Genomic DNA, 572784 nt, shown 5'->3' on the forward strand with positions numbered 1-572784 from the left:
GATAGGGGGATGGTTCAACATATAAAAAAATATACTGTCAATATAATCAACCACATAAACAAACTGAAAGAAAAAGCCCATATGATCATCTCATTAGATGCTGAAAAAGCCTTTGACAAAATCCAACACCTCTTCAAGATGAAAGTCTTGGAGAGACCAGGGATATAAGGAACATACCTAAGCATAATAAATGCAATATATAGAAAGCCAATAGCTAATATCATATAAATAGAGAGAAATGATGCCTAATGATATTCTGCTATACTCATAGATTGGTTCTTAGCCCAATTGCCCTCAGAGAGGCTTCACCCAGCAACTGCTGGAAAAGATGCAGAGACCCACAGCCAAACATCAGGCTGAGCTTCAGGAATCCTGAGCAACAGAGGAGAGGATTATGGGAGCTAGAGGAGGCAAGGTCACCACAAGAAAACCCACAGAATCAACTAACCTGGGCTCATAAGGGCTCACAGAGACTGAACCACCAACCGGAGAGCTTGCATGGGACTGACTTAGGCTCTCTGCTCATATGTTACAGTGGTGTAGCTTGGTCTTCTTGTGGGACTCCTAAGAGTGGGAGCAAGGGCCATCTCTGACTCTGCTAACTTCTTTTGAGACCCTTTCCACCTACTGGATTGCCTCATCCAACCTTAATAGGAGAGGAGGTGCCTAGTCTTACTTCAACTTAATATGCCATGTTTTGTTGATATACATGGAAGGCCAACCCTTCCTGTAGAGAAAGGAGGAGGAGTGGATGTGGTAGGGAGGAGGTTGGGGGAGAGACTGGGAGGAGAGGAGGAAAGGAGGGGAAACTGTGATCAGGCTGGAAAAAAAGTTAACTAATTAATGAATTAATTAAAATATTTGTTTTTCTTTCTTCTTACTCCAGTCCCAGGATAATTAATTTATACCTGATGAACCAGCCTGCCTCCATCTTAAGTTTAAAAGCCATCTTATGGGGAAGACAAACTAGGTTCATTCCTGTTTATGATTAAAACTCTGTTTCTCAAGGATTGGGCTATGCCCCACCTGTAGCATTAACTATAAATGATTCTATACTTCCTGTTTCAGGAAATGGCAACCATGTCTCTGTTTCGAAAGTTGTTATAACCATCTTGTAACTCTACCTTTGTTTCAAAAGGTTATTATGACCTCCTGTTGTTATAATTACCTTGTTATGACCGCCTTATGACCTTGACATCATGTCTTTGTTTCAGAAGGTCCTTATGACTAACTTGTTGTGCTTATGTCCTGCTCCTGTTACCCACCCAATTTCCCATTTGGAAACTTCCCACCCCTGAACTATAAAAACCTTGTCTTCTTCATGGACAATGCTGAGCTCTCAAATCCCACCTTAGAGGGATGCAACCTGTGTATACAAATAAAAAGACTTGTTTAAATAATTGTTTCCTTTAATTAATTTGGCCATGATGACTTGGGTCGCTGGTCTTTCCCCTCCCATCTTTGGGACTGATACATCCAGCAAAGCACATTTCTTCAAGAAACTTTCCCTGTTCTAAGAATTCTCTCCTGACTACAAAGTTTATGGGATTTTAAACAACTTGAAAACTCTCATTATTTCTATGAATTGCCCCCATCAGATCCTTCTCCAGAGATAACAGGGATTCAACCAGTACTTTGGGAGGAATTAATAGAATAATAAGGTAGAGAGGATAATTTTTAAGAAAACATGAATTATTTTCTATTTAAAACATTCTCCCTGGCAGTTTCTGACAGCAATGCCTTTAATAAACACTCTTAGAAGAGAAAGAGTAAAAATAGGTCCTGTGTGAATTCTGGTCTACTTTTCCATTCCTCCTCCACCATAGCAAAAAGAGTCCATTTTGTAGCAGAAGTAAGTGCGGCTGAGAAAAAATAAGCTTGATGAGCAAGTGTCCAGAGAGCACCGTTTCTCTTCTGTCACTGAGTTTCCAAACCACATCTCCTGGAGCACATTTCTCTGGACTGTGCTTTAGAGCCATGAATATCCACATTTCTGCAACCTGTGGTGCCATCCCCAGGGAGCTGGTCTCTCCCCACTACTCACTTCTAGGCCTCTCTCTTCCTTAGCTCTCTCTTTGGACACTTTTCATCTACCCTGGAGCAGGGCAGGGCAGGTTGCTTGAAAGTTGCTCCTAGTCTCTTGGTTGAATTCAGTCCCTCTTTCATTTTCTAAATGCTTCCTGTAAGCTAGGCATTTGTGTGGTCATTGGGGAGACAAAGATGACTACAATCTATAGCACAGTCAGTTCTTAAGAAATGGCAAAAAATAATAATAATAATAATCTTGACTTAAGCCCGAGATCTCAGGGCTGTTGCTTGTGGGGACAGATGTCTAAGCTAAAGTCCAAGTAAAAGTTCGATGACGAAAATAAAATAACAAAGGAGAACATCCCAAATAGGAAATGACCTTAGCAAAGGTACAAATGAGTGACAGGAAAGGATGAAAGACTTCCACAGCCACCCAGACTCCTTAGAAGCTCTAGATAGAGGCAGACAGTGCAAGGAGGAGGCAATAGAGGTGAGTGGGACCAGTCATAGATGCCTGTGTTCATCCTTCTAGAGGAACTGGTACCAAGAAAGAGAATCAAAGCTGAAGCTCTTGTCCTCACTTTGTAAACAGGAAAGGAAGGGCTGGATGACTTTCTCTTCTTCTCTGCCAGACATAAGAATCTATTTTTAGCTCTTTCCTTTCAGCATACTGTGACAGGGTGAGACAGTACAGAGGTTCCTCCATCTTGTATTCTTGCTGAGGTCATTTTAGGTTTAACTAGAATATGGTCTCCTTGATGGAGAAGCCTGTGGAAAACTTCCCAACTCTATTCTAGGAACCCAAGGTCAAAATTCCCCAGCTAACTTATAGTAGCTTTTTGTGCACACCTCTTCCCACCCCCAAAGCTAACTGCTTATCTTAGCTTCTGTTAAACCGCTTGCTTGTGTGAAGCTCCCCCTGCAGCTACAGAGTAAGACACCAGGATGTGGTTTTCATTTTTAAAAGCCCCTTAGTCTAAATGCTCAGGGCTATACTTCGGACCTGAATACCTGCATATAGTCCCAGCCAACTGGAAAAAAGACTTTCAGTTGGCTATAAACTGTGTCTGCATGGTCATCTTTGGTGGGCTCCCCATAGCAATACCAGAGCACCTTGTTATGATTGAATTATTTTCCTCCTAATTCATATGATCAAGCTCTACTCAGAGAAAAGCTTTATTTGGAGAGACAGTCTTTAGACATAATTAAGTTAGAGCAAGGACACTAGAGTGGGTCAATATGCATTGTGTCCTTCTGAAGGGAAGGCCATGTGCAGATATGAGAGAAGCTGGACATCTGAAGGCCAATAGTAGCCAAGGAAGGTAGCCAAATCCTTCCCTCAAAGTTCTTAGAAGGAAGCAACCCTAGGACAGCTTCATCTCAGCACCCTAGCCTCCAGAGCTCAGACATTACATTAGGGCACTCCATTTGTGGTACTTCGTGTCTTCAGGAAACTCCTGTCATCAATGTAAGGATTTCCTTCAGATGCTCTTCGTCCTTACTCTTCTGCCACCCTCCAAAAGGAAAAGGATTCCACATATGTATATTACAGAGCTTAGAGTTTCATTTCATTTGCCTTCTTTTAACATCCGTGGGTAATTTCATCTCCCGAGGTTAGATGCAATGTAGGAAAAAAACCTCTACAATTTTCAATCCCATAATAATCAAGTTCTATAATCACACACAAAAGAGAGAAGTACAAAAGAAAGCCGATGCTGAGCCCTCTTATAAAGCAAGCACAAAGGCAGAAGATGGGATTGGCCACGTGCTATCATTAGCTGAAGCAGCCGAGGCTCCTTTGTAATCTCAGCAGCTATTCCACAATCTTTTCACTCACAGTGATGAACTGAACTTTTGATAAAAGAAAATATTTGATCTCCTTTTAGCCAAAAGTCTTCCCTTCATAAACCCATTTAATATTCCAGAAGGATTTTCTTCCCTTTGAAGAAACATAAGTTTGACATTCTAAAGGCATTCGGATTTTAAAGCCTACAAAAAGATTTTTTTGGAGAGTCCCTGGCAAAGTACTGACTCACCCCTGTGGCTCAAAGGTTCAATTATGACAGACATTTTGTTCAGAATAGCATTTCTACCTCTTAACCTTCATCTAAATAATGTCCATTTCTTTTTCACTGTGATGGAGTTCAAGCCCTTGAAATACGCTGTAAAAGTTGTGAAAGGCACTGGAGGAGTAGCTCAGTGGGGAAAAATACTCGCTATGAAAGTCTTACAACCTGAGTTCGATTCCAGGAACCCATAGTAGAAGGGAGAACCAACTTCCAAATGTAATTCTCCAACCTCCACCTGTGCATCCTAAGACATGGGAACGGAGCGCGCACACACACACACACACACACACACACACACACACACACACACACACGGAATAAAAGAAAGTCTAAAAGTTATAGAACAGATGCAATTATACTTCTTTTATTCTTTTTCTGGATGTTAAATATTGCCCTCCCCCCAAAGAAATAGAACTACTAGTTTTCCAAGTGGAAAGCAGAGGTGAATGACTTTAATTTCCTCAGAGACTGAATGGGTACCTGGCACATATATCTCTTTTATCATGATGCTCTTTTGAAACAAGAAATAGACGCCCGCGTTTAAAAAACTGATGCCATAAAAACACAAGGAGAGGCAATGATCTCCGTGTTGACGATGGGAGCTCTCTTTACAAACTATTTACAGTGCCCGGAGAGGTGGATCTAGGACCCCTCAGACGGCAGCTTCTCTTTCTTGCAGGTGAAAAAGACCATGGAAAAGTGATTTCAAGTGCCTTCAAAATTGACTCCATCTGGCAAGTAACCCAAAGAGTTATGTTGACTCAATCGCTGGAATTTTTCCCTTCTGACCAAGAGTGAAATCCACATGAATAAAGCGTGAAGTTGACAAAGATGTCATTTTATACTGTGGTTGAGAACAAAGGATGGAAGGACCTTGAGTCTCGTGGGAGCTAGGGTTCTTTGTGAGCAATAACTGGCTGCATAACTAAGCAGAAAGGGAATGGACAAAAAGACTATGGGGGGACAAAACAGGGAAGGGCCAGGAAGGAAGGACAGAGTCCCTCCAGCCACCCAATCAACAAGAAGGGAGGGGCTATTTATGTGGTCATCACCACTGTATGAGCCAGCTCCAACTGCTTGTCCCTCTAGATTAAGTCCAAGGTGACTCTGATGAGCCTTTCTCTGCTCTCCACTTTGAAGAGTGAAGCCCCTCACTCAAACCTGCTCCCAGTGGCAGAGGTAATACTCCCTAGAGAAACTGGGCAACTTTAAGAGAAGAAAGTCCTGGTATGGATGGTCAGTTTCATAAAGTAAAGCAGAAGAGTGAACAGCTAGCCATCCTCCACAAGCAAGGGCACAGAACAGGCAAATGTACACCACATGTATTTTTAAGAAGAAAATGTGTTCAGACTTTGCATCTCACTTAATTCTGACTTTATGTGAACTTTTAAAAGCCCAACCAGTGACAAATGGACAAAGACAAATTGATACAAATATATCATAGAATATGAGTCAGAAAAAGAATGAAACTCAGTGCTGTGACAATATGGATGGGACTGGAAATCACCATTATATGAAATATGTCAGATCCGGAATGACAGGTACCACATGAACTTGCTTGTATGTGAAAGCCAGAAAGATGGTCTTATAGAAGGAGAAAGGGTGGTCATGAGAAGCTGAGGAGTTGGGCAAGGGGTGGGAGGAGAAAAAGATGATAGAAGATTGGTCAATAAAAACTGAGTTACAGGGGCTGGAGAGATGGCTTAGAGGTTAAGAGCAGTGGCTGCTCTTCCAGAGGGCCTGAGTTCAATTCCCAGCACCCACATGGGGGCTCACAACCATCTGTAATAAGATCTGGTGCCCTTTTCTGGCCTGCAGGCATGCAGGCAGGCAGAACACTGTGTACATAATATATAAATAAATATTTAAAACTAAAAAAACTGAGTTACAATTAGATAGAGATGAGAAGTTCTGTTGTGCTATTGCCCAGCATAATTACACAAAGTGATAATTTTCTGTATATTTCACTACGCTAGAACAAGTTTGAATGTTGTGTTCATCAATTCTGATGGAATATTATAATGAAATATGTGGGAGGTTAACTGGAAGGAGGAGAGAAGGCTGGAGATGCAGCCAAGCATAGTGCATTGCCCAGCGTGTGCAAGGCCTTGGATTCAATCCCAACGCCGCATGCACGTGCATGTGTACAGGAACTCTCTCTCTTTCTCTCTCTTTCTGTGTGTGTGTGTGTGCACTCTGTGTGTGTGTGTGGACACACACACACACACACACACACACACACACACAGAGTGCACACACACACACGGAAGAACAGATTAGTTATGATCATAGTTTTAGGGGTTTCAGTCCATAGCTATCTGGCTCCCTTGTTTCTGGGCATGGGAGGCAGTGCACAGCTGAGTGGGCTGTCAGTTCCTAGGGCTAAGGAGCAGAAAAGAAGAGAAAGAGACAGGGGATAAAATGTACTTTCCAAGGACACACCCTTCTCCTAGCTGAAATTTTCACCATCTCCCCATGGCCATTAACAAATGACTCCATCAGTGGATGAATTCCTGGATGAAGATGGAACTGTCGTCAACCAATCGTCTCTGGACACTGCTGCTTTGAGGACAAACATTCACCTCGTGAGCATTCAGAGGTGTGGTGATATTGTGTTCCCCAAAATATCATGCACCCTAATAAACTTATCTGGGGTCAGAGGACAGGACAGCCACTAGATATAGAAGCCAGAAAATGGTGGCACACACGCCTTTAATCCTAGCATTCCAGAGGCAGAGATCTCTCTGGATCTCTGTGAGTTCAAAGCCACATTGGAAACAACTAGGCATGGCAACATGAGCCTTTAATCCCAGGAAGTGATGGCAGAAAGCAGAAAGGTATTTAAGGCGTGAGGATGAGGAACTAGATCTTGGTTAAGCTTTTAGGCTTTTGAGCACAGTTCAGCTGAGATATATTCTGGATGAGGACTCAGAGGCTTCCAGTCTGAGGAAACAGGATCAGCTGAGAAATTGGCAAGGTGAGGTGGCTGTGGCTTGTTCTGCTTCTCTGATCTTCCAGGGTTGACCCTAGTACCTGGCTCCAGGTTTGTTTTTATTAATAAGACCTGTTAAGATTCCTGTTACACAGGGGTTATTTCAGATCCAGCCAGTAACTAACATGTTCTCTTTAAATATGAGAAATATTTTAATTTAATTTAATTTAAATACTGGAGAAAAGAGATCTTTTCAAACTGATCTGAACATGGTACAAAAGATCCATATTTGCAAACATAACATAGTTCTTCACAAATGAAAACAATGCTTTGTCTTTATTATATCAATTTGAAAATGTGATTTAAAATATTGCTTGTTAAACCTGCAGTTAGAGTTTTTAACTTTTGATATGCTCAAAACACAGCTATCTGCTGAACTTTACAATTACAAATAATCATGGACATATTAAAAATTATCTAGATACACTTTAGAAGGCTTATTATCTAAAAGCCAAGGGAGCAGATAGATATACACACTCTCCGAATGACGCTTCAGGGGCTAACAAGATGGCTCATCCAGTAAAGGCTCTTCTCACTAATGCGAGCTCTGGATCCCACATGATAGAAGGATAGAACTGACTCCTTTGGGTTGTCTTCTGGGCTCTGCATGTGTGTCATGGCACAGGCACTCACATGGTCATAAAAATAAGTAAATCATAGAGTCTGGAGAAATGGCTCAGTGATTAAGAGCATTTGCTGCTCTTTGAAAGAACCCAGCATCCACCTAGCAGCTCTCAGAAGTCTATAACTCAAGTTTCAAGGTATCCAATACCTCTTCTGACCTTCACAGACACCAGGCTCACACATGGTACACATGCACATGGGCACAGAAAACATTCATATACACAAAATAAATAACTAAATTTTTTTAAGTGTGTTCTCAATTCTCCTAGGAAAAACTACTTCACAGAACACTTCCTAGTATTCTGATTCATATATATCTATACACAAATACATATATATGTGTGTAATGATAACAAAAGAAAAAGAGGCCATCAAGTTGAGAGGAGGGGTAAGGAAAGGGTTCTAGGGCAGGTAGCTGGGAGGGTCAGGAGGGAGGAGAGAAAGTGATTTATTCTATTTCAATTAAAAAATAAACCCTGGGGAAAAGAGTTTATAGTTAACTACTGAAACATTTGATATTTATGAGTACTCAACTGCAGAATATACAAATTTTAATTTTTAAAAATATACTAAATAAACAACTCAACTCAATAGATAGTTGACACTACCTCTCTTCCAAATTCTGGGTTTTCAAAACTGAATGGGGCATAAATGCCACCTCCAACAACTTCAGAGTCTAGTAGACCGGTGACAAGTAAGTGTGATGTCATGTAGGGGAACAATGACAGAATTGTGTGCAAGATGCACAGACAGAAGAGAAGGCTTGGGAGGAGTCGCCTCCTTTATCTTGACTTTGAAGAGTTAGAAGTGACTCAGAGGACAAAAATTTGCTAACCAGGAAAATAAATAACAAGTCTTGAAATATTAACAAATATGCAAAAACATGAGGAAACCACTAAACTTATTGCCAGACCATAACTTAAATATGGCTGTGGAACTAGTAGCTGGAGTCAGAGTAATGTCACAAAAGCTTTGCAGGACCTAAGTGAAGCATGGTGGCACAGTCCTCATTCCAGGAAGCTGAGATGGGAGAATGACTATGTAGTCTAAAATCAGACTGTACTGCATAGCAAGACACCATTTTTATATTTTTTTAAAAAGCATACACTAACAAAAGAAAAACATAACAGAAAAAATTAAATTCAGTCTTGTGAATCAGCATCATTTCTCCACCTGTTTGTCCTAAGAACCAAGAGCTCCCAGTCCAAAGGCTTGAGAAATGCTGTATAATAAAAACATGTACAGTGGACTTTAGCAATATGGAACCAGCATCCATTTCACAGCATTCTTAGCAATGGGCCACCAGCATCCATTTCATTATATCCTCAAGTTTCAGGACCCAGGACTCAGCTCCGTGGTATAACACTTGCTTAGCAAGCACAAGGTCCTGAGGTCAGTCCTCAATTCTGAAAATAAAAGTTGAACTTCCATTGCAGTGTGAAGAGATGATTTCATCTCCAGGAGAGCCCTAAGAACCCACAACATTCTGTGACATGCACATGCTCTGAGTGGGTAAGAAACTTTAACCTCTGACCTTGGTCAACTAAGGCATGGCACTGCCCTAGTAATAGTAATCCAAAGCTGGACCTAAATAATGACACCAGATTGAAGAAAATGCAATTGTCCCATGACTGGGAACATTACTTTCCCTACTTCTCTCCCTGGAGCTTGAAATAAGTGCAACTTTAACAACAGGTCAAAGGTAGCGATCCTGGGACCACAAGAAGAGCCAACCTTCGTCAAGGTAGATGGTAAACACAAGGGTGGACAATCATAGTCCTTAATGTCATCGTTGAATTCCAGGATCGCCCAATGCTGAAGAATAAGACCTGACCACGGTGTCAGGGGGTTCAGCAGCTCTCAGGGAAGTGAGCACACAGGCAGAAATTTCCATGAGCAGTAAGAAGCACCATAGTGGAGATGGATGTAGACATGAAACAAAGAAGAGGATGTGCTGGGTAAAGGCCAGAGAGAGGCATAGCTTCTGCTCCTCAGTCTTCAGGACAGCAAGGGGTCCATGGCTACTCTCCAAGTGCATTTTATTTTACTACATTGACATTTACTAAGTGTTTCAAACTATAGTCTTACAAAGTCACATAATCATAAAAAGCAAACCATTTTTTTAAATGACAGGGCTGACAAACATTTCACAAATTCCATATGAATGAAACGCAAATTACTGTGGCTTCTGTTGTACTGTTGTTCTTTACCTGGGAACTGAACCAAGGCCTCACACCTGCTGGGCATCACCTTGTCCCTGGCCTACTCTCCTACTCCTACCATTTATCTCGCTTCAGAGAGGCTTTGATGGGCAGTATGAATGGCTGTGACTGGTCCCTTTGAAAACATAGCCAAAATGGTAAGTTCTCATAAAGACAATGAGCCTTGTAATTACAGCTCGGAAAACTGTATCTTTAATGTCCTGGGATCTTCCCATCAGTTAAACCTTCAGGTGTGGTGTAAATGCCATTTATACCATTTGGTTTGGGTTTCATTTTACTTAAAAGAGATATATAAATGTATAATTGATGAGATCATTTATTGCTTGGAAACAGTATGGCCAGCCAGCTTACTTTTCTACCTAATAATTTGTTATGTGCGTTCTTACAAGTGATATCCTGACAGGTTTCTCACTGCATAATAAAGCGATGTGCTAAATAGTCCTCATGGCTTCTCAAGGCCAGGGACTTAGAAAGAGATAGCTCGGAAAAAGGAAACCCCACTAAAGCCGCTGAATTTCCATTTGTAAAAAAAAAATGTTAAATATTCCAACTCAATTGAACTTTTTAAAAATCTGAGTTGATGGAGATAGAAACATTCTCCCCGATTTCATCTTGGCAAAGTGGAGACAAATGTGAAACTGTTGTGTGCATTCATTTCTTAAAACGAAGCCTCTTTTCTGCAGAGCAGAGGATGTAGGCATGAAGTTCTTCATCTATTAGCAATATTTTGACTATCTTTACTCCAGAATCTCCGTCCTGACAGTCGTGCAGCTGTGCAGTTTTACAGCTTCCTGAGCTAAACTCCAGAGGCTGCGAGTCCACGCCAGCTGTCTTTCAATTTCACATCGGCTCTCTTGGTGTTTTGTCAGTTGAAAGCTTCTGCAAAGTTTCCAGGGCCTGAATTCATTAGATAAGGGAAATGGGTCATCTAAATCGTAGCGAGCCTCAACCGCAGTAGACACTAGCTATTGCAAATTCCCTTCAAGACTGCACTAGAAAATAGACCCCATGGGTTTGGAGCAGCGTTGGTATTCGATGATACCCTCATAGCAGCAGCTGCTGAAGCTGTGTGTGCCTCAATAAAAATTCCGTTTTAAATTCTCTTTTCTTCACATTTTCTGTCTAAAACTGGATGCCACCAGCTTCAACTATCCAGCAAGGTAACTTCAAGTTCCACTGAGAAGCAGATGAGAGGCTACAGGCTCATCAAGGCACCTTGGAAAAATGGCTATTAGAAGGAGAGAAATCCATCTTATTTTTAAATAGTTCTCTGGCATGCCAAAGCAGATAAGAGACAGATTGGCAGGATCATTAGGGAAGCTAGGAAGTTTAGAGCAACAAAAAGAGGCAGCGATCCTCTGAGAGACACTGCCTCATGTCACAAGCTGTTGTGCGTCATCTGTATTTTGGAACCCTGTGCCTCTCAGATCTGCAGAGACCCAGCCCTGCACACAGCTCGTTGTTAGACAGAATTGTTCAGTGTATGTCTGCACTCTAAACTGGGAGGAGAAAACACAAATGACATAAGGACTAAGAAGGACATAATTGAGGGTTGCGTCTTAGAAAGATGAAAATCTGAATCAGCTTCGCCTGCTGGAAGTTAATTCCCAGGATAGTGAGGGGGAATATTAAATAGAAATTGCCTTCAACTGAACTTCAGATTATGTGAATAAACTTATATTTGTTTATTGCCAACTGCCTTTCCACTAAGCTCTTACATTACTGACACAAAGCATGTCCATCAGAGTCAACATGAGCCACTCCACAGCCAACTAGGTCATTCACTGTAAGACCTGGGACATGCTGTTTGTACTTCCTGAGTTGTGTGTGCCTTACTGGGAAGCTGTGGATATTATTCAATTCACCATGCTACTACCAGAGTTGAGTAAGGGAAAATGTACATCAAGTGCCAGGAATACAGTACGTGAATCATGACTCCGAACTATTAATTTCCAGTGGGTGCCATGGTGTAAAGTCTGTACATATATTGTGCACTTTGAATTGATAGCTCAGCACTACGACTAAACTTAATCTTGGAAAATGTTTGGGAATGTGTCCACTGAAGTTCAATTTCTATACAGCACTTTGATGTTTGGGGCAGAAAGCATCTGACTAGGCAAATAGAACTTTACTAGAGAATTACAGGTTATATGACCTGTTGTCCCATGTGCTTTTTGCAATGATAGAAATAATATTCTATTCCTCATACACGTGACTATTGAGCACATGAAATGTAGCTACTGCAACTAACTGAGTTCCTAGCTTTATTTTCTTTAAAAATCATTCAAATTTTCATGGCCATATGTGGCTAATGCCACCAAATTTGATAGCATTGATACCTCTATACTGGTTGACACTTTTATTAGATGATCAAGGGAACATAAGAGAAAAATAGTACAAAGTGAATAAAAGTTCAATATAAGGTCTGGAGAGATGGCTCAGTGATTAAAAGCACATGCTACAAGTGAAAGACCTGTATGATAAAAATTTCAAGTCTTTGAAGAAAGAAATTGAAGAAAATATCAGAAGATGGAAAGATCTTCCATGCTCATGGATCAGGAGGGTTAACACAGTAAAAATGGTCATTCTACCAAAAGCAAGCTATGTATTCAGTGCAATCCCCATCAAAATTCCAATGCAATTCTTCACAGACCTTGAAAGAACAATTCTCAGCTTCATATGGAAAAATAAAAAAAATCTAGGATAGCTAAAATACTCCTGAACAATAAAAGAACTGCTAGAGATCAAACTAATCCCAATTTCAAGTTGTACCAAAGTAAAGAGCTATGGCATTAAAAACAGCATAGTGTTGGCATAAAAACAGACACATTGATCAATGAAATAAAACTGAGGAACCAGACATAAATCCACATACCTATGGGCACATGATTTTTTTAATAAAGAATCCAGAAATACACACTAGAAAAGAGTATTGTCAACAAATGGTGCTGGTCTAACTGGATGTCAGCATGTAGAAGGATGCAAATAGATCCATTATCTATCACCCTGTACAAAATTCAAGTCCAAGTGGATCAAAGACCTCAACATAGAACCAGATACTCTGAACCTGATAGAGGAAAAAGTGGGGAATAGCCTTGAACTCAGGGGCACAGGAGACATTCCTGAACAGAACACCGATCAACCAGGCACTAAAGATCAACAATTAATAAATGGGACCGGATTAAACTGAAAGGCTTCTATAAGGCAAAGGACATCATCAATTGGACAAAGCAGCAGTCTACAGAATAGAACAAGATTTTCGCCAACTCCACATCTGATATCAAGTACTAATATCCAAAATACATAAAGAACTCATGTAGATGTAACCAACTGTCTTATTAAATAAGAAACACAGAACCAATGCAAAGAAGAAAGTCAAGAGGTCAGAGCTAAGAGCTAAAACCTTACCCTTCCTCCTGCAGTGGTCCTACCTCTCCGAAAGAGAGCTACTTCCTGTGTTAAAGTCTTTATAAAGACTTTTGGTTCTGCCTTCTCATTGGTTGTAAACCCAACCACATGACCGCCTCGTCACTGCCTGTCTGTATAGACCTCCAGGTCTTCTATAGATTAAAGGCATGTGTATTCAATGCTGGCTGTATCCCTGAACACACAGAGATCTACCTAGCTCTGCCTACCAAGTGCTGGGATTAAAGGCGTGCGCCACCACTGCCTGGCTTTCCTATGGCTTGCTAATAGCTCTGACCCCCAGGCAACTTTATTTATTAACATACAAATAACATTTTAGTACAAAATAAAATATCACCATAAACTCAAGAAAATAGATATCAAAAAACAAACAATACAATTAAAAAGTGGGGTACAGATCTAAACAAAGAATTCTCAATAAAGGGAACTCAAATGGCTAAGAAACACTTAAAGAAATGTTCAACATCCTTAGCCATCAGGGAAATGCAAATCAAAAGTACTTTGAGATTCCATCTTACACCTGTCAGAATGGTTAAGACCAAAAACACATGACAGCTGTCGTAGTTAGGGTTTCTATTGCTGTGAAGAGACACCATGACAATGGCAACTCTTACAAGGAAAACATTTAAATTAGGTCGCTCACTTACAGTTCAAAGATCTAGTCCATTATGGTCAAGGCAGGAAGCCAGGCAGCATGCAGACAAACAATGGTTACAAATTGCTCCTGAAAAAATACAAAGAGGAGATTCTATTAATTACCTAGGATATAAAATAGGTCTACAAAAAATTTAACCCTAAAAGGGACAAGTCAGGAGAGATCAATTGTGAACTCTTTTAATTACTTTAAAAATTTGCTGGGAGACATTCCCATCTATGACTCACTATTGGGGTAACAACTCAAGAACTGAGTAAATTGTTTTGAATCTTAGAAGGTGACAAGGGCTTAAGTAGTCCAAGAGTATTATCAGCAAAAGCTGAGAGAATACTGAAATAGTAGACAAATTGGCATCCTGTTTAATTAAGACTAGAATATTAAAATTTTCCAGGGAACAAATTCAGAATAAATCAACAAGAATAATAGATTACATTTTCAAACTTGAAAGTTTACCCCTAATGCTAAAACTAAAGGGAAATGGAGAACCAAATTAAACCAGGATAACCCTATACAAATAACTATTATAAGGAATCCATAGCCAAGTAGTGGGTCACACTTTTAATCCCACCACTTGGGAGGCATGGGCCTTTAAGCCCACCACTTGGGAGGTAAAGGCAGGCACATAAGAATTACAGTGATTTAAATTTAAAAGTCACTTAGTGAATGTCCTACGTGATCTAAAAATAAACACACTTTAACCTTGAATTCATATATAAAGAGAAAGAGGGATATAGGTATATTTATGCACATATACTAAGGTATATGTAGTTTCATAATTTCAAAAGAAATTTTTTAATTGAAAGATAATACTTTTTCTGTCACCAAAAAAAAAAAGACATTTTGCCCTAGGAAAGATATAACCTGCCAAAAAAGGGAACCCCTCAGAGTTAGGGTTGAGGCAGGGTTTTACTTTTATCTTTCCAGGAGAATAAAAGCATCAACTAAGGGATCTGGAGAGCACTGGACAAATGAAACATCTGAAGGAAAAGGACAGATCATCGAGAGGAAATGTCCCAAGAAAAAAAACTAAGTTGGCCAAGTGGTATCGCCCACCTCCAGCTGACCAGTCTGAAATTCCGGCTCGGAGCCAGAGACTAGCACCAGAGCCCATGCCGCCATCTTGCCCAAGCAGCTGCTCCTTCCCACTGGGAAACCATCCAATTTTGACTGCTGTGTTCTGTTGTAGAATATTTATTTTTAACTGGACAAAAACATGTTAACCTTTGTTTATGCTATGGAATATTATTTTAGCAATGTAAAGGTGTAATGCCTTTGTTTATGCTGCATTTGTTTAACAATTAAAGATGAGTGTTTCATTATGTAAAGATGTGTTGCATTTGTTTCACCTTGCCTGGCTGAGGAACCTGACTGGTCTAATAAAAAGCTGAATGGCCAGGAGCTAGGCGGGAAAAGGATAGGAGAGGCTGGCAAGCAGAGAAAATAAATAGGAAGAGAAATCTAGGCTCAAAAAGAACAGGAGAAAAGAAGAAGAGAGAAAGAAAGGGAGACACCTGGGGCCAGCCAGCCAAGTAGCCACCAGACAGACAGACACAGGAGAAGCAGGAAAAGTAGAACATACAGAAAGAAAAGTTAAAACGCCCTGAAGCAAAACATAGATAAAGAGAAACTGGTCAATTTAAGTTAAAAGAGCTAGCCAGAAATGAGCCTAAGCTAGGCTGAGCATTCATAACTAAAAATAAGTCTCCATGTCGTGATTAGGGAGCTGGTTGGTGACCCAAAAGAAAAAGCCTGGCACAGTGTTCTACCTAGCCAGTAATGCCACTAAGCTGACAGACACCACCCAAAGATCGGACTACAAGCTGTGTTCATCTGAGACTACCACAAACATTTTACAGAACTTTAAACTCAAAAATACATAGTCCTAAGACTGTCAAATACAACCAAGGCAGACACTGTGGAAAGCTTGGCAGAAATAGCTTCATTATTGTAAATCACTCTACTGTATTAGAATCAAAACCTTTCCTTTTTATTTAGACAAAAAGGGGGAAATGTTGCAGGATATTTGATCACACCGTGAACCCCAAGATTGCATTATTTACTGGAAAAACCTTTTGCTAGTTGTGGTGTGGCTCAGCCCTAGCACAAGCTATAATCCAAGAGCTTTCTGCTAGAATATTGTAAACAGGACTAAACAAATTCAACCATAGGTTAAGAGGTGGAGCAAGCAACCAGTTGACAGAAAAACAAACAAACAAAAAAAAAAACAGAAAGTAAGAGGGAGTCAGGGGGATGGATAAAGAGACACGGGAAGTAGAAGGAGGGGACATTCGGTTTAAGGAGTTTTGTTTGAGCCAGCATAGGAGAAAGCTGTATTTGGGGACATCAGCAGAGGAGGAAGGTCAGAAGGTCAGTCTCTGCCTCTCTGAGCTAAGTTTTCACCCAGCATCTAGCTCTCGAGTCTTTATTGGTAAAATCAAACAACTGATATTTAGTCAAAAGCAACACAGGGTGTATGGGTCTACTTGAATAGCTCTCCCAGAGTCCTCAGAATTGACTGACAGCTGCTTGATAAAACAAAATACACTAGGACACTTTTGGAAGTGCTGACTGTGTGAGCTTCTGATCTAACCCAAAGCCAGTAGGCGCCAACTCCAAACAAATCAGTGCTGGACCCTCAGCAGAAAGCCTGCAGGGAGGCTGTTTTTGCCTGAAAATCCTTGCTTCTTCTGCTTAGATGTAATCCTTGTAGAACAATAAATCTTAATTTCTCTTTGTATGTGTCTTAGTCAGGGTTTTTATTGCTGTGAAAAGACACCATGACCACAGCAACTCTTATAAAGAAAACATTTAATTGAGGGGACTCACTTACAGTTTCAGAGGTTCAGTCCATTGTCATCATGGTGAGGGGCAAGGAGGCATGCAGACAGACATGGTACTAGAGAGGTAGCTGAGAGTCCTACTATCTTACAGGCAACAGGAAGTCAACTAAGACACTAGGTGGTATTCTGAGCATAGGAAACCTCAAAGCCCACTCCCACAATGATGCCCACTCCCACAATGACACACTTCCTCCAGCAAGGCCATACTCACTCCAACAAAGCCACACCTTCTAATAGTGCCACTCCCTGTGAGATTATGGGGGCCAATTACAGTCAAACTACCACACCATGAATTGAAAATCTTCAGAAGTTTTAGAGGCTAGTACATTTTTATGAACTATTATCCACTCACACATATGTACATGCAAGTATACACACACACACACACACACACACACACACACACACACACACACACACCAGAGTGTACATGGTATTTTAAATTTCAAAGTACTTGTACTCTATGTCTAAAAATTTCCATGACAAGCTGGGTAAGACCTACAAATACTCTTTCCAATGTATGTGGTTATCGCAGTACATGGACATGAACCCCTCTAAGTGAGTACCAGAGAAACTATTGCTTAGAAGTGTTATCAGTCAGAAGGATCCTCATCATGGGAACATGGCCTCCCCTTCATTCTGGGGCTCTGGGTCTGAGAACTGGTTCAGATGTGTGAACTGGGCATCCTATTACGATGGGAGTTTTTTGTTTTGTTTTGTTTTTTATATTGGCCATTCCTAGTCACCAATATCTTCTGTTTGATTGCATGCACTGTGAAACACCATTTTGACTATTCATCTGTTTTGCCCTGGGGAGATCATGCTTGGTGATCAGACACACCTGGCCCATGATCAATACAGTGATTGCGTTCATCTTGCTTCTAAAAGTTAGGTGATGACCCATCCTCTATTTCAGGTTTCTTAGTGATCTCAGTTTTCAAATATCACTTCATATACGTGTGTGTGTGTGTGTGTGTGTGTGTGTGTGTGTGTGTGTGTGTGTGAGAGAGAGAGAGAGAGAGAGAGAGAGAGAGAGAGAGAGAGAGAGAGAGAAAGAGAGAGAGAGAGTTTTGGCGTTTTAGCTTATTGTATGTTACTTGGTTTGGTAGTCTAATTGGACCTTTAGTTTAATATCTTGTATTAACCTTTAAAAATAAACCATTTTATATGTTTTATTACATTTATTTATTTGTGTGTTAGAGGGGTCATACCGCCACCCACACGTGGAGGCCAGAGGACAATTTGCAGGAGTCAGATCTGTTCTTCTACCAGATGGTTCCCCAGGATAGAACTGACATTATCAGGCTTGGCGAAAGCATCTTTTCCCACTGTGCCATCTCATCAGCCCTCAGCCATTATTTTCTCAAATGCTTCATGCACTCCCCTTCTCAGAGATTCCCATTACATATATTTGGTAATTTCATATTGTCCCCCAGTCTCAGATCCTCTGTCTTATTCTCTCTCTGCTACTGTGTTGGTTTTTGTTTCTTTTTATCATTTACTTTGGATTTTTCTCCTTATTCCCATCTGATCCCTCATGCTGTTCACCATTTCTAATTAGTCCCAAAACACAGTAATCATAATGGGGGCAGATGTCCTGCTCATTAGTCACAGTACCTACATCATATCTGAGTCTGATTATGTTCATTGGTTTGGCTCTTGATATTATATTTCCTCCTGATTTGTATCCTTGGCAATTTTAGTTGAAAATGAAGGTAAGTTATTCTTATACCAGGAAATAGAGAGATCATTTCTTCTAAAAGAACTTCTTATTAGGGACTGAGGCAATCTGAGCAAAATTTGAGCTGAGTTTTAGCTTGTTGTTTGAGCTTTTGGTACTTTGTGCTCTTTGGGCATAGGTTCCCTCTATTCTTGCACTGTGTTTAGAACGGAAGCTATTTGTGGGTGGGACTGATTTATCCTTCCCTCCATACAGCTGAAGAACTTCCTGTCGTGCTATATTTCAGACAGGATCTCTCCACACTCTTACCCTCTCCCAGTAGTAAAAAAATACTTATACTAGTTACTCAATGTTAGGGGTATGGAGGTGAGAGAAGACAGATACAAATGTTGTTTTGCAGCATCTACATTGTCTATAAACCACCACACTGTTACATTATCTAAAGCAAGACCTTAAACACCAGGAGAAAGGACCAAGAAAATTTGAAATTATCAAGCACTTTGACCTGATGTCCCTACTGGTAATCCTGGTCCTCAACAAACAGGACTCTGGATTTTGTAAAACCATCTGTTAGGGTTGAGAAGACAGCCTTCTTTGGAGCTCTAGGAGGTAGGAGACCAGGGAAGTAAGTGAAGCCTGAGAGGCCTTACACAAAGCTTTACAAAACTAGAATATGAGAAGATGAAGGAGAAGGAGGAAGCAAGGAGAAAGGCTAGAAACCTCCCCAAACCTCACACCATCCCAGGGTGAAGCTTCCTAGATAGAGATACACCAGAGAGTCCATAGATGGCCTGTGCCTCATTATAATTCCAAGCTAACCGCCCCCCTCCCCCGACATGGAGATTTAAGATGCTGATAAGGCATGTGGTAGGTGATGTTATATGTAGAGCATGTGCCAGAAAGAATGCACTACGCATCTACACTACACAAAGGACCCTAAAAGCCTATGGATGTGGTCTGAAACCTCCTGGTCTTTGGACCATAGAGATGTTTAAGCTATTAAACCCTCTTTACTCCTACCCACCTCCTTACTTGGATTATGTGTCTCCGATCAATTCCTTGTCAAGGCCATAGGAACCTGGAACTCCTCCAGGGTGCCCTGTAAACACCAATATCACCTGTATTTCCATAAAAAAAAAATGTTTTGAGTCTGATACAAAACTGGTTTGCCCTTTGGCAGAAAGTTGGGGTTCTTGCTTCCAATGAGAGCCTCTAACTTTCAGCCTCCACCTCCCAATGGTCATGAAGCATCCTCAACCTTCCCCAGTCTTCCTCTATGTTCGGATCCATCTAGTAACAGCCACTCCACTTAAAGCACCACTTTGCCTCCATCTGTTAAATGCCTGCCGTATCCCACCTTTCACTTGCTTCCTCTCATCAGCAAGGGATCACTGCTTACCACGGAGGAACGTTTTAACAGCTCCAGTGCAGCCTACACCAGACCGGTAAACCAACACTTAGGCCCAGCTCTTAACCTGCGACCTAGGGTCCCTTTATTTCTGTTATTAAGTACAACAGCATGAACAAGAATTCCAGGAAAGAATCCGACTACAAAGGCTGCTTGACCGATTAAAACTTCAGTGATGTGGAGACACTGGACTGTTGTAAGCAAAAGCATCTGAGGGCCTCTTTAGTCCTTAAATGACCATTTACTGACTACTTCTGTAAGCGATCTAACATCTTTGTGACCATTATGTAAATGTGATGGGGGAATGTCTTTCTGTAGGCTGTGAAAATGTGTTGCTCTTATTGGTTGATAAATAAAGCCGTTTGGCCTATGGCAAGGTAATTTAGAGGCAGGCGGGAAATCCAAACAGAGACAGGAAGAGAAAGGAGAGGCAAAGGAGACTCCAGCCGCCACCAAAGGAACAACATGCCAGCAGACTGGTAAGCCACAGCCACGTGGCAATTTATAGATTAATAGAAATGGGTTAATTTAAGATGTTAGAGCTAGCTAGCAAGAAGCTTGAGCCATAGGCCATGGCCATGCAGTTTGTAAATGATATAAGTCTCTGTGTGTTTACTTGGGTCTGAGCAGTTGCAGGACCAGGCGGGACACAGGAATTTTATAAATGGCTGTGGGACCTTGGTGCCAGGTGAGACCAGGAAAACTTTCAGCTACGTAAATGCTTTGGAATGTACAAACAGTCCTGGAGTTTGCACCAACCAAAAGACTAAGAATGTGGTCTGGCTAAGATAGTCTCTGAGGCCTATAACCTGCTTACCTCATCTACCCGCCAATGCATTTGAAAAGTATGTTAATTTCTGGCTTGCATTGTTCTATTAGCTTCATAGAATGCTACCTCGTTGGAACACGGAATTTGAAGGAACCTGAATCTGTGGTCCTGGGCTGTGGTCCGTCACAGTTGGTTCCAGAATAAACCATCTCTTTTGTTCCTTTGAGGTGAGAGCTATTTTCTTTTGTCAACAATAGATTTCCCCAGCTTCCATCTCTGAAAACAGTTTCTATGGCACCGATGTCTGCTACAGAAGGGTCACGGGTAGTATTTCCTGAGAACAAGTGTGGGTCCTCCCACAGGAAAGAAGACTGGCCAGAGGAAGAATTTAAACAGAGCTAGACGAGCAACAGTGTTAAAATAAACCTCCATGATGAAGTGTTACCTGAAACACAAGGGTTTGCTGAGCCTCCATAGATGTTAGCCAGAGAAAGACAGGACCACAACCTAAGACAGGCTTCTCCAACTACCATGCATAGGGCTAGATCCCTAGAAAATACCATCCAGCCCCGCAGGGAAATTCCTTTTTTGCACTGACCTTACATGGAGGAGAGAGGTGACAGTCCATAGGAAGTAAACTTGGCTTCTGATTTGGTTGAGGTTGACAGGAAGGACATAAAGAAGGAAGGACAGCCCTAGTGGTCACCACAGCAGGATTTGAGTTAACATTTTAACATACACTGAATAGGGCTGAACAATCCTGGGTTCTTTTTTAAAATTTTATTATTATTTTATATGATATGTATTTTGCTTCATGTATGTCTGTGCACCATGTCCGTGTCTGGTGCATGTGGAAGCCAAAAGCAGGCATCAGATCCTCCAGAACTGGAGTTACAGATGGTTAAGAGCTGCCATGTGCATGCTGGGAACTGAACCCAGGTCCTCTGGAAGAGCAGCCAGTGCTCTTAACCACTGAGAAATCTCTTCATTTAAGATTCTATCTTGCCGGGCGGTGGTGGCGCACGCCTTTAATCCCAGCACTCGGGAGGCAGAGCCAGGCGGATCTCTGTGAGTTCGAGGCCAGCCTGGACTACCAAGTGAGTTCCAGGAAAGGCGCAAAGCTACACAGAGAAACCCTGTCTCGAAAAACCAAAAAAAAAAAAAAAAGATTCTATCTTGCCCCTTTATTCCCCAGCCCTGTATAATTAAATTTATGATATCTCAGAATTTTCATTTTACGAAGGGATCCCGGACAGTGTCTGAGACTGAGCAGGTCCTCTGGGGTCACCTCAGTTAAGGCGGGGTCCCTGAGCATTGGAATCTGCATAGCCAGCAATGAGAATGAAACCAGGCTGAAATGCTCTCGGCCGCTAGGGGCAGTGCCTGGACAGAGGCTCAGCTGTGAACTGTCTGTAATCCTCCCTGCAGCCACAGGAGCGAGTCCCTAAAGAAAGACAAAAAAGAAAAAAGAAGTTCTTTGACTCTGAAAAGAGCTGTGTGCAGCACAGTGCAGCTTCTAGTACAAAGGTGCCCCTTGTCAGGAGAGCCTGTTAGATCACAGATCCTCCAGCTTTCTCTCCTTTCCCTTTCTCTCCTCAAATTCAGGCCACACACCCCTGCAGTCTCTCCATCTCAGAAACGTTACAAGCAACCTGCTTTGACCTTGCACTTGCCCTCCCGTTGGCCCTAAGCTCCAGACAGCTTGAATTGCAGCTTTAGGACAAGCCACTCCAGCCAGGAAAGCAAGTAGGCTAACCGGAGAGCTTCGCCTCTCTCTCTTCTCCTCCAGTCTCATCCCCAGCCCGGTAGCAAAACACCTACTATGGTCCATGCTTCCTTTCTAAACCCCATCTCCTACAGATCAGATGGACCTTCTCCTCCAACCTTCCTTCTGCCCACTCATCCCATTATCCCAGCCTCCAATGCCAACAGGTATTCCCTGGGCACATGCTGACCTCACAGGTCAGGGGGAAAAAAAAAAAAAAACAGGCTAACTGCAAATCTTCACTTCTCCCCCTGCTCTTCCAAATCCCATCTCCGTTGCACCCCCAGCTCTGTAGCAGACTACCTGCCACAGCCTTGCCTCCCTCCCATCCACCACCTCTAGTGGAACACACAGATCTTCCCTCCAATCTTCTTTCGCCCCTCTCATCACTTTAGACCAGTCCCCAACTCCAGCAGGCCTGCCCTGGGAACCCAAAGATGACTCCAGCCAGGGAAGCAGGCAGCTTACCTGCTTCACAACTCCCTCCTCTAACTCCAAATCCAATCCCCCAGTCTCACCTCCTTCTCTGTAGCACCCCACCTGCTTCAGCCTCCCCCTCCTCTGTGCCCCCATCTCCAACTGATCACTATTACCTTCTCCTCCAGCCTTCTTCCCACTCATCCTGTGATGAACCAGCATGCCTCCATCTTAGGCTTGAACGTCATCTTACAGGAAAGACAAACTAGGCTCATTCCTGTTTATGGTTAAGTCCTCTGTTTCTCAAGGATTGGGCTATGCCCCACCCGTAACCTTAGCTACAAAGGGGTCTATACTGCCTGTTCAAGGAGATGGCAACCATGTCATTGGTTCAAAAAGTTATTATAACCATCTTGAAATCCTACCTTTGTTTCAAGAGGGTGTTATGACGACCTGTTGTTATGATGACTTGTTGTTATGATGACCTGTTGTTATGACTGTCTTGTTACCTTGCAGCCATGTCTTTGTTTCAGGAGGTTGTTATGACTAAGTTGTGATGCTTACATTCTGCTCCTATAACTCCACCTATTTTGCCAGCCAAATCCCCGATTTGGAAATCCCCTACCCCTGAGCTATAAAATCCTTGTCTTCCAATGTTGATCTCCTGAACCCCACCTTTAGGGCAAGATAGTTCATGTACAAATTTTTTTTAAAAGCTTGCTTTAATTAATTTGGACATAATGATGAGGGCAATGATGATTTCTCCTTGCATCTTTGGGATTGACATCTCTTATCCTAGCCCCCCAATTCTAGCAGGCATTCCCAGGGAATCCATGAGACAAAGTAAGTAGGCCAGCAAAGCAGACAGGTAAGCTTCCGTCCTTCACTCTGCCTCCTCTCCTTCATATGCAATCCCACAGTCTCATCCCCAGCTCTGCAGCAGACTATTTGTTCTGACCTCTCCTTGCTCACTGCCCCCAAGCCCAGGGAACTAGTTAGATCCTGACACTTTCTTCTCTCTGGTGATCCTCCTCACTCCTCCCCAGTCCATCCCTATTCCTAAGAGTCTTTCCCCAAAACCTAGAAACACACATTTTACCAGGAACCCCCAGTGGTAACACCTATCAGGACCCCAGAAGAATTTCCTATCAGGCAACACACAGCCACCACACTCTCCTAAGGAACAGAGAGGGGCAACAAAAAACAAGAAACAAAACACCCACCCAACAAAAGCAAGACCAGATATCAGCACCTAGAATTACAGTCTTCCCAAACCTGATACCTATACACTGTTGTGAAATAATCTTTTTGTACACAATGAAGATATGTCACTCTGATTGGCTTAATAAAGAGCCAAACATCCAATAGCTAGACAGGACTGCCAGGCAGAGAGGACGCTGGGAAAAAGAAGGCAGAAGACACCAGGGACACAGAGCTAGCAGTGAGGGCTTTACAAAGTAAAGGTAACCAAGCCACATAAAAGAACATAAATTAATAGAAATGGGTTAATTTAACTTATAAGAGATAGTTAGAGACGGGCCTAAGCTTTTAGCCAAGCTTTCATAATTAATAATAAGTTTCCATGTCTTGATTCGGAAGCTGGCAGTGAAAAAGATAAAGACTCCCTACAATACGCCATCATAAAAACACAATAACAGTCAGGGCAATAGGTCTCCACTAGAGCCCAGCCATCCTATCACAGTAAGCCCTGAGTTTTGCAACATAGCTGAAGCACTAGATGAGTATATTAAAATAGCCTTTATGAACATGATAAGGGTCCCTAAAGAGGAAATAAATAAATCCCTTAAGTAAATCTACAAAAAACACAAACAAATAATGGAAGGAAATGAATATAGCAGTTCAAAACATGAAACTGGAAATAGACTCAATAAAGAAACACCCAAACTGAGGAAAATCTGCAAATGAAAAATTTAGGAACTCTAATAGAAACCTCAGAGGCAACCCTCACCAACAGAACACAGAGATGGAAGAGAGAATCTCAGGTGTTGATGTCACACAATAGAAAAAATGGATACATCTGGCAAAGAAAATGTTAAACCTAAAAATATCCTGGCAAAAAAAAAATCCAGGAAATCTGGGACACTTTGAAAAGACCAAATCTAAGAACAGAAATACAGGAAGGAGAAGAAAACCTGGTCAAAGGCACAGAAAATATTTTCAAGGAAATCACAGAAGACAATGGCCCTAACCTAAAGGAGGAGATGTCTGTCAGGACACATAAGCTTCCAGAACACCAAATACACTGGGCCAGAAAAGAAATTCCTCACAGCACAAAATAATCAGAACACTGTACAGAATGTGAACAAAATAATACACAGAACAAAGAAGATTGAAAGCTACAAGGGAAAAAGATCAAGTGACATACAAAGGCAGACCTATTAGAACAACACCTGACTTCTCAATGGAGACTCTAAAAGTCAGAAGGGCCTGGACAAATGAGACACAGACTCTAAGAGAGCACAGGAGCCAGCGCAGACTGCCATACTCAGAAAAACTTTCAATCACAACAGATGGAGAGAATAATACATTCCACGATAAAACTAAATTTAAGTAATATCTATCTACAAATCCAGCCTTACAGAAGGCATTAGCTGGAAAGCTCCAATCCAAAGAGGTTAACTACACCCAAGAAAATACACACACACACACACACACACACACACACACACACACACACACACCACCACCACCACCAACAACAACAACAACAACAACAACAACAACAGCAACAAAATAACAAGAACCAACAAACACTGGTCATTGAGATCTCCCAATATCAATGGTCTCAATTCAAGAATAAAAAGACACAAACTAACCGAATGGATGTGAAAACAGGATTCATCCTTCTGCTGCATCCAAGAAACACACTTTAACCTCCGGGTAAAAGGTTGGAAAAAGATATTCCAAGCAAATGTACCTAAGAAGCAATCTGGCATAGTCATTTTAATATCTGACAAAATAGATTTCAAACAAAAACTAACCAGAAGAGATAGGAAAAGACACTATACACTCATCAAAGGAAAAATCCACAGAGGACATTGTAATTCTTAACATCTATGTCCCAAACACACGGGCATCCAAGTTTGTAAAAGAGACACTACTACAGATTAAATCGCATACTGACCCTATGCTAGATATAAGAAAATTGAAATAACTCCCTGCATCTGATCAGACCACCACAGATTAAAGCAACAAAAACAACTGAACAACTCACTACTGAATGAAACACCGGTCAGGGCCTCAACTGAATGTACCAGGCTCTGCTGACTCCCCATGGAAGGCCTTGCCTTGGAGGAGGTGGGAATGGGGGGGGGGGGGTTGGGGATGGGAAGAGGGAGGAGAGGGGGATCTGTGGTTGGTATGTAAAATGAATAGAAAATTTCTTAATAATAAAAAAAGAAAGAAAAATGGATGAGGATAGAAATTAAGAAAGAAACTAAAGTTTTTCTAGAATTGTATGAAAATGAATACACAACATACCCAAACTTATGGGACACAATGAAGGTTGTTCTAAGAGGTAAGTTAATAGCACTAAATGCCTACATATACAAATTGGATCAATATCTTACTAGTAATTTAACAGCATACCTGAAAGCTCTAGAACAAAAAGAAGAAGGAAGCACACTCAAAAGGAATAAATGGCAAGAAATAGTCAAACTAAGGGCTGAAATCAATAAAATGCGTGGGGGGGGGGGGGGCAATTCAAAGAATCAGTTGAACAAAGAGTTGATTCTTTGAGAAACCCACTAAGATAGATGGAGTTTGAATCCACCGGGAAAAGACCACAGACTCAATTCAATTATAATTAAATGCATTTATTAATTATTGCCAGCAGGACAATAGTCTTAAAGCCAAACTGAAGGTGTGCCGTACAGAAGGGGCTAAGAGAGGGGTTTTTAAAGGTGAAGACCACAGTCACCTCATTTCTGTGGAGTGTGCAGCTGAGTGAGACCCTGCATCACTCCCCTCAGCTGGTGAGGAGCTGTCTCTCTCCTCCCTGCACACAGCGATAAGGGGGGTTACAAAAGCCAGAGCAAGTGGTTAATTATCTCACAGCAGTTTTACAATTCTAAGGAAGGGGCATGGAGTCAGAGATGCCAGGATCTTATCTGTTAGGAATTTAGAATGGGTGTTTAGCACAAAATGGAGCTTTCCTGACCCTTCCAATGGCATCTTCAGGGGTTCCTAGCCACATTGTGTCATGTTAGGGCTCTTTCTTTCTTTTCTTTCTCTCTTTTTTTTAAATTTTATATTCTTTTTTATTTTTATCTGTATTTTATTTATATTTTGTCCTTCTCTCCTTTTTATCCTACAGGTCCCTTGTAAATATATTATGGCTTCCCGTTTAGTGTTTTTATGGGATTCCTGAGTGTATGAACAAGCGTCTCCGTTTCTTGTTCCTTCTCTTTGGGCTCTTTTCCTCCTGTTTGTTTTTCAAATATGTTGGAAAATATTAATTTTTATTTTACCTTACTGTATTTTATTTTATTATTATCCCTCCAAAATTCTAACTTTACTTTTATTTAGTGCCCTCCTGCCTATGACTTCCGGCATGGAGGCTGGGTCGTGTGGTGTGGAACATTTCCCCCTAGCACCAAGAAAAAAAAAAAAAAACAATATAAACTTCCTTCATCCTTTGGAATGAAAGGATTTCTCTCTTGAGGCCCACTGTCAAGCTACCCATGACAGCTGTCTCTCTCATTCAAAGCCCTATCATGGCTGCCCATGGCCTTGACACTATGGCTTTCCTAATATATCTCTTCTGCTAGCTAGTTCTCGGTTTTCTTCCCATAGAACATCATTATTATGTAACTAACAAGCCCTTTCCAATGTTTCAGTAAAGTTGTAAGGCTCTTACACCTATATAATTTCTAAGTTTGATTATAAGGATTTATACACTTTCTTTTCCATTTTTAAAAATATATTCTAAGCTTAAGTACAGGGATGCTCTGGAAATTACATGTTAACTACCCCAATCTCATGTCTGTTGTGAAACTAAAAACTAATTAAAGGTCTTTTACGTAGTCATAGTTTTGAAAGGACTCACACATTCAACCCTGTGAGGTCAAAACAATGCTCTCACTAGAAAGTCAAAAGCAGCATGGAAAAAAGACAAGGTTATGGAAGACGCCCACAAGAAAATGGTGAATTGTTCTTAAACTGGAGTTTTTACATCTTGAGGACGGATCGATTTGTTGGTGCACATACGTAAATTAGACGTTGAGATGGGATGAACCTAGTGTGTAATTTGAATGCACGTAGGGGAATCTGATTGGCTGATGATTCAAGGGAAAGAACACTGGCTCACGAAAGTCACCTGACCCAAAAACTTTCCAAGGGGTTTGGGGGATGAACTGGGAAGTGAGAAGAACAAAGACTGCAGTTTAGCTGACATCTTGAAGACTGGAGGATTTTAGCTCCCGATCCCATCAGCTAGGTAGGGTTTATTGTGAATCCTCTATGTTCTTGGAGCTGACTACCAGTCTCACCAGGACATACAGACAGCAGTCCCTACCCTGGCCTGTAGGCCTAACTGCCTAGGGAATGCTCCTAATTCATGTCAGTACCAACCACAGAGAAATCACGCACTTAGAAAAGATGGTTACAGGCAAGCACTGTACCACTGAAGTACAACCCCAGCTCTACTCCAAAAGGAACCTACAGGGGCCTGTTTCCTTACATCTCAATAAACTTGGCATGCTTGCCCCACTACTGTTCTCAGTAGTCATTCTCTGTGGTGGTGACACCACGAACTTGCCTCTGACACAAAGACCTGGTAACAGTATTGAATAGGCTCAAACAGAAATAAGCCATGAAGTCTAGCATTACCAGACTTTAGTACCTTGGATGCCGTGAAATGTCAAAAGGTAAAGTTAGTAGAAACAGAGCTTATGTGTGCTATAACTCAGTATTTCAACTCCTAAATAAAGTTGGTGATAATCGGAACCAAGATGATAATGAATCATACGGACGTTAAGATGGTTGCACCCTTTACAGGGGAAGAAATGACGGAAGCACATTCCCTTCCACGGACGCCCCCTTCCGGAGTTGCGCCTGTCTGCAAGGGAAACTGGGAAGTGTAGTCTTTTTTCAAAATTAACTAATTTATTTATTTATGTATATTCTTATGTATGAGTGCTTTGTCTGCACGTGTCCTTGTAAGGCCAGAAGAGGGCACCAGATCTCACTATAGATGGTTGTAAACCACCATGTGGTGGCTGGAAATTGAACTTGGGACCTCTGGAAAAGCAGCCAGTGCTCTTAATCTCTGAGCCATCTCTCCAACCCCAGAAAATAGAAGTCTTTTTAGCAGGAAACTATCAACCTACTGTGTTCCAGAGACGGTAGTAAAGGCCTTTGTGCACCATGTCACTGATTTCTAAAAACCCTACACTCATTATTTTCACTAAGGCTTGGAGAGTTTAAGTATTTTGTCCAAGTTTAATAACTGTTTAAATAACTGACAAAAGATTCTGATCCAGGCCTGTGATCTGTCTTCAAAATCATGCCTCTAAATTTGTGCTGCTGGGCTTCTTTAAAGCAAAGGAAACTACATTATTCTGAACTCAAAATTCCCTCTGATGCAATTAAGTTTATGAAGCCTAAAATGTTCCATCCTGGAGATGAGTTAGTACCCTTGTGGTGCATACGCCTTGACTTCCTCGGGCCCATGCCCACACCCAGGGGAAACAGCCAAGGACTAAGGAGATAGCTCCATGATGCGGGAAAAATCTTACTACATAGCCCCAAACTTAAACACTGAATAGTACTAAGAAAGAGACGAGGTGACTAAGGGCACCCAAAAATTCTAGAATCAGCTCGGTAAGCAGCAGAGCAAGGAAAGAAAGGGACCACACAGGGAGAAAGCCACACGGAGCCCAGGTGTTAGCTTTACCTCCATCTGAGTAGCTCAGGAAGACATGACACAGACAAGTCTCCTTCGAAAGCAGAAGTGTCTTTCTTATGCCAAAGTAAGTAAAGGTTTGAAACATGGGGCTCTGCACTTCAACGGGGCTACCAAGATTTTATCCAAGCACTCTCCAAGGAAAAATAATCAAAAGAAGATAAGACACATGTTGTAATACTTCCAACCCATAAAGGGCTGAAATTTTCAAGGAGCATGATTGTTGTTCTAAGTGGATTTAACCCTGGAATGAGACTTTTGTCTCCCTCTCCATCACGAGGACTCAGCCATACAAACCAAGACTTGTAATTAGATTGCACAGTGCACAGGATGCCTTCAGTATCAGATCAGTTCGCTGGACCCTGGTCTAGCCAGACTCTGACAAAATAAGTAAATAAGCAGACATGATAGATTTCCTGCACAGATCAGAGTTTCCTGCCCTTATGAATAACTCCTTTGGGAAATTAAGGGAAGGAGTCACTTTATGTGGGAACTGTATTTCTGTCTTTTCTCAGTTCAGAAAACCTTGAGATTTAATATGAGGATTTCTCCTGACATTAGGCTACTTCAGTCCATCCTCATGGGCATCATTTTAATTTATGAAATTCAGTCAGATGCCACTGTTTCCTTATACTAAAAGAGGAGCTGGAAAAGAAGGGTGATTTGTGTGCATGTAGACACAGACGTTTTACCGCCTTCTGGCTGGACGAATGGAATCTTATTTTTCCTTCTCTGGTGAAGAAAAAGAGGGGAATTTGCCCCTCCATCCTCTGAAGATTTGCTGGAATAAAGTGATAATGACAGTTTAAATCGGAGGAAAGGCATAACAATGTTTGGGGGTTTTATTTGTTTGTTTTGGTTTGGTAGAATCTCATTCTGCTGGTCTTAAAATGTAATGGAGTTCCAGAGCACCAGAAAAGACCATAGAATCAATTTAAATTATAATTAAATGAATTTATTAATTACCACTAGCCCTCCAGCCAATATGAAGATGTGCTATGCCGAAGGGATGAGGGAGGGTTTTTCAAATGTGGAGACCAAAGTTACCTCATTTCTGTGGAATGTGCCACTGAGTGGGAAACTGTCTCGCTCCCCTCAGCTAGTGAGGAACTGTCTCTCTCCCCCTAGAAACAACAATAAAGGCACCGCCATCTCATTCCCAGTTACATAGCAATAAGCAGGTTTACAAAAGCCTTGCCGGAGCAAGCAGTTAATTATCTCATTTTTACAATTGTGGAGGGGCAAGGAATCAGAGTTGCTGGGAGCTTATCTTTTGTGAGTTCACCGAACTAGTCACCCAAATGCTGATATTACGGGCATGCATGCATGCGCCACCACGCTGGACTTTCCACAGATGTATAACACATGGAGTAATAACACAACAAGAAAGGCCGAGGGGTGTGGATACCTCTTGGCTCAGTGTAAATTCAGAAAGGTATACACCCCTTTCTGTGTAGAGAGGGGATAGCAGGAAACGTGGAAATACGGAATGATCTTAGGAGACCTTAATGGACTTGGAGAGCATTTCATGGCCTGGACAGAGTCCACTGGGCACAAAGAATAGACAATAGATTATATAAATAATTGGTTCATTATGGAACCAAAAATAAAGGATGGTGGTGTGTCACAAAAGTTTGTCTATTCGTACTTTCTTCCTGCCATGCGTTGAGTCTTCTACAGTAAATTAAATTCAACTGAGATTAAATGTAAAGGGGAAGGGGACAAATGGCACCGTGGTTCAAGGCTAATGCCACTGCAGAGCTGTTACAGTGGATGCCATGTTACACTTAAGCAATAATTACACGTGACCACACACAATGGGCAGATCAGAATAGCTGAAGAATACTATGTATGCCCCATTACTGTAACTTCCCACCATTATTCAAAAATAATCCTTCCCTCCATTTAAATCTGCCCATAAAACACGCTCTCCAAATTTCCATGGCGCAGCTCTCCTGAGAAGTTTGCACCCACCTCTTACTTCGTTCTGTCCTAATGTTCTTTTCTTTGCTTGTTTTCTTTCCTCGCCCACTCTTAAGTTTAAGTGCGCAGTATTACTTTCTTAGTAAACTTCACACTTTGCTTAACAAACCAATAAACCCTGACTTTGCTTCACTGGCCCATCCTGAAACTCAAAAAACATTTTTAATTAGTGTGAAGTGTGTATGGTTGTCGGAGGAGACCGAGACAGACAGACAGACGACAGACAGATGGGCAGGCAGTCATCTATGCCACCACCTGCATGTGGAGGTCAGAGGAAAACTAGGTTGAGGCAGGTTCCCCCTGCCACATTCACAATGGTTCTGGAGACTGAACTCACCCACCAGGGTCACACAGCAAGGACCATTAGCCACCCAGCCCCTTCTCATGAAATCCTCTCCTGTGGTGTAAGTCAGTTTCCCAGCACCACTTGAGTGGAGGACTTGAAAAGAACTCCCCGGAGCACAGCTGGCAATTTTGATTTGCTTCTACCCCTGCTAATGACAGGACTACTTAAGGCAACTGTCCTTTTCTAGTGTGTCCTGTCAAGCAGGGAAGAAAACTTTCCAGGAAGCCTCTGGCCACGGCTGAGAAACAAAGGAAAGTCAGAGGGACCTTGACTTCTGTTGTCATCCGAAGCTTCGGTCTCCAGAGCCAGTGTGAAGGGCAGAGGAAAGAACTGACTCAACGTGAAATCGGGTCACAGGACAAGTCTCAAATAAACAAGTCGTGTTCTCCTTCCAAATAATCACATGAATAAATACACCAAGAAGTACCTACTTAACTTGGATTTTTATACAGTAGAGATGAAATTAGGTTGTGAAAGGCCCCTTTACTGGTTCCAAGAAAAGTCCCCCTAGGAAACGCAGTAGTCAGAGGTATTTTCCATAGCTGGGTAGGTACTATCATTTGTTTATCCTAATCCACAAAAGAACCATCGAGCACAGTCATCTTTAAGATTCAATAAAAAGCCTATCATAGGCCACTGCAATTTTTTTTCTTCCACAGTATATTGATGTAAAAAGGCCTTGTACAATGCAGGAAACTTGGCAAGTTTTTATTAAATGTTACATCAATAGCTACATCGTGTATCATTTTGTAACATTTTGTCTGGACATAAATGGTAATAAGACATTCTATTTGTAATTTTTAAGACCTTCAAGAATAATTACCACTGAACCGTTTCCCAAATGGTGCACACAGAAATACTACTCAGTGTCTTCACTGTTCTGTGTGCAGCACTGTGTGAGCCGCAGAACACACCTGACTGCAGCTGATCATTAAGCAATGGAGAATGCATGCGAATTCCCGGCACAGAAATCCCAATAGCGGGATGTTCAATGCTGAGCAGGTGTCACGTCACACAATATTCATCTAACAGTACCAGCTGAGAGCAATAAAGGTAATTCAAAACAGAGTAACTGGGATTGTTTGTGGATGGCTTGACTGTGTCTCTCAAAGAGTCGTGTTTTGAGAGACTGATTCCTGGTACAGCAGTAAGAGGCAGCGGAGCCTTTAAAAGGCAAGACCTAGTGGAACCTAATAGAACATCTTTAGGTCATTGAGAAGATACATCTTTAAATGGATAAATGCCCTGTTGGGACTCTGTCCCTTTCTGGCTTCCTGTCTGGCTATGGGAGTCTCCCTCTTCCACACATACCATAACCAGGATGCTATTGGCCATGAAGACTATGAAGCCTTCACCAGAACCAAGATCATGCCAGCACCATGTTGTCGAACCTCCAAAACCAGAGGTAAATATGCCTCTTTGTTTGTAAGTTACCTGGCGTCAAAGATCCATTATAATAACAGAGCACTGAGTAATGGTTGCTAAAATTCCTTCCCTGAGGGAGACATAAAGCTACGTCTACCCCTCTTCCCAAGGTCCCAAGGACAAACCTAGGCACAGTTCCACCGAAGTTCACTCTGGGGAAACAAGGAATGTATTGGATTTCTTTACAGAGTCTAGATGAGGGGTTACTTAACAGAGTATGGACACTCCTCCCACAACCAGCCGTACTTAGAACAACCTTACCTAGCACCAGTGAGGGCTTCCACAGTAGCCCCATCCCACTCCATGTAAGAATGATAAGCAGCGCTGGTTACTGGTGCTGGTTACCGCGTGAAAGGTCACAGCCATGACAAAACCCAGTATCAGCATCAGAGCTTTATTAGGAGAAGGGGAGGGGGGACAGAAGAGCCAGGTCTGAGGAGACTCACGTGCAGAGAGCAGACAGAGACAGAGACAGTGGGGACAAGAGAGAACAACAGAGAGAGGAGATGGGGTCTATGTCCAGCTCTTTGAGGCACAGGTGGGCTTACGGAGCTATGCCACGCATGTGCAGATTGCCTGGCATATGTAATCACCAGCGCACACTGATGACATAAGACACAAGACCCCTTTATAATTGTGAATAAAGACTTTGGCTAGCATATTAATGTCACGAGTGACTGTCCTTGGAGACCATCAACCACCATCTTGGGGAGTTCATCTATGGCCCCTTGCAAAAGATTATCCAAGTGAGGCAAGTTGGTAACCAACTCCCTCAATGGAGGCCTGCAGTGGGGCGCGAGATTCTCCTGCTTGAGTATCCATCTGCTCCCTTATTAGCTGGCGATGCTGCTTGTGGCCTGGGAGAAAGGCTAGAGTATACAGAGATGGGGAAGACCAGATGGTGGGGGGTGGGGTGGGGTACGGAGTGTCGGGATTCTGCCGAGCTCCAGCTGTGTGACCACAGGAGCTAGGTAAGGAAGGGGTCTTGCGTCTCTGGTCTCATTTCCTTGAGCTCCCACCCCATGTCCCTCCGCTACAGACACTTTGGCTGCCTGGCGCTGCATGCGCCTGGTCAAGCTCGTTCCCGCTTTAAGCCTCAGCATTTGAGGATCTCTCCACTTGGAACACAAGTTCTACCAGAGAAGAAGCCTTTGCTTCCTCACTGAATTTCGGTCTCTAATGTCACCACCATCTTAAAGGTCCCTGCTGACCTCCACACAGCACTACAGTTGTTCTCAATGGGTTGTCCTGCTTCATTGTCTTTAATGCTCCAAAGATCACTCCGTATTTGTTTATTATCTCCTTTCGTACAGTGCAAACTCCATTAGATCAGGGCATTCATTTCATTAACCACAGTCCATCCTGACAGTGCGTGGCATTGAGTGGGCAAGCCATAGGCATTTGTTAAGTAAATGATGACAGGTGTGTTCTCAGGGAAAATTGTCCACAAATCACAGCCTACCAAAATTTAAAATCAACTTCTACCACCTTGCTATACCAGTCAATGTCAGAGAAAAGTAAGCTAGCAAAATGGGAATAATCAAACATACCGGAACTAAAGCATACCTTTGAATAAAACAGTCTGGAAAAAAATTAACAACCAGACACTTTAAAAAAAATCAATGTAGGGAAACTTTTGTCTTATCACCTTGTGCTCTGACTCTAAATCTCTTAACAGTACCACTGTCCCTACCCTGGATTGGGCAGTCCCCTATTATGTCCAAAGCTGGTGCCTCAAATATGCTTGCCTCAGGGCCAAGCTTATCCAAAGGCGCAGCATCTCCACCCTCCACACTGGTCATCCTTTCAGAATGAGAGACACATGACACATTATACACACCTGGGGGCTTGGTGGCTTATCATGGGGTGAGACAGGATGTTACAGCTGAAACAGCAGAGAAATTAATTAATTAAAGCCCTGAATTTATACTCGAGGAATTCAAAGTGCAGACAATGAAGTCTGCTGATGGGCCTTCATGCTTTTGTGTTTTATTTTGGTTTGGTTTGTTTTTTTGTTTTTTTTTTTTTTGGTTTTTGTTTGTTTGTTTGTTTGTTTTTTCGAGACAGAGTTTCTCTGTGAGGCTTTGCGCCTTTCCTTCCAGGAAAGCCTTCATGCTTTTATTAAGCATCTTTCTTAAATAGGTTTTGTTTAGAAAAGATTATTTGCCAAGTCCTCTATTTTGTTCATTTCCAATCATAAACTTGTTTTATATGCCCTTGTTGTCTTTTTAACGAATGACTTGCTACAAGATTTGGCTCTGAAAGCCAGGCAGGCCTCATATCCATCATACTCCTGCCTCAGCCTCCCAAGTGCTAGGATTATAGCAGCATAATGAACGACTCCTTCAGACCTGGTGGATCTTCAGCTGCCAACACTTGCAGATCCAGAACCCCTATTTCCTGTCCAGACACACAGCTCTGCCCCTGGCCTTTCACCTGGGTAACTGGAGCACAGACTAGCCCTTTCCACAGGAATTGGTCCATGGATGGGCGCATGACCTGATGAGCACAAGTCACAGGACTCTGAAGTCCTAGCTCCAGGATGAGGAGACTTAGTCCTCAGCAGACTGCAATCCACTTGCACATTTGAACAACACTAAGAGATAGGAAGAAACGGGGACCCAGGGACAGTGTTCAACCTTTCCGGTCCATCTGTGTACACATCTTGACTTTTCATATTCCGGTCAAGACATGGTTTTCTATCACAGACCACCAAGAGAACACTAGCATATAATAACTGCAACCAGGGCCACAGGAAATTACAGAAGCAAGACACGTAGGAGGATACAATACACACCTGCCTCCATTAAAGAGGACCACCACTCTAAAACTGGAAGAAAGACAAGCACATGTTTAGCTTGTGTCTTGGCTCCAGCCAAAAATATAGAAGCAAGGGAGCCTGCCTGAGTTTTAATCATCCACACTCTTTCCTATCTCAATCTCTAACAGAAATGAGTGCCAACAAATTGCCTTAGGAAAGGAAAGAACTTTGCAAATCAAATTTTTATTTTTACTGGCTGATTAAAAAGTATTTAGTATATAACAGTACTGTGATTTAAAAAAAAAAAACCTGAAGCTGCAGAAACTCAAGATCAAAATTGGAGATTTGTTTTTATTTTAAAGGAAAAAAAAAAACAGAAGACCGTAACAAACAACTGCACCCACAACTATCCCAGTTGCTGTGACTCCCCAATGCAGCTACAAAAGAGCCTGTTACACATACCATCTTTTAGCTTCAAGGGGTAATAGTGCTAGCCACAAGAGCTCCGTTTTCATTTCTCTGTGTGAGGCCAATAACTAATAGAGCTGCCTATCGTGATAACCAGCCAAACAAAGGGGAAAGTTGCACTGAGGTAAGAGCTTTCCAATATCAGCTCTCCATAGAAGGCAAGATCTTATTTTAAAAATGCCTTTTTAGCCACACATTCCATCCAGATGGGCTTTGGGAGGACAAACGTGCCCCCATCCACTCCAGGGGCAGCCATCGGTAAGTCATTTGGCTGAGTAATCTGTTTCCCCCAACAATTTCAGCATTTATTCTGTAGTTTAACTGGCAGTAGAGTCCAAGGTTCTGCCATTATGTGTGGCTGTGTCTCCATAGAAACACAGGTGAACTCAAGCATGAACACCAACATTTAAATTAACGGAAGAGTTCAGGAAGAAAGGTGTCCTCCTCGAATGATGAGCGAGTGGCTATGGATGTGTTCTCAGCACAAATTAGACGACTTTCAGAGAAATCAGTCAGTTGCTTCATCTGTTTAAAAGGGGAGGGACACAGTGAAGAGACCCATTCTCCTCACATTGATCTTCATGCAACTCCTTACGGAAGCCAAAGTCTTTGTACATTTTGGGGGGTGTGCTCTACCATATAGAGAGAAAAGCATGGGGATTCAGGTAGGTGAAATGATTTTGCAAGAGGAATCTAAAGCAGAAGCACGGTTTGTCACTAAAACCAAAACCTACATAACAGAGAAAGGTACATTGGATCACATCAGAATTCCAATTCCCTTTCTGGCCGAAAGCCTGGGAAGAGTGGGTGAAGACAAGCGGCAGACTGGGGAGCAAATATTCTCAAACCCTCTTTCTGACCAAGGACTTGTACTGAAGATACTACAACACAACAGCCCCAATTCCCCAGCGGGAATTTGGGGCTTAGATCTGCAGACTTACACCACCAAGAAATAGTATACATTTTAATTAAAAATACATCTAAAAAGTTTTTTTTACAAGAAAGTTTATCAAGACTCAGCCAGAACAGCAAGAGCCTTTGGCATATGAACTCTAACCTACTCTGCCCTTCCTTCTCCAGTCTCAGGATGACAGAAATTCCACTCCGAGCAGGTGCAGCCGAGAACGCAGAGGTCTCTCCCTGCATCTTACGTTGAGGAATCTGCTGTCTCTTCAGGAGAGGCAGGCCAGCAGCACTCCACCACCTCCCATACTAAGATTAATTTTGAAGAAGCCAAATGCCAGATAAGGGTTCCATTCTAACCAGCCCCGACCTGTAGAACACAAGCGGTGCCCCAGACTAAGCAGCAGCACTGGACACGATGCTGAGACCTGGTGTCCATCACTCAGGCAGAGCCAATGGGATTGCCACTGGTACAGGCACTCGGGAAAAGACTAGCGTGATTGGTTTCTCAGGAAACTAAGCGTGTGCTCACCATACAATCCACTGTGTGACCCTTACTGCAGAGGAGTAAAAATGTCGTTCCTGGAGCGGCTCTGGTGACGCCAGAATAGCCAGAAGGATCCTCATTATCCCATGTGTCACATGAACTGGTCCGTGCGATAAACTTTAAGGGTTGAGCTACACACGCAAGCACTTATAAAGCTGGTGAAATGTGTGAAAGGTTGAATATGAATATACTGAATATGAACATATGACACAGAATATGAATCTGTGTCCACTTCCTGCATATGTTATTGTATTATAGCAAAGCAGGTGTTTCTGTGGGGGAACTGGGTGAAGGGTATATGGTACTGTTTATGTCACAAGTTTTCACAACTACATGTGACTAGATAATTACAACACAATTTTAAAATTACTTAATGAAAGTGAATTAACAGAGCTAAATGATTATTGCTGACCATTTAAACCAAACAATTTCCTTGTTTCTAACACTGAACCCAGAGCTTCGTTGAGCAAGTGCTCTGCTCCAATGCCTCATTCCAAGGCCCAGATGGTCTCTTTATTTCACACTATTTTGTCCCTTTAAGAAGTCAAAGACACTGGACATCATTTTAGATGACTCCCTTCCCTGGTTGTGGCCCATAATGTCCAATAGGCTGAGTGGTTAGTATTTGTTAACCGTGAGTTGAGCCACACACGTAGTTCAGGGCTGCAGGAAGAGGCAAACGTGCTAGTAGCTTTCCATCATGCAAATAAATAAATAAAACAAACCAACACAAAACAAGGCAATCCAGTCTAGGGTTAGGTGGCCTCCGTTCTTTGGGCCTCTAGTAAGAACAGCTCCTCAGAGCAGGAGTATAAGGCAGAGCAAGGTTCAACAATGGGCCTGGAAGCCAGGAGGAAGAGGAAGAAGCAGGGTCCCACAATCCTCTTCAGAACACATCCTAAGTGACCTAAGGACCCCCCATCCGGCCTTAAACGTTTCACAACCTAGTAGCACCACACTAGAGACCAAGCCTTTTAGACATGGAAGTGGGTAGAGAAGCAGCTGACAAATGGCAGCAAGATGAAACCAAATCTTAGCCTGCCTCGGCGTAAGAACAAGGTGAAGGGCAATGCTAAGAACAGCGCTAAGGACAAGCCACTTACCTGTTCTCAAAGTCAGGGCTGCAAAGTAGCATAATTTCACGTGGAAAAAAATTTTATAAAGCCTAAATGGGACACAAATGCACAAGTAGATGGTCTTAGCATCAGGGACACGCAGACTAAGGCTGCCTCTGCCTCCCATCGCAGCCTAGCCAGAATGGCCATCATCAAGAAAACAAAGGAGAGCAAACTCTGTTGGGGAAAAGGAACCTTTATACACTGCTGGTTGGGATGGAAACCAGTACAGCCACTCTGGAAATCAGTGTGGAGGTGGCTCAAAAACCTAAAACTAGAATTACCGTATGGCCTGGTTGTATCACTCCTGGGTACACACCCAGCAGAATCTAAGTCAGCCTCCACCAGAGATAGGCATCCATGTATATTGCTGCACAATAGCCAGGGAACAGAACTAGCCTAGATGTCCGTCAGCAGATAAATAGATAAGGCAAGTGTGGCACAAATACACAATGAAACTGAGAAGCCATGAAGAAAAGTGAATCATGACATTTGCAGGAAAATGGATTTAACTGCAGGTGATTATGTCAATCAAAATAAGCCAGACTCAGAAAGAGAGAAAGCACGTGTTTTCTCTCATATGCAAGCTATAGATTTAAATGAGAGAGAAGGAGGCACAGAGAGAGGGGGAGGAAGGTGGGGAGGGATGGAGGGAGGGAAGAGTGGGGAGAGAGAGAGAGAGAGAGAGAGAGAGAGAGAGAGAGAGAGAGAGAGAGAGAAAGGGGGGCTGAGGAGGAAGATGCCAGAAAGGACGAGAAGGAAAAGAGTTATGTGATGCCTGTGACTTTGAAGCAGATACAAGGACTGTTTGGGGGCAAGGGGATAAATAAGAAGAAGAGGGTGGAGAGAAACAGTGGATGACGGGGATGAATGAAAACAAAGTATGGAAACATAAACATGTGAAAAATCCACCGTGTTGACTAGAATCCTCCTTGTTTGTTTCCTTGTTTTTCAGGACAGAAATTCGCTGTGTAGCCCTGGCTGTCCTGGATCTCGCTCTGTAGCCCAGGCTGGCCTCGAACACAGAGATCTGCCTGCCTCTGCCTCCTGAGTGCTGGGATTAAAGGGATGTGCCACTACACCTGGCTGACTTGATCTTCTTAGTGTCTTTGGTAAAGAATTAAATAAGTATTGGTGTAGCTGGGGTTATCTCCTGGTCCTGCCTGGACCACAGTCAGGACAAATCTCTCTCACCTGCCAATCCCACAGCTGCTCATACCCAAATAAACACACAGATGCTTATATTATTTATAAACTGTATAGCCATGTGGCTCAGGCTTCTTGCTATCTAGTTCTTATACTTAAATAAACCCATTTCTATAAATCTATACCTTGCCACGTGGCTTGTGGCTTACCGGTACTTTACATCCTGCTCCTCATGGCCACGGCTGACAGCGTCTCCTTACTCAGCCTTCCTGTTCCCAGAATTCTCCTCTCTCTTTGTCCTGCCTATACTTCCTGCCTGGCTACTGGCCAACCAGCACTTTATGTATTAACCAATCAGAGCAACACATTCACAGCATAGAGAACATCCCACAGCCTATTAGTTTTAAATTGGAATCAACTGTTGAGATTACCTAGCCAAACCTCGAATGCTATAGGCAGGAAATCTGAAAAGTGGGGAGTGGCAGGAAGTATCAGTGAGAAGCCGTCGGGTAAGGAAGGGGCGGAACAGTGAAAGGCCAGTCCCGTTTTAGAAGGACTTTAGGCATTTAGAGGAAATTACCTCAGACTCTACTTCTCTTCTCGTAACTCAAAGGCTGTCCCCACACCAAAGAGAGCTGCACAGCTAAATTCCAACAATATGCACCTATATCAGCCATTTTACCCTGTTTTCACCCACAATTCAAAAAGCAGTACAGCTTGCCTTCCTGCTCTCTCTACAAACAGGGAGAGGTACAGATACTTCATTTCCTTTGGTGATAAGAGCTCAAGCTCCTCAGCCAGATTTTAACCCGTTAATGTCCAGTGTCGTCGCTCAACGCGGTCACGACCTTTGCTTTATAAATGAACTCTAGATCTTCTTCCTTTACGGAAGCTGACCAAAAGTTAAAATTACCGGGCTTTTCCTTGGAGTGTCCGGACATTCTCATTCTATTTTTGTGAAAAGCTTTTTCTGAATCAAAGTTTAAGATTTCATTTTGCAGCAACATTTTATTTCTTCAGTTCTACCCGTCTTACTATTTTTATATTGCTAAGACCTCTGCTTTCCGGTTTCCCCGAGCTAAGCACAAGAAGTGTGTTTAGGAAAATGCCCATTTCTGAGCCCCTAGACCGGGACTGTAGTCATCTTTGTGTATGCATGTTCTGACAGCCTTGGATTACTTTATGCATCTTATTCTTTAACAACTCTACTTTGTAAGCCAGACTTGTTGAAGCAATAACTTCGAGCTCTCTAAGGGTTTCCTCTGCCATAATATCAGCTTCTCTGAATTTTATTGTGTAAACACAATTCCACAGGGCTTTGTAATGATTTAAAAAAAAAAAAAAAAAAAACTTCTTCATGAACAGCACTTTAAACTTTGCAAAACATATTAACCTGTATAATTTTACTCTGTGTGAATGTTTTTTGCCTTTCTTCTTCTTCTTCTTCTTCTTCTTCTTCTTCTTCTTCTTCTTCTTCTTCTTCTTCTTCTTCTTCTTCTTTAAGAATGGAGATGGAAACAAAGAGAAGACGCTACCCACGCTCCGGCAACGGGGTTCACCCCACAATGCAGGTGCCATTAACGTTGGCTAGCCACTTCTCTAGCTGCTAATCAGGACTCTCCACCACTCTCCACCCCCCCCCACCCCACCCCCGTGCTTTCTGGGAGATTGTACCCGTCCTTGCAAGCCTGGCTGCAACTAGACAATCACCAAGGTGAAATGTGACGTCTCGGGAGACTGATGTGTGCTTGGCTCCTGGAGGAATTCAAACATCAACTAAATGGCCAATTAAAGTGGATTCAGTCAAACGGTGATTAGACAAGAGGACATAAAAGGTCATTTCTAACACCAAAATACTGTGATTGCAACAGCTTTCTTGTCACAATCTAACTGCAGTTTTGTTATAAATTGCTTCCTCATCCTTATTATTACTAAAGAGAACAAATGCTAAAGTTATTGTATAAAAGAAGCTTAGGATGTATAATGTATTAAAAAAAAACCTTAGGATACATAAATGTTTTTGCCTCATTTTTTTAGACAGAGCTGCATTTACTCCTTAAAAAAAAAAATTATTTGGTCGACTTCCTACGTCTGCTTCTTCTATTCTCCTTCAGTATAGTACCGTGCAAGAATTCCGCCCATGAGGGAAGTGTGTTTATCTCCACTGCCTAATTTGGTAGCCACATGTAGCCAGGAACCTATCACGTGCATAAAATATGACTAGAGTAACCCAGTAATTTGACTCGATTTTATTTTAATTAACTTAAGGCAAACAACCACAGGAGGCAGTGGCTACCAGATTTTACAGAAGAGCGCTTTACATGATTAAGATGATATTCTTAAAAACAGCCATACTTCCGCTCCCAGGTGGAAATTTCCTCCTGGGTCCCATTTGTAAATGCAGAACGGCAGAATGCACCACCCCCGAATATACCACCTTCACAGAAGGATTATTTTGAGCGAAAGGCACTGGAAAAATAACAGATGCAGGAGAAACATTCCATTTTTCCTGCTTTCTTGTAGAAGCAGATGAAATTCTCATGTGGTACACATATACTCCATCCCCCAGCAAGAAAAAAGAGTAATGTTCTCATCATCACTGATGAGAATGAGGCACGTAGGCCAAGAGAGCTCGGGACACGCACACCTTACTGGTAGGCTGCCTTCTTCCGGTCTCCCTGCAAACATTTTGCTTCTTTGAACGGTCGCTTCCTTCTGCTTCCACTATATAAGCACTAGATCCTGCCTTTTCCTTGGGTTTTCAAGAGTTTCACATTGCCTACAATATATAAGCCCTGGTGCTTCCCCTCTGCAAATCACTTGCACGTCAATCTAAAATTCTCAGTTCCAGCCAGAATTTTCTCTCCCTTATATCCCCACGAGTGTTTCTCAAAATCCTTCTACCTGCTGAAGTTAGAGAGAGCATATTCCTAAAGCCGACAGTCTAACCTGATACTAGGCTAGGGAAGTTAGATATTAATTTGGAGTTTCCTTTCATCTTTAAAATGTGTCTAAATGCCTCCATCCTCCACAGGATATGGCCAGATTTCTATACATACATAGAGGTTCAAAAGGGCTTGCCATCATATAGAGGACGAAAGTGTTCTAGCTCTTTTGTTGACTAACCAGCAAGAGGTTACTTCATTGATGCTATCACTAATTAAATTAACGAATAACAGTTTGAGAAAAAGCAGTTGCCTCAACGACTGCTGTGGAGGCACTTAGGAGAGCTGACACCCGGTCCGTTGCTTTCCTAAGATGAGTGTCACTAAATTCACCGAGCTTCCTATTAAGCGTGGAGTACAAATAGCAACTGTTTATCCGTGGGTTTTATGAGCAGTACCCAGAAAATAATCGCTAGAACATTGCCGAAAAGCAGCGGTGGGAGGGAAACCATTTTAGGTACACGTGGGTGGATCTTCACACCGTAGCACTTTGCTGAGATGGCAAATCCTTGATGTCATATGGCCAATGGTACAATGCCGTTTACCTTCCAAGAGACAACTTGTTAAACCATTTTCCAGTGTATAAAGACAGCTGAGGATGGCATTTTTTTTACTTTATTATAGGTATTGACATCTTACCATATTAAAAAATACACGCTAAACTCACTTTGAGAGTTGCTGTCTTCCAATAAAATAAATACTTGTGACATTTTTTTTTAATGTATACTTGCCTAAAGCCATATCCTTCTCAAGGTCATCCTACCACCAAGTAGAGGCTGAGTCATTGCAAACCAGTGTGAAGCAAAACAGCTGAGCCAATGAAGACTGCGGTCTCCTTCCCTTTCCTCGAATTTGAAGTGTTTGTTGTTGTCAGGGACTTAAACCACTGCTTGAGCCCACTCAAGTGGTGTGGGGGAAGGCGTGTCAAAGATGAGGGGTGGCTAATGGCATACATGAGCCCCAAGGTTCAGTCCTCAACATCAAGAAAACAACCAAAGCAGCCCCATACAAGCTAACTCTTTCATTCAACTGCATAGTCAATTCAAAGAGTACCTTCCTGGGAAGCTTTCTTCCCTCCCTCCACTTACTTTTTTTTTTTTTTTGCATGACGTCTACATTCCCATTAAGGTTTAGCAAAGAGCAGGGCCTCTAGTCTATCTAACCTTGGGACCATCAAACAAGACATTTGTTTGGGAACTAATGTTTCTATATCACTTCTAACTAGCACTAAGATTCTTCTGGCGGCACCCCCACCCCGTTTAAAATGTAAGCAATATCATTTTATATCATTTTAATATCACCGTGAGAGTGGCTTTGAGTACACTTATGCTTGAGAAGGAGGTCGAAAGCAAGCATACAGCGTATATACCAGGGTGTATTGGATCTTCTCCATCACAGAAGCTATATTCTAGATGAGCATGTCCCTTTCTTTCTTCCTAGCTCTTTAATTCATTTAGGCTTCTCCGTGCACTTCGCTGGATGGTTGCCATGGTGTTCTCATCTTTTTTGCTGCCGGGGCCAATGCAGTGGGTCAGGTAAATCACGCCTGCTCATTACCATGAATATTGACACTGGCTTTGAACAGCCATTGCTTTATCTGGTCACTCCTGTACCCAATTGTCCTGGTACTTTCAAATTGTAAGACTGTTAATATGTTAATGGACTGACGGTAGGAAAAAAAAAATCCCTAAGTTCTATACAGTTTCTAATGCAAAGAACACGCGGCAAGAAGGTGAGCTCAAGGTAGAAAGTAACTGTGTGCTTATAAACTTTTTTATAAAAGTGTGCTTCCTTTTGACAGGAGATGGGGAAGAAAATTGACCATTGTGTGTGAAACAACTGTGTTTGTTTACGTTTCACAAGAATTGAAGAGGAATGGCAATTATTCATAAACACATCTTTCTAAGAATGATAGCTGAGCTCGTGGAGCAAGCCCGGGTCCCCTCTAGCCTGTCGTCGTCTCCAGACATGTCCACCTGAACATTAACACCTGTGGTAGACATTGAGCACCCCAGGGACCTTTTCACTGGCAGTCTTCAAGGTTGGCCTTCTTCAGAGGCAAGAACAAAAACACTACCTTCCCTACAGCCAAGGAGATCTACATCCTAGGACTGGCAGGTGGATATGAGGCCACTACAACCCCATGCAGAGCAACCCTGGTTCACCGTGGAGGCCTTAGAGGTCCCCACAGACCTGCATTGCTGCTCAACTTCTTCCTTGGTTCAATCCTGCACCGTTCCTTTCCTTCCACAGTAAACTTCCTGGGCACAAAGCTTGGGGCTTTCAGGAGAAGTTAAAACTCAAGTTGCAGTTGCAAATCCCCCCTTTCTGAAACAGTAGAGAGAGGTTTCTCACAGCGCTTTTACCCATTTGATAACAACGGAAGTCTGGTTTTCTAGCCACTTAGAGTGAATGATACATTGTAACAACTGGACTTGCCATTCTCAGTGCCCTGCCTTACTCTGATATAAGGATCAAGATTTTATTAATTATTTTTCTCTTTGCAGTGACCAAATACCTAAGACAAATAACTTCAGGGGGGAGAATTCTATTTTGGCTTATGTTTTGAGGACCTACAGTCTATCACAGTGGAGAAGGCTTGGGAGCAGGAGAAAACAGGAAGCAGGGTCTGCCAGGCTCCAAAACCTCAAGGCGTGGCTCAAGTGGCCAACTTCTCCCCCACAAGGGTGCGTCTCCTAAAGGTGGGACAATCTTCCCAAACAGTGTCCCCGGCTGAGAGTCAAGAGTTTGAGCACAGGAAAGCTACACCCATGAAGTCTCATCAACATGGCTTTCTAAACAAGATCTGAACATGGACAACACCTATCAATATGTTAACATGGATAGGCAGAAATCTTATGAGTTCTCATCCCTGGATAAGGAACTACAGACAAGGAAGGCATGTTGAGAGCAGAAAAAATGGTATTCCCCAGGGAAGAGCCCCTAACTGGTTCTCCAATGCCAAGTGGGCAGCCTCGAAGTCATGTACATACAAACAACATTATACAGACTGAGCAAGTTGTATCCATATATTCAGGAATATTTTTAAAAAACAAAAGATATTAATTTGAGAGAGCAAGGAAAAGTATATAGGAAGGGTTGGAGGAAGAAAAGGGAAGGGGAAATGATGCAATTATATTTTAATTAAAAAAAATAAATAAATAAAAAGAGAGTTCAAACAAGAGGAACCTGTGCTGGACTCTCACACGCAATACAGATCAATTAACTCTAGCTATAGGCCCCAGAAATCAGCACTTTTTAAAAAGTTCTCCAGGAGAGTCAGAAGTGCAGCCAAGGCTGAATACACTCTAGACTTTGAAGAAGGTCTGCATAATTAAATAAGACAGAAGAAAAGAGTTCTGCTGTGTCTGCCTGGCCTTATGTCCACTAAGATGTGCTCCCGCCTCCTACCCTGTGGGCCGTGCCGTCCACAGTCCACATGAAGCCAGAGCCTCTGCCCCGCCACAACAGGTAAACAGTCCATGCAGCTGCTCAGGCAAAGGGCCGGGGGCTCTCGCTGGTCCCCCTCGAAGCTCCGCCTCCTGGCCTGCACCACTGGTTCTCTTGTCCGACTACAATATTTCCTGAGTACATAGCCATGCAAAAAACACCCCGTTTTTATCCACACGGCCATCACATCTCAGCATCACTGTTACTTTGATTACTTTCAATGTGCCAGCTCCTGTATCATTTTTCTACCCTGTGTCTTCAAGCAAGCATGCTTAAAGGATCCGGGACGCATCTTCTTACACTGTCTTACCTGCCATTCCCCCCAAACCCTCTTTAATGGGTGTTTTATCCCAAACTTCCAATCAAAGCTACTTGTAGCGAGATCTCAGTAGTACTCCAACTGACTCTATGGTTAGTTCTCAGTCCTCAGTTCTGAAGACCAGAAGGAGGCTTTGACAAGTCTACCATGTCTACCTCCAGACCCTACCTCAAGTGTCTGGAATATTGGAGAGCAAAGACTCCACGCATACCCGGAGGTTCCTTCTTTACCATCTTCTTTGCCGATCCTTGTCACCTCCCCAGACTCTATGCCTTGCTTCACTGATGGACCCATCTCCTCTCTTTGCCATCTATTGCTGTTCTTGGGGACTTATCCAGCTTTTATGTCTTTGAATACTATGTTTGATTGAGACTCTCAGGTATAAACTTCTGACGCAGACTCTTCAGTATCCTCGGCTTATTCATCCCAGCTATCTACTTCCATTGACATGTGAATATATAGTTACTTAACATTTTTCACACTGACAACACAGCATAGTTTCTCCTCTGACTTTCCCAGTCTTCCCCCACTCAGGGAAGAGCGCTGCAACTCAGTGCTCTCATCAAACATCTTTAAAGTCAGTCTGAACTGTTCCCTTCAAGTCTGTGCCAGAAAATCTGTCAGTGATGCTTGAAAATATATTTTTTAAGAAATATACAGAATAAGGTCACTTCCCACTTCTGCTCTGTACTCTCTAAGTACACTATGGCCTCTCAAAATAAATCTCAGTGTCATTGGTGGTTGATCAGCCTACTCTTCTTGCCCCAGGCTGGCTGGCTGGCTGGCTGGCTCCAGCTCTCCCTCAAGAAGAGCCGGTTTCTGGAATACACAGGCCATTGCACTTTGTAGTGTCAATCACTGGGCTATCGGCAGAGTCTTAGTTAGCCTTTTATCCCCATTCACGGTGCAGTGACTAAGCACATTTTTAAGTTTTCAAATAAACGGTAAGTGGATAAATAATGGAATGGATGAATGTTACAATATAGACCACAGTGAATAAAGAGATTTATCGATCTGCGTGGCAGAAAATTCAAGGGGTTATTATTAGCTCCATTCACTGGGCATGCCAGCTGTGAAGAACGGCACACTTGCTTTGACATATTCATTTTTCTCCTGGATTCGGTTGGTAGAACTGAATTGTCTTTCTCCTTTCCAGGGCCTGATTAATTTCAACAAAAGGGCAAGTGTGGTGACCCACAGCGCACACTGACCAAGTCAGTTGACTCCAATAATTCAATACGTACAAAGAAAGTCTGTTGAAGCGAGAAAGGTGCTAATGAAGCCAGCGAAAATCAACCCTAAAAGTTTGGGAGGCCTCGAATCCTCATCTATTCTAAAAGGATCTCCAAACTGTTTTTAAAGAGATTAGGTAGCTCTTGACATATTCCTGGATAATTCATGTTGGCAGGATGTAATCTTTTTAAAGTTTTATTCACATTTATTGTTTATTTTCAATGCAAGTCTACTTGACAATAGTTCACAGGGGCTTACACCTGGCCCAAATTAAAATTTACGTTTATCTATTTCCCCAACGACAGTGGCTGCATGCTTTGCATTCACATTCGTTCTCAACAGGCTTACTCAAAATTGTTTTGAATTTGAGTGTTATAATTAGGACTTAACATTTAAATCACATTCAGGAATCTGTGCATATGGTTAAACAGACTTTCAGAATAAATTATGACCTTACCAAATAGTAATCTGTTTGCATCTTCTCACAAAAGCACTCTTAGATTCCGTAGCCACAGTTCACCCGCTCATCCAACCCATGACTCCCGTTCACCTTCGCCATCCTATTCCCGGACTTCCAACCTTAGCAGTATATTATGGACCAGGACCAATGATGGGGGAACTTCTCAGTAAAATGTCCAATGTGTTTATTTATGTTATTATTATTAACCATACATAACTTTATGGGCATAGCATATCACAGTTTACAAAACTCTAATAATCCTGTTTAGGTAAACCAGGCTATCAGTTTTATCCCACAATGCATTAGGATAGCTGAGGTTCGGGGCACAGGCAGGGAGCGGGGCGGAGGTAAGAGTCTCCACAGTTACCCCATTCAGAAGTCTTTCCCAAAATACCAGCCACAATTCTGCACCAGGTGCCAGAACTCCCTTGCTTCTCTGAATTGTTTCTGTTTTGTTTTTTCAGGATTTTGTTTTGTTGTTTGGCTTTATTTTTTTTGCAGGGCTCAAGATCATATCCAAGATCTTCTACATATTAGACAAAGAGCTCTGGTACGAGCTACATGCCTGCTCCACTCAGTTTGGCTATAGGTGTTTGTTTGTGTGTTTGTTGGCTCTCGTTACATAGCCCTGAGCTCAATGTGTAGACCAGGCTGGCCTGGAACTCAAAGAGTTCTGCCTGCCTCTGCCTTCAAAGTGCTGATATAGAAGGCATGCACCACCATGCCTAGTAATTGTTCTTAATCTCTGCATTATTATCAAAAGCTAGCTCCTCTGCTGGATGTTGGGGGTACATGTCTATAACCCCAGCACTCTGGGAGAAAGGAAGAAGGGTCTCAAACTCAAGGCCAACCTGAGTCACATAGAAGCCCCTGTTTCAGCAAACAAAGGCACCAAGAAATAAGCTCACCCTTGAACCTCAGTCACAATCAAGTGTGAGTGACTGTCCTTCCCAGGTGTGTCAGTGTTTCGGTGTCAAAGAAAAGAATTCAGAACATTAGCAATCAAATTCCAGCCTTTAGCTATCAAGCGAAAGCTAAATGGGTTGGTGTGGGAGGGAGCACAGAAGGAGAAGGCTCTTCCCAGTGCTCCTAAAATAACATCTGGAAGGCTCTTGCAAATGTATCTAAATGTTATACTTAGTGCCAGCCTCCCACAGACGTTAAGCATCAAGTTAAGGCTGCTTCAGATAAATCTAATTTCATTCCAAAAACCAAGTCAACACATTATCAGGCAAGGTGGGGAGTTTAGGAAGAGTTGGAACAAGGAAGTCGTAAGGAGAGAATGGGGTTCCCAGAGTGGAAAATTCCACAGATCATTACAATTCACATTGTTTGTTAATCACCTGTGCAATGTTCTGTCAAGAGAAAGAGAAACTGAAAATATGCCTCTTTCTCTCAAAGGATGGCAGGAACACAATCTGTATGCTTTATTCCTGTCCATCAAAATAATGCCCCTGCTGAACTCCAGTGGCCGCTGAAGCCCCTGACAGAGCTCTGTAATCATCTTTGAACCCGGCGTCTGTCCATGGGAAACACCGCATAAATTCCTGACTATCTCTTTCTTTTCCCTCTAGTGCTTTTCCCAGTTTTTGAACTTCTGTTAGCTCTTGACCTATTTTGCACTATCAACTTCTCAAATGTCTCTTAATAACTTTATAGAAAATTATCCATTTGATGTTTCCCCTTGTTGAAACCTCAAGATACTAAAAAAGATTAAAGTAACGAACTGAACCTGATAAAATTAAACAAACCTTTCTTTGAAGCAATGCTGACTGTTTTCTTTACTGTTTAAATTTACAAAGTAACATTATCTCTTTAAATGCATAAGGAGCGCTTGGCAAGCTCTCTAGTTCATTGTGTAAACTGAGGAGGGACTGTATTGAACAAAAGTGCAGATCTTTGGACGCCTGGGGGATGGGGGTGTAAACACGCTTGGTACACAAGCCTAACGACATGAGCGATACCCAAGCATCTGCCATCCTAGTCCGCACTACAGGGAGATGAGAGGCCCAAACCTGCGGCTCCCCAGAAACTCACTGGCCAGGTAGCCTGGCTTATACAGACCCTGTCTCAAATAAGGTGTGTAGACAAGGAGCAACAACCAGTCGTAAAATCTCCATAGGTGTGTGCCACACACACTCACACACAAATGAGTGCACATTCTCATATATTTATTTAAAATCTCCAATGAAACCCACATTTATTGCTTCATTATTTACAGCAATCAGGAAATATAATCAACCTAGATGTCCATCAACAGATGTATAAAGAAAGTAGGGTGCAGACACACAATATTTTGTGAAACCATAAAGAAAAATGAGACTGTGACATTTACAGGAGAATAGATGGAACTGGAAATCATATGATCAAGAAAATAAAAAACAGTCAAACTCAGAAAGACAGATACAATGTTTTCTTTAATAGGCAGAGCCTAGATTTAAAATTGTGTGTGTGGTGTGTGTGTGTGTGTGTGTGTGTGTGTGTGTGTGTGTAGGTTATGAGACTAGAAAGGCAATCAAGACATCTTCAAAGGAAAGAGGAGAGAGAGAGTACTGGGACACACGTGGTCAAAAAGCAGAAGGGCAAACTTACTGGAGGAAGGAGGGGCCGAGCTGGAGGGAAGGCAGGGGGCGCAGGAAAGGCCCTGGGCGACAAAGTATGAGAACAGAGGATAGCAACAATGTATACAAAATGGCATAATGAAACTCCATTTTGCATTCTAACCTAAAAATTAATTTCAGAAAAATTAAATCTGAGGCTGGGCATGGTGGTGCATACATTTAATCCCAGCACTCAGAGAGCAGAGGCAGGGGGATCTGTGAGTTTGAGGCCAGCCTAGTCTACAAAGTGAGTTTCAGTACAGCCAGGACTACAAAAGAGACCCTGTCTTAAGACAATGAGTATGTAAAATCTGGGCTGGCAAGATGCTCAGCAGGGTAAAGGCGCTTGCCGCTAAGCCTGAGGGTCTGAGTTCAATCACCAGGATCCACACGGTGAAAGGGAAGAACCAGCTTCCAAAACTGTATCTGGTACACAGTCTTATGCCAGCAGCATAGGTCATTCACACAGATACAGTGGCACACAAGTGGTCTGCCCCACATGCACAAATTAAAGAGTAACAAAAAAGGAAAATCTCCAGAGAAAATATTCACATATCAGCTATTCTCTTCATAAGTGAAAAACTAGTTACAGTGTTTATGGTTTGTCTGCATCTGTATCTGCTGTGGGATGTTCTCTATACTGTGAATGTGTTGCTCTGATTGGCTAATAAATAAAGTGCTGATTGGCCAGTAGCCAGGCAGGAAGTATAGGCAAGAAAAAGAGAGAGGAGAATTCTGGGAACAGGAAGGCTAAGTGAGGAGACGATGCCAGCTGCAGCCTTGAGAAGTAGATGTTAAGATACCGGTAAGCCACGAGCCACATGGAAAGTTATAGATTAAAAGAAATGGGTTACTTTAAGATATAAAAACTAGATAACAAGAAGCCTGAGCCATTAGGCCAAACAGTTTAAATAATATAAATGTCTATATGTTTATTTGAGTCTGAATGGCTGCCGGCCCGGGCAGGACTGGAGATAACTCCAGCTACATGTATCTAAATAAAGATTTTATTTCTCTTTAGATAGTGTGACTGGACCAGACAGTGCAGAGGTTCTTCCATCTTGTATCCTTGCTAAGGCCATTTCAGATTTAACTAGAATATGGTCTTCTTGATGGAAAAAATCCCATGGAAAGTACCCAACTCTATTCTAGGAACCTGAGGTCTAGATGCTCCAGCTAACTTATATTAATTAGCTTCTTGTGCAGAACCCCCTCCAGCTAACTACTTACCTTAACTTCTCTTAAACTGCTTGCTTGTGTGAAGCTCCCCTTGCAGCTGCAGAGCAAAATGTGGGTTTTGCCTTTAAAAGTGCCTTGGTCTAAATGCCCAGGGCTCCACTGAGGATCCCAATACCTGAGTGTAGTCACAGTCATCTGGAATAAAGATTTTCAATGGCTATAAACTGTGTCAGACTGTAATCTCAGGTAAGTTCCCACAACAATATATTGCCCATAAATTATGGCTATTTATTTCTCTAAGAGGAAATACTACATATGGTGAATAGGGCTCAGATATAGCCCAGAGATGGAAAGCTTGCCTAGAAATCATGAGGTCCTAGGGTCTGCCTCCAATACTGAGAAAACTAGAGGTCGATAGAGGAATGGAGAATAATCTCTCCTTTTAAATTAAATACACAGGAGCTATAAAAGTATTTAAGATGACTGATCAAGTAGACACCCAACAATCAGGGACAAAAAAGTTTCAAGAGAATGAACCAATCAGAATTCACAGGACGAGCTGCCTGTTTGGACTCATTCCTGTCTTCAAACCCCTCTGAGTGACCGACCCATGTTACAGACTTGGATAAAATTAAGAGCACACTAAGCTGAGATATCCTTTGACAAAATTTCATCAGCACAGAGGCAGAAGAAGGAAGTGAGAGGGATAGACGGGGTGGGGTGAGGAAGAAGAGAAAACAAAGTAGTTTGTTTGTGTATTTGTTTGTTTGTTTGTTTTTTAGGCAGGGTCTCATGTAGCCCAGACCGGCCTCAAACAATGACCTTGTACTCCCGGTCTCTGCCTCTACCTCCTATGTACTGTGATTGTAAGTGGATGTTGATCACAACTGTTTTGTGTGGTCAAAAGGATGAAGCATAAGGCTGTGTACATGCTGGGCAAGTACTATTGCAACTAAGCTACATACCCAGGCCCTAAGTAGCATTGTTCTTCTCTTTCTTTGAAATAAACCAAAGCCTCTATTGTGTCCTTAAGCCTGATGTGACTCTCCAGCCTAGGGATGCTGGCTGAAGGACCACAGCAAAAACCAAGTGAGGATGACAACTGGTTACTTAGCTAACACTTGGTAGAATCTGATTTAAGGTCAGGAATTTGGCATGTCTCGGAGGTATACCTCTTGGCTTAAGACCCAGGAATACTAGCTCATCACAAATACATTTGACAATTCTCATTCACTGACCAGTTGTAATGGTGCATGATTTTCATCCTGCATATTTGGAGTATGCTATTCTTAAAAAGAAAAAAAAAAAGCTACTGGCTATTGGTACTGAGACTTATACCTGACTGCCACTCATGTTAATACTGACATCCTACTTAAATTATCCAGGAAGGTTGTGGAATATTATTTTAAGGTGTGTTACTTTTGTTTATGTTGCATTTGTTTAACTCTGTGAAGCTGTGTTACTTTGCCTGTCTAAAACACCTGATGGTCTAATAAAGATCTGAATGGTCAATAGCAAGTCAGGAGAAAGGATAGGCAGGGCTGGCAGGCAGAGAGAATCTAGAGAGGGAGAAATCCAGGAGGAGAAGAAAAGAAGTAGCTGGAGAAGGAGGAGGATGCAAGGGGCTGGCCACCCAGCCACTCAAACAGCAATGGAGTAAGAAAGAAAGACACGCAGAAATAGACAAAGGTAAAAGCCCAGAAGCAAAAGGCAAATGGGATAATTTAAACTTAAGAAAAGCTGGCTAGAAACAAGCCAAGCTAAGGCCAGGCATTTATAAGTAAGAATAACCCTCTGTGTGTGATCTATTTGGGAGCTGGGTGGCGGGCCCCAAAGAGAAAAATAGCAAATAGTAAAAAAGAAACAACAACGCAGGAATGTCTCTCAATACCTTTAAGCAATCACATGCTAGACATTCCCAAATAATAGAAACATTAGTGACTATGAAATCCTAGGAATGACGGCAAAATAGAAATGCTCTTGCAATTAGTTCAAAGTATTGGGACCCCTCATTTTACTCATGATTTTATTGTTAGGATAACAAAGGCTGAACTGTGTCTCTGCCCTCTTCACCACACTCAAGCCCACCATCAGGCTCCCTTCAAGCTTGTCTAGTCCACGGGAAGCAAAGTAGCCAAGAGCCACATCCCCTCGGAGAGCAGCAGAGGCCACAGACTAAAGAAACAACCTAGAAATGACCAAAGTCACTTTTATTTTTTTCAGCTTGAGCAAATAAGTAAATAAATAAATAGATAAAATAAAAGAGAGAGAAGAAAAGGAAAGGGCCATTTCTAAAAACATAAATTTCACATTTTTATACATGGTAAAGCCAAGAACTTTGCCTAAATGAAATTTAAATGTGGCTGTATCTGGAAAAGGCGGTTGTTTCTCAACCAAAATTTCTTTTCTAGGTCAGTAATGCTTTCTTTACCAAAAATAAATAAAGAAAGAAAGAAAGAAAGAAAGAAAGAAAGAAAGAAAGTATATATATATATATATATATATATATATATATATATATATATATATATTATTAGTAAGTGTGTGATATGCTAACAATGTGTTTGCAGGTACATGGAGTCTCCTTCTACTCTCTACCATTTTCCCTTGGGCAGAGCCTCTCACTGAACATGGAGCTAGGTTGGTAGCCACCAAGGCCAGGGATCTCGCACTGTCTCCACCCGCTACAGTGCTGAGGTTATAGGCATCCCTGTCCAAGAGTGCTGAAAAGCAAACTAACCTGTAAGAGAGCTCTTACCCACTGAGCCATCTCTCCAGCCTCAGCAGCCATGATTTCTGTCTTCTCCTACTTAAGTGACTATTGACAACCACGGACTGCATCTTAGGTGGCTGGTACAAGAGGAGAGTAGCAAAGCCTGTCTCCTTGACCATGAAGCCTGGGCAACACTATCAGGAATTTCTGAGTCACTGTCGAGCAGAACCGAGTTTTAACCTCCATCTTATCTGTTAAAGGCAAGATACAGGTGTGGGGAGATAGCTCAGTAAATGAAGGCATTTACTTGGAACAAAGACTGGCAGCCTGAGTTTCAATCCCTGAGTCCCACAGGGTGGAAGAGGGAGCTAACTCCGGGAAGTTCTCCTCTGACCTCCAAACACATACAGAGCACACATACAACATACATACATACATGCATACATACATACATACAAATGTAATTTTAAAGACTTTTAAGAAAAGACTTACTTTATTTGTATGTATATATTTGTGTGTGCACACGCGCGCTTGTGTGTACATATGTGCATTGGCTCCCCTGGAACTGGCATTATGGGCAATTGTGAGCTGCTTCAGGTAGGTGCTGGGAATTGAACTCTGTTCCTCTGCAAGAACAGCAAGGGCTCTTAACTACTGAGCCATCTTTCCAGCTCATACTTCTAGAAACTTTTTAAGGCAAGGTGTTTGGTTTAGAGTTGTGTGTAGTAGTTTTCTTTATTATCAAATAAAAACAAGGTAGTGTGTGAATCTAAAAAAAAAGAGGAAATTGGAGACTGATTTACTTGATGACTTTTTCTCATTAAACAGCTTTTAAAACAAGACCTGATTAAAACAAGACTCGATGTCTAACTTGTTTCTTTGTTCAAAAAAGGTATCTTTTAGAGAATAATTCTGTTCCCACATCTGTAAATCGAAAGCTCTACTTTCTAAGCCACATCTATTCCAAATGCGCATACCTGGGAAGGGGAACACTGCCTCCTGACTTTCACTGCCATCCCTGCTGTCTTCAGATTGACACCTGTATACCACGCAGATACTCCTGTGTGCCTGTGCTCACAAATGATGAGCACAATGCAGAACCAAAGGATCAAGAAACCAAGGCAGGGGCCTGGAGAGGTGGCTCAGAGGTTAAGAGCACTGGCTGTCCTTCCAGAGGTCCTGAGTTCAATTCCCAGTCAACCACATGGTGGCTCACAACCATCTGTAATGAGATCTGGTGCCCTCTTCTGGTATGCAGACATACATGCAGGGAAAACACCATATATAGAAGAAAGAAAGAAAGAAACCAAGGCGGTGTCTAACACACAAATCTATCTCCTTTTCTTTATATTTTAAAAGAAAATTGCTAGCTTATTTTAATAAGGCTTATTATTCTTTTCCTAATTCAGTCTTGTCTTGGTAAAAAGAAACACGGGACAGATTTATAAGAATTCACAGTTGACAGGAATGCTGAAGAACAGGAACCCAAGAAGCCCAGGTGTGACCAAGGTGCTCCATCTCAGATCTGCTCAGGCCCACTACTCTCTTGTCAGTACAGTGATCTATCCAGTTTTCATATTTACAGAACAAATCATCTGGTCAGTTTAACTCCAATCATACACTTCCTTCCTTTCATTTTTCAAAATGTATAGATGCTATCCCTCAAAACAAATGAATAAATCTTGTAAAGCCAAAAGCTGGAACGATGCTAGGCAATGGGAAATGGAATGTCCAACCCAGTTTAAATCTTTGGGTTTGCAAGTTCTCATATATTCTTCTCTCACACATTTAAAACATCTTCATTCAACATTTCATGACTGTTCCAATATTGAAAAAGACTTCATGTTCCCTCAAGGAAAGAAAATCCACAGTTGGTCAGTTTCTGGTGAAGTATCCAAAAGTAGCAAGGGACTTGCTCCTGATCTAAAAACAGATACTGAGTCAAAGGAATGTACCAGGACCCAAAGTACACTAAGCACAGCTATCAGATGGTCCCCAAGTGAATCTGGACATCTTTATATGACTTGAAATGCTACTGGCAACTCATTACCATTTTCATTTCTTAAAGTCTGAGGTTTCAGATGTAGCTCCATGGGTACAGTGTTTGCCTAGCCTGCGTAATCTCTAGCATCCCTTAAACTGGGCATGGGGACATCCACCTGTAACCATAGCACTCAGGAAATAAAGGCAGGAGGGTCAGTAGCTCAGTGTCACCTTTAGCTACATACTGAATTCAAGGCCACCCTTGAATATATAAGACTCTGTCTCAATAAAAATTTGAGAGTGTTCAAGAGATGGCTCAGTGTTTAAGAGATCCTTTACAATCATGAGAACCACACATTTCCCAGCACCCACATAACAACAAGCTGGGCATCCACACACAATCCTGTAACTCCAACCTCAAGGAGGGCAGAGGCAGGAGGATTGCTGGGACTTGTGGATTTCCATCTGTCTTGTCAGGTTTACTGTAATTTTCTAGAAAGAATGCCCCACGCCCACTCATCATGGATACCATGCCTGGCATTGGAAACCAAGCCAACTACCCAAGTCTCCTGGCATCATGGATCTTGGAGGAGAACCTACAACCACCACTTTACTAAGCCAGCATGATCTCTAACTATACTCTAAATATTTGTCCTTATCGCCACAGTAAGTGTAGCTCTATCCTTCTTCAAGGAAACTTCTTGCTGCAGCAGATGGAGAGCGTTACAGAAAACTACAACCAATCAAAATGCAGAGTTGTGGAGGCCAGTTCCAACTGGTACATCTACACCACAACTCCTGCACCTAAGACTCAGGGATCACTGGAGAAGAAGGTGTGGAAAGAAAGGTGAAGGCATGGAAAGATTATCTGAGGAACAGTCTTTCCTTAGGAAGAAGCTCCAGAGAGAGGAGCAAAGAGTGTGCTATGAGGTTGTACCACCAAGAAATGTGAGGAGCCACACCCATGGCTGTCTAAATATGATCTGAACATAGACAACAACAGACATGCTTCTGTGGATGGGGGAGGGGAGCCCAGGAAACCTCAACCCTACCTGTGCGGGGCCTGCTCCCACCTTTTCCCCCAGGGTACTCTCGAGGAGTGAGGGATAAGAGATTTAGATAGAACTATAGAGGGGAGAGAGAGAGACAGAAACAAAGGATAGCCTCGGGAGGGCCTGAATCCTAATCCACTGGCCCCTACTGTCTCTTCTAAAGGGCTTTTTATAGGAATGCCAAGGGGAGGAGCAGAAGACCTCCCCTTAGCACAGCCAAGTGCAGACCCTTCCAGACACCTGGAAACCACTCACATGATCAGTTCATCCCCTTATGCGGCGGCCCTGCTGAGTAAGTAAGCTCAGATCTCACTGGGAAACCTCTGTGGGGTCCCACACCTACCCAAAGAACTACAGGCTACAAGGAATGCTGAAAGCAGAAGAAACAGTCTTTCCTAGAGAAGAGCTCACCTTTTTTTATAATTGATTTATTTTTATTTTATATGCATTGATGTTTTGCCTGTGTGTATGTCTGTGTGAGGGTCCCCTGGAAGTGGAGTTCCAGACGGTTGTGAGCTGCCATGTGGGTGTTGGGAATTGAACCTGGGTCCTCTGGAAAAGCAGTCAGTGCTCTTAACCACTAAACCATCTCTCCAGCCCCCGAGCTCACCAATTATTATCCAATATCAAATGGTCAGACCTGAAAATAAGCATGCAAGTAACATATAACCGAGTCAGTTGTATATATGTATTTAGGAATACATATATTTCATATTTCAACAATTAAAGAAAAAAGAGGCCATAGATTTGAAAGAGGGTGTGGATGGCACATGGGAGGGTTTAGAGAAAGGAAAGGGAAGGGGGAAATAATGTAAGTATATTATATTCTCAAAAAATTTTTAAAGAATTAAAGACCAATTTAAAAAAAAATGCCCCACAGAAATACCAGCCAGCAGGGGGAGCCTACGCAGAATTTCATAATGGTGCCAGCATTGGTAACATGATAGACAGCCTTGTTGAATAGCCCGCAGAGGTCCCGCCCATGCGCTCTAACATTCTGCATAACAGTGTGCATTCAGCACAGCATGGACTAAGAGAATAAAGTGGAAGACTGGGAGCCGAGTTAGCTTTGCTTCCGCCTGCCCTCTGTCCCTACTAGTTGAGTAAGTTAATTAACACTGAATCTCAGCCTCCCAGTCCCTTAAAAAAGGCAGCTGGGTGAGATAGTATTTCAAAACCTCCACAACCATAACCATCTCCAGTGTTCAAAGACCAACTAGCTCAGCCTCTAATGAGGGAATTGTGGCATTCCTTGCAAAAGACATCTGAATCCAACCTCAAAAATTGTCTAAAGCTCATTTCGTTCTTTACAAAAAATGTTTAAAATATTCTTATCCTTTTTTCTTCTCTCTCTCTCTCTCTCTCTCTCTCTCTCTCTCTCTCTCTCTCTCTCTCTCTCTCTCTCTCTCTCCTTACTTTTTCTTTTTAAAAATGAGACCATACTCCTGAGGGAGAAGAAAGTTCTCAGTCCTCAGGGCTGGCAGGTCCATACAAAGACTTCCTAACTGCTAACCTTGGCAGGGTACTTTGTCCCTCCCTTTTCCTATTGTGAACCCTCTGAAGTCTTGTTTGCAGAATAATGAAGAAAACACGGCCGTCTGCAAAGGCTGCTCGTCACCTCTGAATGTACTCCATCAGCATGCCGCCACTTCATCTTCTTTAGGCTCATCGACTGCTTGCAGAAGGACACCAACGCCCACATCTGTCTCCTTGAGACAGGCGAAGAAACAAATCCTTTTTCCTGTCTCCAAAAGGGCTGACAAGCTTTTAGTGGTGTTTATCTTCACTGAAGGATGATAACCTTCGAAGTGAAAGTTGAAAGAGACTGATACAATTAAGCGCCGTAGTCTGCATTCCGAGGTTTTCTTTTAGAGTGTAAAAGACCAAAGTTTGTTTTTTTTCACTTGTTAACACTGATTTTTTTCTAAACTTAGTTATATTTATATACTTAAAAAAACAAGTATATTGTGTTATTATTTTTGCAAAACAGAAATACTTTGGTAAACGTAAAATTCTTTTGAATGATTGTGCCTTGAGTATCTTACATCCTATCCATCACTCCCCCCCATATTATCCACATTAGTTCTTTCTTGGTTGGTATTTTGTGACCTAGTATCATGTCATATTCACACAGTCTTGAGATTCCCCTGATAGCTGTCAAGTCTAAGGACTATGATTATTTACACTGGATTGACTCAAGGGCAAAAAAAAAAGTGTAAAACTGGTGTTCCACCATTAACTTATACATTAGGGTTCTCTTGTAACCTAGGTTGTGACCACCACCAAACCCAGGAACAGCTGGTAAAGTAACTTGTAAAGGCTCCAACTAAGCCCAGCAGTTCGCTCCCTGGAGAAGGGCTGAGGCCTTGCAAACACCCCAAGAAAGGAGTCTGTGAAGGCACCCCTGGGACTCCCTGTCTCTGCGAAGGTTACATTTCCTTGCAAGTGCTTAGCCATTCCTGGGCCAGGACTGAATCCTCAGATTACAGGGGTAAGATCCAAATGGTGCGTTGAAGGCGCCTTGACACTGGACTGGTCGCTCTCTCCAGTTAGCTGAGTGCCAACCGAGGCTGAGTCAGCATCGCCCACAGCTGAGCTCTGTGCTTGTTCTGCATTCCCAAGCGGGGACAAAATAACCTTTCGGTAATCTGGCCCGCAGGCTGTGTTTAGCTACCCCGGCTTTGGCCTTGAAAGCGTGACAGAAGAATATCTCAAAGTTATACTATCTGGTGTTGGCTCGGAAGTTGAGATTGCATTCTTGGTGTGTTACCCTAGTAAAACTCAAGTCCTCCTTGTCTTTTCATACCCTCTACACAGAGCGTGAAGGTCACTCTTTGCTCTGAATTGTTTTTTTTACCCTTCCATCTATCAACCTCCAGAAAATAATCATTAAAGCTTAGGGCTGTGCTAGGAAGCAATGTTTATTTTACTTGTTAAATTTACTTTAAATAATGTGAATTACAACTGCCTTTAAAACAGCATAATATAAAACATAATAAAGTCAGTGAAACTCCATGGCTAGGTTTTAAGAAGCTTAGAATTGTAACATGGGGCTAGGCATAGAGGAACAATTTTGAATTCGTTTTTAAAAATTATTTTATTATTAGCGTGTGTGTTTGTGTGTGTGTGTGTGTGTGTGTGTGTGTGTGTGTGTGTGTGTGTGTGTGTCTGTGTACTAGCATGAGCACACCAGAGCTCATGTGTAGAGGTCAGAGGACAACCTGGGATGTCAGTCCTCTCCTTCTACATGGCTTCTAGAGCTACCTAGGTTATCAGGCTTGCACAATATTCTAGTTAGGTTTCTGCTGCAGTGATAAAACCATGAAGGAAAACAATTTGGGGGAGGGGGAGAGGGTTTATTTCAGCTGACAGGTTATAATCATTGAGAGGAGACTGGGCAGGAGCTCAAGGCAGGAATCTGGAGGCAGGAACTAGAGCTAAGATCATGGAGGGATGCTACTTACAGCCTTGCTGTCCCTGGCTTACTAAGCTTTCTGTTTTATACAACTCAGAACCATCCACCTAAGAGCAGCACACCTCACTTCAGGCTAGGCCACCCTATATCAACTGTGTGGTGGTTTGAAAAAAATGACCCCCAAAGGGACTGGCATTATGAGGAGGTGTGGCCTTGTAGGAGGAAGTGTGTCACTGTGGGGGCGGGCTTTGAGGTCTTTTTTTTCCTCAAGCTTCCCTCAGTGTGACAGTCAGTCGACTTCCTGTGGCCTGCAAGGTGGAGCATTCTCAGCTCCAGCACCACATCTGCCTGCACGCTGCCATGCTCCCCTTGATGATCATAAGGGACTGAACGAGCCACCCTCAATTAAATAAGAGTTGTGGTCATGGGTCTCTTCACAGCAGTAGTAAACCTTAACCAAGACAAATTGTTACTCAAGAACATGCCCTAGAGCCATTCCCATGGGCCAATCTGATGGAAACAATTCTTCAGTTGAGGGCCCCTCTTCCCAAGTAACTCTAGCTTGTGTTAAGTGACAAAAACTAACCAATACATGTGACAAACACTTTTACTTGACAAGCTGTCTCGCTGGCCCGTGAGTTAAATTTTGATGAAATGAAATGACTGTTGGTCATTTCAAAGAGGATGCTTCTTTGAAGAACCCATAGGTTCACAGACTACAGACTGTGTAACAGAAATGGATAACTTGAAAAAAAGAAAAAGATAATAAATTATATCTCTACAGGGCAACATAGTGATAAATTAAATAACTGTGTAAGTTATCTAATACGTTCTTGCTTCAGTGAAAATTTACTCTCCCCTCCCCCAAGGCTGGAACCATGGAGCCGATACCAGAGAAGAAAAAGGAGGTCCCTGCTGGGCCAGAAACCCTGAAGAAAAGGTGAAAGGATTTTGAAGAGTAGAAGGGGAAGCACTATGGAAGAAGCTTGCCCTGGAGACACTTCAGAAGGCAAGGAGGAAGCTTACCCGTGAAAAAGCAAAGCACTGTCACAAGGACTATAGGCAGGTGGATAGGACTGATACTCAAATGACTAGGATGGCAAGAAAAGCTAGAAATGTCCATGTATACGCAGAACTGAAATCGGCATTTGTCATCAGAACGTGAGGTATCAATGGTGTAAGCCCAAAGGTCTGCACCATATTGCAGCTTCTCCATCTGCATCAGATCTTCAAGGGCACCTTTGTTAAGCTCAACAAGGCTTCAGTTAACATGCTGAAGATTGTGGAACCACAAATTGCTTGGGAGTACCCCAACCTGAAGTGGGTAAATGGACTAATGTACAAGCCTAGGTACGGTAAAGTCAGCAAAAAGCAAACTGCCTTGACAGACAACACGCAGCCTCTTGGCAAATATGGCAATGTCTGCATGGAGGATCTAATTCCAACTGTACAGTTGGAAAACACCTCAAGGAAGTGAATAACTTCCTGCAGCCTAAATTACCTTCTCCATGACTTCTCCATGAGGTGGAATGAAAAAAAAAAAAAACAATTCATTTTGTGAATGGTGGAGATGCTGGCAATGAGGAAGACCAGACAAATAGGCGTGTGTGTGTGTGTGTGTGTGTGTGTGTGTGTGTGTGTGTGTGTGTGAACTAAGGTGTCCCTGTGGTGTTTTTGTAATCTGATCAGTTAATAAATAGTAACAGCTTGGCAAATTGAAAAGAAAATAAAAACAACTCTCCTTTTTCAAAATCATTAAGACTAGCCCATGACTACTGCAGCGAGGATTAAAGAGGCAGTATACATCACTTGTCTAAGCCCACGGTGCACAGACCAGATAAGGCCTTGTTGGGTGCATCACGGAGACTATGAAGAAGACTTTCTGTCTGGAAGATGAATGCCTGCTCTACTGTGACAAAGCCCTGAATGCTATGGAAAACTCTCATGGATATCAACCTTCCATCTCACTGACAGGGCCAAGCTCAGCACAGTCTCCAGTTTAACCATCCAACATACCATCCAACCTAGAACACCTGCAGAGCAAAGCATTGCCCATATTCCTCCGCTGAATCAAGCCGACACCTTTACCAACCTCGGTGGTCCATTGTGAAGATGACAGTAGACTAAATTTGCGAGCACGGGATGGGGACTAGGTTCCTCTCCCTCCTAACTAAGGCTCTAGGTTATGAATGTTCACTGACTCACGTCATCTGGGACGCTGCGAGGCTATTGCTGGTTCATTATCCTCCGTTCCGCACTGGCTTCCGTGTAGCTTGAGTTTTCCTGCCTGGCCCACAGTCAGGACAAATCTCTCTCACCTGCCAGTCCCACAGCCGCTCAAACCCGACCAAGTAAACACAGAGACTTATATTGCTTACAAACTATGGCCGTGGCAGGCTTCTTGCTAACTGTTCTTACAGCTTAAATTAATCCATTTCTATTAATCTATACCTTGCCACGTGGCTTGTGGCTTACCGGTACTTTACATCTTCCTTGTCCTGATGGCGGCTGGCAGTGTCTCTCTGACTCAGCCTTCCACTTCCCAGCTTTATTCTCCTCCTTGTCCCACCTACACTTCCTGCCTAGCCAATGGCCAATCAGTGTTTTATTTATTGACTAATTAGCAACACACTTGACAAACAGACCATCCCACAGCACTTCCGTCTCTCTTGTTTGGGCTGGATGAGCGAGTGTCTCCCCAGCACTGGGTCACATCTTCATGGTAATTACCTTGTGGAATCCCTACATCAAATGAACGACAAATCTGAAACATTGTGAGGTGGATTAATGCTTATCGATGCAAAGCGTGAAGCAGAGCAGAAATCTGACTACCTGGGCCTAGCCGTTATTTAAACCGCCTCTCAGAAGCAAGCGGTGAGCAGGGAGTGTTTTCGGAGAAAATGTAGGCATGACCTGGTGGCCAGCCTACCCGGCACACTGCACTTCTAAATAAGAAGCATGGCACACCATGCCCCAGAAGTCCTACCACTGAATTCTGAAGTAACTGGTAGCTGGCCTGCAGGTGGGTCTGCTCTCTCTGTGTCTAATTTAACGTGCTTCTTCTGCATAGAGACCCTGGTGGTGTGAGTGCCCAGTCCGAGGTAACGTGCTAACCAATCACAGTCGACAGGCTTCTACTTAGAAGTGGTTACTGCTCACATGCAATGAAACAGAAGCTGTTCTCTGAAACCATCTCCGGAATGGTTTATCTCCTTGCCCTTTACCGACCCACAGGCATTGCTGTCTATAGCTCAGGAGGAGGAGGAAAAAAAGGAGAAAAAAAGGAGGAGGAGGAGGAAGAGGACAATGATAAGGATGGGGAGGAGGGGTGGAGAGGGAGGAACAACAGCATGTGGGCCTTGAGTGCCTCGAACTCATTAAACATGTATTTATCAAGCACACAGCTTCTTTCCTCTAAGAAGTTATAATTCCAAATCATAGCTTTGAGATGTACAAGGTCAAATTGCCACTGGCACAACCCCAGAAGATTTTAATAAACCCTGGTCCATCAGCCAGTGGGGTGATTTCCTCTGATACAACACAGACCAGAAAGGCCCTAACTGTGGCTGGAATCTCCAGCGTCAGACGAAGGGAGCGATAGTCTTCACAAGCGTACAGGCCGTGCCGTACACCATCCTCTTCCCTGTAAGCCCTTTCCTTCGGTTCCTACTCCAGCAGTATTTAAAGAAAGAAACATCTATTTACTTCCCTTTGGTCAGAAGGAAAAATTCATTTTGTTTGGTCTGAAGGAACTTTGGAACTATCCCTGGCAAAATGATACATTTTAAAATAAAATAAAGGACAGCAGATCAGGATTGCGTGTCCTCCTGATATGCATAGCTCTGTGGTATTTAATTGCTTCCACAGGCGGAGCCTAGGATTGGAAAACTCTATAGCAGTTGTGTGATGTCGCTTTACATAAAGGGATCAGACGGAAAGCCATCTCCTCGCTCTGCCCTGCGCTCTTTCCTCTGTAAGTTTACCCTTCTTTAGGCTAGCTTTAATTCCCTGCCAGAAAGAGAAGGATCCTGCCCTCTTTTCTTCCTCTCCGCCAAATTCTTATTGATCAGTGGGTAATGACTTAGGAAGAGCTTGATGAGAACGCCGTCTGGGCCTTCAATGTCAAGATCAAGGAAGGCTTCTGAAGAGACGCCTTTCATCTTTTCCTAAGTCACTGCCTTAGGTAATCAGCTCGTGTCCAGAGGCAATGAGTCCCCCAGATGAGGTGCCGTGACTCAGGGAACTCTGGCCCGAGTTTTGTCAGCTCATTAAGGATACGGCCTGCCACAAGTGACTTTTGAACACACAAAGTAGGAAGAATCAAATGGTTTCTGTAGCGACAGGGTCAACTGGATCAGAGCCTCAGCCTGGAAATAAATCAGAGTCTGAAGAGGTAAACAACAAAAGAGACTGAAGACACATTGGTTACAGACGTGGGGCTTTCATCTGTCAGCCACAAGCCGCCAACCCTCCTTTACAAACTCAGGCGGTGTTTGTGAGGTGGTGTCTTTCACAACGTGGCTTCTCGCCCATCTCTCTCGGTCTGTGAGCTCTTGAAGAGTTAGAACCTGATCGTGCATATTTTTATTCCATAGTTTGCAGCACATTCTCTTTCATATAGCAGGTGTTTGATGTGTGAAGAAATAAAAGAGGAAAGGAACAAAAACTCCATGTCCTGTCTCCCAGAAACATTTATAACGAGGCCTTTTGCTGTTCAGATTTCATAAAACCACAATAGAAAACACACCACGATCGTGGGGGAGAGCAACATTGGCAGATGGTGTAGGGGGTGATAGGGATAAGAATGACTTTTGTTTAGGGACTACAGTGTCCCGGTTTTCATGTATCACCTCATCTAATCCTCACGATGATCTCATGTGCGGACTGTTCATATTATTCCTTTTTTAATGTGTCAAATAAAGAAATCAGGGACCTGAAAGCTGAACTTATTCAAAAGCCAGCTGGCTAATCACTAACCCACCTGGAATTAAAAGCACCAATTCCAAGGCATGCTTTTCTTCATTTGATCAGTCTGTTTACCATGGGCAAATATACCTTTCTACAGACAGTTTCACTGTATTTGGTCAACCAGTGTTTCTATCAATCTGGTACCACCAGCATAAAGGACTCTTCTCCATGGTCACATTTTTTATTTTAATCTGGAAATGTCTTTTACCACAAAGATATAATAGTTGGAAACAAATACATTCTATTGGCTGAAATTACAAGGGAAGCAGTATGTGTGTGTGTGTTTACACAAGTTTTGTTTTTGTTTGTTTGTTTGTTTGTTTTGTTTTGAGATGGACTCTCTGTAGCCCACACTGGTCTGGAACCCACTGTATAAATCAGGATAGCCTCAAATTTATGGCAATCCTCCTGCCCCAGCTTCCCAAGTCCTAACACTACAGGCATAAGCCACCAAGCTGTCTTAGTTAGGGTTTCTATTGCTGTGAAGGGACACCATGACCACAGCAACTCTTATAAAGGAAAACTTTTCATTGGTGGCTTACAGTTCAGAGGTTCAGTCCATTATCATCATGGTGGGATATGACAGCATGAAGGCAGACATGGTGCTGGAGAAGGAGCTGAGAGTTTTGCATCTTGCAGGCAACAGGAAGTGGTCTATCTCACTGGGCATGACTTGAGCATACATGAGACCTCAAAGCCTGCCTCCACAGTGGCACATTTCCTCCAAAAGGGCCACACCTACTCCAACAAAGCCACACCTCCAAATCGTGCCACTCCCTTTAGGGGCCATTTTCTTCGAAACCACCACACACGCCCAGCTCTTATTAAATATATCAAGCAATAGTTTTCAAGACATTGAGCATTAGTCAGTAAGACAACGTGACCCCCAAAGAGTTGGCAAACGAACACCAGGAGCTCCTGGAGGCTTCAGCTTCCTGTCTGAGAGAAAGTGTCCAGATAACCACTCGGAGAATGACTTGAGTTGAACACACAGAACCGATTGTCCAAGGAGACCCACAGCAGCTGTAAATTGTCGCAGAAATCCAGAGAGGAGAGGACTCGGCAGACAGAGAACACAGCAGATCTGTAGGGAGTGCTAATTATTTAGCAGAGTCCTGATCAATAGAGGCCTTTGAGGGAATACATGTATCCATGAGGACACTAATGAATAAATAAAATCATGTTCATTGTAAGTTACTGGTGGTGGCTTTTGTGCCAAAAGCACTCCAGTGAACACGGTGGATATTCCCAAAACCTCCGAACGTTCTGTAAGAAGCTTGGGTGACGGAGTTCAAGCACAGGGCTTCTGTGCTGAGGGAAGTGGCATTATGGCAAGAAGAAGAGTCTCTGTGGTAGTCAAACTACGCTGATTTTCTATAAAAGGGGTAAAACTGCAGATAAGATTGTTCAAGGCTTGAGTGTGGTGCAGGGGAGCCCAGGTTCGGTTCCCAGAACTCACACGGTGGCTGCTAACAATCTGTGTAAGTCCAGTTCCAGGGAATCCAGCACCTTCTCCTGGCCTCTTACAGCACCAGGCATGCCCATGTTACACATACATACATGAAATCAAAACACTCAGCACATGAAAGAAAAATTTTTAAAGTTTTTTAAACTATATATATAAATTGAGATTACATAACTAATTTTTTGAGGCTCTAGAGCATTCAGCATTTCCCTCTGCAGAATTATTTTTAAAAAAGAACCATGGCTGGAATTTAATAATAATGAGTCATCAGTGAATTAGGGAGCATGACTTTCTCTTTTTCACTGAATTTACAGACTGCCCATGCTGAGAAGGAAACCCAGAAGCCCTGAAGAAGAAAAATGCACCTCAGCTTTTCTACGCCAGCATACGAGGACTAGTGGACCGCTGGTGTCGTTATCAATACAGACCGAGATCCGATCAGCTGATCTGCTTGAGTTCCTGGAGCGGAGAAGGACTGAATGGCTTCGGACTCAACTACAGTGACTCATGCCCTAGATGGCCCCAGGTGGAGACAAAAGGCAGGTTAAAAAAAAAAATCTCCAGCAGTTTTTAAAACTACTTGGGGAAAATAAAACTATTGGGAAAATAAAATAATACTTGCTACCACCTTTTGTACAGTTCAGATCAAATCCAGAAGCCTATATACAGAAAATTAAACAAAACACCATAATCAGTTCTGTGTATTTTCCATTACACTCATTTATTTTGCTTCCTCTATGACACGATTTTCATTCCGTTCTTCCATTAATATATGTCTCGACGTTGATCTCCTCTGCCTCTTTCGTTTCTCCTTCTGAGAAATGTTGTCTCTATGCATCCCCAGGCTATTCTTGAGCTCACAACAACCTTCTTGCCTCAACCTCCGGGCGGTGGTGGCACGCGCCTTTAGTCCCAGCACTCGAGAGGCAGAGCCAGGCGGATCTCTGTGAGTTCGAGGCCAGCCTGGGCTACCAAGTGAGTTCCAGGAAAGGCGCAAAGCTACACAGAGAAAACCCTGTCTCAAAAAACCAAAATAAATAAATAAATAAGTAAAACCAAATTGTCTTCATCACTGGCTTCGAGCGATCTCATTATGACATCTTGCTATGGCTTGCATTACGTTTCTTATAAATCTGAGGGTTTTTTTCTCTTATCATTTTATCAGTTTTGATAAATTTACTTATTATCTCCTTTAGAATTTTTTTTCTCAAATCCTTATTCCAGGCCCAGCTCCTGAAACAGTGGGTTGTGAGTCCCTATGGGACAATGTGACTGAGTCTGGGCTTACGAAAACTTAGCAGCAGTAAAAGACCGCTGAACACAGAATGACCTGAACTTAATTCAAAATGAAGAGAGAGAGAGAGAGAGAGAGAGAGAGAGAGAGAGAGAGAGAGAGAGAGAGTTCCTCAAACTCCTCTTAAATTCCTGACCACAAAAAAACAATGTTGCTATGAGTACTGGCAGCAGGTTTATAATATTTTATCTATCAGCATACTAGCTATGACCCAGGTCTTGTTCTAGTGCTTACCACGTTCATAGGTCTCAAACAACTTTCACTTATGATGGGTCTTCTCAAAGCAACGCACTATGGATGGAGCAGAGTCCAACACAGCCATGCCTTTGTTTCCCCCGTTTCTATCCTTCGTGCTCTTGCTAGTCTTCATTTGATCTTACAAACGTTATAAACCCCACGATGCATCGTTATTATTCTGGGTTGAACAGTCAACTGTCTTTCAAATGATAGAACTAATAAGAAAAAACTGTTTTCTGTATTTGATCTTATGTGCTTTTCAGGGGGTTCAAAAGAAAGAAAAGGAAGGAAGAAAACGAAAATGAATCACAGAACAGGTAGAACATCTCTAAGGGGTTTGTTATGGGGAGTCAGTTTATGCAACTATGGAGGCCGGGAAGTCCCATAATTTGCCATCTGCAAACTAGAGACCCAGGACAGCCAGTGTTTAACTTCAACACGAACCCAAAGGCTGGAACACCAAAGGCATCAATCACGGTCTGTGTGCTGAGAAGATGAGATGAAATGCACTATCTCTGTCAGGCAAGCAGGAAGCCAATGAGAAGAGTTCTCTCTTTCTCTCCCTTTTCTCTGCTCAACCCTCAACAGACAGCAAGTTGCCCACCCGCACTGGGGAGAGCCATCTAATGGCTGAGTCAGTGGATTTCAATGTTCATCTCATTTGGAAACACCCTCACTGGCATAGCCAGAAGTGATATTTAATCTGGGTACCTCACTGATAGTCAGGTTGCTAGTTACATGCCTGCTATCATAGTGGGTGCTCTTCACAAGTCTGTGCAGTTTCCAGCTGCGGTCATCTGCCTGCTGCCTGAAGGGCTTCTCTCATCTCTTTCAGTCTAGCTTCACTATTGATGAACCTTTCAGGACCGTGTATCTAAAAAAGTGCTTATTTCAACTTTGTGAAAGACATTTCCACTAAGGATAGAATTCTAGGTTTAAGATTTTAAACACATTTTCCCAGTTTTCTGGGTCACGTTCCTATTGAGGAAAAACTGGGTATGTTTTTCAAAATGAAGCATGCAACAGACTTGAGGTGCGTCTGGCTGCACTTGCCCGTGTTGCACCGTGGGACTTCACTGCAGCCTTGACTTGAACACACAACACACACACTTTGCACTGCATACGCCTTACACTACACAAGCCCAAAGAACAGAGCCTGAAACAGCTCAGCTTGCATCCAAGACTTCTGTATGCTGTGAACTGCAAGGACTTATGGGACACAGTTTTCTGCTCTTAAAGAAACAAAATCATTTTCGGCATGCCTGTGCTTATACCTGTTCATGTGTTTTTGTGCTCAGTAGACGTGAGTGTGTACGTATGTGTGAGGGTGTACGTTTGTAGGACAAAGGTCTACATCGGTGTCTTCCTTAGTCACTTTCTACCTTATTTTTTTGAGTCAAGATCTCTCACAGAACATTGAACTTGCTGGTTCAGCTAGACCAGCTGTCCAGTGAGCCCGGATGCCTTAATTGTGTTTCTTTTTCTGTGATGAAACACCATGACAAAGGCAACTGATAGAAGAACGTTTATCATAGTTCCAGAGGGATAAGAGTCCATGACAGCAGAGTGAAGGTAGCAAGCCACGGGCAGCTGCAGCAGCTGCCGAGACCTCACCTCTCAACCCCAAGCAGGAAGCAGAGAGAACTACCTCCATATGGTTCAAGTCCTCTGCAACCTCAAAGCCTATATCCCCAGTGAGACACTTCCTCCAGTGAGGCCTCACCTCCTAATCCTCCACAAACAAGGCTACCAACTGGGGACCAAGTATTCAAATGCCCAAGACCAACGGAGGACATCTCCTTCAAACTACCATACCAGAGAGACATAAACGAGGCAAGTTGATACCGATGAAAAATAGAACAGAGGTTACCAGGGGGTGGGAAGAAAAGGCACATGCCCTTCCCTCCCAGTCTTTCACGTAGGCACTGGGGATCTCACCTCAGGGCCTCCTGTTCGCACTGCGAAGCTCTCAGATGACCAAGCCATCCCCCAGCTCCAACAAAGACTTTCCTGCCATCATTCCTCAGCATGTAAGTAGCAAACTGGTCTGCCATTAGATAGAATTCAGTTCGAATATTTGATTTTTTAAATTGCAATTTGAGTCGCTGACTGACTTGTTACATAAAAAATATGTTAAAAGGGGACCAGTGAGATGGCTCAGCCACTAAGGACATAGCAGCCTAGCCAAAAATCTGAGTTTGATGCCCAGGACCCACACAGTAGAAAGAGGAAATGACCTCCAGAAAGTCCTCTGATTTCACACATGTATCACGGCACCCTACATGTGTGCATGTGCACGAACCCACACACATTCACACGAAATGAGAGTTGTTTTTCAAAAAGGTCATTAGATGAACTCAGCCTGATACGGCAGGACAGAATTTCTAACAGTTTCTATAGTACCACCGGCATTTTGTGTGACCTACCAGTGTAAAGCTTTATTGATGAGTAGGATTTCTATCCCGCCATATCAAACATATAGTTAAGACTGAATCCCTTATGTGAATATAAAGAATCCCCATCTCACTAGTATGGAAATGTTTTTTCATATCTAATAAATGACAAATTTACGTGTATAGTAAAAATCTTCTTAACACAGATTTCTTTGTGATTTGGTCCCACAGATGTTTGAGGTGCAGACCTCCTCTGTGCACCTACAAACCTGGTGTTGCGTAACAGCTCCCCAGGTGAAAGGGGTTGTGAGCAGAGAATGTCTAAGAATCCTTGATTTCAGGGCCTCCAACTGCATGTCTTCTGGGTTCCCCGAAGCGATCTCCTTATTCACATATCCTATTTTATTTTATTTATAAAAACTTTTTTCTCCTGTTCATTTTGAACAGTTTCAAGAGTTATGCCCCCAAGTTCACAAAGGAGTTTTTCTTTGGTGATGCCTGATCTGCCTATAACTTCATCCACTATATCTTGTATTTCAGGTAGTGTCAATTCCGTCTCTCAAAGCCTGATTTGGGGTGTGTGTGTGTGTGTGTGTGTGTGTGTGTGTGTGTGTGTGTGTGTGTGTGTTAGTTCTGAGTTAGTGTTATTTGATCAAATTGGTTCTCTGTTAGTAATAAATTATTTTTCAGCTCTTTTGACTGCCTGCTTCCTTCCCTTTTTTTCTTCCCCAACCTCTGTCTTGTTAGACACAGGTTCTCACTCTGTAACCCAGGCTGGCCTAAATCTCATTATCTAGTCCAAGATGGCAATCCACCTGCTTCAGCCTCCAAGACACCCGCACTTAAACAATAATAAAAAAAAATAAGAAAACTTTAAAAGTAAAGATGTGAAAATTAAAGGTGTTCTAAGAGTTAGACAGAGAGAGACAAGAACAAATTGATTTGGAAAGCAAACTGAATATTACTTTAAGATCTGATATTTGGAATCATTTTGGGCCAAAATAAGAAACCAATCATGCAAGAATAGTTAATCTGGAAATTGTTTCTGTCTGTGTGTGATAGTTTATCTCCTTTAATTTTTTTAATCCAAATTAACACTCTCCAAAATTAGCTTTCCTCCAGACGTGCGTAACTTCCAGGAGTGTATTCTAGCCATTTCCATTTCTTGTGCAGATTCAGTGAGAGTTTTGAATAAGGATGAATTTCAGGGCAAGCATGCTTTCAACTGGCCAGGATTAATTTCTGTTTAGAAAAATTATTGAAGAACATAAACCCTCCATGTGATTATTTCTTCCTTGTATATATGTTAGCTATGGAATAAACAGTGCCGTGCAAGTTTGCTGCGGGATCTGGAGGGTTTTTGTTTGCCATTGTGCTCACACAATTAATCTGACTGGGCCTATGATCTAAAGGAAACCATTGCTGCAGACTTGGTCTTTAGAAGTCACGGTTGATGCTAGGCAGGATGGCACATGCCCGTGGACCCAGCACTGGGGTGCAAGTCTGAAGCCAGCCTGGCCTGCATAGTGAGACTCAAAAAAAAAAAAAAAAGCAAAACAGCAACAAAAAGAAAACCAAAGCAAAGCAAGAATAGCAGCAAAGAAAGTCATGATTTAAAAATGATTCTATGATGCATGCCCTGCCATTCTTAAGCTTGTCTTTTAGACAGAAAGCTTCATAACGTAGTGGGAAGAAAATTGTTATAAATCCTCATTATAAGGTACAAGTGAATTTGAAAAAATGTTCTCATCTTTCCTCCACTAGAATTAGAACATTTCAGGATGTTTGGTTTATAGCTTTCACCCATCTCTATAAATGGCAGACATTTATGCTGGTGGGGGCACAGACATGAATGCAGGTAGGCACTTTACATGCTTGTAGTCAAGAAAGCTTTTGTGGAGGTTGTCTTAGTTAGGGTCTCTATTGCTGTGAAGAGACGCCATGACCAGGGCAACTCCTATAAATGAAAAACATTTCATTGGGGTGGCTTACATTTTCAGAGGTTCAGTTCATTGTCATCATGATGGGACATGGAGGCATGCAGGTGGACATGATACTGAACAAGGAGCTGAGAGTCCTACATCTTGACCTGCAGGCAACAGGAAGTGGTCTGAGACACTGGGCGTATCTTGAGCATAGGAGACCTCAAAACCCATCCCTACAGTGACACACTTCCTCCAACAAAGCCACACCTCCTAATAGTGCCACTCCCAGTGAGCTCATGGGGCCAGTTACATTCAAACAACCACAGAGGTGAAAAGTTTTTGACTGGACAGTCTCCTCCATAATTTGGATAGAGATGATTTTCCCCAATAAACATAGAAAAGTGAAAACTTGTCCTATACCCCTAATTCCTCCTTTCTGGGACTTCATCCTTTGTCAGAGGCGCTTTGTGTAGCCAAAAGCTACTCATAGCACATTCTTGCCTAGAGAGGGCCTAGGAGGAGAGTAAGCCTTAATAAGAAAAATCCAATTAAATTTTCTCCTGCACTCTACCACATGAAGGTCTGAATAACTTTGAGCATGTGTATGCTTCTTGACCTGAAACTCATCCATCTCCCTGAGGACTTCTGTTCTTGCAGATCATTAGAATAAAATAATCACTCAAGAGATCTTACTGGGCTTAACTACAACTGTGTCAACACCACAATGATTTTGAAGTTATAATAACTAAATAGGTAAGTAGATAAATTATTTATAATTAACTATCATTTCTAGAAAAATTTACTTATGGGTTCTGGTTATTTTGTATCCAGTATCCATGAATTAAAATATGGGGGAAGAGATGATTTGATATAAAAAAAAATCAGTAATGAAGGTGTTTAGATTGAATTTCTAGCCTGTCACATACTGTGACCTTGAACAAATTACTTAACCTCCTGGTGGCTTAATTTCCACATCTAAAGAAGGGTAAATTACCACCTACATTATTTACAGAGAGGTTGAGGATTTACTTAACATAGTAATTAGTAGGACTCTATTATTTTAGTAAAATTCTAACTCCTCTGGAAGTCTACATAGATTTAATTTACGGGAAATCTTAATGCTGAAATTACTACTGATTTTTTTTAAAAGAACTATCCAACTATAAAATTGGCAAATGTTTCCCCTTGGGCGAAATAAATGAGTTTGCTCTGCTATGAACTCATCAGATGACAAGAATAGAGAGTTCAAGTCCACATGAAGAGTCACACAGTAATCAAACACTTTGACACACAACCCATCTCAACTGTAACGTTCTTCACGTCTGTAACCACAGCTCAGCCCATTGCCTTAGAGCACACAGATGGGCCACCAAGGAATCAGAGCCTCCACTTGGGGGAGGGGGATTGTGCTTTTTAACCACTTTACTCAAAAGGAAAAAGAGGAAGAGGAAGAATGCAAAATCCTAATTTTACTAACTGCCTCAGTTAATAAGATCACTGTTGTCTCAATTATTAGGATGCAAACCTCAAGAGCATAAAGGCTTTTGTCTCTTTTCTTCACTACCTGTGCTGGGTAGTATTGTGTCAACTTGACATAAGCTAAGGTCTTCTGAGAGGAGGGAATCTCAATTAAGAAAATGTCTCTTAACTAGTGATTGATGTGGGAGGCCCAGCCCACGATGAGTGGTGCCATCCCTGGGTGGGTGGTCCTGGGTTCTATAAGAATGCAGGCTGAGCAAGCCATGAGGAGCAAGCCAGCAAGCAGTACCCTCCATGGCCTCTGCGTCAGTTCCTGCCTCTAGGTCCCTGCCCTGTTTGAATTCTTGCCTTGACTTCCCTCAGTGGTGGACTGCTGTCACCTGGAAGTGTAAGTTTAAATAAACCCTTTCCTCCCCAAGTTGCCTTGGTCATGGTGTTTCATCACAGCAATTGAGATCTGAACTACCTTTGCTCTATGTCCTAGAATATGCATGAACATGCTAAAAATAAACATTTGTTTAATTGTGAAATTATTCTCAATCATGGGTATGGGACCCTCTTTCTTTGAGTCTTAAAGAAACCACTGAATTTCCCAGAAAACAATTAGGTAAAAAAGCCTCATTCGAGGCTTATCAGATTATATAATGTAAACACATTGAAATGTGTGTTGAGAATATTCAGGAACAGTGTAATGACAGCTCAGAAGCATCCCTACTCATCATCACATCCATTAATAGGTATCACTTGCTATCTATTGCCCACAGCCAAGGTTGGCCTAAGTTATTTTTAAAATATCCTTCTGGTCTCAAGAAGTCTTGCTTTAGACAACAGTATATATTCTTCTTCCTGCTCACCTACCCTACCCACCAGGAAATTTAGAACGTAGGTTCAGTTTGCAAGTAAATTCTTCCTCCTATATAAAGTTTAAAGCAAATCTTTTTTTTTTAAAGATTTATTTATTTATTATGTACACAGTGTTCTGTCGACAGGCCAGAAGAGGGCACCAGATCTCATTACAGATGGTTGTGAGCCACCATGTGGTTGCTGGGAATTGAACTCAGGACCTCTGGAAGAGCAGTCAGTGCTCTTAACCTCTGAATCATCTCTCCAGCCCTGAAGCAAATCTTGAAGCAATCTGTCAGAATGGATCCATGAGTAAGAGCAACCTGAACGCACTGTGTTAGAATAAAAAAAAAATTATCTAGATGTTAACAAATTGACCCAGGTGTCGTGGACATGTGTGGTAGGCTGAAGCAGGGAGATGATCTTTAAAGGCCAGGTTGGGCTGCGCTGCACAGTGCTCACATGTCTTAGAATGGAAGGAGGGGGAGAAGGAAGAGGAGAAGGAGGAGGGGTGGAGTGGAGGGATGGGTGGTGGAGAGGAGGAGGAGGAGAAGAAGAGGAGAAAGGGGAGGAAGGAGGAAGGGAAGAGGGACGGGAAAGAAGAAAAGGAGGAGGCAGAAAATACCACCAAGCTGGAAGTAGAGTCTCCATCTCGCACTGACTGAGCACCCACAAGGGGAGGTGTTTACATTTGCTCACTGAAGAGACCAGGACTCCTTCACCCAAACTGAAAAACAAACAAGCAAATAGACCCTTTAGGGGCCTGTCTAGCTCTAGTCTCAAATTCTTCCACTCAGTCATTGCACTTTATCTGTCCTTTCTCTTTTTTGTGTATGTGGACAGGGCCCAATAAATTATTTTTGCATGCTGAATTCATTTTTTAGCTAGTAAATGATTTCAGAAATCATTTATATGCTATTATTAAAAATACAGAAGAGATTAAAACCAACTCTAAAATGCTTTAAAATTATTACATTCTAAAGTTTAACCTCAGGGTTTGGGTTGTTAAATCCAAAATATGTATGTATTTCTAAAAGATTTCAGAAATCCTAAATAAGAAAAAAAATCAATAGTGTGTCCTGTCTTCATCCTGGGAAGGCGGGCGCACAGGAGATTCTGCACACAGAAGCCTGGGGTCCCTAAGCATTGTTCCCACCACCACAAAACAGTGGCAAAGAGCAGAGGGTAAGCTATGGTTTTAGAGGATTCGAAGGATGCGATGGTTGGAATTATGATCCCCCACCCCACCCCCTCAAAAAACCAGTATGTTTCTGAGCTGTCATCTCCAAGGCTCTCATAGTGGTGAAAAGAACTGACTCTTGCAAGTTGTTCTCTGGTCTCCACATCTGTCCCACAGTAATGAATATGTTCGAACATTGTCTTTGAGTTTCTATTGCAGTGGCAAAACACCATACCAGAAAGCAGCTTGCAGAGGTAAGGGTTTGTTTCATGGTAACTTCCAGGTAACCATCCATCACTGAGGGAAGACAGGGCAGGAACTAACACAGAGGCCATGGAGGGGCGCTGCTTACTGGCTTGCTGTGGCTTGCTCAGGCTACTTCCTTATAGAACCTAGGACCACCTGCCCAGCGGTTACACTGCCCACAGTTATCTGAGCCCTCATACACCAATCACTAAGAAAATATCCCTGCAGGCTTGCCTACAGACCAGTCTGGTGGGAACGGTTTCTCAGTTGAGATTTCCTCCTCCCAAATGACAATAGCCTATGTCAAATTGTTACACACACACACACACACACACCACATTGTAATTTTTAAAACCATTTTAAAGGTGTGTTCCAGGAGCTGGAGAGATGGCTCGGCAGTTCAGAGTACTTGCTGCTTTTTGAGAGGACCTGGGTTTAATTCCAAGTACCCACATGGTAGCTCACAACCGACTGTAACTCCAGTTCTAGAGGATCAATCAGAGGCCCTCTTCTGTCCTCTGGGGACACCAGGCACTCATGTGGTGCACAGTCACATATACAGGCAAAACATGTATACACATAAAATAAAAATTTTAGGAAAAAAAAATGTCCTAACCCTACAAGACAAGAGTGAGGGCTTACTTGGAAATAGAAAATCTTTAACATGACCAAACTGGGATAGACTATATCAGATCAGTGTAAATTCATGAAAGGAAAGACACAGAGACAAGGCCATGTCATGGAGACAGAGATTCGGAATAGCTAGCAGGCAAGGAAGTCAAAGACATAAGTCAACATTTGCGGCTAGGAATGAGGGTCAGGTCAGTGTCTCCCTCAGGGCCCCTAAAGGAACCAGGCCTTCAAATACTTGATCTCCAACTTAAGCCTCCCCAGGACTGTGAAACTGTGAATCATCATTATTCAAGTCTCCCAGTTTGTGGTGCTTTGCTGTGGCAGAACTGGGGGATCAAAGCAGCTTCCGTTTGCCTGTGTCTCTTCCACAACTAAGTCTAGAAATGCTTGATTTGGCTGCGTGGACAGGAAGAGAACGTGACCCCGGTGACGAACCCTCATGAGATCAAGACCATTTCCTCAGTGTCAGCTCCTGGTCTCAAGCCTTACTCATGCATGGCCCCCGTGGGTTCCTTTGAGAGCAGAGTGTGGTTGGCCCATCCTCCCCCATGCTTCCCCAGCATACAGCACAGACTTGTTTTTAAGGGTTTTTCTACTGTCGTTGCAAAGAAATGGGGATTTAGAAATGATTAAAAAGTAATAAAAAAAATTACACATGGTTTTCCTAAGGTGTCATTGAAGTTTTACCTGTTCATGTCACAGGGGACTTGCTCAACAAGGATGCCTGTGTTTGTGTACAGAATCACTTCGTGCACGTTTCTAAACTCAGAGCCTGTCTTGGGCCACTGAACATAAATGGATATGAAAATTTAGTCTCTGCTCTCCAGAGATTATGCTGTATAAAGAGGGAAATGTTTACCCTAAAAAGGACAATGGTTATGAAGAGCAACTATTGATAGTTATTAAGACTGGCATAAATTAGCTGTCATGAACAACCTCTACAGCAAAATGACTGAATTAAGGATTGGAAACTATAGGTGCCTGTCTATTGAGAAGAGGGGGGCGCTCTGAGATGAGTAAGAGTCAGGATATGTCTATATTCACACACAGACATATGCATGTGTAGCTGGAGTTTTCTCCAGTCCTGCCCAGCCCCACGGACTCCACAACCACTTATAACATAATCACTCAGAAGCTCATATTAATTAAACTGCTCGGCCATTAGCTCAGGCCTACCACTGACTCGCTCTTACACTTAAACTCAGCCCACTTCTGTTCATCTATATGTTGCCACGTGTTCCGTGCCTTTACCTGCTGCCTTTACATGTTGCTCCCTGGACAGCAGGCTGGCGTCTCTTCCTCAGCCTTCCTCTTCCCAGAATTCTCTTCTCTGCTTGTCCCACCTATACCTCCTGCCTGGCTACTGGTCAATCAGCATTTTTATTTATCAATCAATCATAGCAACACATATTTACAGCATACAGGACATCCCACAGCAGACATGTTGCAAATACATGGAATGGCAAGGTATTTGCTATGGCAGAGTAACATGAAATGAAATTTAAAACAAATACAAAAACTATTCCATGGAAATATAAAGACAAAAGAAAATGTGCAAAAAATTTAGTTCATAAACTCTTATGGATTCTTCTTAGGTAACCTTCCCATGTGGCTCCATGTATCATAGTGGCTTAAGCATTATCAGTTAAGAGACCCCCCAATATTAGAGAAACCAATCCTTTGCACAAGAGATCAAGAATAGCATTGGTTATAATCCTGAGTTTTACATGGTAACAGCAGGAAAAACAAAAAGAGAATAAAAGTGAAATAGAAATGGTGAGAGAGGAGGCCAGTGGGTTGATTCAGCAGGTAAAGGGGCCTGCTCTTCAAGCCCAATGACCTGGATTCGATCCCCATAGCTCACATCTGGAAGGAGAAAGCAAACTCCCAAAAGCTGTACTTTAACCTCCTCGTGTGCAGTGTGGCACATGTGTGCCTACACACAAAAGGAAACACATTTATGCAAAAGTGCATCGTGTAAAAGTGCATTTATGTGCTTTTCAAACAGGAAAGAGGCGGGCTAAATGCACCTGGGTCAGCAAGTCCATTTGGGTAGTTAGAGCTGAGAGAACTGAAGGATAGCTTCCAGGGTTCTGGTGTTGGCGACAAAAACAGAAGCCTCACAAGAGTGGAGGCAAGGAGGAGAGTGAGTTCCGTGTGGGAATACTAAGAGCACAACTCCCTGGAAGGAAATCCTGGCCAAGTCATCTACTGATACCACAGAACTGGAACTCAGATGACAGACAAGATGGAAGTGAGAGATATGTGAACGACAGCTGAAGCTAAAGAAATAGATAAACTCAGTCAGATGCAGGCATGAAGCAAAGGAAGAAGGAACGTGTGCTGGGAGTGCTTAGAAGCGTAGGCTCTGTGGCCAAGCAGAACCTTAGTCCCATCACTAACTAGCTCTGTTACTTGGGGTACCTTTGCTGTTTCCATTCCCTCAAGAATGAAATACCCCCGGGGCAGTAGTGGCGCCCGCCTTTAATCCCAGCACTCGGGAGGCAGAGCCAGGCGGATCTCTGTGAGTTCAAATCCAGCCTGGGCTACAGGGTGAGTTCCAGGAAAGGCACCAAAACTACACAGAGAAACCCTGTCTTGGAAAACAAAACAAAAAAAATGAAATACCGTGCAAAGTCAAGCTATTTCTGTAAAGTGCTTGAAAGAATGCCTGACCCTTAGCCAATGATCAATATTAAAGGAGGGAGGGAGAGAGGGGAGGGAAGGGGAGAAGGAGAGGGAGTGTGTGGGGGGATGGAGAACATCAAGGAAAGAACTCCAAGGAAAAACAACATGTGTGTAATGACCAAAATGAAGGAAATGAAAAGATGGACTGGGGAGACACTCAGAGTGAGACATCAGAAGCAGCAAGGAGCGCAGGAATCTCAGCGTAGCACCTTCAGGCGAAGGCTGGATCTTCAGAGAGGTCTGAAGAAAGGAAGACAGGTAAGCAGTCTGCTGGCCTGGGACTCAGGTTGGTGGGATGCTCCCAGGCAGTGCGGTGAAGCAGGCAAAGCAGAGGCCCGCTGGAAGGCCACCACACACCCTCCTCGCCAGCCTTCTGCTCTCGACACAGACCTTTCCTTGGAATGAGGGAACAACATGACTGAACATTTCTTCTACTTTGGTCAAGTTCTTGGTGTCTGTGCAAATTTCTCTGGGGCTGAAAATTTAAGAAGATACTACAAATAAACCAAAAAGGTATATTTTATTATATCTCATTCTTTCAGAAGTTAATATCTATACATGTATATTAATAGTATCCATCTAGTACTCTTCCCCTCCAATTTTTCCCAGGTACCCCCCCAAACCATCCCCTCCCAACTTCACATTCTCTTCTTTTTTACATAACCCACTGGGTCTAATTAGTGCTAAGTACATGCACAAGGGTACAGGGCCACCCACCAGAGCATGGGAAATCTACTAGATGCCACATTCTCAAAGAAAAATGTTTCTCCATTCCCCAGACACCATCAACAACGATAGCTCCTTGGTCGATGTGGTGGTTTGAAAGAAAATGACCCCAAAGGGACCGAGTGGCATAATTATTAGGACATGTGATCTTGTTGGATTAGGTGTGGCCTTGTTGGAGGAAGTGTGTCACTGTGGGGGCAGACTTTGAGATCTTCTATGCTCAAGCTACGCCCAATGTTGGAGTTCACTTCCTGTTGCCTGTGGATCAAGATGTAGAACTCTCAGCTCCTTCTCCAGCATCATGTCTACCTGCACATCTCCATGTCCCACCATAATAATGGACTAAACCTCTGAAACTGTAAGCCACCCCAACTAAATATTTTCCTTTATAAGTGTTGCCATGGTCATGATGTCACTTCATAGTAATAGAAACCCTAAGATTGTGGGGGATAGGGCCTCTGGGCAGCCCCCTCCCACTCATACTGGAATTTTGATTGGCTTGATCTTGTGCAAATCCTGTGCAGATGGCCAAAGCTTCTGAGAGTTCACAGCACAAGGCCCTGTCGTGTCCAGAAAACAACATTCCACAGTGCTCCTCACCACGCTCTGGTTTTTACATTCTCTCCACCCCTTTTTCTTCGATGTTTCCTAAGCAGGAATGTGGGGGATGCTAGTGTCCATTTTAGGCAGAGCACCAACAGGCAGCTATTCTTAACTCCTTGGCCAGTTATGAGCCTCTGTATTAACTGATGCCCACAGCACAAAGAAGCTTCTCTGATCAAGATGGAAAGCAGCACAAGTCTATGGGTTATAAACATGAGGCAGTTTGACAACAGGACCATTTATTGAAACAATGGTAGGCTCCCTCTAGGACCTACGAACCTCATCTCCCAATATATTGTTTTAATGATGTTTTTGTCATTCATTTCTTAGCATATATTAAATACATATAATGGGATTCATTATGGCACTTGCATGCATGTATAGGATGTATTTTGCTCATACTGACTCACAGTTATGCTTTACATTCAGTTTTTTAACCACGTTATTAATTTGAACTCCATCTTTAACCATCCTCTGCTCCTTCCCAGGTCCAAAGATAGGAAGGACAATCGAAAATAAAAATGTAAGACAATCAGCTAAGGGCCAGGAGTGATTGGCCCTGGTTGCAGTCTCAGCCCCGGGAGACGGAGACAGGAAGACCTTTACATTCAAGGTCAGTCTTAGTTCTACAGCAAAATGAAGGAGAGGGAGAGAGAATTAACAGAGGAATCTGTCTAAAGAAATTATGAATTTATTGAAGAGGAGCATCCTTGTATGTATTTAAAGTGTACATTCTTGGGCCCTGCTTTTACAGTGGTGGGAGAATTTAGCACATTCTCTATGTTTTGGTGCAAGCAATCCGAGTATCACAGAGTTGATTATGACAAAAGCAGGCACAGACACACACACACAGGCACAGACACACACACACAGGCACAGACACACACACACACACACACACACACACACACACACACACACACACACAAATTAGAAATGAAGCCATTTCTGACCATTGCGGCAATTTCTGGCCACATGGTCTTACAATCTAAAGCAGCAGAGTGTTCTACACATCCTTATGACTGTGCAGTTTTAGCCAGCTCAGGTGGGTCAACATGGAGACAAGCAATATTTTATTTCTTCCGTTAAATCGCCTCCATCCCGAAACTATCTTGAGAGGTTTTAAACACCACACACAAAAGGATTGGGTTTAGCTCTTATCAAAGGTGTGTTTTCACCTTAAACACACTTCAAGTGAAAAATCATTTGTGCTTTATCTTTTTTCTCCCAGTGTTTGGGATGTTGTACAGGAATCCAAATGAAGATGGAGATAATGTTAAAAGCCAGCTTACTGTGCTGGCATATGACTTCCTTTCTATGATTCATAATTGCATTCTTGCACAGCATGTGTTCATGATGACTGTGAGTCCTTTCAGCAGCTACTTTTAAATTCCTTTAAAATGAGAAGCCTGAAATAGTTTCTGTAGGATGTATTTACTGGAACACACTGAAGTGCAGGATTTCTCTGTAATTGGAAGGTTTCACAATCTATTCTTTCCTGCAGACCCAAGGCCTCTTGCATACTAGGTAAGAGCTTTCCCAGGGAGCTATGATCGCAAGTAAAGTCTTCAGTATTTAAGTCTTTCTTCTCACAAGTTATATTGTATGTTGATTTTTTAATTAAAAAGTCTATCAAAGAAAATAATAAATGTTCACTTTTCAAAAGTTAGCACAGCAATGTTTTAAATGCTCACGGTCAAGCATGGAAATAGGTAAATAGTTCATGAGAGAAATACTTAGTCTGTAATAAATTTGAGACAGAAGTGAAGATTTGTGGTCACTATTTACATAGTCACAGGTCTGTTTCAGGCAAATTTGAGGTAGATCAATATTTTTAAATGAGACCACATTTGAGAGCTGAAGGTGTAGCCGGCACACATGTGAGACCTTCAATCCCCAGCTCTGAAATTAATTAACCAGTTAAAAAAGGCAGTGTGTGAGATTTCAAAAAATAATTTTTTTCTCCCGTACTGTCAACCAGACCAAAGCAGTCACAGATGCTAGGCAGTTGCTGTACTGCTGAATTACATCCACAGCCCAATAAACACTGTTTCGTGCCCATCCCCTGGTCATGCATTAGAATATAAGAGATTTGATCTCACAGATGGTGCAGCTTCTTAGGGTGAGATGAGGTTTCAAGAGTCCTGTGTGTCCAGAATATGATAGCTGCACTAAATTGGAGTGGACAGAAAGAAGGACTCCCTTCTTTAAAAATTATATATATATGATATCATATATGTAATATACATACACATTGTGACTATTTCTCTAAACCTTCGTGTGGTGGAACAGGCCTGAGATCCCCACAACTTGGAAGGCTGAGACCAGAAGATTCAGAGTTCAAAGCCAAGCTGGACTTCTCTCTTTCAAAAAACAAAAACAAACAAACAAAAAAAAACCCTTCTACTTACTGTAAACTTGTGGGGTTTTTTTTAAGTATTAAATAAAAAGATTTTTTTTTCTATTGAAACACTCTGTCTCCCTACAAATTAACCACAGTAGTAACTATTCAGTGAATATAACATACAAAAACATTTTATGTATTACACCCCAGATTACACACACGTTCTTTGTCTCACGCACGTGCACAAGCACAGTCATGCTGCACACACTGCTTTTTATCTTGTTGAAAGATATATCTTTAAGATCTTTTCAATCTGCAGATAGAAATCCTCCTCATTCTTTCTTAATTACAAAATATGCCGCTGAATGTCCAAGATAGGAAGCCGTTCTCGAACGGGCACGCATTTGGGTGGTTCCGACAACGCCTGCTAACCCTGCTGCAGTGCGCATGCACGCATGAAGTAGCTATCCAGTGGCTGGGTCAAAGTGTGCACAGATTTGCCACCTGGACAAATTACCCTCTTGATGGACTTGCCGTATTTCATTCCCACATGCTGGAGCTGAAAGCTGCAATTCAAGGTTTCTTCTATTAACACTTCCTTCTACCTGTGGGCAGGAAAGGTGCTCCTCCCAAATACTAGCAAGAACCTGTTGCCTGGAGAATTCCTCCCCAGGGAGACATAAGCATTTACCTCCTCCCCACAAGGTCCCAAGGACAAAGACAAACCCAAGTACAATTCCACCCTGGGGAACCAATGAGTTCCTTGTGATTAAATACAGAGCATGGGTGAGCAGGAGGAGCCTGGGTGACCCCAGAGCAGCCAAACTGGACAGTCTTCACCCCGTGTGGGAAATGGCTTCACCATAGACGCTTAGATGGGTTCCCTTTCAGTTAACCTTCCAGGGCACTGTAGCACCTCTGGAAATACCCCTTAACCCCTGGCCACATGCAATTAGAACAAATTACAAAGCCTGAAATACTGGCTTAAATCTAAGATAAGATTCAGTCAACTTTCCCACGCACTCCTTCTTAGAGGGATGTCAAAAGTCCACAAGCCTGCTCTTTTTTTTTGTTTTTTTTTCATTGTTTTTTGAAATTAGGATATAATTACATCATATCCCCCTTTCCCTTCCTTCTGCTTCCAGCCTTTCCTATATCTCCCTCTTAGCTCTCTCGCAAATCCATGGCCTCTTTTTATTTAATTGTAATTGTTACACACACACATATATGCATATATATGCATAAATACACAAGCACAACTTTCTCAATTCACTTAATGCTACCTGTATGTATATGATTTCAGGGCTGACCACTTGGTGTTGGATAACCAACTAGGAGGCTCAGCCCTGGAGAACACTCTTTCTCCTGTTCTCAACAGTCATTAGTTGCCTGTAGTCCTTTGGCTAGGAGTGTAGCCCAGTGGGGTGTCCCCCTTCCATGTCAGCAAGACTGCCGCCGGGGTGTTGTCTCTGTTCAGGTCTTGCTTAGGTATCCATATTGTTTTTGTTGCTTTGTTTTATTTTGAGATCCACCTGCATCTGCCTCCTGAGTGCTGGGGCTAAAGGCATGTTCCACCACACCTGGCAGCAGCCAGATTATTAAAGTATCATGGGAGAAGCTCCCCTGTCATTTCTAAGAGACAATCTCATGGCAGATTTCCTGTTCCTCTGGTTCTTACAATCTCTCTGCCTCTCTTTCTCAATGCTTCCTGAGACCCAGTTGCAGGAATTTAGTTGTCAATGTAGCCACTAGGGCTGAGCACCCAAGGATAAGTTGTTCTCCACGTTTTGACCAGTTGCAGTTGTCTATCAGTGGTCTCTGTCTGTTGTAAAGAGAGGCTTCTTTGATGAGGTGGGAGCTGTACCGCGGTATAAGGGTTAGTATTTAGAACAGTTAGGAATTGTGCTCGTTTAGGAAAGTAGTGCTGTGAGGTGGTTGTCCTCTAAGATCCACGACCTCATTAGCCCTGGGAAGTTGCAAGTTTCCGCTACAAGCCATGACCTCTCTCCCCCATTGAGAGGGGGAGATCCACTCAGACAGCTGTTAGTTCCCACCGAAATGTGAGTGCCACTATTGCACCCTGAAGGACATCTTGCCACACTGGCCATCGGTGTGGATCAACAGTGTCACGTCTGGGTAGGACTGTTGGTAGCTTCCCTCCCCTGGCTGCTTGCACAGAACCTTCTGGTACTATGGAACTAGTCTTCAGGGAGGAGGCCTACAGGTCAGATCTCCATCTGACATGAGATCCTCCCAGTCCCATGTTTGAAGTGCATGGTGTGTTTCTTCAGCTGTTCTTGGCGGCTGCTTTCAACCAGACCCTGCTGACCTAATGACAATGGCAGCTACTTACTCAGAGAACCACGGTCCACAACATTCATCAACCTTCTGTAGAATCCTCCTCCACTTAGCAGTGTACCAGGACGGTCACTGGGTCCTGGTGACAGGTCTTGGAGGCACTTGTCTTATTTCAAGAGTTAGTTGATTATATGCATATATATTTAGCATATTTTCCTGATAAGAGCAAAATTTTACATTTTTCCTGTATTTTATTTCTGTCCCTGGAACGTCTGTGGTCCCTGCATCTGGATACGAACATTAATTAATACTTGCTTTTCTTATGTAGGACTTTTGCTCTAAGATATCAAAACACATTATGAACATTATCTCATTAATCACGAAACATCCCTCTAAGGAAGGCATTTTCAACCACATTTCAAAGGAATGCAGAGTCAGGGACAGAGTGCTAAGTCTCTTCCTTCAGGGTTTGCATGAAGTAATGGGTTTTTGTTTGCTAGGTTTCGGATGTGAGTTCAGTAAAGTTCATGACAGCGGCTCTCTGGGTTGTCTTCATTAAGAGAAGTCCTGTTACTTTTAGAAAACTCTAACAAGCAAAATGGGGCAGAGGTCTCCAGATGAGACAAGGGAGGTTGCAATCTCTTAGTCTCAAAGGATTTACCTTCTTCCATTAAACAATTACAAAAAGAATAGAAGTTAGGCCATAGACAAGGAGAAAACCACACTGCAGATTAAAGTTTATTAATCTTAAGATTCGGGGGATTTTCATGGGGGTGGTTTAAATGAGACAAGAAACCTGTGAAACTTTATGAGGCACCCTCAAGGCTTAATCACGCTGGTACTGAGGGCAGAAAACTAAAAGTTATGCTTTTAGTTTTAATAGAATTAATAGATAGTAGTGTGAACGTGCAGGCAAATCTGAGGGATTGCCCAGTTTCCATTGCCAGGTGGTGTCTGATGAGCAGTGGCAGAAGTGTCTGATGTCACCACGTGGCCCAGCCCACGTGGCACAGCCCACGTGGCTCCAGCACCCTGGACTTCAGCCCTGGGTGCCTGGAATTCTGGCCTAACATAAGGAAGGTTATCTCCAGAAAGGCCCAGGTAGGCAAAGAGAGACACCAGAACAGCTCTGGGCATTTTCCTCAGGTTTATTGTGAGGCCAGCTACAGATACACAGTGGATGCCACCCACATCTCATTCCTATTCTTCTCTCATGAAAGGTAAGACTGTGTGGACACACGAAGGGTGAGGATGTATCTCACACAGAGACACGACCCCAGGATCTTCTTCCTGCAGTTCGAAGGCCTTAACAAAGGCTACCCTTGCCTCCCCTTGTAATTTAAAGCAGAGTACTGTGGCTTCAGAGGGGGCAGGCAGTATGGGAAATAGAGAAAAAAAAAATCCATAAATAAAACCTCTCCCTTGCTTCGTCACTTCAGCGAAGAGTGACTTATGAACCAGAGATCGAACGACAACACACAGACTTTTGCAGAAAGAATACTGGGGTGAATTTTTTTTTTCATCCAAATACTAGAGTAGAAGAAATTCAAAAAAAATTGGTAAGTTCTTTTCTCCGATAAGCCTCTCCACCAACACAGCAATCCAAATCAGACCAAATCAGACTGAACTAGAAAAAGGCCCCAGTTTAATGGGTAAAGCATTCCCGGGTGATTCTCCAGCCCCCCAGAGAGGAGATGAAAATGAGAGACCAGAAAACTACGTCTGTTTTCAGAGATGCAGCTTAAATACCCTGTGGGAGTGGTCTTGAGCGTCTCTGGGGGAGGAGCTGTGTTTGGTGGGCTTTGAAGAGGTGGTTTGGGGAAAGAAACGGGGAGAGGAGTTGAGGTGGATCTTCCACCAGAACATTCCAGACTCTTTGTGTATAGAGATGCCAGGAGTTGAGGTGGAGCTCCCACCCAAGTAAAAATAATGTGGAAAATGCTGTGAGCTTTAGCTAGGAGAACTTACTTGTTTTTTCTGTAGCAACAAAATTAGATATACCTGTTTTCCATACATGCTGCACATGTCACGTCCATGCTAATTCCGGTGTATCAAAAGGTTTCTCCTTGTTCTTACTGTCTCAAGCTGTGCAAAATTATGAACCCCAAAATTTAGTAGGTGTAATAAAAAAACTGCACTGTGCTTAACACAAAAGCTTCTTACGGCGACACACAGTCAGTATCTCTGGAACTGGAGAGACATGGTCAAGGTAACGCAGCTGGGTTAAGCACACATGCACACACTAAGATGTCTTCAGACAAGGCTGGACCTTGGGTTCTGCTTCCTGTGGGCTTGTCTTTAGAAAATGAGGCAAACTGCCAGAACTTCTGCTCATAAATTTTCTTTATCCTCCTTTGTTCCCGTGATAGGGTGTCTCCTGGTGATTTCATAAGATGCCTGCTGAGCTTCTGAGAACATACAAATACGCAGAGCCTGCTCCACCACCCCACCCTCCGCTCATCCACACTCATGGGATATTTTAAATAATTCGTTGTCGGACTCTAAACCACTGCTTCTTCCACCCTGGGGGTGACTTGGTGTTAATCACAACAAACTTATCCTGTTAAATCTCTTTAGGTCCCTTACAAGTTTACTGGACCCCAGAGATATTTGTACCAATCTGAATTTGAAGGTTTGCTTCCAAAATTTAATTTAATTCATTTGATCACTTTAAAAGCCATGGATACCGCTAAAAGTACAGGGGACTTTCTTAATTATCCTTTTCATTTCAGTGGTTCTCGAGACTATCAATTACAGGAGCCTTTGAATTCTCTACAAATGGGAGCCTTGTCACCTAATCATACAATGAAATCATTTTAGATCCAGAAGAGATCACCACGTCATCTGTGATGGGTCTCTTGTGCTATGAAGTAAAAGTTTTCCACGTGATAGTTTTCTGAATACGTCATCCTCTTTGGATAAAATAATGGAAGCATACGGTCCAAACTTGAAAAGGCACACAACACCCAACAGTGAGCAACACATCTTTGCTTCCTGCCATCTCGCTAGCATCCCTGCAGGAAACCACAGCTACTGGCTCTTAGGATTTTCCCAAAGATCTTCAAGGCATACCTTGACATCCTTTCAGTCAGAGCTTAAACTTGGCCATGCCCAAGAGGTCATTCATTAATCACATTTTCTAATTATCGTAACGTAATCGTGAGTCTTTTAAAAACAGGGTCTCAAGATGTCCAGCTCACTGTATATTGGAAAATGACCTTGAACTCCTGATCCTCCTGCCTCTGCCTTTCCAGAATGGTGCGACTGTGAATGCTTGTTAGCACTCCTGATCATGTAGTGCTAGGGGTGGAACTCAGGTCTCTTACTGGTTGAACAAGCACACTCTGTTGCTAGAGTTTTCCTGGACCTGCCTGGCCCACGGTCAGGACAAATCTCTCTTACCTGCCAGCTGCTCAGACCCAACCAAGTAAACACACAGAGACTTATATTATTTATAAACTGTTATGCCCATGGCAGGCTTCTTGGTAACTGTTTTTATATCTTAAATTAACCCATTTCTATTAGTCTATAACTTGCCATGTGGCTCGTGGCTTACCGGCATCTTAACATCTGCTTCTCATTGTGGCGGCTGGCAGCATCTCTCTGCCTCAGCCTCCCACTTCCAAGAATTCTCCTCTCTCCTTGTCCCACCTATACTTCCTGCCTGGCTACTGGCCAATCAGCACTTTATTTATCAATCAGTCATCCACAGCAACAATCCCTAGTGAGTTACATCCTTAGCCCCACAGTGGATCATCTGACTTCGGCCTTCAATCTGTCATTTACTTGGGCAAGTTCATTAACATAGTCCTAAGTTTCTCCATTTAGTTGACGGAGCTAATGGGGCCTACCAGGTAGGATTGTCAGGATTACATGAGGTAATATACCAAAGATCCAAGCCTATGCTGTGTAAAGTACAATACTTTTGTAAGGATTTTCATTTCAAATTCAAAAGTCTTCTCAAGGTAGGAATTGCAGTGGTTTGAATGAAAAACTGTTCCCATAAACTCACACCTTTGAACACCTGGTCCCCAGATGATGGAGCTATTTGGGAAGGCTTAAGGGGTGGAGCCTCTCTGAAGGAAGCGTGTCACTGGGGGTGGGCTTTGAGAGTGTACAGCCTTACCCACTTCCAGGTCATTCTCTCCACTTCATGTTTACAGTTGAAGATCTCTCAGCTTCCAGAGCCAGTTGCCGGCTGCCATGCCTCCCTAGTCATTATGGAATCTCTCTCTGCAACCATAAGTCCAAATGAACTCTTTTCTTCCTGGGTCATGGTATTTTATCAAAGCACAGAAAAGTAAATAATATATAAATGGAGGTGTCTGAAAATCAATATAATAAATAAGTATGTTGTAGATGTAACCAACAGTCTTATTAAATAAGAAACACAGAGCCGATTCAGAGAAGAAAGCCAAGAGGTCAGAGCTAAGAGCCTCACCCTTCCTGATTTAGGAATCCTCTTCAGCCAAGAGAGCTCTCCGAAAGGGACTTACTTCCTGTGTGTATGTCTTTATATACTCTAGCTGTTCTGCCTTCTCATTGGTTGTAAACCCAAACATGTGACTGCCTCGTCACTGCCTGTATGTACTGCCCTCCAGGTCCTTAAAGGCATGTGCCACTGCCGCCACGCACTTGCTATGGCTCTAATAGCTCTGACCCCCAGGCAACTTTATTTATTAACATACAATTAAAATCACATTTCAGTACAAGTAAAATACCACCACAGTATGTGCTATGTTTACTCCCTCTATTTACTCCCTCAAAACTTTAAGTCAGTTGATTTCTTCTTTATTCAGTTTTATAACACATCATTAATACTTATCTTTTATCTTCATAAAGGTTATTACACACAACTGCAAAGACAGATGCCTCCCTAAAATGTGGTACTTTCAAAGATTGCATACAGATATTTGTGGTGGTTTGAATGATGAGTGCCCCCATAGTCTTGGGCATTAAAATAGTTGATCCCTAGTTGGTGGCACTGTTTGGGTAGGTTTAGGAGGTGTGGCCTTGCTAGAGGAAGTACATCTCTTGAGGTGGGCTTTGAGAGTTTGAAGACTAGCAACGTTTCTAGTGTTCTCTCTCTCTCTCAGCTTCCTGCCAGCAGCTCAAGATATGAGCTGTCAACTTGCTATCATATTTCCCTGCCTTATGGACTCATATCCCTCTGGAACTGTAAAACCAAATAAACTGACTCTTCTATAAGTCGTCTTGGTTCCGGTGTTCTACCACAGCAATAGAAAAGCAATACCACACTGTCAAGAAAGTAAGAGAAGAGGGGAAGCTTTGCTGACATGAACGATGCATGTCAGGAAACACAATGGAGGTGCTGCTAAGAACAGACTTAGGGCTGAACAGTTCCTAGTGATATTTTTGGTGCTCTGGAGAAAAGCAGGAAATCATTAACTCATTCAAATGAAAGGTTTTAGATATAAGTGGAAGAAAGTTTAACCAAATAGCTTAAAAGATTAATGTCCAGGCCCACATGTCTCAGGAGGTTGGTTTTAAGAAAAACTAAGACTCTGGAGTATCACTGCCTCTTTCTTTCCACTGCTACATGATTCTGTTTCCTCTTGGAAGGTTTCCCCTTACAGCAGTTAGAAGCACACCAGCACCAGGCCTTCCTAAGTCATATTACAAAGAAGTGAAGACCTTGAACTAGGTCCTATGGATGAGAGAAGAATTCTGTCTCTCAGAAACTTGAGCTATTGTCTCTTTAACTTCACTGCTGGTTCCCATGTTTAACCCCGAGTTAGTGCCATTAGCAGGGAAATGCAATGTTGCTCTTTAAATCAAGATAGTCAAAGCTGTTCACTGTAGCAGGCAGTTCAGGCTGATCTCACTGGAAGACAGAACAGTTCATGAAGAGCAGGAACATATGGACGGTAAGGAGGGAGTTCTCAAACATCAAAAGAGCCCTTGCTTCTACTTCATTCTGCCTGTGGCTTCCACACCATGCTCTTGGGCTGGCTTGGTGTGCAAGACTTCATCCTAGGTTCCCTTGGGATCTGATACACATGTGGCCAAGACTTTGACATGGACAACTCTCATGCCTCTAGCCTTAAAACTGCAATGCCTCCTGTTTCCAGCACCAATTATTTCTATGGCTAGTAAAACGTTCCCAACACCATTCTGTAACTGGCTCGACCTGACCTAGGGACTGGCTCCTAGAGCTGGTCTTTAAGGACGATAACCAGGCATAGAACATAGAACAAGCCTGGACACTAAGTGCATCTTCTCAGGAGAGAAACAGCTTCTTTTAGGTGATGTGGGCAGAAAGGCAATCAGCTTCAGCGCCGTCCCAGTGGTAAAAATGATAGGAAGAAAAAGGCAGCAAATTTAAAGATTTAGGAAAAAAAAAATGTCACCGTGATGAAAAATTAGACGCTGTGGCTAGTCAGATGGATGCTTTAATTACTAATGCTAACTTTTAATCTCTGGCCTTCATTTTATGGATCACCAACACACTTGTTTTGAGAGAAACAGCATAGAAGAAAATAAAGGTTTTATCACAAACCTAAATACCCAAAACTTTATTAATCAAGCTTCTTATATCCCAGGTGGTATATATAGTGAGATATATATATATATATATCTCACTTCCTCAAAATCTTTTCCAACACTGAAAGGAAGTGTGAGTGGAAAGGACTGTGAATTTCAGGCCATACTTAGCCACACACCAGCCCTGGACTTCGTGAGACACTTGTGTCAAAAAGCCAAAACAACAACAAAAAGCAAAAACGGAAAGGATGACTAACAAAATACCATGGGAGAATTTCACGTCACACCATCTGTTTTCTCCTCCTGATTTCCAACAGAATGCAGAGAGCCCCCCTGTCCTCCAGCCCCTCTGCCGAGGTCTTCACTGGAGGGAGAGAGGTCTTGGGTTCTCCACAGCTGCTTTTCCACTAGGAAAAGAAGGGTTGTGTAGTTTTTGCAGAAGCTCAACCACACCTCTGCAAAAAGCTGAAGAGGCAGATCTTTGCCGTCCCTCTCTTATGAGAGGTGTTCAGGATCTCGGACCTGAGTAGGTAGCCATCTGACTGGGTCCATGTAAATGTGAAGTAGGTAAAGAAAGGGTTCACTGGTCTCTATGAACCTTGGAGTGAGGGTACCAAAACTTTTTACTCAGTCAAGAAATTATGCTGACTGTTTTCTGATAGTTTCAATACTTAATACTTGAGACTACAAGGCATTTTTTGAGATAAAGGTTTTTTTTATTTTTTTGTTTTTTGTTTTTTGTTTTTGTTTTTGTTTTTGGTTTCTCAAGACAGGGTTTCTCTGTGTAGCTCTGGTTGTCCTGGATCTCGCTCTGTAGACCAGGCTGGCCTCGAACTCACAGAGATCCGCCTGGCTCTACCACCCCGAGTGCTGGGATTAAAGAAGTGCGCCACCGCCACCCATCTGAGATAAAGTACTTTTAAAACGAAGTTAAAACTGCTGTGGGATGTTCTGTATGGCAAATGTGTTGCTGATTAGTCAATAAATAAAACACTGATTGGCCATTGGCTAGGCAGGAAGTATAGGTGGGACAAGGAGGAGAATAAAGCTGGGAAGTGGAAGGCTGAGTCAGAGAGACACTGCCAGCCGCCACCATGACAAGCCACGTGTGAAGATGCCGGTAAGCCACGAGCCATGTGGCAAGGTATAGATTTATGGAAATGGATTAATTTAAGCTGTAAGAACAGTTAGTAAGAAGCCTGCCACGGCCATACAGTTTGTAACCAATATAAGTCTCTGTGTTTGCTTGGGTCTGAGCGGCTGTGGGACTGGCGGGTGAGAGAGATTTGTCCTGACTGTGGGCCAGGCAGGAAAACTCTAAGCTACATAAAACAACAACAAAGAAATACGGAGGGCTGGGAGTGTGGCTCTGTGGCAGAGCACTGACCTGGCGTGCAAAGGGCTCTGGGTTCCACCCCCAGCACTGCCACAAAACAAAAGAAGTTCCAGAGATGGCTGAAGTCAGAGACAATCGAGGCTTAAGAGAAGGAGCGCGTTAAAGACTTTGGGGAGGAATCTACAGTTAATGCGTCGGCTCTGTCCGGCCTTCCCATTTCTCCACAGCTTTGCTTTGTGGAAATGATGGTGGTGTCGCTTCCACAGGAGGGGCTCCTGTCACTGCGTGCAGGCGACCGTCAGGAGAAAACAGCCGCATGAATTCCTCCAAAGCTGGAGACTGTGACGAGAGCTTCTTTGCACTTCATACAAAGGTGTTTTCCCAAGACAACTGAAATATTCCCATGGAGTTTAAACAGGTAGACGTGAGAACACAAAAGTGTCTCATTTTCCTAAGTGTCTCTAGAGCAAGGAGAATGAGAAATTGTGAACACTTAACAAAAAAAAAAAAAAACCAAACTCTCTTGGGCTGTAGAAATCTTACAGTTGACAGATTATTGGTCTTTCTCTAAAAATAAGAAATAAAGAAAACCACCTTGCCATCTGTTTATAAAACAAATGAGAAATGCTGGAGGAGATCTTTCCCTGGGGAAGATTCCTGCAGCCAACCAAAGAGAAGACTGTGGCACTTTAGAAGAGGCTTTGGGACAAGGAACCAGCTCTTTGCAGTCATTAGTTGAGCAAAACAAAGAGGATTTCCTCTACTCCCTATTTTAGTTTACTCTTTGAACTCCCAACCGTTTATTTATTGTTATTGTTATTATTTTCAATTTGGCACAGATCCTTTAGAAAATTATCTTGGTTCCCTTTTTTTGAAGTCTTTTTCTTTAAAGAAAAAAAAAAGAGAAAGAGAAAAGACAAAGTTTTGTTGACTCTGCTTTCCAATGTGTCCCACCTCTCCACCATCATTTGTTGGGGAATGCAGCCTGGAGAGCATCAATAGTCTGACCCCAGCTGCACACTGGATGTGAGGCCACTGAAGCCGGGACAGTGGAGATCTGAGGTATGTGTAACACAATATCTCAACATTAACATGGCTAGGTGCAAGCCAGGGATGGAGTTTCACATGCTGAACATACACAGCTCATCTCTATCAAGATAACTTAATATGATTCAGTTCTATCAGTACCTCTCATGCCTATCAACACAACTCATCTCTTTCAATTGTACTAATCTTTATCTACACTATTCATCTCTATCAGTATGATTCATCATTATCAGTACAGCTCATCTCTATCAACGTAAGTCATGTCTGTCGCTACTAATTTTCTCTATCAATAGTGTTCATCTGCATCCATATAACACATCCCTATGGATAAAACTCATATCTAATTATGTAGCTGACCACTACCAGTATAAACCCTCTCTGTCAATCAACTTATCTCTATCAATCTTAATTCTCTCAGAAAGATGTTCTGTCTTATGCATAAGACTCTGGGGAACGCTTCCCATTCTCACCCAGTCATTCTATGTGAATAGTCATACGTTGGTCACTCATCACTAGAGGGCATTGTTCCTTGAGAGCAGTAGCTAAGTTGGCAGAGTTCCAGCTTGAACCCTCGTTCAGCATTTTTTTCCTTTGATGGAATCATGAGACTCTAGATCTGACCCTAGAGCGTGGAATGTAGCTCAGTGGTGGACTGTGGGCACTCAGGTCAATCTCTGGCAGCACAAAATATTGATAAATAAATGAGTCTGGATATTTCTTCCTTATGGATTTTAGAGGTTTGGCTCCATGAAATTTGTTTCTTCTTTGAGATTTGTTTTTCTCCTCAATGTATTTTCCTAGACCATAAATTCCATATATATTAGTCTTAAAGCAATTAATTGATTCTTCATTTAAGTTTTATTTTCCAAGTCCTGTATATAAACATTTACTTAGAGACCTTGCAGATTGTATGTGTGTGTCCATGCATGTATATGAGCAAGTGTGATGTGTGTGTGTTCGCACGTGTGCCAGGGATGGAGTTGGGAATTGGGTGGTGTTGGGAGTTGCAAACACATTGTCTTTATGTTTCTGCCTCTAAAAATTGAAATAAAGCTCAATACATTTAGGATGTCTGTCTGATAAGCAGGTATATAAATATATATATACATATATACATATGAAGGTATATAAACATATGCATATAAACATGGATAAGTCAAATGCACATAATAATATAAAAAAGATCAGCTAATGCTTTCATAAACATGAAATTCATTAAGGAGTATAACAGCTATAAATAAAACTGATGTAAATGTGTGTTAGTGAAAAGCCTTATTTTCTTGCAGACTAATTTTGATCATTTAATCTGTTGTATTCCAATAGACTTTATAACACTGAATAAAACATTCTAACATCTAAATTATCAATAAGACACAGTCTTTTAAAATTATAATTGAAGCCGGGCGGTGGTGGCGCACGCCTTTAATCCCAGCACTCGGGAGGCAGAGCCAGGCGGATCTCTGTGAGTTCGAGGCCAGTCTGGTCTCCAAAGCGAGTTCCAGGAAAGGCGCAAAGCTACACAGAGAAACCCTGTCTCGAAAAACCAAAAAAAAAAAAAAAAAATTATAATTGAAAGTTAAGACCTGAAAGTCTGTGGACAATAACTGATTAAGATGTACTATTTGGAAGGAGGCTAACAAGATTAATGACAGGTATATAGACAACTGATAGATACAAATGGATGGCTGCATTGTGAATAACTTCTAACAGTATTCCCTACTGAATAATTAGCTAAAAACTTTAATATTAGGTCTGGGCATGTCTTTCAATGATAGAGTGGCTGTTTGTTATTTGTACAGACTGGTTTTCAACCCAAACTACTACATTAAATTAAATTAAAAATTTTAAACAATGATATTGATCTTCTATTTTCATGTAATATCTAAAAAGATGCTTCTGTTTCAGCTCGCCTCTTAATGTTTGTTGTGTTCATTCAGCCACTCCACAAGGATTAATTGACTTACTTAGAATTCAGTGCTAGAAATGCAAAGACAAATAGTATATTAAATTTGCCCCTGAAAACTGTTAATTTATTATTTTTTTCAACATTCATGAAGTGTATTTCAGAACCTCAGAGAGGATGATAAGGAAGGGCAGAGGAAGGAGAGAGGGATGCAGGGCTTAGGGTACCACCTCTGGCAGAGGTTCAGGCTGCAATGGTAGACCTCCATCATTGTACCCTCAAATAATATTATATTAAAGAAGTGATTTGTAAGCTGTAAAATACTTTTTACATGAATTTTTTTAAGCTTATTAATTTTCCTGTAAAAATACTGCTGGAGGATGTCTTTCTATATGTTGTGAATATATTGTTGTTCCCATTGGTTAATAAATAAGTTGCTTTGGCCTATGGCAAGGCAGCTTAGAGGCAGGTGGGAAATCCAAGGAGAGAGACAAGAAAGAGAAAGATAGATTCTAGGGAGACACCATCCCGTTGTCCAGGGAGCAGCATGTAATGGCACAAAGGGAAAGCCACGGAACACGTGGAGACATATAGATTAACAGAAATGGGCTGAGTTTAGTTATAAGAGCTAGCTAGCAAGAAGCTTGGTCCATAGGCCATGGCCATACAGTTTGTAATTAATATAAGCCTCTGTGTGATTATTTTATAAGCGGCTATAGGACTGCAGGTGAGAGAGATTTGTCCTGACCACGGGCTAGGTGGGACACAGGAAAACTTACAACTACAGAATACCATAGTCTTTTCAACTAGAACTTTCATTCTATAATCAAGTGCTTCCTTCCTTTGAATCTATTTCAAAATTCCAACAGCATAAATAAAACCCACATTTCCAACCACCTTGTCAAACAGGAAGTGGGCAGGCGCACCATGATCTTGGAAGGAGAAGGTGGCAGGCACAATAGAAGCCCTGTGATCACATCAGCATCTCAAGTGTAGACTGTGATGGTCCCCTCCCCCTCTTCTGCTCCGTTAATGCTTACTGAGTGTTTGTTTGTTTGTTTCTGTAATTTTAAAAACTAATAATTTCAAAAAATGTTATTAAATTGAGTCACTCTTTCTACAAAATGCTCATTTTTTTCCTTAAGGGCAGTCATACCCAAAGCTGCGCGGAGCAGTAAGGAGACATTTCTTCTTCCACACATTGCATCAGAAATCACTATAAGGAACAATCAGCAGGATGTATTGCGTTTAAAGGATCACAAAGAGGATCCACAAAAAGTTCCCTGGAACAAGTCCTTGATTGGAACTAGGTGTATGAGGAGCTGAGGCTTACATTGCTTCCGGGTCTATTGTGTGGAGACTTTGACTTCGGCTGTATTACCGCATTAAGCTGTAGTTGTAGTATGATGGAAGCTTACAGTAAAAACAACTACCAATTGTTGATCTAGTCCATCCCTATGTTGGTACAGTCATGCCTGCAACAGTCATATTCCACTAAGAGATGAGAAAGGTGTCTTCGATTCATTCTACTTGTAAAAAAAAAAATGCCTGTGCTTATTTTTGAATGATGAGTCATTCTAGAATATTTTTTGCTGTCAAATATGAGCTATGAAAACCTTGGAAGGATAGAAACAAAAGTCAAAACAATATTTAGTATATTATTTCTTTCTTGAATCTACCTTCATTTTTCCATTTGAAGACTTGGTTTTTTTCTTCATTTAAAATGCCATCCCAAGGCAACAGATATTATAAATATGACTTGTGAATACTTGTCCACAAGGAGCCTAGAAAATGGAATTATGGATCAACAAGTTCAAGCCCCGTAAGACTGGAACTTTTCACCATCAGTGTTTGGGGAGGAGATGTCTGCCGTGAGAGCAGATCGTCCACACTCAGCCATGGACCTTCCCAGAAACAGGTAGAGATTTAAAAGAAACTACCTTGGAGAAATGGACTGAGTCTTCTCTCTAAATACAAAGTGCCATTTCATCAGTCTTGGCCACTTTTTAGCCACATATGACAAATGATCACAGATGGTTATAACAGTCTAAAAGCAGCTGAGTGTTATTCCCTTCTAAAATGGCTAAGTGTATTTCCTTTAAGTTGTATTTTAAAACAAAAACAAGCTTTACCACTTTGAAGAAAAAACACAGGAAGCCATAAGGTCCCACCCAAAGTTCCTGAAGGCAAAATGTCCTCCTGGGGAAGAAGGTTCAAGGTGTTTTTAAGAATGGAGCTTTCATGTTCCTGCACATTAACAATGGCACTTCCTGTTTTGACCTCTAGCTATACCCAGGCTATCAAGAAAGTAGATCATGGACTTGTCGTTTTTTTGCACAGTAAACCCATTACAGTGTCCCTCACGGTGTGTATAGAGTTCAAATGGGGATCACCATCACAGGGTTCTCCCAAGGCCTTGTAAATTAACCTACAGCAACCCCACAAAGGGTTCAATAATTTATAGCACCCTTGCCATGAGCTGGGCATTGATGCCAATAGAACATGCAGTGTTCCTTATCTAAAGTGGATTGAGGCTGCTGCTGCTCTCCGTGGCCTGTGTTTTATTAAAGCTTTAACAACCTCAATGGGTTAAGACTCAGTAATTCCTCCCCTTCTGTGTTAATTATCCCCTTTTGTTGTTGCTGTTATTGTTCTATTCATTTATATTTTTAGACAAGGTTTTCTTAGTTGCTGTTGGCCTTGAATTCTGCCTCAGCGTCCCTAGTCTGTATATGCCACTCTGCACTGCAAAACTACCTCCTGTGGGGAAAGGAAAAGGAATTACAGAGAGAAAGATGAAAGTTAGGCTAGAGGAAAGGGAAGATGGAAGGAGAAAATGTAGAAAAAGAATGAAAAAAATTCATCCAAATAAAAAGAAACTAGTTAGTAGAGTTCAATAGAAAAAAAAATTAACTTTCTTATCAGATGTTATAAACTTTCCTTCTTAAATATAGTGTACATATTATTAGAAACATGTTCAACTTGAGTTAAGTCTGCACAGATATATGAATGTTTTATATGGCTGCGTCATTTAAACTCCTTCAGTAATTGGGATGAACACAATAAAAGAAAAAATCCTTCAGGTGTTGCCTTGAGTATTGTCACTAATGGCTTACATGTGATTTGCTTTAAAATTTTAAAAAACCATCTGCTTTAGACAGATTCCAAATTGTTACCCAGACCAAATGATACTGAACGATAAAGCATCACTGCAGCAAAAGATAAGGCAAGCATCTTGAAGCGCGGGATCTGTGGAGCCATGCAGCTAATAGCAACTTGTAAAGACGGGAATCTGTGCAACCAGATGAGCAGATGTCAAAGATATCAGTGGGAGAGATCTGAGAGAGCCAAAGATAATTGGGAAAGAGAATGCGTTCTGGGATGGAAATAAGCTTTAGATGCCAAAGGCTTTCTGACACAATGATTAAGGTTTTTGATTAGGAGTACTAAAAAATGTGTGGATCTGAAAGAACCAGTAACTGTCCAAATCAATGTTTGTCCTCCTTCATGGCAGTAAACAGCCCACCCACTTGATCAAACTGTTTTATTGTAAAACTTATCATTGATATGTGATTGTTTGGTTTGGTTTTGTTGGAAAATAGAGAACCTTATATAGCGCAGGCTATGCTCAAACTCTGTACATAGCAAAGACCAAGAACTATCTTAAACTTATGATCCCCCTACTTTTACCCTCTAAGTACGGGGGTGACAGACCTCTACACCTGGTTTACATGGTGTCAAGAATTTACCCAGGGCTTCGTACATGCTAGGCAAACATTCTACCCGCTGAGCTACACCTACCAACCCAGAAGTATAAATTTGAAGTTCCCTTTTAACCCAAGGATAATCTCATGTCCTATAAAATTTGATGAAATTATAAAGTAAGGTTTGGAAGTTGAAGAATAAATTATCTTTGCTAGGAAAACACACACACACACACACACACACACACACACACACACACACACACACACAATAGTAGAAGAATGAACAGGTCCTGACAATCACAAAATGGAGAAACAGACTGCATGTTAAGATTTGATGGGAGAGAATGTTAAGATGTTAATTAAGATCACAAACGCTTCCCCAAAACATCATTATTGTAGTACTTCAAACTCACATTGTTTTGACCTCTCCCCTACCTAGAGGTCAAGCAGATTTTCTTCCTTTTTTCTTTGGATTTAACACCTTGAATAACTATTGCCAGGGCAAATCTTCCATCTAACCCACCCTAGACTTAAGACATTGCCACCAAGGCCATGCTCAGGATTTTTAATGTCTCTATGGCACAGCTTTGTGTTTCCCTACTTTACAATATTTGAAGTTTGATACTGTTCAAGTCATTACTGAGCAATGTTCAGTGGGTGAGTGCTTCTAGGTACTATTTTGTTGAAGACACAACATGCATTACTACAGAGTGAAAAACTGATTCCTGAGGTCAGCCTGGTCTACATAGAAAGTTCCAGAAAAAAAGAGAAAGGAAAAGGGAAAGAAAAAGAAACTGATTATCCCAGGAAAAATTTTCCTGACCTTGAACATTAGATTCATGTGCCTTGACCCTTTCTCTTTCAAATCCCTTTCAAAGTTCTTGGCTGATTAACAAATGTAGAAACTGCTCAGTCTAGAAAAGAAGATAAAGTATGTGTCACATAAAAATGTTTCTTGTGTGCAAAAGGAATCACTCATCTGAAGTCTTAATTTTAGGTAGGTCTAGTACTTTCAGCGTAATTTAATTTACTCTTACTGTGTATGTTATGACATAGGGGTGCGGCATGCCTGTAAAAGCAGGGAGAGAGCTTGTTGAGTTGGTTCTTTCCTTGTATCATGTGAGCTCCAGTGAGCAAACTCAGGTTGTCAGCCATGGCGTCACGAGTCTTCACTCTCTGGTAGTCACTTATCCAAGTCTGGATTTCAAGAAACAGTTTCACAGAGGAAGAAACAAACCAGAGGTGGCTGATTCTTTGCCATCTCTCTAATAGATGCTGAGTGTTGACCCGTGGTTTTCTTAGTCCATACCATCAAAAGTGTACGGAATGAAATAAGACAGAGACTGTCCACATGATTTCCTTTCACGCTTTCTATCAGTGTCCAGATTCTAGGATGATGCAGAGTGTTGACACAATTGTCAGGCAGGCATTACACAAAGCAGCAGCGTACAAAAGAACTACATGTGTGAGTTAACTTTCTTTGTATAGGAGAGTAAAGGTTGCCAGGGACCGAACCCAGATCTTCTCGTATACCAAGCTAGTGCTCTACCACAGAGCTACAACCCTCAGCTGTTAACTCCGTGGGAAATCCTTTCAAAACAGATCAGAAGGAAACAGCAACCGAATGTTTTCTTTCCTACTGTGACATAAAATTTTCTAAGATAGTGGTCCATATGCATGCTAGTTTCCCACATGACAGTAATTCTATAGTAAATACTCTGAAAGTAGTTAGCACCTTAGCAATATATTCATACAGATCAGAAAAATGTATAAAATTATTAGATAAATAATATATGCGAAATAGTGATGAAAAGGGTATATTGTTGGTATCACATTATCTCTTGCAATTGATCATTCATCCCCAAAGGGTTGGTTTACATTATAGGTTATACTCAAAACAGTCAAGACAAACTGACCACTAAAAATTATCCTTGGTTAGCTGGGCACACACCTTCAGTTCCAGCACTCGGGAGGCAGAGGCAGGTGGATCTCTGAGTTTGAGGCCAGTGTGGTCTATAGAGTGAGTTCCAGGACAGCCACGGCTACACAGAGAAACTCTGTCTCAAAAAAAACAAAACCTGAGTTCGTGTCCTAGGACCTACACAGCAGAAGCAGAAAAGGAAGTCTTACAAGGAGTCCTCTGACCTTCACTTCTGAGTTCTATCCCCAGCACTCACATAGAAAGAAAGTAAAACACAAGCCAAGCATCGTGGCAACACTTGTAATTCCAATGTTGGGGAGGCAGAGACAGGAGGACCCCTGGGCCCTCCTGCCTCTCAGGCCTAATTGGCCTATGAGAGACCTGTCTGGAGGAAAAATATTCAAAAGATATGGAGATGGATGAGTCGTGAGGAAAGACAGCAGAGGCTGACCCAGCCTGGTCTTCACACACACTCACACAAAGATGTGCATCTGTACACACATGAATATAACACACACATACACACACACACACACACACACACCACACACAAAGAAAAGTATACACATTAAGACATGTTAAAAGCGTGTATAGTATTTGTAATACTGGCATTACTAGATGGGTCAAAAAAGATGAAGAAAAAAAAGCTACAGTCCTGCATTAGTGTTTAACATTTCCTGAGGACTTATTATTGAATGAAGAAAATGTGTAAGTTTAAATTCTGCTTTCTACATCTTCCTTGGCATGGCTCTATGCTCTTTATTATTATTTTTTTTTAATATTGCACCTTGAGATTAGCTGTAACAAAGGTCCTATTTTAGAGATAAAAGAAAATTGCTTACAAGCCCAGGCAGATGGGTAGGCATTTTGGGTCAGTGTAAACTATGAAGTACACAGAGGGGTCCAGCTATTGGAAAACTGAAGTGGGAATTAATTGTTGACTACAGCCCTCTTCCAACTTCAGACACTCCTGGCTGTCCAGTGTAGGAGGGGAGTATCAAGCTCAGATGTCCAAACTCTCCCTTCATAAAGTATGTGATTGAGAAGGAACTTCAGGAGAAAGATCCAGGAGAGGGGGGCAGGAGTACCCGTATGGAATCCTCAGGAATGTTTGTCATCCACTGAAAAATTAGTACTAGGGGCTCATCCGGAGTCATAGGTGTTGGTTAGCACTAGTTTTCCTCACTAGTCTTGATGTCCTGTGCTAGGCAGGGGTGTGTGTGTGTGTGTGTGTGTGTGTGTGTGTGTGTGTGTGTGTGTTTTTTGGAGGTAGGGATGTCATAGTGACCAAACCCAGGGCCTTGAACATGTTAGGCAAACAATAACCTGAGCTGCATGTCTCTCCCCAGTAACGTGAGTCTCAGTTTCGTTTCACATCTGTTGAAATTGGTGAAGTGGTTTCCGCATTTTTTTCCTTTGATGCCAATCTATTAGTTATTTTGCCATTTTAAATTTTGTATATAAATGTGTTTTAAATTATGTGTCTGTGTGTTGAAAGATAGCCTGAGCTATTGGGAGACCTTGCCTCAAAGAAGGGGGGATATCTCAGGGTGGTGGTGGGTGGTGGCAGCAGCGGAGGCCCATGCCTTTAATCCCAGCACTCAGGAGGCAAAGGCAGGCAGGCAGATCTCTATGAGTTCAAGGCCAGCCACCTGGTTACACAGTAAGACCCTGTCTCAAAACCAGCTGGGAGTGGAGGGGAGAGATTGTCTGGCTAGGGAGATAACACTGTCAGTAAACACTTGCTTTCCAAGCATGAGGGACTGAGTTTGATCTCTAGATCATAAAAAAAAAAAAAAAAACCCGTGCTGGGGAAACAAAGACAAATGGATCCCTGGTGGTGGCCAGCCAGCCCAACCGACTTGGCAAGTTCTAGGCCAGTGAAAGACCCTGTCCATGCAAAGAATGTTGATAGCAGTGGTAGCAGTTTGAATGAAAAATTTTCCCCATAGGCTCAGGTTATTTAAACACTTGGTCCCTGGTTGGTGGGTACTGTTTTCAGAGGTGATGGAGCCTTTAGGAAGTAAAAGGCTGGATGGAGAAAGTATGTCACTTTGTGTGGGCTTGGAGAGGCTACAGCCTCATCCACTTCCAGGTCCCCCTCTGCACTTTCAGTTGATGGTTGAAGATGTGATCTTTCCGCTTCCTCAGCTTCCTACCTGTCGACTGCTCCCATGCCTTACTCATCATGAATTCCCCTTCTGGAACCATAAGCCAACATAAACCCTTTTTTTCCATAAATTGCTTTTGGTCATGGTGTGTTAGCATAGCAACAAAAAGTACCCAATACAGAAGTCAGGGCTAGAAAGTGCACTGCTGCTGTGAAGAAGTTAACCATGCTGGTGAGTTGGTTTTTGTTTGTTCGTTTGTTTGTTTGGTTAGTTGGTTGGTTGGTTGGCTGGGTTTGTTGGGGTTTTTTAAAACTTGGTTTTTGTTTTGTTTTGTTTTTTAATGTGGAAAACGAGAATTTAGGACTAGAAAAAGAAAACAGTTGAATGCTACAAGCAGAGCTTAGTAAGACATTCTAGCAGGGGCTTGGAAACAATACTTCTAGAAGTCATGCAGAAGGCAGAGGCCTAGCTTACCTGATTTCAGAGGGAATAAGGTCTCTATTAGTAACTAGGACAGAGGCCATTTGCGTGACACTTTGGCAAGGAATTTGGCTGCCTCCAGCCTGTGCCTCAAGAACTTTCCTGAGGCAAAGCTAAAAAGTAATGGATCAATTTCTTTCTCAAAGGAAATTTGATGACGGCATAACATTGAATCTGTGGCATTGTTATTAGTACTTATTCTTATATAAATCTATAAAGAAAAGAGCAAGTAGGGCCCACAGAAATACAGAAACATAAAAGGTGGAGAGAAAAAGAACACTAGAAACATAGCCATCGCCTGAGTGGAGAGGGAAGCTGTAAGCTGTTAAGGAGACACTTCCTGCTCTGCGCTGGAACAATAGGAAAGGGACCACAGGGTGAGACCCAGCCCAGGTTATGAAAAGAGAAAGCCCAAGGGGTTGCTTGTTCTTAGAAAACAATTGTTTCTCCAAACAGAAGCTGCTGCTAATGTGGTCCAAGGTCAGGGTCCCTCCTGAGCTGGCAGCCAAACTTGGCAATGGCATCAACTGGCTTTGAAGACAAGGAAAATGTAGGGAGGTAAATGTTGTTTTAACTAAGTCTCTATCTTTTTATTTTACCAATAAAGACCCATGCTGGGGTGAAAACCTGCTAGCTCAGAGAGGCAGAGAAAGTAGCCAGATGACCTCCATCTCAGATAGAGGGTTCTCTCCTATGTCATCTGATACAAAACTCCTCCAACCGAATGTCCCTCCCATATACTTCCTCTTTCTCTCTCTCTCTCTCTCTCTCTCTCTCTCTCTCTCTCTCTCTCTCTCTCTCTCTCTCTCTCCCTCCCTCCCTCCCTCCCTCCTTCCCTCCCTCCCTCCCCCCCTCTCTTTTTCTCTCTCTGACCTCCCAACTTTCCCTCACTCTCTGTGGTTACTTCCAGCCAACTGGTTGCTTGCTCCACGTCTTGACCTATGGTTGATTTTATTTAAATAACGAAATCTCAGGGTTCACAGTGTTGTAGCCATTTCACAAAACCCCCAGAGACCACCAAGGAGCCGGTTTCTGATGCAAGCACATAAGGGTTCTTTTATTCAGGTTCAACCTGGGCCACCACACGGCAGCTGGAAGGAAATGTGGTGGTGGCCATGAGCCCAGGTGTAAGAGAGATTTTATAAGGAAAAACCACAAGCCTGGAATTACATGCTTGGAACTGGGTAGAAGGGATATGGGCAAGGTGATTTTTTTAAACTATTGGTCTAGACTTTGGGTACGAAACCACATTTGAAACCATTGGGTCAGACTTTTGGTGAGGAACCACAACCCACTGAACAGGATTATCTGGACTGCTCAGCTAGATTATCTAGATATCTTCAAGGGCCATAAACTGCAGACAGGATGTCTGCAGAAGGATACTGCTCTGTATCCGTTCGAGTTGTCATGGCACGTTCCTGAGGTCCTTCTTGGAACTGAGTACAGCAGGTGGTCTGAGATGGTGGCCCTTTCCCTAAGATGGAGCCTTTAAAGTCAAGTCTAGACCTTCACACACAGTGTGATCAAATATCCCACAACAAGAATAGGGCATTAGATCCCTTGGAACTGGAGGTACAAACAGTTGTAGCAACCATGTGGATGTTGAGAATCAAACCCAGATCCTATGGAAGAGAAGGCAGTGTTCTTAACTGCTGGGCCATCTCATGATCCCAGGAGAGATGAACTTTATTGACTCGTCAAATTTTGTCCACATTTGTTGACAAAAAGCCTAGATATTTGACATTTCTAGGTATGCTAACTGAAGACTTGGAATATGGGAAGGAAGTGAACAATATTGCTTGCTTTTGTCTAGAAATCTGGCTAATGTACAAATAAAAACCACAGGGAACCAGTAGTGTTCATAGATAAGATAATTTGCCCTAATTTCAATCCTGTTGCTGTGATAAAAATACCTCCACAAAAGTAACTTCAAGGGAGAAAGGGCTTATTTGGTTTAAACATCTACGTTTGTTCCATTATAGCAGAAGTCAAGGAAATAGAAATGTGTCCCAGATAGTCACACCACATCTCCAGTCAAGAGTACAGAAAAATGAACACAGGCATGCTTACTAATCAGATCATTTTCTTCACTCTTATACAGTCCATAACCCAACCCCAAGGAATGGTACAACCCATAATGAGGTGGGTCTTTGTGGTGATGTATTGTGTACCCTAATAAACTCACCTGAGGATCAGAGGACAGAGCCAGCAACTAGATTAGACACAAAGGTCAGGCAGTGGTGGCACACACTCTTAATCCATCTGGATCTCTGTGAGTTCAAGGCCACACTGGAAACAGAGCCAGGCCGTGGTGGCACACACCTTTCATTCCAGTACTGGGAAGCACACACACCTTTAATCCCAGGAAGTGATGTCTGGGCAGAGAAGGGTATACAAGGCATGAGGAAACAAGAAATCACTCTCTTTAGGCTGAGAATCTCATAGAGGTAAGAACTAGTAGCTGACTGCTCTGCTTCTCTGATCTTTCAGTTTTCAGCCTGATATCTGGCTCTGGGTTTTTTATTAAAAGACTAAGATTTGAACAACAGGTCTTCCCACATAAATCAGTATTATCAAGACAATCCCCCACAGACACATCTACAGTTCAACCTGAGTTAGACCATCCTTCATTGAGACTCTTCACAGGCAATTTTAGCTGTGTCAACTTGATAATTAAAAGTAAACATTCTAGAATGTCATAAGAGAAAGTCAAAGCCTGTAGTCATGTCAAAGGAGGCTCTAAATTAGAAACTCGGGTGTGAAAGGTTATGCCCACAAAAGCAGCTCAGAGAAAAGCAGAGCTTGGAGACCTTCTAATACAGAGCTTTTTTCTCCGTGTTCTTCTTAGATTTCAGGTATTGAATGGGTTGTCACAAGAAAGGATCTTTGATTTAAGGGAATGGAAAGATTAAGCCCAAAGGATCCAACTTTCATCATCTGCAATGCTACAGCTCTCTGGTGAACCCTGAAGGACAGACTTTGTCTTTGCTAGGTCTCTGCCTAGCTCACTTGCCTAAAGTACCAAGGGCAGTGGGAAAGCATTGTACATAGTTAGATCCTAGATTCTTCTCTGGGTACAACAGCATCCTTTCTAAATGAGTCACTGGCTTTTTTTTTATGTCATGATGGTAGCGTGCCCGATATTGTGAAACTCAGTTTTAAGTTTATCATACTTATCTATCATATAAAAGAAAAATGAGGGAGCATAAAAAATTCAAAAGCCAAAGCAAAACTACCTACTACAATAAAATGTCCTTTGATTGTAATCATTTCAATTTCAGAAAGGAAAGGGGAGGAGGGAGGGAGGGACAGAGAGAGAGAGAGAGAGAGAGAGAGAGAGAGAGAGAGAGAGAGAGAGAGAGCTTTCTCCAACTTAACCTCATGAAATAAAAGAAGCAATCTGAAGGAGAAGAAATAGCACTGATCTTAGGATCCAAAGGATGGGATGGGGCTGTGTAGCACCAGGATGGAAACAGGGTAGAAACCCTTGCTACTTTTTTTCCAGGAAGCTAAAGGTTGCCATGGCAACTTACCAGGCTATGAAACTACTGTGAGTTTTAGGATACAATTTTTGATTACATTCTTAAAAGAGGATATCAAGTGCTCGGACTGAAAGAGTACAAGAAGAATCCTTTGGAAGGAGATCAAAGCTGGTTGAAGAGATTGATTTGAAGTTTTGGAACGGTGCCGTAGGAGGAACACAAAAGAGCTAGAGCAGCTAGTGAATCTTGCTCAGCCTGAAAGAAGGGACTCATGCTAGTCAGCAAGGCTAACCAATCAGAACTCTGAAATAATTTACGTGTGCACATTTCCGTAGGAATCTCAGGTTCAAGATACATTACTTTCTGCTGGTTTGCCTTGTCTCTTGGTTTTCCTTACAAAAGACTCCATTTCCGTGGAATAAGGCCTTCTATATTCTTCCCATTCCAGTTACTCTGTCTGTACATGAATCCCTTCTCGATTTTCTTTAGAGAAAAGCAGAAATGAAAAGGTTCTTATGGCAGAGATTTTTAATTAGAACGAGCATATATTCCTAGTAGAACCTTGATAACCATAATGTGACCATCTTTCATTTCTGTTTGTTTGCTTTGTGAAGTCCTGGAGTTAAACCTAGGGCCTTGAGCATGCGGGGCACATGTTTTACCATTGAACTACATTTCCAACCCAGTTTTTATTTTTCATTGATTTATTTTTTAATTTTTATTTTTAATAATGTGTATGGGTGGGTGGGTGGGTGTGGGTTTGTGAATGTACATTCAGTGCCCTTGGGGACTAGAAGAAGGCATCAGATCCCTTGGAACTGGAGTCACAGGCAGTGGTGAGCTACCCTACTTTGGTGCTGGAATGGAACTTGGGTCTTTTGCTAACTGCTGAGCCATTTCTCCATCCCTTATTTTTATTTTGAGATATAGTCTTACTAAAAGACTCAGGTTGGCTTACATTCACTATGCATCATAGGCTGGACTTGAACATGGGATCAGCCTGTCTCAGACTCCAAGGCAGCTGAGATTCAAGGCTGTGCCACTAGACCACTCTTATCTAATTTGTTGTATGTGGTAGTAGCTGACTTTGTCACTTGGACTTTTCAAAGCAGTGAACCATGCTTTTGTAGAGATAGATCTGACTAAGCAAACAGGCCTTCTTCTTAGCTGTTTATTTTTATCAGGACATTTGCAGGCTAATTAGGAACTGGAAATCAAATTCAAAGCAACATTAAGACAAAACAGAACCTGAAGGCATCACACAGCTTCTTTGCCAGTCATGCTCATCAAGACTCCCTGAGGAGTCTCCCTATTTAGTACCTTATATACAACTTTGAAAAGCCAAGACCAAAACATCTTTGACCAAGTTCAACCTTGACAAATAATAAAATCTCTGAAGTAAACAGAAGTAGAAAAAAAAAAGTCCATCAACACAATCAAGCCCTATAGCTAATATTATTTCTTCTAAATTCTGAAACAAGACAAGGATGACTATTCTCTGCTCTTACTCAGTGTAGTGCTAGAAATCACATCTAGAGCAGTAAAACAAGAAAGAGAAATGAAAGGGATACGAACAGGGAAGGAAGGAATCAAATTCTCCCTATTTTTATATGTGATGATCCTGTAGTTAGATCCTAAAGACTTTACAGAAACTCTTAAAACTGGTAGATACACTGTAGATGTAACCAACCGTCTTATTAAATAAGAAACACAGAGCAGATTCAGAGAAGAAAGCCAAGAGGTCAGAACGAAGAGCCTTACCCTTCCTGCTTCAGCCAAGAGAGCTCTCCGAAAGGGACCTACTTCCTGTGTGTTTGTCTTCTATAGTCTTTCTGTTCTGCCTTCTCATTGGTTGTAAACCCAAACACATGACTGCTTCCTCACTGCCTGTCTGTAGAGACTTCCAGGTCTTCTATGGTTGGGATTGAGATTAAAGGCGTGTGTCTCCAATGCTGGCTGTATCCTTGAACACACAGAGACCTACCTAGCTCTGTCTACCAAGTGCTGGGATTAAAGGCGTGCGCCACCACAGCCACGCTCTTGCTATGGCTCTAATAGCTCTGATCCCCGGGCAACTTTATTTATTAACATACAATTAAAATCACATTTCAGTGCAAATAAAATACCACCATAGTACACTCAGCAAAATCAGTATTCAAAAAAAATTCAAAAAGCAAAAACAAACTAAACAAAAATGAGTATTTTTTTTAAATAGTAATAATGAATTTGCCTAGAAAAACAGGGGAAATATTTCATTCAGAATAGTTTCAAAAGAATAAAATAAAATACTTAGGAATGAACATAACCAAGATCCCTACAACGAAAACTTTGAGATACTGAAGAAATAAATTAAAAAGACCCTAGGAGATGAAAGATCTCTCTCATCACGGACTAAAGAATTAATATTGTTTAAAAAATGCTATGTAACCAAAAGCAATCTAAGACTCTGCTCAATTCCAAATGAATTCAACTGATAATCTCCACAGAACTAGAAAAAAAAAAAAGTCCTAAAATTCATATGGAAGGCCAAAGAACCCTAAATAGCTAAAACAGTCTTTAGCACAAAGGACAATTTGAAGATATTATAATACTTGATCTCAAATTATATTACAAAGCCAAGATAACAAAACAGCATATCCATGGCAAAACAAACAAAAACAAAAATAAACCAGACTCATAGACTGGTAGGCTAGAATAGATGACCCAGAAATACATCCATACACTTAGAGTCATCTATTTTTCAAACAGAGGTTTCAAAAGCATACTTTGGAGGAAAGACTGTCTCTTCAAAAAAGGGTGCTGGGGAAAAGTAAACCTCTGCATGTAGAAGCAAGAAGCTGGCTCCTGATCTCTTGTCCTGCACAAAGAAATCAATTCAAAGTAGACCAAAGACATTAGCTTTGGCATTACTGAGAAAAATATACCTAGAATTCTTCAAGACACAGGCATAAGGGAGGGCTTTCTGAGAAGGATGCCAATAGGACTCCACAAGGAGTAATCCCAAAAACTGACAAGGCAAAGCTTCGGAAATTGAAAGGCTTCCCGGTGACCAACCACCAGAGAGAAGAGACAGACTACAGCACCAGGAAAAACTTCCACCGAATACAAATCCGACAAGCGATTAGTATCCAGCACACACAGGGAATCACACAAGTCGGGACTGGGGATGTAGCTCATTTGGCCGAGTGCTTGCCTAGCGCAAGCAAGGCCTTGGTTTTGATCCACAGAACCGCCTAAGACAGAAAGACAGACACTGTGGCACATACCTGTAATCCCAGCACTTCGGAGGTGGAAGCCAGAAAACCAGAATTTTAAGGTGGCTCTCAAGGCTACAGGAGAGCCTGCCTCCAAAAATTGAAAAATGAAAGAAAAAAAAAAAACCCTACAATTAAATTAAACACCAAAACAAAACACAACCAAAGACAAAATAAAACAAATCAACCCAATGAATAAATGAACCAATGAACAGAATAAAAAGATACAAATGGCCAATAAAACACTTGAAAAATGTGTCCAGCATTACTGACAAGGGAAATCCAAATTAAAGACTGTCAAACGGTCCTCTTCAAGAAAAGAAATGAGAGGGAACTTGGAGAATAGGGTGAGCTGTATCCATTGCTGTTGGAAGTGTAAATTTTCACAGGAAGTTGAGGGTGTAGCCCAGTTGGTAGTGTTTTTCTAGCATGTACTAGGCTCTGGGTTCAATCCACAATATTACATAGAACTGATTATTGTAATCCCTGTTCTTGGGAGTAGAAGAAGAGGGGTCAGAAGTTCAAGGTCATCCTCCAGTACAAATGAAGTTAGAGGTTAATTTAAGCTTCATGAAACTTTATCTCCAAACAAAACAAAACAAAACGAAAACCAGGGGCACAGGCAGGTGGAGAGAGAACTCAGCAGTTAAGAGCATTGCTGCTTCTGTAAAGAACCCATGTTCAGTACCTGGCACCCACATGGTGACTCAAAACCATCTGTAACTCCAGTTCTACATAGTCAGATACCTCTTCTGGCCTTCGCAGGCACTCAGTACACACATGGTGTACATGCAGCCATACATTCATACACATAAAGTAAAATGAATCTTTAAAAAGGGGGGGCAACCCCCAGGAACTAGAACTTCCACATAGCAAAGTTCTATCACTCTTGGGTATATACTGAAGGGACTCTGAGTTGTAGACAGATATTTTTTTTTTGGGGGGGGGGCGCTGCCAGCTCACAAAAAAATGACATGGAGACTTATTATTAATTATGGACGTTTGGCCTATACCTTGGGCTAGTTTCATTAGCTCTTATAACTTAAATTAACATCTCTGTGTTGCTACATGACTCTTGACTTTTACTTCTCCTCCTACATGTCTTGTTCCCTCTGTATCTGGCTGATGACTCCACCTTTCTTCTTCCCAGAGTCCTCTCTGTCCCCAGAAACCCTGCATAACCTCTTCCTGCCTAGCTAATGGCCATTCAGCTTTTTATTAAACCAACCACAGTGGCACATCTTCACATAGTGTAAAGGAATAGTTTACAACACTGATTCAAAACACAGCAAGGTTTGCACATCTGTATTTGATGCTATGGCTATTTAGAACCAGCCCAGCTATCTATCAATAGATTAATGGATAAAAAAAATGTGGTACATGTGCACAATGTAAGTTATAGAAGTGCGTGTAGCTTTAAAGAAAATTGGATCATAGTATTCAGCGGGAAATGAGTGGAACTGGACATCATGTTAAGTGAAATAAGCAGGCACAGAAAGGTGAATACTGTTGTAGAATATTGTTTTAAGTTGTGTACATTGTTTATGCTGTGGAACATTTGCTTTAGTGATGCAAAGATGTTTTATGTTGCATTTGTTTAACTCTGTGAAGCTGTGTTACTGCATCTGTCTAAAACATTCAATGGTCTAATAAAGAGCTGAATGGCCAATAGGGAGGCAGGAGAAAGAATAGGCAGGGCTGGCAGGCGGGAGAATAAATAGAAGGAGAAATCTGGGAGAAGGAAGAAAGAGCCATATGTGGGGCGTTTACCCACCACCCCCACAGTTCCCCAGAGTTTTCTTGAGTGCGAGCAGCAGGAAATATTAGATAGAAGGATTTATTGCAGAGAATCTTTCGGAGATAAACAGATAGAAAATAAGGGATAGCCTCGAGAGGGCCTGGAACCTTTTCCAATGGGCCCCGACTGTCTCTGCCCCAGGGTTTTTATAGAGACGTCAAGGGGTGGAGCAAAAGACCTCCTCCCCCAGCACAGCCAAGTGCAGACCATCTCAGACACCTGCACTCAGGCCCGTGGTCCTAATCATCCTCTATGCGGACCTGCTGGGTAAAGCCACGAGGAACCCGAGAACGGGCTCCCACAGCCATAGAACAAGGAGGGAAGGATACAAAGGGCCAGCCACCCAGCCACCCAGCCACCCAGCCACCCAGTCAGCTACACAGTAAGAGTGAAAGTAAGATTACAGAAGTAAGAAAAGGAAAAATCCCAGAGGCAAAAGGTAGATGGGATAATTTAAAGTTAAGAAAGACTAGAAAGAAACAAGCCAAGCTAAGGCTGGGCATTTCTATTTAAGAATAACCCTCTTTGTGTGATTTATTTGGGAGCTGGTTGGTGGGCCCCCCAAAAGAGCAAAACAACCAACTACAGAACATTACGTGTTTCCTTTCATGTGTGGGACCCAGATTTTGGAATATGTGGTTGTAGTTATGAGCGTGGGATCGCATGAAACAAAAAATGACATCACAGAAAGGGAAGAAGAAACTTGGAAGGAAAGAGAAACTGGGCAATGGAACAAATGTGATACGGAGGGAGACGCAGAAGTGTCCCGACGCCAGCCTGTAACCTCAGTGCTTGGAAGGTGGGTACCGGAAGACTCAGAATTCCAGGTCATCCTCAACTGGGCAGGCAGGAGACTGAGGCCAGGCTGGGATGATATGAGACACTAAAAAAAGAAAGACTCGGAGGAGTGGACTGACTGCCGGAGGGAGAGAGAGGAGGCAGCCAGAGGGGCGCGGTGGCAGGGTGTAGATGGTGGCAAAGTGCAAGGACACATAGGTGTAAGAATGTTGTCATTTTGTACGCTAACCTGAAACTATAAGGGAAAAAAAAAAAGAAAAAGAAAAATCAAGATTCAGCAACCTACAGATTCCTGATAGGAATTCAAACAAGTCACTATGGAATGATTCATATTTAGTTTAGACCTCTCTATAGCAATTACTGACTACAATGTAGATTAGTGCGAACACCCTCACCCTATTCCGGATCTTATTCCTTATCTATTTTTCTACAGTTTACAAGCTGAGAGTGTCTTTCAAATTTTTAGCAGTTTAAAAAAAAAAGAAGAATATTTTTTGACATGTGGGAATGGTACGAAACATGAATTTCACCCATACGTACAGTTTGACGGGAACACAGCCACTCTTGTTTACATATGGACTGTCTGAGACGGTTTCTGAACAGTTGCCCACAGACCACCTGTCTGGCAAAACCCAAATATTTACCATTTGGACCTTTGCAGAAAAAGCTAGCTTGCCTCTGACACAAAGCCTGGTCTCCACTCTTGCCAGAGAAGAACCTGAATTATCTAACAATGCCACATTAATCAAATTATATTAATACTGCACTAAAAAGAGTTGTTTCAATAACAGCTCATTGTCCTGAACCTAAAAACAAAGTGTAGACTCCTAGGATCAACCATGAAGAAAACACACACACACACACAAAAAGAACAAGAGACTCTGGGCTTCTAAGTGATGTCTCTGGCAGAAAACAAGAAGTTTTCAGTGTAATTTCCTGTCCAGTTTCCTTTTCACATAGGAAACTAAAATGCCGTGTTTTCAACCAAGTGGAAACTATAAAGACACTACCACTTAGTGATTCTTTTCCAGAAGAATTAATTGTCAGTGTATGAAAGTTCCGTTTCTAACCTTGTTTGTCAAACTGCAGTTGAATGTGCTGGAAAAGCACAGGGGAAGGCGGCCTGCAGACATGTCGCCCAAGACTTCATTCATCTTTGATTACCTCCAGGAACATCACAGCTTTTTTCTGGGTGAAAGATAAGCACCTTCCTTTAGCCCAGGAAAGGAGTTCTTTTGAATTAAAAGTCTATTTGTGATTCTCATTTAACCTAGTTTCTACCTCAATTGTTAAAGTCAGGAGACTGTAGTATGTTTTCTGAGTGCTTGGAGGTGGTTCGTTTTAATGAACAACTGAATTTCCAGTTGGGCACAACCTTCTTAGGCTAGGGTGCACCTCATTTTTCCTGCTAATATAAACAGTGGTTGACATTCATCTGCTGTAAATACCCGTTGGGGCCGTCCAGGATTTTACATAACTCTAAGATCCCTTGGCTGTGGCTCACTTCACATTCAGGCGGGTAGAATACAAATCTATGTAAGGAAAGTCTGAGTCCACTCCGGTCTATATTTTAAGTAAACCTCAGAACATATGCCAATATCAGCACCCTGAGCAACAGTGAGTTGTCACACCCAGGTTGTTTTCTTTCTCTTCTTGTTTTTCAAGACAGGGTTTCTCTGTGTGTGTAGCCCTAGCTGTCCTGAAATTTGCCCTGTAGACCAGGCTAGCCTCGAACTCACAGAAATCCATCTGCCTCTGCCTCCCAAGGGCTGGGATTAAAGGTGTGTGCCACCACCGCCAGGCTCAGGTTGCGTTTTCTTCTGATTTGGTCCCTCTGGAGAGAGGCTATGAGCTGTAGCTGGGCTCAGTAGGGGCTCAGGGCAATGGACATCTGTAGGTAATTCAGAGTGCTTTTCATGAAATAAGATCTTTATCTTGCTGGATAATGAGTGCCTTGGAGTCTTATCTGGCCAGATGTCCCAGTTACAGGAAGCTTGTTTATACTTGCATACACCAGGTGGCTGTCATCTGACCTTTGGCCCGTTTGTTTCTGCCAGCACAACTAGTGTCCTCGGAGAGAGCCCTCCTTCAGGTCTGTTGGTCAGGCGCACAGAAAAGGCAACTCAGCTATAATAAATGTATCATAGAGTGCAGAGAGAAAAGACAGCTTGCTCTGCAGGGCCCGGGCCAAGGCCTTTTGGGTCATGCACACTGTTACTGGGTAGGAAACAAGACAGAGCAAGCTATCAGTGGGATCCAGGGCACTATGGCAAGTTCAGTGCAGTCACCACGTGATTAGGAGTGGCCAGTGTGGCACACGGGACCCATTCATATAGGGTCTGTGGGAGAGTCACCTAGACTACCTAACTGTCCCACAGGGAGGTACTCACAGGAGGCCATTGTGTACAGTAGATAACTGGGTCCAACTACCCTAGAAAGAGGGAGGAGGCAGAGAACGGGAAACCGGGCCAAGAGTGACTGAACCCATCTTCTGTGAAGAAGGGAAAAGTTAAGTCTGCGTTCTAAATAGATGCAAAGATACGATCAAATTATAAGAGCTGAGGTCAGGGGATACAACTCAGTGCCTGCCTAGCTTGCAAGAGGCCGTGGTGTGGAAGCGCACACCGTACTCTTAGCAGGTGGGAGACAGAATGGTGGCCTTCGGACATGTTCTCGTCGGGCACCCTGAGCTGGCAGCCTTGACATCAGTATAACAGTGCCTCTGTGAGAGGAAGCTCCAGAATGCAGAGTTCACAGACAGTGACAGCCCCACATGGGACATACAGAGTGTCCTCAGAGTCATGGCCTGTCCGCACAGTGGGCTGCAATGTCCCACTGGACTTGGGCACAGGTGAAGGGTGCACTCTCGGCCTTGTTTTACTCCTCACAGGCCCTCAAGGCTTCTCAGGAACCTCACTCACTCCCCACAATCTGCCCAGGGAAAGACTCTACTCTGCCGGGATCAATCATTTCCTTGAACGCTCTGCAGCAGCTTTGTCGAGAATTTGATTATTTTCATTGGGGTTGAAGCACGTTCACCGAAGGCCGTACCTTCCCAGAAGCTTTGTCTTAAGCATTTAACGTAGCAGTCACTTCCAGAATGAGCACCTGTCAAAATCATTTGGTATAAAATATTCTAGCACACCGTGCCCTCTTTTAAACAGTTTCAATGAACGGAAGAGACCGTGGTGGTCCAGAATGTAAATAAAAAGGATGCTTGATGTGCTGGCTCGCTTTATATCAACTTAGCACAAACTGGAGTCATCTGGGGGAGAAACCTCAACTGAGAAAATGCCTCCATAACAGTGGTTCTCAACCTTCCTAATGCTGCGGCCTTTTAATACAGTTCCTCATATTGCGGTGACCCCCAACCATAAAATTATTCCATCGCTACTTCATAACTGTAATTTTGCTACTGCTAGAATCATGAACATCTGATCCGAGATCCCTGTGAAAGGGTCGCTCGCCCTCCAAGAGGGTCATGACCCATAGGTTGAGAACCACTGCTCCATACGCTCAGCCTGAAGGCAAGCCTGTAGAGAATTTTCTTAATTAGTGGTTGATGTAGGAGGGCCCAGCTCATTGTGGGTGCTGGTGGTCCTGGGTGCTGTTAGAAAACAGGCTGAGCAAGCCCTGAAGAGCAAGCCAGTAAGCAGCACCCCTCCATGGCCTCAGCATCAACTCCTGCCTTCAGGTTCCCAGCTTATTTGAGTTCCTGCCTTGACTCCCCCCCCCTCCCCCCCCCCCCCCGTGTCCCTAAGCCAAATAAACCTTTTCCTCTCCAAGTTGCTTTTGGTCATGGTGTTTCATCACAGCCATAGTGAACCTCTTCCTTTTCAGAGGGAAACTATGATTTCCTAAGTCAATACACTGGACTTTTAGATTTCTGGGGTCTTAGTTTACACTGCTTCATGAGTAAGCAACGTACTGCAAGGGAAGTCAGGCTCACTGCGGCAGATCTACAGGGAATTTTCATTTCCCTTAGAGCCAAGCTCTATGCCACAAAGAGGAAGGCGGCTCTCAGCCTGCAGTGGAATGAAGGCTCCTCGGCTGGTAGCCCGTTCTGCAGAAGCTGAGGAATCTGCTCTCCAAGTAAGGCTTGTTGCAAGAACTGAGATTTAATTAATGTCAGATCTCTAGATAAAGAATGTGTGGAATATAAATCCAAATTTCTGGAAGGACGTACACTGCTTGGATGCCACAAATCAGCACTCCAGCTTTGCACAAAGCCCAGTCCTTCTGGCTGGAGGTTTTTCTCTATTTCCGAGTCCTGATTTGGAGATTAAACAGGTCTTACTCTCACTGTTTACAAGTCTTCCTTTCTGGCTTTTGAGTAATATACTTCCTATCAATTGATATTTAGTTTTACATCTTTAAAAATTATTTTTACTTTCTTTTTCTGTTTTGAGACAAGCCTCCCCTGGGTTGCCCAGGCTGGTCTCCTACTCTGAGTTAAAGTGATTCTCCTGCCTCAGCCCTCCTAATGCTGGGAGTACAGGTATTACCAGCTAATTGGCAGTACATGGATTTCTCATTGCTATGGTTTGAACGTGAAACTTCCCACACAGACTCGTGTGTCGGAACACTTGATCTCTACGTGCTGGTGCTATTCTCATGAGATGCAGGAGATTTGGGAGCTAGGGCCTGGCTGAGGGAAGTGGGTCTCTGGAGGGCAGGCTTTGAAGTTTGGAGCTCCCTTTCCCCCCCTCTGCTTCCAATTCTGCTGAGTTAAGAGGTGAGGCACCCCAGCCACATACCACTGCAGGCCTGGAGTTCCCGCCTCCCTACTTTCCCTGACATGAGGGGCTGCGTCTCCCCAGATCTGTGACAAAGTCAATCCTTCCTCCCTTTAGTAGCTCCCTCCAATATCTGGTGACAGTGATGAGAACAGTAACTGATACAGAAGACTGGAAGTGATAAGCGGGCATGTTTCTTCACTGAATTGGACCACAGGGCCATGAGCCTTTGGAACCAGTTTGAGGGGAGAATGTGGAAGACCTAGAATTTTGCGAGCAAAGCCTATTATGGGCCGTTTCCTCATGCATCTCTAGGTATGTGGCTCAAACCTCCAACACAAAGGACAGATTTTCCAGACGAAAGCAGCCAGCTTGACGTGACTTTCGTTAGCTGAGAGGCCTCTTAAAGAAATGAACACCCAGAGAAGCAGGGAGACCCGTTGTGTACTTTTTTTTTTTTTTGGTTTTTCGAGACAGGGTTTCTCTGTGTAGCTTTGCGCCTCTCCTGGAACTCACTTGGTAGCCCAGGCTGGCCTCGAACTCACAGAGATCCGCCTGGCTCTGCCTCCCGAGTGCTGGGATTAAAGGTGTGCGCCACCACCGCCCGGCCGTTGTGTACTTTTATGCTTGGGTTTTAGAGAGGGTGAAAGGTCATAGAAAGTAAGACGAAAGGTTATGATTAGATGGAAATGCCTTGAGGGGAACTTAGCAAAGGCAGCCGCTTGGAATGAGGGCCCCGGGGACCTCCCATGCCCCGGGGACCTCCCGTGCCCCATTTCATGAGAGAAGAGCATGGAGAGGTCAGAGGCTTCCCTACCACTTCGCCCCTTCTCTCAAATGGAAAGGCTCGGGGTTTGGAGGTAAGTCTATCATTACCCCAAACCGTACTGTTTCCTTCCGTTATGACCAGGGACATGTTTTCTTTCTTTTCAAATCCTTCTATATCTTTTCTTCCCATTATTGTTTGTTTACTGGAGACAGGGCCTCACTATGCTGTTTACACTGATTTCAAACTTGTAATCTTGCTGCCTGAGCCTTCCTAGTACCTGGGATTCCTGGAGTGGACCGAGATGCTAGGCTATGCTGCATATTCTTGAATGTTCTATATGTTCTATTGATCCTGGATACAGTGCTCTGTTTGTGTTAATTAGGAGGTTTTTATCCTTGCCTGGAATTATTCTCCCTCTCTGTCTCCTCCCTCCTTCTCACCCCATCTCCCCCGGATCCCCCACCCCCCAGCACCTGGTGCTGATCTGGAACAAACTCAGGTTCTGGCACTAGGTCACATTCCCCAGCCTCAGAATTCTAAATATTGGGCTTGCTGAAGAATAACCACAAATCTAGCCAGTATAGATCTGTCTCACTTGGCCTTCTAGACAATCACAAAGAAGTGTCTAGGTGGAAGGCCACCCTTTTCGACACCTGTCACTAGTGTGCACGGTGTTCTCAGGTACTTCGAGTCTGGTGATCAATGGCTGCCTTTCAATACGTGCTGCAAGAGAAGACCTGGAGAAAAGGACTTCCGGTGTATGTTACAGGGCTGGGGCTGGGGCTTGGTGATGTAGCAATTGCCCAGCTTACACAAGCTCCTGGGTTCATGCCCAGCACTGAAGTGTGTGTGTGTGCGTGTGTGTGTGTGTGTGTGTGTGTGTGTGTGTGTGTGTGTGTGTGCGCGCGCGTGAGCAAGAAATCAAGAGTGAGCATGCATGTAAAAATCCATCCCCAGCACCAAAACACAAGTATGACAAATTAGATTTCAGTGGATAGCTAAGGATGGGGCATAGAGGAGACTAGGAGGAAGGAATGTTGTGACAATTGACTCCCCCACCCCCACCCCCCGCAAAGATATTCTTCAATTTTTTTTATTATTTTATTCTGTCTTTACAAGGGTTTTGGTTCTTTGCATAACTCTTTTTAAAAGAGATATCAGTCGTGTTTGCGGCCCGTAATAAAAACCGCAGCGCCTGCTACAGAGACCATCAGTCTTTTCAGAGTGCTCTCTATGTTTTCCCCAAAAGTTATATTTCATGTTTACGTCTTTTTAAAATTCAGGCAAATCAATATTAATTTTATTTTGAGACTTTTACAACAGTCCTTGAAAGTGCTATAAATACTCTGGCCTGCAGGAAAGCCAGGGTTTCTGGATTGGGCTTGTGACCAGTGTGAGGTTGTGAAACCTATTAAGTAGAGTTATCATGGGTGCACTCTCCTTTGTGTGGGAGAGCTATTCTGGTCTTAGTCAATACAGCTGAACTAATCCACATCAAATTTGTGCACAGTCGGCGTTCAGTTCAGCTCTCTGTCATTTTGATTCTCTAAAAAGACTAATACCTTTTCTTTCTTTCTTTTTTTTTCCTTTTTTAATTCCCTCCAAGAAACCCCTGATAGAAATCAAGTCTGGCCGGCTCTTCTAGTTTTTACATGAAGTATGAGCACACTATCTTTGCAATCACAGAGACTTGCTTGCTGGTCTGTTCTCAATTAGGCAAGGCATGTCTTAGCCTGAGAATTTATCTACATAATTCTAGGTTTTAATATGCAAGAAAGCTCGCCAAGAGAATATTACTTGTGATTTTTTTGTTGTTGTTGTTAAACGGATTGAAACTAACTTAATGCCATCTCTATAAAAACCTCTTCCCTACCCCCTGAAATCTTTTAATTACATGCCGCTCCAGGTATGCAAACATTAACCTGACATTCTCTTGTTTTAGCTCATATTTCCTTCTTTCCCTCTTCTATTCCTCCCACATGTTACTACAGCCCAAAAGGAGTTCTTGGTACTTGGCATTTACCAACAGTAAGAACGGTTCTGCTCTAGTGTGAACAAGAACGATTTCAATTCCACAAAACTACTCATGTTGAGCACCCCAAAAGGACGTACAGTTTGGGCACAGCCCTGCCATACTGAGGCTCCTAGCAGCGGTCTTGCTGGTGAAGATGAAGGTGTGGGTGACTCAGGCTACCCTTACCCTGGTAGGCGAGGGCTCCACTGCTGAACTCAGTGAGAGAGCCTGCACATCTTGCCTCCCCGGACGCCAGGAGAAACACAGATCTCTTGATAACAGGGTGCTGTACAGAGGTGCAGGTCTGTGGTGATGAGTAATGGGTTCTGTCTGCCTCCTGTTTCAGGAATCCAATTAGGTGGTTCTGAGGAGGCCTCCCTGAGTTCCTCACAGCAGCCTACCCTGGAAAACCTTTGCCTGGTTCCAGAGTGGGCCCAGGTCCATTGGTTAGTCCTTGGGAGACATAGAAAGGGGCATCTCTTCCTGCTAGGCAGGTGACCTCAGCTCCTACTTGGCTTTTTGCTTGTTTGGAGTCCTGTGTCAGAACTCACAGCAACAGCCAGAGTTCCAAGGTTCCTCTTGATGAGGAAGTAGTCTCTCTGGGGTACATATTTTGTGTTTCTGAGATCAAGTTTCACGCTGTAGCCCAGGCTAGCCTGGAGCCCGCTACGTAACCTTGAGCTTGTGAAAATCAGCAGTCATCCTCCCTCAACCTCCACAGCTGTGAGTCACTAGGCCTGGCTCTGGAGCTTACCGTCTGTTCAACTACCTCTGTATGTGTTCACCAGTGTATTCCAACGCACAGCCAGTCACTGGGCACAGAAGCCGCAGCACTGACTCAACCTTTGTTGAGTGAAGGAGTGTCTTTAAGTAACCTCTGACCATGAGGAAAGAGGATAAATTTGAAACAGAAGAAGACAGGATGGATGCCAGCTGTCCTTGCTCTGCAGATAGTCGCACTAACTTCCTGTGCTGCCTGTCCGTTTCTCACGCTTTCTCCTTCCAGACGGGAGGGCCCGAGCAGACGAAGTTTCATTGTGAGCCACTGACATTCCTCGGAGGAGGCTGTCACCCAGTGTGCCATCCAACCGGCCCGAGCAGCCGTGAAACAGGCGTCCTTGTCCTCTTTTATGTCTAAAGAAACCAGGCCTTGGAGGATATGGATGTATGTGAACTACATAACCAACAATGAATGTCAATATCAGGACTTATCCCAGGACCCTTATGCGCCCCCTACCCCCCAAAAAATTCACTATAAAACAAATTGCTTCACTCTAAGCACCGTGATATGGGTAAGAGAGCAGCATGCAAATGTGCCTTCTTGTTAGCCTCTTTTTTTTAATTTTATAATTAATTTAATTTTACATATCAGCCATGGATTGCCCTGTCCTCCCTCCTCCGGCCCCTCTCTCCGCCCTCCCCCCAATCCACCCCCCATTCCCACCTCCTCCAAGGCAAGGACTCCTCTGGGGATTCAGCACAGCCTGGTAGATTCAGTTGAGGCAGGTCCAGTCCCCTCCTCCTTTCACCCAGGCTGAGCAAAGTGTCCCAGCATAGGCCTCAGGCTCCAAAAGGCCAGCTCATGCACTAATGATAGGTCCCGGTCCCACTGCCTGGGGGCCTCCCAAACAGTTCAAGCTAATCAACTGTCTCACTTATCCAGAGGGTCTGCTCCAGTTCCATGGGGGCTCCTCAGTTACTGGTTCACAGTTCATGTGTTTCCATTAGTTTGGCTATTTGTCCCTTTGCTTTTTCCAATCATGGTCTCAATAGCTCTTGCTCATATAATCTCTCCTCTCCTCCTCCTCCTCCTCCTCCTCCTCCTCCTCCTCCTCCTCCTCCTCCTCCTCCTTCTCTCTCTCTCTCTCTCTCTCTCTCTCTCTCTCTCTCTCTCTCTCTCGCCGATTGGACTTCTGGAGCTCCACCTGGAGCCTGGCCATGGAGCATCTGCTTCTCTGAATCTGCTTCCATCTTGTTAGCCTCTTAATGCAATCTACATTTCGTCTTTACGGGCCATAGAGGCTTCCATCTCTGCCTGTGCTCTAAACTAGTGCATCTCCCTCCCGTTCCCTCACTCCCATCACCTTATTCTGCCCTCCTATAGGCAGAGAACTACCTGTCCATACTGAACGTGGTCCTGGGCCACACATAGGCTGTGTCTCACCCTCAACAAGGCGCGCCAGGGTCCCTTCGTACAGTTCACTGGGGAGCAGAGCTCTGGGGACTTCTTGTTTGGACTTTGGAATTTAGCTGGAGAAAAGATGGTTGAAGTGGGATTATTTTCACTCCTCGATTTTAGCAGCTCCTAACGAGGTCAGTCTCCTTGGCCTTTTTGCTTTGTCACTGCTGGACAAGGAGCCGAGCGCGCGAGCGAGCGAGCGAGCGAGTGAGCGGTTTGAGGAGAAAAAGCAGGCGACTTCCCCACAAACCGGAGCAGTGCAAATGCTGACTACATTTTTGCCACCTCAAAAAAAAAAAAAACATGAAAAAAACAAAATATCAGATCCAATTATGTTCTACCACGTTCTCATTCACTAGGTAGAGTATTATGGTCATTGCATAAGACATATATAATTTTAACATATGCAAATTGTGCAATAAGCGAAAGGGTTTTTGCTTGGTTGTTTTCAGATTTGGTTTGGTTTTGTGATGCTGGGGATGGAACTCGGGCCCCAAGACTGGGGTTTGAGGATGCCAGGAGATGCTTATCAAACTGCAGCCTCAGTTCCTAATTTAGTCTTTCCTCCTTTAAATGTAAGGTGCTAAGGCTTTAGATAGAACAAATCAGGGTAAACAGATGGACTGACTCTGGAATCTTCATAACTAGATCCACATATAACAGGGTCTTTTGATCTTTAATGTAAAACCAATATATTGCCTCTTTTCTTAACCAAACTTTCTATACACCAACCTCCCATCAGGCAGACATGTGTTTTCCCTGCTCATGATGTTTGACAGCTCACCCTGCATTGGTCAGTACACAAAGAATGAGATACAGAGAACACAGTACAATTACAAGCACATCTATTTTGTTCTCCCTTCCTTGCCCCAGTCCAATTGTAGAGGTGAAAAATATGGAGGCAGCCTAGCCTGACTTCCACTCTTGAATGTGAGGTAGCCTGGAGACATGCAGTCCAAGATCCACTGATGAAGTTTTGATCTATTGATGCAGTCCAGGATCCACTGATGCAGTCCAGGGTCTACTGATGTAGTCCAGGATCCACTGATACAGTCCAGGATCCACTGACGCAGTCCAGGGATCCACTGATACAGTCCAGGGATCCACTGATACAGTCCAGAATCCACTGATACAGTTCAGTATCCACTGATACAGTCCAGGATTCACTGATACAGTCCAGGATCCACTGATACAGTCGAGGATCCACTAATGCAGTCCAGGATCCACTGGCCTTTTGTACTGAGGAGTTACGTAGACATGAATGAAGAGAAACTTCAGTTGGAACTGTGTTGGACTTAACGTACTTTAATTACTCTCAATAATTCCTTGTGCTAGAAAGAAGGAATTTAAAAATCACACGAATAGTCTCCCATTTGTGTGGGCTCCCCAGTCAGTGCTAAGCTCTGCTCACGTTGAGTGTTTTTCCCTTTTTCCTTTGGTTGGCTTTTTTTGTTTTTCTGAGGCAGGGTCTTATGTAGCTCAGGCTGGCCTTGAATTCCTGATCTTCCTGCCTCCACCCCCCAAGTGTTGGATTACAGGTGTGCACAGCCACGTTCGGCTGCATTTTGAGGTTTCAATACTCAGTCCACACCATCTGTTCTAACAGCATGCTGTGAGGTTGAAGAACTGAAGTAAGGCTTTCTTTTTCTGTTTACCAGACAAAGGGACCCTGAGCAAGATGAAGGAATTTCTTTTAATTTAGGAAACATTTATTGAATGTCTTTAAAAGGACAATGCTAGGTTCTTTAAGCAGAAGAAAATGAAGCAGAATCCTAATGAGGAAATGGGACACAGAAAAAAAATGACTACAAATTAAGTGTTTGATGATTATTTAAATGAAGGAAGACTTTATACTGGTGGAGCAGAGATATTTTTAGTAGCAATTAGTAAGCTGTGGCATTTAAATTTTTCTATAATATTTTAAATTCACAAATAATAATTGTTATGATTTACTACCGGGGGAGGGGCCCGAGGGTGGAGCCCGAGGGTGGAGCCCAAGGGTGGAGCCCAGGGTATCACACACGTGCAGATGCATGCCGTGTGGGGCATGGTGGCAGCCGCAGCAGCCAGTGATACACAACCCAGATGATGCATCTAATGCTTCCACGTGGAGCGTTTATTAAAATAGAGAGATAAAGAGACAGAGAGACAGAAAGAGGAAGAAAGAGAAAGAGGGGGGGAGGGAAAGAGAGGGGGTGCACACCTCCTGAGAGGAAAAGGTGGGAGAGAGAAAGAGGTGGAGTTCTTCCTTAAGAGGCTTCTACGTCAGAACACAGGGCGGTCCCAAGGGGCGGGATCAGAATATGAACAATAATTATATCATATATGAGGTATAACATGATGTTTTGACAAATGGGCATATTATGAAATGATTAAATCAAGCTAATTAACTCATTGTTTCAATATTTGGATTTTGTGCCGGAAATATGTTAACTATATCTGTTGGCACCTCTGAAGTATGCAACATATTTATTATTTATTATAGTTATAGTTATTATTAGTTATCGTTATAGTCACTCCAGGAGGTCACTAAAGTGTATTTCTCCAAACTATTGACAGTTTGCATGAAGTATTAGTTATTATTTTAGTTATAATTATCATATTATATTATTATTTATATGGTTATAGTCACTCCAGGAGGTCACTGTTTGTCATTGTTGCTGGTTTTTGAGACAGCCTTTCTAGGTTGTCCTGCTGTCCTGGAACTCTCCCTATAGACCAGGCTGGCCTTGACCTCACAGAGATCCACCTGCCTCTGCCTCCCTAGAGCTGCGACTAAAGGCCCATGCCATCATTCCCAGTTACAATTTGTACGATTTAATGAACATCTTTACTTTTCCCAATAACCCCTTCCCCAGTTTCTGGTAACTGTCATTCTACCTTGACTGTGGGTCTCAGATTCCATGTGTGAGTGGGATCCTGTAGCGTCTGCTCTTCTATGCTCGGCTTACTCTACTTAGCATGCTCTCCAGGTTCACCCACGTTGTCACAGATGACAGGATTCCCATCTTTAAGGTGGATAGTATTCCACTGTTGTGACATTTTCCTTACTCATCTCAGGTGAATGCTTAGCTTGACTCCACCCAGGCTTTGGCTTTTATGATGTACCAAGTCATTTTTCTGTGGCTGTGATGAAATACCACGACAAGAACCAACTTAGGGAGCGCTTGTTTCGGCTTATGATGATTCCAGTGGAAGAGTCCAAAATGGTGGGGGTGGCATGGCAACAGGTTAGCTGGAGCAGGAAGATGAGCAATGGCGCCTTCAAGCACAAACACAAGCGGAAAGAACCAACAGGAAGTAGGGTGAGACTATAAACTCTCAAAGTCCACACCCAGTGAGGTGCCTCCTCTACTAAGGCCCGTCAGGTCCCAAAGAAACCCAGGACAACTGGCTAACTGCGGTGCCAGCATACTAAGAGTGCATGCTTGGCCTCTAGGCTCACTCAGTGGCTCCTCTCAGCACTTCTCACCCCACCCCCTACCCTAAACTTTTCCAGCCCAAGAGCTCTGCTTCCCTTCCCCAGCGGCTCAGTCAGCCACACTGCACTCTCTTGACTCTCTCCCCTTCTTGGTTTGCTCTTGGTCCCTTTGCCCTCCAGGCTCTCTTCTCTTTCTCTTCTCTCCCACTCTCACTCTCCCAGCTCTCTCTCCTCTCCCAGTTCAATCTGGACTCTTCCAGATGCATCTGTGTTCTCCCTCATATCCACAATAAAGTCCTTCTCCTCAGCCCTACCTTATAGCTATCACATCCCCATTTTCATTCAGGGTCCACCTCCCAAAGGTTCCGTGACAATCCCCTAGCAGGGCCACCAACTGGGAAACAAGTCTTCAAATACCTGAGCTTATGCAAGGCATTTCTCATTCAAACCACCACATTCCGGTACCCGGCCACCCGGGGAGCTCGTGGATACATTACAATGTAAAATACATTTAGTTCAACTTCGAAAGCCCCAGTACCCTTTAACAGTTTCAATACAGATCAAAAGTCTAAAGTCTGGACTTCTTCTGAGATTCAAGGCAGTCACTTAACTGTAAACTTCTATAAAGTCAAAAAGCAAGTCACAAACTTCCAATGTGTAATGGCAGTGAATATACATTCCCAGTCCAAAATGCAGGAATGAGGACACAGTGAAGTAATGCTAAACCCAAGGCAAGACCTGAATCCAGCAGGGTAAATACCCAGTCCCATAACTCCTTGTCTAGTGTCTGGAACTTCAGTTGCAAGAGTTTAGATGGCTCTACCCCTCCAGCTTTGCCGTCTGCTGCCCACGCCTCTCTGTTGACTGCTTCCACTCCATGGAGGAAAATTCATGACTTCCTCACTCTTTAATTTTTCCAAAGCCGGTGACAGGTTGATGGTACTGCCAACGTTAGCTGCCAGCTCAGGATAGACCCTGGCCCTTGGACCACACTAACAGCAGCTTTTGTTTGGAGAAACAATTGTTTTCTAAGAACAAGCACCCCCTTGGGCTCTCTCCTTTCACAGCCTGGGCTGGGTCTCACCCTGAGGGCACCTTTCTCACTGTTCCAGTGTGAGCAGGGACTATTCCTTAACCTGGAACTGACCGGAAGCTATAAACTCTCAAAGCCCACCCCAGGGAAGTGCTTCCTCCAGCAGGGCTCTACCTCCTAAGGGTTCCATGACAGCCCTCAAATAGAGCCACCAACTGGGGACCAAGTATGTGAATACCCGGGCCTGTGGGAGCATAACTCACTCAAAACACTACGGTGAATATTCCTGTACTGAGCACCAAAGATCCGAAGATCAGACATTTCTTTGGCCAACTGATTTCTGTTCGTTTGAATAGATATCCAGAAGTGGACTTTCTGAATCATGTTTTAGTTTTGTTTTTCTCAGTGAAGGAGAGTTTTCATTTCCCCATCTTGCCAACGCTTGTTACTGCTCATCTTTTTGATAATATTCCTTCTAACTGGTTTGAGTTTTCAGTGTCTATGGTTTTAATTTACAGTTCCCTGAAGATTAGGGCTAAACAACACTTTCACATGCACCTGTTGCTAGTTGAACATCTTATTTTGAGGAATGTTCCTTTAAATCTTTTTACCTTTGCTTTGGGTTATATCTTATATCTGAGTCATTGCAGTTAGAAGGTGGTATTTATTATCGTTTACCAAAGATTCTCCATGGACTATGGCCTTGAAAGAGGTGTTTACAATCTGTTCCACCAGTGTCTGTTGGGGGGTTAATTCTCTTCCATCTCTTCTATCATTCTTTCCTTTCAAAAAGAAGAAGAAACTAATGTCTGGTCAAATCCTTTGTTTTCAAATGTAAACTGTATTTTTACCCAACTGCACCTATCATGCAACAGATTATGTTCAAAGTGAAAACATAACTCTCTCTGTTGGAAAGTATATAAAACCTGCAAGATTTTAAAAGGATAATTCACATTTAAAAGGGGAAAGTTGGAGAAGGGCCATGTAAAAAAGAGGGACAGCCAGAACGTAGGCATTTCTAGTTTACAACAATCGGGGCACTGTAAAAGGATGAGCCCAGAAATCCTTGTTTTATTTATTTAATCACACTCTCTCCCTGAAACTTTTGGATGCAAGTGCAGAAATAAAGGTATTTATGAAGTCAGACTTGTAATTGCCAGAAAGTAATAATGAATGCCAACTTGGTCCCTGCTACCTGTGTAAGTCCTAAGGGGAAGATGAGCTCATGGATGCATGTATATAGAGATCATTACCAGACTGAATTAAAATGCATTAAATATGGAAGTCGGATATAAAGCCCTGAAAATTATCCACCATAAAAAGAATAGTAAGAACAACTTGAAGGTTTAAAAAGAAGAGACCCTAAGATGCTAAGATGCTTGCTGGCTGGGTAAGGTTCCTAAGCATCCCTCAAGAAAAACACCTTACATAAAGCCCTGGCAACTGGCTGGTCTAAATTGGTGCAAATTTAGGTTGAGGGAGTTGCCTTATTCTTCTATTTGTGTCTGTCCAGTCCCTAGATCCAAGAGACATCTGTAACTGATGCCTGAGCTGGAGTGAGCTGGAACAGAGGCAAAGAGCCTAAAGCATCTGTTGAAACCGTCTTTTAAAGGGTAAGTTTTTGCTTGTTTTTCATTTGCTGCATGGATTATCGCTTAGCAAACCATATGGCATGGGTTAAGCAGTTGGTTAATTTACTCTTTTACTTTTGGGTAGCAGTGTCTTTAGTCCTAGGAATCTGCACAAATGACAGAATGCTCCTCCCCTCACACACCCCAGAACTTTCATACTCTAGAGTAGCAGCAAGCAAACCTGGAGTGTATTAATGTACTGGCATCACCACAGGATGAGGACAAAGAGGAAAAATCTTAATGACTTTAACGTAGAAGTAGTTACCAATCACATGCAAAGACATTCGCACAAAATCAGTTCATACAAAGACACATATGTTGAAAATGAAAATTAGTGTTGGGAGAAGCTGAGACAATGGGAACAGGAAGGACATCTGTGTGCAAAATGTATGATTTATAAACCAGAATGTGGGCAAGGGATCGCATACAGGAGTCAGTAGAATACTGTTCTTTAAAATGATTCAAAATGATTGAAAAGGGTTGCCTTCAGAAATAAGCCAGCGTATGCAATCCTTCAGGGATGAAATCGTTACTCTGAAAGACGCCCAAGGTAAAGGAGATGCACAAGAGTGAACTTCCAGCGTGAATGGTGGTGACGAACGGGGGCACTTACAGTGGAGAGGCAGGCATTGTCAAGCTGAACTCCTCTGTTGTCAGACCCACCATAACAAAAGGAAGGAAGACAAAATATTAGGAGCTATACTAATGTGGCTTGTCTTCTCCTAACCTCACCCCTGAACCTAACTGGGAATTTTGTAGTTAGTGGCGACTAGCTGATTTACCCCCAAATGGGTTCAGAGCACAAACAATTCATTCCAGATAATTCTGATGCAGACATACAAACTTGAAAATCTGGACACTTCTCTCTGAAAACCAAAGCCTCTGTTACTGCAAGAAGATGTCTATTCTGGGATAGAACTTTAAATTCTGAATGATCCCCATCAGGCGAACGCAGAATCTCAATTACTATAAAGGGTAGAGGAGACTAGTGATGTGCATTGTCTTGGAATTCAGAATCACTTGAACTGCAAAGACTCATCAGCAAGAAAGGCCCGGGTCTGGTCTTTTTAGCAGCGAAGAGCCATGATTTAATTTAAAAAAAAAGAAAGTGGAATCCAAGTGGTTTTCTTTAAGTATCAGGTATGAGGATTTTAAATCTTGTTCAGGGTTTCTCTTTGGCATGAAAAACTAAATGAAGTGAGAGTCAGCTCAGTGAGAAAGGGTTCCAGGATTTTTGTTTGTTTGTTTCAGGATTTGATGATACCATAAATAGGTCAGCAGAGTGTACTTTTACTAACAGTCAATGCTAACTGTAGGCTTCATTCTGTGTAAGCAGATCTTGTGTTTCTGTTTTCAGTGATTCCATATTTGGAGTCAGTTGTCAGACTGAAAATTCCATATTTTGAGTCATCTTTCCCTTTGTTGTTTATAGAATAACAGGCTATTAGCTAAGGTGCCATAAGACTAATGCATTCAGCATCTAACTTTAAAAATGTCACTCATCGCCAGGCGGTGGTGGCACATGCCTTTGATCACAGTGCTAGGGATTTTGAGGCCAGCCTGGTCTACAAAGTGAGTTCCAGGACAGCCAGGACTATACAGAGAAACCCTGTCTCAAAAAAAAAAAAAAAAAAAATCACTCATCATTTGGCATTTTAACAGCATACTTTACTGACTTCACTTTTTAACTGTATTATTTTGTTGTTGTTTTTTCTAGACAGGGTTTCTCTGTGTAGCCCTGACTGTCCTGGAACTCACTCTACAGACCAGGCTGGCGTCGAACTCAGAGATCTGCCTGCCTCTGCCTCTCAAGTGCTGGAATTAAAGGTGTGCACCACCACTGCCCTGCTAAGTGAGTAAATTTTCTTTCTTTCTACAGATGTTTGAATTGAAAACAACAATGACAATGACTTTGGTGCTTACATAAACTTTCAGGAATTGTTACATGTGCACATATTTTTACAATCAACATTAATCTCATGCTTACCTCTTTGGAAATATTGCTCCCAGCACACACGCATAAAAAGAAAAGTCAGCAGCCTTGGCCCTCGAGGAGATTTGCCTTCCCTTCATCAGATAAAAGAGCAGTTTGGCTCTGGGCAGTGTGCATAAGTGCTTTGCTGCTGCTGTTGTTTTGAGTTTTGGTCTCTGACGTTTATTATTTTTGCTTCTTGTTTTTGAGACTGGGACAAAGCTATGCAGCCTTGGCCAGCCTAGAACTCCCTATGTAGACCAGGCTATCCCCCAACTCCCAGAGATCTGTCTCTGCCTCTGAGGGACTGAAATCACAGGAGAGCAGCACCATGCCCTGTGTGTTTTCCCAATGCAGAGGTGAGGAAACTGGTTTGGCAGGCAGATGAACCTGAGTTTGGTCCCTGTCTGCCTGCTGTTGGAACCTGGGCCTGCATCTTGACGTCAGATCCCGGAGCCTGAACCAGGCCACACCCCTCTCTAGCTCTCTCTGCAACAGTTAAGAAGCACTCTGCGCCCAGCCTTGACAGCTCTCAATTTATGGTACCTGGCCCCTCTGTGCTCCTTGCCGCACATTCTCCGCTGGACTAAACCACGTGATGCCAAACCTCCCGCCTCATCTGAACGGTTTTAAAAAGTCTGCCCTTTCCTTTGTCCAGGACTTGGTCCCAGACTCCTCAGAGGAGAGATTGCTCTCTGAATGTGCTCCTTGGCCCTCCCCATGCTTTAGAGGAAGCCCCTCCTTCCCTTCAAGGACCCATCATGTTTAGATCGCCACATATTGTACTATTCCTGTCCACTGCTCTCCATCCCTCCTGAAGGTCTGAGCAAGACCTAGGGGCCCTTTACGTTCCAGTGAACCTCCCTGAAGGGCCTTGTGCCAGCCTCCTCTCAGAGATGGCCACTGCTGCCAACCTCCCATTACACACACTTAGTACTTCCCTGGAAACCTGGAGTTTCCAATGGAAAATGGAGATGCTAAGTTTTAGCGTCCGTGGTTTGTTAACAGTCAGTTGTATATAATATAGATTGATCCTAACTTGCTGCATCTCCTCTGCACAGATGTTATTTAAATGAAAACCTCAGGATAGGATGGTCCACAGTTGTCTGCATTGATTTTGATGTAGTTTCCAAGTCACTTTCATAAACAGTCAGGATGGACTTGGTTAGAATTCCAGGAGGTGAATACGGAAGAGATCTACTTATCAAAAATTCAGGCATGAGTAAGAATGGCAGGGCAGGAAGCTCCAGGCTCAGGAAGTCCTTCCAGACCCTTCATACCAGCGCCAGCATCTGCTGTTTGAAATGACCTCCCAATGGTGAGGAATTCCAGAAAAACATATCCCAAAAGCCCAGGAAGAAAGAGAGTCTGGGAGGGAGGGTGGAAATGAGAGACTGAAAACAACAATAATTCAGATGGGAATTCTCCGGGGTGTGGTGGGACAGGCCCAGAACCCCAGCATGGGAGGCTGAGGCAGGCAGATCTCCCTGGCGGAATCATTACTTTTTCATAGAAACTGTGGTAATGGATGGGAGGATTTACAAGCAACCGTTTCATCTGGCTCCACGTTAGTTAGTTGTATTACTTTGGCATCAGACTGCAAAAGAAGATACAAATTAACTGTTGCCCCAAATTATTAAGACAGAATGGAAAGGAGTTGGAGGGAGACAGTGCATAGACATGCTGTATAAAATCTGTACACTCACAATTCCCGTTTTATAAAGAGACCGTCTTTAGGTTTAGTGGCTCAATGGTAGCACTTACAGGACAACAGACTACGAGAGTCCTCGCTGCGTTCCCAATGCAATCTGAAGAGTTGCAGCCTGTCTTTCTCCGAAGACGGCAAACCACACCGCCTAGGGCATGTCCAGACGCAAGGGCCAGGCAGCAAGCTGACTTTGGGGACTTTCCCTAAGGGGCTTTTGTTTTGTTTGGATTTTATTTGGTTGTTTGACTTGGTCGTTGATTTTTAAGACCTTTATGAGGAAGCTGAGACTCAGAAGTCCAGGGAGGCAGCAGAACACATCGAGACGCCCTCACGGTGGCTGAGCACCATTTTCTGACTCTTTGGTGTTGATTCATTCTTTTACTTCCTCTAAAATTCTTGGGCATTTTTGGCGATTTTTCTTCCTTCCTCAAATACATAAATTCCTTAGACATGGAATTATGCTTCTTTGAGCTCTAGAAACTGCCACATTAATAAATTAAGTATCTGGGCATTGATTATCCATTTTCAATTTGAAAATGCAAATCATCTGGAAAACAGAGTAATTAAAATAATTAGTAATGATAATTAGCAAATTATTTGCTCAGCAGTTAATTTTTATTGTAGACACTTAAATGTCTTCTATCATAAAAATTAAGAATGGTCTTTTTTATTGTGTATTTATGTGGGGAATGTTGGTTTATTCTTCACTATATTCTTGCTTGCTTAGTTGTGGAGGAAGAGCATGTTCCTCATAACACCATTCATTGCTAGGTGTTGAAATCAGAGTAAAATTATTTTCAATTAAGTTTATGTTGTGTGAAGCTTGAGAGACTTCATAGTCAATTAATAAGGAAGTCACAGAACCTCAGAGATCAGTCATCTAAGCCAGATGTGGTAACTCACAACTCTGGTAGGCTGAGGCAGGAGGATTGTAAATTTGAGACCAGCATTGTGTGTGTGTGTGTGTGTGTGTGTGTGTGTGTGTGTGTGTGTGTGTGTGTGTGTGTTAGTGAAATCCTGTCTCAATAAATAACAGAAATTGGCAAAGATTTTTCTCCATCCTGTATCTTCACTATACTGATTGTTTCCTATTTGCTGAGCAGAAGGAAGCTTCCAAAATAAATAGAAGTCCTTTGGTATCACAGAATAAACTGCAAACCCTATGGAAATCATTGGGAGAGCATGCTTTCACAAATACTGGAAGCCTAATCCGAACATCAGTTTTGCTTTTTTTTTTTTTTAAACCCATAATGGTTAATACTTTTTAAAAGGGGGTGGGGGATGGGTTGGGAAGGAGGCTCAGTGCATAAAATGCAGGACGAGGACACAAGTTCAAATCCCCAGCATCCATATAAAAAGCCTGCATACTGTAACACGCCTGTAAACCTGGTGCTGGAAGGAAGAGACCAGCAGATCCTGGAAGGAGCCAGGAATGGTGAACTTCAATTTCAAGGGGAGACCCTGTTTCAAACAGTGAGGTACAGAGAAAGGGAGAACACGAGATGCTGAATCCCGATCATAGGCAATGGTGATTGCTCCAAACATTAAGAGCTGAGGGTTAAAGCTGCTTTACCTCATTTCCTGTGCTCTAGAAACAGCCTGTTTTAAAGCAGAATGGAAACTGGACGGCTAAAAGTCGAGAGAGAAAGATAAATATTTGTGTTGAAGGGAAGTGGCCATAGAACGGCAAATACACAATATGGACACAAAAGGCGGGAGGCTGGGCGTGTTCCTCAGAGGGGCTTGCTTTACTCTGCTTCATTTTCTTGATACATCAAAAGCTCCATGTGGGGAAAGTCTCGGTTTCGTCCAAACTAAAACTTCCAAGCCAGCGTTCACGCGTTCCTCAAAATGTGCTCTCCTTATGTTGCCCGGAAACAGCCCCCTGTCTGGTTGAGGCTCGTGTGCTCAAATAGACAGAAGTGATAAAGATATAAACTGAGATTCTGTTTCAAAACAAAGAAAAGGAAACCCCTACCTGGAGCAGGTTTTGAATTCCTAAGGTAGTATTTAACTTGCTCAGGATTTTCATTCAACATTTACAATTGGCTCAGTGTTCTGCCCGAGGAAAAACCTGTTGATACAGCTCCTTTTAAGACTGTGGGTTTCCAAACAACTCCAGATAGCACACATTCCTTTGGTGGGAGGCAGAGCTCCGCAGAGAGCCTTCCCCATTCATTCCAAGAAGGGGAAAGAGACTGAACTTACCTCCGACAGGTGAAGTTAAGCAGGTCCCCTACGTGGATTGCTTTGTTTTATGAATCGAGGTTCTGATGGTAAGGTCCGTAAACCATGTTCTCTCCCCGATACCCGGTACCCTCTGTTCCTCCTCCCCAACCCCACGCCTCCTGAGCTCACAGCTGGGAAAATGTTTCTCGTTCAGGGATGTCTTTCTCTCTCCTCACAGCAAACCCCTTTTTCTTTTTAGCTCCAAGAAGATTGCTGCTTTCTTTATTTGTCAGTGTCTGTGAGCCTTGCCTATAATGTATTCATTGTTTCTCTTTCCTCTTGTTCCTTATGTTTGAGCACATCTAAAAAACAAATGTAAGCTGTGTGTCAAAACAAAGTAAATGCATACTTTATAAAACCATGAAGGACAGACAAATAAGGCTGATCCCTGTGGTTATATATTCTTAGTGTTTGAAATTCTGGAAGAACTTACAAATTTCTTTTTAAAAACTACCAACCAACTTTGTGCAGAAATCCCTTTTCTGGGGTTATTTTATTTGTGCTCTTCTAGATTATGTACAAAAATACTCAACATGCTTCAGAAATGGGTATGTGCATTTTAGTGAAACGAAATTGAACGGATTCAAGCTTTTGAATGTTGTTTTCTGTCTAATTGGTCAGTTATGTTATCTACAGTACTGACTGAATATATTTCAGCAGAGATAGGTACAAACATTACCTAATATAAGAATTGGACTTAATAAAGACTAACAGGACTGGGATATATGAGGGATACTACCTCCTGAATAGTTCCACAGCACCATACACACACACACACACACACACACACACACGTGCGCGCACAGGTTTTAAAAGGATTCTAGGTAGAAGTAAAAGTACTTGTTGGTGTTTCTTATTCTTTGTGAGCTGAGTCCTAGAGTTGTTTAAATTTTGTGGCTGTTGCTAAACTCTTGGACAACGTCGAGAGAGACCAGTGTAGATACCATGTGCTCTGTCTCTCCCTTCACGGTGTCCTGAATTTCAGTGGTCCGTAATACTTCTAGACAAAGCTACTTATCTGTTCATAGTCTCTTGCACTGGAAGGGACTGCTCTGAGTCACCCACATTTTTATCTCCTGAGATCATGCGTTCTATGAGTAACAACATTGATTTCCAGGAGGTTGGCTGGCTAGAGGTACAGATAAAGTCTCTGACCACAGAAGAGGACTCGGGATAGCATCTGATTCATAGGAGGGGCTTGCTAAGTATTTGGTGCATGAATATCTTCAGCCGTTTCCTTTACACCAAATATGTCCCCAACTAGATCATGAGGGAGAAAGTTTTCTTTTTCGTTTGCACTGCAGTGACTTTGTATTGATAAATTTAAACAGATGAGCTTTACTCTAGCATTTGGAGGGAGCTTTTCAGCCTTATTTGCGGTGTACCTTTGAGTTTTGGCTTAAGGAGATCGTGGGGTTGAATTGCCGTACCCACCCCTACATTGCCGTACCCACCCCTACCCACTGAACGGAGAGTAGTGCCACTTGCTGAGTTCTGTCTTGGAGTATTTGTTACTAAAGCTGCTTTAGCTGCTCAAAGAGACTCTTAAGTGGATACGAGAACAATCCGCATTCCCCCTGCCTGAGGACAATCTAAACTCAACACACTCTTGCTCATTCATCAATCCTTCTCCAGCAGAGTAGGAAGACCTGGTCATGTTTTGACGGTTTGCAGTCGGTTTTAGCTCCATACTGTTATGGGAACAATTAGAGCATTGGCAGTCACAGGGTTGTGTTCCCTATGGAAACGCCAGACAGATTCACTGGGTATTGAACATTCTGTCCTGGGCAGGATAAAAATCTCTCAGATCAGACACAGTCTGATTTAAAAACCTCTAGACCTCTTTTTATCAATGCCACCCCCACCCCGATTCAGTCCATTTGTTTTCACATATCCCTTGTCTGGCCCCTATAGGCTTATGATATTCTGAATTAACTCTCCTTCATCCTGCTTGAGAGAGTCACACCAGTCTTCAAGACCAATTTTGAAATATTACTGCTTTTTTTCCCAGATATATATAAAAAAACTCTCTTAGGGCTGAGGATGTAGTTCAGTTGGTAGAGTGCTAGACTAGTATGCAAGAGCCCTGGGTTCAACACCCAGCACTGAGTTTAAGCGGGCATGATGGTACACGCTTGAAATCCCAGGCCTCAGAAGGAGGAAGCTGGAGGATCAGAAGTATAAGGTCATCCTCAGCCACATGGCAAGTGGAGACCAGCCTCCTACTTGAGATCTTATCTCAAAGGAAAAAAAATTCTTCCAGCAGCCACCTTGCTGTGACTCCTATCCAACTTAATTTACAATCCCTTAGGCAATGGCCACATTGTAATTATGTGTATTTATCTCACCCTCCCTGGTTGAGGTGGAGATTGTCTCATCTCTTTTATCCTCTCCTGTGGCTTCAACTCATCGCCCCCCACCATGCCTGGAGTATGCATTTGTTTATTCAACAGAGATTCCGTGAAAACATGCACATAGATTCCCTGGACCAAGCAGGTCAGGCCCCAGAGAGATCTGAAAAACCAGATGCCTTCCCTGGCAGCTTTTAGCAGCTTCCTTGTCTAAGGAGGAGAGGAAGGCAACCATGCAAGAGGATCTGCCAAAGCAGTGCTAGGATTTTGCTGAGACAGGGAGGAAGCTGAACTTTTCTAGCTCAGAAGACACTTTTTAAGGGAACAGTGGAGGCTGCAGAGGCAGCTGGGTGGTGCTGAGGAAGGAGAACAAGGATCTATACAAACCCCCTTGTTAGGAAGTGACGTGGTTTTTTGTGGCAAAGGGCGGTGTGACTGAGCTTATTCAAGAGAATTCAGGATGACAGATGTTTCAGAGTACCTAGGAAAGGAGAAGAAACATTAATGACAGAAACCCAACATGCCCCCAAGCCAATCAGCATATGGTGAATTATGTTATTTCCTTATACAATGACTGAAACCGGAAGTTTCAAACTCTAGGGGGCTACACACTCCGTTTATATGGTCTTGGCATTTGGAATTCTCAATAGAACTAGGTGTCTCATTACAATTCAAAAAATATGAATGACCCTAAACATTGAGCATTATATTCAGTGTGTTATAATCCCTGGGAACATAAAAATAAATTGATTTTAAGTTTTTCAGTAATGATACATTTGCGTGACATTTTAAAGAATTTAAGGGTTTGGGGAGTAACTCGGTGATAGAGTTTAAAAATGGTTTACTGCATCAGCCATTAGTACTGAAAAAAAAGGGAAAGATTAGAAATTAGAAATTAATTTTTCACTGAAAAATCTCCTTTGTATATCAATCTTCCATCTATCTAGGTCTCCAGACAGGTGACAACTTTTAGCAGTTTTATATACTTTAAGTATGTTGAAACTAATGTGTGCTAAGTACTCTGTTCTTTTTTATTTCACTTAACTCATTCGTGTGCATGTGCATACGCGTGTGTGTTTGGGCAACACTGGGGACTGAACCCAGGGCCTTGTGTAGTCTAAACAAATGCTCTCCTCAGGTGTCTGCAGTCTTTCCCTTTTCATTTTATCTTCAAGTGAGATCTTACCAACCTGCCCAGGCTGACGTGGAACTCACTTTGTAAACTTGGGGTGTCTTGAACTTGGCATCCTTTTGCCAACACCTTCTGAGTGGTTGGGACTGCAGCTCTGTACCACTAATTCTAAGTACCGTCTTCTTACCCCTCAACCATGTTCCCTTGCCTAACTAGTCATTCTGTATGTCTTCACATGTAACTAGGAAGTGTTCTGTTTTTTTAATGGGAGGAAATGTGTTTCTAAAGCTTCTTCAATGTTGTTTTATTATGCATTATATATCTATCGAAAATATTAGATATTATATATCAGTTAAGGTGACTCCAATGTTCTACTTTTACCGTGAATACTCTTGCACTTCGGACATTTTCTGCATTTGAAAATGTATTAGTAAAATAACTTTCCAGGAGGGGAATTGCTGAGTCCTAAGGATATGCACTGTAATTTTGAGTGATATTGCTAAATTGCCTTCTATAAGCATTGTAAAATTTTATAAATCACCAGACACATATGACCCCCCCCCCCCACACACAACTTCTGTGGTATACTTTGAATGTTCCTTAGATTTAACAGGTTAAAAGGGTGTCTTATTATACCTTAATTGGATCTCTTTTATTGTGAGTGAGGTTGACAGTTTTTGTTATGCTTAAAGAACAATTATGTTTTTAAAGAGAACTATCCAGCTGGTCAAAATAGAGTCAGATTTTAAAGCATTAAATAAGGAAATAGAACCAATGAAGAACACTGAGGCACAGTTCACTTTGAGTAGTGGGTGATTGATTATAAAAGCTCCTCATAGTTTAGAGTTGTCACAGTTTCTTAATGTAAGTTGCAAATAATTCTCCCTTTCTTTTCTACATTTGCGTATAATGTGTGGAAGGTTTTTGTTCATTTGTTTACTTGCCCATTCACCTTTGCTATACAGAAGATGTCTTAATTAATATCAGTTACAGGACTAAGGACTTGCCTAGTATATGCAGGACCTTGTGTTCATTCCTGGATGCTGTTATAAAGTTATAAAGAAAAGAAGAGAAAATTTCTGAACAAAAACAATACTCCATGATATTTAAGCTTATCTTTTCTACTATAATTTCAAGATTTTTCAATCATTGCTACACAGTCCTTCTCCACTGTATAATTATTAATGAGTTATAGTCTATGACACTTGAAATTCTACCGTTTTGCTTTGAAGCCTTTGATCTTTCATACATATTTGATACATGCATAGAGCTTAGGTCTGCTTTGTGGGGTGGAGGATGTCCGTCACCTATCAAAATAGCAATGTTTGAACTTTTTTAAAGTTAACAGACCATGAAGAAGGAAAAGCAAAGACTTGAAAATACAAGACAAGTTCTTGGAAAATACAGTCATGAACTACCAAGGCACATGCAGAGTCAAGGAGATGTAGATATTAAATCAGTGTGGCAAGATGGCAGCAAAACCAATGTCACATAGATGCTGTCCTCACCTCCTTTTCCCAGTAGACACAGACAGTCTCTCATGGCACCTTGTAGCACATTGTTTCAGGCAGTCATGTCCACTAACCAACAGTGTCACGTTGACAATGCTTGGTGAAAGATCTGGTTGGGAAAAAACAGTAGGACACACGGTTGAAAGGAGGTGATGTCAGGGTCTTAATAACACGTGGAGCAATGGATACAATGACATTTTTATCTTAAAGGTAGAAACTGGCATGATAAGAGATGTATGTAGAGAAAGGGGAGGGTGGTGGTGGACTGACGAAAAGAGATAAAAGCTACTGTGGTGCTCCAGATCAGAGGGAAACTGAACAGGATATGTCTGAATTAAACCCTGTTAGCACTTGGAAATGAGTTAGTTATAAATGCTAAGAGAGATGATAAAATTAAACAAAGATTGACACCTCTACCTTGGGTGTGTACTGGTGTGGGAACAGAGAGCATAAGAATGTAAACACATTTGAGGATGGAGACATGGTGATAATAGATAGAGTTTGGTTTTGGATTTCAGATGTCAATATAGTATTTGGACACATTTGGACAGCTGTCATTTGTCTAGCATTGGCTCAATACTACGAAGATCTGGAAATAAAGAGACATTCAGTTAATTAAATTTGTGAATTCCCAGGAAAGAAGTTCATTGCCTCATGAATGATTAGAAGGGATGAAACTGCAAATGGGGGGAGGGGAGACAGAGAAGGAGGGAAGGAGGGAGAGGGGGGTTGCATAACAACATAAACTAGAATAGGAAGCCTCAGGGGCTGTAACCATAACGATTTGGCATAGACTCTACCTGCCAGCACCAGCGTATTATATTGAGGATTGGGTGTCAGAGCTTCAAACATTAAAATCCTGGAGAGTATTCAAAGTGTAGCAAAGATAATTAAAGGATTAGGAAAGAATAGCTGAGATATGAATGTGTGCTTGAGTTAACTTAAAGAAGAGAACAAATGCTATCTTTACTCAAAATGGATAGATGAATGCCCTGGATTTATGTCTCTAGAGTTCAGGGCAAGAGAAGAAGGGATTCAGTTGTAAACTAAGATGCATTGGATGTAGGGTGAAGCCTCCTGGGATGGAGGTTAAACATCAGAGCTGGATTTGGTGGCTTAAGTTGTCTATAGGTTGTGAAAACTTGTATCTGTGGTGTGGAGAGCTACATAGAAAACGCTGTGGTTAGCAGCACTCTGTATTGGCAGACTGAGGGTTCCGATCCTTCCAGAAATTTCCCATCACAAATCTTGGCTCAGTAGGTGCCATAAGACACAAACTATCTATTCTAGAAGGTCACATGAGGGTCACTTCAAGAACCAGTCCTTTATTTGTGTATGTGCATGCGTGTGTGTGTGGGGGGTGCTGGGGGGTCTTAAGGACTGAGAATGCCTGGCCTTTCTCATGCTATGTGTGGGCTTTCCCACTGATCTACTCCACACAGTAATGAATGCACCAGGCCCATATTAGGTGGTGTTGCCTTTCAGGTACATATATGTATGCGTACTCACCTTCTCTGAAGCCTGTCTCTTGCCACACTCCCCACTTCGCGGGCACCTTGTCTAATAGTTCTTGTTTCCCTAGCTTCGATATCTCAGAGATTAGTGCAGCATACTAGAGAATCCTGGCTCTGAAACTAAGGAAGTCCAAGAGTGTTGGTCATACATTTTAAAAATAACACATGGATTATTTGTAGCTTTAATTTGTACCAGTTTTATTGGGAATTAAATTACTCACAGCCTGCCATTTCCTGCTGAATCTCTGCTACCATGGTAAGAGAGCATAATAATCAACATGGGTGCTGAACAGGGATTTGTGGCAGAGACAGTGATCTATTTTATTTGCTCAGACAGACAATATTAGAATATGCATCACTTAAGTAGTTTATTTGTGTGCATGCAACTACACCATGTATCCATAAGTATTCAATAATATAAAACAACTTGGAAAAGAGACCACGACAAGAGTATATTTTTAAGGGCATATTTAGAATTAAAAATTATTGCCATATATAGTATGAGGTTGTTTTTGTTTTGTTTTGTTTTGTTTTTGAGGGTGATATTTGATGGAGTTTCTTTGGTACTGAATTCAGCATAGGACTAAGCTTGAGTAGTTTATAGCTTTGTAGATGTTTATGCCCATTGGAAATCTACCTGTAGGGTAGGAAGTCATTTTCTTCTTGTTATTGTCTCAAAATACTTTGCAGGGGCTGGAGGAGTAGCTCAGTGGGATAACACTTGTCAGGCATGCTTGAGGACTTGGGTATGGTCTTCAGCAATAGCCCACTCCTCCAAGTTCTGTGAAGCATCCTGATATGAGTTGTTTACATTCTCCAGATCAGGCTGGCAGTAGCAGAAGGTAAAAGTAAGGAGGAAAAAGATACAGAGCCAGCATGCTTGTCAAAGACCATTTTAATTGGTAAACGTTTTCATCAACTTGTCGATGCACAAGACTACCAGAATAAATGGTTAACTATGAAGTGACTGAATATTGGAACAAAGCTTACTTAGCTTGGAAAGATAAAGAGTAAAAGGTGGATTTTTGGAACTATACATGAATAGGCTGACACTAAAGACTTTGAAAAGAGGTTAGGAAGGGGAGGGGGAATCCAGAGCATTCTGAAATGATGATGATGATGATGATGATGATGATGATGATGATGATGATGATGATGTTTTTTGAGACAGGGTCTGGTTATGTAGCCCAGGCTGGCCTTTAACTCATGGTAGATCTCCTGTCCTAGCCTGCAAGAATACGGGATTAAAGGTGTATGCTATCATGCCTGGAAAAGCACTTTGTTTATTTTTCCCAGTGCTCAGTATTGAGCCCAGGTCTTGTGCATGCTTGGCAAGTACTCTATCACTGAGCTGAAATCCTAGCCTCTGTTTTCGTTTTCATGAGCAATTACCTATTCTGATAACAAATCCCATGGTTCACTTAGAACACGTAACAACTGTGACTAGAGCCGTCCAAACATTTTCCCATGACATCTTCATAAATACCCTGTAAAGTAAGGAGCATTTTGTAGATAAGAACATCATGGTTGAAACAGTGAAAGAGTTTCCCATGCTGTGTAAATGGAAGCGATGAATTCAAAGCCAAATCAACCTGGTCCTCAGCCAGGGCACTCTACTCTGCATTGTTACATTCCTCCATCCCACTGCCCCTTACATCATGATAACTATAATTTCTAACAAAATAAGCAATTTAGAATTTACCCCTTTAACGTCATGCATTCTCACATTCTCAGAATGTTTTGAGTTAGATGAATATCTTTGGTATGAGGTCAAGGGTTAATAGGTGACATTCCCCAATTTGTAACTAGTCAACTTCAAATTAGGCACAGGAAAAGAGAATTTCTTAAAGGCAAGGCATTTAGTGAGAATTCAAGAATTTGTAAAAATAAACTGTGGTAAATGTGACGACCTGACTTGTAAATAAACATCAAGACAGTTTGGATACCACTGAATCCTGGGCTTGAGGTATGGGTGAAAAGGCCAGCAGCTAGAGGCTGTGCCCACGTGACACCAAGAGGTCACAACCTGGGCCAAGTTAGCTACGTCCCAAATCATTTCATTACTGGAAGAAGTCTGAGAAAGGCAAGTGTGACAGTCTGTACATAGGTGAGTCATGTCCTTTAAAGCAGAAATGAAGACAAAGTTAATGAGGAAGTCTCATTGTGCTCAGGGATGCTCTGGTTATCATATATTCCTCATATCATATATTCCTCATATCATATATTCCTCATATCATATATTCCTCATATCATATATTCCTCACAATGTTAATGATTTTGAGTAGGTTATTTGTCAACAGGATTTCCCGCCCCGAATTGCTATTATTTAAAATGGATATTATCTAAATATTAAAGCTTGTATTTTAAAGTTCATTCAGAATCGCCTTGTGACGTAGTGTTTATAAAAATAAAGAATCTTTTTTACTTATGACTCCTTCCCTAGTCAGTGTTACATAACTTAAATGCAGGTTGGGATGGGATATTCTTGCCTGAAAGTGTCCCGTATGTATGTCCCCTAAGTGAAATAGATCACTGTGAACCAAATACTATGGAACAAGAAGCTGGTATCCTCCACTTAAAGTTTTATGGAGAGTTCTTTTCACTTTGGCGCTCCAGCTAAAGTTTGAGGCCCTGCATTAACTACGTAGTTTAGCTCTCAAGCAAAAACTTGTCCAGAAAAATAAAACACTTTTCATTTTATAAAACTAGGGGTTGTCAATTTGTTTTCAGTGCCAGGCATCAGACCCAGCACCGCACGTGTCTGGTATACGCTCTACCACTAAGGTGCCACCTCCCCACCAGCCCCTTCAGTTTTAAAGGGAGCAAAGTATCTGTAATGTTTCACACATATTTATTCATGTTATTCTTTTGTTTCTCAACAAGTTTCTTCTTTTAAATACTTGCAGATGAAAGAGCCCCAAAACATTGTGAATTTGTACTTATCATGCAAAAGTATTCCATTAGAGTAAAGATGTTCTGGTCATTCAGAAAGAAAAAAAGAGAGAGAGAGAAAGAAAGAAAGAAAGAAAGAAAGAAAGAAAGGAAGGAAGGAAGGAAGGAAGGAAGGAAGGAAGGAAGGAAGGAAGGAAAGAAGGAAGGAAGGAAAGCCAAACAAAAATCAAAACCAAGTCAACTGAGGAGCTATAGATACTCTGCCCTGACACACACACACACACACACACACACACACACACACACACACACACACACACACAACAAATATAAGCATTTGGAAAAACTGGACCAAAGTTTCCAATGTTAAAATGAAGGCATTCTTATTTTCAAAAAGTCCATGATCAGGAAAAAAATAAAGGAGCAGAATCATTCACCAATCAGAATCCCCATGATGCACTATAAAGCATCTGTGGATATAGAGTGGTCTGTTCTTCACATGTATAAAAGATGTAGTATGTGCTAGCTCTCTATTCGGGAGGGGGGGAAGTGGATACTTCTCTCGTGAGTGGACGCTTTCTCTCAAACTGCAAAAAGTTAATTTGGACAGGAACTAACATTTGAGAAGAGCGGGTTTTGTGCAGTAAAGCATGGAATATGTAAAGCCCTGCTGACAGTTTATTCTAGTTAGCCAGCTGTGGAAGGAGAGCATCTTCACCACTCTGCATCCCCATCCCAAATCCATTCAGTAAGGACCAATTCTGTATGAGTCTTTGGGCTGGGAAACAAGCCAGGAAATACATGTTTAAGAGAAGGCCTTTGCCCAGTTTGACTTTTCAGTCAACACCAGCAGAGCAGAGAGCAAAGTGGAAGGAAGTTCAGTGGTGATGAACTTAAACTTTATAAGGAAAAACCTGGAGTGAGCTGGAGGCACAGTCCAGCACTAACAAGCTTGTCTAGCATGCATGAGGCCCTGAGTTTGATTTACCGTGCGTGCACACACAGTCTCTCTCTCTCTCTCTCTCTCTCTCTCTCTCTCTCTCTCTCTCTCTCTCTCTCTCTCTCTCTCTCTCTGTGTGTGTGTGTGTGTGGGGGGGGGGTGCGTGTGTGCACATTCTTGTGCACACGCCGTGGTCAGAGGACAAGTTGCAGGACTTGGCTCTCTCCTTCTACCATGTAAGTTTAGGGGAATTGAACCCAGATCATCAGGTTTGGTGGCAAGCCCCTTCACCCACTGAACCATCTTGCCAGTCTAAACACTCCCCCTCACCCTGACCTCATTTTCAAAAAAAGATCTATGGAAAAGCTATCAGTTTAAGTAAGCATGTGATTTGCAATGTCTATCTTGATACTGACTTGACTTGAACAACATATGGGGAATTATAGTCTTCTCAGAACTTTAAATCCTTTCTAAGTTAGTCACTTCTTAGCCTTCCTAAACTCGAAATTAAACATTTCTAATTTTTTCTTCTGTTCTGGTGGATTTTTTTTTCTTCTTTCCATTGTGGACACATCACTCTTATAATCAGAAACTGCAAGATAAAAAGCTCTCACTGAGATTCAGATAGTGGGACTGCTTTGCAATGAATCCAATCATGTCTCGATAGTGTGGTTAGATGAAGGGTACTTTCCACTTTACCTTTTCTCTCTTGATGCTATCATTCTCTGATAAACAGACAAGAGAAGAACAGGGTTGTGGTGATGCACACCTTTAATCCTAGAACCCAGGGGGCAGAAGTAGGTGGATCTCTGTGAATTTGGCACCAGCCTGGTCTACATGGAGAGTTCCAGGTCAGCCAGGGCTACATAGAGACTTTTATCAAAAAAGAAAAGAAAAAAAAAAAGATAATAAACACATTTTTAAACTAAACATAATAGAAGTTATTTTTTCTTGGTTGCAAGAGAGGTATTACTAATCTAGATAATTACCTTATTTAAAAAGCCCTTAAAACTTTTAAATTATGTGGAAATTAAATTTGAAAAGCTTCTTTTCAAAAACCAAATCATATCCCTTGATTTTAGGGGAGGTTTTTAGTCACTCTTCCTACAGAGCAGAGATGTAGCTGGATCCCACTGGAGAAACTCCTGTACGGGGGTACTGATAAGGGTTCAGGGGACACCAGGTAAGATGCTGCTGTTGGGTAATAATTTCCCTGAGCAAATTTCCCCCCAAAGACATGATTTTTCCATAGAAAGTTGCTCATCTGTACCCCAGGCCCACAAACCGGCTGGCAAGTTTTATTGGCAGGAAAATTGATAAATAGTTGTAGCCTGGAGATGCAGTTTCTCTTTCTGCACATAACTGTCTTCCCACGTCCCTTGGCTGTTTTTATCTCGAAGCATTAATCTATGTTTCCTGGGGGAAAATGTATTCATGATGATGCATCAGTAAATTCTCCACTGCTCAAACATTTGCCTTAAAATTGTGTGTTTTAAAATATCACCTTTCTATATCAAATGAGGGCTTCGCTCTTTCCTGAGGGGTCATCCAGCTCAGGAGGGGCTTGGGTTTGTTTGCCTGCTTCTTTTGCACCAGTGATCTGTGTAGATTCCAAATTGCTAGGATGACTTTGGTGAGTTCGGTCTTGGGCCAGCTCTTAAAACATTTTGAAATAGGTTGAGAAAATTGCATTGGAAAAAAAAAAAAATGCCCTCGGCCCGTTTCCAGTGACACGTAACCGGCTAGCCATGAGGCAGAAGAGTTATGGTTTCGATAATGGTCCATTCTTCCATCTTAAAGTGGAGTAAGCATGCAGGTATTCATTTAAAGTCAGTGTATGCGTACACCATTCTGTGCAGCAGAGCCAGCGCTGGCGATGGAATTTGGGCAGCACCAGCTTCTCATCATTGGCAGCACACCATAAGGGCAATTATGTTGCTCAAATCTACATGCCCACAAGAGTAGCTGAAAAACGAGGAAGAGATTCTTCTAAGCCCTACCCATTCCAATATGCTGTGTATGTTGCATTAATCCACAGCTAGACAGTGACTTGTAGGGTAGAAAACGAAACGAAGAAGGAGTTGGAAACAAGACAGGTAAACCCAAGGGAAGAAAGATGTACGTAGTCTGTCAAGGTCAGATGCTGTCCTGACAATCTTGAAGTACCAGAGGAGCAGCAGAAACTCCCTGAAAAGGAACAGGAACTGTGAGGACGACGGGAGTGGATGGCTCCCAACGTCACACAGGGCAGACCTCATACTTCTGGCAGCTTTGGTTGTGTGAACAGCATGTTTAGGCCTCAGTGCAAGGGCTATGCAAGGAGAGGTTGAAACACACTTTGTTAATGGACTTCTGGTATATAAAGCATTTGGAGAAATGGGCAATTTGAATAAGACCAAAAAAAAAAAAATGCCAGCAAAATTAGTGTCATTTCTAACTCATTTGCCAAAACTATAATTAAAGCATGTAAGAGGATGTTTAAAAGCTATAATTAAAGCATACATTGAAACAGTAAACATTTATGGACTATTCATCATACATAAGAGAACCAGGAGGTGCAGATGTTGCCTCCATCCTAGGAGCTTATGAGAGAACCCTGGAGAAATTGTCTCTACTTTAAACGTGTAAAATTCTTCATACACATTCTTCATCACAGGTCCTCCATGGAAGGAGATGTTGAAGCAAAACCCTTGGAGCCTTTGCTACTTGCTCTTTTGTATTTGTTTGAGTTCTGGGGATCGAACCCAAGGGCTGGCACATGCTAAGTGTGTGCTCTACCGTGGAGCCACACCCTGTCTCTCATCCTTCGCTACTTCATTTGTTTTCCCTCTAGGAGAGGTCAAAATAAAAGCCTGACTAGCCTCTGAAGCCATTGCAGAGATTTATCATTGTTCAATTTCCCTTACAGCCTTAATCGGTTCCTCTTGTGCTGACCAACGGCCACACCCCGCTTCGACTCATTGCTAGGTGTTTGTGGGATATGTATTGTGCGGCTGAGGCTGTGCTAAGCATAAGTAGTGCAGATTGAAACAAAAAAGACTTTACCTCATAAAACCACTTTCTAGTGGACACGCAAAGGCAAAATAGTCAAAACTAGTCAGCCACAACTTCTGACAAGCTCTTTGAAGGATGAGGAGAGATGGTGCAGGCACCACTGCTTCGGATAAAGGCATCAGGGAAGCTCTTTCAAGAAAAGTAATAATAATAATAATAATAATAATAATAATAATAATAATAAGCAGAGATGTCAGATCATGTAAGTTAGCCTAATGAAAATAGAGCCAATTCCTAAGTTTTCTAGTCAGCAGTCCTGAGCTCTCTCTTCATTCTCTCCAATTTTATCCAGTCTAACGACTGCAAGTATCTTCCAGATGCATCTGAAAGACTTGATTTTTATTTTTATTTTCCTGGCTCAATAGCATCTTTGGGATTTGAGCTGTGTATTCTGTTACTGTTATGGTGTGAGGAGAAATATCCCTCATAGGCTCACGTGTTTGGATGCTAGATCTTCAAGTGTTCAACTGTTTCGAGGGTTTGGGGAACATCCTTTGGGGATGGAAGGTGTGACGGGCAGAGGTGGGTTCCGGGGTGCAGGTTTTCAAGCTATTCGCCCAGCTTTGATTCTGGTCCTGGCTCTCTCTATTCAGCCCCTCATACTTCTGCTCAAGTCAGAGCTGTTCCAGCTGTCACACCTACCCTGTCATTCTCTGACACTCTGGGCCAAAAAGCAAGCCTCCCTTCTCTTCAAAGCAGCTCAAGTGTTCTGTCACTGAGAAGTGACACTGGCAGTTCTAGTCCTTGACCCCCTCACCGAGCGGTCACTCACACATTGCAGATTAAGTACTTACTTAACTTACTCTCACTTCCATTTCTTTTTCTCCACTTTTCTCTCTTTTGGTAAAAATTCTTCCACCCATATAATCCATATCCACCCTCACAATGCCTAGAACCAGGTCTTTCTTGTCAACTCAGTATCTGAGATAAATTGCATCTGTCTTCTCTGGCTGCCATGTCCCCAGCGTCATATTCATGTTGAATTTAACAGCAACACCAGCAACTGCAAACTCAGTACCTAGATCTGTATCTAACCACAGGCTGATCACAGCGCCTAATGCTGGCCAGGGTGTGTCATGGGTTAAGGGCTCTCCGCTCATACAACGACTCACATCAATTCCTTTTTGTGGGCTAATGAAACTATCAATAGTTAAGCATTAATTTTTTTCCTGTGCTACCTAACTGAAATGGATAATTTGGAGAAGAAATTTTTCTACGCTATTGATGGAAGAATGGAAGTAGCCATCTCAACAACGGCTATATTATAAATGTCAGAGTGAGTGTCCAATTAGAAAACCTTCGACATAACGTAGCTCCAAGCTGTATACTTGTAAGCATGCTTTTTTTTCTCTTACACCATCTTCAAAACAAAATGCTATTTTAAAGTTTAGAAGTGTGGTGTGTGTGTGTGTGTGTGTGTGTGTGTGTGTGTGTGTGTGTGTGTGTGTGTTGTGGGGTTCAGGTCACAAAACTTAGGCATTCCAGACAAGTGCTCTAACACTGAGCTACACCTCTGTCCATCAAATTACAGTGGAACTCCACCCTAATTCACTCTATTATAATTTACTTAAATTTACTGATAATGCTGGGGATGTTAACTCAGTGGTAGAGTGCTTCCTGACATATGTGACCATGGATTCAGTCCCCAGGACCTTAAAAGACAAACAAAACACACTTGCTGATAGCCTGTCTTGTCTTATGTTGGTGTCATCAAATGTTTCACAAAGCACGTTATAGAATGGAAATAAATTTTCCCTTGCTAATCTTTGATTTGAAATTGTTTATAAAAACTTTTCTAGAAAACAGTTCCACTTTGTGATTTAAAAAATATGTACCCGAGTCAGATGATGGTGGCACACACTTTTAATCCTAGCACTCAGGAGGCAGGGGTAGGCCAGCCTGGTCTACAGAGCAAATTCCAGGATAGCCAGGGTCCCTCTCCTGAAAAATCAAAATAAATTAATTAATTAATAAATTACCAGACTATAAAATGTGGTTATAACTTCTATATTTCTTTACAACAGAGACAGGAGGGGGTATTGACTTCACTGTACGGGCAGTCTTACACCATTACAATGTAGTGAGGAATGCAGAAATTTAGGGATATATTGATCATTATTAATAAACTATAAAGAACAAAACAACTAGAATGTCCTCACGACACAGGGAGAGCTTCATTAAGTGCTTAGTTCCTGCTGTGTATATGACCACTTACTGTTTCTACAGAGAGTGGTTTCTGACTCGGCTCCTTCCTGCTGTGACTGCGTCTCTTACTTTAGGTACAGAATTTCCATTGCTGGGGCTCAGGATGTCAGAGCCTGTATTTTCTATGTCGGTTTTGATATTTCAAGAGGAATTCAATCAGGCTTTTCATGTGTAGTAAAATTATTTCCAAACTTTTTTCAGGAATTCTTTGGAGTAAAAAGTCAAACACAAACCATGGTCCCAATCCACGCTTCTCCTTTCTGTCCAGTCCTAAAACTGTATCTGCTAATATCAGAATACCAGTTAAGAATCCTGGGTTTATCTTTTCTTCCTGAGTCTGGACCCTTGACTACTTGAGAATTTGGCCTCTTCTGATGATGATATGGAGGCGGTACTTTTTATTTTGCAACCTCTAATTAGCTTTGATGTGGTCACGTTTACTCGTTCCTCAACTCATATGAGCTGAAGTATGTAAGTAATGTGACTCTCGTTTATGTGTGAGTTTAAAACATAACATCTTTGGTTTTAAGATTATTATGCACTAGAGGAGTCAACGTGTATATGTTTACGGATTTTTTTTTTTCTCTCAAAACTGCTCTATAAAGTAGACTAGGTTCTTTTTGTAGAAGCAGGAACTCAGATCTTGAAAGGCAGAGGCGCCGCAGGTCATTTCTGCTTTTCCATTGACGTATAAAAGGGAAGTGGGCAGGGTAACTGAAAAAGAATGGTTTGGGGTTCTTAAGTCCAGCTTTTTCCCTCTCTTCGATTTCTCTGATTTAAACATTCCATTTTCTGAATCTCGTAGAAACTAAAGTGATAGTTAAAGATTAAAAGAATTAGACAAGAAAATTCCGGACCTGTATTCACCTATCAAAACAACAGGCTGATTTTATAAATACCTCTTTGCTACAACTTGACAAGGCCCAGATTTCCTCTCTTTGCTTCTCTTAATCACCTTCATTTTGGGTGGTAGAACACTAATTGTCCTAACGCATACACAAAAAATACATCTATACTGTATCTCCTTTTTTATGTTTATTTATGTATTCATTTATTTATTTTGTTTTGGGGTCATGGGGATGGAAGCAGAGTTTCCTGAATGCTAGGCAAGGGATCCACCACTGAGCTGTGTTTCCAAACCTCTTTTTACTTTTTATTTTGAGGTAGCGTCCCACTGGGTTGTGCAGACTAGCTTTACCCTCACCCTATAGTCTAAGCAGTTCTCAAACAGTCAACTTTGCTACCTCAGTTTCTAAATAGTTCAGATGACAGGCTGGACCCCTGGGCCCAGCTTTGTTTGGCATCTTGGTACTTGTGTGTCTTTGCCTCTGCAAACCCGGTTACTTTGTTCTCCTGGTTAGTAATGTGTTTTAATCCTTGAGTGCCTGATGTTATGTTCCTATCTCTTTGAGAGTTCTCAGTATTCCTGTATTAAAATTTAACTTTTCCTTTTTTTGTTAGACTTGCCTCCATATAAACCACAATTCTAGTTACTCAACTTGGCGTGCCTCCTTTCAGCCTCTGTTCCTTGTTAAACGGCTTGTAATGATTTTATTTGATTTTGCTCATTTCACAGAGCTTGAAATGTATCTGGCACTGGGGACCAGACTCTTGGGTTGATCCTGGTAGGTTGATGGGAAATATGAGAACCTATCTGGGTAGAGATGGTTGGACTCTAAGGAACAGAATACCTGTCTAAACATCACTTAATCAGTGAAGAATTACCTCCCATAGCTAGAATTCTCAAGGGAAGGTAGTCCTAGGGTTGAACAATTAATTTGATTGTTCAATACTGACATCGTATTACCCTGATGTCTTTTCTTCTATTTTCCCAAATTAGGGGTGTTGTTTGCCTCTTGGGTGAGTAATTTCCAGTGTTCTCATGTAGTCCATAAATCCACAGTCAGAAAAGGGCAATTTCTGTTAGATGTGTCTTGTTCAAAGGAAGTACCTTTCCCAGAGGTCCCTTCGCTCATTGGACAGGCGCATCTCACATGTCTCTTCCAGAGTTCATTAGTGAATGAAATGGAACAATGCATCTCATAAGCTGAAGTCATCAGTGGTCCCTGAACCTGAGGTCCTAAATCCTTTCTTGTCTTTCCACTTCACTGAAAATGCAGAAGTGACCATGGTATGTATGGTAAACTCTGCCCACAGTTTAACATCAATTAAAGGAGAGTCACCAAATGGTGCTAACGGTCACACCCTTCACTGTCAAGAGCTGATGTAAAGTCCCATGGTTTGGTTTTTTTCCAGTGCCTGCTGTCTCACCTCAGCATCCCTGATGCAGTCCTTTGAATCATGAGGTGAAATGTTCACTTTTTATAACACTTGTTTTCCCTCTGAAAGACTAACAAGCAGAATGTGGCTGCTCAGACTTGAGTCTTTTGCAGACATTTCTTGTACATGAATAAACTAAGCCTGTCAGCTCAAGGAAAACAACTGGCTGGGTTTGCTGCAAATGATAAAATCCCCGCTTTCAGAGGAAAATTAGAGTGTTGGAGAACTCACTTCCACCCCTGGGAGCTTGGCAGCTTCCCAGGACTGAGAGACTTCTCTGACGAGCTGAGGAGATTGGTGGTGGTATTAACCAGACTGATATTTTAGATGCTGTGATGAAATATGTCAACATTAGAAAGATCCACATGACCCAGTGAGCCAATATTTTTTCCAATGACTGATGCAGGTTACAGAATCATACTTGAGTAAAAGAACAAAACTCTGAAAGTATCAGAGTGAAAAGCTCACTGATTTCTTTCCCGATTTTATGTTGTAATCAACCTGCAAGAAACCACTGGTTCTTGAATGTTACTCTAATATTAAAGGAAGATATCGAAAAACAATGTGGAAAGCCTATTACAATTCTCCTTCCTCTTTAAAGTAAATGCTCCTATGAGACTAGAAAGAGACCATAGCAACAGCTTGAGACCAAATCAACAGATTGAACCCAACACTAGATATGAGAGGCCATGCCTTCAATTAATAAGATGAATGGATTTCCTTATTATGAAAACTAAAATTATTTTCTATAAAGTATTATCTAGAATAATACATATTTATGATGTGTCTTTCTTTTTTCATTTTTATTTTCTTCCTTCCTTTTTCAGACATGATTTCTCTTTGTTGCTAAAGGCTGGCCTGATTTGGAACTCACCATGTAGTCCTACACAGGGCTCAAATTTATGACAATCGTTTGCCTTAGCATTTCAAATTTGGGATTACAAGAATGAGCCTCCACATAGCTAGCTTATACTTATTTCTAATGAATGAAATTATCATGTCATAGTAAATATTGATAAAAATAATCCATGTACCCAAATGCACTTTGTAGTCTTTAAGAGTCTTAGAGAATGGAAAGGGCCCTGACATGTATATGTCTGCAAACCACTTGATTTAGACTAATTAAGGAGAAACCATTTCGAGCTTGGCTTTTGCCTCCCATGTGATAACACGATTTCCATTGTCTCAATAAAGTCAGGGTTCTGTGAACAAGGAGGAAGGAGAATGTGAATGGCTTCATGACATAACAGCCACCTGTCAGGACTAAAGCAAAGGAGAATGTTCCCATTCCCGTGGCAGTCATCACGTTGTGATTGCTTTTGTGCAATGTCGACAAAGGAGTCCCGGGTCTCAGGAACGAAGACCTTACATTGCAATGCTCCTTGGCTACCAGATTCTCGGGGATACTTACTTGATAAGCAGCACATCAATAATGGACAGAGGCAGTAGGCAGGGTCCTGCCATGCCCATTGGAATTAGCCTATGCCTGTAATCTGGCTCCGAGAGGCAACAGTGAGTTTTGCATCACACCAAGTGAGTTTTGTTTCTTTCCTAAAGAATATAAACCAGTGACATCTCCCACTGCTATCCCATACCCTGATCTTAGGTCCCAGCTGTACCTCGGCTTACCTCCTCACTTCACAAATTGGCCATGGAGTTTTTGAACAATGGATTGGTTAGTATTCAAGAAAATTAATTGAGTGAAGCAAAGGGAACAGATATAATTACCCTAAAAGAATATTGGTATGTGATCAGAGAATGAGGACGGTAAAGAAAATAGTCATGAGCATATGTAAGGACCTGTCAGAATGACTGGCAAAGCTACAATGGTCATCCATTAATCATAACTGGGGACACCATAGGATTAGTGCTTTAAAAGGGGATTTCTCCTTTGGACATACTGAGTTGAATATCCTGGAAGGTCTGTGGGTAGAAATGTCTACTTGGTATTTGGAAAGAAAGCCTGACCTTTTGCAAGAGAGACTAGGCTCAGAATATAGATCTTGGAATATTCAATATAAAGGACACAGTTGAAGTTGTGGGAGTTGTTGAGGTTCTTTTCCCCTGACTCATACTGAGAAGTGATAAGGCAATCGAAGTTAAGAAACAGAGATTGGAAGAGTGCAGTCTCAGAGCTAAAAGTATTTTTGAAGATGTTAAAGAAGTGTTTCTAAAAGGAGGGCATTATCTGAGCATTCAGGATGAAATGTAAAAACTCAATAAAAGTTGACAAGAGGTCAATAAAGATTAAAGATTTTAAAAAATAAACTATTTTAGGGCATTTTGGAGTTATAGAATATTACAAATATAATATAGAAAGATCTTATATGCCACACTTTCCCCTATTATCAACTTCTTACACTCATGTTTGCTACTATTATGAATTAATGTTAATTATTTTCTAGCCCATCTATCTATCTACCTATCTATCTCTCTCTCTCTCTCTCTCTCTCTCTCTCTCTCTCTATCTATCTATCTATCTATCTATGTATCTATTATCTATCTATTATCTATCAACTATCTACGTAGAGACCTAGAGATAGAGATCCTGCTGTGTTGGCCTGGCCTTTAATTCCTTGGCTTAAGCAATCCTTCTGCCTCAGCCTCCTGAGTATTTGGTACTCTAGGCACACACCACTGTACCTGGCTCATGCAGATACACTTTTTTTTCCCTTGAGACAGGGTCTCACTTTGTATTGCTGGCTGGTCCAGAACTTGCTACACAGACCAGGCTGGACTTGAACTTGTAGAGTCCATTTGCCTATCAGGAAGATAATTTCTGTGTGACCATGAGCCTCTGTGTGTTTTTGTGTGTGAATGTGTGTGTGTGTGTGTGTGTGTGGTGTGTGTGTGTGTGTGTGTGTGTGTGTGTGTGTGTGTGTGTGTATGTGTTTGTGCTAATGCTAAGTTGCTGGGGATCAAACCCATGGCATCACAGCTGTTCCACACATGTGTTCTTCCACACAGTACACCCTCAAGTCCATTTTCATCACATCATATCCGAGGCACATCGACAACCTGATTTATCACTGCTGCTGACTCTGGCAGCCAAGCTGAGAGCATCTGGCAGATTCCTCTGCTAGAGAAATAGCTGCTCTTTCTCCTCTCTGCCTTATTCTCTGAAAGGAAGTTATCAAGCACAGCCCACGTCTGATGACAGGGAAGTTAGGTCTAGCCTCTTCATCGAAAGTCCACATCCATCATTTTAAATTCTACATGGACTATTTGTCTCTCCTCTACATTTGCCGGTGTACTCGATCATTTGTTTTGTATCAATATAGACTCATGGGTATTTATTTGAAACTTGAGTTATAACATAACACAAAATTTTATTTTCCTGCTTCAGTCCTTTCAGATTCCTCCCTGGGAGCTCTTTCAGTCAACCGCCATGTCTCTCATCCGCTCTCATTCAATTAGTGAAGCTCCTCCCTCAGGATTGAGAATGCAGACGGTGTCAAGGAGTGTCCCAAAGGGTAACACTAGGACTCTTAAACAACATGGAGATTTATAATATCATCCTCAACAAGCTGTAATCTTATAAAAATGTAAAGGAAGGGAAGCTGTAGTTAGGCCCGAGACGACTGAAAACATTTCTTTGTTTGAAATCTCAGAGTGGTCAAATTGAATGAATGCTGAGGATGTCACTGAAAATTTCTATCTGATGTAGTTGAAGGAAGTAAATTGTTACTGTCTGTTCTTACTGCTTTTATATTTGGCACACAGTATTTTTTTTTTCAAAAAGCAAGTAGTGTGGCAAACGTTAATTATGATATGAGTGTGCCAGAATTTTTGATGTGCTGAAAACTTCTCTGTGAATGCCAACCTTGCAGGATTATAAAGAAAATGATTTGATTTGAAGCCTCATTTAAATTCCTGCAAAGACTTGATCTTGGGAAATGCTATAAAAATGTTTTCCAACGAATAGGTAATTTTTCTCGCAGTGAATGTCCTTTAGCATTAAAGCGAGTTTGAAATATTTAGGAGACAAAACCTGTGTTCACTTTGTTGTCTTATCATTTCCTTGGTCACAGTCATTGGTACAGTTTGAAGCTTTTCCTGGGCACAAAAAAAGTTAGAGTGAGTTGGATATGTTGTTGAATAGGATGTAGACAAGGATGAGGTGAGATATTTATACAATAATCCATCCTGTACATATGCCGTCAGCCATACTTCCTGGTTTTGGGTCCAGAGAAGCCATTTGCAATAGTCATTCTAAAAGTCGAGCTTAGGAGGTAGCGCCTTTGTGCTAAGCCGTGTACAGGATGTTGAGGTGCTAGCCCCTGCTACCCAGGAGGTGGTGAGCGTAGGACACATCCCGGTTCACAGAAGGTGGAGACAAATGAACCACGTGCGCGGGCTATGTGCGGTGGTGGGGCATGTAATTGCTAACGTGTAGGAGGGTTTCTAAACCAGAATGGGTCTGGTTAGGGAGAGGAGTGAGGAAGCTGGAGCTATGCTTCAGCAGAGCCCCGGAGGACAAGCGGGAGATGGAGGGAGGGAGGTGTTGCAAGCACTGGGAAGCATAGGATTTTAGGACGCAGAGCAAGTCCTTCGGCGTGGCCCGGCCAGAGTTCGAGAAACGCATCGTTCACACTGCAAACCACAGGTAGCGCTGAGACAGTGTGAAGAAGCTGGTCAAATGTTGACACGTTTACTTAGCCCGTGGATTTGAAATGTCACCTCAGCATATCATGGATAGGAAAACGTCGTGTATCCGTTTGTTTGGACGACCCACATTTCAAGTACTTGGTGGCCAGACGTAGTAGCCTCGTGGCTACCCTGCCGGACACTCCAGTTGTACAATGGAGTAGTGAGAGATGAATCTGCAGAGCCACTTCAGGAACAGTCTTGGTCAAGTGTTGGTCAGCTCGTTTGCTCACCTCAAGGGGTGTGGGAGTTCCTGGAAGTTTTGTGTAGCAGAGTAGTGGACCAAGTTACTGACTTGTACTGTGCAGGACAGATTGGAGGCGGGCTTTATCAGGAGCCAGCTAGTTCTAGATAATACATAACTTTTGGGGGTATAATGAGATGCAAGGGTCAAGTCGTGAGGGCCAACCAGTGCAACCTAGGTGGCCTGTACCTAGGATTCCAGCTACTTTCAAGGCTGAGGAGGCAGGAGGATGGCTGGAGCCCAGAAGATCCAGGCCAGAGTCGGGGGGAAGAAAAAGAATTGTTAGAAGAGAACCTAAAGGTATTGATAGAGTGTAGACCAGAGAAGACCGGAATGATTACATCACTTCCGTTTCTTTCCTCTACCCTTCCAGGAAGTATAATAGAACCATTCCGAGAACTGAGCGAGCAATGGTGTGTATCGAGCAATGGTGTGTATTGAGCAATGAGGTGTGTACGTTTGAGTCGCTCATGAGACAGCCCGCTGTCATGTTCACGTCTAAAACAGAGATGGATGTCACCAGCATATAATTAGTAACTGAAACCGTGGGACTTGCTGTAGTCTGGATGTGGTTTGTACTTGAAACCAAAAGTGTCAGAAGCTGGCTACTCAGTGTGGGGATGTGGAGGGGGGCTTTAGGCTTTTAAGAGGTGGGGCCTCGTGGAAGGTCATTTGGTCTTTAGAATGCCTCTCAGAAGTGATTGAGGTACTTCCCACAGGATGGCGATTAATGCCTGTGAGAATGTTATTATAGAGGAGAAGCTTGGCCCCAGGCCCTTCCTCATTGGAGCTGCCCACTCCACAGTGTCCTCTCTAATGCATGCAATTGCTTTCACTATGCCTTCTGCCGTGGTGTGGCTCACACACGAGGCTCTCAGCAGGCAGCCACCTGATCTGGAACTTCCAGCCTCTAAAACTGAGCTAAACAAACCTCTTTTCTTCCCAAGGCACCCAACCAACCTCTGTTACAGTCTCATAGTTATAGACAGTACGCTCAACAGTGGTATGTAAAATTATTCAGGATGAGTGTATTGTTGTGATTCTCCAGTTTGGTTTGGTTTGGAGAGACCGAACTCGGCCCTTAAGCATGCTAGGCAAGCATCCTGCTACTGAGTTACCTGTCCAGCTCCTCCAATCTGGTATTTTAAAAACAGATTCTGAGACACTGATTTAAAATGCAGAATTTGGTTCTCACTCCTCAGTGGCCCAGGGAAGGTGGGGCTCTGCACATTGAATAACAGTGCTCAGAGATGTGGATGCAAGTGGTCCTTAAAACACTCCTTTGCAAACACCAGTATACGATAGCAAATAAAAGGACTCAGAAGAGAGGGCCTACGTGTCAAGGGCTGAAAATAAGAGCCCTTGAATAAATTAGGAAATGAACTACTAGAGAGGTTAAGGGAAGCCAGAAGAATGCTGTCTGCTCTCAACATAGCAGCGTATGGCAGATTGTTCTTAAGGGGACGTGAGCTCCACGATGGAGGAGAGGGGCTGCTATAGTCTACGGGGGGGGGGGGCAATCAAAAGGGAACCCCCCGCTTTGGCTACCAGTTTCAGGTGTCTGTTCTAGGCATGTCTTCTCCCCCTGTCAAACTCATCAACTTCCTGAGCATCTGAGGGAAGAAGCAGGGGACTCTGAGAAATAAAGTTGAGTATCATTTTAAAAGTGGCAAAATGGTTTAGTGACTAAGGTCGGCCGGTGACAGTCTGGGGGATGTGGTAGGAGAGAAGCCCCACTTCGCTAGGTGACTTGAGAAAGGGCGTCAAGTAGGTACAGAAGACAGTCTTTGGAAGTAACCATGGCTATGAGAAGGAGGGAAGAGAAGGCAGAGGGCATGGAGGAGTGCTCATGGGAAGTGCTGAGGGGTGCAGGCCCTTCTGATTTCATTGCCCTGTGCTGAGAGAGAGTCAATACTGTGAAACCAAGGAGTCTGCCCGTGTTTCCTGTGACATAGTTATTAAATAATGGTAATTATTTTAATTAATTAATAAATAATAATAATAATGACAATCCACTTATACATCCTAACCAGTCAAATGATGTTCCACCAGATTGTCTCTTCTTTTAGCAATTCTTGGGATGGATATTGGGATGGATAAAACATTTTTCAAGATAGCCACCTGTTTACCTATGGTGTGCGTGAAGTGCCAAGCGACAGTAGGGTGGAATTGGATGATAAATGAGACAAGACTAGAGTTTTGAAACTAAATTTCTCAGTCACCTTCTCATCTTCCTTTACTAGACAATCATCTATAATTGGCAGAACCCACCCATCCCACCCCAAATTGGCCAAATTATTTAGCCATGTCTAGCTCACAAATCAGCTGTGTAGTTCTTATAAATGAGGGGTGGTCAGCACTTTGTTGTTGTCGTAATATTGTGTTAGCTTTTATTTTCTCTCTACTCCTTGTTGCTACCCCATTACCTCGTTGACACAGAAAGTCAGATTATCAGCCACTACACTTGTTTCTTAACGCTGTTAAGTATTATCTTAGATACTATACAAGTGCAGTAAATAAATTAAGAGATGTACTTTTCTCAGTACAAAAATTCAAGTAAAATGAGATATAAGTAGACCATGAGAGCCCTACTTATAAACACAGATGAAAGTTTAATTAGGTTAAATGTAAATTAGTTACTTTAAATTTTACTGCAAGGAGGGTGGATCTGTTTTGAATCTGAGCCAATTAATTTTAAAATAGCATCGCATCATTTTTAAGGTGTGTCTGTAGCTCCACCCATGACCAATCTAACTGCTGCATTTCAAGAAAGCTCACTTGGTAAAGCGCTTGCCTTGCAAGCGAGGAAACCTGAGTTTGAGCCCCAGAACCCACATGGAGAAGCTGAATGTGCTGATGTGTGCTTACAATCCCAGTACTGGGGTGGAGGAGACAGGTGGGTCACAAGGGCTCACACTGGCCAGCCAGCCGACCTGATAAGCTCCAGGCCAAAGAGACTCCGTCTCAAAATAAAGGCAGATGTGACATCCGTAGTTGTCTCCCTCCTTCTTTCCGATCCCCACATGCACATACACACACACACACACACACACACACACACACACACACACACACACACACACACACGGGCGAAGAGCACACTGAGCTGAAGAATAGTAGTGTTATTCTGGCCCCTGTAAATGCCAAATGGTGGTTGATTCAGAAGCTCTCCAGTGACAAAGCTATTATTTCCTATGTGAAGTTCGTATTTCAAATCTAGATAGAAAATGACAAAATATTTTTCCTTCCTTCCTTCCTTCCTTCCTTCCTTCCTTCCTTCCTTCCTCCTTTCCTTCCTTCCTTCCTTTCTTCCTTCCTTCCTTCCTTCCTTCCTTCCTTCCTTCCTCCTTTCCTTCCTTCCTTCCTTCCTTCCTTCCTTCCTTCCTTCCTTCCTTCCTTCCTTTCCTTTCCTTTTCTCTGTGTAACCCTGACTGTCCTGAAACTCACTCTGTAGACCAGGCTGGCCTTGAGTTCACAGAGATCAAACTGCCTCTCCATCCTGAGGATCAAGATTAAAGGTGTATGCCGCTACTCCCGGGAACAAAATTCAAAAAACAAAAAACAAAACAACTAATAAAATGTATATAGGAGTTAAGAAATAGCTCATAACCTATATCATAATCCTATAGGGTTAAGGAATGTCAATGGTAGAAAGTATGCTTAACATGCCTTAGGCCCTGGGGTCCATGCCTAGTACTAAAATAAAAACAAACCCCCCACGGAACCCTAGAGGTAGTGTTATACAGCTGATATTTCAGCACTTGCACACTGAGGCTGGAGGATCAATATGGAGAACCTACTGAGTTACAGCATGAGCTCCAGGCCAACCGAAGATATATAGTGAGATCTTATCTCAAAAAACAACCAAACAATAATCTAACTAACCCACAAAAACTCTAAATAGTCATTTATGTGGTATAATAAATTCCAATTCCTCGAATACTATATGTACTAGGCAGTATATTTATTTATTTTATATTTATTGTGACACTTTAGTCTATTTTCTTTTACCCTATTTTTACCATCCCAAACAGACACTCTGTACCCACTAAATATTAACTAGTCATTCATTCCTTCAGTACTTCTCTCCCATGCTGCCCCAGCCCCTCTCTTCTATTTCCTATCTTTATGAATTGCCCATTCTAAGCATCTCACAGAAGTAATATCATGCAATAGCATGCTTTTGACTGCTATATTTCACTTAGCATGGTGTTTTTAGGATTCGTTCATCTTATAGTAGGTATTTCTATTTGAATCGTGTATGCCAATGTTAGTGTATTTGTTATACTGACACCCCATAGAAATTAAATGACCCGAACCCCGTGAGGTATGGCCCTTCTCAGAGATAATAAAGATGAAGGATGACCAAATTAAGGCCACAGGTACAGAGTAAAGATTATCTTCAAATTGGACTCTACCTCTTCAACTTCTAACTTCAGTTTTCTAATACTGCTAAAACATGTTACCATAGATTTGGTGTCTTAAAACTTAAAAAAAAAATCATTCTCTCACTGTACCTGTAGGTCAGAGGCTTGGCTTGGGCATCCTTGTACAAAAACCCAGGTACCAACAAGGCCACCTTTCTTTCTGGAGGCTCTAAGTGGGAGGATCCAACTTCTTCATCATGCTAGCTTCCCGAGACTGCCCACATCCCATCTGTGTAGAGGATCCAGAGTCACCGGCCATTTTCCTTCTGACATCTTTTTAAAACAGCTTGGGGAGGAGGGTGCATAGGTGCAAATGTGGGGGTCAGAGGACAATGCGCAGGAGTCGGTTCTCTCTTTCCAACATGTGGGCTCTGGGGTCGAGTGTGGGTGGCCGGCCAGGCTTGGCAGCAAGCAGCTTTGCCCACGGAGCCGTCTCACCTCCCCCCTACTTTTATCTGCTGCAGACTCTCCCCTTCTCCCTCTTGATCTTTCTCTTTTACAGACTTGTGTCTAGGCCCTTAAGTCCATAATCAGCTTCCATTCCTTCTGGGTTTAACGTGTCCACAGGCCCATGGGTCACAACCAGGGCATCTTTGGGAAGGGGGAAGACCACTTCTGCCTCCCACACCAATCTCCCTTCATTCCCTTCTTGCCTGAGCTCACACCACCTGTCTGCTTTAAATTCTGAGGCTCTTCATGCGCTCCAGCACCCAGACGCCTTGACGTGGTCATAAAGGCCCTGCTTCCAGGCCTGCCTCATCTCTCCTAATGCCCCATGTCAAAAAAAATTAAAATAAAACAGAGAGAGAGAGAGAGACAGAGCGAGAGGGAGAGGGGGAGAGAGAGAGAGAGAGAGAGAGAGAGAGAGAGAGAGAGAGAGAGAGAGAGAGAGTTGTTTCAGTTCCCTAATCTGAAAACCATGCTTTCATTCACACAACACATCTGTGTGGATCATCTCCCATGACCCCACGTTTTTGTTTTTTTTGTTTTTTTTGTTTTTTTTTTTTGGTTTTTCGAGACAGAGTTTCTCTGTGTAGCTTTGCGCCTTTCCTGGCACTCGCTTTGGAGACCAGGCTGGCCTCGAACTCACAGAGATCCGCCTGGCTCTGCCTCCCGAGTGCTGGGATTAAAGGCGTGCGCCACCACCGCCCGGCCCGACCCCACGTTTTTTACCTGGCTCTCTTCCACTCATCCTTAAGTCACATGTCAGATGTTACTAATTTCAGGAAGCCTGAGTGTAACCCATTTTTACCTTTGCAGCCATAGCAACTACACCTCTGTCTGGCCCAGGATTTGCCGCCCTATGCTATAATTACGTCTTTAATTACCTCCTCCACCAGACCATACGCTGTTTAAGGCCAGAATCTCGTTTTGTCCACCCTGGTACGCCAGTTACTTACTGCAGTGACCGGCATGTAATAGAAGTTCAAAGTCGTGCTTGCTCCATACTGGTCTGTTTTCCAAGGCAGACTAATGACTTTCACTTTAAATCTGCTTGGGTATATTTTAGTGAACCCTACTGAGGCCTGATGGATCTGCACATTAGTTGCTCATATTTACATTTGTAGGAGTGAAGTCCTTAACACACACCTGATCCGCTTAATTTTTAATATAACTTTACTGATATAAATACATAACTTGAACGCCAAGATCAAATGGCCATGATAGGGAGGGAGGCTCTGAAATGAATGTAAAACTGGACTGGCTAACTAACATTCTGGTTTAAAAGACTGAATTGCATGTCACCCTCGGAGTGGATTTAAGCTAGTGAAGTTGAAGATAAAGCAAAAAAAGAGACGAACCAAAGTTCACAATACAAGCATCTCAACATGTTCTTGTGTTTGTTCTTTGTTTCTTTTAACGTTGCATTTAAAGTTTCCATTTGCCGGGCGGTGGTGGCGCACGCCTTTAATCCCAGCACTCGGGAGGCAGAGCCAGGCGGATCTCTGTGAGTTCGAGGCCAGCCTGGTCTCCAAAGCGAGTTCCAGGAAAGGCGCAAAGCTACACAGAGAAACCCTGTCTCGAAAAACCAAAAAAAAAAAAAAAAAAAAAAAAAAAAAGTTTCCATTGGCCCACAGCGTTTATAGACGCTGGTTTATGGATCCTTTTCCCTTCATGTTTTAATTGCTACCATTTCAGAGAAACTGGCCAGATATCGTCACAACAGTCAGGCCCGGCACAGCCATGCATGTGTGTGGGGCATGCAGGGTAGGGGGTGAGGGTGGGGGTGGGGGTGGGGGGGGTGCATGTATGCAGATGCGCATGCGCACACACGGACCAGAGGACAGCCTCCAGTGGTGTTCCTCAGGTGCCTTCTGTCCTGGTTTTTGAAACAGTCTCTCACTCTCCCACAAGTAGGCTGAGATGGCTAGTCAGGAAGCCCCATGGATGCATGTGTCTCGGTTTCCCCAGCACTAGGATTTCAGGTATGCACCACCACACGTGGACTTTTTCCCTGGGTTCTGAGGATCCCACTCAGGTCTTCATGTTTGTGTGGCAAGCACCTGCAGGTCTAAGCTGCCTCCCAACCTCTGGCACAGTCTTGATAATAAGAAGCAGGAGTGTGGATACCATCTCAGGAGTCAGACGGCTAGGACTGGGTCCTGGCTCTGCCATCAAGGTATTTTAATCAAATGGACAGACATCATAATATCCACTTTATGGTGTTATATCAGGAATTAATTATGTTTAAAACACTGAAATGTTGCTTAACACTTTTTTTTTGGTTTTCCGGGACAGGGTTTCTCTGTGTCGATTTGGTGCCTGCCTGGATCTCACTCTGTAGCCCAGGCTGGCCTCGAACTCACAGAGACCCACCTGGCTCTACTTCCTGAGTGCTGGGATTAAAGGCGTGTGCCGCCACTGCCCGGCTGCTTGACATTTTTTAAACCATGTAAATTCATGTGTTTAGGTTTGGAAGGCAAACTACGAAATATAACTGCTTAGAGAAACAATGTCCTTATCCTAATAATTAGAATGAAATTCGAGTATGAAATCATCTGGTGCTATAGGTGAGCTCATCCTCAAGAAAGCAAGCAAGCCGGGCACCGTGAGTCCTAGACTAGTGGGCATTGCCAGACATGTTCCCTACAAGCATGAGAAATTACCTGAAGCTTCTTCCAACCCGTGCGCTGAAAAGAGGTGGTGATTTATGCCATTCTCTGACGAGCAGAAAAGCAGCTTATTTTATTATAAATAAAGCATTCTTCCTTACTTAGAACGCAATACAAGAGACATTCAGAAATCCTTGTAATCATCACTTGAAAGACTAGTTTTATTTACTTCGTGGGTATGAATGGTTTGCGTGAATGCATGTAGGAGCATTCTGTGTGTGCCTGGTCCCCAGCATGCATGTATGTGCACCACGTGTGTGCCTGACTCCAGGGGAGGTCAGAAGAGGGTATTGGCTTCCCTGGAACTAGAGTTACAGATGTTTGTGAGCTGCTACACGGGTGCTGAGAACTGAACCAGGGTCTTCTATGAGGGCAAAAATGCCCTTAACTTCTAAGCCATCTGTCTCTTCAGCCAGTGACTGCTACTGTTGTTTCAACAATTCCTTTATTGCTTCCCCTAAAATGTAGTTTTGCTGCATTCTTGCTGTCAAAAGTTTTAACACACGAAACTACACCATGTCTGCTAAGTGTGTCTTGGCTTAAACGACAGACTTGCTTGCTTTTGTAGATGTTAGTTGTGAAACTGGCCTCATTATCTTGGAAGCTTTGGGCAAGATCTGAAACTTGTTCTCATGTGATGACATTTTAAAAATGAATCCTAAATATGTGTTTATTCGTTTCAACTAATTTAAGGGGACTCACGGTTAATTGTTCCCAGGTTGGTGATTCTCCTTAAATTGAAGGGTAATCATCGTAAAGACGTCTAAGATTTGCAATACTGATATGATCATTTTTGCTGCTTTTTTTTTTTCTTCTGATTCCTTTGGACTAGGAGCTGAGTTTTTGAAGGCCAAGTCAGCTGTGTAACTGGGATTTTAAAGGATCGAAAGCTGCCTGTTGGCCCTTGCTTGGGTCCTATGTTCTCTCTCTGTAGGGGGTGCCAAGCCTGCCTTTCTACATCTTCATGTTCTTGAGTGGGGAATGTTGGCTGACAGCAAAGTGGGAAGTGGGCTCTTTGTTTATCTTTGTCCTGCAGCCCTCCACCTTAGGAATCTAGATAATCATGTATGCTCCTTTTGTGGAACCTCTTTTTCATAAAAGGCCTGAAAAAATATACTCCATGAGCAGCATAAATAAATAACATAAAGACAGTAACTTCTGTCATGGTCAAAGTCCATGGGGTCTCAAGGCCCAGCACTGAAGGGCTAAATATGGAATTCCAGGGATGTGTGAGTATGCGTAGTAGGTTTGGGACAAGACATCCTTCTGATGTCCCGTGGATAACTGCTTTTGCTTTGGTTCATTCTTCTGAGTGAGCCTCCCTCTTCCTCAGGAGCTCGGTCTTATTTTTATTTCTGAAGAGCATGCCGGAGTGAATCCAGTAGCTCCACAGCTTTTCTGCTATGGGTGCTCCTGCAGTAGCAACCCTCAGAGCAAAGCCATTCTCTTAGCACCTCCATAACTAGAGACAAGTGGGTAGCCATTTTAATGTTATAGTCAGCTTGGCAAATCATAACCGAGTCAGTTTTTCTGTTCTGGGTGGGAAGTGCTTACATATTTGTGTTATTTCATACCTCCAATCTATTTCAGTCTCTGCAGATTTATGAAATTCAGCTTATTACATAATTTCACTTGACAAGTACATCAGTCACGTTTGTCCCTCGCTGAGGCTATGTTGGCCGATCTTCCTGTACTGTCTCAAAGAGTCGGGCTCTTCAGACACGCAGTCTTGCTCTTGAGAAACAGGAAGAACTGCAGAGCTGGGATTTCACTCCCAAGTATGAAATACAGAGCCTCTAGAAATGATGGATAAACGCTAATTTTGAAGCCTAGGTTCAAACCTTTGCTTACCTATTCCTGACATCCTCTTTCCCCAGTTTTAAAAATCTCTATTCTGGAAGTAAATACCTCACTTTTCACTTCATCTTCCCATTCTCTTAAATAATCACTTCTCTAGGCAAAACTTCCTTGTCTGATCCAGACATATTTGACCATGTGAAAAATCAGTGTTTAGACTGAAGTGAATTTAAGGAGATTAAAAAGAAAAATCATTGGTTTTTACTAATCTTGATTCAGGAAAAGAACAATCGAGTTTGAAGGATTGATTTCTTAGGACCGGTCCCACTCTTTGTAGATTTCATCATCATCTTCACTTTGTCGTGGATGGTGAGCACTTTCTCTGAAATCAGAAGGAAAGCCGGGTCTCTGACATGGACTTACGTCAGTGACAGTTCAAGGTAGGGTGTTATTGTACCTGACTCTTTTCTAGTCCTTGGAAGAACTAAAAGGGCCAAGGAATTTAATATACTGTCTCATGGAGGTAGGATGGTTACCTTTAAAATTCAGGTACAGATATGTGAAATGATACTGTGATTGAGGCAGCAGGAGCAAGAACATTAGCCCTTTAAGTTCCCACATTGTGGAGTTCTGGGAGATCTTAAAGGACTGAGAGAGATGTGGGGAGCACAGAGGAATACCACCCACAGCTGGAGCCACTGACTGTTCTGCAGGGCCATACTTCACTCTTTCACCAAGTATTTAGCAAACCAGGCAAGCATTTATTTAGTAAATACATAGCCCCCAATCCCCGAAGGTGCTGGAAAATGTGATACAGGTGCTCGATCTTATTTGAAACTTATTATATATTTTAAAGACAGCGACAGTGTTCAATCTAATTAGAAACCTTAAAATATAAGGGCCACTTGGATGTTTTTATGCTTTGTATCAAAAGGATCTACTTACAATGACCTGATAGACTCTAAACAACTTAGTCAATACTTTTTATGTAATTCCCGGATTTACTCATGGGTCTAGGACTATGGTCATCCACTGTCTTCTTCCACTAGCAGCAAGGTCTGGCTTGACTTCTCAGAACTTCTTCCTTTGATAGCAGGAGTCAGGTCATGGGTTGGCTTCCCAGATGAGAAAGAGAGGGCTCTGAGAAGCAGTGTGTTTTCAGTCAGACATTTCTTAAACACCTGGAAGATGTTCCATGTAGAGGCAGAGAATAAAAGGCACACCGGATTCTTTCATGGGGTTCGAGTATGCCAAACAGGCCACTTAGCCATACTGAATAGGTTTGGTTCTCTATGCCCCTCCTTCTCTGTGTTCTCTCAGGCAAGTTACTTACTTATGTCTCCATTTCCTGGATAATCATTCTTCACTATGTTATGAGTATTAAATTAACACACATGCAAAGCACGTCGGAGGTACCTTACACATAAAGCTGGCAATTACTGCTGCTCAGAGTTATGTGCACTCCGTTGGACACCCATAGAGCACCCCCAGAATTCACTTTCACTAGTAAGTACGCTCCGTTTGAATACAGAAACACAGGCATCCGGGCAGAATTCAAATAAGCCTAGACATGAATTAAGAGCCAGGAAGCGGAGTAATGTATAACGAAGCAAAGGACTTGCCGAGCCTCCTTTTAAGAAAATTGTGGGTTGTTTGTTAGTCGCTTAAGTGGGGAGGAGGCCACTGTGAATGGCGGTGTGAGCCAAGGGATGCAAGCTCCAGCAGGCTGTAGGCATGAGTCTACCGGAATTGCTGGGCAGATCAAGGTTCTGCCTTTGGGTGTAAAACTGTCCACTGGTTAAAGCGGTGGGGAGTCCTTGGAAGGGTACCCAGAGCTACCAGAATTACGTGGCATACTTTTTAGACTCCGCTTCTCCTTTCTGTTTGGGAAGACCCCACTGTAAGTGCGCTTTAAATGGGGGTGCGGTGGGGGGAGTTATGCAAAACACTTTGCACATAGCACTGAAGTTCAGATTTGCCCCGAGAATGGAACGGTTTGCTGGGACAGCGGGGGAGGAGTTAATTTAATTAAGAGATGTCTAACCCGCGTACAGATCAACACCCTGATGGATCACTCCGAGACCTCGGGGCCGAGGGCGTCCGCTCTCCGGGTTTGCACGTTCCCATCAGCCAGCCCAAGGCCTGAGCAACCGACGCGCGAAGGCCCGGCGAGGCGACCAGGGGGGCACCACGCATGCGTCAGAAGCCGCCCCAACTCCCCCCCACCCCACCCCACCCCACCCCACCGCGTCCTTTCTGGGAACGAAACTAGCGCGGGGGGCCTCCTGAGCTCCGCAATTGGCGTAGATCGCGTTTCTTCCAGCTCCGCCCGTCGGTGTAGCTCCCGCGGGTGCCGCGGCTCCCCTTACGCCAGGCGCGTCCGCCGCGGAGTGAATGGCTGGGCGCTGCGGGTGCGCCGCCGGCGTAGCGCCGAGGCGGCCCGGGTGCGGCTGCGCAGGGCGCCGAGGCGGCCCGGGTGCGCCGCTGGCGTAGCGCTGAGACGGCCGGGGTGCGGCTGCGCAGGGCGCCGGAGCGGGCCGGGTGCGCCGCTGGCGTAGCGCTGAGACGGCCGGGGTGCGGCTGCGCAGGGCGCCGGAGCGGGCCGGGTGCGCCGCTGGCGTAGCGCTGAGACGGCCGGGGTGCGGCTGCGCAGGGCGCCGGAGCGGGCCGGGTGCGCCGGCGGCGTAGAGCCGCGGCCCGCGCGCTGGGCTCCGCGACGCAGGTAGCGCAGGCGGCTTTGGAGAATACACGCCTGGGTGCAGCCGGGGTTTGGTACCGAGCGGAGAGGAGATGCACACGGCACTCGAGTGTGAGGTAACTATAAAACCCCGATTTGTTTACATTCCCTCCCCCAGAACCGGCCCCGTGCGCGGCGGAGCCTGCGAGTCCCGGGACGGCTGGGGAGGCCGGGAAAGCCGGGCTGGGGCCGGCACCGGGGGGTGGGGGGCCCTGCGGGCCGGGGCGCCGAGGGGGGTCCGCAGCTGCTGCTGCTGCAGGCGGCGGCGGCGGCGGCGGCGAGCCGGAGCCGGAGAGCGGCTCGCGGGGCCCGGCCAGCGCGTGGGGCCGCGGGCGGCGGGCGGCGGGCGGCGGGGACCCGTGCCCCCTCGGCCCTGCTGCGGGAGCCCGGGGCGAGCGGCGCCGGTGGAGGGGGCTGCGCGGGTTTCCCGCGGCCGCCGTGCAGGGTCGTGGGGGGGAGGGAGGGACGACACATCCCGGGACGGACCCGAGGCGGGTCCCAGGGGCTCGGCCGCCGGGTGGTAACGGCCGGCCGGGAGGCCGGCGCCGAGCTCCGGGCCAACCGTAAAGGCTCGGCGGGGCGCGCGGGAGCGGGGGGCCGCAGCCCGCGGGCCCCCCGAGCCGGGGACGTGGGGCGAGCGGGGCGCGGCCGCGGGCTTTGTTCCCCGGGCACGCACCGGGCTGCGGCGGGGCGGGCGTGGGCGCGGTTGGGAGCGGAGGGACGTGGCCCGGCCCGGCCCGGCCCGACCGGCGGGCTGGCTGGCTGGCTGTCCGGCCCGCCCGCCCGCCGCGGGGTCCGCATCCGCTGCACGCCTCGCTCCTCCCTTTGGGGGGGCTCTTCGGAACTCCCCAGCCAGCCGGGCCAGGCCGCGGCGGGTGGCGTGACGTGGAAAGGGCTGCTTCCTGGGGCTTCCGAGAAGACGCGTTCACGTGGGGGCCCCGTCCACATGGGCCGAGTTTAAGGAGCGGGGCACGTGGGAGACATCCCTCCCTCCCTCTCTCCCTCTCTGTCGCCGCAGGACGCCCCGCCACCGATTTGGTTTTTTTGGAAGGGCCCCCCTTCACCCAAGTGTGCTCCCAGCGTGACACAAAGCACGAGTCAAAGGACAGCGCAGCCGGCTGCCGTCTAGAAACTTTTATTCAGGTCTCCCTTGTTAAGTGCGGCCGAACTAGCGCGCGTGTGGCGGGTTTTCCTCTCACGTTTTCTTTTGAGATGGATCGGATGGTAATTAAGAGGGAAGTAGTACAAGGGCTTGAGGCTTCGAGCTGTCTAACAGAGCAGTTGGGGGAGCCCTGGCAAGGCAGGACTGCTGTGTGCACTGTAGTATTTAGGATTCCTCTCATCGACACGTACGCGTACCTTGTGAGTCATGCCTGCCGGACACTGGGAATCCATCCCAGACACCCCACTTCCTGTGTGCATGGAGTGATACACCAGGCAGAAGGACGCATCGGTGATAAATGCCGTGAAGAAAATAAAATGTGCTGACGGGCGTCTTTTAACATCTTTGTGTTTTCCAGACCAAAGGGTTTAGATTGTGACTGTAGATAGGTAAGCATACCATGAGTTGTTCGATTCCATTGAAACAGTTATCTGGGAGCTACATGTTTATGATGGAGTAATCCATACTTTAATAAAACATCAAATACCAGTCGTTTCTGGCCTGCCTAATGACCAACTTCAAACTCTGATCTTTAAAGGACTTGTTTCAGGCGTTTTGTATCACTGTAATTTTGGCCTGTATTCAGAAAGTTACTTTCTCAGTAGAAAGTAACTAAATTTCAGTGGTTTAATCTCCCCCCAAATTGACAAAACTGAATTCTGTCAACTAACCACGGTTAAGAACTCCTGTGCAAGAATAATTTGGATGCTACTTTAGAAGAGGCGGGGAAGGTGTTTTCTCGTGTGACACCTGAAGACACAGACTGTAAACACAGCTAATTTGAGAGACTGAGGAAGGAAGCTGTCAAGTTCCAGTCCTGGAATTTGTCTCAAAAAGTTAAAAAAAAAAAGTCTTGTTTATAGTTCAGTGGTAGGAAACTTGCCTAGGGTTTCCAGGAACCTAGGCTCAGTCCTCAGTACTGCAAAGGGATGCACGTGTTACAGTCATAAGCTGTGCAGGTGAATACCCCTTACCAGAAATGTAGGACTAGAAATGTTTCCATTTTCTTGTTGGACATATTAAATAACGGAGTTTCTTGGCTAGGACCCAAGTCTAAACATGAATTGCGTTTTTGTTTTTTATAGGCTGAGTGCACATATACTGAAGGAAATTTTACAATATTTTCCCTGCAGTTGCAGTGTGACTTGAGGCCTATGCCGACGTGAGGTGTGGATACTAAAACAAGTGCTGCATGTTAGTTCCTAGAACAGTGTGGATTTGGTAGCATTTCAGTATAAAACCTGAAATTTTATATTTCAGTGTAAAATCTGTGTTAGGTCTTCCTGTTACCGTCCTAAGAGCTTGTAAACTGTCACCCATGTCCCACTTTCTTATTCAGACTTTTGGTTTCTGTCAATAGTTTTACCTGTGTGGCCCTTGCGTCCCTGGAACCTCGGGATCCTCCCTCCTCGGTCTTGGGAGTCACTGCAGCTCTCGCCAGATTTTGAATCCCTGGTTTGAACTACTTTGAGGAGGCCTAATGTTTAGCTCTAGGAACTCTAAGTGGTGTATGGAGAAGATAAGGTATATACAGCAAGGGATATACCCTTGCCCCTTCTGAACTCTGGGTATTGAGCAGTATTTGGATAAATTTAGGGATTTGGAGTGAGGTTAAATATTTAAAACCTGGATATACTATTAACTAATTTCATTACCTTTGCCAGTTGCTTTAGACAGTGAACTTAAAGTATTATAAAACCTACTTCAGGAGTTTAATATGGCCATTAATGATGATGAACCGAAGGGCTATTCCTCTAAGCTTTTCTACATCCAAACTTTTCTTTAATTATTGAATTTACTTTCTCTTTTTGTTTTGCCTGCTAATTGATTAACCCCAGGATGATGCTTAATGATTTCTACTACTTAGGTCTTTGAGAGGGCACATCTTTTAAGTCCGTAGCTCATATGTAGTGACTGATAACAGTAGATTTGTTTTCTGCTCCCCCCCCCCCCATCTTTCTATTCTGTAGTTACATGTGTATGGGTATCTGTCTGTCTGTCTATTTATTTTCACAAAGCCAGATTCCTGAAGGGAAGCACATACCCCACAGCTTTTTGTCACAAACTATCAGTGTGTCACAACACATTCAGTGACTGGGCATAGATAGCTTTTCTGTCAGGTTTAAACTTAGCATTAACAAAATCATTTGGATAAAAATACTGGTCCTCACCAGTGTAGTGCCTACTCCAGGAATGGAAATACTGCTGAGTTTTGATCAAAGGCACATTGTCACTAATACATTTAAAAGCAGTATTCACAAATTGGACAAAGTAGACAACTGAAAATGGAAGAGAAATACTGGCAATCAAAATAACTTTTTATCACAGTGGTTTAATTTTAAACCATCTTCCATTAGAGTCTCTTTCACATTAAAGATACACAAAAGGCTGGGGGTGTAGCCTAGATGACTTAGCTGCCATAGTGGGCTCCTAGCTTCTATCTCTAGCCCTACAGCAAAATGAACAGATACAGTCTCATACTGTCTCTGAGTCAGTTGCCTGGTACAATCCTCAACAGTTTGCTGCCCCCTAGTGTTTGATTTACCTTCAAGTTTCTTGGCATCTGTCCTCAAGACTGAAATGAGACTCTGCCTTCCCGTAGATGTACCTATGGTTTTCCTTTAGCTGATTACTGCTGCCAATAAAAATGTCTTATCTATTTTTTTTAACGGATTGTGTCCCCATAAATTTAGTCCCTAGTTTTCCAAATATGTAAAAAAAAAATTTGGATAGATGCAGAATTAAGTTACATTTCAAAAGAATGTGTAGGCTTTTTTTTTTTAATTGCAAAAGCAGTTTGTTAAAATCAGAGAGGTGTTTGAAGTTAGCTTTGTATATGAGTAATGACAGTTTTATTTATTTACTCTCAGCCTTTTGTCTTGAAAAGGGTATTAAACTTTGACTTAATTTTTCCTGTGTAACTTTATGTTGTACTGATAATAAAGTTTGAAAATGTCATATTCGCATGGTGACCTTGTTTTAAAAATTAAGTAACTTTTGAATAAAAGAAAGTCTCTAGCTTCTTATCATTACCACTCGATTTCTCAGTCTTTCATGGTTTCAGATTATGCCAATAGCCAGTTTTCCAAAATACTCGTTTTTACTCTAAGATCTGTAAGTGGACCACAGTCATGTTTAGATTTTTTTCTGAAATAAGAAAATATTTTACTTCTCAATAAAAACTTACTGGAACAATTAACATTGTGTTCAATAAGTATAAAGCAAGAGGCAACTGAAAAGAGGGTTTAAATGAGAACAAGGCTACCGAAATTCCTTGCAGCTCCCTCTGTAAGTCACTCATAGTATTTAGAAATGTCAGGATACAACCGTTTAGTGCTGTATCACATAACAGTATAGAATATTATTTTCCTAATATTTTTAATAGAACATACACGCAGGATTACAGGCTCCTCAGATATAGGGCCTGGATACTTAATGAACTTTTTATGTTAAAAGATGTCCTAATGGGGATGCTAGTGGAGTTACAGGTTTATGCAAGTGTAAGGCCAACAGCTTATTTGAGTAGGGCTTTGGGGGGGGGGGGGGGGGGCGGTATCTAAAAGTTAATAGTAGAAGATTTTATAATTTCCACGTTTGTAATTTATAGTCCCTTTAAAAGATGCTGCTTTGCTACTAAAAGAATGAGAAATGTCAGCTAATACTAGTCCTTGAATTAACATTCCCAACAGGCATAATTTTGTCCTTAGTCTACATTCAAATTTTAGAGATAGTTCATTTTGAAAAGGCTTTAGAGATGAGACAAGCATGAGAGTGTGGTAGGGAGCACCCTTAGAGCATTGACCAGAAGTGTTGTAAGAACTCCTAAGAGCTGTAAGAGAGGCCAGTCTTTGTCGTTCATCTGAGACTTTCGGTGATCAGTTGAGGACTTAGATTGATGTAAGAATCCGAAAACCTCAGTTGCAGTAAAGTAGCAAAGATCTATTTCCTACTATGCTATTGATGTCTCATAAGACATTTCAGATGGGACTTTTTGCAAATCTAAAATTTTTGTGAATTCATTGCCATATTTTGTGAACTTTTGAATTTTAAAATAATTTCTCCTGAATTAGTTTCTAGTTCAGTTTCTGGGGTGTTTGTTTTTATGTGGACTAAACGGGGGCAGTAATGGGACAACTCTGTGAACTGGTTTTGAATGTGGCTTGCTCGTTCATGTCTGTGTCGGCCATGGCTGCGCCTGTGCTCACGTTAGCATTGAGTAAGCTGTGGTGGAAACAGCAGCCCACAAGCTCTAGCTCTAGTCTGGCAGGTCCAGTCTGCCAACCCTGGGATCCATTCTCAGTACTCTGTCATTATTCTACTTGTTGCTCTAAGTGTTTCCGGTAGAACACTTGACTAGTAAAGTGTTCATTCAGATGACAACTCAGAGGTAATGGAGCGCTCTGGAGTTCTTCACGTCGATTCTGGAGAGCTTGTTGGTCTCCCCCCTTAGCGTTTTCTCCTGAAGAAACAGCACCTCTGTCATGCCTGCTGGGGGAAGGTGAACTCTGGGGCCCGGGGCCGGGCCGGGCTCCCGCCTGTTAGCCCCGCAGTGTTTCTACAGCTCCCAGGGCTCCTGGTTTGCCTCTCTAACTGAGAAGCTGGCTGTGCTGTCCTCCTAACTCCTTCAGAGCAGAAAGCATACTATCTTTCTTTTTATGCCTTCTTCCTCTGCCCAGTCCCTTCTATTTCCTGTTGTGGTTTTTCTCCCTTCATTAAGCAACTCCTGGTTGTATACTTTTAGGGTGGTGAACACATATTTGGATCTGTTAGTTCTAACTACTCCCTGTTGAAGATTCTCTGTATATGTGAAGACATACACTGTGTGCTGTGTGTGACAGAAACATAACCTCTTCATGAAGGAGGCTGTGAAACAGCAGATGCTGTTAGTGATTTCTTCCATGTTATAAATGAGATCTGTAAAACAGTATAATAGAAGTGCATTTCACAGGATTGTAAAGCCTCATTTAATTTTAACAAAATCATTGTTATGTAACAATCATATTGTATGTGATATGTGAATGTTTGTGTATGTATATATATATGCTGTTAAATATATACACATATATAGTATATAATTGTATATTTTATAGCTAGTGCATACAATATATCATATTGCATATTATACATATGTAATAGATAATATTTTACACTATATGTGACACACACATACATGTATAATATATACATGTAATATTTCCCCATAGACATTTTTTAGAGTATAATATCACTTGATAACTTTTTAATGTCTGGAATATTTTTGTTTTGAATATTTCGTTTTTAAGTTAGGATATTTATTCTCTCGTGAGTAATTGAATGTATATTAGCAGTGTAATACAAACAGCTCAGAGAACTTCTATACAGTTAGAGTGGCCATTTGGAACAGAAGCTATGGAACTTCACATTGGATTTTATACTTTCACTCTCTAATATAGTTTTATGCACTTACCCACCACCAAATCAGAAAATCCATATCAGTTAGAACTAGAAAAACAATTAGCTTTATACCCTCTTTCATAACTCGTGTTCATTTTCTGCATTCAGTTCTTTGAAGGGATTGTGATTTTTCTCTTCACTTACTTTTTGTGGTAGGATTTAATCCAGGGCCTTGGACATACCAGGCAAGTGCTCTAACACTGAGCTGCATCCCTGACCCCTAGTTCTTGCTGGAGACAGGGTCTCATTGTATAGTCTAGGCTGACTTGGAATTTTCTGGATGTTCTAGGCTGGCCTTAAACTCAAAAGCCTCCTGTTTCAGAATCCTGAGTGCTGGGATTTATAGATCTGTACCACCAACGACCAGTGCTGAAAGTCTTTTCTGAAAAGGAAATAGATGAAAGAGATCTTAGCATTTTAGGGGTCCTGCTGCTTTTAGCTATACTTATAGGTTATGTATTAAATATGGTGAGAGGGAAAAGCTATTTACATTGAAGAATCATTCAAGAAGTTCCAGAATCTTCATAGGCATGATTGCTTCTATATGGAGAGATCAATAATAACCAGTGAATAATGACTTTGAAAATGCACTCTAACAAACTTAGAGTGTGAAATAGTTACAGAAAAACTAACCCGTGTTGACAGAACCATCGACAAATCAGGAATAATTAAAAAACCATAAAGCAGGCTCTTTGACTAATTCCAAAGGTAACAGTACTGTTCGTGAGAGTGATGTAATTATACTGTTGGTGGTGGCATATCAAAGCTGAATCTTGAATTTCTCTGTTAAATAATTTGAGTGCAAGACTACACAGTGTTAAAATTTTGCAATCATTTCTCATCTTGGAGTTAATTATAGGCAAGTATCCAGAAATAATGGCATAAATTAGAATTAAGATGTATATTCTAGTAAAAATTACATAAAGGCTTGTGAAGTTCTCGACTGGTGTGATTTTTTTTCTACACACGCTAGATTTTTATTGACTCGTCAACTAAATGTTTTCAAATTTCATTGACTTTGACAATTTTCTTAAAAATCAAAGTTAAATATAGTTTTTAGAAAAATCAAGTGGTTTTATGAAATTTTTTAAGGGTAGAGGAGGTCTATTTCCTTTTCTCATATTCTTCTACGAGAGGTCAGGCGCCCTTCAGTGCCTGGAGTTGGTTCTCCTGTTCTTCCCCAGCCCGTCTCCAGGTAACGTGTTCACTGCTGGACTTCAGTTAGGCGTTTTGCCTCCCGTAATTCAGGGTGGCTTGGTGTTCTTCCCACCCTGCGTGCCTTCCCGCTTCCTGTTCCTTAAGTCAGTTGTCATTTTGATTTGGAACTTTATTTTAGTGTTATGTTTTTAGATTTAAGTGTTATGCACAATTGATCCATTGTAGAAAACAGTTTTTCTTTTCTGCAGTATTTTTTTTCCAACCTTAATAATTTTCTTAGACATCATCCTTTTTACTTCTTTTCTCTTGTATATTAAAATCTGCCTCAGCTCTGTGTTTTGGAATGCAATTGTAAAAGGAACATGAATTTCTTGCATCGTTGTGTGGGAATTTATGTAGTTTTCTTACATATTAGAAGTGATTGAGCCTGCTGATGTCTGTCATTGGGTTGGCAGTTGACAGATTAGTTTAGTATTTAGATTACATTCTTGTAAGAGATTGCTAAATGCTTGAATTGTGTCATCTCACTTTGTCCAACAATTAGAGGACCCTGGTGGCTCAGAAGAACTGTAACAGTGGTGAAAGTGAATGGGCCAGCAAACTTTCCTGCTGGAGAAGTCGCTTCTGTGGTCAGCAGCGTCAGCATCTGACTGTGTTAGAAAGCATTGCCCTGGGCCCTGGGGCCATTGCCTCACCTCCTGACCGCAGGAGCATCCTTCTGACTGGCAGTTCTTATGAATGGAAGGATGGTGTAACATCAGGGAAGTGTAACAGCGACACCACGGTGAAAAGAAAAACCACGGAGGGAGAGGAAAGATGGCTGCCAGGGTAAAACTTGGGCAGTGGCAGTTGTAAGAATGAAGGCGTCTATCTCTTCCTCATGATGAGCGTTTTTGTAAGGATAGCTGTCTGCACATGGAAGGGAGTGGAAGCTTTTACTGAAGAGTACCTAAAATCATACATGCCAGTAGCTTTAAAGGCATTTCAGTAATTAATGACAGAAAGGCATCTCAGCCAGTGAGATTTTACTCATCTCAGTATTCTTTTTATCACAAGTAGGAAAGACTAGCAAAAATTGTTATCTTTCCACAGTATGCTTCAGGGTCCCTGTAACAGAGGTCAACGTGCAGAACTAAAAATAATCATACAAATATTTAATGAGAAAGTAAATGTTTGTAAATAAGTGTTCAGAATACAAGAAACATTGGCTTGGTGTGTTGTTTATTGGAGTATTAGTTGGGTGTGTTGCTTAATGAGGTACTTTAAATCAAGACCTGGATGTTTATAGTCTAATTTTTAAGTTATAGAGAGGCAAACTGTATTATACTCACGTTCAGTGGACACATCTACTTTACCATATGAGTGAATCTCAGTGGAAAGATTAGGAGAGTGCCTCAACTGTGCTTATTTATTTATTGATTCATTTAGTTATTGAAAGGTTAGCTAGCTGGTCACAGGGGGTTACAAAAACAAACTCTTGTGCTGCAGGAGGATTCTGCTTTCTGCTGAGAACTCATGACTGCAGCACTGTATTCTTAGAATAATTCTGCAGTGGCAGGATGCTGCTGTGTTGGGATGAGGCCTTCCTAGCCCTGCTGAAGTTGAGTGAACCTGATACCCTTGGCTGTGCTAATTGGTCCTGTTTGTGCCCTTGTAATGCTTTGGTGGCATTTGTTAACGCCATTACAGAGGGTCTTTTCTCCCTAGTTCTGTACTTTGTATAATTAAGTCAAACAATAGTATCACATCTAGTAATGGTAGTGTCTTACATTGGTAAAACTAATTGCTTTCCAGAGCAGTTTTGTTTGTGTTATGTGAGGTTCCTTATTATATAAGTGTAAATGCTATCTACTTTGTTTTGCTGAGGACAGATAGTGGTAGTGCTGGGGTGAATAAAAGAATTTTTTTTGAGTGCTGGTCTGCAATGCTTTATACAAGGTGATACATCTGATGAATACATCAGAAATGAGGATGAACTCCAAGTAATACTACTGTTAATAACTTGCACTTAAGTAATATTTAAATAATACAAGATAGGAAAATAAAAATGTAAGCCTTTTACCACTTAAAAGTGTTGTATTTTTATTTTATTTTGTTCTTAATTAACTAAAACAAGCAGAGATCAGTAGCCCCCGCTTTATAAGACTTAAAAGATGATATTTACCAAAGGACTCATAACTAATAAGGCAGTCTAATCTTTAACAAATCTTGAAAAAATAAAGTATAAATGTATTGTTATGTGCATGTACATGCGTGTGTGTACACACGCATGCGCTTGTGTGTGTAGGCACCTAGGCTTAGTACATGTGCAGAAGTCTAGGACAACTTCGCAGAGTTGGTTCTCTTCTCCCCTCCTCCCGTCTTAGTGTGGGTTCAGAGACTCCAGCTGCGGCCATCCACTGCTGTAGAAGCACTTCCTTCTGTCTTGCAGCTCTTCCAACAGACTTGACACCTTGCCTGATATTTCTTCACACATCAGACTCACTACCACGTCTCACCTTTTCTGTGAATTTTGTTGTTGATTGACAGAAGGAAACTATCTGTGTTTTCATGAAGAAGTACTGTGATAAAAAAAGTCCTTTTTCAAATTTACACACTGTAAATACATTTTTTAAAGGGATTTCACATGTTTACTAAAAGGGTGTCATACTTACGTAATCCCAGTTGAGCAGTTGAGTGGTTTCTCTCTGAATTTCTACCTCCTTGCCTTTCAAAATAACAATTGAGAACATCGAAAGGGCTAGCGTAAAGAACTTACAATACTTTTCTGTTCGTATTTCTTACATGTGTGTCTATGAGAGACAGCTGAGATGAGGCATTAACTGTATTCTTCAAAAACACAGTCCAGAATGTTCTGGTCCCCCCTTTTTTTTTGGTTTTTCGAGACAGGGTTTCTCTGTGTAGCTTTGCGCCTGTCCTGGAACTCACTTGGTAGCCCAGGCTGGCCTCGAACTCACAGAGATCCGCCTGGCTCTGCCTCCCGAGTGCTGGGATTAAAGGCGTGCGCCACCACCGCCTGGCCCTGGTCCCCCTTTTGTCCCTCCTTTTTAATTTTGAAAATGAAAGTTAGATGGCATAGGGTTTATACCGAGTTGGTTGCCCTCTGTAGAAACCCAGTGTTGGAGAGAGATAGGGTTGTTCGTTGTTTACTGGTATTCTACGTCAGTCACTTAGTAACTAATTGAATGACTTTGTTTTTTGTTTATGTTGTTTATATTGACTAACTGTTGTTAGGAGACGATTTCATTTCCCTCTAAAGGAGTCTTCATGGTGTATTAGATGAACCACTCTGCTAGGGTCCCATCAGTGTCTAGTTATGGTATGAAATAGGACTCTGTGGTAGAAAAAGCCCTGGCTGTCGAGGCAGGTGAGTGCCCCACAGTCTGGAAGTCTCACCTAACTGTGTGGTGTATCGTCAGTGTTAGATAGTCTCCAGGGTGTTGTTGTCTTTTTCTACATTTACATTTATTTGTATAGAAAAAGGTCAAATATCTATCAGAAGGTTTGTAATAAGAGCAATTAGTATATAAGGTGCTGTGCACTATTATCTTACTTGAAAAACTAAAATGTCTGTAATTTGACATTATATATTAAAAAATTCAATCTAATTAAAGAATTTTGTAAGCCTTTATGGAAGAACGTCCCGTCAAAGCTCTCAAATTTTCTTTTTATGTAAATTGACAAAAATCATCTTTATTGTGTACAACACTGTTTTGATTCATGTATGCATTGTAAACTGCCTAAGTCAGGCCAGTTAACCGACATTTACTGAGGTAAGTGTTCTTTACAGTAAGAGCAGCTGAGAAGCGGAAGCACGGAAGCACGTAATGTATCTGTGCGGGGGGGGTCTGCCTAATCTCCCAGAGCCTGCCCTGGCAGTGTGGTGCTGTGCTGCGGCCCTGCTCCATTTCATGGCAGGACCTGGGTAGCTTTTCTCTTAGGGACAACCATGTGTTCTGTGCATGTAAAACGTGGTTAAAACCCGGTGACATTCAAGTGCTTTCTGTAGTTTTAACATTTAATCGGCATCAGTCTCTTGGTCTTGAACATGGCCTGTAAGACCACTGGGGAAAGTTGACTGGAAGGTGATGTGGAATCGGAGCTGTTTTTACCACTGCTGAATTTTAAACTATTTCAGGATAAAAAAAAAAAAATTATTTAAACATTCATCTGTGCAAACGGTTTCCATTTTTTTCTTTTTTCTGACTCAAAGTTGAAGTCTATATTCTTTGAACAGGCGTTAAAAATTAAATGTTAGTTGAATGAGAACACACTTGCAGGTAAGCATTCATGACTGGGTATACAATTCACATGTTTCAGGAAGTGAAAGTACTCATGTGGCCAGCACTCAGGTAGAGATAACTTACTAACGCTCCGGAGTTAGCTCATGATGCAGCCGAAGTTGGCCACAGCTGCACTGCATGGTCCAGATGTTAAAGCTAAGTACAGTCATTTCATCCAAAGCAAACTGTTGGGTTTAGAAAGACTGATTTCGGAATGATGAAATTGCCCTGTTGTAAGTTCACCTCTCAGTTAGGAATGGTGTGGTGACAGGACACTTAAACTTCGGCGGGGGTGCCGCATGACACATCAGCAGGGAGACATGAGCACGGCTTTCTGATGACATCTGACAGTTTATGTCTTCCCCAGTTCATCCTGCCGTTTCTTGTGCGGTGGGATTGCATACTGGTGTCTGCAGAGCATAGGTAAAGTCTTGCCCAGATAAAAGCTATCCTCGATTATAAAATTAATACTCTCAACACATAAAACCTGAAGAATTCTAAAACAGACATAGTGGAATATTTTGTTTAAGGCACAGCCATGTCCTCCGAAGGCCAGTATTTAGGATGGAGTAATATATGAGTTTGTCTGACATTTCCTAAGTTCCTTTTCCCACCCCACAGATAATCCTGTGGGAGTTAAAGGATTCTCAACCTCCCTGGAATGCTTAGGAAGTTCCATAAATTATAGGTGCACCAGGATTCCCAGCCTCCATGTTAACTGAGGCCCGTGGCTGCTTGCAGGTTGGATATAAGGAAAGTTGATGAGGGCAGCGTCTACTTCCCTGCTGCCGAGGGTGAACTCCTGAACCTGTGTTTTCCTTTTTTCTCTTCCCACTGTCTGAGCTCAGATCCATCCATGGCAGGTTAATATGTTTCTGAATAACCAGAGCAAGAGGAAGGAACTCTCTGATTCCTGAGCCTTTTGAGAAGGGGTCTCTTCAGAGCTTCTTAGCCAGCTCAAATGAATGCTTCTAACACATCTGCTAAAGTAGTACTGAAATTGCCAACGTTATCATTTAATTTAAAAAGCTCCCAAGTTGAAGATTACTCCTGTGTCACTTACATTCTTCAATACCCATTATTCTCCCCTGAATGTAGTAATTAAAAGCCTGGAGATTAGAATCTTTGCAACATATTGAGTCCTTTACACAAATGAGTAGTGATACATGTCAACATAAACCTCATGTCTACTATTTCTAGGTTTTCTGTTTCATAGCATAATTTATTAGATCTTTTCTGATCTGCATTACTGGTTCCTGGTTATTGAGCAGTGAGCTAATGGGCATTGAAGAAACCTTGTGACATTTGTGTATCAGATGAATGGGTAACTGAGACATGAGCTTATTCTAGCATCTCTGAGGAAACCTGAGGTCCCTGCACAAGTGTTGAGGCAGAGACAGAGATGAGTGTTAGAAGCATTCATTTGAGCTGGCTAAGAAGCTCTGAAGAGACCCCTTCTCAAAAGGCTCAGGAATCAGATGAGTCTTACTTTGCTTCCTGATTGGCTGGAGTCCTCCATGGCCTTTCATTTTCATTAGTGTACAGGTAAAATGGATACGCTCTCTCTAGGCCAAACAGTTGGTGTCTGCATTGTGTTTTTGAACATTTCAGTGCTTATAAAATAGAGACAAATGCCCTCACAGTTACTAATAAAAGTAGTTAGTGTCTGCACTGGGCTTTACAGGGTACTGACTGTTTCCTCAGACTTCTCCGATTTGACCATTAAAATGTCTAGCTGGGGGGAAAAAGCCTATGTGAAAAAAATAGGATTTTTTAAATTTCAATTCATTTTTTATTTTTTTAGTTTGGACAGCCAGGCCAGGGAGCTTGTGGCTTTGATTAGCATGCCCCCTACCACATACACCTCTGCTGCTCTTCCTGTTGTATTTGAGAAGCCAGCATCTTCTGCCAGGACATGGCCCCTCCTTTTCATGGGAGATTTCACTTGGATTCTAAAACATGTGACATTCCCTTTAAGCCGTGGTGGGTTGCTGTCTTACAGATGGAGGTAGTCGGACACCCAGAGCTGTCAGCCTCCTGTCAGTCCTTGTGCGACTGTCCTACACCGTCTGTGTGACACAGTCCTCGGTCTCGTGGTTTAATCAGCAGCGATTTATTATTGTCCTGCATCCCGAAGGCTAAACAAGTCTGAAACCAGGTGACCACAGACACAGACTCTGAAAACGTTAAGGGGAAGCCTTAACTACTGCATTTCCTTTTCCTGCCTTCGCGGGGTTTCCAGCTTCTTGGTGGTCTGTAGCTTCTAGCCACATCACTATTTTAATATTTTTCAATGGTGACTCTACTAATGAGACTAGATAAGAAATTGAAATGTTTGGATTAAAAATCAAAACTCTGTAACTTTGCAATTAAATAAAATTTGTAGATTGTAAAATTTCTTAGCCCATGTCACATGTAATTCAACTTAATATATTCAGATAATTGTAACCTTCAGTTGACTATAGTATCTAGCTGGGGTACTTGACAATTTATTGGTATAAATTATTAGACCTCAAACTTTCACTAGTTTATATCAGACTCAGTAGGAAAGCTAGATTAAAACATTGTTTGACCATAACCCAAGACTCTGACGTAGCAGGTCTGAGTAGGGTGTAATAACTCTGCAACTAGGGTACCCTAACTCTAAGACGATCTTGATGCTACTGATGCCGCTCCCACAATCACCCGGCTCCTTAACCACCGCGCAGGTGTGTGGTGTCAGGAAAACAGGGAACACTTGCATCCCGTTACCCTGTTAACATATGTTAACTGTCTGTCAGATTGCTTCAGCTCCTTTTCTCTCATCCTTTTTTCTGAAAGAAAGAAAGTATGATGAAGTGGTTGAATACGAGTCCTCACCGCTAATTCTCCTCTTCCCTTCCACAGAAGAGAACTGCTCCAAAGCGTAATCTTCCCTACCGGGTCTGGCTACATGTGTTAGTCCTAAAAAGGAAAGGTTTTTTGTTTTGTGTTGTGTTTTGTTGGGTTTTAAATCACCTGTAAACGACATAGTATATATCTTTCTGCTCCCATCTGCTCATGGTAATCATCTTCTCCAGTCCATGAGTTGCTTTTTAAATAATAATAGTTTTATTAACTCTGAGAATTTCATACAATGCATTTTGATCATATTCATCCCCTTCCCAAGTTCCTCTCAGATCCATTCCTACCACCATATTTATGACTTGCTTCTTTGTTTTTTTGTTTTTCTTTTTCTTTTTCAGAGATACCTTTTGAACGGAAATCCTTAATTGTAATTGAAGTAAATGACACTGGTTTCCCTTTTTCAGTGTTTTCTGCCTCCTGTCTTGAAGTTCTTAGTTTCTCAAGTAACTTTTGGAGATCTGCACTTTGTAGTTACAGTGGTCAGTAGTCACATGTAACTGTTGGGCACTTGAAATAATGGCTAGTCTGAGTTAAGTTGTGCTATACATCATATAGATGTAAAATACGTGCATCAGTTCCAATACATAATATTAAACAGGATGTAAAGTACCCAGTTAACAAATTTCAGATGTGAATTAGCTAGAATGTAATAGGAAATTAGTTTCACGTGTTTATTCTAGAAAAGTTCAAAATAACAGAACTGCTCACACTATATTTTTAGACTCTAGAAGTGTGCTGTTGGGTAGAACTTACCATCGTGATGATTGTGTTCTGTGTCTGCCCTGTCCAAGACCATGGCCCTCAGCTGCATGTGGAGGGATAACATTTTAAATGTGGCTCTGATAACTGAGAAGCTGATTTTTAAATTCCAATTTAATTCACTAAATTTGAGTACCCACATTCGGCTGTTGGCTACTGTATTGACTAACGTCAAGAATTTGTTGTTGTTGTTGTTGTTCCTTTGGCATACACCTTTTTCTTCATTTTTACATTTTTAATCTCTGTGTTTCTTTTTCTGTGTGTGTGTGTGTGTGTGTGTGTACACAAATGCCACGACATGCCTCTGGAGGACAGAGGATAAACTTTCAAGAATGTGGGTTCCGGGTATCTATCTAGGGTTGTTGGCCTTGGCAGCAAGCACATTTATCCACCGAGCCATCTAGTTGACCCTCCTTTGGTCTAGTTTTGCACCAAATACCACACTGTCTCTAGGAACTAAGAGCATACATATTCCTGTTTGTTTTCTCCCTCAATCTTGTGATGGCCATTCTTGACCCGTCTGTTTTCACATGAATATGAAATACAGCTCATTGCTTTTCACAAAATAACTTCCAGGTTTTTGATTGAGATTGTATTGGATAAATACTTTGTCTATTCATAAACATGGTATAGGCATCTATTTACTTAAGTCTTCAATTTTGTTAATAACGTGTGACCCTTTTCTGTGTAAAGGCCTTAGACATCACTTGTTAAATGTATTTCTAGCTATTTGTTTGCTGTTAGTAAAGGTATTAGTTACTAGTTAGATGCTCTAGTTTTTGTGCTATATAGAAATACGTTTGGCCAGGCGGTGGTGGCGAATGCCTATAGTCCCAGCACTCGCAGGAGGCAGAGGCAGCCGGATCTCTGAATTCCAGGCCAGCCTGGTCTACAGAGCGAGTTTCAGGACAGCCAAGGCTGCACAGAGAAACCCTGTCTCAAGAAACAGAAACAAAAACAAACAAACAAACAAAAAATACATTAGATTTTAAGTTATTCTTATATCAAGCAATTGTAGAAAATTACTTACTCTCTGATTTTTATTGTATCCAATTCTAAGCATTTGTAAGTAATGAGAATTTTTTCCTAATTTTTAAAAATTTTAATGAATTTTAAAAGATTTATTATGTGTGCCTGTCTCTGTGGGGATATTTATGTTTGTGTTCAGTTTCTCATGGAGGCCAGAAGAAGCCATTAGATTTCTCTGGAGCTGAAGTTTTATCTGGTTGTGAGCTGCCTGGTACCATAGCTGGGAACTGACCTGGGTCCTAGGCAAAAGCAGTATATGTCGGTGTATGTACAGATAGATGTACTCTAGCTGTTAAGCCGTCTTTCTAGCCGCCCATTTCAGTTATCACGTCTTTCTATATCGCTGCCCTAACCAGGACCTCAGTTTACAAGAACCAGCAAACTTTACTTTACTTTTATTTTTAAAGGACCAGATTGAAAGTAAGTCAACAATAAAAATGTATATAGAGTCTTTGGTGTTTTCAAAGTAGTCAAAACTGTCCTCTGTCTTGAAAAGTTTGTATGAATTAAGAAGGGCTGTTCACTAACACAATTCAATAAAAGGGGCTGTTTTTCATAGAGGATATTGAAGCAAAGAGTGACCATAGTTATGAAGGAAGTGGGATGAAATAGAACTGTCTAATGGTTGGCAAATGTACAGGAATGTTGTTGTCTTGATTGCACCTGGGTGTGAACTAACCCTGTCTTTTGACGTCCCTTTAGGAGAAATAGAAATGAAGGTGCATATACACACGAAATTCTGCCTCATTTGTTTGCTGACATTCATTTTCCATCACTGCAACCACTGCCATGAAGACCATGACCATGGCCCTGAGGAGCTCCACAGACACCATCGTGGGATGACAGAGTCGGAGTCAAGCAAATTTTCAGTGCAGGATGCTGAAAATGAAAAAAAGTACTATATTGAGAAACTTTTTGACCGTTACGGTGAAAATGGAAGGTTATCATTTTTTGGTCTGGAGAAACTTTTAACAAACTTGGGCCTTGGAGAGATCAAAGTCGTTGAGATTAATCATGAGGACCTTGGCCATGATCATGTTTCTCACTTAGACATTCTGGCAGTTCAAGAGGGAAAGCATTTTCATTCACACAACCACCAGCATTTCCACAATCACTTAAATCCAGAAAACCATACCACTACCAGTATAACATCAAAAAGAAACCACAAATGTGATCCAGAAAAAGAGGCAGCTGAAGTACCCATCAAATCTGATGATAAACACCTGCATGACCACAATCATCGTTTACATCATCGCCATCGTCTACATCATCACCTAGATCATAACACGACTCGGCGTGTCCATAATGATTCTATCACTCACAGTGAGCATGGGGAGCCTGGTCACGGGCCTTTGACAGAGACCAATAAAACACAAGAACAATCTGAAGTTAAGTCGTTGAAGGTCAGGAGGAAGGAAAAAGGGAAGAGAAAGAAAGAAAACTCTGAGGTTAACACACCAGGCTTCCTCCCCAACCATGATCACAGTGAACAATATGAGCATAATCGGGTTCACAAACTTGACCGTGTACATAGCCCAGGTCATCCCCATGTACATCTTCCAGAGCACGATGGTCATGATCTTGGTCATGGACACCAAGATCTTGATCCTAATAATGAAGGTGAACTTCGACACACTAGAAAGCGAGAGGCACCGCATGTTAAAAAAAGTGCAATTTATTCCACTCCCAGCCACAAAGACCATAATGAAGACGACCGCCAACATGAAGTAGGTATAAAATACACAGTGGTGTCTGGTGGTTAGTTGGTAGTTGTGGACAGTTTAGGTTAGGATAAGGAGTTACATATGTATACTTGTGGAGCATCAGATAACAGTACTAAGCATTAAGGAATCAAAATCAGCGTTGGAAATTTTTAATCACAGTTTTATTTATTCTCAAATTTGGATACCTCAAGTCTAAATATTTAAGTGTTGTTTGAAAATATATTCTTTAGTTCATTTTACTAAGTTGTTTCATGAATTCTGACTCTCTAGTAACAGTTGTCACTGTTAGTACTATGACTGCTTTTTAAATATTTGAAAATTAAAACATGTTTGTTCTTGTTCAACCTGAGTTTTCCGGAAATAGGTAGAACAGTTTGTCTTGCATCATTATTAATTTATTGAAATATACTAATGATTGCCAGTGTTTAGCTTCTGAGTTTCTGTGCATGCATTGGGCTACTTCTCTCTTTTTCTTTATGATAGGGCCTATAGTGATACCAGTCTTTACTGAGGCACTTCACAGACCCCTGTGAATCTAAAAATACATAATGGAAAATCCCAGTACTACTGGAATGGTCTCGTTTTTCTCCTAAATCTTCAGGCTTTGGGAGGCTTTTTGCTTTTGATTGTTTCCTCCTTGTTTTTTTTTTTTTTTTTTTTTTTTAAATTTTCCATGACTGTTAGTCTTTCTTTTTTTTTTTTAAATTTATTTATTTATTATATATACAGTACACTTATCCCTGCAGGCCAGAAGAGGGCACCAGATCTCATTACAGATGGTTGTGAGCCACCATGTGGTTGCTGGGAATTGAACTCAGGACCTTTGGAAGAGCAAGCAGTGCTCTTAACCTCTGAGCCATCTCTCCAGCCCTCCTTGTTTTTTTTTAAAGTGTACTTCTTTTTTTGTTATATGTATACCAATACTACTTTTTATTCTGATTTCTATCAATCCCATTAAAATTTAGAAAAGTTTGTTGACTTTATATGTTTATATAAATAGTAAGCAGCACCATCAGATGAGGGGAGTTGGCCTGTTTTGTTGCTGTCACTACTTTTGAGATTAATGTGCATCTGAGTAGTTTGATGGTAGTTCTTTCCTGGCTACATCAGCAGACACTTGTTTCTAGCAGTTATAAACAGCAGTTTTTACAATAAAATATATTAAAATTTTAGCGAGATTTTAAAGTGTACATTTATTATTATGGATAAGGCCTCAGTGCCTACCCTAGGTGATAACATGTTGTATTCTCATATTTACTGTGTGTATCAGACCCAAGAGGTCTCCATGCTGTTGTGCTCACAGATCTGATGCCCTGACACCCTGGTATTTTGAAAATGTTTTGGGCATTGAGTAGGCTAGTACCTCACAGTTACTAAGACCTGAGAGCAGGTTTTGATTTTGTGTGTCGTGGTTATTTTGAGCTATTAAAAGATGAAGTACTTAGGCAGTAGGTCAGTAAAGAAGTATGCAACCAGACTGGGTGGACAGAAGAGGAAAAGGGAGGGTCCAGTTCCTTACCTTAATATAAGACATTAATTTTTACTTTATGATGGATCCAGACTTGTGTAATTGCATTCTGCTTTGTTTTTAACATGTCAGTGGATAAATCTTTTTTTTTTCTTTGTACTGAGATTAAACCTAAGACCTTGCAGTGAGGGACATCCCCAGTCACTGCCCTTTTTCATCTTTCTTTCCCTCTAGTGCACATCAGCACATTAGACTAGACTGGTGGTTGTCTGTCTGGTGTGTGCGTGCGTGCGTGCGTGTGTGCGCGCACACCTGTGCACGTGTGCATTTTAATGGATTGCTGTTACGATTTTGCTGTTGTGATGATCAAACCCATTGAGCTAAAGTGTGCCCCAGCATTCAGTATAACATTCTCCTAGAATGCCTTTGGCAGGAAAAAATGCCTGTGTTGATGGAGTTTTGAGTCACTGATACTGCAGTGTGGTAAGGAAGAGCCCTTCTGATCCTATACGACTCTTTGGGGACATGGCTGAGTAATTATCTTTCAAGTGTTGGACTAGAAAAATGACTAGGATCTCTAGAAAGTCTTGAGTAACCTAGTAGAATATATCCCTATTTTAAATCTTTACATAAATTCCTATGGAAAGGATGATTCTTAGGGATCTGTATCACAATTATTTTCAAGTGATATTTAGAATGTCTTAATTGTACAATAGTTTATTTTCTGCATAATAGTCTTAAAACCTGCTTATATTCAATTTGTTTATCCGTTTCCTTGCAGTGTTTGAACGTCACTCAGTTGTTAAAACACTATGGTCTTGGTGCCAACTCTCCCATCTCACCTGATCTGTTTACGTACCTTTGCCCTGCGTTGCTGTATCAGATCGACAGCAGACTTTGTATTGAGCATTTTGACAAACTTTTAGTTGAAGATTTAAATAAGGATAAAACTCTGGTTCCTGAAGATAAGGCAAATATAGGGGCATCAGGTAAGAGACTTTTCTTTCTTCCTTGAGATAGTACTTACACTGTCACTTAAATTATAGGTTAGTTAAAAAGAAACACCAAATTGTTGGTTTCATTTTAGTGTCAGATTTAATGCTCTAATCAGATTTAGATACGCATCTAAAATATTGGGGGAGTGAAGAGGCTGATTATGTTTTTATTTTTATTCTTCTGGCCTGGCCATATAGAGGAGTATTCTTTTTGACAAGCACCTATACATCATGGGACCTCTAAAGTTATTTTATGTTACAATTATTTAATCTTTTGCAGGAGTAGGGCTTCGTGAACGCAAAGGTGATTGGATTTTAAAGAAGTAAAATGGGATGCTAGAAGCTAAACAATGGCAATGTCTCTGACATGCCACATAGTTGGGATATCAACTTCCTCCTGCTTACTTCCTCCAGGTTCCGAAGGGGTGAAACCAATACTGTGTGCAGACCACTCCTAGGCTGGTTGGTTGGTTGTTTTCCCATCATATCCGGGTGGCCGGATATCTCCCCTGTGATGGTCAGACTTCCCTCCTAGCATTGAAAACTCTGCTATCGGACAGTTTGTAACTCTCAAGGATCTGGAATCCACCATCATTCTTTTGATAGAATCTAGAACTTATTTCCCTCTAACAATCTTCTTTCCCCCTTTTCTCTTGTATAATCAGGAGTCTAATTGTAGACATTTTCTAACTCCAGGCACTCTATTATAACCTTTGCTTACATTCGTCTTGTTTGTTTGATTGTTAAATAGCTTCATTACCTTCTTGCCTATGTTCTTACCCCTTGCAAGGCATTTCTGGCACTTAATCTCAATTTATTTTCTAAAATGTAAGTGAGATCCTCTGGCATAGAAGTTGTTTGTTTTCAACATTACATTAATAATTTAGTTTATTTACTTTGTAAACATTTATTGCAGACAATCTTCTAAACTCAATTCATTTACTCCTCCCAACAGTCTTAGAAGGCAACATGTCAGGTAGTTGTGCTAGGGTTCAACCTGCATAATTAAGACATTTTGGTATTTATATGCCAAATGTTTTATATGCTTTTTATTTCCTGCTAAATTTCAGCAATAATTCTGAGAGAGAAATTTTGTGATTGATTCTTTAGTTTTAATTTTTCATGTGTGGTTTTGTTTTCTTTTTAGGTAGAATCCAAGGCAGAGAGAAGTTAAGTAACTTGCCCACGATTTGCAGACTTAATTAGTGACAGCCCACAAATGGTGAGGGTTGTCTGATAGAAATTGTGGGCAGCTCATCCCTGTACCTTTGCCTTCTGGATTTAGCTGAAGCCTGCATTCCCTCCATGATGTTTGCCATACCCTTACACTAGTTAATACTTTGTATTACATCCCCGGTACATTTCCTTTTTTCTCGTGCACACTGTCCCGTGCCTGATGGTGTCAAGGGTAGAGTCCCCTGCTTTGCTGATCCGTAGGCTGGCTGTACCTCCCACTTACTCCCTACTCTTGCATCCCAGTCTCTCACATTTCTCTTTTCTCAACTTAATAAGCTTAGCACACAACTGATGATGTCACTTTTCTTCCTTTCTTCTCTGCCTTCTGTGTCTCTTCAGAGTTTCAGCTCAGACATTAGACATTTTGTGCTAATTTACCATTCAGCAGCAGCTTACCCAAGTTCCCTGTTGACACATCTACATGTGTCCCTAATAGCAGAGATTTGGGAGGATCTTGTTTTTTTTTCCAAGACAGGGTTTCTCTGTGTAGCCCTGGCTGTCCTGGAACTCACTTTGTAGACCAGGGTGGCCTCGAACTCACAGAGACCCACCTGCCTCTGCCTCGTGTGCTGGCATTAAGGGTGTGCAATTTAGGTAAATGTTTTTGTTTGGCCTCAGTTACTTAAAGGTAGTGACTAGAAGTCTCCTCTCTATACATAGTAAATAGAGCTTTGGATAAGAAACAAGCATTCATGTTGATTTAACGAATAAATGGTTTAATATTAGTCTGGAAGTTCTCTGTTGTATTCCAGGAAGATATTTATTGAAAATTAACATTGAAGTTAATTAATTTGTCCTCTTTCTTGACTTCATGCATATTGTTCTTTGTAGATGAGAGACCATCTCTCTTACTGCCACAAAAAGGGAATTCGAGATTAAGCTTAATTAGAAATAAAATATACTTTTTCTTATAGGGAGAAATGGAACCTAACAAGGTTGTTTCATTTGAAGTTAAAACCAGTAGTGTTTTCATTTTGAAGGATTCTAAAAAAAAATTCCAGTTCTTTGTTTTCATGCCAGTGGTGAATCAGGACTTTTACTTAGTGTTGTCTATAATGTAATATTGCCATAATCCATTATTGAAAGAAAGCTGTTGACAGGTATGCAACTAGTAATTCTAGAAGTTCGCAGCTTATTTAATTCAAAAGCCTTAGAGGAAATTGTGCTTGTTTTGAAAACAAATATGTTAAAACTAGTGAATATTGATTAGTTGTTTGCAGGTGGTTTTTAGCATTGTCAGAAATGCAGCTTGAATTAATTATGTTCTGATAGATGTTAATAATTGTTAGAGAGAATGCCCTGCTAGTAATTATTTTTAATGACTGCTACACCATTAAGAAAGGTTAACTTGTTTTATATATATATCTCCCATAGTGACTCAACTACTACCTCATTAACTTTGTTCAAAGACTGCTGTAAACCAAATACCCTGAATAGTCTGCATGGTAGAAATCATTTGTTTCACAAGATTGGCTCATTTAGTCATAGAGTTGACCCTCGCTTAATTACCAAGGGGGGTCGTGAAGAGGCTGCTAAGCATTTTCTGCCAATTAAAATGCTGAAGCAGTGTAGAAAACTGCCATCTTGCACATGCTTTGCACCAAGTTAATTAGAAAGTTTCCACAGATGAGCGCTTCTTTTTAAAAGAATGCATTTTCTCTCCTGGTAATGAGAAAAGGAGTTGGTGAATAACTAAGCTTGAAGACCTTTAACGTTTCAAGCAACCTAATTTGCGGAAGAAGTGAAGCTTGCTTCAGACACTTAGCTCTTTTTATTACATATGGTATCTTGGGTACAAATAAAGAAAACATTAGCTAGTTGTATTTAATAGTTTGCATATTGCTTGCTAGGTATCAGTTTTCTAAAGGATACCTTTCCAGCTGTGTTTTACATCAAATAAATTGTGATTAGAAAAGCACAACTATTTGGTTAGAAATTGGAAAAAAAAATCCATTGCTTTTTTCCCTGGTGTATTTAAAAAATTAGGAGCTTATGTAAGCTAAAAATCAGTGAACAACCTTGAAAGGTATTTCTAAATACAGAATATTCAAAACAGCTTCACACTTCTGGGTCAAAGAATTGTTATTTTTTATGAAAAAGATTAGTAACTTGCTAGGAAAATGGATACGCAAAGTTCTAGTAGTAGAGAACTGAGATGTTCTGAAAAGTTTAAACAATTAAAAGAGGACGTTCATCCTGTGCACATGGACAGGAGTGGTCACGCTGCTTCTGAGTGAAATAGTTGTCGTGGGATAGTTGTTACCTGTGGGAGATGTCTGGATGGTTCTGAGTCTTTATGTATTTTTTAATGTTTGTGGGAATTTTGCCTGCATATATTTCTGTGCACCATGTCTATACCTTGTGCCCTCAGAGGCCAGAAGAGGGCATCAGATCCCCTGGAACTGCAGTTACAGATGGATGTGAATCACCATGTTGGTGGTGGAAATTGAACCCAAGTCCTCTGCAAGAGCAGCAAGTGCTTTTAACCACTGAGCCATCTGTCCAGCTCCACGACTTACTTTATTATTTCTTAGTACTGGCACAAATAGGTGATAATTCATGGTAGATAAATTATTAACCTTACTGCCTGTGTCTGGTGACCTCAAAGAAAGTATGAGTGCTTTGAGATAATTTTATGCAATACAATGTTGTCTTCATCTTTATCACAATTAGCTCAAATTTAGAACTGTCATTTAGATTAACTGTTACCATTTCTTCTTACTTTCAGGCAAAATTATCGTCAATTTGTCTTGCTTTTCTTTTTTTGTGAAGCCTCCTTTAGTAAGAAAAACACAAGTGATACATAAAACTTAGTCAAGCATTCTCTGAAAGTACCACAATTTTACGAGGGAAACAGAGTCAGGCCTGCTTAGGTGTCTTGTTACCATCCCACCTGTCACCAGTTATTACCAGCCCTGCCTATCCCCTGGCTTCTTGTGCTCCTGAGGCAAGTCCCTAGACCCCATGACATTCTAAAATTGCTAATTTTATGTTAGATGTTTTACCACATGTTTTAAAAGTTAAACCAATAAAATGGGAAAACGTTTTCTTCCATTTTTGTGTTAGAGTAAAATATAACAACAGTTTGATTTAGTTATTATTAAGTGTACAGTTCACTGGTATTAAATAGACTCCTAACAGTACAGCTCTAGCTATCTCTATAACTCTTCACCTTGCAAAACTGAAACTCTCTTCTCATTAAGCAGTAGTTTCCCATTCGTCTCAACTTCCAGCCTCTAAAACTATTGTCTGTATTTCACTAAATTCTGTGACCCAGTAGTAAAGCCAGACAGAGCACAAATTAGAGCCCAGTGTTCTTATAAACACCCATGTGCAAATTCTCAGCAATGGGTCAGAGACTGATGAGAAATCTGCTGATCTTCCTACTGAGGAGCCCTTGCGTATGATGGATGAGTTGTTTCCCTTGTGACTTTTCAAGTTCCGCCTTGTTTTTTCAGGAGTTTGAGTATAGTGGGACTTGGTGTGGATCTCTTCAGGTCTATCTTAAAGTTGAACTTGCTTCTTTCTTCGGGTTTTCTATTCGTGCCTTCTGTCTGTTTGTGACATTCTAGTCATGCTTCTTCTTCACGTGCTTGTGGGAGCCCGTTCTCGGGTTCCTCGTGGCTTTACCCAGCAGGTCCGCATAGAGGATGATTAGGACCACAGGCCTGAGTGCAGGTGTCTGGGATGGTCTGCACTTGGCTGTGCTGGGGGAGGAGGTCTTTTGCTCCACCCCTTGGCGTCTCTATAAAAACCCTGGGGCAGAGACAGTCGGGCCCCTTGGAAAAGGTTCCAGGCCCTCTCGAGGCTATCCCTTATTTTCTGTTTATCTCCACAAGATTCTCCGCAATAAATCCTTCTATCTAATATTTCCTACTGCTCACACTCAAGAAAACTCTGGGGAGCTGTGGGGTTGGTGGGTAAATACCCCACATGTGCTCATGCTGTTTCTTCCTCTTTCCAGAACTCCGTGTCCATGTCAGTCATGGTGACAGCAGCCCAGCGGCACCTTGGCGCTGTGCTTGCTTTATTCCTGTTTTTTTTTTTTTTTTTTTTTTTTGTATTTTATTTAGGTTTTCTGGCTCTTTTGTTTATAAATTGTTTTCTTGATTGCCTACACATAAAACCTGCAGAGTTTGCTGCTGTTTGTTTGAAGCATCCTTAAGATAGCTGTTTTAAAGAAGACGTGCTGTCACGTTTTTCTTCCCTAGGGCGGTTTCTGTCGATTTGTATGTGTCTCCTACTATCCCTTTGCACCTTACTTTTCTGTTTACTTGTATGTTCTGAATTCTTACACATTCGATGATGTGACCATGTGACGCTAGCGATGTGGTAACTCTGGAAGTCAGATTATTCTCCTTCTCCAGGGTTGCTCCTTTTCATTGTTTTGTTCTGAATTTGCTATGTGGTGGCTCTGCACCCCACATCAACTTTTGGGTTTTTTCAGACCCTTTCTGAACTGTGTTCCTCCATGCGCATGCTAGGACACTCTCTGATTTCCATAATACATTTATTGTGAATGTCTTTGTGTTTAATGTTGGTCTTCTAAACAGAGAAGAAGAAAGATGTAGTAAATAAAACCGCGTCGGCCCCTTAGTCCCCAAGGAACCGCTGCACAATGAGGAAGGGCAGCAGTGGCCATGTGACTTTTTGTGAACTCTGATCACAGTCAGTGGTTACCAGTTCTAGGAGTGGGCATCATTTTGCCCCCCTCCTGTATGCTTTGTGTGTATTATTTCGGTGGTATAACATGTCAGCCTTCTGTGAAGCCAGGGGTGGTGGATAAGTGGCTACCACAGTTAAGAGTTGACATTGATCAACTCAACCACATTGTGCCATCCAGTCTTCCCTTTGAAATTATATGCATTCTGAAGACAGTAGAGCTTCAACGTATTAGGTCAGACAGATTTTTGCCAGTGTCATGGGGGACAGATTCTTTGTGCTTCCTGCTGCACAGTCTTCCCAGAATGCCTCTTTAACGTGTTTTAACTGTATAATTCATTTTCACTACTCATTTTTGCATTATATATCAACCACTATCTATTATTTAAAACCTTTATCACCCTAAATAGAAACCTTCTAATCATTAAGCATTATATTAACTCCATATTTTCACCTCTTCCAGCCCATAAGATCAAGTTTACTTTCTTTATGCAAATTTTAACTATTCTAAATACTTCATATAAATAGAATTAGGCAATATTTGTTTTCTTCTCTGGCTGGCATATTTTACTTACTATATTTTTAGTCATCATTCATTTGAATTGAACGGTGTTCCATTAAGTGCATCTATTATCTGGTGATAATCATTTGGGCACTGACCAGTTGTCAGCAGCATGACATAGATGCATAAGCCCGTGAGTCTGCCTCCATCTCATTCCTGGTTTGTATAGCTTGTCTGTGTTTAGTCTTTTGAGGAACTGCCAAACAGTTCTTACACTGGTTACCCTGCTTGCTTATCTTCCATTAGTGTTCAGAAATTCTAATTTCTCCATGCCCTTGCCAGCAAGTGTTTTTATTTCCACCTCTGCCAATCAAAGACAAGACTTACATGAAAGAGTTAAGCTATGATGTTGTCCCAGGTTATTTGTCTCATCAGTGAGTTAGCTGATGCTTTTACTCTTTAGTTTTAAAAGACTTTGTTAGGTAGATATGGTGGTGCACGCCTTTCGTCTCAGCTCTCTTGAGGCAGAGTCAGGAAGATCTCTGAGAGTTGGAGGCCAGCTTGGTCTATATAAAGAGTTCCAGGCCCACTAAGTCTACATAGTGAAACTCTGTTTCAAAACCAAACAAAAGTAGTCTTTTGAAGATACCCTTTAAAATGTTTTATATAGAAGCATACTATATATTTTCTTAATTTAAGAAATAGAAAACTTTTTTAAAGGCACATTTTAAAGTCACATATAGATTATTTAGTTTTATTTATCCTAACATTTTTGCTTTTAGCTTTTCAGTTGGTGATCATTGACCAAATAATTGATAAATGTTTGCCATATAAACAAGAAACCTCCAGAACCTTTCAATCATTTTTAATGTGCATTTATCTGAATTTTGTATTAACATGTAAGCCATTTGAAGGAAGAGATTTCAACATGATCCTTTTCTTTGATCAGCTTGAGGTGTGGCATTGTCTCTCGTCTGAGTACATGTCATGCCCTCTGAGTGAGGATGGTACCTTTAGATTGGGAAGTCATGACCCTGGATTGAATTGTGGAAGACTTTTTCCTTTGTGAGATTGTAAGAGTTTCTGAGTTTCAGCTATCAGCTATCACATCTGCTGAAGATTTTCTAATCATAACTGAGCTTTCCTCTTTCCTCTCCTCTTAGACCACAGAGTTTCTTTCTGGAGGGAAGAGACATAAGTACCATAGTGTAGTTGGAGTTTTCTTTGGGCCACCAGCCAGCTCCCAAATAAAGACACAGAAACTCATTATTAATCATGAATGCTCGGCCTTAGTTTAGGCTCAGTCCACTTTTGACTTAATTTAACCTGTTTCTATTCATCTACATTTTGCCTTGGGCTTTCTACCTTTCATTCTGTGTGTCCTACTTTGCTTCTTCCTGTAAGTCTGGCTGGCTGGCCCCTGGCATTTCCCTGGCATCTCTTTTTCTTTCTTTTCCAGCCTAAATTCCTCTTCTTACTCTCCTTGCTCGGAAGTCCCACTTACCCTCCTCCCTCGATAATGGCAGTTCAGCTTTTTATTAGACCAGTCAGGTGCCTTAGGCAGGCAAGGTAAAACAACAACACACCTTTACATAGTTAAACAAATGCAGTACATCTTTACATAGTTAAACAAATATTCCGCAACACCATAGCTATTACACATGAGCTCACACAACTCCCTAGGTGCGTGTGGTTAGTTTTGTGTGTGTTACTCTGCTAGTGACTGATTTTCATTTATAGTGCATTTAGTGCACCTATTAGCATATTGGAAATTTGATGTTTGTTGAGTTAGATTTTGTTAATTTGACTACATTACTCTTGGATAGCAGACCAAGACTATTTGAAATTGTCATTGTAGACCATTACTATTGTGTGAATTCATAGAATGTTTCCTAGACTTTTTTTTCTCATCCAAGATACTACTAGCCAGAAGTTAGCATGAGGGTTTTAGATGCATTGCCTAAGACAGTGTTGTTCCTTTTGAGTAGCTTATTGTTTAAGTAGTCGATTTTCTCTCAGCGCCTTAACAAGCGGATTTTTCTTTTTACTCATACTAGATTCAAACTCAAGACTTGGAAATGCTTAGTTCTCCACCATTACACTTTACCTCAACTCTGTGAACAGATTGTTAAAATATGCTGATTAATATTAATATTAATGTTGTTTTACTATGTCTTGGAATTTCAAGAAGTAATAAGTTTATGTTTTAAGTATGCTTCCAGTGTTGATATTTTATTAATTTTTTTACATTATGTTATGTGAGTGGTTAATTATCTCAGATGTATAGTACATCAAATAAATGGCATTGTCTGTAGATTAAAATATAGATATTTACTTCTATTACAAATGTCTTCATACTCCAAAAGTGAACACATAGAATGTATTGTGTAGAATGTAACCTGAGAAAAAAATACATGGATAACAAGTGTACCCAACTAGATATTTTGCAAACAATGGACTTTAATTTAGCATCTTTACCTTATGTTTGAATTTTCCTAGACACTGTGGCATAGAAATAAAATACTGTTATTGGATAGTTTGGGTAATTAATGATGAGATGTTTTGTTGTTGTTCAAAGTAAATCTGATTAATATACATTTCTGATCATGAGGAAGTTACCATTATCAAGGTTGTTTAGTTGGTATATATTGTGTACTTTGGGTTATCATGTATTGATAGTATCGACCTTCATATTTACATTAGTAAGTCTATACAGTTAAAATAATTTTACTAGCTTAGGGACTGGTTTAGAATATTGGTTTTCCCAGTTAGTTTACTGCTTCGTCCTTTAAATCCCAGTCACTGTTTGAGATAAGCTGCTTCTAGACTGGAGCATTGCCAGTGAAGGATGGTGTGTATTTGGAAAGGAATCAGCAGAACTGCAGAAGACATTTTGTCTCCATGATGTTTTTGTTACTAACATTGCTTTGTCCCATTTAGTCAAAAGCACAGTTTCTCTTTAATCTTTCCCCATCCTGTGAATATAATTAGAGCTAGGGAGAGCTTTGGTGGTTTTAACAAAGCTTTGCTGGCTTAGCTACTTTGTTCGTTTACTAACTTCAGAACCTTGGGTGTAAAATTTATTGAGGTCCTTTGGGGCTAGAGAGATGTGTCAATGGTTAAGAGTACTTGCTGCTCTTGCAGAGGACCTAGGTTCAGTTCCTAGTACCCACATAGTGGTTTACAACCATCTATAAACAGTTTCGGGGGATCTGACATCCTCTTCTGGCCTCCTCCAGCACTGAATACATAACACATGGAGAGAAAATACTCATACACATAAAATCAGTGTAAATATTGAGGCCCGTTCTTTGAGCCATTGACACTCTTGGGCTCTTTCACAGATTTCATTGTTATCACCAGTGAACAGAGGTATTTTGTTATCATTATTCAGTCAGTTTTTGACCTTGGGCTTTCTTCCTGAAACAGGGTTTTTAATTTGAGTAGTATATTTAGATGGACGTAGTAACATCAAATGGAAGAGTCTCCTTTTAATCCTTTGGTTTAGGCATTCATGTTGTTCCTGCAACGTTTCCCTGACCTAAGATTTTTTGAAAACAATGAAGTTTCTGTTCCTTTGTTGTCTCAAAATGTTCACAAGGATTGGAAATTTGAGTCTAAGTCTAAATCCCCTGTAGGATTACTTATATGTGTGGGTCTTTGGTCTTCTTAGTTTCCCATTCTTGGCTGATGGTGGTTGTCTGTTAAGAGAGTAAGCCATACAGTTTCCCATTAGTGATGGACGACCTATTGTATTAATTCTGTTAGCTAATTTAGCTAATGAGGGTTCACTGTCGTTTTGATTGTGACAACTGACTCCCGTCATGAAATGCTGACTACCATGCGTTACAGACAACACAAAACAGTTATTTTGGTAAAACTGAGCATTAATGCTGTCTTAGCATCATTTCCACACTCATCTACGTGCTCTTACAGTACAGGGCCTCGAGTGTGCTCACAAGTGCCACTGCCACTGACAATGGTGTGGCCCTTTTTTATTTGGCTTTTATAGGGTCTTGCCAAATTGCCAAGTCTAAATTTGAACTTGGAGTCCTCCTACCTCAGCCTCTTGAGTAGCTGAGATTACAAGAATGTGCCACCACACCTAGCTGAGATTCATTGCATATAACAATAAAGCTATAGTTTATGATACTGTTTTGTTATGCATATGAATATACTTCCATTTGGAGCTGATTTAGTAGGTTTCTTAAACATATTGTTAGCAAAACTTTCAATTGTCATACAGTAGGTAAATCACTTGATACAGGAAAGTTTTATAACTATATTGTTAAATAACTTTATTATTTATGCTGTGCTTTTAAACAGTGAGAAAATTTTATTACTGTTTAAATATTGGTGGACTTAGTCATTTGAAGTCACTATTCTAGTGTAGACCATGGTGGGTACTATATGTATGAACTGAGTCGAGTTTTTAAATGTTCATGATGTCTGTATATCATGTTTTTGTTTCGTTTTGAAGCACAGTGATATCATAAAGTTTCTTATATGTGGTCTAGGTAGGATGATGTGTCTCCTTGACTCGCTTATCTCCTGATGTTCTTTATAATGTTTCTCCTGTGCCATTGGACTAACGCTGACTATTTCCCCGCAGCGTGGATCTGTGGCATCATCTCTATTACTGTCATTAGCCTGCTTTCCTTGCTGGGCGTGATTTTGGTTCCCATCATCAACCAAGGATGCTTCAAGTTCCTCCTCACCTTCCTTGTCGCACTGGCTGTGGGGACAATGAGTGGGGATGCCCTTCTTCATCTGCTGCCCCATGTAAGGAATCCTTTTACTCCGCTAAAAGTTACACAGGAACATGCTAGTGTTGAGAGGGCTCTGGCTTTATTTGTGGAGTTGTATGTTCTTATGGGTTGAAGCTTGTTTTTCTCATTTTCACAGTTTTAATTGCAGTATTTTTAAATAAATCGAACCATTAGGTTTTAAATGGGACCAGGAGTGCTAGATCATCTGATCTTTGTAATATATTAAGAACACCATTAGAAGTGTGTGTAGTATGTTGTCTTGATTGTGCATCTAGCCGGAGGGTACAGTGGTGAACACTCAGACTCAGTTGCTGATTTATTTTACTTTTACTAAATATTTGTGGTTTAAGTGATGATACTAATTTCTGTTTACAAAGGACTCATTACTTTTTGTTATTTCTTCTGGCTTCATTCATTCATTAGTGTTTTTCTAACCCTTGGAAGGCATTTATTTATCATGAAATATAATAATTTCCAGGCAATAAGCCAAGGAAATTAACTGGAAGACAACTTTATGTGCTACAATATCATGAAGCACGTTGAGATCTAAAAGCTGCTCATATGTCACCTATGGGCCCTGACACTTCGATCTCTTAAAAGTTGACACTAGAGGAAGTTGATCGGCAAGAGGGATGGGAGCGGTTGGTTGTCATGGTTCCTAAATTAGGGTTGTGTGGGAGATGAAGCTCTGGGTTCTGTAGCTTAGTAGAGGTGACTGCAGCTACGGATACAGTGAGGATAGGTGTGGAGACTGTGTGTGTGTGAAAGGACTCCAGATGTTCTTTTCACCATAAAGAAACGATAAATGTTTGAGGGAATTTAATATAACTTGAACATTGTATAATACATGCATGTATGAAAATAGTCAAGGAACTCAATAAATCTGGAGAGTTTTATGTACCAGTAAAAAGTTTAAAAATTTAAAATTTAGAAGATGGTCTTTCTATGTCTGTAAGATGTTATGGTCAAAATGTGAAGTAATTTCAGTTATTTTCTTCACTCTTGTCTAATAGTCTCAGGGTGGACATGACCACAGTCATCAGCATACACATGGACATGGTCATTCACACGGACATGAATCTAAGAAGTTTTTGGAAGAATATGATGCTGTGTTGAAAGGACTTGTTGCACTAGGAGGCATTTACTTACTGTTCATTATTGAACACTGCATTCGAATGTTTAAGCACTACAAGCAGCAAAGAGTAAGTGTTTCCATACGCGCTTTATTAGGTACAGTTCTAAACGAAGAGCATCTCTTTCTGAACACAGTTTTCTTAGTATGGTGCTGGCGTGTATGTCGTCTCTACCGTGTTGTCCTTCCTCTGACCCTTGTCCCTTTGTCATTACATTCACTTTGAAATTTATAATCAAGGTACAGCAGTGTCTGAGATAGCGTGTGTTTCATCATCCCTAATGATTTAAGTAGAACAGGGAAAGCTGCTGATCAGTTTAATTATGAGAATGTATATGGAAACAGGTCTCATCAATCTTCTCTTTCATTTTTAAGTGACTTTCACTGTATTATCTCACAGTGAAGTTTTTTGTACAACACCTTCACAGAAAAACTTGGCTAGTAGTAGAAAAACCAGAGGGAAGGGAGGGGTCAGGATAATAGGACCCCCTTGGGTGACAGCAGATAGAAATGATGGAAGCTGTAATTCTTTTTAACACTGAACCCCCCTGGGAGAAGATGCTCCACAACCTTGATTGTCCTTCAGCTGTCTGTGTTTGATGTCACACATACGAAAGTGTCTGTCAGAAAGTTGCTAATTTAAAGCTCCTACCCTTGGCTGTGCTTTAAGCCTGGCCACTCTGGTTCACATTAGCCTGACAGTATATCACAATACATGTGAGTGATACGTTTGAGGTAATGACACATAGTTAAGTAAAAGTTGCCACAAATGGACAAGAGTTACAAATTTCTTCTATCTTGTTAATTCCAAATGTAATCTTTTCTTTCCAGTACTCTGGATATTTATAATTTTGTTTGTGTGTGTGTGTATGCACACACACATTTTTGTATGTATTCCTCTGAGACAAAATAGACTTGGAAGAGATCTCCGATCCGAGGTCAAGGGAGTGACTCTCGTTCACACAGACATGAGTTGTGTGACTGTCTTTGATCTTCATGATCTTCAGTTACCATCTAAAGTACATGTTGTTTCTTATCTCTGTTTTCATATCACATTTCAGATCATGTACTTTAGTTTGTATTGCTTGTCTTCAGAGGAGGACTTAGATGAGAATCTCAGAAAAATATCTGTGGAATTTGGTATTGTTATGGTAAAAGACGCTGGGAAGGATGACCTTAAGAGAAAAATGAAATGGGTCTATTATGTGTTAATGAAATGGATCTAATTATATATTACGTTTGAAAGGTACAGTAATGATTTCAGCAGACGAGGGGACAGTAAAGTGGTGACGAGAATGCCAGAGCAGGGTTGGTTGGAGGAAAACAAGTTGTTTATGAAACAAAACACTGCGGGGTGATTTAGAAAACAGGTAACGGGCTTGGACCAGGGTCACAGAGCAGAGAAGGCAAGCAGGAGACGGAGGCGGTGATGGGAAGGGTTTGAGTGACATCAGATTTAGAGAGTCGGTGAGACCTGATAAGGGTCAGATGAGACATCTCCAGGTGTTGAACACGCCATCACATAAAGACCATATGATCGTCTCAGTAGATGCAGGAAAGGAATTTGGGGAAAACCAGTATTCTTTCATGATTCAACAAAACTAAACAGTTTGCTTTTTTGGGAAAGCTGTGAATGTGTGTCCTTTCTGATTCAGAACAACAATGTGATGCTAGAAACCTTCGTTTTGGTGGTCAGTGAAGAGAAAGTAGTAACGGAAGGCCCACATGAAGGATAGAGGGATTCACATCATTCCTGTTTGCAGAAGATATGGTTCTATTCACAGGAAAACCTCAAAATTCTACCAAAAGAAAAGCGGAACCAATAAATGCTGCATTCAGGAAAGTTTCAGGCTTCAGCTGACAAAAATATGACATGAGCCTCCTGAGAAAGGAGCTACAGGTTGAAGCGGGTAAATAGGGAAGACCTCCCTTCAGAGTTAATACTGTTAACTTGGACTTAAAGCAGTCCAAACTGCAGATTCAATGCAGTGCTCATTGAAAGAGCACAGTGGTTAATGGCAGTCCTCATAAAACTAGAGAAAACATTTCTAAAATTCATGTTGGGGCAAAGACCCCCAGAGCCAAAGCGGTTGGAAACAGCAGAACAAAGTCAGAAGGCAGAAGGCTCCCAGTTAGGACTTAAGGAGAGGCTGCAGAGTAACGTGACCAAGCCTCTAGTAACAGTGCTAGAACTCCTCAAGCAAAAGGTTGAAGCTAGACACTCACCTCACACCTCCTACAGAAATCAGAGACCTGAGAGCCTAAAACTGTTAGGAGGAAACAAGGGAAACATTTCAAGTTATTGCTCTAAACTGTGATTTTTTTTTTAAGTATGATACTCGAAATACAAGAAATAAAAGCAAAAATTGATTAGTGGTGTTACAGTAAATGTAAAAGCCTCCCACACAGCACAGGAAACAGCCTACAGAACAGGAGAAAATCTGAAAATGATCATCTAATGGGACTGATGTCCTGAATAAGGAACTGAAAAGCACTTAGAGACACTTAAGCCAGATAGGCATGTATGTTGGACACAGTCAACATTACTAATCAGCAGATACAAGCCGGAATTACAGTGAAAGCCAGGGGTAGAGGCTTGCTCCTGAGGTGCCTCCCCAGCAGTGTCAAAACAAACAAAAAACCCGCAATAAGAAATCTCTCCAGTAGTAACTAATGACCAAAAAAATAAATAAAATAAAAAGAGAAGAAGGAGGGTGGGGGAGGGGAGGAAGGAATTTAAAGATAACAAGTGAGGACGTGGAGAAAGGGAATCTGCATACCATAGGAAGAGGTAAAAATACCGTAGCCATTATGAGAGCTGTCTGTAGGTTCCTCAGAAAATTAAAAATAAGCTCGCCATAAGATCCACAATCCCCCTATTAGATATGTATCCAAAGGAAGCGAAGTTAGTGTGTCACGGAAACATCTGCAAGCCACTGTTGGTGTGGTACAATAGCCAGCAAGTGGAAATAGTCTATGCATCTCTTGTCAATGGAAAACGAAATTGTAGCACACGGCACCATGGGATACCATTTGTACATGGAAAGAATGTAGACGAGTACTTGCAACAAGGTAGACGGAACTAGAGATTGCTCAAGTAAAGGGAAGTTAGGCATAGAAAGGTGGGCACTGTGTGCTCTTCCATATGAGGACTCTTAAGTTGTCTCCTGGTAGCTGAGAGTAGGATGTGGTCACCAGAGGCTGAGGATAGCAGAGGTCAGGGGTGGGGACGTATTGACCAGTGACTACTAAGTTACTGTCAGACAGGAATGACAGCTCCACTGGGCAGTCCCACAGTGGGTTGACAATAAGCAACATTAATAAAAAGCTACAAGTTTAAAACCCTACACGGGATATTCTTTCTACAAAGAGATGGTAAGTGCTTGAGATGATAATAAGCTTAACCTGCTTTAGACATGCAGTGTGTCCCTGGATTAAAATACAACAGGGCAGCCTATGGATATATAGCTTTTGTTTTTTAATTTATCATTTAATGAATAATTTTTAAATGGTAGAATTGGCCAATGATATGAATAGAATTCTCATGGAATATAAATTGCAGAGAAATACATGAAACAGCAAACAACTTCCTAAGCCTTTGAGGAAGAGGGTAGTTTATTGTGGACTGTATGCACAGTGTGTGTGAGTCCCTGGGCTCAAGCTCGAGCTACTCCAAGAAGAACAAAGTAACTGTAATGAGTTACCGTCTCACCCAGCCAAGATGGCTAGGGTCAGTACAGCGGTCTTCTACTAACAGTGTGGAACAGTGTGGCTCACAGTGTTGGTGGCAACATAAACTGCTAATTACTATGGAGAGGGGATAAAGGTTCTTCCACAAACTAAAAAATAGATCTGCCATATAATCCAGCTGTCCCACTTCTGAGTATGCCTAAAGAAAATGAAATCAGCTTATAAACAGTACCTGCATATCCAGATTTCTTGCTGCATCACTCACAGTTCCTAAAATAAGGGACCAGCCCTTATGAACGGAGAAGAAGCCAGTATAGATGCAGAAAAGAGTATTTGCAACCAAAGAAAAGTAAATCTTATCATCAAGATGCATGGGACTAGAAGTTATGGTAAGTAAACTATGCCAGACTGAGAAATACAAATCCTGCACGCTGTAGTTCAGAATACTGTAGTCTATAGTTCATGAAGATCCTGAAGAGAGGATCACAGAGGCTTTCAATCATCAATAAATGATAAAGAGGGGGAAATACTAATTGATTACCCTGCTTTGGTCAGTACATACTGGGTGCATGTTTCAAAACACCAAACTGATTTCCATCAATAGGTATAATTAACTATGGTTTTTGTTCATTTCTTTTGCTTTTTCAAGACAAGATTTCTCTATGTAGCTCTGGTTGTCCTGGAACTAACGCTCTAGACCAGGCTGGCCTCGAACTCACAGAGATCCGCCTGCCTCTGCCTCCTGAGTGCTGGGATTAAAGGCGTGCGCCACCACCACCACCTGGCAATTACTGTGTATTTTAAAAGGAAAGGATGTTTATACAGAAATAAAACAGAACAAAGTGCCAGGAAGACATGATAGCCAGTCAAGTGTTTGCCATGCAAGCAGAACCCACGTTCAGGCTTCACAACCCACATACTGGCCAGGCTAGCCTAACAGGCAAGTTCCAGGCCAGTGAGAAACCAAATACCAAAAAAAAAAAAAAAGAGGGAGCGGGAAGAAAGATGTTAGGTGGATGCCTCCTGAGGAGCAGTACCTGAGATGGACTTCTGGACTTCTGGCCTCGACAGATAGGCACCCACATGTTCATCCACATGAACACACCCACACATGCATGTCCACATACACAAAAGAAGAAAAAAAGGCCCATGACTACAGTAAAAACTATATTACAGATGTACTACATTCTGTTGGTCAAAGCCAGCCAAAAGTCTAGGCACTGGGGTAGATCCATGTCCTTAGGACTAGAGCAGAGTGCTCACACAGGGAAAGAGGAAATGGATAGTGCCTGTAATTGGAGACCGAGTCAGGCACAGCTAGCCATCTGAGCATGCACACAGCAGTTAGAGTGATCACACTCCTGACTCAGAAGCCATCCTGAAGGTGCCACTTCCAGAGAGGCCTCAACTCGTTTTCAGTGTTCTCGAGTAAATGCTTTTAAACAGACATTAGAGGAAAGCGGGAAGTCTAGTCAGTCGTCCTTACTGATGGTTAGTGACAAAGTACGCCGGAAAAGCCACACTGCGGAGTCAGGAGAAGAATTCAAGCCCAGGTGCAGCCGTTTGTACGTTCAGTAGTTGAGGATGAAATTATATTCAGTGTCTGCTCAGAGCGTCACAAGAAAGAAGGCTTGTTTTTATTTCCAAGCTGTTCAGAATCCGTGGTTGTCATGTGTCACCCCACTAAATCCTCATGGTTGCTTCCGTTTTGCAGGTCAGTTGTTGTGTGCTCTGGGTTAATAAACTTAGGCTTGCCCATCAGAAACAGGCTGCAGTTGAGAGATCCAGCTTAGGCTTGACTTTGCATTGCGCCACACCCGTTGTAGTGAGAAAATAAGCATGAAAATTAGGAAACTGTTTCTGCTACTTGATAGTACTACAGAGGTACCATACACAGTATTTCACCTGGCATTGGGATGTGTAATATTGGGTTGTGTAATAGTTTAGTGCTGTGCATTCTGTTCTCAAAAGAGATGAGTTGAGCCAGTGAGATGAGTTGGTGGGTAAAGGAGCTTGTGGCTAAGCCTGATGACCTGAGTTTTATACGGTAGAAGGAGAGTCCCCCAATTTACCCTCTGACCTCCACACACATATTATGGCATGCATATAAACACACAGACTGGACATTAAATAAAAATGTAGTGGTCAATTAAAAAAAAAACCATGTATAGTGTTAACAACAATTGCCTGCAAATGGGTGTTAGTAAGGGTATATTATTACTAGTTATTGCTGTGGATTTTACACTAATACCAGTTGTTTTCCCTCCTACAGGGCAAACAGAAATGGTTTATGAAGCAGAGCACAGAAGAATCGGCTATCGGAAGGAAGCTTTCAGATCATAAGATAAACAGCACACCGGACGCTGACTGGCTCCAACTCAAGCCGCTTGCTGGTAGCCAACAATTCCAATGAGAAACTTAAAATAGAAAAGTTGAATAATTGTTTCCATGCAGTGTGTTTGAAATTTCTTTTCTTTGTGGTTTTCCTAATGTGTTCTTCCTTAAATGTGAGTGTGTCTTGTAATTTTATTCATTTTTACTTCAGTTAATTCCAGTGCTGCTCATGCTGTGGACTAGCTATATTAGAAGCAAGGAAAACTTACACTTCATAATTTAAAAATACAGGAGTGAAACCAAAAAAAATCAGTATGATGACACTCACCCATAATCTCAGCATCAGGGAGGCTGGGGCAGGAAGATCTTCAGTTGAAGTCCAGCCTAGGCTACTTAGCAAGGCTACTCTGTTTCAGTATATCAAAAAGAAGAAGTTAAATGCTAAGCCATTCTTTGTCACAACCAGAACAACCCCCAAAATGAGACAGTCTTCTGTGATAGTGTTAGCTAGATAGTGCCATCCCCCTGTCTCGGCCTTGCTGGTGCTGGGTTTGCAGGTATGGATTACCGTCCCCTCGAGGGGTACTATTTCTTGACAGTATACAGTCTCCTTTATATGCGTTGGCTATAGAAGAAAAAGGAAAAGTCGCCTCTAGTTAGAGGAGAGTGTCTTCCCCTTGTGTTGAAAATCGACAGGTTCGGCTTCTAACAGAACGAAGAAGCTCAGACAGTTTTCAGAGAAAAAGCAAAGATTTTCTTAACGCAGTGTATCAGTTACATTTCGGGTTCTCTTTCCCTCAGTGTGTCAGGGATTATCAGCATGGATGGCAGCCTTCCCTGGCTGTGGACTCTCCCGAAAGACAGTTATTCAGATCTTTGTCATTAAAAAAGAGTGCTGGAAAGTAATTATTTTTAAATGACGTATCAGATGTCATCAGCACATTTCAACAAAGATCTCTAAGTAGGATTTTCATTGGTAGAACACATGTGTAGAGAACTTTGCCATCAGCTAACTGACTTGGGCAAGTTATTTAAATTTCAGCTGATAGACTTTAGAAAATGTCTAGTGGAATGACATCTAAAATATTTTAGGGAAACAGTCACTTGAGACTAAATGTATTCACTTAAGCGGTGCCCTTTGCCCTGCTTTCTTGCCCAATTAGCACATGTGAATACATCTGTTAGATCCGCGTTATCCTTTCTTTTAATGTAGGAACTGATGACTCGGTTGTTTCTGAAGATCGACTGAATGAGACTGAACTGACGGATTTAGAAGGCCAACAAGAATCCCCTCCTAAAAATTTCCTGAGTGTGGAGGAGGAGAAAATCATGGACCATTCTCACAGTGATGGATTACACACCATTCACGAGCATGAGATCCATGGAACTTCTCACAACCACCACGACGAGGCTAAGGCTGTGCTGAGGAAGCACAGCCACCAGCGGCACCACAAGCACTCCCATCACTCCCACGGCCCCTGCCACTCCGGCTCAGATCTGAAAGAAACAGGAATTGCCAACATTGCCTGGATGGTGATCATGGGGGACGGCATCCACAACTTCAGTGATGGGCTGGCCATTGGTGAGTGTCGGAAAGCTTGCGTCATAATTTATTCTTTGAGCAGGCTTTCCTTTTTCTACTAAGTTCCTCCTAATCTTAGGAACTATAATCCATAAGGTTAAATTTTACCTAGAATTTTTAAATGTCTTGCTATACATTATGGCTGTTTGTTTTTCTCCAAAGAATATGGTATTTGGAAGTAAAAGATGAAATTTTAGTAGTTTTTGTTTTTCTGGCACTAAACCAGTATCTGTAGTATAGTTCTTAAATAGCTTGCTTTCTCTTTAAAGTGCAGTGACCTCACTGCCTCTTTAACATCGCATTTCATATGCATAGACACACCCACAAGAGACTAGTGTAATGTCAGCCTTGGATTTAATAAAGTTTTCACAGCTTTGGAAAAGTGAAGAAAAGTTTCATATTAAAAACCTACCATAGCAAATTCACATACTGTAGAATGTATATGAACTGTGTATGCTGTTGCTGTAATGTAAACTAGTGACTGATTTAAAACATTAACTGTGACCAGGACATAGTTCTTCTTGGGATCTAAATTTTATTAATCAGAAATAGGCTTTGGTTTCTTTCAGAAAGCAGAAAGTGTATTTTTTTATAACATAGTATTTATACCCATAGTAGCTGTTGATAATAAAGAATACAGACTTCTGCTAGTGGAATGAGATCTTATATACCAGTGTATGTTCAAAAGCTGTGATGTATAATGTGGGTGAATAACATAGAGTATGAAATTAATTTGGGTAGAAGGAACATCTCACAAACAAGAGTGGGAGAACCAGGAGCCCTGAACCTCACTTACTGTTCGCTGTGTTCATGATCCTTTCCAGGGGCAGCTTTTAGTGCTGGATTGACGGGAGGAATCAGTACTTCAATAGCCGTCTTCTGTCATGAGCTGCCACATGAATTAGGTATGAGCCTCACATTCCTGCCGGCTTTCATCACATCTAGGCCTTCTTCAGCTGTAAAGTGCATTAAAGTAGAAATGTTGAGAGAGAATCTATTGGCAGGTGGAGAGTGCTGTTGACGGCCAAGTGCATCCCAGTATAAGACTGAAAGTACCTACTTCGTCAGAGAAGCTAGGTTGATGATCATAAAAGTGTTTCTCAGATGCCTGATTATGGCATTAGCTCCTTTCTATTTCATTTCATTTATCATATACATTATATTTTCTTTTGTTTGTTTGCTTTTGGTTTTTCAAAACAGGATTTCTCTGTGTAGCTTTGGAGCCTATCTTGGAACTCACAACTCACAGAGATCCGCCTGCCTCTGCCTCCTGAGTGCTGGGATTAAAGGCATGTGCCACCGCCACCGAGCACATTATATTTTCTTGAAGATGCAGGGTAAAGTTTGCTACTACATAATTGAAAATTGAACTGCAGGAACCTAAGACAATGATTTCTTCACAGATGATGGAGAGATCACATTGTTGTCCAAACAGTAACCAGAATGTTATTAGACTTTAGACTTGGATGCATGGATGGTTATTAGAGAAACTGGAAAGTGGTCCTGACTCTCACTGACGGGCTCTAGAATAATCATTAACTTCTAATCCTTTCTTTCTTCAACTATAAAGTTAGGTGTTTGGACAGATTTGTGTGTGTGTGTCTGTGTGTGTGTTATTATTCTTACATGATTTTAATAAAGTAGAGCCCTCAAAATACTTTTTTTCCCTATTTTTTTAATGTTTTCTTGCTCATAGTGTGTACTATAATTCCAGTATCCAAAATATTTTGTGCAGGTTCTTATTTTCCTGTTCTCTTCAGTTTCTCTGTCTTGTGGGTGGATAATCATTGTCTTATGTTTATTTTATAATTGTTATTACATATTCTAAAAACAAAGATTTGGGAATTTGTTTTGTTTTGGTGAGACAGGATCTCACCATTTTGCCCTGGAACTTGCTGTGTAGACAAGGCTAGTCTCAAACTTGTGTCCATCCTGCCTCACCTCCCAAGTGTTGGGATTAGAGGCATGTACCACTATGCCTGGCCCAAACTCCCCTACTGATTCTGAGCCGTGTGTTTTGGCATCAAGACACTCACCAATGGCCAGCCCATCACTGAAGTTGTGGATGCCGTCCCCCATGATCACCATCCAGGCAATGTTGGCAATTCCTGTTTCTTTCAGATCTGAGCCGGAGTGGCAGGGGCCGTGGGAGTGATGGGAGTGCTTGTGGTGCCGCTGGTGGCTGTGCTTCCTTGGTTTAGCCACATGCCCAAAACAGCGGTATTGAGAAAAGGACAGATGTGCAAATCACGTAGCTTAGTGTCTCCATATATATTGAAGTTTATTTTCAGCAAAAGTACAAAGAAAATTCCAGACAGGGCTCAGCAAATGATGCTTCAATATAGGATGTTTACTTGACAAAAACAGAAGCTGTCAGAAGTGTTGTGATTCACACCTCACACCATGAACAAAATTAACTCAAAATAAGCTGTTAGTCCACACAGTGTCTCTGTGTCTGGGTTAGTAGACTCTTCTTAGGCACATTATTAAATACATAACCTATTAAGAAAATAAAACAGACATTGTTTAGAGAGTGAGAAAAAAGCCACAGACTGAAAATTTGGAAGACATGTATTTATAAAAGGCCTTTAGTAACACAATATTAAAGACTTCTCCACTTAGTGACAGGGAACCTCTTCCAACCCCACCCCATCCCCCCAAAAAAATGAGACAAAGATTTGAACAGATATTTACTAAAGAAGACAGTAGATAAATGTGAAATTTCAGTTCCTGGGTTTGTTACATGCTGTCAAGGATGTGAACAACTGTAGTCTTATATTTGGTAGGGATGGCTTTACTCAAAAGAATTGAAAAGTTGAGTTGATACAAAAGCCTGTTTACTGTGTACAGTGAGTTCATAATTGCCCCAAATGATAAGTAACCCAAATGCCTTTCAGATGGTGAATAAAGCATTATTTGTCTATGAGATGAATATTGCTGAACAATAAAAGTAATTTCCTGATACGTAGAGCGGTGTATTATGGCAAGTGATAAAAACCCAGACCCCAAAAATGCATGTTGTTTGACTCCATTCATATGATATTTATTATGGAAAAGACAGAACACAAACATAACAACACAAAGCGAGTTGCTTGCTGTGTTAGTGGTGCAGGGCCCAGGGGCACTCGGGAACTAATAGAACAGTTCTAGAGTTTGTTAGTAGTTGTGATTACATGGTATGTGTGTTGACAAAGATCTGTAGACCTCTGCATCAGAGAAAACAAGAGCGAGTTTTCACATAAAGAGACAGTTTCAATATAAACTAAGTACCGGCTAAGTTGAGAGAGAGAGAGAGAGAGCCCAAGAGATTGAGACAACTCAAGTGTGCATGCTTTAAGAAAACAACAGTTGTACACACCACTGGGTGGATATGATCTTCTCAAGGCACAGAGCAGCTATGTCTTATTTTTGTAGAAATTAAGTAAAAACAATTCCTTCTGAAGGATTCAGAGTTGAGGGTCAGCTTGAGCTGCCTGAGATCCTGTCTCAACAAACACACACCCTCTGGATCTTGACTAGTTAATTCACCCTCCTAGTTACTCAAGAGGGAAGTAGATCATGCCACGCTCTGTGTGGTAGCAGGGAAGATGGCGTTAGTGCAGTCTGTCCTTCTGCCTGTGTTCATTAAGTTCATGAAGTATTAGATCATGCTGCTTCCTGAGCCACACTGCCGTAACTAAAGGAAGCGATGTCCTTCCTAACCAACCTGAAGGACACATGAGAAGCCTCCTTCTCTAATACCTGCTGAAAGGTGTCCCTTTGTTGTGACACAGTTGGTACAGGGTGAATTACAGCAAAAACAGAAGAAATTGGTGGAGAAAGAAGTGAGGTAGCTCTTTCCAAACAGGAACATACAGAAGACTGGACAAAATTAAACCACACCCCAGGGAAGAAGAGAGCCAGCCAGTGCAGGACTCCGCAGGATGGTCAGGAAACAGCTGTACCAGTTAATTTTCTGTCAGCTTGACACACGCGGTAGTCATCTGAGAAGAGGGAACCCCGACGGAGAAAATGCCTCCGTGAGATCCGGCTGTTGGACATTTTCTTCTCTGTCTGTCTGTCTGTCTGTCTGTCTGTCTGTCTCCTTTCTTAAGATAGGGTTTTCTGGGTATCCCTGGCTGACCTGGAACTATCTCCATGACCAGTTGGCCTCGAACTCAGAGATCCACTTGTCTCTCCCTCCCCAGTACTGAGGTTACAGCCGTGCACCCCCACACCTGGCCTTTTAACTGGCTTTGTATATACAGTTGGTTGGCTCATCACATACATACAGACTTAGGGAACTGTACCACACACAGGATTGTAGAATAATTCTATCACCTCTACGACTTTTGTGCTGCTGTGTTGTTAATGATGTATGTTTATAATGCATTCTTAATTTTCTTATTAATAGTTTCCTCTACTCAGAATTGTACTTTCAAATCCTGTGGTTTTAAATTCCCGCATGATGTCTGAATTGCAGGTGATTTTGCAGTTCTTCTGAAAGCAGGCATGACTGTAAAGCAAGCGATTGTGTACAACCTGCTCTCAGCCATGATGGCTTACATCGGGATGCTCATCGGCACGGCTGTGGGTCAGTATGCCAACAACATCACACTCTGGATCTTCGCCATCACAGCAGGCATGTTCCTCTATGTGGCCTTGGTGGACATGGTAAGATGCTTTCAGTATCTTTTTCTGTTATACTAAACTTGCAAATAGAATGCAGCTTCCAGAAATGGAAGACACCTTTGGAAGTGGTTGGAAACTTCAGTTTTTTTAAAGACTGTGACAATGTAAATAATAGTCAGGGAAAGGCATTTACCTTACAAAGATTTCTTGGAGATGCTGAAAATTTCTAACCAGCTAATGTCACAACTCAAGTAATAGCAGTATTTAGAGATATAAGTAAAGAATTCTCTCTGAAGACCTTGTGATGTTGGGTGGGACATCTTGTCACTGTTTACAGAATCTTTTGAGGCCCTTCGTGGCCATGAAGAAGGAAGGGTTCTGTGCACATGCTGGTCTTTGTATCTGACTTCAGCCTGATTGTGGCAGCAGCTGTTTCATTTTCATTTACTCCAGGATTCCAGATCCGTTGACAGTTCTTCTCTGGGGTTGTCGGGTTCTGGAGGTTTCATTTTACCTTGTAACTAGACACTCTTTGACCTTTCTTCCTGGCAGGGTTCCTCACACAGTCTCAAACTCCAGTCCCGTCTAAGAAGAGTGCCCCTCAGTCCTTACACCGACCTGCAGGTTTTTGCCTGCAGGCTTGTGTAACCCTCGAGCACTGTGCTCGCTTCACCCTTTCCTGACCCTGCGTCGTTTCCTCTTTCTGTGCCATCGAGAACTCTCCGAGGGGAGGAGCTCCTGCTTCCTGCAGCCCCTCTGTGCCTGGCTTCTCACGTCTCAGGCAGCCTGTGCGCACCGTGAGCCTGCTCCTCGGGTAGAGCCCGTGAGTCCCCGCTGTGCTTCCTCTCCTTGGCACTGGTGTCTTCCGCTGTGGGTAGCACACTGAGCACTTGACTTCATTTCTCAAGCTACTGCGTCGCCCACACGGAGACAGCCCCAGAGGGACAGCATTATTGTCACTATTATTAGTTGTCATCTGCCACTGTGAATGAAGATGCTCTGATCCTTGTACTAGGAAGCTAAAGATCAGAAAAAAATTTACAGTACGAATTTGTGGGTTTTTTAATAATGTTTTTGTTTATTCTTTGATAATTTTATACAGTATATTTTGAACCTCTCCCAAACTCCTCCCTGCTTCTCCCCAGCTTGGTTCAGTCATGCGCTGTATTTGGAACTACAGAGACGCTGACTGAGAGGGGCGTCATTGTGTTTCTTCTAACAGGAAATCTGGGCTGAGTGTGAAAGGGTTGCAAGGGTTTATTGGCAGCAAGAGGAACGGGTTCATGAACCTCAGTCGGGATAACAGAACTCTTCCGACCACTAGTTCTCCTCGGGGGAGCGTGCTCCGGGGACGTAATAGGTGGTGACGTCATCGTACAGTAAGCACGTGTGCTCCGGGGACATAATAGGAGGTGACGTCATTGTGCAGTAAGCACGTGTGCTCCGGGGACATAATAGGAGGTGACGTCATCGTGCAGTAAGCACGTGTGCTCCGGGGACATAATAGGAGGTGACGTCATCGTACAGTAAGCATGTGTGCTCCGGGGACATAATAGGAGGTGACGTCATCATACAGTAAGCACGCAGACAAGAACAGACCCTCTGACGTTGACAGACGGCAATAAGCTCCCTGCATATATTTTCTAGCATATTATTAACACAAAATGACACTTTTTCTAACTAGCAGAAAAAAATTACTTAAAGACAATATCCAGGGCCATTGAGAACTGGGCAGGTAAAGGCACTTACCGCCAAACCTGGTGACCCGAGCTCCCTGGTGCAACTCTTGGGAACACCCCGAGTTCTCAGGGTAGATGCAGAGAACCACACTTACTGCAAGTTGCCCTCTGACCTCCACAGTGCACTGTCTGTCTGTCTGTCTGTCTTTCTCTGTGTCTGTCTGTCTGTCTCTCTCTCTCTCTCACACACACACACACACACTCTCTCTCACTCACAATAAGTAAATGAAATACATTCTAATTTAAACATTTTAAAATGATAATGTACATATGTCACTTGTGAATTAACAAAAACCCTGAGAAGGCTACAGCAGTAAAGTAACATGACCACATTTGTATTTTAGAAAGGCTGCCCTGACTGTAGTGAAGATTACTTACAGCCATTGGAAGCCAGTCGGGCAGGTATTGGCATTATGTAGAGTCTCTGCTTGAGGTTCCTAAAGGAGCCTCATGGAAATGTCTGCTTAGGGGACTTTGGGCAGTGCTGTTTGCTGACTACTATGGAAATAATTTTTAATTGAGAGAGAGAGACATAGAGAGAGACAGACACTTATGTTCATCCCAAACAAGGGCGTGTGTGTGTGTGTGTGTGTGTGTGTGTGTCTTACGTTCATCCCAAACAAGGGTCCTTAAGAATGCCAGGCAGGCTGTACCCCAGAGCTTCACCTCCAGCCTCTCCTGTGAATATGCATAGGTGCTGTATCCCAGTAGATGCTGGTCGGCTCTTTACTGTGCTTATGGCGGTTGTGTTGGCGTTCAGAATAAAATTTGAGTGGCAGAGACCCAGCATTATTCTAGTCCCACATACAGGAGTCCAGAGTACATTCCTGGGAGATGTTCTGTGTATTGTTTATTGTTTATTCAATATTAGGGGAAGTTAGAAGGAAACGTTTTTATAACAATAAAAACTTATAGGCAGGAAGAGAAACAATGTAATAAGATCAGTCTTACTAGAAGTAGACAGAGAAGCTTCAGTCTGTGTTTTAAATGCCTTGTTAACACCTGTCTTCCAGCTCCCGGAAATGCTTCACGGTGACGGCGACAACGAAGAGCATGGCTTCTGTCCAGTGGGGCAGTTCGTTCTTCAGAATTTAGGATTGCTGTTTGGATTTGCCATCATGCTGGTGATCGCCCTTTATGAAGACAAAATTGTGTTTGACATCCAGTTCTGACCATTCCCAGGTTGATTGCGAGAATGTTCGTGCAGCTTGCCTCTGTTCCTTGTCCTGTATGCACATTGCTCAGGGAATTCAGTGGCCTGCACTACTCACAGGTTCCGTAGAGTTGAGCCTAACCGTGAAAGACTGGTGCTCAGTGCTGTTTTCTCTGCATGAATGGATCCTTTAAAAACAAAGTTTGTGATAAAGACAGGAGAAAATGGGACTCCATGAACCAATGTCGATAGCAGTTTAAGACTTTACAAAAGAGAGAATCATATAAAACACTAGTCTTTTTATTAGTAGAAACTTCTGTGGCTATGCAGAAATAGAAATTAAACCAAAAAATCATTTAAACTTTAAAAATATTTTAAATGGACTCTGAGCAGACATTTTTGTGTGTATGCTAAGAATGAATTTTAGTGTCCTTTAATTCAGCTACATATATACATATGGGGTTAATAGGGATCAACTTGACCCAACTTTGAAACTGTATAAAGTCGACTTTAGGAACTAGAGGGACACCCAGGCTGCGTTAGAGTATGGATTTAGCATTGGGAAAAGCCCGTATTCTTGAATCTAGAGTTACTATTTTTGTATATATTTGCATAGTGTTCAAACTTGCAGCCTAAACTACTGAAATTTGTGATTGTATGTTTGTGTGAACTTCAGTTTAATGAAAGATTCTTAATGGTTCTTTGCATTACTATACTTGGTGTTGGGGTTATTTTCTTTTTTAACTTTGTTTTTATTTTTGGGGGTGAGTCAGAGCATGTAGTCAGATACCTTTTTCTTAAAATTACCATTCTAGAAAATATCAAAGATGTGGTGTTCCATTTGCCTAGCACCAACTAGGTTGATGGGAAAATTTTAAGTTCTGAGTGTTCACGTTACTTTACTAGTTTGGCATTGGCACTCAGAGCACATGCCGTGGCAGGCAGTAAAATCTCAGTTTGCCATGCCTGTAGCCTGTATATAAAACGTCAGCTAAACAGTCACTGCGCTGGTACCATGGCTGCCGTGGTCCCATGTCCATGACTAAGCCAAAATCACTTTATCATTTTGTGCCAAGATACACTGCTGGTGCCTGATAGGGATAGTCTGTGTGGGGGTGCCTGCTCTCACGCCGTGGTGAAGGGATGTGTGAGGAGTGTAAGTCGTGTTCAGCCTGAGCTACTGGGACTCGGGAACTTGTAGACTAGTCATGTGCATCTTTCTGTTTAGACCTCCTGCTGCTCACTCTTCACTTTCGGAAGTGAACTGTGTCTCAACCGTGCGCAGCCAGCTTTAACGCTTGGCAGCCAGGATTGCCCTGGAAAAAAACAAACTGTAAGAGCCAAACCCTGTCCGTTCCATTTTAAATGATTTCATTCAGTCCTTTTCCCAGTTCTTTTAGTCTGTGAATTTTTTAAGACAAAAACAAAAATTTGAGAGCAGCACATGCATCAAGGTGTTAGATAATCACCAGTATTCCTTAGTTGTGTTCTAAGCGAGGGTTCCCTAGGTGTTATTACTTCTGTAATCTAGGCTTGAATTAGAGCAGTTGTCTTTTTCCGAGCCCTCCTTGAAGTAGTGGTTTTGTGCACGTTTTCAGCCCTGGGTACAGCTGGGACAGTCTGGCCTTTCACCTCCTTGCCTGGCCCTTTGAGCAACCTTGCTGGAAGGGGCCAGTGTACTGAGTACTGCCAACTTCAAGTGACTTGGATATTTTGCTTTCAAAACCAAGATACATTTCTAGTTCATATTTGAGTTTTACACCCAAGGAGGATTGTGCATTCCAGCATTAAATCTGCTTCATTTAAAACAACAGCTGGAATAGACTCCCATTCTAAAAGGCCTCATTTACAGCTGATCAACGGTTATGCTCACAGTATATAAAGTTTGTCTTTATTTGCTAGACCTTCTTAACCGTGTAGGAAAGCTTTAACAGTTGCTGCTAGTATTTGGATAGGGTTCCACCAGTGTTTGGTTTTGACGTCGTTTTAATGTATAATTTCAGGTCTCACTAGACAATCCTAATTCCACTACATTTCTGTTTGGCTCCAACATTCCACTTCGCTGACCAGTCCAGTTTTAACAGATGCTTGTTGGAGGTCACCAATGTTACTTGTACAATGCTGTCGCCATGTGACATTCGTATGGATTTTGGTGTTATATCACATTGCATTCAATCAGCTATGATTATGCTTAGAAATACTTTAGTAGCTAGGTGCAGTGTGACCCTTTTCCATTAACAGTAAGTCAGTGGCTTAAATGTGATTATGGTCCTGCAAGGTGATACTTGCTAAAATATCTAAACATTTTTTGTTGTAACTGAATCATTTTTTTTAAATTTATAAAGCTGGAAGTAATCAAATGCTGTTTTTTCATTGTCAACAGTGGTGTGTCATTTTATATACGTTCCTGATGCTTACGGAACTCTCCCAAAATAAAGTTATTCAAAAAGAGAAAGAAAGTGCACTGGAGTTTTTTCAGTCTGTCTCAGAACATTAAGTATGAATTCTCATGGTACTTTAAAAAGGCCAGAATATAGTCATAATTAAGAATGTTAGTTCAGTTTATTTAAGCCAAAACAAAATCTAAAAATACAATGTGTTCTACTCGGTCTAACAAGAAGTAGGAGGAGGTGGTGCCACCTTCGGATCACGAGTTCAGTTGGCACAGCAGCGCGACGCCCCGTCCGATCCAGTGCTCCTTGGGGTGGTCGGAGGGGAGTGTCATGGCAATCACGAAGTTGGTGGAGTGGCCCGTGGTGGACAGAGTGCCTCTCCTCTCACTCGTCTTGTACAACGGAGCCACGTAGCTCGGCCGCTCGGGGATGTCTGACCTCTTACAGGGTTTCAGCCACATCTGGAAGAAAGTGCAAACGCCTCTCTAAGTCAGAGCTGTTAGACCGGCACATAGTCGTCCCAGAGGAAAGGTACATCTAAAACTCTGTGCCCCAGGTAGATCTTGTCAACAGCAAAATGGTTGCTCAACTATGAAGACTACAGAATGAGCAGGAAACAGTTCACCTCTGTTAGAAACATACTGCCCACTCACTTTTTTAGCTGCTGTTTGGCTTAAGTGAGTTTATTGTGCTGGCCTGGGAAATGTTACCCCTTTTCCTCTTTTTCTGTAGAGAAAATATTCTTGGTGAACTTTAAATTATGACCCATATTTATGTCGGAGCTGCCTGTGTAGTGGCTTTTCAGCAGTTTGTATGTAAAATGTTTTTACAGTAAACAATGTATAAGAAATTGCATTGTGCCATCATGAAGGCACTAATATTAAAAACATATTACCTACTGTGTGTCACCTCTTCCCTGAGGGTGATTTCTGGTGCTTTTAATTACAAAACAAAATTTGATAGGTTTTCAAAGAAATGTATCACTATTTACGCTCAGAATCATAATGGCTTATTTATTTAAAACTAATAACAAATTCTGAAAAGTTTTTTTGGGGCAATAGTTACCTAACAAAATCACCATAAATACCATGTATACTATGCATACTGTGCTGTGGGCCAGGCAAGATGGTTCAGTAGCGGCACCTAGTGACTCATCTACTCCTCCACAAGAACTAAACAAGCCTGTGAAGCTGCAGCCTGAGTTGAGTAACCTTGGGAAAACACTGGAATTCAGTATCAGAAAACAAAATCCTTGCACAGTCCAGATCGCAGCAAGGCAAGAGAAAATAGTCCATCTGCGGCCTAGTTCCGCAGCTCTGGGAGGGGCTCACCTCCAGCAAATACTCAGCTCAAACAAGCACTGAGTTCCCAGGTCCTTCTGGGTGCACAGCCTTAAGAGATTAGGGGCCTGAAATCCACACATATTGGCTCCCTCCCCCCCCATGCCCCAGGAGACCCCCAGGGTGCTGTAGCCAACAGCCAGCCTAAGAAGGGACCTCATTGGCTGGATTGCTCTAAGGATCGAAAACCTTCACATACTCCCATCTCTGGAACCCCACATTCTCTACATTTGCTTAGCAGGAGGATTGCTCACCAGGCAAACTGAGATTACTACATGGTGATGAACAGGTGTGATGCAGAGGGAGCCAAGGGTCTCCTCCACAAGAACCAGGGTTGTGATGTGAGCTCTGTGATAGGGATGATGCTTTAGAGGGGTGAAAAAGATTCCACTGCCTCCCTGCCTGCATAGTTAGAGCCAGGGAGATAGTTCTCTGTCTTAGAAATGTACACCTGGGGACCCGCTGGGGGGTAGGGAGCTATCTGAGGTTCGAGTGCTGGGGAGGCGCATCCCACTGCACTTGCCCTGGGCCCTGCATCAGTTACCTCTCACTTGTCTGGTCACACACTGCTGACAAGGAGGGGTGAGCACTCCAGAGGGTGGAGGGAATGCTCTGTCACTCCCTGTGAAGCACCTGGACCCCTCCAGGGTCTAATCAAAAGACAGTGCTCAGACCCTTCACCATGGCTGCAGTAGCCAAGACTAGAGCCCATGAAATAACAGAACCAGCATCAACAGTGCCCAAGAAGCCCCACTACTGGGTGAGGACCATCACTCCTCCTATACAAGGAACCATATAGGGTGCATATCATTCATTCTGCTACATACTTCACACCTGCTTGAACTGTTAGTGTCCCACTCATGGGTAATCCATAAGCAGGGGGGTCTGACTCAAGTCTGTGCTCTGTCCAAACTTAACCACAAAGAAATCACAAGATTATGCTGCAGTACCCAGAGTACCCAGCTGGAAATGAACTCAGCATAGCATAATGAACTGACACTCCAAGACACATCTTTAAGAGAAAGTCATATTCTAGGAAGGCTATCCCATATAAGTGGTAGAGATATCCATTTCAATAGATGCACAGATTTCAACATATAAAAACAAGAAGTAGTCTAAATATTTTAAAACAATACTTCTAAAAAATAACTCCCTAGTAACAGATTCCAAAGATACTGCTGTTGATGAGGTACCTGACAGATTCAAAAGAATGATTATTAAAACACTTAGTGAGAGGGCTGGGGTGTGGGTAAGACATCAGCACAATGTTTTCCTAGCAGTGAGAGAGCTGGGGTGTGGGTGAGTCATCGGCATAGTGTTTTTCTAGCATGCATAAAGCCCTGGGTTCAATCCTCAACACCACACAAAGCCAGGCATGGTGGCATAGACCTAGATTTTAGAAGATGGAGTTAGGAGACTCGGGAATTCGAGAGTTCAAGGCCACCTTGAGCTGTATGAAACAAAGAAGGAAAAAACCTGAACAACAAATGAGACCCAAGAAGATACACACAAAAAACAAATTAGGAAGACAATGCAGATATGAACGAGGAACTCATTGAACAAAGGATTGCTGTGAGTTCAAGGCCACCCTGGACTACAGATTAAGATGATTTCTCAAAGTCAAACAACATGCAGCTGCAAGTCTCCAAATCAGACTCGCTTAAGCAGATACACTAAGAATATTGGTCTTTCAGAATATCTTACTCATAAAAAAAATAATAAATGAAAGGGAACAAGACAGTGAGAAAAAAAACTGCAGGATCTTTGTAGTACTACTAAAAGATCAAATGCCTGCAGAATTGGCATACTTAAAGGAGAAAAAAAAATAAAGACTGAGGACACAGAAAAATCTATTCAATAAAATAAGAGCAGAAAGTTTCCCTAGTCTTTGAAAAACGCATGCATTCAAGTATAGGAAGTCTGAGATCCCCAAATAGCCATGGCCAGAAAAGATCCTCACAACACATTATAGTCGAAATGCCAAAAGTGTATAAAGTAGATGTGTGTGTGTGTGTGTGTGTGTGTGTGTGTGTGTGTGTGTGTGTGTGTGTTATGTGTCCACATGTGCAGCTGTGCATGCCTAGAGGGGCTGGAAGGACATTAGATATATTCCTTTGTTGGACCCCACTTTGGCTTTTGAAGCAAGGCCCATCACTTGACCTTGAAAGTTCACTGCAGGCTGGCCAGCATGCTCCTGGGTCTGTCTCCAACATGGTTGCAGATATGTGCCCTACCTGGGGCTTTACCTAGGTGCTGGGATTTGAACTCTGGCCTTCCTGCTTTCACAGCAAGTACTCTTACCCATGAAGCCATCTCATCACTCCCAGAAGTAGTTTTAAAACCTGCAAGGGGAAAGCACCAAATCACACTGAAGGGCAACCTTAGTGGACTGCCAACAGAATTCTCAGCAGAAACCCGATGGTCTGGAGGACATGAGATAACATATTTGAGTCTTGAAGAAAGTGATTGCTAGCCGAGCTTCCTATTTCTAGCAAGGCTGTCCTTTAGAATTACCAGAACACAGTCCAAGATTCCTGTGAGGAGAATTCCATGTGCTTCTGAGAAAATACCAAGAAATCAAGACAAGAGTCTTGTGACCTCAGCTTCTTCAAAACATGGAATTGCTTTTGGAATGTGTTTTCATGCTCCTCCCAGATGTAGCAGGTAGGAGTGAGTTCACTTCAGATAATTCATTACAACTGGCTATTGTCATTTACTTGGATGCCTCTATGGATAAACAGGTTTTTGCCATGTGCAGCTTGCCCTCGTGAGTGTACACTTCACTAGTGTGACTCTTGGTCCTCAGAGTATAAACTGTCTGATGCTCTGAATAAAGTTGGCTGTCACATGAGACTTTAGTCCACCTCATTTATCGGCTCCATACTCTCAGGTCCTGCTGCCTCTAGAGAGGTAAACAAGAATGCAGAAGCTAAAAGACCTTCCAAGATAAATAAAAACTAAGATCCTTTATGACCACCAGACTAACCTTCATACAGATGCTTTCAAAAGAACCCTACACCCAGAAGTAAAAGAAAAGAGAATCATCATGAGCACATAAACTATACATTCCACTGTGAAGAGTAGGTACACAAATGAGAAATCTAAAACATCAAAGTATCAACACAGAGATGACTATAAATAAGGCAGGAAGAATCAAACAATACCCTAAACAGAAGAAAACAGAAACCATGACAGGCATTCCACACCCTTCATAACTCTGAATGAATGTGGCCTTAATTCTCCAGTTAAGTGATATAGATTATTGATGAATTAAAAACCAGACCCAAAATATGCTGCCCACAGAAAACCTATGTCAACCAAAAAGACATACAGACTTAAAGAAATTGTGGAAAATCATATCCCAAGCCAACAGAGTTCAAAACCAAGAATGGGTCGTTATATATGACAATTTAGACTTTAAGACGAAGAAAATAAAAAGAGACCAAGGTCACTGCCTAACAATCAAGGAATCACTTCATCAAGAAGATGTATTATTTATAAATATACATGCATATACCAACAATACCCAATTTTATGTGCGTTAGTGTTTTGCCTGCATGTATATCTGTGTGAGGATGTCAGATCTTGGCATTACAGACACTTGTGAGCTTCCATGTGGGTGTTGGGAATTGAACCTGGGTCCTCTGGAAGAGCAGTCAGTGCTCTTAACCACTGAGCCATCATCTATCCAGCAAAATTTATTTTTATTTTATGTTGTACCCAACTTTATAAAACAACACTGCTAGATAAAAAGGGAGCATGGACTCCAGTACACTGGCGGGGGGTATCAGTACCCCTGCTCACCAATGGACACTCATCCGGATGAAGCACCTACGCAGAAAAATCAGTTCATCGACACAGCAGGTAAATGGACTTTTCACTTACAGAACATTCCACCTCAAAGCTCTGGAATACACACTTTCCGTCAGGACTCGGAGCACATTTAGACCGTCTGTAAGACCTCGTGGTATATCTATCTGTCCAGGGCTGCTGCACAGCCTCTTCTGCTCAGTCTTTTCCTATCCCACCCTTACTTCCGCTGGCCTTCAGTTACACCATGGCCTTTTTTCTTTCATTTCCTTTTTTGTGTTTCTTTTCTGTTTTTTAATCCTGGATGACTTACCACACTATATGCCGAGTCTGCTCCTTGTACCCCTCCATTGCCCATCCTCACCCCTCCACACTAACCCCTGGTAAAGCCATTCTTCTCAACAAGCCCCTCTTACTGTGCTGGTCTTACTGTCCAACCCACAGAGCTTGCTTACGTGATCATGGGTGGTGAGTTATTTACTGAAATATGGGCAGCTCGTCAGCGGCTACACCACTGGAGAGAAGGACTTGCCCTCAGCCATCTCTGTTTATCGTTGTCTAGAGTACCTGAGCCTCAGGGATCAGGAATTCTAACTTGGTTTTTCCTTGATTTTGTGTGTCGTTAGGGAGTGCCTTCGTCCCTCTTCCTTTCCTGTGTGTTATTTATGTGTGCAATACTGTTCACAGGTGTGTGAGCACACATGTATGTACAGGTGCACCCGTGTCTGTACGGGTGTCTATGCCTGAAGTCGATGTCTGAAATCTCAATTACTATTTCAGTTTATTTTAGAGATGGGTCTGTCAATCAGACACAGAGTTCACTGATAAACCAGTGACAATTCTTCACAGAACTAGAAAATCCCTACAGTTCCTTTGGGAGCGCAGGCGAGCCGGAATAGCCAGTAAAACCTGAAGCGGAGACCTCACACTCCCTGCTCTGGAGGCATGCTACAGAAGCAGGCTAGGGAAAGCCGCATGGTGTTCACACAAGGATGTCACAGAGCGACAAAACAGAATGGGAAACCCACAGAGACCTCGTGCAACCTCAGCCAACTGATCTTGTCACAAGTGCCAAAGACCTTTAGAGGACTGTGTTCTTGTTTGTTTGTTTCTGTTTTTTTGAAACAGGGCTTGTTTGTGTAGCCTTGACTGTCCTGGAACTCGCTCTGTAGCCCAGGCTGGCCTCAAACTCACAGAGATCTGCCTGCCTCTGCCTCCCAAGTGCTGGGATTAAAGGGGTAAGCTACCACTGCCCGGTTAGAAAGACAGTTTTCTTAATGTAAGTTAGTGCAGTCTCTATAAAATAGTATGGAGGTTCTTAAAAAAAGTAAAATAGGACTACCAGATGATCCAGCTAGACCACTCTGGAGTATATATCCAAAGTAAATGAAGTCAACATGATGAAATAATTGCATGCCCAAGTTTGTTGCAACACTCTACAATAGAGCTAGGATAGGGAACAAGTCTTCGAGAAAATATTATATGTCATATATATATATAATATATATAAATGCATTCTCTCTCCACACACATGTGCTATGTGTATATATATATATATATATATATATATATGCAATAGATAGATGAAAGTAGATAGATGATTGATAGATGATAGACAGATAAATAGATAAGTTATTAAAGTAGTTATGTAAAGCACAGTTTTCTCAAATAAAAATATAGCATAGTTCCATTCATCTATGAGCTACAATACACCCACATTCTTTTTAGTCATTAGGCAAGTTTCTAGAATACTAACATATAATTTATTGTAGAACACAGCTAGTCTTCAGAACAAGGCCAGCTGGCCTTTGATTTATAAGGGCAAAGAATAAACTATAACCATAAACATCTTTTAGAATTTGACCAAATTCATTTATCTCATAGTAATGAGTAGTCCTTGAGGTATATGACTTGACCGCCCCCTGTTCAAAACCCTCCTTTAGGGTCCTTAGGTCAAAACACAATCACATGATGAAACCAGTGACTAAGACCCAGGGGTATCTGCCCCTCTCAAATCATTGTGGGATCGGTGTTTAAGTTTTTGCAGCTTAACTATAACATAACTCTCAGAGCTCTTTCAATGGATGTACTTCATTTTAAGCAAAGAATGGATTTTTCTAATGAGAATTTTGATTTCTCATTGACTTCTTTGTTTAGAAGAATCATTCTCCATTTGTAGATACACTCTTTCCACTCCCTGCAAGCTAATTAAGAATGTCCTCAGCCGGGCGGTGGTGGCGCACGCCTTTAATCCCAGCACTCGGGAGGCAGAGCCAGGCGGATCTCTGTGAGTTCGAGGCCAGCCTGGTCTTCAAAGCGAGTTCCAGGAAAGGCGCAAAGCTACACAGAGAAACCCTGTCTCGAAAAAAAAAAAAAAAAAAAAAAAAAAGAATGTCCTCATTCTTAGGACAAGAGTTACAACCCCTGCCAACTCTCGAAATGGCAAATGTTTACTTCACTCTGGGAGTCTCATGTCCTAAGCCTTCTCCGCCCAGAGTATGGGCACACAGAGGTGGATCTGGATGAAACTCTCAGGTTTGGACCGGCCCCGCCCTGTGCAGCAGCTTTGGTGACTTTTCACCTGTCTCTAAGCTGCTTACAGAACCCTACAATTCATGTGACTCTCACAGTCTGTTTTATCATAGCGTCCTGGATATGCTCTTCAAGTTGTGTCAAAATCTATTTGTCATGATGCAGTCACACAAAGAAACAATTCCATGTCATTGGTCCTCACCATTTATGAACTCTTTATTTGTAAGTTTTTATGAAACACCAAAATTCATTTTTCATCCTAAAAGCATCCCTGGCAGTGCTTTTGTGGTCATTGGTTGACATGGGATTTGAGTTGTCTCTATGCCACATCATCATGGCTGTAGTTGGACCAGGGGAAGTCTTGCTTTCTTATTTCAGCTCCCATAACTGTAAACAACTATGTTCTTCACGGTCTATTTAGTGCTCAGCTGTTAACATTCTTGTGCTGGTTTGTTGTTATTCTATTGTTTACAACAACTCACTGGCAAAAGGCTGCAGAGCAGTCCGATGTTCTTATGTGCAAGAAGGCTGAGGGATGAGCATCCAGTGAGAACCACAGTGCTACTGACCATGAGTCAACGTCAGTGAATCAACAACGTATACTAAATGAGTTTCCTTTAAACAGAAACAGTACAGCAGTATGTATCAACCAACCAACAAAATTTCCGAGACTGCAGCACCTCACTCCAGAATCCCACTAAGAACAAATATACTCAATAATTCAGCATTGGGAGCAGCTTTATAGCACAAAATTACCGTGAACAATAAGACTAGACCATATGTGCATATATCCATATGCAGGAACATGTGCATATGTCCTTAGCAAATACTGTCCTTAGCAAATACTAACCACGGGCACTGTGTCATAGAGAACTTTGGGATGTGATTCTGCAAGTTTCTTGATCTTTCTGTTCCACGAAGCTCCATCCAGAAACAATCCATGGATGTAAACACCTAAATAACAAAGAAAGAAGTTAACATTCAAAGATGCATGTTGACTGAGTTCAGAATCTGCAATTGCTATTTGGGGGACCCAGGCCAGCACATAGTGCCAGGCGTGGCTTCTCAGGTTCCCTCCTCTCCACCTCTGTTTCCACTAGTCAGTGTTTTCAGTTAATAACTGAGTCACCCAGATGTAACTAGCCATTCAGGTAATAGAATCTTGGGCAATATGCCTAGAATAGCTGATGCTAAACACTGAATGAACTGATGATTACTGATTTACTTATTTACCTTTAGAGACAAGATCTCAAGGTGGCCTGTAGTGGGTAGCCATTCCAGCTTTGATCTGGAAGTTTCAACCCCCATTGAGACTTCGGCAATGTCACGCCTACAAGGCGGGGCCAAGGGAGGCGCCTGGGGACCCGAGAGCTGGATCGGCGGGCGCTCTCTCTGTTGCGGGACCCTGGACTGGAGAGGTGGACCGAGCAGAGCTCCAGAGAACACCGCTGGACTGCGATACACCTTCCCCAGACTCCGCGACCTACCTATTCCTTAATTTGTAAGTTACGCCATTAAATAAATCTCCTTTTAACTACGTGGAGTGGCCTTAATAATTTCACCAATATCTGGCGCTCACGTGGGACAAGTTCCAAAGGCCTGGGTGGCTCCCGCCCTCAGCCTCCTCCCCGGCTGGCGGGTACCTAAACCCGCCTGCAGAGTTCCATAGAACCAGGGAACGCCTACACGGTTCCATTCCCGAAAAAGGGAGCAGCTAGTCCGGTCTCAGCTCCCTAGCTTAGCCCCCAGACCAGTGAAAAACCGCTGTGAGTGAGGCGATCCCCCTCCTCCCCGAGTGCGGGCCCCGGCTCCCACCATCCCGGCTCCCGCCATCCGGCTCCCCGCCATCCCGGCTCCCGCCATCCCGGCTCCCGCCATCCCGGCTCCCGCCATCCGGCTCCCCGCCATCCGGCTCCCGCCATCCGGCTCCTGCCATCCCGGCTCCCGCCATCCGGCTCCCCGCCATCCCGGCTCCTGCCTCCAGCTGCCGCCCGCCAAGGTTGCCAGCAGGCCCTGCTTTGGAGCTGTACCAGCGCCTCCTGCTGGCTGAAAAGCGCCACTACACCCCCCCCCCACCGAAAGGTAAGATAGGCAAACCAGCGTTTTATTTCAAGTAGAAGTACTTGATAATTTTACACCTTAAAACTGACTAACAAATTTTGAGTAATTCTTGTAATATGGCTGACAACATTACCTCACAAGAATTTGAAAACCTTTTTGCCTGTATGATGAATGACATCTTCCTGGAAATATACGACCTTCCTAAGGCATATCTGGCCTGTACCATTTTGGCATTCATTGTAATAATCCACACAGTGTTCAAACACTGGTTTAATAGCAAGAACAAAGATGAGTCATTATTGGGACTGATACAGGCTTTAAGCGAGAGCAATGAAGGCTTACAGAAAAAGATTCTCTCTCTGGAATCTGCTTTAACAGATAGCAATGAGACCTTAGAGAAAAAGATTCTTTCTCTGGAATCTGCTAACCAGGATTTACAGGCTTTCAAAACTAACAATGAGGGCTTACAGGAAAAGATTCTATCTCTGGAATCTGCTTTAACGGATAGCAATGAGACCTTAGAGAAAAAGATTCTTTCTCTGGAATCTGCTAACCAGGATTTACAGGCTTTCAAAACTAACAATGAAGGCTTACAGAAAAAGATTCTATCTCTGGAATCTGCTTTAACGGATAGCAATGAGACCTTAGGGAAAAAGATTCTTTCTCTGGAATCTGCTGATCAGGATTTACAAAACAGGCTTGTACCAAAAATTGATCTTATTGATAATAAATGTGAATATTTAATGGACAGAACACTAACTCTCCAGACACTATATAAGGAAGAAAGATTATCATTAATTGATAAGATAAGGTCCATGGAATCATGTGTTTCTGAGGAACATAAAAACTTCTATGATTCCATGAGAAATCTGGAGTCCCTTGCCAGAGAGGAGGTTCACTCCATAGAACAGACTCTAGGTGCTCGTTTGCAAGCCTTAGAAGAAACTCTCAGTAAACATGACAAGGGACCTAATAAGCAGAAGGGCAAGACCATAGAGGTTGTAACATCTCCAAATGGCTCTCACACAATGGCTTATCCTGTTATCATCCATGAGAAGCCAGCAGATGACACACACCCCGAGCCATATACTACATATACAGTACAACCAATTTCAACAAGGGACTTTAAAAATATAAAGGAAGCAGTAGTTACGTATGGGATACACTCCACATATGTAAAACAATTGTTAAATTCGTGGTCTACCTCACATAGAATCATCCCAGATGACTGGCATCAGTTAATTTCAGCTGTTCTAGAATATAGTCAGCAGCTACAGTGGAAAAGCTGGTTGAGAGAAGAGGCAAAAAATTTAGAACAACAAGGTAAAATCAGAGGTTTTGTGATCTCCCAAGATCAAATACTTGGTGAGGGATGTTTCGCTGACAGGAATGTACAAGCCACTTATGATGAACATACAATATCCCTATGCCGTACAGCAGCTCTAAATGCTTGGGAAAAAATTCCAGAACCTGGAAAACCAACTGAGGTATACACAAAGATATTTCAGGGACCACACGAATCCTTCACTGATTTTTTACAAAGACTGAACACAGCTATAACAAGAGCTGTATCAGATAAAGAATTAAGAAAAGTATTAACTGAGTCCTTGGCGTTCGACAATGCTAATGCAGAATGCAGAAGAATACTTACACCATTAAAGATCAGATCAGCTCCTTTGGAAGAGTGGATTCAGTATACTAATGGTGTTGAGTCTCGTAACTACAGTAATGAGGCTTGGATAGGAGAGACAAATCCCAGAGGTGAAAGAAGGCCCCGTGTTACCAAATGTTTTAAATGTGGTACACCAGGTCATATAAGTAAAAACTGTACGTGGGGTACTCCTAGGAGTAATACTCCTTTTAGGAATAGCCTAAACAGGAGACCCCAACCACCTCCCGGATTATGTAGAAGGTGTGGCAAAGGCCGACATTGGACCAGTGAGTGCAGATCAAAAATAGATATACGAGGTAACCCTTTACTGGCGGGAAACGCCTCAGGGGGCCTCTTGCAGGCCCCCAAATCAAATGTAGTACGAACATTCCCAGCCACTGTGGAAGAAATTCCTCTCCAAGACAACTGAATAAACCAATGCCTAATGTAAAAACCGATACTGCAATGGATGATAAAACAGCTCTGATGGATGGATCACAGTTTACAAAGAACACTATAAAACAAATATTTTGGCAGACTTCCATAAATGATCAAAGACCAAAGCTTAGAATCCGAATTAATGGCCTGGTTATGGAGGGACTGGTAGACACAGGTGCAGATGTGACTATAATTACACCAAAATCATGGCATCCAAATTGGCCTCTTCAAGAGGTAGATGTCCAACTTTTAGGGATTGGCACCCTATCTCAGATAAAACAGAGTTCGAGATGGGTTGAATGCATAGGGCCAGAAGGACAGAGAGGAAGGCTGAAGCCATATGTAGCAAATGTAGCAGTAAATCTTTGGGGCCGAGATCTGTTACAACAGTGGAATACCCAGATTAAAATTCCTACACTTTCAGAAAAAGAATACAGACCAATGCATGTTTCTAGGAATAATATCATCACATGCTATAAAAATCAGGCACCAACCATTCAGGCTGTTCACAAACAGAGCACAACTGCTGTTGAACTCTCAGAAGTACCAACTGCCTTACCTTTAAAATGGCTAACTAATAAACCTGTCTGGGTTGGACAATGGCCTTTGACAAAAGACAAGCTACAAGCTTTAGAACAGCTGGTTCAAGAGCAGTTAAATGCTCAACACATTGAAGAATCTACCAGCCCTTGGAATTCTCCTGTATTTGTTATTAAAAAAAAGTCTGGCAATTGGAGAATGCTGACAGATCTGAGAGCTATTAATAAAGTAATTCAGCCAATGGGCTCCCTACAGACTGGGATGCCCTTGCCCTCTATGCTACCTAAAGAATGGCCTATAATAGTTATTGACTTAAAAGACTGTTTCTTTACCATACCCTTACAAGAAAATGATAGAGAAAAATTTGCCTTCACAGTACCTAATTATAACAATTCTCAGCCAGTCAAGAGATATCAATGGAAGGTTCTCCCACAGGGAATGTTAAACAGCCCTACTTTGTGCCAATACTTTGTGCAGAAACCATTGGAGATAATTCGTGTAAAGTTTCCACAATCCATAATTTATCACTATATGGATGATATCCTATTAGCTGATCCAAAGTTAGATACATTAGAAAGCATGTTTGAAGAAGTAAAGAAAGTTTTACCTCGCTGGGGACTGCAAATTGCTCCTGAAAAAATACAAAGAGGAGATTCTATTAACTACTTAGGATATAAGATAGAGCTACAAAAAATTAGACCCCAAAAGGTACAGCTAAGGAGAGATCGATTGAAGACTCTTAATGATTTTCAAAAGTTATTAGGAAGCATTTCCAACTTACTGGGTATCATGGGAATACCCAAAGAGGGACTACAAAATTTGGCTAATACTCTAGAAGGGGACAAAGAATTAAATAGTCCAAGAGAATTATCAGCCGAAGCTGAGAAGGAATTGGCTCTAGTAGAAAAGACAATTCGAGAAGCACATGTGGATCGTGTGGATCCAGAACTTAAATGCATTCTTGTCATATTTCCCTCCAGACATTCCCCAACAGGTATTTTGATGCAGAGGGAAGATATTATATTGGAATGGATATTCCTACCACGTAAACCAAATAAGAAATTAAAGACTTATATAGAAAAGATCTCTGATTTGATTCAAAAAGGTAAACTAAGACTTCGCCAGTTGACAGGAATGGACCCAGCAGAAATTGTAGTACCTTTAACTAATGAAGAAATTTCATCACTATGGAAAGATAATGAATACTGGCAGAGAGCCTGCAGTAACTTTTTGGGAGAGATTAACAACCACTATCCCAAAAGCAAGAGAATAGAATTCATAAAGAAGACCGAATGGGTCCTTCCTCACATTGTTCGACAAAAGCCAATTTCTGGAGTCCTCACATTCTATACTGATGCAAATAAATCAGGGAAAGCAGGATATAAATCAGGAGACCTAAGTAAAGTGGTACAAAGTCCATACAGCTCTGTACAAAAGGCAGAACTGTATGCCATTCTTATGGTACTGAAGGACTTCACAGAACCCCTCAATATAGTCACTGACTCTCAATATGCAGAGAGAGTTGTTTTACATATTGAAACTGCTGAATTTATTCCTGATAATACAGAATTAACTTCATTATTCATACAATTGCAGGAAATCATCAGAAAAAGGGAACATCCTATATATATAACACATATCAGATCCCATACAGGTCTGCCAGGACCTCTAGCACAAGGTAATGATGAGATTGATCAGTTACTAATAGGTAATGTGCTAGAAGCTTCAGAATTTCATAAGAAATGCCATGTAAATAGCAAAGGTTTGAAGAAGGATTTCTCCATCACTTGGCAACAGGCTAAGGATATTGTGAAAAAATGTCCTACTTGTTCCATCTATAACCAACTTCCATTACCTGCAGGGAGCAATCCAAAAGGTATACAAAGAAATGAAATTTGGCAGATGGATGTGTTTCATTTTGCAGAATTTGGAAGATTAAAGTATGTACATCATACCATTGACACCTATTCAGGATTTCAATGGGCAACTCCTATGAGTTCTGAAAAGGCTGATTCTGTGATTACACACCTATTAGAAGTTATGGCCATCATGGGAATACCTGTACAAATTAAGACAGACAATGCCCCAGCATATGTCTCCAATAAAATGAGACAATTCTTTGCTTATTACAATATAAAGCATGTTACGGGTATACCACACAATCCCACAGGCCAAGCAGTCATAGAAAGATCCAATCGAACTTTAAAGGATATGCTAAATAAACAGCGACAGGTAACAATGACTCCTAGAAATAGATTGCATAGTGCTTTATTAACCTTGAATTTTCTTAATGCTGATGAGAAAGGAACAACAGCTGCGGAGAGACATTGGACGACAGACAAAACTCCTGAGCTAAACCAACCAGTTTATTTCAAGGATGTGCTGACCTCAGAATGGAAACCTGGATATGTTCTACGTTGGGGAAGGGGTTTTGCCTTTGTTTCTGCAGGAGAAGAGAAGCTATGGATACCAACAAAATTAATAAAAATTCGATTTGAACAGGAAAAACCCCTTGATGAGGTGAAGTAAAAGATCATCCACCAATGTGACATCTCTACAAGTTGTAAGAAAAATTTAACAATCAAGGTTGGGGTAGGGTTCTATTTTTGTCTTTCCAGGATAATGGAAATACCCATCTTCCAAAAATCATAAGGCCTTGGATATCCGGATGTTTACAGCAGAAAGAAAGAATCTATTGGTACCAATCTACACACGGTAAAATCTCACTGTCTAACATCTATCTCTCTATCAATCTAGAAAAGTTGTGGTTCCAATTCAATTATAAGCCAAGCTGGCTTTGGAGATGGAATTGGCTCACTCCTTCTCTAAACCCAAGCACATTGCTAAAAGAAAAGTTTGAAAGATTCTTCAGTTCCATATCAGAAGAGCCCTCTGGTGTGGGACAGAAGGAAACCAATAAAAGGGACCATTGTCTTCTAGATTCTAATTCTCTCCATGCTTACTCTTGATTTCTCAGAATCCTTTCTTACATGCTATGTCCTCTTTAAATCCAAATCTTCCATTTTGATAACAAATAAGTTTTTCTAATAGCAATCTCAGAAGTCTCCAGAAGGAAGATGGGGCCCCAACAACAACTCTACCCAATCCAGAATGATGCGATGGTAATCATCATCATACTACACTTCTTACCAGAATTTCAGACAATCTTACCCACTACTCTAAGACTTACTGCAGAACCTACAGTTAGTCTAACTGAGATTTAACTATCTGAGCTTTCTCACAGTACCCAACAGAGATAACATCACCCCCTAAACAGCAGGAAGCAATTCTAAGAAAACGATGCCCCTTCTCCCTTAGGTTTCATAATTCTCAGGGTTATGGATGATGGTTATAGGGTTGGGGGTGGAAGGAAATATTAAACTCAGTATTCCAAAAAAAAAAAAAAAAGAAAAGAAAAGAAGAAATGGAATGGATAGGTATAAGATATTATGTTAGATTATTATGTATACTAGTAAACAAATTTAGTAAAATAGTAGCCTTAAATAATTTGCACTGTAATTTGCACTGTTATGGGTTCTTATATGTTGATACAAATGTAAACTATTTTTATATTCCTGTTTAAGATAATTTGTATATTGATACAAATACAGAACTATATTTGTTATAATGTATATATATTTCTACTCTTATTTGAAATACTTGTATATTGATACAAATGTAAATTTATATCTGTCATACTTTATGTAGGTTCTACTTCTGTTTAGGATATTCGGTATATATTTAAGATTATTGTCATATTGCATATCACACTACATACTCCTACCTCTGTTATAAATATCGATATATATTTAAGATTATTGTCATATTGCAATCGCACTATATACTCCTACCTCTGTTATAACATCTTGTGTATTGTCACAATTTTGAAGTCATCGTTCTTTACCATACACTTGCTTATAGACTGTTTACCTTGTTTACGTGAAGCCTTAGTCCTTAGGTTATTTTGGTAGATAAGACTTATAGATTAATAGTCACCTATGCTTGTCATCTCTATAGTTACGTTAGTTAGGTTATCCAGATTTACAGATACATAGGTCAGATGGACAGGTAATCTTCAAACACTTCATAGACCTAGAGAATATGGCATTTAAATAACTTAGAATTCTGTTGATGTGAGACATAATTGCTCCTGGCTGCACCAATTTGATCCCGAGAGAATGTTGGGCTTCTAAGACATTTCCATTTGGAAGTTTGTCTTCTTGGCACAAAATGGCCTACTGGGCAAAGAACTGCCCTTGCCTCGACGGCTGACAGTACTAATGCAATGCTATCCTTTCTGGACAAGTGGGACACAAGGAAAGCGACCACTGTACTCTGCCAAGACAGGGTAAGATGGTCTTTCAGAATTCCTGCTTCTGAAAATGGTCTGTCAGATACTTTAGGCCTGTAGCCAATTTGAATGCACCAACAATGCTGAGAAACATTAGGTGACTGTCCAGGCTGCCAGCTGTCTCCGTCTACTCTCGCAAGATTCCCGAAAGTTGCTTGCATCCATCTACCATTTCTCAGGTACCATTATATTCCTTCTCAGGTCTTTGATGGGATTGAAGACTAGCAGTTATAGTTACAACTTAGTAGATAGAATATATTAAGTATTAGATTCAGGTTCTTTAAGATAGGACACCTTTTGGAATGATCTTTGTAACATGCCATTTACCTATGCTCTACACTTCTCTGGATTTTAGTATGTGTTTCTTGCTTGATATTGTTTGCATTGGTTGTAGTTCCATCTTATCTAGGTCATTATCCCTCATTATTCCTGGACAATATTTGATAACCATTCCTTTGTATATAGTCTTGTATTAGGTCAGAACTTTCTTATTTAGACAAAAAGGGGGAGATGTAGTGGGTAGCCATTCCAGCTTTGATCTGGAAGTTTCAACCCCCATTGAGACTTCGGCAATGTCACGCCTACAAGGCGGGGCCAAGGGAGGCGCCTGGGGACCCGAGAGCTGGATCGGCGGGCGCTCTCTCTGTTGCGGGACCCTGGACTGGAGAGGTGGACCGAGCAGAGCTCCAGAGAACACCGCTGGACTGCGATACACCTTCCCCAGACTCCGCGACCTACCTATTCCTTAATTTGTAAGTTACGCCATTAAATAAATCTCCTTTTAACTACGTGGAGTGGCCTTAATAATTTCACCAATAGTGGCCAGACTGGCCGGCCGTACGCTCTCAATAGTCCTGCCTCAGCCTCCCAAGTGCTAGTGTTATATGTGTGTCAACACGCTGAACATCTCTCCACTGCTTTACTCTAGGTAAACAGGGAGAGCCTGGCTTAGCCAGAAAACCAGAGGCAGACACATATTACAGGGTATAAAAGGAGAAAGGCGGAAGGAGATGGGCAGAGTTCGGGAGGAAACTTAAGTTCCAGCCCAAGCTATACTCAGATAGTGTCTGTGACCCTCCTACTGGGGTCCCATGAGAAGGGGACAATCCCATCTTTCCAGATCATTCTGTGGAGTCTCACTTTTGTTTAGGTAATATATGAAGTAGGATGAAATAAGCTGGAGTGGACAAGCATATTTTGTGGTAAAAATGTTTATTGCATACAAAATGAAATTCATAATTTAACAAACATCTATCCTCAATGTTATTGTGCTGGGGTGGACATGTTGATAATGAAGTGCTTTCTTAGCTGATGGCCTCTTCTTACTGAGTAATTTTAGAACACCAAGTAATTATACTAATCATTAGGTAAATTGTGTTTTACATACTGCTCCACCACTCTCAAGATAACTCTGAATTTTTAGTACCTGATAACCTCGCTTCCTCCCTCCCCCCGCCCACCCCCAATGCTCACTTAGTAACAGCCTGATGCTGACTGGAAAACAGAAAAATAAAGGACTCTACACTCAATGTATCCAATTCCACAGTTTGAGTATGGAAATTTAGCTACTTCAAAAACTTTATACAGTGCTTTCATAACTTAAATCTTTTAGTTGGGTCCAAAATTATATAGAGACATCAGTTCCACTCAGATGTCAACTGGGAAACCGCTTTTTATCTTGTATCAGAATGACACTGAGAAAAGTTAGGACGAAAAAAAACCCAGGCTCCTGAATGAAGAATTGCCACAATTCTGTCATGAGACTTTCTGTGAGATGTGTGCTGTTTTCAAACTTCTTCCTGAAGTGCTCAGTGCCGTAGACCAAGAAGAAAGCAGTTGAGTTGAGGCCAGATGGCCCACACTTAAATCTCATCTTGGACCAATGCTACCTTGAGGCCGTGGGGAAGTTACTTAGCCTTCCTGAGCCCAAGGTTCTGCCTCTGCTTAACAAGGGCAGTAGAGTGTCTATGCTGGGGAGTTACTGCAAAGATTAAGTGTGAAGGGTGGGACGGTTTCTGTGGCACAGACACGGAACAGCACCTCCACACTGGGGTGAGGCCCTTTCTTTGACTTTCCTTTACTCCAAGCTCTTTAGCTCTCTTCCCACATACTTTCTTTGGAACAAATCTCTTTCCTTGGCATGCTCCTCCATCTCTCTAGCTATACTGATTTTATGAGGGCAGAGGTTGATTGTTTCTTACAGTAGTAACCTGCGTGAAGGGATTATTTTTGAAGCTCTCATAATAAAGGAGATAATAAATGGGGTTCGGCAATGTCCACATTCCAAATGCATGAATAACGAGGGGACTCCAAACAAACAGATAATGGAGTGTTAGGCATCTGCTCCTGGGGAAAGTAGGATTAGTAATAACATAGCACGTGTCCCACTGGTCTGCTGCCCTGTGTGCTCACCGCCCCTAAAGACGTTTCCACAGTTAAATAGCGGAATAAAAAAGCTGAATCATAGTGGTGTAAAATCTTGGGCTAGCTTCCAAGAACTTGTGGTGAGTTTCAGCTCCATGATGCCGTGGGGCTTCCACAGCAGCATTTGAGGGCCCGGGCTGCTAGAGGCTGAGGAGGGAAGGGTGAGGTCAGGCAAGGTGACAGCTCTGCATTTGTATTGTTGCGGCAGGAGAGACAACAGAAGGAAACACGTGAATCACTGTGGGACGGGCCAGTGTTGCCATCTTCCGAAGAAGACTGGACAAGAGAAGGGAGGCAAGAAAATAAACTAGCACAGAAGGCCAGGGGACAGGAGTGGCGGCAGGTGTGGGGGCATTTCATGGACAGTGTGTGAGGAAGGAGGGGGAAAGCCATAGCATTCCGGCTGGATGGCGGCGTCATTTATTGAAATTAATTATAAGTTCTATGCATCTAGGGGATACAAAAGTGGAGATGGCATGTTATGGGTACAGCCTTCTGGACCACAGAGGAAGCATCTAGCAAGGAGATGTTCAAAGACATAAAAATGGATTAGGTCATGGGGAAGGGATGAATCAGTAAACAAATTGTTCAAGGACTTTGTCCTTGGAGACTCCGATAACTGAAGGAGCACAAGACAGCAAAAAGCATAAATCCCGACAGAGAGGCACAGAAAGCCAGCAGACCATGTCCTGGAAACGAAGGGAGGAGAGTGTGTCTAGGAAGTCAAACAGGGCAAAAGAAACGACTAAGACGCTGATAGGAAGACAAAGGGGATTCGGCTGGATTTGCCAGCATGGAAATGATCAGTAACTCCGAAGAGAAGGGCGTTTTGGAGACGGGAGGATGAAGAGCGGAAGGAGGACAGCCGAGACCTCAGATCTCATGCAAAGCCAGGCTTCTGAGATATTCTGCTGTTGGAAAGCAGTGGGGATCAAAGACAAGGAAAAAGTGCACTGATTGCTTCTGAGACAAGACATGCCGGAGCGTGCTGTGTGGTTAGGGAATTACCCAATCTGAGTCTGTTGATTCCGGAAAGAGGAGGCACCAGTAAGGAAACAAGGCTCCAGAGAGAGGAAAGGGGGCCTGGATCTCCAGGAGATACAGATGTGCACAGGCTCACAAATTTGGTGGTGCTAAGAGCGGTGTGCTGAGCCTCCTGCTTTCACAAGGGTGAGGCTAGAGAGGAAGGCACTGTGCAGTGAGAGCACAGTGTTCGTCCGGGGAGAGAGAAGGCAAGGTTCCCAGGGCACAGCAGAGGGATGGCTTCCCATCACCCAAATCCTGAGTTGTATGACACCTGGTTGGAAGTGAACCACTAGCCGCAGGAAAGTGGGGCGACTGTCAGATGCTGTTGGGGCTGAATCTGCCTGTCAGCGTCTCACACTTGACTGAAAACTGGAAAGGGAGCCTAGGCCGCTGCTATTTCATTTGCAGTGCCAACCAGAGCGGGCCAGTGATGACTAGGAAGTAGAGTTGCTTGTGACACATTGGTTGAAACACTATAGATTAATAGTCACTGGGAGACTAATGCCATTCACCTAAAGTCAGCATCATTTGGTGAAATTTAGTCCTTTTTAGCTTTTTGGCTTTTAAAAACGTACTATTTATTTGAAGTAGTGACCTTGTCCACTGAGTTTACATTTTATCTCTTTTGTGTTTATTTATGTTTTTACATTTTGTTTATTTTGCATGTGTGAGCTCGTGCATGCATGCTAAGACACCTGTGGGAAGTTGGAGGAGACCTTGTGGGGTTCAGTTCTTCCCACCATGTGAATAAGGGGGATTGAACTTAGGTTGTCAGGTGTGGCAAAATGTATCCCTTCTCACTGAACTATCTTGCTGGCCCCCATTAAATTTATAATAAAACATCACAGCCAGCATAAAGTATTTAAAAGACAACCGATCAGGAAACAGAATGTTTCTTCATAATCGCCCTCTCAATCTTCAGATGTTTCCAGGTCCTCAGCCCTCAGGTGAGACAGATTGCTGCTCAGACCTAAGAACCTGTGTTCAGATCCCAGCAGCCATGCAGGTAGCCAGGCGTGGCTTATGTGCACCCCTAATAACCCCCGGGCTATAGGGGGTGGAGACAGGAGGCCCTGGGGCTTCCTGGAGGTCACTCAAGCACCAGGTTCAGAGAGGGAGCCTGTCTCAAAGGAAGGAGGTAAAGACTAATATAGGACATCCATCATCCTCTGGTCTCCAGGGGCATTTTCACATAGGTGTGTGCTTAGAACACACTCACACATACCCTCCTCTCTCTGTCTCTGTCTGTCTGTCTGTGTCTCTTTCTAACACACACATACAATGTTACCATTAGCTGTAAGTATCAGAATAACATACATACATATGTGTGTGTACACACACACACACACACACACACACACACACACACACACACACACACACACCCCAGTAGTGGATATATACATCTGGGATTTTCCAATTGGGTATGGTCTTCAAGAAACTCCTCCCTCTTGATTGCCCAAGGCCAACACAAGGTTATGGATGATTAGCCTCTATACTGCTAATTTGATTATTACTTTAACTACACATGGTTTCTAATTTTCTCAGTTTGGGAGGAAAATATAGTATAGGGGGAATGTATCTTTTATCCAGATTTATCTACTCAATTCATTTCTTCTCTGTTTGCTTGATGAATTGTTTCAGAGTATTATGTACATGATTGCTTTTTGACAGCTAGAAGATAAGCAAAAGTGTTATGCCTTTGTCCATTGCACAGACAATGAGCCGGTTCCTCTTGCTACTACACTTACCATCCTCAGGAGCGTTTTTATATTCTTTGTCATCCATCACTTCGTAGTCAAACCCAAGAAGATCGATTGGAATCGTGAATTTTCTGGCATAGTTCTGCTGTGCACCAGTTAGGAAAGCTTGCGTGAAGAAGAAGCCAGAAAGCCAGAAGATGGGTGGAGGGCCAACTTCATACCATTGCTATGGTAGATCCAGACAAAAGTGATACAGCAACAGAGTCATACAGATTTCCAATACAATATCAATGAAACGCATCTCCAAACATGCATATTACCTTTCAGGCAAACAAGCAAATGGGATTCAATGAATAGCAAGGCACACTCTCAAGATTTCAAAATCTGACTCAACATCATCTCCATCATACTAGCTTGGGAATTCAGTGAATGAAAGCAGATGTAGGTGTTTGTTTTATACATGTCCAGTGGTTTCACCCAAAGACCTACACACCATTATGAACTCAGACTCACTGTTACAAAGCATATCATGTTACACAGATGAACAGATTTCCATAAAGTCTAGTCATATGGTAATATTTTCATCTCTTTTCTAATTAACTAGTTATTACTATATGGTAGCATATTCTTTTCGATGTTTTTCTTCCTACTTTACATACCATGAAATCCAACACACTAAAACACAGTGCTGTGGTGCTGTTTTGTTTGTGATCTAACAAGTAAAGCTTGCCTGAAGATCAGATTGTGGAGCTAAGCCACTAGTTAGCCATAGAGGCCAGGCAGTGGTCGCATACATCTTTGATCCCAGTACTTGGGATCTCATGCCTTTAATCCCAGCACTAGGGAGGTGGAGACAGGAAGCAATATGGCTGGGCCGAGAGAGGAATATTAGGTGGGAGAAGACAGTAGCTCAGCCCCTTTCAGTCTGAGGATTTCTAGAGGTAAGAAGTCTGTCTAGTGGCCGCTGCTCTGCTTCTCTGATCCTTCTGCTTTCACCCTGATATCTGACTGCGGGTTTTTATTATTAAGACCAATTAGGATTCAAGCTACACAGTACCAGAAAAGAACACAAACAAGTAGGGTGATGAATGCTTATGGTGTTTAGAAATATAATGACACCTTAATTCTGTACTTATTTCATAGGTTTTGATGATGAACTGTTGAATAATAAGTGACTGAACAGCAAACTATAGGAGCCTCTCTGAAGAAATGAGTCCACTCCTTAACTCTAGAAGAGCCCACAGTTCAACCTCCGCTTTCAGGGGCCATCTTGGTCCTTATTATCTGACTCTGGTACATCAGACGGACTATACTATGAAAGGGAAGTTGCTCATTTTATTTCTCAATGTTTTTGTTTTGTTTAGAGACTGTACCTTGCCTGGAATTCTTTATGTAGCCCAGATAGTAGCATAGGCTGGCCTTGAATTTGTGGATGACCCTCCTGCCTCAGGAACCCAAGTGCTGGGATTTAATGTGTCAGTCCTCATGCCCAATTTTCCCATAGTTTCCTGTCATATACACTGTATCTATGCTTTTCCTTTTTCTTTTTTTTTTCTGATGTATAGTGAAACAGCAACTGGCCAATAGCTAGGAGCCAGGATTCTACCCACACAACACACTCAGGAAAAGTAACCACTGAGGTCACTGCTGTCATGGATGGGGATGGCAGAGCTGGAAAGTTCCTGGGCAATGAAGAAACAGTTCACCTCTTTACAAGCTTGTTGGCTTCCTAAGATGCTTTGTTATAGGACTCTATCACGGCAACTCAACATGCCAATGTTTCTCTCTCCAAAGGCTGTCATTTGCCTGAGTGTCAGACTTCACATAATGTCCTACTTAAGATGCAGAATATATTTAAACATACACACACACACACACACACACACACACACACACACACACACACACACACACACACACACACACGCATATACATTCCTGAGTAGAGGTCATTTGTGTTTGGAATATGCAGGACTGTAGAGAGCCGTTCTTCACTCACTCAGCGTCCTGATGAAGGTAAGGAAGAGAAGAGACTGGACAGCAGCAGCATTAGTATGGATGAACTCACCTGCAGGAATTTTAGTCTTGCCAGGAAGTCATTCACATAGCTGCCGAGCGGCTTAAGGCTGGGGTAGGATTTACCCATCCACATTCCTGGAATTTTGACATTCAGAATGCTGCTGACCACTTCTTCTAGCTCTGTAGACATCACAACAAGTCCCTGAAACACAACAGACCTCAGTGAAGTTAGCACTGGTCATCATAAGGAGCCTCTTTTAAAGCTTTCTTCACGCTGTCTTTGTTAATGAACGTTTCTTTGGATTTGTGAGGAAGGCACAGAATATTTCAAACCTTCCTTAGGAAAGGAGTGATGGTTTCTCTAACCAAATTTTAGTTGAAAATCTTAACTAATACATGGCTATTTGGTAGCTACTGAATCATTGTCTACCTTTTATTTAATTCACCTGCTGGTTAAAGGCAAATTAGTATAGGCTTCCTAGCCTACCTTCTTAAAGTCACAGTGGTGGATATAAACTAGGAAGCGTCTATGAAGCACTCTGAACAGTCAAAGCAGTCTGAAATTCAGCTGTGAGTCCAGTTGCCCTTGTTCTGTTATGAATACCCCCAGGCATGGATGCTGAAGCTCTGAGGCTCTTCAAAACTCCTTCCTCAGAGGATTTAGCAAGAATCAACTTGGAAGAACAAGTCTTTTGTTGTTGTTACCAATAAACTTTATTTATTCATTCATTCATTCATTTATTTATTTGTTTGCTTATTTATTTATTGCTTAGTTGATCTTGTCATTTCTGTTTTGTTTTTGTTTACACTGAACTAACCTGAAGATTTTGGAGTAAGCTGGCTGGATTAAACACACACAGTTTCACTTACCCCTTTGAAACTCCACTTACACAGCAGTGAAAGGTTCTAGGTCTTAAAGGCATAAGCTCACAAAGGGCAAACAGAGAGGAGCATGAGGACACACTTCTGGGGTCTAGAAAGCAAAAGCTCGCAGCTGACCTAGCATTCGGGTTTCACGGTACTTTAACTCAAACCTGAAGTTTCACATATGCCGAACGAGGGCTGTACCACTGTGTCTGTCCACAGCCACTCAAGAAGCTTCTGGAAGTCAGCCAGGATGGCTGTGCTAAGGTAAAAGGGATTTGAAACCCAGTTTACAGAACAAATTCTTAGGTCTCTTCCCCACATGCCACACCATCATCCTTGAGTGTAACCTGGAAATGCCAACAAATACGGAATGAAAAATCTGCTAACACACCTGAAATAGGGGATGTTGTGTTCAGATGAGGTCAATTATCTATCACACTGAGACCAAAAGTTAAATGAACGCTCTTTGGAAGCTGAGGCTTCCAGGCCTCTTTTCTCTTTTAGTTCCCACAATTTCAGAAGCTAGTTTTGATCTTTCAGGAAAGAAACAGGAAGAGCCAGGTCAGGGAGAAACACCTAATGGTGCTGATGCTTCTTGCCAAATAACCCAGCCATGATCACACTGTAGTGAGGACCACAGTCAACCATCATCAGCATCCATATGGTGTCCTCTGCAAAATGTCACGTTCCCAGCTAAAAGCAGACCACTGAACACTATCTATTACATGCCAGAGGAGGCTTCCAATAGGAAAGAGCAGGTTTGCAGCTCAGCAATCAGTTTTTTAACACAAAGAAGGCTATAGATGAGTGTTTCTTGAGTCATTTTGATAACCTATCCTGGTAACTTATTGGGATAAATTATTCATGATACAGACCTCGGACTATAGTACATATTGTGATTTCCTACTTATCCATTACAAGTAAAGATTTCCTTACCTAAAACTCTTAAATATCTCATATTTAAGAAATTATTTAAATATTGGTATTTTTTTTGCACATATCTAAGAAGATGTTAAGGGTGAGACCCAAGTCTGAACAAAATTTTATCTATATTCAATATATATATTTTGCAATAGTCTAGAAGTATTTTACATAATATTTTAAGTGTACCTACATTTTGACTACGAGACCAAATATGTAATTCTCCATGTGTAGGGTCACATCTGCAGTTGTAGATCTTGGGAGTTTGGAATATTTTAGATTAGATATCCTCGACTGCTGACAAGGTCACATCTGCTAATAGTGCCACTCCCCTTGCAGGCCATTTTCTTTCAAACCACAATATGTATGTGTGTGTGTGTGTGTGTGTGTGTGTGTGTGTGTGTGTGTGTGTGTGTATGTACGTGTGTGTATGTACACGTGTGTGTGTGTTGTGTGTGTATGAAATGTGTCCCCCCATTTTTAACATGCTGATGTTGTTAGTTCATGATTTAATGGAAGTTACATTTTTTCCAGATTTGTTTTTTAATTTTTGAGATTAATTAATCACATAATATTACTCTCCCTTCCCTTTCTACCCTCCATCCTTGCTCTTTCAAATCCATAGCCTCTTTCTTTTTTCATTATTTGTTGTTACAAGTATATATTTATATTTATATGCATATACGTTCCTAAGTACAACCTGCTCAATCTGTATAATGTTACTTGTATGTATGTTTCCAGGGCTGACAATTGGTATTGTGTAACCAACTGTTGTGCTCTTCATGTTTAATTTTTTCATTAGTTTTTTCCTCTAGGCAGTACATTGTTAAGTGTTGTACTGAACTTATAAATATATGGAAATTGCATGTTAGCTTTTTGTTATCTTACGTCTAACCTGATTATACTATGATCAGAGAATACACTCTGATGATATCCATTTATTGTATTGAACGGTGCTGTGTATTTTCACATGGCAAATGCTTCTAGGTACAGCATGTGAATTTGGATAATGCAGTGGACCATCATTAGACTCCGTGATCCGTACCTCAGCATGTCATTTCGAAACATGTCATTTCGGGAATGGCTTGTTCAATACCACCATCCCCATTCTTCCCCTTCCCTTCTCCCTCTTCTCCTCTTCAGCTTTAGATTTTTAATTCCTTTCTCTTGGTATTGAACTTATATGACAACCTTTTCCTTGTTTCTTAGGAGAAATCATTTACTTATTTTTTAATTGATCTCATTCGATGATTTAAAAAAGCTAAGCGAAATACCATAATTTTCCTTGGGTATTCTGTTAACTGCATCCCATAAATTCTGACAAGCCATTTATTTTATCTAGTATTTGAATTTTGAAAATACTACCGTATGATTTTCAAAGTTGAGTTTTGCCACATTAAGGAAATATTTAGAGAGCAGTTGGAGATGACCACAGGAAAGGAAACCATAAACACGTTTATCGCTGCTGTAGGGGGCAGTGAACGGGAGAAATTTACTCCAAAATAACCTGTGCTCATCAGGGCTACCAAATGCCCGAGGTAATTTATAAATTCTATTTCTGACTACAATCAACACAGAATATACAGACTGAAAGCTATACCCACCCTGACTCCCTCTTGGACTCCCATGCGTTCATTTAACAGCCATCTCTTCACAGACTCTAGGAAGCACTTCAGAAACAGCCTGATCATTTTTCTTGCCTTTCTCCCGCAAACCCGCTCCTTTCCTAGACCTTACACTTGCTCACCCCTCTCAAAACTTTCAGTTATCCTAATGGCACAGAGCCAGCCATTTCTCTTCACCTCAATGCTGCAGCCACACTCGGCTCCGATACCTCACCGGGGTTCTGTCACTGTTTCCCTACAACTGTTCCTGGCGGCCGCAGGGGTCAGCTTCAAAATATATGAAATACCACTATTGCCTGAAAACCCCTAATGCCTCTGTACTGCAAAATAAAACTCGGGATCCTAGCCGAGGCAGACAAGGCCATCATGGACCCGGTCATTCCCCTCACCCCCTGCCACACACACCATGCTCATCCCATTCTTGTCCCGCCAGCCTGTTCCTGGTGCTTCTTGTCCAGGCCATACTGATCCTGCTGTTGGCTCTTACTGTTACAGTCACCTGCCTGAATGTTCTTCTCTTAATAGTCCCTACATTCCTCTTTGATATCATTTAGGCCTCTGTCCTCAGAAGGGTCAGCCCCAGCCTGTCTCAACTCTTCACTCATACCTCTGTTGACTTATCCTGTTTTTGTTTTTCTAAAGAATTTATCATTTAAAAATTATATACGGGCCTGGAGAGATGGCTTTGTGGTGAAGAGTGCTTACTGCTGGAGCAGAGAACAGGAGCTGGGATTCCATCATCCACACAGGGTCGCTCACAAACATCTATAACTCCAGCTTCAAGGGACTCTACACCCACTTCCGGCCTTCATGGGCACCTGCACGCACACACACACACGCACACACACACACACACACACACACACACACTCTCACTCGCTTACACGCACATGTGAGCACATACACACACACAAGTGCAAATAAACTAAATCTTTAAAAATTCTGTATGTATTTGTTTCATGCTTTACTTGTCTCCATTGCTAACATGCTTACTTGTTACGGCTCCTTATGGCTTGGCACAATGTCTCCTCAGCACAAACCTTCCCAGTATGCTGGGCTGTCTAGCACACGCCGTACTTATGCATCTCTTTATTAACTGTTACTCCCAGAAATCTATAGACTAGTCAAGAGCATGGACTTGTTTTCTACGCTGAGGACCAAGACTAGTGATGCCAGTACCTGTGACTAAGAACCATTTGCTGAGCTGATGAAAGTGCAACGTTTAGTGATTCTTTCGCTTAGGTCACCTTACCTTGATGGCTTTTTGAATATTAATGCACGATTCTCGTATGGTCACCAGCAGCTTATTGAACCGTCCCATCTCTTGGACAAGGACAGTGTTCATGCTCTGAGTGTAGGTTGTAGGGTACCTCCTCATTGCAGACTCAATATCGAAGTTGTTTGGAAGTTTGCCCAGGATGTCACCGGCAACCTCGTTTACAACTTCATCCGACGACTTCGCTCCAGCACCTGATGAACGGGACTGAAGAAGCCAAACTGTTACAGCATCCTCATAAAGGTCAAGACGGTTGGTTAACTCTAAGAAGGATTATCTATTCTCTCGAGGATACTTCTTCACACAAGATGTGTTGAAATGTAAGAGTCATGGGGGATGAAGTTCTGAGAGAAGATGAGTGTGAGGCGGGTGGAGGAAGAGCATCTGCTATGTTCAGAGGAGATGCAGGACCTCAAGAGAACATTTGTACATTCCCACCACCTGGTGCCCACTGAGGCTCCACCAAGCAGCTGGGCAATGACAAATCTTAACACCCATGAGAAGGAAATGTGACTGTCTTGAGAGAGAGCTTGCCACAAAATCCATTTGGCAATATCTGATGCACACCGGTTACCAGAAGCAGAGACACAGCTTTCTCCCTGAGACTGTAGGGCAAAGGAAATAAGCTCTCCTCCTCAAGGAGGCTCAGAGTTATGGAGAAAGGACAGGCGTTAGTGATTGCCATTGGAAGCCAGGAAGGGGCATCCTATGTAATTTGTGCTTTGTATGTTTATAGCGGCATCTTGTAAATGAATTCATATTTTCTGGAAAGGCTTGTAAAAAAAAACTCTGAGAACAAATATACTGCTAGGGGTCCACTGGTGGATAATAAGAACTACTGGAATATAGTTGATTAGCTCACATTTTTCCAGTTCAAGAAAACTGAGTTTAGTGTCCTTTCCTATTTTACAGTTCCTGGTTTCTTTACGATTAATACTAAACATCTAGTCTGTGAACACTATCGTTTTTTCTTATATTTTTACCTACCTGTCACACACCACTAGAGGAGCTTATAAAATCAGACAATAAAACAATTAAATGTTGGCAAGTTTTAATTGCCTGCTCGTGAAAAGAAATTAAGAACGGTGCCCATAAAATAATTATTTTTTATAGTCCTAAAGTATTTAGTTTACAACTAATATTTAAAACAATAGAAGAAAAAAAGACATTGAATGCTGGAACCAGACTAAAGAAATATTTTTTTCTTTTTACTCCATTTACAGAATCAGTTGTACTTTGCATTCGGACCTACATATAAAATAGCATAAACAGGTTAAAAATCATTCTACTTTCTAGCAAGAACTGCACCCTCCTGAAACACAAACCCTACAAAAACGACACAAAAACCCAGGCCTACACCCAACCAAAAACGTCAGAAAAATACTTCAGCAACTCAGAAATCCGTCTCACCCCGCCCAAATCACACAGTTGCTGTTGTAAGCTTTAGAAAGCGGAGTTTGACCTGTGTGAAGCATCCGGAGCTACAGGGCGCTGCTCGTTTGTAATTGTTTAGCTTGGCTTTTCATTGCTACTTCCTCTCCTTAGCGCTTTCATGATGGCCAGCCACAGCTTTCTAAGGTCTAGCCTCCTCCCTCCCCCGCTTCTATGTTGGCAATTGAGACTGTGGCCTTACATGTGCTAGGCAAACACTGCATCTCTAAAGCTCCACCTGGGCCCCCAGCCCACCCTCCCTGCTTTACTATTTATTCTGAAGCAGAGGAGAAGCTGGAGAAATGGCTGGGCAGTTAAGAGTGCTTGTGGCTCTTGCAGAGGACTCAAGTTCAGTTCCCAGCACCAGCTTGGGAGGTTCACGACTGTCTGTAATTCCAACTGGGCATCTGACTCCACCTTGTGACCTCCGCAGGTACCCATATACACCGCACAGACACACCAAACAACACATACTTAAGAGGCAGGGTGCGTGGCTCACTGGCTTGCCCAAGCAGGCCTTGAATTTGAGATCCTCTTGCTTTGGCCTCCCAAATGCTAGCATTACGTGTGTGAACCACCTCATCTGGTTGGACTGTCTTCCTCTTATTGAGTAAAGATGTGTGTGATCTATTTTTAAGGAGACCTTGCAGAATTTGGCATTTTCAAAGAGCCTACAGCATGCTGGTTTTTTAAGTTTCCTACTTGAAATAGTGTGACCACTAAGCATGATCACCGCAAAAATTACACTCTCGACTCTGGTACCTGCCTCTTCCATCTTCCTCTGAGAATGTTTTAGCTAAGGACGTTAGTGCAAAAGTCTTGTCATCATTAACTAGCTCACAGAGCTCTGCAGTTCTGGTCTCTACCTCTGAGTTGTGACTCAAGTGCCACTGCCTACCCATCATGAGAGTCACACTCACAAATCGGAGTGCAGGGATGTTGAAATAGGTTGTTTAATCACATACTGAGGCAACACCCTGGTGTATTCAAACGTATTTGTTTGGTTCTGAGTCACCTTCTGTCGGAATGAGCACACTGTTTTATGGGTTCTGCAATGTGACACACAACAGAGAGTTTCAATAAAGCCAACACCACTGAAATAATCCTGCCATCAGGCTATCATATGTGACAAGTAGTCAATGTTCCTCAGGACCAACTTACTCATGCTTGTTCACATACTTTTGTGTGTGCTCTGCTAATAACAGGTTTTTGTGCCATCAGTGTGTGAAATGGGCTTTAAAAACAGCCTTTGTCCTTATTGCCTTATTAGAAAATGGCAACTAGCAGAAACTAGAAGGCAGGCTTCGTTTCTGCTAACACACCCCACATCCTCCTGGTTCTCGGCCTTTTCGCCATCTTAGGTCTGACCCATCCACAGACTCCAAAGGAGAATACAAGACCAGTGAGGGCCAGACTGCTTGGCTTCGAGTCTGGTCCTGAGACTGGACTACCCAACTTTGGTCAAACTACTTAATCCATTTGTGCCTCAGTTTCCTATCTATAAGACAGATCAGCAATGGCCCCTCATATATACTATATACTACATGTTATATACAAAGCTCTCAGAGTAGGACTAGCAAGGGCCAGCACCATAGGAACACGACCATCACCGTTTCGCTCTGAGAGGTCAGAAGACACCTGAATTCAGCATTGGAAAATCTGCCTGACCAAACTGTTGTGCATTCTTAGTTTATTGAAATTTTATTTAATCTCCATGGGAACTCTTGGCATCTAGATTAATTTGCTTTTAAAAGTTACCAACAAGCAGGTGTGGCTCACCTCTGAAGAGAGAGAAAATGTCTCTCACTGTCAGGATTAACAACTGTTTAATGCACTGACTGCTGCCCACACTTTACATTTACCCTTCTACCCACACTAGGCACATTTTTCCACTAACAGGGCTGCATGCCTTCCACCGATCACCTGTTCGAATTCATTTTGTAATGTTGCTATCATGTACTTAAGCATTATGTTATCTAATAAAGTAGTGTAAAAGTAATTTTTTATGCAAACTAAGTGAAATGCCCTGGAATATTAAATAAAGAGAAATCATAAAATAAACAACTGCTGTTAAATCAGTAGGAGACTAGAATATAAAACAGGTAAAATTGCACACAGATCCTGCCCCCAAACTGCTTCCCAGGTATATTTAAAATTGATGGCTTCCACCTAAAAGAAATGAAAGGGATTTAACATATGCTGTATTTGGGGCGAGGCTTAGGCATAAAAGCAAAACAAACTGGAATTCCTAGAAGCAAGAGACTAAGAGAGATGCTTTTGTTCCCAAACAAGACTGATGAAAAGAAAATGCCAGATGCCCACATTCTCTATGCTGAAGTCCATAATTAAGGGATTATGTGGGTTTTGTTTTTCCTTTTGCTTTGAGAGCTCATTCACTTTGGCAGAGTTCTGTCAGGAGCCTCTGCTGAATTGGGGAGTGGGGGCGGCGGACAGATCTGCTCTGGCTCCAGCTCAGGATGCCCCATGACACACACCTGGGTAAGGAGAATGTTATCAAACAGCAGCTGGGTCTCCGACTGATCCTTAGTGATGTCGGCATTGGCGTTCATCCCAAAGATTTCTGGTGCTGGGATCAGTGGCAGGGTCTTCGTGTATTCGATGTAGCTTTTGTGCTGCAAAGATGAATGGCGAGAAGTCGGGAGGTTAAATGTCAGTTGTGAGGTAGGACTTGGCTCAGAGACAATGCTTTTCAGTCCTCAAGCCACGGAGAGAATGAGCTTGGGAGACTGCAGGCTGAATGCTTTCCCTTTCTTTCAGCCCAGGCCCAGGGCTAACAACAAGGAGGGTAAATTTTGAGAGAAAAAGGTAAGGTGCCATTCAGCTAAAATTTATTATATTATTATTATTAATGAGAAAAGAGATTTCTGGCAATAAAATTTAGAAACTTGTCCTAGCAATGACAGCGGGAGACAGAAATGTGGGCAAGGGTAAAGCATCAGTTCCGAGGATGTCTTTGCTGGAGGCCAGAACCCCAGAAGAGAGTTCTGCATCCATTTTCTTGTGGTTGCTTAGAACTGAGCACCCCTGCCTAGAGGCTCTGTGAGGACTGACTGGAACTCAGAGGAGCCACCTGAATGCCTTAGGTTTGGACAACTGAACTCAGCAGCTTGCTTCCTTTTCTATCCCTCAACTCCCTTGCTGCACAAGCCCCTTAAATAGCTCCCAGACTAAGAGTTCATTGGTGGACATTCCCAGGACCTCTACTTTATTTGTTCTTTTCTCTCCTTCCCTCCCTCTCTCCCTGTCTACAATCCTTCTTAAGGCCCTGCCTATGAATCTATTAAAAAAAAAAACCTCTCTAAAAGCCAGAGGGGTCAAGGACACCACAAGAAAACTCACAGAATCAACTAACCTGGGCTCCTTGGCCTCACAGAGACTGAACGGACAACCAGGGAGCCTGCATGGGACTGACTGAGGCCCTCTGCATATATGCTACAGCTGTATAGCTTGCTCCTCTTGTAGGACTCCTAACAGGGAACAGGGGCTGTCTCTGACTTTTTACTGGCTTTTGGGACCCTGCTCCTCATACTGGGTTGCCTTGCTCAGTCTAAATACACGGGGAGGTACTTAGTCTCACTGCAGCTTGATGTGCCATGCTTTGTTGATATCCAAGGGAGGCCTGCCCTCTCCTGAACAGAAGCGAAGGAGGAGTGGATTGGGGAGCAGACAAAGGGGAGGTTGCTGGGAGGGGCCGGGAGGAGAGGAGGGAGAGGAAACTGTGGCAGGATATAAAAAAAAAATAATCAAAAAAATTATAAAAACCCACAAAACCCTAAAACTCACCCTCTGTAGTCCGTGAATTTCATTCTCCAAATTTGAAAGACAAGACCCTAGAAGCCACTGGCTCAGAGCAGTTTTGGTAGCTACCCTGGTCCCCTAAGACATGCTCACTAAGAGCTGAGAAATGGCTCTATCACTGTCCAAGACATCCCAATATTTCTGTATTGCTAGACAAATTTTGTATTACATTTTTCTGGTGACTTCTGTTGTGAGTGTGGAGACAGGGCCTCACTATGTAGTCTGGCTTTGAACTCTGTTTTTTGTTTTTGTTTGTTTGTTTGTTTGTTTGTTTGTTTGAGACAAGGTTTCCCTGTGTAGCCCTGGCTGTCCTGGAACTTGCTCTGTAGACCAGGCTGGCCTCAAACTCAGAGATCCACCTGCCTCCCGAGTGCTGGGACTAAAGCTGTGAACCACAGTGTCCTGCTCGGCCTTGAACTCTTAATCCTCTTGCTGTAATCTGCTCAGTGATAGGATTATCGGTGTGCCCACCACATTCACCTTGCTGGTGACTATCCTTACTATGATTCTGTTGTGAGTTTCCCATAATTAAAATAATCTTTTCTGATTTATTCCAGTTGACTCTCGCCATGGAAAACACACCTAGACTTAGGAATAAAGTTTATCTAAGTGTTGCTATCCCGAGATACCCATCATTCACATTACACATCTTTTTATTCATATGTGCACATATTTCATATTTATATGAACATGTATCAAAATTTATCTTTTTTGAGGCTGGAAAGATGGTTCAGCAGTTGAGAGCACCTGCTGCTCTTGCAGAGGACCAGGGTTCAGTTCCCAGCACCCACAGCAGGTAGCTCACAACCACCTACAACTCCAGTTCCAGGGGAATCTCATAGCCTCTTCTGGCCTCTTCAGGCATCGCACACACATGGAGCACTTACATATAGGCAAGACACTCATAAACGTAAAAATGAATAAATGTTTTAAAAAAAATCTTACAATGAAAGGTCATGCTTCACCACTGCTCATGTAATCATACAGAAACATCCAGGAATGGATGGCCATGGAGGTCTCATCACTAGGAGTTTTATGGTGTGGGTCCTGTCACATACACATCCCTTATTAACACCCGACAACTCATCACTATGGGTCTTATTATCCCCAGCATCAGCCTAGTAGATGATGGGCTGGAGTTATCAGGGGATTTTGCATGTCTCTCATGCATGTGGCCATGGGTCCACCCTCAGTGCGTGTTATTTGACCTTAGGGATCAGATAAGAAGTGACTGGAGTATGCTAGAAAGCCTTTGAAAGAAACTATGTGATATTATTCTGAAGGCAGTCCATGGGGCTGGGAGAGCGGAAGAGAGAGCTGGCCTTGAGCCACAAGTGGGTCTCGTCTTCTGCTCTGGCGGCTTCTGACGGGCTAATCAAACTTAATGAATCTGCTTCCTTGTTTGTGAAGGTATAAAAGAATGACACAATGTTATTTGATGCTGCACTGAGATCATAACTTAGCATTAACTAAAAATAACTGTGACATATATGTTAATGATTACCGCTAATATTTTATGACACCCCCCCCCCCCCCATCGTGTGTACATTCATTTAAATTGTGACCAAGTCTTTTTACCCAAACACCCAGCCCATGATGACAGAGTTTCAGGTCACTAAGGAAACTGTCCCTCATCACCGTGAACAGGAGACTCCTAACTCGCTTTGCACATTGTGTGTGAGCTGTTCCTATGTAACTTAGAAAATCAAGACGAGGATGCACCACCAAATTAGAAAGTCTGGAGGGAAATCACCAGTGAAAGCTATGGCGCCGGCCCCCCTGGTCTTAGTTTTCTCAAAGGGGGCATACTCACATCACCGGAAGGAAGGGGACATACTCACATCACCGGAAGGAAGGGGGCATACTTACATCACCGGAAGGAGGGACGTAATAGATGCCACTGGAGTCAAACTTGTAATCTGCATTTTGAACTAAGTCCGTGCAGAAGAATTTGTTCAGAATGCTGCGCAGAGTGCGCCGGTCCCAGTCGTCGGTTACGCGGCCCCCGTAATTGCATTCCCCGGTCATGTACCGCAGAGCGTCGTAGGGAAGTTCCTAAGGTGGAGGGTTGCAGTCACCAGCCAGTTAGGAACACCGGTGCCGCACGGGGTGGCACGGTGTCCACGTTTGGCTACCATCGTCCGGCTAAACGTCTTCCTAAAAGCTCGCAAGAACATAATCTCTTTCCTGTCCTTTCCTGCAGCTTTCCCCGGGATCTTCCTCTTCGCCTTAGTTCATTTCCATTCAGCTGGTGCTGAGACTAAAACTGCTGTATTCTGTTGTGACTTACTTACTGTCCCACAATATAATTTGAATTAATAGTATTTTTAAATTACTAGTGAGGGTCTTAATTGTTGCATCTACTTATTAACGTTTGTCCTAACACAAGTCAAGAGTTTCCTTCTCTCTTCATTGTTTAACATCTAAATCATTTCAATCTTTTTTCTTCCGTGGGTATTGTCTGTCTGCCATGCTCCTTATTGTAGTGCTCAGCGTCACCTGCCTGGTCTCCCGCCTCTCCTTCTGTGGCTCCCATTTGGTGACTAAAATGGAAGGGGTAGAAGTACAGTATCAAGGCCATGGGGGGAGCATGTTCGCTGCTCTGCCTCTGGGAGGACTCCAGGCTCCCTGGCTTTTGGTAATGCCAGGTGTTTCTTGCCTTGTGACAGCCTGACTTCATCATGCTTCCCACGTCACAAAGTTGTCTTCCTGTGCGTGTGCATAATACCCGTCTTATCGGACACCTTTTAAGCATGACATCAGCTGTTAGTTTCTGTAGATACTGGTGGTGGTTTGAATGAGAATGACCCTGTAGGCCCATATATTTGAATGCTTGGTCACCAGGGAGTGGAACTGTTTGATAGGATTAGAAGGATTAGGAGGTGTGGCCTTGTTGGAGGAAGTGTGTCACTGGGGGAGGGCTTTGAGGTTTCAAAAGCCCATGCCAGGTCTTGCCTCTGTCTCTGTCTCTTGGCCTACAGATCAGGATGTAACTCTCAGCTACCGCTCCAACCTCTGAAACTGTAAGCAACCCGTAACTGAATGCTTTCATATATAAAAGTTGCCATGGTCATGATGTCTCTTCACAGCGATAGAACACTGACTAAGACAATATTTCTTTTCATGTTTGCTAAGTTCCTCTCTATACCTAGTTTGCTGAGTGCTGTGGGATGTTCTATATGGCAAATGTGTTGCTCTGATTGGTTGGTAAATAAATCACTGATTGGCCAGTGGCCAGGCAGGAAGTATAGGTGGGACAAGGAGGAGAATAAAGCTGGGAAGTGGAAGGCTGAGTCAGAGAGACACTGCCAGCCGCCACGATGACAAACAGCATGTGAAGATGCCGGTAAGCCACAAGCCATGTGGCAAGGTATAGATTTATAGACATGGATTAATTTAAGCTGTAAGAACAGTTAGCAAGAAGCCTGCCACGGCCATACAGTTTGTAAGCAATATAAGTCTCTTTGTTTACTTGGTTGGGTTTGAGCGGCTGTGGGACTGGCAGGTGAGAGAGATTTGTCCTGACTGTGGGCCAGGCAGGAAAACTCTAGCTACAGCTGAGAGTATTTTTATCACTCATGAATGTGGGATTTTGTCAAATGCTGTTTTCTGTATCTACTGATAGGATCATGAATGCTTTAAATTCTCTTTAGACGGTTGATATAATTTGATTTTTTAAGTACTAAACCGAACTTGCATACTTACATATTTTAATTAACTCCTCACTATAGACTGTATTTTAAGGTAGACTATATTATCCAGATATTCAAGTTGCTAACTACAAATGTTCCTCCCTGGTTTTGTATAATTATTGTAGCTCACATATGTTCTCCGCTGGTACTTTATTATTAGCTCCTCTCTTCTTGTAGGTGTTCCTATAAGAAAACAGTTCATCGAATTGATGATTCATTTGAATGTTTCTGCCACTGGAGCCCTCCATCTTTATTCACTTAGTTTCTTGTTTGCTTTTATGGAAATAGAATTCAACCCTCCCCATGTACAAGCCTAAATTAAAAGTTTGAAATTTTGGGTTTTTTTTTATATTCTATTGATAGATTTAATTAAAGATATCCAACTAAATTTGTTTTGCCTTTTTTTTTTTTTTTTTTTTTTCGAGACAGGGTTTCTCTGTGTAGTTTTGGAGCCTGTCCTGGAACTCACTATGTAGACCAAGCTGGCCTCGAACTCACAGAGATTCGCCTGCTTCTGCCTCCCAAGTGCTGGGATTAAAGGCCTGCGCCACCACCGCCCGGCTCCACCTAAATTTGAATAAGATTCTGCCCAAATTCAAACAACTTGCTTTAGGCGGGGAAAGTTCCCTGTTCTTACAGGCATGTGCAGTGATTTACAGAAGTTTTCAAAGTTTCAAACTTGCTTAAATCCAGTTGACAACAGTAAAGAGGACACCCCATCATGCCCAGCGTTTGGTGTTCCAGAGAGAGTGAGAAAGAGGGAAAATGGCGGGGGGGGGGGGGGGGGGGGGGATGAGAGTGGACTGGAGGGAGGGAGGGGAAAGGAAGAGGGAGGGATGGAGGGGAGGGGGAGGAGGGGGAGGAGGTGGGAAGAGTATTCTGAAAACTACTCAAGAGACCGAACATCTCAAGTTCAAGACTAGCCTGGGAAAGGAGATCACATGGTGTTTCATGGGGGATGGAGGCGGGGGCAGGGGGGGGAGAAAACACTGGTGTGGTAATGGATGCCCTCAATCCCAGCACCTGGGAGGCTGAGGCAGGAGAATTGCTGTGATTTCTAGGCCATCAGGGCCACATATTGAGACACTGTCTCAAAATGGAAACCAAATGATAACAAAGCCCCAGAGAGAATCAGAAAGAGAAGGATAACGTGAGCCTGGTGTCACATTAGGTAGGCTCTCTGGCTTCCTCCCAGAATCTATTCTTCTCTTTAAATGGTTTTAAGTAGTTTATTTCTAGACAAAGAGTCCAAACTCAAAAATAAAAATTTCATTTCACAAAACAAAAAGCAAACATACAAACAAACAAAAAAAGAATTCATGCTCTAGAAAAGAAAACACCTGGCCATCCTCTTACCCTACCCCATTTCTAAGCCTGGCTGCTTTATAGTCTTTTCTTAATAAATATAACACCATTACTTTTCAAATCTCCACAGGTGGCTATGTGTCAAATTATATGATAAAAACCCAGGCTCTTTGTAGACAAACTGGCATCCTAACTACCCCCTAAAGCAGTTATAATTTCCTGCTATAATAAAGTACTGTTTAATAGGCTGTTGGGAACTACCTTGCAGTTTATTTTATAAGAGCAGAATTAATCAGAAGTCCCTGCTCCCTGCACCAACAGTTACAACATGATAAAGAGTGGACAGGTGATGTCCTTGCTGTGATGTTTATTGTACCTCATACTGGTTCAGGAACATATGGAGTTGCTGCACACTGATCCTTAGATCGGTCTCATTGAATTCGTAAGGAATATTCCACCCAAGGGGTCCAAATTTTCGTCTCTCTTGTACCAAAGCATGAAAGAAACAGAGACCATAAAGCAATTTCTTGAATTCTTCCTGTAATGAGAAGAATTGTGCCATGACTTTATTTTTCTGTGAACACTGCATTAGACTTGCTATATTTCTAAACTCATATAATTAAATTCCTTTGCTATAAATACTATGAGATTATTTTCATCCCCTAAATAAGTAAAACACAGGTGCATTTCTACAGGTACTTCAAGCAAAAATCTACCCATTCATACTTAAGTCCAACCAGCACACACAGCTATGTACACTAGATTTCTAGGAAACAGCAAGTTCATCTAATTTGAATTTTATAGGATTTTTTTTTTTTTTGGTGGGGAGTTTCCAGCTGAAACAATACAACACAAGAATTATGAACTCTATGTATAGTCCCAGGCCACTGTTGAGAAAATTCAAAGTAGATAACTTGAAGAAAACGAGCAGCTCTAAAACTTTCAAGAATTTGGAGGATTATCAACAGAGCTTGAGGTAGGGCTGCGGAGTTTCTTCAGACAAAGTAGCTGCTATGCTGGGAGTCTGCTTGTACCCTTTCTCCCCGGGGAAGGGCGTGGGAGGCAGTCATCCTCGCTAGCCAGGAATCAATGGGCCATCAGGGTGGGAATCCCAGGGAGCAAGGGATACTGGTGAAGACAACTTGTATCATGTGGTGAGGAAACCTCATAGTAAGAGCTTGTCTGAAGGGCACATTAGAGAGCCAGAAACAGAAGGGGCCAGACAGAGGCAGGCAGGGGAGGATGTTGCCTTAAACCCATGCCCAGACCAGAAAGTTCCCGCTGAGATCAGGAACGTCTGCCCCTTCCTGTCTCAAAACCTCTCCGAAGTAAATGGTATCACCAACTGTGTCACGGGTTATGAAAAAGAGGATGCCAACTCCATCCTCTTCCCCTGACAATATGCAGCCTGCCAACCAGAGACACTGGGTCCAAAGCCCACATTTTTAATAACAATAAAGTCATAATCAACATATTGTATTATATCTCCCAGTTTCTGAATCAGGCTCTCCTTGCAACTGAAAGTAACTATAAGGATAATTTATGATTTAACAAAACCTGGAAAAATCACAGGGAGGCATAAGTTTCATCCCACAGCATAATAAGTTTCCTTCTGGAATAAACTTGAAAAAGAGATTGGGAAATGAGGAGAAAAATATAAAATCAAGCAAAGGAGAATGAGGGAGAATGAAAGGAACATATTTGGCAAACTAAAGAAACTGAATAAACATGCTAGTATAACTCTGAATTATTTTATATATATTGAGTCATTAATGAAGTTAATAGATAATTGTTGGAGCCAGAGGTCTCACAGTTTGCTCCTTATACTATTTTATATTTTTAATTTTCCTATAAATATAAAACCATTTTCAAATAAAAAGTTAAAATGTAAAGTTGTAGAGTATTGATATGAGATTTCATGAGATTTTATCTTTGGTTAGAGCCATGCTTCATAAATGCCTCTCCCTCTAAAATGTGATTACTATGGGGGAGACCCTTTAATCTGGAAGAGAGGGAAGGTTAAATGACACTTTCCAAAGGGGCTCTGCCCAGCCTGTCATATGGAGAGATGGCCTACACCTGTGTGGGAGTCACCAACTCTCACTAAGCCTCATCAATGCAAAAGCCAGCCAATACACAGGTCTCGGAGGCTCGGGACAAGGTTGACTCAGTTCTAATGTATATGTGAATCAATCTCAAACTAACTCACTCTCTCTCTCTCTCTCTCTCTCTCTCTCTCTCTCTCTCTCTCTCTCTTCCTTCTTTTTCTTTCTTTTGTGTGTGTTTCCAAACTTTTGCTTAATGAAAGTGCTTTAGTTTTAGAGCTTTCTCTCGATGTTCACTGAAATAATGTTCAGACATCAAGACAGTAAGCTTTTGAATGCCAAAACTTACCAGGGTTCGTAGTGCCTCATATAAAAGAGCCCTTCCATTTTTAATTACGGCAAAACACCGTGAAACAATTTTAGGTCACAGACATTCAGATAGAATTCTAATCATGAAAACAGTGGGTGTTTTCCCTGCCTGCCTGATGGCTCCAGAAAAGACCCTTATGAGTCTCATCAATCGAGAAGGAAAATCATTTTGGCTCTCATTATGGTTATATGGAGGAAATGTTTTTATGTTTTAATTTAGAGAGATGGTTCCAGACAGCAGAGGGCTCAGTTCATATCCTGGAACAAGTTCTCCAGCCTTGCAGATTCGCGCTGGGAATGGCTTACAGCTGACTTTCTCAACAGAAGCCTACATTATTAATGATACCCCATAATATCTCAGCTGAGCAGAAATGGGGCTGGTGGTAAAATTAAAATAAAATATTAATAAAATTGACTTCAGCACAGTCCATAATCAGTAATCAAAACCAACTGTGCTGCAGAGCAGGGGGCCTGTGTAATGTGTAGTTTCACTCTATGCACACATCCGTGATCACCAGGGGCCATTTGAAGTGCTTTACAGGGCTGAGGTGACAGGACTTGGCCACCACTAACCGGCTTTTTGCAGCTGCCAAAGAATTCCGGGTCGGAGATGGGGTCCATGAGGTACGAGCGGATGATGTTAGCCCGAAGTCCTTTCGGGGCCTCGTTAGTCATTTTCACTCCGTTCTGCAGGACCGACACGGGGAAATTTGGAGATGGGTAACTAGTCAGCCAGATTCGGAAGTCCGGGTGTGTTGATTCTGTGCTTAACTCCTGCAAGAAAATAAATCAGAAACAAAAGTGTGAATAAATCTCAAGGATCATCATCTCAATGCATATAAGGGACAGTCTGGAAATAAAAGGAAACAGCTACAAAATCATGATGGAATTGTTGCAATTTAGGCAAAAGCTCAGAATTCATTTCTGTCTGTATCGCCACACTTCACTGAGAAGGCCCAGAGCTTAGTCATTCTCCTGATAAAATTAATTCACAGGACTATACAGTTACAGAGGTGCTAAGTAGTTCAGAGTTGGCTCAAAGACTAAAGCCTTCCTAAAATGTTCATGTCTGCACTGATGTTTCTGAAATATTTACAAAAATAATTCTTTGCTCAGGGCTAGATTAAGCTCTTGCTGCAGCTAGATTTGGGAGTATATGATTTACTCAGACAAATCAACATTACATCAAGCTGGAATCATCTGTTTAAGAGAGAAGGGTGTTTTAAAGGGAAAGAGCTGATGCAGTATCCTGAAGCAACAGTATTTATCACTATTAGCTTTATCAGGACTGGACACTGGAGGTCACAGAACCTTCCATTAGCACTGTGATGTTAAGGCCTTGGAATAACCATTGCAGGCCTCATCACTGCTGTAAAAATTAGAATTTACTCCCTTCTTGTGCCTGTTCCTCCAGGCCAAGGACATTCTGACACACTGAATGGGCCCTCCCCTCTGTAAAGGGGTGTCTGCTATGGCCTGGCTGTGTGTCTTCCTCCATTCTTCCAGGTAGAGTTCTCAGTGTGAACCCATCTTTCTTGTGGTACCGCTGCAATGTTAGCATGCAGCCTGTCACAGGACAGAACGGATATGAGGCACTTGGGTGGAATGTATATCAAAAGGTAGGCGGGGGAGGTACACTCTAGTAAACGTCTATCTGCATGTTTACCTCACAAACTTTCTCAAGCGTTGGCATCCAGGAAGTGGCAAGGTGGCAGTTTTGGAGGACAACCCATGTTCCATCCTTAATAGCTTTTTCTAACATCTTCATAGCAATGGGCCCTTGGCCTTGGCCAAGGGATAGAGAGCTAAGTTTTGAGCCCCCATAGCCCTGTGAGCAAGAACGACAATGTCATTTAGTGCCACAAGTTGGTTCAAACAGACATGACCCGAACACACTAGCCAGCACTTAGATGAAATAGTGTGGGAATGATCGTGCTAATAAGAGAAAAAAAAAATAAGTTTTTTGGCTGCTGATGTAAGATATAGAAAATAAAAGTATTAAAAGGACTTTTAATACAGGAGTATACTAAAGGACACAGCTGTCACTTAGCAAGCTCTAAAACACATGAAATATGTTTTTTTAGTGAATTTAATGGTAAAATGAAAATATGAACTGTCAGATTAACCTGCCCTGCCACCCCGGGCGAGCTTGTCAGTCCCTTTGGATACTGATTCAACTAGCATTAACCACTGACTCCCAGGCAACAACCTCCGTAAGAAACTCTACGAGAATGTTTCCCCGGCTCATTTGTGGCTTCTGGATCTCCTCATTTTGGGGGTAGCTGTCACCAGACTTCCGGGAAGAAGCCTCCAGTGACAGGAGCAGCAGAAGACCAGGTCTTGGGCCCTCTCCAATTGATCATTGCTTATAGTCACTAACCCCGTGGGGGGGAAAAAAACACTTTGGAAAAAAAAAAGTAGAGGTAGCAACTGGCGACCACGCAGAAGCATGGCAGAGAACGACTGCATTGCCTGACACCGCCGAGACGCAGAGGAAGCAGCAGAAGAGGTCAGAGGGTACCGGGGCAGTGCAGATTCGTAGAGAGAAGGCCCACGGGTGATCGACACTCGGAGCTGCCTCCACTGCTCCCGCTCCAGGTCCGCCACTGTGTTTCTTATCGGATTCCCAACACACTCTGGCCCAGCTGGCCGCCGGCTTCCTTTTTGCAACGCTCAAGGCAATTCTCCACAGCCCATTCTGAGATGGCCTCGTGAATGAACGGCTGTGCTGCTTTGCTACTAGGAGCATTGCCATCTTTCATCACGGCATCCACAGCTCAACACTTCTGTGACAAGCAGTGAGCGCTGTATCAGACAGCCCTACCACTGGTTACTCAAGCATAAAGTGACCCAGGAGAGACTGCTTTAATCTCAAAGTCACGTGTCTTTTAAGAAGCTACCCTCTGTGTTCTAGTATCCCTCGCTATGAAGTGGAGATGCCGTCATTTATCTCAAAGTCTTCTGTAAAATTTCAAAGAGAAAACATTGATAACACTTACTACCAAAGTTCACTAGGTCATGACCTTCATGAAATGTTGGTTTTGGAAACTGCCATAGTGTTGCCACAAAAAGTTGCTTAGATTTTACCAAAATGAGGAAAACCAACTCAGAAACACACAGTCACCTGCTCATTACTTTCTTCTAGACAGTGTGGCATAAGAACATTTATTACAAATTAATTCGAATATGTTTTTAAATCTCGTATGTTTTTAAATCTCATACAAGTGTAGATAATCGAACATACTGTGCTGGCAAAGTGGTTATAATGTAAAGTTGCTCTGGAGAGCCAAAGAGATTAGAGAGAGGGGCAAGAACAGAAGGTGTACCCTGGAGTAAGTGTCTGGACTTGAATGAAATCAACCAAGCTCATGAACTGTCATAAATACTGCGGAGAAAAATAAAAAATGTCCAGGCTGGTCCTGAACTCATGATCCTCCTGCCTCCTTCTCCTTCTTCAGCAAATCCTAATGGCGTGTGCCACCACAACCAGAAAGCCCCAATTTGAGTATCACATGTTGTCTAGAGAGCTACTTTTAATGGAAGTACTGCCATTAAGTCATTTTCTTGGGATTCTGTCAAGTTTCAGACTCCCAAGCCCTTCCTCTGGCGCGGTGACAACTTTCACCTCTCTCTCATCCTCTAAGACTTTGGTTACAGAAAAAAAAAAAAAAAGACTATATTTTAAAGGAATGCAACGGTGTCAGATGACTTCATCTGCTGTAAGGTACCTGGTCATCAGCGAATTTCAGAAGAGCAGCCATGGGATCCGCTCCAGGCGAGAGCACAAAGATCAGCGGTGCGCAACAGTTGCTGTCCCCAAATGCCTTGGCCAAATCGAAGGGGGGCGGCTCAATGAAGGCACGCCCCAACTTCTTGATTATGAATTCCTGCAACATGGGAATAACCTAAAAGGGACAAGAATATATTTGAAAGAACAGTTGAAATCTTCCGGTTTCAAAGCAAAACGATTGCTGGGTTTGCTGGCACACACCTGTGATCTCAGCACTGGGGAGTCTGAGGAAGGAAGTTTACAAGTTCAAAGCCAGGCAGGGCTACATCGCAAGAGCCTGCCTCAAAACCAAACAAACCAGACTCTGGCTAAAAGATAAGCTGTTAAAAGGAGGAGATCCAGGGCATTATTGAGGATAGAAAAATAATGACAGATGATTTAAATAGTCACTAATGACTAATATGAGCCACCAAATTCAAAGACACTTTAATTTCTTTTAATGAGTATTCAAGACATGGAGAAGAAAACTGTTTTTAAAATTTTTTTTATTATATTGCAATTATATTATATCATTTCTCCCTTCAAGTCTTCCCATAAACCCTTCCCTGCTCTCTTTTAAATTCATGACATCTTTTTTCTTTAATTGTTGTTATATGAATGTGTGTGTGTGTGTATTCTTTTTTTTTTTTTTTTTTTTGGTTTTTCGAGACAGGGTTTCTCTGTGTAGCTTTGCGCCTTTCCTGGATCTCGCGCTGTAGACCAGGCTGGCCTCGAACTCACAGAGATCCGCCTGCCTCTGCCTCCTGAGTGCTGGGATTAAAGGCGTGCGCCACCACCGCCCGGCTGTGTGTGTATTCTTAATCACAACCTGCTCAGTTTGGATAATGTTACTTTTATATATATTTTCAGGACTGACCATTTGGTATTGGATAATTAATTGATGTGCTCTTCCCTGGGGGACACTATTTCTCCCACCCTCAGAAGTTCTTTGTCGCCTTTAGTTCTTTGTGCAGGGTTGAGGCCTTGTAGTTTTAAAACACGTCTGTATTTCCACAGCTCCAAAGCGGTAATTATCACATACATCACACACCTCCCACATCTGTACAAAAGGGTTGATATAGTCAAGGTTTGGGGGAAGCAGAGCTCTGTAAAAAGACGCAAGTTATTACTCAAGAAACAAGGCGAGCTGGGTCGGCAGATTTTCTGATATAAGAATTTTTGGGGGGCCTGTTTGAGAACGTAGAACTTTAGGGGCTGGGGTCCCTGCAGGAGTAGGCATGTGCTAATAATAGTAAATCTGTACCATTCCTTATTTTCCAATGAGGATCTACACCTGGCATCTCTGGGTTGTAATACCAGTTAATTGTGACCCAGGTGTGACCTAGACAGGTCACACGACACCATTCTTGTTCCAATCTCAACAAACGGCAGCAAGCTCCCTCCGAATACAAACACTTATTGTCTGTTCTTACTTGCTCTTTGTTAATTTTGATGGTTCCCTTGGAGCTCAACAAGACTTTGGAAAAGAAAAGCCCAAAGCTGAAGCAGCACAGATCTAAGAAGGAACAGTTCAGCAGACACCAGTGTGCTCATTGTCCTGACCCGTCTCCCTCTGCCTTTGCTCCCGTTCACTTGAGAAGCTCATTTGAAATCTTTTTCATAGGTGAGAACGAAGCTCGCTAATCTTTCTCTAGCTAAGTAAAGTTCTAGGTTGGGTTAAATTAATGACAATAGTCTTCAGATTTATGACACACCAATAAAGGAGCTGAATCCCTTATTCAAAGTCATGCATGGGTGTTGGGTCAAAGGACAATGTCTCCTCTTTGACTTTCTAAGAGCAGCAGGTGTGCCCTTGAAACTGAGCTAGAGAAGTAATTCCACCTTTGGCTAACACAGCACCAGCTCCTCTGGGAGCTTTTTTTTTTTTTTTTTTTTTTTTTTTTTTTTGCGTTTCTTAACCTGCTAAATATTTAGTTTTCTCCTTTGAATACAGGACCACCAAGCAGAATTAAGAATAACATGCTGCAGTCCTGAAATTATGTTCCTTCCAAGCCGTCTTTAACATAGCTTCTTCAAAGAAATGTGTTTTTACTTCACATACGCTTGAGGTTTTTGCAATTCACATTTCCTTTGATAGAAAGTTACAGCTACAGATGTTCATACGGCTAACATCATACATATAATTGATTTAATTACCTAACTCCAGTTTGTGTCTCAAGCAGTAACTACCAAATGCACTTTTCACCCTGCTCTGAAATACATATGTCTGCTCAAATTTTGAAGTCACAAATACTTGCTCTGTTTCTTTGTCTTGTTCTCACAAGCTAATCAGTGCTGCCACACAGAAGACTGTACGCACCCTAAATTATCATAGAGGGTAGGTGGCCGGGCGAGCAGGCCAGCTGTAGGACGGAACACAGGCCACCTCAGAGGAAGGGGCAGTGCAAGGTGTCATGAAGGCCCCACAGTCAGGCCATGGCTGCTGTTCTACATGGATGGGACGACACATGCACACAACACCCCAGCCCAGGGTAGCGATTCCACATGCGTGGGACATCCCTCACTGTGGAGCAAACCGCAGGAGCAATTTGCAAGTGCCAATATCGAAAAGAGACTCTAACCTCTGGAAGCAGTTACAAGTGCCTCCAAACACCAGGTGTGCGTTCTCAGCAACGTCTATTTGAACGAGACTTGTGAGTAAAAATCATCCACACGTCACAGTGCTTTTTAAAACTCTGGCAAATGGGTGTTCCTGCACATGTGCGTGGCTAGGAATGCTGAGAGTCAATGGAGAAATAGCCAGGTTCAGATTAGAGTCTGTGTGTGTGTGTGTGTGTGTGTGTGTGTGTGTGTGTGTGTGTGTGTGTTGTGGGAGGTTGAGTGTGCATGAGCTATGGTGAGTATGGAGGCTAGAGGTCAACTTGCAGGAGTTCTCTTCTCCTAGCATGTGGGGCTCTAACTCAGGCCTCTAGGCTTAAGGTACCTTTACCCACCGGGTCATCTTTGTAAGGATTTGGTCCTTATTTACATCCTTTAATTATGTCATCAGCCTTTCGCCAGCTTCCCAGCCTAAAAAGCGGTTGGGCCCTCTGTGGGCTCTCTCTGTCCCCTCTCCTTTGTGCTCCTTCCCCCCGTCGGTCCCCCTCTCTCCCTCTCCCCCCCCTTCTCTCTCTCTCTCTCTCTCTCTCTCTCTCTCTCTCTCTCTCTGTCTCCCCCGCCAATAAAGCTCTAAAAAGGTAACCATAGCTATGATTCTTTTAATCAGCATGCTCCTCCAAGGGCATGGCCGCCGCAGGCGGTGACCAGCCACGAGGGGCAGCTCAAGCGGCATAACCAACATTGGTGCCGTTCAGACTTGGATACACCACCGAACACCGAGGACCTGCTGACTGCTGCTGCTTGCCGCCTCTTCCCCCATCCAGTGAGACTGCGAGACCACGAGCGCGCGCGTCCCTCGCCGCCTCCGCTGGACCCCCTCACCGCCACCGCCATCACAGTAAGTCCGCTGTTCTCGCGTGCGGCTGTAGTCTGAGCTATATTATTTGCGACGGACACCCTGGGGGTTGTCCTCGAGCTGCACCAGCAACGGCACATTTTCGTTTCTGACGAGAAAGTAAATGCTGTCTTGGTCTACCGGGTGGATCAACAGTGGTGCAGCTGCAGCCCTTCACATCCCTTGACGAAGAGGATGGTGAACTTGAGCTGATTCATGGATCTCTCTCCACTCTTTGGGGATGCCCAAGATTGTACTCTGATCCTGGTTTGTTACTTTAATTTTTTATTTTTTCTCTCGGCTACAGCCATGCGGGCGGGCACCGGTAAACCTGGCCTCATAACAGCGTAAATCTGGCCGCATAACAGAGTCGCGGGAACTTCTGCCAGAGAACGGGCAAATAAGAGTCACTTTATCTCCAAGCTTTCTGCTAAAGTTCTGAAACCCTGCTCCTTCCCCACTTCTGAGTCTCCACGTGCAACCTTTTCTGTCTGACTTCCGCCGGCGGTGGGCGGGCTCAAATGGGCGGGCTTGGGCGGCTTCTAGGACTCGCCCTAACTCACCTTAACTCCACCCACTCATTCTCAAACTGCCTTGAGAAGCACAGACGGGTCTAAAAGCGGCTATGATCCATACAAATAAGTTTACAGTAGTCAGAATGGCTCTTAAGCCAAAAAAACAGCTTATAGCCTCAGACAAGTCTTCCGGAAAGGATCGGTTTATAGTCTGCCTACTGGCAGATCTTCCAAAAGCTGTCCTTAAGCCATCAATCAGCAGGAAAAAAAAATTCAGGACATAGAGTAAATCCGTCTCTTGTTCCCCAGACCTCCCCGACTAAAACTTAAGCATCTGGAGAGCAAGGCTCCTGACCCCACAGGCAAAAGAGTCATCTGTGGCATTTAAGGTGTGCCAGGGAAAAGATAAAAGTCCAAAAACAAAATTGCCAAGTGCTGGCACTCACTCGCTGACTCCCAAAAGCTGTTGGGTCCCTGTTTTAAGTGAGGAAAAGGCCACGGGCTAGCGAATGCCCTGCCAGGCCATCGACAGCCTTGTTAAAAGTGCCACCTAGAAAGACAGAGTCAGCTGACTGCCCCCAGGCACCAAGATGCATGGGTACATCAAGCTAAGACCTTCAGCAGACCTAGGCTTGGCTACAGACATGGCAGGGAACCCAGAACGCAGCAGGGAAGCGATCCAATTCTTTCCTTCTGGACACCAGAGCCACTGACTCAGTCCTGGGAGTTTTGGGATGCCACCTCTCCTTTATTGTCGGGTACAGAGGACAGCCTTAGCACCTCACCTGATTTAATTGCACTTTCAGAGTTACTTAATAAAAAATGATTTCCACCTAAAATAAGAGCTCATTGCTTCATTCCAGATCCACTGCCTGTGTTTCTCATGTGCATACAGACAGGGCCCTGACCTTTGCCTTGTCCCTAATTCCAAAAAAAAATTTCTCATACACCACAAGCTTTTCTCTTCCCAGTTCCCTGTTCTAACTCACTGTTCAGCTAATGGTACAGGACCACCACAGAACCGGAGTCCAGAGATCATCAAATAAGAAACTGTAACAGCTAAAAGGTATTTACACCCCCAGACCCAAAAGCGTCTGGGCACTACAGAGACTTTAATTAAACATCTATTATTATGAGATGCTTTTAACAATTGATAACTGTCTCCTAGATGCTGAACCAGTAAAGGAAACAGGTACTTTAAAATAATCTGTCTCTGATAAAGCTTAACATGTTTCAAAATCCATAGGGACAGGCCAGATCTACCTCAGATAAATGTCAACATAAAATAATAATGATTCTTTTCTCTCTCTAAGTTTTTTCTGTGTCACCAGCATCTTGTCAAACAGAAAGTTCCCAGCCACAGCCAAGAGGGATTATGTCTCCAGAGCAAACAGATGACAAACAGCATCCCACAACACCTGTCTACCTCAGAAGACTCCCCTTCTCCATTCCCCCAAGAGCCAACCAACATCCAAAAGTCAGCTGGAAGCAGTTTTTGAGAGGAATGATGCCCCTAGTCCCATTTACCTGCTTTTTTTTATAATAAGGGAAAGTCTGGGATGTAAAGATTTGGTCCTTATTTACATCCTTTAATTACGTCATCAGCCTTCGCCGGCTTCCCAGCCTAAAAAGCGGTTGGGCCCTCTGTGGGCTCTCTCTCTGTCCCCTCTCCTTTGTGCTCCTTCCCCCCGTCGGTCCCCCTCTCTCCCTCTCCCCCCCCTTCTCTCTCCCCCCCTTCTCTCTCTCTCTCTCTCTCTCTCTCTCTCTCTCTCTCTCTCTCTCTTTTTCTCTCTCTCTCTGTCTTTCTCTGTCTCCCCCCGCCCAATAAAGCTCTAAAAAGGTAACCATGGCTATGATTCTTTTAATCAGCACGCTCCTCCAAGGGCATGGCCGCCGCGGGTGGTGACCAGCCACGAGGGGCAGCTCGGCGGCATAACCAACAATCTTGCTGGCCCAAATTAAACTTTTTAATCTCTCTTCAATGTTTGTTAGACTCCTGCAACGGTATGGAGGAGTAAAACACATTTGTAAGTGCTTTGATACAAGCAGGTATGGTGGCACATACCTATCCCAGCATGCCTTGAGTGTGAGCTCAGCCTGGCCTACATAGTGAGACTGTCTTGCTGTGGGATGGTCTGTATGTCAAATGTGTTGCTGATTGGTCAATAAATAAATCACTGATTGGCCCGTGGCCAGGCAGGAAGTATAGGTGGGACAAGGAGGAGAATAGAGCTGGGAAGTGGAAGGCTGAGTCAGAGAGACACTGCCAGCCACCATGATGACAAACAGCATGTAAAGATGCCGGTAAGCCACGAGCCATGTGGCAAGGTATAGATTAATGGAAATGGATTAATTTAAGCTGTAAGAACAGTTAGCAAAAAGCCTGCCACGGCCATACAGTTTGTAACCAATATAAGTCTCTGTGTTTACTTGGTTGGGTCTGACGGCTGTGGGACTGGCGGGTGTCAGAGATTTGTCCTGACTGTGGGCAAGGCAGGAAAACTCCAGCTACACTGTCTCAAAAGACAAACAACCAAAGTATTATAACAAGGACCGACCTAGGGAGATGGTGATACTGCGCCTTCATATTCAGTATCTACTAAATGAGCAAATATAAAGTCTCAAGATTAAACTTCTATGAGCATGAGATTCTAATTCCAGAAATTCTCAACAACAAAAACAAAATCAAAGAATAAATTCACACACAGTTTATTTCTAGCCAATTACTTCATGCTTCAGCTATTTTGAATTATCACATATGTCAAACTCACTGCCAAAATATTAAAAAATATCCTAATTTCCCATCCTAGGCCTTATCTTTGTTATGATGCATGCACTAGGGGGACCCCAAGGGTATCCCACGTGTGCAGGGAAACATGCTGGCATGCTGGACAGATGCAGCATCGGGTGGTGGGCGAGACACACCATGCAGGCATGGCGTTGGGTGGTGGTGGCAGCAGACGTTCATTCACAACCCAGGCGCTGCATCCACGTGGGAAGAGTTTATTATAATATAGAGATACAGAGACTGAGAGACAGAAAGAGCAAGGAAGAGAAGAGAGGAATAGTGGAGGTGTGTGCACTTCATGGCAGGAAAGAAAGAGTGGAAGAGAGAGAGGAAGGGGAAGGCTTTTCCTTAAAATGAGGCTTTTACATCAGGACACAGGGCGGCGCCAAGGGGCGGGACAGAATAGAAATGTTGGTTTCCAAGGGGCAGGTCAGAAGATTAACCCTTGTCTTTCTCTTTATCATTCTTTTCACCAATGGATTTCCCCCCTCCCCCATCAGATTAAAACAACAAAACACAACACTTATTCAACAGCCTCTTTCCTCCCTAAGTTTTAACCTCTTTGCAAAATTAAAGTTTTGCAAACAAAACGGCAAGTACAGAGAGCTGCCATTTCCTAAGAGCCGGTTTGTGATGGGAGTGGCCCCGTTTGTGAGAGCAGGGTGTGCTGGTGTGCCTGCGCAGGTAAACATGGCTGCTGCTGCTGCTGCTGGGCGATTCCTTTGTCTGTCAGCACCGGGGGCCCAGCTAGGAACGTGGGTATCTTTGTGATGGTGAGAGGAGATAAAGCCCACAGTTGCGCTCTGCATACAGTAACTGCACAAAACTTGCTCGCTTCCTAACAGGAGAGGAGGACTCTCGTGGCAAAGGCTGGGTGCCCCAGCGATCAGGCTTGCAGGCTGGTAGACCTGTCTGCATCTCCAGTCTGACCAGCCCAGCATTGGGTTTGTCAAATGAAATCTGTCAGTACCGAACACTACTGGCCTCATTGAGGCAGCCATCTTCTCAAAGGCAAGGGAGAAGCCTGCGTTTTTTCTACGCCTGCTTTTCCATTCCGTGCAAATTCCTACAGGAGTTATCTGAGGTCAGGGATGCTTATTAACTCACACCTGACAAGTTGCTTATTGAAAGCTGATGGATTCACATTTGGTTTACAGTTTGGAACGACAGAACTGTGGCCAGAAGCTCTTCAGTCTATAAATGGACTCCAAACACTGCACACCCCAGTACTTTTCCACTTCCACTATAACTATGAAATTTTAAGGGAAACCATAGGCCCATCCCATTTCCCTACTGGTGACTTAGCAAGAACCTTTCCAGTTTTCCAAACTACAGCGCTAGAAAGTCTGGCACCGACAACTTCTGACCATTCAGAATTAGGGCAGGGGCTCAAGAGGACAAAACGAAAAGGGGATCCACCTCCCGCAACTCCCCCCAAAAGAACTGTTTGTTAGTTTTCCTGGTAGGTATATGTATTATCTTTTAACCTAGAGAGAGTAAAGAAATAAAATGTATACATTACTAGTTCAAATATTAAACCCCTCTAGTACCATCCCTCTCCTTGCTAGGCTAATACCATTCTACTCCAGGAAATTACCCATTTAGAGGTGGACTAGCCAAATATCACCATATAATATATTGTTGTAGGATATTTGTTTACACCATAAAGATATGTCTCTACTAAGGAGCCTTTTGAAGAGGCCCTGCTGTGGAGCTGAACACTTGAGCAGCCAATACTGGGTACAAACTCCTGCTACAGACAGACATAACAAATTCCCAGAGCTGGGGCAGGTAAATGTGGCTCCAGGCAGCTACCCACTGGCGGCCAGATGTTTCAGTCATTTCTACAGTTTTGGAAGTTTTTAGCTCTGCACTTCCTGTTTACTCAGGTAATATTTTATTCTTCTTGGGTCTTTGACAGGGATTGAAGACTAGATGGTTTATACTGTTTTCCTTGTTACCAAATTATTTAAAAAAAAAACTTACATAAGAGATACAAAGTTAATAAGGTTGAGAAACAAAAGCTTAAGTTGTTTATCTAAAGAATGTTTTAAAGTCTAAAAGGATATTCTTAGGCTGATAATACAAGTTATTATAAAATGTGGTTTAGCTATAAAATTTTGGACTCATCAAGATAGGATAATGGAGAAATGTCTCCAAATTTACCAAATACAAATGGACTGGACATTATGAATATAATCCTTACTTGATAATTGTTCTTATTGTATGTAGTTTTACTATGTTAGAGTTAAAACCTTTCCTTTTTAATTAGACAAAAGAGGGAAATGTTGTGGAATATTTGTTTATACTGTAAAGGTGAGTCTCTGCCTAAGGAGCCTTCTGTTCAGTTTAATAAAGAGCTGAATGGCCAATATCCAGGCAGGAGAGAACAGGCGTGACTTCCAGGGAAAGAGAGGACCTGAGAGGGAGGAAGAGTCTAGGTTCACAGGAGACACCACACACGGAAGAGGTCGGATATACAGTTCAGAGCAGAGGTAACCGATCCACGTTGTAGAACATAGATTAATAAAAGCAGGTTAATTTAAGTTATAAGAGCTAATGGGACAAGCCTAAACTAATGGTCAAGCTTCTATAATAAATAAGAAGTCTCCATGTCATTATTGGTGAGCTGGCAGCTGACAAAAAAATATGCTTGTCTCTCCAAGAAAAATGGAAAATTCTAGAGGAAAATTTTGAATAAATATGAAAAAGTTGTAAGCAGAACTGTTGTTGTAAGGTATAGCTAGAGCATGATATGGAAGCTTAACGATGATTTAAAAACAAACAGAATAATATATCAGCCAAAAGAAAAAATACCCCCTGACACCCACAAAAAACACCTCAGCCTATGAACTCCCACCTTCAAAAAGAAAATGAATATAGAAAGTAATATTTGATCTACTTGATAGTTTAATCTATTATCCGATTAAAGTGTCAAGTTTCAAAAACGTAAGCTGCAGAAGGTTCTATGCAGATGAAGCTGTCACAATTAGGAGACGGCTCGTTAGCCACCTTTACTGACAGGAGAAAGGCCATGAAGTGAGCAGTACAGGCATTTTCTCCTTCTTTAAATGGGAAGTAAACTTCTGAAGCTTCCCACTAAAGTTGTCTCCAAAGTTATTCTTTTAAATGTCATCAAAGGGTATATTTAATTAGGTTCACAAACACCAAACAAGTGTTCATTTCCTTCAGCCCCAGAAAACAGGGCAGAATTGTCACTTTCATAGGCCATAGACACTTTTCAGGCTACTTCCTCTATTAAAAAAATGTTTAAAAACATATTCTACAATTGTTTTATATAAAGATAAGTCTAATACAGGCTGGACTATATTCTGGCTAAAAAGTTAAAACATATAGACAGACCTCTATGCCTAAGCTATCTGGGCCCTGGCTAAGCCCTGAAGGGCATTAGTTGAGCAGGCTATTGGTCAGAGGAAGATACGTCTCTACCTCAGATCATCACTGACATGTGTAGAAAATACTTTTATATATGATTTTCACCATTTAAATTCTGCTTTTATATGGGGGAAGAGTTGGAATATAAGCATTTTCTTTGAAAAAAATTCAAATTGTGGACACTGAGTTTTGAAGTCATGACGTAAACTTCAATTTGTTCGTGACGATGGGTAGTTACGGTAGTTCTCCATCATCCTACTGCTCACAGTATCCTGACAGCTCTGAGGATAGGAGTCAAGAGATTTAGGCAAATTCACGAAATGTCTATAGACTGTAACACAAGTGAGGACATTAGTAAGTCGTGAAATATGGTGAAATGGCCGGTGTGCTGCTTTGCTGGTTGTATAATCTGTATTTAAAGAAGTTAAAATAACAGTACTGGCATTGTCCTTTGGGTCAACAGTGACTGAAGTCTTAAAATATTCTGCATGTTGTCTAAATGCTGAGTGTGTGTGTGCGTACGAGTGTGGTGTATGTGTATAAATACAGACCTGCACTTAGAGAAAGCACTCTAGATGTTCGGAAATATAAACTTGAAGTTAATGCATTGACTAGTCTCACCAAAGTAATAAAATAAAATAAAAATAAGGCTACAGTATGAAAAGAGAGACATCTATGAGGCAGGGGAACCATAAATCACAAAGAATAATCATAAAAAACCCACTAACAATACATTCTATTAGCTATTAATCCAGATGATTTAAATAATTGTAGATACATTTTAGGGAATCCAGTAGAAGGAAGTTGAATGACTTCTGCAGATTCCTCCACCCACCCTGAATCTAGGAAGAAATGCACATTTGACTGGGCTGTGCAGAGACCGGGCAGGCTGAGAGCTGCCCTCAAAGCCCACGTTTACCTTGTCTGGCCTCAAGCAACGAATAATGAGCATCCTTTGGAAGTCATTTGCTTTATTCTCCCAGTCTTCTGGAAACAACTCATGGTGTGGCTCCTAAAATTATGGTACATAAGACAATGTCAGAAATTATTTCTAAAAGTAATAATATTTTACAAATGATCGTATTCTTAGAGAAGACACATGACTCCTAAAATCAGAACATTTGTGTAAATTTTATTTATGCTCTGGGAAAATCAGTGTCAATATGTATACCTTTGAAATTTAAGATCAAGCTATGTGGTTTCTCTCCATGGCTCAACACAGTGAATGCAATTGTGATTTTAAACTATAAAGAAATACTCACTAAAAGATGTTTCTAGGAACTGTTTTCATCAGCAACAAGGATAAATTCAAAGTAGACGCATCCCAAATGAGTGAATTCAGTCTAATGTATGACAGGTAGCCAAGTATGATGCTGGTTAGCCCTGCTGCCAGCCCCTCCCCGACACCATTCAGCCACCCACCCAGCTCTCTCTGTTTAGGTACAACTGTCTCTACACAGAGCAGCTACCTATTGTATTCAAGCACAGTAAAAATCTTAAGAACAGAAACAAAGGAGTAGAAAACAGTAACTGGGAAGTGGAAATTTTTTTTAACCTTTATGCCAAACTAAAGCTCAAAAATGTAAGAATTGCTATTTATCTCAAAAGGAGAAACAAACTGCTTTATGGCATGTGTTAACTTCCAGTATCTAATTAGAAAGTCGGAGCTTTATAAAAATTGTTTTGAAATGCCAGCTTTCCCCTTTCTTCCAATTATGAAAGTATTCACGAGCTTATATTCCGCATTCAGAAAATCTAAACAGTTGTTTGATAAAATTTTAATTCATCTCCTATAATGATTGCTCAAATTTAAATGGAAATGGAAAAGAAACACTTGCTAAGGAAATTCAGTAAAACATTTTTATCTGCCATGTGGTGCAAAGTTTTACATCTTTGGAGTTTGGGTAGAATCAGAAACAGGACCATCGTCTTAGATGGTAGGGATAATGGGAATCAAAATTTGTATTTTAACTGCTGACCAGTTGCTGAAAGCTTATGAAATCTTGCTTTTATACAAAGGCAAAGATGTGCTTTTTAACATTATTATCTTCTTCATTTATAAGCTTTGGGATAGTAAGAAGGGTGGAAACACACCAAACTATCATACACTTTCTTCCATCCATCCTTCAGGCGCATAAACTCTCTGCGGATGGTCTTGAAGGCAGGTAAGTCGTCTAGTCGGCAGATCTCATCCCAGGACTTTTGAGGAAGCCACGTGCAAGGATTAGCATGAGGATTGTCCAACCCAATGCCACCAGTGAGCAGAAATCTCCACTCTGCTTTGTTAATCTGTGGAAAACAAACACCGGAGAAAGTCATGTAGAAAAGCTTCCTGGTTAGTTTCCAGCCTTGCAGAAGTGGAGTCCTTTCAGATTCTCATGACATTCCACAGCCAATACAGCTTTCTATTTAGTCACAAAAAAATCCAAGTACCAAATATGACTAGTTAAAAAAAATAGTTCCATTTAAATAGCTATTTTTTGATAATTTTCTCCAGAATTACTAGCTTAAACATGAAGACATGAGTCTAATCTACTTGAATAACATATGTTCTTCAAAGTGGTTGCTTATAGTTCCAAATATTGGCTCTGAAAATTCATAGGCAGATAGAAGATCAACAATCTACCATACCTTCATTTATTCTCTATAAAATGTAATGAGTTGCTATGAAAAGTTTACAAGAAATACAAGGAAAAATAATAAACATTTTTCTTAATTCTATCAGAATATTACCATATGAAACTTTACAAATCTTTAAAACATAAATATGTAAAAAGACTATGGTGTTTCTCTTTTATTTGTAAAGTATTTCCTGTCTTTCAGATAAAAAGAATTTAAAGTTAGGTTGCATTTGCATAAGATGGTTAAAGCCAGATGGCTAGATTTGAGTAACTTGCTTAAAAAATGAGAATAAATTATTTGGTAATGTTAAATGCATGGTCACATGAGATTCCAATAGAATAAGCTTTTTATTTATTTATTTATTTGTTTGTTTGTTTGTTTTAAACACAGGGCAATGCTACACAGCTCAGGTTGTCCTCAGACTCACTGTATAGTCTGTGGTGAGCTCAGACTCAATCCCCTGCCCCAGCTTCCCAAGTGTGGGGATTACAGCTGTCTATTTCTACACTAGGCTCTAGAAACAGATTTTTAAACTAAAATACATGAAAGTTTACATGATAGTAACATACTCTGTTCATAAATTGATATTTACTACTATGACATTCAGTCTTATAATGTCTTGCCTTGCCTTAATTAATTTCTGTTTTGAATCATATGGGTATGTATATATTCCCATGCAGATTAGCAAATTAATAAATCAATGATATCACCATGGCGTTTCATAGCTAGACAAGCATTATCAGGCTTGGAGGACATGGACGACGGACTCCCCATTCATGGTAAGCTTTAGAGCCCATCTTCAATTTTACCACATTAAAATGTGGAGACTTGGGGGCTTTGCTGAGGGCTATTCTGGGAAAGATATTCCTCCTGATTATAAGAACTCAATTTCTACCTCTGTCCATGATATTCTAACCTGCCCCAAAGATTAGAACATTGCATACTATTATCTCCTCCTTTAATAGTTAATACATCTGGGCCTGGAGTTGTAATCCCTCTGAGTTAACTTTGAAGCTGTATTATCGAGACACAGAGAATCTTAGACACTGGCATCCCATCGTGGTACAACCGTAAGACCATCTTCCTCTAACAATAGCATTTGTGCTCTTACGAGGCGAACCCTCACTGACCGCATTGTCGTGGATCAGCAGATTCACAGTGAGACAAAAGGAAAACAGCATCTTGTCCTTTTCAAAGAGTGACCGGCAGATGTTGACGTAGAGTGAGTAAGTGAAGTGATCCCTGAGAATCTGGAGCCTGAGGACCAACACAGGGAGGGCGGGTGAATAAACACAAACATGATCACCATGAGGGAAATGCTGAGATTGCGCAGTCCAGACTGGTAGATGTGTGTGTTCTAACAATTTCTGTCAGTTCCCATCCAAACAACCAAGGAACTTCACTCCTTGGGTTCACCTGTCTGAGAGCTAGACAAGGTAGGAGCATTTGAACTGAACTGCATTTTACTGTTGACAGTTTTTTAACTTAATCTTTCTTTTAGAAAAAAGTGCTTGGCATCTTAATCCACTAAAACATTCATAGACTTTTTAACTACAAAGAATTGTATTGGGGGTAAAATTTGATCTCTTTACAAAGTAAATACTTACATATATTTTATATTAAATGAATAAAATTAATAACTTACATTATATTAATGGCAAAGCCTGATGCTGTGCTATAATGCACATGAATCTATCAAAGCTAGAAAAATCAGAAGACTTGATTAAACTGCATCTCTGTCACAGAGAGAAAACATGGACACATAAATAATCTGTGCAATGTGAGAGCCACAGCCATAATTCCTAATGTCAATAAAATGCTTCATTCATTTTAACATAACTATTACATGAAATAATCATTGAAATCAAAATTTTAAAATGCATTCATTGCATAGACATAAAAACTATAATTTTAACTCCTATTGACAGAAAAAAAATTGTAGAGAGCTAATGACTGACATGGACTAATGGCTCAAACCTTCTAAGGAGATCAATCATCTGAGGGAAAAAACAACATAGTTTATGAGTAATCAAATTATGCTGGTGTTTCTTAGTGGATTAAGGAAAACATATCTACCCATCTGTGACAAGATCATAGCTATTTTTGGACTACTGTCCTTGGCTTCGACTCATCCTAATTGGTGTTTTCTTTTTCGTTTCTGGTCTCACTCATCTCCTTAACTATTTTATCCCGCACCAGCACTGCCATCACAAGAATGATAACAAATTGATGCTTTTTATTTCTAGCTGAGAATTGCGAAAAAAAAAAAAAACAGCGTAGGAAGACAGAAGTCCCTGAAATGCAACTGAGTTTTAGATTTAAAATAAACATTCTATTCCTGTTTCCACTCTCATGTCCATGGGTCTTTTCACACATGAAATCTGTCTGTCCTGTGGTAGTAAGGTGGTTCAGAATTGGTCTTCCTAGAATGGAGTGAAAAAGTGTACACTCCAGGAAAAATTTCCTCCTGTAGATAAGAAGAACTAGGGGAAATTATATTAATTATCAAAATGCTAAAGCGGGGGGACAGACAGCCCTCACTGTCAGCAGCCTCTGGGGATCCGTTGCATTGTTAGGAACCTCAGCTCAGGGCAAACCAAAAGTCCTGGCTTTGATACTAAATCAAATTTCTGGACTGGCCAGTCAATGAAGCAGAGTTGGTGATATTATTAAAGACATTTTAATATAGGCTTAGCATGAAGGTTGAGAGACACTCCAGAGCTTCCTGGGGGAGAGCAGGGGACAGTAAGAGAGACCCAAGTGTAGGCACAGGCTTCGCGGAGGGAGAGCAAGCAGCTGACTGTCTTGGCGTTAGCCGTATATATCATTTTGGTGGTTCTCAAGCTGTATCACAAAGGGTTACCAAAAAGGATTTTGTTTTTGTTTTTTTCTTTTTCTCATACTATGAGATATACGGGAGGTGGCTCCAAAGGTGCCTTGAATGGGATAACCTGACAGGGTAAAACCAGGAGTCACTGGTGTTGCACAAGGTGTCTTTATAAATGGGGTTCCTAGTGTAATGTCCAGAAAATTGCAGGGTCTAGCTGGGAAGGGAGAAAGGCCTTATGATGTCATAAGTGGTGCCGGAATTCTTGCCCTGCTGCTGGTGAGAAGCTCCTCTTCCTTTCCATGTCCTCCCGGCTTGCCCTGTCCTCATCCTTCCTCCAGAACTATTACAAGCTCAAAATCATTCTCACTAGTGATGAAGTATAGATTAAAATACTGAGTTTTAATGATATATTCCAGTGGGGCTAAAAGATTAAAAATCATCATTCAGTGTTACTGAGTAATAAAAAGAAAGGAGACAATTCATGTTTCTCTAATGGAGTTATATATTTGAATAAACTTATAGGAAAGGAAATTAAATGAGGAAAATAGTTAACAGTGTGGCTATTTGTCATTATTATAACAATATTTATAATACCTACAAGTCTTACCAAATTATATACACAACATGCTCTATCGTGCAGCAGCTAAAAATTGTGTTACAGGGGAATATTGATAGAAGAAAGGGAAATAAAAACACTCTGTACATGCATGTTTACACATGTGTGCACATATGTGTACCTACATATATACACATATGTAGATAAAGCTGCCATTTGACCCCTTTAATAAAACAATACCTACTGTATTTGTTTGCTATAATTCTCCTTAATCTTTGATGAACAGTTAGCTTTTTAACTGAAAACTCTTGAAACTGACAACTTTTGCTGGGAGAAAAATGGCCAGGACACGCTAGAAGACTTTGGGTGTAACAAGAGAGTGTATACAAAGGTTTGCCCCACCGGTTCCATTCATTCCTGTAGCTCCAGCCACCACAGACGTCCATGAAGCTGCACCAAAGGCCACCCACAGGGACGCTCAAGGGCAGCAAGCATTCATCGTGGGCCCAGACCGAAGCCAATATTCTCAACAGCAGGAGGGATCAATACCTTCAGGGAGAGTGGCAGGCCAAGGAACTATTTGAAACTTAAAGTTGAAGACGGGCTTCTTTCTCCCGTTGAAGATAAAGAGACAGCTTCCCCTCCCTCTTCTTAGAGCCTCACATTACCGAATCTAAAAATGTCAAGTATCTTCTACTCTCTGAGCTTCTCAATCTTTTGATTTTATTTGTTGTCTGTGTGAGAGAGAAGTGTTGGTGCGCGCGTGCCACAGAGCACCTGGGGAGCTCAGAGGACAACCCCCGGAGTCTGGTCTCTCCTTCCACCGTGGGGTTGGCAAAGCAAGCGCTTTTATCCAATAAGCATCTGTGTCGGCTGTGACAGGTGGCTGGCTCCAAGACTAACTTAAAAAAAAAATCAGCAGCCCTCTTACATATAAATGATAAATGGACTAAGGAAGAAATCAGGGAAACAACACCCTTCACAACAGCCACAAATAATCTGAAATATCTTAGGTTAACTCTAACCAAGCAAGTGAAAGACCTGAATGACAAGAACTTTAAGTCTCTGAAGAAAGAAATTGGAGAAGATATCAGAAGATGGAAAGATCTCCCATGCTCATGGATTGGTAAGATTAACATAGTGAAAAGGGCAATCTTACCAAAAGCAATCTACAGATTCAATGCAATCCCCATCAAAATCCCAACAAAATTCTTCACAGACCTTGAAAGAATAATACTCAACTTCATATGAAAGACAAAAATGTAAGATAGCTAAAACAATCCTGTACAATAAAAGAACTTCCAGAGGTATCACTGTCCCTGATCTCAAGCTCTACTACAGAGCTATAGTAATAAAAACAGCATGGTATTTTTAAAAATTCAGGTGAATTAGTGGAATCAAATTGAAGACCCAGATGTAAAACTATACACTATGGACACCTGAGTTCTCAACAAAGAAGCCAAAAATTATATAATTTTAAAAAGAAAGCATCTTCAATAAATGTTGCTGACATAACTGGATGTCAACATGAAGAAGACTGCAAATAGATCCATATCTATCACCCTCCACAAAACTCAAGTCCAAGTGGATCAAAGACCTCAACATAAATCCAGTGACAGTGAACCTGATAGAAGAGAAAGTGGGAAGTAGCCTTGAGCACACTGGCACAAGAGACAACTTCCTGTTCAGGACATCAATAGCATGGGCACTAAGATTGATAATAATTGGGACCTCATGAAACTGAAAAGCTTCTGTAAGACAAAGGACACCATCCATTGGACAAAATGATAACCTACAGAATGGGAAAAGCTCCTCACCAACCCCACATCTGATTTCCAAACTATATAAAAAACTCAAGAAACTAGACATCAAAAACAAAACAAAACAAAACCCCAAACAATCCATTTAAAAAATGGGGTACATATCTAAACAGAGAATTTTCAACAGAAGAATCTCAAATGGCTGACAAACACTTAAAGAAATGTTCAACATCCTTAGTCATCAGGGAAATGCAAATCAAAATGACACAGATTCCATCTTACACCTGTCAGAATGGCTAAGATCAAAACCACAAATGACAGCTCATGCTGGAGAGCATGTGGAGCACGAGGAACACTCGTTCATTGTGGGAGGGAGTGCAACTACATACAGCCACTTTGGAAATCCTACCTATAGACCCAGCTATACCACTCTGATGCTCCATCATACCACAAGGACACCTGCTCAACTATGTTCATAGCAGCTTTATTCATAAATAACCAGAACCTGGAAACAACCTAGACATCCCTCAGTTGAAGAATGGAAAAAGAAAATGTGGTACATTTACACAGCTGTTAAAAACAATGACATTATGAAATTTGCAGGAAAATGGACAGAACTAGGAAAAAATCATCCTGAGTGAGGTAACCCAGACCCAGAAAGACAAGCAAGATATGTTCTCTCTTATAAGTGAATATTAGCTGTAAAGTAAAGGATAACAAGGCTACAATCCACACACCCAGAGAGGCTGAGTAACAAGGAAGGCCCAACAGAGAACACATGGATCTCCCTGGGAAAGGGAAATAGAAGAGATCTTGTGGATGGACTGGGGACAGGTGGGGATGGGAACATAAGGGATTTTGTTGGGGGGTGGGTAGAGGGGAAGAGTACTGAAAGATATGACTGGAAATGGGGAGCATTTGGGGTCCAGTAGAAACCTGGTGTGAGGGAAACTCCCAGGCATCTACAAGCATTACCCCAGCTAAGACTCCTAGCACTAATGGATATTTAACCTGAATTGACCATTTCCTGTGACCAGGTAAGATTTCCAGTGGAGGGAGTGGGACAGCAACCCAGTCACCCAACCTTTCACCTACAATCTGTCCTACCTATGGGATGTGCTGGGGTAAGGTTGGCCTAGAGATTGGGGGAGTGGCCAACCAGTGACTGGTCAGCTGGAAACCAATTCTACAAGAGTGAGCCCACCCCTGACACTGCCTGGAGGGCAAGGATTGAGAGGCTAGATGGTCCAGAGACCTAGGATAGAACCAAACACAATTGGAGAAAAAGAATGTCAGTGTAATGAAGCCTAATGACAATCTGTTATACGTATAGATCGGTGTCTACCCCAACTGTCATCAGGGAGCCTTCATCCAGTAACTGATAGAAACAGATACAGAGACCCACTGCCAAACATTAGCCTGAGCTTGGGGAATCCTTCTGAAGGGAAAGAGAAAGGGTTATATAAGCCGGAGAGGTCAAGGACATCATAAGAAAATTCACAGAATCAACTAACCTGACTCATAGGCGCTCACGGAGTCTGAACCAACAACCAGGGATCCTGCATGGGACTGACCTAGGCCTTCTGCATGTATGTGACAGTTGTGTAGCTTGGTCTACTTGTAGGATGCCTAACAATGGGAGCAGGGGCTGTCCCTGACACTTTGGCTAGCTTTGGGAATCCTATTCCTCATACTGGGTGTTCAGTTGGAACCTCCAGGTCACTCCTGCTTGATCCAGAAAGCCCCATTCCTCTCTCTCTCTCTCTCTCTCTCTCTCTCTCTCTCTCTCTCTCTCTCTCTCTCCAAACCCCACCCTCTCAGAGAATCCCCAACAAAGAGAAGGCACCGAAAGCCCAGTTCCACATTCTTGGCAGACAGCCACTCCTCCCCGGAAGTTGCCATCAGCCCAAGTGCTCACCTAAAGTACGCAGCTTTTGACCATACTTGGGTACAAACCCAGTTGGTGGCGGGTACGTCATCACCCCTCGCCTACAGGGTATATAAGCTCCCTGCTTTTGTTTGGGCGTGTGACTTCTCCAGCCCCAATCTCTGGGGCTGGAGTACTCATCTGGGAGTTGCTTTGCTCAAATAAACCTGTTCTTTTGCCTTTTCAATTCGGCTTGATCTGGCTTACTGTGTTGGCAGAGAAACCTATTATTGCATTACAGAAAACCTATTACTGGGTCACTTTGCCTGGCCTTGATACCAGGGGAGGTGCTTAGTCCTGCAATAACTTGTTATGCCATGCTTTGTTGATACCCATAGGGGGCCTGCCCCTCTCTGAACAGAAACAGAGGAGGGGTAGATTGGTGGGGGGAAGGGAGGGAAGAGGAAACTGCAGTTGGGATATAAAATAAAGTTTAAAAATCACTTCAAAACCTAGTTAAGTCTTGCTTTATTATCATCATCATCATCATCATCATCATTATTTATTATGGTTTTGCAAGACAGGGTTTCTCTGCATAGCCTTAGCTGTCTGGGAACTTGCTCTGTAGACCAGACTGGCCTTGAACTCACAGACATCTGCCTGCCTCTGACTCCCGGAAGCTGGAACTAAAGATGTGTGCCACCATCACCTGGCAGAACTTGCTTTAAGACCAGGAATGTCTTAAAAGTCTGCCAAGGTCCTAGAAGCCATTGTTCTGAAACACAAACCCAATGTCTGTGGCAGGGCAGGGGCTAACTTCAGCAGGCTCCTTCCTCACTTTAAAATGTAAAGTTGTCTCCTCTTTCGGAAGTATGAAAATCTTGCTCTTCCCCCTGATAAAGTTAATTCTAACACAGATGGTCCCTCAGTTAGGGAGTGAGAATGAACTAAGTGTGACTTCATACTTGGTTACTAAACGGGTGAGATGCCTTCCTGGCTTTGCAATCTCTCTACAGATTGCCCGATGCAGAGCACGCTGGTTTAATGTGCATTCCATTTTTAAATGGCTTTCTTTTTCTAATGCCTTTCTGGAGAGGACTCTGAGTTAGGAGAAGATTTAGATTTTAATTATCCTTCCCTAACAACAGGCACACAATGGAGAACTTTTAAAAAATGAAAGCAAAGGAAACACTGCACTCCACAAAAAACGATTCCCGTGAGTTCCGCTGATAAGGGTCTGAGTGGAAAATGCCAGCTCAGGAGAACACATATGGTGATTCTATTTAGACAGGCTTCTAAAACAGGAAAACTGATCTGTGGTGCCGCAAGTTGGACAACAGCTGTCTTGGGGTTGGGGGGAAGGCGGTGGGCGGTGGGTGGGGGGATGGGGGTGGGTGGGGTGGGTGACAGTCAATGACTGCAAGGGATGAGAGGCGGTCTCCGGATGCTGATGCTGCTCTGTCTTGAGCTGGGTGCTAGTGACACTGCGATGCTCCCTTCTGAAAATTCATTTCTGCATATTTCTGTAGGCACACTACTATCTTCAGGAATGATTTTAAATGCATCTTCTGTATTAGTCTTCCTATACTTTATATTTACAGGAGTCACACACACGGTTTTCATTGCTTACAGATAAAAAGTTTTAACTACAAATAAAAAGCTGTGTTTGTTTTCTACATTATTATCCAAATCTCATATTGAGGTAAAAGGGATTTGATTTCTTTGAATTTCAAGGGCTTCACTTCTGTCGTGAAGAAACAAACACCTTGGACAAGTTCTAATTCGGTATAACAAGAAAAGGAGAAAGATAAAAAGTATGTTTGAAGCAAGAAATCATTAAAACTTTTTAATACTATACCGAAAAAAAAAAAAATGTACGTTTCAAAGGCGGTCAGAGAAATTTTCTTCTCCTAGACTCCAGCAAATTTCTAGACTTTAAACTACATAGAAGATAACATTCTGGTGGCTGTTGTGTTAACTAAGGCTGAGATTAGGAGCACTGTGAGCCAGAGAGATGCCTCGGCAGGTAAAACATGCCTGAGGACCTGAGTTCAAATCCCTAGAGCCATAAAAAGCTGGATGGAGTAGTGCATGGTTACAAAATGGAAGGGACAGGGAAACTGACTGATCGCCCAGGCCGGCTAGCCTGGAGTACACAGCACAGGCCGGCTAGCCTGGAGTACACAGCACCAAACAACAAATGAGACCGGGCCTTGACCAAGTGCAAAGTGCTCACCAACTCCAGAGGATGTCCTCTGATACCCACACGTGTGCTGGGACAGCCTCCTGCCCTCACACACAAGCATGTTTGTCTGTTTGTCTGTCTGTCCCCCCCACCCACCCCCACACACACTGATGAAACTAAAATCCCATCTCAGAACTTAAAATCCAGTGTAGAAAACAGATGGGGGTGTCTCTTTAACTAGCATACTAGAAACATGGGAAACTGTGAAAAGAAAGATCAACTACGATTTTGTTTTTCTTGAGTAAACCTCACTAACTTGAAAACGTCAAGAACAAAAACCAAACACCCCAGATATTAGAAACAAACGCCCAACTCAAAACTGCATCTCACTGGCAACAAATCAAACGAACTTTATCCTCTCATTGACTTGAGATTTAACAAGATCTCAAAAGTACGTTTGCTTTTTATATACTTACATCAACAGTAAGTAAGAGTGTCCCCGTAGATAATCATAATATAAAAAGCAAATCAGTGGCAGATTTTTGTTTTGCCCTGGTACCTGGCAGAGTTCCCACGTAATCCACCCAAAAGCTTTGGAGGTGGCTCCGAGTGTCCACTTATCACTGGGGGATACGCCCTCTCTCCACCCCTGTGGCCGGTAGGGTATTCTGCGAATGGGAGCTAGAGCTGACGGCTTCCCTTGTTTAGGATTGCATGACAGTCCTACAGCTCGGCGAGCACTTGTTTCCCAGACTGCAGTGACGCGCATCTGCTCTGATTCCAAGGGCCCAGTTTACTCCTGGGAAAATGATGCCGCCTGCAGCTCACTTCAGGCTCACGACCTCGACGCTCACGCCACCCTGAAAGGCCATCCAAAGCCGGGGCTTTCCCTAACTTGGTATTAGTCAGCGTTTCCTTCACCTACCTTTTGGATAAGACCTCTGATTTCTCTGAATTTTCAATGGACAGGATGAACAGGTTTATGAACCAGATCAGGGAATACTGGTACATGGGCTCGATGTTGGCCAAGTCAGCAATGGAGAAAAACAGGATGGAGGAATGGACGGCAATGGGGCGGTAGCCCATGCGGGTGTTATCAATCTTTTTCTCTGTCTCCTCGGCTACTTCCTGCTTTTGAGAAATTTCATTAGCCAAAGCCTTGGAAGAAGATAATATCTTAATCGCAGTCTCGTCTTCTAATATATTGCCTTCTGAAGATGAAAGGACTTCCAAAATCTTGTCTTCTATTTCCTTTAACTGCCTGGAATGAAGCACAGTTTTCTCAGAACAGAAAGAAATGGTTTAAAAGCACTTCAAATACACCGTCTTTTCTTAGAAACAGACTCTGTAACCTACAGAAATGCATTGCATCATGACAGATGTCTTGAAAAGGGATGCTTCGAAATTAACTTCTTATCTTGTGAAATGTCACAGACATTGCCTCCCTGCTCCATCTCTCTTGCTAATGATCATTCATGTGATACCTTGACAGAAACGTGGCAAGCCAGTCTCCTTGCCCACCCAGTACCTCAGCTCAGAGCAAACCCGGGGTACCACTCCATTTACTTCCTGCACTTTTACATGACTTCGAGAGCCTCACTGTGATACAGATGCTGTGAGCAGAGAGTGGCCAGTTACATTTGGGCATTCTTTCATACCATGCTCCAAAGAGCACAGGTCACCTCGGTCACACAGTGAACGCACAAATGTTAGCACAGCGCCTCTGCTGAGGAACTGAAAACCCACGGCCAAGTCTGTGGCAAGACTTCTAGTTCTTTCCATGTCTGAGAAAAGGACTCAGGAATGTAGTTCTCTAAATCAACACAGGGGCTCTGTAGCCCCCACCTTACAAAATTTCCCATTTTGGGGGAGGAGCTGGGGAGAAGGCTTAGCAGTTAAGAGAACTTTGCTCTTCCAAAAGACCCAAGTTCAATTCCCAGGCAACTCACAACTGCCTGTAACTCCACTTCCAAGGGTTCCTATGCCATTTCCACCCTTTTCTGGCCTCTAAAAACACCCACATACATGACACACAGACACAATAATAAATACAAAAAAAATACACCTTTAGAACAAATTCCCATTTGGTGTACCTAGTCAATCCAACTAAATAGATGCTTCAATGTACTTTATTATAATCACAAAACAAATAATAATTCTGCATTTCATGATGTTTCAAACCTTTTGTTCTCGGCTCCTTGCAGTATCAAAGCTTGCTTTTCTTCTTCGAGGTCTGGCCTTTCCCGCGCCACCACAATTCCCAAAAGCTGATCCTGCATTCCCTCTGGAGTTATCATGAAGTTCAATAATGTGACCTGCAAGCCAAAGGATATATTTTGAAAGTTCATTGTTTTTTCCACTGAGAAAGCTTCTGAGTGTATGGCTCAGGATTCCATCCATAGAACACATATTGTGGTAGTCACAGGTAATGACTTGAAAACATAGGTATGAATCATAGAGAGCCAAAGGGACAAGTAAGCCTGACTGTTGGATTAAAAACCCACAAAAGCTTGTGACAGTCAGAAATTGAACACTTATAACAGTCTATTTATTCCCAATTCTAACTGGTCCAATTTCTGATGTTTTTAAACCGTGATATTAATTAGAATAAGGTTGGAACCAGTCCCTAAACCAGACTGGACTGATTCTCTTTTTAAGCCTCCTAAAGGTGTCATGAAACAGTCTTGAGAGAAGAGAAAAGAGGACACGGAACTGAAATGCTTTGAGTGAACTATTTTTTTATGTTAATGAGCCACTATCCTGCAGGAAGAAACACTAGGAAATTTACATTTTAATAGCGCCCATCAAGGGCTATCTGCTGACATCCACTCCATCCAGATACCTAATTAGCTAGTGGAGGGAGTGCTGTGGTTGTACATGGCCACACATTGGCCACATCTTTACAATTCTCCCTTTCCTGGTTCTTCCCAGCAAATACATTAACGTTCTATAAAAAAACAGCCACAGTCCCTGCCAGCTCTAGCAGGATCTCCATACTGTTGTCTGTGCTTCCCCATCAGCTTTACTTCACAGCCCAGCCCTCTGCAGCCTGCTCCCTTCCCAGCCCCTCCGGACCGACCAATGCACACGGCAAAATAATAGCAACCATCTAATTCTGGTCACCAAGAACCCAGCAGCCAATAAATGCCTTCTTGAGCTTGGCTTCCTTTGACGTTTTATTGGTTCTTGTATATTTGCCAGTCAGCTGCCCACATGCCTTGGGGTCTGCAACCTCATCTCCAGCCTCCACTACTTCCTTTCCTGTCTCTTACTTCATCTACACTGTGAGCTGACGGTGGAATCCATCCATAAGGGCTGTTACATGCCTCCCTGAGCTTCAGCGTTTGCTCTACTGAACACCCCGACTTTGTGATAGACCAGATTAACTCTTCATTTTCCATGGTGCAGACCCACCTCCTCCTGGACACCGTCCCAGTGCATCCCACCCCTCCCCCACAGCCTCCTGTGCTGCTTCATCTGCTCCTAACTTCCTACTGCGTACATTTGACTGGATGCAGCCATGGGCTTATTTATCTCTCACCCGGGCTACAGTGAAAGTTGCTTTTGCCTAGGGATTGTCTCTTACTTGACTTTGTAAGAATGCCAATGGTCCCTGGATGTGGAATAGTTTTGTTATTCCTAGCTCCTAAAATTTTAGCCATTTGATGATTATTTCCCAAGAAACTTCCTTCCATTCCATCCATAATACAATGAGTCAGGCTGTATGCTAGGAAGAAGAAAGAGATACTGCCTTTTTGTTTAGTTGGGGTGGTGGTTTGAATGGGTATGCCCCCCCCCCCCCATAGACTCATGTGATTGAATACTATAGGGAGTAGTACTATTAGGAGGTGTGGCCTTGTTGGAGTGGATGTGCCCTTGTTAGAGGAAGTATATTACTGTAGAGGCGGATTTTGAGGTCTCATATATGTTCAAATTATGCCCAGTGTGAGACACAGTTCACTTCCTGTTCCTTGCAGATTAATATGTAGAACCCTCAGCTCCTTCTCCAGCACCACGTCTGTTTGCATGCTGCCATGCTTCCTGCCATGACAATAATGGACAAAACCTCTGAAACCAACCCCAATTAAATGTTTTCCTTTGTAAGAGTTGTAGTGGTCATGGTGTCTCTTCATGACAATAAGGCCTTGCTGGTCAGAGGTCGCAGTCTATCATGGCTTGGCAGCTTTTTCCAAAGCTTGACTACATGGGGACGTCTCCCACCCTAGCAAGACTTCCTGCTCTCTATGTGCCCTTATCTGAAGAATGTGTCTGGGCCTAGAGGAATGACCTTATCTGAAAGCATCTCTAAGTCTAGTTTCCTGTTGGAAGTCTTCCCCCTGCTGCATAAATGATACTAGAAGCTGCCAGAAGCCACTAAGAATATATGACAAGTGACAGCTAATATTCAACAGGTTGACCTCCTAGATGAGTAACTCTGATGGGGAGCCCCACTAGACAGAGATCGTGGGGTTACTGGCTGTGGAAAATTCTGCTTATAATTTTCTCATGTGCTGCCACAATTCATCCCTAAAAAGAACAGCTGTGGGGTTCTTTCCACAGCCTATGGGTAGCATGTTTTATACTTTTGGGGCACAATTATGTCTGTGAATTGACAGAAGGATGACTTCTTATACTATGTAATTTTGGTGAATAAAATATACTTTCTTAGCCAGGCCTTTATTCTGTGGCTTCAAGACAATTACAGACCTCAGAACAAATCCAAAATAGATGAGTTGCCCCTGGAGATGAATTGCTCCCAGGTGTGTAATTGTGGAACCAAGGTCAGACACAAAACAACTTTAGAGCCAGTTCTTCGCGTGCAAAAAGCCTGGCTAATAACATTAAAGACCTAACTTCATGTGCAAATTCTCTTAGCAATTGACTCTCTGCATGTACTCCTAACCTCACTTTTACAACACAAGGCTCCAGGTTCAGCCAACTAACTATTTATTGTTTAGGTCCTGAATTTCAATGTCACTCTGTCAGGAAACGCTGACCACTCAGAGCTACCTGCTTGTTTCACAGACTGCAGATCAGGGAACTTGGCTGGTAACTGAGAGAGTTGCCAGGTTTACTCACCAGGCCTGGTCAGAGCAATAGTTCTTGCCTGAGAGAGGGTGTGTGATTTCTCATGTGTTGCCAGGCTGGCTCTGTTTCTTATCGTTTACTCAAGAAATGCTATGTGACCCTGAATATGTAATTCATATATTGTCCAGAGTTTTCTATTGGAGATTTTTTTCCGAGATGAAGTAAAGAGAAAATTACCATCAGAAAGCGTGTGTTTCTTTCTTATTCCCTTCAGAAAGGGTCTAGCCCTTATCACATTCATGGATTTTTTTTTTTTTTTTTTACATAATCTGGGTGCAGTCTTGGAGCTGGTTCTCAAGGACTGCAATAAGGAGCTTTGCCACAGGGCCCTGCTGCCAAAAAGAAGCCTTATGAGAGCACTGTGCCACTTTATGCAAATTAGGGCTTGTCCCCAGGCTCCCCAATCCTATCTATTTCCCATACCCTGGAATAAAGCTGAACAAATTCACCGAAGTCATGTCCCAGAGGGCTGTCTCCATGGTATCCACAGCCATCTGAACCCTGTTCCCCACTTTTACTCCCTCCACCCTCATGGACCAAAGCACCAACCATTCCAAGGAAGCAGCAGAACTACAGGAAACCCTGAACTGGGACAGTTGGAGAAACAGAGTACAGACAATGTCCCGTGGGACAAGGAACTACACATGGTCAATATTCAGAGCATAAAGAAAAGGCATCTAACTCGGGCAGTGACATGGGAGGCTTACCCAAGAGATGGGATGCTGAGCCAGACTTTGCAAATGGCTGGCAAAGAGTTTAGGGATAAACAGGACAGCAGTATAGGCCTGACAGTGTTCATATGATCAGTTTGCTGCAATCCCCTGCAGAACTGGGAAGCCAGGAGCAGTGTCTGGATTTCAGAGTCTCTCTGAATTGGTCTGGAGTGGACCCATGTCTTTGGGAGCTGATTTGCACGTGCAGCCAGGGCTGAGGAAGACTCCGGGCAGAGGAAACAGCACAGGAAAGCAGTGGGACAGGTGGGCACATGAGCAGAGAGCAGGAATCCCATCATTCCAACATGGAGAGCCTGTGCGTAGAACCTCTTTCTAGGCCACTGATAAATGAAGGTAAGTAGTTTGTATCATGTGCAGCCAAGAACCCAGCATTTCCTTTATTGCTCACAATAGCCTTGAAATTACTGTAAGATTTCAGTAACTGTCAACGGCCAAAAAAAAAGGCAGCTCAGCACTCGCTCCTGTGTACAGTAGTTCCTTAATCAAAGGCCACCTCTCACGAGGGACCTCTTCCCTAAACTCAGGTCACAACACACAACACAACAGCTACATGCTGACCATTTTGCTCAAAAGGTTTAAATATATTTTATATCACAACTTACCTAGATCATTGCAGCAAAAATTGCTGTTTTGTCATATCTAAATATGGGGGTTTTGTGAAATACTAAAACAGGAGAATCAGCAGAAGAGAGAAACCCAGTGAACAAACGTGTAGCATGTCACAAATAGCCAAACACACACTCATATTAGAAAGATAATTTGCATAGTAACGCAGTGTTATTTTTGTTTTAACCCATCTAGGCTCTAATGCTCTAAAGGACTGTTAAGGGATTAGAGAAGGGTGCATTTTAAAAACCGATGTGCAGATCAATGGAATAGAATCAAGATCCAGGCAGCTATAGTCACTGATTTTTCGAAAACAAAAACATACAAAAGTACACACTGGACAACATACAGTCTCTATGACAAGTGGTACTGAGGAAACTGGGTGCCCACTTGTAGAAGCATGAACTAGAACTCATCTTCCAGCCTGCACAGAAGCTCCAAATGGATCAAAGACTTTACTGTCAGAGCCCTAACTCTGACATTATCAGAGGGCAAGACTTCAAGGTATAGGCAGAGGCAAGGACTTTCTCAATAAGAACCCAGGAAATAAGACCAATAATTGATGCATGTGACTCATGAAATTCAAAATCTTCTCTGCACCAAAGGAAATAGCTGACTGAGTGAAGAAATAACCTGCAGAACGGGAAAAAAATCTTTGCCAACTGTCCATCTGATAGAGGATTAACCGATAGACTATATACAAACCTCTGCTGCCCCCAAACAGAACAAGTAAGCAAAACACACAACCAATTAAATGGGCCGATGAACTGAACAGGCGGTTCCCAAAAGTGAAATACAAATGGCCAATAAACAAATGTAAAGTTGTTTATGCTCTCTAAGCCAGCAGAGAAAAAAATCAAAACTGTATTGAGATTCCGTATTACTCCAGATGAATGGTGGTCATTGAGAAAACAGTCCATGCTGACAAGGATGCAGGGAAAGGGGATGCTCACGATGGTGGGGATGTAAACCAGCCCAACCTCTGTGGAAATCAGCTATGGAAGTTTCCCAAAAAACTAGAAAAAGAGCTTCCGCATGACTCGGCTACACCACTCCTGGGTGTTTACCCACAGGCCTCCTGGTCAACTTAGCACGGAGACTTGTGATGCTTAATACAGCACTATGCACAACAGCTAAGTTATGGAACCAACCTAGGAATCCAACAGCCGAGGGATACATCAGGAAAATGTGAATAAAGGGGGAAAGGGAAGGAGGAAAGATGAGGAGGGGGAGGAGGAGAGAGGGCGGAGGGGGAGGAAGGAAGGGGGAGGAGGGGCGGAGGGAAGAAAAGTGGGGAAGAGAAGCAGTCGCTGCTTCCTGCCTGCAGACACCACACCATGCCAAGTCCTAACACAGAAACTGAAGGTTAGACCTCTTCAACCCAGTGTTCAAGTTAGGTACAGACTGCAAGGCCAGGGCGCCAGCCACTACCCTTTCCCTTATGGGCGAGGGTCAATGTCATTCTTTTAATCTCAAATCTCTGAGTCAGATAGAACATTTGGTGGTTCTGCTCGGCTTTCCTTGTCCCTGACAGTAAACCGGTGCCCCTGCCCACACACACGGGTTTCCCCGTCTTCCACACGGAAGCATGCGGTACTGTTACAGATGCCGTGGCTCCCTGTTTTCATCTTTGTCTTCTCAGCACAGTGTTCTGAGATCTAGCTGCTGTAAAGGTGACATCCCATTTCCCCAAGTCTTCCCTGGCAGGGGACTATTGTATCGAAATTTGCTATCTGGGGCGTCAGTGCAGAGGAGCTTCTTCCGGCATCCCTAGAGGTGACTCACTTCCAAACACACAAACCTGCCCTTGTTCTTTCCCCTCATTTTCTCAGTACTCATACTCCAGTGCCGCCAGGTATAGGTTATATGGATGCAATCACAGGTTTAGATGAGATAATTATCATGCAAAAAAATCATAATTGATCCTATTAAGAGATTAATCCTGAGTGAGAAACCAACTGTACAGGTTAGACTCATCTGCATGCAGAAACAGTATTAGCGAAATGCATGTTTTGTAACCTTTGTATCACTGCGTTCAGACACAAGCGTATTCATTACCAGCCTATTAGTGCCAGATCTTTGAAACCAAGATTTTGCAAATGTAGCCACATGTTCACATAGCATTTAAAACCCTACAAACACAGCATTATGATTTCATTTTCATTTAAACTCACAAGGATGGTGGCAGCATGGCACCCTCCCTCGGGTGCTTTTGGAAGCAAAAGGTACATGAAAGGCCCTAAAACGTGGGAGCGGGAGAGGATGTATTTAAATTTGTAAATGAAAGCAAGCAACTGCCTCACCAAGCTTCCTAATCCCCTCTTAATCAATCCCAGCAATTAAAATAATGGAGCAATAAAACACTCTGGGGATCACAGGGGTTCCAACATTGAATTATACACAGATGAGTGTCTTCCCCGCAGCGGGGCTTGACTTCCGTCATAACCAGTTATTATCCAACCAAGGGCTGTTCATGCTGTATGTGAGATTGTCGTGTACTTTATTGGAAAGTAAAAAGGTTTTTTTTATATACTGTTTATTAATTTTTTTCTTAACACAGCCTTGGGATTTTAGTTCCTAGTGTTTTATCCTTTTCTCCTTATATTGGAAAGTTAAATAGTCACGATAATGGTTAGCATTCATATAAACCCTGCCCACTAGGCCTCATTCTGAGCATTTTATAGAGACTAACTGATTTGGTTTTCAGTTCATTCAATGACACAGTAACTTTTATTACGGTCATTTACAAATGACGGGACTGGTGCACAGGGAAGTCCAACCACGCGCCCACGTCTGTGACAGAGCAGCAGTTCAAACTCGTAACTGCTAGTCTCTTTCCTGACGTGTAAAGAGATACGAGGTATTTTTAAGTGTGTTTTAGCCAATTAAAAACAGTAGCCTGAGCATTTTCATTATGTTTTCGAAATCAAGCTGAATTGTCCCACACATATATCCATCTCCTTCCATCCTCTTGGCTCCAGCAACGTCCAATCTACGACGTGTACTTCGAGCTTCTAGGACACACTACGGCACCACCGCCACTTTTCCTGGCCCACACATTACAGTCCTTCACACACTGCTGCTACATAGTGTGAACCCCTTGAGAGCAAGCATCTTGTTCACCTATCATGGATGGAATGAATATCCCACCATGGTCTGCCCTCTACTGTTCAGTGGAACAGCCTGTGTTAAGTATTTCCAATAAAAAAGACCATCTGAGCGCCCTGAACAGATCTTTCTTTCCAGATGTAATTTAAAAAAATCAGAATCAGTACTTCAAGATGGCCTCTCATGCACGGTTCTATAAATGAATGTCACACACACTTACAGTCATTTGAGTGACAACCAGGGATGAGAATAAGGGAGGAAAAGGCAGAGTAAGGTAAAGACCCTGAGCCCCAAGAGCCCAGCCTCAGAGCAATGTCACAATCATTTTGGTTCTTGAATAACACTTTAATTTTACCCTTTACAAGAATTTTCAGTATTTTAAAAAGAATACTGATCAAAAATAATTCTTTTCAATAATTACATAAAATCAGATAGCAGCAGCCTTAGTCTGAGAAAGGATAGAGTCCTGTTTCTAAATGTCAGCTCCCATAATTACAAAGAAAGAATGGTGATATGTGACACCTGCTTTTAACAATGAAAATCTAAGGATGATTGTGCAAATTAGATTCTGATGGTCTTTCTTTACAGGATGTTGAAGACTCCTTTAGTACTCTCTGGCACATGGACAGCAACATTTGGAGATTATTATCGTAATTTAGGGAAGTGGACAGAAAGACAAATTCCAACTGTCCTCTTACAGCTGAGGAGGAGAATATGGTCAGAGATCAGGAGATGCGATGTAGAAATGCTAACTCAGGTACTGGCCTTCACTGACGTCTCAGGGAGATAATGCGGGTTTCTCAGCTTGGTGGTGATGTAGAAGCGGAAGTCAGGAGCATACTCAATCGTGGAGTCGCCAAGCCGGATACACGTGCTCCCTCCCTGCTTGAAGGTCTGCTTCAGCAGAAGAGGCTCCAGAATCGGGTCCAGTTCTTCTCCCACATTTTCTAGCAGCACTAAGGGTAGAAAAACATCCCATCATCCTTAAAATATTGACTGTGAACATACAATGCTCGAGTGAGTTCTTTTCAGCTCTCCAGATGGCTCTGTTCCTAGCTACCTCTAATGTTCCTCTCATCTTCTAAGAGTAGAGAGAAATGATGTCATTAAAACATTGCCGCCAGTGGGAAGGATCAGTGAGAGGGTCTGGAGGCCGTCCACCTGTTTCCACACCTGCCCGCCTTGACGTTCTCCACCTGGCCTGGGACTCACTGTATCTAGGCATGATGACAGAGAAGATGCATTTCTGCAGCTACTTCAGTGTTTACTGTGTTTTTATTATAAAAATAACTCATCTATATTATAGAATATCTGGAAAATACAGGAAATTATAAAGAAATTGGGCAACAACCTCTAATCAGATATTCTTTATATTTTTCTCTTTCCTCCGTTAAATAGCTTAGGTTAGCATATGTAAGTTGATGGAAAAATGATGCAAAACTTCACATAGCATAATTACCTAATGAATAATTTTCAGTCCAGTATTTCTATCAATTTTTCTACACATACTTAGATGAAACAAACATCAATTTCTGTCCTAATTATCTTGCATGACATTATAATGAAACTGTACTATTAAAACTAACAAACATATTACTGTTCTCTCACTTTTTGACCAGTGTTGTTTTTGATATTATTAAATTTGGATATTTTTCTATTCTAAGATGTAAGTAGTACTCTAAACAAAACTAAACATTTCAGAATATTTTCTTCTGATGTCATTCTAGAAAGGATCCAGAGACATAAGGTCCCCAACAGTGTTCGAGGCCAGCCTGCCTGGTCTACAGAGGGAGTTCCAGGCCAGCCAAGGCTGCATGAAGAGACCCTATCTTGAAAACAAACAAACCAAAGAAGTGTTAAATTTGTAATGCATTTGCTAAGTTAAAGTCTCACATGACAGTGCTTAAGCTGCTGGCCCATCAGTCTTGACTCCAGGTACCTTGTAGGTGTCCCTTGAAGGAATGGGGTAACCCAGCTGGAAAGAGGGGCTTCAGGACTGAGGGACTGATAGACACTTGCACTGAGACACTTGATGTACCCTTCCTTCCCTGATTGCACCTGGCTAATTGAATTTCTACAGCTACCACCCTACCAATTCCTCTACTGCTTGGATCATGGCCAACAGAGACACAGCAGGTAACTTTTAAGAACTCATTTTCACTTCCTGCTCACAGGGTTATTTTTAAAGTTAAATAAAAGGAATATATCATGATGAATAACTATGCTAATTTTCCATTGTCTAGGTTATTCTTTTCCCACCATCAATGACACAGCGAATGCTATTTTGACTAAAACCCTGTCCCTGATTCTGCTCAAGCTGGTCCTGGAAGCCCACTTCACGGCCAGCTTTCTGGGACACTTTAAGTTACCACGTTACAGATGACTTTCCTGAGAAGCTGTGAGAATGCAGGGCTGCAAGGGGCACTCCCTGGGTTGCTGACAGACCTATCTGTACACAATGTCACAGTAGGAACAAGTGCTGGACAGCATGCTGTCACTGTACGTAGCTGAAGTTTTTCTGGTCCTGCCTGGCCCACAAATCTCTCTCACCCGCCAGTCCCGCAGCCGCTCAGACCCAACCAAGTAAACACACAAACTTATATTACTTACAAACTGTATGGCTGTGGCAGGCTTCTTGTTATCTACTTCTTCTATCTTAAATTAACCCATTTCTATTAATCTATACTTTGCACGTGGCTCATGGCTTATCGGTACCTTACATCTCCCTTGTCATGGCAGCGGCTGGCAGTGTCTCTCTGACTCAGCCTTCCACTTCCCGGAATTCTCTTCTCTGCTTATCCTGCCTATACTTCCTGCCTGGCTACTGGCCAATCAGTGTTTTATTTATTAACCAATCAGAGCAACACATTTGACATACAGAACATCCCACAGCAACTGTACTTCCCCACAACTTAAAAAGCAAGGACTGTTGGCATCACAATTTAGCAGTATAGACAGGGACAGGCAGCCGGCAAAAGCCCAGTTACACCCTGCCTTGGCTCTGCAGCTGTTACCAATGGATAGGTAAAATGTACAATCAAATTTTACACTTAGGGCAGGGCATTTCAGCAGTTTCTTTCACTAAATATTTTTTCTTCTTCTGGAAAATGCATGCTAACATGTTTTCCACTGTAAATAACATATGTTATTTATAATTAGGTTCAGCTCTGTCAGAAACCCTCATAATAATAATGTCAACAAAAGAGGACTCATATTCATATCAAGGGAGCTTCAAACAGTCCTTCGAGAGATGGAGGGGCAGCAAGCCTGAGTTATGAGGAATCCTTGTTCTCTTTAGACCTTGGAACTTTCCTCTTCTCCACCTATCCATATTCGGCCCACCAGAAAGAAAGGAACATCATTTAAGGATATTCCTTAAAGGTGACAAATGGCATTTCCATCGTTTGCTTCTTATTTGCCAGAATATAGGCGTCTGACCAAACCCAAGGATAGATGGATGACTGTTTACACCCACAGCAGAGTCTGGGGAATCTGTATGAGAGTCAGCCTGTCACTACTGTGATAGGAACATCTGCAACACCTGTGTGTGATAGTCAGCCTGTCACTACTGTGACAGGAACACCTGTGTGTAATAGTCAGCCTGTCAGTACTGTAACAAAAACACCTGGAATATCTGAGCGTGATAGCCGGTTGCTGCTGTGACAGGAACACCTGGAGACATAGATGAGGAAGAATTTTGGTTGATGGTTTCAGAGACTCCAGTCCATGGTCACTTGTTCCCTTCACTGTGGGTGTGTGGCAAAGTAGAACACCACAACAGGAGCATGTGGCATTGGAAAGTTGCTTGCCTCATGGCAACCAGACAGCAGAAAGAGGGTCAGGAAGGGGTCAAAACCAAAATGCACTCTTCAAAGGCACACTACCTACTTCACACCACTAGCCCCCTTCTCAGGATAGCTCATTAGGCTATGAACTCTCGAATGGATTAATCATTGGTAAGTTATGTTCTCAACAGCACCACAACCTGAGGAGCAACCTTTTGACACAGGAGCCTCAGGGAACACTTCCCAACCACGGCAAGCAATTTACATTGTGTCTGAAAAGATACAACTTAAAAGATCTACTAGATGGATAGAAGAGGATTTGGGAAACAGGAAAATGGTGTCGCATTATTTTAAGGACTTCCTGCCTGTGCTCACACCTCCATTTTCCAGTTCTCACTTCACCAGCCATTTCTGTCATCTGCATGCAAGCACAGACCTGGTCTGTCCCGTTCACGCTGGTCTGTAGTGCCCACCACAGTGCCCGGTATGTGGCAGTTACAAAAAAGATGTCTACTGGTGGGATAAATAAGCAAAAAACTACAAGGTAGTTTGGCAGCCTTGACACAAAGAGGAATGACTGGCAGTCAAGACAAGAGAAATAAAGGCGGCCCAGTTATGACAGAGTTTCAGAAAATCTTCACGTCCATGGAGTTCTTTCTCTGCAATGTTTATATGATCAACATACTATTCATACTTTATTGGTTGAGATAGTAAATATAGGTGCAGATGCACCTTGACTTTCAAGATCATTGGTTGCCAACCTTTTAAAATAGCAGAATCTTTTTTTATTTTCCTCCAAAGCGGATTTAAAAAAAAAATTTCAGTACAAAAAAAGAATAGGGGCACATGGCTCCTGTTGAAGTGGAGGCAGGTGGCTGAAGTTGGCAAAGCCCTCTGCCTCTCCACCCAGGCTGCCTGTGAAGAAGAGATCTAAAGCCATAGTCCCTGAACAGGCCAGTGTCTAAAGATAACTTCTCAGATGGAAGGAGCTTTCACCACTTAGGTTTTCAGACTTTTACTTGATGGTTGACTATATAAATAGAGCTTGCCACCTTTCTATGAGAATTGAAACTTTTCACTTCTTTCTGATGTTTAATATTAGAAGATGTGTTTTTTTTTAAAAAAAAAATGAGCCAGAGGCAGAAGACCTGGGAGTTCTTCCTAGCACTCCTTCATGGGACATGCACTCCTGGTTAAACCATTGAGCTCGCTCTAATACTTACCTGCCTTCTCAATAAAATGAAGTGAGTTTTGTGGATGAAACTCCGAGTAAGAAACACATTTAAATCCCAGGGCACAGTGTACACACAAACACATTTAAATCCCAGGGCACAGCATACACACAAACACATTTAAATCCCAGGTAAAGCATACACACAAACACATTGAAATCCCAGGTACAGTGTACACAGAAACACATTTAAATCCTAGTGCACAGCGTACACACAAACACATTTAAATCCTAGTGCACAGTGTACACACAAACACATTGAAATCCTAGGGCACAGTGTCCACACAAACACATTGAAATCCCAGGGCACAGCATACACACAAACACATTTAAATGCTAGTGCACAGCGTACACACAAACACATTGAAATCCCAGGCACAGTGTACAAGAAACCTATCTGAGGGTTTGTGCAATGCTGCTCACCTCCGCCCTGTGCACTGTGACCTATGGTTCTCTGCTCTCTCCTGTTTCATATCCGTCACGGATGTAGTGTTAAAGACACACAAAGTAGCTTTCTCTCCCATGATTCGGATGCAGGATTTTTTAAAAACACTGGATAGTTCACTTCTATTACCTGTTCTGCTCTATAATCACGGAATTAAACATCCAAATGTCTAATTGGCTGAGGTCAGAGAAAAGTGAAGCATGCCAAGCAGGTGGTAGACACTCCATCACTTGTCTTTTATCATTCCAAATATTTTAATATCCATATTAAGTAATTTTAATTGCTTAAAGCATTTAAGGTGATGATTCCTTCTAGAAACCCTCCCTGGTTTTTCTGAATTCACACAGAGTGTCACCTGTGGCTTTCTCATTATACTTTAAGATATTACAAATAAACCACTTATCACATGCTCAAAGCCACCACAGAAGAGCATATGCTGAGCCTTTTCAAAGGCCCAGGTGTGATCCTCAGAATTGAAAAAACCAATACAAGCTACACCACCAACAAAACCCTGCGAACTGAGCAGTCAACAGACACTAACTATACAATAAACAGTAAATCAGTAATTTCTCCCCCACTACATAGCTAATGAGCAATGAGGAAACTGAGTTATTGAACCAAACACTGAATGGCAAAGGCAGATACTCTGAATCCAGAACCAAAGGCCCTACCCAGAACAGGACATTGGTCCTTACGTGAGGGACACTCAACTTCTATTTTTATCACAGTAATCCTGAATGACTCTGACATCACTCAAGCAAAATATTTGATAGGGATTATGCCTCCCTTGTTGTGTAGTTCCTATATCATCTGCAATACCATAGATATAAGCTACTCTGTTTCATAGCAGGGTAACTATAGATAATGTACTGTACACTTCCTATAATACCATAGATACAAGTTACTCTATTTCATAGTAGGGTAACTATAGATAAGGCACTGTACACTTTCCTAAAATGTTAGAAGGGAATTTGAATTTTTTTATCATATGGAAATAATAAATGTTTGAGGATATAAATACGTTTTCCATGATTTGACAGAATGTGTGCATATAAACATTTCATGGTACATCATAAATGTGTACAATTTTGTGTCAATTTAAAGTATTTTAAAATTCAAGAATAGCAACGGAATGAAATACCATGTGTGTGTGCATGTCTGTGCTCCATTCCATAGATACAAAGTCTTATAAATAGACTTAGATTTTTTTGTTTCATGCTTATACTAAAATCCTAAAATTCAAACTCGAAAGCAAGCACATTATTAACATGGAAACACGGGTGCTGCAGGATTGCTAGCACGCTTGTGATGATTCATAGCTCTACAACTTTCGCAGCAAGGGGGACCTGATGAACTTCTCCTGGAGCTGCGTACGCTACGGCTTCATAAGTGCCTGTATTTATTTGGCTAAATTTGATAAATTACACAGATTTGGAACAGGACCCCAATTAGCTCACATCACAAGCATGCTGGGTTTTGTTTTGGCAAGTATGACAGCTGCATAAGACCTTGATTAAAAACAGTTCTTGTCATTTTTCCAGTCTCTCCGTTGTGAATGTCAGATACTAACTAAGCATGTAAAAATCCGCTCAATTTCCCCACCTCTTTTGTAGCAGAATTCAAGAAGAAACAGAAAATGGAACTACTGTTGTATTAAAATATGATTGGCATTATCAATATCAAACGGGCTTTTTAACTGCAGGAGATTAATAATGACGACTGAAGAAAAGCAAATGGCAGACAAAAATTAAAGCATCTAAATTAGAAAACAGCGCCACAAATGCACTTTGTAACAATAGAAACTTCCTTGCCTTCCAGAGGATGATTATCTGGGGGGACCTCACATTCTCATTTGATCATCAATAAATAATGGGATCAGCAAAGTCATCACTGTGTCAAGCCTGACACAGATGTTTTCAAAAACCAGTCACAAGTGTGTGCTGGTTGTGCCCTATCCGGGCATTTCCACGTGTGCATGCACTCGTGAGACATCCTACATACCAGGAGTCCCGAACTGGATGCAGTTTTCCAGCGTCCTGACGTAGTCTGGGTCACTCAGCTTAATGAGCTGGAGACTATTGGCTTTCTCCATGTTCTTGATCCACTTGTTAGCCTGGCCCTGAGGGTCTATCATCAGAGGCCACCTTCTGGCATTCCTGAAGACAGGAGAGAGGGGAAATCATTCGGTCAAGCCAGGACTAGTTTCTGCGTAGTCAATCCCACCTGACCGTAGGTTTATCTGTTGTTAGTAATGTTTTCCTTCTTTTCCTTGAAGCAGGCACGTTCCATCTGAGCACACTGCAGAAAAACTACAAAGGCCATTTCACAAGTTAACACACATCCTTTCACTCCTTCTGGAACACAACAGTCTCTAAAACCTTAATAATATTTGCTGCTCTTGCAAAATATGCTACAAAACTCCACTTCCCCAACTAGGCCTTGATATTAATTAATCCTGTGGCCTGGGCAGGTTACTTCACTTCCTTAGCTTCTGTGTATTTCTACGTGTTGACATTTGGACAAGAGAAAGAAAAAAGAATTTGATCCATTTATAGTCTCTCTTCTCTCTCTCTCTCTCTCTCTCTCTCTCTCTCTCTCTCTCTCTCTCTCCTCTCCTCTCTCTTTCCCCCCTCTCTCTGTCTCTCTCTCTTCAGTAAAGATAGAATGATCTAAGGAAAAAAATGAACAGCATAGCTTTCTATTGTCAAACTGCGTAACAGTTATGAACACCGCAGTGTTACTACAAGCACAGGCCCCGCCTTATTTCCAACACTTGTGTATTTAATGTCATCTATGTAGTTGTTGCACACGTGCCTTGTGATTGTGAGCTTCCTATGCACAGAAATGAGTTCTCTGAAGGTCAAAGTTTGCACCTGGGAGAGCTCATACCTACTGGTGTACTCCCACTCACAAGGGTCAAGGCCAAGAGCAGAAGCCATCAGGACTCAATTTATGTCTAGGATTGGGGAACCAAAAGAGTCCGCCAGCATCTGCCGCCTTCTTGAGAGATGCAGCCATGCAGCTTCCTGCCTTGTGTGAGGTGTAATCGGCACTTAGCATTTTAATAACCCTGGCCAGAATCACTGCCAATGAATGAAGAATGAATGAGGGGGAGGAAATAGGAATGGAGCAGGGATGCCATCTCCCTCACTCTTACGATAACATGTAGAATGCCATTGGATAATTTTTCTCCTGAATTTGAAAGCAATTCTATTGTTAGCACGTAAGTTACCGTATGATACAAGACATGTAGCTCAGGTGGTAAGAAGGACAGCCTCACCCTTTGACACCATAGTATGTGTTAGTCTACTTGGGTACCATAACCAAATCCTACAGACTGCATAGCTTCAGTAGGCAGCTTCCCACGGTCCAGAAGCTGCAACTCTAGGTCTCAGAGCTGGTTTCTCCAGACACCTTTCTCCTGGCCTTGTACATGGCCAATGTCATTGCTATCCTCAAATGCAGCCCATGCAAGGACATGAACCTTATTGGAACAGGAATCTTCCCTAAGGGCCTCAGTTAACCTTAAAGCCTCATTGTGGACTATGGCTTCAACATATGAAAATTTGGGGGTGGGGTCTTCTAGTCCTTAGCATTAACAATATATAGAAAGAAAACAAACCGAAGATTAGTATTATATCTTAGATGGAAGTAATAAAAATGCAACAGTACGCTTAAGAGAATGAAGGGATGTGAAAGTACATCATAAAGAAATAAAATTATAAACTTGTAAAGGTTTTCACCGTGTCACATTTTAGAAATATGTTTAAGTGTAGAGAAATATGTGTTAAATGGCATTTAGACGTCTCCAAAGAAGCTGAACAGCTCGCCCGCCGTTCTATCGCATCAATGTTCTTTTAGCCTTGATGTCCAGGTCCATGCTGTTTCTTTGTCCAAAAGATTGCTCTTCCCAATCTTTTCATGTCCAACTTCTACTCATGCTTCAAGGTCAGCTCAGAAGCTCTGTAGTCCACAAAGCCTTTCTTGATCTCTTCGCTCAAAATCTCTTTAGCAATTCATCCTCATTACATGTACAGTGCTTTCACAGAATGGCAATATTCTATTAGGGCAATTCTATCATTTCTTAACTACATCACCCAAATAAATTTTGTAGTCCTTTGAGGGAAGGGTACATGCTGATTCTTCTTTTTCCTCTGATATTTAATATATTTTCAATATAATTATATTTAATAGCATTAATTTAAAATAGCAAAAATATTTGGCAAACATTATAGAAATTAAATCATTCAAAAATTTAAATTTTCTACATGGTTATCTCTGTGTAGAAAACACTGGTTCACTGAACAGCATTTCAAAATCAGAGTGAAGGACTTCTGATGCTGACCAAAATAAGCCCATGGTACCCTGGGTCCTCAATTGACTCTCCCTGCCCCCGCCCCCCCAAAAATCTCCAAACTACAAAATTCAACCACTTTCGGATTCTAAGAAGTGAATAAAAGAAACAATGAGTGAGAAAAAAAATAAAAATTTTAGGAATGATCAACAGGGAGGCTGTGAGTGCCCCCTTTCCTTTTACTTTCTGGATTAACAGAGTCACTCTGTAGCCGATACGGGGAAAATCTCTCAAAGTGGAGAAATGAGAAAATGCCAACATATGAAGCCAGGAAGCATGGGAGCAGGGGCGGGCTTGGCAGGGCGGGGCGGGGCTTGGCAGGGCGGGGCAGGTACTAGTGCTAAGTGTTCTGTCTGCTGCTTATTCTAACAAAGGCTTAGAACTACAACGAGCATCTAAGCCCCACACTAGCCTCTGGATAGTGTGTGCTGAGGAGCAGACCCACCAAGCATGTCAAAGCCTTTCATGTCTGAGCACACATGGGAAAGCATTGGAACTAGAAGACAGATATTAACTGACTCGTCTGATTGGTACAACCAAACTCAGTCCTGCCCACAGGATTTTACCAGGACACAGGATTTCACATTCAAAAGTTCTAGAAATGGTTACTTATTATGCAAAGAACCAGAATGCATTTGCTTCTCAAGGAAAAAAAAAAAAGACACTGAAATAACCAGAAATAAAAACAACTCCAGAGCAGATATTACAATTATTCTTTGGGAGGTGGGGGTGACTATGTTTTAAGCAAATGGAGAAAAGACATCTCATCATTGAAGTAAAAAAGATAAAATGAATAAAAACAAATTTCAGAACTGAAAAACAAAGTCTGAAATAATAAATATTCCAGGGCTCAATGGTAGAAAGGAGACGACAGACCTATCAGCGCATCCCCAGACAACTGAGCACAAAATGGGCAAAACTGAACGATGAAAACAACAAACAAGACCGGGAGAAGACTGTACCTGGGGGACTTGTTAGACAACCCTGCAAGGTGCAGCTCTTACACACGGCTCCTGCTGGGCAAGAGGGAGAGATCAGCGCAGAAAAGGTATTTGAAAATGCTAAAGCTGAACTCTCCCCTGATGCAGAGAAACACAAAAGGTCACAAACTCACGTAAACCCGAAGGAGATAAAAAGCAAACACCTTGTGACACAGCCTAATCAGCCTGCAGGAACCGAAACACTCAGGGAATGATTCTGAAGAATGTTAGGTGTGGCCATTAGTCCAAAGGAGCCACCACAGTGGACTGCCGGCAAAGGAAAGAACTTGACGGCCAGATTTGGTGGCACAGCCCCATAATCACAGCTACTCAAGAGGCAAAGGGGAGGGCAAGTTCAAGGTCTACCCGGATCACTGAGTAAGTTCGAGGCGAGCCTGGATAACTCAGGGAGACCCTGCCCCCCAAATAAAAGTGATAGAATAATCCCAGAAGGTGTGAGATAGAGATAAGGGCAGGGCACTTAACACATCCCAGACCTCAGGTTCAGTCCCTGCCACCATTACCAAACAATCAAATAAAACACAGTTTTCAACCCAGCAGTCTACATGCAGCAAAACCGTCCTTTGGGACTAAAGGCAAAATACAAAAATTCATTTTTGCTCCCTACCAGCCTTGTTTTAAACAATGCTAAAGGGCTTCCACCTTGACAGGAAGTGATACAAGAAAACTTGGAATTTTAGAAATAAACAGATAATAATGAAGTACCTGTGTGTCCTAAACTGTGTACAAATATTGAGACAAAAGCGTTATTACCATCAGTGAGGGCATTGTGTGCACAGTGGATGTGCTATTAGATAAACCAAACTAACAGGGTTCAGCTATTGGTTTATTTACTGTTGGGAACTGGCTCCCGTGAATATGGAGGCTGACACGTTAGTATCTGCTGTCTGTAATCTGTTAATCCAGGAAAGCTGCTGATACAACTCCCTCCCAGCCTGAAGGCCTGTGGAGCAAAGTGAATCCCAAGCTGAGGGCCGGAAGCCAAAGGAGCTCTTCTTGCAGCTCAGGCAGGCAAGAAGCAAAATGGAGGGCTTCCTTCTTCCTCTAACATTTGTTCTGTCTGGGCTCTCCAGGCATTGGCTGTGCCCCTGTGCCCCACTGCACATTAGCAAAGACAATTTCCTTCACCTATTCCACCAGATCAGTGTCAATGTCGTCCAAAGATATTGTCACAGACACATTCTGCAATGACCCTTAATATGGGCACCCCATAACTAAGCTGACTGACACAGAAAAATAACCATCATGTGTGGATACCACACACATGACTACTACACTGGTACCACGATCAAGAAGGATCAAGGGACCTACATGATTGTAAAGATTCTGCATTTTAATTGAGCTCATATAACATTAACTTGAGATTGTGAAAATATTTGCTTAAAAACTCCTAAGTATTATGGTGAAAAGTCAGTACATGAATAAAAAAGAATGCTAAAAAATTATTCAGATAATTTAAAAATAGGAGAAAAAGAAACAAACTAACAGGTGTAAAAATAAAAATGGTAGATGTATGTATTTTATTATTTTTTATGGTTTCATGTGCACTTCAGTCTAGCTGCATTTCCAAACCGGAGACTGAGTTAAGCTGGGCAGCAGGGAGACACAGAAGGTCTTCTAGTATTCTCACCTAATTCAATCCAGACGATAGACTAATAGTCAGCCATGCCAATAACTATGCTAGGAAACCAAACACATGCGAAAAGATTGTCCAACTGCATAAAAACACAGTCGAAGGGGCAGAGCAAGACAACAGGCGAGCAAGATCCTCCGCCTCGCCCATGACATGCCAGGCTTAACAGCCGCACCAGCACTAAAGCTAAGGAAAGCAGGCAAGAGACCGCAGACCCTGTTCTTCCGGTAATGGGTCAAAGCTGGTGTCACCCTCCTTCTGAGAGAGAAGGGGGTTAAGTCCAGACCTCAGACTGAGAACACAGGACTAGGCCCATCGCAATGAAGCTCAGTGCTAGGGAAAGGCCCAAGACCCCTACTATCAGGCTGAGCTGCTGAACTGACTCCACCAGCTCTCACAAACATTTCTAAACATTAATGAACAAGGAGGAAGTCTTAAGAAAAAACGATAGAATAATTTAAAGGAAATGAGAAAGTAAAACTTCAGGATTGATGTGTTGCTCTGTGGTTTGAGTACCTGTCTATTGTGTCTGAAGCCCTGGGTTCAAAGCCATGAGAAGAAAGGAAAATTAATACAGTGAATCAAAATTTGTGATATGTAGCTAAAGCAAAAGGTGAGATATTTATAGGATTAAATCCACAGATGAGAAAAACTATAAAATAACCTCAGCTTCAGCATTAGGAAGCCAGAAAAAGAAAAGCAGTTTATGCCTAGAACTAGAGGAAAGAAGAAATGAAGAACAAAATCAATGAAATAAAACAAACCTTTGCTACTAGATAGGATTGGCAAAATGTCTCCAAATCTAACAGACTAAAGAGGAAAAAGACAATATAAAAAATCAAGACCAATAAAGAGATTATCATAACAGACCCTCCACACATCAGGATGACAGGAAGTTAATATTAAAACCACCCACACCCAAAAAACTAACAATTTAGACATAATGACTAATTTCTTGAAAGATGAAAAGCTAGTCAAACTCATAATTAAGATACTGGTAACCTGAAATAAACATAACTTTTAAAAATTGAGTTCAAATAGAAAACATTTTAACAGAAAATTCCATGTAATTTCTGGGGTCATCTCTACCAAATATTTGAGGGAAGAATTCTGCATATTCTACTCCAAAATATGGAGGAGAAATCTTCCCAACTCCTATAATAAGCCCAGTTTAACATGACCCCCAAACCAATGGCCCTCATAAACATAAATGGAGAACTGTCAGTACAATATCAGCAATTTGAATCCAGATATATATGTAGAGGAAAATAAATCACAACAAGGTAAAAATTATCCGGGGAGTGAAAAGCTATATCAACACTCAAAAAACAACAACAAAACCAGACTAAGAACCAACTAATCAACTAATACTATTCTCTGTAGGAGTAAACTAAACATCAAGAACTGTAAGCACAGGCTGGGGAGACAGGTCAGTGTAGAGTGCTTACTCAGAAAGAGTGAGGCCCTGAACTCACATAGAAGGCAGGGCAGTGGCGGGTGTCTTATTCTCAGTGCTGGCCTGGTGGAGATGGGAGGACTCCTGGAGCTCACTCTGCAGCCAGTCCAGTTGAATCAGTGAGCTCCAGGCTCAGTACATGCGTTCACACAGACAGACACAGACACACACACACCAAATTCACAGGCATGCACACCACACCATGCCAAAGAACCCCTCCGCCCTAAAAAAAAGTCCCAAACAAACTATAAGATCATCTCAATAGTCAGAAGATGAGAGACTGGCACAGTTAACATCCATTAATTCCAGAAGTCCTTTACAGACTGCCTTAATTAGGGTTTCTACTGCTGTGATGAAAGACCGTGATGAAAAGCAACTTGGGGAGGAAAGGGTTTATGTCACTTACACTTTCAGTAACAGCCCATCACTGAGGAAGTCAGGACAGGAACTCAAGCAGGGCAGGAGCCTGGAGGCAGGAGCTGATGAGGTGCCCTGGAGGAATGCTGCTTACTGGTTTGCTCCGCCTTTTTTTTTAATAGTAGCCAGGACCACTATCCCAGGGGTGGCACCACCCACAATGGACTGAGTCCTCCCACATCACTAACTAAGAAACTGCCCTACAGACTTGCATACAGCTGGATCTTATGGAGGCATTTCCTCATTTGAGGTTCCCTCCACTCAGATGGCTCTAGTGTCTGTCAAGTTAACATAAAACCAGCCAGCACAACTGACCCCTTACCAACTTGACACACAGAAGCCACAACCTTTCCTTTTTGATTTGTCCCCAAGATCACATATTTATAAATCTCACAGTATAAAACATATTACAAACTTAAAGTCCCAGTGTTTATTAATTCAAACACTTTAAAATTCAGTCTCTTTAAAAATTCAAAGTCTCTTTAAAAATCTAAAACATCATTAAAAGTTCCAAGCCTCAACTATGGGCTCCTATAAAGCCAAAATAAATCAAATAACTTGTTCCCTCAAGAGGAAAGAGCCTGGGCAAAATCACAATCTGAACAGTGGCTGGGATTCCCTCGCAATCCTCTAAAGGGCTGTGGTCACTTCTAGCTCTGCCCAATGCAGCCCCTTAGCTGTCTCCTAGGCTCACGCTTGCTCAGCTAACTCCATGTCTGCTGCTGTTCTTGAAAGTTCTCCCACGGTACTAACAATTCTAAAATGCTGGATCTTCTACCGCAACTGGGCGGCACATTCACCAATAGCCTCCCCTGGGCTCTCTCTATGGACTCCAGCCCTTCCACAGGGTGCCAAGCCTCAGCTGCTCTCCATAATCCCCTCATGCCATCAAAACCAATACCACCTGGGTGGCTCTCACACTACCAAGTTCAGCTACCAGCATGAGGTATGACTTTGGCCACCACTGGAACACAGTTTCAAGGAGATGATCCTTGGGAAACACTTCCTGGATTTAACCTCAATAACGTTGGTGTGTTCTTAAATTACCCCTATTTACTCAGTTCCCGCTAACCAGCATCAATTATCCCAGGAAAGCAAAGGTTTTACTTCAGGGGTGCTGGTCTCTTCATTGCTGACTCTTCAGTCCCAGCTGACCAGAACCACAGATCTCTAATTCAATACTAATAGCCCTGATAGTTTTAGCTTCCCTCTGAAACTTCACAAACCAGGCCTCCATCATCTGCATGTCTCTCAACACTCTTAACTTCCAGGTTCCCACAGAATAGCTCACCAAGCTTTGATTATCCAATGGCTCTTCTAGCCTGAAGTTCCAAAGTCTCTCCCAAACACATGGTCGGGTCTGTCACAGCAATAACCCTTTATCCTGCTAACAGTCTCTGTCTTGGTTAAGGTTTCTATTGCGGTGATGAAAGACCACAGCCAGAATCAACTTGGGAAGGAAAGGGTTTAAGTCACTTACACTTCCAGGGAACAGCTCATCACTGAGGGAAGTCAGGACAGGAACTCACACAGGGCAGGAACCTGGAGGCAGGAGCTGATGCAGAGGCCATGGAGTAGTGAGGAATGCTTCTTACTGCCTTGCTTCTCATGACTAGCGAGGCCTGCTTATAGAACCCAGGACCACCTGCCGGGGGCGGCCCCACCCACAATGGGCTGGCTGGTCCTCCTCCATCACTAATCAAGAAAATGCCTACAGCTGGATCCTATGGAGGCCTTTTCTCAGTTGAGGATCCTTCTTCTCTGAGGACTCCAGCTTGTGTCAAGTCAACACCAAACTGGACAGTACACAGACTAAAAGCGATTTTCTTCTACCCAATGAAATCAATGCACCAGCAGCAGTAAAACTGCCTACAGCTGAAACGACTTTGTGACGCTCAATGTGTTTGCATCCCCGTAGACCTCGCGGACAACAGTGTTCAATTTAATTATCCGTTTGCAGCATTATAGTGGAAGCCATTGACAGTGCAGTAAGCCAAGGGAAAGAGGCAAAGGGCACGCAGATTAGAAAGAAATTAAAGTGTCACTGGGCAGACAGCATGATTGCCAATATACAATAGCCTAATAAACCTACATAAAAGACCAAACGAGTTTTTAAAGTTGCAGGGTACCAAGTCAGTATGCAAATAACCCTCTCTAGAAAAGAGGAATTCCTAATACTAGCAGCCAACAACCAAACAAAAAAATTAATACCATGTACAAGAGCAAACAAAAATTAAATACTGTGCATATGTAAAATGGCAAAGTACTTGAAGACCTAAAACAGGTGGAGAAATATACTACATTCATCAGTTAGAAGACTTAATAACTTGTCAGTCTGTCAATATTGTCAGGACTATCAATGTAACCCCAATAAAAGTCCAAGAGAATACTTTTTAGATATTTACATTTTATTCAAAAATTTATATTGAGTTAACAACCAGACAAAATGATTTTTTTAAAGGAAAACAAAAAAAATGGAAGATATATTACCTGACTCAAGACAACCCAAAGTTTCCAGAATCAAGATGATACAGTACTTGCATCATGACAGGCCTATAGCTCAGGGTAGAAAGAATCCAGCAGCAACCGGGCAGTGGTGGAGCACACCTTTAATCCCAGCACTTGGGAGGCAGAGCCAGGCAGATCTCTATGAGTTCGAGGCCAGCCTGGTCTACAGAGGCACCAAAGCCACACAGGGAAACCCTGTCTCGGGGGGAAAAAAAATCCAGCAGCAGAACCACATGTATGGAGACAGTACATTTTCAACAAAGATACAAAGATGAAATTGATGGAGAAAAGACAATGCTTTAAATAGACTATGCTGGGATAATACTGCCCCCCCCACACACACACTTTTTTACTCACTTTGTAGACCAGGCTGGCCTTGAACTCACAGGGCCTGCCTCTGCCTCCTAAGTGCTGGGATTAAAGGTGTGTGCCAACACGCCCGGCCTGCCTCCCCTTTTATGTGAACTTCTGAGTGAGTCTCTAACTACAAAAAAGTGGATATTGTTCTATACCAGTTAAGAGCCGTATCCAACTTTTGTCCCATCAAACAATGCTCTTCATGTGACATCTTCTTCATTCAAGGTCAGGAGAATATCAATTCACCTTGTATTTTTCTTTTAATTAGAGCTTCCTCAAAATATTAGATGAATAAAATTTCAAAGGATATGTTCTTGAAGGTAGATAGCAAAGTATTCTTTCTTTTTAGAATAATCCATGAAAGCATTTATTGTGGAAGGTGTTATAAAACATATTTTAGTTCAAATGGCTCCACTTTTTGGATGAAAATGTTGAGACAAGAGTGAAGAAGCATTCTATTTACTTGCTTACATCACCACCATTATGTTGCAGTGTTTTTTTGACCAAAAAAAAAAAAAAAATGTGTTTCTCTTCAGTCTTCCTTTTCCCTCCCTCCACTACAGGTCCTTTTGCTACTATCTTAAATGTTTATTTATTCATTTGTACAGGTGTATGTGTTGGTGGAGGTCAGAGGACAGCCTGTGGGAGTCCGTTTTCTCCTTCAACCTTGTGGGTCCTTGGGTTGTCATCCTCAGCAGCAAGCCAGTACCTGCTGAGCTATCCCAGTGGCCCTCCACCATTCTTGGACTTATAAATGTTGAAAGTCAATTGTTTGCCAGTGGAACCTGGATTTGTCAGCAGTCACTGTTTCTGACTTGGACGGTTTGTCCTTCTGTCGTTGTATAAAGAGAACCCTTATTTAATGTTCTTCCGGTTGTTGAAAACCGCAGATTTCTTTCTTATCGTGATAACGCATATCCACAGCGGCGGGCACAGGAGGAAACAGAATTTGAATATTTAACTGTTGAGGGTGAGGCTGGTCTGGGGCCTTCCCTGAGGCCTTAGGGAAGGGACTTCCTTAGTTCCTTGTCTGAAAAGGAGCATAGCTTGGCCGAGTCAGTAATGGCCTGGGGCCAGACCTTGGGGGGATCTCTGGCTTTAGATTCTGAGAACCCAACTCTTTGCACCCCAAGGGGCTGTGGTTACCAGTCACAAGGCCACTGTGTGCTAGGTCTGGGCTGCACTTAAGAGACCCGGGGTTTCCTTTGGGCAGCCTGCTTGGTTAGCTTGCCGCTGACTTCACACCACTGTACGATGCTTTTGGCTGACACTGTCCCATTTTTCCCTTCAGGAACACCGTGAATAAGACGCTGTATTTCCTGATACATTTGCTGACACGAGCAGTCGGCTTGCACAAGCTTTCCTGACCCCAAACCTTCCTGTCGTCTCCATCCTCTCAGCCCCTGGTCATCTTCCCCTTGGGACCTTCACTGAAGAATGAATGACCTACTGGTCCAGGTCATCTAACAGTGGTACATTTCAGAGAGTTCTGCTGTTTTCATCTCCAAACACATAAGATGAGAAAGAGTGGCCATTCTCAGTGATTTACTGAAATAAGTATGTTTCTCTCTACTGAAAATCAAAGTCTGCCTCTCAAAAAAAAAAAAAAAGGTTAGCTATGGGTTTGGTCTACTTACCAAGCAGTTAAATAATACTCACTTTAATCCAATAAATGTCCAGATACAATCCAATTACACTCATTCCTATCATTGACTTTTGAAAGTCAAAGACTTTTAAGTGTTAATAGCTCCCAAAGTTAATTGTATTCTAACTTGTCCAAATTATATAAACTTTCCTAAATAATCAATGCCTTACTCAGCTAAAGTAATATATGGGATTAGGTCCTTAGTAAGCGCCCAGTATTCAGGATTATGATCACCAAGCAAGCATCTTTGGGAAACAGAAGGAGGCATTGTGCAAGTAAACAAGATGTGTGTCCAATGTTTTAATTTGATGACTTAAATATCTGTCCCGAAAACTCTCAAATTTGTCCCACAATAGGGACAAGGACAGACTTTTGGAACAATGAGGACAATTAACATCAAAGACCCACCACTGTGTATGTATTAGCCTTTTATAACAGGACTTGTGTTTTATGGAAATAAAAACTTTGCTCTTTATTATAATATTAACAGAAAATAATTAAAACAGTTAATTAGCAAACATTTCAATACTGTGAATATTTACTAGCTAAAGTTGTTAAAAAGGTTTGCAAATAAATATGTCTACTAATTAGATATTAAAGATCATTGGTGAGAAAAGATTTTTTTTCCTTACATTATAATGATCCCATTATCGATGGAAAATGAGTCAGAGGGTAATCCGGCAATAGTCCAAGCTCGAATTGTAACAGCTTCTCCCAGAGTACCCATAAGAGAATAATCATCTGAGCAAGGGATGTCTCTTTCTTTGCACGACTGGGACCACTCCTTGGTTTGGTTCTTTAAAAAATTCACAGAAAATATAGACATGAGTTGGTGGGCAGTTATCAAAGGAATAATATCTAAACTCCTCAATCACTATTTACTGAGTAAATCAACTACTGTTGAAACTCTACATCAAAAATGATTCGTGTATTGTGGTGAATAGGTATGGCCCCCATAAACTTATGTGTTTGAATGTTTGGCCTATAGGTAATGGTGCTATTAGGAGGTGTGGCCTTTTTGAAGTAGGTTTCCACCTTATTGGAGGAAGTGTGTCACTGTGGGAATAGGCTTTGTGGTCTCATATGTTCAAGCTACACCCAGTGTGGTACGTAGTTCACTTCCTGTTGTGTGTAGATCAAGTTGCAGAACTCTCAACTCCTTCTCCAGCATCATGTCTGCCTGCATGCCACCATGCTTCCCACCATGGTGATAATGGACTAAACCTCTGAAACTGTAAGCCAGCCCCAGTTAAATGTTTTTCCTTTGTAAGAGTTACTGTGGTCATGGTATCTCTTCACAGCAATAGAAACCCTAACTAAGACATGTATCAAACCTTTCTCAAATAAAATTATAATTAAGGAATGAAAATTAAATGTAATCCATGGTGAGATAAAGCCTAGATAGACCACATGGCAAAGTTGGAGTTTTTGTATTAGAAAGAACAGTTACTGTGTATTATTCTAAAGTTTAAATTTACAAAGTAGTTGACATTCTCTGGCTTAGTTTCATTTCTGTTGCTATGATGAAATAACTTGACAAAAATCAACTCGGGGAGAGGTGGCAGGAACTTAAAGCAGCTAGTCACCCCCACAGTCGAGAACAGAGTGAGGTTGACCATATGTATGTTGACTCGTGCTCGGCTCTCTCTTCTCCAGAGCCTACCTCATGAAATGGTGCTGCGGTCAGAGTGGATCCTCTCACCTCAACTAATGCAATTAAGAAAATCCCTAACAGGCATGCTCATGGGCCAACCTGATGTGGACAACCCCAACTGACAGTCCCTTTGTGATTGCAGATTGTGTCAAGTTGACAATTATAACTAACCATCACATTCTCCATTCAGTTTACATAGTTTATTTAAATTGTAAATACTCAGAAAAATACTATATTATTATAATACAAGCCTAAACCTGCAGACTGAGTAGGGGACAGAGAAAACATTTGTTTCTGGTTCTCATGTGCTCTGTAGGATGGACCACCCAAAGGCTATTGGGTTATAAAAAGGGTCAGGCTACAATACGAATGTCTATAAGAGGCATGGTCTGTTATGATGCCCAGGAACCAGGAGAGTGCTCAGTACTAACATCCCTACTAATGTTCAAGTCAGGTGACAGACAAAAAGCTTCAGAAATAGTAAAAGACATGACTGGGAAGAAAATAGAAAGACAAAAGGAGGATGTCCATAAGCAAGTGATGGGAAGGTCAATGGACATGATGCTGGTACCTGTTTTGGGCTGATGAGGATGCCCTGTGTGGGTACAGGTGGTGCTGGGAAGGGCTCGGTTGTAACTACCCTCTCCCTGCGGTTCTTGCTGGATAGGTTGTATCAACATTCTCCTAGTTTTACTCGTAAAGGACATAGCAGTGGATGAGTGGTGGCTTCATGACCTTAAGTTGTTAGTATTATTTAGAAAGTTCCAATATCTGTTTGTGATAAAATCACAGATGACTATTTTCTTCATTGCATCCTACCAGTAGTACATAATTTCAAGGTATTCATCTACCAAGAACGCTAATTTTTTATCACTTCAGTAAAGCCAGGCTTCTGTTTCTTAATTGTGGGATGTTATGTGTGATTAATGTTTCTTTGGATATTAGAATATAACACAAAGATACTCGGATGAATGAAAAGCCAAGTTCTCCTTCAGCTGTGCGTATGACAGGAGGTGTTACTGGAAGGAGTTGCAGCAGTTTGGCGCAACGGTTGATAACACAGTAAGTGGAATGGGATTAGCTAGACTTCGTGTACTTCCTGGCGATTATGTATCTGGATAATTCTGTGGAGATAACAAGAGGTTTCCCTGGGAAACCTGGGTAATTTGAGGACCTCTAAAAAGTTGTCCACTTTCCCCCAGGAGAGCTAGAGCCTAAAAGGGGGAAATCACTGAGCTCAGAGCTCAGCAGACTACACATGAAAAAGCAGAGGCTGTACCCGGAGTTGAAAACAGTGAAGCCTGCAGTTGGGAGACACAGTTTTGCTCTTTGGTCCTCTCCATTTGCAATGAACATTTCAGCCCTTTGTAGGGAGATACCTGGTGACCAGGAAAACACCCTGGCCTTTGTCAAGTACGCGTTTTTGTTAATTCAGGTCAGAAATTCACCTTTTCAAATTTTGTTCTGTACGTTATATTACCATTGTTATCTTTTATGATGCTGTCTGCAGTACGATATACAAAGTTCTTTGTCTGCCCTCCCACCCATGTTCCCATCCTCCGCTGAGTACTTCCTGGTATTTTCTCTAAGATATATTTCAGGCTCTTACAGAGAGTCGGTCATTGTGTGGTGTGGCACTTCTAACTGCCCAAGCAGAAGATGAATATTCAGTGTGGGGGTCAGTGAGATGCCCAGTAGTATGTTTTGAACCAACAGAGATGGGTGTGAATGTCTGCTGATCTTTCCATCATTCCAAGTTGATGTAGGATAGAGTCAAGTGGCCATGGTTCTTGTTCCCAACTTCTCACTGACTAGCTTGATGGCTCTGGGGAATTGTCTCAAGCTTGACAAGCTTCCATGTCTAAAACTGTCAAGCAAACTAATCCGTCACTAACCAGATAGTGAAGTTAAACAGTAACCAGCTGAACTACATGCAAGCCACTAATGCAACCCCCTGGGAGCTCATCTGAACAATGGACAGACGGACTGGCCGAGCTGAAAATCTGAAGGTCGTGGTGCCTCTGTAAATACAAAGTAAATACAGAGGCCTCCAAAGCAAAAAGGCTATGGCTGGAAGCTACAAGTGAGGACTTTAAAATAGTTCGTTTTTACAAATTCAATAAACAGAGGAACTGTAATGGAGGCAGGAAGAATCAGTTGTGCCTAGGAGAAAATCCTTAGTGAAGCTCTGTGGACACAATACTGAAGGGCACTAAGGGGAACGATAAGCCCCCAGTGAAGGCGGTCTTGTCTCCAGACAGTAATTTTCAATCTCTGACATGATTTTAGAATGACTTATTAAGGTCCATGCAGAGTAGTTGATGAGGTATGCATCCCCTTGAATGGGTGTGCTCTCTCTCTCTCTCTCTCTCTCTCTCTCTCTCTCTCTCTCTCTCTCTCTCTCTCACACACACACACACACACACACACACACACACACACAGACCCCCTGATTCCTTTACACTTGGCTAGGAACTAAAATTTCATCACTAGAGTCTGTCGCTTTAAAACTAGATTTTAAAACAATGTTTCATCTAGCATTTTTTGGCTATGAAGCAATTTATAGGATATCTAAAATATGTAAGTACAAATAATTTAAAAGTATTTTGCTTTTCCTTGCAGTAACCAAAAATTAAAGTCAAACAAACTTGAAAAAATGCTCTCTGGTTTCCCCACAACAGCAATAACAACAACACATGAACAAACCCGAGGTTAATGTTGCAAAGATGGAGGAAGCCAGGGAGAGACACGAGGGCATTTCTCACCTGTCTGTAGTTTGACGTAAAGGCCCCGAGGTAGGCGACAACCCCCGAAGAGATGAGGATATCCCCTGTCAGGTTGATGTACAGCTGCCCAAGCTCCAGGGCCGAGTTGCTCCAGCGGGTTTTCTCGCCTCCCAGGCCCCCAATCAGCTGCTCGGCTCGCTCCAGCTTTTTGCTGCACAGATCAACCTCAAAAATAAAGGTGAGCTTTTATCAACATCAACAAGTAAAAGAAGCTGAAAATGCTGCAGAGTTCCAAACTCGAGAGATATTTTTTTTTCTCAATCATAAACTAGCCTGAAGTTCTAAAAAGCACTTTAAGAAGAAAAACATGATGCGTCTCCCTGAGATATGGAAAGTCCATGACATCTTGTGTTTCAAAACAAGTAAATAACTTCAATAACGTTCTCGGAATTCCTACACGGTATTTAGTATATAATAGCTAGTATAGGCTAACTCTAAGGAAATGACTTTCAACACAGGAGACTGAGACTAACAAAGAACATTCTCCTGCAAATATAGACATTTTAAAATGATCTGAAAAAATGGGGGAGGCCTCAGGATGAAGCACATTGGTAGAGTATTTGCATAGCATACACAAGGGCCGGGGTTCCAGCATTAGTACTGTACTTTCAATATTTTATAAAGGTTTCTCCTCATTAACTTAGTTGGTTTAAGGTTGCTTTTAAAGGTTAAGAGCTTTAGCAATTTACACTTATTTACAAAGCACAATCTTTCAAGTAGTTAAGTGGCGTCATCCTCCCAGACATCTGAAATTAAGCTTTCAAGGGAGCATCAATCAAAGGCTGAGAGCCTGCTTCCTCCATCGGACAATCATCCCGGGTTTATTGGACACAATGAAACAATTCGATAAAAAGGGAAAGAGGCAGACATTCTCAGGGTGAGACTTAGGGAAGAGCACTCAAACCTAGATCAGTGTTCCAGCAGGGTGCTTGGACTGAATCACTGTGATTTCATGTTTAAGTGATACTGTCACTATTCTTTTTAAAATGAAATCAACACATTTATTTTACTTGTTTAAAAAATGTTTTAATAGTAATAGAATTGCAATCACTTCCCCCTCCCCTCTCTCTAGCTCCTCCCATATCCCCTCCTCTCAAGCTGAAAGCCTCCTTTTCTTTATTATTGTTACATATATGTATGCATATATGTGTATGGATACACACACACATAACTGCTGAGTCCATTTTTTTCTTGTTGGTGTGTACATGTTTTCAAGACTGACCACTCTGAATTGGACAGTCAGTAAGGGGGCTCATCCCTGGGAGAGGCTTACTCTCCCTCTCTCTGTTTGCAGTTCTTTGTCTAGGAGTGGGACCTCATAACCCACTCCTTGTTAGCATGTCCATTGGTATTGCTACTGGCCCAGCCTTGTTTATGCAGCCATTCCTAGGAGAGACTGTTTCACAGCAGGCTCCTGGTAGTCTAGCCCTTACAGCCTTTCTGCTCACTCAGGAGCATGAGTTCCCTGAGCCACTGATGTAGGAGTTACGGTGTAGAAGCAGCCATTGTGGCTGGGCTGCCCACAATTGCTTTATCTCTGCATTGTGTCCAGTTATGGTTTCGGTGATGGTCTCCATTTGCTGTAAGGAGAAGTGTCTTTGATAAGGGGTTGTAGCTACACTTGTATCTGAGGCTTTGGAGCTAGGAAGCACAGATGAGCGAGAACACGGGGCACTGGTCTTTCTGGGTCACTTGCTGAGTCATGATCACTGCGGCTCTATCTACAGTAGTCAGGGAATGGAAACAATCTGAATGGCCTTCAACAGGGAAATTCATAAGGAAAATGTGGTACATATACACAATGGATACTACTCGGATGTAAAGAAAAATGAAATCTTGAAATCTGCAGGTAAATGGATGGACCTAGAGAAGGTTACATTGAATGAGGTAGACCAGACCTCAGAAAGGCAAACATCATTACTCATAAAAGAAGGTGAATACAGTTTATTTTGGGATTCAGACTGTGAAATTTTATAATGGAGAACTCCATGATCAGTAAGAGAGACATTTACATTATTTTGGAGTAAGAACTTGTCTTATGCATTTTCCCAATACTGGTAACCATTATTTAAGATTAAAAGACATAAAATATCGTTCACCTACAGATAGGTATGAAAAGGCACAAGGTTTGTAATGGGGGATAATTTTGATGTTTCCAAAATTAAGCCTTTCTTACTCAATTTTCCTGCTTTAAAGGACCTCCACCCTCCTAGCTTCCTAGTGAATCAGATCACAGACTACAATAATGTTGCCATTGGAAAACTATCAAGAAAAGACTCTGTGACTTCTTTTTCCTGTGACTTCTTTTTCCCTTCCCAAACAGACATTTACATATGCATATGTTCATTTTATATTTTTCCAACATTTTTATTACAAAAACCTGAAAATTTCAAACACACAGCAAAGTTGAACAATGTTTCCAGTGAGCAACTATATACTCTCACTTAGTGGTTATATTATTTTATTTAAATACAATGTAATCATGCTGGGGGATGGTGGTGCACACCTTTAATGCCAGCACTGGGGAAGCAGTTGGATCTCTGTGAGTTTGAGGTCAGCCTGGTTGGTCTACAGAGTGAGATCCAGGACAGGCACCAAAACTACACTGAGAAACTCTGTCTCAAAAAACCAAAAAAAAAAAAAAAAAAAAAGAAAAGAAAAGAAATGTAATCATGCTCAGTAACAGGTTACATCTTAAAGATTGACACAATGTCCTATATGTGTTCAACTACAGTTTACAGGGCAGATTTTAGAGAAAAAGAAGGTAGGCTGGTGTTGATGCTATACACCTTTAATCCCAGCATTCAGGAGGCAGAGGCAGGAGGATCTCTGAGTTTGAGGTCAGCCTGGTCTACAGATGGAGTTCCAAGGCAGCCAGGGCTAGACAGAGAAACCCTGTCTTGGAAAAAAAAAAAAAAAGTATGTCACTGTAAAAAGTGTGCAGCCATGCCAGATATCTGGGTTCAGGTCATAGAAAAAGACCAGAAGTTGGGTTGTCTGTAAATAAATGTGAAAACAGGATTGGCGCGTTTTGTGCTGGTAGCAATGTCTTTCTTATTTGCAACGGGAGGATCCTCTCGCATTTGCAGTTGCTAACACATACCTGGTTTTCCAAATCAGCTTTCTTCTGCTTGTTCAACTCAAGCGTGTCTTGAAGCTTAGACAGCTTGTCCTGGACCTCATACAGGGCGGCCTGCTTCTTTCTAAGACCGTCCATAGCAATTTTCAGCTCCCCTTCAGCTGCAGCCAGTTTTATCTTTTTGGGAGCTACAATTTTTGCCACTCTACAGAGCAATAAAGTTGGAAAATTAACATCCTCTGAACATGATAGGGAACATTTCTAACATGAATTTACTTTCCAAATACTCTTTACAATGACTCAAAACACTTCTTTATACAGAATTTACACCGACTTCTAGACTCCATATTTTATCTGAGAATCAAATCTGATACAAAGTATAAGAAATAATCACTAAGACTTGAGGGTTAAGATGACAGATTAGAAGTTGCCTCTGTGTGACTTTGTGACTGGGAAGGGGCAGGGCAACAAAGAAGAGAAAGAAGAGGGTACTGGGAATCAAGAAAAAGATGGTCGGAGTCAAGCGTGTGCCACACTCAGCAGACAAAGGCAAGAGGGTCTCAGCAAGTTGGAGGCTAGCCTGTTGACAGTCAGTTCCAGGTCAGCTAGGGCTCTTAGAGGGGCCTGTATTGAAACAAACAGAAACAGTAAATACATAACAAAATCCAACAAAGCAGCTGAAAATCATGAAGAAATAGACAGTGCAGAGAGAAGTAAGGAGCCACAACAGTGAAGGAGTCTGGTAGCACTCATCACAACAAACTGACAGCTCTGGCCACCTCAAATCTACAGTTTCATGGAGTGGGTACCTGTGCCACCTATGACCTTGAGGTACCAGTTCCTGGGGCGTGGCCTTGAGGCTAGCTTAAGACCTGAGGGGCATGTACGCCTTGCCTCGCTCTCTTCTTTCCCTCATGGGCTTGGATGGTGCGGACTGACCCAGGCGGCAGGAGCAGCATGGGATAGGACATCAGCCTTCCAGGACTCTGGGACAATTTTGCCTTGTTCTGTTTAGTGAGTTGTTCTCTCCAATTTACGTCCTAATAAACTCCCTACACCCCTTCAGCAGACTCCCTGGGACTTCTCGCTATAGTTTCACAGACCTTCAATTCAGTGTGGGGATTTGGTGTGATAAGGACTCCTTCCATGAGGCAGGCCAGTGGGGAATAAATCAACACATTGCCCCTTTGTCTCGTGTGCAATGCCCACACATCATCTTGGCCACTCCAATTCATTTAAAACAATAGGAAAAAAAACTCCAAGCCACAGGGCCTGGGAATAACCTGCCACAGTGGGTGCGGTACAGACCTATGTTAGATACAGATCCACAAGAAGTTTAAGCAACAAGGGGCTTAAGCTGAGAATACAGTGGTTGGTCTGAAACATGTGTAGTACTAGTGTGTGTGTGTGTGTGTGTGTGTGTGTGTGTGTGTGTGTGTGTGTATGTGCTATAATTATGTAACATAACATATTATATAACAAATATTATATAATATAATATTAAATATATTATAATGATTCACATTGACTATGTATTCAAAACACATCATATAATAGTTCCTGATTTTACTTACTTTGTTCAGGATATAAATGTTTTCCTTATAGCCATAAAAGTCCTCGAATGTCACGAGACTATCCACCTCACAGGTGGTTTTCTTTGTTTTAAATAAAATTTACATTTATATGACATAAAATAATTTGTTTTTATTACCATGCCATAATTTTATTATTTTTAAATGAATTAATAAATGTTTATAAACTCTCCAATTAAATTTTCTAACACGGTAAATCAACAAAGCTTACGGGAGACTTTAGGAGTTTTTTAGTCGACAGTAGTCCTAAGTCCCAAAACGTTAAGAATCATTAAATTATATATTCTTTTTAATAGCTATGATTTGGGCTCTAGTAAGAATGAAAACAGAGATTCAGACACACATTTCTTGAAAACCTTTTTCTCTTACACAGGCTTCTAATGTTCTATTGTCCGCATGACCAGGCTAGGAAACCCAGCACGGCGATCGGGTTTCTTCCCGGCACTTACTTGTCATAGGAATCCACGGCTATGACCCACTTACTTGTCATAGGAATCCATGGCTATGACCCACTTGCACAGACCCTCGGCAGCTGTCGAAGCATTCCGAATCTTTTCTGGAACGAAGTCTGGGTTGGGGATGTAACTCTTCCTTATGATGTTCATGTAAGCCGGAGGAATGTTGTCCTTGTCGTATTCATGAAGTGACTGCAGAAACCTTATGTCACCCAGAAGTCTCTTTGCGGGGCCCCAGAAATCCTCAATTTTCTTCCCTGAGCCTGTTGGGTCGGGGATTTTATCGGCTTTGATCCCTTTCAAGATGCAGATGGCTTCCATGACGAGCTTGACACCGGCAGGGGGGCTCTTCATGGACTTGACCACTGTGATATCCTTGAAAAGCGATGTTTCAATTGTTAGTAGAAATAAATATCTGCTTGCACGTTCATTATGATCACATTAATAAGCTCATACTTTCAAACTAAGCCTTAAGGAGCACAGGAATGGCGGCAATGGTAGAACCATGGCAAGACTTTGGACAAGTCCTTTGGGAGGAAAAGTTAAAACAACAGAGAAATGGTCACGGGAACTCACAGTGGGGAGCGAGCGGCGCGGCGCTGAGCTCTGGAAAGAGCCGTCATGATGGGAAAGAGAATGAGTCTGGGAAGGGTTGGGGGGGGGGTATGATCAAAGCACATTGTATGGAACTCTTGAAGAACTAGCAAAAATAAATAAACCTTTAAAAACAGCAATAATAAAATTTTAAAACAAAGTAGTAGTGGTGACTACTGGCAGCTCTGTTCCTTTTCAAAACCGCCTTTCTCATGAAGATGCATTTCTTCTTCCGATAACGAGGGAATCCTCTTGACAACTTAAAAATGTTCCTTAAATACGGGTGGTAATTTGAGAGAAGCTAGACTGTGGTCCCCAGGGGCCAATCCCCAGCATCGGCACGCTCTCACCTGCGCGGTCAGGGTGTCCAGGGCAGCCAGCGCAGACTCCAGGATGGGGAGCGCCCCAGCCAGGTCAGCGTCGCACTCGTCCTTGATGGCTTTGGCGGCCATGGCTTGATCGTTCGCTACTATTTCATCAGCTTTCACGATCTTTTCGGTTTTGGCCACCTCCATGGACTCCCTCTCAATGATCAACATCATCTCGTCAACCTCCCTGCTGGCCACCTTGAGCTGGGGGTGCAGCGCCTCCAGCTCAGTCTGCATGGTGGCGACCTGGGACGCGGCCGAGTCCAGTTTATCCAAGCCCACTTCATACCGCCTTTTCATCTTCATCACTTCGCTGTGATCAAGGAGAGAGAGGGAAACCAGTGAGAGGCAGGGGCCTGCTGACCACATCGAGGGGCATCTTAAGTGCTTCACCCCTTTTGAAGGAACTAAAGGTGTGGTCTAAGAGGCTTTCACAGACATTAGCTGATTAGGAAAAAAAAAACATGAACACAACTATGCTGGATTATGCACAGTTATGACAAACACTAGATCTTAGTCCCTCGGGTGTCTCCAGTACCTCTGGGTATACAACAAAAACCCCACAGAATAAATAAGTACACTGGTAATAAGGCAAAGTGCTTCCTATAACAAAATGAACGTCACACCTCTAACATTAGTCACCTTGTCACCTTGGTGAATGACTTCCAACAAATCTATAGTGTTGTTTTTGTTTTTTTTTGTTTTTTTGTTTTTTTGTTTTTTTTTTAAGGTTTATTTATTTATTATGTATACAGAAGAGGGAGCCAGATCTCATTACAGATGGTTGAGAGCCACCATGTGGTTGCTGGGAATTGAAGTCAGGACCTCTGGAAGAACAGTCAGTGCTCTTAACCTCTGAGCCATCTCTCCAGCCCTGTTTTTTTTTTTTTTAAATAATCACTTACTTTAAAGAGACTTCAATGCCCCAAATACATCATTTTAAATATTGTCAGAGATGAGAATACATTTAAAGTATAGTACATCTTCCCAGCAGTTGGGAAGTTGAGGCTATCCAGGCTGGGCTACATTAGCATAGGGTACACAATGAGACCTATATTTAAAATGTATTTAAATTTAAAAATGTATTATATCTTGAAATAGGATTTTTTTATTAAGACGAAAGGGACAAGTGAGACATACTAAAACTCAACTTTTTGTGCAAAATGATGTTTTTAAAGGAATAATAAATGTTTGGAAATAATTTTAAGCCCTTTAAAATTTACTATTTTAATATTTTTTAAAAATACTTACCTGTGTTTATATATGTTCTCTACTGAGAAAAGTCTCCTTATCTGTAACAATTCATTTCAAAATATGACATATTCAAAGGTGACATATTTCAAAAACTTTCAAGAAAACAGCTGGAATGGAAAGACAGCTTGAGGTATACAAAGTAACCCAAAAAAGGAAAACAGAGACAACCACTGGAAAGACTGTCAGAGAGAAGGAAGACAAGATCAGAAACGCCCATTCTTATCATGTGTTGAATTCCTTCTGAGAAAGCAAAATATTTGACAAAAATGGGCATGGAGGAGCCAGATCTGCCTACAGTCCTGTGCTGGGTGTGAGTTAGTCTCCAGCAAGGCCTGGGAGCAAGCCCTAGGAAGGTTTTGCTTCTTGGTAAGGACACTCACCCCAGGAGACCCTTTGCTAACTTCAGGCGCTGACTTTTTGACAGGCGACACCATGACTTGTTTCTAGGTGCTAGCTGGCTATTGAAAGACCTGGAGTTTAATCTACTCAAAGAAGCACAAACCCAAGGTAAGAATTCTAGCTAAAATGAAGAGAGAACTTAAAAATTTCAATTTGCAAGAACATTTGAAAGTGAAGCTCTCACCCCTCATCAAAGAGCCTTCTTTCTATAGCAGATGGAGATGGTTAAACAAACAAACAAAAAAAAAAAACCCACAGCTGGACGTGATACAAAGATCAGTGGCATGTAGAGATCCTAGCCCCACTGGACAGCTCCACCTGAAGCACTGTTCCTGCCATGGCTCAGGGAACATCAGAGAAGAGTTGGCAGAAAGACTCTAAGAACCCAGATACTGGGAGGCCTTCCATGTGACCACCTCTCTTAGAAAGGGCTACATAAACCAAGACCTGAACAACAGCATCAGCAGACATGCTAACACGGAGGGGGAAAATTTCACAGGGCCCCACCCAAGACAAAGAACTACAGGCAGCTATCAAGTACAGAGAAAGGGAGAATTAGCCTTCGCAGGGGTGAGCTCCCTGACTGGCTGTCTCATACAAAGTGGTCAGCCCTGAAACCATACACACAAACAACACAAATGGACTCAGTAGGTTGTATTTGTGCATTTGACTCTGTGTGTGTATGTGTAACAATCATTTTAAAAGGCTATCAATTTGAAAAGAGGGGGCATGGGAGGGGCTAAAAGAAGGAAAGAATGGAAAAGGAGAAATGATATAATTATATTTTAATTAATTTGCAAGAAATTATGAAGGGGAAAAGGTGAAAGATAGAAATGTGAAAGGGTAATAAGAGTATTTGAGGCTGGGCAGTGGTGGTGCACACCTTTAACCCCAGCACTCGGGAGGCAGAGCCCGGCGGATCTCTGAGTTCAAGGCCAGCCTGGTCTATAGAGTGAGAGCCAGGACAGGCACCAAAACTACACAGAGAAACCCTGTCTCGAAAAAACAAAACAAAACAAACAAACAAAGAGTATTTGAAATGCTCAGAAAGCCGTGACTTTTTAACCTTCCCATAAGTTTATACATTGTTAGTTTAATCTTGCTTTCAATTAGGATAACCCTAAGTACTCGGAGTGTACACTTAAGAGCCTTGTTTGTGGATGAGATCCAAAATTTAATCTCTGAGAATTTATGGTCCTCCAGCATAGATAATTCGAAAAGAACAAGCAAAATCCTGTCAAGTCATGTAGCAGCTTTGGATGGGAATTGTAGATTTCACTAGACAGATGGAAACATTACTAATGGTAAGACTCTCTAGGGTGTGAACCACAGGGACCCAGGCAGTCCAACGGTAAGGAGTGTTGTACAGCTATCTGGGTACCATCATGATCAATCTGAGAAACAACACTTCAAAATGCTTGTGCTTTTGAACTAGCCACTGGGAGACTTTGAATTTAACTATGGAAATACATACTAATGTTTCATGTTAAGGAATCTGTTTTAAGTATTTTTTAATATTTAAAAGAATTTGCTCTATTAGGTTAATAGTCTTGAGATCTACTGTAAATATAATGTAATTAAGCCATAGATTATGATCTCTGTTTTAGGTTTAAAAAAAATCTTCAGAATTTTATAATGTATAATTGTGGCTCATAATATGGATGAGCTTGATTCACCATATTCATTTAAGTAACTAAACTTGATTTGTTAAGTCCAAGATAAAAGTACGTCAAGGGTGAAAATGCAAAGCCAGCCATTACCTGCGGCAGGGAATGTGTTAACTTTGCCTCTGTTCCCTTCATAAAGACAGTAAACGCAACATCAAATTCACCTCAGTGAGCCTATGAGACTGCAGGCGTCCTCACAGGATATCACTACAATTTTCTAAGTTTCCAGCTTTCAAGTTTAACGTTAATAAGTTTTACATTTTATGATGAGCATCTCAAGTACTCATTTTTAGAAGCAAAGAAAGTCTAGGACCAACTTTTCTGAAAATTCGTGTTGACACTCATTGTAGGACAGATCACTAAAATTTTCTAAACTTTCCACTTCCAGTCTTGGTGGCAATAAGTTTGAAATTTTAGAATGTGCATTCCAAGTATTAATTTTCATGACCAAAGGAAGTTTGAGGTCCATTTCTCTGAACACTCATGTTGGCACTGGCTGGAGCATACACCTCTTGCACTCCATATTGATATTTTCAGATAGACAATGTACCACCTTCATTCCTGCAGTAAATGAAATGATAAATTTATGGTGAACTAGGCAACAAAATTAAACCTAAGAATAAGACCTGCTTCCTACCCTCAGACTCTTTAAGGACTGAATCTCAAAGTTTTAATAAAGAGGTTAAAGTATGTGATCCTATCATTGCTGTGTCATTTTTATACAAACATTTTTTAAACTTTCATAGCTTACTTAAAAACAGAAATTTTCATCCTTACTTTCTTTTCTTTTCTAACAACAGTTTGAAGGTAGAGATCAATTCCAGATAAGAGGTTGGAGTCACATAATTATATCTTTGAAGTTCGTTATGGAAGGATGTTGATAAGTTGATAGTAGAAGTATGGAAGCTTTTACACATGTCAATACAGCCTTCTCGGATTTCCTCTGACATTTCAATTTCTTCCAGGAACCGTGAAGCAACTGCTTCTAATGCATCTTCCGGCCACGACTAAATTTAAAATGAATATTTTAGCAATTTACCAAGGTCATGGTACTCTCCTGTTATTGCTGCAGCCCTTTGTGATTTGTGGATTAGAGCTCAAGAGGGATAGTTTAAGGTGTGGAGAGGGAAAGACACATTCACGAAGAGCTTTCTTCCTGCCCTTGCCTGCTTAGGGCAGAGGGCGGTGGTTAGTGCAGGCAGCAACTCTCTCCAGTTCGCTCTGGGATTAGGTAAATTGCTACTGAGTGTTGACAGGACAAAGAAAGGGGAGATCTGAACTCAATGTGAGCTTTTCTGTGCACGATATGCACCATTTCACTTAATCCTCCTCACAGTTGTCACGCTTTCCCCTAAACAACAGTTACACAAATGACTACCTCTATGGTATCTCTCGGATAGCTCAAGGACACCTCCGAGTCACAAGGCCTGCCTCACCATTCCTCCCATCATGAGCTGTATTCTTCCTCAACTCAGTGAACATCACCATCGATCACCAACATGCCGGAGTCCAAACCCAGGTCTCACCCTTCATCTGCTCCTCTTCCTCAGCCCCCTAAAATAACTTCTCAACACTTTACCTTCTTTCCACACCACCACTTTCCTAACTCAAGCTTTTGTTATCCTTAGCCAGTACGTTCCAGTGTGACCCTCCAGCGGTCTTCATTCTCCATAAAGATGCAAAATATCTTTTCAAAATGCAAACCACACCCATAGCACACTTCCCAGTCTGATTTGGCCCTTCCTGCCTTTCTGACCTCAACCATACCACTTCCCTCTGCTCCTGTTACCCTAACTGCTCGGCCCTTCCTGCCCCTTCCACTCAGCCCCATTTTCACTAGTTCCCATCTCTGCCAAGGTCGTGGTTTTTGGTTAATTTTTTTCTCTTCAAGGTTGTCTGTAGAAAGCCTTCACTCCCTATATGTACTTCTGAGTCTCCAGCTGTTGCGGTATTATCTGGTAAAAGCAAGAAAGAAGTAAACAAAGGATGCTGGCCTGGAATAAATTATGGGGTAACAGAGGCATGGAGCCTGTGTGAATTTCCAGCATCATAAATGGTTGTTTTAGATCTACATACAGAACATCAGCCACACGTGTGCTGCACCTTCAGAGTCTGCTTTGTGATCTAAACATAAAGCCAGGGGAGATCTGAGTCTTCACACACTTGGCTGCTCTCCCCCTGTCCCTGTCACAGCTTCTCTGTCCTTGTGCGCTCAGCTCTGTGCTTTCTGAGACAGAACTGTACCACAAAACCCCCCATGATGTTTTCCCTTTGGATTTTTGTTGGGTTCTACAAATAGGGCAGAGGACTGAACAAGTCAGAAGGTGGGTCTGAAGCTCAGTTCTACATGTCTTCTCGAACCTCTCGACCAGTCCCTTCCTAAACTCTTCTCTGCTAGGACCTCAAGTATGCTGTTTCCCATCAGGCTCCTGATATAAGAACAGGTTAATCCTAACATTTTCTGTAATACATTGAGATTAATGACTGAAATCCTGTAATGATTTCTGTTGTTATAACTGCATATGATACATTATGATAAAAGTAAAGATTTTGCTAACCTACATTTTGGGGAGGAGTCTATAAAAATATTTCATGATGATAGAGATTCAACACTTCTAGAATTCTGTCTGAATTTTACATGGAAATACCTGAAACCAGTCGATGGTACAGCAGTTAACAAGAGCAGGGAATTTCCTAAGACGAATCCGAAACGCATCTCCGATGGGACTCATGGCCAGGACCACGTGCAGCTGGTTGCGGCAGCGATCGATAAACATGTTGAAAAGGGCTATGGGGCTCCCGTCTGTTTGCTTGGTCTTATCCCGTTGGCGATCTAACTGTCGCATCTTCTCACAGATCTCCTGCTTCTCATCTAAAGCAAAGAGATTGGGAACCTCCCCAGCATTGAGCAGGTTGTTGATATCCTCCAGAAACGACTCTCTTTTAATCTGTGTGTCCGTGAACAGGAAGACCCCCTGCATGTCCCCCTCCGCACACTTCCTCAAGATCACTTTTAAATCTTCGTGCCACTCGTGGCTACCGTAGCCCTTGGAGATCTCCACCTGGAAAAGCGAATAATCAGCCATGTGTGCAGCCAGTCTGGTGACCGACTGCCTTCCGCTGCCTCCGACGCCCACTAGGAGAGCGTGGCTTCTCGGCTGCTTCAGGATGCGGGAGATTCTGCTGATGTGTTCTATGGCAAAGCGGAATAAGACCAGGTTCATGGGTTTCTTGCTCATGTTGTTGTATTCCTCTAGGTGGCTTTCTACGATCATCCGGAGAGTGTCCACATCGGCGATCTCTCTGTAGCTGCTGTCTTCCCTCTTAGCATCATGGAAATCACAAAACATTAAACTTCTTAAGTCATCTTCTTCCACAATGCCGTCGTTATCAAAATCCAAGTGTCTAAATAGGTCATGAAAATCTTCCTGCATGTAATTTTTCAAGATTTCTTGTATATAGTTGATAAGCCAACTTCTGTCAGTATTATCCAGAAGGCGATCATAATATACTCTGAGGACCTGCATAAGTTTAAAAGTGGCTTTAAGAATAATAGCTCTGAAGTTTGCTTACTTATTGCATGTAAATTATAAAACAGAAAATAGGTAATACAAAATACTGTCATCAAATATCCACAAGTTTTATCAAAAGCCTATGTGAATACTTAAGACGATCTCATAATAAAGTTAAACATTAATTTTAATTATGTCTATTTGATACAATGGTTATCTTCAGTGACAATAAATGTAAAGTAATTTGTACCCAGCCATAATGTCTATGAACCATAGACATCAATGAACAGTATGGCATTGCTGTGGGATGTTCTGTATGGCAAATGTGTTGTTAATTAGTCAATAAATAAAACACTGATTGGCCGTTGGCTAGGCAGGAAGTGTAGGCGGGACAAGGAGGAGAATAAAGCTGGGAAGTGGAAGGCTGAGTCAGAGAGACACTGCCAGCTGCCACGATGAGAAACAGCATGTGAAGATACCGGTAAGCCACGAGCCACGTGGCAAGGTATAGATGAATAGAAATGGGTTAATTTAAGCTGTAAGAACAGTTAGCAAGAAGCCTGCCACGGCCATACAGTTTGTAAGCAAAATAAGCCTCTGTGTTTACTTGGTTGGATTTGAAAGGCTGTGGGACTGGCAGGTGAGAGAGATTTGTCCTGACTGTGGGTCAGGCAGGAAAACTCCAGCTACAAATGGCGTCCAACGTGGTGGCAAGAGTTTCCACCTAAAAACTGAGAAAAAAGATTCTAAAACGGAGCTAAAAACAGTTCCTAATTGTCTCTCAAATGAGCGGCAGCTGCTGGTTTGAGCTCCTTGTGGGTTTCTGGTGTGCGTGCTCGACCTGCAGTTTGTCAGGAATGAGACCTCTGCAAGTGGCACATTAAGCTACATGGTGGATTTAGCCTTTGCTAGTGCAAAACAAAAAAGGGTTTCTGGGCTACTTGCTGCTTGGATAAAAGCATAGACCCACGATAGCTCCCAGAGCTGGTGGTAAACGTACCCATGTTGGAAAGCTGAGGTGGGCGGAGCCAGCAGCCACAGCTGCTGCAGTTTAAGGCAATAGATTCACAATAAGACAGATTCAGATGTAATAGTTTACAATGTGTGTAAAAGATACGTAGGCTTGAAAGAGACAAAAAAGATGATATATAGAGTTATAGAAACAAATACATAGTTTTAAAAAATAAAGTCTTTAAAGAGACAGTAAAGGTAGTATAAAAAATAAGCCACGTAAAAATGGATATTACACAGAGAATCTGGATTGTGTTTTCTTTGGGATTTTTAACTGCAGAAAAACATTTGATTGTAAAAGCTGTTGAGTTATGCCAATATGTATATTTTAAAGGTACCTTGACTTCAAAATTTGGATATAAGGATATGTTGCTTTGGAAAAGAGACTCTGCTTTTGTTCCCACAGAAAGCCAAAGGCTATGGATTTGTTCCAGATTAAGATACATCAGGTTTGACCAGCCAAGACCCCCTGAAAGGTCTCCGATGACATCATGGCCCAGATGATTCAACATCCAGAATGGTTTCAAGGCAACTGGCTCAGACGATACAGCCTCACGGACTACTCCATGATCCTAAAATTTTCTTGGTGTCCCCATAAGATACAGCGCCCCCCTCCAGCAGGAAGTAGTAAGAGAAGCTACGCCCAAATTCCTAAATTATATGTAATTTTACATTGTTAAGGTTAAAACCTTCCTTTTTGAAAAAAAAAAATGGGGGAAGTGCTGTGGGATGTTCTGTATGGCAAATGTGTTGTTAATTAGTCAATAAATAAAACACTGATTGGCCGTTGGCTAGGCAGGAAGTGTAGGCGGGACAAGGAGGAGAATAAAGCTGGGAAGTGGAAGGCTGAGTCAGAGAGACACTGCCAGCTGCCACGATGAGAAACAGCATGTGAAGATACCGGTAAGCCACGAGCCACGTGGCAAGGTATAGATTAATAGAAATGGATTAATTTAAGCTGTAAGAACAGTTAGCAAGAAGCCTGCCACGGCCATACAGTTTGTAAGCAAAATAAGCCTCTGTGTTTACTTGGTTGGGTTTGAAAGGCTGTGGGACTGGCAGGTGAGAGAGATTTGTCCTGACTGTGGGCCAGGCAGGAAAACTCTAGCTACATGGCATGATAACCCGAAGGGTACAGTTGTGACCTGCAGACCTTGCTGGTAACCAAAAGCTCTCTAACTGCACTGAAGACCTACTCTACAAGAGGAAAATCATGTCTGGTTCTCAAAACCTAGCTAACTCCTCAGCGCTGTGAAGTCATGGTTATCGCAGGAGAATCTATAGCCACTAATTTACTAATATCATTCCTAACAGAAATCAGTCAACATGTGTCCTTCTTCTCAAGGTAACTGTAGTCTTCACCCCCGCATCAAGGAAACCTGTCTGTGCACCAGATGTAAACTACTGCAGAAAACCACAACCAATGAAAGGGCAGAACTATGGAGTCCAGTCCCAGTGGATACATCTGCAAAACACCCCCACACCTAAGGCTCAGGGAACAGTGTGGAAGGGGCCAGAAAGATCTAAGAGCCAAAGATCAGAGGTTTACTGTGAGACTGTGTCTCCTAGTAACATCAGAAGCTACATACACAAGGTCTCACCAACAAAACTGCCCAAATGTGAGTTAAACAGGGATGACACTTATAGACATGACAAACTGGACCAGGAACAGCCCACCAGGTCACAACCCTACACAAAGAACAATAGGCAACTGAGGAAAAATGGAAGTGTGAGAGATGGTTGAACCAGGGAAGAACAAACCAAATGATTCAACGCCAAGCAATCATCCCTGAAAGCATCCATACAAGTAACATTGTAAGGACTGAACAGATTATGTTTAGGAATATATATGTACACATACATATGTGCATGCACTAACAATTAGCGAAAGAGTAGGTCATGAATTTGAAGAAGACCTGGGGAGGGACATATGGAAGGGTTTGGAGGGAAGAAAGGGAAGGGAGAAATGTTGTAATTATAGCATAATCTCAAAATAAACAAGTAAATAAACTTTAGAAAGTAATTTGCAGAGACTGATGGACGGTGTGTGTGTGCAAAGGAACGGAGGCCCGGAGAAGGTGAGTGAGCACCCCAGCTGAAGGCTCACACCCAGGTCGCAGGACATGGTCACTGGAAGCCAGAGTTTGCTACCACCCTTCCCAAGACATTCCTTTTTTCCTAGATAGGTAACTTTTTTAAGGTTATTGGCAAAAGTTATTTGTTGTGTTCTTAAGTACATTTTTTTAGAAAATTGTCTTGGGTCAGGGGACAGTTGTTTCAGACATGTGGCAGGCATCTATTCCATTAACACATGTCTGGTGGAATCTATCCCAGAAACAATATATTAAAATAAATCTGATTATATGCATATGATTTGGGGCCCCAATAAATAAGCAAGTCTTCTGTCTTCAACAATTATTTCTGCATGCTGATATTACCGTCCTGCGGTTATAGTTCATTTTGGACTGAATTACACATCCCCACATTTGGAGATTGGGCCTTGAAGGAGACAATTCCTGCTGAATGATATCAAAAGGGCCCCAGTCTGACAGGACAGAAGGTCTTTCTGTAGGAAGCAGGTGCTTTGCTAGTACGCTCTCTTGCTTGCCTACTCCACCTCTTTCTTTCTCTAACTCACTCAGAGGGTATTCTTTTGAAAATTAGCATGCCAAGCGTTGAGTTTTATTATGGTGAGCTCAGTTGTAATACTTTCTGGTATATTATGGGTACTTCACACTTACCAAAATGTGGCTAACTATCTCTGTCTCCATAGTTTCCTTTGCAGCATGCATAATTTTAATTTTGGTGAAACTCAAGTCATCCATCTCTTTTCCTCTTTGGGGTGATGTTTCCTTTGTTTTTGTAGAATACCCATATTTAACAAGGACACTAGGTAATATGCTCACTAAAGCTTGGACACCATAGAGGAGCCAAAGGGAATGAGAGGAAAACCAGTTTCCTCCAAAACAATTTTATGAAATCATATCAGGTCCTTTCCAGCAATACCTTGAAAGGAAAAGGGTATCCACTGTAGTCTTCAACATATATTAAGCCCCGAAGGAAACTTTCTTGAGTGAACAGAAATAAAGCACAGATTAGAGTATTGTGTTCAATATTTCACATTTTTGAAAGGCTGAGAACAATGTGTCAAATATTGTTCTTGGCCCTGGAAGATAAACAATCAAAACAAAAAAGGAATCTTCCTCATGGAGTTGGTATGCTGAGAGAGATGGACAATAAGCGTGACAGACTTTGCAGCAGGCCGGGGGTCGGTAAGTGTCTGGGAAGCGGGGAAGACACAGAACCGGGAAGTCTGAACTGCTAGGGTCGGGGTGCAGTGGGGTGCTGGGCTGTAGTATTAAACAGCATGGTCAGTGGAGACCTCACTGAGGCAGGGAGGTGACTGGGTCCAGTGGCTCCACATCAGACAGAAAGCCCTGCAGACACCCCGAGGAGAAGGCATAAAGTACCCAGACCAGCTACCGTGCACCACTGGACTAAAATTCTGAACTTACACATAGAAACATGTATGTATGAGAATACAAAATAATCATTAAAATCACAAGGTTTTTTTTGTTATGAGACTTGTTAAATCTCCAAAGCACTATTAGTGATTGTTGAAGTTCAATCATCTGAGAGAATCTGCAAAAGGCTGAAAGCCGGTTGTGCCACACATATACAGCAGTATATGTAAACTACTCAACGGCTAGAAGGAAGCAATGGCATGGACAGCCCCAAGGGATGAAGTCCATATGCAGCGTCAGTTTTGCCTGCCTCCTCCCTTCGCGTACTCATTCGTCACTAGTAACCGAGCACTTGTTACATGCCAGGCACTGGGGAAAGGAACTGATAAGCCAAAGCTGCCACAATAACCAAGACAGCATGCGAACAAAAAAATTAAAATGTGCCAGGTGATGTTAAGTGTTCGAAAAAATACATCGAAGTGATGACTGATGGATCTGTGGGGATGGGGTGGCTTGTGTAATAAGGATATAGCGAAGTAATGAGCACAAGCCTTACATACCATGGGGAGAAAAGACTGCAGAAAGAATGATAAAGGGCAAAGTTCCTGAGATGGAAAGTTCTAGATGCCTCCTAGAGTAAGATGGGCTCACGATGAAATGCTACCTTGTTCTACATCTTTATTTAATTGCAAAATTTCTATGTTGAAATCCTCCCTCCAAGATGATGGCATCAGTGGGTGGGGCTTTGGGGGAGGTAATTACGTTACGGAGCGGAGTGCTCATAAGTAGGTTAACGTTATATAAAGAAACTGGAGCGCCCCCCACCACGTGAACCCAGAGAGAAAGCATCATCCACAAACAAGGAAACAGGCTCTCCGCAGACACCACATCTGCCACTCCCCAGGTCTGGAACGTCTTGGCCTCTAGAACTGTTTGAAAAAAAAAAAGGTGCTTGTTACTGATAAGCTGCTCAAAGTCAAGTTCTTGGTGAAAGTGTCCCTCCAAAAGAACGCATCAACTGTAACAGTCGCAGTGAGGTGATGGTAGCTGCAGCAGCAGGTTTAGAGAGGACAAATGCGAGATGTAAATAGATACCGCCATTGCTTTAGAACCAGCTGCTTAGACTGCCCTGTCACAGGAATGCTCGAACAAGGAACTAGGGAGGGCTAACCTGCTTGAATGCTGAAGTCAAGTCATACTTCAAGACAGCCTATAGTCAAAATGGAAGAGTAGATATCAAATACTTTAAACTTTACCGTGACTGTGGCCTACACAATGCCAAACACCTAAATGAACCTCAACAACATACATCACTAAGTGTTCCTTTTTACTCAGCAGCTGCCACAGCGCTCTTGCTCTTTCTGTAATCACATTTGAATGACACGGAATTTTACCTCGTGAACCCACAGGCGCTTAATGGCCTCTTTGTTCTCTGCTGTTTCTGGCCTTGACAAACAAACACCTTGAATGACTCGGGAGAAATCACGAAGGTTGAACAAGTAGTGAGACTTGGCCGGGGTCGGCAAGAGATTCTTCATGGCATCTTTGTACAAGGTCATTGTGCCATTCACAATTTGTGTGGTCAAATCCAGAAAATCATCTGGAAACTTATAACTGAGGGGAAAAAAATGTAAGAAAAAAGTGAGCAAGCACTAGTAACACTTCATGTGATTAACATGACCTTTTCAATTGTGGTTGAATCAATTTGGTTTATAATAGACTTTTACTGATTTCCAAGAAGCTTTTCATTCAGTATTTTATGATGTGTCCAAAGGAATCCTGTGAATTCAGCAGACTCAGTGGGCTTAGTGGATTTCAGCTGTGCGCAAAAGCATAAGAACCAGCCAAAAGCTGCCACAGGCAAAGCCAGGTCCTCTCTAGCTCTTTGACTCCTTGGTATTCTCAATTTTATATAAATAGAACCCATGAAGAAATAAGAGTTTTCAGAGAATAAAAATTACAAAGAAAAAGAATAATAAAGGAGGGAAAATATATGATTAGGGTAGAATAAAATCCAAAGGGAGATTATTCATTTGGAAAGATTGGCTGCATTTAACTCCTACCTTAACAAGAAGCCAGGTGTCTGCTCCATCCATCACCATTGGGTTGGGCAAGAAATAACAATTTCCCAAGAATGGGCATCAGGGAGCCAAGATGGCTGTCAGCCAGGTAAGAATGGTTCCCTGATGCCCACTCACTCATCTTCTGGGTTAGAACCGAATCCCTAGAGTCAGGGAACATTTCCCCAGGGAATAGGCTCAAGTCTCTGTTCCGAAATGCGGTCATGGAAACGCCCTTGTCAGATGCGAGGCTTCCACCAGAGGATACCAAAGTTACAGCATAAACTGGAGACCTCTTTGCAGCCGTAACTGTACTCAGTTATGAAAACTCAAGGTAAGCACAGAGCAGCAGGCAGTGACCGCCTTGTGCTACGCTCTCACACTAGGACAGGGGAACCTGTCACCTTTCTCTGTCTAGGGATGCTTGCACAAGAACATGTAATAAATATGACTCATGTGATACGTTTCTAAAAACCTTTATACTTCTTAACGAAAAAGGGAAGTCAGGCAATCTTAAATTACCTACCAGATCCTTAAATGCCAGGTCAGGATTCTGGAGAAGATTGTGAACATGGACTTGTCACTAAACTCATTGATAGTTATGATATTGAAGTGTCTCATGTAGCGAGGAGTTATGGGATTTCGGCCACCGCCTGAAGATTAGAAAGCATAATTGTTTGTTTGTTTTTGCTTTTCAAGATAGGGTTTCTCCATGTTGCCTTGGCTGTCCTGAACTCCCTTTGTAGACCAGGCTAACCTCAAACTCACGGAGATCCATCTGCTTCTACCTCCTGATTATAGACTGGGATTATAGGTGTGTGCCACCACTGCTGAGCTCTAGAAAGGATAATTCTTAGTAATATTGCTAGAATAATACCAAAGTATTTTCTTTACTACTTGGCAATTTAAAGTAAGTTGGAAGGTGATAAATTCATGTTACACAAAAAGAATGAAAAGTAATTAACTGTTGGGGAGACACTAATATCAAGACTATCTCAACTCAAACTTAAGGTGATGTTTTTCTAGTTGAATTACTTGAGTAAACTCAGTTTAGTTATTTTGTCCTAATTCCTCCCCGTACGTTGATTAATTTCCTATAAGGCCAGTCTACACGTTCATGTAGCCACTTCGCTAGCTACTTATGATTTTAAGAATCTGGAGACTGTCTTACCTCCATAGGATAACGATCATATTTTCAAACACAAGACTTCCTTCCATAAGTGACTTAGCATTTAACATTTACATCCCAGAACTGTATCATTTGTAAAGTGTATAGGGCTAGGGTCAAAGTTTAGGAGAAGGACACAGGCTTAGTGGACTCCAGGCTCTGGGTCCAGCCCTCAGCCTGACAAACAAGATACACAGACAAACAACAGTTACTTAAAAAAAGGATTTTCTCATATACTCTTCAGTAAAGAAGTAATTCTAAAAGCACATAATAATTTTAGCATATGTTGTGCACAAATAGAGTCTCTGAAGCAGTATATTCAGGGAAGAATTTTTTTCAACAGAATGCCAGATTGAAGGCAGAAAGAACGCAGGGAGAGCTCTCCAGTCAGCAGAATCAAGCCGCTTTAGGCATGTCAGTATCGGCTTAGTTTACAAACTTCTCTTTGAAAACGTAAAGGAAACTGAAGAGTTCATTCCTCTGGGTTCTCACTGTTTTAATTCCTCTTAGCAAACTTTAAATCCAGAGACTAGTGAGAAGGGGTGGGCCTTAGTGTGGAAGAATGGTTACTTCTGATGCATTCAAGAATGGCACAGAATGGATGCCAGCTGGCCCAGGAGAGGCTATCTGGGTTCTCAGGATGGAGGAGGAAGAGATGGGAGTCAACTCCCAGAAAATACTCAAGGATTTGGAAGAACTGGGCAGCCAGTGTTCCGACCAGGGCCACCCATTTTAGGAAATTAACTGTAGTGGTACATTCCATTAGGTCTCCATGGAAACACACTGAAAATAAATTCCCCAGACACGGTAACTCAGAGTTGTTCAATGAGGTTTCTCCTGTCATCTCTTTAGATACAGCCAGCGGGGTTTCCTCTGTGAGTAGTCACAGACACAGAATGCATACCTGGAGGGCCCATCGCGCACATGATCTGGATGTCCACTAGTTTAATCACAGAGCAATCTTTGAGGTCGTACCAATTCCAGTGGTCTAACCACTGTCTGAGTAACTCGATGGGAGGTTGAGCCCCGTAGACCTCCCGAGCAGGCATATTGACGTCGTCTACAAAGACAATCTAAGGGAGAAAAGAGAAGAAACAGAAAATATGAGCCCTTGAGCCCCTTATGGTGGCGCACACTTGTAATTCCTGCACTTGGGAGGCAGAGGCAGGAGATCTCTGAGTTGGAGGCCAGCCTGGTCTGTATAGTGAGTTCTAGGCCAGTCAGGGCCACATAGTGAGACACTGTCTCCAAAAGAAAAAAAAAAGAAGAAGAATAGAAAAGAAAATATTAGCACTTGACCTAGAGTCCTGTTTTATAAATGATGTTGAGGCAGATAATTCGTCTGTATTCTTATAGGTATAGAGTGTATATCTGAGAAGTGGTGGTTTCTTTTTCCAACAAGAATATTTTCTTTAGGCTTCTATAGAAATAAGGAGACCTTCTCATTACTAATATTTATAGGTTGGTGGTTCAAGGCTTGTAAATCCTCTTTGCCATTTGCCTCTCAAAATACTTTTTTTTCCCCTTGTGAAACACTCTGCCTTATTAAATAGCAGAGAAAGGTGTGGATGTTAGGTGAGCACAACCTTTGAGTGGCGAAGGCTCAGTTGAGAAGGGAGTTCTTGCAGAAAAACGTAAATAAGTCATTTGGTAGAGAGAGTTCTTAAGGAAAGGCAAGCATTAAATTATGCTAGGAATGTCATACAGGAATTACAATCTCATTTTTCATATCAATATTTTGTTTTCAGTTCTAAAGACAGCCACTTAGAATCAACACCAGGGTGCTCAGTGTCACACACATATCACCAGTTATAGGAAGTCTTCAAAATAAATATGAACTATGACCTGTTTGAGGAAATTGATTTTTTTTCTTTTTTCTTTTTGAGACAGGGTCTTATGTATCCCAGGCTGACCTTGAACTCGACATGTATCCAAGGATGACCCTGAATTTCTGACAGCCTTGCCTCCATCTTCTGAGAGCTAAGATCACAGGCTTTTGCCACCACAAACTCACGGCTCCATGCATACTAGCTGAGTACTCTACTGGTTATGCTATATCCCCAGTCTGGGAAAATTTTAAATAAAATTCATTTTTAAAAAAAAGAACCAGTGTGGTAGAGAGATATCTCAGAGGGTAAGGGTACCTATAGTGAAGTCGAATGCCCCGAGTTCGATTCCAGAATGCATGGTTAAGGAGAGAACCGTTTCCAAAAGTTGTCTTCTTGCCCCCATCCATTCCCTCTCTCTCTCTCTCTCTCTCTCTCTCTCTCTCTCTCTCTCTCTCTCTCTCTCTCTCTCTCTCACACACACACACACACACACACACACACACACACACACACAAATAAATCATTTAAAAAACAAACAAATAAACCAAAGATAAAAATCTTTAGTATATTAGTTTTCCTTGTTCAGACTGTAGCAGTGCACATGAATGGGCCCAGTGTTACAAGAGAGAAAAAACAAACATGGAAGGAAGAAAAAGGTCATTACCATTCTCTTGCCTAGAGGGGGGCCAAACACGCCTTTTCTTCTTTTGTCCAGTTTCGACATGATGATATTCTGAGTTTGAGCGGCAGTCGTTTGAGCTGAGAAGTTAACTATCAGGGGTTTGTAGATATCCTTATTGAGTTGATTCAAAAGGAAATTCTACAGAACAGGAATGACAGAGTGAGCTGCAAGTGAAACATGCTTTGGCATTTCAGACTAAACACTAAGCATCATTGTTGACACACTTGAGTGTAACCTGACAAGTCAGAACAACGCACGGGAAGGAATGAGTGTGGAACAACAGTTACCATGCCAACAGGGCGCCTCTGCCTGCCCAGGTCCCTTGCACGGATGTGTGTTCTCTGATTTTCACAACCGCATTCATAGTATACATTACTTCTTCACAGGAAGCGGCCAGGATGAGAGGCGAGGAAAGTTGCCTCCAGCCTGGGCGAGGGACAAAGATTCAGCCTGCTTTCCTACAGTCATTACCACCTCTACACTTCCGTGCACTTTCTGGGAGTCAAGCTTAAGTAACTTCACTGCATTCCAAACAGAATTTGCTGGAAGGTGAGTGTTAGTACTGTGGTCCTTCATCAATTGTGTGAAAGGGACAGATAATAAGTAGATATAATTTTATGAAAAGTAATGTTTTTAATACCAGTACAATCCATTGCCTGGGCTGAATTTAATAGAAGGATAAATGGAAAAAAGCCTTGTTTTCTTCAATAAATGAGTACTAGCGTATACCCAAATTTATTTCAGAATGATTAAAGGATTCAATTTAAATTAAGGGAAAGGAAGAACCAGAAACAAACATTGTCAAAAACTGGAGGAATGCGGGATGACTGGGACTGAAGACAGTCTGGAAACAGTACCTCCCCACCACCACCCCCCAGCTGTGTGGGGCAGCTGGGGTCTAGGCTGCATCGGTCACAGCAGCTAGCACAATCGTAACTAACTGCTGGGGCGGCTCAAGAATCACGGTGGAAAGTCCGTCCTCTTGCTACAAAGTAACCATCAGATGTAAATAATTCAGAAAAGTAACCATCAGGTCTAATTACTAAAACAATGTTTAGGAGACCTAATTCTCATCCTAAATATTTTCTTACTAAAATATTATGATGAATGGGGTAATGATTTAGTGACATAAAACATTATAATCTAATGTAGGCAACCCACCAGAGACAAACAGCTAAGATTTTCCTTTTTCTAAAAGGCGTATTTTACATGAGTTTTCTAAAATAAATGACAATTCCTCCCAAATTCCCTGTAACTTAAACAACAAAATAGTTGAGTGTATTTAAGCCAACCTTAAACATTATAATTCTTAGAACATCACGCTTTAACAGATACATTTACATCCCTACAGTACTCACAATGATATAAACACTCTTCCCAGTTCCTGTTGGTCCTACAAATATGGTAGGCTTCTGATGAGTGGTGAGCAAGTTCATTAGTGCAGAGTAACGAATTGTGTCCAGAGTTGGCACAATGATCTCATTGAACTGTACATCTTTGGGAATTGGGGGAGCATCTCCTAATCTCCTTATCCACTGATCCCATCTTCCCAAGCCCTGTTTACAGCAAACAGATAAACAGGCAGAGTTATAAAGCAGGCTCTGTGCTTCTGTGCAACTGAGGAAACAGCGAGGCCAATTCAATTCTGATACCTACACATTTGTTTTATTCTTTGGAACAAACACCCACTCAGGCTGAAAGTTAAATTTTATATGAAAATTGAGGAGAAACTAGGCTTTCATGTGACTAAAACTGAGATGGCAATGTTCAGACATTTCAGAGGTTCTGAAGCCACAGCTATGACAACCCAGTGATCAATACTGGATTCTCTAATCACATCGACAAAATTTGATGAATCAATGGGCAAAGAGTAAGGAATTTTTATTTAATATGTTAACAAAAACAGGCTATAATTTTCCTAAAAGTTAACTATATACCACTTAACATTTATGCTTATTTCAGGCAAGATTTATTTTATGAAAATTTATAAATATAATTTTAAATCATTAATATATACAACTAAGCAGTATTAACTACATTCACACTGCATTGTAATATAGTATGATTTCCCAGTTTGTGGTTATTGTGAATTAATACTATGCTGTATCCAATTAGTTTGGGAATTACTTAATTTGATTTTCATAATAAAGTTTCAAAATTTTTTTTTCTCCAGAAAAATAATACTGCCATATCCATCCTTAATACAGAATTATAAATAAACTCCTGGTGATTCAAAATGCATCAGATGCAGGACCATCTCCCCTTGGCATTGCCAAATACCCACAACCAGTCCTCGTGGGTGGCTATGCTAGACAACAGATGTCTCATCCATTTGGCCTTTGCCTCGCATCCCCCAAGCCTGGACTATGGCATGATGCTCTTCTGTAGAGGATTTGGGCTCACACCGAGCACTGCATTTTGTTCATTTTTATGTCTTCTGATAGCTAGTTACACATTTAGTGATGACACTGTTGAGGGCACTGGATTCATATCCAGTCCAATAATTATTTTTTATAGATTTTTATAGAACTGGAGAGAAAAAGAGTTCCTCTTCATGATCTTGATAATCCATTCAAACACATATCTTTGACCTCATATGGAAAAGGAGGAACTAAGAATTAGGAATCTGGAAGTGTACAGTCACTTGGAGGCTACGATCTTGGAGGGACCACCCATGAGCTCTGAGTTCCCGTTCCCTCCATAGGAAGCATCTCACTGCCCCTCTCCTCCCTCTCTCTGGAAATACCAGGGTTCTGAATAATTTAAATGAAATTAGCAAATATGTGTTGGGCAGGATGAAGAGCAAGAACTCCTTGTAGGATGAGGTTGGCAGTAGAGATCAAGGGCTATAGAAATTAGAAACTCCTAAAAATGTATCCCAAGGAAATAATCAGATATGCATACCGTAACTTATGTCTAAGAATTTTCACCAAAGCAGTATTTATAAAAGTGGAAAAACTAAGGATTTCAAAAGCATCCTGCTAGATTTAGGGAGGCTCTTGGAAATAACTCTACTGAAGAAACACCAGTGCCATGAAAAGTTTACTCTTTGTTGAGTATTAAAAAAGGATAGAAACAACCGGGCGGTGGTGGCGCACACCTTTAATCCCAGCACTCGGGAGGCAGAGCCAGGCGGATCTCTGTGAGTTCGAGGCCAGCCTGGGCTACCAAGTGAGTTCCAAGAAAGGCGCAAAGCTACACAGAGAAACCCTGTCTCGAAAAACCAAAAAAAAAAAAAAAAAAGGATAGAAACTGCCCATGATTACACATCACGATCCCAATTCTACTAAGTTTATATATGCTTAAATTATCTCTTACTCCCAAAGTTTGTTCTAAGCACAATGTTTGTGGATATTACAACAAAACTAACGACCAGAACTCAAGTCTCATCATCCAGTTCGTCAGGAACTGTCCGTAGGTACATGCATTTCTACATGACTCTGTGCCTGCAATGTACTAACACACACATGGATCTTGAAGAGATGGCCTTGAATAGAATATTCATAGTGTGTCATTGTATTTAATAGGTAAAATTGGCCTATTGAGTATCAGGCCTTTTTATCACTGAGGAAAACTAAATTCAAGAAAATCAACTTATCCAAGACTGATCAGGAAGAAAATAACTTCTTTAGGATTAGAATTCAGGGTGTCTGACTGCAAAGCTGACATTCTTTCCTCTGTTTCCCATTGTTCAAGTGAACAGTGAGGGACAAATGGTCCCAGAGCCACCACATGCTACGTCTCAGCAGAAACTGCCAGGCTGGCGGTTCCACATCTTGCTTCAGAACTCACCTCTGGAATAAACTGGTAATCATAAATTGTTCCCTTCTCCGGAAATGGTACTGTCAATGTCTTTGAGGATGTCTGCTCAGTGCCACTCTGTAATTTAAACTTATTTCGAGTTATGTCTGAAATTGGACCTTCCATTAGCTCTCGGAGAATCTTACTGAATTTCAAACGATCATCGTCCGTACAAGAAGCACCGATGGACCAGATCAATGAAAACAGAAAAATGCCCTGCATGGAGAGACAAGAAGACAGAGTGTAAAGAGACACTTCAATCCATCCTTGTAGTGCAAATCAAATCAACCAGATTGACATCTCTGGAAGGAAGTATGTGAGCTACCAGGCTATAGCAGGTCATCTAAGGATTCTATGAAAATTAATTTTCCCCCAAATTATGTCTTATAAAATCTTTAAAGTAATGCAATAGGAAGCAAACATTCAAGCCAAGGCAAAGCTTACAAAGGTAGTTCTATAAATCACGTGTTTGAAACTCATGCTGGAGCTTGATCTTTAAAGGAGCATGGAGTTAACTTTGATAGGCAGAAAACCCAGACATACTTTCCTTTCAAATTTGGGGTAGGCCTCTCTCTCCCTCATAGGCTTCCACAACTTCCCTAAGTCCAATTTTACAAGCAAAGGGGGTCTCGTTGATGAAGACGCTTTGGCAAAAGCAAGAGATGTGTTGTTTTGGTTTTTTTTTTTTCACGGCAAGACACAGAGAACAATGAGCCGCCTTACCTCAAGCAGAGAGAAAGATTCTCGATCATTTCTCTCTTTCTGTTTGTTTTCATCGGTGAAGTCGTCCATAAAACAGTCTATGAGATTCATTAAGGAGCGGACCAAGTTTGTATCTGAAGTTGGAGAGAGCTCCTGAAAAATCAGAAGGAAGAATCGATTAATAAATGAAGCCAAGGACTAGCATGCCGGCAGCTCGCGTTTGTGGAGCCTCTTCAATCCTATCAGCACAGAATCTACGAAAAGGTACTCTTCCGGTTCTCATTTATGAAGGGATGCTGAGATACTTGTTCATTCCTCGCCTGGAGCACTGACAGTAATATGTACTCCTTTTTCGACTCCGAGCGTGATGTGTATGTGTGACATGCGTGTACTGTGGTGTACCCATGTGGATGTCTTTCCGCAGTTGGGCTTTTCTTCCTGTCTTCTTGAGGCAGGGGCTCTTCTTTTTGCCTCTCTGTGCTCAGACTGGCTGCCTGTGAGCTGGGCGATTGTCTTGCCTCTTTCCCATCTTACCGTACACATGCTAGTATTTCAGGTGCGCCTGTCACACCAGGCCGTTGTGAGTTTCGGGGACTAGACCTCAGGTTGTCAGGTTTGCACAGCGGGTGCTTTTAGCCACGGAGCCACCTCAGCAGCTGGTGCTATGAACCCTTTATAAAACCTCTCAAGAAAATACTCAAATTAAAAAAAAAAAATACTGACACGTGTTTACCTTAATCAAAGGCATAGATTCTATTCTCTGTTAATCTTATAAATCAAACTATGGAAAAAATCAGAAATGGCATTTAATTTACCTATGTGCAATGCTTAATAAATAAACCCCACTTAAAGATCTATTTACAATCCATAGCTATAGTTCCAGCAAAAACAACTCCACGATAGATTTCTGAGTCCACACAATGTCTGCGGAACTGCGGACACACGGTGCACTTTACGTTTTGGGCATCTCACCACTACCGCTTCTAAACTAAACCAGGGAACGCACACATCTCCTAGGACGGTGATCTCCATAAGCAGCTGCCAGCTCCCCTTCCAACAGCTCTGTTCCACCTTCAGAGCTGCATCGCTTTGTGCTTGTGGTGTGAAGGTTCACCCTGTGACGTCATCTCTGAAGACCAGAAGCGTCAAGCTTCCTACTCGGCCACCAGGACGGAGCTTCTGGCTAGCATGGGACGGAAGCTGATGGGGTGCTCCAACACAAAGGGCTCCTCCTAGGCAGACATCTATTACTGTAACAGGCATTCATAACGTCTACAGAGAGGACAGAAGTCAGTGCGCTAGGAAGTTCACATGAAAGGCTTGGTGTGGCTGTATAGCTAAGGTACATGCCCGAGACACAGGAAGTCCATTTCTTTACTTAAATTATCTGACCGCACTAGAGGAAAAGAAACACAGATTCTGTACCTTGCTTTATTGTGATTCTCAGAGCCTGTCTGTTTAGACGGTATGGAGCACGGTTACTTCCTGTTTGTCACATACCAGACAAGCTTCTGAAAGAGCAGTGCACACCCGACATCTCTCATTCCTCAGCCACTGCCCGAGATGCTTTGGTCTTTTGCCTCACATTTTGAAGTCCCTATTTCCTGTATTGTCCTTCTGCTATGGGAATTTGACCCCTTTAGCCAACGGTATTGGGGTGACTAGCCCTATGGGTGTGGTCTTCTCCGGGTATGTGACTGGATAAGAACTGAGGATTAGGGTCACATGCTCTCTTGGACATGGAAGGTTTCCTGATACATGGCTCCAGAGCTTTCCTCATTCTTCCCTGGTGGGCATAGAGGCGGCAGCAGCACTTCATTCTGTATTTGTGAGTGTGTTATTCCCATTTCATCCCTTAATAAATTCTGGATCCAGACTTCTTAGATTGTCATTTTACCTGGCGCCCAACGTGGCCTGACCCCAAACGGCCCTGCCCTATTGGCAAAGAGCTTGCAGTAATTTTTTGGGAGAGATTAACAACAGTTATCCCAGAAGCAAGAGAGCTAAATTCATAAAAAGAACCAGTTGGGTCCTTCCTCATCTTGTATAGGGAACATCAATCTCTAGGGCCCCTACATTCTATGCTGATGCAAAGAAATCAAGAAAGGCAGGATGTAAATCAGGAAATTTAAGTAAAGTGGCTCAAAAGCCTTATGATTCTCTGCAAATGTCAGAACTGTATGCCATTCTCATGGTACTAATGGATTTTACAGAATCTCTCAATATAGTTACTGACTATCAATACACAGAAAGAGTTGTTTTACACATTGGAACTGCTGAACTTATTCCTGATGAATCAAAATTAACTTCATTATTTATACAATTACAGGAACTAGTCAGGAATAGGAATAATCCCATATATATAACACACATCAGATCCCATAAAGGTCTGCCAGGTCCTCTAGCACAAGGTAATGAAAAAAATTGATCAGCTATTGATAAGAAATGTGCTGGAGGTCTCAGAACTTCATAAAAAAACACCACGTCAATAGTTTTTCCTAAGGTTTGAAAAGGGATTTTCCCATCACTTGGCAACAAGCTAAGGAAATTGTAAAAAAAAAGTCCTACTTGTTCCTTGTATAATCAAACTCCATCACCTGCAGGAAGTAACCCTAAAGGTGTACAAAGAAATGAAATTTAGCAAATAGATGTGTTTCATTTTGCAGAATTTGGAAAATTAAAGTATGTACACCATACAATAGATAGATACATTTCAGGATTTCAATGGACAACTGCTTTGAGTTCTAAAAAGGCTGATTCCGTAATTACACACCTATTAGAAGTCATGGGCATCATGGGAATACCTGTCCAAATTAAGACTGACAATGCTCCAGCATATGTCTGTAGTAAAATGAAACCGTTTTTTGCATATTATAATATGAAGCATATTACAGGCATACCACATAATCCAATAGCACAAGCGGTTATAGAAAGATCTAATTGCACTTTAAAAGAAATGCTTAATGAGAAGAAAAGGGTAATAAAGACCCCACAGAGAGATTACATAGTGCCTTATTAACTTTAAATTTTCTAAATGCTAGTGAGAAAGGAGCAGCAGCTGGGGAGAGACTTTGGACAATAGAAAAATAAAAACTACTGAACTAAATCAGCCGTGTACTTTAAAGGTGTATTGACCTCAGAATGGAAACCAGGATATGTATTATGTTCTGGAAGGGATTTCACTTTTGTTTCCACAAGATAAGAAAAATAAAGATTCTATTTGAACAGGAGAAACCTCTTCATAAGGAAAAGTGATAATTCGTCAACCACGGTGACAATTGTACGTGTCAATAGGAAAACTCACCAAATAAGGGTCGGGGCAGGGTTTTGTTTTTGTCTTTACAGGAAAATAGAAATACCCATCTTCAAGAAGTCAAAAGACCTTAGACATCTAGACATCTAAAGAAGAAGGGAAAACTATCCAGAAAAAATTACCAAACAAAGAAAAATCTGACCCAGTGGTACAAATATTCTCTACAGGGTAAAATCTCATTACCTAAAAATTAAAATCTCTTTACTTCTCAAAAAATTTGTAGTCCCAACTCAATTAAAAGTTAAAGATGGCTTTGGAGTTGGGGTGTGGCTCTCTCCTTATCTAAATCCAAGCATGGTATTAAAAGAAAGCTTCAGAGTCTCTGTCTCATATCAGAAGAGCCACCTGGTATGGGACACAAGAAACCAAAATCTAGGGACTACTGTTGTTACAAATCTCTTTTCCCTCATACTTAATTTGACTCTTTAGAACCTTTCTTTAAGTGTAATACTATCTTAAAATTTAAACTTTCTGCTTTGATATTAATAATGTTTAAGTTTTCCACAGTGAACAATAAATTTTCCTAACAGCGATCTCTAAAGTCTCCAGAAGGATGACGGGGCTCCACAACAACAGTCCTACCTGGTTCATAATAACAACATTGAGTTGATAAACACCACTCAAAGATCAGCCTTGGACCCCAAACTGCTCAGGATAATTCCAAGGTGGCTAGATGAGATGGTCCACCTTCTTACACCACTCTAGCCAGAACTTCAGATAAGCTTTACCCATTACTCAGAGACTGGCTACAGATGTTACAGCTAGTCCTCATGAACTTAACCATTGTTTTAGTATTTTATTGGATCCTGTAGAGATACCATTGCCCTCCCAAGACAGCAGGAAGTAATTCTAAGAAAATGCCTCCACCTCTCCCAACAGGTGGGGTGGATGGATTTTGGTTTTTCTCAGGGTTATGGATAATTGTCATCTGTAAGGGGTTGTTTATAAGTTGTCATAGGGTTGGGGGCAGAACAATAAAGGTTAGACTTGGGAATCTTGTTTGGAATAGAAAAAAGGGGGATAGATATAATAGGAGAATAAGGTGGATTATTATATCTACTTGTAAACTAAAAAAGCAACTATCAGTTTTAGATCATCTATATTGGTATTTATACAAATGTAAAATTATTTTTCTTTTCCTGTTTAAGATAATTTGTATATTGGTACAAATTCAAAATTATTTTTGTTATAGAGTATATATGTTTCTACTTCTGTTTAAAATATTTTTGCATATTGATACAAATGCAAAATTATTTTTGTCATACTGTATATATGTTTCTAATTCTGTTTAGAATATTTTGTATACTGATGTAAATTAAGGTTATTTTTGTCATATTGCAACTATACATTTCTACCTCTGGTTAAGATAATTTTGTATACTTTACAATTTCAAGGTCATTGTCCTTGTACTGTAAATTCATTTACAGATTGTTTATTTTTATAATGTGAGGCTTTAGTCTTTAAGCTGCATAGGTTAATAAGAATTTTAGGTTAATAGTCACCCATGTTTGTCAAACTTAGTCATTTTAGTTATGTTTTCTAGGTGCACAGAGATATATTTATTCCACAAAGATAGGTAATCTTCAAATACTTCAAAGACCTACAGAATACAGTATTTAAAGGTTTTAACAACTTAGAATTCTGTTGACATGAGACATGACTGCTCCTGGCAACACCAATCTACTCCCGAGAGGATGGTGGGTACTGAAGACACTCCATATGGAGTTTGTCTTCTTCTTGGCAAAACTGGCCTATTGGGCAAAAAACTGCCCTTGCCTTGACTGCTGACAGTAAGCACACTGTCCAGTCTGGACAAGCAGGACACGAGGAAAAGCGACTGCTGAACCTTGCCAAGACAGGGTAGGACAATCCTTCAAATTTTCCTGCTTTTAAAAATGGTCTGTCAGATATTCTAGGCCAAAGACGGATGTCCCAACACTGGAGAGAAACATTGGGTGACTGTCCAGATAGCCAGATGTTTCTGTCATTTCTTTCATTTTTAGAAGTTGCTTGCTTGCACTTGTTGCTTACTCAGGTAATATTGTTTTCCTTCTCAGGTCTTTGATGGAGTTGAAGACTAGATAGTTACAGTTACAATCCTCTCAAATCTTAGCTAAGGGCATATTAGGTACAAGACTTAGACTCTTCAGGATAGGACAGCTATTGGAGTAATCTCTGTAATTTGTCAATTACCTATGGTCTGGACATCTAGAATGCATTTCTTGCTTGATGTTTTTATTGTTGGTTGTAGTTCCACTTTTGTTTATGTTATTACCTTTTCCTTCTTCTGGACAGTACTTGATAATTGTTCTTATTGTGTATAGTTTAGTATTAGGATTAGAACCTTCTTAATTAGACAAAAAAGGAGAAATGTTATGGAAATTTGATCCATTTAGCCAATGGTATTGGGGTAACTTAGCCCTAGGGCATGGTCTTCTCTGGAATACGTGACCAGATAAGAACTGAGGATGAGGGTCACACGCTTTCTTGGACATGGAAGGTTTCCTGATGCCACAACTCGGTGACCTGGTCCGGAGCTTTCCCCATTCCCCCATCCCCCGTGGATGAAGAGGTAGCAGTGCCACTTCGTCCTGTATTCATGAGTGTGCTATTCCATTTCATCCCTTAATAGATTATTGATGCCAGAATTCCATAGATTCTTGCTTTATCCTTCTACCAAGGATTTAATTGTTTTCAAAAATCTGGGAAAACAATACACACATACACAAACACACACATGCACATGGAAATATAATATATAACCGCCCACTGGAAATAAAAGCTAACATCTTGGATACTGAAATTCACAAGATTAGGCAAGCCTTTCAGGTTTGTTTGTTTCTAAGAGAGAATAATAGCACCAATACCATGGTGTCAAATTCTAAGATGTTACACTTCATATGTTTTTCAAGAATAATTGTATGAATTCAAGCCTTTTTATTTTAGTCTGAGCTAAGGTTTTAGCAAGGAGTGTTGGCACATGCCTGTAATCATAGCTCTTAGGATGCAGAGGCAGCCAGACTACATGTTACAGGCCAACCTGGGCTCCAGGCCCACGTAGGTTACACAGAGAAGGTTTGTATGAAAGAAAATAAAAGAAAGAAAAAAGATCAAAATGGAAAAAAGGTTCCAGTCAAACCTGCTAAAAAGTATTTTAAAAAAGTATTTTAGCTTAAAAAAAAAACACATTGAAATTAATATATTTAATTTAAGTTTTCCATTTTTTTAATCTTAAAATTTCTATTTTCCTTACCTTTGTATGTCTTCTAATGAATTCAACAGAAACAGGAACCATTCTGTCAAATAAGCCTTCTATAAACTCCTTCTGAATGATACTGACTGACGGTGGTAAAGTGTTTATCCAAGACGTCATCAATGGTTTCCAACCTAGCATGTGAGGCTCCATGTAAATCATGCCACACCGGGAAACCTGGAAGGACACGCATCACTTAGCATCAACGTATGCTTAAGAAGTTCCATTACCTACACAGCGTCAGTCTGCTCACATGACAGGTAAGGGGCAGTCAGCACTTGCGTGTTGATTTAGGGACATTTTCCCAAAGAGATGGGTGATCATAAACCAGTGGATACCTTTTCACACGTGGAGGTTGGGGGTCACATGACATATACCTGACCCCAGGCACCTACCTAGTCATAGATGCTCTTCTGTTTTGTGTATCTCCAGAACAAAGATCACTAATTCCTTTGCTAACCTTACCATTAATATCCTTTGGCCATAAGCAGCCCTGACACAATGGACTGACTGCAGGGAGCAGTTCTAAGAAGCGTCTTGTTGATCAGCAGATTCCCCACAATGATAGAAAACCTGCTACAGCTGATCACTGGAGCAGAATGAGGTGAGGTTAGGCAGGGAGTCCCGTGTCCAAGACCTGGCTTCCTGCTGGGCATTAAGATGACTTGGGACACCTGTTTCTTACAAACCTCATAGGGGCAAAGACTTAATTTTATATCATTTCACGATCTCAATTTTTGCATATGATTTCGAAAAATGATCCCAGATAACAGAGAAATATAACTGGATTATTAAATCTGCCAAGGTATGTGAGCAGATAGGCCTGCTCTTTCAGGATCACAAATCACTCTCAGAATGGAATGTACAAATACATTCAATCTAAAGTAAAAGCTACTAAGTAAAAAGAAACACTGATAAAAATTGTGTGATTCGCAGGCAGACGCTGAAGTTGAGTACTTACGGTGGCGGGAGAAGCCACTTCTAGATCCATTGGTTCAAAAATCAGATTCATCTGTGGCGACATCTGAATAATCTCCCCACTCATGAGACAGAGCTTCTTGTTATCATCCAGCACAGTGTTCATGTTCTCAATCCACACAGCATCAACTGGTCCATCAAAAATTAACCACTTTCTGTCTGGAGTCTGAATCCATGGATAAAGGACAAAATGTAATGAAGCAAACAGATCAATCCTATTATTTCAAAATTTAAAATTATAGCAGAGTTAATTTACCATGAAAACATAAAAAGTGCCCTTTAAATAAAGCATAAACACAGGTGTGCATGCACGCACGAATGCGCGCGTGACGCGCACGCGCGCGCGCGCGCACACACACGCATACACGAAGGAGCCTATATATGCCATGGACAAGACAAAACTATAATATCTTACCTTGATTAAATCTTTTCAATATTTCTGAGGCTAAATGTATGTGAAAGGCTTTAAAAATATTAGAGCTGAAAATACTATTGACAGGAAAAACAGAATGTTCATTCAAATATGCCTGTTCTTAGTGTTTTATAGATCGCTCTTATCATGAATTCTACTGAAAGTTTTTCATAATGTTAATGACTTCTACGCTACAGTTTTTTCTTCCTTCTATGAAATGGATTCACACACACACACACACACACACACACACACACACACACACACACACTACTCCTAGACTGAATTGTCTCATGATGCTATAGGACAGTGATTCTCAACCTTCCTAATGCTGCAACCCTTTAATCCAGTTCCTCACGTTGTGGTGACCTTCAATGATAAAATTATTTTCATTGCTACTTTGTAACTGTAATTTTCTACTGTTATGGATCATAATGTAAATATCTGTTTTCCTATGGTCTTAGGTGACCACTGTGAAAGTCTTCACCCCCCACCAAAGGGTTCATGACCCACAGGTTGAGAACCACAGGTATAGGATATTAAAATCAATATAACATTTACACAAAGATCAGTACATTAGTAATAATAAACATCAGTGACATTTGCATAATATGAAATCAGTTTAACAGCCTGACAAAAATATGAAAATATTTATACATTGTACAGAAAATAGTCAACCTTCTGAGTCTTATAATTCCATCTACTTGTGTATGCAAATGATGTTTGTCTTACCTTCAGCTAATGTGAGTGGAGGCTACAGTGGTGACAGATTCAAGTCCTTCTTAACACATTCTCAGTCCCCATTGTCAACCACAGGACAGTGGGCTGTCCCAGGGTCGAGCCATCCCATGGTCACTTTGAGGCTGGTGCTTGAGTCTCAAAACCCAGGAGGGTGGCAACGAAGGTGTATTTCTCTATCCCTGGGTGATCACTTGAGATAACTTTCCCTCATGCTCTGAGCTGCTGGTGCTGGTCAACTGTCACTTTGGGGACAGTGCTATGTAAACGCGACCTGAGCCTCACAGTCTGAAGGACTTCCTTTTCACCCCACCCTACTGTTTTTGAGTAAACTACTGAGCGTCATTGAGATTTGGTGTTTATGGGTGTAATGTAAGCTATGTACCTGCATACCTCATGGGCATTTCCATGTAAATGATGTGTCTACTTACACGGTCTGGAAGCTTTGTGTTAAGTTACTCTGGGCATGAGCACATGCACGTTGACAAGAGAGGACCCAAAAGGCCACTTCCACTTCTGTCTGTTTTACTTATGCCTTGTGATGACTTATCCTGAAAGTGATTATCAAAGCTTGATGCTGGGCAAGATCTCCGCCCTGAGTATCTGCCCTTATGTTACCCACTGCCATGGCCTTTCAGTAAAAGCGATGGTGAGTTATACTCAAGTGTTATGGTCCTTTGAGTCTTTAAGAAGTAGAGAACATCAAATTTAGGGTATACGGTAGCCAAGATAAAGAAAGCATTTATAAAATAAGGACTTTGACTAAAAAAAAAAAATGAAGTCCCTAGTGTAATCTGTTTCTGTATCAGCTTAAGTAACTGACTCCCATAAAACCACATCTACAAGAACCTGCTGAAGCTCTGTGGTCAATCCTCACTTGTTGAACTCTGGACTCTGCTTTTGCATGTGACAGACAATGACCCCACAGAACAAGGCCCGTAAGGGATGCCAGCCTTTCAATGTCTCTTCTGTCTCCTGCTTTCCACAGTGTAGCCCCTTCGCTTCCAAGCACGCTGCATGGAAAGTGCTGGAACATTGGACATTGGACATGTTCTCCAAGCACTGAGGTATGCCTAATCACAAGTTGTTATGACAATGGCAGCAGCCCAGAGTGCAGAAAGAAATGATGCCACCCAAGAGGCCGAGGGCCACGTCACTCAGACCATCTACTTTTCTACCTTCCACGAGGTCTGATGGGGCACTTCCGGGTCAGAGGTGCCCAGGGACATGGTCTCTGTTGTTCTTGCATGTGCTACCATGGTTCCCCGCAGCATCTGGTAACATGCTTTCAATAAATATCTTAATATATAAATGTTTGCTTGAAATAACTGGGAAAAAACAGACAGTGGCCACAAGACATACCATAAGCTTTTAAAAATCTGCATGTGAGAATGTGGGCTCTTACCGAGGAAGCCGCGAACGCTCTAAAGCTGACAGCGAGGACCCCGTCAGACCACTCGTGGGACACTAAATCAAATTGTCCATACAGCTGGCCCATGGTGACAGACTTAGGATTTAAAACAGTTATTTGAACCTTGTTTTCTTCCATTAGTCCCTTAATGAAGGAGAAAAACCAACATTATTTATATTGAAGGATACCGTCTTTCTTCGTAGAGAACATGATTGTGTATAAAAAATATCTTAAGGAGCCTACAAAGAAGTTGCCAGAAATACAGAATGAATTTAACAAGCTTCCAAAGCACAAGGTTGCTGTGTGAAAAGCACTCATCTCCATTTTCTCCATAATGCCAGTGAACAACTGAGAAGTCAAGTGTTGAAGGTTGTTTATAACAGTATTTTAAAGTAACAGAACACATATGCTGTGGATATTGCTCTGTATAAATAAAATGCTGATTGGCCAGTAGCCAGGCAGGAAGTATAGGTGGGATAAGCAGAGAAGAGAATTCTGGGAACAGGAAGGCTGAGTCAGGAGTCATCAGCCAGACACAGAGGAAGTAAGACGTGAAGGCAGAACTGAGAAAAGGTACCAAGCCACATGACTAAACATAAACAAGAATTATGGGTTAATTTAAGTGTAAGAGCTAGTCAATCAATAGTTAGCCTGAGCTAATGGCCGAGCAGTTTGATTAATATAAGCTTCTGAGTGATTATTTTATAAGTGGTTGCGGGGTCTGTGGGGCTGGGCAGGACTGGAGAAAACTTCAGCTACACACAGAGGGGTAAATTAGTAAATGATGTTCATTCTTATACATCTGAAATTACAGAAAAAGAATTGGAAATGTTTTTGGTGAAGGTCCACACAGTAAACGATGTAGGCTTTGGGGGTTCATGTTCTATTTTCAGTTTTTTAAAAATTGCAGAAACTGTATACACCATTCTGAGTCCATTGGCATCACAAAAATAGACTTTGGCTGGATTTGGCCTGTGGGCTGTAATCTGCTGACCCTTGTTACAAAATGTTCTCCGAGAGAAAATAAAGAGATGTAATGATAGAGACTTCCCATGGAGTCAAAAACTTAATATTAGTAAACTGCCCATTTTGGCCAGAACCCTTGGCTCTATGGCATTATTATAAGACATGTTGGCACCCTTGGGGCATATAAGCCTTGTTTTTAAATTAAGAGAATTAATTTTTAGAGCAGTCTCAAATTTACAGAAAATTGAGTAGAAAGTACAGAGCTTCCCGAATCCTTCCTCTGCCTCTCTGAGGATGCCTTCCCTGACGCTGTTAACCATCACACACTGGTGTGGCGGCACAGGGCTTCACTGATGATTGTTCGGAGATGTACTGTTACTAACATTTACATATGTATGCATACATGTGTATACATGTAACATATAGATAAGTGAGGGGTGACTTAGTGTTTAACTTTGGGGGTTTTACTCATACGTCTGTCATTATAGCATTGTATAGAATAATTTAATCTCCTTAAAAATCCCCTGTGCTGAACCTACTCTTAGTCATTTGTTTTATATACAACAGCATAGCAAGTCCAACTCTTTCCAATACCACCCGAGCTACGGAGAGACACAAACTAATACATCAAAGAGCAGATGTGTAAATGATCACCTTAAATAACAAGACAAAGCTCAGCTCAAGGGCTCTGCTCTCTTCCCTAGGCCAGGAAGAGCTTGGCAGCAAAACCTCCTCAGTGGAGAAGGACGGGGAAACTGTACTCTTTGAATCAGGATGACATTGCTGCCCCTGAAGACAGGTTTTATTCCAAGGGCCAGTAAGGAGTTGTAGGTTGAGTATGGTATCTGAAGAAACAGTGATGTCACTCATTTCCAGAGAACAAATGAACCATTTGGACTTCACAGGAGACCAGACAACACGCTCATCCTTCACCCCATCACTCTTTCAGCACTGTGGTACCTTCTCTCAGAGACTTTTGTGTGTGTGTGTGGCAAAACCAATTAGATGGCAAAACACAAAAGCCAAACACAGGAAAGGGAGATGAGAAGGCAAGCCGGGGAGTTAAAACAAGAGGACAAGAAAAAGGAGGAAGAGAAGGAATGTCGTGAGAAGAGAAACAGAGGCAGAAGAAAGTAGCGGCGGAGTCAATTACGACACTAAATGTAGGTCACCTTAAATTCCCCTCTAAAATAGGAGTGGACATGGGCTCCCACCCCTGACGAAGAAGCTGCTGTAATTGACACAAGCCTGACAACGGCTTGTCACTGGGTATGCGAACCACACTCTAGAGCAAGCTCCTTGCCCAGGAGTAGTTGGCCAACACAAAGTGAATTCCATGTTGGTTTGTTTTTGTTTTGTTTTTACTGTTTTGTCTTGTGGGCTTTTTTGTTTCATTTTGGCTTTTTTTTTTTTTGTATTACATCTTTCTCATTTGTTTTGATTTTCATTTTGGGTTTCTTTTTTTTTTTTTGAGACAGGGTTGGGTTTCTTTTTTTTTTGAGAGAGAGAAAGAACATGAAGTTGGGTGGGTAGGAAAATGCAGAAGAGTTGGGAAAAGTTGGGGAAGGGAAAAACACGATCAAAATATATTTTATAAAAATTGTAAATAAAAAGTTTACATGTAAAGGTCCTCAGCCTGCAGAAATGGGAAGTGAAGCTGTGTATGATTTTAAAAGGTCAGTCACAGTGATACGAAGGGTACAGCTGAAGTTTCGGGCAAACGGGCACTCAGGGAGAACACAGGGGTGGTTTGAGTGAAATGAGACAAAGCGAACCCAAGGTAAACAAGACGAGTAAATGTGTTCATAGTCACTGAAAGAGAGACTCCACAGTGGAGATGATCAGAAGAGGGGGATCAGGAGAGAGCCCAGCTAGGCTCCACACTGAACTGTGGGGTAAAAGCTACCCAGAATTCAGAGGGTGTCAGGAGAAGAGCAGCACTTGCTTCAGAAGTCCAGAGTCCTGTTTGTTTAGCAAATCAAAGTAGGTCACAGTGTGACACACATAACACTTTTAAATAATTGGGGCTGTAGACATAGCTCAGGGTACTTGCTATCCCTGCAGAGGGCTGAGGTTTGGTGACCAGTTCCCATGTCTAATGGCTTACAAGTACCTGTAAATCCAGCCCCAGGAAATCAGCCACCCTCCTTTTACCTCTAAGGGGACCCACACACACACACGCACATACACACACATACACATAAATAAATAATAAAATACAACTTGAAAAATCTGAGTACCACTTATGCACACACATGCCTGGAAACTTAATTTCACTGACACCTCATAACACAAGCTTACATTATAACTTCCCAGAAAAATAAAAATGTTCTCCTAAAAGTATTAAAAGAAAACTTCAATTTCCTCTGCATTTTCTTTCTCTTTCTTTTTTTTCCCACAACAACAACAACAACAACAACAACAACAACAAAATGCACTGCCTTTAACTAAAAAAGAAGAAATTAACGTCTCAAAGACAAATTTGTGGCATCCTGGTCATGTTGGATTTGCTGCTTGCTTCATTTTGTCCTTCTAATAATTTTGTCATCTCTGACTCATTTTCTCTTCTTGGCGATTTTACACTGTCCCATGGAAAGTGTATTTAAAACAGCCCTGTATTCACTCTAGCACAAAGCTTATAAACTTATAAACAAGTCAATGCTTTAATGGTGCGTGTACCTTTTCGCAAATGTCACCTAATGCTCCAGCTAGGACACGATAAGCACTGGTTTTCCCTCCGAAGGGTTCCCCAACAATCATGAAGCCATGGCGCACGATCATCATCTCGTAGATCTGGAGGATCTTCTCAGAGAAGAATTTGGTCATTTGCAAATTCATGGCCAGGCAGTTGTCTTTGATGGCCGCCAGCAGGTCATTGTAATCTGGCTTTGGTAATTTCACCCCGGGAAACAAATCCGAAGTAATTCCCTGATAAGGGGTGGGAATTTTACATCGCATATGTTTATACCCAAAAGATATAAACAAATGGTTTTATATTAGCCAATGTATACATTTGCATTTAATAGAAATGGGAATAGAGCTATTGTAATCGTTTGAGTCTTTGTTTTCTGGTAGAAAATTTATAGCCTGAAGTTTCACGAACTAATTTAAAAATTGGAAGTCTGAAATGCTGTGGTTATTGAAATTATGAACTTATGAACAAATATGTCACCAGAACAGAACCAGGAGCCCATGACTTGACCGACTCACACATAAGCAACAGATACTCAGAGACCCAAACCAAAGGTAAGTCTCTAGCACTCTCATTCCACACTTCCTGCTTCAGAGCTGGAAGAGAGTCAATGTGTTTTTAGGGCACCACTTTAGCAACCTTAGGAAGCTAACACAATCATACAATGTGCATTTGGCAAGAATTGTGATTCCACGTGTAGTGCTTGTGAATACATAAAGCTAATTACAAAGTCTGAGGAACAACCTTTATAGGCTGGTTAGCCTATTTTATAAGCTTCATCACAACTTACGTGAGAAATGACTTTTTCTTTTTTTTACTCTGAAGGTAAAAGTGAAATTTCAGAGGTACTTAATGTGAAAGCACATGCTTGAGTTATACTTTAAAATCTGAGCTACCAATTTAATCACTCCCTCATCTGATCCGGTCAGTTCCCTGGGGGCAGAGGAGAAAAACTAGCTGTGGGGAGACAGATGAAAGGCGCAGCCTGGCTGGCTGGAGGCCGGCCTCAGGCACACGCCGCTGCTGCAGACACAAGTTGTCTGAAATGGGCTGATGACAGCGCTTGCTCCCGTTTGCTGAGGAACACGAAACGTAAGTGGGAAGAACTTTACTTGTGTGTCAGACTGGCCTGAAATTTGCCATGTGGCCCAGGCTGGCATCACACACGTGATAATCCTGCCAGCAGTACTCGGTCTGGGCTGGGGACGTACTTCAGTGTAGACATGTGCTTGATGCAAGTGAGACCCTGATTTGATCATTTGATCCCCAATACACTCTCTCTCTCTCTCTCTCTCTCTCTCTCTCTCTCTCTCTCTCTCTCTCTCTCTCTCTCTCTCTCTCACACACACACACACACACACACACACACACACACAGAGTATGTCATGGTAAATGATATAAATGATAAATGATAAATAATTAAAAGATAGTGAAATGTAACAGTTTGTAAATAAAGACACTGTTCACATCACAGCATCCAAGTACTCTGAGCATACCCCTGAAAGAAGCAGACAACTCGGAAACATTAGTTACCAGTGCTTTACAACCAAGACCAATAAATACCCTGCATTCCCTGTCAAGTAAAGACTCCACATCCCCATCCGTCCGCTTGCCACTCTGAGAGGTCTGCGGACATCTGGTGAATGTGTGTGGGGGCGGGGGTCCTGTAGTACATGAGGCTCTCTTAGGCATGAAATTGTCCTGACTGGAAATGTCAAGCATCCTCCACTCGAGAGAGTGCTTTCTAGACATTTGCTTCACAGGAGCACTGCCAGATGTGAACACATCTGGTGACACACGCTCCCTCCTTCTGGTAGGAAATGCAGCTTTTGTTCCTGCAAAATCTGTTCCATGTTCCAGCACCAAGGGGACGGGTGGAAAACTCTAGGGGAGCGTTTGAAATCTCCCCCTGTTGGTTTGTGCCGTTAAGATATGTGCGCTGCCAAGCCTAAGTACTAGAGAGAGTTCCTTTCAAAGTGATGAACCATGGTTGCTATGGGAGCAACACACGGAAGTTCCTCTTCTCTTCCTCCCATGACAGCCACGGTGTCTTTAACCTTTACGTGCTGGAAGCTAGCAACCGCGGTGATTCCAAACCACACAACCACCGCTCAGAAGGAGCCGGTGCTCCTACAAATTCTCATAGTAGACAAAGAGAATGAATGACACAAGGTTGATCATAGAAACTGTTATGCTAATTCTTCTTCCTCCTAGTTACTCAGAATCTAATCTTAAAATAAGATTTTCAAATTTGGTTCTTGTGTGAAATCATCCTGAATAAACAATTTCATAAAAGTCCCTGCATTCTTCTAAGGAAATTTAATTCTTATTTTATCAAGTGCTAAGGATTCAGTGGTGTGCTAGCCAAACTACTTTTCGACATAGAGAATATTTTATAACTTTTGTCTGTTCATTATTACTGTGCAGTAAAAAAACGTAAAAAATACTAAGTTGCTAAAAGTATCAGCATCAACAACCCCAGGGAAACACACTTCAAATAAAAGCAGGGCTGGTGCTCGTTCCTCTGAACACGCCCCTGCTCTTCACAGTTGCGGGTCCTGTAGCGAGCCTTGCAGACACGGGTGCTGACCGCACGTGTGTAAGAGAGCTGGTAACGGAAATAAGAACTGATCTTACCTCAAAGAGTGGCAGATCATGGGACAAAAACTTCGGCAGATTTACATCAATAATAGATCTAAGCAGCAAAATTTCTTCATTTTCATTCGGGTATTTCAGCTGAAAGAAAATACAGTGATGAGGATTCCTGTCACAGATACCTTTTTGTGTCTATACATACACAAATGCCCACCAACTATGAACAGTCTAAACGAAACACTGCTCACGTGTTCCTTAGAGAAACTGATGTTTATACTCATTGACTCTCCAATCCTATGAACATAGGCAGAACTGACGGCATTTCCATGGATATGCTGATATAGAATTAGTGATAGGAATTCAATACATTGAGAACTGTCCGTGCCTGTTTATTGGATAGCACTTCCTTATTCAAGACCCCGAGTGGGTTAGTTTTGTGAAAATCGGAATGAGGAATATTGTGAGCGGAGTAGATGAGCAGAGTAGCACGGTGCCTGTTGGCTACCTACTGGCTGCCTGTTTACATGCCATGTAGCTATCAAGCTCCACAGAGGAGGTGGAGAGGGCTGCTAACCCAGTCGAGTAGAGAGTACATATGGAAACCTAAACTCTAAATGTCTGTTGCATGCTCAATATTGACCACAACTCTGAGGGGACTTGGAACTTGTTGCTTATGCCTATATTAGGATTCACATAATTAGTGGCCCCAAGATCTAACATTAGAATTATTTCTCCTAAAATTAATACTTACTCAACATCTAATTCACAAGTTCCCCTACCATTATGGTTTTTGTTTCCTAGAATTCTCTCTTGTTTTCCAAAAAAATTCTACCAGAGAGAGAGAGAGAGAGAGAGAGAGAGAGAGAGAGAGAGAGAGAGAGAGAGAGAGAGAGAGAGAGAGAGAGAGAACACGAGAACACAAGCCTTTTCTTTATTAAGGGGCCCCAGGTGCCTGGCTGGCTGTCAGTACCCGCCTCTGGCCCTCCAGAACCTCCCAGAAGTCAAAGTTAGCCCTGCTCATCTGGACTTTATTTTTGATCAATGTAACAAAAAATGAATTTTGAAGTGTCAGAATCCATTTTTATTATTTGAGAGGTTATTATTTTGAAGCAAATGCTTAAATTGTCTCTTGGTATAACAGAAACAAACTTGAAAATATTCAACCAAACCATTCAACAATTCTAAATTAGCTTGTGACAAAGAGTGATAGGATTCATTTTCAGGATTCATTTGCAGCCTAACTTTTATAGCTCAATTTCAGTCAAGATTCCAGCACCAACCTGCACTGGGACAATGTATTATCTCTCCCATTATCTGGCCACAAAGTAATCCTGACAAGCCAGGGTAGTACAAATTGTTGCTTCTAGGCACTTGCGTTTATTGCAAAACATCAATGGCTTGAAGTTATGTTAGGCTAATATGAAATAGAATATAGCCACTATGTATCAGCGTTCTTGATAGCATTATGATAGAGGATAAAAATGCAAACCATTGTTGTGTTAATCATGTGGGATGCATTTTAAAATTTGTATCTTCTACAAATTGTGAATGTAAACATTTTGTAAACTCCAAGGTCACATTTTTGGGGTTTGCTTTTAACAATAACTTATCTTGCCTTCATAAAGAACTAATATGTAGCTCTATTTCGTGGTTCTATTTCCAGAGAGAAGCCAGCCATGTCCTGAATTATGTGTTGTTTTCATGTATTTACTTAGGATTTTAAAATGTAAACATTTTATTACTATTATCACTAGCCCACAGTGATTACAAATGGCAACTACATAAGTGACAATGCTTAGGCTATATATACATGTGTATGTACTAATTTATACATTATTCCCTTAACACTGGCACATGTTATATAAAGAGAAAGCTTTCAAAACATGTCTTGACAGCAAGCGACTGTGTTCTTTGGCTATCATTAACTCCATATATTTAAACTCAAACCTATGAACAGTTTTATAAAACATTATAAAATTTTATGTTCATTGTCATTTAAGCATTTTTTTTTTCAGCTAATTGGAGAATCCAGTCAGACACTGGAACTCTTGTGAAGACATTCGGTTCTAAGATTTATGAGCAGAAATGTAATGAGTCAGAGGTACTTGGGTCTACCTTCAGATTGCCAGCGGCTGTGAGCACAGACTTCACGGCTCGCATCCCGTAGTCGTAGTGGTGTTGAGAAGACAACTGCTCTGAGCACAAGCGGTATGTAGCCACAATTTTGATGGACAGGGGCCGAGCAGTGACAAAGCCACAGGAGTACAGGACGATCTCCGCGATCATGGCGTAGTCAGGGACCATCATGGCCACTGTCCGGAAGAGAGCCTAGGGTACATGAGAAAGTTCTTTCAGAGGGCGTAAAAAGGCAATCCCGCTCTTGTTTAATAAAGTGCTATGGTTTTTATTGCTTTTCTACAGTAATTTCATACTTACTAATAATGTTTGTTATTTAATATATATATCACAATATTCCAGTCATATAGACAAAGTAATTATATTCAGTTTCCATTAAGACATATATAATAAACATACCATTAACTTTAGATAAACTGCTCTTTCTAAATGTCCAGAATCAGTTTTTCTATGCTCCTTGTGGAAAGCAACATGTTACGGGGAAAAAGAACATCAGACCGCCAGGGTGCAAGCAAATCGGGCCTCTCACCCAGGCTGATGACAAAGATCTGCTGTTGGAGCCTGACTAGGGCTCCAGTTAACTCAAACCTGGAGGTGTTCAGCTGCCCAACAAGACCGTGTTAAGTAAAGGAGACACTCTGAGATAGTCAGAGTGTCCCTGTATCTGAGCGTTGAATCTGTGGAAACCTGACCAGTCCTTCTGCAAACACACTAACGCAAAGAACACTGAAAAGCCAAGGATGTGACTAGTAAAAAATCAATAATTTTGCAAATTATAGAGACCATTTATAATCATAATTTTAAATACTATAGAACAACTAAATGTCATATGATGGTAAGAAAATATAAAATTATATCGATTTTAAGAAATAAATGTGAAATGTATGTCTAGAATATTAGTTCACTAATACTATGTTCATGAATATTAGTGCATCAGGGTTCACTTTAACAAATTCTGATTAAAACATTGCTCTCTTCCACATATACACAATGTAAAAAACATAGCTTGAGCAAGTGACTTTGGATCTAGACCACTATATTCCAAGGAAAAAAATTATTAAAGAACATTGCTCTTCCTATGGTACCTCTTCAACTACTTTTTTGAATTAATGAGAAACAGAGAGAGAGAGAGAGAGAGAGAGAGAGAGAGAGAGAGAGAGAGAGAAAGCCTGTCTAAGCAAGAGCTATGTAGTATGGCTTTATAATAGTACAAATTAGAACCAACTTGGAGTCCGCACCCAGTGCCTTGTGTGTGTGCTCTAACAGCCACCGTACTTCCCAGCTTCCCGCCCCCTCTCACACTCGCAGCAGGGTGACAGGGACAACAGTTAGAGCTTCCAAACCAGCATGGTGGTGTTCCAATGGTTGGAACCCCTCCTCTAAAGACAATCGGCATTGGAATTATTCACAACAGCATTTTTGATGGGTCAGTGAGGTTTCTCAGTAGGTAAAGATTCATGCCACATAAGCCTGACCCCTGAGTTTGGTCCCAGACCCCATAACAGAAGAAGAGAATTAACTACTGGAAGTTGTTTTCTCACCTTTGACACATGTGCTGTGGTACTCCAGCACCCATACTTGTGCATGCACACACACACACACACACACACACACACACACACACACACACACACACACACACACGGCATAAATTGGAAAGTATTTGCTTGCCCAAGCAAGTGATTCTCAAACGTTGTGTGCCACGCTGAGTTTGATTTCGGATGTGTCAGTAACTTTCTGAGCACTGTAGTAAATCTGATGAAAAGTGGGCGCTTTGAAACCAATGTAAATTAGATTGAACTTAACCAATGGCAGGCCTTCCTTCTCGAGTACCAAAAACGAGAAACAGGGCAGGGTTGAGGTGAAGATCCCGGTAACACGCCAATGTTAATATGTCCACAATAAATAGTCAACATGGATGTGAGCACAATCCTCCGTGTTTATTTCAGCAGAAATACTTGACTGAGGTAAGTCCCTACAAGATCTACTCCATTTGTAGAAGGTGCTGTAAGGAGAGTTATATGCCTCAAGTATGCTCCAGAGGCCTGCAGATCGACTCAACTAAAAACAAACAAACTCTCCAGCAATAACGTTTTACCATTTCTAAGGACCTAGAAAGGCATGTCACAAACATGTTGTTGTATTCAAAGAACAAGCTCCGTGTTAGCTGAGTGTAATGGAATTTTTTTCCTCAGATGCTACAAGGGAATCTCATCCTATACACTCTCTGGAAGGCTGTGTGTGGGTCAAGCTATTGGCTTTGCGCTGCCAGCAGATCTGGAATATGCCCATTTGAACACTATTCTGAAACAATCTTGAGTTAATTCTTTAGAGTAGTTCCAATGTATAGCTCCTCTGAAGTGGTATGTATTGAAGAAATACAGGTTTTATCCAGATATAACCGAATGCTACAATGGGATTCTTTCCACACAAAATAATGCTTATCAGTTATCACAATGTATGAAAGCTATAGTGTATGCCAATTTACAAAGGAAGTATGCACAACCACTGAACCTTCTCACTTACTAGGAGACCATAATGTATTGGGGGAGTCAGGACTTGGGTGTGTGTGAGAATATTCCCTTCCATGGGAGCTGTTGTTAAATGAGTCCCACAACGTTCCACACTGTCCCCAAGTACAACGAGCAGTTGGGAGGGATTCCTGAATTTGGAGGAATATAGACTGGTGCCTGACTCATGCCGGAGAAAACCAAAGTGGCCTATGGTCACAGGCTCAATGTCGAGAGTTTGCTGTGATAGAGCATACTGCACGTGATAAAACAAAGAAGCCGGGGGCTGGAGAGATGGCTCAGCGGTTAAGAGCACTGGCTGCTCTTCCAGAGGTCCTGAGTTCAATTCCCAGCAACCACATGGTGGCTCACAACCATCCGTAATGAGATCCAGTGCCCTCTTCTGGCCTACAGGCAAACACGCATAATAAACAAACAAGAAGCCAACAGCCCCACTGCTCCAGGCAGACTGAGAGCTCACCAACTGTGACGCTTATATGGAGCTGACCATCGGCAACCCCAGAGGAAGAGTGACCCAGGAGAGGAGTACCCAAGGAACCAACAGACACGGACTTGTGAAGGTTCACGACGGAGCCCGTGGCCATTTCTGAACTCTGTGTGTGATCAGTGGTTCTCTGTTAGTTCAGACACTGAATTATCTTGTCACGTAGGAAAGTGGCAGCTTTGGAAAACACTCCAGAGAGAGTAAACAGCATGCAGAAAGGCACGGGGCATTCAGAGGCTAACAAGGCCCCTGTGACAGATAGGGGAATGGCCATAAACTTGCTTTATTTTGTAGACAAAAAAGAGCCCAGGAGTCTTAAAGATTTACTTTTACGTTTTAATTATATGGATGTGTGTGCCTGTGTCTAAGTTTATGCATATGGAAGTGATTGTATGGAGCCTCTGGCTCATCCCTGCATGGTCCGGGAAGCTCCATACCCCCGTCCCCCTCCCCCCTCTCTCCAAACTCACCTGCTCAGAAAGGCTCTGAATGAAGGAAAGGCGCCAAAAGCCCAGTTCCGCATTCTTGGTAACTATTCCAACTTTGTCCCCTGGTGCCACCAGCTGCCCAAGTCCCCACCTAAGTGTTCGGCTTTTGACCATACTTGGGCACAAACCCAGCTTGTGGGGGACACGTCATCACCCCTCGCCTGCAATCTATAGAACTTTCCTACCCTGGCTCAGGTGTGCAACGACTCTGGCCTCGTTCCCTGAGACCGGTGAACCCGCCCGGGGGGTTGTTTTGCTCAATATACCCATCATTATACTTTTTCAGTTCTGCTTGATCTGGCTTACTGTGTCAGCAGAGAAACCTATTATGGGGAGGGGGGGCGGTGCAGAAAACCTGTTAGTGAGTGCATGTGCCTGCTGGGTCCAGGAGAAAGCACTGGGCCTCCTGGAGCTGTAGGTATAAGCTACTCAGTGAGAGTGTTAGGAAACACACTCTCGGTCCTCTGTAATAGCAGGATGTGCTCTTAAGCCCTCAGCCACCTCTGCAGCCCCCCAGGAGCTTTTAAATCTGGAATTACAGGGTTGAATTTCTTTTGATAGAAGGCAGTGGTAGTGTAGCGATGGCAGTGTCCAGGTCAGAAGGTGTTAGTACCAAAGGAGCTGTCACAACAGCACACCCAACAGAGGCGTGAAGACGGCTGGGAAGAAGACGGGCCAACGGGCGGGTGCACCAAATCCAAAGAAACTGCAAGATCCATCGCCACAGAAGAGCATTAGAGGAAGATGCAGAGGGTTCCAGGATGATAGTGAGGACTTGCAAAGACGCTTTCTGGGACCCAGCACGCCCGCCCTCCCTCCCTCCTTCCCTCCCTCCCTCCCTCCCTCCCTCCCTCCCTCCCTCCTTTTCTTTCATTTTCTCTTTCTTTTTTTTCTTTTAAGAATTCAAAGCTCATTTCAGACTTGTTAGGAATTCCTTTTGTGTCTTTCCAGACAAGGTCTCAGGTAGTAGCCAAGTTGACCTTGAATTCCTAATCCCCCCCTGCCACTACCTCCCAAAAGCTGGATTACAGGCTCAGGACACCACACCCAGCTAAGAATTTCCATATATATTTGCAAACAGGTTTCTATAGCAACTCCAACCACAAAGACGGCGCAGAGGGAGGAACAGAAGCTGTCACAACGCCAGGGAGCTGACAGGGGCTTTTTAGCTTAGTGCAGAAAGAAAACAACGCAACACCCAGGAACCGCTGGGCAAGTATCTGCCTATTGCTTCAACACACACACCATGGGACAGTCTACGTCAGCACGTTCAACCAATCATGTCTGCCAGCTTTTTAGGACCAGCTACTCACAGAATCTTGCCTTCCTCCTTTCATGACTATTTATGCATCGGGTTGATCCCACTGAATAAAAGGATAATAACAGAACAGCTGGAGAGAGCTTTCCAGAACAAAGTTCAAAGAGAAGCCTCAAAGAGCTTCTTAGATAAAGGGTTTGCCACTTCCTTCCTTTAAAATTTATTATATTTACATATTGGGAGGGTATGCATGCTATAGCCTGCATGTGGAGGTCAGAGTTCAGCTGGAGGGAGTCAGTCTTCTGTCCTCCATGCAGGTCTCGGGCTCAGGTTCTCCGGCTTGGAGGCAGGAGCCTTTGCCCACTGCACAATCTCTCCGGCCCTCACTTCTCACTTCTCCTTAAATCATTCCTTCCTTCACTAAGGCAAAGTGCTAAATCGTCTGATCTAGGACATCAAGGGCACAGAGTAGAAATACAAAAACATTTGGTGGCAACTGGAATTTCGTGGGGAGCTGTTGTTCCCCACACGTGACCAGTGGAGGCACACAGGATTTAGTCCGCAGACTTGGTTTGGGTCTACAATTATTAATGGACTATTCTCCAACATACATTGTTCTTTATGCACAATCCATAAACACACAACTCACCTGGAAGTATATAAGAAGAAGCACAAGTATGTGGAGAAAACAAGATATTTTACTAATAATTGAAAAGTTACTTTTTCAAAGTAAAAGCTTTGTTCTAGGCAGCTAGGACACTGTTTTGTCCCTTACAAATAAAAACAAAACAAACAAAAAACCAAGTGCTATATATTTATAGGAACTGAGAATCGATATGGGAGGTCGACTGCTTCACACTGTGTTGAAGGCGACTCAGCTGAGGGATGTCTTCTCATAGAGAGAAGCCTTAAGCAAGAGCAGCCTGTAGTGGCCACGTTTACAAGACAAGAATTAAAAGTGGCCTAAATGGCCGCAGTGTGACATCTCAGTAAACTTAGTTACAGTCTGAATCACGTTTATAAAGATGGGAAAATGTTCATCATGAATTTAAATTAACTTAAAAAAAACCCACCACCTATCCACAATTGTTGGATTTAAACACTTTAAAAATGCATATCAAACTGGAAAGACGTATTAAGAGTTATCAGGTATTTTTCTGTCTTTTTTCATTTGCTATAATCATTACTGTTTTAAAACTATAAAATTTTGGAGGTATACCTGTTCTCCATATTTATTTTGTAAAAATATTTTAAGCTTTAAACAATATCTGTCAGAATAATTTCCCAAAATGGTGTTCCTAAAAGCAGAGTTTTTAAAAAGACAATTCTAGAATCACATCTCCTCTTCTTTTGCATTCACAAATTGTGAAAAAGAAACAGATGTCATAACTACACCCTTCATACCTTCAGATTATCTGGCAGCTCTGAGCGCCCGGCATACCCGGGGTTCATCGTTATAAAGACAGCGCACGTGGGGTCAAGCTTCAGCTCCGTTCCTTCAAACACCAGCAGTTCGGTACCTGCATTAATACCTGTGGGCAATCACAAGTTCAATGACTGAGCGGGGCCATGGATGCAGGCAGCTCCAGCCATTCCCTGCCCCCTCCTCCCCCTTCCCCACCCCACCCCATGTTTTGTCCATCTTCACAGGCTGCAGAGACAGACTAGCTCATTACCTCTTTGGATAGTAAGGATTTGTTGAGCGACCACAGAAAGTACTTCCAAATCAATTCTGTTAAACTCATCAAAGCACGCCCAAGCTCCGCAAGATAACAGTCCCTGGGAGGAAAGAATAATAAAATTTTTTCATCTTTATCTGATTGAATATTACATTGAAATGATGTGTTTTCACCTGATCTTTTCAGGGATTTAATATCCTATCAAGGAAATTGCTTATTCACCTTTATCTTTAAAGACAGCTCATTTTTTCATTACCAATTCATTATTCTAGGTGGATAAAGAGTTTGATCAACTGGAAAACTTTCCCATTTATTGACTTTACTCTAGGTATATCTTTAGGCAGTTAGAGGTGCTCCTGAAATTTACAGGCCTTTGCTTTTTATTTACAAGTTGATTTTATTTGCTATTTTTAAAGAATGGTTTGTAATAACCCTCTATGGAGCATGAGTTCTGTCTCCAGATAGATTGCTTTGTAATTGGAATATCCAAATAGCCAACTAACATTCAAGGCCCAATTTACAATCCTAAGAACGGATTGCCTCACAAATATGTGTTGTCTAGTCATAAAGAACAAAACGGGAATAAGAATGAGCAATTATGCTTAAACTCAGGTTTAAAATTTAAAAACATAAAAACTAAGTTTTTCTTGAGGGCCAATTTTGTAGATTGCGTGTGCGTGTATGCATGTGTGCGCATGCATGTGTGTGTGTGTGTGTGTGTGTGTGTGTGTGCGCGCGTGCGTGCGTGTGTGTGTGTGTGTGTGTGTGTGTGTGTGTGTGTGTGTGCATGTTTGCCTGTGTATGCATTTCACTGTGTATCTGGAATGTGCCGAGAGTGACCCTTGGTACTTTCAAGATATTTTAAGTGCAGGGCAACCGAGCCTATTCTACGTGCGATGCTAAGTCCTTTGCATAAAGCCACAGAGACACTAATACTGACACTGGGTGTACACACTTATGTCACTCTCCTGAGTCACGCTGGATTGAACATAAACTCCATGCAGATCAAAGATAGGCAACTCTTCAGAGAAGACACTACCCATGACTTTGATCTCCGATGAGTACAAGGTTTAGTTATTACAGAAAACAGGCTGTTTAATATCATATATGCAAGCATGCAAATTGTGATAATTTTTTGAATTTTTTTTTTTACTTATTTAATGTATATGGGTGCTTGGTCTGCATGCCAGCTGCATACCAGAAGAGGGTATCCACCCGATGCCGGTATATCGTGAGCTGCCATGTGGGTGCTGAGATTTGAACTCAGGACTCCTGGAAGAACAACCAGTGCTCTTAACCACTGAGCCATCTCTCCAGCCCCTGTGATGGTAACTTTAAAAACGATGATTGAATGATTATGAGGTTCTTAATAGTAAGAACTATACCTTTATTTGTACCCCCGCTGTTCAGCATGAACTTAACACCAAAGATGTATCCACACAATCAACTAGCATTTATCAATAAGCAAATTTAGTTCTATTGAAATATATCAATCTGAATAAAAAATGAAGACTATTACAATAAAGAAGCTGGGAACTGCTTGCAACACATTGGAATGCACTCTTTATTCGAACTGCATCTAGGATATTCTAACCTTGCAACTTAGTTCTTAGTCACGACAGCAAGTTTATATGACTATATAGAAGAAGAATTATTGTCATTCTGATGTTTCCCTATCACTTTATTTCTTATTGTTTTGACTTCCTTAAAAAAAATCTTACTCTGTTTTAGAATCACAAAGGCAAAGTCTTATATAATACCAACACTGTAAAAAATGACCAGGGCATTTCCTTCAGGAAAACAGTTTACTGTATTGGGTAAGAACAATACATTTTTGTTAGTTTAATTTTTGAAATTGTTAATTTTGCTGAAGAAAAAAATTAAAAGTAAGTAATACGGAATAGTTAAAATATATCTGGAAAAATAAAAGGAAGTAAATGCAAAGAGCCCACAACCCCAAAGCACAACTCTGCTCAAGGCTCCACCTAGCATTTTAAGGATACAGCCTCCAGAAACAAGCTGCTCAACTGGTTTCCAAACAAGCACTTTACATCCTTGATTCTCCTTCTTACCATCTTACAGGCCTCTAGAATGGGACAGCTTTAGATAGATAAAGCATGGTAGTCAGGGAGGCATGGGAATCAGCCAGGGACTGAGTATTTGGGGTCTGGGAAGACGGCTCGGTTGGTAAAATGCTTGACACACAATCACGGCAATGTGAATTCAATATCCAGCACACACACACACACACACACACACACACACACACACACACACACACACACACACACACAAAAGGCTTGGCAGAGTGATACATGCTTGTGACCACAGTACAGGGGAGGCAGAGCCAGGTAGATCCCTGGGAATCACTGGCTAGCCAGACTAACCTATTTGGCAAGCTCTAAGCCAGTGAGAAACCCTGTCTCAAAACAAAGTGGAGTGCAGTTGAGAAGGATACCAGCATCAACTTCCTGACCTCCTCACACACAGCACACACGTGCATGCACACTGATAAACACACACAGGCACAATCATGAACACAAATGCACATTACTAAAAAATAAAACAAGATTTTTGTTTAGATTTTACATTTTTTCCACTGGGGGAAAAAAATCTAAGATGCACCCATAACAATCAATTAGTGAATCCTGAAACTATTGATAATACAACACAAAGATTAAAGAAATGTTTGGAATTCTACACCACAGCCTACGCAGTGAGTGGTTCTCAATATATTTAAAGATCCCACTTAAAGTTTATTTGCTTTTTTAAAGAATGAGTTGGATGTAATAACCTTCTCTGCAAACACGACTTCTGTCGCCAGAGAGGCTGCTTTGTGGTCAGGGTACACAAATAGCCAGCTAGCATTTGTAAGTCAAAAGACCCAATGAGGAACAGTCAGGAAATGACCAGCACAGCAGGGACTGGAGGGAGGCAGAGCGCATGTCCTTGGGACTTGCTGAAACTGTGTTATAATTTTTACCTTTACAAGGCATAGTTAAGCGTTTGCTTGCATTTGTGTCTCTTTTTAACCCCTTTTCATCTCTGATCAGCTACCCTTACTGCAAAGAAATGAGGAGTCGGCTCTAACCTTAAAGAATTTTCCTAAAGCCAAGTAATCCAGCCCGTCGGAGCAGTTGAAGACAACACATTGTTTGGCTACAGCTTTTGCTAAATCCTTGGTTGTTTCTGTCTTCCCAGTGCCAGCCGGACCTTCGGGCGCTCCTCCAAGGTGCAAGTGAAGTGCTCCAAATAAGGTCCTGGAGTAAGAGAAATGGACAGAATCGTGAACACATGGAAAAAACCAAGAGTTAATTCTAACTGCCAGCTCCTCCTTAATAATTCCTTCCTGCTAACCTCAGAAAATCTCTGACGGTACATTAGTTTGTTATTACTTTTACTTCTAAAAGTAGATAAATGATAGGTGTGTGTGTGTGTGTGTGTGTGTGTGTGTGTGTGTGTGTGTGTATGATAGATGGGTGGGTGGGTGGGTAGGTAGGTGATGGATGGACAGATGGATGGGCAGGCAGACAAAACGCACATGCATATATACTTATATACATATATACATGACAATATACATTAGAACAAATGTACTTCTGGAATTCAATCCCGGCTTCTGGTCAATGTGGAGAATCCAGCTGACTCTATGAAACCCAACCTTATTAGAAAAGTATGGAAAAGTCACATGAAGAAAATAATTTTAAAATCCACAGCCATCACTTAAAGAATAAAAGATGTCACCAATGAGGGAATTCAAGGATGGAGACATGATTACGGGCAAATCTGCAGAGATACGTATTATCTGGGCAGATACAAATAAACACAAGTGCACTTTGGCAGCACAGATATGAAATCATCAGACTTGGGGAAGAAGAGGAAGTGGGATGGAGTCACCTCTTTGCACCTGTTATGGAAGCTTGAAATGCTGCTTCATCTCTTATAGGAACCACAACCTCTCCAGCACCCACTGAAGTGCCTAGGTCAAGCAGAGAGAGGACAAGGGAGCTTACAAGCTCCATGGAGGTCTGGCAACAAGCCTACAGGGCTCCTCATGGAGAGGGTGGGTCAGCTTTTCATTTCTCATTGCATACGAGGCGAAACTAAGAAAGAAATTATTTCCTGAACCTGAGAAAACCCTAAAGCCTTCTTCAGAGGCAAGTTTGAAACTGTGGCTGTGGCTGCAACTGACATCATCAAAGGCAGCATGGGAAGCAACCCTTACCTAAGCATGCTCATAGTGAAAACGGGGAAGTGGGGGGCGTTGTTGAGTAAGACACAAAGCAGCATCAGTAGATGACCGGGGACCTGAGAGTTTCATTACACACACAGCAGCCTGGCTTGGCCTCTTTGGTTACTAGTGGTCACAGCAATCTCTGTTTCTCCTCTTCCTTTCTCTCTCTCCTCCTTCCTCTGTCCTCCCTCTGTCCCCTCTGTCCCCTCTCTCCCCTCCCTCTCTCCTCTTTCCCCTCTCTCTCCCCCTCTCTCTCCCGCCTCCCCCTCTCCCCTCTTCCCTGTCCTCTTCCCTCTCCACTGTCCCCTCTCCTCTCTCTCTCTCTCTCTCTCTCTCTCTCTCTCTCTCTCTCTCTCTCTCTCTCTCTCTCTCTCTCTCTTTCTCCTAGGCAGACAGGCCAATTTAAAAGAGACAACTTGAAATTCTACAACAAAAATATACCCAATAAACTTTTGAAAACTCAGTAATAGGTTAAATATTAGAATAAACATAAGGAAAGAAAATTATGTGTTAGTAAATAAGAGAGAATTACCCAAAGAGTTACAAGATCAAAAATAAGAAAAGTTAAAGGTCACCAAGTAAAGAAGCGAGAAAATGGCGAAGCGGCGCAATTTAAATGCCAATGGCCAAGAACATTCCAGAACAGAAGAAAGACATGAACAGAAAAAACATCCTTAGAAACCATGAAAAATTAAATAACTTCTAGTAACATTATATCAACAGTGAAAAGAAAAATCTTTAAAAAAACTAATAGAGATAAAGAGAATGATTAAAATAATATTTAATTTTAGTGAATGTTATTAAAATAAGTGAATTAAAAATCAAAATTAAGGCTCAGGGGATATAAAACACACAGTGCGATTATTTTAATGAGTCCAAATGGTTTGCTAATCATATTAAATATAAGTGAATTAAACTTGCTGGTGAAGCAATGCAGAGGGCCTTTTCCTTTCCATGCTATCAACCCACTTACCTTGTAACATAAGGAGTCCATCCAGACCCTCCTTAGCACTTCTCAAGGGACTCGCCCGTGACCTCTGTCCCCCTTTGGGTAACACGCCAACGTCACCTAATGTTTCTCTCTAGACTCTCACTCAGCACACTATTGCAGTTGCTTTCTAACCTAGCTTCCCCATCTGATGGCAAAATATTTGGGCCACACAATCTGTCTTTTTCATTTTCTGAAGCTGAAAACAATAGCATGTTTTAATTTATCCTATGTTCTTCCAAGGTTATCATTACTAGATAATGAAATGGTATATTACATTGTTTTCTAGTCATATTCATTTTGATATAAAAAAAGGAAAAGGCATATATACACCATCTTTGCTCTGTGCTACCAGAGTATATACTTTGTATCTTGAATGAGTAGATGAAACTTATGACTTCCCTCACAGATACATGGTGGTGTGTGGATATATGTTGACTCTAAAGGGAATCCTATACTGTAACCTCTATAAATGCTTCCGGTGGATATGGCATTCCATCATAAGCAACAACCTTCATGCCAGTAATGTAGTTTCTTCCAGTGAGTGTGCCTGCCCAGGCACCAGGCCACTAGCGCAAAACAAATGGCGGTATTTCTGCACTTTTCTTGAACTTAATCCTGGACAAATCTCCGTACTTTATTTCATGTTCTATAAACTACACACTCCTCATGGAGTTATATGAAGACCCTGATATTAACACTATCTTCTACCCAAAAGCCATCATCATAATTCATAATCAAATATATGAGAAGTCATAATGTTCCTCCAAAAGTATTCACAATTCTGAGTATTCTCTAAGAGTCTACTTTAAAACTGCAGTTCAGTATCTTTTATTTTAATGCCTCCTGTAAGCCAGAAAATGTGGCAGTGTTGGAGACAAGGGAAAAAATAGCATATGGTCCTTACCCACGAAAGGGTCCAATAAAGAACATAAAATGTAGCAAGCACACCTCAAACCATTGTAATGAACAGTGAGACAGAGGAAGAAACCAGGTGTGACAGGGGATGCCACTGGGAAGTTGCACATATGAATTAACCATGATTATGATCGCACGCACAAGACCTGTGTAGGAAACTCAAGGCAGATAAAATCTCAGCATGGAGAGAGGAGGTGGCATGAGGTCCCACCTCTGGACAAGGAGCTGTAGGTAAGTGGTGGCTGTCAAGAGAGGGAGGGAGATCTGGTTTTTGTTACTTTGTTTTGTTTTGTTTTGTTTTAAGGATATTACCCCTGGTAAGTTAAACATGTTCCAGGGGATGTCAACATACCCAGGAGCACATGGGCTGCACGAATTGGGCTCAATAGATTAAAAAAAATAATTAAGAGTTCACAAAGTTGGGTAGGTATGAAATGGTGTGAGGGTGGGTCTCAGAAAAGAAGGGGGAAGGGAATGAATAGAATAAAAATATAATGGATGTTTATTGTCATCTTCTTAGATGTACAATCTGTTGGTCTAAGCTAATTTAATACATAAGATGGTTAATCTGCACCTGGAATAAAATGTAAATATTTCTTTTTTTTTTTTTTTTTTTTTTTGGTTTTTCGAGACAGGGTTTCTCTGTGTAGCTTTGCGCCTTTTCCTGGAACTCACTTGGTAGCCCAGGCTGGCCTCGAACTCACAGAGATCCGCCTGGCTCTGCCTCCCGAGTGCTGGGATTAAAGGCGTGCGCCACCACCGCCCGGCTAAATATTTCTTAAGTACCTACGATCTATCAAAGGGGGCGCCAAGCAGATGTGTGCATCGTGAACAATTGCAGGAGAAAGGTCCAGATGTGGTTTTTAGGGCATAAGCAGTTAAAGGCTGGAAATGAACAGTCTGCTACCATGGAATATAGAAACGGAACTCTAGAAAAATTAGTATTCAGGGGAAGGAAAAAATAATAGACTTCAAATGGTCCAAAAAGAAGCCGGAGAGTTTGAGGCAGAAAGGAGCAAAGGGGGGACAGGAAGTTCTAACCACAGATATGCCTAAGAACACCCTGGTTCCCAGAAACGAAAACAGAAACCAGCAGAACTGAGAAAATGAAATTGAGAGGAGGCTTAAGAGGTAGGAAGAACACCACAGGGTAGATTTATGGAATGCAAGGTGAAAGTAACTAGGTGCCTTTAACTCAGTCACTGGGCTAGGGGGCAGGTAGGGATGGTGGGGCTTACCTGTAGCAGCGGTCTGTAAGTGGGGTTATGACCAGTCTAGGGGAGTTGCCCAGGTATTCATAGCCGTATCGCAAACCGGCATTGATCATCTTTGTTTCTAAGTGATTTTCCTAGGAGCAATCAGATCAAATGGAGTTGGTCAGAAAGCAACATTTCAAACTATGAATTCACGAGCTCTTTTAATAAGAACAACCACAACGCAGACTTTTTTAGAATTACCTTTCAGGCACTAGTTCACTCACTAGAAGAATTCAACTGCTGGTTCTCTGGATGAATAACAGAAGTCAATGGTTTCCATGTTTTTTATAGAATATTTTAAAACATGTCCCCTTTCTTTCATGTATTTCCTTATTATTCTTCAATATGGAGTTATGACCACTATCATAATTTTATAGCTGAGGAGCCCAATTACAGAGATAAGTACCTTGTCTACATTCTGATAAGGGAGTATCTGCTTCTGAAACAGGGATTCATCACCCATGCTCCTACCACCAGATATTGGGACCCTGAAATGGCTTAGACAGTGCTGGTTCCTAACTGTGTCCTCCTGCCCATACTTCCTAAGACTTACATGGAACCCTGTGAATTGCTGAGCCCCCATCTCCCACACTCAGCAGGCCACCTTAACTATCCCTGGCCCTCCTTCCATCCCAGTCATGATAAGCAGCATCATCCACCCAAACAGCCTGAAAAATTCCTTCCTTATGATTCATGTTTCTGGTTTCTTTAATGACTAAACCAGACCAGAAGACTGGCCTGTACCTCACTTAGATACATCAGGAATCTAAATACACAATTTTAAGCTGACTAACCCCAACATTTTGTAAATAACAAGCATAATAATGCATTGAAAAGTACCCAATTTCTGCTCATTTTGTAGCCTTTACACGGACATGTATGTTAATAATACATGTATAATAATACATTTGAATATAAATATAGGCATGTAAATGTAACTATTGATGGTGATAGGTGTAGTTACTGGCTACCTTAATTTTCAACCTGGAAAAACATGTAGAGAAAGTCATTAGCTAAACATCCTGTATTACTGACCCGATTACCCTTCTGATCAAGCAAGCATGAATTTAAAAGTTATGAGCTGAAATTGCTGTATGAGACCACTTACTTGCCAGTAATACCTAAGCTGACTCAACCATTCAAAGTCCGTGTCGTCACTGATTTTCTTCCTGACGAGGTTCGCGAGGACATCTCTAGCATGGACATCCAGCACCACCAGGGCTCCCAGGGTGACACGGTTCTGCTTAGACAGTTTGCCACGGACCAGAGTGACAATGTCATCGATTTGGTTGTTACAGGTATTCAAGTATTCCTCCAGGGCCTGAAAAAAATAAGGTACTATTTCCCAATGTGATCAGAATCAGTGTGAACAAAAACAGTTTTTTTTATATATTTATGCATATAGATGTGATGGTCTCATCTGTAGATACATAAGAGATATCCTCTGCATTTTTATCATAATTTCCATGCAATTGAAAACTAATCTATTTTCTCTCCTGCAAAGGAATTAAGATAATAAACCCATTCTGGCAGACACAGTGGGCAAATGTGGCCCATGTCAGCCTCATACTTCTCTACCCTTCTTCTATTCTCTGTGCTTATGTATGGTTATGTCAATCTTATTGCCCCATCTTTATGGGACATGAAGGAGAGGGAGAGGCCCAGTCAGAGCCAACCATAGCTCTTCCTAGGCGCTCAACAAACTACTTTTCCCTAGTGTAGATGGACTTTTCTTTCCCACCCACCAGTTCCCAAATAACCAACATGGAGACTAAATATTAATTATAAATGCTCAGCCAATAACTCGGGCTTATTACTAACTAGCTCTTACAACTTAAATTAACCCATGTCTACTAATCTACATTCTGCCATGTGGCATTACGTCTCTTTCATCTTGCTCCTCCTGTTTCCTCCACTGGCCACTCCTCTGACTCCACCCTTCTTCCTCCCAGCATTCTCTCTGCACCAAAATTCCTGCCTAGCTATCGACCATCAGCTTTTTATTAACAATGGGAGCAACACATTTTCACAGTGTACAGAAGGATTATTCCACAGCCTTTCCCCCCTTTTTGTCTAAATAAAAAATAAATGTAACTAATAAGTATCTGTATGGTTATTTGGTGGCAACTGCTGAGACATAAAGAAACTCCGCCTATAAATGGCATTCCAAGGTGGGGCCGGAATTTGCACATAAGACTTGACAGTTTACAAAAGGATTCTAAACACACAAAAATGGAGTCAAATGTGGCTTCTTGGTGACCGCCTTTTCTCAGGTAGGCTCTGTTTGCTGGCGGCAAGCAGAGGCACAGCTCCTTTAAGAGACAGCTTTCTGGCTCCTGCTAGCAGCCAACCCAGGTAGGGCTTCCTTAGGAGGCCCTGCTACTGGAGACTTAAATGGGGTTTGTGAGCAGCAGGTGGCACGCTACTCAGTGGCAGTGTGGACTGCAAAACTCCCCAGCGTTGAGGCAGTAAACTTGGTTCCCATGGGTACCTTTGCCATGAAGGTAAGCTCTCGGGGAACCAAAGGGGGAGGAGTCAGCTGTCATTCACTAAGCTGACCAGTGCCAGCAGCTGACATAGCAGTTTAAGATTCATCTTATGTGTCCAAAAAACAATACAGATGCTCAGTAAAGACAGATCCAGATTAAAAAAAAAAAACAAAAAACTCTGAACTGGTTACAGTGTATTTAAAAATATATGTAGGCTTGGGAGAGAACAAAAAAAGGGTAGAGAGAGAGTCATAGATTAAAAAATAATTTAAAAATAATAAAGTCCTTAAAAAGGAATAGAGTGATAAAAAATATATATATAATAAGCTATGTAAAGATGGGAAATACAAAGAGAGTCTGGCTCCTATATGTTATTGTGTTGTCTTTGAATTTTCTGATTGCTGAGGAAGGAATGACAGCTGATAAAAACACATTGGATTATAGAAACTGCTGGATTAAACCAACCTATATATGTTAAAAGTGTCCTGACTTCAAACTGGAAGTCAAAAGATGCATTACTTTGGGGGGAGAGGTTATGCTTTTATTCCCACAGAAATGAGAAGCTGTGGATTCATTCCAAGTTAATATGGACCAGGTTTGATTGGGGAAGAGCCCCTGAAATCCTAACTATAGACATAAAGAAATAAACCTAGAAGAACTATAACACATATGATATATTTTACTTGCTCAAACATAAAACAAAAAGTCATGTTCGACTGACTTGTGAACAATGCACAGTCTATACTTGTATTAATACAGAAATGTATGTTACCTTTAGAAGTTTATATATTTTCAGAACAATATGACTAGACACCGATGAAAATGGATGGTTCAGATGATCCAGCATCTCAAAATGCCTCTGCTACAGTCTCCTCAGAATTCTGCATTCAAAGCAACATTAAGGCTGCCAGCTGAGATGGTTCAACCTCACAGACTACTCTAGTCAAGATTTAACAATTATCCTGATTTTCTCAGGGTTCCCCCAAAGGTATCGGCACCCACAAATAACAGGAAGTAGTCTAGAGAATGATGCCCACATTTCCCAAAAATGGGCTAAGGGTGTCTATTATCATTTAAGGGGGTTTGATTACAAGTTGTTATTGATAGTGGTCATGAAAAAAAAACTAAACAAAGGAGTTAAGTTCAAAGATCTCTTTCTGAAAGAAAGAAGGGGGATATATTATAGAAATGATGAGATAAAAGGATAGATTATTGAATCTACTTTAATCAAAAAAACCATTAATCTCAAAATAGTTTATATTGGTATGTATTTTAGTTTATTGATACAAATTTAAAGTTATTTCTGTTATACTGTATGTATATTTCTACTCTTGTTTAGGGTATTGTGATATGCAGCGCATTTAAAATATAATGTAAAATTAAAAATACTGGTTAATAGTAATCTATAATAGTCAAACTTATAGTCATGTTAGGTATGTTTTCAAGGATATACACAGATATATTTAGATAGATAGATAGTCATCAAACACTTCAAAGACTTACAGAATATGGCATTTAAAACGTTTAATAACCTAAGGCTTTTCATGACAGTCAGACATGTCTGCTTCTGACAGCACCAATTTACTTCAGAGAAGATGATGGGCATTGAAGAAACTCCATATGAAGTTTGCTTTCTTTGTGGCAAAAGCTAGCCACTGGGCAAAGAAACTGCCCTTGGCTCAGTTGCTGGCAATATTCTGTCCAAACTGGACTAGCAGGACTCAAAAAAGGCAACTGCCAAACTTTGTCAAGGTAAGTCCTTCAAAATTCCCTGCTTCACAGAAAAGTCTGTCAGATATACAGACTGTAGGCCAAAGTTGGATGCCCCAATGTTTCAGAAGAACTTTGGATGACTGTCCAGGCAGTCAGATGTCCCTGTTGTTAGGTAGTATTACATTGTTCTGCAGTCTTTGTTGGAATTAAAGACTAAATAATTAGATTTAAAGTTTTCCTTAGTTAGGCTAGAAAGCGAATTAAGTACAAAACAGATAATTGAGTATTTTCTCTAAATTGCCAAATATAAATCAACTGGGTATTGTAACTGTAATTTTTCTTAATAACTGTTTTTGTTGTATATAATTTTTTTGTATATAATGACTATATTAAAATTAAAACCTTCCTTCTCAATTAGACAAAAGGGGGGAATGCTGTGAAATAATCCTTTTGTATACTGTAAAGATTTGTCACTCAAATTGGTTTAATAAAAAGTTGACTGACCAGTAGCCAGGCAGGAAGTATAGGTGAGACAACCAAACTAAGGATGATGGGAAGAGAAGGAGCGGAGTCGGAAGAGTTGCCAGCCAGGTGGAGAGGAAGCAAGACATGGTGAAGAGGTAAATGCCATGAGCCTCATGGCAGCATATAAAATAATAGAAATGGGTTAATTTAAGTTGTAAGAGCTAGTTAGTAATAAGCCTGAGCTATCAGCCAATCATTTATAATTAATAATAAGACTCTGAGTGGTTATTTGGGAGTGGGCTCTCAGGACAAGAAAACTCCACTTGGACCTTAGACTTGGTCAACTGTGAGTCTGTCACTCCAAGCTACTGAAAAATATTGTCCTGTCAACAGAAACTTGTAGAGAGGAGAGACAGACAGGGAAAGTGATACTGGGAAGTGGCGAGACTCTTGGGCCACCTTTCTCCCTTTGATCTCAAGGGTCCTCCAAGCATTCTTCCATGAGCTTGCTACAGGAGCTTTGAAATACCAGTACCATTATGGTTGAAATATGATGTGTCCCTCGATGGTTTGTGTGCTGGAGGTTTGATCTCCACTGTGGCAGAGGTGAGCCAGTGGAAGCTGTGCAGAGCCTCATGGATAGTAACCAGGTTGCAAACATCAACCTCTGAGGGATTAAGCAAGTCATGTGGAATTGGACTCGTTCCTGTGAGAATGGATTGAAGGGTTCCTCAGAGGGCTTGGTTCTTGGTGATGGCATTGTTGGGCAGTGTTGGAAACTCCAAGAGGTAGGACTTAGTAAAGGAAGTAGATTAGTGGTGTGTGTCCTTCAAAGGTACAATGGACACAATCCTCTTCTTTCTCTACTCCCTTTTCTTTTTTCTTTCTTTCCTCTTCTTCTTCCTCTCCCTCTCTCTTTTTTCCCTGAGCCAAAACCAAGCCCTCCCCCTCTAAGCTGGTTATCTCAGGCATTTTGTCACAGAGGTGGAATTGCTGACACAGGTTGGTATTGAAAGTGGAGCTTAGTCTCTTGTCAGTCCCTGGTGTTTTTTTCATGCTATGTCTCTTTCTCTTCTTCACTCTCTAGCCATGATGCCATTCACCATGTTGTGATGTAACCAGAAGGTCCTCATCAGAGTCACCACAACCAGATAGGACTGCCTAAATCTTGGACTTGCAGCATACAGACATAATAGAAGTAAACCTCTTCTCTGTATGGAGTATCTTGTTGGGGATATTATTTTAAGGTGTGTTACTTTTGTTTACGTTGCATTTGTTTAACTCTGTGGAGCTGTGTTACTGTGCCTGTCTAGAACACCTGATAGTCTAATAAAGAACTAGCCAATAGCAAGGCAGGAGAAAGGATAGGCAGGGCTGGCAGGCAGAGAGTATATATAAAAGGAGAAATCTGGGAGGAGGGAGAAGGAAAGAGATGGAGTAGTGAAAAGAAGGAGCAGCCAGAGAAGGAGGAGGACTCGAGGGTCAGCCACCCAGCTACACAGCAAGCCACAGAGTAAGTGTAAGATTTACAGAAGTAAGAGAATGGGAAAAGCCAGAGGCAGAAAGATAGACAAAATAAGTTAAGGAAAGCTGGCAAGAAACTAAGCCAAGCTAAGGCCGGATATTGATTTATTTGGGAGCTGGGTGGAGGGTCCCCAAAAGAGAAAAAACAACAAACAATAGTACCTATCTTCTGGTATTTCTTATAACAACAAAAAAGAGCAAAGAAATAATAATGATGATAATAACAGCAATAATGATAACAAATAATAATAATAAACAATGCCAAACGATTTGGTTTATCTTGCACTAAAGTAAGTTCTAGGGAACAGGCTTGCTTTAGAGTCTCGTTACAGTAGATGAAAAACTCAAAACTGGAAGAGAATTTATGATGAACATAAATTAGAATCAACGAAAAATAGTGTGTTTAAGGGAATTGTCAATATGTTCCAGCAGACTGGTGGCCAATTTCTCCACTCTCATAATTTTTAATAAATGTTGTATGCTGAGGAGTTTATTTCAGGTCTGTTGTTAAGAGGCCACAATAAAACCAAAAAGCCAACTTCTGAGGATGTGAACAGTTTAGAGAACCAAGCTGGAGACAAGACACTCTTCCTTGAAGATTTTTATCACTTTAATTATTACTTTTGCAAAAGCTCTTTATTCAAGCTCTCGGGGCTTAAACACCATTTCATTTCTATTATTTACATGAATGATTTGCTAGTAATTTTCTTCCTAAGTAATTAAAACTTAACTTCTGTTCCACCCATGTTTAACCATATAAGTGTTTAAATTCTTGAATCCAATTAGTGAACTTCACTATATTTAGTAACTAAATCAGTAAAGACAGTTTGGGTCCTATCATATAAGGTTTATCATTGTCCTCTCTTCACGACAATTTGGCATCTCTCAGACTCCTTAGTTTTCACATTCTATCATAACAGAGGTAAAAATGTAACATTTGGACATATTGGGTGTACATACTAACTGCATGCCCATAGAAATTCATTTGTACTAGAATAATGCACTTTACTGCAATAAAACAATAATGTTAGAATTGAAATTTGGCTCCAAAAATAGTAAAAACTAAGCTCTTTAGGAATGATGTAATATTATCAATGAGAATTTAATCAACTAAACCGGGAAAAATGATATGATAATGTTTTCATCGCATGAAACGAATTCCTTGTGAACATTGTTATAGTGAGTGAGGGTACTAAAGGTAACCGCCACTGTGTTATCTGGAATGGATTTTTTTTTTTTTTTTTTTTTTTTGGTTTTTCGAGACAGGGTTTCTCTGTGTAGCTTTGCGCCTTTCCTGGGACTCACTTGGTAGCCCAGGCTGGCCTCGAACTCACAGAGATCCGCCTGGCTCTGCCTCCCGAGTGCTGGGATTAAAGGCGTGCGCCACCACCGCCCGGCTGGAATGGATTATTTTTATCAGGCCTAGATCCTTCTACCTTTTCACCCCAATAAACTAACTCAAAATCACATCCATACTTTCAATATCCTGAGCTCAGCAACAGTGACATTTCTTCAATCTGTTTTAAAGACCCTCTGGTCTCCCTCCCATGGTCTCATTTCACGATCAGCACTTAGTGAAGAGAGAAATGGAAATATAGATTCCGAGGTGAACATGGGCTCTGGGTGCAGCAGTGTAGGGCATGGTCATGACTTTGAGCTTCAGGAAGCTCCAGGTGGTGGCAGAGCCTTTTGCCACTCAACCAGCTCATCAGTTTCAAATGTAAGCCACTCCTTCCTTAGGAGAAAATTATCAACATACAGAATATTAAGTGCTCATGGTAGAGACATCCAGGGACCACACACGCTTACTGCTGTCATGGAAACTCTATGCCCTGGCTTTCTGGTACCTGAAAACCCTTGACCTGTTTCCATATACTTTGTCCTTCCTGCAGAAAAGTGAGTGACATGTTGGTGAGGTGGAGTGACTTAATGTGCACCTCCATCCTTCCTCATTGGAAACTGCTTGCCTAAAGAGGACAAGCAGCGCTCTCAAATATCAACACTTGCTTAGTTTCCAACAGTGTCCTCAAGCTATATCAAATTTCTCATCAAAAATATATTTAAAATTCACTGCTTTAAACTAAGGATCAGTAACTGGCCGGTTTCAGTTGATCCATTGGTCAATTACAAGTTGGCTCACTTGAACTCTAACTTCAAATATAGTAAGAGTGTCTTACTGATTAAGTCCTGCCCATGAAGTGGAACCCATACTGTAGACTGTTAATGAGGCCACAGTCTGTGGCTAGGTGAGTCATGGCACCAGGGGAGAACACACTACTATTATTCTGCTAAGTGGACTTAGCAATAAAATGACTCCTAATGATTTATTGCCATGGCCATAGATCAGTATACTGCTCAGCCTTCATCAGAGAAGCTGTTTCTTGCAGTAGATGGTAATTAATACAGAGGCCACAACTGGTCAACATGCAGAGAATAAGAGACTCCAGACTCTAGTGCTCAACCCTAAATGGGAGTTCTCTCTCCTCTCTCTCTCTCTCTCTCTCTCTCTCTCTCTCACACACACACACACACACACACACACACACACACACACACACAGAGCTAAGGATCTATGTGGAAGAGGGGGCAGATAAAATCCCAGCATGGATAAGGGGAGGTGAGCACCAAGTCACAACCCCCCGAGCTGAGACACTATTGGCATTTGATTGCTGCTTGAAGAGGGAGGGTTGGTTTTCTCCAGTAGAGTGACAAACTGGTATCCAGATTACACTCTGGAGCAGGCCTCACAACTGGAAGTAGTCAAGCAATATGAACCGGACTTGGACTTGATGGGTTAAAAAGAAAAAACTTGCCCATTTAAGTTTACAGGAACCAGAAAGAGCTCTGAAATGTTGCCTGGCCTAATATATACATTATTATAGTATTGCTGAAAAAAACAAAACAAACAAACAAACAAACAAAAAAAGATAATGTGGCTCTTTAAAGCTTCCAACACCAGATGTGATTTCTAACTTGCAGTATATCTCAAATTTTCAAGTACAGTACACAGACTAAAATATGCCAAAGAGGCTTTCTCTAACGTTTTCTGACATTCCCCAAAGCTCAAAGACAAACAAAAGCTGATAAAGTGAATTTACACAGGAAACAGGAAGTTTTCAGTCCAGTTATTTCCAAGCTGAGTCAGTTTCCAACACAAAGCCTGGGGTAATGTAGACATTCACAGTATCTGTGATGAATGATCCAGAAAAAAAAAAAAAAGAGCATTGCGCTGAATGTAATGTATAATTTTGCTTTTTAAATTAATAGCCGCCATCCAAATGATAATGTTAAACTCATATGCTCAGATATATTTGCATATTTGGTATTAAGCAGAATTCAAAATATTCATGTATTCAAAAATCAGTACATTAAAAATAAAAATGGTCAGAATAAGTGAACTGATGCTGTTTCTGTGCAGGGTGGTTTTACTCAGGGCACAAAAGAGCACTCTGTTATTCTATACCCTCCTGACATTTCTGAGCTTTGTAACTTCCCTGATCCCGTTACCATTCTGTTTGTAAAGACATAACAATGTTCAAGCAACAAGACTGAGATTCAAGCACCCTTGACTCTCACATGATGTGAATAAACAAACGGTTCAGATACAAACCTTGAATAACAATGTATCTTTTCTATTATCTTATTTTTTAAACCTGTGACTGGGTTTACAGCAAAAAGTGTAATTTGGCCAGGCGATGGTGGCGCACGCCTTTAATCCCAGCACTGGGAGGCAGAGCTAGGCGGATCTCTGTGAGTTCGAGGCCAGCCTGGTCTCCAAAGCGAGTTCCAGGAAAGGCGCAAAGTTACACAGAGAAACCCTGTCTCGAAAAACCAAAAAAAAAAAAAACAAAGTGTAATTTCTAGCGGACTATCTTCGTTTTGTACTTTAGGGTGAGTATGCTCTTGGTATCACAACTATTTTCTAAATTCTGGAAAATGCAGGTAATAAAAACTTACCACTTGCCCCCTTGCTATGGCGGTTTGGACTTCAACTGTCCAAAAGTTTTGAGATACGCAGAGAACAGTCTGTCCAGGCCAATCTCTTACCCAATTAATTCGTTCATTTTTTGTATAGGCAGCAATTGCATCTCCAATCACCTAATTTAAGAGAAAAGGTAAAAATGAACATTCTAAGAACAAGATACCCATTGAAGAGCTAAACGATTAAACTAAATTGACTCATATCACTTAAGTTTTTGCAACATCTTTATCCAGTTGATGGACTTATATAAAACTTGTGAGTAAATTAATGTGTGCTTGCATACAAGCTAATTCATATGAGCAGGCATATTACCTATTACTTTGCTGAGCATTATCAACTTGTACAAACCACATTTTTCAAATTATTATTTGATTACTTTTAGCCAAAGATATCATAGATACACTTGGGTTGGACAAATTTGTACAATTTTGGTTCAAAGTATATGAATTTATACTTTTAAATTTTAAAATGAGAGCCACCAAAGTTGTGGCACAGGACTTTTGTTCAGTTAAATCAGTTCTCCGTGCAATCTCCTGTGTGTGTACACACAGACAGGCTGCATTGGCCTCTAACTGCCTGCCACCTGCATTCCAGACCTTAATCCCTTCTCTGGACAGAGGCATGATGATACACAAGGCAAGGGGACATATGGGACAGATGGACAGTTCTTTTATAGAAAAGTGAAGCCTACAAAGCCACAAGTCTAACTTATGTTCTTTGTTACACATTTTCAGTGGGCTGATAGATCTACTTTTTCTACAAGATATCAATGAGAAACACTCTCCCTGTCATATAAACCAACCAAAAATAGCAACATCCTCTGGGAAGTGACATTGACTTCGGTGTTTAAATTTCAGAAGGGACTGTCAAAATTAGAGTTTCCAGAGAAATATATAACAACTTAAAACTTTCTAGACTACTTGTTTAGCTGGATATTTATAGAACAGTGCCAATGCCAAGAGGTAACTGCTAATGATAACAACATTGTTTTTTCCATAATGTGTTTCTTTGTATAGCCTTGGCTGTCCTGGAACTTGCTCTGTAGACCAGGCTGGCCTCAAACTAAACCACAGGCAGTACAGATGAAAGCAAACAGCTGAAGAATGGAAGAAACAACGAAGACACCAGGCACTTCAGACACAGGATCCAAGCTTAATCTAACCTGAAAGCCTCCTCCCCAAAGACTAGCCCTCATGGTACCAGATGTTGCCACGCAAGCTTCCGAAGGAGGGAAGCAACCAACAGTCCTACCCAGCTATGAGGCCTATAGACCACATCAATGACCAGCATGGCAAGATATCCCTAAGGGTGCGGTAGTGGCATGCACACATTGATAGTAACCAACAACTCTCTACTTTGACTTAAGACCCTCTCAACATGAAAGAAATCATTCCCGGTACTGAAAACCTAAGCAGCTACCTGGGACTAGGTCTTGGAGGAGACTCTGCAACTGCCACTTTACTCAACCAGCATAATCCCTAACTATATTCTAAATATTTACCCTTTTACTCCCAGATAAGTATTAAGTGCAGTTCTCACCCCTCAGCAAGGTCACTTCTCTTGTCAACAAATGGAGATAAAAACGCATAAATGATCAAAATTCAGAGTTGTGGAGCCCAGTCCCAAATGATATATCTACCACTCAACTTCTGTATTTAAGGCTCAGCGATCATTGTGGAAGAGGTGGCAGAAAGAATGTAAGGGCCAGTAGAACAGATAGTCTGCTGTGAGATTGTGACTCCTAGATATGAGGTCTCTCCAACACGGCTGCCTAAACATGACCTGAACAAGACCACCAGTGGACATGCTAATGTGTAAGGGGGAAAAGCCCGCAGCCTCAGCCCTACACGAAGAACTACAGACAGCAAATTCCTGTTGAGAGCAGGACACACAGTCTTCTCCAGGGAGGGGCATATTAATTGGTTATCCAAGGCCAAATGATCATCCCTGAAAGCATGCATATGAGTAACATCAAACAGACTGAGCAGATTGTATTTATGTATTTAGGCACACACACACATACACACACAACAACAATTAAATATTAGAAAAAAATTAAAGGAAAAAGGTATTGAATTTTGTTCCAGGATATTTGATCACACTGTGAACCCCAAGACTGCATTTATTTACTGGAAAAACCTGTTTCTAGCACATATCTTTAATTCAAGAGCTTTCTGCTTGAATACTGTAAATTAATAAATTAAAGTCAACCATAGATTAAGATGTAGAGCAAGCAACCAGTTGACAGGAAAAACCATAGAGAGTAAGAGGAAGTCAGGAGGATGGATAGAGAGACATACAGGAAGTAGAAGGGAGGGACATTGAGTTGGAGTAGTTTTGTTTGAGATTGCGTAGGAGAAAGCTCTCTCTCTGCGACACTGGCAGAGGAGAAACGTCAGCTGGGTGCTTTCTCTGCCTCTCTGAGCTAGCAGCCTTTCACCCCAGCATCTGGCTCCCAAGTCTTGATTTAGTTAAAAATGAGATTTAGCTAAAAACAACAGTATTTGGAAGGGAGCAAGGTGGGTATGGGGGGGGCATAAATGGGAGAGCTTGGAAGGGAAAAAAGGAAAATTATAACCTCAAAATTTTAAAAACTTAATAAAAACAAAATAGTGAAAGGGAAAAGGGTAGAAAAGCACAGCTGAGAAGATTAAGATGGAGTACATGTGTTCTAGAAGGACACTGTAGGGACCAAGAAAAGGGGACTAAAATTTAAGTTATACAAACAGATTCTGCATAGTTTGATGAAGAGAAACACAGTTATGTAAAGTTTCTACAGTACTCAAGACAGCATCTATTATACTCATTTACACCATGTATATATAATATAAATATATATATAAAACACCCTCTCAAGCATGCAAATACAAATAATATACATATCTCCTATTTGTAGTGTTTATATCACATTTGATTATGTATTTTACAAATAAAAATTTACATGTGAACATTTTGGAAAGATGCCCATTTTCTCCACAATTTCTTGTCACCATATTTTAATGCTTAAGTGATAACCGCATTATTTCCTCTAAGCATTCTGCCAACTGGAATTAAATGGAAAGCTGAACAGTAATGGATACACCTATGATAACCAGTCATCTCCACATATCATGTCATCAAACAAGCCATGTAACCTAACGCTGCTAATCAGTGGTCACTGGAATTCAGCTACATTGTTAACAGCAATATAAGCAATCGTGTTGTTTGTCAATATTTATCAATACTGACCAAGTAAAACTCATCCTCTCTGGCCTTGTGGTCATATGGATTAGTTATCACAAGAAACTAAATGACTCAGTCAATGAAACCAGTCATATGCAAAGGGACGTTCACTGGACTGTAACTCAGAAAAAGGATGAAATGGAGAGGGTCTAAGTCTAAATGATTTTATATACATTTGCCAATAGATTTATTTAGGATTATAACATTATCATACATAGTGACATCAAAAACCTCGATTTGAATTAATGTCTCCAACAGTGCAATGAAATGAGGAAGTGAACGGAGTACCAACGTTCTTCCGTGTTATGACGGACTGTATCTCTTCAAACTGTGAGCTCAAAACAAAACCAAACTAAACAAAAACCCTTTCTTTAAACAGTTTTTGTCAAATATTCTGTCACAGCAACAATTAACCAATAAATTATCAACTAGACTTCGAGTAGCCATTTATGCCTCAGTTCCTACCTAGAAGTCCACTTATCAATGACATATTTGCAGCAACATAATAGTCCATCATTTTTTCTAAAAATAGTAAATATAGCCCGTTACCTTGTGAATGGACTTAATCATAACTCTCTCTAGCTCAACCAGCCACTTCTCCACTTGGCCCCTGGCTTTGGCTGTTGAGATGGTATCTATGAGTCCCACGACTTCTCCTTCACTGCTCTTCATATGTGTGATATCTAAAGTCTCTGTGAATTCGACCTTCGCAATTCCTTCAAAGCATTTCTTCAGGTGCGGCTGCACTCTGTGGGGAAAAAAGTGAAACAACTGATCAAAGTGATATAGTTCCTAACATGTCAGGGTTCTTTGTGCACTAATCTTCGCTTAAAATCTATAAATGTGTATAAAGTAATAGGTATGTGTTTGTTTTCAATAAAATGAGTTGAAAGATGTTAAGAGTAGCACAATAGATGAGCCGGTGTTCGCTACGGCACTCTAGAAGGCCTGCAAGCACTGTAAGTCAGTCTTCCAACGCACATAGCCATTCCAAGTGGGCTCTTGGACGATTCTGAAACTCACAGACTAGGTTAGCGGTTCAACAGGCTTGGCATGCCCGCCATCTTTCCAGCCACTATGACACAGACTGTGACTAACACCTCACTGGCACATTTCCGGCTGCACTCATCTTGAAATGGGCACAAAGAAGCAGTGAATAAGATTCCGACGGAAATGCGAGCCTCAATTATCTTATTCATTTACACTCTGTGACTCTTTCTGTGTAGGCACAAGACATACAATAAACAAAATTGTTTGATAAGAACATTGATTCCCTGCTGCTTTAGATCAGATTCTTTCCTAAGGACTGAGAAATATTCGATTAAAAACAAAAACAAAAAACCTAGTGGAAACTCTTGGCCGCTGTGGAGCATGTGTTCCACTACAGGAGGAGCAGCACTAAGTAAGTCTATTACAGACTGTGTCTGTAATAACAAATATACAAAGGGAAATGAGCCACAGACACACCCCTGGGAAGAGCAGTCAGAGAGGCTGGGTGTCAGAGGCACGGCATTTTAAATGCAGGGGGCGTGAAAGACTTCCCTGCGTGGTAAATGTTGGTGCAGTTGTCCATAAAGACCTCCAAGAAACAGACTAAGAAGCTGTATGGACATTCAAGGAATATTCTAAGCAGAGAGAATGGTACATAAGGGAAGAGGCTCCCCATTCACATTTCAAGGAGGCTGGCAGAGAGCTCAGAGGAAGAAGGAACAGGGAAGCCAACTGTCACTCCTCTCCAGCATTCCCTCAATAGCTACAGCTGTTAGAATGTGCTTATTATAAAACTAGAAAACAACACCCACCTAAAATGCTAGTTAAGACCTTCATTCCTAGTCATGTTAGAGTTGAGAATGGCCCATCTCTGAGACCAGAGTAAGCCATAAAGCACCATGATGCCAGGCTTTGATTGATGTAATTTGAATGTGGGTGAAAAGATCAGTGTGATGTGGAAGAGTGATGTGTCCTGAAAGTCTTAAGAAAATATGTGATGAAATAAGAATTCCACTCCAAGGTTCATCACATTCAGGAATACATCTGCAGAGACATTATGTATGTTTTCAATAACCGATAACAACCTATAATTGCTAATAATGTTTAGAATATTCTTGTAGAAAGTTTACATAAGCATAGTTACCCATAATTATTTATGTTCTCTCCTATTCCAAAATATTAAATCTGAACAGATGAATGTAGCCGAGCGTCCTGGCATGGACAACACTTACCGAGTAGGATCCTTAGTCTCCGACAGTATCTCAAGGAGCTCATCGTTGGACAAGAAGAAGAACCTGGGGAAGAAGAGGCGCTTCTTTTCCAAGTACTCATTCAGCCCTTTGAGAATGAGCTCCAGGAGTTCATTGGACTTTTTCAGCCTCTCCAGCATTCTCTCGATAGTCACAACCGCCAGGACATGCTTATTCTAAAAACAAAAGGTAAACAGCACTTGTCTCAGTCTTCTGTTGTTAGGATGAACAGGAGGACCAGAAGCAACTCAGGGGGGAGAGGATGTAGCTCATCTTATACTTTCCTTCTTTTTCTAATTTTAATTTTAATTTTTAAAAATTTTATTATTAAGAAATTTTCTATTCATCTTACATACCAACCACAGATTTCCCTGTCCTTCCTCTTCCCATCCCCCAGTCTCCCCCCAAAGTCCCCCATTCCCACCTTCTCCAAGTCAAGGTCTCCCGTGGGGAGCAGAGCCTGGTACATTCAGTTGAGGCAGGTCCAAGCCCCTCCTCCTGCACCAAGGCTGCACAAGGTGTCACACCTTAGGCACTGGGCTCCAAAAAGCCTGCTCGTGAACCAATTGATGAGGGAGAGGAGGGATTCTATGAGCAAGGGCCATTGAGATCATGATGGGAAAACCTACAGAGATGACCAGTCAAACTAGTGGAAACCCATGAACTGCGGACCAATAGTTGTGGAGCCCCCATGGGACTGGACTAGACCCTAGTGGATACTTGAGACAGTTGTTTAGCATCTTATACTTTCAGGTGGCAGTCCATCATTGAGGGAAACCAAGGAAGGAACTCAAAACGAAGCCTGGAAGCAGGAACTGAAGCTGAGACCACAGAGGAGAGTTGCTTCCTGGCTTATTCCTAGTGGCTTGCTCAGGTTGCTTTCTCATACAAGGCAGGGCCATGTGAGCGAGGGTGGCACCAACCACAGTGAGCTGGACCCTCCCACACCAATCATTACTCAAGAAAATACCCCACAATCACAGCCACAGGCCAGTCTGATGGAGGCAGTTCCTCAGTGGAGGCTGCCTCTCTCCAATGAAACTAGTTTGTGTCAAGTTGAGTAAAAAACTACCCACGTAGCATGCAAAAATACTGGTTATTAATTTTATTTCTAGTTACATTATACTTGAGACTGTAATAGATTTTAATGATTGTAATGAGATTTTAATAGAATTTTAGTAGAATGAAGATTATGGGAACTTTTAAAGGCATTTATCTCTAAAAAAATTAGTCTTGAATATTCTATGCCTGCCAAGTTCTTTCACGTAAAGGTCATGTTGGCTCTATCTTCAAGCCATGGTGTTCCCAACTTCCACTGTGAGGAGAAACAGGAAGAGAGAGAGAAGGGATGGGAAGAAGGGGTGTGTGTGTGTGTGTGTGTGTGTGTGTGTGTGTGTGTGTGTGTGTGAGAGAGAGAGAGAGAGAGAGAGAGAGAGAGAGAGAGAGAGAGAGAGAGAGAGACTGTGCTATCTGAACTCACAAGAAGGGTGGACGTGAAGAGCATAGCATGAGACACACATTTGATCCTTTATTCTTGAGGGAAAGCACTACAAACTTTAAGGCAGCATAATTATTATTATTTTGAGTACTGTTATTAACAACAGGGAACTAACACTAGCCCTGGGTTTTATAATTATAGATTTTAAAAAAATAAGTGTTTGGAAGCAGGGCGTGGTGGTGCACGCCTTTAATCCCAGCACTCGGGAGGCAGAGGCAGGTGGATCTCTGTGAGTTTGAGGCCAGCCTGGTCTCCAAAGCGAGTTCCAGGAAAGGTGCAAAGCTACACAGAGAAACCCTGTCTCGAAAAAAACAAAAAAACAAACAAACAAAAAAAAAATAAGTGTTTGGCCGGGCAGTGGTAGCACATGCCTTTAATCCCAGCACTCAGGAGGCAGAGGCAGGAGGATCTCTGTGAGTTTGAGGCCAGCCTGATCTACAGAGGGAGATCCAGGACAGGCACCAAAACTACACCGAGAAACCCTGTCTCAAAAAACCAAAAATAAATAAATAAATAAATAAATAAGTAAGTAAGTAAGTAAATAAATAAATAAATAAATAAATAAATAAGTAAATAAATAAAGTGTTTGAGTGTGGGGAAGTTTCCTGGAAAGATTTTGGAAACAGCCAGGCTGTATCTGTCTACATTGTCCCTCTGCTTACTGGGGGACTGAGGCAAGGTGTGCTCTCCTGAACTTTCTGGAGACAAGACTGCTCTGCCTCTCAGGCTGGGGATCCTGACATTAAGCACACGCAAGTGTCATCACAGGTGGTTTGCTTCAAAGTGCCACCGAGCGAGTCAAGCATTTCAAAGGGAGCTCTCTGCTGCTGCTCTCAAGAGTTATAACCAAAAGCTAATCTTAAGAACTCAGGCATTGAAAAAAATATTTACTGACTTCTCAAAGGAGCTGCACACTAGCCACTGGATTTATATATAAAAATATGATCTTGAGTTTTAAGTAAAACTCGTTTCCCCTCTTTTCCTCCCTGTGTGTGTGTATGTATGTATGTGTGTGTCTGTGTGTCTATACACAAGTGTGCCTGTGTGAGGAGCACAGAGGCCAACCTCTGGTTTCATCATTGGGAGCTGCCCACACTGATTTTGAGGCTACCCACAAGCCCCAGGTTTCCACCTATCTTTGCCCCCCTCTCCTGTGTGGGGCTACAGGGCGCAGCACAACCTCCAACTTCCTCTGGGCAAACAAGGACGGATTTCAGGTCTCTATGCCCCATAGCCAGTGCTGTCCTGAGCTGCGCATCCCCAGCTTCCTCTCTGTTTTTCTAACACGTGACGGATATTGTGCATCCCCAGCTTCCTCTCTGCTTTTCTAGCACATGACTCATATTATCCAACTCTATTCCCAGTCTTGGTGTTCACCAGTAGCAAAAGTAGAGTTCTTTCCAAAATAAACTTAAAATATGTAAGGGGTGGAGGCGCTAAAACATAATAGAAATCTCAATCAGACTAAGCTACGAAGCTCCTGAGAACCCAGCAGGCATCTTTTGATACAGTAGGACATTCTAGGAAGATTGCTTGAAATTAAGAGGATGACACTTTAAGAGTAAACACTGAATTTTACGATTAACTAAATTACTTATTTTTTGAATTGTACTCAACCAAAGGCTGAAAGGTAAACCAAAACTATCAGCTGTAAATTGTTTCATGTGTGAATTTCATTCTAGGACTGGAGATGGGGCTTAGGGATAAGTCACTGATGTAGCATGCTCAGGGCCCTAGCTTCAATTCCCAGCACCAGCAAAAGGAGAACTTTATTCTTTTGGCTTGTTTGTTTTTCGAGACAGGGTTTCTCTGTGTAGCTTTGGAGCCTGTCCTGGAACTCAATCTGAAGCCCAGGCTGGCCTCGAACTCACAGAGATCCACCTGCCTCTGCCTTCCGAGTGCTGGGATTGAAGGCGTGCGCTGCCGCCGCCGCCCAGCTGAAAATTTTATTCTTTTTCAGCAATCTCAAATACATGTTTTTTGTTAATGTGCTTTTGGCTTTTCTTCTTTTTTGTTTGTTTCTGACCTCAGATTCGCTCTACAGACTCCTTGAACTCCTACTGGGCCTCTGCCTCCCATGTGCCAAGATTGCAGCCCTCTCATACTCAGGGATTTTATCAATAATCAGATCATGGCTGAAAAGATGATACGTTTTGCTTTGAACTATGATGATGTGACTTAGAAACACAACAATTTAGTAGAAGAAAATAACTATCATTAATAGCCATTTCATCAATAAAACAAAAGTATGGAACATGGACGAGTAATCTCCAATTTTCAAAAACATTTTATGAAATTCTCCCATGTTTTTGTGCTTCAAATAGACATTAAATACTATCTCTCCCCACCCCACCCCTCTCTTTCTCACGGGCGCACGCGCACACACGCACACACACGCACGCACACTCACACGCACACGCGCGCGCGCACACACACACACACACACACACACACACACACACACACACACACACACACACACACACAGACAAACTCAGACCATAATTTTTAAATATGCAAGTCATGCAGGGCAGACTAGCATTCTCATGCTCCTAAATCTAAAATCCAAAATAGTGTTCTTTGAGCGCCACCTTCTGGAAGAAAACGTCATTCTCTTAAACAAAAAAAGAATTATTGCTAATAAAAGTGAAGATTTTCTTTCACAAATTAACAATAACTGTTCGGTGGAAACTGAGGTAGTTTATCACATCTGATGTTTCAAAGTTATGATCTGATATTTGAAAGTAGTTTAGAATAACTGATTTTTGTTCAATAAATATAATCAATCAACAACAACAACAAATCAAAAAATTCTGGGACAAAAGACGTTCAGATAGAGCTGGTAAGTTAAACATCTCCCATCAGAAACACTTAGAAACAGACATGTTTTATATTTCAAAGCTTTTTGGATTGTATAATATTTGCTTAGACCTTACTGTATAATATTTGCTTAGACCTTATTGGCCGAACATCTTAAATCTGAAAATCATAAATCCAAAACAAAAGCTTCAGATTTGGGGGCATTTTACATTAGATATGCTGGAGCTATTCTAAATTCCTGAGGTCACCCTCCTCAGCCAGATAGGTCAATAGCTCTGATTCAAATACATACTTCCAAATGGTCTGCATGTGTTTGCATATGGACCAAACCACAGGAACGCCATCTTTACACAACTGGAAGATGACTCACGAGCAGACAGACACGGGGAAGACTGCCTTAGGTAGCACAAGGCCCCCAGGGAGACACACTGCTTTCAATCCTGCCCTCTTCTTCTGAGTGCCTATGCAGTCTTGTATCACTTGTTTAATCTCTGTGTGTTAAAATGGGGAAGAGAGGTCTTTCTCAAAGTTGGTGTGACAGTCAGGTTAGAGAACATGTTTGAAGTGGTTAGTACAATGCCTATACCCTCCCCTCCACACACACATTTAAAACCACACTTCATTTCTTCTCCCACCCATGGCGGGCAGAGAAAGAGGGGCAGAGAGAGACTGGGGAGGAGGAGAATGAGACATGTTATCAGTTTTATTCCGTTAAAACTGAGGAGGGCACGTCTATGCCACAATGTGTGTCTCAGGATTATTATCGCTGTGCTGAAACCCCATGGCCAAAAGCAAATTGGGGAGGAAAGGGTTTATCTGGCTTACACTTCCACATTGCTGTTCATCATTGGAAGAAGTCAGAACAGGAGCTCAAATGGTGTGGGGACCTGGAGGGAGGAGCTGATGCAGAGGCCATGGGGGATGCTGCTTACTGGCTTGGGCCCCATGGCTTGCTCAGCCTGCTTTTCCTTTCTTTCTTTCTTTCTTTCTTTCTTTCTTTCTTTCTTTCTTTCTTTCTTTCTTTCTTTCTTTCTTTCTTTCTTTCTTTCTTTTTTATAAAAGATTTATTTATTTATTATGTATACAGCATGTATGACTGCAGGTCAGAAGAGGGCACCAGATCTCATTACAGATGGTTGTGAGCCACCATGTGGTTGCTGGGAATTGAACTCAGGACCTCTGGAAGAGCAGGTAGTGCTCTTAACCTCTGAGCCATCTCTCCAGCCCCCCAGCCTGCTTTCTTATAGAACCCAGGACCACCAGCCCACTGACGGAACCACCCACAATGGGCTGGGCCCTCCCCCACCAATCACTAATTAAGAGCATGCCCTCGAGGCTTGCCTATAGCCCTGTCTTATGGAGGCATTTTCTCAGCTGAGCCTCCCTGATCTCTGATGAGTCTGGCTTGTGTTGTGTTGACATAAATGAGCCAGCACCGTGTGTACTTGGAGGTCACAGCACAACCTGTGGAAGTTGGTTCCCTCCTTCCACCGTATGGATCCCAGGGATCAAACTCAGGTCATCGGGCTTTGAAGTAGGTGCCTTTACCCACTGAGCCATCTTGCCTGCTAGAAAAAAATATTTATCATAAAGTAAGAAGACTGAGCCAGGCAGTGGTGGTATACACCTTTAATCCCAGCACTCGGGAGGCAGAGCCAGCCGGATCTCTGTGAGTTCGAGGCCAGCCTGGTCTACAGAGCGAGATCCAGGACAGGCACCAAAACTACACTGCTGTGGGATGTTCTGTATGGCAAATGTGTTGCTAATTAGTCAATAAATAAAACACTGATTGGCCATTGGCTAGGCAGGAAGTGTAGGTGGGACAAGGAGGAGAATAAAGCTGGGAAGTGGAAGGCTGAGTCAGAGAGACACTGCCAGCCGCCACGATGACAAACAGCATGTGAAGATGCTGGTAAGCCACAAGCCATGTGGCAAGGTATAGATTAATGGAAATGGATTAATGTAAGCTGTAAGAGCAGTTAGCAAGAAGCCTGCCACGGCCATACAGTTTGTAAGCAATATAAGTCTCTGTGTTTGCTTGGTTGGGTCTGAGTGGCTGTGGGACTGGCAGGTGAGAGAGATTTGTCCTGACTGTGGGCCAGGCAGGAAAACTCTAGCTACAAATGGCGTCCAACGTGGTGGCAAGAGTTTCCACCTAAAAACTGAGAAAAAAGATTCTAAAACAGAGCTAAAAACAGCTTCCTAATTGTCTCTCTCAAATGAGCAGCAGCTGCTGGTTTGAGCTACTTGTAGGTTTCTCGTGTGCGTGCTCAACCTGCAGTTTGGCGGGAATGAGGCCTCTGCAAGTGGCACATTAAGATGCATGGTGGATTTAGCTTTTGCTAGTACAAAACAAAAAAAAAAAAGAGGTTTCTGGACTACATGCTGCTTGGATAAAAGCATAGACCCACGATAGCTCCCAGAGCCAGCAGTAAAGTACCACGGCCGTGTTGGGAAGCTGAGGTGGGCGGAGCCAGCAGCCACAGCTGCTGCAGTTTAAAGCAATAGATTCACAATAAGACAGATTCAGATGTAATAGTTTAAATGTGTGTAAAATATACGTAGGCTTGAAAGAGACAAAAAAAGGTGATATATACAGTTATATAAACAAATACATAGTTTTAAAAAATAAAGTCTTTAAAGAGACAGTAAAATTAACATAAAAAATAAGTCACGTAAAGATGAATATTACACAGAGAATCTGGATTGTGTTGTCTTTGGGATTTTTAGCTGCAGAAAAACATTTGATTGTAAAAGCTGTTGAGTTATGCCAAAATGTATACTTTAAAGGTACCTTGACTTCAAAATTTGGATATAAGGATATGTTGCTTTGGAAAAGAGTCTCTGCTTTTGTTCCCACAGAAAGCCAGAGGCTATGGATTTGTTCCAGATTAAGATACATCAGGTTTGACCAGCCAAGACCCTCTGAAAGGTCTCCGATGACACCATGGCCCAGATGATCCAACATCCAGAATGGTTTGAAGGCAACTGGTTCAGACGATACAGCCTCATGGACTGTTCCACAATCCTAAAATTTTCTTTGTGTCCCCATAAGATACAGCGCCCCCCTCCAGAAGGAAGTAGTAAGAGAAGCTACGCCCAAATTCCCAAATTATATATAATTTTACTTTGTTAAGGTTAAAATCCTCCTTTTTGAAAAAAAAAAGGGGGAAGTGCTGTGGGATGTTCTGTATGGCAAATGTGTTGCTAATTAGTCAATAAATAAAACACTGATTGGCCATTGGCTAGGCAGGAAGTGTAGGTGGGACAAGGAGGAGAATAAAGCTGGGAAGTGGAAGGCTGAGTCAGAGAGACACTGCCAGCCGCCACGATGAGAACAAGCATGTGAAGATGCCGGTAAGCCACAAGCCATGTGGCAAGTTATAGATTAATGGAAATGGATTAATGTAAGCTGTAAGAGCAGTTAGCAAGAAGCCTGCCACGGCCATACAGTTTGTAAGCAATATAAGTCTCTGTGTTTGCTTGGTTGGGTCTGAGTGGCTGTGGGACTGGCAGGTGAGAGAGATTTGTCCTGACTGTGGGCCAGGCAGGAAAACTCTAGCTACACTACACAGAGAAACCCTCTCTGGAAAAACAAAAACAAATAAACAAGAAGACCTTTAATCTTCTTACGGTTATTATGAACCCCTCACACGGAGCAGGCATTCCAGGACAGTTTGTTGGATGTTGGGATGTTGCATTACACCTATGAACACAGAGAATCAGAGAGCACAGGGCCCTCCACACTGTGCCCAGATGCCAATGGTTAGCTGAGGTCTTAGATACACTAGCAAAGTGCTTTAACAGGTGTTACTAGAAATTTAAAATTTGGTAGGACTTCCTTTGATCCTTTATGCTTCTTGTAATTGTTGGTTAAGGAACTATGTTTATAACTTCTCTCTCTCTCTCTCTCTCTCTCTCTCTCTCTCTCTCTCTGTGTGTGTGTGTGTGTGTGTGTGTGTGTGTGTGTGTCTTCATAACCACCACCAGTCTGGATAGCCCAAATGAGGACTGATGAGTTGATTGAGATGTCCAGACCAAGTGACCAGGTTACGTGGAGTCAAGTGACTGGGGTGTGCGGAGCCCAAAACTATCATCTTGGCAAATGGAGAGAGATTTCTCATCCCTACTGCCAGGAGCTTTATGGGAAATAGAATGTGTACATGCTCAATGGAGTTAAGCTCCAACTTCTTAGTAAGCTGGAGGAATTACCTTCCTCAGCTGAAATCCCTGGACAACAGAAACCCGGTAAGGACCTCATTAAAGCTGTGGCACTCAGAGAAGTAGGCTGCACAGAACCGTCAGACTCTTCAGACTCCAAGGCTCTGACTCTGCTGGGAACGGGAAAGTTGAAGAGCCAGAACGTTTCCGGGACTGAGATAGATCCCAGGGACCACTTACCTAGAATTGAATTTTCAGATCTGTTGTTTTTTCTTTTTCAGGATAAACTCAGAAATCTAGCAATAATTCCAGAATCAGTCCTGATTTTTCAACAGCTCTCTCTCTCTCTCAAAGGCCCTGCTCTGTGTGAGCCAGTTCTCGGGGCTTGGTGACAGCCGTGGACAAGACAAAGATACCAGCCAGCCTCAGTGGACATCGAGGAGCATAGAATAAATAGCAAAGATAATGATTGCCACACTACAGGCCCATCCCATTCTCCACATCATTACCACACTGGGAAGACACTGCAGATGAAGGGTTTGTGGTGACCTGTGCCCAGCAGCTCTATCAGCATCATTTGTCCAATGCAGGAGGTCCCTTATTGCCCCCGTGCGTGCCACACTTTGGTAGTTCTCACAGTATTTCAAACCTTTCTTATTACCACTGCTGTGGTCATCTGAGATCACTCAACTCTGCTGATACTATCCTGATGAGCAGCGAGCGACTCACAACACATGAACTGGCAACTGAACCGATCTGGCTGCTCCATCCCCTCACCCCCACCCTGGACACAGCAATGTTGAAACTGGGCCAGTTAATAACCTTACAGTGCTAACTGTCTAACGGAAGTGAAGCCAACGTCTCCCACTTTAAATCAAAAGCTGGGGATGCAAGGAAGAGCCACTGGAAGCCGGGATAGGCTGCAGAGCCAAGACCCCTGTGACAAACAGTTAACGATACTGTGAGTTCAAAGGGAAAGTTCCAGGGGGGAATTAAAGACGCCACCACAGTGGTCACATGGACAGGAAAGTGAACATCTCCATAGCTCACATGGTCTGGACAGAAAGGGGCCCTCAGCCACAGCCTTTTCTTAAAGACAAGCGCGGTGAGGAGGTGGCAGAGGAAAAGTTAAGTCTACAGAGCTTGATCCACAATGTGTGAGCGGGACTCCGAGACCTGGGGGGACCAGTGGAAAGACCACTGCGATGCCGAAGCCGCAGGTCACCAGAAGCTCCAGCAGGGGAAAGGATGAAGGTGGCCACACCAAACGGCTGAGTTGTCACTATAAGGAAAATGGGTCTTTTGTCATTTAAGACTTTCGCAGCTATGAAGAATATCTCAGTGCCAAGACTTAAGCTACAAAGAGCAGGCTGCCTGCCTTTGTGAGAAGCTGATTCTAAGTTGAAACTGGTGCTTATTTACCATTCAGAAACCCTAGGACCTTGGAGGATTATACTAAATCTTCTCAGCCTGTGCTCTCTAAATGGAACAACAGAGCCCTGGCGACGGTACTTTTACAGCATGGATTACTTAGTATTTAAGCCCACTCTTAAGAATAACGGCTCCGAAGGAAAAACAAAAAGATTCCTTTCAGCATATTATTTTCCTTGGCAATGCATCTGTTCATCCAAGAGGTGTACAATAAAATTAATGTATTCATGCCTGCTACCACAACACCTATCCCACAACCCAAGGATGGAAGGGCAATTTTTACAGGTAAGTCATTATTTTAGGACATTTTGTAAAGGTTCTAGCTGCCACAAGGACCTCAGTTAACAAAGTGCTCACCAGGCAAGCACGGAGCTCCGAGTTCAGTCCCCAGAACCCACATGAAAATGCCAGTCATGAGTGACAAGGACTTTTACTCCAATCTTGGGGAGGCAGAGACAGGAGGGGGATCCCTGGGGCTCACTGGCCAGCCAGTGTTAGTGACTAAGCAACATTGGGGGACCTCCAGGGGCAGACTCCCGTACTAATTGCACCTTCAAAACGTCCTCTCCTTTGTTTTCGGCTGAAACTTGATGGTGCAGTCAGCTCAGGAATGCACTAAATGAGCATGTTCAGAAAGGAATTGGCCCAAGACTCTGTGAATAAAACCCCCATGCTTGCTTGGTTGGGGAAGCAAGCGCACCACATCGGAAGTGAATCCATCAGAGGTGAATCTCACACTCGCCTTGCCTGCTGCAGGTAATCGATCTTTCTCCCGTCTTCCATGTGTTTAGCTCTGCATCTACCGAGATTCAAATCCACTGTATTTGGTTACACAAGAGGGAGATGCTGTCTCAAAAACTAAAGTCTTTAAAGAATGACTGAGAAGTTGACCTCGGACCTCCGTACACACATGCACACTTGTGCACTCGTGTTCACGTGAATGCACACACATACTTAAAAAATAAACATGCACACAGAGCTACCAGAGATGGTGAAAATCAGAAACCTAGAAAGGAGGTACTGTTCTAAGTGTCATTAAAAACATCTGTGACAGCCGGGAGGTGGTGGCGCACGCCTTTAATCCCAGCACTCGGGAGGCAGAGGCAGGCGGGTCTCTGTGAGTTCGAGGTCAGCCTGGTCTACAGAGTGAGATCCAGGAAAGGCGCAAAGCTACACAGAGAAACCCTGTCTCAAAAAAAAAAAATCTGTGACTCACGGGGAGCGACCAAACATAAACATTAGCAGGTGCTTGGGAGACACGTTTCCATTCTGGACTGGTGATTTTAAATGGGTTCCAAACTTGAGTGGAGAAATATCAGATGTGATAGAGACAGCAAGAGACTGAGAGCCTGAAGAGGTGACAGATTGCAAGAATTTCTTGACAACGTAATTCTTTAACAGATTAGGATGAGCAAAGAAAGTGGTTTCCTGAGGGGCAGCCCACTCCCAGCGAAGATGCTGTAACTACTAACCAAAGACAAAGAGAGGGTTTCCACTGTTGCGTAAAATTAGCTGGAAAAGTAGTGGCCGGGTTTGAGATGACTGACTCCAATTTTAAAAGCTCTACTGTGGGTAAAAAGCAAAATGCCACGCTGCCAAGCCAAGCAGCACGGTGGTGCTGTAGAGGAGTCTCTTGTGGATGGCGACTTGGTTGTTGCAGCGTTTTAAAGAATTCCCCAAGGCACCACCAGCAGCCACCACCCCATCAGGCAGCAGTTCCCATCAACATGGAGAGGCTCCACCAGCAAAAAAAACGATTACAGTGAGGCCAGAAATGATTACAGCGAGACCAGAGGGCTCTTTAGCATTGCTTGGCAGCAAAGGACTTTTTTTTTTTTTTTAAACACATTTCTGTCCAGATGCCTTTCTTTTATTTCCTTGTTTTTCACAAATTGCAATGCATTCTTTCTTAGCTCCTATTCTTCGTTAAATTATTTTTTAAGTGAGTTTACAACGTAATAGGTTTCATGGTGACATTTTCATACATGTAGGATATTTTTCTTTTTCTAATTCCTCTTCCGTGCCTCCTGCCACCTCCTGCTGGTCCCTTTCTTCTGCTCTCAGACCACAAGAGTTTTATTATCTTATCTCTCCTTCCTCTCTCCTCTCATGATTTCCTTTCTAAACACACACACACACACACACACACACACACACACACACACACTTCACAGACAGAAGAAAGTCTAAGTGTTTGTCTTTCTAAGCCTGGCTTATTTCGCTTAACACAATGATCTCCAGGTCCCAGGTTCCACCCTCCACCCTCCACACACACACCCTTTTTTTTTTTCTGAAAATGTCACGATTTAATTTTTCTTTACGGTTGAATAGAATTCAATGTGTATAGACTACAGAGGTAAACATGACTTTCAGAGGCACCAGGAAACGGAAAACATCGAAACACAGTGGACCCCTCGAAGACACACATGAAACTAAGTGGGACCTGCTGAGAGGCGGAAAGGAGTCAACGGACAGGAAGGGGCACAGGAGAGGATAATGAGGAATATGATCAAAGCACGTTATACACATGTGTGAAGATCTTATAATGAAACTCATTAGTATAACTAATTGATATATGCTAATAAAAACTTCTTATAGTCATGACCTGATTTATTATAATTTTTTGTGTGCAATAGTCTAGAACAGAGCCCGAGATAGCTCTGAGGCATGCCTGCAGGAAGTTAGGAGACGGACACCACAAAAGGAAGCTGGGTGGGACATGAGGTACCAAAACAAAAAGGCGATTTCATTTTAAATACAGTGCTTAATATGGGCGTCTCTTCCCGAAGGTGATCTGTGAGCTGACTTCAAGGAACAAGGTGCAGCTCTGAAGAGTGTAGAGAGAACATTGCAGGAAAAGGGAAGAACTGGTGTGCCTGACAGAAGAGGAGGAGAAGGGGGAGAAGGATGAGGAGGGAGGGGAGGGAAGAGGAGGAAGAGGAAAAAAGGGGAGAGGAAGAGGAAGGGAGGGAGGGGAGGAGGGAGGGAGGGAGGCAAGCAGCTGAGAGAGAGAGCAGGGAAAGGTGGAGTCACCTGTCTACAGACGGGTAAAGGGATGGCACAGCCGGTCCCGATTTCCCACCCAGTGGAAGAACCACTGACATCTCCCCCACAGGAAGCATGCTTTGTCTAGTAAGGCAGTCCTGCATTGCAGCAACCAAGGCCCGACATTTAGAAGCAAACTTGTTCTGAGTAGCCTGCTGAATGAATTGGTAAAGGTGGTAATCCTGTTTTCATGTCTCAACTCCCAGACACACACTGTCTGTGCCGTAAGGAACATACCCCTAAAACGCATCCACACCCACAGACTGTCATCTCCCCTCGGCACAGCAAGTGAATGAGCGTTTCTACTTATGTGAGACCATCTGCTTTTCGATGAGGTCAGTGCTCATAGTAGGACCTATAAATCTCATGAGTGTCAGTCAATTGCCTCATTTCCCTTGTAATGTGAGTTCCCCAGGAGAAGCAATGTTGTGTGGAAGGAGCAGAAAAGGAATAAGTCAGTCAGGGCGTCCGTGAATGACAGTGCTCCAAGAAGCCAGGCAATGCAGGAAGAAAAATCTATCCGGTGCAGACAAATCACCGCTCCCCTCCATGCTGAAAGAGAAGCAGAGTGTGTGCTTCCTCTGCATGGCTCCCTGGTTCCTGGGCGATCTGGTTCCTGGGTGATCTCTCAGAAACACTGTGCTACATCTGCTGTGGGAGGCTAGGGTAGTCGGCAATACTGAAGAGCGGGCTCTGCCGTGGTCAGCCTCCACACAGGCCCACGCCTGCCGCTGTGGCTTCCTCATTCTTTGTTCAGAGTGACCTCAGACGCACTTGATGACGCCTTTGGGTGTGGTGATATTTTATATGTATGTTAATAAATGAAGTTTGCCTGCAGATCAGAGGTCTGCGAGCCATAAACAGAAGTTGGGTGGTGGCAGCACACGCCCTTAATCCAATCACATGGCAGGCAGAGTCTCTGTGTGTTCAAGGACACAGCCAAGCGTGGTGACATGAGCCTTTAATCCTAGTGCCAACCATAGAGACCTGGAGGTCTGTATAGACAGGCAGTGACGAGGAAGTCATGTGGCTGGGTTAGAGCCAATGAGAAGGCAGAACAGGAAGGCAATGAAAGCACAGTTCAGATAGGAAGAAACTCTCTCTGTGGAAGCTACTGCGTGGTGGAAAGCTAAGGCTAGTCGTGGCTATTCACTATTTCTCTGATCTCTTCGGCTGTTACCCCTGTATTTGGCTCTGTGTTTCTTATTTAATAAGACTGTTCAGAAATTCGTCTACATTTGGGTGCATGCTTGTCCTCTATTGATTATGAGTTCCCTTAACTGTAGCACAAATTCTAATTGGTCTTAATAATTAAAACCTGGAGTCAGATGTAGGGGTAAATGCTGAAAGATCAGAGAGACAAAAGAGCAAACCACAGCCACCACCTCTCTTACCTCGTCAACTCCTCAGCCTGAAGGAGACTGAGCTCCTGTCTCTTCTGCCTTATATTCCTCTCTCCACCCAGCCACATCACTTCCTGTCTCCACCTCCCTAGTGCTGGGATTAACGGCCTGAGATCTCAAGTGCTAGGATCAAAGATGTGTGCCACCACTGCCTGGCTCTGTTTCCCTTATACTGGATCAATCTCGTGTAGCCCAGGGTAGCCTTGAACTTAGAGATCTGTCTGCCTCTGCCTCCCGAGTGCTAGGATTAAAGGTGTGTGCCACCACTGCCTGGCCTCTGTGGCTAACTAGTGGCTTAGCTCCACGCTCTGATCTTCAGGCAAGCTTTATTTGTTAGATCACAAACAAAACGTCACCACATTTGACTCACAGGTTGGATAATATATTACATGATCACCGATTTCATAGCTCACTGTGCACACACTGGAATATACTACCTAATGTTCAGAAAATCCGTCAACTAGTCAACCAGGTAATTATGTATGCCCTTCTACAGTTATGCCTTTCACTAAGCATTCATTTGGAACATAAGTCTGCTCACATCATAGTCTGTTTTGTGAGCCCTCCTCCTCAAATCTTGAAACCAACCCTTTCAATCTAGTTTCTTCTAAGCAGGTTTGCTACTGACCGTGCTCAATGAAAGGTCACACTTTTGACCATCTCTCTTACAGATAAGGTTTAAAAAGTAAAAACACTAATAAACTCAACTGGGCACATTGTGGGGGAGGGATCCCCTTCCTACTGTTCTGACAGGATGCACTTAAGTGGAGTAACACTGCCCACTTCTGGAAGGTACAGGCATAGATGGCGTAAGTGTCTATAAGTCCATGTCCAGTCATGTCAAAGATTCTTCCACCATTTCATCTCACTGAAACAGGCCACAGAGCTTGTTTGGTCCACAGGACCACTCATGCCTCTTTGACTAGCACACTGAAGCCAGCGTCTCTGATAACTGCATTCGCATCGACACATTTGACCATACCCAAGAGATTCTGTCCCCCTAGGCAAGCACTGTTACAATATATCTCTGCCCGTATTTTCTACAGAGCTCTGCCAAGACTTCTAGGAAGAGTCAGCAGAACTGGAGGTGCTCAGTACCGAGTATTAATCAAACACATTCACATGTCCCCCTTTCCAGCTCTCGCCATCCTTTCTCAGCAAGTAAACCATGAGTCCAGAAAGACTGTGCAGTTACACCCTAAGTCGGGAAGTCATTGGATTAGACGCTGTAATATTTTGGGCTGTGTCAAACCACAGCTCTAAGAAAAACAATCACAGATACTCCTTGTCCTCTAAATACATCTTAAGCCGAGAATTTAAAATACTAAATGATGCCATTTTGTTACATCTCTGATGCTTTAAAAAAAAAAATCCATTCCCTCTTAGAGCTCTTGTGTGTCAAAGTCCTGCCCTACTGACCTGTTCCGGGAACCACTGTAAAGACTCACCTATGGAATAGACAAGCACAACAGCACAGTTTCAATGAGGGAGTTTTTGAACTGCATGCAGGGACTACCAGGTACAGTATATAGCATCAGAGACATGTGCCAAAAGTCACCAATGGAAGTTAATTTTCAAGATGCAGCCCAACCCTAAAGGGTGTGGTCAGGGTCAAGTCCACGAGCAGTCAGAGCTGGGTTGAGATCTTCACCTACTCACATTGAGTCAACTGAGACACATCATCTATACTTAACAGATCAAATGGCCTTCGTCTCCAGGATGCAGGTGCACAGAGCCTCTCAATAGGCCCAGTACTGGGGGAAGACATGCAGTCCCTGTCAATCATCAGATCCCTCTTCCCAGAGCTGTTTGCATCAGTCTTGGGTCATGCATGAGTCTACCTTAGCAGGAAGCAGTCCATAGCACTTCAGGCTTTGGTCCTAGACCCGGGCTGTGCTTGTCTGTGGACCAAGTGTGACCGAGTTTGATAGTATTGTTGGTTGTGGATATGACATGGAAGCCTGAGGCTGGTTCATCCATGGTGATTCTACATGGAGCCAGTCTATACTTCCTGATCACAGCCTGGTGGTTATAGATGAGAATGTGGGCTTGGGGGTCTTAGTCCCCTAGGATGAATCCTGTAGGAATAGACTACATGTTCCACTAGTTCATCAGAACAACACACACCCGACACACATCCAACTGTGGCTCACCCTCTGGTACTCAGACAGTGACCATACACCAGCAGCAGACTCCTGAACAACCTGGACCTGGCTGCCTCCCAGCACTGGAAAGGGAAGTGACTAATGCCTCAGAAGCAGGCAAGCTGCCCATTTCGAGGTTCTGGAATGACAAGTGCAAAGCCAGGTCAGGAAGACAAAGCAAGTCTGTACTCCCTCGATGCCCAGATGACATCATATACCAACAGGCACCAAGACTCTCAAGAAACGCATTCTCCCACGACAGTCAACACGAGATTCCAGGAACTGACCAGACAGCCATTGCTGTGGGTGACTGGGGCGGTGATGGAGAGGTTTCACCAGCTGCTTTAAGAAAACTCAATGAGATCCAAGAAAACACAAAAGCAATTCAGTTCTATTACAAAGAAACTTGAAAAAGAGATGAAAGCAATTTATAAAACTCAACCCAAAATCTAATTGAAAATAGAACAAGCCAAATTTAAAATGTGATTGAAGTATCAAGAGCGGGCTAGGTCTCCCCAAAGAAACATTAGAGAAGGAAGGCTGGAGGGGAAACAGGAAGGGAATGAAGAGGGACGAAGAAGAAAACTTTGGGCACGGTGGGCCTGCGTTCGAAGAGCAAAGACTTGGGGTACTGGGGTTCAAAGGGATACTTGAGAATGATAACAGAGTATAAAGTTTATTAAAGGTAAAAAAATCGACAAACAGAGAGAAGGATACAAATATTAGGTGCAGGGAGATTGAAATGTCGTCCAACAGACTGAACTCGAGTGTGCCCCACATTAGTGTCAAGTTCTAAAAAGGCAACAATGAAGCTCTCCCAGGGGAGTGAGGGAAGGAAATAGCCATAAAGAGTCCTGGTGCACCAGAGACAGCAGCATGAGATTCCCAGACACGGAAGGAGAAAACCTGCCCAAAATACTGTACCCAATCCAAACTATCCTTTCGGAAGGGTGGAGGGATAAAAGCATCCCCAGACAAACAGAAGCTGTGAGAAGAGATCCTACAGGAAATCGGACAGAGGCAGCTCATCGGACTTCAAGAGACATTAACACACAGTGAGTAGAAAGCATAGGAAAGTGTACAGCTAACCAGTGAGAATAATGACAGAAAAACCCAAGGGTCCCTCGCATGGAGAGAATGTAAGTTTATACAGCCATTATGGGAAACAGTCTGGAGATCCCTGGGAAAAGCTCAAAACAGAAGCAACACGTGATCCAGGGAATCCACTAAGAACCCATCCAACACTGAAGTCGGCATTCTGAACAGACATCTCCACTCTCACATGCATTGTGTAGCCGGGAAAGACAAACAGCTGAACATGTACGTGGCTGAACTGAGATCTTGTCATTTGTGACAATACGCATTATGATGTGTTGGGATTGCTATAGTAAGTGAAATGAACCAGGCCCACAAACACAAGCGCTGTGTGCTCTCACTTATGTGTGGAATCCTAAAAAGGGTGGCCATGTAGAAGTCGAGATTGGACTGGTGGTTACCAGAAGCTGAGGAGAGGAGAGGAGGAGGGGGTTTGGGGAAGGTTTGACTGATGCACGGTGCATTGTAATAAAGCAGGAGCAAAGGTTTCAGGTATGCTACTGAACAATAACATGGTTATAGATGATAATAATAAACTGTATTTCAAATAGTCAGAAGAAAATAGCTTGGAAAGCTCTCACCATAAAGAAATGATGGGTATTTAAGGCAATGGAAATCCCTGAACATCCTTGATATGAGGCTGTTCATTTTATGACCCACCTACATGAGGAACAGCCCATTTGAGGCACACCAGAGTGCTCATCCCGACACTAGATCATAGGCATCTGAATGACAGAAGCAGAGTGGTGTGGTGATACATTGTGCACCCCAATAAAACTTATCTGGGGATCAGAGGACAGAGCCAGTCACTAGATTAGACATAGAGGCCAGACAGAGATCTCTATGAGTTTAAGGCCACACTGGGAACAGAGCCAGGCAGTGGTGGCACACACCTTTAATCCCAGCACTTGAGATCTCATGCCTTTGCTTGGGAAGCACACATGCCTTTAATCCCAGGAAGTGACATGGCAGGACAGAAAAAGATATATAAAGTGTGAGGAAACAGGAATTCATTCTCTTGAGACTGAGGATTTCGTAAAGATAAGAACATGGCTGACTTGTTCTGTTTCTCTGATATTTCAGCTTTCACTCCAATATCAGGCTCTTTTTTTTTTTATTAATAAGACCTTTTAAGATTCATGTTACAGGGTGGAAAAGGAGTCCCCTCCTCTTCAGAGCCTCGGGTTTACCTGTGCTGCTGGGAGAGGAGTCCCGGCAGAATATGAGCCTTAAGTTTTAAGACAGGCAAGTCCTCACAAACAAAACTGTACTAATAACCAAAATCAATCAGAAATTTCTAGAATTGCAATGAAAGGTCTTGGAACAAGGAAGGTATTTTGGTTATGTAAACAGTGAAAAACACATAAAATTACTTAATGTTTACACATTGGCCATTATATGGATAAGAGACTGAGCTGTCAATCAAGCCTATCATGCTAACCAAAGCAGTGATGTTCTGTTCCTAACCTCCGGAAGTTTGTCATGGAAAAGTCCACCACATGAAGAGTCTTTCCTAGGACTCCTAAGCATGAAAGTGCAACCCTCTTGTACAGATCCATTAATCCACTGCTTCTACCGCACAGATCATCTCGTCAGGCTTCTTGAGAGAATATGGCCACATGCTTGCTTTGGAGAGTGTGCACAAGATCTTCTCTAGATACTAACATTGAGAACAAGAACACGCAGAGCAGTTCAGGAAGACAGTGACATCATTCAGCAAATGCTAATGAAGTGTCACCGGAACAAACAGCAGTGACCACAAAACCCAAACCTATGGGTTTTGTTTGGGAATTAGTGCGTGAGCTGTTCACTTATTCGAGTTGCACAGTTCCGTATGGCCATAATAACCTCTTCTCTCTTCACTCATGCCAGCATAGCTTCCCCTTCTAGACACTGAACAATGTATACAATTCCTTAGAACTATGGGATTTTAAAGGATATTTTCATCAAATATCAAAAATATTTTTTTCCAGGAGTGGTGGTGCATGCCTTTAATCCTGGCACTCAGGAGACAGGAGCAAATGGATCTCTGTGAGTTTGAGGTCAGCCTGGCAGCAAGTTCCAGGCCAGGGCTACAAAATGAGACTGTGCATATACATATACATACATATATATATATATATATATGTATATATATATATATTATACCAATGAGATGAATAGAAATATCTACTTTAAATTTGGGGAAACAATAAAAAATTCTAATTAACCCTTTCTTAATGAAGTGAATATACATTATAAGTATATATACTTTGCATTTGCATTGTGGTAAGGAAACTGTACGACAGATTATATTTGTGAACCACATTAGAAATGACGCAGTGTTACACGGTAATTCACTAATAGCTCTGTTAAGTGTAGAATTAATTACATTGTGATTAATTTTACAGCTTGGTTTGTACATATTTGATAATACTATTACAAAATTGAAGCAAGCCTACTAAACAAACCCATGTCCATCTTCCTGATATTATCCTGTCAAATACATAATTGCCATTGATGAATGATGATCAGTAGCTAGGCCTATAGGCATAACTTTGTCAATTTAAATAATAAGCATGTGCACATTGTTATTTCAGGTTAGGACATTTTAGGTGCCGTTCTTCTAGCTTACAGGGTCTTGGATTAAAATATCAACAGAGATGTTTGTGTTCTTGCAATAATAAAACCAGCGCCTTTGTGACCAGACCCTGGGCGTGATGTTCTTCAGTGTGACTACGCTTTATTACATTTCTTCTTGGCTCAAGTTCGCCTCTCCGGGATCTATGTGTTTTATGACTTCACTGCATTTTGTTTGCATTTTTTAGACTCTCTAGATGGACTTCTCTTTGCATTTTTAATTTTTTTTTTTAACTCCCTGGGAGAGATACTCCTGCCTGAGCAGGGGGCAAGCTTGCTGGTCGTTTCCTGTGGCAGTGCATTAGAGAACAGTGAGGCCAGAGCAGGGAGACAGGGCCAGGATGGACATGGCATCCAGAGAGGTGCTGGCTTCCTGCCAGAGCCGCTGGTAAAAACCACACCAGCAAACCAAGGCCACTAAGTCAATTCCGTGCAGTGCAGGCCTCCAGAAGGAATCGGGGCAAAGCACCCATTTCTGATATTCACATTTCTTTCTCCTGAAATTCTAAAACAATAGCTGAAAAGAGAATGTCTATGGGGGGTGGGGAGTAATGGCTTATTAGAAACAGTAACTGTTCGTGTGGATTTATTTTTAAATTATTTTGTTTTTATTTCATGTGCATTGGTGTTTTGCCTGCATTTATCTCTGTGTGAGGATGTCGGGTCCCCTGGAACTGGAGTTACAGACATTTGTGAGCTGCCGTGTGGGTGCGGGGGAATTGAACTCAGCCCCCCTGGAAGAGCAGCCGAGGACCCTTAACAGCTGAGCCGTCTCTCCAGCCCTCGTGTGGATTTTTTAAGACAGAAGTCGTATCACTTCTGTTACATAGTCACGTTTTCAGAGAATTCTACCTACTTGTAAGACAGTTTTCATCACATCTCTCCATGTTTTATCCACAGCTGTAAACCGCCTGCCTTCTTCAGGCATCTGGGACATGATGTCGGGAGAGCTGAAAATGGGCTCCAGGTAGAGCCAGGTGGCCTGCACCTTCAGCCACTCGTCCAGGATCTCCTGCAGCAGCAGCAGCTTGCCCTCCCATTCCCTGTGGGACAAGCACAGTGGTCTCAGAACAGCAAGCCAGACGGGGTCCCAGACAGCAAAGTTCAAACCCTCAGCGTCTGCCAACCACCCATGTAACATTGTTACTCTAATTTCTGCTCCTCTGGTGGCATTCAAAGGTAAATCACCAGGATTTTTTTCTTTTTTTAAGTAAAGCCTGTTTCAGAATAATTCCATCAACATTCAAGCTTATAACCAATCATTAAGATAGAGCTTATATTCACAAAATTCCCATTCCTCCAAATGCAATGCGGCATACACGCAAAAGAGGTAGTATTTAAATTACAGTAGGTTATCAGCTCATCTCCGAATATCAAAAACTTAATGACTGAAGTTCCTTTATATAGAAACATCACTCCAAAAATTAACGTTTTTATCATCGCAATTTTTAAATCTCTCTGCATTTTCATCCACTTTTGCAATAACCCTGCACAAAGCATTTCCTTTGTTCAAATGGGGGGCCAAGATTAGGTGCCAGGCGCCAGCTCTCCCAGCTAACGAAGGACAGAGCCCCCAGATGTGACTGCTGTCAGAGAAACCAAATGAGGAAGAATGCCTTGTTAGTCAGCGAGACTTGGAAGGGAACAGCTTTGTTTGTATATTAACGCCTTACTTATTTACAAGAGATAATCTGTAATTTTCAGTTATTAACACAAAGAAGTCTAATAGTTGTCCTGGTTACAGGGTGCTTTCAAATGTCTTTTCAAAATGATTTTCCCCAGCGTTTATCTGTGAATTGGGCATCTGTTTTACTTAAGAAGACAAGAATGCCTCTGCTTTCTTCTGGCATTTTTATCTTTTTTTTTTCCCTCTAATGCCTTTATGACGCAGAAAAAAAATCCCACTGCATAATGCTATCAAGCCGAGTCCCTCAAAAACAACTCTAGCTGGAAGGGAAGAGCCAGCCACAGGGCTTCTGATCATCTCTCAGGTGTGGGGGAACCAGAGGCAGGAACCAGAGATCATGCAGTCAGCTCCCCTGACAGTCAAGCACATAACGAAGATGGCCGTCTAGTTTAGCTGCCTGTTTCTTAAGGTAAAATCTAAATTGTTCAATACACATTCCAAAAAAATATGAAAACAGTGAGGAGCAGAGTAAGAATTCAAGGTATTTAGCTATCTTCTTGTAAGAATTTCTGGTTAAAACCGGTTGTTTTGGGTCTGTTTTATGCGTCTGCACTTCTTTGCCAGCTCTCACACATAGAAGGCGGAACCACAGCAGGCTGTCTGGCTCTGACCTTCTGTTTCCAAATTTGGGAAATGGCATCATCTTAGTGCTATGCTTCCCTCTCTTTAAACTATGTTTGGGCACAAAATTACTTCTTAGGGTTTAAAAAAAAGTAAGATCAGTTTGTTGGCAATAAAAATGAGTATCTGAATGTTATCTAAAGGGATCCATACTCTTTCAAAACTATGAAGGCTATCATTCCTTACAATAGACTCCATGGGTTCCTACAACCCTCTTCTGGCCTCCACAGGCCATCTCTCTCTCTCTCTCTCTCTCTCTCTCTCTTACACACACACACACACACACACACACACACACACACACACACACACACACACACACGGGCGCACACACAGAACTAGAAATGGAATAATAAATTTAAAAATACTAAATGTGAAATGAAGACTCCGTCCCCAGAAGAACTTCGGATCGAGCGCACGTGGCTGGGGTAACGTCAGATCCACATTTCATATTACCTCATTTGCTTTTCATAAGGCTTGATGAAAGGTGAGCCTCGCATGGTTTGTGTTTTGATAATGTGGTCATCCAGCAACATCTGAATCTCATCAACTGATGACAAAATATGCGTCCCACTCTCTCTGTACGGATGAATGACAAATTCCATTGTGTCCCACTCAGTCATCATCTTATCCATGGCCTTTTCAAGAGAATATTCTTTGCTGGCTGCTTCACTAATGCCTTCAAATCTGTCTAAAAACGGGTCCAGATTCATGTCTATGAAGGAGAAAACAGTAGAGTCGTCGGCCGGCTGCAGAGGGTAGCCAACAATGGCAGACATGGCCTCCCAGTGCCTGGGGCGCAGGCCAGGGTTACAGATGACCTGGATGAGAGGGATGTACTGCTTGAATTCTTCCACTCTCGCTCTTATTTTTTTGGTCATTGCGAGTGCATTGGGAGAATCGTGGAAGGCCTTCTCCAGCTTATAGAGTCCTCTCCAGTAATTCCCAACGTCGACCTCTACTTGGTCCGGGTTCACCTTGTGATATGGCCCTTCTGTCCACCCTCTGTGTTTGGTACTAAACTCCACAGCAGTTTCATAGAGACGGAGATAAGGGTTCAGACCATCTTGGATCTTTTTACGTTGAGGATACACTGATGGGATCCAGCCAAAAGCCTCCTCTTCTGCATTAAACTGCTCAATCTGAAAAGAAGGGCGTTGAGTAAGTGATTCTGAAAGTGAATGATGTTGAAGATGTTAATCACCAGCTCTCCCTGAGCCCTAACAGTAAATTCAATAAGTGTAAGGACTGAGCATTAGTCTAGTTCTTGTTTATTTTCTTGAAAAATTAATTGAATTATATATTTATGGTGTACATATGTATGCATTCTGAAATGAGTAGCTCAAGCTAATGAGCATGTGCATTACCTCACCCTGAAAAGCTACCCATTCAGCAGCTTTCAAATACATAATGCATGGCTATTAAATATAACCACCATGCTGCCTAATAAATCTATCCAACGTATTCCTCCATTTAACTCAAGTTTCCTATCCTTCAATCTCTCCCAATCCCTGCTCCCTGGTAACCACTATCGGGTGCTGCTTCTCCAGGCTTGACTCTTTGCAGTCCCACCACACACTGCGTATCTTTCTGTATCTGGTTTATTCACTTACCACATCCCCTCTGGATTAATCCATGTCACAAATGAAATGATTTATGTTTTTAAAGATTGAATATCATTTCCTTGTTTCTTTGTGATCATGTTTTGGGGCAGTGTTTTGTTACATTAGCTTAACAGTCAAATACATTTACAAATAGAAGGAAGTTTTATCCCCGAAGACATATTGAAGATCTGGCTTCATTCACTGAAAGAATCTAAGTGCTTGGAATACGAGGATCCCTGTGTTAGATACTGTGGAAAACAGGCAAAGGGTCTGATTCCTAAGAGTTCTTGATTTAGCTCAGGAAAGACATATGTAGGTGGAAATACAAAGAGAAGTCATTCAATAATAATTTAAAGTAAATAGGAGAAATATTGTAGACCAGTAGCTGCTAACCACACGTATAATGTTATGTGTGCACATGTATGTGCTACGCATCAGAAGTGAGCAGGAGCATGCAGACCACAGAGCAGGGTGAATGGGAAGAGGCAGAAGAAGCGTTTTCTCTTAGTTAGTCACGGACTATGTGAAGACATGGACTGCGCAATCTAGTTGGATACATCAGTTAATCAGGTGACTTAGAATTTCAGTGACTCTGGTTATAAACCATCTTAAAAGTTTATTTCTACTTTTTTATGTGTATTTGACCTATTTGAGATGATTATAAACTATTTAATTACCTCAGCAGATATTCAGGCCTTTTAATGTTAAGAAAAGTACAGTTTGTTTTCATCATAAAACAGAATCAAGATTGTATTATGTGTGGCAAAGGATCTAGCTTTCCTCTTCCAGGTTCTTCTAAGAAAGCTGAATCAGACGCAGCAGTGTGGGAGCACAGCGGCTCAGTGAGAGGCAATAATGGGTCCAATTTTAAAACAGCTGCGCAATCTAAGCAGGCATCTGAATACAAAAACACTAAACCGCAATCAAACACTATTATGCGCCCTTCTCTCAACAATTACGGTAGAACTGTGGTGTGGATGATTAGACGATGCGGTGTGTGATAAACCGGCCGAGATAACTCTATCTTTAAAGTAAAAGCTGAGGACCACAGAAACATATTGCCGCCCACGGAGAACCACCCTGCTGCTTCTCCTTGAAGCATGACTGGAAGTTTGAATTGCTTCTGTTATTCTCTTGTCTAATGTAATTCAACTGTTTCACCCTTTTTTTTTTTTAAACAATGTCTCATTTTGTAACCTAGGTTGGCTTCCCACTCGCAATCCGGCTACCTCAACCTCCCAAGTACTGGGAGTGAGGCATGTACTACGGTGCCTAGATGGATCTATTTAAGAGCGAATACTCAACTCACACACACTGCTGGTTCACTGGGTTACCGCTTCCTTTGGAGATTTTCATTGTACCTTGTCTGCTGCGGCGTCCAGCTTGCCATTCAGCACCTGAGCCTTTTTCAGGTACCGCTGTACGTCTTGCAGGTCCCCAAATGTATGAAATTCTTCTGCTTGTTTAGCGTAACTCTCCAGTTCCTCCACAAACCGCTCACACCGCAACTGATGGAAACAATACATGTGCTTACTATTCTTACAAAATGAAAACCCCTGGATGTCAAGAGAAATCTTAACTATTATTTGAAAGGCTTATCAAAAATATTATTATATTTTTATGACAAAATATAAAGAAAGATAATCTCAAGGATGACTGGAATCTAAAATACAGAAAAAAATAATTTTAAAATAAACACACTAAAATTCCTCTAGTTCCCTAGTTTATAAGTTGGCCCTAAACAATGTAAGGAGTTTTGGTTCATTTAAAAACTGTGTTAAAATTATACTCTTTAGTGGGCTGAAAAACTGATGCAAACAAATGACTGAGCATTTGAAAAACTGCTAAGAACCAGGACAGAGTTAGAAGAAAGGTCTGTTTATTTAAGGTCTATATGAATAACTATATCATTTTCATAGCATTTGTGAAAAATTGAACTACTTAATTATGCTGTTGCCAAGGTAGCTCTTCAATTAGCAACACTGAACCAAGCTATCCCAAAGTTACTGCTTTTTCCTATGAGCACTCACGACAAGAAATGTGCAAAGCTAATAAATCCAGGTGTGAAATATTAATATTTTAATATTCCAACATAAAACAGATGTGTGTGTGCTTCACAAAAAAATCCACTTATAAAACTGTCATTGGTAAGCCATCCCAGATTAAATGATGCTAAAAATATCTATTAATGAAATATCTAAAAGCCAAATCTAGGTTATTCAAAAATAGGATTTTTTTTTCTATTTCATAGAGGCTAGGTTGGTTTCTGTCCTCGAGTCTCTTGTTTCCCAGTGAATTCATTGCTCTGACTTCATGGGTGAAGGAAAAGAAGATTGCATCAATATTATATGTAGATTATTGAAAAGGGACACTTTAAAATCAAGTAGAGATAATTCTAGGCCACCAAAGAATTTTCTAAGAGTCAATTATTTTATGATGTAAGTATCTAATACTCATTTTCATGTTTTCCACACTCATAATGTTGGAAGTAGCCTAGTCGTAAAAGAGAAATAGTAACAAGAGTTTAAAAATAAACCGTTTTAAGGCTATGAATGAGTCTCCAAGTAACATAATCTATGAACTGCATCTTCTTGGGTGTGGTAGAAAAACAGGTAGCTTGGGATCAAAGAACACCTAGACTGGATGACCTAAGTCAATCTTAAGAATTTTAGTTTCTTTTATAAAATTAAACTGAAAAATTTAGGTAGTTCATTCATAAAACTCTGTGGAGTGCTCATAGCCCCCTGAAAGCTGTGGTTTAAATGTGCCCCACATTCATGCATTGGAAATAAACATGGTGAGAAATGGAACCCTAAGAGTGAGCAGGGCCTGAGGGTGCTGGCCTCACATGGGAAGTGGTTTCTGCTCTCATGGAAGTGAGTTAACACAGGAGTGGCTCCTAGGGAAGGGGTGGGTTTGGCCACTTCCTCTCCCTCCTCTCCTCTCTATTCTTCTCTTGCTTACAAATGTGCCCCATAATCTCTCGCCTTCCATTACAGCCAAGGGATGAATCAGTGTGAGGTCTTCAGCAGATGCTGCTCTCTTGAATTTGGACTTCTCAGGCACCAGAAATGTAATTAATAAACTTCTCTTTATAAATTACCCAGTCACACATCTCCTAACAGCATGAACTGGGCTGAGACACCAGTGGGTCAGACACTGTGCTAGCCAGTGGGATAAAAATAGAGAATAAATAAAAATGAGACTCTCAGGAGCTGACCATCTAGTGGCAGACAGAACTGAAAGTCATAGCCTTGATTGGGACATTAATCTAGTGGCAGTGTGTAAAAGAACAACAGAGGATCTCCCTGAGGTCTAGAAGGTGTCTCATAAAAACCAACTGAGTGTGACTGGTGTGGCTTGGGCAGCGTGCTGCAGAGTGCAGAGAAAACATACAAAACATGAGAGATGCACAGAGCAGAGAACTAGAAGGTTCTTGGAGTTAACAAAATCAGGAGTGTACCAAAAGGCAGGAAACTGGGCTAGACAGTAGGTAGAGGTAAGCCACAAACCTTCTACCAGAAAAAAATGTCTGGTCAGGGCACTGTGTTTAGGGGAGCCAGAGTGACTCTGAATATAAGAAGCATGTCAGCAAGGGAATCTTGATGTTGATGCAATAAAAAAAATCAAAAATAAATAATAAACCAACCAACCAAAAAAAAACACCCTGAAGTTAGTAACATAAACAGCACAAAATAAACACTGTTTTATTAATGGTCAACTGTGAGCAACATTTTCTTCATACTACCTCTAAAATTCAAAAATGATCCCACATAAATCAATGCACTGTTGAGTCACTCCTGATTCATCCATTAGAAAAGATCCAATCTTCTACTGAGAAGACAGGGAGAAAGCTACAATGTGTGGCCTGTGTAACAAAGGAGCCTATAATACTGTGTTCAAGTCCAAACATTTCTAGAAGACGAGAGTAATTTGAAAAAATCTACAGTGCCAACCTTAAGGCCTTCTTGATACTGTTCTGTTTTATCTTTAATGATTTTCCTGTGCTCGTCAAAAACTTCGCCCATTCTGGCATACCACTGGAAAACGCTGTTGTTTAGCCTGATGTCCGCAGGAGAGAAGTTCACACACTCGATGAGGAAGGCCAGGCAGTTTTTAGAATCCACTAGTCTCTGTCCCAGCTCCACCATGTCCGTCGTCTCCACTTTCTGAATGTGAGCCTGGGGGAAAGCAAAGGTTACAGACAGCATCGTGAGGGCTCTGTGCAGAAACGCTGCGTGAGTACACACAGCGCAGCAGAGCGTGGCTCCAAACTCGGGAGCCCAGCACCGAGGACTTCTCACCACCCCAACCCCGTCACTACAGCAACAGAAAGAAAAAAAAAATGTGAGAAGATACTTAACAACACATTAAAAAAAAATCAGTGCAAGACCAGGGAGGAGGCCGTGCATCCCTGGAAGATAAAAGCAGACGCTGCCTGCGTGATTTCATTTCTTCTTTCAGTGCTTTGGGGCACCAGAAATACGCCTGACTCGTGTGCCGGGTGCCGGCAAAGAAGCGGCCATGAAGCAGGCCCGGCTTTTACCCTCATGGAGTTTGCGATCTAATCAGAAATGCTGGTTAGCCAAATAAGGGAAAATTCGAACTCTCAGCGTGGACAGTGCTCCCACCAGAGGCCCCCTGCTGCTGCGGCTTGCACCACGTAACAGAGTTAGTTCGGAGGCAGCCAGACGTGAGCAGGAGCTCTCAGAGGCGAAGGGCCGCGGCAGGCAGGAAGGGGCCAGCAGAGGGAGCATGGGGTCCCTGTGGCATGAGGGAGCTTGTGTGGGGGTCCGAAGAGACGCCAGGGGCACCAGTCTAGAATGATGATTTTTAAAGATTTAGTCTTGTTTTTAATTATGTAGATGCATGGGCGCGGGGGAAGGTTGAAGTCCCATGAGTACGGGTGCCCGTAGAGTCCAGAAAAGAGCCTCTGATCCTCCGGAGTCAGAGTCGCAAGTGGTTGCAAGCACTCCACAGTGAGTGCTGGGAACAAAACTCGGGTCCTCTCGGTTCTTAAGAGCTGAGCCATCTTCCCAGGCCCAGGAAAATGGTTTTAAACTGAAGTCAGATCCCATGGGACCTCCTGGGCTCTAGTCAGTTGCCCAGATCAACTGAAGGAAGAAAGATTATTCCTAGTCCCAGTTTATCACAAAACTAGCTAGCGTGCTTGCATGGGGGGGAAACGCTAATTAAGTGGTAGGGATTGCAGAGTGAATCTAGAATGTATGGCTGTAATGCAAAAACACACAACCAACATTGTCACAACACATACGCAACAGATTGATTTAGAAACTACAGTTTTCACAAGCAATTAATGTCTAGTCAAAATTTGTATTTTTAAATTTAGAAATTATCATTCATGACTAATTTTTATATTGACTAAACTTACCAACTTGTTTGCTCTTATTGGAATAAACTTTTTAAAGTGCAGAGGTGCTTTAAATACAAAGCAATGAATCTTATTTGCTAATTTTGTTAAAGATTATTATATGCAATAGAAACTCATATTGAATAATCCTAAATCTTTCCACAGGAATTTTCCTCTAACAAAGAAGAAACATGACACAGCAATTATCTATACAATTATCTATACCTATTACCAACCAAAAAATTACTTGATGACTGATAACAAGCAACAAAACACGAAAATGCCCCCTTGAAGTCTGTTAGCCTGTGAATGTGTTCACACACTCAGAACTCCCGCCCAAACACAGACGACTTTAAAGAAAATAAAAATCTCTGAGTAAACCTAAAAATAAATGTAAAATTTAGTTCCAATAATTTTAATAAATTTTGTTTAAACAATAACTGGAAGAATTTGTACACATAACCATTTTAATTCTTTTTATAATTTCTGTTTGTACAGAGTTTTGAATGATTTCACATGTTTCCAAATTCAGTCAAATATCTAAAACTAAATATAAATGGTTCTAGTTTGGATTTGGGGAAGTCTAGAAAATGAAAAAAACAAAGAATCTCATAAAAGTTAAATGTTATAAGAACAGAAAGAGCATAAAATGGGGCGGTTATTAGTTACTTTATGTGACTTTAGGTAGAGTTAAAAAAAAACAGAAGCAACTAGCAAATTAACCAATGGAAAATGGAAAGATTTGATGCTGGGAGCGTTTCAGCTGACCATCACAGTCAGTGCATCACAAAACGCAGCCTTTTCAGAAACAGAAGAAAATGCTGCTGAAGGATTGAATATCTGCTGATTAGAGTGAGTGAGTGTACACGTGCATCTCAGGTTACCCTGACCAGTCCTGGCCAACGTCTGCCAGCTCGCTGATAATTGTAACATTGTTCTCACGACCACCTGGCACGGGGCTGCGTCATCACTCCGATACTTTCAGCATCCATGCCCCCTTGTGTCCCCTCACTCTGACCTAGTTTGGTCAGTGAGTTATTAGCTAAGGTGACAGCAATAGAAATGCATGTAGACAACAGGCGTGCGTGAGCGTCTGCCCTGCCAGGGGAACCTGCCCGGGGACCCGCTGGAGCTTGAGAGACAAATGGAGCAGAGTCAACTGCCCGAGAATATGTACACCAGTCAGCTCAACGGAGAGCCGGCTGAGCAAACTGCATGGATTGTAACAGGTGGCCCAATAGTGACCACACAGAGGCCAGAAGGGACATCCAGGAGAGGCTGACGGCAAGCTCGTGAATGAGACATCTGACACATCCTGGGGGTTGGAAGCCTCTGTCTTAACTTTCAGCGGGACCTGCTTCCCTGCGCTCTTGTGACAGTTCTGCTCACAGAGACCCAGACTTGTCAGCGGTACCTTCATCTCCATGAGCTCGGCTGTGTTCGGAGGCGTGCTCAGAGCCTTTTCAGCGATCTTCTCAAACTCGTCACATAATCTGAAACAGCAGACAAAATCAGTCTTACAGATTTGTGATTTAATTTCACTCCAACACATATCTATTATTTAATGCTCTGTTGCATGAAAAACAGGTTGTGATTTATCTATATGACATCTAATGAATTAAATACAAATTCGTGTTCACTTACTTATTTGCTCAATATAAATTTAATGACCACCTGTCATATTCCAAGCTACAGTATTAAATGACAGAGACATAAAAATGAATACAATTTTATAATGACCCTCACACTGTTCACAGTCTGATGCCTGAGACAGTTCCTTCAAGGAGCAGTTCCCATGCTCAGCCCACTGAGATGGTAAAAAGGGGGGGAGTAATTAACTCTACTTATAGGGAATAATTTAAAAAAAAAGGCCCCTGTTGCCTAGAAATGACTGGCATACTCCAATATTTCCTACTGGATGATAAAAATAATGAACAAACTTGGAACTGGAAAGAAAGAAAAAGGTTCAGAGGTAAGGGACTCCAGGGGGAAAAAAAATCTTCACAAAAACTGGCTGTGGAGGGAAGAAAGAGCCTGTGGACCACCCTGAGCTGAAGGTGGGATGGATGTTTGCAAACCTCAGTGGCAGAATCAACAGACGGACCGGTGTGTCCCATCCACTAAGGGATACAGATAGGAGGCCGTGGGGAGGAACTGGTAGACAGAGAGAGGTGTAACACTGCTGTAGAGACCTCTGTGGTGCAGCTGAGTGATCCCCATCAAGACACCTGCAACAGTTCTGTTGCGCCCTCTGCAGCCCAGTGAGTCTGACGTCATTAAAAATAGCGGGGGAAGAAGGGAGAGCTGCCATGAGCTCAGAGGGTCGTGAGGAGGGAACAGCAACAGAATTAAAGCAAATGCTTCACCCAGCACAAAATCCTCGACATTTCCACCCTTCCTCGGTACTTCAGAGGGACCAGAGCTTTAAGCTGAAAATGCAGCATGGTTCCTGGAGATGCCTCACAAACCCCACCTCTTCTACCGGTGCCTCCCTCTGCAGCCCCGCCCTCACCTCCTCACCCTCACCTCCTCACCCTTGTCTACAGAAGCAAGGCAGCTAACTGGCTTTTTCCTGGTGGATATGCAACACCAATGACCTGCTTGCTGTCTGTTACAGACTCCCTTTCTACCTGGGATCCTTCACCCACGCCACTCTCCTGGCAGACTCATCCTTAAAATGGGAATTCCTACTCCACTTTGTATATATATATATACATATACAAATAAAAACATATATATATATGTTTTTATTTTTTTAAAAAAAGATTTTCTTTCCTTTTACCAACCTATTCCCCCTCCCTCCTCTTCTCCCGCTCCCCCCCCCACCTACCCCCATCCTACCCCCATCCCCTCCTCATAGAGAGTAAGGCCTTCCGTGGGGAGTCAACACAGGCTGTTACACCCTGTTGATATCGACCTAGCCCCTCCCTCCTGCATCAAGCCTGAGTAAGGCATTGCACCATAGGGAATGGGGTCTAAAAAGCCAGGTCGTGTACCCAGGGTAAGTCCTGGTCCCATTGCCAGGGGACCTACAAATACATCAAGGTATCCCCCACATTCAAAGGGCTTAGTTCAGTCCCATGCAGGCTCCCCAGCTGTCAGTCAGGAGTCCATTAGCTTGGTCCAAAAGCTGTTTCTGTGGCTGTTCCCATCATGATTCTGATCCTCCTTGCTCTTATGATCCTTCCTCCCTCTCTTCAACATCTTTGCAGCCCTCCCTCGCTGCCCCCTCTCCTCCCAGCACCACACTGAGAAAGCACTTTGTATTGTCCTCCTGCTCCGCTTTCCAGCCGAGTGTGGTACTTCTTACACCCTGTCGCAATGTACTTGGTTCCATTTCTGCACTGTAACTTCTCTCGGCGTATTTCATTCATAACTTAACCCTACTCTCATGTGTAGCACGGCTTAGGTAAACGAAGCTTCCTTCAGACTTCTACACAATTGCTAATGATCTTGTTTTTCTCTGATATCAGAGTTGTGAGAAATGTTCTGTGAGGCAGGTGGGGTGACTCACATCTCCAATCCTGCTAGGATAGTGAGAGCTGAGTATTTGGGAGTACCATGGTTTGCAGGCCAGCGCAGGGACTTAGTGAGATCCTGCCCTCAAAAGCATTACACGGAAAATCCTGGTTATTTCTGCTTTCCACCTCGTAACGTGTTAGAAGCGAGGTTCCCTGTTTGAGGAGCAGTTACACTAGTTGTGTTTCTTGTCTTCGATAAGGGGGCACTCAGATTTACACTCACTGGTGCTCTCTGAGTTTAGACTAGCCAGCTTTCCTACCCCCACACCCTGTCTAGCCAACAAAAAACTGTCCAGTTAAGATAACAGCTCGTCAAAGCCTTGAAGAATAATGATAATTTGACCAAGTTCTAAATCTGACAAGTCCTTAAAATCCACCCATAGCTCCTAAGTAAATAAATCTACTTTGAAAACTAATTTATATGTTGATTACATACATTTTGAAATATGAAATCAATGTCCACCTGACTTGTGCAAAAGAATGAAAACATGTTTTAATGCTACAATTAATGGACAATTGGGAAGGCACATTTGTGAGAGGAATCATAATGACAATCACATCACAAAATGTCACTCCATGTAGAAGTAAGTTTAGCATAGTCCTTTCTTCTGAATCCCTCGTGACACTGTTCTAGTCCACTGCTGTAGCTGAGTGACACAGTGAAATGACCCGCTCCTAAAACACACACACAAGTAGTGGCACTCCCTCCATACCTTGTGTTCACTTCCTGGTGATCACGGAACATCTTAGCTATCAGTCTGCCACAGATGACATCAGCTCGCTTCACTAAAGCTCGGATCAGTTCCTCACAATGCATTTCGAACATTCCCAAACGAACCGTCTGCAGGGTGATAAAGACTTAATAGACATGAACAGGAACAAGAATAAGTAAGAGAGTCTCTTAATTCTCCCATTCTCTGGATACCAGTTTGTGTGTGCCATCTAGCGAGGTTAAGTTTTGAGTTTTTGGGGTTTGGTTTTTGTTTTTGTTTTGTTTTGTTTTTAGTTGTTCAGCCAGGCATGCTGGTTCAGGTCTATAATCCCATGCGCTTGGGAGGCAGAATTGGGACTGAGTGAGGCCAGCCTGGGCTACATAGTGAGTTCCAGGCCAACCTAGGCTAAACGCAGGATCCTGTCTCAAAAACAAACAACAGAAGACAACCACAAATTCCCATGTGGAGACAGGGGAGTTTCTGTTACCTATTCCCTGCTCTTTGTACTTTACTCACAAATATCTTGTGAGTAAATAAGCTTGAAGTTGGTTATCTTGGAATCCAGAAGAAGAAGAATAGATTTTAAAAGTTTAGGAAATTAGGCTACTGCCAAATCAATAAAAATGGACTTCATTTATTTTCCTTTTGTTTTGTTTCCTTTTGTTTGTTTTTAGACATTGTCTTACTTTATGGTCCAGACTGGCTGACCGTGAACTTGTGGTCCTCCTGCCTCTTGAGTGCTAGCATTACAGGTGTATATCATCACATTCAGCAGTAAGATGGGTTTCAACTATTTTATCTGTTCTGTGTTTAAATATAATACATGGGCATGGTAGAGAATTTGAAAAAAAAAATGTTTTTGATAACAAGGCTAAGAGAGGATGTTTAAGTTCCTAGTATCCTCAGGGATGGAAGTAAGCACATTTTGGTGTCATCGCTGTGGTTTCCAAATGATTTGTTAACATGCAGTTTAAAAGTCAGGTTCTTGGAACCGGGAGGAGGGGCAGTACATGACATAGGTCAGCAAGCAGTGCTGGCATCTCGGGCACTGGAGCACAAGATCTGTGTGTGTCCTGGCTGTTCTACACTGAGGCTTGCACCACACCTGGCACATGCCGCCTGTTCTGCCAGTCTGTTCCTGTTGACAGCGCTCGGAATTTTTCCCTGTGGGTTTTAACCTTAGACGTTGATACAACTGAGAAAAGATCATGCGATTCAGTTAGGAGCCATAGAGGAAAGGGCCACTTACCTTTCGAGACGTATACTGTATGTCTTCTATTAGTTTCTGGTATTTGCGAATTTCCTCTATTAGTTTCTCATAACTCTGATTTTGTAGCAGGAACTCATCAACATCACGCTCGGCTTTCCTGGTAATCAAGAACTGATACTTGTCGTAGAGTTTGAGGTGCTCGATGGGCGCCACACTCTCTCTTATTACGACCTCCTTAATCTTTTCTTTATGAGCGTCTATAATTTCACTCAGAATTATGGGCTTCAAGGTTGTTGGCCTAGATTTACTTTCCTAACCAAAGGAGGAAAACAATGTTACTTTAAGTACCTTTAGTTAAACCAGCCCCATTATACTATCTCTGTAAAAGTGTCAATCTTATTATATTGTCTTTTTTATTCATAAGGGTCTGTGATTTACTAGTCTCTAATCAATAGAAATATATTCAATCTAACTCAAAGAGTGTTGTAAAATGGAGATTTTGTGTAATTTTCATTGTCCTTAAAGGCTAGCTGTTTGTGTTCTCTTTTCAGTATAGTTGGGAGAATGGTTGTTGGAAAATACATGGGAAATAAGACCTAGGGCACAAAAGCACAAAGCCCACAGGTAGTTGTGCTAGAGTTCTAAGGCTGGCCTTGGCCTGCACGCTTAAAAAGAAAACGCTCAAAGAGTCACACTGTCACACTCCACAATCATAGAACCTATCCACAAGGTGGAGAGAAAGATTGCCATTCACTAGTGACCTTTAATGTTGATCTTTGATTGCCAAATTCCTATTCTGCTACCACAGTTAGGGTGAGAGTGAGCAAGAAGGTGTGAAACAACAATTTTAAACGAGCAGATAAATCTCAAAAGCTTGACTCCTTCCCCTTGCAAATCAGAGAAGACTGTTGACGTAGTTTATAATCTGCACAGTCGCTCTTAGAAACATCTGTACTCTGACATCTAGAAGAAGAGATTTTTAAACTTGCAGTGAACAGAAACCACAGTCTGTGGTGAGTATTCTATGACATTGAAATTGATCACACTGATTTAGTAATCCGGTGAGTATTTGTCTGCTATACCCCCTAATGGGCACTTCAGAAGATGATCTGTCTTAAAGCTAGATTGCTCACAGGGACACGACCAAATGCTGCTGCCTCCACAGGTCCCTCATTCCTGGACTCAACTGACACTCAGTGTTGTCTCTTCTACAAAATAGCTTTTAGAATAATGCAGTCCATACAACAGGCTGTGTGTTATGTGGATTTATGGGTTCTCGTGTAAAGGTCATTAAGACTCATCATAAAATGCTTCTTACATTTTTAGCAGCTTATCTAATTTCTAAAATACAGCTATCTTTCTAGACATAATTGGATTCTCAGACTTGAGAAGTACCTTAGAAAGTTTCTAATATTAAATTTAATTAGTGCCCATTGAGAGTTAAGAAAAATGATATTTTGTGCAATACCTCGGGTATTCAAAGAATATCAAACAGATCATGAGACAGTTATGAGTCTGGGCTCAGGGTACATTAGCCCTTACCAGATTTGCTTTCCATGGGAAATAAAGGTGTATTTTAATCTGGTTTCCATTCCTATCAAATATAATAATGAAGATCACTATGAATCTGCTTCTGCATTTACTGCTGAAGGTCACTGAGACTCTCTATGTAATTATTTTTTATTTCAAAGTACTTTTATAATTTATTTTCAAATCTGACTGGTCCTCAAATTACCTATAGCTATCTAGGGATGGTCATTATGATGAACCCCAGAATTTTTATTTTTAAAATGTGACCAAGTAAGGTTGACAAAACCATTACTCCACATACAATGCCCCACGCAAGTCCTATTTCTTAAAATCTGATGTCAGAGCAAATATCATTCTCTTCTTGAAAAGTCTAAATTATTATGCATTTTTCATACTAATTTAAACTCATCATATATCCTCTTTACTCAGTTGGGTCTAAGTGGCTGCGGGACTGGCGGGTGAGAGAGATTTGTCCTGACCGTGGGCCAGACAGGACTGGAGAAAACTCCAGCTACAGAGTCATGTTTTATAATCATAAAGTCATAGCAACAGAATTCATTTGGATAATTATAATCAGTACTTAGAGCTTGATAATTCTTATCTTATTAACTTGCTTATATCAATGCATTTCATAAGCTTCCTTGACATTTTCCATTTTCGAAAAAACGGTAAAGTATTAGAAATGAATGTGATAAATGAGTTGGGGTTGTGCAAAGGTAAAGCAAACAGTGGATTTGGACAGACTTCAAAATGCAGCAATATGAAGAACTGATAAGCAGAAAACAACTATTTCGGAATACATAAATATGTTGGATAATTATTAAATTTACCTCTTCCAATGCACGGCGGAGGGATCAAAGGATAAAGGAAGAGTCTATGGGGCCAAGATGGGAGAAATTCAGTTTAGAGATGTCACAAGTGTGCAGCTGCCTGCAAACGTCACTCATCTCTGTGGTTAAGCTCGGCTCCAACTCCCCAGCAAGGAGGGAGTAGGGGGCAAGGTCTGACACCAGAAGATAAAGCCTCAGAGCAGAGCAAAGTAGGACACAGTAATTCACACCCGCTCATATAGTTAATAAAATGAAGGCTCTTGGGAGACAGACCTTGACGAAGCTAAACGGAGGTAGAATCCTTGAAGAGAGTGGAGGAGTGAGGAATAAGTCAGTTCTTTGCCTGTGAGAGCAAAACAGTTGTCTTAACAGTCCATGACCAGAATTCTAGTCTCCAACTTGGATAAGCACATAGCCAGTGAGTTCAAAACATCATAAAGTCAAAAATAATCCAGTCAAAGCTGAGCCTTCCAGAGCTTTCAAAGGATTACAGAAGTCCTAAGAAGCCGATGCAAACAACAGCCACAAAGACCTCCCGAGTAAAGTTCTTATGTTTGCTCCATAGTCACAGAGGGAAAGAACGCGGAGGAATTAGCCACCATGGGCAGGATTTCACCACCAGCAGAATCACTCAGGCCAAGGACACAGACGGTAGAATTTTTTTTTTTTTTACATTTTATAAAATCTTTATTGATAAATAGCACGCATAGTATACAATTTGCCTGTTTGCACAATTTGATAGACTTTAGTCCAGCATCCTCATAGACTCATGACACCATCACAACTTTCTATTTTAGAACATCAAGCAAAACTTTTAATCACAAATAGTAAACAAAATATTCCATGATAAAACCAGATTTAAACAACACCTATCCACAAATCCAGCCCTATAGAAAACACTAGAAGGAAAAATCCAACCTAAGGAAGTTAAACACACCCATGAAGAGATGGTGGAATTCTTAAATTCAGGATGAAGAAGAATTAGTATGTATAAAGACAAAAATATCTTAATAAGTAGAAAGGACCATAAAAATGTCTAAATCTGTTTGTACAAAGAATTAATATAATTTCTAGAAAATGAAATAATAAATAGGAACTCCTTGAAGGGGACATTGTCCTCCCAATGCATAATTTCTTTTTTTTTAATTCTTTCCCCCCTTTTATTAAACATAGATGCTTTTCTCATGCAATATAATTTGAATACAGTTTTCCCTGCCTTTACCCCCCACCCTCTGTCCTCCCTACCTCTCTCCCACTCGGATCCACTCCCTTTCTGTCTTTCATTAGAAAAGAACAGCCAGTGCATACTTTCATAATCAAAATGTCAAGTAATCTAACCCTGTCCTGGCTAGGATTTCTATTGCTGTGATGAAACACCATGACCAAAAGAAACTTGGGGATGAAAGGCTTTCTTTTGCTTACACTTCCACAGCACTGTCTATTACCAAAGGTAGTCAGGGCAGAAACTCAAGCAGGAAAGGATCTGGAGGCAGGAGCTGATGCAGAGGCCATGAAGGGGTGTTGCTTACTGACTTGTTCCTATGGCTTGCTCAGCCTGCTTTCTTATAGAACCCAGGACCACCTGCCCAGGGGTGCCACCATCAATCCCTAGTCAAGAAAATGCCCTACAGACTGATTTTATGGAGGCATTTTCTCAGTTGGGGCTCACTCCTCTCAGAGGACTCTAGCTTGTGTCAAGTTGATATGAAATTAGCTAGCGCAAAATCAAATCATGAGTTACATATGTCTCTATTTAGGTAAGCATATGCAGCATATAAAAAGAAATCATTTAGGAATATACAAAAAACTAGTAACACAACCCCCCGCCCCCCGGCCTCTCTCCTTTCTCTCTTTTCTCTCTCTTTTATAAATTAAAAATAGTCACTCTAACCAAGGTTGGATAAAGCACAGGGACAAATAGCCAAATGAATGGAAACACATGAACTGTGAACCAATGGCTGAGGGGTCCCCAACTGGATCAGGCCCTCTGAATGAGTGAGACAGTTGATTGGCTTGATCTGTTTGGGAGGCATCCAGGCAGTGGGACCGGGTCCTGTGCTCATTGCATGAGTTGGCTGTTTGAAACCTGGGACCTATGCAGGGTCACTTGGCTCGGCCTGGGAGGAGGGGACTGGACCTGCCTGGACTGAGTCTACCAGGTTGATCTCAGTCCGCGGGGGAGGCTTTGCCCTGGAGGAGGTGGGAATAGGGGGTGGGCTGGGGGGAAGGTGAGGGGGGCGGGAGGGGGAGAACAAGGGAATCCGTGGCTGATATGTAGAACTGAACTGTATTGCAAAATAAAATAAATAAATATAAATAAATAAATAATAAAATAAAATTTTCATGCCAAAAAAAAAAAAAAATAGTCACTCTAAAACTCAGGCTGGTGACGCTTCTCCTGGAAGCTAAGTTGAGAACGGGAGTACTGTAGTAAGGTGTGTTGGGGGAGAGCCTTCAGGGCAGTGATATTCCATTCTTTGGATGGGCTGCAACTATGCAGATGCTAACTCTGAGGCCACTGGAGCTTTTAAGACTAGTACCCTGTCTGTACTTTTTGTATATGTGAAATATGTGTAAGCTACTTCACAAGTAAAAAAGGAAAAGGAAAGCTACTGATTGGAGCTAGGAAACCTGAAAACTTTGCAAGTTAAAAACTTGTTGGGCACTCCTGTGTGGTGGATCAAACGGCAGTGGCCACCAAGGAAATGTGGAGGCGGGAGCTGTGAGGACAGAGGCAGGAGCTTGTTACTGATAGAAAACGCTATCTAGGAGAAGGGTCGCCAATCCTGGGATAGTTTTACAGAGTTGGGGTTGTGTTGACATCATTGAATGAGTACTTCAGCAAACAGCATGAGACATACAGCCAGCATTCATTGGCTATTCAAACCCCATCACGGCTTGACTTCTTGCCACTCAGAAAGTTTTCTGCTACATCCAGTGGAGGATTAGGCTAGGAACATGTGTATATTTCATAGAAGAAGCTAGTGGGAGATGATATTTTTTAACAAAGATTTCTACTTTTCAGTGTTATATGTGTGAGTGTTTTGCCTGCATGTATGCCCTTGCCCCATGTGCATGCAGAGCCAGAGGACAAAAGAGGGTATGGGGGGCCAGGCTGGTGGCACATACCTTTAATCCCTGCACTTGGGAGGCAGAGCCAGGCAGATCTCTGTGAGTTCGAGGCCAGCCTGGTCTACAAAGTGAGTTCCAGGACAGGCACCAAAACCACACAGAGAAACCCTGTCTCGGAAAAAAAAAAAAAAAAAAAGAAAGAGGATATGGGATCCCCTGGAATTGGAGTTAGAGATGATTGTAAGCAACCATGTAGGTGCTGGGAATCTACCCCTGGTCCTCTGGAAGCCTGTGTTCTAACTGCTGAGTCATCTCTCCAGCCTTCAAGCTTTGTTATAAGCTGGTATTATCAGTTTTCACACTCTCTGAAGTGGAGGGTCTCTGTCAAATCTTAGGCCTTAGGTGAATGGCATCATGCAAATTCAAGCAATCAGAATGTCCTTATTACTTACCCACTTGGAATACAATTTTGTCTCGACTCTTGGCACAAAGCTGACAGCCTTAATCATGACTTCATAAACGTTTACAAGGATATCTATGTAGTCACTAAACTCAGGTTCAAACTTAATGCTGTTATTGTCAAGAATCAGCCTCATGATGAAACCTGGATGTTCAAAAGCTCTAATAGATTCCTATAAAAAAATAAATAAAATAACTATAGGTATACATGGAGATATAGAGATCAATTGTTAAGGATGAAAAAGTAGGCTAGCCCCAATTAAATACATAGAACACACTTCCTCTTGTGCCTGAGACATTTAAGCCAGAGATCCTACTGGAAAGATAGTGGGAGTGACTGCCATCCTGACGGGTTGGAACTGAGTGTCTCGTTGGACCTAGAGGTTATTAGAGAAGAAACACATTCTGATTCCAAGGCCTTGTTGACACTGTACAAAACAGTCTCCTTCCAGACAAAAGAGGGACTCCTTCCTCATGCAAGCTCTACCCAAGCCTTCAGGACTCAATCTTCCCCCAAGGATTTACCCAAATCCTCACCATTGTGATGAAAATCTCATCCAAACTACACAAGTTGACCTAACCTTTCAGCAGTTAAGTGTAATGGGTCTGAAGACACACTTTCTGCTGTCTCCTTGGGAAAGCTATCTTGCCATTTTCCTCTTTGAAGGAACTGAAAACCTGTTATCAAAGGCACAGCTGCCTAGCCGAGGGGTACTCACAGGGGGTTGGGCGATGAGGTCTGTGAAGTCTTGCATGGAGGCCAGAGTGAGGTCCTGCAGCTGTAAGGTCATGAGCGTGGCAGCACAGTTGAAGAAAGAGTCCAGTTTGGCGCTGCTGTCTCCAGTGGGCAGCTGCTTTTTTTTATTGCCTTGGTAATAAATATTCTGCACTTCCGGAAACCACCTTGAAAGAACAAAAGACATTTAGAAGTCAATACTCTCAGTGAATTACTCCATTCGCATTAAGCATTAACAGTAAATTCTAGACATCCAAAGGTCTTCATAGAGTGGTGTATTGCTAAGTGACATTACCCACTCTCTGAGACCTAAGTGCTAGAGTATTTCACTTCTCCTAGGAAAAGAAATTTTAAATCATAACCAATTGAAAATGACTCAGTGATGTGGTGCTGTAAGACATAAATCTAACCCTGCAATTACGGTTCCTTGCAAGTTTTGAAGAAATATGAGAAATAACCTTATTGGACACTTCTCTTCAGGCTCTTAAAGGGTCTCTGTGGAATATCTGTTAGTTTAAAGCTGTGGAGTGAGTAATTGATCAAACAAGAATCTAGCTTATACCAAGTGAAAACCACACGCTATGCCAAGCTACTGCTTCACAATAGCTTAAAAACAAGGCACAAATCAAAACCAGCATGGATTTTATTTTCCCAATTTCCTTTAATGTGTAATACTGAAAGAATGACTGATTCAAAATGAAGTTTCAAATGTCCATGTGTCCTTGTAATAAAAGAATAATAGTGCAATTTCATATGTAGGTACCTCATGCTGAAAACCACTGAAGTTTTCGGCTTATAAAATCCCTGACAAGACTGCAAGATTAAGGAATGCTGTTGCTTTCTGTCTTAGGGGATAATGAACTCTTTAACAATAGTTGATAGGAGTGACCAGAGTGTTCTAACGGAAGAAGCCTAAGTTTTAAATACATTTTTTTTCCTTTTTAACTATACGTACCATGAGTGCACTTATGTCCTAGGAATAGTGTTATAGAAGTTATAGAAAGATATTACATCATCCTTTCTCTCATAATGATGGAAGTAGTGAGTTCATCATGGAAAACTAGCTAGGAAGTCAGAAGACAGAGAGACACTTTACCTTTAAATCTTGGAGGAAGGCTTTCTAGTGAAGATGGTAATTACAGAGTCCTAACAGAAGTAGCTGAAGTAGAAATAGGCTAAAAACCAAGAATTCATCACGTGTTTCCGTAGGCCCAGGGTAGAAGGAAGTATGTATGCTCAGAGGAGATGACACAGAGATGAGGGCCGTGCTGCAAGTTTTCAAATCTGATTAAGAACTTGTATTTATTATTTGTCAATGAATGGGAGATGCTAAAATGAAGGTTCACAGGGTAGTCTGAAGAGGGAAGTTTAAAAACACAAGGAATAGAGACGTCATTTCTATTTGGCAACGGTCTGTCTAAATGGCAGGTAATAGCCAGCTAGGAAGATAGCTTAAGCACGAGGACGTGAGTTCAATCCCCACAACTCACACTGAAAACACCAATAAAGTACTGTGCTTCAGATCCCAGTGCTGGGCAGGCAGAGACGGGAGGACCCTGAAGAGCTACTAAAATCAAACCCACAAGCCTCAGCCAATGAGAAAACCTGTCTCAAAAAACAAAGCATAAGACACCTAAGTACAACACCTGAGGGTGTCCTCTGGCCTTCACATGCATGTGTGTGTTCACCCCAACACACATGATTGCTTGCATGTATGTTTGTGCATGTACGCGCGCGTGTGCGTGTACACACACACATACACACACACACACACACACACATACACACACACACACACACAGAGTAAAAATGGGCCTGCAAGTGGTAGAAGCAATGGGAATTAAGACGAATGGATACACATTAAATGGGCACAGAAGATATGCTTTAAAAAGTCATCTAAACAAATGGTAGTCATAAAACATATCTCAATAAATATAAAAGGACTGAACTTCAAAATTAGAAGCCAATAACATGACACTTGGAGATTCAGAAGTATGCAGAGATAAGATAACATGGATAGAAATATCCAAAATTCAGAAGATAAATTAGAAAATAATTTAGGATGAGTGAATATGAAATGATTATATTCTAAAAATGAGGGGTGAACAAAAGTCAGTGAACAGAGGGGAATTTTAGCTCTAAACACCCACATTAAAATACAAGAAAATTCCACTAGACATTGAAAAGATAGAGCAAGCAGAACTCAAGACAAGAAGGGCAGAAATAACACAAACAAACAGAACATAAAAAGCCAACAGATCTGAAAGTGATTTATTTGTAAGAACCAACAACACCGGGAACTTATAAATCAGACATGCCCACAGTTCAAGAGGAGGGAAGCTCTCATTCGAGGTCCCCTCTTCCCAAGCGTCTCCGGTTGGTATCAAGTGGACCAAAGCTCACCAGCGCGAGCAAGGCTATTCCAAAGATGAGCCTGGAAAACGTGCTTCCTGTGAGAAATCAGAAAGAAATGGCCGTATACAATGTCATTCTGCTGAAATGTAATTTCCCAAACAGGGAAGTCCACAGGGACATAGTCAATGGCTTGTAGGAAGGAGAGTGGGGAGTGGCCACCAAGGGAGAAAGAGACTGCTTGGGGCCAAAGACAACATTCTGGAATTAGTGGTGATGACTGCACAGCCTTATGGATGTATGTAAGCCACAGCACCGTATACAGCAAAGTGGTGAATTTTGTGCTAAGTTAAGAAAAAAAAAAAAGACTCAAAAATATAACACCCTGCTAGGATCAGAGTGGATGAAGATTGGAGAACAAAGGGGATTTTTAAAAGCCAAAAGATTTTCAGGTGCTCTGGGAATGGTCCAGAACAAGAAGGACCGACCGGCTTAGGAGAGAGAATAAGGGTTACAACCTGCTGTGATCCACAGGCAGGGCGTTCAGCTGGATGCACTCAGTACAGGTTCAGTAAGGGTCCAGAGCTCAGAAGACAGATGTGATGTTGCAGCAGGTAAGACGGATGAAATGATAGAATGGATGTGTGGGTGTAAACATGAAAGGCAACCAGGAAGACCTAGGGAGGTCCCCCTTTTAGGGGACAGTGAGAGAAGCAGAGCCAGGAAAGAGGCAGGGTGGGACAAAGAACTAGAAGAGCACCAAGACAGGTGTCTAGAAGGTGGACAGACCATGTCGGCTGCTGAGGAGCTCCAGGAGCCAACAGGGCACTGTGAGAACACCCCACCCCGGGACTAGAAGGCTGTAGTCATTACTTCACTCATTCGTCCCCTGTCAGCTCGTTTCTGCCTTTCAGAAATGATGAACATATGTGGGCCCACCAAACGATGCTTAGCGTCAGCGTGAGCACACCAGGGCACACCGCTAACCAATCTACATTTCTACCAGAAAAGAAATCCATGACGTTTTCAGCTCTATTCTATTCTGACACCATCTCCCTGAAGTCTGCGGTGGGGTTTATCCCCAGAGTTATGTGTTAAGGGAATTCATCTGTGTCCCATCCTGAAGAGGTCACCGTCTTCTCTGTACTTATTATACCGTTCCATTTTTTTTAATCTGCTTTCTACTTATATTTTTCTGTCAACTCCATATAATATGAAGTAAAAGGCAAACTTTAAAAAACTAATCTTATTTTAACTTACTGGAGAAAAAAAGATTATATTTAATCTTAAATGATCAACATACATTTCTTAACTTTTAGAAATCATGAGGGTACCCAGACTTTTGTGTCTTTTGTTAATTTTAATTTGACCTAATTTTAATGTCCTATTTTTAATAAATTAATGACCACGTTAGAGACAATTGTCCTAAGTGGCTCCAGAGTGCATTGTCTGGCACCTACATAATTAATTATCGTATCTGTCTATTCTATTCTGAAGGAACAATCCAGGCAGATGTTTAATTATGTTTTGGTAACCCTAATACCACTGAGGTTATAAACTCCTTTAAACATATACTTCCTCTTCTGGGTCATCCTTCAAATGCTTCTGTGTCCCTCACCCAAAGTCAGGATGACAGAGCTCAGCCTGTGCCTGGTGCAGATGTCAGGTGAAGCATCTGGTGCTGACTAGTGCATGTCTTTCCTGCCTGCTGTCCAACAGCTCAGAGCAGAGGCCAGAGCAACACATTTACAAAAAGAACACTGTTAGTGATGAGCATTTCAACGTCTTTCCGCTTGTCGCTGTCTACAACACCTGAACATGTCACAGACCAAGATAAATCAGGACAAATTAAACTCTTGATTTTCTAAAAGTAGTTGAAATGAACATTTCATCCATCACATCTCTAACTTAGGCTTTCCTATGTGAGAGCTCAGAACTTTACGTTTTAAGCAGCGTCTCCTTGGCGGACTCCATGTGTCTAATGACAATGTTCTGGAAGCCTGAGAGCTCTAACGCATCCTGGCGGTTGTGAAATTCTTCTATGTCAACTAACCGTAATTTCCTGCAAGGGATAAAAAGAAACATCAGTTTAAGACCAAGATATTTCGGGCTTTAATGATTTTGCTAATTTGCCTGTTCCGGAAAAAAAAAATGCTATATTCCTAGATTTATCATCAAAAGTTGTACTCTATAAAATTAAATGGTCAAGAATTTGAGGTTTTTCTGTGTGGGTCAGCTTTCTGTTGCTGTGACAAAATGCCAGAGAGAGAGAAAACAAAGACAGAAAGGTTTATTTTGGCTCCTGGTTTCAAAGATTTCAGTCTGTTGTGTGGGTGCCTATGGTAAAGCAGAAGGGCTCAGCTCTAGGCAGCCAGGAGGAAGGGAGGGAGGGAGGAAGAAAGAGGAAAGGAGGGAGGGAGGGAGAGAGGGAGCGAGGGAGGGAGGGGGTAGGGAAGAGATTTTGAAGTGAAGAGCCCAAGGACAAGGTACAGTCTCTGAGGGTGTGCCTCCAGGACTCACTCTCTTCAGCTAGGTCCCACATGTTAAGTTCCTGAGTTCCCATCATCTCCCAGTAGGCATACAAATGGTGAACTCACGAAGGGACTAATCCACTGAGGTCAGAGCCCCTGCAATCCAGTCCCTCTGAATATTGAGGCACTGGTGTCAGGGTCCAGCCCTGACCTGTTAACGGTCCTTGAAGGGGGGAGTGAGGAATTGAGAAACGCTAGATAGGAAAAAATACAGTTGCAGATGAAGAAAAAGATAGACACAGGATAGCTTCAGGAGGGCCCTGGGTCAATACCCAGTCACCTGGGGTTTATTCCTAATGGGCTTTTTATACACTAGCAAGGGGAGAGGCAAGAGAGCTCCCCCTTTCAAGATCGAAATACAAAGTACAAACAAGTGTAGATCCTTTCTTAATTCTCTAAACACCTGTTGACCACACCTTAACGCAAAGCATCTTGTAATTAGTCCTTAAAGCATAAGACACCTGGTAACCATGCCTTTGGCCAAAACAACCTATTATACAGCCTTGGAGAGCAACATAAACTCTGACTCTCTGACCTTGAGTCAAAAGAGAAACAAACCACAAGGTGGAAATCTTTGTGGGCTCCCACACACTGGGAACAAGCTTTCAACATATGAGCCTCGGAGGGGACCTTTCAGACTCAAACCATAATAATGACTAAATTTTAAAATAATGTTTATCTTCAGATTCAACAGGAATATGACATTGTCAAGTGTCACTATGAAGTGTAAGAGCCTGGTAACTGGGATTCGGTGGAGAATTTAGAATCGCTTTTCACTGAAGCAGAACAATTAAAATAGAAAGGGTGGAAAGGCTCAGTGTATACAGGGTTGACTTCTAAACCAAGTATAAATAAGCCTTCTCCAAAGGGAGAGTGGCCCCGAGGAGCAGGGAGCCCAGGGGGGATGGAATCCCCTGAACCTCCAAATCCTTGGGACCTGTGTGAGTTTCTAACCACACTGGACTTGCTCAAGTCCAGTTCAGTCACAGGGAGGTTTGTAAAAATGGTTTTGAGGGGGGAAAAAAGGATATATCTTCATTTATATAAAAATGTTTGTTAAAGAAAGACTTTAAGTGTTGCAACAAATTCGTGTGTGTCTATGGGGTGTCTGTATGTGTGGGGGCATTCAAATGTGTGTGGTTAAATAGGACAGAACGAAACAGGAAATGGCCGCTCACTGCAACTGTGAGTCGATGTTTGGGTTAGCAGGAAGAAGTCAAGCGTGAAGAAAGGGAAAGGGGGCATCCATTTATCGTAGATGCAGCATGGCCCAAGTTTTAGGAGGCCTCAAGAGATGCCGTCTTAAGAAACCTGAATCTGTATTACTTTGGTAGATTTTGAAGCATATGTCCATGTCAACATATTGCTGAGTGCTTCCCTGAGACTTGCAGCAAACCTGCAAGAGAGGGGACGTGAAGCTGGAGCTCCCAGACAGCATGGCGGGTCCTCCTCAACCTGAAGGGGCAAAGCTTTTTGCTCCAAGTGTACCAAGCAACCTTTATTTCCATCTCCACCAAGCCCTTCCTGTCCACAGCCCCTCTGTCCCACCAGGATAATTAATGCCTGTGAGGCTGGCCATGCTCCTCACCAGCCGTCAGGGGTCTTCAGTGCATGCCACTGACTTGGGCAGTGTTTACCTTGCTTCTGAGCTATTCAGAGCACCAAAGCAGCTAATGTTCCAGGTCACTTAAAACAAGGTATGGACACTGAGTCCCTTAGCTGAGATTATCCGCAAAGCATATATGGTGCTTATACGGAAAAGACAGGTACAATGAGCTAGATGTAAAAGGCAGTGTTCACTTATTACTCTACACATTATATATCATTTACTAAAACCATATTTGAATACTTGCATTATATAAATGGAGGCTTTTCTGTCCCACCTGGTCCTGTAGCTGCTTTTAAAATAATCAGTCAGAGGCTTCATATTAACTACAAACTGTTTGGCCTATTGCTCAGGCTTGTTACTAACTAGCTCTTACAACTTAAATTAACCCATTTCTATTAATCTATGTTTTGTCACATGTCTCGTGGCTTTGTCTGTGTTCTAGTATGTCTTGCCCCTCTGGCAGGTGGCTGGCATCTCTCCCCCTCCGCCCTTCTTCATCTCCAGTTTGATTGTACTGCCTATCCTGGCTCTGCCTGGCCCTAGGCCAAAACAGCTTTATTTACCAACCAATGAAAGCAGCACATAGTCACAGTGTACAGAGAGACATCCCACAGCAGCATGACATTTGCAATTAATTTTAATTTACAGTTAAAACAGTAAAAGAAATAACTCAGGTATTATTAAAAATAACTTTCTTTTACAATTTTTAGTCTGAGGGCTGGAGCAGATGGCTGGATAGTTAAAAGCTCTTGCAATTACAGACTCAGGTCGTCTCCTGGTACCAACATGGCAGGCTTAGAGCCAACCGTAACTCCTGCCCTGGAAGAATCCATCACCTTCCTCTGACCTCCCCAGGCACCAGGCACACACACAGTGCCCATACATACATGTGGATAAAACACTCATGCACATTAAATAAATAAATACACCTAAAACAAATTTAGTTTCAGGAAAGCTGGAAACACTCACTTAAAAGTGCTATGCCACAGATCCAACACAGCCAGCATCGTGGGGTTCATTGCATTCAAGTGATCCCTAATGTAAGAACAAGCAGACAGGAACGATCTCCTCCACGGCTTTGGCAAAACTTCCATTCTGAAAACAAAAAGGAAAAACTAAGTTATCCTCTTCAAAAATCAAAAGGGCTATTGGCTTGGGCATTTGGCTCAGTGGTAGAGCACTTGCTTTGCACACATAAAATCCTGGGTTTGATCCTGAGCACTACGAAACATGTTTTGTTTGTTTGTTTATATGTTTTTTACAATAAATATATATTTCGAGTAATAATTATTTTTGTTTTAATATGATCTCCTAGAAATTACAAAATATGTAATTATATTCTAAAACATATACCCTGTGGGTAGCATAACTTAATTTTGATAATAATCATGAAATTTGCTTTAAATATTTAAAGTATTCTCATCTCTGGCAATAGGCTCCAGGCAGTGCTCTGAAGATGCTAGGCACTGTGGAGTGGCCAGCTTTCCAGCAGGTAGGATCCGCTTGGAGAGACCTGCAGAGTATCGTATCACTAAGTCATGAGTTGGTCAGGTATATCAAATGTACTTTTGATTCACAGTATTTTCAAGCATCTGTATATTTAAACATGCTCATTTTGTGGCTATAAATTTTATCATCCATTTTATTTAAACACTTGGTTTAAGTATGTGACTTGAAGCATTTCCAGTTGACACGATTACATTATGTGTTAAAGATTTTAATCAAATTCCATTTGCTTGAGTGGACTTTGGCTCAGTTTCAACACTACCTAACCTGTGCATGGGTCCTGCAGCTGAGGGAAGCCTACTGTTCTAACTTTAAAAAGAAAAAAAAAAATGATGGCTAAATTTCTTCTCTCTATCCTTAGAGGCCATCTGGGAGGTACTCACACTGTGACTCTAGCCTGAATCAACAGCTATCAAAGTTCCTGAAAGCAGATTCTGGGTTCATCACTCTTAAGTTCAGCCTTGGAGGAAAAACACATGGAGGAACCCAATGGGTGGACGCTCCTATAAGCCCATCAAGTGATTCTAATGGACTTTAACTCACATATTTTAAAATGTCTTTTGTTCTAGCTTTTCCTGGTTCTATGCCTAGGGCTTATAATGCTAGGAATTCTTGCTTTACTTTTGCCTCGAATTTCTATTCAGATGCCAGTCAAGACTTCCTCTTTTCCCTGTACCTGGTTGTTGCATAAATGTAACCGCTGATACAATCCCCAGGTCTCCTAGATGGGCCCCTGGAGGGCACCCCAATTGCCATGCATGATATCCCACGTAACAAAGAAAAGCCAGACTCAGGTGTGTCCCCAGTCCCTAACTGGCAGTGTTTGCCTCTTTAGAGGGGGGTGATGAGGATAGGAGACAGGAGACTGAAATAAGACAGGCATTCCTGTCTTTGTCCAGAAACCCAAAACACTCCTGGTTCTGTCCTAGCTGGAGGCCAGAAATGCTGGACGTGTGTGGGGAGTGTGATCCTTGATCTGTTCCTAAATGAGTTTAGAGCCACTTATTCAAGAGGGAGGATATTACAGTGTCCTTGTTCAGGGCTCTGTGGTGGCCCACTAGGGGAAGCTATTTCTCCGGCCTGGGAAGAGACCTGACATTCAAGCTATGAAAACATAAAAGGGTTGATTCAGTTGTGTGACAACACGTTTTGGAGGAGGGAAAAAAAGCATAAAAACTCTTACATTCAAAGAGATGGGAACTTTTGCTGGACCTTACTACAGTCAGAATAAATAACGCACCTTGATGACACTTAAGACTTATGACTGCTGTCCTACTGTGTGCTCAGTCTGTTTAACCTGCCTCTAAGAAAACAGTGTAACAACTAACCTCATGTGCCTTAGATTCCCTATGCAATCAACATTTACAATCTAAGCTAATGCATAGCTGTAGTCTTATATACTGTATCACAACACAACCTGACCCAAGAGTAATGCATGTGTGTTTATACATGAGTAATGATAACAATTCCATGAAAGTAGGATATTAGTAGCCTTATGAGTATCTACCATAAATGTTGAAGACAACATACATTTATTGCTTGATAAATAATGATATCTATAATATTGCTTGTTATCTGGGTCATTTGGAGTCAGTGACTTAATCTCTTGTAAAAACTCTGTTAAAATATCTCTCATTCCTTCCTCCATGTGATGTTTCCTGTGCTGTTCAATAAAAGAGAGAGAGAAAGAAAAAGGCCTTTATTTGGAACACACACACACACACACACACACACACACACACACACACACACACGGGGTGGGGGAGGGGCCAGATTCCAAGACAGCACTTAGGAAGCCCTTTGTTAGGGACACACACAGAGAGACAGAAACAAGGACAAACAGAATCACAGAATCTCAAGACAGTATTCAGGCAGGCACGCATTCAGACTCAGGCAACAGACAGGAAACAGGGAGAGCGGCGTAGAGGGTTCAAATCTGGGCGACTCTTGGTTAAATGACACCCACGAGAAATGCTTTGTTTCCTTAGTGTGACGCCAGCCCACTATGGGAGACTCTGAGTTCATTAACTACGGTGTTCAAAGTGACCCATGGCTGGACCAGTCAATCACAGAAGACCACCCCTCGGGAAAACAGAGTTTCCTCTAGGAAGGTGGGCTAACCTCAAACCACGCTAAAAGGATGGTTCCAGTAGTTACCCCTTTGATGAGGTAGTGTACTCTTCTCCCCATCATTTCCACCCCAGCAGAGTCCCGAAAGCCGCCCTGAAATTCTATCTGTCCTGAGAGCTTCCTCTCTCTTTCTCGAATGCTCCTTTCCCTGCTGCGTGGCTGCTTCTTGTTGCCATGTGACCGACCTTCACGGCAATTGGAAGGGCATGATCTATTCCTACTTCTTTTCTCGCTCTCCTCCTCTGCTGAGAGTCACCGTTTGCTCCTCTCGGATCTTTTTCTTTTAACCCCCGATAAAATGGTCCTCAAGCCTCCCTTTGAGTCCGTTCTTAAATTCCTTTACTAATGAGACTACGGATGCCCAGGGATCCTAATTCCCATGGTGTCGCCTCTGCAAAGAGCGGACGGGAACGTTTTCTATTCCCTCTGCCCTTCTCCATTTCTACCCTACAGCCCCCCCAGCCTGCGAGTGGGTGACAGCCTCCCAGGCCTAAACCAGGGAACTCCTCCACAGGAACTTCCCCACACAAAGCTTATGCTTTTGTTGGGAAAACAATAATTTTTAAAAATCTATGTTTTATCTTTCAGATATTTAAGAGTTGTACTCCTAAACGTGGCTTTTAAGGGAAATGGATGGCAAGTGGTTTCTTCCCATCTAATTTGTAATGTAATCCATAAGTAAATGGAAATATTCCATGGATACATTTGTTTTTTTTTCAATGTTCCAAATGTTTTGGTACAACCTGTCACCAGATGTTCATGGCTCTACCACACCTGAAGCCTGGTCTACACGCCGTGGAGGCACAAGAGCCATGTCGAGTCCTTCCCTTGGCAGGTTTTTCAGCTGGGTGGGTTGGTTGGTTGGTTAGTTGGTTGGTGGGTTAGTTGGTTTGGTTTGGTTTTTGAGCAGGGTCTCACGTACCTCAGACTGCCCTCAAACTCACTCATATGAAAACTACGCAGACAGGTGTAAAATGTAGACGATAAGCACGCATGTGAGGAAATGTGGACATGAGTGGGGTGTTGGTGGTGTGGCGGTGGTTATATACTGCTGCTCGTGCAGAGCGACCGTCGTCAAGGAACCCTGCTCACTCACTCGGCGCGATGCGGTGGGAGCTCCACTGTTTTACCATCGTCCTCTTTCTCTCTGGGGTCTTTTAAAACGAAATCAACTAAGGGAAAATAGAAGAGTCTGGATAAATAACCTTGCATTAATTACACCGTATTTCCAGCAAAAACAACTCTATCAAAATTAATCACTTAAACTGTGTTAGTTTTGTAATAAAGAAATCTTTGTGCATTTATGAAGAAACATGTTTGGGAAAAATCTACCAAGTCTGTCTTGGAAAGTGTGTTTCTATGGTTTCCTTTGAAGCGATAATTGACTTTAACATTACATTTTCCTTTAGAGGTACTCTGTCCAAAGTGTTCTTGTTGAATTGTGGGTCAGCAGAAGAGAAGCCTTTCTTTCTCTGGGGAAAGGCACACATTACCTCGTTGCATTTGAAATTGCATAAGCGCACCACACACTCGTTCTAAAATCAGTGAAAGAGGCTGCCTCTGCGCCTGCCTCTGTGTCTTCAGTCAAAACTGGCTCCATTTTCCTGTCTTCCAAGCCTCACTTTCTGCAACGCAATATTACACGTCTACCCTCTGCTTGAAATTCTTCAGACTGTCCCTTTACCTTAAAATGCCTTCAAGAGGCACTCGATCCCCTCCCAGATACTGTCCCTTTCTCCAAATGCACTTTAGGCTTCGGCCGTCACAGTGGTTCACAAGTCTAGAACAGCCTTTGAAACATGTCTGCTGTTGCACGTGCCATTGTCTGGACCAAGTATGCTGTCTAGTAGACATGCTTCAAGAATCCATTCAGGAGCTGGGAACGGACGCATGTGATTCAAGAACTAGGCTGGCAGAAGCAGGAGGATCACAAGTTCAAAACCACCCTAGGCTAGATAGTGAATTCAGGGCAGCCTTGGCTACTTAGGGAGACCCCGTCTCTTCCCAGCTCCCATCCCACCACTCAGAAGACTCCGTTCAGAAGCCTCTGGTGTCCTTCTTAAGGCATGGTGGCCTCCTCTTCTTGATGATCTCCTGACTGCACTTGCTAGGCAGGCTCCTCTATAGTTTGGAGATTCGGCCATCTCTCTCATTGTGATCTTATATCACCAGGGATGCAGTAAATGCCTGCTCTCTAGAGGGTTAAACCACTCCACGCATTGTGATTTCACCAGCCTTTAGTGGAGCATTCATTGTGCGTGCTCTAATGTCACAAACAATTGGAGAACTTTCTCGAGAGAATGTATTCCAAGGTTCTGCCTTCAGGGACTTTAGATTGGGCCAGAAACTGCTGTTTTAAAAAATTATTCTTATAATCTACTCATACTTAGAGATCAACCTGTTAAGTCCACACCATGACTCAACAAGTTTCTTACACAAAAGGCCACACGGTCACTAACTGCACACCTTGTGAGCCACCAGATTTCTTCTGATCAGCGCCTCAGCTCTGTTGCTGTAGCTCAAAAGCAGCCATATGCAATGTGTTAAAGACTATAATACAATGACTGTGTACACTGAGTCCTCATTCACAAAATAGGCAGCGGTCAGGTAGGACTTCTGAGCCACAGTTGGCCACCTTTTGGTCTGTAGCAAAAATGTAATCAACCATGTATGAATTTCTTATCAGTAATGTTAAGTTGGTAATGATTAAAACCTTTGGTAATTATTCACCTACACACATGCATGCATGGATGCACACACACATGCATGCACACACACATGCACATGGACACACATGCATGCACCCACACACGCACACACTTTGTCTCTCATGCCTATACCAAGAAATTTTTAAACAAGGGACCGTCCCAAAGGGAAAGACTGCTTCCCAAGTGTCTAATGCTTCCAATGCTTTCTACTGCCTGAGACAATAAATATTATAAGGAGCGGAAAATAATGTCTTATTACTTTCCTTGGTGCTGTCCTTTAAAATGAGGGACAAAATCCTTTTAAGTGGAAAATTTTATTTAAAACATAATTTATACCTAATTAATGAAAGCTGACTGAGGTCTTTTTTTAGTAATTTATTTTTATTTGGTGTGCATTGGTGTTTTGCCTGCATGTGTGAGGGTGTTAGACCCCCTGGAACTGGAGTTATAGACAGTTGTGAGCTGCCATGTGGGTGCTGGGAACTGAACCCAAGTCCTCTTAACTGCTGAGCCATCTCTCCTGCCCACTGGCTGGGGTCTTAAAGAACACACACCAGTGAGGTAAGAAACTCCATAGTGAACAAAGTGAAAAGTGTCAAGGACAGTTAGTAGCTTTCAATTCAAAAATTACCTGTAATGACACACACTCAGATTAGAAAACAAAGAGCTACAGCAACTTACCTATGGATTTCTTGACACTAAGAAGATAATCTTCTCTCATTTCATCTGACAAGACCATTATGCTGTCGGTGAGGACTTTCAGGTGTTGTGGAACCAAATCTAATACGTGCTCCAGCCAAGAGTCCTCCATCGGGGCCACGTGATCTGTGTCAATCCCATGATGAATGTAATAGTAATATCTCTGGATGAGTGAGGCAGGAGGCAGGGGAGTTAATACTACAATAAGGGAGTGTGTTTGTCAAAACACAAAACCACAGGGGAAATGCAAGGCTGTGGGTAAGAAGGAATTTTTAAATTATAAAGTGTTTTGTGTAATTCATGTAAGAATTGTTTGAGATCTCTTAATTTTTATATTTGCTATTTATATGCTACTTCCTAGAAGTGAAAGGTTTCTTCTCGGTCCATGACTAATGCCATGAGCATCAAAGTTACGTCATCAAATGTATGATGTACTGAACAGAGCACACGCTGAATTACAGCTCAGTGCTTTTACAAATGTTTGGAAGGCATTGGTAGGGTTGCTCTTTGATTTTTGATAATCAGAAGTCAGTCTTAAAAGCTGCCTTCAAGTCAATATCCTTCCACACTAACTCTAGAAATACACAGCAGAGTTAGAATTTTCTGATTGGCCTATGCGGTGGTTTGAACGAGAATGGGCCCCATATGCTCATAGATTTGTGTGCTTAATCACCAGCTGATTAACTCTTTGGAGGGACTGATTAAGAACTGCGGCCTTGCTGAAGGAGATGAGTCCTTGCTGGAGGAGATGTATCACAAGAAGTGGGCTTTGAGGTTCCAAAAGCCATGCCAAGGCCCAGTGGCTGGATGGTTGCTCTTCCCTCCCTCCCTCCTTCCTTCCTTTCTGTCTGCCTACCTGCCTGTTTACATATCAGTATGTAGCTCTCAGCTACTTCTCTAGCACCATGCCTGCCTGCACGCTGCCATGTTCTAAACCACAATGATAATGGACTAAACCCCTGAAACTGTAAGCAAGCCCCCAATTAAATGTTTTCCTTTGTAAGAGTTGCCTTGGTCATGTTGTCTTTTCATAGTGGTAAAACGTTAACTAAGACAGCCTATTTCCATTCCTTATTGTAATATTATAAATACTATATGTGTTAATACTCACTTAAAAAACCTGGTAGCTCTCCATTCTTCATAATGATTTGCATACAACTCAGGGCAAAAATTAAACTTCAAAATGTTTTCAAATTCACAATGTTAGAGCTTTTGTTTGTTTATTTTATGTACATGAGTGTTTTGTCTGCATGCATGTCTGTTCACTACATGAGTGTATGGTGTCCACAGAATCTGGAAAAGGGTATTGGGTTCCCTGGGACTGGAGTTATAGATGGTTGTGAGCTGCCATGTGAGTACTTGGGAGTAAACCCAGGTCCTCTAGAAGAGCAGGCAGTGCTCTTAACCTCTGAGCTATCTCTCCTATATTTTTGTTTGTTTGTTTGTTTGGTTGGTTGGTTGGTTTGGTCTTGGTTTTTCAAGACAAGGTCTTATGTCTAGCTTGTCTATTTGGCTGTTCTAGAACTCGCTCTGTAGACCAGGTTGGCCTTGAACTTATAGAGATCCACCTGCCTCTGCCTCACAAGTGCTGGGATTAAAGACATATGCCACCACAGCATATGCCCAGCAACAGTGTTGAAATTTTTAATGTTTATATTTCTAAATCTTCTTATGTATTTGAAACACCTGAATTGCTACTTCTAAAATAAGTTAATGTATTTTTTAAAATTTACAATGTCATAATTCAGAAAATTACTCATAAAAGAATAATGGTGCACAAAGGTACCTATGACAGAGACGGGCTTTAAGGTGGGATCAGGCAGAATTGAGATTCCTTCACTGTGGTATTAGGTGGCAAGGAAGAGAATACTTTTCTTCCATCGATCTAATAGAATAATTTGATGTAACCCTCTGTCCATTCCTGCACACACAGCAATTCAGGAGGAAGGACAGAATGATCTTGAGGACAAACAACATTTTTGGGTCCTCCCTCTATATGCAGTTCTACTAACAAGAGAAGTAAGTTGTTACCAAGATGTCTTTCTCTATTGCAGAAGTGGTTGTTTTTGAGATGCTCTCATCAGGGACGATGGAGTCTAAACGACCGTCTTGTTGCCTAAGACAGCGATAAACAGAGGCGTCAAAAACATACAAAGATGGTCCAAACACAGAACACTGGTACAAAACAAAGGACTCTTCTCTGCTAAATCACCAGCAAAGTAAACGGCTTCTTTGAGCTTGCAAAGCATCTTCTTGGATTATCCCTAAAACATGTATAGTCGCTTTTCATCTGTTTGAAATGAAACCATGATAGAAAGTGCAAGTGCTGTTTTGCAGAAAACAAAGACACATTCCATGAAGATCTTTTCTCACATCTCTAGAGACATACACATTGACACCAAGCAACACTGGCACTCATATTTCCCTTTGCACTTTTTATTGAGTGTGTGTTTATAAAACTCCTGTGATGATTATAATTCAATTCAAATGCTATGTCAAATATGAGCCACACTCTGTGACTTTTTCTGAAACTCCACTGCACAGAGGGCGTAGTTACAGCTTCAGCACAAATAACAGGCTGTGCTGGGCTAGCTCTAACTTCTGCACTGTGCTCCAGAGCCCAGTGCGGTCTGTCGATACAAATCAATGGTACTGAATCAGAAACACCTGTCCCCTCATTGACTGAAGAGCAGGTGCAGAAGGTTTATTGAATATGTTTCTCAAAAGCCATACCAAAGTAGGTACCCAAGATATATCTTTTAATTTGTCTTTCCTAACTCCAAAAACCCAATATTCTGTGAACTTCATACTTGTGTTTTTAAAACATGTAAGAAGAGTCCATTTATTTTGTTACATGGTAGGTGATCAATAAATCTTTAACAAATAATAGAATGTGAATACGAAAGTAACGGGAAATCCTCAAAGTCTTAAATAGCCAAAAGAACAAGAATCGATTACCCTAACCACAAATGTAGTCTCACTATGCTGTTGCTTACCCAGGAAGGAACCAAGGTGACAACACTGCACTTTCAGGTCATCAAGACTGGGTTCACATCCTGCCGCTCTAAGGTGCATGACCTCAGCAGGTGGTGTTTGTGGGTCTTTTTAATTCATCAGTCTTATCCTGCAGCCTACCTGCATCCTGGGCATTACCCTTTCATCCTTTGTGAGAAAAATGCTTAGAAGGATACAATCAATAAGGCCAGGGGTGGGGAAGAAGAATGTTAGGGTTGTAGAAACCACCATAGACATTCTGAGTGTGTATCAACATCCTTTTAGCTCTGCGATCCCATAATTCTATCCTTCTAGAGCTACAGGCAAAGTTTGTCTACTCAGCAGAAATTATAAGCGCTGTTCATCACCAATCAAGCCCTTAATAGTTTTGTAAGTGTTATTTCTAAGCCTCATATGTACTGTTGAAAGATGTAATTATCCCCACTTCACAGATGAAGAAACTAAGTGTCAGAGAGAAGAGGCACCTCGCCTTCGGTCACACAGCTAAGGATGTCTGGAAAGAGGGACCAGTGGATCACAGTGTGACTCTGAGCAACCAAGCTCTTTCCAGGAGAATGGCATTCTGTTCAGAACTAAAAAAAATCTGAGTAGGAAATCCTTTACCTAGTTCAAGAAAAACAGGATATACTTTATTTCTCAAAAGTGAAAAATAAAAATATTGGTATTTTTCTGTTTATAAAATTAAAAGGTTTTTGGTTCACAGTAGCAGCTCAGCAATCCCTTCTTCAAGTGTGAAAACAGAAGTGGAAGTATTTTAATCCGTGATTATGAGGAGACAGGGCAAAAAGTCAGCCATCGAGGAGACAGGCCACAGAGGGTAGACAATGCAGTGTAAACACGGCAGCTCATCTGTCACAAAGGAAGTGAGCAATCGGCCTGGAGCCTCCAGAAAGGCCCTCACGCTGGAGTCAGCAGGCACCACAGGCAGCGGCAACTGAGGCTATCTTGATAGCTAATTATACAGAAAATTAGGCAGCTAAATGGGAACAACACATACCCCAAAGGCAAAAATGTTCCAAACACAGCTCCAGAATAGAAAACATGACTAGATCGATATCAAGCAAATTAATTGAATTAGCAATTAATAATTTCCCAGAAAGGACATTTCAGGTCCAGGTGGCCTCACTAATGAATTTTGTCAGGGAAGAAATCCAGCCAGTTGTACAGAAACTTCTTCAGAAAACAGAGAAGGAAAAACTCACAGTCACAATTCATTTTATGAGGATAGGAGAGATTTAATAACAGAGCTGGAGACATGACGTGGCAGGCCCAAATTGTTCACCTTGTTTAAAAACCCATCGCGAAATAGCAAATCTCTCTCCTCCAGCCGAGCAAGATGCTGGGAGGAAAGGAGGCCGAGCCGAGAGGAAGACAGTGGCTGAGACCTGCTCCTGTGACGCCCAAAGCAAGTCCTCTGTGTGAGTGAGCAAGGGCGTAGGAACGAGGGTACTGGCCAGGACATCCAAGGGGAAAGGGGTCCCCAGCGCCTTGTCTGGCGGCTGAGCTGCATCAGCGGCCGTGGCAAAAGTCTCTCCTCCCTGGGCCTTGGACTGTCAAACAGCGTCCTGCTACTTACACCAGAGAAAAGCAAGAGAAACAGAGGCCATCCTGATGAAGAGAGCAGTCCTTCAAGCAGAGGTCAATACTTCCACGACCTTGGTAGAGGTCACGGGGCTCAGCGGGCATTGGTCGCACCTGATGTAGCCCTCTCCAGCTGTTGTTCTTCCGGCCTGTCCTGGGGGCACCTACTGCACCATCTAGGGGCAGGCCAGGCTGGGCAGCTGGTGCACGGGAACACCCGAAACACTGAAGCTTTCCCATGTTAACTGGATAAGCTGGTGGAAGCTACCAGAACCAATCACAACAGAAACGGTGGGAGGCAATGTCCCAAATGTGCGACCGCACTGCCAAGCGGGAAAGGGCAAGGGACTTGCCACCACACTGAGTTAGAGGCACACTGCTGAGTTTTCTGGACATAAATGTAATTTTTAAATTGTCCTTCAAAAACGAAGCAAATAAAACCCAGTGATATTTATTAGAGAGATGGTGTACAGTGACTGAGTGAAGCCTAGGAAATCCATTAGTGAAATGTATCATAGATTGATAGAATAAAGGAGAAAGGCCAAGAGGTCATCTCAGCAGACATGGAAAAAGCATTTGGCAAAAATGTAGCACCTGTTCATAATAAAGCCTCTCACAAAGGAGGCAAGGAAGGAGACGTCCTCAACCCATAAAGGTCACCTTCCATTTCATTTACATATTCAGTTCAGAAGTTACAATTTCAAGTTTTCATTTTTAATTTAGCTATGTTTTATCATTATAAGTGGAAAAGTTATGATGATATATTTATTAAGCAAAAGGTGATAGTATGATTTATTAATACAATGTACAATTAAATCTAATAACATTGCCTCAAATACTCTTTTTTTTTTTTCAGAATAAAACTTTTGAAATCTACTCGCCTCCATGATCTTTAGCTATACGGTTGTTGCTACATTTTCCCCTTGTTCTGCAAAGATTCTCCAAGAAAAGTGCCTCCTGTTCCTCCTGCGTGAGTGGTGCCTTGTGCCCTTTCGTGATCTCACACCTGCCCAAACTCCCTCCAGCCGGCGATAACCTCCACTACACTGAGTGAGGCAACCCAGACCCGGAAAGACACATGCCACCTGTCCTCTCTCATCTTCAGCTGCAAGTCCGTATCCTGGAGCAGCCGCAGACACCAGGTAAGCAAAACAGGGCCACAGGGAGAGGAAGCCCCAGAGAGGGGAAGAGCAGAATACAAGTGTCATAAAGGGGGAAATGGGGAAATGGGGAAAGGGGGAAATGGGGAAATGGGGAAATGGGGAGGAGCTGTTAATTGGGAAGGAGAAAAGAAACAGTCAATACCAAAGGACAGGAAGGGAAGAGGGATGAATAACACCAAGGATATTTGAAAAAGCCTTAAGGAATCATATTATTTTTTATTTACCTAAAATTACATCTGTGTCTTAAATGAAGCAATGCCCCCTTGGGCTGACAATGCTCCCCTCAAGAGCCATGGAGTATCTAACAAAAAATCAGCACCAGGCACGAGAAACCTTCTTCGAAGTTGTTGGTCGTGGGAGTCCAAAAGACTACCCAAGCAGCGTAGGCTGCTGCTGCTGCTGCTGCTGCTGTCCTCAGCTGCCTCTCAGAGAGCAAAGGGAGGTCCCTATTGCTGGAATACCACATACTTCAGACCCAGGATGCGGAAGGTTCAGCTGGGCCTAACCTGAAAGCCTCCTCCCTGAGGACCAGCCTTCATAGTATCAGAAGCTGCCAAGGGAGGAATGGAATCAGTTATGCAACCACCCAGCTGTGAGGCCTGTGAACCGCAACAAGAACCAGCTTGTCACAACAGGTGACATAGTGGCACTCGCATGTTGGTGGTAACCAGCAGGCGCCTAAGTGGACTTTAAAGATATCTCAACAGTAGGGAGATCACGCCTGGCACTGGAAACCTACTCAACTACCCAGCACTAGTGAGGTCATGGGTCTTAGAGGAGAACCTACTACTGCCGCTTCACTAGTAGTGAAGTTCTAACTATATTCTAAATACTTAGCCTTACAGCCACAGGTAAGTGCAGTGCTCACCCCTCATCAAAGTAGCCTCTTGCTGTGGAATAATACTTTAACTACGCAAAGATGTGTTACATTTGTTTATGCTGCATTTGTTTAATGATGTAAAGATGTGTTACATTTGTTTATGCTGCATTTGTTTAATGATGTAGAGATGTGTTACATTTGTTTGTGCTGCATTTGTTTAATGATATAAGGATGTGTTGTTTTGTCTGCTGAAGCACCTGATGGGTCTAATAAAAAGCTGAACAGCCAATGGGCAGGCAGTAGCGGGTTAGGCGAGGCTGGCAGGCAGAGAGAATAAGGAGGAGGAATCTAAGCTCTAGGCGAGAGAGAATGAGGGAAAAAGGGAGGAGACACTCAGGGCTGGGCAACTACCAGCCAGTCAGATACAGAAGAGGACATACAGAATGAAAGACAGGTAAAAAGCCCTGAGGCAAAACACAGATGAAGAGAAACAGGTTAAATTAAGTTATAAGAGCTAGTGGGACAAGCCTAAGATAAGGCTGAGCATTCGTAACTGATAATAAGTCTCTGTGTCTTTATTTGGGAGCTGGTTGGTGGCCCAAAAGAAAGCCTGCTACAACTTCTCTTGGCAGCAGATGGAGACCATCACAGAAAACCACAACTGGTCAATATGCAGAGAACAACTTATCATGGGGTACACAGCCCTAATAAATATGTCTATAAGACAACTTCTGCACCTAAGACTCAGGGACCATTGAGGAAATGAGAGCAGAAAGACTGTAAGAGCCAAAAGGACCAGGAGGTCTGCTATGAGACTGTGTCTCCCGGAAATGACAGGAAGCTATACCCACGATACCTCAATAATATAGCTGCATAAACCAGCCTTGAACAAGGTCAACACCAACCCTTAGACAAAGAAATACAGCATCCAACAATTGTTGAGACGGGAGAATTTGTCTTTCCTGTGGGTGAGCCCCCAGATGGTTGTCCAATACCAGTGGGTCAGCCCTGGAATCATATACACGCAAACAACAGTAAATGGACTCAACAGATTGTCTTTATCTGTTTATGTGCTCACCATGCACGCGCTTGTGTGTGTGTGTGTGTGTGTGTGTGTGTGTGTGTGTGTGTGTGTGTGTATCAAACAATATAATAAAAAAGGTCATGAATTTGAGAGGAATCAGGGGGGTCATGACAGGGTTGAAAGGAAAACCATGGGAGAAGTTGGAGGGAGGAATTGGGAAAAGATACAAAGTTTGTTAAATCAAAAAGAAAATGACAAGGCAGAGCTAGCAAAAATACTGAGGTTGTAGCTGTGCCTGCCTGGCTGGGGCCTTGGGTCTTCACACTCCAGTGAGGAAGAAGCTAGTACTACAAGCCTAAGTGAAATGGGGGACTCAGATGGAGACCTTGCATCAAACTGAAACCCAAGATGCATTCTTCTTTCAATGAAATAGGGCCTGAAAACCACATGAAGTTGCATCCGGAGATTGCATCTCAGCTGCTCCATGCTCTGATACTTGTGGGGTTTGACTTAGGACCTTGTGACGGACCAGTCAGCACGCCGCCGTAAGGATCCATCCAGGTAATGGAGGGGAGGAAGAAGGAAGGAACGAGGAAGGCATAAAGGATGGGAAGGAGAAAAGCAAGATCATACTCCTTGCCAGGTGTGATGGCACATGCCAACAGCCTGAGCTGTTCCTGAGGCTGGGGAAAAAATGATCCCAAGGTCTAGGCTATAAAACAAGACACTATCTCAAAATAAAAATTAAAAGAGGACTGGGTTTATAGTTCAGCAATTCAGGGCTTGCTTAAGCATGTGTGATGCCTTGGGTTCTAGTGTTGGGGGTTCCCAATACAGGATGTAGAGGGAGAGGAGCATTTCCTCTAAGACTTACAACTACAGGCTCTTTCTCCCATTGATTTGGTGTTGATTTTACACTGAATGTGCGCTTGCAAAAAAAAAAACAACAACAACAACAACAACAACAAAGGCAACATGCATGGGATGAGCTGGTAATATTCCCATGGCATCTGTCAAAAGCAAACTCAAAACCTCTGTGCAGCTAGATGCAAAGGCAAATGCCGCGTCTCCCCCAGCACTTGGCGGGCAGAGGCAGGACTGTGAATTTGTCTCCATCCGAGTCTGTATAGTAAGATCCTGGCTGACAGTGAAAAAATAAATAGGTATGTAGTGGGTATTCACTTTGCCCATGACCTTGGGCTAGCTAGCCCTATAGAGGAGGTGCTTCTTGCCTGCCTACGTGACCTCTTAAAAGGGAAGAGGGAGGGGGTCTTGAGCTCCCTTGGATGTGGAAGGCTTCCTGGTGACCTGGTCTGGAGCTTTCCCCATCTTTCCCTGGGAGATGGAGAGGCAACAGGGTTGCTTCATGTTGTATAAGTAAGTGCGTGATCTCCATTTCATCCCTTAATGAATGCGTTTTCTTCCCAGAGATCTGTAGATTTCTTGCATTGTACGCATTTTGAAACCACATTCTCAATACACCTGTGAGAACATATATATCTTACTTGCAGTAAGATGTAAGCACTCAGCATCCACTGTTCCCCTCAAGAGGTCCAGAGAGTGAAGCAGCCCATGGAGGCAGCAAGCAGCCTTCCATGGGTGAGTCACCACAGTGGTTCATGAAATCCCATGTGTTTCACAAGTAGTCATTAGCACCCTGAGAGTCAGGGTGAAGCAACAGAGGGCGCTAGACACCTTGCACAAGCCATGTGGAAACGGCAAAGAGGGAGTCACCTGAGCTGGCATGGCTCTCCATGGAAAGCTCCCAAATTCAGGCTAGGTGAGGCCAGCCATGCTCATACTGCTCACCATTCCACCCAAATTCCTGCTCCACATGAAGAGACCCTCAACATCACAGAAGTCACCCTATCCCCTGAACAGACAACTCTGGGGAGGTGAGGGGCAGCCGCATCCACATCCTCTACCAGCCACCATGATGACAGCCAGAACTCCCGGACAGTCTCTGCTCACACTCAGCTGGCATCAACTATTAGCACGGGCACTTTTACAAGTGAGGGTATGTAAAAGTGTGACGTGCTCAACAGGGGTAATCTCAAACTCTCCCAGTTTCTGTTTTTACACTAACCCCACTGTAACAAGGCTTTGAGGCACCCTCTACAGATTGGTATTTTCAGCTCTTACTTCCCAGGACTTTGCTAGGGTAACAAGCTGATCAGCTTGTGGAACTCACATAATGACGTTGACGAGAGTGCTTCTAAAATTCTCTCGCTCCTTATGCGGAGATTTGACCTTTGATCTGGAAGTCGATGGTCCAGCTCGGCTATCGTCAATTTGATCCAGTAATTTGCCTTTTCTTCCAAAGTGCTCCATGTATTCAGCTTAAATTTTAAAAACAAGTTGTTCGTGTGAAAGGTAAGCTAAAATTCGTAAGTCCTTAGAATAAGGCACTGCAGCACCATCAAGAAAAACATTACATACTTTGTGTTCTCATCTCAAAGAATCCCAATGAGTATTGTTTTACTATCAAAGTTATTAAACACCTATTTTAAATCATCATAAAGGAGCCTCTGTTTACTGTAAGAGTATTGTTGAATTGTGTGGTGCTTTGATTGACATAATAAATATTTTCAAATGTATTTGTATGAGTCTCTTTAAAGGATTAAGATTTAAACTATGATAAAAACAAAGTCACACTGTTCAAGAAAAATTTAAAAGCGCCATAATTTCAAAAACATTTCAATGTTAAATGTAATCAATCTGATAGTGCTATACATTCGGGTGAAACAAAATGTGTGTGTGCAGCTGTGTATGCACATGTGTGCAGAGGCCGGATCTTTGTGGTCTGGAGCTCATGAGTTGGGTTTGGATGATTAGCCAGCCAGCTCAGGGATCCTTGAATCTCATCCCAGCCAGTGAGATTGTAAGGACAAGCTACTACACCTGGCTTCTTATGTGGACATGGGGAGTAAAGTCGGGTCCTCAGGTCCTCGTGTTTAACTGGCTGAGCTATCTCTTCAGACCCTGGAGGAAAGCTATTTTTAAATGACTAATTTGGAAATGTTATTTACAATTTAGGACGTTCTTAGAAAAAAAGTTCTCAGCCTTTGACACAAAAGGCCCATCAACATTGTGGAGTTGGGAGCGCTCCTAAGGCCGCCCTAAGAAGCCTTCAGTAATCGAGGGTTGCTTAGGTAGGGAAGGGGTGGCATGCCTTAGGGAGCTTAGGTAGGGAAGGGGTGGTGTGCTACCAGGAAGCTGCTTTCCCCATGCTCATGCAAACAACCCTAAATGAATGCAGAAGGGACTTGCTGGGAGGAAGGCTTTGAGGTTCTGTGTGAGAGAGAAAGGGATATGAAAAGATAGTGGAGGAGAATAGGATAGAAGAAAGATTACACACACACACACACACACACACACACACACACACACACACATATATATATAAAGATTTTACATGTATATAATGAGGTTTTATATATATAATGAAATGGTGAGAGAATAAATTAAAATAAATATAACTATTTCATGAAAAGCATTTACAATGGTTTTTAAATAACTAGGAACTGGAAACAATTGTTTTATGATGGAGAAATGTATAGAAGGAAACTTTCTATATGACATATAACACTTAGACTTCATAATTTTATGGCCTTATTAACTATATATATTTTTTACTCAAAAACCAAAGTTCTTACCATATGACTGCTCATTTTTAACAGTATAGGGTTCTGGAGCCGGGATGTCCTGTTTGATATTTAGATGGAATGACGGAGCAGCCTGCTGCCACTGGGGCTTGACCCCCGTCTAAAACAGAACATTGAAATAGTGTCAGGAAGTAGTGTAGAAGATGTGCCACTTAACCCATGACCATTTCTGCGAGTGGCTCTAGCATTGTCCCGAGCACATCAGGACCTCTGGGAAGATGCATGGCCATCAGCAGCAGGCTTTCCTTTGCCTGGGCATTACCAGGAAAATTAAGGATAGCCCCACTGCTACGTGGTTATGAGTGTCCATTACCTAAACCTGGAGAGTCCATTCCACACAGTCTGCTCATTGCCCGTGTCTGCCACTGTCTATAAAATTTCCTTCAACATGTTTTTGACTGATGAATAAAGGCATGGAAGTCTTCATATCAAAACATACCAACGGGGCACCGTGCAGTGTTTAGTACTTGTATACACTGTGTAGTATCTAAGCGAGGTTCAACGAATCCCATGAAAAATTATCACTGAAAGCTTTCCAAGTCCGTCTGTCAGCTTTCTGAGACGCACATTGCATTCTAGTTATTTATAGTGGCCCTACTGTACACTGGCAGGCCGGGACACCTCAGCCTGGCTGGCTGTAACTTAGTGCCCCATCCCCACCTCCTGAGTAAAGGGTATAGGTATCTAGGAATTCATTTGTTCCTTCTAAGCTGCCAAGTCCGTCATCACACAGTTATTCATAATGATCTCGATTAATGTAATAAATATTTTCATCTTTTGTATTTTTGTGTGGTTAAGTTGTGGCAACTCCCTTTTCATTTTGAATCTTCTCCTTTCCTAGCTTGGCTAAGGCTTTTTTAAAAGGTTTTCTTATCTTTTCAAAGAACCAAAGGTTTGTTTCCCAGATCTTTTGGGGTTGATTTTTCGGTATCCATCCCATTAGTTATGCCCTGTTCTTCCCTAAGCTCCGTGGGGTTCGGTTTGTTCTCAGGGTTCTGCTGTGGAGACACAGAGATGGGTTTAACAGCCGTGGCTGTTGTGCGCATTGACTTCTGAATAGACTTCCGAGTGCTGTATTCCACACATTTGGAATATTAGCTTCCCAGATTCGTTTAATTTTTACATTTCCTTCTTGAGTTTCCCTTCTTTCATTTGCTGTCCGAAAGCAGCTTGTTCAATTCCCAGGGTTTGTGTCATTTGCCAAGATTTTCTTACGATTTTTCAGTTTTTTTGCACTATGGCTAAAAAACAAATATTCTGTATGATTTCATTTTAAAAAAAACTTTTTTTGTCTTTTTTTTTTTTTTTTTTTTTTTTTTTTTACTGAGACTCTATTTAAACTTAAATCCCAGGAGCTACAAGAAGATAATTCAATGGTATTGAATTCAAGATAGTTGTGAAAGAATAAACATTAAGTAAGTAGGTCAGGGCTTTATTAACTAAAATGCCCACTGTCTTTCCCTTAGGACAATGATCATTCAAAATCAAAATAATGCAAAAGGAAGCCGTGGTCCATGAGCTCATTGGTAGACGGCCTTTCACCACTGAAAGGTCCATCTACGCAGAGATAACCAAATCCTCCCCTTTACGGTCCAGAAACTGAGGACCAGAGAGGAAAATGACTTCCCAGAGGTCCCGGAGTTTCGCTCAGAGCCCCTGTTTCCTGGCAGTGACATTCCTCTGCTAATCCAGCTTGGTAATGCTTTTATTTACCTTTAAATATTCTGTACACACTAAGAAATTATGGGCACCATGATCTTACTAGACATTTGTATTTGTTAATAGATATAGCTAAGGGAATTTCTCTATCGAAGAGGAAGTAAATCAGAGCACAAAATCAAAATTTGGTATTTCATTTTAAGTTTGGATCCTATAAACCTTTGAAAATGGCAACGTTTTAGAAATTATATAGACAAATTACCAAAGCTAACTGGGGTAAAACTCTTGTAGGCAGTTTGGTCTTTTCTTTGCCGGGCGGTTTATCCTGCACAAAATACATGAGAGAAAAAAGAAAAACATTAACACAAATTTTATATTGTCCAATATAAAGTAAAGTACATTTCAGCCAAAATGTTCAAAGGTAAACTCGAGTACTCAGTCTTCACTGTTTGGCCCAGGCGTGGTGGTGCTTTTAATTTCAGCACTCCAGAGGCAGAGGCAGGCAGATCTCTGGGAATTCAAGACCAGCCTGGTCTACACAACAAGTTCAGACCAGCCACCAATATGTAGAGAGACCCTTGTTTGTCTTAACATTGCTCTCTCTGTAGTGCAGGGAAACAAAGTAAACAGAAATCATGTGCAGCAGCAAGACTCATCAAAAGCCTTACGAATCAGGTAAAATCTTTCACACACCACAACTGCTGAGAATTCAATCTAACCTTAGTGTGCATGGCTTACTCAGCTTTACACCTCTCCTCTCACTAAAACACCACAGTTTCCTCACTGACATACCAGAACCAGCCCTTCCTGAAGCTACGGCATGTTGGGTTAATGTGTCCAGTGGCCGTGAGTAACAGTTGTGCTTTTCTGCAATTTCCTAAAGAGGAACGTCCTGCAGCAATGACACCAGAGCAGGAATGTCGCCGGCCAGGAGGACGATGCACTGCTGGGGTTAGGGACAGAATGTTTGGGTGTCTAAAGCGGATACCAGTTGTGTGTCGGGCCAGCTGCCAATGCTATGACCCTCAGCTGCAAACTGACCTTTTCTGCTCCCCTTGGATACTCGACAGTACCCTCAGTGTTTCTCCATTGCCGCCAGTACACTATCAGAAGATGCTAAGGAGACCTGTAAGACAGGGTCTTTCTTCCTGGTCCCTGTGTTTTTTCTCATACTCCGTTAGTGTGACTGCCAGCAATCGGCACCCTGGTCGGCGGGCGCCCTCTCCACTTGCGTGTGGCTGACCTAGTGCAGACATCCTCCAGCACATTTCACTGGCATTTCATGGTGGCTCTCCACAGGCTTCACTAAGTGCCAGAGAGAGGGAATACCTTTTAAGATTTCAGCATTCCAGCATGTTGTGGACTATTCCTTTACACTGTGTGACTATATGTCACTGTGATTGGTTTGATAAAAAACTAAAGGGCCAGTTGCTAGGCAAAGTTTTTAGGGCAGAGAGGATGCGGGGAAGAAGAAAGGGGGAGATGCTACGGGAGGCCAGCTAGACATGGAGTGAGTCAGACCCATAACACGGGATAGAGGTGTGAAACCTGTGGTAGAATGCAGATTAAAAGATAGGGGTTAAGTTATAAGAGTTAGTCAGAAACAAGCCTAAGCTAACAGCCAAGCTTTCATCATTCATAATAAATCTCTGTGTCATGGTTTGGCAGATGATTGGTGGGACAGAAAAATCTTCCTACACCAGCAGGTGGCATCTACCCTCCTGCAGGCCTGCACCACCTAGCAAATGCCTCCATATCTGGTGAGCCACAGCCACATCATCTCCAGTGAGGTCCGAGTCTGAGCTTTGTGGAAGTAATGGATCTTGCAAGCATGTTTCTTGAGCACTCTCCTTCAGACCTATGGAGGGTGGTTGTTCCATTTTCTACCTCGCTCTTTACATTGGTACTGCCCAGGTAGCATCATTAGTCATTTGTGGCTACTAAACACTTGAAATGTGGCTGCATGGAACTGAAATGTATCTACAAATAAAACATATGCTGGAATTTGAAGAAAATTCAAAACAGAGCATGTAAATTATCTCACTGTAATTCCTCAAATTTATAAGATCATATTTTATGTTGATTACATTCTATTTGGCATACTCCATAGGTTATATAAAGTAGCACATTTAATAGTCTTAAAGTTTTTGAGATAAGTACTGTTGTACCACTTTCATGCCTTTTATACAGATAAGGAAGGACATGTTTCCTGTCTCACATATAAAATGTGACGTGTTTTATCCAGGACAGAATATACAGGAAAGAAGTCAAGGAGAGTTTCAAAAGAAAAACTGAGGGAAGCCAACCTTGGAACACATTGGATTTCCACAGGGAAGGATAACAATGCTCTTACGAAGGACAGGGAGACCATCAGGAATTAGAGGTCAAAGAAGAAGAGCAAGCTTGAGGGAGGATGTTGGGGTCGGTGACAGGGCACTTCGGTTAACTCAATCCAAAGGCAAACCATTTCTTTTAAATAAGGAACTACTGAGTCCCTACTGTATGCTGGGCTCTACTCAAGCAGTGGGTCTACATTTGTGGACAGTCTGGTCCTCCCCTCATGATGCCTGCATTCTAGTGGACCTGTAGGCAGCGATTTCAGAATGGATCTATCGAATAATGTCAAGAAGTAATGACAGTGGAGAAAATCAGAGTGAAGAGATAGGGATGTGCTAGATTTCCATCTAGGAATGAGAGGAAGACACCGAAAAGTTATGTTTGAGTGGGAACCTGAAAAAAAAGTGAGCGGGAAGAGGGGAGGCAGGGCTGCATAGATGGGTGCTGCTATGTCATGGAGGACATGGACTTTGGGCTCTGACTAGCAACATTAAGTTACTGTAGTCCCTCTTATAGTGACCTTAATAATAATTTATGGGACACAGCCCCAGTTTACACCTCTTGCCTATGCGTAAGTAGTAGCACGTTCTCTAAATGATTCTGTTACCCTATGACCATACAAGGGCCCACAAAATGCTATTCCATACATGTTTCTAGAAACAGTAAACACACACACGTATAAAAGGCTAGGGCCAGCAGTGGGGCTAGGCTGACATCATTTTTAAATAAGTCAGGCAGTAGAAGATATGAGTCTTGATTTACAGGCAGTGCTGTATCAGAAGGCCACCCTGAGAGCACTGTTCAGAAACATTAACAAATTCCCAGTAAAGGAGAAACAAAATTTCAGCTTGGTCTTCAAAGTACTCATTCACATTCTTCAAATTATCTGACTTCCAAGCCTCCTCTTTGTTGCCGTATGACCTGTACTGTATAGACACAGCAGATGGTCAAGAGCTGGGAATGTGTCCTCCATCCCTCACCTTTACACTCACAAGCATGAAGGCCATGTGCCCCCAGAAGCGTAACCAGAAGATGGAGGAGGGCTGCTTGATGTCTGTCACATTTCATAATGGCAAGGAATCATTGTGTCTGCTCAAACCTCCAACATTTGGAAGTGTGTTATAGCAGCTGAAGTTAATTACTATGCTGTGGGACGTCTTTCTGTATGCTGTGAATATGTGTTACTCCCGTTGGCTATTAAATAAAGCTGCATTGACCTATGGCAGGGCAGGATGGAGCCAGGTGGGAAAATTCAAGAGAGATAGTGAAAGAGAAAGGAGAGTAAGGAGAGATGCCAAAATGATGTCCAAGGAGCAACATATAATGGGATGCAGGTAAAGCCCAGAACACATGGCAATATATAGATTAATAGTCATGGGTTGGATTCAGTTATAAGAGCTAGCTAGCAAGAAGCCTGACCCATGGGCCATATAATTTGCAATTAATATTAAGCCTCTGAGTGATTATTTTATAAGTGGCTGTAGGACTGTGGAACCAGGCAGGACCAAAGAAACATGGGACTGCAGGGCTGGGTGGGACCAGAGAAACTATCAGCTACATTTGGTGCCCAATGTGGGCCAGAAATTTCTACCCAAAAACCAAAAAAGCTTTAAAGGGGGGGGGGTCCTAAAATGGAGCCAAGAGCTGCTTCCTAGTCATGTCTCTCAGGCAAGCCATGATACAGAGATGCCTCAGTGTGCGGGCTTGACCAACGTGATAGTGGATTCCCACCATGGTACACAGAGGTGTCTCCAAGCCATGCAGCACACTGCATGGTGAATTTAGCTTTTGCTAGTACAAACAAAAAAAAAAGTTTCTAGGTTACACACTTCTTGTTAGAGGCATAGACCCAATGCTTCCTGGAGTTGGCAGTAGGCAATCTCTACCATGTTGGGAAGCTGAGGTGGGCAGTCAGCAGCCAAGGCTGCCACTTTGGTCCTAGCCACACTACAGTTTAAATCAATAGTCAAAAAGTGATTACAGATTCACAATAAGACAGATTCAGATTACATAAAACTCTAAACGATTTACAATACACATAAAAATGTACATAGGCTTGAAAGAGAGAAAAAAGGAATATAGACAGTTATATAAAGAAATCAATAGTTTAAAAAAATAAAGTCTTTAAAGAGACAATAAGAATAATATGAAAGTTAAGCCATGTAAAGATGAAAATTACACAAAGAATCTGGATACTGCAGATTATTATATTGTCTTTGGGATTTTTAACTGGAGAAAGACATTTGATTGTAAAAGCAACTAAGTTAAACCAACATGTATATTTTAAAGGTATCTTGACTTCAAAATTTATGTCTAAGGATATGTTGCTTTGGAAAAGAGGTTCTGCTTTTGTTTCCACAGAAGATGAGAACCTGTGGATTCCTCCCAAGTTAATATGGTCCCATCAATGAAGACTTCCTGAGAGGTCTCCAGATGATCCAACATCCAAAACAGCTTCAAAGCACCTGGCTCAGACAATACAGCCTCACAGACTACTCCAGTCAGGACTTGACCATTATCCTGAATTTTCTCAGGATCTCCTTAAGATTGTCAACACCCCCAACCAACATGAAATAGTATGAAAAGCTATGCCCAAATTCCAAAAATATTGTTTATAAATGTTTATTTTTATTTAAAGGAGATTTATTATAAATGCAATCTCTTTTTAAAAAAGAAAAGGAGATATAGATATGATGGGATAAAAGGGTGGGTTATTGAATCTACTTTTAAAAAACAACAACTTGTTTGAAATGTTTTACATTGCAATGGATTTTATTTTTTGATACAAATTTAAAGTTAATTTTGTTATACTATATATATATTTCTCTTCTTGTTTAAGGTATTATGTTTATGCAACTCATTTAAAATTGGAATATATAATTAAAAATACAAAATAATTAGTCATTTTATGATAATCAAACTTATAGTCCTATAAATTAAGTTTTTTAGATATACAAAAATATAATTCAATTAGGGAGGTAATCTTCACACACTTTAAAGACCTACAGAATATCATATTTAAAATATTTTAAGAACTTAGACTTTTCTGGACAATGAAGCTTGTCTGCTCCTGGCAGCACCAATTACTTCAAAGAGGATGATGGGCATTGAAGAAACTTCATATGGAGTTTGCATTCTTTATGGCATAAATAGCCATTTGTGCAAGAAGCTGCTCTAGCCTGGATTACTTGATAATATGTTGTATAAACTGGACATACAGGACCCACGGGAAAATGATCACTAAATTTTACCAAAACAAGGTGACATGGTCCTTCTGTTTCCTGCTTCAGAGAGGAAACTGCCAGACATTCTACAGGACACAAGGAAAAGTGACTGAGAGACTCTAGACCTATAGGCTGAAGATGGATGACCCAACATTGCAGAGGAATTTTAGGTGACTATCCACGTAGCCAGCTGTCTCTGTCATTTCCAGAATTTTAGAAGTTGATTACAATGCATTTCCTGTTTACTTAGGTAATATCATATCCTTCTGGGGTATTTGATGGAGTTGAGGACTAGATATAATTTTCTTTAGTTATGATAAAAGATAAATTAGATATAAAACTTTAGACTCACAAATATAGGATAGATGACAGAATATTTTCTTTAAATTTGCCAAATACAAATAGACTAGATATTGTAACTGTAATTCTTGTTTGATAACTGCTCTATTATATGTCATTTCACTATGTTAAAGTTAAAACTTTCCTTTTTGATTAGACAGAAAAAGGAAATTGCTGTGGGATATCTTTCTGTATGCTGTGAATATGTGTTACTCCCATTGGCTAATAAATAAAGCTGCACTGGTCTATGGTAGGGCAGGATGGAGCCAGGCCAGAAAATCCAAGAGAGATAGTGAGAGGGGAAAGGAGAGTAATAAGGGGCGATGCCAAACCGCTGTCCAAGGAACAACATGTAATGGGACACAGTTAAAGCCATGGAACACATGAGGATACGTAGATTAATAGTTATGAGTTGAGTTACAGTTGTAAGAGCTGGCTAGCAAGAAGCTTGACCCACAGGCCATATAATTTGCAATTAATATTAAGCCTCTGAGTGATTTTTTTATAAGTGGCTGTGGGACTGTGGAACCAGGCAGGACCAGAGAAATATGTGACCACAGAGCTGGGTGGGACCAGAGAAACTCAGCTACATTACTCTAATAGTATCACCATGTTAAAAAATCTGAACCTTTGTTCAAGATAGGGATTTTAAAGGTTTATTTTTTCTTTTTAATTCCAACTGTAGGCAATCGCCTCTGAATGTGCATACCGTTCTTTACAATTTAAGTTATTTCTGAATCATATGTGTGCACATCCCTAGTCCTGCTATCTCATACCCTCAGTCTACCTAGGTTTACTAAGTAAACTCGATAAACTGATGCTAAAATAATGGTGACTTTACATTTACATTAGAAAATTACAAAATTGTTAACCAGCCATTTTTTAAACATAAGAAAAGCGGTATAGAGGATTAAAGAATGGCAATGAGCTCCAGACAATACAAATACCAGATTGTCATTTTCCCAGTACTGTATCCCAGATGTCACTGCTACAATTCCTCACAGACCACATGATGACAGAGGGAGAATGAGCATATTTCCATGATAAATGATAGGATAGATATTCTCAGAGAGGAAGGCTCCCCTTTGGGGAGAATGAGAAGAATGCTATGAGATGTTATGGTTTACCTGCTCTGGAACTTTCATGTCAGGGAACAGGCAATATCCAGAAGACACCTATCAATATCAGTCTACTACATAAACTTCCTCACAGACCTGACTTACAGACTATGCACCACCAGGCTATTCTCCCCAGGTTCATCAGCCTTCTAGGTGGAAAAGGTTAGTGAGGACTTTAATATTTCCTTATTATACTTCAGTGTAGAATATATCTTGCAGAATGTTTATGTAGGATGGTTCTCTGACTAACCAAAAATAGTAGCCACATCTAAGTCAGAGCATCACATAGCTCTGGTGTTTCAAATCATTTCTATTTTTCACGGTCTCACCAGTAACTACAAGCATGACTATAGTAAACAGTTCTGTTCTATACTCAATTTATGGCACTATTTCCCCCCCACCAAAAAAATGTGTTTGTCTTTCTGCAGGGAGGGAGTGAGGTGGTGCTACTTTAATGCCATAGCATATGCTCTAGGAAAAGTCCACTCTGTCCCCACACACAAGCAGCCACAAAAGTGTAAGAATTGGTATTCCCAGGAGCAACTCTCTATCAATACAAGATGAAGGGAGTTAGATAAATGCCTTTCTTTCTCTTTCTTTGCTTCTTACTTTCTCTCTTTCTTTCTCTCTTTCTTTCTCTCTCTCTTCCTTCCTTCCTTCCTTCCTTCCTTCCTTCCTTCCTTCCTTTCTTTCTTTCTTTCTTTCTTTCTTTCTTTCTTTCTTTCTTTCTTTCTTTCTTTCTTTCTTTCTTTCTTTTTCCTTCCTTCCTTTCTTTCTCTCTTTCCAAGACAGGGGTTTTCTGTGTAACTCTAGCTGTTCTAGAACTTGCTCTGTAGACCAGGCTGGCCTTGAACTCAGAGAGATTCACCTGCCTCTGCCTCCCAAGTGCTGGGATTAAAGATGGACAATTCCAGGATGTATTCTGTCATCACCAATCATGACAGGACTGCCTCAGTTTCCTACTGGTACAACCAACTTGAGGCTCAGACCACAAACTCTTTGTAGTTTGACTCTCCCCCTTCTCTTGCTCTTGGGATTATGTCCCAAATAAATTAGCTGTATGCAAATCCTTCCTGTCAGATACTCCTGTCATGATGCCTCAAGTTGACAGAATGCAGACCTTCCTACCCTTCCTCTGCCCTTCCATTTCTCCACTCTCATCTTTCTCCATAGGAGATTTAAAGTTCACAGAAGTGGTGAGAGTGAAGTGTGCAAAGAAAGGTGAGAACTAGTTCGCCAGCTCAGAGGCTGGATCCACCAATGCTGGGTCAACCTTGATTTCGACTGGAGCGATCAGAGACCTGAACGCCTGTCAAGGATTTCACTCTAGTCTTAGGGCTGCTGGAGTGCTTTATCCCAAGTGTGAACTTGATGTTTAAATACAAACAAGGCAATAGATTATTTCCAAAGTATCTCAAAAGTATGACTTCTCATAAAGCATAAATGCCTTGAGAATACAAAAGAAAAACTCTAAGATACTCTCAAATATGAGCACACTGTAAGATTTTAAGTCAGCCAGAAAACATATTTGAAATAACTGTATGGTTTGTTGGCTTGAATCATTCATCTGAGCTCCAAATATTTGTTCAGTGAGTGAACATGAGTCTAACAGACCCAGGCACCCCAATAGCAACACTTTCGATTTTATAATTTGTTAAATTTTAAAGAGAAACTGTCGATTTCACTTCAGTTCTTTGATTTCTGAACTAGAAAACATAAAGTAGGCATTCATAGATGTAAGAAACGTACGAGTTTCCTTTATAAAGCTTCTAAAAGTCTGCTGTTAACAATGCAAATAGACTGAAAATTAAAACATGAGTGCTTTGAAATGTTTGAGATTATTCCCTTGATGTTTCATTTAAGTTTTTGTTTTGCTGCATTTATTTTTTTTAACTGAAGAAAATTCAAATTGTTAGGAATCTTCCCTTTATGAAGCAATGCAAATATTCTATCATGTATTTCATCCTGAGCCTTTAAAATATGTTTCAAAACAATATCTGTTCTAAAACTCTACTTAAACCCAACTCTTAGGAGTCATTAGAACATAACTCAATGTCATTAAATCCAACATAATTAATACATGGTAAGTTAACTGCAGTGGAATCTAACTTTTCCAATATGTTATCCACTAACAATGCCTATTAGCTGCCTTTTCCATAGACAGTGATAATTTATAATGAAAATAAAAGCCAAGATCTACAAAAATCTTTTGTAGTACAGCCGTTTAGCACTGGGAGAGCCATCTCCTCAGATATTAACAAATCCTCTCAGTTTTAAACTTTCAAAGGAGGTTCAGAAAAGTAAATGACTCCTGAAGGTCACAGAGCCAGACATGAAGCTGTAAACTGACACCAACACGCACACACACACACACACACACACACACACACACACACACACACACACACACACTGCCCCCTTGAGGTCATTTGGAATTCTTAGCTCCATCCATGCTAGAAATTACAAATGCAGTGATTTTATTAGGAAAGTGGTTTTCCTAGGATATGTATCACACTGTATTTTTCTGCCAAGATAGAATCAGCTGGAACACAGAATTTGAAATCAGACAGTAGTAAGCAAGACTATCATAACAGAATAAACATAATGATATATTAACAGATTACCGTAGACAACTGCGGTAGGAATCTCACTGGTGCCTTGCCTTTTTCTTTGCCGGATAGTTTATCCTATGTGGGGGGAAAAAAACTGTTTACTTATTGTTGCTAAATTTAATTCACCCAGCCAAATTTTACATTTCCTATAAAGTCAAGCACATATCATCCAAAATATCCTAAAATACAAATTACTGATGGTATGATCTTGTATCTAGAAATCTTATAAATATACCAAGAAACTATTAAAGCTAATTAGTTCATTCAGAAGGTTGTAGGATACAAAGTTCATGCACACACACCATTTAGACACTACTAGTAAACAGTCCAAAGTTGAAATTAAGGAACAGTTTTAGGGCTGGTAAGATGGTGACTCGGTTATGGTTTCTATTGCCGTGACAAACACCATGGCCAGAGCCACCTGGGGAGGGAAACCTTATTTGGCTTACGAGTTATACTCCATCATTAGGGGAAACCAAGGCAGGAACTAAAACAGAGACCATGGAGGAACACCACTAACTGGCTTGTTCCTCTTGACTTACTCAGCCTGCCTTGTTATATACTCCAGGACCACCTGCCCAGGTATGGCGCCACCCTTCCACATCAATCAAGAAAACGCCCCCATGGACTTGCCTACAAGCCAATAGGGGCCTTTTCTCAACCAAGTTACCCTCTTTTCAGGTGGCTCTAGCTTATGTCATGTTGACAAAATTAATTAATTGATTAATTAATCAAACAATTAATTAATTGAATAAAATTAAAACCACTTAGCCAGGACAGATGGCCTTGCAGTTAAGGCACTTGCCACCAAAGCCAATAGACTTCTCTAGTTGTCCTTTGGCTTCCCTTGGTATGCCCAGGAATTAATTTGGAAAAAAAATGAAATGTAAGATGTCTTAATTAAGCTGTAAAGTATCATTAAAGAAAATTTGAATCTGGGGTCTCACAAGTGCTAGGCAAGCACTCTGCCAGAGAGCTGTATCCCCAGACCCCAAATGATTTGTGAACAGGAAAATGCATCTGCTTATGACAATTTCTATGACGGCTTCATCTGTTTCCGATAACTTCTGTGATAGTTACGTTCTTTGCCCCAGGCTGAGCCTCTACCTTTTTCCTGCTCTGTGATGGAGAAGGTAGATTATATATAAGGGCATCATCCGAGCGCTTAGTCTTCTAACTTCCGGACAGGAATAATCAATGCTCTCATTGCATCCCAACATACTGACCACCAGGAGAAAAGGGAGATGGAATATTTATGTCCAAGTACTGTGGTTCTGTGGAGCTGAAACAGTAGTCCTCACTTTATACAGTTCCTCATGTTGTGGTGACCCCCAACCATAAAATTATTTTGTTTCTACTTCTTAACTGAATTTTGCTACTCTTATGAATCGTAGTGTGAATATTTGATGTGCAGGATATCTGCTATGTGAACCCTGTGAAAGGGTCGTTTGACACCCAAATGGGTCACAACTTACAGGCTGAGAACGGTTGTTCTAAAGTAAAGCTTACCTCACCTCATGTGTGCTCCCTGAACCCCACCCATACCTCTGCAGAAGTCTCTTTCTAAATATTCCACGTGTTTTCTGTAGGAGCTTTTAATATACATTTATATTCCACAATGAAATTGCCGAACAGTCTAGTTCCTCCTTGAGTAGTCAAGTCTAGCTTTGCATTCAGATTTTTCTGTCCGTTTTCATCTACTGGCCTCTTAGAAGAGATATTGTAAAAAAAAATCTGTTATACAACCCAAGCATTAGCCATGGCAAGCAAAGGTTTCTGTTAAAGTGACAATAATTTTTTTCTGCTAAGTTGACAATAACTTCCCAAACTGTGATAGGGTTGTTAGACATGATGCTGTGTACCTGCATCCCAGTACTTGGGAAACTGAGACAGGAGGATTGTATGAGTTCAAAGTCAATCTCAACCACATAGTAAGACTTTGTTTCAAGAATAAAATTTAACAGGCTAGTTAAAAACGTGAGTGTCTCATGTTAGAGCCATGGTTGATAAAGCTGCCACTATGGTATTGGTCTCACAGAAAACTTTCTCACAGCTTCTTTTTGATGCTATTAAGATGATATGATGAGGGGCTGGAGAGATGGCTTTGAGGTTAAGAGCGCTTGTTACTTTTGCAGAGAGCCTGCTTTTGCTGGGCTCCGTTCCCAGCACCCACATGGCAGTGCACAGCTGTCTATAGTTCTAATTCTAGGGCCTTTAATGCCCTCTCCTAGCCTCTCAGGACACTGCACACACAGTGTACACAGAGGCAAAACTCTCATGCACATGAAAAAATAAAAATAGTTCTTTAAAAGAAGAAGGCAAACAGTATGACCATGGCAGACAAATGACAACCACTTGCGTGTGTAACTTTAAAAAGTGCTGAGCACGGCAAGGCTACAGCAGTTCCCGCCTCGCTGCCTGCAAGCAACAGTCAGTTTGAGAGGACTTTCCTTTGAATAGTGACACTTTTAAACTCTGGAAACTTCTTCAACAGAATCTCTAAGTGTCTGGAGTTTGGGTTGTTTTTTTTTTTTTTTAATACTAGTTTTAAAAATGAAATGAGCAACCACGAAAGACTTATATTTCTCTTTAAATACCTAACTTAAGAGAAAAACCCAGACAGCTATCTCTGAAAAATGCCATGTCCCTCTCAACCTTCCACTAATGAGATGAATATGTTAAAACCTCCTTGGTAAATACGATTCTGCCACCTGCTCTCTTCTTCAAATGGAATGAATACATAAGCAAATGTCACGTTAAAATGGAATTTCCGAAAATTTAATCCATTCTATTTGTTTTGGATTAAAGTATAAAACTTTCATCTTTTCAAAGGAAAACTGTACTCTAAATTAGCATAGAGGAAAGCATTGAGATGACTTTTAAAATCACAAAATCAACCAAAAACGGGAGGAGAGAGCCCTCTGCTGCTTAAGACAGTGGTAAGAATCCCAGATGGTTAATAATGCCCGTTCTCATGGGTTCCGAGGTTTCTCCAATGGAACATGGCCCTTCTGGAGGTTGTGGCAAGACAATAGTGTTGGTACCCAATGTCACTTTTAGAAAGAGGAAGCATGCTCAGCTTCCAGTGATTGTTTAATCATAGCACCTGTTTCTTCGTTCTCAATTTATTATATGACTTGTCAAAAATTCTGAAATAAAATTTTCTTGAGCATTTAGGTAGCTATTACTGATTTGGTTAATAAGTTAGAGGCTTGACGTTGTCTGCTGTTAATCTATAACCTATATAATCTAGAACTATAGCTGTTATAATATAGATATGATGTGTCTTTCCAAAAGGCTCACCGAGTCGAGGGGTGGCGCCTGCTGGTGATGCTCATGAGGATGTTATTTTCATCTATACATTAACGTAAGTGTATGACGAATGTGGTGTGGAGAGGTAGGACCTGGTTGAAGGACATGGGCTGTTGGGGGTCTGCCTTCAGCCTGCTCATCTTTCTCCAGCCTCCTCCTCGGGGCTTTCTGCCTTCTGGCTGCTGCAAGGTGAGCAGCTTTACTCCCCCATGCCCTCCCTGCCTGGATGTAGCGCATTGGTTCAGCACCCAGAAACACCCAGATCCGAGTGACCCCTACAACCTTGAGCCAAAATACACCATCTCCTCAGTGACCTGCCTTGCTCTGCTTTGTCGTAGCAAAAAGCCTGACCAGCGCTACAGGGGTTTAAAAACTCTTTCTGTGCGTGTGTGTCTGTGTCTGTGAGTGTGTCTGTGTGATTGTGTGTGTGAGTGTGTGCCTGTGTGTGTATGAGTGTGTGTCTCTGTGTATGTGTGTGTCTGTGAGTGTGAGTATGTCTGTGTATGTGTATGTGTGTATGAGTGTGTGTACATGAGTATGGGCCTGTGTGTGAGTGTGTGGGACATACTCATGTGTGTGTGTTTGTATGTGTGTGAGTGTGAATATGTGTGTGTAGTATGTCCATATGTATTGTATATGTATGTATGTGTGTGAGTGTGAATGTGTATGTGGTATGTTCATGTGTATGTGTGTATGTATGTATGAGTGTGTGTGAGTGTGAATGTGTGTGTGGTATGTTCATGTGTATGTGTGTGTGTTCGGTATGTCCACGTGTGTATGGGAGTGCCCCTGCCTACACACAGTTGCTCGCTGACTTACTACTTTGAGACGGGTTTCTCACGGAACCAGAAACTAAGCTGATGGGTGGGAAGTCCCAGCCATCCTCCTGTCTCTGTGCCTTACAGTGCTGGGGTCACAGGCAAGCTCAGTCACTCCGGGCCTTGAAGTGGGTGCTGGGTGTTTGAGTTTATGTCTTCATGGCTTACCATCAAGCTCTTAAGCACTGAGCCGTCTCCTCAACGCCTAAGTCACCTTTTAATACCATTTTCACAACAAACACAACTTACACAAGAAACCACTATGAAGTGCTGAAGAAGAAAAAAAAAAGCTGAGTTAAAATTTTCGGATGGAAAATCAACTTCTTTTTATTTGGGTTGCTTACGGAGTCCTTTTCTCATTTGTCACGGTGTAGAGATCTGGAATGTTTCTCTAGCTTCCCAGAAAAAAAAATGTCCACGCTACAGCCTTCCTGTGGTATCAAAACCATGGACCATGGTCCTGGGCTACAGTTACTCTTAAGATCAACCAAGAAAGACTTCTGTTTTCACAACTACTTATTTTTTACAAGCTCTTGTGGCATGCATCTTTTATTGCACACCACAGGACTAAGCGAGAGCCCTGGGTGGCCTGTGATCTCAGCGCTCAGCTGGCGGAGGCTGGGGACTAGCAGAGGCTGCGAAGTCCAAGGCCAGCCTGGCCTAAATAACCCCAGGCCAGTTTAGGGTGGGAGGGGTGTGGTCAATAGCGAGTCTCTGTCTCTTCGGAAAGAAAAAGACTTAAGTCGTTTGCCTAAAGTCACACATCTAAGAAGCCCACGCCCACATTGACATCCCGCCAGGCTTCCTGCCACCCAAACACCCGGGGAGAGCAGCTGGGGTCGCTGTCGAGCCGCTCCCGCAGCGGGCGCGTCCCCGGGAGGTGTGTTCCGTAGTTACGGGGACAGCGAGGTCCAGCGGTTGGGAAGGGAACAGGAGGGAAACGCTCAGTACCCGGGGTGCCGCAGGGGTCGAGCCTGGGTCCCCGAGAGCCGCCGCAGTCTGCCTGGCCCACCCCGGGACCCGCGACCCTGGCTGGCCGCCCCGCTCTCACCTGCTCGCTGCTCATGGCTGCGAGGACTTGCGAGCCCTGCACGGCCGGCCTGGATCGCTGCTGCGGGACCCCCGGGCCCAGGGACAGAGGTGTGCACCGCTGGACAGCTCTCTCTCTCGGAGATGGGAGCTCTAGCGTCCTTGCCTCCCTTGTTGCTAGGCAACAAGCTGGCGGGTTCCACTTCCGGTCATCGGGAGCTGCTTTGTGATCAGGCCCAGAACTTTCTGGGCGGCCCAGGAGAGTGGCTTCCTGGGGCCACCTGAGGGTGGTGGGCAGGCAGCTGCGAGGAGCCAAGACCCGCTGATGATGAAGTGGGTCCTCAGACTTCTGCACCTTTCAACGAATCTGGGTGGGCGAGGTCCTCTGCCTTACGCCTTCCCTTAGCAGTTTCTGCAGATTTTGTTTTTTGTTTTTCGAGACAGGGTTTTTCTGTGTAGCTTTGCGCCTTTCCTGGATCTTGCTCTCTAGACCAGGCTGGCCTCGAACTCAGAGATCCGCCTCCGGAGTGCTGGGATTAAAGGCGTGCGCCACCACTGCCCGGCAGTTTCTGCAGATTTCATTGTCAATGTGGACAAATGGAGTAATGTGAAGGCACTCAGGACCAGAGCCAGATGCATCGGTGTTCGGTTCTGTTGACACTAGAAAGTCAGCATTCAGAGATTCATTAAATCCACGCGTGACTGACTAGAGGAATGACTCTGTGTCAAGACAATACCTCTGGCGTGGGTTTGGGAGCGCATCAGGCAAGCGTGGAGACTGTGCTGTGAGTCACAGCTCTACTCACTTCTCCTGGAAGATGTGGACAGGATGTGAAAGCTGAGGTCTGAAGGAGGAGGAGACATGGATGCGCCAGGGCTGCTCCAGGCAGAGAGAAGATCACATACGAAAACCTGAGCCGTTGCGAGGCTATTGGAAGAACAAAGGAGAACAAGTCTACCAGATGGAGGAGCAGGGTAAAACAGATTAGTCTGGGGATGAAGGTGAAGAGATAAACAGGCGCTATATTTTAAAGACCTGATAAAATATGGTGAGGAGTTTAGACTTCAAGGGAAACTGCCTCCCACTGAAAAGTTTCTGTCTAGTTTAGTTTTGTTTGAGTTTGGTTTGGGGATGGTCTCACTGCACAGTCCAGGCTGGCCTCAATTCTCCATCGTTCTGTGGCAGCCTCCCAGGTGCTGGAATCACAGACTTAGGCCACCAAACCTGACTGCAAAGTCTTCTGTTGAGAAATGGCAGGATCCTGAACTAAAATTTATGTGACAGCTTAGGGGATCTGGAATGGCCAAAACAATATTTAGAAAGAATGACACATTTGGAAATCTCATATTTCTGATTTCAAAATGTAGTACAAAACTACAGTAATGGAAACGATGCCTTTTCACCAAGTGATGGTGAGAAAACTAGATATCCACAAACATGAAGTAGACAATTAATGTCACGTATAAAAATGGACTCACGTGGATAACCTAAGTGTAAGAGCCAAAACTTTAAAACGCTTTGATGAAAACAGAGGGAAGGCTTCACGGCATTTGATTTTCTTTTGCTTTTGTATATTTACTTTACTGAGGAGAGTATGTGGAGGTCAGGGGACAGCCTAAGGGAGCTGTCCTGCCCTCCTCCTACCACGTGTGTTCCAAGGATTGAACTCGGCTCATCAGGCTTGACAGCAGATGTCCTTACCCACTGAGCCGTTCCGCTGGCTCTGTGACATTGGATTTCGTGATAACTTATTAGGTTGGCCCCCAAAACAGCAAAAGAAGCCAAACACACTCAACTCTATTTGTGTTTAAATCCTTCGTGCAACAAAGAACACCATCAGAAGACTAAAACGCCAAAGGACCTAAAATGGCAATACCGTTCCTAAAGTGGAATCAGAACAATGTTTTACAGATTTTATACCAGTAAGAGATTTATACCCAGAATATTAACAAGTACTCTCAAGGACACAGGGAAACTAGAACCCTGCACACTACAGGGAAGTGTGAACTGGTACAGCTCCTAAGAAAAAAACAGCTTGACGGTAACTCAGAAAAGTAGAATCACCACATGACCCAAACATTCTACTCCTGCATACATACACGGAAATAATTAGCAGCTAAGACACAAGCGAATGTGGGTACACCTATCAGGAATGTCCATAATAAAGTGAAAGCAACCCAAATGTGTATACATGGAGTAATAGATAAAACAAAATGTAGTATATTCCAAAACATATGCAACAGGAATGAACTGTGACGACATTCTGCTAACAAAAGATAGGCCCCACGAAGGGACAAATATTGTGTTATTCTAACCAAATGGCATACGTGGAGCAGTCAATTTATATAGACAGGAGAATGGCGAGTCCCGGTGGCTGAGAATGAAGAGATCTTGTTTAATGCTACATAATTTCAGTCTTACTAGTTGAAAGAAAAGAACAGCTTTGCAGATGGGTGGTGGTGGGTGCACTGTAAGATGAATTGCTAAACAGTCTTATTAATAAAATACCTGGAGCCAGATATTGGGGTGAAAACTGAGAGATCAGGAATAGGACAAGCCGCAGCCAACCTCACCTTACCAACTCCTCAGCCTCCAGAGAGAGCTACTTCCTGTATACCCACGCCTATATCCTTTCTGTGCCCTGCCATCTCACTTTCTCTCCCCACCAGTTACATCACTTTCCCCTTTCCACCCAGCTCCATCACTTCCTATCTGTCTGTACAGACCTCCAGACCTCTATGGTTAACTACTGTTGGGATTAAAGGCGCGTGCCACCATGCCTGGCTCTGTTCCCAGGGTGGCCTTGAACTCACAGAGATCCGGATGAATCTGTCACCCACCGGGAAGCAGGCCTGGAGGATCTCCCCAAACAAGAACTGCGTTATTTTAAACAGGTGAGTTTCATTCGTGTTTAAACCCAAGTGAAAAGGAAACAGAATTAAGTGAGAGGAGGTAACTAATTTCAAATAAAGACACCCCTGGAAAGGGCGTCTTGTAATGAGAAGGAGGCGGGGAGGGAAAGGGGGAGAATGGCTGGAGAGGTATCCACGTGAGTTTGATAGTGTGTAGTTACCCGGGAAAATGAATTTCGTTTATCTGTGATAAAGCAGTAGGAAAGGCAGGAGGGGAAGGCTGGTGAAGGAGTTAAGGGAAAGGAAAGTTTGAAACTGGTAGCTGACAGGAAAGGAGCGAGAATGGGAGAGATGAGAGGACAGTCTCACCCACGGTGGGGGAAGTGTCTCAGTTAGTGAGGGCTGCCATCCCTAAGGGCTCTGAGCCGCTTTCTAAAGAGCGCATCGCACAGGCTTTGAATTCAGAGAGACAAACGCATCTTTTTTTTTTGTTTGTTTGTTTTTTGTTTTTTGAGACAGGGTTTCTCTGTGTAGCTTTGTGCCTTTCCTGGAACTCGCTTTGTAGACCAGGCTGGCCTCGAACTCACAGAGATCCGCCTGGCTCTGCCTCCCGAGTGCTGGGATTAAAGGCGTGCGCCACCGCCGCCCGGCGACAAACGCATCTTGCAATGGCTGGTACCACACAGGACGATGGTGAAGAGCACGAAAGAGTCTGATGAGGGAAGACCAGGAGAGCCTCAGAACCCAAAATCAGCAGAGGAAGAAAGGAGCCTCGGTAAGGATGGCAATGTGGGAGAAAATACTTCTCAAAGAACGAAGGAGAAGCGTCAAGCACGGACTTCGACTGCAGAAGTGTAGCACATCCCTATTTGGTCCTGGAAGGAGGCATCTGAGGGAAAGACTTTGGCCATGGGAAGTCAAATGTGAATAGTAAAAAGCAGAGCCGGAGGAACACTGAGCAAGTCTTCAGGATATGAAACATGAGGCTGAGAGAAGGCGGCAGTTGGTAAGAACTGGTACTAGAAAATGGGTGTGCAGCTAAGCAAAACGGGTCCACATGAGTGCAAAGCCCAAAAGCAGCAACCAGGAGGCAAAACAGTTTAGAAAGACGTATTGCCTGCAAAGGGCATGGAAACACTAGAACCATCTTGAAAGCAACACATCCCTGAATAAAGGAGACTTGGGGATTTTGTTTGTGATCTGCATATTTATAGAGATGGGCACTTCGGGGGTGCACACATTCCTAAGCTCACTCAGCTCAGTGGCATAAAAATGATGAATCGCATGCTTCTGAGCATTCTCAGTTCCATTTCAAAAAATCATTTATTTTTAGTATATATTAATTGTACAAAATAATGAGTTTCATTACAACATTTTCATATATGTATACATTGAAGGGAGCAGGCAAAAGCACCTGAGCCTAAGTACTGCCATTTTGACTTCAGACTCCATTTTACCTGTAGGGTGAAATATAGTTCAGGTTCCCAAGCCCCAGGGGAGCTGAGAACTTTCCAGTGGCTGACCCACCTCCTCCCTAAACCACAGAAATAGTTGGAAATAGTCATTATGCATCTTTAGTTCTCTAGAAACATTATTGCTGTTCCTAACAACAGACGGAAGAAATGAATCTGATTGGTTGGACTGAAAGGCTTGCATTGTGTCGATTGACAGTGATGGAACACACAAGAAAGCCCCTAATGTTTGATTTATGATTGGTGAAAATTGTAACTGTAACTTGGCAACACACGTTTGTGAATTTTATGATTATACCCCGGCTTCTGCCCCTGCTCGGGGCTGTCAGGAGAAACAAGGCTCCCGAGTCCTTGTCCTGCAGCCTTGACAGATCAGCGACCTGCTTATGAATTATTAAAAATCTTTTGAACCTGTAAATGTTGTCTCTCTCTTTCCTCTATGGCGTGTAACAAGCGAGGTGTAACAACATGTACTTTAATTTTATTTTACCCACAATTCCTCAATTTTCTTCTTCCTGCCAAATATTCCTTCTAATTTTATGGAATTTTTTTTTCTTTTAAATCTAGATTTCACATGAGAGAAAATTGTGGTGGACCAGGCCCCACTTTTACGAACTAGGGTACTCTTGAGTAGGGAGAAGTGGGAAATATTAGACAGAAGGGGTACCTAGATGACGAGAGGAAAGACAGAGACACTAGTAGCCTGGGTCAATACCCAATGGCCCAGAACTTTATTCCAAAGGGCTTTTTATAACAACTGCAAGGGGCGGGGCAAAGACCTCCCCCTTGCTAGATACAGCCAAGTGTAGACCCTTCCAAACACCTGGTACCCAGGCCTGTGGTCCAATCATCCTCTTATGCCGTCCTGCTGGGTCCAGCCACTAGGAAACCTCGGTGGGCTCCAACAGAAAACGTGACATTTGTGTTTCTGAGTCGTGTTCACTTTACTTGACATGGTGATCTCCAGTCACATCGTTTTGTTTTGCAAATGACACAATTTCATCCTTCTTTGTGGCTAAATAATACTCCATGTATCACATTTTCTTCATGCACTCATCTGTGGTACCTGGGTTGATTTTCACAGCTTGGCTAGTGTGAACAGCGCCTCGGTCAACACCAACGCACAAGTACCTGTATTGTATGCTGAGTATGGTTCCTCTGGCTATGTACCCAGTAGTCATACAGATGGATCGTGTGGCTCCCATTCTACCTTCAAGGTCTTCTCTCCCTCTCTCTCTCGCTCTCGCTCTCGCTCTCTCTCCCTCTCCCTTTCTCCCTCCCTCTCTCCTTTTTAACCTAATGCCAGTTTCCACAGCAACTATAATTTAAATTTCTACCAATACTACGTAACGATTCTCCATCCTTGCCAGCGTTTTTTTTTCTTTTGAGATAGGGTCTCACTGTGTCGTCCTAGCTGCTCTGGAATTTGTTTTGTACATCAGGCTGGCGGCCTAGTCACAGAGCTCCGCCTGCCTCTGAGTCCCAAGTGCTGGGATTAAAAGCATGTGCCACCACACTCAGCCAGTCAAATATTCCAATGAGCCAAGTTTACTGTTATGACCTTGCAAGTGACCCACGGTGGCTCAGTCACCCTGCCTATGTCTGGTACGTTCCTCTGGAGTCTCAGTCAAAACAAAAATAAAAAATAAAAACCCGACAACTCCCAAGTGTGTTCACATGTGAGTTCGGCTCTAACGCTACCTGCCTCACTTAGCCGCTAACATATAAAGCTGCACATCCCAAATCTGGAGAGTGAAAGCAGGGATTTCAGGAAGAGACAAGTGTCACCCAGGCCTGGAGGAAGGAGCAGGGTCTGAGAATGAGGCGGAGACCCAGCAGGTGTTGCTCTGTGCTCCGGAGGCCCAGGGAGAGGACTGGAAAGTCAGTCGAGTGTAGCAGTTTGAGTCACCCATATAGAAATATTAAAAACATTTAGAAGGTAAGAATAGAAGAAGAGGAAAAAAATGACCTCGAGGCCTTTTCCAGACAATGGGGGGGAGGGAGGAAGGTGTGGCTGACAGCTGACAAGGCCTTCTCCAAGAAGTTCCCAGGACCAGAGGGTTCTTGCTAGAAGCCCAAGCTCAACCGGACAACTTCATGGAGGCTCACAGCCGGCCTGAGTCGACCGGGGGCAGCTAGGGATTAACAACAGCCACACTAGACAGAGAAGAGCTGGGGATCGCCAGCCATTTGCCGTCCACAATTCCCCATCAATAAGCATTCTCCAGTGCTTTGCTTTCTGTCCATGGTTGTTACAGCAGATGTCACACTACTGTGACTCTCTACATGGCTTCTGCAGCCCTCCATTCGTATTTCCTCCCCAGGCAACTTCTCATTTGCAGAGCCCTGTTTCTAAATCTGTCTTCAGCAAGGCACCCTGCCAAAGTTCTGGAAAGAAAACCGTTTTATGAAATTCGACAAAGGCAGTGTTTTTATGCCTGCCAGTTGTTTGTCCTGCACTCTGTCAAGCAGAAGGAACGTGGCACACGGCGCTGGGTTCCCACAGTAATTCTCTTCATTGTCTGGGATGCCACAAACAGAGTACAGACACCAAAGAAGTAAAGTAATTCCTTCTCCTTGCCTTTCCACTAAGACCAGCTCAAAATTCTGACAGGCATCCGCGTATTTCTTAAAGTGAATTTTAGAACGGGGATGTTGCGCTGCTCGGTCTGTCAGGCGATGGAGAGGCATTATTTCACTCCTGTTATCTGTCTCCTGCATCGACTCCATCAGCTACTTGGAGCCTCACTCGGGTAGAGCTATCTGTATACTTTTGATTTACTAATCCATAAATGTGGAAGTGCATATGGAACAAATGCTTGCTTAAAGATTGTATACCCCAATTTGTGCTGATTCTAGAATCTTTTTTATAAGAGAACTCTTTTAGCCTTTAGAATACATTGTCTTAATCCTAGCACTTGGGAGGCAGACGCTGGAGACTCAGTAGTTCAATCAACCCTAACTCTATGGAGATTTGGCCAGGGGTGGGGCGGGAGGGGGATGCTTAGGCCAGATGAGATCGTGTCTCAAGTAAGAAAACAAATAAGGGACTGTGAGAGGGCTCAGCAGGTAAAGGTGCTTGCCACCAAGCCCAATGGCCTGAGTTCAATGCCCAGGTCCCACGTGGTGAAAAGAGAGAACCTACTCCCCAACGCTGTCCTCTGACCTCCACACATAGGCTGTGGCACGTGCACACACAATATCATAAGTAAATGTAAAAACAAATCGTAGTGTCTAAGTTCAAACCAATGAGTTCTGGGGTGCACGATGCTCTTTGCTACTTGCTTTTGTGCCTCTTGTTTTTGAAATGGTGGACGTGTGGAAGGAAACAGTGAACGGCGGTGTTTGTCTCCCTTTGAGGGCATAGGAGAACGGTACACTGAAATGAGGCATGGTCCACGCAGAGGCAGGGAGGCCAACTAGAACCTACTGGAGAAGGCAGCGGGGGAGCAATGGTGACTGAAAGCGGTCGGGATAGCAGTAGGTAGGCAAAGGTGACAAGCCAGGGACTGCTCTGGGGGAGAAACCGAGGGCACTGGCTGATGCACTCGGTACGAGGTCCAATGTCAGTTAGGGTCTGTTTGCGGTTGGTCTCTTGGTCTAACCATTTGGGAGACGTAGAGGGCATGGTGTGGAAAGAGAAAGGAATGAAAGATTTGATGTCAAATATGTTGGAGTTTAACATGCTTATTTAGATGACCAAGAAAGATGTCGGGGCAGGGAAAGAAGCCATTCAACTCTGTGTGTGTTACCAGCCAGGGTGTTGATTGGACGTTCATCCACAGATGATCCCTAAAGCCATGGAGACAGATGATGCCATCAAGCAAGAGGGAGGGAGAGGTGGAGGAGGGGAAAGGAGAGAGAGAGAAAGCAGAGGGAGAGAAATTGTGTTTATATTTTGGCTCCCTAAATATCAAGTTCAGTTGGCTTTACAATCTTGACATCTCCCACACAGCGTGTTTTGCTGTTACTGTTTCATTTTGTTGCCGAGATGATTTTATCACAGAGGGGAAGAAGGACAGAGGGAGTCTGAGGACAGACTCTGGGCTCTTGTTTTCTCTTTCAGGAGACTTTAAAAATCACACATTTTTCAACTCTTTCACGAAGTTATGCAAGTACAAAGTCAAAGCTAGAACAGATAGATTAGATAGAAAAGAACCCTGCGAAGTGAGGTCGGCAATTCATGCGTGTGGTATTTGTTCAGGAAAACATTGAAATATATGTGGACCAATTCCTAGGAAAACAAACAGACGTTGCTTTTTTTTTTTTTTACCACACTTGACCTTCTACTAATCACAACCAGACAAACGCGAGTACCTGCGTTATTTTCTTTCAACACTAGAGGGAGATATATTCACTCGCAAATCCGGAAGAGAAACTTGTTTTAGACAGACCTTCACTTTCAACATGGAACTTTTAATGTGGACTATTTAAAATTCTGATAATTTTGCAGTCACCAGGAAACACAGACATGTCTTAAGACCGGAGCAAATGACACATGTTTAGAAAGTTAACTGATTTCTTTGTCAGACCAGGATTTTTATGAATAGGTTGCTTCGTATTGGGTGATTCTATGCTATATTTTCAGGCCATACCTTAAGTCATTTTCCTCTGGAGCAATATGAAGCAGAGAGAACATAAACTAGCCAGTTTTTGTTTGGATACACATCAGTTGTTCCTCCCTGGGAACTCAGGGGATTTTTCACATTGTAATTTAAATAGTTAAAAGCTTCTAGAGACTGGTGTCTGCGGATGCCGGAATCACCATACTTCACCACATTCTTGCCTGTCAGGTGGCTTAAAGGTCATTGGCACAAAGATCATTCTGGGCTTTTATTTGCCCAATAAAATGCTTTTCAACTCTGCCTGGTAATCGCATAGATATGTAATGTTTTTGTGATTGCTTGGGGCAACTAAAAAAACTTTCTCTTTATTTGCTTTGGTAATCTTTCCAAAGAACATTCTGCAGATGTTCTATTTTTTTTTTGTCCTGATCAAAGGTTGAGTGTGATCCCAGCCAGCCATTCTCAGCCTGCCAAGTGCTTTGTTTGACCTTGTAAGTAATTTTATAAACTAATTCTGTAAGTCTTCCACCCCATAAGTTCCAACACTGAGATGTTTCTGGTGAGTGAAGATGGTGGCATCCTTTCTACCTCCAAGGCAGGAGAACAGAGTCCATTTTCTGGAATCAGAGCTGGTAGTCATCAAGCCTTAGTCTCTATTGGTTGATGAATGTTAGCAAGTGACTTTGAATCTCTCCATGACTATTTTGGTGTCTCTGATGTGGGATGGCACCCCTTCAGAATTGTGGGGATTGATTCATACAGTGTATAAAATGCACCCTGCTCTGGTGCTGAGCAGGCTTTCCAGTTCCCGTCTTCCTTGCTTTCCATCTGAAATGCTATCTTAGAGGCCTCTATAGAGCATATGTTTTGTATGTTATGTGCTCTGGAGTTAGGTCAAGTGCTGGTGTTAAATACAGAATGTGGCCTGGGTCCCATTTGTAAGACATGGTCAGAATTGTATTGCCCTGGGCTCCATTCCATTCACGAAGTTGATGGACTCACCAAGACCCCAGATGGTACAGGGTCAACCTCTCCTCGATATGGGCTGGGGAGGAGGGAAACAGGAGGAAGGCAACTGAAATTTGGGCGAAGAGAGGGGTGGTTTCTGACAGGAATTTACTTGTACAGATGTCCTGTCTCCATAAGGTCCTGTTTTCCACTCCCGGCTAGCTGAATTCACCTCTCGAACACTCCTAACATCTCCCAGGCCAATCATCTGGGAACACATGTTTTAAATTCCTACTTAGTCACTTCATTTGTATGTCTCACCAGCCAGAAAGGAAATCATGTCCTGTCTTGCAGTGTTTCATTAACACATTTTACCGTATCCAGTATGAAGCCAGCACCGAATACACACTTTCCACACCAGTTTTCCTTCAGTTTTCTCTGTTATGTGCTGTTTGACAATAAAACCTGTTGGAGTAAGTATAGATACAGCTGGAATATTTTTTGTTGGTAGCTTCTAAAAATTACCCCTTTCCTTCAAATTATAGATTCTTAAGAAGAAAGGGCCGAAAGGCATATGAAATGGCAGGCTTCTGTGTGCTGGTTTCCTCTGGTACCCACTCCAGGGATGGAAAAAGAGCCAGAAAAGGACACACCAGAAAAGCAGATGCAGAAAAGAATATGGAAGCAGATTCCTTCTGGTCTGCTTGTAACGAATGACGGATGACTTTGCTTGCTGCGCCAGACATGCTTAAGTAGCAGCCTCTAAATCCATACATAGTCCCCTTTGCTTGTCCCAGGTCCCCAAACAGGTGGTCTTTACCCAAACCCTTCCTTAGCATGCTGCCTTTGAACCCCTCTAGGACCTGACTTCCATCCCCATTGTCTCTACAACCTGCCTCCGTGCCATTAGGGACCCGGAGCGACGCTTTCGTTTTCCTTAACTGCTCTTCAGGATGTGTTACTGCTGGCCTTGGTCTCGGGTGACTATTCTACCTCCTTCCCTCAGCTCTCTGACATTTCCTTTCCTGTCACTTCTTTCGTCCCTGGACATTCCCTGACACTCTCAAAGTCCTTGCCGCCGGCCTCTCCCTCCCTCCGTCCCCACACAGAAGGCTCATCTACCTTTGAAGCTCCAATTGCCACCCCCGTGCTATGACCCCAGATGCTGTGCTCTCTCAGCTTTGAACACCAGTCTCTGGTGCCCAAGTGCCTTCACAATGGCTCCCTCTCATCACCTCACTCTTCAGAACTATAGGTCCAAAACGGTCCCTTCCTTGTTCCCTTGGGCATTTGACTTACAGCCCCACTGGTTTGCTAAGCGCGGTATCTTGAGATCACCTTTGTTTTCTCTGTCTTAGAATCCCAGTCCAGCACTAGTTTCTCTTACAACTCTTTCACGGAAATGCCACACATACAGATCATCCCTTCCTGCTAAATTCTACTGGGTGATGAGCACCTAGGTAATTGTATGAGTCCTTGATGTCTTTCCCTGTCCCTGGTCTACACAATATCTGACTTTAAAAGCAGAAAATGCCAATAGAATCCAGAAGACTATTCATCAGCTCCTTCCTCCTTACAAACCCAGCCATAGCTCAAACTAGCCTTTTCTCAATGCAAACTCTGCACTGACCATCATGGACCCTCTAGTCAGACGGTGAGCTCCACCTTTGGGCAGACGACTTCTTCACTCTATATTTTTTCCGTATAGCTTTATACTACACCTGCTTCAGTGATGCTCCGTCAATTGAGCTTTCTGTTCAAACAGCCAACCATAATGGTTTCGTGTTTTTTTTTTTCAATAAGAATTTCCACAGAAGAATCTTCTTGTTTACTAACTGTTATAGTTTGCATGAATGCTAATCTCTTTTCCATATATATATTTGGATATATACAAATGGATATGTATATATTGGATGTATATTTATGATTTCAATTTTTACTTACTCTTTAGGTCCCAGGCAAAAGATTCTCTCTTCAAGTCTTTCCTGACCATTCTAGGCATTTGTGACAGCCGGATTTACCAGATGAAGTCTCACATATCTAATTGAATGAATAAAATATCCCAGTTCTATATTTTGAAGAACAATGACTTCAATTGCTTTCTCAGACCCAAAGGATATACACATAAATTAATAGAAGACAGTCTGTTTCTAGACTGAGTCATTAGTGTTATGAGCATAAGTAATAGATAAAAGTGAACTCTCAGTGGTATTCTGTTTCCAGTGGAGTTAAGAAATAGCTTATGTTTATGAAATGCTTACCACCTTATCCTTATAAAATGAACATCGTTTTATAACTTCAGATTTTCTACTGTAATTGTGGGTAAGTGTCAATATACATCTGCCAGAATTATAGACTGGAGACTACAAAGAGTGAATCTTTGTGAATATCAGCTAAGGACCTCGGCTAGTTATCATAAATCTGTGGTTTTGCTCATTATAGTCATAATGTGACCACGCTAATACTGGTATCATTATTGGAAAGTGAGGTAGAAAATATTAAGACAATCTATGGGAACTGTATTTACCATTGTAATTATTCTATAAACCTAAAGTCAGCAGGAACAAACAATAATTAAGGAATATCAATTAAGAATAATAACATGCAGGGGCTTTGGATGATAATGTGTCCATGCGGGTTCATGAATTGTCATAAACATGTCACTCCAGGCCAGGGTTGGGGGGCACGCAGGGGAGATGTCTACCATGCAGGAGGCCGGCCATGCGTGTTTGAGGAGAGCAATGGAAGGCACACATGAGAAGTCGTTATCTTCTGCTCGGTTTTTCTGTGAACTTAAAACTGCTCCAAATAGTAAAGTCATGAATATCTCAAAGCCATTTAAAAACTCTATACTGTCACATGTCTAGGGAAGAAAATAAAAATTACCCTCAAGGCTCACTGCATTACCACTGCCAAATTTTTAGTTTCCTTCCAGCCTGATGCTCATCTGTCCACCTGTCTGTCAACGGACATCATGCTCATAGGCAGAGCATGTCTTGCTGATATGTAATGCAAATACATTTGGGTTCTTGATCTTCCTTTCTCAAAATGTTTAGAGTGAGTTCTATGGAATGTTTTCTGACTTCTCCTGTGGCAGTTTCAGTGTGCTGAACTATTATTATTTTTACTGTGCTAACATTTCTTTCTTGAGCACATTATATCATTAGCCAAGAGTAGCTTTAAATATAAAGCAGAGATTCATGATAGATATAATATTTTTATATCTGACGCATCATTTTCAAACCATATGGCATTTTCTTGGCTTCCTGGTTGTGTTCACTTATACCAAATGCTTCGTAATGGAGGCAGGTTAGAAGTAACACCATGCAAAACTGGGCCTCGTATCTCAGGAATTTGATCCAGCTGCTTAGGAGGTTGAGGCAGGAAGATTCCAAGTTTAAGACTTGCTTGGTTATAGAATGAGTTCAAAGCCAGCCTGGGCAACTTAGTGAGACCCTGTCTCAAACTAAAAAAGTGAAAAATAGTTTGGGAAATTAAATCACTGGTAGAGCACTTGCTTCTATAAGAAGCCCTGGATTCAAGCCTTACTGCCAGAAGAAGAAGAATGAGGAAGATGGAGGCGAGAAGGAAGTGGGGGAGGAAGGAGGTACCACCTTGAAGGATGTCTGCGCAGCATCAAAGACAGCTTCTGAATTGGTACGTGCAGATTTAAACTGAGCCAAGTGATGGGCCGAACTCTCCATGATTCTGGCCTGCATTGCTGCTGAGAAGTCATACATCTTTCACCATCTCTCATCTATGTGAAATGAGAGGGCTTGGTATGAGTTTGTATATATCATCTTTCTTCATAGAAATCAGTTTTCTTGGGTCATATACGTCATGCAATATGAAAGCTATTGTGAGTGGGATGTATCCAAGATCTCTTTCTCTGTATATTTGTTGTTGCTGTATAGAAAAGCTATTGGTTTGTGTAAGTTGATTCCGCATCCTGCCATATTGCTCAAATACTTTCGTTCATCGTTCCTAGAATTCTGATAGAATTTTGGGGATCTTTAATGAACAATATCGAGTCATCTGCAAATGGGGATTATTATTATTATTTTTTACTTCTTCTCCTATCTATATTTCTTTAATTTCCTTCTCTTGCCTTATAGCTCCAGCTAGCACTTCCAGGGCAGCGTTGAAAGGAAAGGAGTGGGGATAGTAGACAGCCCCAACCCATTCCCGACTTCAGTCGGATTGCTCCAAGCTTTTTTCCATTTAGGATGTTGTTGGCTGTGGGTTTCTTATACATAGCTTTTTGTTATATTGAGTTATGTTCCCTCCAGCCCTACATTCCCTAGGACTTTTATCATGAAGGTATGTAGGAATTTGTCAAAGCCTTTTTTTTTTTTTCATCTATTGAGATGGTCATGTGATTTTGAAAGCATTTGGCTGGTATTTCCTTAAAGCCTTATCTGTTCCTACTGTTTAAGGCAGTGTGACTGCTTATGTCTCAGAGGTCACCAAGGTTCTATTTGCTTTTTTTTTTTCTCTTGTGAGTCATAGTCTCACTGGCTTCAAGCTGCGATCCTCTCACCTCAAGCTCTTCTGTACAGGCAGTTCAAATGTGCAGTACCATACCTGGCTGTGTGTGTGTGCGTGTGTGTGTGTGTGTGTGTGTGTGCACGTGTGTGTGTACGTGTGTGTGCTTTTGTGCGTGTGTGTGTGTGCGTGTGCGTGTGTGTGTACTTTTGTGCATGTGTGTGTACATGTGTGTGTACGTGTGTGTGGTGTGTGTGTGTCTGTGTGTGTGTGTGGTGTCTGTGTGTGTCTGTGTGTGTATGGTGTGTGTCTGTCTGTGTGTGGTGTCTGTGTATGTATGTCTGTGCATGTGTCTGTATGTGTATGTATGTGCGCGTGCATGTGTGTGTGTGTGTGAGTGTGTGTGTGCATGTGTGTGTTTGTCGTCTGTGTTCTCATTGTCGCTGTTGTTTATTTTGTCCTTCGGTTTTAATAGTTCCCGTAAGCCAACTTTCACATTTTTCTTCTGCAATGTTAAGCTTGCCTTGTAATAGTTTCATTTTCTGTGTTATATTTTTCAGTCATAGAATTTCTGTTTTATTCTTCTCAAAGCAGTCCATTTCTCTGTTAAGGTTCTTTGTTCCTTGCCCTATGCGTTTCTTCCAGTTGGCTGGCCCTTCGTTGGATTCTTTATAATAAAACTGTGATTATAACTCTACAGCTTTCCCAGGGCCTGAGTCATCCTTGCAAATTATTGTTTTACCCGTGCAGGGAGACCATGGGAATCCCCAAATTTATAGGCAGTTAGTCAGAAGCACACATGACTGTCAGAGGGCGATTTTGTGAGGCTGACCAGTTTGTAGAGTGTATGCTGCTAACCCTGGGTAGTTAGTGTCGGGATCTGTGGAGAGAAATGTAAACATAAACTCACATGGTGCACCCACAATGGGTGACAGGCTAACCAAGCCTCAGGAGGTCTTGTGACGGCCAGAAGCCCCAGGCTAACTGCTTCTCTAGCTTTCGGAAGACTCATCCATTTTTCTTATTGCCCTATCATGTGAAAAGTTAAAATTTTGGGGTGATTTTATTGAGACAATCTTCACTTAAAGAGCTAACTGTATTGTCTTCACTTACACAATCTTCATTTAAGTAGATCCAATATATTGAAAATGCATACCTCTGTAACTGCTGGTGATCTATTCTTCTCTCTATGCTCTGAATTAATTGAACTATTGTGATATAAGACTCTTGGGTCAAAGTGTCTAAATTTCCTTCCGGTGGGATTAATCACAGTCAGATTATCTATCTTCACATATATTTTTTTTCAGTAATCAAATTTGTATTTCTATTTCCAGCGTACCAACAGGTTCAGGATCCAAGCAGGGAAGAACTATCTGATTTATTGACCTCCCAATGTGCCACCACAGAAAATGTCCAAAGTGACTCAAAATTGGTAGACGATTCAAATAGAACTTAAATGTGTTTGTTAATCATTTTTTTTCTTTACCACAACTTAATACTTCAGTCTGGGTAATTCATAAAGAAAATGTATTTGTTTCTTACAAATCTGAAGTTTGAGAATGTAGGAGATCTGGCGAAGGCCTTCCTCCTGTTGCATCAAAATGTGGCCTAGAGCTTCACAAAGTGAGAGAGAAGAAGTTTACCTCAGGTCTCTGTCCCTCCTCTCACATGACCACAGATGCTGTCACATGACCACAGATGCCATCACAGGACTCTCATCACGTCATCGGTCTTAGTTACCAATCATAGGTTCTATGTCAAAACGCCAACAATATGTGAATTTTAGGATTAAGTTTCCAACCAATGAACTTTTGTAGTACACATTCAACCTTAACACCAGGTTCTCCAATGATGTGCAAACATTTCAACTGTCCCCTCCCCCTCTATCAGTGTGAGTTGTCACTTTAATATCTCCTTAAGAATCTCTGATCACTGACCGTACCCAGTCTGAGCCACCTAATTTATATTCTGGGACTACGGACCCCATGACCAGTGTCAGATGAGCCCTGGAGCAGACAGTTCGCTCCTCCCCAGCTCTCCTCTTCTCCCTGTACTGTCCATGCAACATCCTCATTTCTTACAGGATTTTAGTGGTAGCTCTGCCCCAGCGATCAGAAGTTACAGTTGGCGAGGTTCCAGACTACATGGTTTCCTGTTTTTCAATCCTAATTAGCTAGGAGCTCCATCTAGAAAGCATCACGTCATGAATTGCTCTGGAGCGGACACTGTTTTAGTCACTCCTCTCTTGCTGTGATCAAACACCGTGACCAAGGCAACTTACAGAAGGAAGAGTTTGTTTGGACCTACGGTTCCAAACAGATGAGAGTCCATCATCGCAGGGAAGGGGTAGACAGGGCAGTTGTTATAGCAAGCTGAGAGCTCACGGCTTGAATCACAAGCAGGCAGCACAGAGAGCTTACTAGGAACGTGCCAAGTCCTTAAATTGTCAAAGCCCACCGCCAGTGACATACCTCTTCCAACAAGGCCACACCTCCTAAGCCTCCCAAACAGTGCCACCAGCTGGGAGCCAAGTATTCAAATCCTAGAGCCTGTGGGGGACATCCTTGTTCAAACCACCACAGGGGGACATTTTCCTTCAAACCACCACAGGTACCTTCCAGGTAACGTTCATAGGAAAGTACCTGAAGCTACAGGCTACCGTCCCCTCTGTAAAGGGAATTGTCAACTACAAAGTAAAGGAATTTCTCCTGGTCATATTTCTGCCATTGTTTATCCAGTCACCCACCCACCCCAGCCACAAGCACCGCTGTATCCCCTACTTCCACATCCACATGAACAAAATGCCTTTCTATGAAGCAACAACTAACATTTTATTTTTGTCCTGAAATCCCAAGATTGTCTTCAGGATTTTTAGTGATAATGTTACACCAAATGTACTTACATAAGGCATGGTGCCTAGCCAAAGATATCGAGAAGGCCTGTGAAAAAGTGTTTCTTGTTGGGTCAGCTTTTATTAGATTGTCCCCAGGAGCTGATATTTGGGGGAATAAAATATTATTGGTAAAGAAAAGCATGTAAAGCTTCCAAAAGCAAAAGTGTGTGTAACCAAAGAAAGGATAACATTTCAAGGCCTGTCCAGTAAAGCAGCTGTGAGATGACTTGCTGGAAAATTCCTCTAGAACATAATGGGATCTGCTGCTACAAAGGAAATATTTTCCCTTCAAGTGCATGGTATTAAAGTTCAATATGTTATGTACTCAAAACACCTCCCTGTTAAGGTCTGAGATCTTTCATAACAACCTCCTCCTTAGAGACTTGACTCTTGTTCCATCCTTCTCAAGAGCCTCGGCACCACTGGGGGTAGAGGGTGGGAATTCATGAAGTGAGCCCTCAACTCCAGGGACTCATTCCTTTCATGCAGCATCCAGCATCAATAACCTGGGATCCAAGCTCATTCCTCAGGCGCACGAGTGACTCACAATAGAGGATGCAAATCTGATAGCGTTTTTGCTTTCAACTAGAGAAATTATCTTACACTCGAGGGAGGGGGTGGGAGGTTGTACCGTGTGGGATTTGCAGGACAGTTGGACTGCTTGGAACACCTGCCCTAGCCTCTACCTAGAGGGCCAGCATGCCAGCAGGTGGCATTCAGGATGGGTAGGGATCAGTGAAAATGCTGAGGGAGGCAGCACACAGCACGGGCACTATTCTACATCTACGGTAGATGGTGCAATTGGTACCAAATCGGCCAAAAACCTCTTAATTGTCCCCCAAACTGTCCCATGTAGCCTGCTCCTTGGCTCTGCTAACCCCCAAGAGCACTTCTGAGGAGTAGTAAAATCCTCCTGGACTTCACACAACGTTCTGTTTACACACACAACGCCAGTTGGTTGACACTACAAGGCTGTGTCCTTCCATACAAAGGGCACCATTGCACTTTCTGGGGACAGTTATTCCAGAGACTTCGGTCCACATGGGAAGTAGAAGAGTCATGAGGAGGGCACAATGTCACAACAGAAGTCATAACAAGAGGTGTTCCCCATCACTTGGTACCCAGTCTGAGCCACCTAATTTATATTCTGGGACTACGGACCCCATGACCAGTGTCAGATGAGCCCTGGAGCAGACAGTTCGCTCCTCCCCAGCTCTCCTCTTCTCCCTGTACTGTCCATGCAACATCCTCATTTCTTACAGGATTTTAGTGGTAGCTCTGCCCCAGCGATCAGGCCAACGCCCTTCAGGCACTGTAGCGGGAGAGTCTTCTTGAGCAGCCAGCTTTGTGTCTGGCTATTGATTCCTGGTGAGGAAGCTGCACTCAACTGAGGTTAGAAAGTTTGTTTTCACATGTACATCCATCTGACCGAAACTCCAAGCTAAATAATCCTGCTTTTCTTAAGCCTGGAAACTCTAACCGCCGCGGGACATGCGTACGGAGCAGGCTATTCAACAGCTAAGAAATACTTGTCAAGCGTGCCGACTTGTCGGACCCTCTCTAGGACAGGGAAGCGGGAGGCTGAGGCTCCGGAGGCTGCTTTGCAGGGCAAGTCTGAGTCCCTGGGTGGGTGACTCAGCTCTGCTGTGCTTGGGGAAGATAAGTTGTCACATGCTTTTACCCTGAGTGAAATAGGTTACTTGCGGTGGGGGTTGTAAAGGGAAACTTGTTGTTAGATTCCAGTGAGTATGAAAGGACTCTGTCTGAGAAGACACACATTGGGTCTGCAATGGGAACTTTTCCTTCCTCAAGATAAAAGATTATCTTCAAAGTTATCTGGAACTGCTACTCCTCAGACCCTTTGAGCCAGGCAGATAAGAAGTGGAATTCCATTGACCCAGCCGCTTTGCTCAGCAGAGCCTCAGCATGCTGCCCCAGCCACCCCAGCCGCCCCAGCTAGGGAGCAGCCCTTAAGTCTGTTACAGCAAGAAGTGGTCAGAGGCTTTGGGGACCACTGGCTCGGGCACACAGCTGACTTTCTACATAAGTGTGCTAAACATCTTGCATTCTGCAGGTAGGCACTGCCTAGAGAGGGCAAGCTTCCCAGGCTCTCTGTCTTCTCTCTTCACTAACATACCCTTCTTGGCTTTGTTCAGGGCTCAGACCTGACAGAGTCAGGCTTGGCCATTTCCCCCTTTGCCAGGAAATGGTAGAGAGATCAAGACACACTGCTGAGGGGCTTTGCAAATAAAGCCTTTCTTTCCTAACAAAAGGAAGCTTCACTTGACTGAGTTACTCAATTAACTTGTCCCCCCAGCCCTCCCTCTGGACTTCCTGTTGGAAAGGTGATAAATTCTGCTGTCCAAGCTCTCTTGGATATAGTAAAGTCACAACTAAATGCACCCTAGCCAGTCCCAGCTGGAGAAGTTTGCCTTTTTTCTGAAAGTACTAAAATCCATGGGCTTTCGATTTATTTATAAGTAGACAAAATTAGCATTCACAGTTGAATTTGCCCTTCTGCAGAATGGGTGTCTAACAGTGGCAATAATTTCAAAGTAATAATCTGATTATCATACACAGTTAAAAACCTTAAAATAGCACACAGCAAAGACTCAGTGGAGTTGTCAAGCGTTGTTATTGAGATGACAGGCAAGGCTACTGATTCTGGAGTAAATTAGAAGGCCCGTGACGGTCAGCTTGCTTCTTCTACCATGTAAGGGCATAGCAAGAAGGGCCCATCTATGGCAAGGAGCCTCAGCCACAGGAATCAGCTGGCATCTTGATGTTGAATGTCCTAGCCTCCTGAGCTGGAGGCAGTCAATTTCTGTAAGGTATTTTTGGATTACCGTTCAAACAGACTAAAACAGGCCATAGCCAGGGAATATAGTCAGTTTCTAGAAACTGACAAGGGAAAAAAAAATGAGATTCTTCCCTGAGCCTCCAGAAAGAACACAGGCCTTTGGCAAAATGAGTTTAGGCTTCTGACCAGCAGAACGGTATGAGAATGAATGTGTGGTGTCGTGAGCCCCACATCTGTGGCCATCTTTGCAGCAGCAGAGGAAAACATTACACCTGGATAGCCAGACATGATGTGCTGTGATGTTAGCTTGGATATTTCTGCTATAAAAAACAGAAGCCACAACTCCAAATGGCTTAGATATGATGTATTGTCTCACACATGGAAAGAGAGTGAGTGTCGGAGTCAGTCTGTTCCAGGTTAGCCAACCTTACAGCCTGACTGTGAGGTCCAGAGCTCATGCCTGTCTCAGCCTCAAGGCCACGTTCCTCCGCTCCTGGTTGGGTTTGTTTATTTCAGTTCCAAGCATTTGATGCTTAGACAGGATTGCCCAAAGCGCAGAAGAGACAGCTAGCTGCATCATGTATTCCTTCCCAAGCAGTGGGACGAGGTCCTCAGAAGCAGAGCGCCGTCCTTAAGCCAGTTGCTGGAGAAGGAAGGACTCAGGCTTGGCCCACTGGTCCCGTGGAAGGGCTTGGTGACCCTCTTCCTGGTTTTTGTAAGAAAGGACAGGGAGAGAAGACTGTGTGTGGCTGAGCAGTGAGAACAGTGTCTGCTCTCTTTCAAGGATCCTTGGAGCATCAACTTTCTAACTGGCAGAGCTGTATCTCCAATGCCCATTAACAAGGGAAATCAATGAGTTGTGCTACAGCCACATGGTCAATTATTATTAAATACCTTAAATTAATGGCCTTCAGCTGTAAAAGGCGACAGGAATTAATGTTTGTATCTTAGCAATATGTCTAATCAATATATTACTAATTAATAATAGATTAATGGCATAATTACAATATATTCTAATTTTGCTATGCTATATATGTGTGTTAACAAATGCTATTCTATATATTACATAATAATAACACATATGAGTGTGTGCTAACATTACTCTTTACACTAATTGAGATATCGGAATTAATAACGTGTTGGACACTCATACACACACATTTGGAACTAAGAAGGACAAGACACATGAAATGTGAGGGACGATCACCTCCATGGCGAAGGTGTGGAATCAGAGTGAACTGGGGATGAACAACAGACAGAGGGCGGATGTCTGCAATGTTCCTCTTCTCGGTCTTGGCCATGTCACCAACTGTGTCTTCTTGAGTCTCGACTGTCAGTTTCACACTTCTCCAGCAGGCATGGATGGCGATGCCCGCACCACGCATCTGATCCACATCCCGGTGTTCATTCTGTAACTGGATGGTGAATAAGTGTGATAAAATAGACACCTGTGGACCAGTGACAAAAATGCACCACAAGCCAAGAATTACAATCCATCCCACTTTCACTGTTGCTAAAACATGAGATGAGTGGCCTTGCTTCACACACTTCCATGATTTCTAAATTTCGGTGAGTAACACTACATTTTTCAAATATAAAAATGAGAAACTTATCTAGAACCTCACAGATTAAAAAAAAATCAATAGATATAAATACCTGAGTCTAAAGAGACCAAAAGCTATGGTTTAATTAACACTGAGATTCAAACAATGAGTAGTTTTATTATCTAGGCTTGACTTTATACTCTTAGTCCTGATAATTCAGATCCCTCTCTGAGAATCTGATCAAACCGGGTCCTATAACAACCTCAAAGCACTATGTTTTATATTATTATTGCTAACATCAATTTGATTTAAATAAAATTAGATTTGCTTTGTATCAGGTCTTAGGCTTAGTATCTTCTACCCGTGGCCAGTTTAATGTTCACACTACATATATGGCCGTTTCCAATGTCATTAGAATTTGACAGATGGGGAAATTGGAGCCCAAAGGGTGATGATGCCTTGTCTAAGATCACTTTCCCCAGTAAATGACTGGGTAGCACAGACTGAGAGGTATCTGGGTCTTAGAACCACATGTGAGGGTGTTTTGCCTCATAGTTTCCCAAGGAGGCATCCAGAGATGGCTGGAGATAGATGCAGAGATGCCCAGGGAGGGAAGAATCCGGTGGTTGGAGCTGCTTAGGTTTCTATCCTGTCTTCCACCCCTTGAGCTCTGTGACTTGGATCTCTGGGGTTCCATTCCCATGGCCATGAACCTGGGATGACAGAGATGCTGTACATTAATTAGATTCCCATCTGTGGGGCACTTGGAGCAATGTCTAGTGTGTGGCTGCCTTGTGGTGCCAGCTGTTGTAATTCTAGCATGAATTTTCGTGACATTACTTTATTCTCCCTGCCCCTCTATTTTCTCACCTCACCACATCCTCCTCATTGGGCAGTCCATAGGTTGCTCTGGATTATTTGGAAAATGAAACAAGATACAAACAAACACAGAATGGACAATAACCTTCATAGTATTATTTGAAATGTTTTAATGTTATGGAATAGCAAGTCAAAATGGCACAGAGCTGATGTCCCTTTGCAGTTGAAGGAACACATGTCTAGGAACATGGGATAGTACATGGTCTCCACCGTTAGCTATCCCCAGTGAGCATCAACTCTATCAGTCCCGGGCTCTGCTCTGACAGGTAGAGATGGCAATGGTGTCATTGTCCCCTCAGTGCTCTACCCTGGCGTTCTTCAGGTGGCCCTGTTCTGACATCACATGGCACACACGTGTACTTAGTGGGTACGCACTCTGTGCTAGGCTCAGTTCGAGGCATACAACGTTGGACATACAAAGTCCCCCAGAGGAGGGACATGCAGTCCTACACCAGTAGATGTACATTGTGCAGAGTTAGTGTGGGTGTGGGTGGGTGGGTGTGACCACATGCATGCATGTGCAAGTGCTCACGCGTGCACTCGTGAAGATGTGCACACACACACAGAGATGGCTATCTCAATTGCAAGTGACAGCTTTCCAACTTTGAAGAACCCCCCAACCTCAAATGGAAAATAGCTGGTGTTAATCTTAACCATGCAGGAACAGATCCCCCCCTTTTATTTGACTGAGACATATACATATTTCTACTAGATTTTCTAACTGCATTTGTCTACATCATAAAAGTTGGGTTTGTGTTTATTTTAGCTGGATGAAAATTTTCAGCCCAGAATATTCCTCCTAAACAGTAGTTGGCAGAAATGTTCTCACTTTCATGTTTGATTATTAAGTTAGATAGAAAACAAAGATATCACTGTTCTTTCATGCTTCCCATCATTGACATTTTCTATAAATAGAAATTTTGATCATTGTCAAAGACAAGATCGGGCACCAGTCTCCTCGGAGAACAGAATGTGGGTCTCTGATTCAATTACAGATGGAGCTGAATTTGATAGTTCGAAACTATCTGCCAATAATAGCTTTGTAGCCACAGGTAATGTGACTACTAAGTGCTAAGATTTGAAGTCAAGTGAGAAAAAGGCCTATTGTGAGTCATATTCTACCTCTGCTACCCAGTTCCTCACACATTCATCCAATGACCAGCATGTGTGTCTGTACACAGCAGAAAAGCCCACACACTGTTGAAGACTATGCTTCAGCAACAGCAAACACCAGACAGTCTAGTTCCAAAGGCCATTAGCAGATAAGTCTTTGCATCTAAATAAAGAAAAAGAATCCAGGAAAAAAATCTAAAACTCGTTTTTCAGTCTGTCATTGGGGTTTAGTATTGCTTAGACTGAGCCAAAATTATTTTAAAATCTTATTTCTCAATATGAAATAAAAAGAAAAAGAGAGAAGGCACACAGATGACCAAAGGGCAAACAGCAAAAACCAAAGTCCTCTTTTTCTATAAAACTTAAAAATGGGAACTCAGCTGATGGGCCTTAAAATATCATAATTTTTTTCTAAAAGGAAAAAACAATTTACATATTCTTTAACCTTGACATTATACTTTCAAAACATTATCTTAAGGAAATAATTGTGAACTTATGAAAACAATCACCTTTAAGGATAATAGCTACCTTGTCTCCAACACAGCATATTTTAAGAATGAAATGTCCAGAAGTGAGAGAACTAGTTAAATAAAAGATGAGCTACCCACAAAATGTCAGGTAATGGTATTATTGAAAATAATGTTATGTTAAGACATTTTGTGACAAGAATAACCTTGTGATGTGTTAACTAAAACTGCATGGATCCCTTATAGAGGTTTAAATTGAATTTATTTTGTTGCACTTTCTATGGTCAGTGCATTTTCTGCTTTAATTAAAACAATAAAATGTAATAGAATGCTTTCAATAAGAGATTTGTAAAACATTATGTTTCTTTAATATAAACTGGTAAATGCTGTTAAATGGATATGAAAATTCACCTTATAACCTGTTATTAATAGAATATTTCTGTAAAAAAATAGTCTATTAGTTTTTATCAATGTGATTAAAACAACAAATGCAATATTTATTGAAAGCTCGGAGAGCTCAGGCTCCCACTGCTTCTCTTCAGATGGTTCTACGGTACATGAGTAGGGGTCACGTGAGTGGGAGACAGATAAAATTTTAACCTTGCTTCATGGGAAGCAGGTGGGAATGAAGGGAATTGATGGGTGATCGAGTCACTAAGGGCAATACAGCAGAAGCAGCCCTGACACTCAGCTTGGCCTTCAGCACATCCCTTCCCTGCTCTACATTGTCTGTTACTGTGAACTCAATATTTTGTCTCTCTCAAAATCCACAGGTTGAAGCCTCCAGTGATGGTATTTGGAGTTGAGGCCTTTGCAGGTAATAAAGATGGAACACCCATGGATATTCCTGGTGCCATTAGCAGATAAGTCAGGATGAGAAAGATACCTGGTTCTCTGCACTGTGTAAGGATACAATAAGAAGACATCGATCTGAAAATCGGGAACTCAGTTGGCTTTGATCTTGGACATTCAGCCTCCATAACTGAGGAAAGTAATTTTTTGATGTTTAAGCTACTCAGCTTGTAGCATTTTGTAAATAAATTTGCCACTTTATTAACCAGAGTCCATCAAGGGTTGGACAACAGGAATGGAATGCCATGATGCTTTTCTTCTCCTTAAAAATGATGGAAATGTACCTGTTGCTAGAGTTTTCCTGCCTGGCCCACAGTCAGGACAAATCTCTCTCACCCGCCAGTCCCACAGCCGCTCAAACCCAACCAAGTAAACACAGAGACTTATATTGGTTACAAACTGTATGGCCGTGGCAGGCTTCTTGCTAACTGTTCTTACAGCTTAAATTAATCCTTTTCTATTAATCTATACCTTGCCACGTGGCTTGTGGCTTACCGGTACTTTACATCTTCCTTGTCCTGATGGCGGCTGGCAGTGTCTCTCTGACTCAGACTTCCACTTCCCAGCTTTATTCTCCTCCTTGTCCCGCCTACACTTCCTGCCTAGCCAATGGCCAATCAGTGTTTTATTTATTGACTAATCAGCAACACATTTGCCATACAGAACATCCCACAGCACTTCCCCCATTTTTTTTTTTTCAAAAAGGAAGGTTTTAACCTTAACAAAGTAAAATTACATGTAATTTGGGAATTTGGGCGTAGCTTCTCTTACTACTTCCTGCTGGAGGGGGGCGCTGTATCTTATGGGGACATAAAGAAAATTTTAGGATTATGGAATAGTCCATGAGGGTGTATTGTCTGAGCCAGTTGCCTTCAAATCGTTCTGGATGTTGGATCATCTGGGCCATGGTGTCATTGGAAACCTTTCAGGGGGTCTTGGCTGGTCAAACCTGATGTATCTTAATCTGGAACAAATCCATAGCCTTTGGCTTTCTGTGGGAACAAAAGAGACTCTTTTCCAAAGCAACATATCCTTATATCCAAATTTTGAAGTCAAGGTACCTTTAAAATATACATTTCGGCATAACTCAACAGCTTTTACAATCAAATGTTTTTCTGCAGTTAAAAATCCCAAAGACAACACAATCCAGATTCTCTGTGTAATATTCATCTTTACATGGCTTATTTTTATATTAATTTTACTGTCTCTTTAAAGACTTTATTTTTTAAAACTATGTATTTGTTTCTATAACTCTATATATCACCTTTTTTGTCTCTTTCAAGCCTACATATATTTTACACACATTGTAAACTATTACATCTGAATCTGTCTTATTGTGAACCTGTTGCTTTAAACTGCAGCAGCTGTGGCTGCTGGCTCTGCCCACCTCAGCTTCCCAACATGGCGGTGGTTTTCCACCAGCTCTGGGAGCTATCGGGGGTCTATGCTTTTATCCAAGCAGCGTGTAGTCCAGAAACCTCTTTTTTTGTTTTATACTAGCAAAGTATAAATCCACCATGCAGCTTAATGTGCTAATTGCGAGGACTCATTCCCGCCATAGGGCAGGTCAAGCACGCACGCTAGGAACCCACAAGTAGCTCAAACCAGCAGCTGCCGCTCATTTGAGAGAGACAATTAGGAAGCTGTTTTTAGCTCCGTTTTAGAATCTTTTTTCTCAGTTTTTAGGTGGAAACTCTTGCCACCACGTTGGACGCCATTTGTTGCTAGAGTTTTCCTGCCTGGCCCACAGTCAGGATAAATCTCTCTCACCCGCCAGTCCCACAGCCGCTCAAACCCGATCAAGTAAACACAGAGACTTATATTGGTTACAAACTGTATGGCCATGGCAGGCTTCTTGCTAACTGTTCTTACAGCTTAAATTAATCCTTTTCTATTAATCTATACCTTGCCACGTGGCTTGTGGCTTACCGGTACTTTACATCTTCCTTGTCCTGATGGCGGCTAGCAGTGTCTCTCTGACTCAGCCTTCCACTTCCCAGCTTTATTCTCCTCCTTGTCCCACCTACACTTCCTGCCTAGCCAATGGCCAATCAGTATTTTATTTATTGACTAATCAGCAACACATTTGCCATACAGAACATCCCACAGCATGTACCATAGTTTTTAAAGGTTGGGTGAAAATCTCTGACTAAATTGGTAAACATTGCTGAAGCCCAGAGATGAGTTATCTCAACACAAGGGATGGCCGGACAGACTCTTTGCAAGAAGCAAAGCAACAGTCCCCCTCCATGTGGTAAATAATCCACGGCTAGAGCAATGACCACCCGAAGAAATAATGCAGGAAAATTTACTTAAAAGGGAAAACATTAGAACCAGGTCACTCTGGAGTACAGATAGTCATAAAGAACTAGTTGCATGATCTTTCCACAAAATTCCTTGGCCTTAAACAAATCAGAAAAAAAGATTTGTCTGCCTCCTTAAAAAAATGCGAAAGTTCATGTTTCAGAGTTTAAAAAGATATAATTTAGGAAAGGATAACTACAGACAATACTTTCTGCTAAGAACAAAAACCAAAGTGAAAAAATATTTATGGACGTTCCCATAATTCATGTGAAGGCTTTGTAACATCAACATCCAACAGGAAATGAAAGGCCTTTGGGAGACTGGAGGACAGCAGTAACCTCTCTCCTACCCACACCTCTGTGAACTGCAAAGAAAGTCCTTATTTTTAGTAAGATGGCTATCACAATTGCAAACAGCACTTCTGGACGTGTGTCCACAGCCCTGTGCCAGCATCTCTCTGGTGATGTGCAGCCAAACCCACCAGAACATTCTGTTTTTCAGAAGTGGTTTTGTCTCAGAATACATTCACGTGGAGAGCAGGGAAGGACCACTCCAGTTCAGAACAAGGGAAATTGGGGAGGAGTCTTGAGGAGTCTTCTGCAGGGAAATCTTCTTTAGCTCCAAGTGAATTCCTCCGCAATTAGTGGTTTCTCTTGAAACGGCAGCAGTTGCAAGAACTGTGGTCAGAGATCTGATGCTTGTCTGCTTCATGGGAATATCTTCAGCCCCAGAGAAAAATGCTGCAGGGAATCATATGGCATTCAAAAAAAATGTTTTCAGAGATTTATGTGCCTCTGTTTCAAAGACACATGAAGCAATAAAGTGAGAAAACAAAATGGTCTTTGATCAGAATTTCCCAGACCTTGGAACATATAAGGGTGTACCAATTCCACAAAGTATTGTTTCTGAACAAGGAAATATAGTTCAGTTTCCCAAGCTCCCCTCCAAGAAGCAACTTCAATGGAGAAATACAGTCCAAGATAAATGGCTACGGAACACTAGACGGTAAATGATTCTCATTTCCTGGCTTTACTAAAAAAAGGTATAATACAGTGTCATGAAACACCATCTCAGACTTCCAAAACCATCACAGATTTTTAAAGATAATCTATTATTTTAATTTTACAATTTTTATGCTACCACTGAGACAACTCTCCCCACCACCCTTTAGTAAAATGCCTGATTATAAAAGAAATGCATGTTCTCCATAGATCATTGTAAAGCCTGGAAACAATAAAACCTGGATTCCACTGTGCAGAATCCAGGTTCTCGGTCTGAAGTGGTGCAGTGGGCTCTTCTGTGTTCCGGTCTGGATATGAAATGCCCCCGTGGGCTCATCTACTGCAGGCTGGGTCCCGGGTGGGACAGGGCTCTCCGGGCAAGATCCGGCTCTGGCCCTCTTGAACATCAGCAGTGTGATTATTGCTTGAAACCTGTAAGTCATTGGGCCAATGAGGCCCCAGCAAAGAGTAGTAGAGGGACTTCTGAGACCCTGCTCCTCCCCACCAGCATACAGGCAATAACAGTTACTGGGAGGTGGGGTTCAAGAGGCCCCACTCCTCCCTGAGGAGATATCGGTGGTTAGTGATTCCTGGGAGACATTTTCTTCAATGGGATAGCCTCCTGCATCTTGCTCGTGCTCCTAGAAATAACTCCACACCCATTGCACCTGAAAGAAACCCCAATTAAAATCACTGTTTCGGCGGTGGTGGCGCACGCCTTTAATCCCAGCACTTGGGAGGCAGAGCCAGGAGGATCTCTGTGAGTTTGAGGCCAGCCTGGGCTACCAAGTGAGTTCCAGGAAAGGCGCAAAGCTACACAGAGAAACCCTGTCTCGAAAAACCAAAAAAAAAAAAAAAAAAAAAATCACTGGTTCACCAACCTAGACTTGGACCCGATTGTTTCTTTGGTCTCGGTTGGTACTCTCTCTGGAGTAAAAAGATACTTGTCTCTCTAGGAGAAAGTCACATCATAGTCCCTAATGCAGCAATGTCCCAATGTGGGACTTCAGGAAATTGATCGAGCCACCAGAGTTCTGTCTTCAGTAAATTAGTCCACTGCCAGATTCAGGATTCAAGGGTGCTACGGGATGGTCTTTCTGTTCATGGTGAATATGTGTTGCTATGATTGGTTAATAGAGAAGCTGCTCTGGCCTATGGTGAGTCAGGTTACAGCTAGGCGGGAAATCTAAGAGGGAGACAGGAAGAAGAAAGACAGAGGCGGGAGAGGCCAGCCCGCTGCCCAAGGAGCAACATGCCAGCAGACCGGTAACGCCACAGCCATGTGGCAAAACATAGATTAATAGAAATGGGTTGATTTAAGATGATAGAACTAGCTAGCAAGAAACTTAAGCCATTGGCCATACAGTTTGTAATTAATATAAGCTTCTGAGTGATTATTTTGTAAGCAGCTGCAGGATCGTGGGGCGGGGTGGGACCAGAGAAGCTTCTGGCTACATTAATTATTGGGAGGTAGTAGTGTCAGGACATGGTGCCTCACTGGAGGAAGTAGGTCACTAGGAGGTGTGCATTTGTGCGCTATATCCCATTCCCAGATTCATGCTATTCCCTCTTTCTGCTTTTTGGACACCATGAAGGGAGCCAATGTTCTGCTACATTCTTGTTGCTGTGACATTCCTTCCATCTCTCCTCAGACCTCAAGCAACACAGCCAGCTGCCCCTGCCCCATTTAAACTGTTTCTGCCAAGTATTTGTCACAGAAACAGAAAATCAGACCAGAGTCAGCTTTCTGCTGCTGTAGAAAATCCCTGAGACGATCAACTTACAAATTGGGAAGGTACATCTGGGCTTCTAACTCAGAGGGTCAGTGTATGGCCACTGGCCCCTGTGCCTTGGGTCTGCGGTGACATGTTGCAGAGGAGGCCTGTTTACCTCATGACAGCAAGAAGTGGTAGGAACTGAGGAAAGGGGCCAGACCCCAAAGCCCCCTTGTGGGAAGTCTCCCCCCCCCCCCCCCCCCCCCCCGTGACCTAACATCATTCCACTAAGGGTTCTGCCACCTCCTGAGGGTGAATACAGTCTGGTAAGCAATCCTCAAACAGAGGCTTGTAAGCAATCCTCAAACAGAGGCTTGTGGGACACTTCCTTTTCATACCTTGCTGCATGTTCTTCTAGATGCAGTTGAGACTATATTGTCCATATATTGTCTATATTGAGACTCTATTGTCCATTTCTCTGTTGATGCTCATAACCCAAGGTTAAAGAGATACTGAACAGTGTTCATTCTGAATACAGTAGTACTTTAATGCAAGAATATGTCAGAATCTGCAGAAGGGTTTCTCTATTTTGTGTATTTTCACATTTTTAAGATGCTTTGTTTCTGCAAGTAATGAGCAGCTTTCCCTGATAAAACACAAGCAGAATCATACCTGAAATGTACTAGTTTATGTTGTGGGATATTTTGATCGCCCTCTGACACTATCGAGACCAGCAATAAAGTTTGCTTTGAATCAGAGGGCAGAACTAGCTACTAGCTGACCAAAATTAGCCATAGAGGTTTTGGAGGACCAAGGACATACAGAGAGACTGAGGAAGAAGAAGTAGTGAGAGCTTTAGAAAGATTCTTGGCCCTTTTGGATGGAGGAAGGAAAGAGAGGAGGTCACTGGTTGCTCTGCTGCTTCTCTGATCATATAAGTTCTTACCCTGGTATTTAATTCCTGAGTTTTTATTGATAAAGAATAATTAGATAAATGCTTCATCTGGTATGTAACACAGGGCACGAGTTCACAGGGCAGCTGCTCACTGCTGGCTTTGGAAGCCTCCTGAGTTCCCCTGCCGCTTTGGATGGCTTTCCCTTCCTCCCCTCAGGACCTCATAGAGTCTGGGGTTTTCCTGTTGCAGCCTCTCTACAGCAGACTCCAACTGCTGCCCAACCCCAGCCCCAAATGCCACAGGCATCTGGGTCCCAAACGCTGCCCGAGTTAGCCACCCACCACCAGAGCTAGCTGCCCAATGCCGGCTAGTTCTGTCACTCAGGTGGCCCTATGCCCTCTGTTCCCAGCACGGGCTTCTTCCGCACATCCCTGCGTCCACTTTTCAGACGGCCGGCTCCCTCTCCCCATGGGTTGCGGATTTCCCCTGGACCCCTTCCTCAGACAGCTGCCACACCAGGTCAGCCGCCTTGGCACTGCTCGGGCTTTTACTGCGGCTGCCACTGCCACACGCGCTCAGCCCCCAGCTGCACCTGAACAGCTGCAGCGGTCCTCGGCCAGGCTGTGCATCACCTGTGTTCTCTGAGCAGCCACACTGTGCAGCGACAGCCATCCTCACCCTCCGATACACACCTCGGACTTCTTAAGGGGAGAAATTAGGCTTTTAAAACAATAGTTTTTACCCACGTTAAGAATGAGGAACAAGGCCGGGCGGTGGTGGCGCACGCCTTTAATCCCAGCACTCGGGAGGCAGAGGCAGGCGGATCTCTGTGAGTTCGAGGCCAGCCTGGTCTCCAAAGCGAGTTCCAGGAAAGGCGCAAAGCTACACAGAGAAACCCTGTCTCGAAAAACCAAAAAAAAAAAAAAAAAAAAAAAAAAAAAGAATGGGGAACAATATTACAATGCAGGGAGTTAGGTCTCGGTAGGGTTCCACAATGGATGGCTTGAAAATGGGAAAATTAAATGAAGGAATGATCAATTTAGCTGGGATTGGCATAATGTCGCTTATAATCATTGTCAGTTTGATAATTCATGTTTTAGCCTTTAAAAAGTTGTTTTGTATCAGTGCCAAATAAGAAAAATTGACTGATGAGATACAATCCTTAGAAAGACCTACTAATGAAACTCAGAAAAATATTCACATGGAGATAGAGGAGTTTAGAGCAGAACCTCCCTCACCTTTGTGTTATGAAACTGAAGAGGAGCAGCCCAAGATTATCAGAAAACCAACCTTAATTTATCCAGTTACCATTCAAGAATGACTGCCGGATGATGGGCATCCCATGGCTATTCAGAAGTTAATTGGAATTCTGTAGAAATGTTAGATTTGAAGAGATTTAAGGAAGCAGTAGTTTCATATGGTATGCATTCACCTTTTGTGAAGCAGATGTTAAATTCATGGGCAACTCAGAACAGGATTATTCCACAAGACTGGAAAGATTTAGCTACAGAAATATTGGAAGCTGGTCCTCAGTTACAATGGAAAACATGGTGGGGAAAGGAAGCCAGGGTCATCAAACAATGAAGCAGGGCTAAAGGTGTTGAAATAACCCAAGAATCAACTCTTGCTGAAGGTCAATATGCTGATTTGCAAAGACAGATTACATTTGATGATCACACATTGGCCCTATGTTGTATAGCAGCTTTGAATGCTTGGGACAGGGTTGAAGAATCAGGAAAGAGGACTGAGTCATTTACTAAAATTGTACAAGGCCAAAAGAAACCTTCACTGACTTTTTACAAAGATTGATTTCAGCTGTAAATAGAATGATATCTGATCCCAACATTAGACAAATATTAATTGAAACTTTGGCTTTTGAAAATGCTAATTCAGAATGCAAAGGAGTGATTAGGCCTTTAAAGACAAGCAATCATAAATAAATGGATCCAAAATATGGCTGATATTACTTCTCACACTTATGATGATTCTTGGATAAGAGAAATGATTTCTAAAAATTGTAAGAAAAATCAAAAGGTTAGACATTTTAATTGTAGTAAACCAGGTCATCTGAAAAGGGATTGTAAGCAAGGCACTCCTAGAAACAATGTTTATTCCAAAGATGATCCAAACAGAAGGCCCCAGCCTTCTGGAATATGCAGAAAGTGTAGCAAAGACCAGCATCAGAATGCAGATCAACAAGAGAGAGGCAAGTCTTTGCCATTAGGAAACACCTTTGGGAGCCTCTCACAGGTACAATTTATTTGGTACAATTATTCCCTGTCAGCATTGGGAAAAACTTATCCATAGAACAATTAAAAGACTTAATGCCTATTGTGAAAAACCATCCTGCTTTGGATGACAGAATAGCTTCAGCAGATAACATGAAAATTTCAGGAGAGACCATAAAACAAGTATTTTGACAAACTTCTATAAATGATCAAAGATCAAAGCTAAAAATACAAATAAATGGCATTGTGATTGAAGGTTCACTAGACATAGGTGCAGATATAACAATAATTTCACCAAAATCTTGGCATCTGGATTGGCCTCTTCAGGAGCTAAATATTCAGCTTCTAGGAAGTGGAACTTTATCTCAGGTAAAACAAAGTGAAAGATGGATCAAGTGCATGTGACCAGAAGGACAGGTAGGGAAATTAAAGCCATATGTGGCTAACATAACAATGAATTTATGGGGACATAATTTGTAACATCAATGGAATACCCAGATTAACATTCCTCCAATCTCAGAAATAGACCATAGAATAAAGAATGCTCCTGAGAGAAATATTAAAAGGTATCACCAAGAATAGTCACAGGCCATTCAGGGTGTACAAGGCACAACAGCTATTGATCTTTCAAAGGTATCAATAGCCCTACCTTTAAAATGGTTGACTAACAAACCCATCTGGGTGGAACAATGGCCTTTGACATCAGAGAATTTATAGGCATTAGAACAGCTGATACAGAAGCAGCTAAATGCTCAATGTATTGAAGAATTGACTAATCCTTGGAATTCTTCTATATTTGTCATTAAAAAGAAATCTGGAAAATGGAGAATGGTAGCAGATCTAAGAGCTACTAATAAGGTGATCCAGGCAATGGGAACCTGGACTTCCCTTGCCTTTTTTTTTTTTTTTTTTTTTGGTTTTTCGAGACAGGGTTTCTCTGTGTAGCTTTGCGCCTTTCCTGGAACTCACTTGGTAGTCCAGGCTGGCCTCGAACTCACAGAGATCCGCCTGGCTCTGCCTCCCGAGTGCTGGGATTAAAGGCGTGCGCCACCACCGCCCGGCTTCCCTTGCCTTTTTTATTACCAAAAGGATGGTCTATTATAGTGATTGATTTAAAAGACTGCTTTTTTTACTATACCTTTACAAGAATAGGATAGAGAAAATTTGCCTTCATGTACCTACTTATAATAATTCCCAGCCTGTTAAAAGGTACCACTGGAAAGTTCTTCCACACGGAAAGTTAAACAGCTCCACCTTATGTCAATATTTTGTACAATAGCCATTAGAACTAATTTGTAAACAGTTTCCTCAAACTACAGTTTATCATTATATGGATGATATCTTACTAGCTGATTCAGACTCAGATACCTTGAAAAAAATGTTTGAAGAGTTATAGAAAATTTTTCCTTGTTGGGGATTACAAGTTGTTCCTAAAAAAAAAAAAATACAAAGAAGAGATTCAATTAATTACCTAGGACATAAGATAGTTTACAAATATTCAACCACAGAAAGTACAAATCAGGATAGATCAATTATGAACTCTAATTGTTTCCAAAAATTGCTGGGAGATATTAATGGACCATGGCCCACAATTGGATTGACAATTCAAAAAGTAGGTAATTTATTTGAAATCTTACAAGGTGATAAGGACTTAAATAGTCCAAGAAAATTATCAACTGAGGCTGAGAGAGAATTGGCTTTGGTAGAAAAGAAATTACAGGATGAAGATGTGGATTGTTTGGATCCAGAGTTTGACTGTATTCTAGTTATTTTACCTTCTACACATTCTCCCACAGGAATTCTTATGCAGAGAGAATACACACTTTAGAATGGATATTTTTGCCACACAAGCAAAGTGAAAAATTAAAGACCTATGCAGAAAAGGTTTTGAATAAATTCTGCAATGAAAATTAAGACTTTGTCAAGTATAGCAGGAATAGACCCAGCAGAAACTGTGGTACCTTTTATGTTGAAAGTGCCTCATTATGCACAGAAAATGACCATTGACAAAGAGCTTGCAGTAATTTTTTGGGAAAGATTAGCAACAAATATCCCAAAAGCAAGAGACTTCAGTTTATAAAGAAAATTAATTGGATCCTTCCTCATATTGTACCAGGAACACCAATTTCTAGAGCCCCTACATTCTATACTGGTGCAAATAAATAAGAAAAGGCAGGTTATAAGTCAGGGAATTTAAGTAAAGTGGCTCAAAGCCCTTATGATACTGTTCAAAAGTCATAATTATATGCTATTCTCATGGTATTGTTAGATTTTCCTGAACCTCTTAATATAACTAACTCTCAATATGCAGAATGTTATTTTACATATTAAAGCCACTAAACTTGTTTCAGTTGATTCAGAATTAACTTTGTTATTTATTTAATTACAAAAAATAACCAGAAATAGAAATCATCCCTTGTATACAACACATATCAGATCATATGGGTCTACCAGGCCCTCTAGTGCAAGGTAATGGTGAAATTAATCAGCTATTGGTAGGAAATGTGCTAGAAGCCTCAGAATTTCATAAGAAACACATGTCAATAGCAAAGGTTTAAAGAAAGATTTTTTTCTATCACTTGCCAACAAACCAATGTGTTTAAAAGGAAATTTCCTACTTGTTCTTTGTACAACTGTAGATGTAACAGTCATACTAAGTAAGAAACACAGAGCCAAATGCAGAGTTAAAAGCCCAAGAGGTCAGAGCAGTACCTAAGAGCTGAGACTTAACACCACTGTTTATGTCATTTCTATACTTTTGGAAGTTGTTTGCTCTACACTTGCTGTTTACTCAGGTAATAATCTATCCTTCTTGGGTCTCTGATGGAGTTGAAGACAAGATAGTTATAATTACAGTTTTCTATGTTACCTAATTCAGAAAAGAAACTCACAAAAAAGGTATAAAGTGGATAAGGTTGAAAGACATAAAAGCTTAATGCTGTGGGATGTTCTGTATGGCAAATGTGTTGCTGATTAGTCATTAAATAAAACACTGATTGGCCATTGGCTAGGCAGGAAGTGTAGGCGGGACAAGGAGGAGAATAAAGCTGGGAAGTGGAAGGCTGAGTCAGAGAGACACTGCCAGCCGCCACGATGAGAAACAGCATGTGAAGATGCCGGTAAGCCACGAGCCATGTGGCAAGGTATAGATTTATGGAAATGGATTAATTTAAGCTGTAAGAACAGTTAGCAAGAAGCCTGCCACGGCCATACAGTTTGAAACCAATATAAGTCTCTGTGTTTACTTGGTCGGGTTTGAGAGGCTGTGGGACTGGCAGGTGAGAGAGATTTGTTCTGACTGTGGGCCAGGCAGGAAAACTCTAGCTACAGCTTAAACTGTTTATCTAAGAAAATGTTTTGAGGTCTAAAAAGATAGTTTTGTGTTGGTAATACAAGTTAGACTATAAAGTGAATTAGGTACAAAACTTTGGACTCACCAAGATAGGATAGATAATGAAGTATTTTCTCTGAATTTGCCAAATGCAAATGGACTGGACATTATGAGTTTAATTCTTACCTGATAGTTGTTCTTGTTGTATATAGTTCTACTATGTTAGAATTTAAACCTTCCTTTTTTTATTTAGACAAAAAGGGGGGAATGTTGTGAGATATTTTGCTCATACTCTGACACCGCTGAGACTGCCAATAAAGTTTGCTTTGAATCAGAGGGTGAAGCTAGCTACTAGCTGGCCAAAATTAGCCTTAGTGGTTTTGGAGAACTGAGGACATATAGAGAAACACAGGAAGTAGTAGGGAGGGGCTTAGAAAGATTATTGGCCCTTTTTCATTAAGAAGAGAGAGAGAGTGGAGGTCTCACTAGTCATTTTTCTGTCACTTCTTTGATCATTTGGGTTCTTACCCCAATATCTGACTCCTGAATCTTTATTGATAAAGAATAATTGGGTAAACACTTCAAGCTTATATATGTGTGTGTGTGTGTGTGTGTGTGTGTGTGTGTGTGTATTAAATACATATATGTGTGTATATATATGTATACATACATTGTTCTTTGTGTTCAAATCAGATTATCTTCATTTATCTAATATTTATTTTCCTTGATGAAGGTCCCAAAAATTTATATAGAAAGGAAAACTGTTCCATTTTAAATTTTTCAAAAATACTTGAAGTCATTTCTCCAAAGAATATATACAAATATCAAGAAGCACATGAAAAAAATTAAAGATCATAAACCATCATAAAAAGACACATAAAAGCTATGCAGAGATGTCACTGTCTCCCACTAGGGAATACACACACACACACACACACACACACACACATACACACACACGCCCCACATATACATACCACAGACAGTCACAAAGGCAGAGAAGAACGTTAAATCTGTAGCTTTACTGGTAGTGTGGATGCCAACCAGAAAACAATGTGCCAGTTGGTTACCATTAATACCTGGCACTTCTTCTTCTATGCATATGACCAAAAGAAATGAGATTATGTATTCCCACAAAAACTTGTATATAAATGTCACTGATTATCAGGATTTATTTTTAGCCAAAATGTAGAAATGAGTCAAACATCTAACAACTAATGATAAACAAAATGATATATCTGCATATAGAGAGAATATTATTTAGCAAGAAAAAGGAAAGCAAATACTGATTTATGATATAAGATTTATAAATTTTAAAATGCTAAGTGTAAGAAGCCAGTCACAGAAGACCATTCTAGGATTCCATTTACATGAAGTGTCTAGAATGAGCCACTCCACTGTGACAGAAGATAGAGTAGTGGTTCTCACAGGAGGTTTACAGGAAATGTGTTTGTTAGCAAATGCTGGATTTCTCATTGAGGACGATGTAATGTTCTGGAATTACTGGCGTTTGTTACATAAATGAGTAAATAAAAATATTGACATAAACTTCAAATCTTTAAGTGGATCAATTTAAAAATGTGTGAATTATACCTCTATAAAACTGTCATTTTGGGCTGAGAAGACAGTGAAGTGCCTTCAGTAAGCCTCAGTGAGGGCCTGAGTCAGATTCCCAGCAACCACATCCAGCTCCAGTATGGCAGCTAGTTACCCCAGCTCTGGGCTGGGTCTTGGACTTCACTGGCCAGTCAGTCTGGCCAAATCTCCCAATTTCAAGTTCAGGGAGAGACTTTGTCTCGTAAAATAAGGTGGAGGGCTCAGAGATGGCTTGTACAGTACTCCGATAGGAATCCAGACTCCTCAGGGCCCACACATGCACTGAGTGGGTGTGGTGGCCTGCCTGTAATTCCATTACAGGGAAGGTGAGGCAGTATTCCCTTAGCAAGCTAGCCAGTCAGACTAGCTGCTGTGGGCTAGCTCTGGATTAAGTCGAGAGACTCCACCTCAATGAATGAGGTGGACAGTGACCTAGAAATACTCCTGATGTCAGTCTCAAGCACTTACATTTACAGGCTCATTTTCATCCATGCACACACACATGAATATGTGCATGCAACATAAACAAACACAAGGTAAAAGATCTATAAGTAGTACATTATGCAAATCATAGGCCCGTTTTCTGTGCAATAACAAGCATACCATATTCTAGCAATATTACTAATACTGCCATAGTAATTAGCAATATTACTAATACTGCCACTTCCAGGTAGAGTTTCAGATCGTGGACTCATACATGCCTAGCATTTGGGCAATGGGTTTACGTTGAGGCAAGCTAGAGAACCACTGTCAGAAATTTTAATTCACTGGCTTTTACTGTAAGTTCAGAGCTAATACAGAGTACCCCCTGTTTAGAGACTAGAACGAGGTTTATTTACATTCAAAGGTTAGGTGTATTATAACAAATTGGTTAATAATTCTACAAGGTTCATCATTTGCTAATTTTTTTCCCTCAGGGAGAGACATAAAGAACATCTTCCCTTCCTCCCAAGGCTCCAAAGACAAACTGAGGCACATTTCTACCTAAGTTCACTCCAGGGAACCAGTGAGTTTACTGGGGTTCCTTACAGACTATGGGCGAGAGGTTATTGGGTGTGGATGTTATCCACGAACAGCCACAGCAAAATGTCTTTACCAGCACAGACAATAACCTTCCCATAGTCTCCTACATAGGGCCCCTCTCTTGTCTTCTGTACTCTAGCGTCTCCAAGACCACATCTAATTAAGACAGCATGGTATATAACAGGTTGTAGAGAGAGGGTGTTATGATCTTCCCTGCCCATCTGTGAGGGGATGTAAATGACCAGAACAAGCCAGTGGGCACAGCTGAACTCCCCAAGATAGTAGTTGTTTGGTTCAGAGGATAGCCCTGTATAATGCTCGTGTGTACAAAGTTGTTCCCATTTCTAGCCTTCCTGAGGGGGGAAAAATTCTTCTGTCAGCTTGATGTAATTGGCACTTCTTGTCACTTGTATTTTGACAGCTCACACATGTTGCCTGTTTGTGCAGTGATGTGACAGAAATGGGGGAGGGGGTTGGAGAGTGAATGAAAGGTAAGACTGTGAAAGAGCGTGAGAGATCGCAAACGTTTCTGTGGCCATTTTGGGGGAAAGCTCACCTGTTTCTGGGGATAGTTTGCGCTTAGTCACTTCCACTTTTATATGAGCATATCCCAGTTAGTCTAGCAAGGGATTTTTGTAACAAAGAAAGAACTGGATACTAGGACTTACATGGATAGGGAAGGTCCCATGGATAGCAGCAGAGACACTTGATGTACCAGCAGCCCTTAAATGTCAGGGTGCGCCCACCTACCCAGCAAAGTAGCTTTTCCTCTCCGGATAGGAATGGCGGATGTTCCCTGAAAACAGATTCTTCACCCTTTCACTCTTCCTCCAGTCACTTCCTTCCATCTTTTCTTATCTCTTTCCTCGCATGTGGAATCTTAAGGAAGAGTCTAGGAGGTGCAGGACTGAATTGTGGAAGATGTTTTGCACTTTGCTCTGGCTTCCTTCTGCCTTAATCTGAGCTCATCGCCTTGATCTCTTGCAGTGGCAGATGACACCTGTATTTATGCTTTCGTGCTCACCAGACCATCTTTTTTTAAAAACCAGCATTCCAACAACGCAAGGCAAACTGAACTGTCTTGTTGATAACCTGCTCCTCCATCCACGGTCTCTGTGTTACCAAATTGGCAACCATGCAAATTCACTTAAAAAATGAAACCTTGGACAGGATCTTTATAAGACATGTTCCCCCATGGGGCACACCCAAATAATCAGGAGACTCCATCCGTTCACTCTCTCAGGTTTTGTTGGAGTCCCCCCATTTATCTTGGCCCCACCCTCTTGCCTGGATATGTGGAACCATGTTCCTAGATGGCATCTCTTAGATCTAATCCTTGTCAACCCATCCTCCACACCACACCCAAATGAAGATCCCTTGAAACATGAAATATGATTATGTCACACTCAACCTTAAAACTCTTTGAAGAGGAGCTCATGGCCCTGAGGGAAAAGCTAAGCTTGTTAACCCAATCCCCACCCACACTGCTCTGCTTCCTCCCTCTCACCTCTTTCTGGAGACTCTCAATTGGTTGGATGAGTCAGGCATTTCTTGCCTGGGAGCAAATGCTGATCATCCTTCCTGGAGTAGGTCTGCCAGGGAGAACTATGCTTATCAGATATTTCTCAGACATGGAGATTAAAGAGACCAACACTGACCTATTTCCGACTCAAGTGTAGCAAATAGTAAATGGACACAAGTCCTCAGTGCAACAGCTCTTTGTGTTCAGTGTAAATGGCACAGTACAGTGAACTGTTCACATCTCTGTTTAGCACTTACCACGTTGGGTACTGCAACAGATGCTGCTTAGAATACTATACTATACATTTCATTGACTGGGTGATACAGTTTCAGTTAATCATGCAAAAATTAAAATTTTAATCCATTTTCAAAGAATGATCAGGTTCCAGTCACTTTCTCTAGTTTTCAAATTGTCCCTGGAAAACTCAGTTCTATTTTGGTAAGATAGAAAGGGCAAAGACATCCCAGCACTCGGGAGGCAGAGCCAGGCGGATCTCTGTGAGTTCGAGGCCAGCCTGGGCTACCAAGTGAGTCCCAGGAAAGGCGCAAAGCTACACAGAGAAACCCTGTCTCGAAAAACCAAAAAAAAAAGAAAGGGCAAAGACTACATGAGAGATGTCTTTTCAAAACTCATTGAGTAGACTTCCAAGGCAGGCAGGAAGAGAAGTGGGGAGGGAGGACGGCAGCAAGGCAGGCGTTGGAAGTCAGGGGACCTGAACACAGGTCCCAGCACATGGTAATTAGAGAACTTGGTGCAGGTGCCTAACTGTCTGGGATCTGCTTCCTCGCCCGCACACAGGGGTCACGGCATTTGATTTGCCTGCTCATCATGAAAGTACATGAAACAGCATGAATAAAAGAGCCAAATATCGGAAAAACAAACATACAAATAAAAAAGGGCCAACTGTAATCAGGACTCCCGGAAGGTCCTTCAGCACACATATCTCCGGACACAGATATATCCACAGGCAGCACTGTCTACATAGACACACAAACACCCATTCCGTAACAACACATTCTGTGAAGAGTTCAAAATGAGCCTGACTACTTAGATCCAATATTGTGGGGTTGTTTGCCATGTTTGTTCAGGAATACTGGAGCCAAGCCAAAGTCATTAAATCTCTAACAAATTTAGTAATCTACAAGTCCCAGCCATTGACCAGCGGAATCATTCTACTTCTGGGAAGAAAGGAGACAGGTTCATTTGTAGTGTTCCATGCTTAATCATTAGTGTTAAATGAATTAGGACCAGAACGAATCCAAGGAGCAAACAGCTGATGGCTGCTGTTCTGTAAGAGAAAGGAGTAGTTGATGTTCACACAGGTTACCGCAGCCAAGAAGGCCTCTCGGTAAACGGCCAGGCGCTTTCTCTCCCTTTAAACTTGTTTTCAATGGTCTTTAGTCTGCAATTACTTAAATATTCATTTACTTCAGAGGCCTTTTTGTGCACATCTCAGTTTAAAACCTAATCACGTTCCAATTACATTGGGCTAACAGCTGATTTCAAAGGAAGAAATAAACTATCATATTTCACCCGTAAAATTTGACTTGGAGCAAGACAATTTAAACAGTTTTATTCAGTTAGACAAATTATGAAATCTAGGTATAAAATAACCTGGGTTTCAAGGGTGAAACCACAGAAAATCAAGAGGCCCGATAGGCATACATGTGATTATTGGTTTACAGAGCACAGGACTGGGGTATACATTACAGGACAGAATAGGGCTGGGGTATACATTACAGGACGGAGTCTGTGGTCTTGTTTGTTCAGTGACTCTGTCTTACAGTGCCACCAATATATTTGGGAAGTATTTGTTTGTCATTCCACATACCTGGGCGGATTGTCCACTTGCAACTGTGTGGTGACCCGGTTTCATTTTACAATCTGGCTAGAAGTATCAGGATAATTAGCATCTATCTTTCCTTTGGTCTTTCAAAGGGGTATTATAATCACTAAATTTAAATTCCAGTGGTGAACCACTGAGGGTGGAATCCTCTGAACTAATTATAAAATAATCCCCCTCCTTTTTTTTTTTTTTTTTTTTTTTGCTTATTGTAAGGGTGGACTACAATATAGGTTGGCCTAGGCCTACACATGGGGGTTATTCATTTGATTCTGGCTATGATTATGCTTCTTGTCTCCATGGGAGCTGTTTGTGAATGTTTTTGTTTGTTTGTTTGTTTGTTTTTGTTTTTGTTTTTTTTAGTAATGCATCCTAAGGGGAAGAAGTTCTATACTTCATCAAGTTGGAAGATTGATTTACTTCCTACTAAGAAAACCTTATGTAGTTCCATTTAAGAAGATAGAAATGTATGGACATAAGGATGTACACATATGTAAGAAAACCACAGAGGAAAAGATTGGAGGTTTTCTGTTGTCAGAAACTGTGCTTGCCAAGAACACAGATATCAAAAGACCTTCACTTTGAGTTATAGGGAATACCACAAAGAAGTACAGCGCTAGTGGTGGAGAGGCAATGGAAGTGAAAGTTCTGGAAGCCCAGGCATGGCCAAGTTGAGTCTTGAGCAAACTCCACCACAATGACTTTCTCAGTAGGAACCATCTGTGGCATACCAAGGGAGCGTGAGAACCAGAACACATCCGCCGGAATCTGCTCCTGATTCCCAAGACGCACGTGAAGCTCACAGAGCTACAGAGAGCGGTTGAAAGTCGTGTTTTTCAGGTCAAGGGCCTGCCGTCACATTCCTTTCCTACGATGTGGTTTCAGTGGCTCTCCTGAGGCTCAGGTGTTTGGACACTCGGGTCTCAAGCTACTAGCAGTTCTGGAAGGCTGATGTAAGTGAGGTTGGTCTTTGAGGGCTCTCAGCCTGTCCACACTTCCTGTCCGACCTCCACTTTCTAACCATGGCTGAACTACGCCGTGCTGGTTCATCCCCCTGTTGCCATGCCTCCGCCACCTAAATGAACTGTAAAGCCAAAACATACTCTTCCTCCCTTACGTTGCTTGTCTGGTATTTTGTCATGGCAACAAGAGAAGTAACTGATGGACACACGGAAATGATTTGGCTCTTTCAAAACAATTTGAATCCCACCCTTGGATAAGCTAGATTTTGAATATCGTTGAACCACATTGCTTTGCCATTGAGTACTATGTTCCATGTTAAGTGCCCATGGATAATATGCAAAGAAACGTTAGCTATGTCCAAGTAATTATTGAAACACAGTATGCATTAGATGTCTGACTTGGGGATTCCCGGGGCAAATGAAAGCCGCCTGAGAAAGACAGCTGTAGCCATACAGGAAAACGTGTGTTTGCAGAATGCACTTGGGAGCAGAATGCTGTGCCACACACTTCTGCCACGCTAAGAGGAATAAGAGTTCAGGAAACAGATTGTGTAAATTAAAGTCCTCTCAACTGCTAATGTCAGAAAGCCTCGATGGAAGTGGTTTAACTTTATTTACAGGGCTTTATATCTATCACAATCGAAAAGTCAAAGAGATGGCAGCTTCCGTCACTGCCGTGGCTTCAGGGGACCAATTCTGTCAGCACCAGCACCTCCAGGGTTTCTTGGCCCCTTCTCTCTTAGTTACAGGATGATGGAAATAGTCCACACGTGAGATGTCGGCGACAGTCAGTACCATTTCTGGCTTTTCTCAATAAATCAAAAACCACCCAATGGATTTCCAGTTCATCTTCCATTCCAAAAGAGCTGGAATAGTCCCTGTGTTGGAGGCAAAGGAGAAAGGGCTTGACTATGGCTGACAGGGGAGCTAACTGATAGTGTTTGGAACAATGTTTACCTTTAACGACTTGCATTGTGGTCTCACGTTGGTGGCTTCTGAGTTGTTAGACATGGTTGCATGAACCTTTTTTTTTTTTCTGTAATACCAAAGTTCCATTCATAAGGCCTTTCCACACTAAAGGGAATGCACAATATGACTCACTGACACTTCTTAGATCAACACTCTTTTTTTAATGCCTTGTGTTCCGCAATCAAAAAAGTATAGCTACACCACATAACCCTTTGGGGCCTGCTTTAGCCCTGGAAGCTCCCAACAGATCACTGTCGACAAAGTCCTGAGATTTTTCTCAACTTAGATTAGGGAAGTTGGCAGGGTCTCACTCTAAAATGCAAATATCTCTCATTTCTTTTTCCACATTTAAAAATCCTTTCCCTCAACATGCTCAGAAATTTGCAAATAAAAGTTCCAATGGAAGACATTAGTGACCTCCCCTCTAGAATGCAGAAGGAATATGAAAGGGAAAAACACTGGCAGACACCATAAATTTGCACTATGAGGATCGCATAGCCCCACTCTACACAATAAGCCATTGAATCACAGACTAAGATGTTCAGTATTTATGATAGACTAACACCTATTTGATAACACCACTGAAACATTCCTGGGCCCTTCTGTTGGTTTGTCTGGTCCACTTTAGATGTGATAGTATGTTTTATATCATATTTTTTAAAAATGAAAGAAAAAAATAAAATGAATGCATGAATCCATGAGAACCTAGCCACTAGGGTAAAGGTTAACAACTGAACTGTCACACCTGTTGGGAGAGGGAAAATCAGTTTTCTCCAACAGAGTGACCAGTGGTCCATGAGTCACTCCAGGACAGGCCTCATGTTCAGGAGCAGTGGACCAACACAAAATGGACTCCACGGGCTGTGTGTGTGTGTGCACAGTTGTGTGTGTGTGCTTTTATTTGCTTACAGTTTGGTGGTTTTTTGTTTTGTTTTGCTTTTCGTTTTCTTTTGGGGTGTGATTTTATTTTGTTTTCTTGGCTTGGGGGGACTTGTTGTTCTTTTTGTTTTTTTGAGAAAGAACAAAGTTGGGTGGGTAAGAAGGGGGAGAGGAGGGTTTGGAAGGACTTGGGAGAGGGGAAGAATATGTTCAAAATACATTTAAATTTAAAAACTGTCTGAAATAACAAAACATGTTTTAAAAAGAATTCTTCTGTTGCCCACATTTTGCTGACCTTTCACCCTTCAGGTTACAGCGTGCTCTAACCTCTCTACGCTGTTTCTACCTCTGGAAAACACTGTTCTAGCCAGCCTGACCCCTCCATTTGTGATCACGGTGCCACCATTTTTGCTGGCACGTTTTAATCACCAAACAACTTACAATCCCACATATTTGCTGCTTACAGCAAGTAAACTCCCCTCACCCATAAACATTCCTCAAGCCCTCTCCATCCTCGTAGCGTTGGTTAAACACTTCCAACTTCTATTCTCCTCCAGATTTCTCAGTAAAATAACCTATACCACTACATTCTCCCTCTTCGATTCCTTGTAAACTTTCCATTGTATTGAAATTGTTAGGTCCAATGGTTGTTTGCTCATCTTCCTCCTAGAGGTCCACTTGTTGGACAAAGTCAACACAGACGAGTCATTTTGTTCCTTGGCTGCTGACATGACTATGCCCTTTCATAAAATTATATTTATGTGTATGTATGTGTACTGTGTGAGTTTATGTGCACCATGTGTATCTGAAGAAGTCAGAGGGCATTGGATCACCTGAAACTGGAGTTAGAGGCCACTATGAGAAACCTGATGTGGGTTCTGGCTCTCTGCAAGAGCAGTAACTGCTCTTAACTGCTGAATCATCTCTTCAGCCCCAACCCTGTCTCTTTTTGGCCTCTCCTCACATCTTAACCACATTAGAGCTAGAAGACTAAGTAAAACATCATTGCAATGAACATCTAGATTGGGATTGACTAAATGCTCCTCTGTCATTTTCATTTATCATTAAGATAAATGCAATTTTATTGGAAACACAGTTCACATTGTTGATAGCTGCATTTGTACTGATAGCTTAGTAGTTATAGTAGAAACCATCTCGCTTATGAAACCTGCAATATTTAGCAACTGGCCTGTAAAAGATTTTTTAAATTTCTAGTTCTGTGACCTTGTGAGTGTGTCTATGTGCTAGAATGCAAACTCATGTGCAGGTGCCCAGGGAGGTCAGAAGACAGTGTTGGGAGTCTGAACAGTACGAATCAAGAGATGATTACAAGATGCAGTAGGGAGACATGAATTATAAGTTAATGGCTAATTGAAAGGGGTGCAATAAGGAAATACAAAAATAGAATCAACTCCTAGAGATTCCAGTTGTGATATGTGGGTAACCAAGGAAGGACACAGCCAAGGACCTAAATGTGGAGGGGATACCGAGGGGGAGAAGACATGATTTTGTTTAGATATATGTCGTATTTGAGAATGCTTAGATTACACCCAACAGAAATGATACAAATGATACACATTTAAGGCCCAGTTGGAAAATCTGAGCTAAAAAGAAAAGTTTGAAACTGCTCATGTTCCAGGACAAGACAATGAAGCCTGAACACCGCAAGGCCAGCCATGTAATTTCAAAGTATCCCCGTATGGAAAGTTCTTCTTACCACAGACCGAATTGCCAGGTTCCACACACCATTTTTCTCAGCACAGTTTATAGTTTATCATGTACAGTTGACCTCATTATTCATCTACTTGCTTAAATTTGTTTCTCCAGAAGCAACAATCCTGGTGCTTCGTGGGCATTTACAGAATCAAAGGAAAACCAAGCCGAGTTGGCATCCTGGAGGCTCCCTGCTCTTTGATTGGCCTCATGGTCTTCCTCCAGCATCCAGCTCCTGGGCCATTGCCTATGTTGCCATGGCATCGGAAGGATGCCCCTGTGCCAGGACAGACTGGCTTGCAAGTCCTTTCGTGCACTTTAAATAAAACTGTCTTTACTCTGATTTGGCTGGAAACTTCCTGAGAAAACTGGTCTTATTTTTTTCAGTGCTGACAACCTTAAAGGTTTCGCTTCTGTTGTTCTGTTCTTTGTGGGGTTGGGATGGGGTGGGGTTGCGTTTTGTTTTGTTTTTTTGTTGGTGCTAAGAATTGAACCCCACATTTTACATGTCTGAAGCTCTTGTGAGTGAAGATGCTAAGTATGGATAGATTTCCAATGATGCTTTGACATTAGTGTCATTTTGATTTCTTTTTATCAAGATGACAGCTTACATGATGGATTTTCTTTGAGGGGGGGCGGTTATAACTAAAACATTTAAAGTTAAAGCATTTCCCACCAAACTAGGCCCCCTCCATTTCTGTAAGGCAGGTCTTTCCAAGGGAAGCAGAGGCCTTCTTTCTCCTGTGCCCACACAGTCTTGGTCACCTGCTACTTTTTGTTTAGAACACTTCACATAAGGAATGTCTCCTAGAGAAGGCTCTGAGTCTAAAATTGCCAGAAACATAATTTGTGGCTTCTGCCTTGATCTTGTTTTGACAATTTCTCAAAGAAAAATGCACCTGACAGAACTTGTTCTCAGCTGAGATAACTTCATACTGTCAAGCAGTATCCTTTCACAGAACTTACAGTATCTTAAAAAGCACAGACTTTCACTGATTTCAGTTTAAAAGGATGAAGTGCCTTGCTGTGTGCCTGGTCCCTATACCTAGAGGACTGTGATGTGGCTTGTGGAGAGAATTAGTGTTAGACATGCAAGATTCAGGAGTTCACCCTTGCAGCCATGTGTACAGCATTAATGTTAGGCACAGGTTTTTGTTTGTTTTGGCTTTTATGAGACAGGGTCTCACTATGTGGTCCACCTAGTCTGGGACTCACTACAGACCAGGCTGTTTTTGAATGTGCAGAAGACCCTTCCTGCCTCTGTCTCTCCAGTGCTGGCATTATAGGCATAAACTACTATTTCCAGCCAGTTCAAAGCTAATGAACCAGCAATACAGATTAAACAGTCTTTATAAGTGAGGTTGTATACAGATTGGCTGCCAAAGAAAAACGTTATAAGCAGAAGTTACAGAAACACACCCTTGCATTTCCTGGGAAGCAAAGCTTCAGAACTCAGCAAGGGTGGAAACTTTACACAGAATGTAACTGTTAACATCATGAATAATGGGGTCCATGCCACCTCAGTCACAGATATAGACCTCCAACACTTACCTTTCATGCAGTGGGTACTGCACTATCATGCACTGGTATCTTATAGAATATTATTACTAGGAGACAGGCCTATTTGTTTTCAAACTTGTATGGCTTTTCCAGTGGACAGGACCAAATAAACACAGCTGTACGGGGCAGAGAGCTCAAGGATGCCCATGTCAAAGCTACGCCTTCCAGGGACGGCTTTGAGAACAGCAGGTTTTCAAATGCTTTCAACACAACGCTAATGTAAAGAAAGACAGATAAATAAAAGTACTTTTCAATTCTTAGCAACAAGGACCATTAAGCTGACAATAAGCAACCTTTTGGGTTTTTAATGTAGAATATTCATAACATTTGTTACATACTTTAAACAGTATGTTTGTTCAATGAAAGAATAGCTGGGCAATCAATTTTATGTGAGCTTTACAATATTACTCAAATAACTTTGTAAATTTATAAATTGGTAATGACACCCCCCACCCCCGTGGGATGTCCTGTATGCTGTAAATATATGTTGCTATGATTGATTGATAAATAAAACGCTGATTGGCCAGTAGCCAGGCAGGAAGTATAGGTGGGACTAGCAGAGAGGAGAATTGGGGAAACAGGAAGGCGGAGTCGGAGAGATGAAGCCAGCCACTGTGAGAAGAATGTTGTAAGACACCGGTAAGCCACGAGCCACGTGGCAAGATTTGGGCATATAGATTTATGGAAATGGGTTAATTTAAGATATAAGAACAGATAGCAAGAAGCCTGCCATGGCCATTCAGTTTATAAGTAATATAAGAGTCTGAGTGATTATTTTATAACTGGGCTGCGGGACTGCGGGGGCTTGACGGGACCCGGAGAAACTCTCCAGCCACACTCCCCCCCCATTGGAAGTCATATAATTTTAACATAATTTGAAACTTAAGTATAATCGCTTACAAAACAATAAGGACATGATTCTAAGTTGGATATCGATCCTAAATTTCAGGCTAGCGGAAGCACACAGTTCTAAAGTACCAAGACTGGCAAACGCTGTGTAGAAGGTTAAACTGCAGCCCATGGACCATCTGTAATCCACCCCAAATGAAGGAGCTGTGTCACAGTGACACTCTGTCACCACACACCTGCTTCAGCTGACCTTTTCCACAGGAAAAATGCTGACTCCTAAGACAAGCACCTTCTCTCTTTACTGACTGCAGAGCTGGTTCTAATTCCACTGTTAACTGGGTACACTCAGTGGGGAAATAATTAAAATGACAAATCATTGCCTTCTATGCACCACCTCTTCTAAAATCCTACCCGCCCAGATCTGCCCAAAACAGCAACTTGAGTCTTATGGACCATCACACTTCAATAGCTATCCTCAGATGTGTGTGAGCTGTGGACGTTGGTTCTCGGGTGGGCTCTCCAGATTCCTACTCAAGCAATGAGACACATCATCTGTTCTTGACAGACTTGTTCTTTGGTCTTGCAGGGAGAAGATTAAGAATTAAGGCACTTTCAAATAAATTCTCTCAAAAGACATTTATTTCCACATTTCAACATTTGAAATATTTAAATTCACCTTGATGAAAAGACTGTTTTTATATTCTGTGTACAACCAGTAGCTACTGTTTTACAATAAACAACATCTCAAGAAAAGGTGTTGCGAGTTTACAACTTGGTAGTCCATTAAGAAGAACAGCCAAACTATCTCAGGATTCCTCAGAGAAAGAAAGACAATAAAAAGTGATTTTTAAACAAGTGGTTTAAAACTAAAATTTCAAATGTTTACTTTTGGGGTCTGGCATAATACTTTTTAAAGTTTTATAATAAAACACCACCTTTGGGGAAAGTAATCACAGCCTTCCCTAATGACCAACTAATGACTTTACCTGAATTAACACTGGTGGAAAAGACACAAGCAATCACTAATTCATCAACAACTCCTCAGTTTTAGACACACAAGAATTAAATGTAGCATCTTCAGTGTTTAGCTTACTGGGGCAATAGACAACTTCCTAGAGAATGCATCTTTATTATCCATAAGAGTGGGCTCCTTTGGCACCTGAGTTGAGCACAATACACAAGCACAGAATGGCTAATGTGAGGTTGCTTAGAGGCTCTATTGTATCTATCTGTACATGTATACACACACCTGCACACATACATATATGCTCACACATATACAAAGGACAACGTCTCCTTTAAAAATGACAAAGATAAAAGGAGTGCAATGCTTATCAAACAAACACCCGATGCTCATTTAAAATAGTGTAGAGTTATCTAAAGAATTCAGAATTAACAATTTCGACAATTTACAGGCTATTAGACTAAACCCACTTCAATGTGGAAATACACAGGCTTTTCAGTTTTCATTTTTTTTGGGGGGGAATGGAGTTTAATATAGTAGAATATTCATTTGACCAGTTATCTTAATATGACATTATTATAGACCTTTTGATGGACACAAATGTGAAATCACCAGAACATTCCCCAAGCCTCCTCCCATTAGGACTGAATGTAATTATTGACCACTGACTCAACACTAGACTCTTATTTGTGTTGTTTCCAGAAGACCACCATACACACACACACACACACACACACACACACACACACGGACCCTGAAGATACCAAGCCTCCTCACTCACGAAGAATTTTACCTAAGAACTCCAGCAGTACCTAAGCCATTATGCTTTATGTTACCTACTAAGGACTCTGGTGTTAGCAGTTCTACCAATGCTCTGGTACTTTCGTGGAGGACTCTAAATGACAGGCTTGCATTCTCAGACTTAGGAGATACCCTACACTAAGTAAGCAGCCTGGACTTAGCATTTCCCTTTATGAATATGTCTAACTGACTGAAATTAGAACACATTTGGTTTTATCCAATTCTCCTCTACTCTAATAATTCTAGAGGATGAGGAGGACCTCTTTTATTTGCATACCATGAATATCCATCTTCCAGACCTTATTAGATCTGATGTATGATGAGTGTGAAAATACATCTGAGTTGAGAAATGATGCCATGCTTTGATTCAACATGCAGAGAAACAGCTTGGGTCAGCCTTGCTTCCTCTCTGCTCTGGTTGACAGGACCTCTCACAGAACATACTGCACACAAAGGAAATCTTACATAGCTTCAAGTTACTGGTAACTGGGCAGCATTTTCAATTGTGTCTGTGGAGTATTAATAATAATGTCTCAGTACATGTTGTGGTTTATACTTGGCATTATTTCCCCAAACAAATTTTGTCAATAGAGTCATAGCGTAGGGCTCACCTTAGGGAGAACCTACTATATTCCAATGTTTCATTTTGTTCAATCTTCACTAACCATAATATAACCCATTTTTTCTTGATATGTAAAACATTTTATAAGTTCAACTGCACTTGAATTCTTTCAGTTGCATGTGAAGTCATGTGCACAATTTACATTTTTGTCATATATTTAAATATTTTCTCTAAAACAATCAGGACAGGAAATGATATGCTGGTAAACAAAAACCTAGCATTTAAACTGTTCCCTAAGTTCTTCTAAGCAAAAGTGCATTTGTAATATAAACATATCATATATGAGGCCAAAAACACAATCTCACACCAGAGAAGATTTCAAATTTCCAAGTCAGTCCAGATGAGTCACAGAAAGGTGCTAACACAGCAAATCTGGAACAAGTTCATGGGGGCTGGGCAAGGAGTCGTCAAAGCGAAATCTTTTAGAAACCAGGCTGCTGTCCTCAGGGATATTCTCCTTGTCCTCCCGGTCTCCACAGCTTCCATTACAGGAGGACTTGGGGGTCTTGTCTTCGGAGGACCTGAGGGGATGATCCTGAATGTGAGAGGACCCTGAAGTTTCCTCAGGGTGAACCAAGCTTCCCAAGTCCCACTGCTGTAGCCAAGAATGAGAAAGGCAGGATTCTGCTGTTGGTCTTCTCCTTTGCAGAAAGCAGAAAAGGAAAGGTGAGCACTTGAGGCAAGCTGAGGACATCTTCCAACTATGTTTTAAAATGAACACAAAGGGAGCACATATCGTAAAGTCCAAACAGTAGAACAGATACAGCTAACTTTTATTAACTGCTTAGGCATATGCCAGGGGCTATTTTTTTTTTTTTTTTTTTTTTTGGTTTTTCGAGACAGGGTTTCTCTGTGTAGCTTTGCGCCTTTCCTGGGACTCACTTGGTAGCCCAGGCTGGCCTCGAACTCACAGAGATCCGCCTGGCTCTGCCTCCCGAGTGCTGGGATTAAAGGCGTGCGCCACCACCGGGCTATTTTACATGCTTCAATATATTACTGAATAATCACAAGAAACTTAAGAAATAGGACCATTGCTGCCATTTAACAGATCAATGAAGGAGATTTGCATTTGAGGCAAATGTTCCCAAGCTGTCAGTGTCACATTACAGTCTGGATACTGAATGCCAAAAGGCCCCATGTTAAAGACTTGGCCACCAGCCTGTGACATTATTGAAAGGTAGTGGAACCTTTAGGAAACAGAACTTGTTGAAGGCAGTTAGAGCACTGAGGATGAACCTGGAGATCACGTGACCTGCCTTCCGCATACACCCGTCATGTTCCATCTCACCACAGCCCCAAACAACAGAGACAAGGGGCACACACTGAGAGGTCCTGATTGAAGCCTTGCCTCCTTGTAGCTGAAGGTCTGTGTTATCTTGTTATGGTAATGGAAACCTGCCTAATGTCAAGAGGAGCCTTGGTCTACAGTTGTACCTTCAAGTATCTTTCCAAGGAAGTGAAAAGTACAATTATTCTGTCTCCTCCAGACAGTTTCTCTATGATCATTTTTGTCATCTGCTTTCTTTGCCCACCTGATAATGCACCATTTTACTTTTATTAAGCAAAACCATCTTGTTGTAATGAGCTCACAAATAAAAATCTCATGCAGCTAGATTAAGTAGTCACTCAAACAAACACTTGCCCAGTCACAAACTATGTGTCTCAGTGACCTTCTACATAGTTAAGAGAGCATTCTGAAGTCATGGAGTGTCACTTAGGGTTTTACATTTTCATTGTCAATTACATTTGTATGCACTACCCTACACACATACACACACACACACACACACACACACACACACACACACACACACACACACACACAGAAAAATTGTGGCAGAGCTGAAACTAGAAAAACAATAGGTTTGATATGCTCTTCCATGACTCATGTGTCCTCTGGCCTGCATTCCCCCTTCCTCATCACTTAAGGTCAGCCTATCTTGGTCTCCTTTCGAAATGTCATACTATATACCTACACTTGGTGCTGTTTACATCTATACATGCCTTTATTATAGTCTACGATCCACGTAGGAGGGAGAACATAGGGGTTTTTCTTCTTCTAGTTTGAGGCACCATTTTCCTACAAATTTCATGATTTTTCTTTATTACTGATAATATTTCATTTTGTATATGTACCACATTTTCATTATCCATTCATCTACTGATGAACATCTAGATTGGTCTATTTCCTTGCTATCACAAATAAAGCAGCAATAATCATGGGTATACAAAATAGCTCTATGGTAGGATATGGCGTTCCTCTGGGTCTATGTCCAGGTGTGAAATAGTTGAGTCATACAATAATTTATTTTGAATTTTAGAGAACCTACAAATTACTTTGCATAATGACTGTATTCATTTGCAATCTCACAAGCAATGAACAGAATTCCTCTTTCCCCACATCCTTTCCAACACAAGCTATCAGATTTCTTGATGATAGCCACTCTGACTGAGTGAGGTGCTAATTCAAAGTAGATAATACAACTTAAGTATCTTCCTACATCAGAATTGACAGGTATTTTATTTATTTTTCACTCTTCCATTCTGGTATACCACAATCTGTTTAGCCAGACCCCTACTGGTGCTTCCAAAATCTTGATGTTATAAACAATGGTCTGATGAACACTGAGGAAACGCTTTCTAGAAACTTGGTTGATTATGTCCAGAGCAGGAATTTGTTTTTTGTATTTTGAAACATGGTTTTAGGTGTCCTCTCAATTACCTCTAACATGCACTAATACCAGTATCTTCTAGAAGATTATGGAAAACAATCAAGTTTTTATAGTATTCAGGATGTACTTTTTGAACTTAGATCTTTCTTCTTTAATCTTTGTTATACATACTAGTTTTCAGTGCTGGGGATCAATCCTAGGGCCTCATATGAATGAGGGAAACTCTAACATTTAGCTACACCCTCAGCCAATGAATTCATATTTGTGTAAGGCAATACAAAAAATAGCTGTTTCTATAAATCTCTTCTTAGAGAAAACATTAGTCAATGACTATGATTGTTTGCCATTGATTACAGAGCAATGGGAATTGCACTTAATTTTTAAATATCCTTTATAACACAACAAACTCTTGCTTTATTTTCTAAGGAACATTGTGGTAGTTTGAAAAAAAAAAATGGCCCCGAAAGGGAGTGGTACTAGTAGGAGGTGTGACCTTGTTGGAGTAGGTGCGGTCTTGTTGGAGGAAGTGGGTCACTGTGGAGGCTCATATATGCTCAAGATACTGCCTGGTGTCTCAGTTCACCTCCTACTGTCTGTGGCTCAAGATGTAGAGTTCTCCAGTGCCATGTCTGCCTGCACACCGCCACACTCCCAGCTGCCATGCTCCCCACCATGATGATAATAGATTAAACCTCTGAAACTGTAAGCCGCCACCTCAATTAAACGTTTTTCTTTATAAGAGTTGCCATGGTCATGGTCTCTTCAAGCAATAGAAACCCTAACTAAGACAATCACTTTTTTTTCTGAAGTCGAACTGGTCAGTTCAACTGAAATATATGTGTGAATGTGCTAGTAAAAAAATGCTTAAATATTGTATGTTTCAATTATACCCGAAAACACAGGATCGAGAGAACTGGACAAAGGTGATGAAAATGACTTTCCATTTCCTCCTGGCCTCCACACCTGATGTCTGCTCATAAGGAGATTCCTTTTACATATGAAGATGCTCCTGTTCATGACAGCTGGAAGGAAAACTGGAGTGCAGATGCCTTCACCCTGACCTATCTGAACAGTAAATGTGTCAGAGAATGAGATGAAAATCTAGTCAAGCTTGAAGGCTGGCCAAGCAAATAAATGTTAGTGAAATTATCAAATCCCTTCAATTTAGAAAGCCTTTGGAGGAACTAAGAATTAGGAATTTATTTTCTGCATTAGCTTATGCTTTTAAAAATAGTAACTGCTAAATCTTGAAAAAGATATTCTTCAATGATGTTTACCCAATACTTCGAGTCTTAAAATTGCTTAAGACTTAAAATTCTACTATTCAAACGAAGGGGAAACACCTATAAACTCAAAGGTTAAATAGGAATCATTTGGTAGATATTTCTGGTCTTTTGTTTGTGTGTAGTCTTTATGTGCTCATTACAGAGTCTTTAGACTACAGGCAAAGACTATTTAAGAAAACAAAAATGGCTTGTAAATAGAATCCACAATATTACTCTTTATAAGAAATAAGTATTCATGTCCAAAATATACCTAGAAAGAGTTGTTTGGATTCAAATTAATCCAGTAAAACATTCAGAAGCCAGTGTTTTGTTGTTGTTGTTGTTTGTTTTGGTTTTTTTTCTTGTCAATAAAGAAACTGAGTTCTCCAGGAGATTAATTCCCATTAACAGAAGTCTGAAAAGGGAGACCACTGGTCCCCCAGGACACAAGCTAGCCTTCTTGAAGAAGAGATGGGTCTCTCCTTGCCTTGAAGCTGCCAATAATTAGGGGTCTGGAGTTAGCATGAAGTCCTTTCTTCAGTAAATCCCATGATGCATTGCATTTTCAGCATATGCCAGGGTGAAAGATACTCTGTGGCCCAGGGCTTTCTTTTTTTAAGCAATCAAAATTTGAACATTCTTATATATAAAATGAACCCACACATGAGCAGATATCTAATCCTTTAAGGTTTGGCAGTCAGTAATTTGTGTCTGTTAAGTAACAGAATGATTTAACTACAAATCATTCACATTCAAGTCCCATCATAGTAAGCCAAGGATTAGCAGCTGGTTGAGAAAATATTAACTCAAATCTCACCTTTATTCTAAATATCCTGTTGTGTGATTTTTGCTTAGAGCTACTTATTAGATATTTAATTGTCTTTCATATCAACTCTCTATATACTTTACCAGAAATCTGAACAGATGTGTAATACTTTTATATAACTTTAGAATTACCTTTCTTGTGACTTTAATGTATTTTTACTAGCATTTCTAATTTTGCAAATGGTTTTGCAGTAACAATTCCATGCATGCACATAATACAGCTTTTATTCCTGAGAGCTCTTACTTGCTCTCTTCCCCAGAACCCGTGTAGTTCCCTTCAACTTCCACGTGGCCCTACCAGGGTTTTCAAACAAAGGGATACAACATATATCACTTATATTTTTGTGTGTAGAATGTATCTTCTTAGTAGATACATGTTATTTGCTTTGTAATAGCATTTAATTAATGTCATTACTTACTCTGGATTCTTTACTAGAAGGCTCTGGATGAAGTCTGTGGCCAGTTGTGAAACTGATGAGAAAGTTTCTTCTGAATAATCTACATTAACTTGAGAAATATTCAGGTATGTTTCTTGATTATCTTCTCCTACAAATGGTGATGTATGAGTTAACAACATATATGCTATTATGCCAATATTCCTGAAAAACAAATAAGTGAGAAGGAAACTTAAAATGTACATTAACTTAACAATATTTATAAACAGTATAATTAATAGTCTACAAGTTCCTGTCCTCAAAACTGGCACAGATAAAAAAAAAGGCTTAAATTGATTCTAGAGATTTCTGGACTATAACAACTAAAACAGTTATGTTACTTTTATTCACCTCACAAAGAGAACAGGGAGTCCACACATGTAACATCAACATCATCCATTGAAAATATCATTTTATCTACAGTCTATACAACCTTCAGCATCAACACGTGTTGGGTACATAAAACAGCTGTATTTGTAAAAGTCTATCCAATGACACAATAATGATCTGAGTGATGTAACCAGGGCTTTGTGCAAACTCAGTATGAAAGATGGGCAAAGCACAAGGTTGGATGAGCACAATTTTCAAAGCTATAAATACGTTAAGGTCAAGGCTGGTCAGGAGCTGGAACAGGGCAACACAGCATGCTTTACACATGTACTAGTCACCAGACCTTCTGTATCACTGCAAACCCATTAGTTTCAAAGAACCCGGAGAACAGGGCTAAAGTCTGCACCTGGCCTAGGAAGTCAGTCGGTCTGTTGTCACAGAGAAGTTCCAGTGTCAATCCTGGTGCTGCTCTCTGGGGGGGAGGGGGGTGTCTCTGAGATATCTGTAAACCTCACAACTCCCTAGAGGTGACCCTAGAAACTGAGCTCCTGTGTTATCTGACCTCTTCCTGCCCAGCCACTGCCACGCCTTACCCGTCTAGACTCGCACAGCTAGGCAGAGCATCACGTCTAGCTATGACTGACGCATCATCCCAGCTTCTTGAGCGTTTTACTTGACTACAGACTGTGTGTCACTGACTGAGGCTGCCTCATTCTTACTCAACTGAGGTGACTGGAGAGAAGGAGTTTCTATTTCTATGCTTCTGTCTCAAGAGCTTATTGAAAAAGACAGGCAGGTAAAAGTCTTCAATGATATCCTTTGAATAAAAACTTTGAAAAAAAGCCTTATTTTTACTATTAAATTTTTTTTAAAGCTAAGTATCTATTATCCAATTTTGAAAGAAGGTATTTAGATCATCTATAGACTCTTACCACATATCTGCTGCTGTGGTGATAGGATCATAGTTGAGGATTTCTGGAGCTGAAAGAGAAAGTTAAGACTCAACATACGCAAACTTTAAAACACAATAATCATCTTGCATTAAATTACAATTTGATTTGGTTATGGAAGGCAGAGGAATAGAACGCCAATAGGAATTTGGTGGGGTGTTAGTTATATTGAGATTATACACTAAGCACATCTAACGTTGTGAAATGGTATGAAGACGGGGGCAGAGGGCCGAGGCACTCCTGTGGTCCTAGCTCGCAGCTGTGCGTGTGGAGAGCCAGTGTATTAAAGCTGACCTCAGAAAAGCCATTGTGAAGAAATGAACTGGCAAGAGCCACGATCTTTCCAGCTGCACTTTTACTGCTTTGCTATTAATTTCTATCATTTTGTCAGCCTCAGGTACGCTTATCTTTCCAGGGTAAAGTGGATCATGTTCTTACAATGACATTGTAAGAAAAAAATGAGGCTTCTTACAAATGCTAAGATTTTCAAGCAGATTAAATATTCTTAAATTATCAAAACCTAACTTCCTAAGCAATTTTCGGCTGTCTCTTTCCTTGTCCTTCTCAAAATACAAAATAAATTCTCTATACTTCCTAAACTTTACAGTGAATTTCCAATTAGTAAAGTCCTATATAGTATTTACAAGTGAAAACTGACCATTTCTCAATATGGTTTTATAATCTTTTCAAAAAGAAATTTCTCAACTCTGACTTTTCATGAATGATACTTTTTTTTTTTTTTGGTTTTTCGAGACAGGGTTTCCCTGAATGATACCTTTGAAACATGCTGTCAGCCTCACCAAACTCCCTATGACCTCCCTGCACACCTCTGTGAGCTACGTCATCACTAACCACAGCTATGTATTCTAGGTCACTACAGCCCATGTTAGCATAACACAGATAACTGCCCAAGGTCATGGGACCTGCTCTGTTTAGCTTTGTCTTTTCAATGGAGATGTCCATTTGGACAGTAACAGAAGGTAAAAATATTACTGTTATCTCAAAATATTTGAAGCTTATATGCTGTTTCCCACATCTTAAGAATCTTTTGCAGGCATAATCAAATTTGTTGACTTAGTCCATCACCCCCAGATTACCACCCAGTTATCTTCTCTGGTATCCCTTCCCCCCACATCCTCCGTTTCCTGCCTTATTAACAACTCTTACACTTGAAAACAACCAAAGGCCCCTGCAAAACCAAAGACCGCCCTGCGCACAGCTCTGGGGCGGGGGCAGACAGGGGCGGCAGCGGGGGCTGGTCACAGCCAGACTCGGAGGCTCGAGGCTCGGGGACCAGGTGCTTCCTTCTCGCCTCTCTCCTGCCCATTTGCTCCTGACTTCCCTTCTCTGCTCTTCTTACACAAGGCAGTGCAGACACGCACTAGACTTCTACACTTAGCCAATGTCCTGTGAGTTGTTCCTAATGCCTAACATATTCCTTTATTCACCATAACTCATTTAATGAGTCACAGCCAAATACAAATGCATTAAACTTTTTGAATCAATTGAATCCTGGTATTGTGTAATCTAAAAATACGTGAGGATTTTTCTGTTTGTTCTTGGTGCTAAGCAAACATGAGCTACATCTCTATCACAAAAATATGGTTTTAAAGAGGTACATTTAAATTTCAAAATGGTATAAAAAATAAAATGGATTTCTTACCTAAGTATTCAGGTGTTCCCATGATTTCCCGAAGCTCACATGCATTCCCAATTTTTCGAGACATTCCAAAATCTACAATTTTTATGTCCCCAAGTGGGTATATACTGCTCAATAGTATATTCTGTGGCTAAACAGAGCACATAAAAAGGGATAAGCAATAGACAATAAAAGGGTGCTTGTCCTAGATTGAAGGCAAAGTGAGTTGCTTAGCTCGTACACATTTCTTAGAGTACTTCATCCAACATCCACTGAACTGCCAATTAGGAGGAGTACTATTTAATAATGAAGAAATTAAAAAGGCAGTCAAGAAGGATTTTCAGTTTGTAAGATGTTGGGTTGATTATGAGATACAGAATATATAGTAATAAAGACAAGAGCACCAAATTCTGCCCACAAAAAGTTCAAGTGGCAAACACACACACATACACACACACACACGTGCACATGCATACATACAAACACATGAAGTCTTGGCAGTAGAGAAGATGCTCAGGCTGAGTCTTACAGGAAAAGAAGGAATTTGTTAATTAGAAAGGTGCTCTGTGGGATAGCAGAGTGAGCATGGAAGAATAGACATACACATCATGTCCAGAGTAGAAAGTGCTTCTCTACAGTGGGATGGTTCTAGATGAGCTGGCCTGACAGTCCCAAGGTTTATAGCTGAGACGGTAGGATGTGTGTCCTCCACTGTCTCCTAGAGCCACGTGACTGGACTTTTTCATTGCAGGTGAAGAGACGACGACAAAGTGCCCCGTCAGAACCATTAAAAATGCAGACACACTGCTCCCAAAGTCTGCAAAAATCCTAACAGTCCTTCTCTTGGGGACAGTGCCATGCTTCACGTTACAGGCAATGAGTAAACTCTGCTGTCAGCTTCATGGCTATGGTGTTAAAGCCACCTTGACGTCCTGTGCTCTGTGATGCTGTGTGACAGAGTCTGCCTTCCACAGGACAAAGACCTAACAGTTGCTGATCACAGATAATCACCCTGGCACTTACTCTGCTGCCTCTTTCTCAGCCATGTGATTACAGGAGAGACGGTAGGGAGGCCAGACGGTAAAAACTTCCTCCCCTCCCCAGGGAAACAAACACAGATGCAGGTTTTCTTTTGTTTTGATTTGATTTTAAAGGGACAGGGTGAATAGCTAGGCAGTGTACATTTTAAAGTATTTACAGAACTTTCAAAATGGTAGTGAATCCACAGGTGGAAAAAGATTTAGAAATAGAGACAGGCCTGGGCTACGACAGGCAGTGATCTTGGAATTGTATTATGAAAGTGGCAGAGGCTCATGCAGGTAAACTGCACAGATAGAGCAGAATCCATCCTTTAACGAATATGAAACAGGTTACTTCAGTCTTTAAGGCCTGTGAGCAGCTGTGGGGGAAAGACAAGGAACACCATCACCAAAGACCATGGTTCTGGGGACTGCGGTGGGGACGCTGACTAATCCACACAAAGACAGAGGACATAACGTCTCAGAGAAAGATGAGCGAGGTATGGAAGTAGAGGAACAAGGAACAATAAGAGGGTACCAGACAGTGACCTGAATCAATCACCTCAAAGGGAGGGGTGCTAGGCAAGGTCTGAGATGTGCCCCTTCCAGCAGGATGGATTACATAAGGTGATGGATTTTAAGTGGTTAATTCAAGCCTACCATGAGTGCAGCCTTCTCCTGTCTGCCAACACAAAGTAAAGCCCAATGCAGCCCTACACAGGCAGAGGCACCACAGGTCTAGAGAACCATTATTTCTACCAATACCAGCCTGACACTGAACTACCAAGAACAGAGAAGGAACACTAATGTTAGTTTAAATCACATTACCATACCTTTAAATCAAGGTGAACAATGTTATTCTGATGTAGATAATAAACTCCTTCAAGGATTTGTTTAATGAGTCTGATAACATCATTTTCAGATACCATTTCAGCCAACTCAGGTAAACACAGGTTGAAAATTTCTCCACCTGCAGCACTGAAAGAAAATTCAAATACAACTATTAAAATCATTTATCTAAAAATAACGTTTAAATATTGTGTCCCCATTAAGTAAACGTCCATATAAACATCCACGTGTGTATACCATCTCGGTGACTGCCAAAACTAAGAAACATGTTGTATGTAGGATATGGTGGTCTCAAAGCTAAGTTCCAAGTTGAAAGTTCCGAGCACCAATGCTTTACACTGTAGGTGTAAACTGCCACTGAATGATCTGTACATAGCATGCCACGGAAAACCATGAGAAGTTGCTGCCGACACTTGGTCTACAACAGCACAGGAACAGGGAAGGAACATGTCTGCAGGTGCCCATGACGTAAACTCCACTTCGATCCTACTCCACTCACCCAAACCCGAAAATTCACAAGAAACTAACTTTATCGTCTGACGCGAGTTATCATGACAAAGGCAATGTAAGTACCAGGAATTTCACATTACTATTGCACTTATAGTAGTAAACTACAAAGTCAGGTATGGGAAGGCAATATAGGAAAACTGCAATCTGGAAAAAAGAAATCAATTTATCCTCACGAATATTTAATCTACTGGCCACTTCTTTCCACATACTTCCCCAAGGTCTCTTGAGGAAGGAAGGAGTAGGAATCCATGGCACAGGCTGGCAACACACATCTACCCCTTCCTTTTAAGTTACACTATTTACTTAACTAAAAATCTCACTCAAAAATGGCTAACTACATTCCTTCAATGGCACCAAGATAAGGTGAACAATTATAATACCACAAATACAACTCTAAGGAGGTAAAAAATAAAGAGATGGCACATTAAGCTCTCGGAAACTTGTTTGCTAGGCACTTTACAAGGAACAGAAAATATCATGAACTGAGAAAATCACAGAAAGCAAAACACAGGTCAGCAGGGGTTCATGGAGGTACCACAGAACTCAAGACTGAAGATTCTGGCTGTTACTACATTAGCTAGCACACTGGACTTTAAAATGGTCTTCTACAATGACATATTTAACTGACAGAACTTTGTAATTTCCTAACAACAGGGGTATCTCATTTCTGTCCTACAAAATTGTAGAGTTATCGATTGTAAATTATAAGCAAGTTCCCCTTTCAAGCTGCTGTTTCAAGGGAAGCTTCTGTCTCATAGCCTTCAAAAAATTAATAAGTATATGCCATAATCAATTTTAGTTTGCTGAAAATTCAGCATTATTAAAAGCTTCGTATGCCCATTTAGGAAACATGTTCCCTTTATTAGTTTTGGAAGATACTCTCCTTCATTACACACATATGCTTTTTTTAAAAAGCATTTAGTTTGAGCAAAGTCTTTACTTCATAGAGTGGGGATGTAGTGTCTCATCTATTTTTAAAATCCCAATTTTTAAAAAGATGTAATAATACTACCTTCTAGAAAAGTAGCATTTATTTATTCAAACAGCCAAAAAAAGGCCTAAAACAGTCATTGATACATTATAACTTGAATGATATACTTTCATGTGGGCTATGTATTTTGATAAAAATAAAAAGCTCTGAAACTCACTTCAAAGTGACAAGGCGACTACAAGAACTTCTGTTTAATTTACAAAAGTAAACAGTTTGGTTTAAAACAGGTTTGGATTGAGGTAAACCGAAAACACAAAAACAAAATAGAACTATCAGAGCTCCTAGCTACATTAATTGCTAAAGAAAGTGTTACATGTATTTATCAAGTTAGCAGATGCAGTAATTCAAAAAAGTACTTTTTAACATGACGGTGGGGGATTATTCAGACATGGTCTATACAGTTAGACAAGCATTTATTCTTTGAGCCAGCAATTAACTTCTGGGAATTTATCCTGAAGCTCCACCACCACCACAAATAACAGCACTTATATATGATAGGCTGAATAAGATGCTAAGTCATACAATGGAGTCCTTTGGAAATTAGCCATACGTGGGGCTGGGGACACAGCACAGTGATACAGTATGTGCTTATAACGAATGAGGTCCTGGATCCAACCCCTATCAGTACACACACATGTATACAAGTGCCAAACATTTTTACACGTCTGAGTTTTAAGTTGTGCAAACATTTTTTAATAGTTAGAATGATTTTTAAGAAGAAGTTTTAAAAAATGAAATCCCAACACTGAATATAAACAGGAGCAAATGTACCTAACCTAACTCTGTAACTCTGACTCTGAATATATGCCATAGTGGGCAATACTTTAGTTTAAAAGAATGGCAAAAAAAAAAAAAAAAAAAAAAAAGGCAAGGGGTGGGGGTTGGGGAAAAATCTAGTCACTTGCTGCTGGGTGTGGTATTGGCAGGTTTATGCTGAGCTGCCAGATAGCACCCCAGTGGAAAGCAGAGCGTCATGTAGAGTGGACTGACTCGGTTCAGCTGGGGAAGACCAAGGAGAAGCAGTGTGCAGAACCAGGAAGTCCTCAAACCCTAACTGGATCACATCAGAAGGATACAGGATGGCGATTTAAAGCTTACTTGACAAACTTTAGTCTTTGATAAATTTGGCATGAAGGAAAATAACAAAAGAAACTGACTAAGCTCACTAATTTGATCATAATGAGTTATTTTTAATTAATGCTACTTAACAGTTTAACAAAACAGTTGACTACACAGTAATAGGAAAGAGGGAGAGAGGGAAAAGAAACACTTTATCACAAGAATGCAGCTTCGTAAATGGAGAGTGAACCATGGAATCAGAAAGAACGGTGTCTCGACCTCCGCTGGAACTGCTAATTCAAGCAAGCATGTCAGTGGGCCCTGGAATCTGGGAGGAAAGCCTGTCAAAGAGAAGGGCATTTGCTAGGTCACCACTCAGACTAGTGGTAACTGCAAAGGGAGGCTGCTCCTTTATAAAGAATGGGAGACCAGCAGACCACCCTGCTCATCTTCACACGTAAAAAACTAGTAACAAAACCAGCTGACGTTAACGCCACCTGATGTGACATATTAAGAGACACACGTTATCACCCACGCTACTGTCCTTGCCAAACACGTTACAATACAGTAACGGGATACAGTCAGACAAACCTAGGAAAAGTGACAAATGACACACATGCACCACTCCCAAGAGTCAATGTCATAGAAATAGAAGGATCAAAGAGACTTCACAAGTAAATATAACTGCCTGAGTCTTGACTGGATCCTGAACTGGAAAAAAAATAGTCCTGATACAGCATTGTGGAGACAGCCAACAACATTTCAACGTGGGCTATGAATGGCTTTACTTATAGCATGCTGACTTTCTTACGTCTGATGCTCATGTTGGTTACACAGAAAACTGCTGTATTCTTCAGAACAACAACTGCAGTATGCAAAAGAGAAATAATGTGTGCGGTCTTCAAGAGGTTCGGTGAAGACTGCAAAACATCAACAACTGATGAATCAAAGTGAAGGATAGATGAATGTCAACTGTATTCTTTTTCCAAGTTTTCATAGACTCGAATTTTGTAAAATAAAAATGAGTACATGGGATGGTTTGAGGTGGTAATTTAATCTATAAGTTATCAGAGTAAAACACTATTTTATTTTCACCATATAAAACATATGTCTCCTTGTTAAAACTAATCTGCCTGACCAAATTGTTAGGATTAAATGAAAACGCCCCGTATGACACTGCCACCTCAAAAGTGATGGACATGGTTAAGCCCCAATCCTAGAATAAATTTTAGTCTTAGCCACTCTAGAAATTAAATATGCCAATCTACTCAAACACTTGCTGAGAGCTAGTTATATTTCAGCCAGAGGTAGTGAGATCACCAACAGTTTTACTAATTCATTTGGGTAAGGTTCCTGGATCCATTTAAAGATTGTAAACACAAACTATGCATAAAATACATCATGTTTCTGAGGAATTTTGTTGTAGCTTCACATGAACTCCAAACAGGATTTTATTAACAAAGTCAATGTCCTGTACATATTCATCCTCCACACCTAGAGTTCGTTAACTGTTTTGATGTTAGCTCATAGGAAGGAACTGTTGAGAGGAAGAAAGCAGCTGAAGAGTCTTTGACAAAGTAATCATACAATCTATGAAAAATGAAATGGCACAGTATCCTAGTCTTTCTGCTATTCTAACTTACTCTGAAGGTTCTCTAACAGACTTTCATAAGGTGTTTTGTTCTGGGAAACGCATACCCCACTGACTGTTCAGTAAACTCCACATCAGTTCAACCTTTTACAATCAGCACTTTCATTCACAAATTAATTTTAGCCAAGTCTATTTCCTGGCACAAAACAATTGATTTTCAAAAACTATATAAAAAATCTCTACTTCCTTACAATATAAATACTAAAACAAAACCCTTGAGTGCTGGGGAGGTGACTCAGCAGGTGACAGGCTTGCCACACAAGCATGAGGACCAAGTTCTGACCACCAGGCAGATCAGCAGTCCTAATGCAAGGGGGAGGCACGGGGCATCTAAGGAGCCAGCAGGCCAGGTGGACTAGTTCAGTGAAAGGCCTCGCCTTGATACAGAAGGTGGAGATCAACCGAGGAAGATATCTAAACTCTATGTCTGGTCCCCACATGCTTGTGTGGCTACACACACACATGTGTGAACACATACATTATACACGCTCTATATACACATAGCTGTGCAAATAAAATAAAATAGCACAAATACACTTTTAAATTCAAAGGGCAACAATGTACACTGGCAGGTAAAAAGAGTCGCTATAATTTGTAGCATTATTTTCTCTAAAATAGTACTTTGCTTTTTCAGTTTGTGCTAAATTAGATTTACTTTATTAAAACCTATCAAAACCCGAGGTAAACTCAGTATTAATTTACCTGATCTCTTTCCAATGTTGTTCATCTTCCAAAACTTGTAACTGTATTCACCAGATGTTAATCTATGAGTTACAGGCCCAATACAATGCATCAATTACCAAAACTTGTAACTGTATTCACCAGATGTTAATCTATGGGTTAGCAGGCCACGGCGATCTTAGCCCAATACACTGCATCAATTACCGAGCATTGTGGTGCTTTCAATGTTTCACTGACAAGAGAGATCTCTGTCTCTTTGGGCCACAGTTCCTGACATTCTTTTCACGTTGTATGTACTATAAATGTCTTAATGGTGTTGGAGACAAATCATTCCGTAAGCTTCTGCTTGAGTCATTTTCTTGGACATGTTTTATTAAAATAGGTTTTACTAAAATATAAAAATGGCTTAAATTTTATTTGTCATTAGATTATTTCCTAGAAGAAAACCTCAATTTATGTACTATTAATATGGAATTAAATTCTTGCAACTACATTCCCAAATTAGTGTGTTGTCTTTTGTTTAATACCTGCTGTTAATTAGTTGTGGTATGTACGTATGAAGCTATAAATTTAGCCTTGTCAAAAATTACAATTATAAATTAATATTCATCAACAGGCATCTTTATAAATTTTGCCACGGTTATCATTATCTGACATGTCATGCCATAGTCTACCAATGAAACACCTTAAATGTATGAGAAAGCACATACTTACTATTCTAACACCAAAATGATTTCCGTTGCGTTTTCGTAGACCTCATGTAGATTGATCACGTGGGGACAGGCCCTGGCCAGTTCCAGCACAGCTATCTCATGCAGAATCTCTGCCCGGCAATCCTGGCCCCTTCGTCTCTTCTTCAGAAACTTTGCAGCATACTCTTGGCCAGTCGATTTTGATATACATTGTCTAACCACAGCAAATTTCCCTCTAGAGAGAAAGAAAAGGGCAATTTCATACCTTCAACTTAAAGTGCACTCTTTCACATATCTGTGCTGTTAAGAACTATTTATCTCTATAAACTGAATCAAATAACATGTTCTTTTATAAAGCCTATAATGCTACCACATAGATGCAGAAGACTATCGCAGCAGGATAATCAATTCACTTTTATGATTAGTATGACACATTTTCAGTGTACCTGGTCATTTCTTTTGCCAGCTGACTCTATGCTTCTAATAGACACCTATGGGATATGGAGCCTATAGTGAGTTTTCAAATGCATTTTATGATCAGCCAAGAAAATTCAGGGTTATCAACAGTTTAGCATAAGCACACCCAGTAATGCCATGTTAATCATTCTAGGAAAGTACAAATGCTTTTATCTCACTAACAGAAATACTTAACATCCTACCCAAACTTAAAGCACAAAGATTATTCCTCCTGGTACATGCAGGTATTATAGCATTTAGTTTTACAAAAATGCAAAGCCATTTTGAAGCAAGGATTATTTTAAGAACTAATAAAAGCTACTGATTTGCATGCCCCCAAAAATGCATTCAGTTCCAGAGAGCCTTTAGATTGAAGCCGATCATAAACCTTCTAGGCTTTACTTTAAAAGACCCCAATTTAATAACCTCCATGCTAAGAATAAACCACACGCTAGTCTCTGATACCAACAGGTACAAATCCATCTCCAGAAAGTGTGGTATTTTAACTCCACTGCAGCAGTTACTCTCAGAAATACACTTCTAACACAGATGGTCAGCTGAGAGCAGGGCCAACCATGTAACCCACATGGTGCTTACAGTGTGTGTGTAGGGGGTGGGGGGTGGGGTGGGAGGATAAAGCGCTTGACCGGATTTTATTTCTTACTCCCAAGAACCCAAATGACAGATTCCTCTTCAGTGCTTCCCAATTACCTCAAAATCAATGCCAATAATCTAAAATATATAGCTAATAATTAAAAATAAAGTACACAAGCTCTGATCTGAAGCCTACATTTATTAAAACATACTGCAACTAAATAATGCTACATGTACAAACCTGATCCCTTATTGTTAAGTGCCAAGAATTAAACCATGGAATATGAATTTCTAGCTTTCTTGTCTCACAACTATGGAATAATCTCTCCCCTTAAAATGGCTTTGTTTCTCTATTAAGTTTAACATTTACCGATTACTGAGATATAGAAGCAAAACCTTGTGTAAAACAAAAAGGGAATTTGGGGTTTTGGAAAAAAACCTCACCTTGTGAAGTTTAGAAACAAACCAGGAAGCCAAGGAAGCCCACCGTTTACAGTTGTGAATACTTCACTACACGCTGGTCATGTGACGGTAGCTAGGAACTAGAATTGCTTCAAAAACAAGCAGCAAGAGTACCAGGTTTCATCTATATTTTCCTTACTGTTTCTGGCCTTCCTGAGACTTTCTAAAAAATACTCTCATACCCATGAGCCAGGAAAAAGTTGACCAAATGTCATGGGTAAAGGTTCATCTGACTGACATGTTCACTGCTAAGGAAAAGCTCTATGAGGACAGGGAACATCTCTGACCTAATTAATCAAGTCTATAAAAATCTATATTCTGCAAACTAACACACAATAGCACCTGAAATGCTTCTGAATAAGCATTAGAGTTTGTGTATCTACTATAATACCACACATTATGCTATGTTTTTAAATCCACATATGATTTGATTTTTTGTTGTTTTTTTATTTGTTTAGAGACAGAGTTTCTCTGTGTAGCTCTGGCTGTCCTGGAACTTAACTCTGTAGACCAGGCTGGTCTCGAACTCAGAGCCCGTCTCTGCCTCCCGAGTGCTGGGATTAAAGCTGTGTACCACCACCATCTGGCCCACATTTGCATTTTTAAAAATTTGAGATCTTGATAAAGTTATATCCATATATTAACACATAATTACACATGCATATATTCATATATACTGTGAAACAAGATACATATACTAGCATAATTATTAGAGGCCTTAGGGAGAAAAATTAAATATCTATTTTACATTCTAAGATGCTAGTTGTAGTTTAGAAGTATAACAATAGTCTCCAATATATAACGTTCCTGTACCAAATTTAAAAGACAGTCAAGAGAACTTAAAACTTTAATAATAATAGTAGTCAGTGCACATCCTCAAAGGGCAAAGCTGACTAGACTTCCCAGCAGTGAAAGGTCTAGCCGTTACCCTCTGCATTCTAAAGCACACAATAAAATATGAAGGGATGGGGAGGGCAAGCCACAAAGGAAGCTGACGTTTATTTCTGAATCTGCCCTACCCTTCTAACCACAAGGCCGATGAAACTCGGCCTCAGCTGGGGGAGGGGTGGAAAAAACTTACCCAACATGTTAAAAAACAGGAACAATGCAGTTTTTTGAGAATAGTGAAAAATGAACTTAGATTTACTTTATATGGTTTCCTCTGTATTGCTAAAGGGAAATACATTCTCAAACACTGACATTTTAAAATTAAATTTTAAAACCCAGCTGATAAAGAAAGATAACTTTGTAGTGTTCCACATGCTGGAATTATGTTTATATATTACGAAGTATACCAGCCTCCCAGAGAAACAGGCTCAGAACCCCCGCCTCACTTCTTAAGACTCACACACTAAGACTGGTTACAAGTTTGAAAGGATTTTAAAGTTCATGGAAGTTTAAAAAAAATATGATTTTTAATTGCCAAGGTTGAAAATTAAATGCCCCAATATCTACCATATGAATCATTAGCCCCAAGCGATTCAAAGATGCAATTTAAGTTTCTTCCATGAAGACATCTGATGCTGGGACATTAGCAATCTAACTTTGTTTGAATCAGATCCTACCATGAGCTTTTGCTTTAAAATGTTTAAAAAGTAAACTAACTTCAATTCATGATGGTTCCTTATGACATCACCTCTGTAAGACAATTTCAAGCTAACAGTGGGACCACTCAAGTACTTTAAGAAGTTTAAGGAAAAAAAGCTCTCATTAGCTACTATACCTAGTATTTTGCAAAGTTAATAAAGTTACTCATCCAAATAGTAACCTAGAAAAGTAGGTAAGAATGCTTCTTGCTGTATAGATTAACAAGTCACCCTCTAAGTATCTGTTAGAACAAGTTCCAGATGTCTTGCAATAAAAGGTAACTTGAATACACTTAGTCTATCTTCTCAACTAAAGAAAAAAAGAGAACACACATCTAAGAACGTCACACAAATTCTGATCCAGAACAAAGGCAGCTCAAGCAACTCCTAGCCCAGGCAGAACAGTACGATGCTGTATGACGCAGACTGGGCATATCCAGTGACAAAAAGAGATGGAAGAAAGGGAGGAGAGAGAGGAACAGAGTATGGGAGGCCGACAGGCATCTGATGGCATGCTGGGTTTCCGCAATAGTCTGCTTACAATCCAAAAAGGAAGGTATTAACAATGCTGTCTGTAACACTAGGCCTCTCATTTTAACTGAAACAATCAGAAGCAGAAAGTGGTCCAGAAGAGGGTAAAGCGCACCAAGGAGTTTCTGGATACTGGATCATCTGATAAGCACTTAAGGGAACTAGTGATGTTCAGCTTTGTTTAAATATATGAAAGACTACTACCTAAGTATATATTACATGCAGCTACAAAAAGAAAACCGTGTCCATCAAGTAAAATTAGCAGAGCAGAAAGCAAAAAATTCTATGTCTATGAGATGGATTCATCATTATGTTATAAAAGAAGGGCTGCATGAAACATCTGAAACGTGGAAAGGCCAGGGCTTGTCTCCACTAAACATAAAAGACACAAGCAAAGGATTCGCTTTCACAGTCAGCCAGTCTGAGATTCCACACTGAGATTTTCAGGTGAGAATTAATCATACTGTTATATTGTCCATCCACTGATAAAAAGAAACTTTGTGAACCACTGTAGCATGAGTCAAAACACTGACCTCCACATGCAAAACAACTGAAGATATATATATATATATATATATATATATATATATATATATATATATATATATATATATATATATATATGACCACTGTCTTCTAACCCTTCACAATCACATTTAATTTAAAACCAAGAAGACACACAACAGATAAATAACTTGGCATAGCTTTTCTAATTCTCATACATATTAAAATTACTGTAGTACTAAATGTCAACGGCACCCTTGGCCATAAGAAATGTATATTTGGTTGAGCCAAGGCAGGATTATATAGGCTTCTATTTATAGACCACCAATTCTTTATGATATAATTGTGATATCAGACGTGAGTTAAAGATTCTTCATTTATGAAAGTACGGGTGTAGAATGGAGAAGCACCCCTCTATTTCTCCTCTAGACAAACATAGTAGCTAGAAATTGAAACAAATGTACTAAAGCCAAAACATGTAACAGTACACGAAGCACTTTACAAATATTAAGTAACTTAACCCTTAAGAAATCTAAATAACGCAATTACCCTCCTCTCTCTCAGAAGAGGACACTTGCGCCGGGCGGTGGTGGCGCACGCCTTTAATCCCAGCACTCGGGAGGCAGAGCCAGGCGGATCTCTGTGAGTTCGAGGCCAGCCTGGGCTACCAAGTGAGTTCCAGGAAAAGGCACAAAGCTACACAGAGAAACCCTGTCTCGAAAAACCAAAAAAAAAAAAAAAAAAAAAAGAAGAGGACACTCGCACCCAGAGTAATTTAACAGAAGTCACACAGAGCACCAGTGGCAGAGCCCAGATGGGGACCTGGCACCGAGGCTGTCCCTTTCCATTCACAGATGCAGAAAGAAATGAGATCTGAAGCTGGTGGCATGTGGCCATGGGAACCCTCCACGGATTTGACTTTTCTAGCAGCTAAGAACGCAGAGGGGGCGGCTTTTCTCTCTCATCACTGAGAACAGCTCCACGTGAGTTTCAGAGCAGAAAGAAAACAGCACACATATCCCAGTCTCCTTACCTCCCCAGTTCTTTGGATGTAAGTGTATAGAAATCGTTAAAATTTTCCATCTTCACTGGCGTTTGAGGAGTGGTAGTTAGCAAGCCTGAGCTACTTCGGCAATCGAATCTTCTCCGGGACATGTTTGAAAGCTGCCAGGTCTGCTTCTCTGGGCACGCACTTCTGTTACCTGTTTAAGGAGAGACAGGAAGAGAGAGGGTGTAACTTAAAAGTAACAAGAAAAAGAGACATTCTCTCGGGCAGGATGTGCGCTACATCACACAACTCCAAATATAGTATTGAGATAGAAGAAGGCAGATAGCACTGGTGTCAGGAGCCTGCGCTGGTCACGGGGAGAAAACGCCAGAAGCAGAAACTGGTATCCCCTCCTCTATGGCACCTCAACAAAGCTACAGACTTCATTTCAAAATGAAACTACTATAAATACTAAGAAATCACTATGGTAAAAATGGACTGAGGTGATCATTTTTATATGATTGTGAACTATCATTCTTTAATGCTACATTTTCACACACTCGTGTAAGTTAGCATAGCAATGTAACGACTATTTGTTTTAACTCCACATGGCCAAACAAACTTGGGGGCAAACTCACATTTTGTGAATTATATTGCAGTCCTCTGAAACACAAGAAATAGAACTTGTTCATGGTTTGGCCACTTTCCAAAACTAAATCTAGAAACTCCCCTAGACCTAAAGAGTTCTTTGGCAGAGTCTAATGCAACCGTGCCATGCATGAGAAAATTCAGTCGTTTAACTGGGTCAGTGACGATCATAAATAAATTACCAACCCAGAGTTCAAATCCACATCTGAAGTTCATAGTATCTGCAACTTCTGGTACTTTATGTAACCAGTTTTAACATCAAATTGCTATTTCATATTAACTAATATTAAAACTGTATTAAGTTTTACTATCAAACTACTATTTCATATTAACTGAATTCATGTAATTATGGTGCTCTCTGCCACATCTGCCTAATGAGAGATCAGGAATTATTCTGCTATCACTCGCCTGTAATAGCCCTCTAGACTGTTCCCATTGCCACATGTCCCCCCACGTCCTGCTTGAGAGCAACCGTTGTTGTTTTGCTTCATTCAAATGCCGACTACTGTCTTCTACCTAGCAAACAGGCAGGGACTGGAGTACAGTTTTCTGTTCGATTTGCCAATCTGTAAATTGTTTTTCTGTAACCTTTGGTCCTGCAGAAAAACACTTCTCTAAGTAGTTGAGACACGTCTCCAGGAGTCTAAGAGTACCCAAGGCAGCGTACTGACAAATGAGTCCCATCCACTCTTCATCACAGCGCTGAGGCCAGACAGTCTTTTAAGTTCCCTACTGTACCAGTCTGGTTCCTGTGACTACGTTGGAAGTCCACTGGACTATTAATAAAGACAATGCGCTTACTTTGGCTTATAGTTCTGGAAGTACAAGGCCAAGGAGCCTCAACTGATAGTGGCCTTCTTGCTGGAGAGTCCAGAGATATCACAAAGCATCACAGAGCAAGAGACAGAAGTGTGTGCACAGGTCTCTTTCCCTCCTTTATAAAGCCACTGCGATGCTTCATCACCACGGGGTTCTAACCTAAGGACCTTATCTAATCCTAATCACTTCCCAGTGGCTCTAACCACAGACTTCAAGTCCTCACCCTCTTAACACCTCACAATGGCTGGGTGTGGTGGTGCGCACACCTATAATCCCAGCACTCAGAAGGCTAAAAGAGTCTGAAGGCTTAAGGCAGGTAGGATTGCTAAGAATTGAGGCCAGCCTAAAATACAGAGTATGAAGTCTGCCAAAACTACACAAGAAAACCTTGTCTTAAGAGGGAAAAAGAAAGCACCTCACAATGGTAATTCAACATGAATTTAGAAGACAATATATTCAAATCCTAACAGCTACCATTAAAGGCCACACTACACCTTCCTCGTATTTGTTAGTGAAATATTAACCCCCAGCACCTGACACTGAAACTGTCTTCAGATAAGGACTTTAAGGTGGTGACAAGTTAAAATGAGACCATTAAGGCAGGCCCTAATCCACTAAGACTGCTGTTCCTACAAGAAAAAGAAACAAAAACAGAGACAAGTGACAACATGGGCAGAAAGTGACCGAAGTGGACAGCTGTCTGGTTTTTGTTTGTTTTTAAGGGTCTCACTATGCAGTCCAGGTCAGCCTAGACAACTCTGTGTAATCCAGGCTCACCTTGAACTAGTTATAATCCTATCTCTCGAATGCTGGGATTATAGGCCTGTGCATCACACCTGGTGCTCAGTTAACTTCTTCATACCTCCTTATTTCTGAAGACATTCAGTTTCACTGGTCACATTTTATAGTCTGAAAAATCAATGCAGATATCAATTTCTACATTTAGTCAGTTAGGGTAAGGCTCTTCTGTATCGCCTTTGGATTTTAGAATTTTGTACACTTAAAAGTTCATGCTTATGATTACACTTATTCTCAATTCTACAAATAGAGGGGGCAGGCCTCATCACTGATACAATTGGGCTATCTTCCCAACACTTCTCACCAACAAAAAACATGGCAATTAATCAGAGAGACAAGTTTATGAGTTTTCATTTTTCTTTCATACAGATTTTAGATTCTAGGATGTTTGCCTTTTATAGAAGCTAAAACTAATAAACATTTTATGAATAAGCATTTTCTACACTCAATTTTCAAGAGGCAATATGATCCTTTTAGGGCATCAAAGATTTATGTTCAATTAAGCATGATTTATAAGTTTAAAACACTGCAAAAACCTGGTGAATTCATAAACTCTGAAATCCACATATTAGTACACTCAGCAAAGTTGTACTTTCAAAGATTACTTTTTATCTCACTAAATATGAAAGTAAAGGCATAAAAGTTCATAACTAGTATGATAAATCAGTGCAAGAGCCATTGTTAGTCAGGTTTTTCAAGGCCTCAACATTTTCTTTGCATTTACATATAGCTGATAGTATTCATTACCCAAATCATAGGTTAGATCTCATGCAGAGACCCTGTACAACTTCAGGCTATATACTAAATAAAAACCAGTATACTGTTTAATGTTACATCAAAAAATACTTGGAGTTTTTGACCAAACTTGGTTTTAACTCTTACAAAATGAATAAGTAAGTAACTTTGAAATAAATGTTTTTCTCAGGAACATTTAGGAAGACAGAATAAGAACTGGGGGACAAGGAGAATGCTGGGAAATGCTGTCCTTTAGGCAAGAGATGGCTTTGCACACATCAACTCAGAGCTGCTATGGTTACCTGCACAAGATTAAGCCGTTAAAAATTTCAGCATGGAGGGGAGAAGGGAGATGCTCCCATGGCCCATTCCTGGCTGAGGAGCTATTACTAGTTGATGACTATCAGAAGAGAGAGAGGTACTTTTCTTTAGGAGTGTGGTCACTGATAGATTCCCCATGTTGATGACCTCATATCCATGCACATATATATGGGCAGCACTAACTGGACTTCGTGAGATTAAATAAATAAGTCCTGAAGTTAGAGGGAGATGTGATGGAGTTCTAAGAGAAGATGGAGGTGGGGAGTGGACATGGATATGATTAAGATACATTTTATACATGTATGAAATTTTCAAAGAATAATTCTACACACACACACACACACACACACACACACACACACACACACACACACTTGAGAAAAGTTCAACACTAGGATCCTTCAAGAGCCCAAACTGTGACATCCTAGTATACTTCTGAGAATTAAGTTTGGCCTGTTATATATGAGGAGGAAAGGAACTTAGTTTTCTTTTTCTTTCTTTAATGAAAGGAAGTGAAATGCATAATGATAGTCTAAACCAGATCTTACTGATCAGCCCAATTATATAAAGGACTTTACTAACTGGTCTTTGACATGCACTAACTTCATACCCTAATGAATCCTCTAACACTCAGATGAGCTGATGGCCATTATAATGGGTGAACACACCACAGGTACTTCCGTGACAATAGATGTAGCCAAAACAGTGTTGGGCAACTGTAGTTTTCCAAATACATTAAAGACACAGGTGGGTTTTGATGCTATGACTCATCTCATTATGGCGGTGTATCTCCTGGGACACAAGCTTTGCCTCAGAAGAAGACATTTCAGGAGACCAGACCATATCTACCTAAGCTAACATACCTGCACCGGAAGCTGTTTAAGGATCCACATAGCTTTCGTGCTTGCCTCCTTCTGTTTACTAACCACACTTAGAAGAGCTGTCAGTCCGGGTGTTCTCCTATTTCGGCTCCTCTAGCCAGTTCTGCCTATAGGGGAGCACCAATGTCACCTGTGTCTACCACAGTCCCCACAAACGGGGTACCCGCCATGTAATACACATGAGGGCTACCAATCACTTCTGTCTCTCCTTGTGTGTCCTAAACTTATCACCAAATTCTCACTTGTAATAAACAATCCATAGATCTTCTCTTCTACAATTCATAGACTTTATAGACAATTCTAAACAAGAATATAACATCTAAAATACACAAATTACCAATATATCTTACTCAATTTGAAATCACTTAATATTTTATCAGTCTATATCATTAAAAATATCTAAGGGACTTAGTAAATTTGTGTTTATAAACAATTATAGACACAGTGCCAGAAGGCGCAAACACGTGACAGAAGATACAGTAAGATTCCAATCACACACTAGTACGGTGCCTACTCTCTGCAGTTTTTTCATTAACTCCCATTACAGTAATTACAGTAAGAACTCAGACATGAATCAATGAAGGAAGAGAGGGAAGCGTTAGGTTTGATCTGTGCCTTGGCTGAATGGAGAGAGCAAGTATGATGAACACTAACCATCCTTTGAAACCTCTAACCAGCTCCACTGAAGTTATTCATTGAAATATTCATTTCAAGGTTACCAAATGAATGTAGAAATTACAGAACACAATCCTGAAAGCATTTAGAAATAAGTTGCCTGCTTTGATTCCTTTATTAGCCCTGGGAACTATAACTTAAAATCCTTTGTAGCATGACACTCAACGACCCTGAAGTTCAGTATACCCATGCTCTATTTCCTGTCATAATTCAATCTCCTATTTTATCTCCACTCTGCTTTACTTCTTTGCCTGAAACATCCTTTCTGCCTTTCCTTAAATGGCTACTTCTCATACATGCCCTGCCCCAGCAAGCTTGCCTAAAACCACAGGCTGACTAAATGCTTCAAACAGGAGGACTCTTGATATACTCCTTTACCTGAAAATTTAATGTTAGAGTGCAATCATATTTTGTGTCTAAAGGACACTTGAGCTAAGCAACTCAGCAGGATGTCCCAGTAAGAATTTAAAAATGTTTGAATAAAAGTCTATAAAAAATAAAACACAGCAAAATGTTGGTTTAGGTACATCTAAAGGGATTAGCTGAACTGAGATTCACCTTGAAACTGCAGCATCGAAGCTTTCAACACAGTCTCAGCTTATTTCAGCAGTTGGATAACTCAGAAATACTTAAAACTGTTCTTACAGAAATTCAGTTCAAAACAAGGTAGTCACATGACCCAGCAATGTGAATGAAATTATTTTTATCATCTATTGTAATGCAAGATTGAAAAACCATTTAGTCTGTACTTAGTAACTGCTTGCATGACAATAGACGACCACTTGTGTTTAGCTAACATAGATGTCAGAATCTATGTTAGCTAAGAACACCCGGAAAGCCACATTCTTGTCCTATCTGAAGACACAAATCTACATCTTCATGAACTAAATGTAAATAAAAATGGCGGGGAAGCAACTTCTCTCTTCTACGTGGGGCACCAATGAGACCAAGTTGTGTCTATGAAAAGATAAACTGAAGATTTACTTTTCTAGCACCCATAAAAAAGAACTTTCTGCCATGTTGAGGAGGAATCTGTTTTAGTGGCGGGGGCCCAGAAGACAGCACCGGCATTAACAGGTGATGACTTCCACGTGGTATGGATTGTACCCACAGTGTTGTACTGTTATGTCTGTTTTTAAATACTCAACAGCAAGCACAATTCAATAATTTAATCCCCTGAAAATCACAACAGGAAGCCAACTGATTCTAGGTCAACCACTGGGGTATAGTTTACACCAGGGTTACAGCTCCAGGCAAGGAACCCCAGCCTGACCCTGGGACAAGACAGTAAGGCCTGCTGCCACCTTTTCCCTCCTTCAGAAGAGAATAAATCCTGTAATTGTGAAGTCGGATGAGAAGATGTTGACAAACGGAAATAATGGTGGGTCAACAATCACACAGAGCTCGTCACTCATCAAATGGAAAATTGGGTTTCTGTTGTAAAATGAATTACCATACCGTTTACTAACAGCGCCACCAAAGCACTGTTTGTTCAGTAACTATTACAATGTAAAATGAATCTAGTCCTTAAAGGATTAAAAAGACTTGCCACTTCAGCATTAAAATTTCTCAGTGCTTAAGTATGTCCTCTTTTGTACTAGTTGGAAAGAGCAAGGGGATCGATCAATCAAAACACACTATGTATAAATATTTGAGTACTCATTTACATGTACAGAATAAGTATGAATTAAATGCTTGAGAAAAGGATAAATGGTAATTTAATGAAGTATGTGCTCAAAGTTGCAACTTTTATCACAACAAAATCATATAAAAATATACACTTGTAACTTAATTGAAAAGAGTTTCTCTGCTTGGAATCCAGTGCCAAAAAAACAAAACAAAACAAAAACAAAAAACAAAAAACCCACCAATCTTTTTCTAGTAGTCTGGTACAGAAAATATAAACTATGTATGGTTGCATACACAGCTCTTTATGTAGAGTGCCAACTTTACATGCATGAAGCCACAGGTTCAATCCCCAACACTTCCATATAAATGAACAGACAATCAAAACTGAGCTGGTATGGTGTGTAAGCCTTTAATCTCAGCACTTGGGAGGCAAAGCCAGGCAGTTCTACTGAGTGATACTGTCTCAAAAAGCAAAAATCTTTCACAGCTGGTTGGTAAGGCTTGGGGTACGGCTCAGCAACAGAGCCAATGTCAAGACGCAGGGAGCAGGAACTTTAGACACAAGAAATACACATTATAATGCATTATATTTTAGGAAATACATTTATCCTTAGATAAAGTGAAAAAAATTTGTAATTGATTTCCTTGATCTGTAAGTTTTAAATTGAGTCTCTAAAATTAAAACTGTGATATTTTGACACAGAAATCCTCCTTTGTAATTATCAAATTGCTACAAAACAAAGCGGTGAAACATGTTTGTATGTTCACTTAATACCAGGAAGTTGTTCACTGTTAGTGCAAACTTTTATTTTTTTCCCTTCGAGACAAGGTTTCTCTGTGTAGCCCTGGCTATCCTGAAACTAGCTCTGTAGACCAGGCTGGCCTCGAACTCAGGGAGATAGGCCTGCTTCTGCTTCCTGAGTGCTGGGATTAAAAGCATTCACCACCACTGCCTGGCTGTCAGTACAAACTTAAAAATGAAATTAATTAAAAATATCTGCCATTAAATGCCTGCATTTTTTTATAGATGTTATTCACATTGATTAATGAAGTCTCTACTAAAATGCCACTTCCACCTTAACCAAATTGTAATTTCCCTTTTTCTTAATTTTTTATTACATGCAAGTGGAGAGGTCAGTGAGAGTAGGTTCTCTCTTTCTACCATGTAGGTCCTGGAAAATCAGGATTTGGGTTGGTGACAAGCACCTTTCCGGCAGAGCCATCTCCCCGACCTAGAACTGTAATATATTACTTAAAAATCCCAGAGAGCCGGGCGGTGGTGGCGCACGCCTTTAATCCCAGCACTCGGGAGGCAGAGCCAGGTGGATCTCTGTGAGTTCGAGGCCAGCCTGGTCTACAGAGCGAGTTCCAGGAAAGGCGCAAACCTACACAGAGAAACCCTGTCTCGAAAAACAAAACAAAACAAAATAAAAAAAAAAAAATCCAAGAGAAACTGTCACCATTCTATCCACACACAAAAAAGACTTCCAAATTATTACAGAAATGTTATATTTCTAATTTGAACACACTGTCATGTAAGTAAATGCACTTTAATAGTAAACCTTCATTTTAGAAAATTATCTAAAATGTGTGTATACCTCAAAAAATGAACAATTCCTTGAACTATTAAAACTATAAAAAAAAAAACCCTAAATTAATATCAGAAAAGGATTGGGAAAGAAGACAGGTCTAAAACTTGGTCACTCGCTTTTTGAAATATACACAATTTTAAGGCAACGTGATTCAATTTTTTATGAAACTGTTGAAGACCATGTCTGGGCATCTCCCCCGTCATGACTGTATGTACAACGCAGAACCAATTGAGAAAGTGAGTTTATATCTCTCTGTAATAAAACTGTGCTCCTTAGTTCAAAATTCCATGTTTCGTACGCCTCCACTTGCCGAGTTATCACGGCAGACCTTGCCGCCCAAGGCACAGTCTCTCTTCCTAGACCTGCAAACTTTAAAAAGTCCACCGCGGATCAAACCTGCCAGCAAGGTTCGGCGTTATCGGGACCACGGAGGTAAACATGACGTCAACCCAGCACACCACGGTGGCGCATGTCATCCCCAGACCTAATGTTTGAGTAGGATTGAAAATCACCAGGCTTTCGGACGTCTTTCTTAATTCCAACTTGCAAAGCTGAAGCCAGCGCGCCTCCAGTCCCAACCCAAGCCGCACAGATCCCAGCCACGGGCCGGCCGGGGAAGTTTCTTACAACTTTGCTCCACTCCTCTCTCTGCGGAGAGGGGAGCCAGCCGAAGCGCTTTTTCCCACGCTAAGGCCGGGCCAGGATAAAGGTCCCAACCGCGGCCGCCACGATGTGGCTCTCTCTAGTCTGGAGGATGGGTCCCCAGCACAGAGGGCTTCTCCCCACGCCGGGGCTGACAGCGGCCCACGCGATGGCCCGCAAAGTTTCCCCGGAGACGGCGGGCTTGGGCGCGTCCGCTCGCCGGGACAGTGCAGGCGTCCGCGTCCACGGCCCGCGAGCCCGCCCGGGAGCCACACGCCACGCGTGCAGGCGATCGGGCCAGGCCACGCTCCGGGACGCCGGCCCCCGGGGCTCCCCGCCGTGTCCCCGCGCCCCGCACCCCCGACGCCGGCGGACCGCTCTCGGCCGCGGCTCCGCGCCGCCGCAGGCTCTGCCCTCCGACGGGGGCCGCGGCTACTCAGGCTCACCTCGCTCGCTACACGCTTCCCCCACAGCGGCTGGTCGCCGTCAGCCAGGCCCCTGGGGTGAGGCGACTCCCGGCGGCGACCGCACAGACGCCGACCGACCGACCGACCGACCGGCGGGCGCTTCTTACAGTTGAGGTTTGAAAAGTGCAGCCGCGTCCGGGGCGCAGGACTTGGACAGGCTCCGCCTCCTCGGGCCGAAGAGCCAATCGCAGCGCGCGCGGAGGGTGGGGTTGTCACGTGGGGGGGCGGGGCGGGGCGCCGGCCGGCCGCGCGTGCTGGGGGCGGGGCCGCTGGGCGGGGCCTGGGCGGGGCGCCTGGTGCAGGAAGGCTAGGCTGCTGGCAGTCAAGGACTGGAGAGGAGGCGGGGCCTCAGCGAGGAAGTGGGCGGGGCGCCTGGTGACTGAAGCCTTGGCTGCTGGCAGTCTAGGCCTGGAGGGGGCGGAGCCGCAGCGGGGAAGTGGGCGGGGCCTGGGCGGGGCCTGGGCGGGGCGCCTGGTGCAGGAAGGCTAGGATGCTGGCAATCTAGGACTGGAGAGGGGGCGGGATGTGGCCCGGCGGGACGTTTCCCACCTACACGGATCTCCAGAGGTGTGAGTACTGGGACTCCAGAGAGGAAAGAAGTCAGAGACGTCCCTGCTGTTTTCCTTTGTGACGACCGAAGTCCCATATTTTAAGTCTTCATCTTCCTTACCACCTGAACCTACCCTACAGGGATTCCAGTTTGCTACAGGTTCGGGAGTAGTTCTTGGAACAGTAAACACGACTCAGGGATTTACAGAGATCCTGGTATCCACTGCTGAGTGTCCTGAGACACTGGCTCAAGGCACTGTAGGAGAGTCCGAAGATGAACTAATTGCTTAGTTTACTGAGCTAAGGGAAAGGATGAAAACCTGTATCCACTCAACACGCATTGCTAACTTTATTTTTTAATTTTTTGGGGGGGGGGCAATGTTAGAGTCCAGAGAACCCTAGAGCCTTTCTTATGCTAAGCAAGGGCTCCACCACTGACTTCCATCCCCAGCTCCCAGGATCAGTTACTTCTTGAAGAGTTAAAAAAAAAAATTGAAAGTTCTGTGCTAGACACAGTGGGTTTATGTATGTATAAGATCCGGGGTTACTCATGTGTAGTACATACACATACAATCTAAGATTGGTGGAAAAGTATAGTTTTAGTAGGTGTGAAAACTATTGGGGAAAGATACTGTGAGTGGAATCCTCTTGCTTTTAAAAGATCTTAGCAACATTTTTAAGGGGAGCCGTTCTTCCTCTGTCACATTTAACCAAGATTTCCCCAAGCCATCGTTTGCTTTTAAAAGAATCACAGCCATTTCATGAAGTCCGCCCGTTGTTACTGACAGGTCTCGATGTAACATACTGATTGTCTGAGCTGTTCTGTCTGTTCGTCAAACAGAAATTGCATCTTTCCAGGGAAGCCAAAGATTAGGTTGGAAACAAAGTCACACACTTCAATAGATTTGTCAGGAGTCCACCTGACAAATTGACAAAACCAATGAGACTGTTTCCACATTTTCTTTCAGGAAACACCAGCTGCCTCCCAAAGTCTCAGCATGGAGCCAGTACCCTCTCGGGGTTCCTTGTAGTTTTTGGTGTATACATGTATCTAACTGTACCCTTTTCATTTCAACAATTTTTGGGTTGCCAGCTTTTGTGTGTGGAGGGGTGTGTTTGTGTGTTTATGTGGAGTTGTGTACATCTGTGTACGTGCATGTGAAGGCCAGGAGTCTCCTCATTGGCTCTCTACCTTACTTTTGAGATAGTCTCTCCCTGAACCTGTAGTTCACCAATTCAGCGAGGCCAGCTGACCAGTAGTGAGCTCTGGGCAGCCATCCACCTGTCTCCACTTCCCCAGCACTGGGATTACAGGGGACAGGTTCAGGCACCGTGGTGTCCAGCTTTTTTGACATGGGGATCTGCGCTGAGGCCCTTGTGGTTCCAGAGAAGGCTGCAGGTGCTGCGCCCCCCCCCCCCCCCCCACACACCTGGAGCTGGAGTTAGATATGGTAAGCTACCCCAGTGTGGGTACTGGAAACGGAACTCTGGCGTTCTACAAGTGCTCTTAACCACTGAGTCACTTCCCTACCGCCACCACCCGCTCCTCACCAGCTTGGAAGCAGCCTTCTTCCATTTCTGAACTGTCCACAGGTTGCCTTCTCCAGCAATCAGAACTCTTCACTGAGCTGTGCTCTGTGCTTCTGGTCACCCTGTGCTCACTGGTGCATGGATGTGACCCGTGTGTTACTCTCGTGCTCCTGTCCCAGATTCATGTCTGTTGTTGTGCTAAAAATACCCCGACAACTGCCCTAAGCAACTTACAGAATAAAGAGGTTTACTTCCCTTACAATCCCAGCTGCAGCTCATCATCCTGGGGAAGTCAAGGCAGGACACTTCAAACAGCTAGTTACATCACACTCGCTATCAAGAGCAGAAAGACCCCAGTGCACACTTGGCCTGGTTGCTTGTGCTCAGCTCCGTTTCTCTACTGTTGAGCAGTTTAGGAGCCCTTGCCTAGGGAATAGTGCTGCCCACAGTGGCCTGGTCTTCCCACTCCAGTTATTAATTAAGGTAATCCCACAGGCACGTCCACTGGTCAATCCAGTGTAGACAATCTCTCATTAACTTCTCAGGGGTTCTAGGTCAAATTAACAAACCTAACCATTACAGATCCATAGCCCTGTACCTGATGCTAGGCTTACGCTCTTCCACAGACATTCAGCTACATTTGCTTGGTCTCTGCTACTGTGATTCAAGTAACAAGGAGTATCTTATTCCAAGGAGGACGCTGTAACCACCTGTGGCCTCTCAAGAAAATTGGGCATTCAGAGCACTCAGTAGTGTGATGGACACTCTGTTGTCATTGCCTCTGCCCGGTTTATTGAGCGGATACCCTGGAACACCTCTAACCAGGCCTGGTGGTGGTTCTAGACTGATTGGGTTCTCCCAGTTCATTTGCACCTTATATGAGCATCAAAATAGGACTGGATTTGGAGATGTGACCTTTGAATGGGCAGTTAAAGTAAGACGAGGTCACATAAGATGACCTTAATACAGTATGACTGGTGTCCTGATTAGAAGAGATTTACTCACAGCACAGACCTAGGGGCAGCCATGTAAAGACACTATAAGAAGGTAGCCATCCGTGACCCAGTGGAGACCCCTCAGAAGACCCTCCATCTGACACCTTGACCCGAGGCTGCAGTGTGTAGGAAGGGCGGCTTCTGGTGTTTAAGCTACTCACCTTGGTGTCTGTCAGGGCAGCCCTTAGACATCAACACAGTCGTCCTCTCTAACTGCTCCGGCTTAGGACTCATGTGCTGACTAGGAGCAGGTGGCCCTTCTGTTCACTCCAGTTAATCGTGCCCATGTCCAGAATGTTCATTTATCTGCTTTGATCATGCCACTGTGTCCACCATAAGAGGAAAAGTGACCTTCCTCAGTCCAATGTGGCCAACCATCACATATTGACCAGAGAAAGTAATTCTCCCTGATCTCACGTTTAGTACCTGCAGAGGGAGAGGAGGGTAGTGTTCGACACAGAGAAGGCTGCCAACTTCTGCCACATCCTCCTTAAAAGAATACCCAGAATGCCTATCATATATGTGTGTGTGTGTGTATCTATATATAGATATAGATATATCCTTATATATTAAGGACCTAGAGTTCAATCCACGTGGCAAGAGGAAAAATAAAAACACTCTTAACGGTTGTCTTAATTGGATTTTCTATTGCTGTGATAAAATGTCATGATCAGAAGCAACTTGGGGAGGAAAGGGTTTATTTCATCTTACTTACACTTCCATATCATAGTCCATCATGGAAGGAAGTCGGGGCAGGAATCAAGGTAGGAACCCACAGGCAGGGGCTGATGGAGAAGCCATTGAGGCATGCTTCTTATTGGCCTCCTCTCTCACAGCTTGCTCAGCTTGCTCTCTTATAGCACCCAGGACCCCTGCCCAGGGGTGGGACCACCCAAGGTGAGCTGAGCCCTCCCACATCGACCATCAATCAAGGAATGTACCATAGGCCAGTCTGGTGGAAGCATTTTCTCAATTGAGGTTCCCTCTTCCAGAATGACTCTAGTGATTCTTGTGTCAAAAGGACATGGAACTAGCCAGCACATCCATCCACAGCCAAATAGTCTGGACATTTATGGCCAAACTGAAGGCAGCCAGACAAATGAGGAGTCAACCACTTCTGTAGAGGTGTGGCATAAACTTCCGCCCAACAGAGGAACTCAGACTGCATGGAGATCAGGCCTCCGAACACATACTCTGAGGGCACGGATGTCACTTTCAGATGTCAGGTGAAGACATCAGAGCGCTTTTAATCCACGGGACTTACGCACATCACGAATGTGAAAGCCCCTCAAACCGCAGATACTGATCCAGATCTCCTGACTCGCCTAGACCCTGTTAGCAAAAGTAACTGGGGCAAGTCTTTCCAGCGAAGAACAGTGACTCAGGATGAGTCAGGCTTCCTCAAACGACGACGACACAATTCATGACGGAGTGGGGCCATTATGCCAATCCAACCACCCACTACAGTTTACAGGGGAGGCCTTACAGATCCATGGGAGAGAAATACCAGGCACATTAGTCATTCTGAGTGTTCCAATCGCCATATTTAAAAAATAAGCTCAGTCGATTTTGATACTCCATTTTTTTTTTTTAACTTAGTATATCTAAAGTATTGACATTTCAACGTGGAGTGAATTTTTGGGATATTTTGCTTCCTTTTTATAGTATCTTTACTTTACATTCAATAGCACTTTCCAGTTCAACCATTAAATGTGTTTACAGCTCACAATATTTGCCACGGAATAGAACAGATTCACATGTCTAAGTTATTTTGAGTATATTAATTTTTAAAATAAATGACCATAGTATCCACTTCTTACTTAAACTTAAGTAAAGAGAGATAAAATGAAAGTTCAGTCACACTGGCCACATTTCAAGTGCTGTATAGACACATGTTGGTGGCTGCTTTCCTACCTAGGTCTACAAAGCTGGAAGTGTGCTTTTAGTGGTTCTCAATCTCACCTTGTCTAATTCGGTGCTAGAGATAATACAAGGGTTCAGTAAGTCACAGTAGCAGAAAAATTGGAATTTCAGATATCATAAAGTTCAACAGCCCAATTTCCTTGGTTTAGAAAGAAAAAAAAATAAAATGGACCAAGAGAAGGCATGGGCTTGAAAAGGATCACAAACCTAAACTCATCATTAGTGCATATCTGAACTCATTTTTAAGAAATATTTTTGTCTCTTTTTATTTATGCTGCATTTTTCAATCCTGAAGCTCACATGCAGGGCCTTGTGCACGCACTGTATCATCAAGTGGTCTAGCCTGGGTCCTGTGTCTCCTGCTTCTTAATCTCCAGATAGTTTGTTATTTTGTATATGTCACATATACACTTCAGGAGAAAAAAAAAAAACATCAAATTTGTTTGGACAATTGACCAAATGCTGTGGACAAAGGAAAGCAATGCATATCCTAAATGCATTGGTACCCGCTCACACTGTAGTTTGAGGCTTGGGTGGCTGAACCTTGCAGGGCTCCTTACCTCAGCCTGTCTATCACTGTTTCCTCTTCTGGGAGTCACCTGACTGAACATGCATCCCACCCACCCCCAGAGCATCCGGCCACATTTTTCTCTCTGCAGCTGTCATTTCCCAGCTGTGTGTGGGCCACACTTTGTTTAAGGCTGTGCTTCAGAGACTCCTTCTATTTGCAAACCAAAGTACTCAGTACTTAGCAGCAGAGCAGTAAAAGAGCTGCCACCCCAGCCTCGAATACCCGGGACCCTGTGAGGAGGGTGAGAAAGAGAAAGGATGTATACATGACATGGTTCGGGGTGTGGTGTCATCTGCCAGTTCCTTGTGTGACTTTGGAAAGTCTTCGGTTTTCTTGTTATTAAAATGGAAATAAAAGGAACAGCTACCTCTCTAAGATTTAGATGTGATAATGAGTACCAAACAATGCCAGACAAGATTAAACATGGCTCACATCACCTGATAGAGTTTTCAGAGGTCTGGAGGCTTCTTGCAGAGAAGGGCCATATTTGCCTGGTCATTACTGCACCCGTGACTGTCAAATGCTGGAGACGAAGAAGGTGCAACAGAAGTATGCATCTAATAGCCACGAGAGATCACTAGTGGGAAGAACGCACAGTGAAGGAAGTCTCTGGAAGGGAAGGGGCGAAGGAGAGGGTTGCTTTCAGTGTTTGCCTGGCTCATGCATGAGCTCTAACCTCAGTAGATGGTGAAGTCGGGGGGCTATGTGAGATAAAGGAATTAGACACGAGGATTTCAGGGACGCAGATATGGGTGGATCAAAGCAGTAATTGCGGGTGTAGACGGTTATCAATTTGATTTGAGAGGCTAGACCATCCCACCAGCCCTCCCCAGCAGGTCTCCTTCCATTTCACTTTCCCAAGAGACTTCCTCTACTAACGCATGTGTTGGCATATAGAGTGGGAAGAAATACCTAAGCTTCCTTCACTGTGTTTATATACAACAGGCAGTGGCGGGTAGAGCTGGGGCCGAGCTACCTTTTAACCAACTTCCTTTTTAGGCGTGATCACTGTCTCATCTGGTTTAAGGTCGTGTCACAAGCAATGAGAAAGGCACTCTACTCACTGAGTCCCTCAGTGCCGTTGTCATGGTGGCTCTGGCATGACGGATATCCAAATCTTTTTCAATGGTGCGTTCTACTCTGAGACAGAGAGAGCAGCAGTTCATAACGTTATTTTTATAGAAAGAGAAATAAGTCCAGACATGTCCAGCAGCCCTTTAAAGGTCACAGTTTACGGGAAAGTAGCTCTCTAATTTACAAGTTGGGAGACCTTGAGCAAGATAGAAAATTTCTGTACCTCTATATTTTCATCTGTAAAATGGAGATAATAATATACTTGCCCCACAATGTAAATAACAACAACTCACAAATAATGAGGCTGCCAATTCTAAATGTGTGTAGCCTGTGTTAATTCAGTGAACCACTCAGACAATCTCATGAATTAAAGTGCTATACTTTCCTTCTTTGAAGACAAAGAACTTGAATATTCTGTTCTACCCACATAATTGAAGTAGTAATACATGAATCCAGGGTTCAAATCCATCTCCACTGCACAGCCTTTTTCTACGGGTATCGGCTAACTGGAGCTACAAACACAGAAGCACAGTTCCTCGGGTGTTTAACTCTCCTTAGTGTTGTGAGTGTAGCTGGTCTAATAGGTGTAAAACCCCAGGTTCAGTCTCCACCACTACAAATAAATAATTCACAAGTATCCCTGGAGTTCCCGCTCTTCTCATACTTTGGTTTCCTCACACCTACCCTTCTCAAATTGCTTCATTACTAAAATAATGTTGCAGCAATATAAAAATGCAAGAAATAGAGGTTAGAATATTCCCTGTGGCAGTGAGTCAGACACATCTGTGTGAACTCATGGTTATCTTCATGTAGATAGATGTTTACCTCTATAAATGTTCATTGATATGCACAGGCTTATAGTATGCACATACCTCTCCTTGGACTGTCCGCTAACAATGCCTAAAAATAATACACCCGAGAAGCAACTAGTATTCGGGTCTTGGCTTCTAATCCCATTCTCCAGTAAAAAGAGCCAAAGCTCCTTATGGACGTGGTTGGTTCTGTAGAGGACAATGGTGAACAGATGGGCCTAAGTTAGCATGTAGTCTAGAAAAGAAGTGTAGATAGACAAGTGCCGTCACACAGATGGAGTGTGTTCAAGGATGGGTCCACAAGCTAAGTGAAAGTGCTCTGAGTGGCCAAGACTGGGGAATGTTGAGCAACACATCCAAGTATAAGATACATATTTGTGAGTTGATATTAACTTAAATGAATAAATGAATCAATAAATGGGGGAAAAAAGCAATATCTTCCAGGCAGAAGGTGGAATGTAACTTGTCACTCTAGCTATGCTCTATCTGTCCATGACTTTCTTCCAGACATTCATGACGGAACAGAGAAGACAGTGCAGCATTACCAGTGGAGAAAAGTAATAACAGCACTTCAAGCCAGTAAGTATCAAAGTCAAGAACCCTGTGACGTCATGGTGATAACCTGTGTCCCTTACTACAACATGATGAGAACGAGCCTTTGCCTCTGGAGCCTTCCACCTTCAATGTCATAGCCCTGACTGGTGAGCATTCTGTAACATACCTGAATGATGATCCTCAGAACAGTTAAAGACATCAAAAATAAGGGACATCTGAAAAACAGTCACAGGGAAGGAGAATCCAAGAAGCTGTGAGGACTGAATTGAATATGATATCCTGCAAGGGATCCTGGAGTGGGAAAATGAGATTGGGAAAAACAAGAGAACCTGAATAAACAACATGCTGTAGCTAATAACCACAAGTTTGTATTAATGCACTAGATGTGATAAATGAACCCTGCCAGGGGAAATTGGTCACAAGCACACAGGACCTCTATCTTACATTTGCAATAATTCTAGAAATCTATATCTTTTAAAATTGCTTGTTTAAAATAACTTGTCTGCCATTTCTTAAGACATCCAAATATGAGAACTACAGTTTCAGAAATTAAAAATGGAAGTAACCAATCTCCAAGACTGAAGGAGAGAGTGGGAAAAAAAAGCCAATAAAAGAACCAATAGTCCAGCTCTTGGTTTTGTTATCTGTTCAAAACATGATCATTTTAATAACTTGGTGGAGACTTAATCCTGTCTACCTCTGTGCAAAAAAATATATGATAGGAATGAAGAAAGATACCCCAACAGTTGTGTGCTCCATTTAATAGATCTCATCTAATTTCAGTCACAAAGTGTATCTTCCACCTAGCTGCTTTAGAACTATGAAGAGACACCAAGACCTTTTCAGAGACACCACTGTCAAAACTGCTTTCAGAATGATTCTAACATGTTGATCTTTTTTCATTCTTAGTCTCTCAAGATATGGTGGAGCTTCCAGAGGCTGCAGGATATGCAATATTATAATAAGTTAACACAAAGTATCCACAAAAGACCACTGCTCGCTGTGAAGCCTTTTGCTTATCACTACCTTGTTTGAGATCATTGAGCCCTTTTCATAAAATATGCTACATACGCTAATATAGAATTGTTATTTTAAATGAATTCATGAATATTTTTAATATGTCTTTTCATTTCTAACATGGTGAGCACTGGTAGATATAACATATATAAAACAAAATCCTTTGAGGCCCTTAGTCATTTTTGAGAGTATAAAGTTTGAGAATCAAAAGGATGGAAAACCTCTGTTCTAATTACAGTGTTCTGTCAGGGGGAATAGTTCTCACTGCAGATCACCTTGAATCTTAACCTGTCCTGTGGTTAGAGAATTCCTCACCCACCCAGTCTGAAGGAAAGTAGTAGTGAAAGCGCCACATGTGTCCCAGCGTCCCCTGCGGCCTAAGCAGAGCTACCTTAGACTTATCAGCCGCACGTACTCATCTGAACTTTGAATCTGGAGCTACTCCCATAGGGCTATGACCAACTCTGAGAGGGCAGAAGGAGTGGCAGAAATATCAGCTCTCGGGAGCAAAGGTTCTGGAGGCAGCATCTATGTCCACTGTGAGTGGCATCCATGGTACAAGCTGCAGCTTGGAGTCCTGTGTCTGGGAGTGGCAGAATCTGTACTCACAACATCTGTAAACAGGACTTTGGATAGTGTTTATAGCTAATCCATCCTGACCCTGGCTCTCCTGTTCAGATCCCCCATGCTAATATTAAAATTTCACTCATCCAGAGGTGCTCCATTTTGTTGTGACTGAGAACTCTGACCAATCCTACAAACAGCTGTCATTACAGATCTTGATCCTGTTTATATCAATCAGCCTTTCTGCAATCCCATCAATAAACGATTAATTTTAAAAAGAAAAAACAAAATAAACACCCTTTAGCCCTTTGTCAGCCATGAAAAATTAAAAAAAAACTGCTTAAGCGAATTAAAACATTTACATTTTCAGAGTTGAAAAAAAAAATGCTGGCTCTCTACTCCCTCTACTCCAGCAGTGAACTTTTACCCAGACTTTGGAACCATGACCTAACTCTCAACCAGTAGACCAGTAAGATTTGCATTGTTACTTCTCAGCTATGCAGTTTCTATACACGAGCAAGAGGCTCTGAGGAGAGCAGCTGGTGACGCCATGCTGTGTGCTTAGTTCCTTAGAAATCATTTCAAGTACCTCTAGTCTTTCTGAGCCAATCAAAACAGAAATGTTTGAGAGCATCTCATTTTATAGAGTGCTTAAGAGCACCATGAGAA

The 572784-nt window shown here is 42.1% G+C and overlaps 3 protein-coding genes and 1 pseudogene across 5 annotated transcripts; 2 read left to right on the forward strand and 2 right to left on the reverse strand.

The window, feature by feature from the left end:
- The first annotated feature begins 62742 nt into the window (after positions 1 to 62742).
- On the forward strand, positions 62743 to 68801 carry LOC128118004 (60S ribosomal protein L7-like; annotated as a pseudogene).
- Positions 68802 to 96002: 27201 nt separating this feature from the next.
- Slc39a10 (solute carrier family 39 member 10) lies at positions 96003 to 221924 on the forward strand. Of its 3 annotated transcripts, XM_052749443.1 has the most exons (11): positions 96003 to 96088; positions 131193 to 131292; positions 189476 to 190500; positions 192747 to 192954; positions 203973 to 204142; positions 205143 to 205331; positions 211224 to 211344; positions 212499 to 212867; positions 213692 to 213772; positions 217330 to 217520; positions 220231 to 221924. In XM_052749443.1, the coding sequence occupies exons 3-11, from the start codon at positions 189487 to 189489 to the stop codon at positions 220387 to 220389; spliced, it is 2502 nt and encodes an 833-aa protein (XP_052605403.1). In that variant the 5' UTR covers positions 96003 to 96088; positions 131193 to 131292; positions 189476 to 189486; the 3' UTR covers positions 220390 to 221924. The 3 variants fall into 3 exon arrangements, with proteins under 3 accessions (XP_052605403.1, XP_052605402.1, XP_052605404.1); XM_052749442.1 differs by lacking the exons at positions 96003 to 96088; positions 131193 to 131292 and adding an exon at positions 171982 to 172140; XM_052749444.1 differs by lacking the exons at positions 96003 to 96088; positions 131193 to 131292 and adding an exon at positions 186532 to 187464.
- Positions 221925 to 222913: 989 nt separating this feature from the next.
- On the reverse strand, positions 222914 to 483865 carry Dnah7 (dynein axonemal heavy chain 7). Its single transcript, XM_052749441.1, has 65 exons — positions 481004 to 483865; positions 475835 to 475897; positions 466455 to 466517; positions 464525 to 464633; positions 463060 to 463207; positions 455297 to 455381; positions 453248 to 453428; positions 450955 to 451030; positions 447192 to 447317; positions 444025 to 444144; positions 439714 to 439897; positions 438988 to 439167; positions 433143 to 433415; positions 431894 to 432021; positions 429074 to 429152; positions 426245 to 426469; positions 423650 to 423796; positions 421141 to 421826; positions 419233 to 419419; positions 398143 to 398336; positions 396470 to 396668; positions 392674 to 392814; positions 383634 to 383846; positions 382508 to 382617; positions 378221 to 378389; positions 375127 to 375229; positions 374855 to 374982; positions 368669 to 368881; positions 366596 to 366694; positions 363946 to 364194; positions 360295 to 360444; positions 357723 to 357905; positions 356762 to 356938; positions 350217 to 350348; positions 349485 to 349709; positions 347051 to 347248; positions 345675 to 345830; positions 344086 to 344254; positions 342540 to 342666; positions 341348 to 341567; positions 334615 to 335487; positions 332744 to 332973; positions 328629 to 328959; positions 327713 to 328059; positions 325662 to 325842; positions 322538 to 322723; positions 318751 to 318914; positions 306749 to 306903; positions 300052 to 300242; positions 291932 to 292065; positions 290676 to 291011; positions 281683 to 281809; positions 280025 to 280219; positions 278850 to 278942; positions 267737 to 267913; positions 265675 to 265836; positions 264582 to 264782; positions 261971 to 262132; positions 258467 to 258652; positions 255274 to 255411; positions 251324 to 251554; positions 246708 to 246860; positions 244688 to 244865; positions 231296 to 231399; positions 222914 to 223224 (listed from the first exon to the last, which is right to left on the reverse strand). The coding sequence occupies exons 1-65, from the start codon at positions 481016 to 481018 to the stop codon at positions 223018 to 223020; spliced, it is 12072 nt and encodes a 4023-aa protein (XP_052605401.1). The 5' UTR covers positions 481019 to 483865; the 3' UTR covers positions 222914 to 223017.
- A 46995-nt stretch (positions 483866 to 530860) lies between these two features.
- Positions 530861 to 562656, reverse strand: Stk17b (serine/threonine kinase 17b). Its single transcript, XM_052749445.1, has 8 exons — positions 562505 to 562656; positions 553364 to 553532; positions 548220 to 548432; positions 542598 to 542742; positions 540770 to 540896; positions 539089 to 539137; positions 537812 to 537991; positions 530861 to 533271 (listed from the first exon to the last, which is right to left on the reverse strand). The coding sequence occupies exons 2-8, from the start codon at positions 553483 to 553485 to the stop codon at positions 532989 to 532991; spliced, it is 1119 nt and encodes a 372-aa protein (XP_052605405.1). The 5' UTR covers positions 553486 to 553532; positions 562505 to 562656; the 3' UTR covers positions 530861 to 532988.
- Positions 562657 to 572784: the final 10128 nt, after the last annotated feature.

The sequence above is a fragment of the Peromyscus californicus genome, unplaced genomic scaffold (genome assembly GCF_007827085.1).
Source record: "Peromyscus californicus insignis strain IS unplaced genomic scaffold, ASM782708v3 Scaffold_21__1_contigs__length_65335640, whole genome shotgun sequence".
NCBI classification, from domain to species: domain Eukaryota; kingdom Metazoa; phylum Chordata; class Mammalia; order Rodentia; family Cricetidae; genus Peromyscus; species Peromyscus californicus.

What these genes read in the sequence shown, in the direction of transcription:
- Slc39a10 (XM_052749443.1), top strand. Translation starts at nt 189,487, where the DNA reads ATGAAGGTGCATATACACACGAAATTCTGCCTCATTTGTTTGCTGACA. An exon ending in GGCAAATATAGGGGCATCAG is followed by an intron (nt 192,955 to 203,972) that starts GTAAGAGACTTT and finishes ATTTCCCCGCAG; the next exon opens with CGTGGATCTGTGGCATCATC. An exon ending in ATGTGGCCTTGGTGGACATG is followed by an intron (nt 217,521 to 220,230) that starts GTAAGATGCTTT and finishes CCTGTCTTCCAG; the next exon opens with CTCCCGGAAATGCTTCACGG.
- Dnah7 (XM_052749441.1), bottom strand. An exon ending in ACTCTCGTCAACGTCATTAT is followed by an intron (nt 455,382 to 463,059) that starts GTGAGTTCCACA and finishes TCGCTGTCTTAG; the next exon opens with GCAACAAGACGGTCGTTTAG. An exon ending in CAATAGAGAAAGACATCTTG is followed by an intron (nt 453,429 to 455,296) that starts GTAACAACTTAC and finishes TCACTCATCCAG; the next exon opens with AGATATTACTATTACATTCA.
- Stk17b (XM_052749445.1), bottom strand. Translation starts at nt 553,485, where the DNA reads ATGTCCCGGAGAAGATTCGATTGCCGAAGTAGCTCAGGCTTGCTAACT. An exon ending in GGGAACACCTGAATACTTAG is followed by an intron (nt 539,138 to 540,769) that starts GTAAGAAATCCA and finishes TTTCTCTTTCAG; the next exon opens with CTCCAGAAATCCTCAACTAT. An exon ending in CTTCTAGTAAAGAATCCAGA is followed by an intron (nt 533,272 to 537,811) that starts GTAAGTAATGAC and finishes CTTTCTGCAAAG; the next exon opens with GAGAAGACCAACAGCAGAAT.